General features: G+C 38.9%; 1 protein-coding gene and 1 long non-coding RNA gene across 5 annotated transcripts; both read left to right on the top strand.

Annotated features, from left to right (window-relative positions):
* Positions 1 to 103196: 103196 nt before the first annotated feature.
* LOC140534484 (uncharacterized) lies at positions 103197 to 497872 on the top strand. Of its 4 annotated transcripts, none has more exons than XR_011977335.1 (5): positions 103197 to 106142; positions 308936 to 308996; positions 414364 to 414466; positions 440568 to 440638; positions 497518 to 497872. It is a non-coding gene; the product is annotated as an uncharacterized lncRNA (long non-coding RNA). The 4 variants fall into 4 exon arrangements; XR_011977336.1 differs by lacking the exons at positions 440568 to 440638; positions 497518 to 497872 and adding an exon at positions 416947 to 417545 and having other exon boundaries at positions 103197 to 105559; positions 106094 to 106142; XR_011977337.1 differs by lacking the exons at positions 440568 to 440638; positions 497518 to 497872 and adding an exon at positions 416947 to 417545 and having other exon boundaries at positions 103197 to 105559.
* Positions 497873 to 521439: 23567 nt separating this feature from the next.
* On the top strand, positions 521440 to 524136 carry BTG1 (BTG anti-proliferation factor 1). The gene is made up of 2 exons (XM_072655560.1): positions 521440 to 521940; positions 522813 to 524136. Exons 1-2 carry the CDS (start codon positions 521793 to 521795, stop codon positions 523178 to 523180), a joined length of 516 nt encoding a protein of 171 aa, XP_072511661.1. The 5' UTR covers positions 521440 to 521792; the 3' UTR covers positions 523181 to 524136.
* Positions 524137 to 576716: the final 52580 nt, after the last annotated feature.

Here is a 576716-nt window from a genome sequence, read left to right as displayed (position 1 = left end):
CCCTTTGTATAAGGCAGAATCAAGAAATTGTGAGAGACAAAAAGATCGGCAGTTTTTGTGGAGAGGGTCATTCATCCAGAAAACTGATGGATGACCTGCATTTCCTATTAGTTGTTAGAAGTCATCAAAATTCCTATCAAGGGTTACCCTCTATATGAAGCCTTTTGTGACCTGCAACCCCCTCCTTCAATTAATGTGTGCTTTTGTTTTTTATTTTGTGTATGTTTATGTACATATATATATGTATATATGTGCCTACACATACATGCGTACATTGACATATACACTACTTGGCAATTTGTTTCATTTCACTTTGTACCTATTATACAATACAATTCCTATTATAGAAATTCAAGGGGCTCACATTTTAATGAGGGGAAGAACTTATATAACAAGCTTTGGATGTGATTCAGAAGGAAAGACTCCATGGGCCTTAAGGTTCAGTGACAAAGCAGATGGTGGATGTTGGATCTTCTTTAAAGTCATTTCCATTGATAATGCCACATCTCTTTCTGATGATGAACTATTTGATGGTGCCAAGGATGCCGGTGGTAAGACTTTTCTATGCTCAAGTGGTGGTTATAAGCCTTTGAAGGCAGTTGCCACCATGTTGCATTTCCACTAGGCTCATCCCCTGGGTATGGCGATTTGGGGGGTCTCTGACACTCCTAAGCCTCTAGAACTCTGAGTTGCGGTCAATTTCCACCAGAGTCTGGGGGAATATGGCAGCAGTGGTTTGACCTGGCTAGCCCATGCTTTCTCTTTCAGAGAACCTTGCTGCTTCAGCTAGGATGACCTTGACAGTTGGTTAGCAATTGGTGAGGGTGGTGATGGAGAGGATGGTGGGCCACAGGGCTTGTTGGATGATATCTATGGGTGCAAGACTTGGAGCAGGTAGCTAATTTTGCTTCTGTGTCGGGGTATTCAGTCCATAAAATTGTGTCTCCTTGTTTGTGGGGGTATATAACCTTACTGGGTTTGTTCTTAGAGATACAGAGACAAAACAAAGCAATCTTTGCCTCCAACACATATATTTAGAGAGATAACACATACCCAGCTAAATAAATACAAGGTATTTACAAAGTAAATATAAAGTATGTTTTTGGAGGGGGGAAATTCATAATAACTGGGTAAAGCCAGAAAGGTCTCATGTAGGAGATGGCACTGGGGCTAAGGTCTGAAAGGAACTAGGAATTGCAAAAGGTGGAGGTGAGCAGGAATTGCATTCTGGGTATGTGGGACAGTCTATCAAAAGGCATGGGGATAGGAATGGAATGTCCTATCTGAGAAACAGCCAATTGGTTTTGAATGTAGAGAGTGGGAGGGTGAAAATGTGAAATAAGTCTGAAAACATGGGTGGGAGACAGGTGGTGAAGCCCTTTAAGTGACAAGTACAAAATATTTACCTTTTACCTTGGAGGCAATGGGGAACCATTGACACTTTCTGAAAAGGGAGTCACATTCAGATATCTGCTTTAGAAATGGCCACACTGATGAGATCACACTAAGACAGTCCTCTAGGAGATGTGTTGTCTGGCTATGTGATTTGTCCTTATTGAGAGGATGAGCGCTAGCCATGCTGGTGAAGATAACTTATGTGATATTCAAGGCCTTACAAGTGACACATGCTAAAAGCTTGCATAACTCGGGAAGTGTCTTGTAAAGATGCAGGGATGTGGCTCATGCAACAGTATAAAAAACACTGGCTCTGGGTTCAAATTCTACCTCTGATGCTTACCATCTGTGTTATCTTGTCCCTTTAACTTCTCTAGGCCCTAGTTCCCTCATCTGTAAAATGAAGGAGTTGAGATCCTTTATAGATCTGGGATCTTTTATATTGGTATACTGATCTGTGGTCTAAAATAAATCCTGGTTTACATGTAATTGGAAAAAATGAATATAAAAAAATAAATTAAATCCCTGGAAGAACTAATGACTGGATATGGATCTGTTTAATGGTGATTGGGATGAACAGAATTATGCTATTCAGTGGTTTCAGTTGCGTCCAACTCTTCATGACCCTATTTGGGATTTTCTTGGCAAAGACCCTAGAGCAGTGTTTTCTTCTTCAGTTCATTTTGCAGATGAGGAAACTGAGATAAATAGAGTTAAATGACTTGGTCAGGGTCACATAGCTAGTAAGTATCTAAGGCCAGATTTGAACTCATGAAAATGAATGTTCCTGGTTCCAAGCCCCATACTCTATGCATTATGGCACCACCTAGCTGCCGTAGGTGCTGGGGAACTGAGGAGTTAAATGTCTTGCCCAGGGTCACAGAATCAGAATGTATCAGTGGCCACACTTGAACCCAGGCCTTCCTGGCTCTGATGTCAGTCATCTACTCATTATGTAATGCTGCCTCTCAATTAATAAGTTAATGTACATGAATTATTCTCTATTGTTGATAACTCCCATTTCTCCTTTCTAGACTCTAATCTTGGTGGTTTAAACATCATTTGGAAGGTAAATTAATTTGACCTTGCTGGGGAAACAACCTCCTAACATTCTAGTAAGATCTACTTAACCCCAAAGGTCCATATAAGGATTCAACCTTCTAACTCTGAGAGCCTCTTGTCAGAAGGGAAGCAGCCTTGAAGCAGATGGTCAGGCACCTCCCTGCTGTTCTATTGAGTCCCACCTTTCCTTCACCCTTGGAATCCATACAGACATCCTGTATTTCCCTAAGAGGCTGGGATTTCTCTGATGAGGAAGTAAACATGGACTTCTAGAGGGGTGACACCCTTCCCTTTGGATCCACACCATCCAAATAACTAATGGTAATTGTCCAGGCAAAATCCATGTCCCTTGTTCTCTTTTACTGTGGTTTGTGTGAGTAAAGACATTCAACTGTTCATACCCTTTGACAGAGATCTCCCTATTGAGCACATATAACCAAAAGCATCAGAAGAGCTTAAATCTAGAGTAGGAAGAAATCTTGGAGACTATGTGGTCCATTTTATAGATGATGGAACTGAGGCTGTTCACAGTCACATCAATATTAAATGCCAGAAGTAGAATTTGAAATGAAGTTCCCTAACTCTAAAGTCAGTATGTTATAGCATATGACAATCCAAGACAGAGAGATCTCATATATACCAAAATATTCATACAACTCTATTATAATTACAAAAATTGGCAATATATCAGGTGTCTACTGATTGACTTTTTTTTTGTTACAAAAGATGGTACGGTTTCAGAGAGAAGGGTAGGGATAAGCAGAAAATTTCCATGATGTTTGTGTCTGTATATGTGCACATCTATATCTATAATCTATCTATCCATCTATCTTCCCTATCTCCTCTCTCCTCTACCTATCATCTCCATCTATCTATCTATCTATCTATCTATCTATCTATCTATCTATCTATCTATCTATCCATTCACCTTTCTTTTTTCATTCTTTCTCTCCTTTTCTTTCTTTCTCTTCCTTCCTTCCTTCCTTCCTTCCTTCCTTCCTTCCTTCCTTCCTTCCTTCCTTCCTTCCTTCCTTCCTTCCTTCCTTCCTTCCTAACATCCTTCCTTCCTAACTTCCTTCCTTCCTTTCCTTCTGTCTGTCTGTTTATCTGAAAAGGCATCAATAAAACTTGAAAACAAGGCAAAGGAGAAGACTTATCTTTGTAACCAAGGTTTAAGAGTTACAGATGCTCACTGTGGCAGGGCAAACTGCTTGCCCTCAGTCCACATGAAATTTAAACTTTGAGCTTCATGAAACGTGTGGAAAGTTTATTCAGCCCCAAATGCCCAAGTCCTGAATTTAAACAAAAACAAGCTCAATTTTAAAAAACACAGAAAAATATGTGAGTCATGAACAAATTCCTGTTTCCATTCTGACTCATTTGACAGCAGAAACATACCCTACTTAGAAATTCAGAAGAAATGGCCCCATTATGTGAACCCTGCCTCTTGGCTTCCTGGGACAGTTGGAGCTATTAAAAAAGCTCAGTAATGATAACAAATCTTGCACAATTATCCTGGGAGCTGTCAGAGAACTGGCTCAGAATAACATGGCAACATGGATGATAATCTTGTCATTTGCTGAAGGAGGATTTTTAGTTAGCAGAGCACATTCAGAGTCAAACACTATATGTACCCATTAGAATGGCTTTGAGAATGAAGAGACTGAAAATGTAGTCATTTAAAAATCTGTTTTATTTTCCCCTCCACCTCATGGATTCAGAAACTGTCTCCCTTTTCTGGAATACTCTGCCTCCCTCTGCCTCTTGGCTTTCCTGGATTCCTTCAAGATTCAGCTCAGATCTTTTTTGTTTGTTTCTTTTCATTTCCAGGAACTTCTATCTGTTCTCTCTCTCTCTCTCTCTCTCTCTCTCTCTCTCTCTCTCTCTCTCTCTCTCTCTCTCTGTATATATATATGTATATATCTTACATGCACATAGTTATTTGCATATTGTCTTCTCCACTAGAATGTAAGTTACTTGGGGAAGTGACTAAATTTTTGCCTTTTTTGTATCTCTAATGCTTAGCATAGTGCCTGCTACATAGTAAATGCTTGATACATATTTGTTGACTAAAGTAAAAGCTTATTAGATAGTTAAACTCCTTGAAAGTTCAATTATTTTCATTTTACTTCAGTTTCTTCATCTGTAAAATGACCTGGAGAAGGAAATGGCAAACTACTCCAGTATCTTTGCAAAGAAAGCCCTAAATGCAGTCATGAAGAGTCAGACAGAAATAAACAACTTATTCCTTTAAATAAGTTTTATTTATTCTTCAAGTCACAATCATCCATACATATACCCCCCCGTTATTCCCTACATTCTAGATAGAACTCCCAAGAAAAATGGTTAAGCAAACTCAAAGAGTCCAGCCACCTCACCTATCAATTCTGCCTGCGTAGCTTCCTTGTGGAGAGGTGGAGTGTTTCATTGTCTGCTGTCTGAACCCATTATCTTTTTAAAAATTGTTAGAGCTTGACTTCTCATTCATGTTGTTGGCATCATGGTGTGTATTTTTCTTCTGGTTCTGCTTACTTCATCAGGTCACGAGTCTTCTTCTACTTCTTATGGATCCTTGTGTTTGTCATTTCCTCCTAGTCAAGTCAACAAGCTTTCATTGAGCACTTATTATGGACCAGATACTGTGCTGCAAATGTTGGCGATGTGGAGAACAGCGAAAAGAGCCTCTGCTCCCAAGGGCCTCCCATTCCAATGGTGGAGGGAGGAAGACAACATACAATTAACTACAGACATATACAATATAGACAGGATAAATGGAACATAACCTCAGAAGAAAGGGACTGGACTAGCACACATAGGTCACAGTTTCTTCAATTCACTAATTGATGGCCACTCTTTTAAAAATTATTTTTATTTTTAAAAATTTTTTTTAAAAAAATTTTCCTTTAAAAAAATTATAGTGACCTTTTCTATCATCTTTGTTTCCCACTATATCCCTTCCACTTCCCTCACTCAGAGGACTATCCTTTATACTAAGAATAAGAAAGAGAAAAAGACAGTTCAGGAAAAATAACCATATATCCTGCTCCATTCTGATCACCTCCCACCTTTGCAAAGGAGAGAGGGGATACCTCCTTTTTAAAAAGAGAGTTTAAAAATATAATGAATAAAAATGTTTTCCCAGTATTTAGTGCTTTTTTTCTCTCTCATGGTAAGTCTGTCAAGAATGAGAAGTGAGGAAAGAAGAGAACTTTGATCACCATCTTTAATAACATTTTATTTTTACCGATTACATGTAAAGATAATTTTTAACATTCACTTTCGGATAAAATTTTGAGTTCCAAATTTTCTCCCTCCTTCCTCCTCCCTCCATAAACTGGTAAGCAATTTGACATAGGCTACATATGTATGATTTGATGGTCACCGTTGAAAGGGTTAAGCAAATCCACCTAGGAGACAATTGTACACAGAAAGAAATAATAGAATGAGGTTAATTTCAAGATTCTGCCCAAAGATTACCTTCCTGCAAAAAGCTTTTCCCTGTTCTTTCAGCTGACAGTGTCTTCCCCTATAGGGTTACCATGAGTCTACTTTGTATGACTCATCAAAACCTATATATACATATCCTGTCTCACTATTCCCCTTCCCCCTTTGTTTTTATATTTAATGCTTAGCATGGTGCCAGTACATAGTAGGTGCTTAATAAATGCATACTAATTGATTGACTGAAGAGAATAGTGAAGTCTGTGGCCCTTGAAAATACTAGGCAATATGACTCTCTGATGGACTGAAAATGAGTCTTTCTGTGTTCTGTCAGGGGTAACACTAAGTTCATTAGAAAAGCTGTCATCATGACAAAGTACTCTTGTTAAATTTGGAGAATACTGGAAAGCAGTCAACAGGAGACATGGAAGGCAGGCAGCGTACCAGTCAACAGGTACTTATTAAGCAGCTACAAGGATTTTTAAAAAGAGAAAATATAACAAGAGAATTTTCTTGGATGACAGGCAGAGGTTTGCCTTAGACTAATTATCCCTTCCTTCCCACTCACTTCCATTTTTTTCATCTAAGGAGCTACACATCTCACCTTTCATTCATGTTGGTGTTAAGAAAATCCTCCCAATGATTTTGTGTGTGTGTGTGCATTAGTCATGTCCAACTCAGTTTCTCCATTTGGGGTTTTCTTGGCAAAGATACTGGAGTGGTTTGCCACTTCCTTCTCCAGGTCATTTTATAGATAAGGAAACTGAGGCAAACAGAATTAAATGACTTGCCAATGGTTACATAGCTAGTAAGTGTTTGAGGTCAGATTTCAACTGAGGTTTTCCTGACTCCGGGGCTGGCATTCTGTCTACTGAGCCACCTAGCTGCTCCATCCCAATGATAAGCATAAAACAAAAGAGTTAAAATGTTTTACCTCAGGAAATATTGAGTTCCCCATCACTAGAAGTCTCCAAGAGAATAATGATGGTGCTTAGATAGTATTTTAGAGTACTTTGCGAACATTTTCATTTATTCTCATAACAACTCTGTGAGGTATGTGGTGCTATTAACCTCATTTTTACAGATGGTACTGAGGCAGACAGAGGTTGAGTGATTTGCCCAGGGTCACAGAGCTAGTAAGTGTCTGAGGCTAGATTTGAATTCAGGTCTTCCTGACTCCAAGTCTAATGCTCTAGCATCTGCACAGCGTAGCTGCCTTTATTAAAGGAGACTCAGTGACCACTAATAGGAGATGTTATAGGGGAGGTCTTTATTTGGTTATAGGTTGGATGGAGGTCTCAAAGGAAGGGTAGAAGAAGCCAAAGGCAGAAAGAGAGAGTGTTATGGGTGTGTGTTTGGGGGAGGGGGAAGTTGCAAAGGCAGGGAGCAGCATAAGCCAATTTCAAGAAGAGGGAAGAAAAGTATGTATACACACAGTTTCCCCCATTAGAATGCAAATATCTTGAACAGAACAATAGCTTTGTTCTGCCCACATGGCAGAGTGGATAGAGAACCCACCTGGGACCTATGGAGACCTGGGATCAAGCCTGTCCTCTGACACACACCTGCTCTGCTATTCAGGGCAAATCACTTAAGCTCTCAGAGTCCTAGAAAACTCTCTAAGGGAAGGTGCTAACCTTCATTGGGAGAATGAATTTCCTCATCCTAGGATTCCTTGAATCATTGAAATCATAAAATACTAGCCAGAACACTCTATGGCTCCCTGCTCCTGGGCTTGTCTCCTGTTATATGACTATGGTACCCTTAGGATCTAAACTGTACTCAGTCCTGAGTCCTGCTGGAAGTCTGTAGCAGGCTGGCTAGTACAAAACTATTAAAATCCCACCTTTCTCATCCTAAGGAGGCTTTCCAGGCTAAGTATGAGAAACTTTCCTGTTTTTGCTACTGTCCATGTTCCGTATCTGGTGATGCTGCCACAGCAGGTCACTTTTCTGAAAACTAGGCATCACCCAGCGTGCTGCCCTGTGGGATGGCAGCGAGAGTGAGCCCACATGCAGTTCAATCCCTCACTGGTCTGCTGTTTGTCCATCCATGCCCTCCTGCATGGTGCCTGACAGAGGCCCACTCAAAGTCTTTCTCACCCCTCCGGGCGTTGCGTGACTTCAAATTTGCCCCATGTTTTTACGACATCCTGGTTCTATCCTTTTTGCCATCCTTTCAACCCCCAGCACTTAGCACTGTGCCTGACACACAGTAGGCACTTAACTTGTTTACTCTAACTTATCCCTTACAGAATTACCTGGGATACTGAGATGGTTGGGGAGACTTCCTGATGATCACACAGCCAGGACTGAGGCAAGATTTGTAGTTGAATCATTCTTACTCCAAGGTGAGTCCTCTAGGGTTTTTAACATGTTGTATATACATACATACATATGTTATGTGCTAGGGCTTGTTATACCTAGATATACACATGCCTATATAAATCATATATAGAGTATGTATACCATATATACAGTTTTATATCTCTATATCTCTAAAACTCTATATAACCCCATATATAGAAATATATTTATAAATAGTATACATACATATATACTTATGTATATATGTATACATACATATATAATATATACTCATATATATACATAACATATATACACATATACTCTATAAATCCTACACAAAATATGCAGGTAGGTTTACATACAAATATGCACATATATACAGGCATTATATACATGTGTGTATATAACTATATTTTGTCATATATAACTGTATGTGATATATCTGCATAGAAATTCTTGCAAATACATATACACATACACATACATATACATAGCAAGTTTATGGGTCCCAAGTTAAAAACCTTGGTTTCAGAGGTAGTAAATGAAGGACTGACCTTGGATTCAGGATGGCTTAGGCTCAAATCTTTGGCTGCCTGATCATTAGGGAAATCCCTGACCTTCTCTGTATTCCAGGAAATTCTTTAAGAAATAAGTTGCAATAAATAAGTTAAGTACCTGCTGTGTATCAGGAATAATTCTAAGTGTTGGGGCTTGAAAGGATTAAGGTAAGGATAGGGTCAGGATGTCATGAAAATTTGGGGCAAATTTGGGTAAAGCAACACTAGGGTAGGTTATAATCTTATATACATTCATACATATACATAGATACACACACACACACGCATGCATATATTTCAGTATAATTGATTTCCAATGTAATTCCTATATAGTTACATACACATATCTAGGTATTTCAGTGTAATTTGTTTCCTCATAATTCCTTGCATTTTATTTTCTATATTTAAAAACATTACTCTGAGGAGTCCATTGGCCTCACCAGATGGGCAAAAGGGTCCAGTACACACACACACACACACACACACACATCTCCTTCATCTAGAAGTAGATATTACAGATATTATGGGGTAGTTGATTTTTAAACAATTATTTTACTCCCAACTAGTTGACATAGAAAACCAAGGAAAGTTATTAAAGGTAATGTGATATATTAATGGATTAGCAAAGTGTTAAATTACCTATAACATGTTGCTATATCTTGTGATTCCTTTATGAAATTGGAACAAGTTCTTTGACTTAATTAGAAGGGTAGTCTGCCCATTGGCCAAGAAAAATTGACTATGCCTTTGGAGGCTTTTAGATGGGCCATCCCTGGCATCAGTCTTTGCTGTTCAAGAGTTTGAGTCAGTCCAGGCTGGGAGTATACTTGTGGAAGAAACTCTTGAACCTATATATAAGATGGTAGCAGGGTAACAAAATACTTCCTTCCTCATCTATATTCATCACATCTCTGCTGAGAGTGGGGAGGTATTGAGCAATTATTGGTCCACTGGAGGAGAGATTGCTAAACCTTGCATTCCTTATGTACACCTATCCCAGCTCAAATTTAGGATTAGGATTAACTGCTCCCCTCAGCTTGGCATGACCAGATCATAGACAGTGAAAAATTAGAGAAATGAATGTAAACTTGGTACAGCTAGAGGAACTGTAAATTTCTGAGCAAGGGCTTGTAGGAAGGAAGATATAAAGGAATATAGGATGGAAGGGGTGTTTAAGAATAAGCTCTTTGACAATACTATAAGGGAAGGATTGAAAAGAACAGAAGTCAGAGGTAAGGAGACTAGCCAGAAGGCTTCTATAATACTCCAGGCATGAAATAAGGATGCTCTAGGCAAAAATGGTGGCATTTTGAAGGACAAGGGAAGTATGAATCTATCTAACTTAGGCTTGGGGGAAAATTGGTTAAAAGAGATTGTTTGTCCTTCATTCTTGAAGAGGATCAGTGACATCAGGGAGGTGATGCCATGGCTTTCAAGTGAATTGTATTTAAGTGAGGGAGGGTTGTGCAAAGTCACCAGCCTCACTCTCTCCTCTGGGGCCATTGGGGTCTAGACATAGATCAAGATGCCTAGATATGGCCCTGGATGCAGTGAGAGACCTTGGCCTTTTTAAATTAAGGTCTTTCCCAGGTCTGAGGCAGCACCCATTCAGTATTTAAGACTAGGTAAGAAATGAGGCAAAAATTGGCCTCTCTTACCTACTCAAAAAAAAAAAATCAATCTGGGAGGGGAAGACCCTCAGGGATTCTGGCCAGGATAGTAGCAATTGCTATTTAAGACCTGTTAAGGGAAATGAAAGAGAAAGAATAGTCTAAAATACTTTAGTATTCTTAGCCTAGAAGGTAGGGAGGAAGAGGAGCCAACTTTTGGAAGGATATGAGTTCAGTTTTAGGGATGGAATAGAGAATTTCATAACTGGAAGCAGTAGTTATCAGTATCAGAATTAGTAGAGGTATCTTCTTGGTACAGTGGATGGAGTGTTAGCCTTGGAGTCAGGAAGTCTTGAGTTCAAAATCTGCCTCAGATACTTACTTGCTATGTGTTCCTGGATAAATAACTTTACCTCAGTTTCCTCATCTATAAAATGGGGATAATAGCAGCACCCCCCCCCCCCCCGGGGTTGGTGTGTGGATCACAGAAGATTATCAAGGCTAGCACTCTGGAAAACTTCCAGTGCTTGCTATAATAGTAAGTGACATATAGTATTCAAAGGTTTTCAAAGGATATTCCCTACATTTTCTCCTTTAATCCCTATAGCTGTACTATAAAGTAGGGGCTATGTAATTATTATGTCAGATGGGATTCAAACCCAGGTCTCTCCATATTTTGTGTCCAGTTATTTTCCCATTCCCCTACTGTTTTAAAAAGTGTATTATGGATTGTTTAGTTCAATTCCCCCATTTTGCAGATGATAAAATAGATTAAATCCCTTCATTTTACAAAACTGAGATCAAATGCCTTGTCCAAGGTCACACAGATGATTTGTGGCAGATTCCAAATAACAGCCCAGATCCCCTGACTTCCACTCCAAAAGAGTTTTATTTCTGTTGATTTCATGATAGCCATAGATATCCAACTGGAGGCAGTCTGTAGGCATTTGGAAATCTGGGACTAGAGTGTAGGTGGGAGGTCAGGGTTGGCCATGGGGACTTGTGAGTCATCTGGCTGGAGATGCTACTCAAAGACTTGAGTGTGAATGAATCCTTTGAGGGAGGAAAGAAGGGAGTGTTGAGACAGAAAATGGCCAAACAGCTGTGGAGGGTGCTATGGGAGATATCCATAGTGAGAGGGTAGAAAGAGAAAGGGGAACCAAAAAAAGACAAAATAAATATGAGTAGATAAAGTTACAAGAAAGACCCAATTTTTTTAAGTCAGAGGGGTAAAAGGGGGAAAAGAATAGGTGTGATATCCCTGGTACTAATTGAATGCAAGGGCTGCAGATGAGAAAGGATTTGGCAAAGAACCATTTGGTTAAGAACATAGCATCAGAAAACAGAATTTGGATTTCTGGGACACAGCCAAAGATATGGGAATGATAGAGAAAGAGTGGACTTAATTAACAAGGGTCAGTAACAAGATTTGCCTGGAATCCTGCAACTCTGACAGAGTATGTTAAACTACAAGTGAAGGGGGAAGGTGAAAACTACTCACATGTGTGTCCCACAGAGGATAGCAGGCAACATAGGAAGAAAAATATTCTTGGAGAGGAATAGTAATTCTTAGGGGACAATATCTAAACAAAAGGGAAGTAATAAAAAAAAGACTGTCAAAAGAATTCTACTCAAAAACTGACAAAGTATGTATAAGAAACAAAACAAATTACTAATCTTAATATAAGGAGATTTGTTCATTCATTTATTCATCCATCTATTTATCTAGCCCACAGGATACACTGGAAATTTAGAAGGAGATGACTCATGACTAGGATGTCGACACTGGCAGTTATTCCTTATTTTAGATAAAAAAGAGTGGTGGAGTAGTATTTAATATCAAGAAGACATACTCACGAAAGGTAATGAAGAGATAAGAAGAGGATGCATTATAAAGATTATTTGGGCAAAGACCAATAGATGGAGAAGCAAAAGAATTGTGGAGAGAGTATGCTATAGACTTCCTGAACAGAAAGAGGAAATAAATGATGTGAGTTAGGGAAACATCACAAACCTGAATGTAAGCATGATGAGGAATTCATTGGGACACAGAGTCTCTCTCTCTCTCTCTCTCTCTCTCTCTCTCTCTCTCTCTCTCTCTCTCTCTCTCTCTCTCTCTCTCTCTCTCTCCATCTCTCTTTGCTCTCCTCTCCTCTTTCCCTTCTCTTCTTTTCTCTTCTCTTCCCTTCCCTTTCTTTCTTTTCTCTCTCTCCCCCCTTCTTTCCCCTCTCCTCCTCTCCATCCCTCCCTCCTTCTCCCTCTTCCCACTCCTTCTCCCTTTTCCTCTCCTAAAAGCCAAGCAGATAACTTCTTGACAAACTTTAATAAAATTTGAATCCTTATTCTAATGAAAAAAGAATTGATTGCTAGAATAGGAATGACAGGAACCTTGGGAATATTTGACTGCTCCAATTTAGAGTTCATTCTAATCTAGATTGAGAGGGGAAAGTCAGATGTAATTGATATGCAGGAATGAGGATGAGGAAAAACAGATAACAAAGAGTTCAAAGAAAGGATAAGTAGAATCCCACATCCCAAAATTCCAGTGTCATTTTGTTTGCACATGTGTTATGACAGAAAAGGAGACACTTCACATCCTGTGGGGAACTGAGATTTTTTAAACTTTCAGTGTAATGACACAAAGAAGGAATTTATACCAATGAAGAATGGTTTGTGAACTTCTGAGGAATTTGGCTTTGTGCTATGGAGACTGTTAAATAATCAGTCCTTCAATCTCTTCTGTTGGACATTCATTCTTTTTTCATTAATGATTGAGTTAATATTTTCAGGATATGTGACTTTGGGTTATGGCTTGAGCTTTTTCTCTTTTCAGTATTTCATTCCCTTCTTCAATTTCTCGTTGTTGAATAATCTTATATTAGTCAAATATCTTTCCCCTTATACTTGAAGATAGTTTTCTTGGCTATTTATAGAATTTGGTTTTTTTGTCATTAAAATTGTCAAATTTAACTACAATATGTCTTGGAATCTGAAGTTCACCTTTTTTCAAGAGATTACATTTGGATTCTTATGACTGATACTTTGTTTTCAGTATTCAGAAACTCTGGGCAGTTTTTTCACATTAAGTCTTGCATGATCTTATTAAGCTATTTTTGATTTCCATATTCTTAAATTGTCTCTGTGTATCCTGCCTTCAAGGTTAGTCACTTTGGCCTGTATAAAATTAATGTGTTTCCTTGATAACAGTTTTTTAAATTTTATTCTGCCATATTCTTTTTTAGTATATTTGTATACCAAATTTGTTGATCTCTTTCACTTCTTTATATAGTTTATTGTGGATTCTCTCTCCCCTCTCTTTTCCTATTCTGTTAATTGCATTTTAAAATGCATTGAGAGTTCTGAGTAATATTCATTCATAATTTCTTCTTTTATGGATTTCATTTCTTTTTTGAATTATTGAATAGTTCAAATATTTTGAACTATTCTGTAATTTCTTATACTTTCTATTTTCATGTATAATCTTTCATGTATAAGTCCACAAGATCATTTAATTGGGTATTAGTTGGTTTATTTTTTTTTTTTGTCTGGTAAAACTTGTTAAGAGAGCTTTGTAATCTCTTATACCTGATATAGGTCTCCTTCTGGTTTGGGATTTTTCTGGTTTTTAGGATCCCCTGGGTCTGCTTTTGCTCTGGATTTTTTAAAAAGGTGTTTTAACTATTGAAATGTTTGGCATTTTAGCCTTTAAAAATATTTCATGTCATGAACTTTTTTACTCCTCTTTTGTATATACTCCACCATGGCTGGGTTGTAAATTTACCTGAGCCTCTTCTCATGTTAGGTGATTTCAAGGCTTGGCTTCCTGACCTTAGAAGGCTCTAGGGGCAGGTCTCAGCTGAATTTCAATCCCCTGTCCTTCTGGTCTAGTGGAACTACTCATGCTACTCTCCACTAGTTAAAAATTTTAAACTCTGATGCTTTCCAATTTAATAAATGTTTTTTTTATTTATTCAATTCAGTTTTGCATACCAGACTGACAAATAGGAAGATTGAAACTTAAGTGCTAAATTTCCACAAAAAACCTTTCTATAACTAGTGGATGGTACTGAAAATGGCTATTATGATGTAATAAGCAAAGCCAACTATATAATTTTCTCCTTTGGATCTACCTACCCTTGTGAGGGATCTTTTCCTACTTTTGTAACCTCTAAAACAAAATGTCATAGTAATCTGAACTTAGAACCAGATTTTCGAATTTTTGCGTCATAAAATGTTAAGTCCAAATTTTAAAAAATCACATTGCTCTCAAAGCTATTAATGGTAATCATAACAACATTTTAGTGCAAGGAAAGTGTTTTGTTATATCAATAACTTAATACAAAATATTAAAATTATTTATTCCAACTATCTCATTAAAAAATTTTTGTTTCATTATATATATTAATTAGTATAATAGTATCAAATGTTTTATACTACCTTTCTTCTATTTTATGTACGGTACTTTTATATATATTATTATTGATCAATATAGTGTTATTATATATTTTGAACTACATGCTTACATCTTATAATATGTACAGCATTGCTTTATGATGTACATATTAATTAGCATAATGGCATATATAAATGTTTATGTATGTTTGCTACAGTCCAGAACTGTGATTTCATTAGTACAGAGAGCTATCCTAGTGAGGAAAGTCCTTCTACCAATATGGATCTGCATCTTCTATCTAACTTACAATCTTAGAGAACTGTCTAGTGAACTAAGAGGTTATGTGACCCTGGAGCTAAACAGCCAATTTGCACCAGAGCCAGGGCTTAGAATCCAGCTTTTCCTGACTTCAAGGCCTGCTTTCTAGCCACTATGCTATGCTACCTTTGAAAACAATATACCTAAATATGTGTATATTAGTGATACATTCTCAACACCTTTTACTGATTAGTATGTACTCAAAAAAGTTTGGAGACCACTGCTCTAAAGAATAATGGGGAAGGCCACCACTAGACTAGGTTTGAGGACTATTCTCTTTTTCTTTATATTCACCCATTCCCAATGCTGAAATTAAACCCTGCATACAGTTGGCTCTCAATAACCATCTATGACACAAATCAATGAATCAGATCAATTTTGAAATTACTAAGTCATGGAACAAATTAATGAAAAAAGCCAAGTCATATCTTGAGGTTACTGTCGATTAGTGTTTTGCATTTTGGAAGCCTGGTGAATGAATAAATTTTAATTCTTTCCATTGGGGAAATATTATGATTATTACTAGTTCATTCATTTTTTCAGTTGAGTCCAATTCTTTGTGATTCTGTTTTAGGTTTTCTTAGCAAAGATACCAAAGTGGTTTGCCATTCCCTTCTCCAACTCATTGGACAGATGAGGAAACTGAGGCAAACAGGGTTAAGTGACTTGCCCAGAGTCATACAGCTAGTAACTATCTGAGATTGGATTTGAACTCACAAAAGAGGAGTCTTCCTCACTCCAGGTGAGGCGCTCTATCTACTGCACCAATTAGCTGTTTCTTCATCTTGTTCTTCTGGTTCTTCTCCTCTTTCTCCTCCTCCTTCTCCTTCTTCTATTGGAACAAGAAGACTGGCCAAAAACGTACAGAAAAAATATTCAGAAGTAAATGAAGACTTTCCGTTGGTCTAACTTTTCCTATTGCTGAGCCAGGAATGGATTCTGTGGCCACATACAGTCTCATGTGGGCCAGCCTGAGAGAAATAGATCAGCAGTGCAGTCATATCCACATTACTAAACAGGCTCATTATCCAGTGACTGTTTTACTGGGAAATAAGCAAGGTGTTGAAAAGTGCTCTAATGGGCTTAATCAGGCCAGAACTAGGATTAAAAGGAGTCTTCTTACAAATCTTCAAAAGCCCCGAGCTCCTCTTTGCAACCACAGGCTAAATGGGATATTGAATTAGTTGCAGGGAGAGATGGAATTCATACCATTCAATTGAGCCAAGATCATTACTATCTCCAATGAAGCTGAAATAATTCTGACCTTTGAAAAATGAATCACTTAGTATATCAGTTGAAATGGAAAGCAAGGGCATGGGAATAGTTGACTGAATAAATTCTGAACCATGTATAAAATGGAAAGTTTTTTTTCCTTGGAGAAGGAGAGATGATGTATGAATTTTCCCTATGAAGTTTTACAATAATGATAAACTCATGCTTATAGAATGCTTCTCACCTTGAAGAAGCTCTAATGCTTTGAATAAGTATGCTGCAAGATTTAATTTTGTGTGTACTGATGACCAAAGAAGGCAATCAACTGTAACATCATAGGATCATGGTGTATAGAGCTGGAAGAGACTCTAGAGACCATTGAGTCTTAACTCATTTTAAAAATGAGAAAATTGAGGCATAAAGCCAAATGACTTTCCCAAGGTCACATATCTAGTAAGTGGTTGATATACGATTTGAATCCAGGCCTTCCTGACCTATCCATCCTAGCACATTGAGTCTCAAGTGGCTTGCCCTCTCAAAGGTTTTAACTCAGGACTTCAGAATATGAAGCTGATGTGTTGCCTACTGTGTGCTAAGGAATCCCCTAAGGGTTAAAGAGGGCCAGCCTTGGAGTCAGGAAGATTTGAGTTAAATTCTCTGACATATCTTACCTGTGGGATTCTAGGCAAGTCAACTGATTTCTCTGTAGTCTCAGGAAATTCCATATAATGATGGTTTTTACCTTGGGGAGTTGGGATTTGTGAATCGATTCCAGGGTTTCCATGAACTTGAATGGGGAAAAAATGACATCTCTAATGGAAATCTAGTATTTCCTTAAAAACACAATTCTGAGAAGGGGTCTTCACCAGACTCTGTCAAAGGGGTCTAGGTCACAAAAAAAGTTAAGACTCTTGGGTTTATGAATTGAAGAGCAGGTTTTAATTTGTATGGGTAGAGGAAGATTTTCATTGAGTGTTCCCTCCTTATAACAATCAAATTAGAGTCAGGACCAAAATGAATAAACAAATAGGCAACAATAAGAACAATACCACCAGTGATAGCATTTATTGTTATTATTAACAAGGCTAATATTTTGTGGCATAGTGGATAGAATCCTGGATCTGGTGTCAGGAAGACCTGAGTTCAAATTCTCTTCCAGATACTTACTACCTGTATGGCCCTGGGTAAATCACTTAACCTTTGTTTTCCTCATTTGTAAGATGTTGATAATAATAACACCTACCTCCCAGGGTGGTTATGAGGAGAAAGTGAGATAACATTTTTGAAAGGCTTTACAAACCTTTAAGCAATATATAAAGGCTATCTATTATTGTGTGGATGTTAAAGTGATTTCATACAGGGCTTTAAAGTCTCCCAAGCTCATTTTAGATATTATCTTGTTTGAGCCTTCCAACAATACTGGGAGGTGGGAATTACAAGTCAATACCTATAATTATTATTTTAGATAACAATATCTTAATGCATATCTAAATATCTTAATATTTAACTATTTGAACAACTTAATTTAAGAAAAAATTTTATAGAACGTAACATTTTATGTATTAGATAATATAAGATATTAGATAATCTATAATATATTTTCTATAACGTATAATGTATAAAATATTATATAATATAGCCTATCATAGCATATAGTATAATAATATAGAATATCATGTTTTTTATGTAGGTTATATAGCCTATGAATATTTACAATGTATAGTAGTAAATAGATTTACATAATTTATATATATAAGTTATATATGAGACATATAATATAAATATATACTATATTACTTATAAACTGTTATATACTATATAATGTAATCTATAGAATACTATCATATAATGCATATCATATACTATTCTATATTGTTATCTATTATGTAATAGTATAACTATATTCTATTTTACATAGATTGCACTATTTTATATAGCCATATATATGTTTTATATATGCTATAGTATATATAATATGTTCTATGTAACAGTATAGAATAGTACATTATTCTCCATTATATTGTATGTTCAGCCATTTCAGTTGTGTCCAACTCTTCATGACCCTGTTTGGGGTTTTCTTGGAAAAGATACCAGAGTAGTTTATCATTTCTTTCTCCAGCTCATCTGAGAGATGAGGAAACTGAAGCAAATAGGGTGAAGTGACTTGCCCAGAGTCACACAGCTAGTAAGTGTCTGAGGCCAGATTTGGACTGAGAAAGATGGGATTATAAAGTAATAATTTTATCCAAATTATTCTAATTTTATCAATGAGGAAACAGCCTTGGAGAGGCCAACAGCTTTGCTTCTGATCGTAGCAGAATTGTAAGGTTATCATAGAGTTAGAGCTGGAAGGGACCTTAGGGTTGTTTAGTCCCACCTATTTATTGCACTGATAAGGAACATGAAGGCCAAATGAGGCCTTCATGGGCAAGGCCACATAGGCACTACAGATCAGAAGCAGGATTGGAAAACAACACCTCTGACTTCAGAGCCAGTTCTTTTTCTGCTGTTCAAGAGACACACACATATGTATGCATGTGTTTGTATGTATGTATGTGTGTGTACACACACCCACACACACCCACACACACCCACACATACATATATATGGAAGCATAAAGAGGCTAGAGGGCTGATTACCAGATGACAAATCATCTTAACCACAGCACCTCCTGAAGACTTGTCCATAAAGGTATGAAGGGAGCAGCCATGGTGAGGACATCATGAAACTTTTTTGATGAAGTACAGAGTGATGAACGAGTCTCTGTGGCTATTTCAGTAACACCTCGTTTATCTGGATGTCACTTGGTGGGCAACCTCAACTATTCAGAACACAACCCAAACTAGGATAAGAACAAAAAATGAAAAAAGAAAAAAACATCCTCCTGTTGCCAAAATAAATGCCGCAGAGTTCCTGCCCCTCATACAGTTCAGGCATTCAGAATGCAGTGAGAACCACAAGAATTCCCAACTTCCAACTGAGGGAATCAAGGTTCTGTAGGAGAGGACACATTTGAGCTGGGCTTTGAAAGACTGGGAAAAATCTGAGGGGTGAATATAGACAGGGAAGGACATGGGCAAATACAATGAGGCAGGAAAGTCCAGTCTGGGTCTACCTGAGGAGATACTAGAGGCTCTGTTTTGTTTAATAATCATAATAACAACAAACTTTGAGGTTTGCAAAGCGTTTTATAAATATTACATTTCATTCTCACAGAAACTCTGGGAGGTAAATGCTATTATTATTTCCCATTTTACAGGTGAGGAAACTGAGACAGGTTAATTAGCTTGTCCAAGGTCACACACCTCCATTTTTACATAAGAGGAAACTGAGGCAACAAGAGGTTAAGTAATCTGTTCAGAGCCACATGGTCAGTAAGTGTAAGGGGTTGGATTTGAACTCAGGTCTTCCTGACTCCAAGTCTAGCAATCTATATAATCCTCTAAGATTAGCAGACCCATCTAGGTCAAATTCTCCTACCTGTATTTTACAGAAGAAACTGAGGTCATGATAAACTTAAGTGACTTGTCTAAGGTCACACAGATTTTATAGGTAGCAGACTCAGGAATATCTGACTCCAAAGCTAACATTCTTTCCCCTATACCATGTTCCCTTTTTCTGTCACTGGAATGTAGTCTATTTGCTTCAGAAAGCCTGTAAAGAACCAATTCTTCCTGATATGCAAATCTGAAGACCCATCACTGCATATGTGATTCAGATATATAACTAGCAATTATGCTCGTCTTTGTTACTGTCCCATGGAAAAATAATACTATAAATGTGCTCAAGTCTACTCTGTGGTTAGTGGATGACCCCATAGCAGCAATCTATGAGGAGGAGAAGAAGATGCTCCTGGGGATCACAAGCAACGGATGGAAGGAGGAGCTCATCTGATCTATAGCTCCTGTTGGGGAGGAATCATATGATCTGATAGCTTTCTAATTTAACTTATTATTCTTGCTAAGTAGTTTCTACACTGCTTCTTGAAGGAGTTAATATGTTGTCAGGAATTAGTTTAGTCACTTTAAAATAGCACAATCTTGTAAAATCATCACTTAAATTTTTTTGTGCCCTTTAAATTTTGGTACCATGAGACAAAGCCCTAGTCTCTCTACCTTAGTTACATCTTGGACCTCTTTTTAAGTACTATTGTGAATCAAGATGTACTTAGTATACATCTCTATCGCACATGTCTCTGCATCAGCAAAGCAATATATTTCTGTACACAGAAGCATGCTTAAAAAAATTTCTTTTGGTCAGTCTGATTCCTCATTGAAACTTGATGAATGGTGTGATCAAATACATCTATTTCAATTCCCACAAATGCCAAGAAAGGGCAGCCTAGGATAGGAATAACCAATGTTGCTATAAACCTGGTCAACATGGACAGGGATATGGGAAGCATTACATTTTAATTTATTTGACTTTGCCTCAGATTTAATACAATTTGAGCTTCACATACTCAGGTCTAAATTAGAAGAGTCAGAGGAAAAAGATGACAGATCAGAATGCCAAGCTCACAGCTTCCTTTGACAGTGAACTTAATCCCAAATGTACCTCAGGCAGAAAAGCAATTCACTTACCAATCATTGAGAAGAAAAACTGAATCTAGGACAAAATTATTTTCCTCAAGACATAGTTGATGGTTTGGGAGTTTGAGCAATAGTATGGTGTGAGTAATGGCAGCTTTGTCGTTTTTTTATGGGAGCTTGGTCCCATCATTTAACTGTTCCTTGCTTCTGTGTCCCCATTTCAACATGGAGAACACGAATGAAACCAGCTGTGAAGATTGTAGTACAATGAAATTACAAAATTTTTTGTAGTGATAAAGTGCAAAATGAATCTACTCAAAGGCATTTTTCTAAATAGATTTTTATTGCTTTTTTTTGTTTTAGTATCAACTAATTTTCCCCCTATACCCTTCCTCCTTCCTTCTCTGATAGAATCATGCTTTGTAACAAGTAATTTTATTGTGGAAAAAAAAAAGATCAGAGGATTAAACTGAAAATTTTAGCACAACCAATCAATATATTAAAAAAAGAATCTAATGTAAATATAATGTTCCATATCTGGGCCCTAAGGACTGCGTTGTAGAGGGGAAATGTCTTTTCATTTCTATTTTTGGGTCTAAACTTGTTCATTATAATTTAACAGCATTTGTTTTCTATTGTTTTCTTGTTATTCTTTTTTCCATTTACAATTATTGTAGTAATTCCATATATTATATATATGTATACACACATATATATGCAAGGAGAAAAGGTTGTTAGTTTCAATCAATCAACACTTATTAAGTACCTACTATGTTTGCAAAGGACCTTATATATGCAGGGAGAAGGTGTTACTAACTTTGATCAATAAACACTTACAAATTACCTACTATGTGCTAGGGCAGTGTGCCAAACACTGGGGATAGGAAAAGAGACAAAAGATAGTCCTTCCCCTTAAGGATCTTATAATCTAGTGGTACCATATCACTAACAGATAAAATTCATTTCTACCCTGATGAAGCATTTATCGGAAGCAAACTTGCATGAGACTAGAAGGGGCTGACCCAGGTGTTGTCTAAGTTTTCTTGCCATTCTCTATCTATGCTCCTATAATACATGATTAAGAACATTATGATTAATCAGATTTTGTGGGGCAAGAAAGTGGAAGGAGACCAATTTGAGGGAACTGAAAATGATTTTAGCTGGGTTTGGGTGGCTTCCAGGATGGGCCATGAATTAATCTGGGATAACTTCGAGGAGAAGGGGCATGGTGGGGACAGCTTGCCAAATACCTGGAGGTGGGAGGCTGTAACATACCATAAGGGAAAAACTAATCCTCTAGTTTAGTGGGATCATATATGGTTTAATGAATAAAATTAGAAAAGTAAGTTGGAGCCAGTCTGTGGAAGATCTCAGAACCCCCCCCCCCCCCCCCCCCAGGCTGAGCTTATATTTATCCCATGGGCAATTAGGAGAGTTATTGAAAGGTCTGAGGAAAGAGTGATGCCATCATCTAGATCCATGTATTAGCAAGATTGTGTTGGCAGCTGTGCCTGTTAGAGGAGGTAGAGATTGGAGGCTGGAAGAAGAAAAGGAGGCTGTTATCACAGTCCAGGAGAGGTGATAAGGACCTGGATTTGGGGGACAGCAATGTGAGTTGGACATGACTGAAACACCACTCAACAACAGAGTTAGCATGGAGTAATGGACGGAACATTCGTCTGGTAACTAGAAGTCCTGGATTCCTAGCCTGCCTGAGACACTTATTACTTGGGTGATATTGAGTAAATTACTTACCATCTTCGAGTCTCTATTTCCTCATCTGCAAAACAAGGGAGACAGTACTCAGTGTCTAAGCTCCCTTCCAGTCTTAAATCTATGATACCAAACAAAAGTCATCCAGCTTTTGCTTGGAGTTATATCATCTGAGAGAATTTTGAGGCTGAGTAAGTGGGGGAAAAATGCTCAGAAATGATGAAAGTCAGGAAGAGTAACTAGATTTGAGAAAAAGAGAATTAATTCAGTTGTGGACCTCTAAGCCTGAGGTGGCATTGAAGCATGCAAGTGGGAATTTCCTCTAGGCAGTTGGAGATCCGGCACCTGGATTTAGAGGAAAGCTTAAAACTTAGGAATCATCTACTTGTAGATAAGATTTGAAGAGGAAATAATAAGTAATGACTGGTTTTAATATCCTGGAAAGTGAGGAAGAGGTCTCTTTAATTCTCATTCATGCTACTTAGACTCCAGCATTCTATTATCGAGATCTATGACTGAATTTCATTTCTTCATTAAACCTTTCATGATCACTTCTGTGCCTACTCATGCATCAAGAGATACTGAGATGCATTTCTTAATGTCATTAACTACTATTTTGGAAATAATTCTTCAAGACATCATTTTTATCCCAAGGTTTAGCATACTTTTTATCCTTCTCTCCTAAGCATACATTTTGTACATCATCTTCCAAAACCCCATTTGCAGATTTTGTCATTGCAGTGGGAAAAAATCCAACCAGGATCTGCCGGTGCATGTTTCTGTCTGCCAGCCGTGTGGAGTGACTGGCAAACCAAACAGCAGTGGCGTTATTAAAATTCACAAACCAGAGAATATCCTATGTGTAATACTGAGAAAAAAAAGCTGAGGGTGCTAAATATCCTTAACACCTTTTCTGACATTTTCTTTTCTTTTTTAAAATTTCCACAACATTTCAAGCTTTAGAACACTGCCGGGAGCATATGGTTTTCTTGCAAAAGCATACTGACAAAGCAGAATATGTTTGCGTGGGAAAATGTGGCCACGCTGTGTCTAAGGTCCTTTAGCATCCTTGGTGGGTTGATACTTCTATTTCTTTTCCCACTTCCTTGAGGATCTATTCTACTCACAATTCTTAGTAAATTATCACTTTGCTTCCCTCTCTTTCTTTTTGTTCATTTTTTGTCTTTATTCCTATTTGAAGAGTTGGTTGTTCTCCACTGAACTATCTTGGTACCATCTTTAAAGCTTGGGGAGATGACCTATATCAAACTTTTTTTAAAATTGGTCACATGATGATGGTTTTTGTCTTCTCCTCCTTCCTTTCTCACACAACTGCAAACTGCTTTATTCTACCTTTCATCCTAAACATGGTCACTTATTTTTCAGAAATGGGAATAAATATTTCACTAAAGTCATAGGATCATAGACTTAGACCTGGAAGGAATCTGAGAGGTCATCTAATCCAACTTTCTTGTTTCACAGAAGAGGAAACAGCATCTTAAATGACGGGTAGTATGTATGAGAGGTGGGATATGAACTCAGGTCATCAGCCAGTATTTTTTTCTATCCTATTATTTCGTACTTTTCCCCCAAAACCTTTTTGTTTTCTTTTATGATGGAGATGGTAAAGAAAAAAATCCTATTCCCTTTCAACTATTCCTCATAGTTCTTTCCATTTTTTCTTTTTGTTTCTAAAGCATCTGTTGTTCAGTCATTTCAATCATGTCTGAATCTTTGTGATCCCACTTGGGGTTTTCTTGGCAAAGATACTGGAGTGGTTTGCCATTTCTTTCTCCAGTTCGCTTCATAGATGAGGAAACTGGGGCAAACAGGGATAAGAGATTTGCCCAGGGTCACACACAGTTAGCAAGTATCTGAATTTAAATCTTCCCCACTCCAGACGTGGTACTCTGTCTGCTTCACCCTCTAGCTTCCCTCTAAAGCATCTACAATGCATGGGCTAATCCCATGCACTCAATTAAAAACATCTTTTGTACTGTCATCTTTGGGGTGAGGAGGATGTATGGGATGTTATAAGATCATAGAAACATAGATTTAAAGTTAGAAGGGAGGTCAAAGCTCATTTCCTCCAATACACTCTTTTAAAGATGAAGAAACAGGCCAATAGAATTTAAGTGGCTTCCCCAAGGTTATACTTGTAAGAGAGGATTTCCACTCTAATCCTAATTAATGTAATTTCATTTTAATTAAATATAAACATAGTTAGACCAGGATGAAGTTCTGGATGTGTGAACAATGTTTAAACCTTGTGGTGTCTTTATGAGAAGTAAATGCCTCTTTAAATATGTCAAGATAGGAACATTGAGATTAGCTAGCTAAATAAGATAACCACAACCTTGGAGGCTTTAAGTTATAGAGGAATTTTTGCAATGGATTCTGTTTGGAATCAAAGTGGTGGAGGAATCCAGGCTTAGGAGAATCTTGAGGGAACAAACCCTTGTCTGCACCAGTAGGAGACAATGCACCAAGACATACCAACAGCAAGCACAGAAACAGGTAGATACAAAAAGATACGCACACATGAGAGAAAGAAATTTCAAGGAGAGTGACCCCTTGTACCAGAGGGGACTTTTGACTATGAACTTAGGAAAAGTTTTCCAGTAATCAGAAATTGTGATCATACCCTTTGACTGTGCTGTCTACACTGGACTCATGGACCTCTGTCTACTTTTGCTGCTCTTACTGTACCACCTTAGTAAAAGTCCTTTGCTAAAAAGCTAAATGACGTCTACTGACTGATTGAAGTAAGAAGTATGCAAGTGGGGGTTCATGAGCAAGGGTATTAGAACATCATCTTAGAGAGAAATCCATGGAATCTTGAGTAGCAATAGATAGCTCTTTGTGGACTCTATCTGACAATGAAAGTAGGGGTTGGGAAAGTGAGCTCATACAGGGTGCTACACACAGGTGAAGTAAGTAGGCAAATAAAAATTAGAATCAAGGTCCTCTGAATCCAAATCTGGTATTCTTTCCACAGCAAATCTCTGCTGGTCTACAGTAGTCTTTTGGTCTCTAAAATAAATATATTACCCTCTTTTTGGTTTCCAAAGGGATTTTTTATACCATTTAACATTTTGATTTATTTCAACTCTATAGGCATTTCTTAAATTCTTATTACACAACACTCAATGTGCTAAGTGCTGGAAATACAGAGGCAAATAAAAAAGACAGTCTGTCCTCAGGAAGCTTATTTTTGGGGGGTGGGGAGGGGGAGAGTTATCTTTAAATGTAAATGATAACTGGAGGTAGAGGGGGGCATTTTGTTGGTTCACCATATTTGAGTGAACATTCTTGTACCCTGGAATCAGTTCAGACACCATCTTTATCCAGGTTTTACCAAGTTTGCATGTTTCTAGTTGAAGTAGATTTGGATATTTTCAGATCCTTTTAGAACCTGTGTCCTGGTCTTATTTAAAGGTGTGAGACCCATGTTAAAGAATGACCCTTTTTTTATCTGTCCCCCAAGATTCTTCTCATGGGCTTTGTCTTTTCTTGTACTAATCCTAAAGTCATGTCCTTCATCTTTTGGATATAATGTAGTACAGTTGAAAAGAGTATTGGCTAAAATCAGAAGGCATATATTAAAATCCCACCTTTGGTACTATGGTGCAATCACTTATCTTTCCTGGGCTCCAATTTCTTTACCAATAAATACTAATTTCATCATATGGTAGGTCCCACCTCCACCGTATATGATCATTTTCTAACTCCCACTTTCAGTGATGGGTGGGGTCTGCAGAGGACAGCTGCAGAGATTATACTGAGGAAGGTAGTTTTATGGTACTCTTGGTCATGAACCCCCATGGGTATGCTTCCCATTTTAGTCAGCCAGTAGACACCATTTAACTTTTAAGCAAAAGACATTTAAATTAGGGGATTGGACTAAATAATTTCTGAAGTCCCTGATAGCTCTAGAACTATGATAATATAATTATCTTTGGAGGTCTTTGTGATCTCCATGTTCTGGAATTCATATCTGGTACTTATTAGTTTGTCTGAAATAAATTCATTTGGTTGTTAAAGACTGGGTAAAACTCAATTTCTTAAGATAATTTAAATTCTTTGAGTTCAGAGATTCTTTCACTGCACCTAACACAATGCTTAATATATAATAGGTCTCCAATAAATGTATGCTGGATGAATAAACCTTCCAAACTAACATCTGAGCATACTTTCCTGGGGTGGGGTGGGAATGGTCTAATGCTTATCAAACCATGGAGGCCAGACACTCTCATGGCTACTCTTTTCAATAGTGCCTTCTGTTCCTTTTTCAAAGTCCATACTTCAAGTTAGACTTCTTACTAAATTACTCATTCTTGATCCAACTCCTCGTTCATTTACTGAACCAAGATGATGAACAGGTCCTATAGTCAATTAACATTAACAGTTAATATTCATGATTCTTGCAGCACATGTTAATAGTGTTACTTCCTCAGTTTCTTCTGATTGGCTTATCCCTACAGAAACTTCTCCCTAGAGAAGTGACTTTTTCAGAATGTCAGGTCTACAGGCTTATAATAGAAAATACTTTACATTTTACAGTAGTAATAAGACTCAAGTCCCACCAACTCTAAGAACAGGGTCTTAGTATATGTTGTCTATTTCTAGTATATACTGGAAGATATACTGTATATTTCCAAAGCAACTGAGGGGTGGTAAAAGGAGACAAAAAGGGTACACAAGAAGAACACTTTGCATTCTCTTGATGATCTCATCTGTTCCCATTGGTTCAATTATCATCTCTACAGAGATGAAACTAAATCTGCATAATCCATCACAATTTGTCCCTTGACTCCAATTCCACATTGCCAAAGACCCATTGGACATCTCCAGCCAGATGTTCTCTTTAAAAATACTCTACCTCTAGAGTATGCACACCACCATTCTTCCAAGCACCCAGGTTTGAAATCTTAGAATCACCCTAGTAGAGTGTAAGTTCCCTAAGAGCAGAAACTATTTCACTTTTTGTCTATGTGTTTTACTCTGTTACACACAGTAGGTGCTTTTGTTGAAAATGTGATACAGTGGCTTGCTTTGGAGTCAGGGGGCATGGCTATTTACTACCTATATAACTTCGGATAACTTTTCCGAATTTCTGTTTCCTCCTGTGTAAAATGATGTTCTTCCAGCAGCAAGCCTTTAGTTTTCTCTATCAAAAGCAACCCACTTTCAGTTCACCATTTGTCAAATACTGCCCTTTTTAACTTCTACAACATCTCTTTCTATCTCTCCAAGGTTCCTGACTTCTTGAGAAAAACTACTAGATGCAAAAATAACCACATTTAGTATCTAGATTACAATGTACCATTTAGCTTTAAAAAATGCAAGCTAGCTAGTGAAGGATGGTTTCTATCATATTTCAGTAATTATAACTGGAAAAAGACCCTTAAATATGTTTATCTTTTTTCTTTTCTTTTTAAGATTTAACTTTTTTTATTTTTTGTCTTCAGCATTCATTTCCACGAAATTTTGAGTTCCAACTTTTCTCACTGTCTTTCCCCTCCCCACTCCCCCAAGGTGATCTGCATACTGTTCTGATTACCCCTTCCCCCAACCTTCCTTTTTGTCATCCTCTTCTCTTATCCCCTTCCCCTTTACTTTCCTGAAGGGCAAGATAGATTTCTATACCCCTTTGCCTGTATATCTTAATTCCCAGTTGCATGTAAAAACTATTTTTTAATGTTTGTTTTTAAAACTTTGAGTTCCAAATTCTCTTCCTTCTTCCCTCCCCAACCACCCCCACTGAGAAGGCAAGCAATTAAATATAGGTTATAGATGTGTAATTTTGCAAAACACTTCCATAATAGTCATGTTGTGAAAGACTAACTATATTTTCCTTCACCCTATCCTGACCCCCAATTATTTTATTTTCTCCTTTGACCCTGTCCCTTTTCTAAAATGTTGTCTTCTGACTACCCCCTCCCCCAATCTGCCCTCCTTTCTATCATCCCCCACTCTCTTATCCCTTTCCCCCCTACTTTCCTGTAAGGTAAGATACCCAATTGAGTGTGTATATTGTTCCCTCCTTAAGCCAAATCCAATGAGAGTAAGGTTCAGTCATTCCTTCTCACCTCCCCCTCTTTTCTTCCATTGTGAAAATGTTTTCTTGCCTCTTTTATGTGAGATAATTTACCCCATTCTATCTCCCTTTCTCCTTCTCCCAAATATATTCTTCCCTCCCTCTTTAGTTTTATTTTTAGATATCATCCCTTCATATTAAACTTACCCTGTGCCATTTATCTACCTACCTACCTACCTACCTACCTATTTATCTATCTATCTATCTATCTATCTATCTATCTATCTATCTATCTATCTATCTATCTATCTATCTATCTATCTATCTATCTATCTAATGTCCTTCAACTACCCTATTACTGAGAAAGGTCTCATGAGTTACAAATATCATCTTTCCACCTAGGAATGTAAACAGTTCAACTTTAATAAGTCCCTTATGATTTTTTTTCCTGTTTACCTTTTCAAGCTTCTCTTGATTCTTGTATTTGAAAGTCCAACTTTCTATTCAGCTCTGGTCTTTTCATCAAGAATGCTTGAAAGTCCTCTGTTTCATTGAATATCCATTTTTCTCCCTGAAGTATCATGTTCAGTTTTTCTGGGTCTGTGATTTTTGGATTTAATCCTAGCTCTGACCTCCAGAATATCATATTCCAAGTTCTTCAATCCCTTAATTTAAAGCTGCTAGATCTTTTGTTATCCTGAATGTATTTCCACAATACTCAAATTGTTTCTTTCTGGCTGCTTGCAATATTTTCTCCTTGACTTGGGAATTCTGTAATTTGGCTACAATATTCCTATGAGTTTTCCTTTTAGGATCTTTTTCAGGAGATAATCAGCTTGGGAGATTGGAGGCATCTTTAGTAGCCCCAAATTACCTCCATTACCCAATGAACCATTCAGTGGAGAGGCTTTAGAATGAACAAATTAATAAAAATTCCTCCAGATAAAAATGTTAACATGGACTCTCTATCCTCCCTGCAGATCCCCAGGCTTTTCCAGGCCCATTAATGAAAGTATTTTCTTTCCCTCTTCTATTCAGAAACTAGACTTCTTGCTTCAAAAAGAGAGGTAAAGTTTTTAGTATCCAGGAAATTTCATCTGGCTATAAATACCAATGGAGTTAAATTATTTTTCATAGACTGAGGTTCTTCATGCAAAATAAGAATTTTCATGGTTTATGGAAAGAGGTTGTAACAGAGCCATCTACAAGTGGATGGGTGGTGGATGCCATCTCTTTTCCCATTTCCCTCTGACTAGAGACAGGTCTTTAAGTAAAGATGTAGTGAGTAGGACATTGGACCTGGAGTTAGAAAGACTTGGTTTCAAAACCTGCCTTATACATTTACTAGCCAGGTGGCCCTGGAAGAGTCACTTGTAAAATGAAGGGGTTGGATGTGATTGTCTCTAAGGGCCCTTTCCCTCTAGATCAATGATTGAATAATCACTGAATGATTATTTCATATTATTATCATAACCATGTTATAGAAGTGAGTCTTCTTCAGATATGGAGGCAACTAGATGGCCATTTTGGTCCCTTTCAAGTCTTTGATCCTATGTGCATTGGATGTGGAATTAGAGGACCTGAATTTGAATCTCAGACCTCCTAATTACTTACTAGACAACTAGGTGATGTCACAGTGCATAGAGTCCTGGGGCTGGAATTAGAAAGACTCATCTTCATGGGTTCAAATCTATCTTCAGACAGTTACCAGCTGTGTGACTCTGGGCAAGTCACTTCACCCTGTTGGCCTCAGTCTCCTCCTCTGTAAAATGAGCTGGGGAAGGAAATGGCAAACCACTCTGATATCACTGCCAAGGAAACCCCACATGAGGTCATGGAGGAGTTGGACCTGACTAAACAACAATTTCTACTTACTAATTTTATGGCTTAGTGCAAATCATGTTAACCTCCCTGGGCCTCTTTTTCTTCATTTGTGAAAATAGACTAGAGTTTTGTCAGGAGCACTGACTCTGCCATCAGAGGAGCCTACTTCAAATCCTACTCCTGATCCTTATTCTTTGTGTGACCTTTTGGCTAGTCATTTAATTTCCCCAAGTCTCAGTTTCCTCAAGCATAAAAAGACAAAGTTTTTCTAGAGGGTCTCTAATAGGTGCTATATAAATGCTTATTCTCTCCCTCCCTAAGGCCACACAGACAACAAGTGGTAGGGCTGGGATCAGATTCAAGGTCCTCCTGAATTTAAAATCAGCAATCTTTTCCACTGTTCTACATTGGCTCCCAAACTGAATTCAAATCATAACTTAATAATATCCAGTGTATATATAGCATTTTAAAGCTTGCAAAGCACTTTGGAAATATTGCCTCATTCAATCCTCACAGCAGCCCTATGGTTAATATTATTCCTTTTTTCACAGAGATAGAAATTGAGGTTAAGGGAGGTCAAATAACTTGCCTATAGTTAGACCACTAGTAAGTGTCTGAAGCTGGATTTGAACTCAGTTCAGTCTGGATTTGAACCCTATGCCATCTTGCTTCCTGCTTAGTTCTTTGCTGCCTATGTGATCCTTGGAGAGGTGGTATAAATAAGCTCTCTATTTTCTTCTTTGAAGAATGAGAGCATTGGTCTGGATGAGTTCGAAAGGTCCTTAAACTCTCAATCTAAAGATAATATCTCTATCTTTATCATTTAAAGAAAATTGTCAACCACTGCTTTCATTTTTTCAGAGTTTTATGAAGAAGAAATAGAACAATAAAAGTAGATTTGGCCTTCCATTCAAGCTCCAGGGTTGAATTAGTTATATAATGCAATTTTAAAAGTTCACAATGACAACTTCTATCAGAGTAGGCTCTGTTAACTCTTTCAGGAAGCCAAAGCTCCAGTTTTCAAAGGATTCCTTTCATCCACACATTCACTGTACAATGGAAATGTATTAAGGATCTATTATGGGTCACCCACAATATATTTGACAATGTATGCTGAGAAAATCAATAAAGTTTCTTAGATTCACCAACACAAATGTGAAGGTTAAAAACCATTTTCTTTTGTAATATAAAATCCATCTTATAAATTCAAAACATGTAGTTCTAAGTATTGACAATGAATCCAGTTTCCCATCCTCTGTTAGTAAGGCCTTGGCTGGTGCTAAATCATTCACTTAGAGTTAGAACCAATTGACAATCATAATTTATTTTTGAGTAAGTGATATTTAGCTCATAATAAGAGATCATAAATATTTTAGATATCATATTTTTATTATTCAGGCATTTTCAGTTGTCTCTGACTCTTTGTGACCCCTTTTGAGGTTTTCTTGGTAAAGATATCAAAGTGGTCTTTCTCCAGCTCTTTTGACAGATGAGGAATCTGAGGCGAACAAGGCTAAGTGACTTACCCAGGGTCACACAGCTGGTAACTATCCATGGCCACATTTGAGCTCAGGTCTTTCTGATCCCAGCACTCTATTCACTGATATTTTAAAGATAATTAGAATAAGTTCAAGGAAATATTTACAAAAGCCTGTATCATCAATACTTAGCACAGTACAAGCATGTAACAAATATGTGTTGCTCTATCTTGAGGAAACGAGGAATGGGGAACATTTTGGTTTGTATAGGTCCTTGAAGAGCAGGCTGTGTGATATAGTGGATAAAGAGCCAGTCTGGAAACTGGAAGATCCGGGTTCAAGTCCTGCCTCTGACTCACTAGCTGTTTGACATCGGATAGTTCACTTAATCTTTCTCAGTGCACAGTCTGGACAACTCTCTTAAGACAATAAATCTCAAAGAAGATGGTGACTTTCCTTCCCTCCTTGGTAGAGGGAATTTCCTCACCTGGGAATTTCCTGTACCAGTAAAATCACAGGTGTAACTCCTGTCCCTGGGATCGTGTTGAGTTGGTAACGAAAATTTCCAACCTGAAGAACCTGGGTTTGGGAAAATCCACCTTCCTTTTGGGTGGGTTTCTTTTCAGAGAATTACAAAATATTAGAGTTGGATGCAGGCATCAGAAACCAGCTGGTCCAATGGACAAATAATCCACTTGGCAATATATCAAGAAAGGAGTCATTCAGCCTTTGCTTGAAGACTGCAGTCAAAGGGGATATGTTACCTCTCAAGGAAAGACTTTTAATTGTTGTTTTCTCTTTTTGCAAGCCTAAGTTAGCCTCTTTACAGTCTGTATTAACTACTTTTTCTTTTGACCCCTGGACACAAAGAGAACACATCTGATCCTTGGTCTTATTTCCAATCCTTTAAATATTTGGAGATGGATATAGTGTCTCCACTCTTCTCCTAGCTAAACAGCCCTACTTCCTTCACCTGCTCTTTGTAAAAGGCATGATCCAAATGAGGGCTTCCTCTAGGATGTTTTACACCTTACCAACAACATTCTTCCTAAAGGATCCTAACACAGTACTTCACATGTGGTATGACCAGGGAAGGGAACAGTGATACCATCTCCCCATGCCTGCTTTCTATGCCTCCTCCAAGCACCCTAAAATTATATTCACTATTTTGCCTACTACATGACAATGTTGACTCATACTGAGTTTGTAAGCTACTAATACTCTCTTGGGGGCAGGTAGGTGATGTAGAGAGTACAGTGCTGGACCTGGAGTCAGAAAGACTCCTCTTCCTGAGTTCAAATCTGGCCTCAGACACTTAGTAGCTGTGTGACCCTGGGCAAGTCACATAACCCTGTTTGATTCAGCTTCCTCATCTGTAAAATGACCTGGAGAAGGAACTGGTAAACCACTCTAGTATCTTTGCCAAGAAAACCCCAAATGGGATCACAAAGAGTCAGATATGACTCAACAACAACGGTCTTTTTTTTTTTTTAAGAATTAATTAATTTTTAGTTTTCAACATTCAATTTTATAAGATTTTTGAGTTCCAATTCTCCCCTACCTTACCTTCTCCAATCTGATATAGGCTATACATATACAATCATATTAAACATATTTCCACATTAGTCATGTTGTGAAAGAAGAATAAGAACAAAAGGGAGAAACCATGAGAAAGAAAAAAGCAACAAAAAAGAGAAAATAGCAGGCTTCAATCTGTGTTCAGACTCCATAGATCTTTCTCTAGATGTGGATAGTATTTTTTATCACTGTCTCTTAGTCCTTCTTGAGACAACATGTGGGGCAAAGAGGGTCCACTTTCCTCATCTACACTTGTAAAATTCATTTTTTTGTATCCACATGCAAGAATTTATATTATTCTTGGCAATAGAGGTGTCTAGGTTGCACAGTGGTTAGAATAGTAGGTAGGGTGAAGAAGATATGAGATCAAATTCTGCATCCGCGTTTACTAGGTTTTTGATCAAGGCTAAGTGGGTAACCTCTCCACACCTCAAGTTCTTCATCTGTTAAATGAAAATTTAATGGATTCAGTGTCTCCATGGATCCTTGAAATTTTAAATCTATGAAGCTTTGATCTAATCACATTTCATCTTATTAGATTCATCCTAATATTCTACCTGTTGAGACAGTCTCAGATTCTCCCCATCAGTTCATTGTGTCACCTGTGAATTTGATAATGATGTCATTGTCCATGAATCCTCTCTGTAATTCAACAAAAGGAAAAAGAAAGAGATGGTTCTGCCATCTGGAAATGTTTGACTTCTCCAGTGGAAGACTTGTTCTTTGGCTTATACTTTCATCTTTCTAACCTGAAACTCTCTTCCCTTGCACAGTGGAGAAGAAAAGATATGTGCCATCAGGTATGGATGCATAATCATAAACAAAAGTAAACATACTCAGCATGCCAAAGCGGAGGCTATGCGTGCCTGGTGTGGCCATAGTCCTGAAGCTGATTTTCTGGTGTTCCGTATGGAAATTAGCCTCATTAGGACCCCACCTGGTATGGAAATAAGGAATTTTCCAAGATGCTAATGAGAAACAGCTTTCTCTCTTCTCCCCCAAGCAGAATGAAGATTAGAGGTTGGCATTTTCACAAGCAGTGAATTTTAGTTTTAAAAAATGACAAAAACCAAATGGTGTTCCAGTGTAGATTCTGAAGTATGTTAACCAATTAATGAGAATTTATTAAGCACCTACTATGTGCTAGGCACTGTATTTATTAGGCACTGAGGATACAAATACAAAAAAAAAAACCTTTAAATTTTAATGAGGGAGGCAAGTAGTACATGTATAAATATATACAGCATATAAAAAGAATAAATCCAATGTCATTGAACAAAAGTAGCTTGAAGGGGAAAGCCACTAGCGGTTGGTGGGGCTCTAGAAAGGCTTTGTTTAGAGGGTGATGTTTGAGTTCCATTTTGACCAACTGATTAAATAGTTTGTATTTTTTTTCTCTTTGTGAATGTAGAGGCAATAAGAATCCAGTGAATATTCTTGAAGAATGTCAGAAAAGTCATGATGTTAGATTAGAAAAGACACTTAGTGGCCGAAGAACTGCCTACTGTGTATCTGCTTCCCTATTTGGTTTCTGCTACGAGAAACAAGATGCCCCTCCCAAGAGAAGCTCATCCCTTCTAACTCACCACCAAGCTGTTCACTCAAGTCTGGATGGATACCACTTGCCTCAGTCTTTCTCTCTCCTCTGATTGGAAGGCTGGAGGACTCGCTACCAAACTCCTCCCAACACCTTCCTTGACCTTAAGCTCATTGCACTTTGCGTGCTGCCCTGTCTGGCTTCAGTTCCATGGAATAAGAAGCTGCTGGGGCCAGGTACTCTATAGTGTCCCATTCCTGTCCTCTTTCTTCTTCCCTCTTTCTCCCACTTCTTAACTCTTTGTGTGTGTTGTCTCTTTCTTAATTTGTGAGCTTCTTGAGGGTAGGACTGTCTTTCTTTTCATTAATTGTATCCACAATTAGTTGTGGATATAGTTGTTCAGTCATTTCAGTCACGTCCTACTCTTTATGACCCATTGGAGGTTTTATTGGCAGAGATACTAGAGTGCTTTGCCATTTCCTTCTTCAGCTCATTTTACAGATGAGGAAACTGAGGCAAACAGGGTGAAGTGACTTGCCCAGGATCACACAGCTATAAGTGTCTGAGGCCGGATTCAAAATCATATCTTCTAGATTCTAAAATCAGTGTTTTATTCACCGTGTCACCTAGTTACCCTAAGCACTTAATAAATATTTATTGGATTGGAATGAAGGAGATGGTAGGAGATTGAAAAACTTGGCATCCTAGATAATTATCTTGGGTTTTCTTCAAAAAGAAAATTGGAATGTTTGTATGAGAAAGGAGAGCAAGTGGAATAGATAGCTGGCTATGGGAATGATGTTGGAGAATGGGACTTGGTTATTTATGCTTGGCTCAAGAGCCTAGTATGATATAATCCTACCTAGGGCTGAGGTCTCGGAAGAATATCTGGAAGACCTGTCAATCTTTGTTCAAGAAGGTTTTAAATGGAAAATGTAGAGAAAGGAGAAAGCTATCCAGAAAAATCTTTCCATCCGGTTATCTATCACTTAGCTGAATATTTGCATAGTAGGCACTCAACAAATATTTTTTGATTAAAATGGACTCTCCTAGAGGATCATAGGTATGAAATAGAGCAACAGTGCCTTTGTAATTCACAGAAGAAAAATAACCATAAAGAGGGTTACAAATAACAGTTATAGTCTCATTTTTATAGACCAGTGCATTTCTTCTGAGTTAATAATTACTTTGAGATTGTAACACAAGATTTAATATTAACATGGCAAATGATTCCATGCAGGTATTGTTCGAATTCAGACCTGTGGTTAGGTTAGGGAAACTAAGAAATTTGTTCTAGGATGTTGGAATTTAGAAGTTAGCTGTTGGCACTTAGACTGATTCAGTGGCTAGAACAACTGAATTTAGTACCTTAAACTCAGACCTGTAACTAGGGTGGGGCCATGGGAGATTTGTTTTAGAACAGGGGTGGGGAACCTGTGGCCACATGTTGCCTTCTAGGTCCTTGAGTGTGGCCTTTTCAGCGAATCCAATTTTTACAGAAACAATTCTTGTATTAAGGGGATTTGTTCTGTGAAGTTTGGAGTCAGTCAAAGGGTTGCACTTGAGGACCTAGAGGGCCACATGTGAACTTTGAGGCTGCAGGTTCCTCTCTTCTGTTCTAGATATCAGAATTTAGAAGTTACAGCACTTGAACTGATTTGGTAGATAGAATAACCAAGTTTTACTTCTAATTAATAAGAATAACATTGTCCACTAGCTTTAACTCACCTGAGTCCCCCCTGAGCTCCCCTTCTCCTCCCTGTCTCCCTGTGGACAGCCTTAAGAAATTTTCGTGTTTGTCTTCCCCATTATGGTTTGCTGTTTTGGGCTCGGTCTCTCCAGACACGAGACCAGAGTCTCTCCCCATCCCATTCCTCTCTTTCTTCCTCCCCAGCAACTGAATGCGTCTTTGTTCCAGGGGCCTTTTGTGGTGCTTTCCCAGGTGTAATAATTGCTTGTTAAGGCCCTGCTCAGCCTTGGCAGTATGGGAATTAGGACTAGAATAGAACGGAAAAGGCTCTACCTTGTTCAAATGAGTGGCATCGGCCTTTCAGAGTGTCAGAAATGTGTCAGTCCACAATTAAATGAAGCTGGCATTAAAATGCCAAGGACAACAACAAAAAAATGGCTTTTAAAACTATGTTGGGGATTAAAAGGAAGAACAAATAAGGACATAGCCTGCTGCTGAAAATGTGGTTCTGGTTTTATTGATGTCATCTTGAAAATCTTGCCAAAACAGGATGATCTAAACATGGTTATCTGGGGGGTGAGGAGTGCTGGGTGGGAATTGGCTTGAAAGACATGCCATGAGTAGTGAGAAAAAAGATAGGCAAGTGAAACCTTCTTACTGATGTGAGTGTGGTGAGATGGAAGGAGCTCTGGACCTGGGGCAGGAGAAGTAACTAACGATAACTGACATATGGTGTACACACACACGTGTGTGTACACATGTACACATACATGTAAGGGATGCTATATGTCAGTTATCATAATACTTATTTATGTATTATATGTATAGTTTATAAACATATGTACATGTATGTGTACACACATTGCAAAAGTGATTTGCATATTTTATCTTGGTTCATCCTTACAGCAGCTCTGGGAGGTAGGTGTTATTATTATCCCCATATCATAGATAAGGAAACTGAGGCTCAGAGTGTTGAAATGATTTGCCTAGGGACACACAGAAACTAAATGTCTGAGGTAGGATTCAAACCCACATCTCCCTTCGGTCCAGCATTCCATCCACCACACCACTTGGATGTCCCTAAAGAGCTGGATTTGAGAACCATTTCTGCCGTTTGCTAGCTGTGAGGCCTCGAGCAAATCACTTCACTGGGATTCTACTCATCCATGAAGTGAAGGATTTGCACTGAAGGAACTTAGTTACTTTGCAGATATAACAATCTCTGAGACTAGAACAGGATTAAATTTCATAACGATAAATGTAATCATTCTAAACTAGGGTTCCATTTGGTAAACATTTAAGTGCCCAATAAGTGCCAGGCACTGTGTTAAGGATACAAAAAGAGACAAAAGACGCTCCCTGCCCTCAAGGACTTTATAATCTAAAGGGTTTGAAAAATACCAATTTCATAAGTACAAGATGGAGGAAGCATGATTCAAAGACAATGTGCATGCAAAAGATTTGATTTTGTTAGTGGAAGACAAGCTTATCATGATTAGGCAGTGTGACATGATAATAGAAAAGCTGATGTGTTATTAGACTGCATTAAGGGTATCTGTGATGAGAGATGAGTCCACCCTGCGCTCCATTCCAATCAGACCACCTCTGTAACTATATGCAGTCCCTGTCACATAGTAGAATCTTAATAAATGTTTTTGACTTGACCCATCTTGATTCTAAGATTCCACAATTCTATTATTTGAATAATAACTGCTTTCACACATACACATTGTTATAAGGTTTGTAAAGTTCTTTCCATGAAACAACTGATGTATATAGCATAGTGTTATCATTTTCATTTTATATAGATAGAGAAATTGATGCTCCGAGGGGCTTCAATGACTTCCCCATCAATGGGAAAGAATTAAACCACACTCTCCTGTCTCAAAGTGCAATGTTTTCTTGACTCAGACAAGCTGTAGAAGTTCCTTCAAGGTGAAAAGTCTAATGATAATAGAATATTTTCATTCTACCTTAGGAAGAGAATTTTCTTCCTTGCCATTTCCCCAATTGCTCAAGGAAGCCTTTTTGGAATAACCTTGTGCTTAGGATAAAGAGACCTGTCCTAAATCCCTATCTTTCATCCAGAGATGGGAAATTGTTCCACCTATAAGTTATGTCCCCTGTTTGACCAGGAAAGGAAGTTTTAGAACTTGCCATCATCTCTTCTTGTCCTCCTTAAAGTAAAGCTGTGATTAAGAATTTTTTTGTGTCTGGAGAAAGCAACTCATCCCAAGACATCAGGTGTCTTCTTTCTGTAAAGTTGAATAGACATGAATACCAGCTGCTGAAGGAACGGATACTTCTGCGGAGCTAGAGAGGGTCAGGTGGTTTGGAAAAGGAAGCATGCTCTAGTATAGTGCTGTTGGCACCAGGATGCAGAATTCTGACTGTGTCTCCCTGGTGATGCTATGCCTTAAAGCCTAGAGATTCTTGGAAAACTTGGTTTCCTCCAAGATTTAACACCTGTGCTACCTTTCCTGATGCCTCTACCCTTCAAAGCTTGGTTACTTTGTACCTGTTTTGTATGAGTCTTATATACACCTATATATGTACATGCTACTGTATTCTTTGAATATAAGTTCATTGAGAACAGACCTTTTCTAAACTTTTGTTTTTATGTTTCTAGCATAGGGTTCTTCTGTAGTTGCCTTTCTTCAGGGCACAATGTGATAAAAATCCAGAAAAAACGCAGGAAAGGATAGTGAGGTAGGAACAGAGAGGAAAAGGCTGACTGACTTTAAAAACAAAACCACTTTCTGGCGCTAACAAAGTTCAAGACTTAATGGGACAGGAAGACTGGTGCAATTGATGATACCATGGGTCCAGAGATGGAAGGGATCTGTGAGTCCATTTTGCAGATGAAGAAACTAAAGCCCAGGGAGAGTAACTGACTTGTCACATAAGTACTACCTGTCAACGATGGGATATTTGAAACCAAGTTCTCTTGATTCTAGTCCATGCTCTTTCCTCTGCAACAAAACAACCAAGCAAAGCTATTCTCAGCATAGAGGTCACTTTATAATTATGTCTAATGGGTATGTATGTGGTCAGGACTTGAAAGGTGTCTGAGCGCTGTCCAATAGAAATGGATCATGGGTGAAAAGAGTACCTCTCCCCGTGAAGTCGGACAGACACCAAGACAAGCAACTCACAGAAAATGGATGGAATGAGGAGCTTAATGAAATGAGGACTCAAAGGGGAAGGAATATTCCCTCTTAATGAGCCTGCTTTGGAAGATTTTAAATTGCACTTATGAAGAGATATCAAATTATTCATGGAGTGTTCCGGACCACAGGAAGTCATCTCTGATGCTGTCCCTCAGGAATAAAAGAGCTTGTTAAGCACTGAAAGGCAAACGAGGCAGAGAGACTTTTTGCCTCCTGAAAGTAATCAGTAGCAGATATTTCTTTATTTCCAGATTTCACTCGATGCAAAGGATGCTAGTCCCCCACTTCATGATCATATGAATCGATATTCCTATTTTCTTGAGAAGGGGGCTTAAATGTACTATAATTTTCTTTGCAGAATTGAATAGCAATTAAAATAGAATCATAGATATAGGGCAGGAATGGACCTCAGAAGCTTTATGTCCAGCTCCCTCATTTTACAGGTGAAGAAACTGAGACCCAGGGAGATTAAATGGTAATTCCCATCAGAGGGATGATTTGAACCCAGGCCTCTTTCTACTATACCAGGCTGCCTGTAATAACCATCACCCTTCCCACCCCCATACATATACACACACATCATATTCATTCATATATATACACACATACATACATATACACATGTATACATACAAACCCATATACATATATACACACAAATATACACACACATATTTCAATAATATCAGTGGCACAGTCCTCCTTAGTTAAATCATTTCTGTTTGTTTCTTTTTTTCTGGTGTGAACCTGTGCCTTTGTCCCTATTCAGATATTCCCAGGATGGAAACTCCCTCCAATTATGCATAGCAGTATTTTGCTGGTCACTCATAGTCTTTAAACGTTGATTGAGGCATGGAGAGGCTAAATAACTAGCCTTGGGCCACATAGTATGTATCAAAGGTAGGACTTGAACCCAGATTGAAGACCAGAACTGCCATCTTTATTGCCCTTCCTCATCCCTGAAGCTGATAATCTAACCAACAATGGAGCAAGTCCTGAACTGAGCTGATCTGGCTGAGGTGTATAGGGCAAGTTCCTAAATTTTCACCCCTCTCTCTCGATCATCAAGGTACCCTATCCTTTCTTTGTACTTCCTTTTATTGTCAAATAATTAACCTCATCCTAGTAGGAGTGCACTTCATGGAATATTCTTTATCTCCTACATGCTAGCCCTCCTGAAGCCCAGATCCTATCCAGGTATTAGAGGACTCAGAAGGAACACACATGACTTGGGACCATTTCCTCTAACTTCCTTGCCAATGTTTCTTTCCCCTTTCATGGCTAGACACTGACCTCCTATCTGCCTTTATGAAAGAGAGAATCAAGAGTATCTGTTCCTGATCCTAGAGTTTGCTTCCCTCTTAATGATGGCCACCTTTCCAGTCTCCCATCTCCAACTGGCAGTCATTATTGCTCACATGACTTGAATTATCAGGATGTCACCAACTATGACCTTTCTGATAAATGGTATAGCATTGGTCCTTACCACCCACCCTGAAGAAATTCCATGATTCACTCCTAGAACCGTTGGACCCTACCATTGGACCTGTGAAAGAATATAAGCCCTGTGATCATAGGGATTGCTTTGATTTGTCTTTGAATCCTCAGTGCAAAAACAATACTTGGCATATAGTAGGTGTCTAATAAATGCTTGTTGATGTCATCTCCCTCCATTAAATCTCTTTGAGAATGAGTACTCTCATGTTTCCCTTCATCCCTCTTTTCTCTTTGTCTATTCCCTCCATCCCTTATTTTTGATTTCCCTTTCCTCTCTTCCTCTCCTATCTACTCTTTGCTTCCTCTCCCCTGTCCCTCAGATCACCTGAACTGAGGTTCAGAGACATGGCTCTGATCACATGACTCATAAGTTTCATTAAAAACAATTTAAAAAATACAATCTAAATCCAAGTTGGATAATCCCTGAACTACCGTATGTGCATCAAGAAGTCATTTCAGAGGAGAACATATCAAATGGTGAAGATGAAGGTAACTCTTACTTGGGGCACTAATTTTGGAAGGCAAAGGTCTAAATGAATATCAGAAATGATTTAACTTTCAAAGTACTTTTCAGATATTAAATATTAAGGATGAGCAGGAATCCTTTTCAAACATAAATATTCCACCTCTAACGTTCTCTTCTTAAGAATGGGGCAAGAGAGGCATCCTCACAGTCTATTTCACTAATTGAAAGTGGCAATGAGGGAAAGTCCAAGTCTTCTTAACTCCAAGTCAAAAGTTTTGTTTCAGGTAATATAGTGTAGCTTCTCAATGAGGCTTCCAGCCTCAGAGAAATCATTGGAAGCCAGGGTAGTTGTATTGTTGCTTGGACTTAGAATTCTCATCCATGGCCCAAAGATACAGTTGTTTATAATGCACTGGATCCTCAACTTGTCCTTAGACTATTTTGTGGAGAACTTGCACAGGGCAAATGTTCACATGGCGGTCAGAAGAAGCGATACAAGAACACTCTCAAGGTCTCTCCTAAGAACTTTGGGATTGATTGTGTGACATGGGAGACACTGGCACAGGACCAGCATGGCATGCCTACATCAGAGGAGGTACTATGCTCTGTGAGCAAAGCAGATATGCAGTAGCTCAAAAGAAAGGCAAGATGCTCGAATTTAGAGAATGCACCCCAAATGTTCACATGGACTATTTGTGCCTGACCTGTGGTAGAACATTCTGAGCTCATATTGATCTGATCAGCCACAGTCGGATGCGTTGTAACTTGACTCAACATAGTGATGTCATTTTGGTCCTCTTTGAGAATGAAGGATAAAAATCAACCTTAACTGTATTACATGCTGCTTTCCTCATGTTAGAATCAGTATGATGTGGAAAACTTACTCTAGAGCCAGACAAATTGGATTCAAATAATACATTTGATGTTGGCTACTTGGTCAAGTTACTTGTCTTTCTTGAGTCTCAGTTTCCCCTTCTGTAAAAAGGAGTCAGACTAAATGACCTCTGAAATTCCTTCCTAGATTTAAAATCCTATAAAATAACTCAACTTTCCTGAACCTCAGTTTTCTCACTTATAAAATAGGCAGTTGGATTAGCTCCCTGGATCCCAATCTTTTTCTAGTAGAGGGCTGATTTTTTTTTAATTAAGAGAACTATTTGGGCCCCCACATTTAAGAATAGTTGGAGTTGTATTCCTATCAGTTGACTGAGAAAATAAAATATTTTGGCAATGCTGTTTTTTTTTTACTTTGTTGAAGTGAGGAAAGAACTTTTTTTAAAAAACACCAAAAAACTAAACTCAAGGTTATTAATATGAATGTCTTGGTGGAATGACCATGCAACAGCCTGAAATAGTCAAAGAGGAAGAGCAGGCTTAGGTAAGAAGATGATGAGCTCATTTTTTTACATCATTCTTATATTACAGTCACTTCTCTATTAATAGCTTACATTGGTGTAGCACCTTAAGGTTTGGAAAAATACACTTAATACTTGCGTATATATGTATAGATACATATATACTATACACACATGTACATATGCATATATGTATAAAATATGTATATGTATCAATATGTCAATATAAATGTGCACATATAGTTTGTATGTGTACATATATATGCACATGTGCAGAAGTATGCACTTATACACACATACATGCACATGCATATACACATACATATATAGATTGGCATGTATGCACACATGAATATGAATATATATATACTCATATGTTCAGTTCTTGCAACAATCCTGTAAGGTAGGATCAGGAAATTGAGCCTGAGAGATTTTGTTAGTCAATAATCACTTATTAACTGGGGATATAAAGAAAGGCAAAAAATAGTCCCTTCCCACAAGTAGCTTACCATCTTACAGCAGAGCTAATATGCAAACAGGACAGCTAGGTGGTGCCATAGTTAATAGAGTGCCAGGCCTGGAGTCGAGAAGACTCTTCTTCATGAGTTCAAATCCAACCTTAGACACTTACTGGCTGTGACCCTGGGCAAGTAGTTTAACCCCGTTTGCCTCAGTTTCCTCATCAGTAAAAAGGGCTGGAGAAGGAAATGGCAAACTACTCCAGTATCTCTGTCTAAAAAACCACATATGGGATCATGAAGAGTTAGACATGACTGAAAAACAAAATATGCAAATATGTACAAACAAACAGAATAGGAAGTAGTTTACAGCAATCAACACCTATATAAAACCATGCATACTTTCTGAACTGTAAAATCAACCATAATAGATTTTGGAAAGAATCCCAAGATAAGCTCCTACAGTATTCATGAAACACAGGACCCATTCCGCTAAGGTAGCTTTAGAAAGATGATAATTCCTTTCCAATAAGGAAGAAGATGATTAAAAGATATTCTTAGAGGGCATGATAAAGAGGCCAAAAACCCATGGAATTCTTTTTGGAACAGGGTGATACCACTTCATGGAGAATTTGTAAAAGCTGGTTCCAGTTCTATGCCTGTGGATTTGTCTGATGCCATCAAAAATTGTTCACGTCTGGATGGAGTTGACGAAATGACTAATGTCCAAGAGTGGAATCAGAGAGTCCTCTGAGTAGAACCTTCGTGAACTTGGCCAACAATAAATCAGCAAAGAAACTTGAGCCAAATGATGTCACGTAGTTAACTTTGGGGAAATGAAAGGATTTATGGTGCCAGTTTAGCATGAATAGCTACCCAAAATTATAGAAGAGGTATCCTTAGGGACTTGATCAGATTGTACAAAGAAATGGCAGAAAGTGCAGTATATCACTGCAGGCTACAAAAACTTTAGCACTTACTGAATATCTAGCAAGGCATGACCTGATGGGCAGACTTGTACATTGAAAGCTTTCTCATGCTTCAGAGAGTAACAGATGACATATCACCACACTACAGATATAGACCTTAAAAAATCCTGGAAAATAACGAACAAATTGTATTAAAATTGAACTGTCGTCACAGACTAAACTGTTGCCTGTAACTGCCCAGACATGATATTGATACATAAAAACTTAATCTGATTTTTAATCTGTCACCATCCCAAGTCTCCAAACTATATTGAATAGAAAGTCTTTCAAAATATAATGACCCAGCCAAGAGCCACATCATGTGGAAAAAGGATGAGAAAACTTTCCTCTAGTCCTGGTTGCTATTGGACTTGATTGAAGGCTGCTTCTGTGAGTCTACAGAAGATGAACTTTTATCGCAATACTTTCATTCGTTTATTTTATTCTTCAATTCAGTAGTCCATAGAACATTGGAATAAAAGGAGCAGGAAAAAATGGTGACATGTCAAGACCGGTTCAAACTGAACCCCATCAAAAAAGATGAAAATGAATAATAATACAGATAATCGTGAATAAATTATTAGTTAGGTGTTTATTATATATCCCACTACACACCGGAGATGTATATTAAAAATAGATAGTTCCTGTCCTCAAGGAGCTTATATTTTAATAGGAAAAGACAAAACATGGAGAAGATTGGTGGCCAGGGAAGGGTATTTTGGTCTGGGACATCATAGAGAAGGTAATGGGACAATAAAGCAATCCGTTGACTCACCTTTCCCAGAGGCTCTGGTAGTACTTACTTTGATAAAAGCAAAAGATGAAAAACATCTGGGGTTAGGGGTTTAGGGGTGAGTGTTATAAGTCCAGTAGGAGGGTGGAAGCTGGTCAAGGTAAAGATGAAAACATGTGATCCCAGGGAGTACAGAGCTAAGTAGCTTACTCCTGCCGGGGCATGGTTCCTGGTGTTCCAGTTTGGAGGATGAGACATATCGGATTAAATACAATGATTATAAATACAATTAAAATTTCCTTCATACCAGCAGCTGCCACTGTAATTCATGTAAAAGCAAACTGAAAATCAAAGATAAAAGAGACATTCTGAAGAATTAGATTCTCTCCAGCTGAGAGTTAGTATGGTATAGCATAAGAAGCCCTGGGTTTGGAACTGGACAACCTGAGTTTAGCTCTTACTGAGGCTTCTTGCTACCTATGTGCCATTGGCCAAGTTACTTCCCCTCTCTCTGGGCCTCCATTTTCTTATCTATTAAATGAGAGGGTTGAACTTAATACCTTGTGAGATCCCTTTGAGAACTAAATTTTTAATTCTTGACAACACAAAAATCCCATTTAGAACCTTATCATTAGATGCCTTTGATAAGAGATCTGTGGAGAAGTCCCTTTTCCTAGATGCTCATCCTTCAAAGATTTCTTTATTTTTTGGTGATTTAACTGAAACCCACCAGAGCAAAGATACTCCAAGCAAACTTGATACTTGATTCTGAAGCAATCTGGTGCATTTATGGAATGGAGAGGAGACTGTTTGTGGAGAGCTTGGCAGCTAACATTGTTTACAAAGGGGTAGGTGGAAGTTTTGAGCTTTTTTGATTCATGACACTATACAACTTCAGTCACATTTAAGTTGTTATTCGGAAGTTTTTTAAGAATGATGGCATGAGAAAAGAGTTGGTGGTTTTGTTTGGGGAGGAAATATCTGGAGGTGTTGTCTACACCCAGAAGGGAGAAGTTTGAGTGTTTCCAGGATTCCTAAGGGATAGGATTTTAGCCAGTTGGATATATTTTTATTTTGTTTGCTTTTCAGTCATGTCTGCCTCTTCGTGACTTCATCTGGGGTTTTCTTGGTAAAGATATTGGAATGGTTTGCCATTTCCTTCTCCAGCTCATTTTACAGATGAGAAAACTGAGGTAAACAGGGTCAAGTGACTTGCCCAGGGTCACACAGCTGGTGTCTGAGGCTAGGATTGAACTCAGGAAGATAAGCCTTTCTGACCCCAGGCCCAACACTCTGGACCCTATGCCACCACCTGGCTGTCCTCTAGGTATATGCTAGTATGCATACACACATACGCACACACATGTACATATGTATACACACAATACATACACATGTGTGCACATATGTATATATGTACATGGAAATAATGTAGGCATGCATCTATGTAAAAAACATATATGTGTGTGTACCCCTATATATAGAAGATGTCCCGGAAGTCTACCTCACAAGAGCTGATTGTTAAATTTTTAGTGTGAGCATTAACACTTTGGATATTGACAATTCTACAAATCGTGTCTTGATCCATTGTTTTGCTGATTGTCTAGACTTAAGAAAAAGGTGGAAGAAATGATAAAATGTTGTGGACATTACGTGTGTGTGTATGTATCTGCAATCCATGTCTGTATGTCTCTCTCTATCCATCTACCTATCCCCCCATAGAGCCAGTTGTTAAGCATTTACCAGCACACTCCTCAGACTTGTGCATGACACAGATTTAAAGGAAGAACTAAAAGAAGTGAGCTATTTTTGGAATACATTTTCCCAAGGGACAGTAATTAGAGGAAAGTCCATCTGACTTAGGAATTTTTCAAGCATATTCTGTACCTTTCAAATGTTGTTTGGTAAAGTTACTTGGGTAAGTCTAATTGAGCACTCTTGGTTTAATGCAACAAATGTGATCTCAACAAAACACCTCTCATTCACTTTGGGAAAGAAAAAAATAAAGGAGACAGTGGAAAGAGCACTGGTTTTGGCTGTACTCACAGGATTTGAGTTCAAATCCCAGCTCCTCATTTAGGACTTGTGATCTTGGTCCAATCGTTTAAACTTTCCATGTCTCACTAGACAGGCAACTCTCTAAGACCAAAGGTTGCAGAAGAAATGCTGATTTGCTCTGGTGGAGGTGGTTTTCTCTCCTACAGTCCAACACCAATGAAAATTATAGGTCTGGATAAAAAAAAAGGTTTCTAAGGCAGCTTGACATAGACTTGGCACTAGGATTTGAAAGACCTGATTCAAATCCCACCTTGTACATTTCTGAGTGACCCTAGGTTACTCACTTAACCACTCAGTGCCTCAATTTCCTTAGCTGAAATGAAGGTGTTATACTCAGTGGCCTCCTACATTTACTCTGTATTCCTAGAGTCAAGCTATAGTCTACATGAAGGGGAAATTGCATGATGATTCATCAGACTAGAAGACCACTGATTTAGAGCAGGAAGGGACCTCAGCAGCCATTTAGTCCAACTCCATTTTACAAATGAGGAAACAAAGGCCCAGGGAGAATGACTGGTCCAGAGTCATGGTGGTTGTAAGCATCAGAGGTGGGATCAAGACCCACATCTTTATCCCCCAAACCAGTACTCTTTCTGCTACATCATGCTACCTGCCTGGATTTGTCAAAGGAACTTAGGGAAACTTTGTGGGAAATGGAGATCGCTGCCAAGATTCAGCCCAGATGGTGATGGTATTGAAGGAGATTATCCAAGAACTCTGTTGGGGTCTATAAATAATAATAATGACTTTTACTATGGAGCAGAAGGAAGATGATGATCTAGAGAAGTCAATGGAACAAGTTATATTAGTAACTTGGCCAATGAGCCATGCACAAGGGCGCTATGAGAGAAAGAAACACACACACACACACACACACACACACACAGATGGAGAGAGAGACTAGTGTTTGGTGATTCATAGCCTTCTTTGTCCCATGATTTCCCACGTTGATGGTCCTGGAGGGGACAGTGGTGGGATCAAGGTTTCCTTTTTATCTCATGTGATGTGGTTGGGGTGCCAGTGAATTGAGAAAGCATGAATGAGGTCACTTTGTTACAATGATAATTTGGGCTTTCTGTAGAGTCATGGAATGAAAAGCATAGAATTTTAGAGCTAGGAAGAGCCTTAGGGATTATCCTGTTCAATGCCCTCATTTTGCAGAATAGGAAAGTGAACCCTGAAGGGATGATAACAGCCAGAAGTTGGACTAGGATCTAGGTCTCTTGATTTACTCCAATTCAGTGCTTTTTTAGGACAGGGTTGGAACTTAATGTGTTGGATATTTGATTTCAACCCCACTCTGGATCTATGATTTTATGTGTATAGGAAGCTCGCCTCATGAAAATTCCCTCTGGTAATTTAAGTCAACCCTTCATCTATAACTCATAGTCTAAGACAGTTGCCTAGTTGACTTACAGATGAAATGATGGGTCTAGGGTCATATGGCTAATATATGTCAGAGGTGGACTTGAAGCCAAGTTTGGATACCTCTGAGGTCAGTCCCCTATCCACTGTGCTGCATTGACTGCCCATACTGGACAAGGAGTAAGCAATAGGGAGCAGGGAAACTTAACTTGGTCACCCAAAGAAGTCCAAAGTATATCAGTCATATAGACATGGTATTGGGGAAAGAATCTGACTTAAGTCAAACTGAGAGCTAACTCAGTGAAAGATGGAAGGAGAGGGTAGGGTCTAATGTAATATAATTCCCCGAAAGAATCGGAAGGCAGATCTCTTGGTCACATAGGATAGGGTAAAGATCCCAAGTAGGAAGAGGATACAGGTGGGATTAGTACGGCAGGCTTTGTCTCAATCTCTCCTGTCCTCACTAGGATGTGTATATTTGCTTTTTTTCTCCAAGCTTCCTCAGTATCATGCAAGATTCTCTAGGGAGACCTTATGGTACAGTGGAAAAAAATCAGAGGAACAAGGTTTAAATCTCACCTCTGATAATGCCTATGTGACCTTGGGCAAGCCAACTGACACCAATTTCTATATCTGTGAAATTGGGGGGTTGGCTCAAATGAACTCTGAGGTCCATTTCAACTCTAAATCCTTGAACAAAGTACTTATACTCTCTGAGCCCCAGTTTCCTCATCTGTAAACAGCATTAAACTGCTTTGCCTCTGAGGTTTTCTCCAGCTTTAGATGCTATGCACACATCACCTCCGTCCTACTGTTGGGATTCTCAGTTGGATAACTTGTTTTATCTTGGAGCAAATGCACACAAGAAACTCTGGAGGAGGTCAAATTAGGTTTGACTATCTTAGCACAGTGTTTACTGGGGCTCCAGAATTTGCTATGAGCAAATTTCCTTCTCTTTACACATATTTGTGCATAACCAATTCTGGGGTGGATGTAGGAGGAGAGGAGGGGAAGGAAAGAGATAAAAAGAAAGTGTTGTCATCTAATTATGTGTTCCCAATGCATGTGACAAGGGAAAATAATGAGAAATACTCTGTTGGTCTCAGGATGTTTTTAATGCTGCTGTGTCAGAGTACAGAAACCGTATTCAGCCTATGTAACAAATCCTCATGTGTATTCTCAGATTTTTAATCACATGAAACTCTGAAATGGACATTTTTAGACTTTTGGATGGGGTCATGGGGCTTTGCTTCTGAAAATAAAGCCTTTTTTATAGTTTGATTTGTTTCTTGGATTCATGTAATTGTAGAATCTTAGAGACTTTCTGGTTCAGGGTCTTAATAGAGAAAAACACCGAAATTTAGGGAGTTGAAGTCCTTTCAATTGACTATAAGATCCATGAGGGCATGAAGCGTTTGATTTATGTCTTTGTAATATCTTCCTGGAGCCCAGCTCTGTGTAGGATGTCGATGTTTGATTGCAGTTGTCTGCCCTTCGTTCTCAAAGAGAACCATAACATCAGGAAGGTGAAGCTATGACTTGTAAGTGAAATGGATTTAAGTGAAGCTTGGCTGCGCAAAGTTACCAACCTCACTTTCTCCTCCAGAGCCATCTGGGTCCAGTGGCAACATATAGATCAGGATGAGTGGAGATGACCCTGCAGATGTTTGATAAATGACTGGTGACTGATTACACCAACTTGTAGTATTTGTTAGTGACAAAAGAAGGTCCAGCATAACACAGAACATCGGAATTGAAAAGGTTCTCCTGGCTCATCTAGGCTAATCTGTATGATAAGGATAGTAATGATGATGAGGGTTTATATGGTACTTTAAGGTTTACAAAACACTTTATACAATTATCATCATTTTTTATCATTATTTACTATCATCATTTTTATCATCATTACAACCCTGGGAGGTAGGTGCTATTATTAACTGCCATTTTACAGATGAAGAAACTGAGTCAAACAGGTTAAGCAACTTGCCCAGGGTCATATAACTAGCATCTGAAGCCTGATTTGAATTCAGATCATCCTGACTCCAGGCCCAGCACTCTATCCACTGAACCACCCAGCTGTCCTAAATTGCTCTACTTCTACCCAATTGTTCCAAGTTCTTCCCTCTGGGATCAAATAAAAGCTTAATCCTCCTCCTACATCCTTCAAAACAGTTATCACTTGCCCTCTACATCTTCTCCTTGTCAGACTAAGTAAGTACCACTAGTTCCTTTGTATAGTATGGTCTCTGCTTTCTACCTCCACTATCAATCATATAGTTGATTTTTCTGGACCTGAATATAGGATTTTCCATTTATCTTTATTCCATTTCATCTTTTTAATATTTAGTCCGTAAGTCTAGCCTACCTAATTTGGTAGCTATCCCTCCACTTTGTGTCACCTGCAATTTTGATAGAGATGTCATCTCTTCATTTAAATCACTGATAAAAATATTGAGACCAAGAACATAGTCCTAGGATCATTACAATGGAAGTTTCTTGTATAGGTTCTATTCACTTCTATTAATCATTATGCTTTGAGCATAATTAACTATATTCTTCTCTCTTCCTCCAGTCAGTGAGTGCCTGTAATGGTATTCAAATCAATACCACAGGCTTCTATTTGTTTATAAGAACATGCCTCTTAAGAACGTATGTTAAATACTTTGTTGAAATCCAGGTTCACTACATCTCAGGCATTACCCTGATGTGCAAGTTTAGCAAAAAAAAAAAAAAAGACACTTAAAAAAGTCACAAACTCTTAGTAACTCCCTTTAAAATAGCTACAGAGAACGTGCCAACTTGCATTGGTAGGGTTTCCTGTAATGATAAAAATCACGTGTCCAGCCTCTTATAAAAAAAAAATCTAGGGTTTTTTGTTTGTTTTTGTGAGAGCTGAGGATCATAATACGGATAGATGATTTTCTTGGTCTAGAACAGTAGTGTCAAATTCAAATAGAAATGAGACCACTAAACCATATGTAAAGGTTCCCTATGGGCCACATATTGACTTTTAAAATTGCATAGTAATACCATGTATGTTCCATTGTATTTTTATTTATTTTTTAAAGTGTTTCCCAATTACATGGCGACATTGAGAATTCTTTGTTTGACTCCTCTGATCTAAGCAATTCCCATTATGAAAATTCCCTCCACTGGTGAAGACCAATTCCTGTTCTGAGGCTTGGAATCTTGTATAGCTGCCCAGGACCTTAAGAGCTTAAGGGATTTGCCATGGGTCACAAAGGCAATGCATGGAAAGGTGAGACTCAAACCTATATCTTTTTGACTCCGAGGCTTCTTGTGTCTCCCCACATATTGGGAGTACAAAATAAAAAACAACCCCAGCCTACAAAAAGTTTGCAGTCTTGAGCACCAACCTGGCTCATTCTTGCTCTCACTTCTCCCTCTGCAGCTCTCTAAGGCATAGTGTCAAACAAATAGAAATGGATCCCTGAGGGTCAGGGGAGGGGATGCATACTGATTTTTTTTGTTGTTCAATCATTTTTTTTAGTAGTACTTGACTCTCTATGACCCAATGTGGGGTTTTCTTGGCAAAGATATTGGAGTAGTTTGCCATTTCCTTCTCCAGCTCATTTTACAGATGAGGAAACTGAGGCAAACAGGGGTTAAGAGAGTTTGATACCCTTTCTCTAAAGCTTTGCTATTTACTCTCAGGTAATCTTAGGAGCCCTGGGTCTGTTGTCAGGGTTGCTGTGAGGGGCCTGCTCCCTTCCTTAGATGTGAGTTTAAGTCCCCTGAGACTACAGGCAAGTGTTGAACCAATTGGAGTTTGTTCCCCATCTCTATGGAAGGATAACCATATTTGTATCACCTAGGGCAAAGAAAGTGTGCGTACTCAATGGGCTTGGATTCCTTTGGTGGTAGAGATCCTTTTAGGCTATTTTCATATAATGATGAATAGGAGGAATCTAGGGACCTTGGGGAGATGATCAAGTCACAATGCACATGAGATGCTATAACTGAAATATGTGATTGAATTTGTGTCCGATGGTATATGTCTGAGCCTCCTCCCTTCCCTCCCTGTCACATGCCAAGAAATGAGCAGACCTTCAGGACAATGTCCTCTGCTCTCAGACTTGCACCTTTGACTCTGGCCAGTCACTTACATGCTGCTTGTGGATAGAGCTCTGGGCCTGGAGTCAGAAGGACTTGAGTTGGAATCTGGCCTCAGACACTAACTGTATGACCCTGGGCAAATTGCTTAATGTCTGTCTCTGCTTCTTCATCTGTCAAATGGGGACGATACTAGTGCCTACCTCCTAGGGTTGTTGTGAGGATCAAATGATCAGTGCCATAGCAGGTGCTATATAAATGTTAGCCATTATTGTTGTTATTGTAAGTTATCAATGAATGACTACATAAGCATTCAATAATTGCATATTATGTGCTGAGCCCTGTGCTAAATACTTTCTGGGCATACCAGTGAAAAAGCAGATAGTCCCGGATCTCTAGGAGCCCCTGTTCTAATAAGGGGAGACAACACATTTAGAAAGCTTTAACTGCAAGTCATATGGAAAGGCACAGTGGTTCTTTGGGGGCAGCAGGCAAAGCACATGGCAGTGCATCTTCTTTAGGGTCATTTTCATCTAGAATGCCATACCCATTTCTGAGGTTGAGCCATTTGTCAGGGCCAAGGACTTGGGTGGGGATGACTTGCTTCCCTGCATCTGTAGTAGCTGTGGCCCTTGAGAGGTAGAGGTGGGCAGCACCTGCAGAAATAGTTGTAGTTGACAAACTGCATCCTTACCGTTCTGTAAGACACTGCTCATTTTAGACCTAAGTCTTGGTAGGAAAGGAAAGAAGGAAGGGAAGGGAGGAAAGAAGGGAGGGAGAAAGGAAGGAAAAAAGAGTGAGCAAGGAAAGAAGGAAGGGAAAAGAGAAAGAAGGGATGAAAAAAGGAAGGAAAGAAAATAATATAGAGGAGACTGCTGAATAAAGGATGTTTTTTCTAGCATGCAGTTGGGAGCTGCTATGACCTTTTGTGTCACAGGCCTGCTGGTGGTTTCTTAACATAATTTAAGGTGATAGCAATTATAGGGAGAAAGGAAAGAGCAAAAAAAATTCTACTGTTGATATTTTCAGCACTCAGACACATTATTGGATTTAGGAGGATTCTTAGAGATCATTCATTCATAGAGGCATACACTTAGAAATGGAAGAGACTTTGGAGATCACTGAGTCCAGTGCCATTAGTTTACAGATAAGAAAACAGAAGCCCAAACTGGTGACCCGATGTCCTCAAGTTCGTGAAGGTAGGAAGCGTTGGACCAAGGATTTGAAACAGGGTCGTAAAATCTATAAAGTTCTTCTTGTTGAACCATTTCAGTCATGTCCAACTTTTTGTGACCCCTTTTGGAGTTTTCTTGGCAAAGACACTGGAGTGGTTTGCCATTTTCTTCTCCAACTCATTTTACAGATGTGGAAACTGAGGCAAAAGGGTTAAGTGACTTGCCCGTGGTGGCACAGCTAGTAAGTTTCTGACACCAGATTTGAACTCAGGAAGATGAGTCTTCTTGGCTTCAGTCCTTAGAGTTCACCCAGTTCAAACCCCTTATTTTACATCTAGCTGCCATAGTGGAGAGAGTACTGGACTCCAGTAAGGAAGACTTGAGTTCAAATCCTACATCAGATATTGTGTGATGTGCAGAATCACCTAATTCTCTCTGGGCCTCAATTTTGTAATATGTGAAATGTATAGGGTTGGTCTCAATGGACTATGGTCCCTTCCATTTTTAAGTCTATCATCTTATACAAAAGAGGAACATGAGGCCCAGAGAGGATTAAGTGATTTGCCTACACCACATAGATAGTAAGTGACGGAGATGGGATATAACCTCGTGGTCCTCTGACTCCAAATTCGACAAACTTTCTACTATACTAGACTTCTTGTTTGTTTTGTAGAGGCATTACTCACAGAAAATTGCTGCTTCAGACTTAGTAAGGTCACTTGATATGGTGTGGCATTTATTTATGGAGTGTTCTTACTCTGGGTGTTTTGGCAGCTGTGTCACGTTCTTTGAGTAGAAAAACCAGGGTAGTAGAATGTCGGTTAAAATTAAGATTGCTGGGGAAGAAGTATTACAAACCATATGTTTTCCTTCCTTTCTTCCTTTTTTCTTTCCTTCCCTTGTTCTTTCTTTCCTTTCTTCCAAAAAAAAGCAGATGTTTCTTCAGGGGATCTTTCTGTAAAAAAATTATTGAAATAATTCTTTCCCTTTCTTTGATTCCATTCTCCTTTCTGAAGCTCAATTTCTCAGTTAATTTTAAGGCCAAGGCAGACCCCACAAGGAATGATGTCTTTACATAAGCAGAGCTAATCATACTCCTTCCCTGAACTTACATAAATCCTTCTGTGACCTAGAATTTACCCAAAGATCAAATTCTCCCTCAGAAAACATTCACCCTTTGGAAACAAGAGATTTCAGAGGGAGAGCTCAGATGACCAAAGTACTGGGAATTTTTAAACTTCTCATTAATGGAGATAAATTGTTTCCAAGGCTCAATTCTTTTTTAACTTCAAAGTGCCCACAGATTTTTTTTCCCTTCAAACTTATACCTTTTATTTTAGATGTATGGGTTGCATAAGTCTGGAACAAACAGTAAGAAGGCTAATTTTTTTAATAAACAGTATTCTGTTGGTATTGTTATATGTCTTGTGAGTCACAGAATACCACAGTCCCTAAAGAAATTTTAAAAATGCCTGACATCAAGGCCATTGGAGAGACACACGATGGGTGTGACCAGGCTGCCACATAGAATAAATAAGGTGCTGTGGAAAAGTGGAGTAAGGGAGGTCAATGCATACACACACACACACACACACACACACACACACACACACACACACATGCATGCACGCACGCACGCACATACACATACATATACAAATATGAGATTTAAAATAAAAATGGGCTAGTCATGTGACTAGAGTAATGGATAACTAATGGACAGTCCATTTGCACCACTGGTAATCTCTGCATGTCAGGAGATAGCAAAGAAGTTTCCTATGGTCAAGATTTTCATCACTGGAAGGAATGCTCACATGGATGAGATCATGGGCTCATTGGAGTATTTGAATATTTCAAACTTACTAATGATAGCTAGTTAGCTAGATGGGTAGATACATGAATGGACAAATAGATGAATGGATGATGGTTGGGTGGAGCATTTATTAAGCCCTTACTATGTGCCAGATACTGTGCTAAGTGCTGAAGATATAAATGCAAGCAAGACAGTCTCTGAGATCAAGGAGCTTACTTTCTAATGAAGACAGATGTGTGTGTGTTCGTCCTTTATTGCTGAAGAAGACCATTCCATCAGAGAAATGATGCTATGACTTGCACTGACTTTGTTTTGAGTGAGTGAGGGCTGTGCAGGTTACTAGTCTCACTTCTCCAGAGCCATTTGAATCCAGTGACCAAATACTCATCAGGATGACTGGAGATGACCCAGGATGAGGCAATTGGGATTAAGTGACTTGCCCAAGGTCACACAGCTAGTGAGTGTCAAGTGTCTGAGGTGAGATTTGAACTCAGGTCCTCCTGGTGCTCTATCCACTGCACCACCTAGCTGTCTGAATGGAGACACATAATATGTAAAAGAAGAACCAGAAAGTTGGGGAGTAAGTGTGCAGAGACATACGTTGATGTTAATGGCTGGAAAGTGGGATGGAGACTTGATCCTTCTCAGGATAAAGCAAAAAATGAAGGCTAAAGGTATTTCTCAGTGTGCTGTCCAAGTCTCTTTCTAGAAGGGGATGTGGATGATGGTAAAGTAGGGGTCTCCTAGTTTGGAGTCAGTAAAAATAGAAATATTCAAATATACACGTAACAATTTTTGAAAAGTGATTAGCCATGAAACCATTAATTCCATTATTTAGAATTTAATTTAATTTTTAATTTTTTGCCTGTATGTCTTAATTCTTAGCTTCATGTAAAAGCAATTTTTAGCATTCACTTTTAAAACTTTAATTTTCAACTTCTCTCCTTCCCTCCCTCCTCACCTATCCCCACTGAGAAGGCAAGCAATTCAATATAGGCTATACATGTGTAGTCATGCAAAACACTTCCATAACAGTCTTGTTGTGAAAGACTAATTGTATCTTCCCTCCGTCCTATCCACCCTGCCCTTATTCTATTCTCTTTTTTGTCCCTATCCCTCCTCAAAAGTGTTTACTTCTAATTACCCCCTCCTCCCACTTGCCCTCCCGTCTATCATCCCCCAATATCCCTTCTCCCCTACTTTTCCTGTAGTGTAAGACAGATTTTCATGCCAAATTGAGTGTGCATGTTATTCCCTCCTTAAGTCAAATGTAATGATAGTGAGTTTCACTCTTTCCCTCTCCCCTCTTCCCCTCCATTGAAAAAGTTTTTTCTTGCCTCTTTTATGTGAGAGATAATTTACCTCATTCTATTTCTCCCTTTCTATTTCTCCAAATATATTCCCTCTCTTACCCCTTAATTATTTTAGATATCATCCATTAGATATATCCATTCATATTCAACTTACCATATGTCCTGTCTATATATATAATCCCCTCAACTGTACATATATCTATATCTATATATTTCCCTTCAACTACCCCAGTACTGAGAAAAGTCTCAAGAGTTACAAATATTATCTTTCCATGCAACTTTAGTAAGTCCCTTATGATTTTTCTTTCCTGTTTACCTTTTCATGCTTCTCTTGATTCTTGTATTTGAAAGTCAAATTTTCTATTCATCTCTGATCTTTTCATCAAGAATGCTTGAAAGTCCTCTATTTCATTGAAAGACCATTTTCCCCACTGAAGTGTTATACTCAGTTTTGCTGGGTAGATGATTCTTGGATTTAATCCCAATGCTTTTGACCTCTGGAATATCATGTTCCAAACCCTCTAATCCCTTCATGTAGAAGCTGCTAGATCCTGTGTTATCCTGATTGTGTTTCCATAATAACTTGAATTGTTTCTTTCTGGCTGCTTGTGATATTTTCTCCTTGACCTGGGAATTCTGAAATTTGGCTACAATATTCCTAAGAGTTTTCCTTTTGGGATCTCTTTCAGGAGGCATTCAGTAGGTTCTTTCAATATCTATTTTGCCCTCTGGTTCTAGAATATCAGGACAGTTTTCCTTGATAATTTCTTGAAAGATGACGTCTAGGTTCTTTTTTTGATTATAGCTTTCAGGTAGTCCAATAATTTTAAAATTATATCTCTTGGATCTGTTTTCCAGGTCAGTTGTTTTCCCAATGAGATAATTTCACATTGCCTGCTATTTTTTTCATTCTTTTGGTTTTGTTTTATAATTTCTTGATTTTTCATGAAGTGATTAGCTTCCTTCTACTCCATTTTATTTTGAATGAATTATTTTCTTCAGTGAGCTTTTGGACCTCCTTTTGCATTGTGTCCAATTGTGCATTTTAAGGCATTCTTCTCCTTATTGGCCTTTTGGCTCTCTTTTGCCATTTGGGTTAGTCTATTTTTAAGGTGTTATTTTCTTCAGCATTTTTGGGGTGCCCATTAGTAATTAGTTGACTCATTTTTCAAGATTTTCTTGTATCACTCTCATTTCTCTTCCCAATTTTTGCTCTACTTCTCTTATTTGATTTTCAAAATCCTTTATGAGCTCTTCCATGACCTGAGACCAATTCATAGCTTTTTTGAAAGCTTTGGATGTAGGAACTTTGGCTTTGCTGTCTCCTTCTGGTTGTATTTTTTTATTGATCTTGTCCCCAAAGTAAAATTCTATAGTCTGTTTTTTCCCCTGTTTTTGCTCATTTCCCCAGTTATTTCCTTGACTTTTGAGCTCTTTGTCAAGGTAGTTCTGTGCTTCAGGTGGGGGGAGAGGGAAAGGGGATGTACTGTCAGGTACAAGATCCCCTCCCCACAATTTGTGGGCCTAGAGCTCCATAAACAGCTGCTGTCACTGCCCCTGCCCCTGCTGCTGACAGCACTCCTCCACCCCCTTCTCTGCACTGGGACTGGGACCTGAGCACTCGACTGCCTTACACAGGTCTCACAGGTTTTTTCCACTGACTTTCCAAGTTGTCCTCAGCATTTTGGAGTCATGAAGTCTGGAAACTGCCACAGGTGCCAATGATTCAATCCCCCCCTTCCCTGCCCTCAGGTCCCATCTGTAGCGGCACAGCCCACACTGGATGGCACTCTGGCAATTATAGACACTTCCACCTGTACTTCCAAGCTGTCTTGGGCTGGAGATTTGCTCCACTCCATCACTCTGTGGGTTCTTCAGCTCCAGATTTTGTTTAGTCATTTTTTTTTTACAGGTATTTAGCTGAGTTTGAGAGCATTAGCAAGTCCCTGCTTTTACTTCACCATCTTGGCTCTGCCTCCTCTCCCCCAGTCCAGAATTTAATTTTAAAACGTGGCAAGAATGAGTGATGGTAGGTAGACAATCTCAGTGTTCTTTGGTGCCTTCACAATGTTGGGAGAAGGAGTAAAAAGTCTCCAGTGTGTTGGGTGGACCCCGTATGGTGAACTTTTAGGGGAAATCCCATGCCATGTGGTGGGCGTGGGCTGATACAGTCTGCCTTATTGGAGAGATCTCCTGAACTTCACAGATCTATTTGGGTATTTGTAAGTCTTATGAAATTTCCCTGATTGGAAAGAGTTATGATTTTTTGATATCTTTGGTAAACTCCTTTCTCAACCCTTGTCTCAGCTTCTGTAAGCAAGTCTTAGGGAGCTGCCTGAGATACTTAGAGGTTAAGTGACTTGTCCAGGGTCACACAGTTAATAAGTATTGGATTAGGGATTTGAACCCAGATGTTCTTGAATCCAAGCCCAGAACTCTCCTCCTCATGCCTCTTTGTCTATATATCAACTTTAATAAGATAGAAACAATTATATCCTACTTCATGGTCCCCTTCTAAATTCCTATCCTGTGTTTCTTTTAAAAGTTTGTTTTGCTTTCTCAAACCAAAATAATCCTTTGATACTTTATTTAGTATTGGTGTAGATTTGCCTTTCTTTGTACTCTCAGTGCTTAGCCCAGTTCCTGGAATAGAATGAGGACCTAAAAATGCTTGCTAATTGACTGACTCACTGGCCCTGACTTCTTAAAGGTTATGTTCACAAAGCACAGCTGAACAAGGTCCACCAAGCTAGAAAAACTTCAAATATGGGTCTGATGGTGAATTGTAAGTCAGTCATCCCAGGACTCGCCTAGTGAAGGTTGAAGACAGTCATCAACAACTTCAAGGGAAATGAATTTTTTGACCATGGTGACTCAAACATGGGTTGTATTCTTTGCTGGTGAACGTCCAATGCACACACTGGAAAATACTGACTGATCAAACTATGATTTCAAAGTATGAGAGTACTGGGGTTGTTGAGGTCATAATTATTATCATAGTGGTAATCAACCTCTACTCTGCTCTTCTGCTTTTACTTGCCTGACTTTGCATCACTTCATATACATCTATGTGGGGAGGCAAAGATGTATCCAGAGAAAGGTAACCAGGAGGGTGATGGTTTCTGAGAGCAGGTCATATAAGGACAGTCTGGCCCTCAAGGACAGCTCATAAAGGAGAGTATTTGGGGCAGAGAAGAAAGAGGGAATGGTGATTAGAATCACAGGACAGTTGATTGACTTGTCCAGCAATACCAGTATTAATTTAGTTATTGTTCTTAGAGCTAGAATTGGGAAGGGGAATGTAGGATTGGAGTTGGGGGAGATGAAAGTACAGTGGTAGCAGCAGGTCATGGAGATGGAGCTGTAATGGCAGGTGGGCCTGAGTCTGGGTGCTCACTAATTAGAGTCCAGGGTCCAGGGGTGGGAGTCTGAGTTCTAGGTCAGAAGTGGAGGCTGGAACACAGGTGTACAAAAATCCACACAAAACTCTGTCTTCTTCCTTTGGTGTGGATCACCTGTCCTTTTACAGCATTCACTCTGTATACCAGACACTGTACAAGGTACCAGAAATACAAAGATTAAAAATAATACAGTCCCTGACCTCAATGAGCTTATATTCTATCAGGGCAGAAAATATATAAATAGAAAAGTTCAGTATAAACAAAATGCATTTTTAGATGTAAAATAGATATGAAATCCTCTTTCATGGTGATAATTTGGAAGGATGGACTATGGACAAGAGATGGGCGTGTTGGTCAGCAAAGTGGTTTGGGGTGGGGGGAGGAGTGAAATCTCTGGTGAAGGAGGGAATTGACCTTGGGTGGACAGGAGCTGCCATGTGGACAACCATGAGCAGAATAGCTTCTAGAAAACCACCAGGAAAGAGGGAGCAGAATGTGAATCCTCTGGTCCTGTGATGGAGGTGAGCAAAGAATTGATGTTATAATGTTTGTGATGTGGTTGAGCAGGAACAGGATGCTGTGGGAAGGGATGGTGGGGAATATGCATGATGCATATCTTTAATGAGAAGCTTAACCTAGTCCACACACCAAAACTTTCCCTCTTCCATTTTTGGAGATTTCTCTGAGGACCCCTTCCCAGAATAATGTTTCTAAATTCATAGGATTGCAAAGGAAATCAACTACCTTGAAAAACAGTTATAAAATATATTTTTAAAAAAGTTTACAGATCCCACATTAAGAACCCTTGATATAGAGCATTAAATTTTGCAAAGTTCTTTACTATTTGTTAATTTGATTGATCCCCAAAACAGTCCTGTGAAGTAGGTGCTATTATTATCACCTCCATTTTATAAATGTGTAAACTGAGGTTGACAAAAGTTAAGTGCCAGAGTCCCAATGCTAATAATTGTCCAAGGAAGGATTTAAACTGATTTATACTCTTGTTTTCAAGGCTAATGCACTAACTAGTCTGCAATCTAGCTGCCTTTCAGAAGACATTTAACTATGAAGGCTACATTTCTCTTCTCTGTGTGTTTTTTTTTCCCAGTTATGGGCATATTAGTGAAATAATAAAATGAGTCACCCTTGACACCTGAATTCTATCCTCATTCTAACTTCATGAAACATCATTTGATTTATGGAAAAATCCAGTTCTAGCTTCCTTAGACCATCTTTTGGTCTAGTTCTAGCTTTGGATCCTGGCATTTTAATCTGGAAAGCACCTTAGACATTTCCTAATTCAGGGATTCTCAGCCATGTGTGTGTGTGTGTGTGTGTGTGTGTGTGTGTGTGTGTGTGTGTGTGTGTGTGTGTGTGTGTGTTGTCAATGATCCCTTTGAAAGCCTGGTGAAGCCTATGAACCCTTCTCTCAGAATAATGTCTTTAAATGCTTACAATAAAATACATAGCCCTACAAAGAAATCATTTTTACTGAAATATAGTTACCTAATATTTTATCTACATACCCTCAGCTCCAGCCATCTTCATCTCTACCTCCACATCTGTATTTTTAAAGTTCATGGACCTGAGTTGGTCAGCTGATCAGTCAATAAATATGAATTAAGCACCAACTGTATGCCAGACACCCGTACTAAGAGCTGAAGATACAAAGAAAGGCAGATGACACTCTGCCCTCAGGAAACTCACTCTCTCATATGGGAAGACCACATATAAAAAGTTGAAAGGGGAAGTCAGAGGGTAGCTAATGAAGTCCTACAGCTCAGACACATTAAAAGCCACTGGAGATCAGCTTCATTTTACAGCTGTTGAAACTGACTCATCTGGTTGTCATTTCAACTCTCAGGGCTTTAGGCATCTCTCAAAGACTTTACAATGCAAAGAAAGTACCAACCTGCATTCCTCATCTGGGAGATCCCCATATCAATGAAATCATAGGTCTATACTTTTTAATAGGTTGAAGAGGGCCACTAGCTAGTTTTGTTGGATATAAAATTTCACCCAATTGTTTTGCCTTCCAAGACCCTCCAAAAAATTTTGAAAAATAAAATAAAGGTCCAAATGAGGATAGCAGCAACTGTCATACAGAGAGCTATGGGACCTCCAGGACCATGTGGTGTGCAGACCAAGAATACAAGTGTCACTCCAGGTACATGGCCACTGGACAGGAGGGCAGAGACCCCAGAAAGAATGAAGGGATCAGTGAACGCTGAACAGACCTTAGGACCCATTGTCTGAGGCAGAGACTAGACTTATTGACCATTGACTTATTCACTGCTGTGAATTTGCAGTCACTGAGGTCAAACCTCTGGGGGACAGCAAATAGAGCTCACTAGAAAGACATTTTAGCTGTGGCATTGTGAAAGAGGTTCATTTGAAAGTCCCTCCTTTCTTTTTGATTTTTATTAAGCCTGAACTATGCTCAATGCTTTTGTTAGCCTTGGTGCTTGCAAGGGAGCTGGGGTGCTTGGAAAAACATGATCCTTGTTCTAAGGGGAGTTTGGGTGAGTTGAAGTGGGGTGAGAGGGACCATAGAAATTATTACTAGGGAGAAGTATCTAGGACTGAACATGGTCCATTTTTTCCTCCCAAGTTATACAAACACAACAAATGAAACTCAAACAACTATAAAACTGTGCTACTCTTATAAATTGGCTTTCTAGAACTCTCACCAGCAATGCCTCTTGAGATGGTTGTATGTTGGCTCACCAGGCAGTTAGATGTAGAAGTTAGAGCCTTGGACTTCTGGAAAGGAAAGCCTGAGGTCATAAGCTTGCCTCACTCGTTAACTATGTGACCCTGGTTAGATCACTAAGCATCCCTTAGCCTCTGTTTCCTCCTTTATAAATGAGGATAACAGTAGCACCTATCTTAAAATGCTGTGTGAGCCAAATGAGATTTAGACCCATCCATCCATCATTGTTGCTGTTAAGTCATGTTTTTCAATCATATTTGACTCTTTGTGATGCCATTTGGGGTTTTCTTGGCAAAGATACTAGAGTAACTTGCCATTTTTTTTCTCCAGCTCATTTTTACAGATGAGGGAACTGAGGCAAATAGGGCTAAATGATTTATTTCAGGCTCACACAGCTAGTAAGTGCCTGAGGCCAGATTTGAACTTGGAAAGATGGGTCTTCCTGACTCTAGACCCAGCACTCTATCCTCTGTACCACCAATAGATACTATATCTATAGATGGATATAACATTATTATGTTGATATATCGTGATGATATAGATGTATCATCATTAATATTTTCTCAACAACCCTGGGAGCTAGATGCTGATTTTATTCCCATTTTTAGGTGAAAAAAATGAGGCAGAGGCTCACACAGCTAGTTTGAATCTGGATTTGAACTCAGGGCTTCCTGATTTCAGGTCCAGTACTCTACACATTATTCCACCTAGCTGCTCCTAAATCCATTCATTCCAAACACTCTGCTTAGTTGTCAGATTTTCTCACTTCCTTTCCCCATGCAAGCTGCTCTTTGAGGCTCATTTTGACTAGATTTCAACTGTGCAAACACTATTGGGGATGAGTATTAGGCAGGCAGACACACACATAGAATGCTTGGCCCCTACCTTGTGGCATCTTTTGGTAATAATCACTAACTCCACGTGGCTCCAATTGTCTGATTCTGATGTTCTCTGCTCTCCCTCCTTGACAGCTTGCTGAGTGACACTGTTCTCTGGATGAAGTCACCTATTGGTGTTGTACCCCACTTCCAAGACAAATTCATTTAATTTGGCCTCTCATTCCTCCTCCATAGTGTCCCACTTCTTCTTGGGTAGACTTCATGGTGCATTCCAGGCAGCATCTGTTTCAGCCCTTGCCAATGCTGCTTAGGTCTGTAACCCCATCCCTCTGTCTCTCCCTCCCTCCTTCCCGGTGGCTCCTAGCTTTATGGAGAGGATCAATTCCATTTAACAAACATTTTATTAAGTGGTTGCTTAATGGGGAGCACTGTGCTAGGTGTGCCTTGGAAAAGATACAACAGACTTTCTGCAAGACGTGATTCTTGGCCTCATGGACCTTGTGGCCTAGCAGGGCCCTCTGGGTCTCTGTGATATATGTATGTGCATGTATGTGTGTGTGTGTGTGTGTGTGTATGTATGTCACACACACACACACACACACACACCTCAATAATTCTAATATAAAATAATGCATGGAATCATAGATGATCTCCCAGATTTAGAACCAGAAGGGACCTCAGCAACTGGCTAGTCTAGTGGTTTTAATCTGTTTTGTGTTATGAACCCCTTTGGTAATATGGTGAAGCCTATGGACCATTTTTCAAAATAATGTCGTTAGATGGATTAAATAAAATGAATAGGATGATAAAGGAGACCACATACTGAAAGTTATCAAAATATTAAAGAAAATACGTTCACAGAACTCAGATTATGAACTTGTGATCTACTCCAACCTTTTATTTAATTTTTTTTAACTCCTTCATTTTAGATAGAAATGAGTGTCCTGCCCAAGATCCCCAAGCAGAGTTGGGGTTCAAATCATTATCATTTCACTGAAAATCATCTGCTTTCTTCATCTCCCTATGCTTCAAGGTAAGTGCAAAAATTTAAGTGAAAGCTATGGGTGTGTTCTAAGCATAGGAGAGTCATTACCAGCTCAAAGAGGTGTCACTTGAAAAGAGTTTTGTGGGAATTCAACAGGTGGTGTACAGTGGGATTGGAGAAGGCGGTGAGCACTGCATGGGCAAAAGCATAGAGGTAGGAGAACCTGTGTTAGGTTCTTGGTAATGAACAAAATTGAGAAAAGGGATAGTTGCTGGTCTCATTGATCTGATAGTATGGTGGGAAGAAGAGACCCCAAACACAGTCAGTTGTTGCTATGGTTCACTCATTTCAGTTGTGTCTGACTCTTTGTGATCTCATTTGGGATTTTCTTGGCCAAGCTAATGGAGTGGTTTGCCATTTCTCTGTCCAGTTCATTTGATAGATCAGAAAACTGAGGCAAACAGGGTTAAGTGGCTTGTCCATGGTCATACAGTATCTGAGGCTGGATTTGAACTCAGAAAGATGAGTCTTCCTGATTTAAGGTCCAACACTCTATCCTCTGTGCCACCCAATAAGCATTTATTAAATATGTAGTATGTTCTAGGCATGGTGCTCACTGCTGGGGATACAAAAAGGAGCCAAAGACAGTCCCTGCCCTCAAGGAGCTTACAATATAACTGGGGAGACCATAAGCAAAGAAATATGTACAAACAATATAGTCAAGTGAACAAACTTTTGTTAAGCACTTGCTATAAGAACTACAAAGCAGGGTGGAGCTAGGTGGTACAAAGAATAGAGCACCAGTTCTGGAATCAGGAGGACCTAAGTTCAAATCTGGCCTCAGACACTTAGTAGCTGTGTGACCCTGAGCAAGTCACTTAACTCTGTTTGCCTCCGAGGGGGATAAAAAAGAGTTGCAAAGCAAAGTGTGAAAGGACACGTGGTTTGAGGGAAAAGATTGAGGAGTTTATGTTTGAGATGGTATAGTTATGTTGGAGTCAGGAATTTGTGATGAGAATGGAAAGCAAGTTTATAATGAAGGAGAAAATGGAAGTAGTGGAATGAGGAAGGAATCTTCAGGACCTTCAAAGGATGAACAGTTTCATGAGATGATGAAGTCCAAAGTATGACCATGTTGATAGATAGCTGACATATGGTGACAATAGAGGGCTTTGGAATTGGAATGGTGGGGGGATTCTGAGATTGTATTTTAAATAGGTCAGCACCATGATTATGGAAACCCTCTTTGAGGATGACAGGGGATACGTTAAAAAGGAAAATGAGGGCTCAAGGGTCAAAGTCTTTGGGGAAGTTGAGTGTCCAGGAGGAGATCAGCAAATGATGGCAACAGAACTGGGTGGTATAAATGGCAAGGTTGTATGTTCTTTTTTTTAAAAAAAATTTATTTATTTTTAGTTTTCAACATTCATTTCCACAAGATTTTGAGTTCCCAGTCTTCTCCCCATCTCTCCCCTCCCCCACCCCAAAACACCATGCATTCTGATTACCCCTTTCCCCAATCAGCTTTCCCTTCTATCACACCTTTCCCTTCCCTTATCCCCATCTTCTCTCTTTTCTTGTAGGTCAAGATAGATTTCTATACCCCATTACCTGTATTTCTTATTTCCTAGTTGCATGCAAAAACAATTCTCAACATTCATTCCTTAAACTTTAAGTTCCAACTTCTCTCCCCTCTTCCCTCCCCACTCATCCCCACTGAGAAGGCAAGCTATTCAATATAGGCTATCTATGTGTAGTTTTGCTAAAGACTTCCATAATAGTCATGTTGTGAAAGACTAACTATATTTCCCTCCATCTTATCCTGTCCCCCATTTATTCTGTTCTCTCTTTAGACATTGTCCCTCCCCTAAAGTGTTTACTTCTAATTACTCCCTCCTCCCATTTGCCCTCCCATCATCCCCCACCCCACTTCTCCCCTTCTCCCCTACTTTCCTGTAGTGTAAGATAGATTTTCATACCAAATTGAGTATGCATGTTATTCCTTCCTTAAGCCAAATGTGATGAGAGTAAGCTTCACTTTTTCCCTCTCAATCCCCCTTTTCTCCTCCACTGAAAAAGCTTTTTCTTGCCTCTTTTATGAGAGATAATTTGCCCCATTCCATTTTTCACTTTCTCCTGCCAATATATTCCTCACTCACCCCTTGATTTTATTTTGGATATCATCTCTTCCTATTCAACTCACCCTGTGCCATCTGTCTATATGTGTGTGTGTGTGTGTGTCTGTTATCCCTCCAAATACTGAGAAAAGTTTCAAGAGTTACAAATATTATCTGTCTGTGTTGGAATATAAACAGTTCAACTTTAGTAAGTCCCTTATGAATTGTCTTTCCTGTTTACCTTTTCATGCTCCTCTTGATTCTTGTGTTTGAAAGTCAAATTTTCTATTCAGCTCTGATCTTTTCATCAGGACTACTTGAAAGTCCTCTATTTCATTGAATGACCATTTTTCCCCTGAAGTATTATACTCAGTTTAGTTGGTAGGTGATTCTTGGTTTTAATCCCAGTTCCTTTGACTTCTGGAATATCATATTTCAAGCCCTTTGATCCCTTAATGTAGAAGCTGTTAGATTTTGTGTTATCCTAATTGTATTTCCACAGTACTCGAATTGTTACTTTCTGACTGTTTGCAATATTTTCTCCTTGACCTGGGAACTCTGGAATTTGGCTGCAATATTCCTAAGAGTTTTTCTATTGAATGTCTTTCAGGAGGTGATAGGTGGATTCTTTCAATATTTATTTTACCCTCTGGTTCTACAATATCTGGGCAGTTTTCCTTGATAATTTCATGAAAGATTATGTCTGGACTCTTTTTTTGATCATGGCTTTCAGGTAGTCCCATAATTTTGAAATTATCTCTCCTGGATCTATTTTCCAGGTCAATTGTTTTTCCAATGAGATATTTCACATTGTCTTCTATTTTTTTATTCTTTTGGTTTTGTTTTGTAATTTGTTTGTTTCTCATGAAATCATTAGCTTCCATCTGCTCCATTTTGTTTTCTTCAGTGAGCTTTTGAATCTCCTTTTCCATTTGGCTAATTCTGCTTTTTAAAGCATTCTTCTCCTCATTGGCTTTTTGGACCTCTTTTTCCATTTGGGCTAGTCTTATTTTTAAAGGTTCTATTTTCTTCAATATTTTTTTTTGAGTCTCCTTTAGCAAGCTGTTGACTTGCTTTTCATGATGTTCTTACATTGCTCTCATTTCTCTTCCCAATTTTTACTCCACCCCTCTTACTTGATTTTCAAAATCCTTTTTGAACTCTTGCATGGCCTGAAACCATTGCATATTTATTTCGGAGGTTTTGGTTGCAGAAGCCTTGACTTTTATGTCTTCCTTTGATGGTATGCATTGTTCTTCCTCATCCAAAAGGATGGAAGAAAATATTTGTTCACCAAGAAAGTAACCTGTTATAGTCTTTTTTTTTCTCTTTTTTGGGCATTTTTTCCTGGCAGTTACTTGACTTTTGAGTCCTTTGTCAAGAGAAGGGTATACTCTGGGGACCTGTAAGTTCTCAGTTCCTTCACGGTGGCACAATCAAGGTAGAGGAATTTACTCCTCTCCTGGCTTATGCTTTGGTGTGGGAACTACTACACGCTTTTCTACCCAGGATCCTCTCCAAAGTCTCCACCAGCTTCACTATGTCAGTGCTTCTCCTCACCCCAGGACTGCCACTCAGGGCTGATATCCAGATCAGCAGCTCAATTTCCCCAGGATCTTTAGTCTGAGTGCTCCCAAAATGGATGCTGTTGCTGCTGCTACCACCTAGGGCTGGGGCTGGGGGAGAACCCTGTTCCCTTCTCACTCAGGTGAAAGAGCTTTCTTACTTACCTTTGAAGCTGTCTCTGGTGTTTGTGGGTTTAGAGATCTGGGTATTGCAGCTGCTGCCAGGGATTCCATGCCCTGAAGCCTGTTCTGGTCCTGTCCGTACCTGACCACATGGCCAAGCCCAGGCTCTGCTCTGAGTCTGATGCAATAGACGTTTCCTCTTGGCCTTCCACCTACCTTGGGCTAGAAATCTCTTTCACTCTTTGTTTTGTGGCTTCTGCTGCTCTAGAATTTGTTTAGAGTCATTTTTTTACAGATATTTTATGAGCTGTGGCAGGAGAGCTCCTACAGATCGTCCTTCTACCCCACCATCTTGGCTCCAACCCTCCCCCCCCCCCCAGGTTGTATGTTCTAAGAAGAAGGAAAAACTATTGAAGACTTCAACAGACAAATATTTATTAAGTACCTGTTGTGTACAAGGCACTGTGCTAGGTTTTAGTATAGAAAGAAACAAATGAATCAGTCCCTGCCCTCAGAGGGCTTGTGATATACTGATAGGTTACAAGATATAAACTGATAAGCAAATTTAAATATATATGTGCATGTGTGTGTCTATATATGTAAATAAATAAATATTTTTACACACACACACACACACAAACACACAAAGTAATTCAAGAAGGAGCTCCAATGATTCCCTATTACCTCCATGACATTTTAAACTCTTCATATCTTTTGTTACTGTTGAGTTGTTTCAGTCATGTCTGAGTTTTTGTGACCTCATTAGGGGTTTTCTTGGCAAAGATACTAGAATGGTTTACCATTTCCTTCTCCAGCTCATTTTGCAGATGAGGAAACTGAGGCAAATAAGTGAAGTGATTTGCCCAGGGTCACACAGCTGGTAAATATCTGAGACCAGATTGGAACTCATGATGAGCCTTCCTAATTCCAAGTCCAGCATTCTATCCACTGTGCCACCTAACTACCCCTCTTTATTATCCTAATGCCTTCCTACCTTCCCAGCCTTCTTAGCTTTTGCTCCTTTCCATGAATTCAATAATCCAGTTTCAGCAGCCTACTTATAGTTCTTCAAATGCCATCTCCAGGTCTTTACACTAGCTGTCCAACATACCTGGAATGTTCTAACCCATCACTTCTGCCTTTTGATTTCTCTTTATTCCTTCAATTCCTTTAGCTCAAATCTTACCTTTTGCAGGCCTTTTCTAGTCCCCTCATCTGCTAATGCCTTCCTTTTCCAGATTTCCTTGATATACTATAGATGTATCTTAGATGTGACTCTATATATACAAAAATATACACACACATAATACATATATACACATAATATGTATATACACATAATATACATATATATGCACGTAATAAATATGTGCACACATAATATATATATGCATAATATACATGTTAGAAATGACTTTATGTCTGTTTTGTCTATCTATATGTCTAATATATTGCTTATATGTGCATTCCTTGAGAACAGGTGGTGTGTGTGCATGTGTGTGGTATGGTGTGTGTTTCACTTGTCTTTCTTTGTATACCTAAGACTCAGTCCAGTACCTGGGACTTAATAAATGCTCATTGACTGACTAACTGACTGATAATAGCTGCTGGGGGTGAGAAAAGGACTCACAGGACGCTTATGAGGAAAATAAACATTGGAATTCTTTTCCTGGGCAAAAGTATAGAGGTAGATGAAAGGGGTGTGCTAGCAAGATAAATATGGAGATTTTCTCTGGCAACAAAGTTCTAACTGGAACATAGAGTGTGATGGTTTTGGGGGTGTGCCTTTCATGGAGCCAGAGGATTTATCACCCCATGGATAAGGGGCTTAGTGGCTGATATCAAGCCTGACCGATCTCACTCCTAGTGTGTGGCTTGGCCCACATTCATGACAGCTGAGGGACTTCCAAGAGTGAGGTTGGGATGGGGTGGAATTTGAAAAGAGGTCTATGTAAAGCTGATGCCCCTAATTTTCTTCTTTACCTCATTATTTCCCCTTTGTTGCCTATCTTTCCATCCACTCCTGTCTCCACTAGGGACTTTCTCCAGCAAATATCTCCCTTTTTGTACAACTCAATTTTCTTCCTTTTCAGTGACTGTTTCTCTGCCTTATGTGCTCATTAAATATCTGCATTTATCACATTATCCTCTGAATTATAATTATCTTTTTTTTTTTTTTGCTATTTTTGTCAATAGAATGTCACTCAACGAGCATTTATTAAGTTCGTACTATATAACAGCTACTATGTTAAGTGCTGGGGATAAAAAGACTTCCTGCCTTCCTTCTTTCCTTCCTGCCTTTTTCCTCTCTCCCTGCCCCTCTCCCTTCCCTCTATCCTTTCCTCTATCTTTCCCTCTCTCCTTCACTCTCTCTTTCCCTCTTTTTCTCTCTCTCCTTTCCCTCCCTCCCTTCCCCCTCTCCTTCCCTCCCCTCATTCTCCCAAAGACATCACTAAATCATTTTGCCTTGATCAGGAGGAAAACTTAGCCCTGCCTGCCTTTTCCCACCCATGACTTGCACTTGCCTCCTGGGCATTCTCCCTGCTCTTCCCAGACTCAGCATTTCCCAGTCCCTGCAGACAAAGGTGACCTCTATTTGTGTTCCCATTTAGCTATTCAATGTCCTTCTGATCTGGTTTTGGAATTAAAAAAAAAAAAAAAGAAGATGAAAAGTATGGGACTTGGCCTCAATTCATTCACTTATTTATAAATAAATGGAAACTGACAACCTCCTCTCCAGAAAATGTTTACTCTATGGACAAGTGTTGATAACATGGGCTGAAAGACACAGTCTGGTGCCACCAGACCAGCTGCTCCTTCAGTTGTCACCATTGTGTGGCTGGCACACGCATGTTCGGCTTTCCTTACATTGTGTCTCCAGGATACTTTATCTCTGGCACTGTCTGCTGGAGACAATAGATGGGTCTGTTTACGGGGGCTGAAGGCGCTTCCTTTGTGAATGCTTGATGTCTGCTGAGGCGGGCTCATCCTTGCTGCTGCTCACATAATGGGCTTCATTTGATGCCAACGGATGCATCTGCTGCTGGCCCAGGAACTTCTCTTCATTGAAATGACACTGCTTTTTTTTTTAATAATCATCCCTCATGATGCCATGCTGACATTTGCTAAAGCCTGAGGGAAATGTTTTTGTTGAGGAAAAAAACTCCAAATACCCTGGTTTGTTGCTGAGCGAGGACAGACACAGGATTAAGCTATTAAATTTACAGTAGCTGGAGGAGAAATCCGATTGTGTGACAGTGATGCAATTTGGGGGGCTGTTGTGTTGGTAGCTGGGTGTTTGGGAGTCCTGAACTGTGTTATAAAATTTCAAAGGTTTTTGAGGCTGCTGGACTGGCAGTGGAGGTTGAAAGGAATTAGCATGAGGGTTATTCATCAACTAACATTTTGGGATCACCTACTATGTGCAGAGCACTCTGCTCCATATGTACTCCTTGAGAGTGGGAGCTGTTTCATTGAATTTGTACTCAGAACCTATCACAGTATCTGGCCTAAGGTGGTTACTTAATAAATGCTTACTGATTGATTCATTAATTGATTCAAGAGAAAAGTTTGGGAGGGATTCCTCAGTCCTGATTTCCTAGGGTTCGTAGAATATTAGAGTTACTCTCATGTGAAGATGGGCATTGAAGGGATTAAAAAAAATCTCCCTCAGATTAAGAAACAAAAGAGGCCAAAGACTTGTAGACTACAGAGGAGACATGCTTATATGTCATAAAGAATTCCTTCAAGAGGTACTAGGGAACAATGGATAGAGAACTAGTCTTGAAGCCAGAAAGACCTGGGTTCTAGATTTGTCCTTGGCACATATGAGCTGTATGATCCTGTAACTGAAGCTTTCAGTGCTCCCAGGCAACTCTTTAAAAATCCAAATTGTGAAGAAGGAGGTTTCTTTGTTGGGAGTTCCCAATACCAATAGTAGCATAGGTCTGCTCTTCCCCCTCCCTTTTTCCCTCTCCCCCTCCTTCTTTCTCCTTTCTCCCTCCCCTTTTCTTTCCCCCTTTCCTTTCCCCCATCCCCTTCTTTCCCCTTTCCCTTCATTTTCCTTCCCCTGTCCCCTTCCTCACATGTAGATATATACCTCTCTCTCTCTCTCTCTCTCTCTCTCTCTCTCTCTCTCTCTCTATATATATATATATATATATATATGTGTATGCATATGCATATACGTATGTATGTATGTATGTATGTACATAATTTCTTTCTACTTCAAGAAGATAGCTGGGAGATGCTACACATGTTATGTACCAAATAGAAACAGCAAACAATGCATTTTAACAAGGAAGAAGCCACTGGACCTGTGGGAATGTAATTTCTGTGTCAGCTATCTGTGTTGTTAGACCATCAGCTTGTTACAACAAATATTAGAATGACCCCAAATTGGGAACAAAGATGGAATGTGATTTAAATTGTACCACAACCAATTTAAATACACAACTGATGCCAAAGAAATGGAAAATGATAAAAGGAACAGATGTTGACACAGATTTTCACCGTTTCCTATGGAAGTTTAACCATCATAATTCATTTGCTCCAAGGGAGAGGCCAAAAGGGTCTAGAACCTACCTCAGTCAGCAAATAATTTATTTTCTTGCTAAACAGAGAGAAAAACATGGCTACCATTTACAACATAGGTGTAGAATAGAAATGTTTTTGCAGAACCATACCCAGGAGGTTGTATAAGTTCACGGGTAATATTATCTCATGAAACAGTGAAAGACAGTTGAAAGAGAAATGAAATTATAGGGACCTTAGTGTGAAAGAAAGTAAGTTGGATCCCAATAAGGGTGTTGAATGATGAAACTAAGAAAACAACAACCAGAAAAAAATAAGAAAGTTATTGGCACATTTTTATAATAAATTATTCTTTTTCATCCATGACAATGGAATCACCATGTTTGGTAGTGATTGGTAGAGCTGGCATCCCTACCCAGGTTACCTTATTAGAAGTTCAGTGCTTTTTCCATGACATCATGATGCCTATTTATATTCAATGAGTCAACCAACGAATAGACAAGTTTTGATCAAGTGCCTACTATGTGCCTTGTACTATATTAGGTTCTAAAGCCACAATGACAATAATGAAAAAGTCTTTGCCCTCATAGAGCTTGCTCTCCATAGGAAGAGAAAGCATATACATTTATTTCTATGTTTATACAAACCAGGAGATGATATTTGATAAGTGTCTTAAAGGAAGCTAGGAATTCTAAGTAGAAGTGAAGAGAAAATGTATTTTAGGCCTTGAAGGATGGCTAGTGTAAAGCCATGGAGTTGGGAGATGCACTGTCATGTGTAACCAGGTTTGCCTTGACCACAGAGTGCCTGAAAGGGAGTAATGGATAGCTAACAAGGAAATCAAGATTGGAATCAGATTGTAGGGAGAAAAGGAGGCAATAAACATTTTATTAAGCACCTACTATGTTCCAGGGACCATGCTAAATACTTTTCACAAATATTAAATCACTTGACCCTCTCAACAACCCTATGAGGTAGGTGCTATTATAATCCTAATTTTACAGTTGAGGAAACAGAATCAGATAACTTACATGACTTGCCCAGGGTCACACAATAGAAATTATCTGAAGCTGGATTTGAACTCAATTTTTTCCTGATACCAGGCCCAGTGCTCTATCCATTTAGCCACCTAGCTTCTTTAGATAACAACCAGAGGAGTTTATATTTGAGCCTAAAGGTGAAAAGTTACCCATTGGACTTCTTGAGAAGAATGAAATGGTTAAGACCCCTTCTTTAAGAATATCAGTTTGACAGCTTTTTGGAGGATGAATGGGAGAAGGGAGAGACCAGAAATAGAGGGAACAAGAGGCCTTTGCCCAGGAGAAAGGGGAAGAGGGTCTGGACTAGATCTGTGGCTTTGTGAATAGTGAGAAGCTGGCAGTTGGGGGAAACGTGCATTTGGAAATAGATCCATTCTCGGGGGTTACAGATTGTCTTAGAGCACAAAATACATCATGTTTATGAAGAATCTAAATTTGAATACACAAGCTTTCCCACTGAGGGCTGTAGCTTCCAGAGATCTCAGCATGACCTGTGTTAAGTTCAGATCTAGAGTGGTTGAGGGCAAACACAAAGGAATTCAGAATCACCACGATCGGGAAAAGAAATCCACAACCTTAGGAATGTTGCTTGCTAACTAAAAAAATCATCAGTCCACAGGCGTTAGCATCTCCTTAAATTTTATTTTCTTTCTTTCTTTTTGTTATTAAGAGAATGAAAAGCTAGAAAATAAATGAGACCAACTGGCATTTTATATTTCTGGTCTCCTCATTGAATACGGCGAGGGCAGTGTTCTGTGCTTTCAGATTTGGCAGACCCAGCATATTTTCAGGACTAGTTAAATATTGAATGATGCTGATGAGAAATGGTGTTAACTTCTGGGAACATTTTCATCCTGTACTATTATCAGAAGACAAAGAATGGCTGCCCTGGGAAACTTGATTTGACCAATGTTCCCTTGCTAAAAATATTGCTTTGGGAAAACCGAAGTAGACCAATAGAGTTCGGTTCTTAAAATCATCAACCAGAAGAACAAGGAGGTGAAAAAGGAGACAGAATAGAATGTTTTGGGGTCAGAGGAATTCTGGAACTTTCCATTGCCCAGACCAATGTTTTGGGGGGAAGGTACAAACAGTATTAAAGATTACCTATCCTGATTTGTTAACTTGAAAACAAAATAAAACAAAAACACCCCCCTGCCTCATTCTACTACCAGCTATGTACCATTTTGGAATTGTAAAATGAGATGACTCTATCCTCCTTGAGTTAGTGAGTGGTATCCTTTGTGTAAACACATGGGCAGCAGTGGGCTAGAGTATCCAATGGCCTTACTAATCTAAGTTGGTGGTGTTGACTGGACTCTCATTCTGCCTGGTCTCCTTAAATGAGCTTCCTGCTACCAAGTTTCTTCCCTTCCATTTTCCCTGATATCAGTATATCCAATGATTGAAATTTAACTCTTGAGGTAGCTCAGCGAGAGGTTTTAGAGCTTCAATTCAGTTCAATTTAATTTAATAAACATTTATTAAGTGCCTACTATATGCCAGGCACTATGCTAAGTGCTGGACTACAAAAAATAAGAAATATGATTTGGGGATTGTATTTGTAAGAATGACTATTGAAAATAAGAAAAAGAAAGTCCCTTTCATCAAGGAGCTTATAGCCTAACAGAGGAAGACAGCTATAAGGTTCAGAATTCCCCTGGCTGGGAAACCTTGCACCTCCCCCATAACCATGGGGTAAGTTCTGATACCAAAGAAGAGTCCAAGGAGTTCCAGACTGATTATAGAGGTATTAGTTTAATCAACTGGATTACTTACATTGGGGACCAGTATGATGGAACCCTTCCAGGAATTCAGATAATCAGTGGTCTGGAGGAGAAGCTAGACCAATGGTGGATCTCCCCAAAAGAACCCCTAAATTCTTGTGATAATTATAGAAAACAGACAAAGGGAGGAGGAGTTAGAGAGTGTATCACTGCTCATTGGTGATTATTTTGGGTTTTCTGCTTAGTAATGAGCTCATTTCTGAGCTTGGGCTTTTGCCCAATGTTAAATTGGGTAAAAATAGTCACAGGTCAGAATGGTCTCAAACTGATCACTGTATTCTTGTTATGGCTTTTACCTGACACATTATCTGAATTATGACTAAGATACTGAATATGATTCAGTATCTAAGTTGTTATTTTTAACAGGTCACCATGTCCGGGCTTCCACCTTTCATAGATTTGCCAATTAGCTTCTCTCTCAAAATAAATCTTTCTCCTTTCTTTTCTTTCCTTGTTACTTTTCTCCTTTGGTCTTGGAATCAGGAATACCTGTTTTTAAAGTTCTACCTGTAGCAGATGCTTGCTGGGTGACCCTGGGTAAACCATTTTAATCTCTCATTAACTGAGGCCAGATGGTGGCAGAATGGCCACCTTTGGCAGGCCCAGGATGATCCTGTGCTAGTCTCCTGGCTTCAGGAAGACAAAGGCAAATCTAACAACCTCTGCCCTCAAGAAACTTACATTCTACTGGGGTTACAAGAGATAACGGCAAAAAGCAAATACAAGGTAATTTGAAAAGGGAGATAAGTGGTAAAGATTTTAAAAAACTGAGAAAGCAATTATGTGGGTTAGTAGGATTTTTAAATAAAATTTTATTGGTAGATATTGTTTTTTATGTAACTTCCATTTCTCAATTCATCCCTTCCCCTTCTCTTCTAGAGATAACAAAGACTATAACAAAGAATGAAAAAGGAAAAAACAAAACATGTTCAGCTGAACTAACCAGTACATTAAAAAAGTCTGATATTATCTTCAGTGTCTCATGTCCATGGTCCTCCACTTGTGCAAAGAAGGGGCCAAGCTTGGCCATTATAATTTCACAACATTCAATTTGAATTATTTTGTTGTTAAATAATTATTTAATTATTATGTCGTTCTAACTGTTTACGTTGTTGTCATCCTTGTTCATATTTTCCTGGTTCTGCTTGCTTCACTTTGCATCAATCCATATAAATCTTACTATGCTTCTCTATACTGATCATATTAATTATGTCCTACAACAAAATAATATTCCATTCCATTCACAACTTGTGGCACGAGTCTCCTTTTACTTTGTTTCCATTTCTTTGTTACCATAAAGAGTGCTACAATAAATATTTTGGTGTGTGTGTGTGTGTGTGTGTGTGTGATTAACCTACCAGTAGCATATCTTCAGCAGAGGAATCAGGGTCAAAGTAAGTAGAGAAATGGGACAAAGCTAGATGAAGGAATACAATTGAAACAATGTGGACTAAACCCCTTTGCCCCACCAAAGGATGAATCTATATATTTTAGGAAGAAAAACAGGACATTATAAATAGGGAGGAGAAAGCTAGGCATTCAAGGGAATTTGTGATACTCCCCTTCCAAGTCCATGGGTGAACATGAAGGGATGATGATTCCTTTAGTTTTTCAGAAGTTGCTGATGTCTTCTCGGTTCCATTTGTTTATTTGTTTGTTTCTTTTAGAAATCCCTCCTGTGATCTTTTCACAGAATCAATTGGAATCAGTCTTCTCAATGTAGTGAAAAGGGAACTTGTCCCAGAGCTAGGAATCCCTGAGTTCAGAGCTACCTCTGACACCAACTGGCTTTTTGATCCCTGGCAAATCACCTAATTTCTTGGTGCTGTGGGCAACTTTCTAAGACTCTGTAAAGGGTGCTGATTTGCTTGGTGGAGAAAGTTTTCTGATGTGGGATTTTCTTACATCAGTGAAATTACAGGTTCATTCCTGCCCTTATCTAGTTGGGAGTTACCTCATAGGTCACCAGTTCCATGCTGTACCCAGAGAAAAGGCCAATCTCAGAGTCAGGATGACCTGGTCTCAAGCTCTGTGTCTGAGACTCTCTGGTTGTGTGTGCCTCTGAGTGAGTCAGCTAACCTTTTCATGTTTCCAGGCAATTTTCTAAGACTCTAAATGATAGAAAAGTTGCCTTTTTACATCAGCAGATGCTTTCTTCATTGAAAAAGCCCCACAGTGATGCAATGACAAGTCCAAAGACCAAAATATATGCTAATGATTTCTATTAATTTTTTTTGTGTAGAGTATGTATGTATGTATCCAAAAAACTGTATGGAGAGTGACATTTGAAGAGAGAGACTGGAATACTGACAGGCAGTATAGCATGGTGAAGAGAATTCTGGTTCTTAGCAGCAGGAATCTCTGGATTCAAATTGGACCTGTTTTTTTTTACTGTTTTTCTGTGATCAAGTTGCTTAAGATTTTCTAAATCACAGTTTCCTCATCTTTAAACTGGGAATAAGAATAACACTTTCTAGCATTGTTTTAAGGATCAAAAGAGAAAATATATGAAAAGTGATTTGTAAGCCTTAAGGTTTTCTTGAAATATGAGGTAGCATTATTGTTTACTTTGTAAGATTCATCCTTGGTGCCCCAAGAGATGTGGGCATGCACATTGAGAAGACTCAATAGTTGGCAGAAACTAGATGATTTCCCCTGGTTCAGCAAGCAGGGTAACAATTACAAGGTGTCCCAAAAATCTTAATGCATCTTTAAGCTACTAAAACTTAAAACAGCACTAAGACAACTAGGGACAACTAGGTGGTGCCATGGTGCAGAGAGTGCCAGGCCTGGAGTCAGGAAGATTCATCTACTTGAGTTCAAATCTGGCTTCAGATACCTATTAGCTGTGTGACCCTAGGCAAGTCACTTCACCCTGTTTGCTTCAGTTTTCTCATTTGTAAAATGAGGTGGAGAAGGAAACGGCAAACCACTCCAGTATCTCTGCCAAGAAAACCCTAAATGTGGACGTAAAGAGTCGGACAGGACTGAAAACAGCTGAACAACAAAGACTTCTTGGATAATCTGTATACAGTGTGCACTAAAATTAGCAAGTAAGTGGTGCTGAAAGGTATAATCAGATCCATGAATGCATGAATGATTCCACTCTTTTTATGCATTAATTGGTTCTACCAAGTAAAAAACACTTTATCAACATTGGGTTTCCCATGCATGGCCCAAGTTTGTTGAAAAAGACAGTCTCAAACCATTATCCTGTGAGAGATGCAGTCTAGAAGTCCTCAAGCTTGGCTAGGTCAGAAAGCTGACTTTCCCTAAGCATCGTCTTTTAATAATGATACAGATACCTATATAGCAGTTTGCAAACCACTCTCCCAACTTGATCTCATTCTAGACTCACATCAAGTCCGCGTTATAGGTGGCTTTTCACTGGAGTGAATGCTACAGGTCATTTCATAAATTCAAGGTACAGGGTTCAACCTGCTGAAATGAGGTTAAGTGATGGGTCTAGTCCAAGGCAGAATTAGGACCATTTAGTATTTACCACATACAGAAGCTGACAGTGCCATTCTCTTTCAGGTAGATTCCTTCCCTAAGAAGGACATTTGTATTATGTGGTATTATAGTCCTTTCTTCTTGTTCATTAAGGGTTAATAGGTTTCTTTGAAGTAGATTAAAACTGCTTATAACATTTTAGCTAGCCTATTAAAAGTTCAAGAGTTTTTTCTCCTTGATAACTTCTTTTTTAAGACGTCTTAGCTGCTGGGCTTTGTCCCTCTTCCTACTTTTTCCCCATCAGGATAATGGTAGGCTCTTTCAAGGTCATTCCCAGGGTAATTGCTAACACCTTTACTGGGAAGACTGCCCGCCTTGAGATAGCAGTTGCCTCCCAGGGTTACTAATGGGTGTAATCCTTGTGTTAATTATGAGAAACTGTCCAGTACAGGTCTCTCAGGTTTCTAAGTCCATTGAGGATGTTGAAGGTATGCCAACTCTGAGCTGCCCAAAAGATCAACTATGAGATCAAAAAATCCCAAAACTTTCCAGAGTTGTACCCTGGCCACTTAGTGATCAAGCCCAGATCAACAATGGCTCGTAAGTTCCATCTGAAATGAACCTCTCCCTCTATTGCAAACAGTCTTTTTAATGTAGTAGGGTACAAGCTGGCCTTGGAGTCAGGGAGAGCAAGTCAGTCAATCCAAAAACATTTATTGAGTACCTCCTATGTGCTTGATACTGTGCTAAGCATTTGGGATTACAAAAAAGAGATAAAAGATAGTTCCTTCCCTCAAGGAGCTTATACTCTAAGTATAACTAATATAATACAGCACTCTGATGAAGATGCATTGCTACTCAAGATTCTTGCTACAGAAAGTCATGGTTATTTTCATTTCACTGTTGCTTACTCTCCATAGATAGAGAAGTTGATATGATCTGAAGAACGACCATAAACTTGGGGGGCACATCTGATACGGCAATGTTCTTCTACCCTTCTTAGTTGTCTTAGGACCCAGTTAATTGTGCCATATCCTCTGATAAATTTCACCTGAACACATCAAGGATTATACATAGGATTTTGCTTTGATTTTTTGGTGGTATTGTGACCCAATTGGCTTGACCAGTTTGGATTGCCTCATGTTAAAATTCTCAGTCTTTCCAATTCATCTATGCCAGTAAGTGAGGGGAGAGAAGTCACCAAGGCAATGTTCACCTACAGGCTAAATACACTGTCAAATTGCTTTCTCCATTCATTTCTAGAGCATTCATGGCTAAATGCTTGGAAATAAATAAGAAAGATTGGTAGGAGGGATATTGGATTGAATTGGTCTCATTCCTAGTACGGTGTAAATGTGTTGGGTCAATAGGGAAAAATGTCTTTTAGAGTACCTAGAGTTAAATGATTGATAGTTGAATAGCTAGGTGGGCACAGTGGGTCAAATGAAGCTGTAGCATAAATACTTTGACCACATAAAGAGAAGATAGAAATCATTGGAAAAGACCCTAATGTTGGGAAAGATTGAAGGCAAAAAGAGAAGGGAATGGCAGAGGATGAGATGGATAATAGTGTGGAAACAATGAACATAAACTTGGATAGACATTGAGAGACAGAGGAGGAGGGAAGACTGTATCATTCTATGGTCCATGGGGTCATGAAGAGTCAGACACAACTGAAAGACTGAACAATGACAGCATTGGACCTGGAGTCAGAAAGATCTGAATTCAAATCAAGCCACAGACTCTAACCATCTCCATTTGCTTTAGTTTCTTCATCTGTAAAATGGGGGTAACAATTGCACCTACCTCCCAGGCTAGTTGTGAGGATCAAGTGAGATAATAATTGTAAAATGTTTGGCACAGTGCCTGGCACATAGTAAACACAAAATGCTAGTTATTAATATTAGTAGTTACTACTTAATTGATAGTTAAATAATAAATGGTTGATAATTGTAGCTAATATAAGTAGTGCATGATTCTTAACATCTTTTACCACCTCACCCCCTTTCATCTCCTTGCTGCCTTTGCTGTTGGAACCAAGAAGACTGAGAATAATTTTATATGTTCAGTCATTTCATGGGTGGCTATGCAAATAATAATTTTACCACTTGTTGCTAAAACTTCTGGTGATTCTGTGCTTAAGAAGCTTTTTCTTCTTCAAACAAATCAAATTTTAATCCATATTCCTTGTGTTGGCAAAGAACTGGGAGAACAATTTCTAAAGTGGCTATAGTATTGTAAAGGAAAACAGTTTGGAAAAAACTTAAGAAATTTGATCACTGCAGAGACCAGTCACAACTTGAGGAGGTGGCTGATGAAGCATCCTTCCCTCTCTCAGCACAGAAGTGGTTGGTAGATTGTACATCCAGAGTGAGATGTACATTTTCAAACATGACCGACTGTGAACTAGTTTTGCTTAACTACATTTGTCACTGATGGGCTTTTATTTTTTACAGGGGTATAAAGGCTGATGTAGGGAGTAGTAATAATAGTGCCAAAAAAAGACAAAAGAGTCAATGGAACATTTAAAAATTCATGGATTAGAGAAGAAAAATATTCAGAAGGGGACAGAGATAAGGAGGGTGGTTTTGATACTATGTTATTCGAGATTCGTGTTTTCATAAGTAAGGCTTTCTATGTTCCTTATGTATGTAAATATTGATGTTTCTAAAGGTCATAATAAAAAAGAACATTTATAGATTAAATGAAATGAGAAAGTTCTTCCTTCTACTCTAATTATAGAAGTAATGTTCTACTTTTCCAAGGGACAAGAGGAAAGAAGCATTACTCAAATAGAGTTCAAGATACTCTAAATCATAATCCTATTTATAAAGCACCTCTTTCCAAGTCTGAAGTATTTCACAGATAATTATTAACATGCTTTCATGGGATTCAAAACTGTAGGATGATGGCAGGAGGACTGGGTAGGAGAATGGTATAGGGCAACATTTCTCTTTTATAGCAGAATTAAATTATTACTTCTAGGTGAGAGAATAGAAACTCAGAGAAAGAACTGGGAATACAATCTCCATCCTTGCTGCTAAATCTCTTGTTTCTTACTGAACTCTATTGCTTTCATGACATGGTTTATATTTCCTCCCTCCCTCCCTTGCTCCCTTGCCTTGCCTTCCCCTTCCCTTCCTTTTCCCTTCCCTTCCCTTCCTTTTCCCTTCCCTTCCCTTCCTTTTCCCTTCCCTTCCCTTCCCTTCCCTTCCCTTCCCTTCCCTTCCCTTCCCTTTCCTTCCCTTCCCTCCCCTTCCCTCCCCTTCCCTCCCCTTCCTTCCCCTTCCCTCCCCTTCCCTCCCCTTCCCTCCTCTTCCCTCCCCTCCCCTCCCCTCCCCTCCCTTTTCTTTCCTTCCTTCTTTCTACATCTGTGATTTCATTGATACAAGGAACTCCTAGAAAGGAAAGACTCCATTTACCAATACAGGTCAGCTTCTTCTTGACAACTTAAATTGAGAGTTCCCTAAAGCATCGAGAGATTAAGTGATTTGTCCACACAGCCTGTACCCATCAGAGGTGGGCCTTGAACCCAGATCTTCCTGGTCCAAGGATAGCTTTCTGTCTACAATGCCACAATGTATCTCCACATGTACATTTTATATATAAATGTGCACATATCATAATCCATTCTATGTATTAATGTATGTATATGCCTACTTCACAGGTCATCCTTCCAAATTAAAAAAAATTATCATACCATGTCATCTTCCTTCCAGACTTGCTTCATGTCAGTAATCATTATATATGGTCTTAGCAGAAGATTTTCTTTATACCAAATTTCTTTATGCCAAATCAGCAAACAGATTTGGAAATGGGATTCAAGTACAACTCCCAGCAAAGACTTAGTATTCACCATGCTGCCAGCTTTTCTCCCCTGCCTTTCTTTATAATCATGAGATCTGTGGCCCTCTTCTAAGTGTGGCTGGCCATTTCCTGATGTGTTTCTTGATGTACATGTATGTGTACAGTTGGTGCTGGGATTGCAACAGAGCAAACTCAAACTCCCCAGTACCCTGGGCGGTTGGCACATGCCAACAGGAATAGGAACTAGTTGCAAAGGCAAATGCTGGCGTGCAGGCTCATTGCACTGCAGGCAAAATGCATTCATTTGGGTGTTTGCTATTTCCAAAACAAGGGCAACTTGGAGAATTTTTATGGAGATCATTCTGGCAATACAAAATAAGAGTTGCAAAAGTACTTATACACTGTGGCCCAATAATTCTATTGCTGGGCACATACCCAGACAGCGTTGTCAAAAATAATGACAAAACAAAGAACCATTTGTCCAAACTGTTCATACTTGCATTATATATAATGACAAAACCAACAGTAAACAGCCACATGACAAAAATGCACCCTCATGGAAACAGTTCTGGTCCTGCAGTCAAAGGATATGAGTTCGAATTTCACCTTTGATACTTTCTACCTCTGATACTTTCTACCTACTTTCTACATCCTTTAGTCTCCTTGGGCCTCAGTTTTCTTATCTGTAAAATGAATGGGTTGGACCAGACAGCCTCTAAGGTCCCTTGCAACTCTAGATCTAGATGCAAAATGTCTTAACATAAAGGAATCATTAAATTATTTGAGGGACATTATTGTAATCGAATATTATAATGCAATTAAGACTGGCAAGAATGAGAAATATGAATGAAGTGTGGGTTCTCCCCTTCACCCCCATATTCACTGACTTCTTCAAAATGCACCTATGTTATCAATCTGGGTCCCCAGAGGGGAAGCTGTTACTATGCTTGGGATTTTAGAGATTAGGGGAGGTGAGGGGGAGCGAATTCTGACTACTCTAGTTCCCTAGTCCCTACTAGGGTGCATCAGGAAAGCAACTTAATGAAATTGCTTTTAAAGAAAAGTTTTTATTGATATTTTCTGTTTCCTGCATTGCCATAGTTATCCCAACGATCCCTTGTCTTCCCCAAGAGGCATATGTAACAAGTAGTATTTTTTTTAGAGAGAGGAAAAAGTCGATATAATAGCTTGAAACATTGAAAAAGTCTGAAAATAATGTATAACATCAACAGACCTTCCACCTCTGTGGAGGAGTAGGTTGGGGATGTCTTGTCTCTCTGCATTTGAGCCCTGCTTGATCTTTACAATTTTATTATATTTACTTTTGGTGTTTTAGTGTGTCATTGTTGTGGTTACCCTGTATATTGTTTTCTCGACTTTGTTTGCTTCAGTCTGCCTCAGTTCATATAGATCTTTCCATGCTTTTCTGTATCCATCACACATATAATTTCTTACAGTTTAGTATTATTCCATTACATTAAAATACCATAATTTGTTTAGCCATTCTCCAACTGATAGACATTACTTTGTTTCCAATTTTTAGCCATCACAAAAAGTGCTGCAGAAAATATTTTGGAGTATACGGGGTCTTTCTTCTTATCTATGACATCCTTGGGGTATAAGCCTAGGAATGAAATCTCCAGTTCAAGGGTATGAACATTTCAATCATTTTATATGCATAATTCCAATTTTTTTCAAAATAATTATACTGTTTCATAATTCCACTAAGAATATATTAATGTGATTGTATTTCCACAACTCAATGAATTTTTAACAACATTTCCATTAAGTAAGCAGCATTTACTCATGAACAATAATTACCTAATGTTTGTAGTCCCCAAAATGTACATTTTCTATATTGGAGAATGAACGCATACTCTCTATGGTAGTTCAAAAAGTTCCATGGTAGTGACTAGCATATGTAGGGAACCTATGGCCAGATCAGCTTCCAATTTTTCTGTAACTGTATGGCTTCAATGTCCTTTTTCTTTCTTGGGGACTGTCCTTGTCAAGTTTATTGATGAATTTATTCACTGCTAAGCTAGGAAGCTCCATATTTCTGTTAGACTGTTCTGCTGTAAAAGTGGTCAACCTCAAGGTTGGACTAGACTGCTTTCCTACAAAGGTGATCCATGATTGAACTTGGCTGCCCCTCTGTTAGGCTGGATTATTGTTCTGTTTGGCCAGAACAATTCTCTAATAGGCTGGACTAATCCATGGCTAGGATGGCCCTCTCTTTTGATCAATCAGTGTTTTGCTCTTTCAGAAAAGGCAGTGTCCTTTAGCCTAGGATTTCTGGAAGGTTCTCTTTTACCACTTGCTTGATTAGGCTTAGTGGTAGAATGGAGTCTCTCATTCACCAAACAATCCTTCTGGTCTTTAGAGGGCAGAACAAAAAGGTATAGCTTGCCTTCCACTAATTTATGAAGCTTTTTTCTTAGGTCAACCTCCTTGGCTTGGAGTTAGGTCCTCTCAGTGGGATGTCTCACTCTAGCTCATAGTAATCAATCAGAACATTATCAAATTCCAATCTCTGGTGGCTAAGCCATAATCAGGTGATATAAATTTGTCTGATAACCACAAAACAGCTCTGGGGTTCAAAGTTGTGATTAGCTGCCATGTTCTCCTGTTGGTCAATATGCAAATGTGCAGTTAGGAAACAAGACAGTGAAACAGGTTGTTTTTGGTTTTTGCCCTGGGTAAGGGCATTGTCTCTATTTTGGGTGTTTTCACACCAAATCTCCTGTTTGTCTTTGTCTTCTCACTTTTTAATCAGCAAAGTTGTCAGCCTAAAAGGGTCATACTCTTGCAGAAAGAAGCGTGGAAGCATTTTTATTAAATAATACAAGACAAATCCCTTCCCCCAACCACAACAACCCTAAAATCCAGAAACAGAAGAGGATTATACATGAACTACAATCATATGAGGAAAACTAAATAAGAATGATTGGACAAAGAAAATCTATGGAAATTTAGAAGGAATGAATAAAAAGTGTTATGTTTATTTACGACTTGATATTTATCAATTTAAATGTAAGTAAGACCATGAGTCTAGAGATGGAGGGGATATGATGGATAATCTATTATAACTCATGTGACAAATAAAGAAACTGAAGTCCAAAGAGGTTCAATGACTCCCTCAAGGTCATAAAATTAGTAAGAGAAACAATTGGGACTCCAAACAAGACTCTCTTATTCTAAATGTAGTAATATTTCCACCATACTAAGCACACTTTTTTGGTTTTATTGACGAATGCATTTTTTTCCTAATGATTTAATTTTAGAAAAAAATACTTGTGGAAGATTCTAAAATACTCATTGTTGTTCCTTACCTTTCAGGAAGGTTCTTCTAGAATGTGACAGATTTTTCCTATTTCTTTCAGTGAGAATTCATTCATTCAATAAACAGTTATTTGGTTCTCTCCTTCCCTCTCTCCCTCCCTCCCTCCCCCCTCTTCCTTCCTTCCTTCCTTCCTTCCTTCCTTCCTTCCTTCCTTCCTTCCTTCCTTCCTTCCTTCCATCCATCCATCTCTCTGTCTCTCACAATTTTCAGGACAATAACCATAGAATGAGGCCTCCTATAGGAGGACAAATTGAACTGTGAAGGACTAGAGATTCTGTGAAGCAGAGTTGGGAGAAACTGCCCTCCCAACTCAAGGATAGCTGGTACTAAGGCTCAGAGATAAGAAATCAACTGTGACATGCAGAGAAAAGTAAGGTGTCCAGTTTGGCTGAAAGGTAGAGTATGTAAAGAAGAGTGGAGCACAGACAATCTGGAAAGGTTAAGTCAGGAGACAGATTGCCAGAGGTCTTCAATGCCAGGCAGAAGAATTTGTTTTCTTTCTAGAGGAGAGAGTCCTTGAATGAACAGGGGACAGAGATGTCTGTTAGTATCTTATTTCTGACCCAGCTTATCTAGAATCTGAAACTTTTCAAGATTTAACTTATTTTCTTCCATCATGATAACTGACATTTATATAACATTGTATAGGTTGTTCAAGTTTACATATGTATACCATCTCCTTTGATTCTCAGAGTACCCTGTGAGAGATAGGTGTGCAATGTTATCACTTTTATTCTACATAGAAAGAAATTGAGGCCTAGAGAGCTTTTGAAATTTGGTTATGTATCAATGGTAGAATTTGAACTTAGATCTCCAGCCAATCAATTAGTCAAATGATAAAGATGTTTTAAGTGCCTCATGTGTTTCAGGAGCTTTGTTATATATTCAAGGTATTAAGACAAAAATGAAACAGTCCCTACCCTCACCTAGCTGATATTTCGCTGGAGGAAATGTCATGTATACACATAGGTATTTATAGACCAATACACATAACATAAATGCTAGATAATGGAGAGTGGGGCTGGCAGCTAGAGAAATCAGGAATGAACTCAGTAGGATGTGCTTTAACTGAATTTTGAATGAAGCTAAGAAATCTAAGAGGCAGAGGTGAGAAGGGAGTGCATTCCAGGATAGATGGCAATCTGTGAAAAGGCATGGAGGTGGGAAATGAGAAATAGAATGTTACATGGGACAAACATCCAGACCATGGAGTGTATGAAGAGGTATGTAAGACTGGAAAGGCATTCTAGAGCCATGTTGCAAAGGACTTAAAATTCCCAACGGAAAGTTTCTATTGTTTCCTACAAGAAATTAAGGGCCATTGGCATTTACCGAGCCAGTCAGTCATCAGACATTTTATCAGGTATTGTGCTAAATTCTGGGGATGCAAAGAAATGTAAAGAATAGTCCCTATCCTCTTGGCGTTCACTATCTATTGGAGGAGACAACACGCAGATAACTATGTGCAAACAAGTTAGATCCAAGATAAATTGGAAACAATCGAGAGAGAGAGAAACAGAATTAAGGGGGATTGGGAAAGGCTTCCCATTGATGGTAGGAGCAGGGAATCCAGGAGTCAGAGACAAGGATGAAGAACATTCCTGGTATGTGAGACAACCAATGGAAACATCCAAAGTAGGGAGATGTTGTATCTTGTCTAAAGAATAACAAAGAAGCCTAGGAGATATTGTTTGTTCTCTGTTTTTGAAGAGTACTGATGACATCATAGGTGATATGCTGACACATGCATGAATTGGATTTAAGTGAGGCAGAGTTGCACCAAGTCATCAGCCTCACCCTCTCTTCCAGAGTCATAGAAGTTCAGTGGCAGGATGAAAGTCAAGACAGCTAGTGATGGCCCAGGATGCAGTGGATGACCTTGGAATCTTCAGTGTTTGGCCAACTCCCCAGCACCTATGAAGGACTTTGAATGCCAAACCAAAGATTTTGTATTTGAAGCAAGAGGTGATAGAGAATCAATGGAGTTTATTGAACAGGGAGATGATATGGTCCAACCTGTGCTTTTGGAAGATCAATTTGATAGTGGATTGGAAGATGGATAGAAGTGGGGGGAGTTGTGGCAGATAGACCTTCTAGTAGGTTTTTGCAATAGTCTGGGTGTAAAACCATGAGGGCCTGCACAAGGGCAGTGTCAGTATCCAAGGAGAGAACAGGGCATATATAGTCATATTATGAGAGAAAAAATGATAGATCTTGATAACTGATTGACTATAGGGGTGAGAGAGAGTGAGGAATTGAGCCTGGGCGAGTGGGAGAATGGAAGTATCCTCCATAGTACCAGAGAAATCTGGAAGAGGTAGAGGGAAAATATTGAATTCAGTTTTGGCCATGTTGAGTTTAAGAGGTCTGTAGAACATTCAGTTGGAGATGGCTAATAGGCAGCTGGAGATGTAAGACTAGAAGTCAGCAGAGAGGTGGGTTTGTTAAGTTGATTTCAGCAACAACGTTATAGAGATCCTAACTGAATCCGTGGGAGTTGTTGAGATATCCATTTGGAAAGGAAGTGACTTGGTAAGACCTATTCTTTAGGAATATCACTTTAACACTTATGGAGGATGGGTCATCCTGGGGAGACTTAAAGCAAAGAGAACATTCAGAGACTATTAGAGAAGTCCAGACAACAGCTAATGAGAATAACTTAGGGTAATGACAGGAGTTGGCAACTTGGATATATGGAATGAGAGAGAGTGAGCAGTCAAGAATGAGTCTGAGAGTGTAGGCTTGGGTAGCTGAAACAATGGTCAATGGAAATAAGAAAGTTTTAAAGGGGATAAAATTTGGTAGGTGAGACATTGATGATGAAGGGGAAGACTATAAATATTATAGTATAGCTAGATTTTCTATTTGGGGCCACTAGGTGGCACAGTAGATAGAGTTGCTAGGTTCAGAGTCAGAAGACTCATCTTCATGAGTTCAAATATGACCTTAGACACTTACTAACTGTGTGATCCTGTTTGCCTTAGGTAAGTTACTTAACCCTATTTGCCTCATTTTCCTCATCTGAATTTCTGGACTTCAGATCCAAAATATTGTGTCACCTAGGTGCCAAGTCAAAGGACCTCATTTTAGATGTTTTCTCATATACTTACTACCTGCATGAGATTGGTCATGTCATTTAAATTCCCTGGGTCTCAGTTTTCTCAACTATAAAACGAAAAAGTTGGACTAGATGACAGCTAAGGTCCCTGTCAGTTCAAAATCAATGATTCCATGACTTGTATTTGAATGTTTCTTCTGACACAGTAGCTGTGTGAACACAGAATTTAGAGCTGGGAGAGATGGACTTTAGATATCTAATATAATTCCTCCTATTCTATGGATAAGGAAACTGAGACCCAGAAGGATGATATGGCAGGTCACCCAGAATATAAATCCCAAAGCCAAAAGCTGAACTTAGATTTTTCTGGCTCCAAAGCCAGGTATCTTTCTGCTATAGCAAATAGATTCCACGTGCCCTTCTCTGAGGCTCGGTTTACTCATTTATAAAATGGGGATAGTCATACCCGGAGGGCCTATCTCACAGGATTGCTATGGGTTAGAGTGTATAAATGTCTTTCTTAGCTCATAGAGGGCTTATAAAAGTAGAACTGGATGGAACCTCAGAAGTGTTTTTGTCTGACACAGTCATTTAGTGCTGAAGCAAACCAGGATGGTGACTTTGTCCAAGGCTGTGTAAGCAGATAAGATTAGATCTGAATTCAAGGATTCTGAAGCCATCTAGTCCAATCTTTAATTTTATAGGAAAGGAAACTGAGGCCAGGAAAGTGATACCCTAGGTCACCCAGGTAGTGACAGAACTGAAATTTAAACCTGGGTCCTCTGATTCTAAATACATCATTTTTACCCTATGTCATGTTGTTTTGTTATTATCTCTCTGTCTGTCTGTCTGTCTGTCTGTCTATCTGTCTATCACCTATTCCATCCATCCATCCATCCATCTGTTCATCCATCCCTCCATCTAGCTAGCCACTTATCCACCTATTATGTTTAAATTTACTTTTTATTTATTTTACAACATTCTCACAAAACATTAGAATTGGAACAGAACTGAGGCATCATCTCATTCAGCCCTCATCATTTTACATCTGAGAAAACTGAGGCCCAGGGAAGAAAGTAACTTGCCAAAGGTCACAGAGCAAATTAGGGACAGAGCCAAGGCTAAGAATCCAGTCCTCAGATTCCCAATAAAACCTTTCTTCTATACCAACACCAATCCTTTTAAAATTTAAATCTTTTTTTTTTTGAGGTATCACTTGATTTGAAGATTACCTACTTATAGAGATAGACTGACACACAGAAGTGTTCACCATTGGCCTTTTTCCTTGTTCAGTTCTCTGTCCCTTCTTTCTTTCAAGGTATTGTCAATGGGATTGCATAAAGGCTACAAATTCCTTCTTCAACACTTGCTTAAACCTAGTTCCTGAGATGACCAGAAGAGGGCACTGTTTGAGCACTAATGAAGAAATTCCTCTTTTTCCCCTTTCTTCACTCCTTCTATTCTCCTCTTTCTCCTATGGGAGCACAAAAAGCCCAAATAATGGCAACATGGAGGTACTCCATCGTTGTGTTCCTGGCCGATAGACTGGCTCCCAGATCGCTTTCGGTATCATTTTGCAGATAATTTTCTTGGTTCTTGCTTGTCCTAAACAATAGCCCTTCCCAAGCCCACTTAGGGTAAATCTGAGTGACTCTGAAATGCTTAGAACTTTCCATTGGGAATATGGATGGGTAGTCTTGAATTATTCAAGTAGGTTCACATACTTCTGATGCCTGGGCCATGGACTCAAGGCATCACGCTTTCCTGTTCTTCCTTTACCAAGGTATAATCCTGGGGGTGGGGGGAGAGAGGGAGGGGGAAATCTTACAGTGACTTTGATCTTAATTTCATAACACCCTGAGGTGGGAGGAGAAATCCTACAGTGAAGAACAGATCCATTGGAATACCTAGACCTCCACACAACCTTCAATTTAGTTTTATTTTAAAATTTCTTAATTTTTCCCCTTAAAATCTTTTTTCATATCTTCTTTACCCTACTGTCACCTTCTTATATAATAAGACAGTGTCTTGATCACACAGCTTATTCCAACTAACAGATTGTTTTTAGAGCAGGGGTTCTCAATCTGACATCCATGTACTTTGGGATAGATAGATAGATAACTATATTTCAATATAATTGGTTTCTTTGGTTAGAGTGTATATTTTCTTTTATGTTTAAAAACATTTTTCTAAGAAGGGATCCATGGGTTTCACCAGACTGTCTAGAGGTCTAGGGCCCCAAAAGGATTAAGAACCCCTCAGATAGAGGAAGAACTTGTTTTGATGTTTTCCGTCTTCATAAATTTAGAACTCTAAGGGGTCATAATGTCCAATCTCTTCACTTTATAGATGAGAAACTAAAGCCAAAAAGGGGAGGTGACATGCCTAGTATTTCATAGAGAATGGAAGGGAAATGAACATTTATATAGCAGCTACTCTGTTGTTGCTAAACACTTTTTATGAATATTATGTCATATTTCATTGCTATTATCTTCTCCACTTTACAGCTGAGGAAACTGAGGCAAGTAGCAGTGACTCACTCAGGATTATAACAGCTTGGGAATATCTTGAGGAGGGATTTGAACCCAGGTCTCCTTGACTTCAAGTACAGTGCTCTATCAATAATGTATATCTATCAATAATAAATTCTACCTTTTAGAAATTGATGGGCAACAGTTTGCTGACAAAAAGAAAATTTTTCTGTGTTTTAAGATTATGTTCATCATGGTGTGTATGTAGGAGGGAAGGAAGGATTTGGAAGGGACCAAATGAACATTTGTTTGCCATTGTGAATGATCAAGTAAGTTAATGTTAGCTAAAGTACTTTGTGCAGTGCAAGGCACATAGTAGGGTCTTAAGAAATGTCTATTTCCTTCCCCCATGATGATAGATTGAAGATTTCTTAGAAAGAAGTAAATATAGGTTTTTCTTGTACTTCTGAAAATACCAATGGATGCTAAACTTAAAATTTCAGGATTCTTATGGGACTTCCTTATATAGTTGGAAAATAGAATGTATGCACATATTCTGGTTTAATAATGGTAGATGAGGATTTTGTACCTAGCACAGTTTTGGGTGGCATGAGTTGATCAGGTGGCATATACAAATTCATATAAAAATCTCTCTGAGAAGGAGATGTTCTACTTTGAGTCATGATCTCCATATGTAGTATAATTTTTAGTTTAGTAACCATTTTTAAAACTGTGCATCTCAAAAATCTTAGTGTAGTTTAAAGCTTTAATAATTTAAGACTGGAGCAGCTAGGTGGCATCATAGTGCATAGAGCGCTGGACCTGGAGTCTGGAAGTCTCATCATCTTAAGTTCAAATCTAGCCTCAGGCTCTTACTATGTGTGATCCTAGGCAAGCCAGTTCACCCTGTTTACCTCAGTTTCCTCATCTCTCAAATGAGCTGGAGAAGGAAATGACAAACCTCTCCAGTATCCTGGCCAAGAAAACCCCAAATGGGGTCATGAGCAGTTGGACAAGACTGAAATGACTGAACGATAACAACAAATTTAAAGTTGAACCATGACTTTTTGTGATGCTCTGAATTTCAAGATGCTGCTGGTGATGCTGAATATCAGCTTGGCAGACCAAGATGAAGAAGTTTATTCATAGAGCTGGGAAGATGAACAGTCCATTATTTATGGATTGGGTCCCCCCCTCTACCATCTTAAATTGTGGTCATAAAACTGAATTTGCAGCGTTCTAGCTAGAGTCTTCAGCTGTAGACAATACCCAGCAGTAGGCCTGAAGAGTAGGAGGAAGGATGTGTACCCAAAGACATTTCTCATCCTATTTAACTCTGTGGCCAAGCCCTATATAGGAGGGAATGAATGAGGAACTGACTCATGGTAGGTGATGAAACCAGCGGACAGGACTAATAGACTGGTTAAAGGTGAACTATGATGCAGAGTGGCGTGATGTAACCTGCTGTGGATTCCAAGCCATATAAAAGGATGCATTGCTTTAATGGCTCTTGATACTTCACAGGCTCCTAGATTTAGAGGTGGAAAGGATATCAAAGTTTAACTAGTCCTACCCTCTCATTTCATAGATGATGACACTGAGGCCTCAACAGATGAAGTAGCATTCCAAAGGTCAGTTGGGTTTTGAATTCAAATCCTTTCACTCTAGATTCCAAGTGAAACAGATAGTCATGTCAAGGCCAGGATCGGCACCTATGTCTAGGTCTAAAACCTTATACCGCTGCCTGCTTCATCATAGTAGTACTAATTCAGTGCTCTGGTTTCCTATCTGATGTTTCTCATATTGCTATTTGACTGGCCCATTGCCTATTTTTTTTTGTTTATCTATCTCCTCTATCTATCCATCCATTCATCTATCTGTCTGTCTGTCTGTCTGTCTGTCCGTCTATCTATGTGCACATGCTATGTTGTTGTTGAGTCATGTCTGACTCTTCGTGACTCCATTTGGTGTTTTTTTTTGGCAAAGATATTGAAGTGGTCTGCCATTTCCATCTCCAGCTCATTTTACAGATGAGGAAACTAAGGCAAAAAGGGTTTGGTGACTTGCCCAGAGTCACAGAACTAAGAAGTGTCTGAGGCCAGGTTTAAACTCAGGAAGATGAGTCTTTCTGACTCCAGGCTGGGCACTCTATCCACTGTGCCATCTAGCTGCATATATATATATATATATATACACATATATATGTGTGTGTGTGTGTGTGTGTGTATGTATATACACATATGTATACATATATGCATACGTGTATATACATACACACATTTATATCCTCTCTGTCACCCCTAGACATTCTTCCTCCTTTCACATTGAGTTTGGTGCCTTCCTCACAGTCTTTCTCTCCAACCCAATAGCTTTCTCCATTTAGGGAAACTTCACCATAAATATCAATAGTCCATCAAACACCCTAACTTCTTAGTTCCTCAGTTTACATAACTGCCATGCCCTAAGCCTTCATTCTACCTCAGCTACACACAGGGATGATCATTCCCTTGATCTTACCATCACTTGTAGGTTTTGTACTTTCATGTTTAGGAACTCCAAAATTTCTTAATCCAATCATAAGCCTTTTAATTTGTCATCTCTCCTTAAGCCTAACACCTCCTAAACCTACTTTTTGTCCTTGCTGTTTCTTTCAGTTACTCCATCCCTCACTGCCATCCCAGGCCCTCATCCCTGCTTTAGCTATACTCGTCTACCTTCCCAGTCTTGACCTCTACACAATCCTCTCCTGCTAAACCCTTTGTTCTGTCGTGCTGTTGTTAATCACGCTTTGCCAAACTCCATCTGCTCCCACCATCTACCTCCTTCTATTCTCCTCGTGTATTATTGAATGCAGCCGGAAGAAATCACAAAAACATGTTGAATGGGTCTACTATAGATCTGTGCTGACTAATCTCAATTAGACCCTCATTACAGTGAGGCAACCCTACTCCTTTTTCTTCCTCCTACTCACTCCTGTAGTAGTTCCAAACCTTTCCATCTCTCTTCAAGCTTCCCATGATATCTCCTCCCCCCAAAGCTGAGGACCTCACCTCATCCTTCATTGAAAAAATGAAGTCCTTCTACTTAGAAATTTCTCTCCTGCTCCCATGCCCTTTCCTCTGGCATCATTCCACCCTATCTGCTCCTTCATTCCACTCTCTGATGATTAATTGACTCTTTTGCTTGCCGAGGTCAACCCTTCTCTAGGGACTCTTTATGCCATCTTCTCCAGCAGGACATCCCCAGCAGCATCCCTACCCTCTCTCTAATCTTCTAGCTTTATCTTCTGGCTCTGGTGTAAAAGACTCTCCCAAGGCCCCCCATCTTTAAATAACCCTCATTAAATCCTGCCTGCCCACTAGCTATGGTCCTCCCTCCCTCCTCGTCTTCTCAGAGGAGAAGACAAAGGCATATATAATCAGTTCCTCCATTTCCTTTCCTTTCACTTCCTTCTAACTTCTCTGAAAACTGGCTTCCTGCCTCACCATTCAACTGAAACCACTCTGTCCAAAGTTACCAACGATACAATAATTGCTACATGTAATAGCTTCTTCTTCATCTTCATCCTTCTTAATCTCAGTGTAACATTGAGCATATCTGACCATTTTCTCAGCCTGGATCTCTCCTCTACAGGTTTTAGTGACTCTGTTATCTTTTGGTTCTTTGACATTGTACATTTTTATATATCCCTGATACTTAGTATAGTACCTGGCATATAAAAGGTGTTTAACGAAAACTTGATGACTTGATTTGACTTGACCACAAATCTGCTGCCTCTAGGGCCTTTTATTGAATCTTCATCCACAACCCTATATCTAGCCCTAACCTACTGATGGTGGGTGTTCTTCAAGGCTCTGTCTTGGGCCCTCTTCTCTTCTCCCTCTATACTCTCTTACTTTGTGCTCTCATCACACTTCTAAGGGTTTAATGACTATCTTTATACTTTCCAGATGATTTTCAGATCTATTTATCCAGTCCTCATTTTTCTCCTTTAGTCCCACATCACCAAATCCCTACTAGACATTTTAAACCGGATGTCTCATAGAAATCTCAAATTCAACATATTCCAAATAGAATTCATTATCTTTCCCCCAAACCCTTCCCTCTTCTTAACTTTCCTAAGGGGAAGAGGGGACCTCCAGTTTTATATAACTTTAGTATCATCTTCACCCCCTTTCTCTTGTTCATTCCATATAAGCAGTCAGTTGTCGAGACTTGAAGTGACTTGCCCTAAGACACACAGTAAATTGAAGAGCTGGGATGAACCCAGAGCCTCTCATTCCAAATCTAGCAATCTTTCCCCAGTGTCACAGTGAATCTCCATTTTGGGATTTGAGCACACTACGCAGCTTCCCAAGGTCATTGAACTCAGTCAAGTCCATTGTATCTCTGTCTGTCTTTTCTCTCTCTCTCTCTCTCTCTCTCTCTCTCTCTCTCTCTCTCTCTCTCTCTCTCTCTCTCCCTCTCTCCCCCCTGCCCCTCTTATCTATTTGTGCACATACACACATAGATATTATTGTATAGGTACATAGAGGTATGTGTATATTTATAGATGCACATGTACATGCATATATGTATTGTATGAATATGAAGCATGCATATTTAAAAATGTATGTATATGTATATACACATACTAATACAAGTCTATCTAGTAGCTTTATATCATAGCCTCAGGTTGAAGTCAATCCCTCCTTAGCTGAACTTCCAACTGAAGAAGAGGTTTTGAGCCATTAGACTCCTTTCATGTGGCAAAGCATCTGGTGCTTATTCTATTCCAGTTGAGATTTATAAGGTAGGGGGACCACTGCCAGGTTATATGGCAAGAGGAGGGTATCCCCCAGGAATTCAAGGATGCCTCCATTGTCCATCTCTGTAAGGGTAAAGGGAATAATAAATTGTCCTATGACAATCACAGGGGGATCTCTCTCTTAGTCATTGCTGGCAAAATTCTTGCTAGAGTCTTTCTTAATAGACTGAAGCTTCACCTGGAAGATGGTCATCTACCTGAGAGCCAGTGTGACTTCAGAAAGGGCAGAGGAACAGTTGATATGGTGTTTGCTGTTCGACAACTCCAGGAGAAATGCTAGGAGCAGAACAGAGGTCTGTACACAATGTTTGTGGAGCTGACCAAGGTCTTTGACAGTGTTAGTGGTGAGGGCTTATGGAAAATTATGTCAAAATTAGGTTGCCCAGAGAAGTTCATCAGTATTGTACATCAATTGCATGATGGCATGTTTGCCTGGGTTCTGGATAATAGACAAAGCTGTCATGGCTTCTTAGTCACTAATGGAGTGAAACAGGGCTGTATGCTTGCTCCCATGATTTTTATCATGATGTTTTCAGCCATGTTGACAAATGCTTTCAATGAGGATGAACATGGCATCCAGGTCAGCTACTGTACTGATGGTAAATTCTTCAATTTGAAAAAGCTACAAGCCAAGACCAAAGTGGATGGAGTGTTGGTGCATGAATTTCTGTTTGCAGTTGATTGTGCACTCAATGCAGCCTCTGAAGCTGAGATGCAACAAAGTATGGATCAATTCTCTACTGCCTGTGCTAATTTTGGCCTAATAATTAACACCAAGAAAACACAGGTGCTCCATCAGCCACAGCCATATCATCTACATATGGAACAACAAGTGGAGAAGTTTTGAATGCTGTGGATAAGTTCACTTACTTTGGTAGTGTACTTTCCAGGGATGTACACATTGACAATGAGGTTGACACATACATTGCCAGAGCTAGCTCAGTGCTTGGGAGGCTCCAAAAGACAGTATGGGAGAGAAGAGGTATTAGACTGACTATCAAACTGAAAGTCTACACAGCTGTTGTGCTGACCTCATTGTTGTATACTTGTGAAACATAGACAGTCTACCAGTGCCATGCCAGGAAACAGAATCACTTCCATTTGAACTGTCTTAGGAAGATTTTAAGGATCACCTGGCAGGATAAGGTACCAGACACTCAGGTCCTTACTTGAACTAAACTGCCAAACATTCAAACTATATTTCAGAGAGCTCAACCCCAATGAACTGACCATGTTGTTCAAATGCAAAATGTACACTTGCCAAAAAGATACTCATGGGGCACGCAATCTCATGGTGGTCAGAAGAGGCGATTTAAAGACACTCTCAGAGTCTCAAGAACTTTGGAATTGATCGTGTGGCATCGGAGACACTGGCAGAGGAGTGCTCAGCATGGTGTGCCCACATCAAAGAAGGTGCTGTGCTCTATGAGCAAGGCAGAATTGAAACAGCACAAAGGAAACATAGGATGCACAAATTTAGAGAATACACCCAAAATGTTCACACGGACTGTCTGTGCCCAGTCTGTGGTAGAGTAGTACAAGTTCATATTGGTCTGATCAACCACAACCAGGCACATTGAAATTTGATTTTATCATAGTGATGTCATTTTGGTCCTCTTTGAAAATGAAGGACAACAGCCATATAACATATGGAGTTTTTCTTCATCCACTCTATTTTTCTACTGTAGATGATGAGACCAATCTATCATATTTTTGTGAATTTCACTGAGGAGCCTTTGTAGCATCTCTAGACTCAATGCAATAACCACAGTGTTATTTGTAACTGAATGGAGTCCTGGCATCTTGTATTAAGTATTAATAGGGCAGCTAGGGGGCACAGTGGATAGTGTTGGACCTGAAGTCAGGAAGACTCATCTTCTTGAGCTCAAATCTGGCTTCAAGACACTTACTAGCTGTGTGATCCTGGGAAAGTCACTTAATTCTATTTGCCTCAGTTTCCTCATCTCTCAAATAATCCAGAGAAAGAAATGGCAAACCACCCTACTATCTTTGCCACAAAAACCCCAAATGAGCTCACAAAGTGTTAGACACAATTGAAAAAATGACTGAACAACAACTGAACAGCTAAAAGAGCAAAGGGTCTGAGTCATAGGACCTGGGTTCAAATCTTGGTGCTGTTATATATAATCTGTATGACTTTGGGAAAATAATTGAATCTCTCTGAATTTCAGCTTCTTCATCTACAAAATGAGAGGGTTGGGCCAGGCAGCCTCTAAGGTCCTTTCTAGTTCTAAGTTTGTGATGCACCATAATTTATAGTTCTCTGTTATCCATGGCTTTCTGCCATTTATTTTTCTCTTGTGCATTTCTACTGTCTCTTCTTTGTTCTCCATTGTATGATGACCTTTTAAGAGAAGGATACATGGCTATGGTCTGTTATCTATGATTTCTTGTTAATTTTTGCCTGATCAATCAATCAATTTATTATTATTATTATTTTTAAAAACCCACATTTATTGAATGCCAACTATTAGCCAGGAGGTATAGCATAGTGAATAAAGAGACTGCCTCAGAGTCAGGAAGACTCATGTTCAAGACTCACCTGATATATACTAGCTATCAGGTCACAGGCAAGTGGCTCAGCCTCTTAATGTTCCAGGTAATTCTTGAAAGTTTTTGAACAATCTCTAACCTAAATTGATGGAAGACATTTCTCCTCTAGGAATTTCTTATACTGCTGAGATGGTTGTCCCAGGTCACAGGATCTCATTGTTATTGATGCCTATTTAAATTTCTTATTAGGTATGCTGTTGTTTTGACCAAGACAAACAAGATTTTAATCCTGAAATACTCACTTCAGAAATCTCTCCATACAGATAAATGGATAGATGTGTGTGTTTATCCTTCGTTGCCAAAGAAGACCATGCCATCAGAGAAGTGATGACATGACTTGCACTAGACTTTGAGTGAGGGAGGGCTGTGCAGGTCACCAGTCTCACTTCGCCTTCAGAGCCATCTGAATCCAGTGACCAGATATTCATCAGGATGACTAGAGATACCCAGATGGCTGGGCAGCTAGGTGGTGCAGTGGATACAGCACCAGTGCAGGAGTCAGGAGGACCTGAATTCAAATCTCACCTCAGACACTTGACACTCACTAGTTGTGTGACCTTGGGCAAGTCACTTAGCCCCAATTGCCTCATCCTGGGAGATGGATAGATAGACAGATGATAGACAGATGACAGAGAGATAGAGAGACAGATGGATAGTAGATAGACAGATAGATAGATAGATAGATGAATAAATAGATAAATAACAGATTTGGGGGATTGGAAAATCACTAACAGTGGAGGAAGTCACAGAAAAGGTTGATTCTGGCACCTGCCTGGTGAATCTGACACTTAACCTGAGCCTTAAAGATAAGGTAGGTATTCCTAGGGATGCAGGTGAGGAGGAAAAATATCTCACATTTTAGGAACAGTTTATGCAAAGGCATTAAGATAGGAGACAGAATGGAGGAAAAGAAGTGCTATTTAGCAAATATGGCTAGAACATAAGGTGGAGGAATGTGACATAAGCCTGGAAACATAGACTAGAGTGAGCTTTAGAAGGATTTTAAATGCCCCAAATAGTAGTTTGCATTTTGGTGTAGGAGTAATGGGGAGCACTGAAGTTCCTTGAGTAGAAGAGTGACTGAGTCAGACCTGTGCTTTAGGAACATCAATTTAGCAGCTGCACATGGGGTGAATTGGAGAAGGGACAGATGGGAAGTCGAAGATCTATTGGGAGGGTCTTGTGATCCAGGTTAGAAGAAATGTACTAGGGTAGTAGTCATGTGAGTTAGGAAAATAGGACAGATGTTTTAGATATTGTTGAGGGAGAAGGAATAGGACTTGGCAATTGATTAGATCGTAAAGTGAAAATTAGCTTCAAAATCATGATCCCAAAGGTTTATTCTAATTTCACATAATGCCAGGAAGTCCTATTACTAATACACAACGATGTTATTTAGGTTTCTGACAATTTCCTCCAAAGTCAGAACAGAGGACAGAAAGAGCTTTAAAATTCATTTCAAGGTCTGAAAACAAGTCTTTTACTGGTGGGGCTGGATTTCCTGGAACAGTTGGTGACTTTTTTTTTTTTTTTTGTGAGATATGAAGCAAGATATATCTGAGAACTCAAGAACCAGATTGAAAACTCTGATTACATGAATAAGGTTTTTGTGGTTTAATTTCCTTTGGGCCTTTAAAAAGGAGAAAAAAAATTAGAGTGGCTATAAAACTGAACTTATAACAACAAATGACTGGGGGTTGCTTTTTTTCTTCTTCTTAGTGTAGGCTGTTGTTTTCATCACCTTCCTCTCTCCTTACCACCAAATTGTTTTCATAGACTTGTCAGTTGCGGTTGTGAGAGCACATGCCTTTGTCTATATATTTATTTGTCTCTTTCCATCTTTATGTAATGAGGGTACTTTAAAAGCTATATTAGAATGTCGATATTCCAAAGGCTTAGGTGGGGATGGGTAGAACCATCTCTCTCATCAATTTCACTTATAAGACTGAAAGCTTATGGAAGATCATATTGCATTGCAGATGGATTATAAAGGTGATGTAAGAATTAGGCCTTGAAAAGATAACTGTGAAAATGGAGGAAGTTGAGAGGTAAGTAGCAAGACTACATTATGTTAAAAGGCATTATAAATAATGAAACTGTGTGTTTAATCATGTTCAACTCTTCATGAACCCATGGGTCTGCCCATGGGGTTTTCTTGGCAAAAATATTGAGATGGTTTGCCATTTCCTTCTCCAGGGTGTCCCCATTATACAGATGAGGAACTGAGGCAAATAGGGGTTAAGTGACTTGCCCAAGGTCACATAGCTAGTAAGTATCTGAGGTCAAATTTCAACTAAGATCTTCCTGACTCCAGGCCTGGTGCTGTATCCACTGTTCTACCTAGCTGCCCCTGTTCCAATATTATATGTGTGTATGTGTGTGTGTGTGTGTGTGTGTGTGTGTGTGTGTGTGTGTGTGTGTGTGTGTGTAAAATTGCATATCATCTCACTACTAAAATGAAAATTTTGAACTATAGAAAGGTATAGTTATCAAGATAATAATTGTCAGGGACTTCAATATACCTCTCTCAGATTTAGATAAATCCAGCAGAAAAAAATGGAAGTTAAGGATCTGAACAGAATACTAGAAAGTTAGAAATGATAGACCTCTAGCAGTGATTGAATGGCCATATTAAGGAATATGATTATTTTTGTGCATTGACTCTGCCTGCACAAAGATTGACTACGTATTAGGGTATAAAAATTCATAAAGAAATTCAAAAATATAAAATAGTAAACATTTCCTTTATAGAACATAATATAAGATAAATTGAAATCAATAAGGCGAATATGAATAAAAACTCAGAATAAGGTAATTAAGTAATATAAATGTACCGAATGAGTAGATGAAAGAACAAACCACTGAATCATTAAATAACTATGCTTAATAAAATGATAACAATAAGATGACATATAAAAAGTGGGGCAAAGAGTTAGACTGTGAATAAACCTCCTTAGTTGTGCCTTCAACACCTCTTCTGAAGCTCTTTACATTCATATGTGTATTTTTGGCCAGCTGTACTGGTTATCTGTTTTCTATTATCTAATTCTCTCGGGTGTATATACTCTTTCTCCTCTTACTTCCAATGACTGTGGTCATTGTCTATTAGCTATGATATATGACTTCTTAACTGATGTCTGATCCATTCATTAAATATATAATATATTATTATATATTACAGACATATACACATGCATACACACACATACAGTTCTCCTTTCCATATTGTGGTGGTTAGGGGCCAGTCCATGTAAAATTTTTTGGCCCTCCCCTCATACCAGAGAAGTCTGAATTTTTTATTTTTCTTTTATAGGGTATTTACAGTACCTTACTGTAAAATTTGAGTTAAGTATTTGGTCATAGGCTATATTCAGATCAATGTTAAGTAAAAATACTTGTATGAAAAAGAAATAAAAACCTCTTACTTATTTTAACATTAAAAAAGAAATTGGATAAAGAAAATATGTTGATATTATATAATACTATACATATATTTTATGCATTTCTGTGTTTCTTAAATTTTTCTATGTTGTCTGCTGGCATTTGGGCATCCACAAAACTCACCCCCCCCCACACGTCCAAATTCCCATTTAATTTCTTATGCCAACCTATGATATATTAGAACTGTGATGGGGAAAGTTATGATGTGGAAGGGATAATTGTGTATATAGTTGTGGTTGTTGTTCAGTCATATCTGACCCTTCATGACCTCATTTGGGGTTTTCTTGGCAGAGATACTGGAGTGGTTTGCCATTTCCTTCTCCTGCTCATTTTACAGTTGAGGAAACTAGGTAAATAGAGTTAAGTGACTTGACCAGGTTAGTAAATATCTGAAGCCAGATTTGAACTCAGGTCTTTCTGACTCCTGGCCTGCTGCTCTATACACTGCACTATCTAAGTGCTCTATAAATGCTTATTTCCTTCCCTCAACAGTCTTTATGCTATTTCTCCTGTAAAATTCTTCATTTGCGATGTAGTGTGCAGTTGTTTATGCTCACCATGTACCTTTCCAGTCCTCTTTGAGTGACTTTCCCACTTGAATCCATTGGTGTTGATGGTTTTCCAACACAGAGGAATATGAGGCTGAGAAGAGTTGGAATCTGCACAGTCACAGAGAAAGTAAATACTTTTCTACACACAGGCCAGTTGATGTTCTTTCCACTATACATAAGAGAGATGACAACATTACAAATGCTCCAAGTCATATATGGCATCCTAGAGTCAGAGTGAGGTGGTCCCTTAGACATGCCTATAGTCATAGTATGGTGAAATCATGGATTTAGAGGAAGAGGTTATCAAGTCAGACAGCTTCATTTTCGTTACAGGGAAACTGAGGCCCATAGAGGTGGAAATTGCTTGACAAGGTCTCACAGTAAATTAATGGTAAACATAGATCATAGGTTTGAAGCTGGAAGGAGCATCTAATCCCACCCGCCATTTTACATATGAGGAAACAGGCCAAGAGAGGTGTGAAATGTATTGTCCACAGTCATAAGAGCAGAGATTGAGAGTAAGAAAATACCTCAGGTGTCATGTAGTCCAACTCCTTCATTCTACAGATGAATAAACTCAAGCCATATGGTATAGTAGATAGAGCGCCAGTCCTGGAGTCAGGAAGACTCATTTTCCTGAGTTCAAATCTAGTCTTAAACACTTCCTAACTGTATGATACTGGGCAGGTAACTGAACCCTGATGGCCTCTCTCAGTTTCCTCATCTGTCAAATGAGTTGGAGAAAAATGGCAAACCACTCTAGTGTCTCTGCCAAGAAAACCCTAAATGAAGTCACAAAGAGTCTGACACGACTGAACAATAACTGAAGCCCAGAAACCAACTAGTGCAATCCATACTTGAAGCATGAATCCACTACATGATGCTTCCAAACAGCTGGTTTCCCACTCTCTGCTTGAAGACTCCCCCTGAACCTGTACTTCCATCCCAGGATAAATTACCCCATCAGACATCTTTTTTTTCCCTTCTTTTTAAGATGCTGAGAGCAGATTAGTAGCCCAGATGCAAAAGGGGGAAGTGTTATTTTTTTAAGAGGTCCCCAATTACTACTTCATTCATTCCGATAGCAAACAAAGCCATCAGCCCCACTGATTTATGGGAAGGAATTCATAATCATTGTTAGAGAGGAGGCAGTCTCTCATTGAGAACAACACTGGGTTCAGCTAAGCTGTCACACACCCCTTTTAAAGCAACAGGATAATTTGTGTGGTGGCTATTTTAAATGCCAGGATAGAAGCACGTGTTCCTGCATTTCTAAGACTGTAAATAAGGGGCTGCTGAATAAATCCCCAGAGATATGGAGGAAGTCAGGAAGGTGAGGGATCGGATAAAGAGAATCACAGGATGAAAGTCTTAATATTGTGAAAGTAGAGGGAGGCTTCTGCTTTGAACTGGTTGAATAATGCTCTCTCATTTTTGAGGGAGAAATACTGAGGTGCCCCTTTCTGTATTTTTGGAAAACTTTGGTCAAAGAATGAAGTGCCTGCTCTAATACCTTATAGTGTAATAGAATTCACTGATGGAATTACTCATTTGGGGGAATTTTTGATTTGTTCTCAACATCCGGCATGTGGTAATTCTATGCACTTTACAGTTTATCTTACACTAAATAAAATAGCAACACCAGATTAGATTAATAGCTCAAATTTTAAATGGCCAAGGCCCTTGGACCTGATCCATAATGCTTTGAGGTCCAAGAACAATCTTTAGAAACCTTGGACAAACTCCAATGAAACAACAGTTCAGCAGTGGGAGGAGAAGAGATTGACGTGGTTGGAAGGAGCCTAAGAGAGAAAAGGTAACTTAGTAGATATGGTAATCCCCCCCCCCAAAAAAGACCCTTTTGTTTAGGGGGGTGGGATCCCACTCTTTCTTGTGACATGCTGTGTTTTCTCTAGACCAGGGGTTCTTACCCTTATGTATGTCACGGATGTCTTATGGAGTCTGGTGATGCCTTTCTCAGAATCATTTTTAAATGCAAAGAATGAAATGTACAGGATTACAAAAGAAACCACTTATGTTGAGATAGTTATCAAAATATACATTTTTTAAAAAACTCGTGGGCTCCAGGTAAAGAAACCCTGCTCTAGACCTGCCCGATTTATTTCTACCTTCTCTTCTTCCTTTTCTGGAATTGTCTATGCACTCTGAGGTCCAGACTCTCCTTAACTGCGTAAAGTGTGGATGTATCCTCTCCCCCCCTGTGAATACAGTCATAGCTATGTGTCCAGGGCCCCCTTTATCTCTTCCTTTGTTCCCCTTCTCATGACTGTGGATGTCTCAGGATCTTGAGTCATTTAAGACATGCTAAATAAAGACCTGTTATTTTCAGCATTTGTTGGCCAGTCTGCCTCTTCTGTTGAAATCTCTGGGGCAGCGGGGTAAGTAAACTCAAGGTGGGATTAGATTAACTCAGGGTGAGCACGAGTTCTGAAGGTGATGCCCCTTAGAATTGTTGGCATCAGTTTTGAGATGAATGGAGATATATAACCTCTTAATTCATCCTAACTGCATAGTGATAGTTGAATAAGGCTTCTAGAAGTCAGTGGAGCCACTGACATAAAATCTACATTAAATGTGGTATTAGAATTAGTTACATGTGGGCTTGGTTCATCATCTAACAATAACCTCCCCGTTTATTCAGAAGTTTGAGGAAAAGGGTGTTGTAATTAATTTACTATTCTGGTTAACTGAGAGATCCCACATCTACTATATCTTTTCTTTAGAGTCCTTCCTGGTCTGTGGCAAACTGGAATAATGCCCTGGCTCTGGGCTTTGTGGGGCCCATCATTGTTGTGAATGAGACAGCTGAGTGTGACTTAGTTTTTAAAGATTCTTCCTAGGGAGACAGAGCAAAGCAATATAGTGGCTTTCATGCTTCAAAAACCTTAAATATGTTTATTTGTTTATTTAAATGGTAGTGACTAATGAAACTGGGGACTCCTTTCATCAACGCACATTTAAAAAAAAATTTTTTTTAACAAAGTTTATGTAGCCTACTTTATCCTTGTATGTAAGATTTGTTAGAGAGACCAAATAAGAGAATTATAGATCTAAAGCTAGAAAAGACTCAGATGATATCGAGTTCAGCCAATTCATTTTACCAATGAAGAAGCTGAGGCAACCAGATAAGTTAAATAACTTGCTCAAGGTCACCCAGATGGTAAATGACAAAGGCAGGGCTTTTAAAATTATTTATTTATTTTTGTATGCATTTATGATCTGTCCTTTATAATTACCCCATTGAATATTAAATGAAAATGAAAATAAACCCTCATAACAAAAATGCACCATCTTGTGAAACAGATTTCCATGTTGACAGTGCCCTAAAATACAGTTTTTCACTTCTCTGTCATTGTGTGAGTAGAATGCTTCATCCTTAGTCTTCTGGACTAATAATTTGATTTGATTGGTCAGAGTTCTAGTATTGCAAAATTGTTTTTTTTTTTTATAATGCTCTTGCCATTGTGTAAATTGTTCTCCTTGTTTGGCTCACTTCATTCTGCACTAATGTTCATAGATGTTTCCTTAGGTTCCTCTAGAAACTATCCATTTCATCATTTCTTCTGACGTTATAATATTCCATTGCATTTACATAACATAATTGGTTTAGCCATTCCCCGATAAATAGATGTCCCTTTAGTTAAGCTTCTCTTCCTTTTTCTTCCTCCTCCTCTTCTATTTTCTCTTCTCTCTCTTTGTCCTTTCTTTTTCCCTCTTGCTCCTATGCTTTCCTCACCAAAATCCTATCTACATGGATTGGCCATTTTTAGAGACTATAATAAAATATATTTAGCAATAAAGATTTTGTTGAACTTTCTGGCATCTTTCTTGAATTCAGAAGGTATTTTAGAATTTCTCAGAGACTAAGGATCATCATTGAGATGTAGTACTAGAGATGCAGATAATTCTGAATATTGGGGTCAAATCTGTTTTGACTCTATGAGAAGTGCTAGAATTTTTGTTTTGACTCTTAAAGGAACACCTTCTATCAGCTTATTTCTTCTCGTTTTCACAAGTAAAATGTAGACAATTTCCCACTCTTATCTTGAGCTTATGGAAGAGACATGAGAGGCCACTGAGTCAAATACCTCATTATATAGAGAAAGAAATTGAGACTGAGATAGGAGACATGTGCCCAAGGTCACACAGCTGGTAAGTGACAGAGATGCTTTTGACTTCAAGTCCAAGACTCTTTCCACTGGACCACATTGTGATTCTGGGTGAATGGATTAGACTGTATTAAACTTTCTCCTATGCTTTCTGACCTTGCTTATCTAGTACTTATCTTTCAGTTCATTGGCCAAAGGCTGATTAATTATTCAATAATCTAAAGATCTATTCACTTATATCTATTTTTTTTGGCAAATGTAGGACATAAGGTAGATAATAGCTGGACTTTTGGAGACAGGACAAATATTTAATTTGGATCTTCGTCATTCATGACTTCCCAAAGTCCTTTCTTCTAGTCTAGTGACTCAAACTTTTTGCCAACTCAGTTTCTTCCCATGACCCTAAGTGAAGAAGGGTTAAAGTCAAAGATTAAAAATAAAATTCACACTAGAGGTAGTTACTATTTTTTTAAAAGAATAACCATGGTGTGAAAGAATTAAGAATCAGAGAATTTGAAATCAAAAGAATACTGAGACTTTACCTCACAGTCATCAATTTGGCTAAGATGACAAAAGAGAAATGGTCAAAGTCATTGGAGCTACAGACAGTCAGGAACATTAATATACTTCTAGGATAGCTATAAATTGGTTCAATCATTCTGGGAAGCAATTTGGAATTACACCAGAGAAGTGACAAAAAATATTTATACCTTTTAACCCAGAGCTTTTACTACTGGGAATATCACCCGAAGAAATTGGAGATAGGAAGAAACTCCATATACATCAAAAGAGCAGGGGGTGGAGGTGGGTGGGGAGGGAGTGAATGACCTTAGATTGGGGAATGACTAGATAATACAGATGTTTTAATAAGATGGGAAATTGTTGTCCTGTGAGAAACTATGAATATGAAAAATTCAGAGAAGAATGGGAAGACTTATGAACTGATACAGAGTGAAGTTAGCAGAACACAGTATGCTAAGTTAGAGAAAACAGTATGCACAATGGCTACAACAGTGCAAATGGGAAGGATAACTACATAAAAAAGAAGCTGAATGCTATGAAATTATAATGACCAAGAAACTCAGTCTTGAAGAAAAATTGAAAAAAAAAAGTTTTCCTCTCCTCTCTTCAGATGTGAGGGGCTATACGTGTAGAATACAATTTGAACTGTCAGATTGGTTGATTTTTCCCTCTCTTTCATTTTTGTAGGGACAGGGGAGAAATATATTGGGAAATGAAGGTGATATAAAAACAAAATATAGCAAAAAAAAAAAAAAAAAAGAAATCAAATGTAAGCAAAAGCCCCCCTGGGAGCAAGATTAGAGGCAAAGGGACCTCCCTATTCCTTCTATAGACAATATTATCCTCAGGCCTGCCTTAAAGGACTTTTTGTGACCCCTGCTTCCCTTTCTAGATGATCACTAACCATCCCTTTAATATTAAGTGCTAGAATTTTGCCTGGAATCAAACTTAAGGTGACTGATCTATAGTATCTAGTCTGTTCTCTGACTATATTTGAAAATATGGTCATTTGCTCTTCAGTTCTGCGGCACATTTTCTGTGACCCTTCACAGTCAACTGATAGCACCTCAGAAATCATGTATACCAGTTGCTTGAGGACTTTTTTAGACCCTGCTATGATAGTCTCCCCAATCCTCTTTTTTGAGGGAGGGGCTTAGCAGACTTTCTGTCCTAGGTACATACTCTTTTTTGCCACTAAAACACTGTGTGTTCCAGAACTTGCTACAAACAACCATGCCTTTTAGCTGTACTGTGAGTTTCGTTTAGACAATCACCATTGAGCTGTCTCTGGTTCAGAGGTGATGAAGAGTGCAGGGGTACCCAGTCATCATCTAGGATCATCACAAGATCATAGATTTAGAGCTGGGAGTCCAACCCTCTCATTTTATTTAATTTTTTTCAATTAAAAATTATTATTTCTCCTTCCTACTCCAGCCCTGTTCCACCCCACCCCCCTTATTGGAAAAGAAAAGCAAATCCTTATAACCCATATGCATGGCCAAGCAAAACAAATGATCATAGAGAGCTCAAGATTGCAGAAGTATCATACAGCAAAAGGTAGGGTTTGAACATAGTTGCTTTAAATCCAAAGCCACACTACACTGAGACAGAAACTCACCAAAGCTGAGCATGGAAAGCTACTCAAGCCTCAGGTCTGACTCAAATGACTTTTTGTGATCACTGCTTCCCTTTCTAGATGATCACTATCCATCCCTTTAATAGTAAATATTAGAATTTTGCCTAGAATCAAAGTTAAAGGCTGGTCTATAGTTTTCAGTTTCTGTTCTCTGACCATATTTGAAAATATGGTAATATTGGAAGAATATTGCTAGCACTCTTCCTTCCTTTGCTGTGGGCTGATGACTAAAGTCTTGTTACCCCTTCTATGGGATAAGCCATAGTGCTGGTCTTCCTTTTCCCCTCTTTCTATGTGCCTTCCCTTTGGATGTCTCATGTTAGGTCTTCAGCCTTTCTTTGTGTGAGTTACAGATCACCCAATGAAGCATTTTAATCCAATTTTCGCAATCTTGGCCAGCCTGATTCTTTTGTGAGAATGGATCTGTGACTCAAGGCAGCTGGTATGAATGAGGATCACCTAGAATACAAGGTATCTGGTCCTGGCAACTTGAGGTGCACAAGGGCAAATTGGTTGGCTCTTACCATTTCCCTACTTGTCTGAGATGCCACCAGCCTTCAGCAACTTTCTTCCCTTTTTCTCCAGCCCAAAGATTATGCTCCTTGGCAGAGGAAACAGAAGCAAAATAGGTATTAAATAGCTTTGGCTTCTCTCTTTCTCTTGAGCTATCATTATTCCATCACTGAATTCCTTTCCTCTGTGTCTGTTTTCTATTTTCTGTGTAGGGATACATATAATTCTTTCTTGATCCCATGATAAGGGGAGAATTTTCCAAATAGCATCAAACAAAATTCTTAGCTCTTAACAGACACACAATACATTCTTTGTCTTGCATTGAATGGGGAGCTTGAGTCTCTGATGACTGGAAGCTGGCTCTAACACCAGGGAAAGTCCTGAAAAATGAACTAGATGGTCATAGGAGAATAGAATTAGAACTGAAAAAGACTTTAGAGGTCATCTAGTCTAACCCTCTCATTTTATAGATTAGGAAATTGAAGTCGGGAAATGCAATGACTTACCCAAGGTCACAAAGACAGAAAGTAGCAAAGATAGGAGCTATTACCCAAATTCTACTTTTTAGGAGGATCTAAAAACAAGCAAACAGGCAAGCATTTGAAGGATAGCCTTTCCAGACCCAAATCACCTTTTGATATTCTTGTAGGATGCTAATAACCCTAAGTGAATATCTGAATAGACCTTGGTCTAAAGGGGCCAAGGTCTCTCAGTGCATCCTGGGTCATCTCCAGTCATCTTCATGAATTTCTGGTCACTGGATTCAGATGGCTCTGGAGGAGAAGTGAGGCTGGTGACCTTGCACAGCCCTCCCTCACTCAAAACAAAGTCAAGTGCAATTCATGTCATCATTTCTCTGATGGCATGGTCTTCTTCGGCAACAAAGGATGAACACAGCAATAATAATAACCCAATAGATCGTAAGCTTCTTGAGGACAGGGATGGTTTAATTTTTGTCTTTGAATCCCCAATGTTAAATCCTAGTAGAGTGACTTAGACATGATTGGTGTTGTTGTCATGTCTGACTCTTTGTGACCCCATTTGGGGTATTCTTTGCAAAGATACTGGAGTGGTTTGCCATTTCCTTCTCTAGCTCATTTTACAGATGAGAAAGCTGAGGCATACAAGGTTAAGTGACTTACCCAGGGTCACATAGTAAGTGTATTCCAGATTTGAACTCAGGAAGAGTCTCGATCAGAGTTCTCTCTCCACTGTATCACCTAGTTGTCCCAATTAGATATTGTTTAATAAATGCTTGTTGATTAATTATATTAAAATCCTCTCATGGAATACCAAAGCTGGAAGCAATTAGAACCGGAGACAACACTTCTATTTAATTTTCATTTGTTGCTGATATTTTTTTTCCTGAGCTCTCCCAGCCAGACTACTCATTTCTTAAAATAGGTCCTCATGTCTCAAAGGCTACTAGGTTCTCTCCTAGCCTTGTCCTGCCTCTTTCTTAGGCCAGACCCTCTTCTTTCCTTGATATCAATACAGACAGTAAAGCTTTTTCTCTTCCCCTTGTCCTTTGGAACATGGGGTAGGAACAACCAAGAGTGCTCTAGTAAATGTTTAATAATTGGCTGGGGATGGGGGTGGAGGGGAAAATGAATGCAGGATACCCTGTTACATTTAATTTGCATTATTGACATATTCTCTATCACTTCCTTAAATCTAAATAATCCATAAAACAATAAACCAGTCTTGATTTACTGCAGTTGCTAATTTTCGAGGCATAAATTCTCACGTAGAAAATTTAACAACCAGCTCTCTTAACTGATTTGAGTTGGCTCCAGGGAGAAGTGGGGGGACCAGCATTGGGAGGGAAAGGTCTGTAACAAACTCTGACAAATTTGGAAATTATAAAACAAAATTAAAGATTTCTGGTTTTTTAAACATCTTTTCCTTGACATTTTTGATATGTGGACTTACTGGTCTGCTCATTTTGACCTGAAAAATTGTATTTGTGCATAATAGCACATAGCAAATGACAAATCTCAAGCATGGGAGAAGAGAGGCCCTTCTCTCCCACCACTGAAACAAAGAATCTTTGCTCAATGTTGTTCCTGGCTCTACTCCCCACCCCTCCCCCCTCACCCCACTGTATTGGATATTAGGCTCCTCTGCATAGTAACGCTTCTGGAGAAAGAAGAGAGAGGGAGGGAGGTGGGGAGAGAGAGAGAGAGAGAGAGAGAGAGAGAGAGAGAGAGAGAGAGAGAGAGAGAGAGAGAGAGAGAGAGAGAGAGAGAGAGAAGCTCATGTAACATGGCACAAACTTGTATATAGCACATTTCAAATTGTATCCTGCCAACATGATGACTATATTTTCTTCAAAAGCTCAGACTTTTGGTTACTTGCTATAAGGAATGCTCCCCCACCAATGCATCTGTCCCAACTTTTGTAACCTATAGTCCTGGAGAGTTGCCTGCAGTGCTGTCTTTTAGATTAGAGAAGTTCTAGAATTTAAAGCAGACCAAATCTAATCATGTTAAGATAGGAGCTAGTCCCTTTTCTTCTAAATTTTCTCCATTGCATGCTGTAGTGGAAAGAACCTAGTATCTGGAGCCAGAGGAGGTAGATTCCAGTATTTTTTCTGTCACTTACTACCTGTGGGCTAAGTTATATCACCTGGTTGAGCCTCGAGTCATGTACAATCAACAAGCATTTATGTGGTTCACTGGCCCTGGGAGGCAAGAAGCCCTGAGTTCAGTTACAGCCTCAGATACTTACTAGTTATATGACCTTGATCAAGTCATTCAACAATTATTTGCCTCAGTTTCTTTATCTGTAAAATTGGGGCAATAATAGTACCCACCTCCCAGAGTTGTCATGAGGACCCAATGAGATCATTGTAAAGCAGTTTTCTGGTTTGCCTCATCTGTAAAATGGGATAATAATCATACCTACCTCCCTGTTGTTGTGAGAATCAAATTAAATAATCGTAAAACACTTAGCTCAGTGCCTGGCACATAGGAAGAGCCATATAAATGTTAGCTATTATTGTTATTACTATGAGCTGACCACTGTGCTAAGTTCTGGAGGGGCTAAGACTAGATCAAGAATGGGCAAAGTATAGCTCAATGACCAAATCCAGCGACCTGTTTGGTACAGCTTGTGAGCTAAGAATTGTTTTTACAGTTTTGAATACACTATACAAAAGCATCTGGCAGCCTGGAATTCACTAACCCTTGGACTAGATTATGGGATTGTAGATTTAATGTTGAAAGAGAACTTAGCTGTCTGTCATTGTGTCCAGCACCTTCATTTTAGAAGTAAGGAAACTGAGGCAGATATAGGTGAAGTGATTGCCTAGGGTCACCCAGCTTGGAAGCACCTGAGGCAAGATTTGAGTCATATTCCTGACTCTCTGCCCATGATACCACACTACCTCTAAGGTCCCTTCTAACTCTCCATCTATAATGCTCTGAAAATCCTCACACTATCCTGAACTAATTTGTTCAGCATGATAGTAGAAAAAGCTCTGGACTTCAAATTAGGCGAGACCTGGGTTTACATCTGGCTTCCAACACTTTCTGAATGTATAATGTAGACAAGTATAACCTCTCTGAGGCTCGGTTTCCTTACCTTTAAAATGGGCCTAATGACAAAGATCTATATAGTCAAAGCTATGGGTTTTCCAGTAGCAAGGTATGGCTGTGAGAGGGGACTACAAGGAAAACTGAGTGCAGCAGAATGGATGCTTGAGAATTGTGGTGCTGGAGAAGACTTTTGAGAGTCCCTTGGACAATAAGGAGATTGAATTAGTTAATAGTTAAATAAATTAATTCAGACTTTTCACTGGAAGATCAAATACTGAAGCTGAAGTTTAAATTCTTTGGTCACATAACAAGATGAGAGTCGTAGGAAAAGACCCTGATGCTTGGAAGGATTGAAGGCAAAGGGAAAAGGGAATGGCAGAGGATGAGACAGATAGATAATATCATGGAAACAATAAATTTGAACTTGGACAGACTTCAGGAGATAGTGGAGGAGATAAAGGCCTGGTGAGTGATGGTCCACTGGGTCTTGAAGAGTCGGTCATGACTGAACACCTGTAGTGAATACCTTTTAGAAAGGCATTAAGCTAAACAATGTATACAAGGCCTTTCAGAAACCTTAAGGTGAGGTATACACATTGGCTGTCATTGGTGTCAGAGGCCTTATTTCATCTTTTGGTCTATGTATGTGCAGTATTTGGTGTGGTGCCCAGCACACAGTGAGTGCTCACTAAATGTTTGTGGATTGATTGATCGAATGATCTTGTGCAAACAGAGAATGGAGTGCTCTGTTTTGTAGAGATGGGAGGGCTTCAGGCCAGGAGGGAGTTTTGTGTCTTTTACCTGGACCAGTCATGGAAGGAATACACTTCACTCTTCTAGCTGCCCTCTGTTGTCACAAAAAGATTATTTGGGTCAGAAAGGAAAATCCAGTTAGCCGACCTGGCCCAAAAGTCAATGGAAAAATATTTATTTGGATGACGTGGTGAGTCTTGAAGGAAATTAATGATTGTAAAAGATAGGTGTGAGGAAGGGTAGCTTTCAGTGGCTGGTACACAGTAGAACTGAATCATGTCTTGAGTTGAATTGATTCAATTTATAAATAGTAGATGGTTATACTTGAATTTTGCTAGGACAGCAGCAATGGAGAAAAAAGTAGTGATAGTATTAAAGGCTGGTTCATGGTTGAAGCTTTTCAATCCAACAGTATAAAAATACACAAAAGATTGTGTGTACCTTTTCTTACTGTAACAGAAGAGAAAAAAATCTTAAAAAATCCCCTGCAGTTTTGATATCTGCAAAAGAGCAAATTTTCGTTTCCTACAAATATATCTGTCCATTTCTTGACTCTCAGACTCGAAACTCTGACGTTTTGTGTATTGTCTGCCTTCTGCAGCAAGGGTAGAGTCAACCATCAAGAACAGTCAGCTTTGCCTGGCCTTTTGGCCCCATGATTTATTGGCCATTTGGTGTCTAGTTGGAAATGTTTGTTCCTTGAAAAAAGGTCCATAACGTTAAGATGGGGATTTTTTTCCTATGGTTTTTGATTGGTCCCTTGAACCAGGTGAATTGACCATTGGGTTGTGGTCTCTCTTTTTAACTAGCATGTTTATTGTTCACAGTTTTGTAGCCAGAAGGTATATCTGGGACTATACAGCCCAAATCCTTCATTTTACATGTGAGAAAATATAGCAAATTTTCCTCTATTCTTTGGGATAGCCCTTATTCCATGTATTCTACTGTTCTAACCAATGTGCAACCTAGTGTTTTCTAATACTTTTAATAATTACTTTCTTCCAATTATTTTGGGATTTTTTCCTGTCTATGGCTGGCTAGGAGGCTGGCTATACTGGAAAATTGTATCAAATGGATCCATCAAGTTATCACATATTTAAACTTTGGGGGAAAAAATCTTTCATCTCTTTCTAGATCCTAAAACTATTCCTTCTCCTAACTTTCCTATTTTTGTCCATGGTAAAACCATTTGTATAGGTGGCTTAAAACCAAGAATAATCTTTGGCCCTTCCTCTTCCTCATGCCCCACATCTAGTCAGTCACCAAGTTCTATTAATTACCCTTTCATAAAATCTTTTACATCTAACCCCTCCTTTCCATTTTTTCTACTTCTCTCCTCCTTTAGCCATAGCATCCCCACTCCTCTTAATTAAGAGGCTGTCAATCAGTGGACAGATTTCTGGGGTGAGAGTCAGAAAAAACCGAGTTCAAATTCAGCCTCAGGCACTTACAAGGTGTCTGACCTTGGTCAAGTCTCTTAACTTCTATCTATCTCAGTTTTTCTAACTGGAAAATGAAGAAAATAATAGCACTTTCCTCCCAGAGTTGTTGTAAAGATCTAATGAGATAATATTTGTAAAGTGTTTATCTTAGTACCTGGCACACTGTAGGTACTTAATAGATACTTATCTCCTTTCTTCCTCTAATCTAGTCAACACATTGCTGCTAAATTAATCTTCTTAAATATATATTTCACTTGGTCTGAAGAATTTTAAGTGATTTCCCCTTTCAATTATTCCCATTTTGGTTACTTTAGAAATAATCAGCTATTTTATATTTCCTAAACACACAATTTGTCTTTCTGTTTGCCTCATACCCTGGACTCTATCAAGAATGCTTTTCCCTAAGCAGGGGGGAAGGTGATAAGAGAAGGGGGATAATAGAAGGGATAGCAGATTGGGGGAAGGGGCAATCAGAAGCAAACACTGGTAGAGGAACAGGGCAAAGGAGAGAATAGAATAAATGGAGGATAGGACAGGATAGAGGAAAATAGTTAGTCTTTCACAACCTGACTGTTATGGAAGTGTTTTGCATGACTACACATGTATAACTTGTATCCAATTGCTCGCCTTCTCAATGAGGGTAGTTGGGGAGGAGAGAGTAGAGGGAAGGGAGAGAATGCAGAGAAGTGGAACTCAAAGTTTTAAAAATGAATGTTAAAAATCACTTTTACATGCAACTATGAAATAAGATATGTAGGCAATGGGGTATAGAAATCTATCTTGCCCTACTAGAAAGTAGAAGGGAAGGTGATGGGGTGGGTTGATAGAAGGGAAGGCAGATTGGAGGGGAGAGTGTAATCAGAATACATGCTGTCCTAGGGTAGGGGAAGAAAATTTGAAATTCAAAATTTTGTGGAAATGAATGCTGAAAACTGAAAATAAATTTATTTTAAAAATTTATTAAATGCATTTTAAAAAATCTGTATACAACTTCATAAAAAAGAATGTGTTCCCCTTCCTCATTTCCTCCTATCAAAATTCTATGTCTTCATTGCCCTGCTCAAATCCCAACTCCTTCACTGAAGTATTCCTTGATTGTTGCCCTCTATTGCCAATTAGTGATAACAGCTTTGTTTGAACTCCTATGACACTTTCCATGGCATTTGCAATCATACCACCTCCCATTCTATGTGTTTATATCTTCTGTCCTCTATGAGATTGTAAGTCTCTTGAAGGCAGTCTCATATATCTTTGTATACTTTACAGATTAACTGAAAGTAAATGTTGTAGAATCATAAATATTTAAAGCTAAAAGGTTTATTAAATAATGAATGGATAGATGGGTGGATAGATGGATAGATGGTTGATAGATTCTTCCAAGATCTTCTTCTAAGTCTATATCCAGGTTAGACATGAGAATGAGGATGTGTCTGTATGTGTAAGTCCAGTAGTCTTACTGTGGCAATATTAATGTTTTGTGGGTGAGTCCTGGGGGAGGAGGCTTGAGCCTTGACTTATGAGAATAAAAAGTGAATGGGTACTAGAGTGGGCAGGATAGGCAGCAGATATTACCCAGTCTGGGTTTTAAGACCAGAGTTGGTATGTGGTTCTGCATCCTCCTAATGCTGTGATATCAGTATTTGGGAAAACAATGATTTAAAAAGCAGTGTTGTACAACAGAAAGAACATTGTTCTGGAATGAGGTGACTGGAGTTCAAATCCCACCTCTGAACCTTAGTAACACTTATCACACTTCATCACTGGGCCTCTGGAATTATGATTGTAGGGTAAGATGAGCAGAGCCAGAAGAACAATCTAATGTTGAAAAAAAAATATCGTGAAGACAGTTTTGAAAGAACCCCTTCCCCCATTCAATTGTAAACTCTTTGAGCTCAGGGACTTCTTTTTTCACCTTTTTTTTTTGTTGCTGTTTTCTTCCCCAGAGCTTATCATGGCATGTGGCTTAGTAAATGCTTATTGATTGTTGATTGATTGAACAGAACGACCTTCCCCCATTTGGTCCTGTAGTCAGTGGTTGCTACAGTACAGATGGAACAGTCTCTAATTCTGGTGGTGTGGCAGCTAGATGGGGCAGTTGATAGAGCAATGGACCTGGAGTCAGGAAGACCGAAATTCAAATCTGACCTTGCCAGCTATGTGACCTTGGGCAAGTCAATTAATGCTGTTTGCCTCAGTTTTCTCATCTGTAAAATCAGCTGGAGAAGGAAATGGCAAACCACTCCATTATCTTTACCAAGAAAACCCCAACAGGGTCATGAAGAGTTGGGTATGACTAAAATGACTGAATGACAAAATAGATGTAGATAACATCAAACATGGCCCTTTGATGCCCCAAGAACTCCAGTCTGCTGAGTAGTTTATAACAAAAGGGGCCTCTGCTGGAGATTTGGAGATTTGAGTCATCCAGTCATCTGTAGGTGTGTGTAGCAGAGGCCAGGGTAGGGGCTCTTACCTTTCTCTTCAGTCCTTTCCCTCCACCTCAGGCCTTTAGCACTAAGGCTGTATGTGGTCTTCTGAGTAAGCCTCTTCCTAACCCCCTGCTCGCCACAGTACAGCTGTCTCTTTGTTCTCAGGCTTGGGTGGATCCAGACCACACCACAGTGAGTGTGTAGCCTCTTGCCCTTGTGTGGGGGAGGATGGAGGTGCTTGCCCAGAGTCATCAATAATGGTCTGTGTTGAGAAAGGAAACTTTTAGGGTGTAGCCAAGGACTTGCCTGAAACCGGAGCAATTTGAACTGAGGGTGTAATTTGAAGGGTCATTGGCAGGGAGGCTGCCTTGGGGTAATTATTAAAAGCCTGAAACAATAACAGTAAGGTAGGCTGCCTCTGGCATTACCTTAATGTAAAAATGGGGGATCGTCTGACTTGCCTGAAAGTAGACAGTTACTCTACGGGCCCAGGGTTGATTGCCATTTCCCTTTGAAGTGACTGCTTATCTAACCACAGCATTTGGTCACCATCTGTTCTGCACATTCAGGACTTTTTAATGAGATGTTATATTTATTTTTGTTCCCTGCTCTTCCCTGCAGACTGCAAACATACCCTTTGCTCAGTCCTATCTAATCACTTGAAAGTGTCAACACTTGGGGCAACTTGAGAGCGGCAACCCAAGATGAGCTGGTGGGGATGGTGAGGCATAAATGGCTGCTTCCTCTGAGGAAGGCTATGGAAATTATTGTGGCCTTGGATGGACAAAATCTAAGTCTCTAAGACAGGAGGGACCAACAGGAGTCAATCAGTAGAACAGTCATCTAGCATTTAGTAAGTTTCTACTATGCACCAGGCAATGTACTAAGCACTAAGGATACAAAGAAAGGCAAAAATTAATATAAAATAAAATAAAAATGTCGTTGCTCTTAGGGAGCTCATGGGAGAGACAACACACAAACAAATAAGTACAGACAAAATATAAACAAGATAGATTGGAAACAATCAACAGAGAAAAGGCACTAGAACCAGAGGACTAGGGAAGTCCCACCTTACTGGACTTTAGCTAATATTTGAGGAAAACCAAGCAAACAAGGAGGCAGAGATGAAGAGGGAAAGCACCATATAGGGAGCAGCCAGTGAAGATGCCCAGAGCTGGAAGAGAAACAAGGGGGTTGAGTCAGTCAAGAGACAGTCAAGAACAAGAAGACTGGAAAGGTAGGAGGGCAAAGTTAGGAAGGACTTTAAAAGTCAAGCACAGCATGCTAGATTTGATCCTGGACAGAATAGAAGGGATCACATTCAACCCATACTTGATCAACATCCCCTTTAAGGCATCCCCAAAGATGACAAAGATGCCTGTGACCAAAGACAGGGATGATGACGATGATGATGACATAATGAAGATGACGATAGCTCACGTTTATCTAGCACTTAAGGGTGTGCAAAGCACTTTTCCGTATATTATTTCATTTCTTCCTCACACCAACCCTGTCAGGTAGGTGCTATTATTATCCCATATTACAAATGGTAAAACTGAGGCTGACTGACATTTGCAACTTGTCCAGGATCACATAACTGGTGCCTGGAGGAGGATTTGAAGTCAGGTTTTTTGGTAGAAAATGGTGTCTGAGCTATATCGTAGAAGAGGAGAGGGATTCTATGAGACAGAGTTGAGAAGGAGACATTGCAGGCATGGAGATGGCTGGTGCAAGGGAGACTCTTGAAGAGAGGGAATATTATGTTTCCCATTTTTATGTGCCCGGTTCTGCTAGCCAATACCCTCTTCCCCATTGTGATCCCTCAGGAGCACAGAGTAACTCTGGCCCTTAGAAAATTAAAAAGTGTTGGGTCATTTTATTCCTGTACTCAGAATGTCAAAACTGAAGGAGAATGTCCTACCTTGCCCAAGGACAATCTCCATCTCCTCAACGGGAGCACTTTGTTTGAACCTGCTTGTTTCTACTTTCACTTTAGTCACATTCTAGAACGTTCTGTAGTGTGCTGAAAAGTTCAATAATGGAATATTTTTCTCATGTCCTACTGTTCTTTCTGCTATATCATGTGATATAACAGGACCTAATATATATATTATATATAATATGTTTTATTTACATATATATACTTTCTGTTATATCACATGATAAAACATATTTTAGGTTATAGGTTTTCTTTTTGTTGTTATTGAGTCATTTTTCAGTGATGTCTTACTCTTCATGACCCCATTTGGGATTTTCTTGGCAAATATACTGTGATTTCCTTCTCCAGGTCAGTTTACAGATGAAGAAACTGAGGCAAACAGGGTTAAGTGACTTTCACAGGGTCACACAGCTAGTAAGTGTCTTCCTTACTCTAGACTCAACATTCTTTCCATGGCACAACCTAGCTTCTCTAGGTCATGTATTATGCCTCTAATAAATGTATTATACATATATATGTACACACACACACACACACACACATATATATATACATATATATTTATATATGAAGAGAAAGAGTCATGAATTATACCCCTAATAAACACCTAGCACATTATATTAAATATTGGTTGAATGAATGAATGTAGCACTTCATATACACTGTTATGGACTGCCACGCACCATTTTTTTCCATCTATATGTCTCAGTTTCTCAACTCAACTTCTAGAACTGAAGTCCTGGGGTTCAAGTATAGCTGTCTCCTTAGTTTTTAAATGATCCTGAACTGTCTCAAATAGAGGGGGCTAAACTTCTGATTTTCTTTATGCTTCTCAATCTTTGATTCTCTGACTTTTTTTTTTAATAAATAACAATATGATTGTTGTCGATGATGATAAACCTACTTTCCTGTCTTTATGGATCTCTCATTCTGTGCTAACTTAACTGGGGAAAAAAGGGGAAACTTTAAAGAAAAACATCAAATTCTGGGTTCTTTATGTTCACATGAATCTTAGAATTCTGGATTTGGAGTCAGAAAGCTTAGGTTAGATTCTTTCCTGTACCACTGGTTAACTGTGCAACCTTGACATTTCTTTCTGAGCCTCAGTTTCCTCATCTGTAAAATGAGGGATTGGACAGATAGTTTTCTATGGGGCCATCCAGTTCTGAACCTACTAGTCTATGATTTTTTCCAATTCTAATTCAGTGATCCCCAGTTCAACTTAGTTATAGACATTTCTCTTTAGACAAGCTGAGACTAGCTGATTCTACCATATCCAATAATTACCTTAAAAAAAACATTCAAATTGCAGGGCTAGCATTTGAAGTTTCTTTTGTGCTCTTTCTAACCTCAGAGCACTTAAAAGATTTCTGATGAGACTTGGGGTTTGTACCAATGAGAAAAAAGAGGGGCCATATGTCTCACTGTTTAAAAAATCAATTTCATATTTAGCAAGAGAAGTGGAATTGACATATTACTCTACTCATAATCTTTAGCGCTCTCTCTCTCTCTCTCTCTCTCTCTCTCTCTCTCTCTCTCTCTCTCTCTCTCTCTCTCTCTCTCTCTCTCTCTCTCTCTCCATTGCTCCAGAACATTAAATAAATTAGGAAACTGATGGAGGATAATATACATCCAACCTTCCTCTATCCCACCCCACCCCCAAGAGCCTCTCGGAGTCGTCTTTGGGCGTTGCTATTTACAACTGGGTGAGCCTGTGACTATTGCTGCTAAATCAGCCTTAGCAAACTGACAGGGAAAACCTGCCTAGCCTGCTCAGCAATTTTAATTAGTAAACACAGAAGCAAAACTGAAAAGGCATCAGTAATCTGTGCCTGTGATTAAAATCTCCATAATCCTGCAGACTGGACTGGTTGGACTCAAGGATATGCTTTGGAGAGCTTAAGGCTTGGAAAATTTTGTTGATAGGAATGGAGGCAGAGCCAGCCTGAGATTTCTGTTTCATGAGAGACTATGTATTGCTATTACCCCCTTCACAAAGCCATCCTGGAACCAACTCTCTCCATGGAAAGCAGTATGGGGCAGTGGAAAGGGTTTTTGATCTAGACTGCGATAACCTGGGTTTCAGTCCCTATCTGCCAACTACTAATTGTATGACTGAACATCTTTGCACCTCAGTTTGCTCATCTGTAAAATGATGAATTTGGATCAGGTGACCTTCAAGGACAATTTTAGCTCTGTAGCTATGGTCCTATGACCCACAAATGACTATTTTAATGAAAAAAAGTTCTGAGAAATAATTATGCCCTATATTTGAATATATTACTTTGCAGTCTACAGAGCTCTATGTCTTTAGGAAAGACATTGAAGAGATATTACATTCTTTTGGGATCTGAGGTAGAAGGGATGCCATAAAATCTGACCCACACCTGAAAGGGAATTCCCTCTACATCACCTTCAATGAAGGTGACCTTACAATCCCCCAAGTTATCCCACTGTCTTTTCGCACAAATCTAAATGACTTTCTTTATACTAATTCAAAATAAAATAGCAGAGAGCATAAAGGGCTAGACTTGGGAAGATCTGGCCTCAAATCCACTTACTAGTTTATGTGATCTTAGAGTAAGTCACTTAACAACATTTATATCATACTTTAAGATTTGCAGAGTTTTTACATATGCTATCTTATTTGATTCTCACAATAACTGTATGGTATGGGTGGTCTTATCATCCTCATCTTACAAATAAGGAAACTGAAGCTGACAGAGGTTAAGTGAATTAACCCATGAACTCACAGTGATGTTTGAGGCTAGGATCTTTCGGACTTGAAGTCCTGAACTCAGTCCACTGTACCATTTATTTTAACCCCATTTTCCTCATCTGAAAAATAGTGAGGTTGTCTTGATGACCCTTAAGGTCCCTTACAACTCTAAATCTATGATGCTACAATTTCTCCCTGCCATCTGGGGCCAAACAGAATCAATTAAATCTCTTTTCCATCTGACAACTCTATAAAGAGTACTGGCCTGGGAGCCAGAAGCTCTAGGTTTGAGTCTTGGCCCTAATTCTTGTAGTTGCTCTCTTGTTTCAATCATGTCTGACTTTCTATGACCCCATTTGGGATTTTCTTGGCAAAGATCCTGGAGCAGTTTGCCATTTCCTTCTCCAGATCATTTTATAGACGAGGAACTGAGGCAAATAAGGTTAAGTGCCCAAGATCACATAGCTAATAAGTGTTTGAGGCCAGATTTGAACGCAGGAAAATGAGTCTTCCTGACTCCAAGTTCAGCACTTTATCCACTGTGCAATCTAACTGTCCTTAATTCATATAGTCAGTGTGAACTTGGGCAAATGGACCTCCTTGGCATTCAGTTTCTTCTTCTATAAAATGAGATTGTTGGACTAGGTAGCATCTGAGATTCCTTCCAACTCTAAATCTGATTCCGTGATACCTAAAGAGAGCCATCTCATATTCTCCTATGGTTCTCTCCTCCTCCTCATCTCCATGCCAGTTCTTGTTTTCTTCAGTCCTAAAGTACAGTGCTTGGACCCTCCCTGGTAATACTGAATGCACAAGAAAGGACGTACACTTATTCTAAAGGGAAGGAACTATCAACCTAGTCATAAAGTAATTTCTTTGTGTGGAATATGGGAGTTCTCATTACTACTCATACCTTTCTGCTAGTGTCCTTTCTCCATAAAGTCTACAGTTTGAGCCTTTGTCCTTTGCCACCCCCCCCCATTCATTCCCTATCTTATTTTAGATTTCTCTCTGTACATACTATGTATACAGATAGGGTGGCAGAGTGCATAGGGAACTGACCTCAAAATGAGGAAGATTTGGGTTCAAGACACACTTCTGACAGCTAATGGGCAAGTCGGTCAATCTTTCATGACTCTAGGAAGTTCTCTAAGATTATAAGTTAAGACTACATATAATATTTGTAAAGTACTTTGATGAACCTGAGAGCACTATGTACACATTAGCTATTGTTATTATCATCGTTTATAGAACACTGCCCATCTGCCAGTTATTTTCCTAAAGTCGAGGTCTGACCATATGACTCCCCTGGTTCAGTAAACTCCAATGTCTCTTTGTTGACTCTAGGATCAAATACAAATCCCTTTATTTCTCATTTAAAGCTCTTCACAACCTGGTTATAAGCTACCTTCCTAGTCTTACTATACATGTAGCACAGGCATGGCCAGGCACCCTTTCTTTGTAGGATCTCTCTATCTGGGCTGGATGGCTATTAAACTGTGGGGATCTCATAGCAGATGGCCACGCTGCTCAATTTCCTCTTAGGATCTTGGGTTATGACTAGTGCGGGAGAACTCTAGGTCTACTACTCAAAAATGAAGCTCCTAAGTCATCAGTGTGTTTCTTATGAAAGCAAATCAACCAAGATGACAATATTATTGCTTCAACATGAAACATTTACTAAAGACAATGCAAAGTAAGAATAGTCATAAAACAACAGCTGACCCACAAGCCTGGGTCATTCTCTCCTCCCAATGTACACAATGTATGTAGGAAAAAGCAGACATGATCTTACAGAAAGCTAGCAAGGAGGGCAGCTCATGACTTTCAACTGTAGATTTGGATTTATCCACAACCACTAAAGACCTGGAAAAGAAAGTTCTTACCACCTAAATCCTTGCTGCTGTCAAATAGTTCAATATAAGGAATTGATATGATTCTATTAATGGAAATGACATTAAAGAAGATATATTGACTTTGCTGCTAAACCCTAGGGACCAGGGTGCCTTTCAATTTCACTTGTCACTTAAATCTCCTATATGTACTGTCTCCCTCTGTTAAAACCTGAGGAGCTTGGAGGGAGGATGACTGGCTTTCCTATTTATATCCCCAGAGGCTAGAATGGTGTTTTTCATATAGTAAGCACTTAAAAAAATGTTCTAATTGATTACATGATTGATTCCTTAAGGAGTAGTCTGCATCACAAGTCATTTTCAGGGAGAACCTCTTCCCTGCTTTCTACCTAAAACAATACCATGACTGAACTCTGAGACAATACTGTACTCTTTCATCAAAAATGACGATTTCTTCACATGGGATTTGAAATACTATTCTGATTAGCCTTTTTGGTTTGGCTCTGAGATATTCTTTCTACTTAAGCCACAGGAGGCAAAAAAGGGGAGAGTAGACAAGCCTCTCCTTTCCACAAGCAGCATTGTTTTTAAACAACAGAGTATCCTTTTCCCTTCAATCAGCTCCCAGCAGTGAAACTCCCCCCCTCCCCATCATTTCAACTTTCATTTGCAAATGCAAAGCCTGTCTTCCTCTAGTCAGCATAGCACCAGGGCAGAATAGTATCTAAGTTCCTTTCTTACTGATTTCAGCTGCTTTTCTATGAGTCATCCACTCACATAGCTGGGCTTGGGTTCTTTAAGCAACAATGGATAGTCTCAGTGATGAGACATAGGCTCAACTGGACTGGTTCTTGACTTTGCTTCTGTAGTCTCTGATTCAAATGGACTCCTCCCTGAAGGAAGGGCTTCCTTATGTGAAGTCAGTCAGTCAATAAGCATATATTAAATGCCTACTAGTTGCCAGGTACTAAGTACTGAGAATACAGAAAGATACAAAAGATAGTCTCCACCATCAAGGAACTCACAATCTAAAGGAAGACACAACACACATACACAAACAAGCTATGTAGAATAAACAGGAAACAATTTATAGAGGGGAGGCAATAGAATTAGGAGAGATTGGGAAAAGCTTCCTATAGAACTTCAATATATCTATTTAATATATCATTTTGGGTCAGGTTTACCTAACCAATGGAAAGGTCACAATAAATAGAGATGACAGTGTAGGCATTGGTTATATAAAACATAAAGCTTCCTGTAGATTTAGGTGGGATTTGAGGGAAGCCTGGGAAGCCAGGTAAAGAGGAAGAATATTCCAGGAATGGGGAATAGCCAGAGAAAATGCCCTAGAGATGGAATGTCTTACTTATGGAACTACAAGTGAGACAAGAGACTCACCTCTATCTTAAGATGAGGACCCCAAATTCATATTTCTAATATATATGGAAAACAGAGACCATATAGAATTGTCCCATAGTCACCAAAAAGTTCTTATTTTGAGGGTTTTGGGACTTTCTCAAAGCTGAAGTGATATGTAAATTAGCTTCTGGGAAACAAGACACTTCTGCAGTAGGTGCCTTCAGTAAGTTTTTCTGAGGACTACGTTCTCTCAGAACTCACTGTGGTCGTCCCCAAGGATTTTTCTCTGAGCAGGTACTTTTCTCAGTGGGTCTTACATGACTGTCATTTCTTTTACCTCTCAATAGGTGAAATGTCCAAATAAGAAAGGGGAAACCATTTTACCTAAAGTTTCCACATTCTCCGAAGCCCAGCCAAATTCACTTTTTTGTTCTTCCTCCCATGCAGAATTCCATTTCCCCTCTCCATACTTTTGCCAAGACCAGCCTTCATGACTGAAATACATTCTTTTCCCATATCAGCCTCAGAAAATATCTACTTTTCTTCAAAGTTCAACTTCAACATGACCTCACATCTGAAACAGTTCCTGGTCCTCTCAACTACTTCCAGTGTCTCCCTCCAAGGGGGAGAGAAAGGAACAAGCATTTATTAAACACCTACTATGTGCCAATCATTGTGCTAAGGGCTTTACAAATATTATCCCATTTGATCCTCACAACAACCCTGCAAGAGAGATGTTATTAATTCCTCTTTTATAGTTGAGGAAACTGAGGAGGACAGAAATTAAGGTCATACAGCTAATAAATATCTGTGGCTGGATTTGAACTCAGGTCAAACAGAGTAATATTTGTAAGGCACTTGAACTTCGGGAGATGAGTCTCCCTGATTCCAAGACCTGTGTTCTATTCACTGTGCCACTTAGCTGTCCCTGAGACTGTAGATATGTTGGAAGAGCCATGTAGATTCTTCCTCCATTTAGTGCACAGGAAGTGGATACGCACTTCTTTGGACAGAGATTGTCACAGTCAATTTTTGCATCATATTCATTAGGAAATGTGTCTATAATTTTCTTTCTGTGTTTTGGCTCTTCCTGGTTTAGGTATCAGAACCATATTTGTGCCATAAAAAGAACTTGGGAGGTCTCTTTCTTCCCCATTTTAACCAAACAGTCCCTGGCATATAATAAATCCTTGTTTTCCTTCTTTCATTAAGGGTCAAGTTTCGTTTTTGGTCAAGTTTACCTAATCAATGGAAAGGACACAATATATTTATTTAGAGGTGACGACTTAGGCATTGGTTATATAAAGTATAACACTACTGTTTTCAAAACATCCCTGAGACTATGTTGCTGTCCAGTTGTTTCACTCCTCTTTGACTCTTCATAGCCCTATTTGAAGTTTTCTTGGCAGATATCCTGGAGTGGTTTGCCATTTCCTTCTCCAGCTCATTTTACAGATGAGGAAACTGAGGCAAACATAGTTAAATGACTTGCCACGGTCACAGAGATAGTAAGTGTCTGAGGCCAGACTTGAACTTAGGGAGATGAGTCTCCCTGATTCCAAGACTTGTGTTCTATTCACTGTGCCACCTAGCTGCCCCTGAGACTGTAGATATATTCAAAGAGCCATGTAGATTCTTCCTCCATTTAGTGCACAGGAAGTGGAAACGCACTTCCTTGGACAGAGATTGTCACAATCAAACATGAAACTTTAATATATCTTTATGGTATAAGGATGGGGTTTCCACCCACATTTTATTTAATGTAATCACAGAAGGCTCAGAGAGTTGGATTGAATCAATCTGTTAAGAGTTCAACCTATATGTGAGTAAGTCCTTAATTAATTTGGGAGGAATGAAGTGCTCTGATCATTGAGTAGAGATAGATGATGGCCACACAAGGAAATGAGTTGTACATGACTGAAAAAGTGAATACAACTCTGGGTCTATGAATACCATAATAAGCTAGTTTGGATTCTAGTCTAATTTATAGGTAATCAAAGTCAGTGAAAGACTTCAGAAAGGGAATGGTCTTAGAGGGAACACATTGATCTACCCACTGATCAGGGGACAACCTTGTAAACTTTAAAAGGTCAGATCTATAGTTCCCATTGGTGTCCATAATGGCATCTATCAGAGCAAGTAGCAACAATGGTGGACAGAAATATCTGCACTAAAAGTAGAGAGACACACCAAAGACAAACAAAGCATGGAAGGAAGGGCAGCTTTAAGAATCTAAAAGGGTGTTCACTTTCAAAACCTAGCAGAGAATAATACGTAAGAGAGTTTCATGAGGGCCCCCCAAAAGGAGAAAAAGACTTCCAATGACCAGGAACCGTATGTTTATTCTTGGGTCATATGTGCTCTCTCTATTTGAGTTCACACTACTCAGGGACGTTTTATGAGCAAGGGAAGGGTACACCTTCAAAGTGGGAGAGGACAGGATGTTTCTGTAACTGTTTTTTGCAATACCTACTTAGTAAATACCCACAGTTGTGGCAATGAACAATGGGATAGACACTGGTGGGGGCTCATAAGTGATTAAACTAGGAACTCAATTCTTTTAGTGCTACCCCCCTGAACTCTGAGGGGAGAAGTAGTAATCGTCCATCTTGTAGGGGTGGATATACATTCTGAAGTTGTTGATGGGTCTGCCTTGGCCAGGATATGGTCCACCTCCAAACTGACACTAATGCTAATTGATATACATCAAGGGTTGTCATGTCAGTTGTTTCCCAACCATTCATGCCACTGCTATATTTTCTCAGTGTGTATTTACTTAAGAAACCATCAGTCTATCTCTACTTCATTGAATAGTGGTGCTCTACCAGTTAACTGTACAAGTGTAGCATTGGTATTTTATGCCAAATAATCTCTATATGTTCTTTGACTATGAAAACTTGATTTCCACCATGATTGTGGGTTGACTGCATCCAGGGACCTCCTTGGCAGAGATGCTAATCTGCCATTTGTCATTACTGAAGCTTGTCGAAGATATTGGACTTGACCCGAGAAGAAGGATTGATTTTAAGGAAATTAAATTAAATTCTTTTTTATTGTCATTAGATTGCTGTTTGGTTTATCAGGAAGGTTTTGAGAAGGTTAACACAAAAAAAGAGTCCTCTCTTAAATCCCTTTCAAGATTAGCTGCCAATATACTGTGCACGTCTTTCAATGGGTCCTTTCCACACCACACTCACAAATTCATATTCCTTCTCTCATCTCAACACACTTATTTTAATTGGAAACTTTGTTTATTTGTGTCCCCCCCTCTCTTTGATTGGTCTACTGGTCTACTTTCTGTTCCTCATAAATGCTATCCAATCTTCCACTTATGATGTTGTCTCAGGCTGTGCCCCAGGTCTGGAATTTACTCCCTTCTTACCTCTGTGCCTTTTGGAATCCTTAGCTGCTTTCAGAGTTCAACTCAAATGCCATCTTGTACAGGAAACCTCTTCTCATTCCTCCCTCCAAACCACCCAGTTGCTAGCGCCCTCTTTCTACAAATTACATCATCTATATTTATATTCTGTCATTTTCTAGACATATATCACTTCCCTCCAATAGAACATAAGTTCCTGGACGGTTGGCATTGTTTTTCTTCCCTTCTTCTTTTTGTATCCCCATACTTAACAGAGTCCCTAGTATATAGCAGGTTCTGAACAAATGCTTTCTGAATTAAATTTAATTCCTTTGGTGTACTTTGGTCAGTTTGCCCTACTGTAAGTCAATAATTACCTCCTTGGATATAACAACATGGTCAGACCTTTGCTGATTACATGATCAGTGGCTGCCCCAAACTACTGGAGTAGACTGAGTCCAGGCTACCTCCTAGGGAAGACTGGAACCTGCTGGAGTCTCTGAGTGTTGCTTGACATGAAAAAAAAATATTTTAATAATGCCTCAAGCACAGGATTGTTGGTATTGTTGCAATGCAAAGATGTCCAGACTGGATATCATTCAGGAGACCTGGTTTTTAGTCCTGGATTTTTATTTAACCATCCAGTATGCTAGCCACTGTCTTGATCAGGTTCAAGAATAACATTCAGGTTCTTGGGCCAGACTCATGCTCACTCAGGAGTTGTGACCTGCTGGTGGGTAATTCTGGTAAAGTGCCATTTCCTCAGAGAGTAGACAAATTTCTCTTCCCCCATCTCTGCCTCTCTCTAGGTGACTAAGTAGAATTGATTGTAAGCTCCTTCCCATGAGAAAACCCTGCCTTCTCTTTGATTCTGGTACATTACACTTGTCATGCAACTTTGGTACAATGGTGTCTCTTTCCCCATCCCAACTCATTCACACAGTGAAGCATAACTATACATAGTATTCTACTATTTTTGCATAAAATCAATAAAAGAAATAAATGTTATATAACAGAACCTTGCCCTACATTGTATGCTCTGAACCTGGGAGTTTCAAGAAAGACGCAAGTCAATTATTTATTTTTTTTCATACTCATCCTTCCTATGAGTGTGCAAAAGTATCGGAAATACGGCGTACTTCCCAAAAGATGTTTGATTTCTGGTATCCAGTAGAGTTGGCCATTCAATGGAGGATTGAGGAATGTCCTCATGGCAGACAACATGTACTCAGAAGGGCCCTGGTTCTATTTTATTTGGTGTCCTGTATTTATTGGGGACCACCAGCTATATCTTGCTATGGCTAAATCATCCCTTGTAAAGCAAGGAGAAAGAACTGAAATGCAGGTTACATACAGCAAGAATGGCCAGCTAACATTCAAATGGAGAATCTCTGACTGTGAGGTTTTGATTTCCCATTTCCAATGACCTTTCTTCCCCTTACTTTAGCTCTCGGCTTTATAGGTAGGATAGATCCAAGGCATTTAGATAAGGCATAGTGAGCCCTTATTGTATTTACAAATCTCTCCATGCTTCAGAGTCATACACCATTTCTATAGTCTATCACTCTCGTAAAATTACAATTAACATTTATAGAATAAAATTTAAAGATTTAATTCAGTATGCAGTTCTACTATGTGAAAGTTGTTTTGTTGTGTTTGTCCTCCATTCTCAAAGAGGACCATGATATCAAGATGATGACATGAATTGCAGGTGACTTTGATTTGAGGGAAGGAGAGCTGCGAAAAGTCACCAGTCTCAATTTGTCCTCCAGAGTCATTTGGGTCCAGTGGCCTGATATTCATCGGGACAACTGGAGATGACCCAGGATGCTATGGGAAACCCTTACCCTTTTAGACTGAGGTCTTATCAGATTCTAACTTTGAGTGAATGAATAGGCCTCTCCAAGCAGTTATTCAAGGGATGACCCCTTTTAATAAAAATAATCAAACTGGGAGGGGAAGATCCTCTGTGCTGGAGACACAGAGACAAAAGTGAAGCACCTCTGTCCTCATGGAGTCTAATTTCTAGAAGGGCAGGGCAAAGAGGAGACATTACATCCCTAAGTTAGTCACTACCCAGTAATTTGATGATACAGGGAGAAGTAATATTTAAAAAGCTTCACAGGAGAAACAACATCTAAAATGAATCATGAAGGAAGAAATAGATTCAAAAGCACAAGCTGACGAAGAAATGTATTCTAGGCATAGAAAAATGACTTCTTCACATTCACAGAAGCAGGAGAGGAAATGTTGAATTGGAGAGATAATTAACCATCCAATTGACTGGAACATGGAATTTAAAGGGGAATAGTGTGAAGTCAAGCTGGAAATGTGATTTGGATGTTCTTTCCAGAAGATAGATGATGAAACATGATGAAACACTCTTTTCTTAGAAGAGGGAGGAAAGACACTATGGTTGCCAAAGGTACTGTACATGGATTGGTGCAGCTGTTGACTTCTTGTTTATCTTTAGTTTAAGGGAAGATTCCAGGGTGGAATGGAAAGAAATTTTGGGAATTGATCATGATGTAAAAAACACAAAGACATCAAGACATCAATAAAGCATTTTGTAAACAAACAAAAAACAAAGATGTGTATGTCTGTATAAATGTATAGGTGGGTAAACATGTATTCTAAACATACATAACATATGCTAAATATACTCTCAAGATACAATATTATATAATATATGCTATATACACATAACTATATATTATATTGTATACACATGTATGTAGTTTATATATGCATATATATACTACACACACATATAATATTAAGCAGAGGCAATAGGGATTTACAGTTTTTTTGAGCAGGGGAATAACATGTTCTGACTTATACTTGGGAATATTATTTTGGAGCACTGACAGACCTAATTTTTCTTCTTCGTGTAAACATATGTATAGAAATATTTTTTGGGGTTTGCCTTTTTTTCCTACCCATTCTTTTTTGTCTTGAGGGATCTTGAGAAACAGGCTATGAACAATGCTACTTACTGTCTCCATTAGCTTCAGCAAAAAACAGCTCTCTGGTTCTTAGGTAGCTCTGGGTGTCTGAACATCTGTCCGAGTTTTTGTCTGGTGAGGTGATGATGCTGAGGTAATAACTGCAAAAGAACCCAACCCCCCAAAATCCCCAACACTCCAGAAAGCCATGCCTCCAAGAAATGCTGAAGTGTTAAAAATACTAGCTGTGTGGGAGAGATGGTGGAAGTATGACTCATGATGAGTAATGATGTCCAAGGATCATAAAGAATTTAGGTCCTATAGAGGAAATTAGCCCAATGTTCTATTTAGGTATTTGCCTCTAAGAGCACAGTATACCTTTTTGCCTACGTTAAGGAGAATGAACCCTTGTCTGGAAAGTTACCCTTAGGAGTTCTAGGGAAAGTCTTTATTGAGGAGAAACAAGAAACTTGGCCAGTTCATATACTGCTTCATTTGACAGATATCTGACAATCTCAGGTTCCATGGTGGGTGCTTTGGAGGAAGGGAAATGAAAATGAGTGAATGATAACATAGCTTTTGTTCTCAAGAAGCAAACATACGACTCACTAGGAGAAGAGCGGACTTCTCTTCCTTATTTCCCCTTTTCTTTCCCATGTAACTCTAAGGACCCAGAAAGTACATTCAGAAGTTATTAAGATTCAGATTTAATTTGAGTATAAAAAGGCAGTCTGATATAATATAAAGAATACTAGAGTTGGAGTAAAATAAACCTGGATTCAAATCCCAAATCATTCATTATTTCTTGTGGAACATTCTCTGGACCTCAGTTTCCTCAATTGTAAAATCAAGAGATTTAGACCTGATGGCCTCAGCTTTGAATCTGGAATTCTATGATCCAATGGGTTCAAATCTGGCCCTTGACACTAACTTTGTGACAATAATTGTCAATTAACTTTCTGTTTTGGTTGGATTGTTTTCTTTTCTCAATAAGCACTTTGTTTCTCTCCCTTCCTCTTATTCTCCAATTTAAAAGAAAAATCTTTGTAATAAATATGCTGTTGAACTAAATAAATCACACATTGTCCACTCCCCTCCAAAATGCATCTCATTATGTATTTGAATCCTATAAGACACTTTCTTGTAATCAGTCCTGAAATATCTTAGCTGATCACTGCATTGATCTGAGTCCTTAATTCAAACTCAAAATTATTTATCTTTTCATTGTTATTATAGAAATCATTCTCCTGGTTTTATTCAGTTCAGTATCAAGTCAGAGAACTTTTCATGGATTTCTCTGAAACTGGCTTTTTTGTTACTTCTTATGTAATACCCTTTTGAACTATTAGAATTAGGAATGAGCTATTTCTGGAGGGAGATGTTGCAGTTTACCCTTCATTCTCCAAGAGGACCATGACATCAAGGAGGTGATGCCATGATAGCAAGTGAATTGGATTTAAGCAAGGGAGGGCTGTGCAAAGTCACCAGCCTCACTTTCTCCTCCAGAGCCATCTGGGTCCCGTGGCAGGATATAGATCTAAATGACTGGAGATGGGTAGTGGGAAACCTTGGCCTTTTTAAGCAAAGCCCTTTAACAGGTCTTAGTTTGAAGCAATGTCCAAACAGTGAATAAGGGTAGGTAAGAAATAAGGCGGAGAATGGCCTCTTTTAACTGGTCAAAAAAATCAATCTGGGATGGGGATGAAAGGAGTAGTTTCCCTTTCGCAGGTCTGTAAGCCAAGTCTGGAATTCATAGGATCAATCAATGAACCAATAAGCATTCGTTAAGTGCCACTGGGTTCCAAGCACTATCCTAGGCAGTAAGAATTCAAATACAAACAAACAAACAAACAAACGAATGAATGAATGACTAAATCAATCAATCAATAAATAGAACCATTTCTACTCTCAAGAAGCCTACATTCTACAAGATCATTTATCTATGTTTAGAAGAGACCTTGGAGACATCTAAACCAAATTTCTAATTTTACTGAGTTAGTAACTGAAACCCAGAAAAGTGAAACAATTTATCTTAACCAATGCCAAAATTCAAACCCACCTCTTCTATCTCTAAATCCAACTATGGTTTTCCTGGGCCAATATTCCTCCATACTCTAAAAGGTTGATTTATAATAGGGATTCTTTTGGAGCCGAGAGTTGGACCAAATGACTGCTCAGGTGTCCTCCAACTCAGAACAGTTGTGATATGTTAGGTTTTTAAGCAAGTATGAGTGATTATTAAAAGTTTCTTCATTTTAATTGTGCCCAGAGGCAAGAAGGTTTAGTAAGAAAAGCCTTCACCTGGAGACTAAGGTGATGAGATGTACAGTGAGGTAAGGCTTCCTCTCTTCAGTCTGGTTGCGTAGATGCCACAGGATATGATATAATAAAATCACAGGATTGTAGATCTAGGTAGGATATTAGAGACAATCTCATCTCTTTCCCCCCATTTTATAGATGAGGAAAAATGAGGTCCACAAGATTAACAAATTTGCCCCAAGTTACATAGTTAGATTGAGGCAAAGGTAAGACTACAGGCCAGTGTTCCTCATTTCCACTTTCATTGTCTTTCCATTCTTTCTTGTGGCCTCCCTATCTCTATAACAGTGTTTCTCAAAGGGTGGTCCAGAGACACTTGGGAATCTCTGAGACCCTTTGAGGACCATGAAGGCAGTTAGATGCCTCAGTGGACAGAGTGGCAGACCTAGAGTCAGGAAAATTCATTATCCTGAGTCAAATCTCGCCTCAGACACTTCTAGCTGTGTGACCCTGAGCAAGTCACTTAACCCTGTTTGTCTCAATTTCCTCACCTATAAAATGATGGAGAAGGAAATGGTAGCCCACTCCAGTATCTTTGCCAAACCCCCTCCCCCAAAAACAAATGGGGTCATGAAGAATCCAACGTGACTGAAAAACAACTGAACTATGAGGTCAAAACTCTTTTCATAATAATAATGATACTTTAATTTCAAATATGGTAAATATTGATAGATATAATCCATATAAGTAAAAGTTCCTTGGGGTTCTTGATAAATTTTAAGAGTGTAAAGGGGTCCAGAGACCAATATGTTTGAGAATTGCTGATCTAGATATAGGATGATGATAGAAAAATTGGTTGGGTAAGCTAATTGGTCATATACAATATATAAATTTTGAAATGTGTCCAGATAAAGTTTCGAGATAGAAATCTTGTACCCCATAAGTGGGAATTTACCAGTTAGGCCTGCCCAAGTTTAGAAAGAATCTTTCACTGGGTTAGCTTAGAGAGTCATCATTTTCTAGCCTTTCCAGGCCATCACATCATCTAATAACTTCATGACTCTCACAAAAACCTTCTGAAATCCTAATCACTCAGGAATGAGCTTGAGCTATCTAAATCTGGCCATCTGCATTCTGGATTCTTTCCATTTTCTCATTTCCTCTGTTTTGTCTTTCTCTCCCTGCTGGCTCCCAGTATGTTTGCAGATATTAGATGTAAGCCTGACGGAAAACAAGACCCAACAATGACAACGAAATGGATAGTTAGGGCAGGGTGTAATTGAATGAATATTTTTAGACATAAATTGCAAAAGAACACAAGTAAGCAAGCCTGAAAAAATGTGTTCATAAGAAAAATAAAGATCATTTCAGGCTTAACATATCTAAAAGAGAATTCATTTTCTTTAGAATTCTAACCAACAGTCTTCAATCATGCATTCAGAAAACTCATGATGATTCCTCCTCTCCCATCTTTTGGCAAAGAAGGGATGGACCATGGTAGAGAATAAAACACACATTCAATGTGTTGACTATGTTACTTGACTAAGCTTCTTAGCTACCAAAGAACGCTTCTATTTTTGGGGAGAGGGGTATTGGTGATTTGTGACAATGAGGCAGAAACCAGTGAAACATATTTTAAAAGGATGCAAAAGGGAGCAGAAGAAAGTGGAGGTAGTTTCATATACAATTCTCTTTTCTGATCTTTCATATTGAAATGTTTGTTTTTATTAAATTCACAATAAATTTTTTTTTAAAAATGGATTACTTCATATCTGAGGCAATGTCTTGCCTTTCTTGGGCTCATTCTTTCTGAGTCAGTTTCTAGAAAATCATGAAGTCAAGGGACCCAGTTGTGTCCTAAGAATAAGAGTGTGGGCTCCCAATCTCCCCTGTAGTGATCTGGGCATGTTTTCTGTTGAGTCATGAATGGCAGCAAAGACCATAGAGACTGCTATGGAGAACTAGGAAAGAAATCAGGTTTTTTGCTGAAGTAATACCTCTCTTCAAGGACCTCTGAAAATCACTGTCTTTTTTCTATCTGAGGTAGGATGGAGGGGGAAATGATGATTATCATTAGAATCCCTGACTTCCTTCACCTTCTCTAGGATGTCTTTCCCTATTGTCCCTCCAAAGTTCTCTTACATCTGCTTTGTATGTATGTGGCACTTAGGTGATTCAGTGGATAGAATGCTGATCTGGAGTCATGAAGATGTGAGTTCATATCTAGCCTCAGCTATTTACTAGCTGTGTGAACCTAGGCAAATCTCTTAACCCCTGTCTGCCTCAGTTTCCTCAACCATAAAGTGGAGATAATAATACCTACCTCCCAAGGTTGTTGTGAAAATCAAATGAGATAATATTTATCAAGCACTTAGCACAGTGCCTGGCATAGAGTAGGCACTTAATAAAAATATTTGTTTCCTTCTCATATATACCTATCTATATTATTGCTATTATTTAAAATCCTTGGAAGTAGGGACTATTTTTGCCCTCTTTGCATCCTCAGCACTCAGCATAGTGCTAAGAGCTTGTTGTGTTTGTCCTTCATTCTCGAAGAGGACCATGATATCGAGATGATGACATGACTTGTAGTTGACTTTGATTTGAGTGAGGGAGGGCTGTGCAAGGTCACCAACCTCACTTTCTTCTCCTGAGCCATCTGGGTCTGTGGAGATCAGAACTTAATAGATACTTAAATAAATGTTTCTTGCTTCATTGACTGACTGATTTCCAAGTTTTAGTCTCTGAACTTAATGCTCATAAAACCAGTGATTAGGAAATTACGGTCCACATTGTGGGGGATCAGGACACCCCATGATCTGGAAAATCTGTGTAAAATTTCTGGCCCTCTCTTCATCCCAGAGAAAAAGTCTAAATTATTATGTTATTAAAAAATAAAATAATGTTCATATTATACAACACTATACATATATCTTGTGCATTACTGAGTTTCCAAACATTTTCTGTTTCTTCTGGTGGACTTCATGTGTCATCTGTGGTATCCACAAAACTCTCCCAAAATTCCCATTTAATTTCTTAAGCCAACCTGAGATATAATGAAGCCACATTGGGGAAAGTCATAATTTAGAAGGGATAACTGTATAGAAACCATACTTCTCAACTCATCTTCTGGGATTCTCTCTATGAGCTGACTTTGTCCAGAAGAGACATCCCTTGAAGATAAAGCAATTTGTAATGGTCTATCCTTCACATTTATTTTTCCATCGTCATCCCCATCCCCCAACTGAATGTCTCTTCAGTCTTAAAGCAGACACAGACATTATGTGCTCCTTTGGTTTTAAGATGGGCAGGCTACATTTTTGTGGTTGTTGGTTCCCCTGAAAGGGAGACGATTGAGCTTGCCCAAATGTTCATTGTCAGGCCACACGAAGCACTGGGTGTAGGGTATGTCTTTTTTCATAAGGATGATTTGGCTCTCAGTCTGCATGAGGTAATGACTAAAATTAGGTTGTGTGAGACTAGGCACAAGGGTGGATATTTCAAGAGGTGTTGACTTTATAATCATAAAATCATAGATTTAGGGTTGAAGGGGATACTATAAGCCACCAAGAGCAAAGCCTTCTTTTTTGTGCTTCAGTTGTTTTTTCAGTCATGTCCACCTCTTTATGACCTCATTGGAGGTTTTCTTGGCAAGGATACCAGACTAGTTTGATAACGTGCATTCGTATTCTGGGTCTTGTAACACTGATGTTTTGAATCTGACTCTGAGACTTTACATTTATCCCTATTCAATTTCATCTTATTTTATTTGATACAGAATTATATAATTTTTCTGAAAGCTAACTGTATTGTCAGAATGAAATGAAGGCAGCAGCATATAGGGAAAAAAATTGATATGCATTCCAGAGGAAGACGCACTACAGGGTGAGTAGGAAAATGAACCAAAATAAAAGCTCCATTTCTTTCCAGCTCATTGAACAGATGAGAAAACTGAAGCAAACAGGATTAAGCCACTTGACTAGTATCCTGTAACTAGTAACAGTCTAAGGCCATACCAGCTCAGTGCTCTATTTACTATAACACCTAGCTGCCTTTATTTTACAGATAATCAAATTAAGGTATATAGAGGTTAAGTAACTTTTCCAGGGTCACACATATATTAAATAACTTGGGCAGGAATAAAATTCAGGACTGCCTGACTTCATGTCCACCACCTATCTAGGCAAACAGATTTTTTTTTTGACTACTGACTTGCTCTAGGAAGACTTATAGCTGTGGAGTGTAGGAGTTCAGGCCTGGGACATGGTTATAGAAGGAGCAATGTTGGACATATATTCTTGGTATTGTTTTTGACCCTAGCTATTCATCATTTTCATTGTTTCTCACTGAGCAATAATATTCCATCACATTGATGTACCACAATTTGTTTAAGCCTCCCCTGATGATTTGTTTCCAATTCTTGGCTATTACAAATAGTGTTCCCATAAATATTTTGTGACTCTCATTGTCCCAGTCCACCAAGTACATAGCCTCAATGTCATCTCTTACTCCTCACTGTCTCTCACCACATATATCTAATTACCAAAATCTTACCATTTCTGCCACTATGACATCTCTTGAATGTAACCTCTCTTTATCATTCACATAGCCGCCATCTTTGTTCAGACCCTTAACACCTCATGCCTGGGATAGTATAATAACCTCCTTTTCCCTCCCTGATCTTAAGCACGTCCTTACTCCAGTCTGTTCTCCACAGAGTTGCCAAATCCTGATGCATAAGCTAGAACTTGTCATCACCTCTTCTTAATAAATTCAAGATATTATTATATAATTATATTAAAATATATAACATATAGCCTATAGAACATAATATTTATTATATGTAATAAATATATTATTATTATAGCTAGCATCAAATAGAAACTTATTGTTTTCAATCAAGTCTAACTTTTGTGACCCCATCTGGGGTTTTCTTAGCAGAGATACTGGAGTGGTTTTCCATTTCCTTCTCCAGCTCATTTTACAGATGAAGAAACACAGGCAAGCAAGGTTAAGTGATATATCCAGGGTCATACACTAGTACGTGTCTGAGGCTGGATTTGAACTCACAAAGATGAGTCTTTCTGACTCCAGACCCAGTGCTCTGTGCACTCAGGTGCATCTGGCTGCCCAAACTCCTCCTTCATTGGGGGTATTTAAAGATTTTCACAGCATGGACCCTTTTTTTATCTTTCTAGTTGTGTTACACATTAGTCCCTCACATACCTATCAATCGACTTAGGCTTATTCCCTGGTTTACAGACATGGTGCTTTATCTCCCACCTCCACGTCAATGTACAGCTGCCCCGCAAGTCTAGAATGCATTCCTTTCTCCCCTCTGAGAATCTCTGGCTTCCTTCATGACTCAGCTTACATGCTACCTTCTATTTGATGTCTTTCCTCATCTTCTCGGCAGCCAGTATACTCCCTCCCTAAAGTGCCTTGGATTAGTAGAACCAGGAAAACCTGAGTTCAAAAATAGCCTCCAATCCTTTCTCTCAGTGTGACCATGGAAAAATTAATGAATCTCTGCCTCTTTGATATTCTCTAAAATGGGGATAATAATAGCACCCACCTTCCAGGGCTGTTGTGAAGATCGAATGAGATATTTGTAAAATACATCTCAAATCTTAAAATGTCATTCAAAAGCTTGTCACTATTGTTATGCCTATTTTTACTCATGCAAACAATATCTCCCCCATTACAATATAAGCTCGCAAAGGCAAGGATTGTTTTACTTTTGTCTTTTGTATCTCTGGAACTTATGTCCCGCACATAGTAGGTACTTAAAAAAGATGCTTGATGATTGATTGAGGTGGGACCTTCCTTCCTGTCAACGACCTACTTGGGGTTATGTGCTAAGTATTAGAATCTTCAGGTCAAAGGGTCTGAATGTTTTATTCCTTTTCTTAATATCGATCTAGATTTCTCTCCCAAGAAAGGTAATCACAAAAGGTTAAAAGAAAGATAATTTCCATTCCATGATATTGAAAAGCTTTTGTACAAGCAAAAATGAACCCAACTAATATGGCGAGATAGTGGGGAAAATTTTTGCATCAAATAGCTCTAATATATATGATATTATATGCATAACATGAATGATATCTAATATGTCTGATATACAAAATATATAGGAAACTACCACATATAATATACCATATATTCCCAATGGGTAAGTGGTCAAAGGTGACAAACAGCTATCAAAAAAAGATTTGTACTCTGTTAACAACCTTAGTGCACCAGGCCTGAAGTCAGGAAGACTCATCATCATGAATATGGATCTGGCCCTAGATACTTACTAGCTGTGTGACCCAGGGCAAGTCACTTACTTCAGTTTGCCTCAGTTTCCTCATCTGGAAAATGAGCTGGAGAAGAAAATGGCAAACTGCTCCAGTATCTTTCTCAAGGAAACCCCAAATGGGATCATAAAGAGTCAGACATGACTGTACAATAATAACCAACAGCCACCTGATGAAAGTATTCTTCAAATAGCTGATCATAAGAGAAGTACAGATTTAACCAATTCTGCAGTCTCACCTCATACCCAGATAATTGTCAAATATGAGAAAACATAAGACCAGTCAGTGATGGAGGGGTTGTGGAAAGAAAGGCACAATGATACTGTATTGGTGTCACTTCTGGCCTATTAATTCTGAGATCTGGAGCAAGAGATCTATTTCCTTTTATTTGAAAAAAAAATCTCTGTCACATCCAAAGAAATAAACTGAAATTTCCTTACAATTGAAAACTATGTGGGTCAATTAGACATTTTTGTGACTTTTTTTTTTGTCTGTACCGATGAACTTCCTGATACTTTAGAGCTGTAAATTGATTCATTTATCCCTTGTTCTCACAGTCAGTTTCTTATTCTAAAAACATGAAACGTGAAGGTGATATTCACAAATTCTCAGAATGCTCAGAGTTGGAAGATGTCTTGGTGGTCACCTTGTATGATCAATGCAAAGTAAAGAAATACCTCTGTACTATGCCTGGTCATCCAGAGTTTGCTGGGAGTTGCTAGAAAACAGACCTTGATTCAATCTGTCAAGTGGAAGAAGGATTATTCTGGTTAGACTTGCTCTGCTTGGCCCTGGGGGGAAAATTAGGAACAACCCAACAACCTAATAATTGAGAAAGACTCAAAAAGTCATAAGACCTTTCTCTGAGGTTCTCAAAGAGGAATATAGACCACTCTCCCCCAAAACAGCCCCATCCACACTTTGGATGATTCTAGCTATTAGCAAGTTCTTCCTTATGTAATGTTGAAATTCATATCTTTTCATCTTTGATCCATTACTCTTAGTTTTGCCTTCTGGGGGCAAGCTGAATGTTCAAGAGCCTCCTCCAGATTCATAAAGATAGCTATCACATGCTGTATCAACCCAACCCCACCAATCCCAGTCCTTTCCCCAAATTTTCTCTTTACCAGGCTAAGCATCCCCAGTTTCATCAGGTGATCTCAAAGCCCTTTTTCATCCTGATGCTTTTCTCCATATCCACTCTGGAGTATCTGTGTTTCCCATAGGATACGGTTCCTAAAACTGAGCCCTATATTCCAGAGACTTACCAGGGCAAAGAACTGAATGATTGTTAATAAGAGTTAGCCTTTCTATAGCCTTTTGAGTTTTCAAACTGCTTTATAAATAGTGTCCCATTTGATTTTCACAACAACTCTGTGAAGTAAGGGCTATGAATATCTTCATTTCATAGGTGAGGAAAATGAGGTAGACACAGGTTAAGTTTGCCCAGGGTTATGCAAGTGGGACGTGTCTGAAATGGTCATTGAACTATGGTCTTTCTAGAGCATTAACTCCAGGTATGATGCACTATCCACTGCGTCCATCCCCTTTTTCCTAGATACTACACCTCTGTTAATTTTCTGGTTACTCTTTTCATAGAATCAGACATTATGTGTGTATGTATATATATATAATATATATATAATATATATATATATATATATATATATATAGAGAGAGAGAGAGAGAGAGAGAGAGAGAGAAAGAGAGAGAGAGAGAGATAGAGATAGAGAGAGAGAGAGAGAGACATAATTACTTTCTCCTAATCATAAAAATATCCACTAAAACAGAGAAGTTATAAATGCTTATACTCAAAGGCATGAAGGTCAACAGACTTGAAATAGGTTATCTTTAAATAGAAAATTCCTAAGGCCTGAGCTCCCATGGTATAAAGTGCTTAGCTCACAGTAGACTATAGTTGATGAATGAGATAAATGGTACAATGACCACTCCCTAAAATACACATGTACATATTCACACAGACACCACACACAAAGACACACGACCTAAGCTACAAGTGACTTGATAGTGGTTAGGCCGTCATTACAACAATATAACCAAATTAGGCTCCACATTTTAAGAGAGTTTCTTTGAAAAATCTCCCAGATAAAGGAGTAAGAGGCAGCTTAATGTCTGGAATTGGAATCAAGAAGATCTGGCTGGGTTCAACACCTGCTCGTGACACTTAGGTGCTGTGTGACCATGAGCAAGACCCCTCTCTGAACCTGTTTCTTCATCTCTAAAATGGACATGATTATGCTCGTTGTACACCTTACAGGATTATTATGAGTTTCCAGTGAGACCTTTGGGACTCTCTAATGAGTCCCAATTTTCAGGTTTTATACTTTAGGAGCATGAGGAAAAAACAGCTTAGATACTCTGACTTTTCAGCAAAAATATGATTAGTACAGCAATATTGGCTTTGCCTCAGTGTGTTGACATCTGCGGGGGGTGGGGGGGATGTTTCCTCTCCTGAGGGTACTTACATCTAAAACAGAGCACTTTGTCTCTTTAGTATGGTCAAATCCAAGGCTGATGATATGCCCTTACCCCACAGATGTAAGTGAGATGGAAGTAAGTGTATCCTCCCTCCTTACGTGGTCCTCATGTCAACTACCCACCCTCAACATCATGTTGCTTCAATTGTGCCTCAACAGACCTTCTCTTCCCTTCCCCACCAGCCACCACTACATTGATTGTGTCCTTGAGATCTATACCACATGTTCAACCAGCATCAGAGATGCTGGCAGCACACGTCAGTCTTGTTATGTCTTGGATTCTCTTCCCCACCTCCAACTAAATTTCTCCTCGTTGCCAGAATTCACAGTTATGGTTTTGCTTTCTAGCATGCATTTAGGCCAGTTCATTCCCAACTGTGTTGCAGCTTATGGAGGAAAGACAGTAAAAAAAAAAGCCAAGATCACTTGTTCAATTAATTGACAAGCATTTAGGCTCCTGCTATATTCCAGGACCAATGCCAGATACTGAGGATATAATGACAAAAAAATAAAGTACTTGACCTTTCTTTCTCTCTTTCCCTTTCCTTTTTCCCTCCCTCCCTCCCTCCTTCCTTTCTTCCTTCCTTCCAACATTCCTTCCTTCCTGCTTTCTTGTTTTCTTGCTTTCTTGCTTTCTCTGTGTTAAGTATTAAGGATACCAAGAAATGCAAAAATACTCCCTGCCATTAAGGAGTTCACATTCTAGTTAGAGAGAAAACATTTAGATAAATAGGTGCCTGAAAGAGACTACATGGTTATTGATTGATTGACAATAGAAATATGAAGAGTCTAACAGGAGTGGCCTCAAGACCATATGTGGCCCTTTGACTGAATCCAAACTTCACAGAACAAATTCTCACTTCACAAAACAGATTCCCCAAAGAGATCTGTTTTGTGAAGTTTGGATTCAAAGGGCCGCACTTGAGGACCTAGAGAGTCATGTGTGGCCTTGAGGCCAAAGGCTCCCCACCCTTGCTGGTGTAAAGGATGCACATTCAGTAACCAATAGGGGCTGACTGCTCGTTGTGGAAAGAACAAATATTCTGAATAAGGGAAGGTGGCTTCTTTTCTCAACAGAGACTTACAATAACTGCTCACTGCTGAAATTCTCAAATTGACATATCGCCTGGCTGATAAATCCCAATGTACAATGAAGAGAAAAAAAATACTTTGATAGGTTTACTCCAAGAAACACGACAACACTTTAGGAGAACTCCAGTCATGCACCCTCAGTCTCTCTGGGTGAGGTTACTGACAAGCCTGGTTAATTGAAAAGCCTAGGGTACAATTATCAATCCCCTGAAAACAATTTTATCCTAATTTAATCTTAATTACAGTGAGGCTTTTTCTCAATAGCTGCAATTATGTTCTTCAAAATAATCCCACTGGACATTTTTTCAGAGCTATTGAGAGTGATTTCTTATCAAACTTAGTGGGGATGGTGTACGCATGATGGGTAGGGAGCTGAGAACCCATATGTGAGTGCCTGCAGCAGTGCTACAGAAATATATGATGTTGTAAATAATGGAAACCTCTGTAATTTTAACTATTGTACTTACAGTCTTAGAATAGGATTGGGATGGAGATTGACAATCAGTTCTGGCATCTGTGCAAGATGACTGGGCCAATCTATCAACTGGGAGACATTTACGAAGCACCTCCCTTCTCACTCTGGCCTCCTAAAATCCTTGGTTTCCTTTGGAACTCAGTTCATACTCCATGGCTCACTTTCCCAGGGGCTTGTATTTTGTGTGTTTTGTTTGTGCCTCCATGTATTCATTTGATCTCTGCCTACATAAAGAAAGCTCTTTGAAGGCAGGGACTGTTCCTTTTTTGTCCTTGTATCCCTGGCATTTGTCACAGCATCTAGCACATAGTAGGTGCTTAGTAAATTCTTGAATAGTAACAATGATAGCTAATATTTAATATATATATTATATATAATTGTTTGAGCCTTATAAAAAGATGTGAGGTAGGTGCTATTATTATCATCCCTATTTTAGAAGGAAGAAAAGAAAGAAAGAAGGAAAGAAAGAAAGGGGTGAAAGAGGAAAAGAAAGAAGAAAAGGAGGGAGGAAGGAAACAAGTATTTATTAAGGGCCTACTATATAACAGAAACTCTGCTAGATGCTTTAAAAATGTTTATTGATTCTCACAATAATCCTGGGAGCTAGATACTATTATTATCCCCATTTTACAATTAAGAAAACTGAGACATACCCCTCTCTCCCCAAAAAAGATTAAGGGACTTGCCCAGGGTCACAGAGCTAGTAAGTTACTGAGGTCAGATTTGAACTCAGGTCTTCCTGTCCAGCGCTCTAGATACTAAATCACCTAACTGATGAAACTGAGGCCAAGAAAAGTCAAATCATTTGCCCAAGATGAGTAAGTCAGTAAATGTGGGATGCTGGATTTGAACTTGTTTTCCTGATTCTGTCTAGCATTCTGTGTACTATACCAAGCTGCCTCTATAACTGAGTAATATGTGCCACTCACTGTGCTGTGCCCCAGGATTCAAAGAAAATAGTAGTTCTGCTCTGAAGGAACTTGCATCTGTAGGAGGAGGTGATATATACACAGCAAAATACATACACACACACACACACACACACACGCACACACACATACATGCACACGCACTCTACAATCACCTTCATGCCATACCACTGCCATTACCTTGAGCTCTGGAAACAGAAATCAAATCAACACCTACCCATTCCTAGAAAAGCCATCTCAATCAATACACAGGACCATTCATCCTGAGGCTGACTCAATGATTGGTGAGTCTTTGCCTGAAACCTCCATATCATGAGAAGGTCCAGCCAACACTGCTTTCAGTCTACCCTTGAACCTGATCCTCTAGCTTCCTCCACTGCCACACTGAATGCTCTGCTTCTGTAAAGGGGATCCTCCTTCCCTTTCCATTCCCTATTAAAGTCCTCTTTATGTTTTGTCTTCCTTTATTAGAATGTAAGTACCTTGATGATAAAACCATCCTTTTTCTTGTTTTAGCGCTGTTTGATACAAAACAATCACTTAATAAATGTTCCATCCACCCATCCACTATCCAATCATTCATTCATCAATCAATCATTTTTCCATCTATCCATTTACCTATTCATCTATCTCTTCTATTCCCTCTATCTATCCATCTATCTTTCTCACTTCTCTTTATCTGTTGCATCTATCTATCTCATCCATCCATTTATAATTCTATCATCTATTTCCTCTTTCTATCTCACTCATCTCTCTCATCCATCTATCACCCATCCACCCATCAATCCATCCACCCACCTACCCATCCATCCATCCATTCATCCATCTATTCATCTGTCTATCTACCTATTCTATCCATCCTCAAGGGCAAGGATCTTTCTTTTTGTAATTGTATCCCCAGCTCTTAGTGGTGCAAATGAGAACTGATTGTTAAATATTCAGTGTGAGCATTTATAGTCCCAGGAAATAAGCAAACCTAAAAATCAGGACTTGATTTCTTTTAATATTCATTAATAAATTATTATTCATTTTGTTATTCAACCAACAGATCATCTAGATTTCAGAAAGTGATGGAGAAAATTTTAATAGTGTAGATTAAACTTAAAGATGTGCTGTCTATACATACCCCCCACTCCAAAGGTTAAATCTTTACCAGCATACACCTGAGTGCCTGGCACATTGTAAGTCCTCTTTCATTCACTCATTCATGTGTACGTACAGATATATACACAATATGTCTAAATTAAATACAAGAATGGGGTTGGGGTAGAATCAAGAAATCTTTTCTCAGTTAAGGGATGGTCATGGAAGAATTTTTTGGCTGACACTGGAGATTTATAAGTTTATATAGATTCCATTATCAGTCACTTTCTTTCTAATGTGGGTCTGTTTCTAAAGTGAGCACTAGAATTGAGTATCTTGGAATTATTGCCTTGTAAGGTTGGCTCTAGATGGTGGTCATTGGGCCGAGCAGCCAGTTGTCACTATGGCGGCTTTTGTGGTACAAACTAAAAATACTTGGTATCAGATTTAGGGTTCTCCAACTGGGACAGTTGGAGGAAAACCACAGTGTGTGTTAGAAGCAAAACATTGCCCTGTCATTTACACAAGGATGGAGCTTCCTACCCCAAACCTCAGCTCCCCAAATAGGCCATCCACTCACCAGTGGCTGCTCTCAAAGGCCCCCTGATTTGACTTGTGGTTTCTCATTACTGTAAGCTCATCTTTCCTTCAGGATTGGAATCCAGAATGGGTCTATGTCAGCTCGGTACGCCAGAGGCCACGAGTCATCTTGTTACTCATGCTCAATTTATACAAATAGAGTTTGTATATATTTAGCTCAGAAGTCAGATTTTGAAACTGGTTGGAATGTGGCACCATCACTAGGATTTTTTAGTTCTAATTTAATGTTTCTTTCCTTTTCTGTCTTGCCTTGCTCCATATTGGAGGGATAAGAGATGATACTTTGGAACCATTGTAGGTTAGAAATTAGTTTCATTAATTTTCAAGACCCATGGTTTCATCTTTGTAGGAATTCCCTCCACCAATACAGATCATCACTTGTCCATGACTTACTAGTTTGTCTTCAAAAGTCTTCATTACCCTGGAGTCACCTTAGCAATGAACCTCTCTGAACTTTGGCTGGTCCTTCAATAACAGACAAATGGTCCATCACTGGGCCCCTATTTTGATTAATCAGTTAATCAATAAATGAGCTCCATATTTATTAAGCCCTGATTGTGTATTAGGGCCTGTGCTCTATCCTGAGGATTTAAAGATAAAATCAAAACAATCCTTGCCCTCAAGGAGTTTATATTTCCTCGGAAGAGAAAATAAGTACATATATGCAAAATGTACAGGCAAAATTTATTTGCAAGACACACACTCGCATATATATGTACTTATGGTATGCACAATGTAATTTTGAGGAGAAGGCACCATCATTTACTGAGATCAATCAATCAACAAACATTTATTAAGTGCTTGTTATGTGCTACATACTGTACTCAGTTTTGGAAATTCAGATATGAATAAGAGATCAGAAAAAAAGCCTCCTAAGGGAGCTGGAGCTTGAGACAGATGAGGAGAGACTATATTAAAGACATGAAAGACGGTTGGTACAAAGAAGGCACTGAGACAGGAGACAGATTGTTCTGTGTGGTGAATTACAAGAAGGCTAATTTGGTTAGGCTGTAGAATGTATGAGGAATAATGTCTAATAGGCCAGGAAAAGGAGGTTAGAACCAGACTTTCAAGGGCTTTAAAAGTCCAACAAAGGAGGTTGTGTTGGATTCTAGAGACAATAGGGAGTTATGGGAGTTTATTGAGCAAAGTTATGACATGGACACATCTGTGCGTTAGGACTATCTCTTTGGTAGTTATGTGATCTCTTTCACCTTGTTAAGACCTGCTGGAGCTTGTACTCTACTGACATAGCTTTTGAGAGCACACAGTCATCTCTAATATGTTTACCTCTATAAGCATAATGATGCATCAAAAGATTGCTTTGGGTCATAGCTTTAGACATGGAAGAGAGCTTAGAGGTCCCCTGATCCAATATTTTCATTTTACAGATGAGGAAACATACAAGTACAAGAAAGATGAAGATAAGACTTGCCCAAGGTCACACAGGTCATAAATGAAGGAGTTAGGATATGAACGCAATTTCTCTGTTCCAAATCCATAAATCTTTCCACTACACCATACTGGAGACTTTACCTGGCCTGGCCACCACCCCTTAACCAACAGTCACACTCTTAATGTCATTTCATCCATAGTAGCACCTTCTTTGGGGCAACCTTGATACTATGATAATGAGGCACAAAAGCAGTTCTATTTATAAAAAGAAAGGAAGAGAAAGAAAGAAAGAAAGAAAGAAAGAAAGAAAGAAAGAAAGAAAGAAAGAAAGAAAGAAAGAAAGAAAGAAAGAAAGAGAGGAAGGAAGGAGGGAAGGAGAGAAAGAAGGAAAGAGAGGAAGGAAGGAGGGAAAGGAAGGAAGGAGGGAAAGAAGGAAAGAAAGAGAAAGGAAGGAAGGAGGGAATGAGGGAAAGAAGGAAAGAAAGAGAAAGGAAGGAAGGAGGGAAAGGAAGGAAGGAGGGAAAGAAGGAAAGAAAGAGAAAGGAAGGAAGGAGGGAGGGAAAGAGGGGAAGGAGAGAAGAAGAAAGAAAGAAGAGAGAAAGGAAAAAAGACAGAGGAAAAAGGAGGAAATACAATTATTTTTATGGATTTTTTTGTTTTTACATTATCTACATTATCCTACTAAATTTCTCCCCACACTCTACCCCCAGTCAGAGAACCATTCCTTATTTAAAAAATAAAAAGTGAGGGGTTCAACTAGGTGGCAGAGTGGATGCAATACCAACCCTGGAGTCAGAAGGACCTAAGTTCAAACCCAGTCTCAGACACTTGCTAGCTTAGCTGTGTGACCCTGAGCAAGTCACTTAATCCTGGTTGCCTTTAAAAAAAATAGAAAGAAATTAGCTTCTAAAGTTTTGCACAACTAAAAAAATGTCTCAAAAATGTCTGATGCCACACGCAGCAGTCCATATCCGTGGTCACCCATTTCTTCACAGAAATAAAATCCCTTACTTAGAAGGCTTTTGGATATGTGACCTGGAGAGTCAAATGGGTCAAGTGAGAGGTTATTAAAAATGAAAGCATTTTACTGACCAGCTGGGACTCCGCCACAGTCACTACTGTGCTAAGCATGTGTTGCTTACTGCCATCGCTGAGCCTGGCTGGTATCAAGAGAAACTCTTTGATCACCCTCTTTCTATATAAAGTCCCCTGCAAAGTCCCTGCCTCTTAGTCATATATGTAGAGTTGCTGCTTAAATCCACGTGTCTCCAGCAGACTTCTATTTATTCCAAATAATGGAGGGAAACAGTGATGTGACTACTTCAGTTTTAAAAATCCCTTTCCATTAATTGAGAGTTTACAGTACTTAGGATGGGGTAAACATAAGGGGAGAATTACTTTCAAAAGAAACTGACCCTCCTTCCCAAATCATAGTTGCACTGGGCAGCTACCACATATCAACACCATTCACTTGTATACCTCTTTGTATCTTTCTTTAGCCCAAATTCAGTAACTATTATTTACCTTCTCTGGGGGATTTCTCCTAGAGTAGAGGTAGAGGCAAGACACCCAGCCCTTGTATCTCTTAAGGTATATTCTTTTCCCTTCTGCCAAGGAATATGGCACTATCCTAAGATAGGCAGGAGAAAGAGGCAAGGATGAAATTGATGGAGAGAAGGAATATCTTAAGGCAGAGTTCTAAAGCTGGAGTCTGTCAATTTGTTTTTGTTTTTTTAATATTTTGATAACCCTATTTCAATATAATTTGTTTCCCTTATAATCCTATATATTTTATTTTAGATATTTAAAAACATTATTTTGAGAAGAGGTCCATAGATTTCCTTTATTAGAAAGCCAAGAGCAAAAAGGTTAAAAACCCCTCTGTGATCTAGGGGAAGAATGTAATATCACATAATGACGAGGAATACTTTTAGAATTTTAGACGTGAAAGAGACATTAGGCTCTGCTTGATCCAGCTTTTCCTCAAAGTCTAAAAAGCGAGTCTCCTTCTTTCTTTCCCCCGATGTTACCTGGTGCACCATTATAAGCAAGATGTCAGGATGTCTCCCTTGAGATCTCTGTTTCTGCAGTATGAAAACAGTTCTGTAATCTCACCACCCTCTCTGACAGTACATTAAGTTCACAACAGAGGATTCACCTAACATTCTGGGGACCACCAGGTAATAAGACTTTAGAGGCTCTTTTCCAAAGACTGACAATCCAGTGAGGTGCTGCGTGAGACTACTGCTTCAGCTGGGGAGACGGGGGCGGGAGAGAAGAGAGAGGGGGCTGAAATTGGTGGAGGGAAGAGGAAAAGGAAAACTGTCCTGGCCCAAGTATCATAGGATTGTAGATACAGAGCTCTAATGGACCTTACAAGAGCATCTAATCTAACCTCCTTTTCTGGATGAAGAAGTTGAAGTTAGGATCGCATAGTTAAGTAAGAGTCAGAGAGGGGATTTGAACTCGGGTCCTCCTGACTCCAGGGCTGGTGCTCTATCTATTACAACATCTAGTTGTCTCTCTACTCAATTCTTTGTGCAACTCTACCTCCAAAAATACATGTATGCATAAAAGTAGTCCTCTGAGAGCAAACTGAATTAAAGTTGGGGTACAAAGGTCTCTAGAGGTGATCACTTCCTTTCTCTCACAGAAGACATTTCAGAAAGAGGGCTTCCCAGGTGTATCCCTTTATAGTTACTTCTTGGCGTCATAACAGACTTAGGTCTTACTTAGGTATTTGTACAGTGAATATTTTTAGGTCTGTATAAAAGATTTAGGTGGTGTATTATTTTTTAATAAAGATTGTTCCTAATCTGTCTGCTGCGTAAGCTTGAAATTTTGGCATTCAGTACACACTGAACGCAAAGGTGGAGGACTCACTTTTGGGATCTTGCAAGTGCTATTTTCACATGTGCCCATGGGACCTTGGGCAGGTCACTTTACTGTTCTGGGCCTCTGTTTCCCCATTTGTAAAATTAAAAGGTTGTATTAGAGTTGAAGTCCTTCTGCAACTCTTGGTCTAATTATCAGCATTTTGCCAAGGGCTTTGATGTTGTTCAGTAATTTCAGTTGTTTTCGACTCTTCATGACCGCACTTGGAGTTTTCTCAGCAAAGATGCTGGAGTGGTTTGCCATTTCCTTCTCCAGCTTATTTTACAGATGAGGAAATTGAGGCAAACAGGGTTAAACAACCTGTCCAGAGTCACACAGCTACTAAGTGTGTGAGGCTGAATTTGAACTCAGAAAAATGAGTCTTCCTGACTCTCAGCCAAGCATTCTACCTATTGTACCACCTAGCTGCTCCTGCCAAGAGTATACATTATTACAAGTGAAAGAATTAATGAAAAATGCAGACAGAGAATGTCAGGAATTTGCACAACTCAGAGAATACATATATAAAAGATGAAACAGCCCCTGGTCTCACTGAGTGTATACATTTTACTAGGAAGAGACAGCACATATTGAAGGGTGGTGGCCAGGGAAGGGTGTTTGTATCTGGGTGTTGAAGGTCTCTTCATTGTTCCCATGGGTCTGTGCTGTACACAGAACAAGAGGATTAATAACTCAGAGGTGCTCTCTAAGTGTTATACATGTGGGATCACACAGGGCTAGGATTAGTTGGGGGTATTTTTATACCATTACCCCCCCCTCCCCACCCCATCTCCACTCTTAGTCTTTTCCTTTTATGTTCTCCATAATTAATTCTGAGGCTTGTTAGGACAAGATTCTTGCACTTGGCCCTGTAGCACACATAATACATTATTTAAATATAGTTTGACAAGATGTGATTATTTTGAAAAACTGTTTGGGGGAAGGAATTTGTCAGATTCAGCTTGACACAGGAGTCTTTCCAACAATAGTTGAAACAGGGATCCTACCTTTTAAGGAATATTTGACATTATTTGAATATTAAGTGAAAATGGATAGGATCAGATCCATTGCTTGTCAGTAGGAAAACCTCTCTCCACCAATGCAAACGTTTTTTGGACAATGACTAAAAAGTCAAATCCCTAATGTTACTCAGGGATTTACCCCCAGGTTACACAGCTATCAAGTATCCAAGGCAGAATGTGGACCCTCAACATGTTAACCCGAACAACAGCTCTTATTGTTGGAGGTGGGTTCCGAAACATGACCTTCCAGACTCCAGCCTAGGACTCCAATCATCTTGCAATGCTGCCTTTTTAGCTAAAAGAAAATGTTAGAACATCATTGGTGGCCTCTGCTTTTCAAAACATACCAGGGTTTAATATTATTTCATAACATGATATGGAAAATTTCTCATTTTGAGACCCTTGTGATAACCCTAGCCCAGAGCTCAGCCCATGGTCCGTAGTGTAAACAGGGTCTTTAAATAGCAATTGTTCCACGCAGAGTTTCACAGAACAGATTGCTTAAGAGAATGTCTTCCTGGGCTACTGTTGATACCCAAAGCTCAAGAAAAGTGCCAACTCTGCAGTTCCTTTTGTTGTCTTCCTCTGATATTTGAAACAAGAACAGGGAATGAACGACCTTTCTCGGAACACACACACACACACACACACACACACACACACACAATTTTCATGGCAAAGCAATTTGACAAACAGCCTGTATGTTTCTACATTGACATACCCAGAAGTCATCATCACTACATGTTATAAACGTTGCTCAATTTATGGACTGGTATTTTTGGAGTGCTGTGTTTTGTAACAGCTGCCCTTTCTTTTGATGTCTTTAACCCAGAAATCCAGCTTGGGAAATCACACTAGTTCACATCTGAGGCTTGGATTGTAAATAGCTTTGTTGTGTTATGTAAATCAGTGCCTGTTCAGAATCAGCCTAGACCATACCAATCACAGCCCAAACGAGGCTATTATAGACACCTGTGGCTCACAAGCTGAAACGTGTTTGGACTCCAGGCTCCTGAGGAACTTGGGATGTCTCTTAAAAACAACATAACCATCACCATATTGTGAAACTGGGGGAGAAAATAAATCAGTTAGCTTTCTTGTATATTTTCTTAGTAAGAGAAACAACAGATTTGGTAAAAGTATCTTAATCCAGCAGGTCACAACTAGATTCCTTAGGTTTCCTACCTTTTTCCAGAAGACTTAGGTAGTTCGGTATGTAGGATCATAAACGTGGAACCGTCATGAGCGTATGTGGGTAGGGGCTTAATATTGATGGGGCAGCCCTCTCCTCCCACCCCCGCCAAATAAATGTCCACAGTTGCCAAAATGAGACCTTGCTTAAAAGCTCCGCAGAAAAGGCTAAGTACTTTAGTGACCAAATTTTAATTTGTTTTTACAATAGGGGTTAAATCACTTGCCCAGGATCACCCAGCTAGTAAGTTTCTGAGCTTGAATTTGAAGTCAGGTCCTCCTGACTCCAGAACCTCTGCTCTGTCCACTGCACCAATTAGTTGCTCCCAAGTTTTGATCTTGGCAATATTATTTTCACATACAATTCAACATAGTTACACTGAATTTTTTTAAATCAAGTAACATAGACGGGGGGAGTTATACAGCCATAATTCAAGAGATAACAAATGTTGTATAAGATCTCAAAATGAGGAAAATTCAGGTTTGGCTTGAATTAGCGGACAATAGTGATCCCAACCTCTCCAGAGAGGTAGCTCATTTTTCATGCCTAAGACAAAGATTTTGAAATGTATCTGAGGATCATAAGGCCAGAGATTTAGAGCTGGGAGGGACCTCTGAGAGTATCTAGAATTACCCTTTGATTTTACAGATGAGGAAACTGAGGCTCAAACAGGTAAAAGTGATTTGCCCAAGGTCACACAGATTAATGACAGAAGCAGGGGTTTAATCCAACAACTCTGGCTGTAAAACCTGTATTCTTTACACTGTAATATACAGGCAACACTTACCCTTTAAACTTGTTAAAACAAATTCATTTGTGAGGGGTGGTCACCCCAAATCACTAGATCCTATGTTGGGGAGATAGATCCCTATGGGAATATAGAGCTACCCTTAGAGGGAGAGGAAGCAGTTTAAATGAAGTGAAAAGAGGAAGTTGGTAGTGTCTTGTTTTAATTAATATCACTGATATTAATTAAATTGCTAGGCTCAGTTATTTCCTCTGGAGTGCAGATGCTACCAGTGTCCTCCAGATTTTGGCATCCTAAGAGAATATCCTAATTGCCGTACCCTAGTTATGACTCTGAATATTGTTATGGAAAACTGCTGAGAAGACCCTCTCAACTGAGATAACCAGTACTTTTGTTTACAAATTACTTGTGACTATGAAATTCATGGGTACACAGTAGGCACTTTTTGAGTTAAATTGAATTCCTCTGTGCTCTGGCAACATTGAGAATGATAAGAACATACCTTTTATTTCTAAAAATAAAATAAAACACCAAAACAGCATTCCCAAACACCAAGAAACTTCATTTTTTTTCAAAATTTTATTATTATGAACTTAGTCACTGACAAACACAAATATTTTTTAACAGATAAGAAAGAATAAGAAAGATGATTACATAAGAAATAGACAAGTTAGTGGGTAGTGACAGATATGGGCTTTTCAAGCCCATGTGTTTTTCAAGCATGGTTGAATTTTACTTTAGGTTTTTGAAAGTTGGGATTAATTTGTTTAACTTTATCTCTTAACCCTGGGAAATACACATACTTCTTTTCTCAAATAGTCTTGATCCTTTCTTTCTCTGTATGTCTCTCCATCTTCCTCTCTTTTTCTGTCTTTCGCTCTATTTCCTTATCTCTCTCTTCCACTTTTCATTTATAAGTCAGTATGTTATTTAGATATAACTTCTCATTTCTCTTTCTTACTCTCTCTCTCTCTTTTTGACAAGTTCAGTCCCTGACTCATTGTTACTCAACAACCCACTCTGCTCCCACTTCTCTTCTCCCAAGAGAGTGAGTAGGCTGTAGCTAGTTTTAAAGGAACAGGCCAGTTGGTACTTTCTAGTCTCAGAGTTCTATGAAGCTTTCTTTTTTTTCTGGGGTTCTGACTATTCTTATATGAAGACTGTGTATGAAGATTCAAAGGATCATACAACTCAGAGCTGGAAAAGAGCTTAGAGTTCATCTAGTCTAACCAATTTATTTTACAGAAAAGGAAACTGAGGATTAGTACAAAGGGCTATAGCTCAGACATTCATTTTTTTTCCATTAAGAAAAGGGAAATGACTTTAAATTGAACTAGAAACTTTACTTGGTATCTCCAGTGCTGATACTCAGAGATTGACTTTCAAATATCCCTAAATGTGATCATTTTTAGAATATCCAGAAGAATAAATAGTAGAGTATCCAATTTTAAGGAAGTGGGAAAAAATATGAGACCTAGATATAGTTTGTGTTGCATCTCTTGCCAAGAGAGAGATTGTACTGGGATCATAATGTTTGCTGTTCTAAGGATGGCTATCCTTTCCTATAATGCCCAACTATAACCTTAGGAACACAAAATTTATAGTCTAGGAACTGACAAATTTTGTAAACAGTCATTAGCTTTCAGTGTTCTTCCCCCATTGACTATGGTTTCATCAAAGTGAGTCATTGGTACCTCCTCTTGCTTTCCCTCCCAGAAGCCCCTAGGAACTCTACTAGTAGAAAGGAGAGGGGGGAGGGAGAAGATGCTGAGTAACCCCTTTCCTTCTCTCTCCCCAGCAGTTGGATAGTTATCCAGGGTCTTCAATGCATCCTGATCAATATCCCGATGGCCAGGGGCCAATGGATATATTACAATTCCAAAAGAGAAGTAGCATAAAAAAAGACTTGAAATTGCAACTCAACTCTCATCTCCACCTAGAAGTTTTTTTGGGTTTGTAACCCTTCAACCAACTTGCCAAGCCATTCTCAGATCCTTCTTGCTCTGTGTCTCCTTATAAGGACTATAGTGATAGATTTCTGTGAAATACTTGTGATCTGTCTTGTCTCTTCCTTTAGATTCTGATCACATTGGGCCTCACCTGGTACTATGTTGGGTAACTCCCTAATACTTACTTGCATCATCTCATATTTGGAGAATGGATGAGCGAATGGATGGATGAACAAGCCCCTTGAGGGCAGGGATTGTGATCCTTCACTAGTGTATGCTCCAAATGTCTACTTCACTACTGATCCCAATAAAAATTATTGAGTAAAGAACAAATGCCCCAAGAATACATTTACTCCCTAAACTAGGTTTTGCCTTTCACGTCTTCCTCAGATACTTCCCAGCAGCAATTTTCTTCGTCCCACAAGGAGTCTTTTATTAGAGGTAGACACAGGTTTGCTGGCAAATGTTTAACAACCAGCTCTCTGAAAATGCAGGACAATTTAAGTTTAATATGCATTGTTAATATTTTCTCCATCACTTTCTTAAGTCCAGACAATCAGCAAACAATAATTCAAACTCTGATCTATAGCATTCACAATTTCTGAGCTAGAAATGCTCACAGTGAAAATTTAATATCAGCTCTAACAAGCCGGTAGTTGACTCCAGCACAGCTGTGTGGAAGTTGGTATCTCACAGAGTTTTTTTTAAAAGACTGGTTTTGTGCATCCCTCCAGCCTTTTACTCCTTTTTTTTTTTTTAAACTGTTTTTATTGAACACTTTTGCTTTTATGTTATCTACATTTCCTGATGTATCCCTCTCCTTTTGCTCTCTAAGAAAGTTCTTCCATAGCAAAAATGAAGAGGAGGAGAAGAAAAAGGAAGAGAAGAAGAAGGAGGAGATGGAGAAAAGAAGGAAAAAAGAGGAAGAAGAATGGCAGGAGGAAAAGAGAGAAGATGAAATAAGAGGAGGAAGCAGGAAAAGAAGGAGAAGAAGAGGAAGAAGGAGGAGGAAGATGAGGAGGACTAGAAGGAGAAGGAGGAGGAGGAGGAAGAAGGAAGGAATGAATGAAAGAAGGAAGGAAGGGAGGGAGAAAAGGAAGAGACAACAACACTGATGACACTGAAAAAGTCGAAATGATATGTAGCATCATTCTACACCCATAATCCCCCACCTCTATAAAGAAGGGTAGGGAGATACTTTCTTACATCTCTTCTACAAGAATGTATGGTCATTATCACTCACCCCACACACTTTTTGATGGAGTCAAACTAGCCTTTTCCCTGTTCTTTACAGACAACAATCCTTCCAGTAATCCACTTCCCATTTCTGTGGCTTTGCATGGTCTGCCTTCACCCACATGCCTAGAATGCACTCTCTCCTTATCTCTGCCTCCTGTGGTCTCCTGCTTCTTTCAAGATATAGTTCAAACACTATCTTAGATAAAGTCTTTCCTGATGCCTTCAACTGCTAGTGCCCACTTTCCTCAACTACCTTGTATTTACTTACTTTATATCTAACTGTATTTATTCACTTCATATTGTGTGTGTCTGTGTTTGTGTGTGTACGTGCATGTACTTGTGTCTCCCATTAATTAGAATACAAGCTATTCATGAAAAGATGTTGTTTCATTCCTGGGAGTTGTATCTCTAGTGACTGGTACAGTAGCTGGCACATAGTAGGTGCTTAATAAAAATCTGTTGACTGTTGTTTGAACATGGCCTTTCACTTTTATCATGGAGCTTCTGGCCAAATCCCTAACAGTAATTTTTTGTTGAGTACGCAAAACCTGATAACCAAGCTACCTACTGCTCATGCCTTACTCTTATAGTGTGTGTGTTTGTCCTTCGTTGCCGAAGAAGACCATGCCATCAGAGACATAATGACATGACTTGCACTTGACTTTTGTTTTTGAGTGAGGGAGGGCTGTGTAGGTCACCAGCCTCACTTCTCCAGAGCCATCTGAATCCAGTGACCAGATATTCATCAGGATGACTGAAGATGATCCAGGATGAGGCAATGGGGGTTAAGTGACTTGCCCAAGGTCACACAGCTAGTGAGTGTCAAGTGTCTGAGGTGAGATTTGAACTCAGGTCCTCCTGACTCCTGCACTGGTGCTCTCTCCACTGCACCACTTAGCTGCCCCATTCTTATAGTCAATAGACCCATGACTACTGAACTAGACTGTAAAAATGGGAATTTTAAAAAATGGTCTCCAAACAGGTGAAAATACATTTCAAATTATCCTCAGAGTAATAATTAACTTCATAAGTGAAAATACATTTCTGACATGGCTCTCTTGTCCTTTATGACCTTAGACAAGTCACTTTCTCATGCTAGGTTTCTGTAAAATGAGGTGGGAGTTTCAAATAGATCACATACAAAAGGCAGTCCTGTAATTTGGTCAGCCAGTGTCCGTAGAATCATCAACTAAGTCCACTTTGATGTTTCTTTATAGCAAGAAGGTTTAATTCAGGAGTTTGAACCTGTTTTGTGTAATAGGACCAAACCTTGGGCAGTGTGATGATATGCTTCCATGGATATTATTTCTAAGTCCATAAAATAAAATACATAGGATTACAAAAGAATTAAATATTTCAATTTTATTTTAAATTAAAATATTTAATTTTATCTATGAAAATATTTGTTTTAAATTAAAATATTTTATTTATGGAGACATTTATTTGAAATTAACATATTTGTTCCATGTATAAAAATATTTATTTTGAATGAAAATATTTGTTTCATTGTGAAAAAATTTATTTTAAATGAAAATATTGGTTATATTTATAAAAATCTTTTACAGTAAGACATTTATTTTATTGATGAAAATATTTATTTTAAAGAAAATATTTAATTAAAAATTAAAAGAAAGTATTAAAATACACTTATCAAGACATATTCTTTTAAAAAGTTCATGGACCCCAGGTTAAGACCCCTGGTTCACTGGTAGAAATACCAAGTAGTAAGTAATTGGTCAGCCCATTGATCCTCAGTGGTCTTTAGTAGGTCTCTTCATCATAAGCTGCAGTCCAGCCCAGGAAGAGACAGAGTGTCCTAGTGGATATCAGGCTGGCTGACCTTGAAGTCAGTAAGAGCCAGGTTTCAGTGCACCCTTTGATATAAACTGCTCTGTGACCCTGGGCAAATCATTGAAAAACCTCTCATGGCTCCAGACAGGTCTGTAAAACTAGAAATATAAATTAGAGACTAAATTATAGCCAAGGGAGGGAGTTCCCACACTGGAAGTTCCCCACGCCAGGGAAACAAGAGGTTTAGACCAAATTTAAAACAAAACTCTTATCTAGCACTGATTTCTTACACACTCTGCTGGCCCATAGGACAAAAATCTTTTTTTTTTCCTCTTTTGATCTTTTCAGAGGGGTGAAGGGGGCAGTTTAGAGACACCCTGTAGGGTGCCTTTTAGGAGTTAGCCCTCCAGTGATAGAATTCTAGGTCTTAGTGCCACATACCATAGGGGAGGCAGGGAAAGCAGGAAAGTGTCTGAAAGTCAAGGGCTGGGAAATGAATTAAGGTTGAGTTTCTGGTCTGTCACAGCCACGGGACAGTAATAGCTTTGGCTTGCAGTTATGCAGCAGGAAAAGGAGGGCAGCCACTGACCCAGAGGCGAAATGTCGAGTCCCACTCCTAATCCCTAGAGGAAAGTTTTGTGTAGGAACACCAGAAAAAGACAGGGATATTTACACAATGATTTTTTTTCTTGTTTAATCTGAAGAACAAAATATTGAAAAAGGAAGGAGGGGGGCAGTCAAAATTAAATAACCCAGCTGGTTTGCTTTTCTTTTTACATATTTTCCATTGCAACTGTCTCTTAGTCATACAATCTTTCCCAACCAATTTACTCCATTTCCATTTGTCTGATTTTTTTCCTTCCTCCTTTCTGTGTACATTTAAACATAGCCCTAAAAGGGGAATAGAGGGGCCCTGGCTCATGTCTTTCTAGATTCCCTCTCCCCTTCCTCCCCATACCAGGTTAGGTTAGTTTTACTTCCCTCTCTGAGGAATTGAGGAATAGTTTCTAATAAGATTTGCTAAAATCAAAATTGAACCCCAAATAATTCAAATTGTCTGCTTTCTCCAAAGACAAAGCTTGATGTGCCTTGAGGTATAAAAATGATATTAGGGTAGGTAGGCGCTGCGCCTGGAATCAGGAAGACTCATCTTCCCAGATTCAAATCTGGCCTCAGATATTTATTAGCTGTGTGACTCCAGGGAAGTCACTTTACCCTATTTGCCTCAGTTTCCCCACCTGAAAATGAGCTGGAGAAGGAAATGGCAAACCACCCTAGTATTTGTGCCAAGAAAACTCCAAGCAGGATCACAAAGAGTCAGATATGGCTGAAATGACTAAACAACAATAAATGTTAATAATTATATTTCTAATAGAAATATTAATAATTATTGTATTTATAATGGAAATATTAATAATAACATTACATTTATGTAGTATTTTAAAGTTTGTAAAACACTTTAATGTGCTAACTTATTTATATAAAACTATACAGTTTGGAGGCGACAGAGAGACTGGTGACTTTGCCTCGCTCTGCCCCATTCAAATCCAATTCATGAGCAAGTCATCACCCTTGTGTTGTCATTGGTTTCCTTCTAGAATGAAGAACAAGTAACTATAACAACTCCCAAATTCCTATTGCACTGACCTTACCTCTCAGGATGTATAAAGGAAAGAGAGGACAGCTCTTGAACAATAAACATGCTCAAAAGGACAGTAAATATATACATGGCTCAATTTCTTTGTTTAATTATTTTTGCTTTCTTCCATGTCCATAACTTCCCCATGGCTCTGTCCTCTACCTAATAGAACTCTTTCTTGTAAAAAATAAAAAAGAATGGACATTTTGCAAAATCAACCAACAGCTGTCCACAAACCAATACATCCACCACGTGTGGTGATATATGTCTTATTCTGCATCTCTTGAGATGAGGGCAATCTGTTTTAATGTCAGTCCTTCAGACCTGAGATCAGCCACTGCATTGATCAGTTTTGAAGTCTTTTGATGACATCCCTGTGGTTCTATTGGACCTCTGGCTGTGGTCCCTTCAGCCTATATTCATTCATCCAAATCATCCTAAATTTTTCAGAATTCTTCATAATTATTTCTTACAGGACAATAATATTCTGTGACATTCAAGTGTTGCGATTTTTTCAACCATTTTTCAGTTGAAAGGTTTCTATTTTGTTTCTTTACTGGGATTTTATCTACCTTGGCTTCATCCTTAGCCTCAGCAGATTTAAGTGATGGATACTTTCAAGGCAGGGAAGAAGATAGATTTTTCTCTGGATTATCCCAAAGGGCTTGTCTTCAATAAGGGAAGAGATCTCTGATTTCTGTTGTTGAATTATTTCAGTTGTGTCTGACTCTTTGTGACCCCATTTGGGGTTTTCTTGGCAGAGATACTGGAGTAATTTGTCATTTTCTTCTCCAGCTTATTTTACAGATGAGGAAACTGAGGCAAACAGGGTTAAGTAGTGTCTGAGGCTAGTTTTCTTCAATACTGGAATGCTAAAAAAAGTGTGTGTGTGTGTGTGTGTGTGTGTGTGTGTGTGTGTGTGTGTTTAAAATTCTTTGACAATAATTTGGGTTTAAGAAGCAGGGCCCAATAAAAGACTTTTTCTCTCCCAGGCTGGACCATCTGCTCAGAAAATCAAGAGAATCTCTGAGGCAGAGTGCCAGGAGGTCAGCGCTTAGTCCAACTGGCCAGTGTGGGAATTTTTGTAGCAATTCACTATTTCCCCCAGATCTGACGCTTGTTGGCTCTTTGAGGAGGTCCTCCATAGAACACTGACTCTCAAGTCAGTGGTTGAAATCCTGGATCTGATGCTTACCATCTATATGACCTTTGGCAAATCGCAGCCTTCCTGGGGCTGTTTTATCATCTGTAAAATGGAATCAAAGTAGATGGCCTCTGAGGTCTCTTCCTGCTTTAGGTTCATGATCTATGATCCTATGAAAGAATTAAGAGAAAATATAGGCTCCCTGTTAGGTATATAAATAGGCAGAGCTAAGAGTAAGGCTTTTTTATCTGTGGGGCAAGTACCACAGATTGCTCTTATGGTTGAAGGGTAAACCAGTCTGAGCATGGAGGAGGTTGGACACAGACCTGTGGGTAGTTGTTGGGGAGGCCAAAAAATGGGGAATGTGGGAAAGCAAGGCGGGTTGGAGGAGGAACAAACCCCACCCTGGTGGCTTTCCATTGTAACTAATTATTCTCTGCAGGCAGAGGCTGAGCTTTGTTGTTTCTATACTGCTTTAGGATGATAAGTATTGTTGTTCAGTGATGTCTGATGACCGCATATGAGGTTTTCTTGCAAAGATACTGGACCGCTTTGCCATTTCCTTCTCCAGTTCCTTCCTCCAGATGGGGCAACTGAGGCAAACAGGGTTAAGTGACTTGTCCAGGGTCACACAGTTAGTAAGCGTCTGAGGTTGAATTTGAACTTAGTTCTTTCTGACTCCAGGTCAAGCACTCTATCCACGGAGCAGCCCAGATGCCTCTAAGACAAACAGAAGTTAAGTGACTTGCCCAGGATCTCACAGCTAGTCAATGTCTGAGACTGGATTTGAACTCAGTTCTTTTTGACTCCAGCAAAGTACTCTATCCACTGAGTCACCTAAATGACTTGCCCAGGGTCACATAGCTAGTGAGTGTCTGAGGCAGGATTTAATCTCAGACTTCAGGCCTAGTACTCTACCCACTGAACCATCTAGATGCCTCTTGAGTACATATAATTACTATTAGCATGGTCTAAATTCAGTACCTGAGGCAAAGTCATGGTTGCCCCTCCAACAGACAAGAACAATCAACTCATCCTTCAATGGTCATTTTTTAAGCATCTATTATGTGTCAGTCACTGTGATGACATAAAGAAAAGAGAAAGTAATTCCACTGGCACCTTCTATTATTGAATACTGGCTAGATTTGGAGTCAGGAAAACCTGGGTTCAAATCTTAGCACTTACTAGCTGTGTTGAATCTCTTTGGCCCTCAGTTTCTTCTCTCCAAAATACTGAGAAGGCTGGCCTTGATGATCTCTCAGTTCTGTTCTCTAATATTAGGATCCCATTCCCCTGTTATCATTCGGCTGTCAGAGTGGGTCCAGATCAAGTTATTCTCTCATCTGATTGTACCTTAAACCTCTGATGAAGGCTTGGCTGGCTCTCCTCTGGAGATTCATCAAGGCTGGCCCTGTGCCTTATCAATCACAGAAGAGGCAGCTGGAGTTAATTCTAAAGAGGCCTATATGATTCACAGGATTGTGGATCTGGGACTGGAAGGGACCTCGGAGGTTGTGGCAGGCACAGATGGAAGCTTGGAATGCCAGCCTCCTCTTTCCTCTGCAGTGCCCAGTGAGGCCAATACCTTTTCCTTTAAAAAAAAAAAGTCAATTCCAAAGATGGGAAAAAAAGCCTTGCTGTTGCTATCTCCTGCCTTGCAATCCAGCAAGCAGATCTGGAATGCCAACTTCCCTGCCCCCAAATAAAGTATAAAACAAACCAGGGGTGTGGAGTGAGTATGGATGCCAAAGGAGCAGCTGGTCCATGAATCCCACAAAAAGAACTCCCTGGTGCCTCTCTCACCCTGAAACCCAATCATCAAATTTCCACAGGGAAAAACAGAGTCATTTTGTTTTGTGACAAATGTCTAGAAACACCATGAGCCAATAGACATTCTTCAGACAGCCCTGAAGGCAGCTCGAGCCAGTCCAGAGAGGGCCATGTGTACCTACTGGCATACATCCCTAGCCCTAGTTGTACAGAGACAAAAGTGGGTAGTTCCCTGGGGTCCTAGTAAGAATACTTTAAATCTGTTTAATATTTCATTGAGAGGGAAACTGGTAGAGGAGACAGCGGCCCAGCTTTTGAGACAGGAAGATCCTGCCTGTGATGAATACCAGCTATGTGGCTCTGGATGAGTTCTTTAAATTCTCAGTGTCCCCAGGCAATTCTCTTAAATAAAAGCAAAATGGATACAATCTGCATTAATAGAGGGGTTTTACTCATTTGGAGTCCCCTATACCAGCGAGATCACAAGTCTAGTCCAAAAAAAATTTTCTGGCTACTCTTTACCCATGTGAGAGTATTTTTAAATTTTTAATAAATTTTTATTTATATTTTAATTTTAATTTTTAGAAGTCACAAATACTGAATTTAGAGCTGGCAGAGTCCTCAGAGGTCAAGTCAAGTCAATGGGCAGCGTATTGGTCACTATGCTAAGCCTCCTCTACATTCATGAGGTCCAAAGGTTTCATTTTGCTGAAGAGGAAACTGAGGCACAGAGAGATTGGGATTCGCTTACAGTCACACAGGGACAAAGTTATCACAGCTGAGATTGGAACCCATGGCATCTGGTTTCAAATTCAGTGTTCTTTGCCCTATACCATAGAAAACTCAGCTCAGATATGCAGAAAATCTCCAATGTCTGAGCTCCAGTGGAAGGCAAGAGATTGTATTAGCTAGACAGAGAAGAGTCATATTGTGTTCTTTTTAAATGCTCTGGTGTCTGAGACAGCTGCTTGTCTGGGTCAGAGGATTGTGAGGGATTAGAACTTCAGACAGCCGACTTTTCTTACGGGTCTGGTCATCTCTACACTGGGAATTCATGGTGGCCCTGCACCATTTCACTCTGGAAAGAGGCCATCTTTAGTCATTCTGAAGGGGGCACAAATAATCCCAAGATATATGATAGATTTGGAACTAGAGGGGACCTTGGTGATCATCTAATCCAATCTCCTCATCTTACAGATAAGGGAACTGAGATCCAGGAGGGTTTTTTAAGGTCATATATGCCCTAGGTGGTTTGTATTAGAGGCAGCATTTGAACCCATATCCTCTGACATTAGAGACATTTCTGTTTCTACCAGACAATACTGGAAATATGAGTCTTACTGATTTTAATTTAAGTCAATTGGACAAATATTTATTAGATACCTTCTATGTGTGTGACTGAGAGGCACTGAAGAGATAAGTGGAAAGGGAACAGAGAGGAGATTGAGATAAGAAAATGTTCTAATGAAGAGAAAGAAAATGTAGCAGGGACTATGCTGGAGATGGAGAGACAAGAAACGTGGCATGATGAGAAAGCCATGAGAATGTCTAGGTTTGAGTTCTGTCTCTACCATTTGCAGGATATGTACCTTGGGTGAGAGCTAGTTAGTTAACCTCACTGAAACTCAGTTTTGTGATCTGCAAAATGGGGAAGATAATGCCTTACAAGATTGATGTGAGTTAAAGGAAATAATGAATGTTGAAATGTTTTGCAAACTGTAACTGGAAAAATTGGGGGGAAGGAAGAATTTTCATCCCCTGAATGGTGTTCCAGCTTTCTATAGTTGGTGAGTTTCTATATGAGGCTGGACTGCCCAGGGGGATAGAATTCTGAGTTGAGGTAATAAATGGTTAGTTAGTATGCATGACCAAGGGCATTGTGGTGCAATGTTATGGGTTTTGACCCTAGTTCTTGAAGCTGTCACTTTAATTTCCTGGTTCTCTCTGACTAGCCACCAGGTTCATGTGGTTGATTATAATCATGTATAGAAAAAAGTTGACTTTGTAACCTTCCCTCCATTAGAATCTGAGCTCCTCAAAGTCAGGGACCATTTGTTCCACCCTTGTTCTTTGGATCTCCAGTGCTTGGTACAATTCTTGATGTAGTAAGTGCTTAACAAATGCTTGTTAACTGACTGATGATGGACTAACTGACTCACACTCATTTCTTCTAGTTTCATCTTCTGAGATCAGGCAGGAAAAAGGTCAAATCCTTTTTTCATGTCAGAGTCCTTCAAATACTTGAAGCTAGCTACCATGACCATCCACCTCCCTCCCTGCCAATAACAATAACAAAAAAACAAACAAAAAACTACCTGAATGATCTCTTCTCAAGACCCAACTTTCCCATTTTTTAGAACAACCCTTATGTGTCATAATCTCCACTCTCCTCAGAACTTTTCCTGTCTGGATCCTCATCGTTTGATAAAGCTTTTCCTAAAATATTTTCCTAGAAGTGAACACAAGGCTCCAGATGGGATCTGACTAGGGAGGAGTACTTTGGGACCAGCATCTCCTATGTTTTGAACACTGTATCTCTCTCAATGCATCCTAAGATCATGGTAGTTTTGGGGGATGCCATCTTGAGTTTGCAGCCCAGCAAAACTCTTACTTTAAAAAAATATACAAACTATTGCATAACACTACTCCTGCCCCCATCCTGCATTCATACAATTAATTCCTTGAAGGGATCTCTACCAAATATCTTCTCATTAGGCTGAGCTCACCATTCTAAACCACCCATATCTTTTTTGTGAACCAATACTATCTAATATTCTCCATCTTCATGTCATGTTTGATCCACATACTATTCATGTTTTCATCTAAGTTAAAAGTAATGAAAAGGAAAAGACCTCTGGGTCACTCCACCAGGGATCTTCCTCCAAGCTAATGTCAACCCAATAAGGACTGGCTTTTAGAGTTGGTCATTAACTCATTCTGAACACCTCCGCCTGAGTTATTATCTATCCATTATTTTTTCATCTTGTCCACAAAGTATGAGAGACTTTGTAAAATACCTACTTGAAACACAGGCATATTATATCTATGCCATTTTGTCTGACCTGCTAGACAAATAACCTGGTCACAAAATGAAATTATATTTCATCATAACCTGTGGTTGATGAACTCATGTTGGCCTTTAGCAACCAATGTGTTCTTTTCTGAATATTCAGTCTTTTACTGACCAATTTTAGAACTGAGTTGAAGTAAACTTCCTATCCAGTTTGCAACTGCCTTCTCTTTTTATCAGAATAATATCTGTTCTGTCTCGAATCATGTTGTGTCCTTACTGTTCTTCATAATATTTCCTTTTCTTTTAAAAAGAAATTCCCTTTTTATAATACATTATAAAGTATTGGGGAAGGCACAGCTCTCAATTGAACCACTTTATACTTACATTAAAATTTATCTTCTGTGACCTGTACAAAGGTTATTGCAACCAAGTTTCCTTTATTGAAGGGAGAAAACAAAACTAAAAGAGAATTTTAACAGTATCGTGCTTCAAAGAATACTTTGCATACAATGGTAGACGTTATATTCTCCTATTGTGGATTCTATTGGGGTTGAGGAGGAGACGATAAAATTTAGATTGAATCATTGATTCCCCAATTGCAGACTTTTGAAGGGTCACAAAGTCATTGCAAGGGATACATGAATCAATATCTGAATTTATGAATCTATACTCTTTTCCAAGACTATGCACCACTTGTAAATCCTGTGTCTGGAGTCTGAGGCTGGTGAATCATTTAAATTTGGGAGTTAAGCAGTCATTGAGTGGTACATCTAACCCATCTTACCAATTCTTCTTTTAAAATGTCTCTCCCATCTGATCTCTTTTCTCTGTGCTCTCTGCACCATCCTTAACATGGTGGCTGGCACATAGTAGGTGCTTAGTAAATGTTGATTGATTGATCCTAGATCAGATACTTCTCACCCTCACGTTAGTATGGTTGACAGAGCCTCCAATTTAAGCTACCTGAATCTCATGTCTCATTAATGTTGCACTAAAACTTCCCTAAACTTGCAATTTTTGATATTTCAATAAAAAACTTTTGCTCCCTGTTGCCTACAGGAAGACGAACAAACTCTATATCCTAGCATTTGAAATCTTACCCCAACTGGTTTCAAATATTTTTTCAGATCATCTTCCTGTATTCATAATTCATAGACATTTTGAACTAGAAAGGTCTTTATGAAGTATCAAGGCCCATCACCTTATCCTAGAGATGACTAAACAGATGTTAAAGGAAAGGAACTGTTAATTAGTCAATGAGCAATTATTAAGTGCTTACTATGTGTTAAGTGTTGGGGATACAAAGATAGACAAAAATAGCTCCTACTGCATGCCAAACACTGTCCAAAGTGCTGGTGACACAAAGATGGGCAAAAAGCAAACCCTGTTCTCAGGGAGTTCACAATCTAGTATAAGTGACCTTCCTTAGTCCACATAGCTAGATAGTGGTAGAAATAATACTAGAAGTCTCTTAATTTGTAGTTAAATGCCCACATCATTCTGCCACATGAATCTTCTACATGAATTCTTGATTTTGCTTTAGCTAAACTGGTCCATTCACTGTCCCTTAAAAGTTTTTATTCCTTTTGCTTGTGCAGTTCCCTCAACCTTGAAGCCTGTCAAAATCATACCCATTCTTTAAAGCCGAGTTTGAATCCTGCCCCCTCTCCAAAGGCTCCTACGATAACAGTATTCTTTCTAATGAATTCTGGCAGAAATTTTCATAGCTTGTCAGCTGGGTCTTAGGATCATAGACCTCCCACTGAAAGAGATCATCTGCTTTACCCTTATTATTTTACAGAAGAGGAAACTGAATAGTGATTTGCCTCAGGTCACAAACTAAGTAGCAAAATCAGTATTTGAACCCAAGACCTCTGACTCCAAATCCAGTACTTTTCGTTACACCACATTTTCTCAGTTGGCCTTTATATCATATGGAGCCTAATAATCCTTAATTATTATTCCATGTGCATGCCGCTTATCTCCGTAGACATATATCATAAACTCCTTGAGAACAGAGACTCTCTTACTTTCAAATTTGCATTCTCCTCAGTGCCAGAAATATGGGATGAATAAAGAAATAATGTTATTTTATGATAATGCCAAAAATTCACTTTTTAAAAGTGTACAATGAGAGAACTGTAATATTGAGATTTGTAAGGGCCCCTTGAGGACCTCTAGTAAGGCAGTTAGATGGTTCAGTAATTAGTGTTGGACTTGCAGTTAGGAAGTCTTAAGTTCAAATCCAGCATTACATATCTACTAGCCTATGCAAATCTCTCATCCTTTGTCTGGCTCAGTTTCCTTATCTGTAAAATGTAGGTAATATTAGTACATCTTTCCCAGGGTTGTTTATAAGGATAAAATGTGATTATATTTATAAAGTGCTTACAAATTGTATTTATGAAATATTTGCAAATCTTAAAACCCTATAGAAATGCTAGCTAGTATTAGTCCATGCCACTACTGAAAAAGTATTCAGTCTCTGTTTTCAACCCTTTAATGAGGCAGCATCTAGCACCTCCCAAAGCAACCCATAGAAATTTTAAAAATTAAAAAAAAATTTTAAATTACATCAAACCCAAATATATTTCTTTGCCACCTGCTCCCGTTGAAATCAACTATAATGCTCTCCTCCCCACACTGTCTTCTTTTCTCAGGACTCCCATTCTGAGGGAATTTTCCAGTTGTCAAATCATGGTAAGAATCTAGTTGATTCAAAATTCATATGAACACACATCCAGTTCCTTCAACTCATCCTCATATGCCATTGTCTACCCTTCTGCTCAATTCCTCTATTACTGTGGACTAAAATTTATTTTGTTGGACAAGAAAATGGCAGACCATTCCAGTATCTTTGCCAAGAAAACCCCAAATAGGGTCGCAAAGAATTGGACATGACTGAAAAATGACTAAACAAGAAATTCATGTTGGTGTTGTTGTTAACTCTTCACTATCCTTTTCTCTTTTAAAAATAATTTTTTCTAGGCCCTATTCTCCTTTCTGAATAATATTAGGCCACACCTGTACCTTTCTTGCTAAGTAGGGCACAGTCATTTGGTGCTTGAATTATTCTAAGATTCTCCTTCTTGATTTCCTCTTCAGCAACACTCTTCACATTCCCTCCCACGGTCATTAAAAAGGGATGTCTCATGCACAATCATTCTATCTCCTCACTTCTTAAAAGGTCTCCATCATTTTCTAATGAGTGGCTTGCTTATCTCAGCTTTCTTATCCCCATGCCTTTCTCACCCTCAGGCAAACCTATTTCTCCTTTCATGATTTTCCCATATCCAACTCTATGCCTCACTCCATCCCAACGATATCTTTTCCTTTTGTCTATTCAGCATTCCCAGCTCTCTCAAAGAACTTCCAAGAGTCCACTTCATCCCCAAACCCTGTTCCAATCTCCCCTTCTTCCCTATGGAATCTGGCTGGGAAGACATGATCTGGTCCAATTTCTTTGTATCTCCAAGATTTATCATAGTGCCTGGAACACAGTAAATCCTTCACAAATGCTTTTTGAGTGATTGACGAAGAAACAGAACTCTGGAGAGACGGTGACTTACTCAAAGTTATGGACATAGTGGGGAACTAAGCTGGAATGGAAATTCAAGTCCCCTAAATCAAGATTCAGCACACCTTAGATTAGGCTCCAATTCCTTTCTTCCAGTAATTAGTGCCATTCCTGAGGGAATCTTCCAATCATAAAAGTCTAGTTGATTCAAAATTAAGGAAGAATCAGGAAAACAATAAACTCAATGACTTCAGTGATGTGAATTGGAAAGAAGAACCAAAAGGATTAAGATAACTGTGAACACCATGTAGTTGTCATGACTAAACTTGAATTCTAAAGAGGAGATGAGAAAATGCAGAGGTCAGGGACTCCAGATGTGAAAAATTGCAAATACTGTCTGACTTGGTTGATGGGTTGGCTGGCTTAGCTGGAATGTTTTCCATTCCTTTCTTTTGCCTTTTTAGCTATGGAGGAATGTCTCTCTAGGGGGAAGATCTGTCTGTCTGTCTGTTTCTGTTTCTCTTCCTGTCTCTGTGTCTCTTTATTCTTCTCTCTGTCTCTATCTCTGTCTCTCTCTGCCTCTGTGTGTGTGTGTGTGTGTGTCTTTGTCTCTCTTAGACAGTGCACTCCTTGAAAGCAGGATCTGTTTTTTGCCTGTCTTTGTATGCCCACTACTTACCATAGTGCCTGGCACATAGGGAGCACTTAAAAAATACTCATTGAATAACTGAGATCCTCTTTGGGCTGCTAGAGTTAGACAGATAGGTAGACAGACAGATAGACAGACAAACAGATAGACAGGCAGGCAGATAGACAGATGATAGGTAGGTAGATAGGTAGATAAATAACTAAATTGATGGGTAGATAGGTAGATGGATGGATAGATGATAGAAAGGCAGACAGATAGATGATGAATGGATGAATAGATAACTAGATAGATACATGGATGGATAGAGGGATAGATAGGTAGACTGATAGGGATAGAAACAGAGATAAAGCCATAGATAGATATCTTATCCCTAGAATCATTTCCCTATAGCTAAGAATTCAATAGATATGGATATACATATATGCATATAGGTTTCTGCATACACACATATATATTCACATGTATGTGTGTCTATATACATACATGTATATATGAATATAGGGTGTATATATGTGTATGAATACATACAAATATAAAATTAGGTGGTATATAGACAAAATAGATTAAAAACATTTTAAAAGAAATTAGAAAAATTTTAAAAGTGTCCAATTGTTTAAGGTAAGGAAGGCTTTCTTGCCATAGCCCTGGCCTACTTGGAGTTTACAATATAAAGTATGACTTTTTCATTCATTCATTTCATGACGTTTCATTCATTCATCCCCCGAAGACCCCAAGTGATATCTGTTGCCCTGAGTGTCATGTACAAGAGGTCTAAGGAATACTCGTTCTCTGAGGATTCAACTCAGTAAGAGTCATACATTCAAAAGAATTTTTAAAGCACCTACATTGTGCCAAACGCTGTAGGAGATGTCAGGAATACAAAGACAAAACCCAGAGTCCTTACCCTGTAGAAACTTTCTTCCTCTGCAGGGTAGTAACATGTACAGAGATGAGTAAATGAAAAGATTTTATTTTTTCAAATGGACCTGTGATTTCAGCAATGTAGGTGATTCTTGGTGAGAAGCCATTGGTGGCAATGTAGGTTGGCATTTTCTCTTTATACTCTTAAAGAGTTGCCTTGATTACTAAAAGGATAAGTGACTTGTCCAGGTTCACACAGCCATTATATGCTAAAGTGGAACTTAAACCCAGGCCTTTTTGACTCTAATGACAATTCTTTAATAAATACCTATAATAATACATATAACAATATATGATATGTGTAATCGATATAACATATAATACTAATAACTGTAATAATAAATGACAACTATCTATTAATGATCATTTATTAAATGCCTACTGTATACCATGCACCATGCTAAACACTTTACAATTATTTTCTCATTTGATCCTCACAACCACCTGTGAACTAGATGCTCTTATTATCACCACTTTACAGATGAGGAAACTGAGGTTAAGTGCTTTGCTCAAGGTCACACAGCTAGTAAGCGTCTGAGGCAGTCCTTACACCCAGATCTTCTTGACATCAATGACAGCTCTTCATTCATGCCACCATCTTTGTTTTTTAATGCCAAGCATAAGATGAAGATAAAAATGAACTATCTCTTTCCCTCAAGGAATTTCCAATCTACCAAGAAAAATGACAAATATAAACAAGTATGCACAAAAAAGTACAAGCAAAATAAATGCAAGGTGATTTGGAGGAAGGTTGGTTCTAATGACTGGTGGTATCAGAAAAGGCCTCATGAAAGAGGTGATCCCTGACATGAGTCTGATAGGAAACCAGAGTTGTCAAGAGTCCAAGGTGAAGGAAAAAGCATTCCAGGTTTGGGTGCAGCCTGTGCAAAAGTAAGATGGAGAATGTCCCTAACCTTTGCAGTGTCATCAAGTGGTCATTGTAATATTTTAATATGCATTCCCTGCGTATTGGCTATGTAACAAGGCATTGTATTAGGCTCTCTGGAGTATTACATAACTTGACTCAGAGTAAACTGGCCTGAATTAATAAGTTGATGGCAGGTAAGGGTTCTAAAAGTGTCTTTCCAATTTTTGTTCAGTTGTTTCAGTTGTGTCTGATTCTTTGTGATCCCATTTAGGGTTTTCTTGGCAGAGATACTGAAGCGGTTTGCCATTTCCTTCTCCAGCTCATTTTCCAGATGAGGAAATTGAGGCAAACAGGGTGAAGTGACTTGCCCAGGAAGTGTCTGAGGATGGATTTGAACTCAAGAAGATGAGTCTTCCATATCTCAGGTCTAGCACTCTATCCATTGTACCACCTTGCTGTCCATCATTCCCAGTTCCTGAGTTCAAATCCTAGTTTGCCACTTCCTATCTTGTATGACCTTGGGAAAATCATTCACCTCTCAGATGAGAGGGAGTGGTGAGGATGGATCTACATGATCTCTGAGGCCCTTTCCAGCATTAGGTCTATTAATGTATAAGTCCTTGCTGATGCCTTTTAAAGCTGGGGATAGATAATATTTTTACTCTGAGGTGTGACTTTTGTCTGGTCATATCTCACTTCAGTACCCACCCCATCCAGTCAGTCCAGCAGAGTCATCCACAGTATCATCACCTGTGGAGTGATAGGAACAGACCTCACAGTCCACCTCATTCCATGCCCTCATTTTATAGAGGAAGAAACTGAGGCATAAAGAAGCTGATTCCCAAAGGCTCACAGATACGGTCTGAAAGAGAATTTAAACTCAGTTCTTTTAACTTCCCAGCACAATAGAAACCACTGTACCTCACTAGCTGTCTCCTGATGTTACTTTGTTAGTGGTATACAAATGCTACCATTAGGAAAAGGTATAAAAGTGAGCTGTCAAAGCAGGAATATGAGGTTTCTTGGCTCCTTTTCAAGGAAAAAAAAGAGTTAAATAGAACCTGATTTCATGCCAATTTTCCCCATTGGGATAATGAACAAATGGCTCATGGGAACTACCTTGAATGTCTATAATTTAAGGGGTACCACCTGTGCTTCAACCTTCTTAGCTCCCTTGAGTTAAGTGGAGTGGGAGGGAAATAGGGTGGAGGCCTTGATCCGTGTTTAATTGGCAGACATCCAAAGGAAGAGATGAAGCTCTTGTATCTTAGTCCTTTAACACAGTGCTCTGGGCCTCCAATCCTCTCTTTCAGAAGAAGAGGGGAAAAAATGGAGGTCTGGTAACTGCCAGCCACTGCATTTTCCATGGCATATTTCCCAGGCATTGGTATCATCCTGGCCAGTTTCCCATTTGAGTTAATTATGCCCTCTTTAAAATCCCCCTCTCTATTTTCACTTGACCTAAAAGGACAAGCCTCCATCCATTCTTGTCTTTGGCTCATGTGGCCTTGGTGACCTCTTCCTCATGTCTGTTGTGGTCCACTTTTGGTGGAGGGGAAGGAATAGAGGTTTCATTTAAATTCATGCCTGGCTGGTTTATTTTGGCAACATCCAGCCCCATGTGGCATTGGCAGCTGAGTAGAGTAGGCACCTTGAAATAAACTCACTCCTCATCCAAATTGTTAGGAGAAGCAGAGGGAAACGTTTTGTTATCTCTCCCCTCACTGCTCCTTTCAGCAGTTATATGCTCTTTGCAAAGAGGACATCTCCTCAGCCGCTTAATTAATACCTGTGTCATCTTGGACAAGTCACTGTGATGATTACTTCCTGTGTGATGGTAGGCAAGGCACTTATTCTCCCTGTGAAATGGAGGGTTTGGATTACACGAACCCTTCACACTGTTCATCCATGATCTCATGACCTCCCTTGGCCTTGGTTTCTTTATTAAGGGGACTGGATTAGATGACCCCGAGGGTCTTTTCCAACTTTATATCTATGATCCTATGGTCCTCTGATCTTCCCAGGTCTCAGTTTCCTCAAATATAAAATGAGAAGGTTGAACTGACTGGTCTCTCAGGTCCCTTCCAGTTCTAAATATATGTATATTCTTAGGCAGTTATTCATAGCATGTGCGACTTGGTTAGCCTCAGGCTCTGTACTATTGGTGAAATGCCAAGCCAGAGGTTAGGTAGCTGGTCCAAAGATAGAAGACACAAACAAAGCAGGGTCTGGGACCTGGATAACTGCTGTTTCTGCAAGGAGACGAGCAGAGGGAACCCATCTTCCCATTCCCTGCTGATTGTAGATAGCCAGAACTATAAGTAGCAGTAGAGGTTCCAAGAATGAGTATCATGAATGATGCTGGAGCAAAGAGCTTGAAAGGGGCCCAGTGACCCATCAACTTAACACATCATGATGCAGAAATAATTAAAGAAATAAGACACATTCAGTGGAGCAGAAGGAAAAATTAGTTACCATGGTAATTTATGGGACAGAAAGTTGGAAGGGACTTCATGAACTATGTAGTCTGGCTCACAGGCTGTGGGGTCCCATGTTCTTTCTGATGGAATAAATCTCATCAAATCTCATCCCCATTCAGACACAGATGGGAAAGAAACACTAAAATCACTCATCCTCATGGTAGTCAGTTAACAGGTACATATGAAGCACTTACCCTGTGTCAGATACCGCGGGATACACAGAAACACAGTCCCTACTCTCAATGAGCTTACATTCTAATGAGGGAGACAATGTGTAAAATTACTGCGTAAATACAAAATATATACAGTAGAAAGACCGCTATTTCTGGAGTCAGAAGATTTGAGTTCAAATCATACCTCTGACCCTGATCTTGGGCAAATCACTTCACTTTTGCGGATTTCAGTTGCCTCACCTGTAAAATGAGATACTTGGAAAAAATGACCTCTGAGGTCTTCTCCAGCTCTCAATCTGTGATCTTCTGAGGTGTTACTGTTAACACAGGGAAGTAAGGAGAGCAATTAGTCTTTAAAAGGGTGGCAGGGAGTATAACACCTAGGGAGGAGAGAAGCTCAGTTGGTGACTTCTTTTGGGGATAGAAGAGGAGGCAGTAAACAGGATGAAGTCCAGTTTCACCATAACCTCCCAGAGCCTAAACCATTTCCAACCTTATGCTCTGCCCCAGAAGCATCAGAGGAAACTGATTTTCCTTTTATTTCTTTCTACTCTACTAGATAAATATTTGCACCCTGTAAATTGTGCTACTTTCATTTCCTTCTCTACTGAAGAGATACATGTTAATGTTTGTACCCTCTAAATGGTCATACCTTGGAGAAAAGGTCCAGTTGCCCTGCCCTAGTTATAGCTAGGCAGATGACAATTTTTGTATGTGCCCTGCGACTTCCCAGGAAACTAGCCATTTCAGTAAGTACTAGAAAAGAAAAAGGATATTTCATTTGCCTCCATTCCAAGATCCTTTGCAGCTTGGGGGTGCTAAGGGAATGGAAAAGGACCAGAATCACTTGGTTCACAAGAATGTTGGTCTAGGATTGTGGGAAGGCCTGGATGCAGTATTGGGTTCTTTCATCGTAAACTCAGCACTTTTCTGTTTACACAACGCTGAAGTTTCCAGAGCAGAAAATTGAACGGGGGGCAGAACCCTTAAGGGAGAGAGATCCAGGATTTGTTCTATCTATGGCTGGATTATAACCAAGAACAGATAGCTGGCATGCTTCCTGTGAAACAAAGACCTCATAAAGACAGGCCAGCTTACTGATAGACTATACTCAAGATTTTAAGACTTATCACTAGAGTATTAAGATAAAGAGGATTTCATATTTTCTTTTGGTAGCATTTAACTTTTCTCATCATAAATTGCATTGTGAAAACTTGGTGATCAACATCCATATATAGAAATGGGTGTGTTATTATGGTTTATCTGTCATGGACAACTGAGGTCATCCAGTTTAACTCCTATTGTACAGATGAGGGAACTAAGACCCGGGGGAATTCAGTGATCTACCTCAAGTCATCATGGTAACACTATAATTGGGATTCAAACCCAAGTCCTCAGAGTCCAAATACTGCTCATCATTCCACTACACTCTGTCTGTGTCCCCTTTTTGAAAATGTCAGATTGGTTCCTGATTCTGAAGGCAGTCTTCTATCTACTCTACTGCACTGCCTCATTATTATTTTTAATTGTTATTTAGTCAGGTCTAATTCTCCTTTTCCTCATGGGTTTCCTTGGCAAAGATACTGGAGTGGTTTGCCATTTCCTTTTCCAGAGGATTAAGGCAAACAGAGGTTAAGTGACTTGCTCAGGGTCATACAGGTAGTAAATGTCTAAAGCCAGATTTGAACTCAGGTCTTCCTGTCTCCAGGCCTAGTGCTCTATCCACTGAGCCACCTAGCTACCTCCATTATCATCGATAGTGGTTGTCTAATCCCTCTGCTCTCCCTCCATTTTACAGATGAAGAAATTAAGGTCCACTAAGTATAGCACAAGGTAGGCACTGAGTAGGGCAAAAGAGCGATTAGCAAAGTGCTTTGGAAATATATGAGGAAAGATATAATCTATTCATCTGGAGTCAGGGGGTGGTGGAGAAAAAGGGGACCCATGGATGCCACAGCTCAGCTAAGCCTAGAAGGAAGGTAATGATTCTAAAGGACAGAGAGGAGAGACATGATGTATTTAGTTTAAGTAGGAGCTAACAACTCAGTCCAGCTTCCCCAGCTGTCTCTTCCTCATTATTGTGACTTCTCAGTGATATGGAGTGGTAGATTCTTCTGGGAACTCAGACAACAGAGGGATTACCATTCGATTCCAATTCAGTGCCAGTGATTGACATGGTGGGATCAAAATGTTCTCCACTGTCACTCAAGGGTGAGCTGGATAGTCGGATTCACTCCATCTTCCCATGGGTCTATGTGTCCACATTGTAAGATGAGTCCACTTGATCTGTGAGTCTCAGTGGAGGGACAGAACAGTTAATTAACCTGCGCCCTGAAATATCCCTTCATTTCTGAAGCTGTCCCTCTAGAATGAAAAGCAAGCAAGAAAAATATATACTAATATCAAGGAAAGTCCAACTGTGAACTTTTTTTACAGCATTCAAACATAGCTTGGGACATCAGGCTGGCATGACAATTACCTTTGTTGATATAACCTGCTTTAAAATCTGAGGCTTAGGGCCTTATTCAAATCCCACAAAATTGGTATGAACTTAGAAAAAAAATAATTGTCTGTTTATATTTGTAAGAGAGTCCAAAAGTCATGCACTGCAAAGTGAATCTGTTTCTAGTGTCTCTTTCTAGATAATGTTGGTTACTGGGCTTTAACTAGACTGGGGCAAATAGGGCTTTGTCTGAGGGTGTCTAAATTTAGAGGACACTCATATAACTCTTTCAGGGAGTTCTCCCTTCCTCCAATCCCAACACTCACTCCTAGGTGAGCTCTCTCTTCTCAATCCCATCCTCAGTGACTGTGAGCTCTTTCAGAGAGATGCATTCTCCCTTTGGTGGCCATCCTTCCCACCAATTATTGTTACCAGCATGTCCCAGGAAGCGCTTCCTGCCCTATCACTGCTTTATGCCTTCCCTCTCCCCCATCTTGTTACAAATACAGAAATTCCTCATTCTAGCTCTGGGTAGATATTTTCAAATTAACCAAGGATGTGAGAGTATGGTAGGCCTTTCAAATTCATCAGTTAGCACTGAATTTGGATAGGACTGGCTCTATGATGTTATTGGTAGAGGGAATTCTTATCAGAAAGGTCCTTCTACCAATGCCCATGAACCTTTGCTCTATAATTAGCAGTCAAAGAGTTGTCTGGGACACTGAAAGAGTAAACAACTTGGCCAGGGTCATACAGGCAGGATGTGTCAAAAGCAGGACTTGAGTCTAGAACTTCTTAAGTATGAGGCCAGTTCTATGTTTACTATGTTACATATTGACTTTCTATCATAGAATTTATTTGGGGGTGGTGGAAAAAAAGTGAGCATCAAGGCCTTAATTGCTCAGATTGTAATCCCACAACAAACTCTCTCTCTTTCCTGTCACCTCTCCTAATTCTGCTACTACACATAGCTTCCCCGTAAAGAAATAAAAGAGGGTGACTTTAATTTACACGGTAGTTTATGAATCATCACAGCTCTTCTGAGGGGACTGCAATATTATTTTGTTTCCCCAGCTGGAACCTGGAGGCAGACTAGGGTTCAGTGGGTTCACACAGCGAATCAATGCCTGTGGCTAAGATTAGAATTCCAAAGGCCTTGGCTTCTAAAGATGTGGTTGACTCAGTCAGCCCCACTGATACCTTGAATGTGTCTACCTGAATACAAGCCAAAGACTGGACAATTGCTTGTGCGCGCGCGCGCGCGCGTGTGTGTGTGTGTGTGTGTGTGTGTGTGTGTGTGTGTGTGTGTGTGCATGTGGCGGGGGGGGGGGGGCAGTGGGTCCTTGAAAGGATTTTTTGTTCCTGTCCCTTACTGGTCCCCCCACATTCCCAGATTCTGGGATTCGGAGGAAAAAAATTGTCTTGAGAAAATATCTGGGTATTTATGGTAGGAAAGCTATTCATCATAAGACCTGGATTGACAATTTTTCTTCCTTCCTTCCTTCCTTCCTTCCTTCCTTCCTTCCTTCCTTCCTTCCTTCCTTCCTTCCTTCCTTCCTTCCTTCCTTCTTTCCTTCCTTCCTTCCTTCCTTCCTTCCTTCCTTCCTTCCTTCCTTCCTTCCTTCCTTCCTTCCTTCCTTCCTTCCTTCCTTCCCTTTGTGGATGATTGTGCACTCAATGCAGCCTCTGAAGCTGAGATGCAACAAAGTATGGATGAATTCTCTGCTGCCTGTGCTAATTTTGGCCTAATAATTAACACCAAGAAAACACAGGTGCTCCATCAACCACCACCACACCATTGATATGTGGAACCCTCAGTTACAGCAAATGGAGAAGTTTTGAATGCTGTGAATAAGTTCACTTACCTTGGTAGTGTACTTTCCAGGGATGTACACATTGACAATGAGGTTGATGCACACAATGCCAGAGCTAACTCAGTGTTTGGGAGGCTCTGAAGAAAAGTTTGGGAGAGAAGAGGTATTAGGCTGACTACCAAACTGAAGATCTGCAGAGTCATTGGGCTGATCTCATTGTTATATGCCTGTGAAATATGAACAGTCTACCAGTGCCATGCCAGGAAACTGATTTGCTTCCATTTGAAATTCTTAGGAAGATTCCTTTCTTATTGTGGCAATCCACTAATTTGTGCTAAGCAAGCAGTTAGACAAGGAACAGTAAATAATTTGATGACCTAGCAATTGTCCATTTATTGTAAATTATCTGAATAGCACCCAAGTTGAAATGTTGATTTTAAATATCCCAAGTGATAAGAGATGCTAGTGCTATGCAAAATTACACAACAATAATAAGTAGTAGCAGCTCTTTTATTTTTAGAATGGCTATAACTTTCAGCTTCTTAGACAGATATATTACTCAACTTGACATGTTGAATAAATGCTCTGAGTCAGCAAGATCTGAGTTCCAGTCTTGGCTCTTTGGTCCTGGGCAAATTTCTCAGTGTCCCATGAGACTCTCTCAGACTTTAAGTTGTTGAGTAAAGGCTGATCTATGTTGGCAGAGTAAGCTTACTCATGGGAGTTCATAATATATAATGATATGCATAACATATATGATATATAATGTATATACACATATGATATTCAAATATGTCTATTTTGTTGAAGAACTCAGTGTCACACAGTCTTTCCCAAAAAATATCCCAAATTAGCCATTGGTTAAGATGAATGAAATTCCTGTGTGTGCATGCGTGCATGCATGAGTGTGTGTGTGTGTGTGTGTGTGTGTGTGTGAAATGGAAGTAGTCAGAGAGAGAATTTGGAGGGGAGGAAATATATGAATTCTAAGCTACTGATTGACCTACCGAAACATACTTAAGGGCAGCTAGGTGACACAGTGGATAGAGTGCTGAGCTTGGAATCAGGAAGATTTATCTTTGTTAGTTCAAATCTAGTCTCAGATACTTACTCACTGAATGACTCTGGGCAAGTTACTTAACCCTTTTTGCTTCTGTTTCCTCATCTGTAAAATGACTGAAGAAGGAAATGACAAACCACTCCAGTATATTGCCAAGAAAACCCCAAATGGGATCACAATAATTGAAACAACTCAACAACAAAACATGCTTAAAAGTCAATGAGTACTACTCATTTAAAACAACTTTGTAAAGAAGTATGAGAAAATTTATGTGAATGGACATAAAGTATAACAAGCAGAATGATAAAACAATATGCCCAGGGATATCAATAATATAAACAAGAAGAAGAGTAACCATTTTAAGACTTAGGCATGAATTCTATATAATTCTAATGATCATTCTTGACCCTGGAGAAGAGAAGATACGTAGAGTTGGGAAATTATGGGTGTGGAACAGTCCATTTGCTGTCAGACTTGCTTGATTTCTTCATTATTATTACTAAACTAGTTTTCTTTTCCATTCTTTGTTACAAGGGAGGGAATGTCAATGAAGATGCTCTACGTGCATGAATTATAATAATGGCCTAAGACACTGACCAGAAATTTGCTTGCAAATGTTGAACAACTCTCTCTCTTATTCTCTCATATGTGTATGTATATACATATATATGTATGTATGCATGTATGTATATACACACGCATGCATATACATATGTACAAATATGCAAATACATATATAAATATGAATGATACATTTTTAAAGTTTAATATACATCATTAACTTTTCTCCATCATTTTCTTAAAACTAGTCAATCCACAAAATAATAAGTCAAGTCCTGTTTGGAGCATTTGTTAATTTCTGAGGTAAAAATACTCACACTAAGAATTTAACAATCAGCTCTCAGGAGCCAGTATGAGCTGACTCTAGTATAACCACTGTATTGACCCTTTGAAATGGCAAGAATTCTTATTTAGAGGATTGGAACAAAGACTTAGGGAATGATTACTTGGACCAACCAGGTCACCATAGTAGTTCTCAACTTTTGTTGACTATGCTATTTTGTGTGTTTTGTTGAATGCACGCTCAACCCTGAAGGGAACTGAGCTCAGATCTAACCAGTGTATGCACACACACACACACACACACACACACACACACACACACACACACACACCAGTCTGACAACTTCTTCACAGAATCACACAGTTTCAAAGTTAGAAGGGACCTCCGAGGCCATCTAATCCAATCCACAGCTCAAAAACTATCCTTTCTGCAATATGTCTGGCAAATGGTTATCCACCTTCTACTTGAAGTAATCAAACTAGGAGGAGCCCACTTAACCATCTCTCAAGGAAGCCCTTTTCACTTCTGGATAAATCTAATTGTTAGAATTTTTGTACTCACATCAAGCCTTTGGTTGTCCCTTTGACACTACTCTCCTTTCTCTTAGTTCTACCTTCTGGTACCAAACAAAAAGCTATTTCTTCTTTTGCTGGAAAGTCCATTAAATGCTCAAAGAAAGTTAGCAGGTCTCCCTCTCCCCCAAAAACTTCTCTTCTCTGGGCTAAAGATTCCTAGTTCCTTCAAATGGTCTTCATGTGATATGATCTCGCAAGTCTCTTCACTACCATGATTACATTCCTCTGAACACTTTCTACCTTACCAATGCCCTCCCTACAACATGGTGCCCAAATATGGTGACCAGTGCAGAGTACAGAGTACAAATTGATCCTAATATCAGTTTGGTGGCTTCTAAAAGCAGACAGGCAGTCAATTGAAAGCAATAGATAGGAGGGAAGGAGAGAATCAACCCAGGATCCATTCAGACATGACACGGTAACTGTGTCACACTGTTTACTCCACTGGTCTTTAGATGAATGATAGTCTTTAGCCAAGCCTCCTCTGTTCTGTATTTGTGCATTTGGTTTTTTGAACCCAAGGAAATTTACATTTGTCTCTATTAAATTTCATTTTAGTGGACTTGATTTATTAATGGAACCTGTGAGGGTTTTATTTGTCATCCAATATGTTAGCTATCCCTTATTTTACATGGACTGATAGCTAAACCTAGTATTCATCATGTCTGAACACCTCCCTTGTCAATTCTCTTTCCCGCCCATTCACGGCTGCAGATGCCACTCTGTTTCCTGATGCATTTGGCCTATGCCTTATTTTAGATTTTTAAACCAGACTTGAATTGGAAAATAGATGTATGATTTTTCCCCACATTTTTTTTTTTGGCCTGAGTAGTAATTGTATTAACTTTGGCTTTTCTGGTAACACTATAATTAAACGTTCTTCACAGTCTCTGGGGAGAGGATTTGAAAACATAACGCTGACCTTTCAGAAGAGGGGTATGAGAACTCCCCCTCTTCTTTAATGTTTGGGGATTTATAATCACTCAGCTAATGATGATACTTTGGATCTATTTAAGGGAATGCTAAGCTAGAATTATAAAAGAGTTTGCTGAATCCCACAAAGCATTTGGTGAACAAAGATGTTTGTGTCCCTACCCAGAGACAGAACATGCTTCCCAGACTCTTTTCTTCCATCTTTCTCCACCCCTTTCCTCTGATTCTGCTGGGAAAGCCTCAACTTCTTTCTGTCTGTACTTATCCTAATGACACCAAGCCATACCTACTGGCTTCTCCCGATTGCACTAATTATACAGGCTTGCTTCCTAAACCCTCTCCCTTCCTCCCTCTTATCTTCTCTGATGTTCCTCAGTTGGGTCCAACAATTCAGCAATTATGTTCCAGGCACTGTGCTAGGTGGTAGGGACACAAATACCAAATAGAAACAGTCCCTGACCTGAAGGGGCTGACATTCTTTTGTCTAAACCCCTCCTCCTCTCACTACCTATTCCTACCATCTCTAAACTAGTTCTCTCCTTGGCCTTGAGGGTTCCTTCTTGGACATAGAAATAGAGATAAAGATAGAGATAAAAGAGATGATAGAGATCGAGATAGCTAGCATCTCTCTGTCTCTATATAGACCATATGTGTGTATGTATACATATATATTTTTAATTTTTTAACATATACATACATACATATGTGTGTATACACACAGATATACACAGACACATACATGTACGTGGATATATAACCCACACATGTATACACACATGCACACACATATATGTATACACACATATACACACACATTCATGCATGTCTCCCTCACTTTCCCTTCAGGGAGAAAGTCTCTCTCTTTCACAGGCACTTAAAATTAGGACAAGTTGGAATGTCCATCCATCTATGTGAGTTTCCCCATTAAGCAAAATTAACAGATAAGAAATGTACATAATGGATACTAATGGTCACTGGTCATTCAGGATTTCAACCAACTTACAAAAACTTCATGATATTTCAGATGGGATCAGCACAGCAGAACCAATCAATCAACAAGCTTTTATTAAATTAAATTTATTAAATAAGCATTTATTAAGCACCTACTGTGTACCACACCCTTGGGTATACAAACATAGAAAAAGAAACAGACCCTATAGTATAGGCTCTACTCACATTCTTTCAGGCTGAGCAGCTAAAGAGTTAAAAATAGTCTAAATTCCCTTGCTTCATCCATTAGATCAGATAGGCTCATCCTGTGGAGTAATGCATTCCATGCTCTTACCATTATTGTGATAGAAACAGAGTCCTTGCTTATATTTTTCTGCATGCAGTCCTCTCCACCCTAAGGTGTGTGGTGTTATGCAACGTTACCTTAAAAAGCCATTAAGGAGCTAGCAGGTCATAAGCATTTTTAAAAGTTTATGATCTGATGAACTGGAATGAATTGGAAAAATAGCCCGCCTCTCAAGCGGCGAATGGAATTGCTTGCAACATGCAGCTTTTCATCCACATTAAAATAGGAAATTCCTCTATTTGCAAAATGGCTCAGTGGAGATGTTGTCTTTTCATGCTTTCTGCATCATTTGCAGCATTCTGGGTTATATAATACTTAGAGTCACAAGTGGGGAGTCATGATTACATATGGCTTTAACCTATTCAGCCATGTTCAGAGATGTTTATCTAGGACTCTCTGTTTATCTTGTAGAGGCAGCCTAAGGTAGAGAATGGGGTCACTGAATTTAGACTCAACTGATGCTTATTAGGTGCCTCCTACCTGCCCAACAAAATCCTGAGTTCTAGATTCAGAAGGACCTTGATCTGAATCCTGCCTCAGACATTTACTAACTGTGTGATCCTAGGCAAGTCACTTAACTTCTCTGTGCCTCTGTTTCCTCATCTGTAAAATGGGGATAATTCTTGAGGTGCTTACTTCCCAAGGTTGTGGTTAGCTTCATAGATTTAGGAACAGAAGAGACCTTAGAGGCACTCATTTTACAGATAAAGAAACTGAGTCCTGAAGAGAACAAGTGACTTGTCAAAAGTCACACAGCTAATATTGGTATAAGGTAGGTCTGGGGTATTCCTGACTGGAAGTCCATTAGCCTCTCAGTTACACTATGCCACCTCTCAAATGTGTGTAATGCACTTTGCAGACCTTAAAGTAGCCTATGAACATCTGCTCTTATTTTTGCTGCCTTAGCTTCATTTATTATGTACTTACTATTTACCAGGTACTATGCTGGCTCTAGCAAGGCAAAGAAAAAAATTAAGGGATCTCTGCTTTCAGGGAACACACATCCTATCAAAGGAACTAACAGGTTCATAAAGAAGTGACGTCAGTTTATTTACTCAGTGAAACTACTCTCCACTCCACATATCAGAAAGTTATAAGACACCCAGTCAATTTCAGTCATAGACTTTAGACTAAATGTAAAAAGTATTTGCAATTAGAACGATATTGGACAGGAAGAAAGGTCCAGAAAGGTCCCTCTCCAAGGAAAGACGCTAGCATTGAAAGGGACTGGGAAAGGTGTGCTGCAGAAGATAAGATTTTAGCAGAGACTTGAAGGGAATCTGGGAGGGAGGAAGGAAGGGAGAGGGAGAGGGGTAGGGAGAAGAAGAGGGAGAGAGAGAGTGCATTCCAGGCATAGTAGGCAGACAGTGAAGAGGCATGGCAACTCTTCAATGCTCAGCCTAAGAGAGAAGAAGTGGCTTGTCTCCATGTACCTGGTGAGTCATAACTGCTACAGGAATGAGTCAGCCTAACATTTCCTGTTGATTCACCCTGAGATTTAGCCAGATTCCTGCAAGGTCAGCCATCAGCAAAATTGTGAACTGGGCAAAGCACCCCCCTAGCCCACTTCTCTTTTCTCTCTGACTTTTTCTGCCCCTCTGCCCTTTGCCCACACTGGGTTCCCTGAGTTCAAATGCTACCCTGCTCCTTCTTACGATAGGGAAAGGAAGCTGAAAATATACTTTTCATCAAGTGTTAGGAACTTAGTTTCCCACCTCCTCTAGGAAACTGCCTTTAATCAAATTCTTAGTACTCTAAAAGGTCTGGAAATCATTTCTGTGGTCTAACACCCTCATTTACAGGTAAGGAAAGTGAGTTTCAGAGAAAGCATGTGCCAGAGATCAATCTATGTCAATCATTGCTATTAAAACTTGATTAACCTAAACAACTTTCAATCTAATGACTTGAAAACTTTGAGAAAGCCGCATTATAATAGCAGCCTAGAACTGAATGGTGAAACTCAGTATAAAAAGGAACTTGGAGCATAACACAGAAAACCAATAGCCAAGAGCACGTGGTAAGGTCTTGGCGTGTTGGATGTAATTTTTCAGCAGCAAATTGCATATAAAAAAATGACTACTTTAGCACTGCAAGGGGAAGGTAATACTGAACTGGGGAGGGAGTGTAATGATGTATTTTCATTTATCAGAAACAAAACTAAAGAGAGAGGGATTTCTAGTGAGGAAGGCCCCTCAAATCTTAACACATAGGCAAGTGCAGATTCTACAGATTCACAAGCCTGCCGTCTTCATGGAGCTAATGTGGGGAGATTTAATTTACTGGCCAATTATTTTGAAGATCAAAAAAGAAAGAAAAAGCCTAAAAATTACAGCAGAAAGCAGAGATTTATTCCAAAGAGGCCACTTGATGGGTAAGCTACATAGTTACAAATGCCTGAAAAATTGAAAACAAAGGTAGCAATTATCAACAAGCAATTGTTAAGTATTTGCCATGTGTCAGGCACTATTCTAAGCCCTGGGGCTACAAAGAAAGGCCAAAGTAGTTACTACCCTCTAGAAGTTTACATTCTAAAGGAGAAATCTTAGAAGAAACAAGATCATATAAGATACATATAGAGTAAATATATGTAATCTGAATGGGGAAAGGTGTTAGCATCAGGAAAGATCTGCAGAAGTTGGCATTTGAGCATAGTTTTGAAGGAAGATAAGGATGTAGAGGCAAAGAGGGAAAGGATTCCAGGAGTGGGGAGAACCATTGCAAAGGCAAGGAATCGATAGATGGAGAGTTTTGGGTAATTAACAGCAGGTAGAATAGGATGGCTCTATTTTCGAGTGTGTGAAAGGGAGTATAAGAGAGGAGAAAGAAAACTCTCAGTCCATATATCTAGTCCAACTCATACCTGCCCCAGAAAGCCTTCTGTAACAACTTCAATGAGAGGTCATCTAAACTTTACTGGAAGACCTCGAGAAAGGGAGAACCTATTGCACATCATTGTTCTACTTTTTCAAAGCTCTAGTTTTGCGAAACTTTTAGGCGATACCATGAATAGAGTTCTGGGTCTGGAGTCAGCAAGACCCGAGTTCAAATCCAGTTTCAGACACTTACTGGTTGAGTGACTTTGGGCAAGTCTTGTTTGACTTAGTTTCCTCACCTGTAAAATGGGGATAATAAGAGTACCTACCTCCCGGGATTGTTATGAGGATCAAATGAGATAATAATTTTAAGTCGCTTAGCATAGTGCCTGGCACATAGTAGGTGTCATCATTATTATAAATGTTAATTATCATCATCATTTTTATTATTTTAATGAGGATAATGATAGTACCCAAATCCCAGGGTTTTTCGGAGAATCTATTGACATAATTATAGTAAATCACCTAGTATAGTGACTGGCACATAGTAGGTACTATATATATTATCATCATCATTATAAATGTTAATTATCATTTTTATTATCATTATTTTAATGGCGATAATTATAGCACCCACCTTCCAGGGCTGTTGTGAGGATCAAATGAGATAATAATTATAAATCACTAGCATACTGCCTGGCACATAGTAGGAGCTATATAAATGTTAGACATTATTATTATCACTATTTTAATGGTGATAATAATGCCTCCCACCTTCCTGGGTTGTTGTGAGGATCCAGTGAGATAATTATCATAAAGTACTTAGCACAGTATATGGCGTGCATGTCTATATAAATTTTACTGTGACTATAATGGTGTTGATGTTGAACATGCCTCTCCATAGCTTTCACCAGTTGCTCCTAGTTTTGTCCTCCGAGCATTGGACAAGGATCACAAGTCAGCACAAGTCATATTTCTTCATAATGGGACAACCCTTCAAATTCCTGAATGCTGCTGCTGGGACTTCCCTTTAAGAAAGACTTACTAGAAATCAGGTCTAGATGAAAACAACCAAGTTAACAACAAGGAGAACTGAGGTGATTAGAAGCAGATAAGGGGACCGCATTTTGGGAGGGACTATGGTGAGACAGAGAATGTCCAGAGGAAGATTAGATTATAAGCTTCCTGAATATAGATTGTTTCCTTTCCTTGTGATTGGTCAACCCCTCTTTGAATTAATAAGATGCCCTTTGGAATGACATTTTAAGTATTGATTGATTGAGGAATCACTTTTTTATATAATATTTTATTTTCCCCAAATATATGTGAAAAACAATTTTTAACATTCATTTTCTAAAAAAGTTTTTTTTTTCAAGTTCTATTCATTTTTTTCTTCTCTCTCCCCTCTCTGAGATGGTAAGTAAATTGATACAGGTTATATGTGTGCAATTAAGTAAAATATTTCCATGTTAGTCATTTTACAAGAAAACTCAAAAAAGAAAGAAGGAAGGAAAGGAAGAAAGAAGGAAAGCATGACAGAGAGAAAGAAAGAGAGAGAGAGAAGAGAGAGAGAGAGAGAGAGAGAGAGAGAGAGAGAGAGAGAGAGAGAGAGAGAGAGAGAGAGAGAGAGAGACGGAGAGGGAGAGAGAGACGGAGAGGGAGAGGGAGAGGGAGAGGGAGAGGGAGAGGGAGAGGGAGAGGGAGAGAGGGGGAGAATGATTCAGTCTGTATTCAGATGACATCAATTCTTTCTCTGGAGGCAGATAACATTTTCCATCATCAGTCCTTTGGGATTGTCTTGGATCATTATGTTGCTGAAAATAGCTAAGTCATTCAAGGTTATTCACTGCTTTTATTGTGTACAATGTTCTCCTGGTTCTGCTCATTTCACTTTTATCAGTTCATGTAAATCTTTCCAGGTTTTTCTGAAATCATCATGCTTGGTACTTCTTAGAGCACAATGGTATTCCATCACAATCTTATATCACAACTTGGAGGAGCCATTATTCTTAACACTCATCTGATTCACTTGAGTGTTCTCTCTCTTTTAGCCCAGAGATGATTTAACTTTTGCCTTTGTATCCTTAGCGCCAAGCCCCCCTGGAATACAGTAGGCTCTTAATAAATGCTTGCTGATTAATTGGTTGTTTGGCATGCACCCTTATCTAAGGCTTCATTTTGGGCACTAGAGAAATGCACTTCAGAATCTCCAACCCTGTCTCTGTAGGTTTTTTTTTTCTTTGTTTCAAAGCTAGGCCCTTGGAAGAAGAAAAGAAGGTGAAATAGAATTACACCTTGACAACCTCAGATAATTTTGTTCTGAATATAACCCTTGGTCCCCAAGGTACTGCCCAGAGAGCCCTGCTCTAGAGCAGGTATTCTTAACCTCTTTGGTGGCATGGATAGCTTGGGTAGTGTGGTGAAGCCTTTGGACTCTTTCCCAGAACATTTTATTTAATGCATAAAATAAAATGCATAAGATTGCAAAAGGAAACCAAAGATGTATTTTTTCAATCCAAGTTTGCAGACCCCCTAAAATCTATCTAAGGATTCTTTGGGACGGTCTATGGACACCCAAGTTAAGAATCTCTGATCTTTTTTTCATCTTTATCAATACAATGATGGAATTTTAGCTGTCTTCAAGTATTTGAAAAGTTCTTTGGTGGAGGGAATGTTAATCTTGTTCTGATTTACTCCAGAGGGAAGAATTAGTAATAATGAGTAGAAGATGCAGAAGAAAGTTTAGCCATGAGATATGGGGAAGGAGGCAGAAACCAACCCTTTACTAATCAGAGCTGTCGAAAAGTTATCCTTCAGTAGAGGTCATAGTATTATAGATTAAGAGTTGTAAGGGACTTTATAGGTTATTACATCCAACCTCTTTCATTTTAGTTTTGGAGATGAGATAAGAGGGTGAGAGGTGAAATAATTTGCTCAAGATGTCAGCTAAAAAGCACCTGAAATAGAATAAGGACTGAAGTTCATCTGACTCTGTCTAGCCCTCTCCACACTGCAACATTTAACTGCCTGAGGGCCACAAGCAAAAGCTTGGGACACTACCTTGGATATGTTTTATGTAAACTTCATTCTTCTCTAAGAACTCTTTAGACTTGATAGCCTCTGATGGCTCTTGCAACTCTTAACATTCTGTGAAGTCTGCTTTATAAACAGGAGAGCTCAGTATGACCTTTTATACTGCACCTAGCAGAGCTCTCAAAGGCTCCATTATGTGTTCACAGTAGGCCAGCACCTAGCTTGGTTCTGAATCAGCAGGTCAGTAGACCTCAGTCCAAGAACATAAGGACCTTTCACTGCTGCCTAACTCATTCTGCATTCATCAGACAAGGTCAGTGCTGGGTTGCAATGAAATTTGGAATCAGTCCTATTTGAGTTTGATTTCCTGATTCTCCAGAGACAACAAACTGTCTTTCATGATCTGGATTCAAAGATAGTTGAATTTAGACATACATATTACAAACAAGCTATATCCACATACATGTGCAACAAAAGGATTATCACACGTTAATCTTGAATTATTTAAAACTGTACTGATGTTTAGAAATATATCTGTATATATATAGATATAAAATATACATACAAAATGATGTATATATATATATGCATAATCTATGTATCTACGTAATATATGTGTATCAACATACACATGCATGAACATATAAATATATAAATAAATATGCATATGGTGAATATGTATAGTGAATTGAATATGTATGCATATACACAATATATGTATTGTTCAGGTGAATATATTATACACATATAATTGTAGATTTAGAGCCGAAAGGGACCTTTGAGACCCACCCACTCATTTTTACAGGTAAGGAAACTGAGTCTCAAGTAATTTAAGTAGGCTTCCGCAGGTAGGTCACCTATTCAGGTTTTCCTGATTCTAAGTCTCGCCCTCATTTCATTCAACCACCTAGTTGCCTCGGTGATATCCATACCCACATGATTTCATACAATGAGAAAGTTATTCTCTGAGTTTCTTGAGTCCGTTAGGGGACCACTGAAATAACTCAGTGGTCAACTGTTAATAACTTCACCTTTCAACATAAGCCCCAGCATCAGGATCCAGACATTCATTCATGCTCTGATTGTGTTTGCTCTGTAGCTTTGAAGCAGAGGTATAATGGTGTCTGGGGAGAGGCAAGAGCCAATTAATATTCAGCTTGATGTCTTCAAGAAGGATATAAGCAATTCTGCACCCTTTGAGGGGGTCTAAGGAAATATATGCCTCAGCCTTAAATGACTCCTCATTCACTAGAAGGGTGAACTTGAATCTACCTGGGAGTCAGAGCAGGAGAAAGAATTTCCTGGAATATTACTGGGGTTTGGGGAAGACCTTTTGGAATGTGAATGACAGACATTTAAAGACAGTTCCATCTGCTCAGAGAAACAGGACTATCATTATGTAAACCAGTCATTCCTTTTAAAGATAGCCTTTTTTCCTTCACACTAAATGATACTTTATATAAGGTTTAATTTTTAAAAATCAAAGCAAATGTAGTCCAGTTTTTATACTCAGTGATCCATCCAGGGGAGCAATGAATTTGGAGTCCCATGATTCTGATTAGAATCCATTGAATGTCTTGTGAGACCTTGGGCAGAAAGCTATAGATAACTAGAGCAGAGTAACTAGGGCTTTGCCCCAAAGCTCTGACATCTATTTTTTTTATTTTTAAAACAATTGTATTTTCATATTTTCAATTTTAGATTTGTTTTTAATTTATGGAATAAAACAGTAATTTTCATAACAGTATAGTAAAAACAGATCTGGTAGGTATAAAATGATATCTCAAGGCTGTTTTAATCTGCGTTTCTCCAATCAATAATGATTTCAAGCATTTCATATGACTATAAATTGTTTTGATTTCTTCATCAGTAAAATGCCCGTTCATATCCTTTGACCATTTACCAAATGGGAAATGACTTGTATTCTTATTGATTTGACAAAGTTCTTTATATACTTTAGATATGAGATCTTTATCTGATAAACTGTCTATAAAATTTTTCCCCAATTGTCTATTTTCCTTGGGCACCAACATTTAGAAGGTACTGACAGCCCTTAAATATCTTCTGTAGTGTGGCAACAACTAATTCGCTTGGACTTATTTAGTATGTATTTATATAGGTACAGTTTATATGGGTACTGTCTTCCCTATGGAATACAAGCTTTTTGAAGGCAGGATCTGTTTCATGTTTTGTTTTCAAATTCATGAAGCCTGGCATCATGTCTGACCTCTAGTAGGGAATAAAGAAATGCATTCTGAATGATGTTGATAAAGAAAAATGTGTTAACAAATTGTGGCTTGATAGAGACGCTTCCTGTTTCAATGGCCATGCCAGACGTTGGCTTTTGTCCATCTATTTCTTACTCCTCCCCTTTTCTTCTGACTAATTCTGAGGATCAAATGAGATATTTGTGAAGTTCTCAGTACAGTGCCAGACATGTAGTAAGTACTTAAAAAATGCTTAGTCCCTTCCCTTCCCTTTCTCTACCCTCCTGTAGTAGTCTCCTTAATATAGACACCACAGCATTCTAGGGTTTCTCCCTTTCCTCTGTGGGATGTGTAATAGTAATGAGAGTTAAAGATCTTCCCCACCCATTAATGTGCCTGCCCATTAAGGGAAACTTGATTAGAGGAGGCCCATACCTTTTGCTAATTTTCTTATGAGACATTGGTTCTCCAGGATTGTGATGCCCTCTGGCTCTGAAAAGTGTATAAATACTCTGAGGTGAGGTTTTACTTTGGGGCTTACTCATTGGAAGTATTTGACCAGAAAAGACTCTGGGCAGCTGCTAAGGAGCCCCCTGGCTTTGAAACCCCAGATGTTGGTGCTTCTCTCTCTGGTACCTATGTATGCATGGTCAGACAGTTGGAAGTCCTGTGTGTTACTCTTTATTTCTCCAAATTTTCCCTGAAGTAAAGAAAGGGTAATGACTGTTTCCTCTGAACTAAGTGAATGATACTTGTGCTTGATTAAAGTATATTGTTGACCCCTCAAAAGTTGCTTTCCTTTTAAAAAAGCAGATCTAAGAACCTGTACAGCAGGCCCTTCTGTGTACAATGAGGTCCTTGCTGATACAGGATGTTTTCCCAGGATCTCTCTCTTCATTGGGTCTTGTATCTTGAGGTGTTTCCCCATAATAACAATAATAATTAATAGTGATGATGATGATAGCATTTTTGTAGACCTTTACAGGTGACAAAGATCTTTATAAATACCATCTCATTTTATCCTCACACTAATCCTGGGAGGTAGGTACATTCTTATAGTTTCCTTATTTTACAAATGAGGCAACTGAAGCAGACAGAGGTTAAATGACTTACCCAGGGTCACACAGATAGTAAATGCCTAAGGCAGAATTTGAACTCAGACTTTCTATCTGCTATACTACCTTACCACCTGAACAAAACTTGGTTTAACGGCTGATTTTGTGTGTTAGATTTTAATTCTGACCTTGATCTAGTCTGCCAACTTCCTACTAAGCCCCACCTTCCTCATCTAGAGGATGATCTAGATGGTCTTTAAAGTTCCTTTCAGCTCTGAATCTGTGATCCACATGACTTCTGATCTCATCGATGCACCTCAATGCTAAAATAGCAGAAGATGGTAAATTCCTCAGTATCAAAGCTATTATTTCCAGGTCTTTTATTATAACCATGTGGGTGCAAGTTGAAACAATATGATCATGTAGTTAGAGCACTGACTTTTGATTCAGAAAACCTGAGTTCAAGTCAAGTCAAGAAGCATTTTATTAACCTCTGGCCCAGGCACTGTGTTAAGTGCTAGAATTGAAGAAAAAAGCAAAATTGCATTCTAATTGGGGAGACAACATATAAATAACTTGGCAGATTTTACATATCTACACACACATATGTGTGCATATATACATGTATGTGTATGTATATGTGAGCATATCTACATATGTGTATCTACATGTGTGTGTATGCACATGTATATGTATATGCATTATGTATGGGTGTGCATGCACACACACATGAGCACACAAACAGTAGAGAAAGGCACAAGCAAGCGGGAGGAATTGTCTCTTTCAGAAAGTGGTATTTGAGCTGAGCAACGAGCAAAGCTGGCAAAATCAGTCAGTGGGGGGGTGATGGGAAAGATAATTCCACAGGTAGGGAACCGATAGTGCAAAGGCAAAGAGATGAGAGAGAGAGTGTTCTGTCTGGGGAACTCTAGGTAGAATAAAGTACAAGAAGACTGGTGAGGTAGAAGGGGGCAGGATATGAAGAGCTTGAAATGTCAAACAAATAAGTTTATATATTGATCCTAGAGATTATAGGAAACCATTGGAACTCCTTGGGGAATGGGGATGAGGGGAAGGTAGGGATAGATATAAGAACACTTGAGAAAAATCATCTTGGACTAAAAGCGATTCCCAGATATAATTAAAGAATGTGAACAGTTGATTTGCAAAGGAAATGATCTAAATGATCATTAGCCATATGAAGAAAATATTCCAAATCACTAATAATTATAGAAATTAAAAGTAAAACGATGCTGAGGTTTTACCTCATGCCTATCATATTGCCAAAGATTTTTTTAAAAAGAGGAAAATGGAAAATATTGGGGGCTATGGGAAAACAGGCACAGAAATATATTGTTGATATCGCTGAGAATTGGTATAGGCATTTGGGGAAGGCAGTTTGGAATTATGTCCCCAAAGTTGCTAACTGTGCATAACTTAGAACTCAAGCATACCACTACTGGGCCAGTAATACCCTCAAAAGACATAAAAATAAAGAATAAAAATGACTCATGCTGAAAAATGTGTTAATAGCAACTCTTTCTGTAGTAGCCCGAAACTGGGAACTCCTCAGGTGCCCATCCATCCCAGAATGGCTAAAGAAATCATGGTATATAAATATAATGGAATTGTTGCTGTGGTCCATCCTTTGTTCTTATTCCATGACATCAGGAAGGTAATGCCAAGATATGCAAGTGAATTGGATTTAAGTGAGGGAGGTCTGGGTAAAATCACCAGCCTCACTCTCTCCTCCAGAGCAGTCTGGATCCAGTGGCAAGATACAGATCAGGATGACAGGCAAATACAAGGGAATATCATCATGCAATAAAAATAATGATGAAATGGACAATTTCAGAGAAAGTAGGGGAAGACCTGATGTAATGGAGAGCAGAGTGAACAGAGCTAGGAGAACAATATAGACAACACTGGCAGCATTAAAGAGAAAAATATCTTTAGAGTTTTGCTTAATGCGGTGATAAACATTAAGTCCAGAGGTGATAGATTTACAATCCAAAATGAGACATGCATATGATGAATGTAAGGATTTATTTTAGTGAACTATGGGTACTTACTATGAAGATTTTGCTTTTAAAAAAAAGTTCTACTGGTGGGGGGTGTATTATAATTGAGAGAAATAATAATACTTAAAATAAACTTTAAGAATTGTCTTAGAAGCCAAGTTGAAGTTGAGGAGAGTGGTTAGGAGGCTATTGAAATAATCCAGGGAGGGGTGCTGATGAACTGAACTGGAATTGTGCCTATGTGAGTAGAGAAGAGGAGACATATAAGAGTTGTTGTGAAGGCAGAAACAAGGAGATCTGGCAATGAGTTGGAAATGTGGTGTGATTGAAAATGAGGAGAGGATGAGGATGACACTGAGGTGGCAAACTTAGATGACTGGAAGGATGGTGGTGCCTTCATTTCTGCCATTTAATCCCTTAGTGACCTTTTTGAGTTACTTAAATTCTCTGGGTCTCAGTTTCCTCATCTGCAAAATGAATAGTTTGGGTTAGATAGCCTCTGAAATCTCTTCCAGCTTTAAATTTATGACTCTGTGGTTCGATGAGGAGATTGCAGGATGCCAGGATCTTAGGTCTTGAGCTTCCTCATTTTACAGATGAGCAAACTGAGGCACAGGGTGGTTAAGTGACTTGCCCACAGTAACACAGCTAGTGTCTGAGGTGGGATAATACTTATGAAATCATCCATCCCACACTATCCTTCAAATAAGACATTGAGTTCATTTCTAGGCTCATATCTAATCATTTTCATTCTATCATGGAATCTTTTCTGATCTTTAACATAGCCATGGGAGATACCTCACCAGAAAAAAAGTCTTTCAAGACTGTGTTTTGATCTACTGAGTTCTTTTGGAGCAACTAATAATAAATGCAGCAGGCTCTTGTATTTTTTCCATGTTTCTATTAATTGTCACTATAGAAAAGTGGTTATAAAGACAAGATCATTCCCTTCTCATATTTTCCTTAAAGTTACTCCAGTTAGTTATGTGTGCATTCTTCTCATAAAGAAAAGAGGGCTGCAAATCAGAAGCTGTTGATGTGGAAGCAAATTCAACTTTTTTTCTGTGTAATAATAGTAATAATACAGAATAGATATGTATTGACTTAATTTTTCTTAACCCAGAGAATAGAGTTTGGACCAACCAATGGAAATGGTACGAGAAAAACCAAACAATCAGATTCTGGTCATTTTGGGAACACCTTCCCCAAAATTAGCTCTATCCATGGTACTACCAAAAGAGAACTAGGCTTAAAGTCAGAGGGTCTAGGTTTGAGTTCTGTCTCTTACTGTTGCTGTGTGCATGACCACAGAGAAGTCATTTAGTTTAAATCAACAAATTGAGTGTCTTGACTATGGTCAGGTATGGGGCTAGGTGTTGGGTGATACTTAGTCTGACCTCAGTTTACCCAACTATCGAAGGGAGATAATTACTCTACAACTCATAAGGTTGTTTTAATAAAAGCATTCCTTCAGTGCTATTAAAAATTAATGCTATCTGAGAATGGAATGTTCTGCTTTGGTATCCAGTTTGTTTCCTGTTAGTAGAGGTATTCAAGCAAAGAGATGATCATTTATTAAAGATGAGGAAAAGGTGTTGTTCAGTTGTTTCAGTAATTTCTAGCTCTTCATGATCTAATTTGGGGTTTTCCTGGCACAAATACTGTGATTTGCCATTTCTTTCTCCTGATCATTTGACAGATGAGGAAACTGAGGCAAACAAAGTTAAATGACTTGCCCAGGGTCACACATTTAGTAAGTGCCTGCGGCAGGTCTTCTGGCTATAAGCCCAGCCCTCTATCCACTGTGTTACCTAGCTAGCCCAAAGGGTTTCATTAGATGACCTTGAAGTTCAAAGTTCAAAGATTCTGTCACTATAAGTAGAGTGGCTTGATTCCAGTCTATACTCATTGAATTGTGATAGCCATTTTGAAATCACCCATTGTCCTGACATGTAAATGTAACCTGTGGTTCAATCTTTACTTCCTCTCCTCACTTAGGATTCTGGGTTCACATGCACCAGCTTCAGTCCTTCAGATTTGACCTTAAAGTGTCAATCTATCTTTCTTTACACTTGTTGACACTGATGTAATCCTGGAAAATGGTCCAAATGTGTTGGCATCATCCCCAAACCTTGCACAGGTGCTCAACATGCAACATGGTTATTATCCTGGGTGTGTCAGCCAGACACTGAATATTATACTAAAGATTCCCAGGATTACATGAACAAACACAGAAGTATGACACATGGAAAAAACTCATTGGTGCCACTCCAGAAAAGAACTGAACTTGGGGCTACTGTTGAATAACCTTCTGTCATTCTAGTGAATTCATTCTTCTCAGCGAGCCCTAACCAGTCTCCCCAAGCCTCAGAGTCTGTCCCTGAAAGATATATATGTTTTGAACTTGCTGAACAAGATGACTACCTTTTCAGCAGACCTGTGCTCTCTGGATAATGCACTGGCTTAGCTTCCTAAGGAGAATACTGCGTGGGAACCATGTGAACTGTCTCCTTTCTTTGCTAAGGAGCAGTTTGCAGCATGACATCTTAATTACTCTTAAAGTTCCAGTGCTCAAATGTTTGAAGTAAGAAATTTTTGAGTGAAGACTTATCCACTGACTATTAAAACTAGTATTTCCCAGGAAGTCTCCCTTCTCAGTTAGAAGGTTATTTTCTAAGTTCACACAGCCTCCAGAATTCAAAATTTCCCCTCATCTAGAGGATGCAGTTAGGGAATAGAAGCTTTGAGCTCTATTCTCAGTTTATATATGAGTACAGATCTGAGGTCATACACTTCAATTGTGAGTCATTGTTGCTTCTTCTTTTGGTGAGGCAAGAGAGAGAAATGCCTTCACCTTCTTTTGCACTTTTGGTGAAAACACAAAGATGTCCCCAAGAGCCTCAAAGAACATGGGATCAACTTCCTTTTACAGGGTACAGGAAGCAATGCTGATTTTTCAATCAACTAATCACTAGGAGCTTCCTACGTCCCACAGATTGGCTTCAGATGATGGTCTATGGCTTTCAATTTCATCATTTTAATTCAGAGTCTTTTAAATTTGACCAGGAGCTAACAATGGCCTACATGCATTCCATAAGTAGCTAAATTCTAGAAAAATACAAATATTCCTTCTTTATAGAGAAGCATCTTAATTTAGTAGATAGAGTGATGGACTTGGTGTTGGGAAGCCTTGAATTTAAGTTGACCCTCAATTCTAGCTGTGTGATCCTGAGCAAATTACTTAACCTCCCTCAGCCTCAGTTTTTCCATATGATAAAAATAATGGAAATAACAACACTTGCTCATGGGGTTGTGAGGTAATATATGTAAAACAGGTAATATATGTAAATAGATCATATGTAAATGAGGCAATATATAAAAAATGCATTGAAAATATTTTGAGACAGCTAGATGGTGCAACAAACAGATTTCTGTACTTGGAGTCTGAAAGAACTGACTTCAATCCTTACTTCAGATACTTCCTGGCTTGTGACTGTAGGCAAGCCCCTGAATTTTCTTTGCCTCAGTTTCCTCAAATGTAAAATGGGGATAATAGTCCTTAGTTCACAGGATTGTGGTGAGGATCAACTGAGATCATATTTGTAAAGCTCTTTGCAAATCTTAAAACCATATACAAATGATAGCTCTCATTACAAGTAATGCTGTGCAGTGAATGGTCAGTGGGTAAGTTCATTTCTTTCCTCCACAAAACAAAGCATTCTTACCTCTCCTGCCTCCTCCAACTATTCTGATTTCACTGGTGTTGGGCACTTTCCAGCAAAGAAACTCTCTCTACCAATGCAGATGGAGAACTGATTGTCTTAGGGTTTCCTGAGGGCATTGAGAGGAGATTGGGCTTATATCAATGCATTGAGTACATTACAGGGCAAAGAACAGAGAACAGCTAAGAATATTGGGTAGAAAAAATAGAGAAAATAGTGTCCAAATAAAGAAATTAATGCTGACTAAAAGCATAAAAGTGGTCACCACTACTAGAGACCTTTAATGAGACTGGATGACCACTTATTGGGAAGGTTGTAGCAGGGTCAAGGTACGGCTAGGTGGCCCCATAGTGGGTAAAATACCAGGTCTGGAATCAGAAAGACTCATCTTCATGAGTTTAAATCCAACCTCAGACACTTACTAGCTGGGTGACCCTGGGCAAGTCATTTAACCTTATTTGCCTCAGTTTCTTTATCTGTAAAATGAACTGGAGAAGGAAATGGCAAAAACACTCCAACATCTTTGCCAAGAATACCCCACATAGGGTCATGAAGAGCTGAACATAAGTGAAAATGACTCAAACAAGAAAGGCCAAAGGATTGTAGATTGAGAACTGGAGGGACCCTGGAGTCTTAGGAAAGTGAGATAGAGAGTAGTGAAGGGCTTTGTTTAAAGTCACACAGATAATAGAAGGTGATGCTGGGATCAGAACTCCTGCTCTTTGACTGTAAATCCTGTCCTCTTTCCCTTATGTGTCTGTTCAGGTGTAAACCAAACTAGCTGACTTAAGGTGTTTATCCCAATGCCTAATGAATACTTGTTGACTTTAAAGGACTCTTTCCAATATGAGATGCTATGATTCTGCCTCAAGCTACTTGCTGGCCCTGATGATCCTCCTACCATCAGGGGATGACTACGGCAGCTCCTTCCCAGGCCATTCTTCAGAGGCTGCCTTTGGTCCCTAAAGCCCTCCTTTGACATTTGTCAGAGCTGCCCAATGCCTGGCACGAGACAGCAGATTAGCAGACCCAGACGGCTGCTGGCCAACCGATAGATAGATAGATAGATAGATAGATAGATAGATAGATAGATAGACAGACAGACAGACAGACAGGTAGGTAGGTAGCTAGCCAGGGGCAATATGACAACGAGCTCTCCTTACTGCTATGGTATCATAGTGTGAAATGGAATCCCAAGGAGTTCTCAGCTTCCTGAGCATATGATGAAACTGAACTCACTTTGAACTTATTAATAGCAGCCCACTGAAAAGATCCCAGGACTAGGCAACTGACCATGTTCCTTTCATTTGGGGGATGTGATGGTTATTTTTTTAAATTTTGACTTATTTAATGCCCTTCTATAGGTAAAGAAAGGATTGCAAAATCATAGAGCTAAAATGGACCTTAAAGGTCATCAAATCCAAATCCCTCATATTACCACTGGGCTGAGGCCCAGAAAGGTTGTGACTTGCCCAGGGTAACATAGCTAATGAGTAACCGAAGTTCCTATTTATCTAGCCCAGTACTCTTCCATGATACCAGGCTATCTAGACCTGGGTCCAAGATGGCCCAAATTATGATGTGTTCTGTTCTCTAAACTCTCTGTGTGTGTGTGTGTGTGTGTGTGTGTGTCTGTGTCTGTCTGTCTCCCTCTCTTTTCTCTAAATTCTGTCTCTGTCTCTCTCTCTCTCTCTCTCTCTCTCTCTCTCTCTCTCTCTCTGTATATGTATGTACATTACATATGTATATAAACTTTGTCTCCCTCTCTGTTCTCTAAACTCTATCTCTGTCTTTTCTCTTTCTCCCTCCCTCCCCCCATCCTTTCTCTCTGTCTCTCTCTTTGTTTCTCTGACTCTCTCTATCTCTCTCTGTCTCTCTCTCTCACTCTTTCTCCATATAGATTAATAATTGATAGTTACCCACATTTTAATAGTCTAACCAAAACAAAGTCATGGAGAAACAGAGACAAAGAGACAGAGAGAGTTTAGGAGAGACACACAAAGAGAGAGCCAGAGAGGGAGAGAGAGAGGGAGAGAGTATGAGTATGGGAGGGGCCCCCCTCTGCTGTAATAGGCAGTAGCGTTCAAAGTGTTTTTTACCTTTGTCCCTCCTTGGATGTCACAAACAATGCCAACAATGAACAATTTTGGAGGAGCCCTTCAGTTGGAGAAGGCTTTATGCTTTTTTCTCTCAAGCTGTCACAGCTTGAAAGGATGTTGGAAAGTGGGGGGGAGGAGGGGTGGATAAACGGTGGTTTCTGTGTTCATTCCCTCCAGAGACAAACAGCTTTCCTGATAACGTTACCATAGACCACAGAGAACTGACCTTAAACTGCCAAGCTCATTTCACTTAAGATATTAATTGAATTAAGGAGCCAGACACTTGAGGAGGGTGAGTCACAGTTCTTTAAGTCCATACATAGGCTCAGCACCCGCAGGAGAATGGAGGAGAGAGAAGAGGGATACTTGGGGGTGGGAAAGGTGTCCAGGAGAATGCACAATTACTCATGGCTTTATTTCTTTAAAAGAAAAAGTAAAGCATTCTCTGTCCCTCCACCCCCAAAAAAGACAAAGACAAAAAGGTAAAAATATGTCTGTCTATCTGTCTGTCTGTCTGTCTGTCTCGCTCTCCCTCCTCTGTGTCTCTATCTCTTTACCTCCTCTTTGTCTCTTTCTTTTTCTGTGTCTCTGTCTCTCTTTCTGATTCTACCTGTCTATCCTTTCTTCTTCACACTTCTCATTGCATCAACCAGTCAGTCTGTTAAAAATGACAGATCTTAGGACAAAGAAATTTGGTTACTAATACAATAAATAAATTGAAAATATGACTACATTAGTAAAAAAAAAGCTTGTTTTTTTAACAACAACAACAACAAATATGGGTCAGGAGTGAGAAACCTCCCTCTTTCCCAATTAAGTGACAATTCTGTCTTGTAGAGGACAGAATTCATCCTCTATAAACTGAAGCATCTCAGCTTAAGGTATTCAAGTGACATAATATCTGCTCTTTCTTTCTTTCTTCTTTTTTTGCAACCCAGTGAGTACAGTATTTCATCTAAAGAGTCCAGAGTAACCCACAGACAAAAGAGTTTTTCCTATCAAAAACCATTCAGGGACATTCACTTCTCCATGGTGATTGTCACCTGGAGTGTAACTGCACAACCAAAGACAATTTCTAAGGGCCAGATGGCCTGGATGGTTGAGGGGCTAGGGGAAGTAATAAATGAATACTTTGTTCTCTACTTAAGAAGGCCAATGGGTACTGAAAATGAAACCTCAGAACAGTTTGAAAAATACCTTTTCCCTTCCTATGCAGTGAATCTCCTTTCACATGAGAGGAATTCTCACAAATGAATTCAACTGATCCTTCTTATCTGAGGCTATCTTCTATCTACTCTGTATGCAACTAGTGTATATATCTTTAAAAAAATGTTGTCTCCATCTTTAGAATAAGGGAAAGATGAGGGAAAGAACTGGGTTTTTTCTTTCCTTCCTTCCTTCCTTCCTTCCTTCCTTCCTTCCTTCCTTCCTTCCTTCCTTCCTTCCTTCCTTCCTTCCTTCCTTCTTTCCTTCCTTCCTTCCTTCCTTCCTTCTTTCCTTCCTTTCCTCAACACAGCATAGGTCTTGGCATTTAAAAAGTGCTTAATAATTGTTTGTTGATCAATTTATTGATATTGAATCAAAGAATATAATTGATCCTAACAAATATTACATTTTCCTTGCAAAAATGAGTAGACAAAATTTGGTACTCCTATGGTAATGGCATTTTGAAATAACTGGTTGACCACGATCCCAATCATTGTTCTATTTGGGTTCCAAGTCCCTTCCAGGGTGGGATTTGGCCAAACAGAATTGGCTGATGGTCTCTTCCAAGAACTTGCTCCCCCTCAGTGATTTGGGCAACTGAATCACCGGTACCAGAACCTGGCAGCAGCAGATGTAACAACAGGGAGGAAAAACAGCTTACAAGCCTGCTGCTGGATAGGGCTGATGAGCAGCCAATTTTTGTTTACTTCTTTCTGGGCAAGAAGATCACAGCTGTTTCATTCCATAAAAGATGTGGGAAAATTTGACGACCTCACCCCACAGTCTCCCCTCCTTCCAAATGTTGATGAAGCCCAACAGCTGGTTTAGGAAACACTGTCAGTCAGAATTTGAATAGTTTTACATAATCTCCCATGGAGGAGCCAATCCAGGCTCTTTGGTTGGCCAGGTGGCTACAAAAATCCCCTTTATGAACTTGTGTTCAGCTCCCATAGCAATTTCCTTTGGCTATCTGTAGATTTGGGGGGGGTATAAGTTTGGAGAAAGAAAGGAAGTGTAGAGATGGCAATGGAAGCTCCCTGAAAGTGGGCATTATTTCATTTTTAGACTTGGATCCCCAGCATGAAGCACAGTTCCTGACACATAGTAGTAGGTATTCAATAAGAACTTATTGATCCATTGATTCTTCCATGACCTAGACTATGTGGCAATCTTATTAGAAGCTGATAGTGAGAAAAATATTATTATGATGATTATCATTTACTCATTGAAAACAATAAAAGCAACTTAAAACTTTCTGAGCAAAGCTTCTTTATTAATATTCTATTAATAATAATTTTAAGTAATTGATAATAGTATTAATACTAATGGTGCCAATAGCTGACCTTTAGATAAAAGCAGCTAGGTGACTTGGTGGATAGAGTGCCAGGTCTGGAGGGCTATCTTCCTGAGTTCAAATCCTGTTTCAGACACTAGCTTTGTGATTCTAGGTAAGTTGTTTTTTACACTATTTGCCTCAGTTTCCTCATATGTAAAATAAGCTGGAAAAGGAAATGGCAAACCACTCCAGTACCTTTGCCAAGAAAACCCAAAATGGGGTCACAAAGAGTCATACACAACTGAAATGACTGAACACCAACATTTAGATAACACATCAAAAATGATTGAAACACTTTACCTACATGGCTGCATTTGATTTTCAAAGCAATTCTGAGATAAGTGCTATTATTGCCCCCCCCCCTTTTTACCAAAACAGAAACAGAGGCTGAGAGATTTTAAATAATTTCCCTAGGTTCCCTAGGTGTCTGAAACAAGGTTTGAGCACAGGTCATCCTAACTCCAAATTAAGCCTAGCATTCATGGTAAGGACATGCCAGTCAGGTGCCATATTGAGCTATTTTCCATTCTCTCTGAATTTCCTGTCCAAACCACTCTTCTTCGACTACCATTTCCCTTTTTGCATTGGGTTCCTTTGTTAGAATATAAGGTCCTTGAGGACCGAGACTCTCTTGCTTGCTGTTGTTTCCCCAGTATGTAGCATGGGGCTGGGTACAAAGTAAGCATTCATTCATTCATTCATTCATTCATTCATTCATTCCTTTATTCATTCATTCAAAGATCAGCACTCTACTACATTTCCACACCCCTCCAGTTTTCTCAATCAAGTATATATGAAGTTGTTTAACATCTTGAGAATCAATGTGCCATGTTGTTCATTAGTGCCCCAATTTCCATGATCCCATTTGGGGTTTTCTTGGCAGAGATACTGGAGTGGTTTGCCATTTCCTTCTCCAGCTCATTTTACAGATAAAGAAACTGAGGGAAACAAGATTAAATGACTTGCCACACACCTAATAAATATCTGAATTCCATATTTGAACTCAGGAAGATGAGTCTTCCTGACTCTAGGCCCAATGCTCTATGCACTATGGCACTCATTAGCTTTCCCAAGAGTCAGTAAAGCATAGTAGATGATGAACTAACCCTGGATCTATGAAGGCCTGGATTTGAGTCCTGCCTCTTACACATACTGGCTGAGCACCCCAAGACATATCACTTGGTCTCTCAGTATTCTAGGTAGTGCTGTAAGATGGTAAGGTACGGTTCTACATTGGTAGAACTTCCTCAACTAGGAGTTCCCTATATCAATGCAATTAAAGGCCTAGATTGATTCCTTTAAAGATTTAAGGTTTGTCCCTATTCTCTTAGGATTGTAGATTGAAAGCTTGAAAGGGCCTTAGAGCCCAAGTAGTCCAACATTTAGCAGCAGCTAAGGCAGGCCCGCAGGTATTCAGCAGCTTTCCCAGGTTAATAGCCACTATATATAGGTCAAAGGTAGGACTTTAACCCAGATCTTCTCATTATTTGTTAAATTATGGTTCTAGTTTTTGCTGTGATCCAGTAGGTTGAATTACGTGACATAAAGGAAAACCAAATGGATTTGGAACTTGCAAGATGCAGGTTTGAATGCCAGCTTTGCTTATAAACTGTGGGACCTTGGGCCAGTCAATTCTCCTCTGGGGGGCTCAGTTTCCTCCTATATAAAACAAGAGGTTTGATCTCCCAGGCCTGACATAAACAGGCCTTCTTCTCCTGGGGCTGATGTCAAGGTGACTGGAAACTGAACCACTGGCTACCTTCATGGGAGCAGTCTGATTTTCTTTTTTTCCTTTCTACAATCCAAAGATTATCAAAGACTCTCTTATCTATATCTATAGATATTTTATACATATCAATATCTCTATATTGAATTAACATATATCTACATATAGATATATACACATAGATACACAGATCTATAGTATATAAAGTGGAGAAGGAAATGGCAAGACATTTTGCCAAGAAAAATCCACAACTATTTTATCTATAATCTATAGATATTTTATATGTAGCAATATCGCTATATAGAATTTATATACACACACACACACACACACACACACACACATAGGTACACAGGTCTATAGTACATAACCTGGAGAAGGAAATGACAGACTATCTTACCAAGAAAAGCCTGACTGTTTTATCTATATCTATAGATATTTTTTACATGGCAATAATTCTACGTGGAATTCATACACACACATCTATATCTATATACATATAGATATATACACATATATAGCTACACAGCTCTATAATATAGAAACTAGGGAAGGAAATGACAAACCACTTTGCCAAGAAAAACCCAACTGTTTTATCTATATCTATAAATATTTTATACATACAATATCTCTACATAGAAATCAATATGCTATACATAGTTACACATGTAGGTATATACACATATATCGACACCCACAAGTCTATAATATATAAACTGGAGAAGGAAATGACAAACCATTCTAGCACCTTTGCCAAAAAATCTCTCATGGACAATATGGTCCATGGGGCCGTGAAGAGTCAGACAAGATGGAACAATTCAACAATAATAGGACCTAACATATATGTATGCATACAAATACCTATCTATGCATGTGCGCTCATCAATGTACACACATAAACATGTCAATGTGATGTGTGTATCATATATACACATGTGTGTGTGACTGTATATATTATGTATACATATATAATACTTCATATATAATAGAGTATAATATATAATGCTATATAGTTCTCCAATTTCCTCATAATGACTTTGAAAAGCAGATTTTTTTATCTCTTCTTAATAAATAAGGAATGAGGCCCCCAAAATGTTAACTTACCTGCAGGCATACAGCCAGTTAGTGATGGAAATTCCTAATTTGAACTCATGTCTCTTGACTGCAAATCCACCTCTTCTCTAGGTCTAGGTTTCCTCAAGCATCCAATAAGGAGGTTGGGGCAGATGACCTTGAGTTCTTTTTCAATTTTAGATTTGGAATCCTGCTCCAATGATTGGATCTGGCCCAAGAATGGACCTTAAAGAAGAAAGAAAAACACCTTAGTCTGTATTAGAGAGGAGAAACAGATAAAATGTCAGTAAAATTGGAGATAGGCTCTCTGTGCTGGCTTCTTTATGGCATGCAGGGATTATCCAGTTATATCATTAGCTCGATTCCCATCTGGCTCTGAAAACAGGTCAGCCAGGACCTGAAATAACAGTCCTCAATAATCTTTGGATTAGAAGAAAAAAGAAAGACAGAACATAAGATTGTTCCTGCTAAGGTAGCCAATGGCTCAGTTTTCAGTCAACCTGATTCAGCCCCAGCTGAAGAAGGTATGTTTATGTCAGAGCCATTGGCGCTTTATACTGTCCATCTCTCCCCACCTTTTATCAACTGGCTATTGTATGTTTTAAATGTCCTTGATCTTGTGACCTGTGACCTATTCACTGCGACCTTCATTCTTTGACCACAGGTGCGGCAAATCTTCTGATGCTGACAAAAGATAGTGATGGCAGTGGGTGGAGGGCAGATCCTGTAGTCAGGAACATCCTGACCCTGACACTTATAACTGCTTGACCCTAGGCAAGTCATATAACTTCTGTGTGTTTTAGGAAAATGTCTAGAACTTAATTACTAGTTCACAGATAGATTGGAATTTATAATTACAATCACAGATCCTTCTCTTATTAATTCAACCACATTTAACTTTTTTGTTTTTTTACTAGCAGGGTGGTGCTAAGCCTACAATGTCCCAAAAGGCTTAGTGCAATTTTAAGATTTAAGAATTTCAAAGTTCACTCAGACTTTTGAGATACCCTGTATAGGTAGGTATTATATCTTCACAATTTCATTCCTGAAAGTCCTTAAAGACTAGATTAAAAAAGAAAAGCAAGAGAATGGAAATGAGCCCTGGAATGGAATGCAGAAGACCTTTGTTCCAGTACTACCTGTGTGGCCTTAGACTGATCACGTAACCTCTCGAGTTCCTTTTCCTCCTTTTTAAATGAGGATGTTGGACTATAAAGGTTCAGATGCCCAATCTCCTGAGCTCAGAAGTCAGGGCAACTAACTGAAAGGTGAGAAATCTATGTGAGATATATGATCAGTGAGGAGGAATTGCATGGTACAATATTGTCAGGCCAATAGTTAATAAACATTTATCGATCACCTACTATGTGCCAGGTGCTCTGCTAAGTTTTGGATTGGGAATCAAAGGATATGGGTTAGTTGGGTTCTACCACTACCACCTCTGTGACCTTTGGAGAGGTACTTACCTCTTTGGGACTCAGTTTACTTGTCTGTAAGATGAGAGTAGGAGACTAAATTATGTTTAAAGTCCATCTCCCTCACAGTCTATGATCTATTATAAGAGAGAACTGGTTGGTCAAGAAGAAATGATGGAAATCTTAGCAGGGGATGAAGGGAGTGACTATCCCATTTTAGGAATTCTGATAGAGAAAGAGAAGATAATTTGACATGATTTGACATAAACACTAGGTTTTAGAAGAGAGGATTTCAAAGATTTTAAATAATAGGTGAGTAGAATGCAATGGTTTAGGATTTTTTTCAGGGGATGTTAACCAAAGTAGTAGGATGGAGGGACTTTCAAGAATGAAATTCTGAAGTTATAATACCTATACAGGGTATCCCAAAAATCTTAGTGAACTTTAAAGTTTTTAAATCTTAAAACAATACTAAGACTTTTTAAATCTTAAAACAATACTAAGACTTAAAACAATACTAAGACTACCTTTGACCTATATATAGTGGCTATTAACCTGGGAAAGCTGCTGAATACCTGCGGGCCTGCCTTAGCTGCTGCTAAATGTTGGACTACTTGGGCTCTAAGGCCCTTTCAAGCTTTCAATCTACAAGTGTGTATTATGTATACATGCATATATTTCTACTTGTAATAAAACTACTACTTGTAATTGTAAAATTGTTTACAATTGTTTACAAAAATTGTAAAAATTCTACTTGTAATAAAAGCTGTCTAAAGAGATCATTGAGGATAAAAACTAACTTATCAACCAATTCTGATTTTTAAAAGATGTACACACATATCTATATATATGTACATATATTTACATGTGTATATATGTGAATATGTGTATGTATACATACATGTATATATCTGTGCACACACAAACATCTATATACATATTCACCCAAATATACATACATACATACTGCATACGTATATGTGTGCAAATATATTTATTTAGTCGTTTCGTTCATATTTGAATCTTTGTGACCCCATTTGCGGTTTTCCTGGCAAAGATACTGGAGTAGTTTGCCATTTCCTTCTCCAGTTCATTTTAGAAATGAGAAATTTGAGGCAAACAAGGTTAAGTGACTTGCCTGAGGTAACACAAGTACTAAGTGTCAGAAGCCAGATTTGAACTCAGGAAGGCCCAACACTTTATCTACTGTGCCACTAAGCTGATGTGTATACATGCATGCACACACACATGCATACTGCAGTGTATATGTATACATGCATATACATATGTGTATATACATGCACACATATATACATGCACATGTATATACACACACACATGTGAATGATAAAAACAAGAGGCAGGTGATGAAGAATGAATAATAAAGACTGACATATGGTCCTAGAGGCATAGGTTCAGGTAGTTAAAAGCTCACAATGACCTGAGACATAATTGATGATAAAGTTTGGAAAGGGAATTTCTAAAAATTCTATTGGGGAAAAAACAGTGGAATTAAAGAAGTGACAAGATCTGCTTGGGGTATATGAGATTGTGAAAACTGACATCAGAGAAAAGGGCAGAGATCTGCTCAATTCTTCTGATCCTGGTTTTTTTCTACCAGGGAAAGTGCTTTTGGAATAAAATGGTTGCTAATGTAGGGAGAGTTTAAAAAAAAAGTTGTCTTTTATTTTGAACTCAAAAATGTAATAAACACAGACATTTAAATATATTTTTAAAAGAGTAAGAAAAGAGAATTATATCTGAAACTGTGACCTTCTATTGTGTAAAATGTAGCTTCTTAAAAGTATGTTAAATTTAATGAAATAGTAACAAAATTGCCTGAACTTCCCTATAATTTTAAAATGTTTCTTTGACTTTCTCTCTCTTTTTTTTTCCTCCATCACTATCATGTAACAAATAGCTGCTAGTGAGCTGAAACCCAGATAGAAAGCGAGACGGTGAGAGTTACCCTGGCTCCCTTCCAAGCAGTCAGTCAATGAGCGTTTATTAAGTACCTACTTTAGGCCAAGCTAGACTCTAAGAATGCAGACACAAAGAATGAAAGAGTCTGGACCAGCAAGGAATTTATTTTCTAACCAAGAATTCTAATACTGGGTCCTAGACAAAACCCTGGGCAGAGTAATGAAAAAGATGGCAGGTGGGACTGCTGAGCCACTGTGGGCAATCTTGGAAAGACTGTCAAGAGTGGGAGAGGTGCCACAGGACTTTAGAAAGACAGATGTCCCAGTTTTCAGAAAAGAAAAGAGAAGAGAGTCTGAAAGCTACCAACCCGTGGATTTGACTTCAATTCCTAGCAAAATTCTAGAATATACTATTTAAGGGATGGTTGGTAAGCACTTAGGACTGAAGAGAGTGGTCGTTAGGAGTGGACATCTCTTCATGAGCTGAGTGGAACCAGTCTAAGCTTGTTTCTTTTGACTAGGTTAATAGGCTTACTTCTATTTGTCATAATACACATAGGTTACAGTGTTACTTCTCTATCTGCTCTTTATGAATTCTGTAAAAATAAAAGTAACAATAATACAGATTGGTAGAACAAGAGAATGCTTTAAATATGGGATACCTAGAATTCAGCAGAACATTTGACAAAATATCGTGTGTGTGTGTGTGTGTGTGTGTGTGTGTGTGTGTGTGTGTGTGTGTGTATGTGTGACCCTGGACAAGTAGGAGATGTGGCAATGCAATGAATAGAGAGTCCTGGGCTTGCAACTGGAAAGACTCATCTTCTTGAGTTCAAATCCAGCCTCAGGTACTTAGTAGCTGTTTGACCCTGGAGAAGTAACTTAACCCAATTTGCCTCAGTTTCCACATCTGTAAAATGAACTGGAAAAGGAATGGGGAATAGCTGTAGAATCTTTGCAAAAAAAAAACAAAAACAAAAACAGCAACACAAAATGAGTTCAGGAAGGGTCAGATGCATCTGAAATGACGCAGTAACAACAGGAAATCTAGGCTGGATACTTGTACCATTAGGAGAATTCAAAATGAATGAACCAAAATTAACTAAACCCAAAGAGTAGTCAGTCAATAATGGCCTGATAGGAGCTTAGAAGTCAATCGTGTATGCAATTCTCCACCTAGAGATCTATTTTTGGTCTATGATGTTTAACATTATTTATTAATTATTTGCATGAAAGTTTAGTCCTCTAAACCCTTTGAAATCTCTTCTCAGACTTGAGGCAGCTAGGTGGTACAGGATATTGGGCTTGTAGTCCACAAGTCCTGAGTTCATGACACAATCTATATGACCCTCTTTGACAAGTCACTTCACCTGTCTCAGTTTCTTTATCAGCAAAAATGGGTATAATAATAGCTCCTACCTCATAATGCTGTTGTGAGAATCCAGTGAGATTACTCAGATCAAGGGTGGGCAATCTGTGGTCTTGACGCCACATGTGGCCCACTATATCCTCAAGTGACTTTTTGAATGAATCCAAACTTCCCAGAACAAATCCTTTTGGGGATAGATATGATCTAGATAAACCACTTTGCAAATCTTAACACATGATATAAAAATGCTAACTGTTAGTGTTTTTTATCAAATTTTCAGATGACACAACGGTAGCAGGCATGGCTATTGTCATACTGGATGACAGAATCATGATCCTAAAAAATCTCATCAGGCTAGCATAAAATTGTTATTGTTAAGTTGTGTCTGACTCTTCAAGACCCCATTTGGGGTTTTCTTGGCAAAGATCCTGGAGTGGTTTGCCATTTCCTTCTCCAGTTCATTTTACAGATGAAGAAACTGAGGTAAACAGGGTTAAATGATTTGCCCAGGGTCACACAGTTAATAAGTGCCTGACTCAGCTTCTCATGAATCACAGTCTGGTGCTCTATCCCTTGCATCCCCTATCTGTACCAGCATAAAATTTGATAGGGACAAATGTAATATTTTACACCTTGGTTCTAAAAGTCAACTTCTCAAGAATGAAAGGGGGAAAACATGACTAGGCAGCTTGGGTGAAACAGTTCTGGGAATGTTTTTTTTAATTGTAAACTCAAAAATAAGCAAACAGTGAGACATGAAGACAAAAATAGTGAATGCAATTTTCAGCTGCCTTAAGAGAGGCACCATGTCCAGGAAGAGGGAGGAGGAGGTGATAGCTGTCAAGCATTTAAAGACTTGTCATATAGAAGAAGGATCTGATTTGTTTTTCTTTCAGCACATATTGACTATGTCTGTCCTTTACTCGTTAAACTCCCATGGTTCTCCATTGACCACAATAACATGTCAACTTCTTGGTTTGATTTTTAAGTCCATTACAACCTGCTCCTAATCTGCTTTTCCAGCCTTATTATACATTATTCCCTTTCTCGTACTATATGGTCTAGAGCAGGTTCCCTATCCTTGTTCTAGGAAAAGTCATCTTTTCATTTTTTCTCACCACATGAGACTCGATATCTGATCCCCAGGCATTTTTGAAAGACATCCCTTATTCTTGGAATGTACTTCCTCCTTAACTTCATAGAATTCCTAAACTCCTGTAAGATTCAACTCAAGTACTTCATTCTATATAAAACCTTTCCTGATTCCCCCACCTCCTTATGCCCCCTCTATTTTTATTTATTTTGATTATGTTTATGTGATAGGCATGGAACATGATTGGATTTACCCTTTCTGGTAGGTTATATTGAGGATATGCGGACATTCTCTTCCTATTTCCAATCTAGGACATAGAATTTGGGAATCTATTTCTGGTCATGCACAATCCAAGGGTCTTGTATTATGTGATCATGAAAAGTCTTGTTTCTGAGGCTTCTCAGCCAGAATCTGTTGGATCTTCAAATATCTACTGGCTGTTTGTTAACAGGAAGTGAAAAGATGGGGCCTAAGAAATAATAGCACTAGAAGCACAGCCCCATGATGTTATCCCTAGAACCCTGAGAGTGGTGAATAATCATAAATCTGAGCACATCAACCCATAAGGTCAAGTCTAACTCCAGAAGGGGCAACACCCATGCATGTACATGTAATTTATCCTGACTAGAATCTAAATTCCTTGAATACAGACACTATTTTACTTTTTTTCCCTTTAATATTTCCCCAGTGCCTAACATGCTACCTGGCACATAGTAGGTATTAAATAAATACTTATTGATTAAATGATTGATTGCAAAAGACAGAGCTAGGTAAAGCAACCAAGAGCTTTGGAGAAGCAGATTTTGGCCGTGTAGAAGGAAAACCTTTCAAACAATTAATAGTGCTGAATTTAAAATCAGAACACCTAGGTATAAATACTAACTCTGCCACAAACTACCTGTTTGTTCTGGGGCAAGTCACTTCACCTCTTTGAGAGTCTTATTTTCTTCATCTGTAAAATGGGGAACTGGACAAGATGACCTGTGTCTCCCCTTCTAGCTCTAAGTCTATGATCTCATGACTTAGAACTATTTTAAAAAGTACAATGGGATACTTTTGGAAAGTAATGGAATCCTAATCACTCAAGATTTTCTAAGAGAAGACTGACTGACTCAGTCATTGGAAATATTGAGGAGAGGATTCCTAGAGTGGTATGGTCCATTGGATGGCCCCTTCCAACTCTGACATGCTATAGTTCCTCTTGTCTTGTCTTCTCTCTTTTGAACTATTAAGATGCAGTAATATTGAATATCCTCCTAATTAGAATAATTCACATGTAGTTAGTGCCTTAAGACCTATAAAACACTTTATTCACAACCATCTTGAGGGATTGGTAGTGAAGAATGGCCTACCCATTTTACAAATGAGGAAACTGAGATTCATAAAGATGAAATGAATTGTCACCCAGCTAGATTAGTAGCAGAATTCAAACTTGAACCTAGATCTCAATGAAATTTCAATTAATGTAATTCAACAAACGATCATGGAGCATTTAATTTATACTTATTTCACTCCCCATTTCTATGTACTCCATCTTTACTTCCACTTCTTAGAACCCCTAAGTTCTTTCAAATGTCATCTGAAAGGTTATCTTCTATATTAGACTTTTTCTGAACTCCTCTTACCATCTGTTGTTGTTGAGTTGTTTCAGTCTTGACAGACTTCTTATGATCCCTTGTGGGGTTTTCTTGGTGAAGATACTGGAATGGTTTGCCATTTTCCTTCTCCAGATAATTTTGCAGGTAAGGAATTGAAGCTAACAAGGTTAAGTGACTTGCCCAGGGTCACACAGCTAAGTTAAGTGTTATGGTGGTGTTCAATTGTTTCAGGGATCTCTGACTCTTGTGAACACATTTGGGGAGTTCTCGTCAAAGATAGGAGAGTGGTTTGCAATTTTCTTTTCCAGCTCATTTTACAAATGAGGAAACTGAGGCAAACAGGGTTGAGTTATTTGCTCAGAGTCACATAGCTATCAAGTGTCTTAGGCTAGATTCAAACTCAGAAAGATGAGTCTTCCAGACTCCAGGCTTGGCATTCTATTCACTGTGTCACCTAGCTCCCCTACCATTGGTTATGACCTCCCCTTCGAAAGTTAATCTTACATTTCTGTATTTGTTTTGTATATTCATATAAAACTTTGTATTATCTCCTACCATAGGGTCCAATCCCCTGGAAGATTGTTTCTTTTTTGTTATTGTATGTCCAGCACCTAGTACAATAGCTTCTAAGTAAATATTTATCGATAGATTATCAGACACTGCACTAAGTGACTGGAGGGGAAAGTAAGGACTGGGCTTGTAGGAAGCTCACAGATGAGGAAATCCCTCCACTACTTCAAAGTGGCCCCTTCTCTTCAACCTGGAGTGTCAGTTGTCTGGAACCTGAGAAGTTAATTGACTCACCCAAGGCCACATAGGTATAGGTCAGAGGTAAGATTTAAATTCAGGTCTTCCTTCTTAAGCCTGATTCTACCTCCCTTTCCTCTAAACCTCCACTGTCACTTCAAGTGAAAGAAATATGACAAATCTCACCTCAGATGCTTAACACTTACTAGCTGTGTGACCCTGGGTGAGTCACTTAAACCCAATTGCCTCACCAAAAGAAAAAATAGAAAGGAAGGAAGAAACAAAGGAAAGAAAAAAAGGAAAGGAAAGAAGGAAGGAAGGAAGAAAAAAGAAAGAGAAATACAAAAGAAATACAAAAAAGAAAAATTAAACTATCCTTGTTTACCTTACTTTTGGGTGTGGTTGGCTAAACCCTGACTCCTGACTATTTTAACATTGGAAAAGAATTAGAAATTCATTCCATTGCTTCTTCACAAAGGAACAGGAACCAAAGCTCTCAGAAGGTGAGAATTTATTCAGAAAAGCATGGATGGATTCTTTTCTAACCACAACCATGGAGCAGAGGACTAAGCAGTTCACATTGTGTCCGAATACTTTACACTCTGGAGGGACATAAATTACTTCCTTTCTCCCTTTTACAAAAGATTTCAGGCTTTGATTCATTCTAGAAGTCAAGCTTTTAGGAAAATCTGGCCCCTAGTGCATCTAAGGAGCCCAAAGAAGCCAAACTAGGTAAGTAATTCAAGGCTAATAGCACATGTCTTGACTTATTGCAAAGCCACTAAGGGTGGCAATTTATGACATCAAATAAGGAAGTCGACAGAGAATTACAGTTTCTGAAAGACTGGAGTGGTGTTTTGCGGATGGCAATTTATAACAATTCCATCCAGCATGTATATATATAAAAATATGATCTCAGCAGGATTTCCAGGCCAGATCGAAAGTTGGGGGATTCTTAATTCAACCGATAAAACCTCTTGAAAGCTAGCTCAAATGGTCAGAGAACAGTGAGAATTAATTGGTTCCCTCATGGCCCAAAGGATGAGTGATTACTCTTTTCTGTTGCAGGGTACTGTTTTCTGTAAGCCTTGGCTTTCATGTTCTCAGTCATAAGTAGGTATGCGCTTTTAAAAAGCTCCAATCTTCAAATAAAATCAATACATTAGTGTCAAATGAGTCAAACAGCTTAGTATTAGAGGAAATAGGTGAGAATCAGAGTCAGAGGGTTAGTGTGAGGCTTCTGGCTTTGCCACATCTGTTGGGCATATTTGTGTCTTTAATCCCTAGCACTTAGCTCAGGGCCTGGCACTTAGTAGGTTCCTGAATAGCACTCAATTTGTAAATAAACCTTTATTAAATGCCTACTAGTTGCCAGGCACAGTGCTAGGCACTAAGGATACAAAAAAAAAAGCCAAAATGGTCACTGGAAATCAAATAAATGAAGTCCCCTTTTTGTAAAATGAAGTTGACTAAAAATTGTGTCTGACTCTTCATGACCCCATTTTGAATTTTCTTGGCAAAAATGCTGGAGTGGTTTTCCATTTCCTTCTCCAGATCGTTTTATAAATGAGAAAACTGAGGTCAACAGGGTTAAGTGACTTGCCTAGGGTTACCCAGCTAGTAAGTGTCTGAGGCCAGATTTGAACTCAGGAAGAGGAGTCTTTCTGACTCCAGGCCCAAAGTTCTCTATCTATTTCATAGCTACCTTAAAATGAGGGATAGATGAGCTCCTAATATGCCTTTCAACTCTTAATCCTATGAAATGGGGGGAGGGGGGAATGTTAAGATCTACCCTGAGAGTTTGGTGAGAAGCAGATAAAACTCAGGTGGTACAGTAGCTAGAATGCTAGTCTTGGAACCATTCAAATCTACCTCAGACTCTTAGTTATTGTGTGACACAGACTAAGTTGCTTAACTTTTTTCATCTGTAAAATGAGGGGATTAGACTCCACGATCTTGAAGACCCCTTCCAACTCTGAACCTATGAGACTAGGATTATTATTTAGAAGATTAAAATGTTATTGTTATAACACTATTATAGTAAATAAATTGCATTTAGTTTTTTTTTTTTTAATAATGAAATGACCTTTGGGTATGTGTCCACGCTAGTGAGCTTCACAGAGTAACCATTATTACAGAGTATTACAGAGTAGGTCATTAAGATTTGTCAGAAGTTCTAGTCTCAGCTGGTTATTTCAGTGACTCACAGAATGTCAAAGTTAGAAGAGAATCCAGCAGGTGATCCATTCATGGCCAAAGGTGCACTTTGACCTCTTGGTGGGAAATCTGGTGAAGTCTTTAGAGCTAGAATCATGTTTTAAATGAATTTAAAAAAAGGTACAAAGGAAACCAATTACAATAAAATATAATTATCAAATTTTTTTAGTCAGTCAACAAGCATTTAAGTGTTTACTGTGTGCTGAGCACTATGCTAAGCATCTGTGATTACAGATACAAGCAAAAAGAAATATCATTCCTAGCCTCAAAGTCAGGGTAGAGATGTGGTTCACAGTCAAGTTGTAGGATTCAAGGCCAATTTAACATAGGAATCTGAGTTTTATATAGTGTTTCCTCACTTTTCTATAGTTTGGAGCTCTGTATGACATAATGGAAAGAACCTTGAAATCAGAGGATTGGGATCAAAATCTTGCCTATAATATTATTTGTGTTACCATGGGCAAATTCTTTTCACCTCCCTAGACCATAATTTTCTCATCTGTAAGATGAATGAAGAAAATGATTTCTGGGGTTCCTTCCTGCTGTAGATCTAAACTCATTGCATGTGTTTTATTTTTTAATTATTATTGGGTGTGGGGAACAGTGGCCACATGTATGAAGTCAGCCCTACCCTTCAACACCTTCTGAATTTGCTATGACTGACTAGCATCCTTTACTCCCACCTGTGTTACTATTACGTTCCATGAAAGTGACCATTTCCAAGCAATGTCAGTTACCGCCCCCCCCCCATAAGCTAGAAGCTTAGAGTCTTCCAGGTCTTATGAGATCCCAGTTTTTAATTTATTCATGGCCCTATGTAATGAATCAATTAGGCACTTGCTTCTTTCACAAGATGAAGAAGTGATTTAAAAGAATTGGTTTTTATTGCAGACTCAAGACAATCATTTAGACCCTTAAATGCAAGAATTTACTTTTTTGGTGGTTGACTTACAACTGGTGGAAACCAATGACAAGGGGGACATTTGAGTTACCTTGTTCAATTTAACAGAGGTTCAAAGATCTGGAATTTCAACTGGAAATGCTGTGAAAACATGGTCTCCTTTCCCAGGAGATGAGGGTTTATTTATAGAACTTCTGGCCTGGAACAGTCTTTGCCGATATTTACAACCCCATTCTGCCAAAGATGGTTTGTAGGGTTCTTTTCCTTTATATATAAAACAGCAAGTGTTTCTGCCTTAGGCACTTGGCAGAATTCCTGGAGTCCTTGACCCTAACTTTGGGTCACCATTTTGGTCAAAAGCTGCCCTTTTCCCTTTGAGTTTACTGTCTAGATTTCTTGCTTAAAGACCAAGCCAATTCACTCTATAGCTCACAGACTGGACAACAGGTCCTTGTCCACCCAGTGCAGAGTGAATATAAATACTAAATAGTAACTATTTCTATTTTACCCAGGAACCCTGAAGGTCTTCCCCTCCCAGTTTGATTTTTTCCTTTTATCAAAGGGACCATCCCTTGAGCAACTACTTAAATAAGTCTATCCATTGAATGGGTATATCTCACTCAAAGTGAGAATGCTATAGCACCTTAGCCTGAAGGGGCCAGGGTCTCCCATTTCATCCTGGGCCATTTCCAGCCATCCTGATGAATATCAGGCCACTGGACCCAGATGGCTCAGGAAGCTGGTGACCCTGCACAGCCCTCCCTCACTCAAATCAAAGTCAACTGCAAGTCATGTCATCATCTTGATGTCATGGTCCTCTTCAAGAACAAAGGACAAACAACAGCAATTTGTAGATATCTACTTTGCATCTCCATATATGTAGATATACACATATTTTTAATTCATATATGTGTGTGTGATTTTAGTGCAGCTAAGTGGAGCATTGGATGGAAAGCTATGCCTGGATTCATGAAGATGTGGGTTCTAATCTGACCTCACACACTTGCTAACTATGTGACCTCTATCAGCCTCAGTTTCCCCATTTGTATAAGAAGGATAATAATATCACCTATTTCTCAAGGTTGTTCTGAGGATATAATAAGACAATATCTGTAAAGTGCTTTGCAGACCTTAAAGCTACATATAAATGTAAGTTAATATATACATTTTATATATGTGTATATGTATGTGTATGCACACATGTATACAAAGTCAGGAAGTATGTATATTATCCACACATAATGCATACATATATTTATATGTATGTGTGTGTGTATCTGCATACTCTGAGCTGAAGTTACATTACTTCTATTGCTTACTACCTATTACACAGAAAACTCTTTCAAGGATCAATAAGAGAGTGTTAGTAGAGATTCTTCTAATCGAAGGCAGAAAGGCATTGCAAAAATTCCCGGCTTTTGACAGATGAGCATGAAAGTGATTTCGTCACTTAATCTAAATAAGATAAACCCATACAAGCTGGTACTGCATGGTGCAAAGGGAGGGCCTGTGGAATGAGAGGGGGATGGGGTCTGCCCTTCTCCTTGAAGACCCATCTCATTTAAATGGAAGAAGAATCATGAGATAGTGTGGCAGCTATCAGATTTATCTTCAGTAAAGAACAGGAAGGAAGGAGATAAGAAATCTCGTTTAAAGATAGTAATATTGTACTGGAATGGATGGAGGTGCCAGATTCAAAGGCAGGAACACTTAGATCTAAACTTTGCCTGAAACATCTGTATGACAGTAGACAAGTCACTCTACCTCTTGGTGTTTCAAGCAACTCCTTATAATTTGGAGGGAGTCAGAGGAACCAGGTTCAAATTCCACATCTGATGCTAGCTATCTATGTGACCTGGGGCAAATCATTTCATTTTATTCAGCCTCCGTTCTTTCATTTCAAAATGAGAGTTAGTCTAGATGGATCTCTGCAGTCCCTTTCAGTGTAGGTCTATATTTCTGCGATCTGATCATACGTTATATCATAGATGGGATTATGATGGCATCTTTTATATATTCCATAGCTAGCAAAAGGTAAGTTACCAAAGACATCTCTTTTGGAGTCTTGATTTTCTCTCTACATGATTGACCTGAATTGGGGGACAGATAACATCTTCTGTATTGTTGAGTTGTGTCCGACTTTTTGTCACCTCATTTTGAGGTTTTCTTGGCAAAGATACTGGAGCAGTTTGCCATTTCCTTCTCCAGCTCATTGGACAGATGAGAAAATTGAGGCAAAGAGGGCTAAGTGACTTTCCTGGGGTCACACAGCTAAATGTCTGAGACCAGATTTGAACTCATCATTCCAAGATTCAGATTTGAACTTCCTGATTCCAAGCCCAGTGCTCTGTCCACTGTGCCATCTAGCTGCCCCTTTACCATTCATACTAATGGACAATCAGTCCTGTGGGGGAGACCACACTGACTGTTGAGATCAAAGGTTGGAATTTATGTAAAAAATGTTTCATAGTAGATAGAATGCTGGGCTTGGAGTCAGGTGAACTTGAGTTGAAATTTAGCCTCAGACACTCACTAGATGTGACACTCTGGGTGAGTCATTAAACCTCTGTCTGCCACAATTTTCTCCCCTGTAAAGTGGAGATAATAATAGTAGCTACCTCCCAGGACTATCAGGAGGATAAAATGAGATAATATTTGTAAAGTAATTTGAAAACCTAAAAGCACTATATAGATATGAGTTATCATCATCATTATTATCTTCCTCCTCCTCCTCCTCCTCATCATCATGGCATTAGAGAGGACCAAAGAATATCTCATTTAATGTTCCTATTTTATTTATTTTTATGTTTTAACTTTTCCAATTAGATGTAAAATAATTTTCAACATCCATTTTTTAACATTATGAGTTCTAAATTCTCTTGCTCTCTCTCCTCTCCCCTCCTTGAGAAGCTAAGCAATTACACATTGGTTATATATGTACAGTCATGCATATCAGTCATGTATATGCATACATATACATATCAGTCATGTTGTGAAAGATAACACAGGCCAAAACAACAACGAGAAGAATAAAATGAAAAAAGTATGTTTCATTCTGCATTCAGATTCCAACAGTTCTTTATCTGGAGGTGCACAGTATGCTTCATCATTAGTCCTTTGTAGTTGTCTTGGATCATTGTATTGCTGAGAATAGCCAAGTCATTCAGAGTTGATTATCATACAATGTTGCTGTTACTGTGTACAATGTTTTCTTGGTTCTGCCCATTTCACTTTGCATCAATTCATGTGAATTTTCTTGGATTTTTCTGAAAGCATCCTGCTCTTCATTTCTTATTGCATAATACTATTCTGTTACATTTATTTAGCAATTCTCCAATTGATGAACATCCCCATAATTTCTAATTCTTTCCACCTCAAAAAGAGCCACTATAAATGTTGTTTTACAAATATGTTATTTTCCTTTTTTTTTTCAACCTCTGTTTGGTATATAGACCTAGCAGTGGTATTGCTGGATCAAAGGGTATGCAAAATTTGATAGCTCTTTGGACATAGTTTGAAATTACTCTGCAGAATGGTTGAATCAGATCACAACTCCACCAACAGTAGTGTTCGTATTTTAAACATAAGGAAGCAGATTGAAAGAAGTTCAGTGACTTTCCCAAAACCCTAACGTGGCCATGATGGCAGTAGAACACTGGACTAATGTCTCCAAGCTGTCCATGTCCCACTAGGTCATACTTTGTATACCAATAAAGAAAGATGTGTCTCTGATCTTCACATGTAAAGTGAATAATGTTGCTATCTTATGCTTTCCTCCTCTTCCCTCCAAAGCTGCCTCATTGGTGTGGAGGGAACCCTGGATTCTTTGATGGTCACTCTTAGGTCAGCAGCCCCTTTTCCCTCCACAGCAAGCCTTGCAAAGTAGAGAAAATGGAGGCAGATGACAAATAATTAATTGGCAGCAAAGTGGTAGAGGGGACTTAGTACTGCCCATGGAGTCAGGAAGACCTGTGTTTGAATCCTTCCGCTTTCACTTATTAGCAAACCATTTAACAATCTGTAAAATGGGAACAGCAGCAGCACCTACTTCACAGGTTTGTTGTGAGGATCAAATGGGATAATATATTGAAAATTGAAAGCACTATGTAAATTCTAGCTATTATTATTTTTGCTGTTATAAGAATTATGTATCTTTTAGCTTATGCAGTTCAACTAGTGATTCTTTTACTTTCTTTAATCATTGTCCATTAACTAATACTTTTGCACATCAGTACATCATACTGTTGGTCTTATTATAAATCCAACAAACATTCGATTCAGTCCCACAAACATTTGTTAGGTATTCTCTAGGAGCAAGACACAGTGCTATCTGTTGGCAACAAACATAGAGCAGAACATTTTAACACCAGAGGTTGTCCTGACATTCCCATGTGGCTGCTGATCATGGAACAACCTATTCTCTATGGTTTCATAATGAATGTTATTCAGTTGTTTTTCAGTTATGTCCAACTCTTTGCGACCCCATTTGGAGTTGTTGTTTTTTTGGCAGAGATATTAGAATGGTTTGCCATTTCCTTCTCTTGTTCATTTTACAGATGAAGAAACTGAGGCAAACCAGGTTAAGTGGCTTGCCATGGTCACACAGCTGGTATGTGTCTGAGACTGGATTCTAACTCTGGTCTTCTTGACTCCAGGCCCAGCACTCTAACCACTGTACCACCTAGCTGCTCCAGTTTCATAATTATACATTGCTACTTGTACACAAGAAAAAGTCTTGGATGAGAATTTCCATAACCATAAAGTTATAAGGATAAAGAGCTAGCCGTAGAGGCAGGAAGATCTGAGTTCAGATCTAACCTCTGATGTGATCCTCAAAAGGTCACTAACCTCTCAGGGCTGGGGACAACTCTTTAAAACAAATCCCATGTGTACTGGTAGAGGAATTTTCATCACTGAAAATTCCTTATGTCAGTGAAATCATATTTTTAAAAAAAGCAACAGAGACAGCATGGTGTACTGGGTAGAGGCTTGGCTTAAGAGTGAGCAAGACTTGAGTTCAAGTCCTTTCTCTGACCCAGCCTAGGTATGTGACCTCAGGCAAGTCACTGAATGACTCAGTGTTCTAGGCAGCTTTGGAGGACTTTAAATCCAAGACAAGAAACTGACTTGCATTGATAGAAGAAATTTGGAGCTCCCTATACTATTTAAAGTCCCAAAGCTGCGTTCCTGTAAGGTTTACGAAGAGCTTTACATGTGTTATTTCACTGGAAGCATGAAGTCACATATCTATTTGAGTAAGGATTATTTATACTAGAAGTAACCCCACGTGCAGAATAACTTGGAATACATTTAGAATAAAAGGAAGTTTTTGGACCTGGACCTTGGGAGTCATCTCATCCCCCTCCCTCATTTTATTCATTCCCAAAGAGGCAAAGTTGACTTGGCCAAGGACCATGGCACTTCTTTCCCCCTCTGGAGTGAGTTGGTGCTGGGGTGCCCTTTCTTGCTCATTTCTCTGTGACTCACACACATGCAGGGTGACTGAAGTAGCTGGAGCAAATGAGGACTCTCAGTGAATTTTCCCTGGCCCAGACAGTTGTCTTCATGGTTGGCTTGCTTGGTGAGTCACCATGTTGGTTTAGTAATTAGCAGAGGTGACAATGACAATGACAATTCAGTCAACTCTGTGCCTCAGTCCCAGCTGGAGAACAGGATCTCCTGCTAATGCCTTACAGAAGCTGACCATCTTTATTTGCTAGGCATTAACTGCCAATTTAAGAAGAAGAAAAAAATCTTCACTAGTTAGAATCAGTGGCAGAATTCAGATCCTAGGTGGTGCAGTGGTTATAACGCAGGGCCTGTCAGGAAGACTCATCTTTCTAAGTTCAAATCCAACCTCAGACACTTACTAGCTGCATGACTCTGGGCAAGTCACTTAACCTTATTTGCCTCAGTTTTCTCATCTGTAAAATGAACTGGAGAAGGAAATGGCAAACCACTCCAGGATCTTTGCCTAGAAAACCCCCAGTGGGATCATGAAGAGTTGAATATGACTGAACAACAACAGAAATAATTATGATGATGATAATATTTATATAGTTAGCAAAGTATTTATGTATGCTATATTATTCATGTTACTACTGTGTGTCAGGAACCATGCTGGGAACTGGATTGCATGAAGAAAAAAAAATGAAATTGTCCCTTTCCTCAAGGCATTTGCATTCTATCAGTTAACTTTTCTGGGCCTCAGTTTCTTTATCTGAAAAATAAGGATAATAATAGCATTTACCTCCAAGGATGTGTGTGTGTGTCTGTGTATGTGTGCACTCTGTGTGTGTGTAATACAAGAAATAATATACAGGGACAGGCTTTGCCTCAGCTTCTGTATAAGTACTAGGTATAATGATCAATAATCAATCTTACATTTATTCTGTATACCCTTTACGTACATGTGGATGGACGGCTTTGCCTAGCGGATGGCAAGCTGACCTGGCTCCCAGCAAGACCTGCTTCTGACATATATTTGCTGTGTGACTCTCAGAAAATCACTTAATCACTTAGTGATCCCGGGTAGTTCTCTCAGACTATCCTTTAGAAAGAAGCATTTATCAAGAGCCTACTATGTGTCAGGCACCATTTGAAGCACTTTCTAAATATTATCTATTTGATCTTCACCACAACCATGGGATATAAGTACTATCATTACCCTCATTATACAATTGAAGAAACTGAGGCAGATGGTGTGAACTGTCTAGGATCACACAGATTGTGAGAGAATGGGAGCCGGATCTGAACTCGGGTCTTCTTGACTCTAGACCCAGCATTCTCAAAAGCTTGGTGATTGACTAATTGATTATTTTACTCAGATAGACAAGGACATAAGGACTAACTGATTACCATCAGATTCCTCTCTAATATAATGGGGGAAAATCAGGAAGGGAGGAGCTTTTTCTTGCACACAACACTCCCTCTCTTGACGATATGCCTTTCATTATCTGTCCCTATAGCCTGGAATACTCTCTTTCTCTCTCTTCCTCTCCTTTTCCACTTCCTTGTTTTCCTTCAAGAAACAGCTCAAATCTTATTCTGTTTGAGAAGCCTTTCCATTACAGCCTATAACAGATTGCTTGCCATCTTGGAGAGGATGGAGGGAGAAAAATTTGAAACTCAAAATTTTACAAAAATGAATGTTGAAAACCATCTTTACATGTCATTGGAAAAATAAAATACTGTTGGGGGGGGGGAAGAAGCTTTTCCACATCTCCCTTAATGGCCCTGCCTTCCCACTGAGATTGCCTCCCATGTCCCTTCTTCTATTTTTCCTGATTTTTTAAAATTTTACTTGTTTCCAGTGTTCTACAATCACTTCCGTATATGTTAGATTGTTCTCCTCCCTACCCCCATTCTCCCCTACTTCCCCACTCCCTCCCTGAGATGGCATACAATTTTATATAGGTTCTACACAAACATTCCTATTAAATACATTTTCACTTTAGTCATGTTATGTAGAAGAATTAAAATGAATGGGAGAAATCACAAGACAAATCAAAACATAATACAAAAGAAAATGATCTGCTTCATTCTGTGATTGAATTCCATAGTTCTTTCCCTGGATGTTGAAGGCATTTTGCCTTAAGAAACTATTGGGAATTATTTAACTCCTTGCATTGCAATGAAGTACTAAGTCTACCAGAAAAATTCCTCACACACTGTGGTTGTTTCTGTGTACAAAGTTCTCCTGGTTCTGCTCTTTTCACTCAGCATCAGATCATGTAAGTCTTTCCAGGCCTTTCTGAAGTCTTCCTGTTCATCATTTCTCATAACACAATAGTATTCCATTGCATTCATATACCACAATTTATTCAGCCATTCCCCAACTGATGAGCATCCCTTGATTTCCAGTTTTTGTCCACCACAAAGAGAGTTGCTATAAATATTTTTGTACATGTGGGACCCATTCCCATTTTTATGATCTCTTGGGGAGACAGTCCTAGAAGTGGTATTACTGGGTTAAAAGGTATGCACATTTTTATAGCCCTTTGGGCATATTGCAAAATCGCTCTCCAGAATGGTTGGATCAGCTCACAGCTCAACTGACAATGAATTTGTGTTTTAACTCTCCCACATCTTCTCCAACATTTATCATCATCCTGTTTTGTTATGTTAGCCAGTCTGATAGGTGCCAGGTCCCTTCTACATATCATGTATGTGCAGAGCTGTTTGTATCTATCTCCCTCATTAGAATGTGAGTTCCTTGAGGCCAGAGACTTTTTTTACATAGTTCTTGGCATCTCCAGTGCCTAGCAAATTGTCCAGTATATAACAAGTGATTTAATAAATGTTTATTGACTGACCAGGAAGAATCCTTTGACTTGAGGCAATGTCTACTGGGGTGGAAAGAGGCAAAAGAATGGAAGGGGTGGGGAACAGAGACATTGACAGGTCTCTGGAGCTTCTCAACTGTTCCTGAATTTCACCCTGGTTATTTACCTCAGTAGGTAAAAAGAGAAACTTTTCCCTTGGACCATCTTTGTTATGGTCCACTGTTTGTGTATGCTGCTTGACATTACATGACGTATGAATTTAAAAAAATTAACATAGAGCTTCATTTCCAGATGACTTGTCTATTATGGGATGGCTCTACTGTCCAGTATGAGCAAATGGGGACCCCATGACTAAATACTCTGGAGAACAGAAATATTGAGAATCTCACTCTCCAGAACAAATAGTAGAAGTAGAAAGAGCTCACTGGGCTGAAAGTTCTAAAATTTGGCCCTGCAGCTGTCTGGTAACCCAGTCCTGCTGTAGTCCTGTATTCACAGTAAACAGATAATGGTTATACACATTAATCAGGATACTGAAATAAGTCAGGGACATTGTACTAACAACTTCTGCAAGAAATCTGCTCATCTTGGATACTGAGCCATACAACAAATACAAGAATAGGCCTGAGTACTATTCTGAGGTCCTAAGCTTTGCATTTACAATGCTCCAGACTAAGAGACAAGAAAATTATGTGGAGAATGAGTTTTCTGCACCATTTAGTAGTTCCTCATGGTAAACTTAATGGCCATTAGAATCTGGACCTAGATTAAATTTCCCTTGTAAAATGTTAGCTTTGCCCTCCTTCCTCCTGCGTGGCCATCAAACACAAATTAATTTTCCCTATAAATATTTATGCACTTATCCTTTGGCTTTTGTTGTGTTTGACCTTTCCAACTACTATTCTCATTTGCCAAATGATCGCTTACTGTCAAGGGTTGTCAACAAAGATGTTTAGGGTAATGACAGTGGTGTGAAATTGTAAAGAATTCCAATAAAGAGGAAAAAGAAAAACAACTTTTCATCAATTCTTATTCACTAATTCAAGACCAAGAACATTTTACACAACTGATTTAATCTCCCACCTCTGAGCTCTTACCTCTCTGTCAGCAATTAACCCTCTTTTCGTTTCCATTTCATAGTTCTCTAATTTCTTTCAACAGCTCATGTGACATCTCTTCCACTAGGGTTTTCCTGACCTTCCCTCAGTTTTGGGCACTCTTCTGCTAAGATTCCTTTGTATTCCTTTGCTTATACTTTGTATTTACTTTCTTGTGTACATGTTATAATGTAATATAAGAATGAAATGCTCCTTGAGAACAGGAACTATTTTGCCTTTGTCTTCATTTTCCCAGTATCTACAAGGGGGCCCCTAGTAAAGTAGGCACCATAGTGCTTACCGACAAATTTAATTGAATCAAAACACAATAAGAACTCTTGTGAAACCCATAAACTTCTCTGTCAATATTCTTGAAACTTTGTATATATAAGGAAGGTGAAATCTGTTGATCCCAAAGTAATTATTTGAGTTCCTCACCAATTAAAAAAAAATGACTTTGTGAGAAAGTGAAATAGAAAGTGGAGTGTAGCTTTATTCCATACTCTTTCTTATTTGTAAAATTTCCCAGCCTCACATTTACCTTGCCACCTCCTTTCTTTCTTTCCACTCTTCAAAGGTCATATCTGCTATCCAACTTCCTCCAGGAAATGTTCTTTGATATTTAAAATTCACCACAAAATCCCTTACTTCAATATCTTGTCCTACAAAGCTGGAAGCATGTCAAGGACAAACTTTGTAGGACCTGCTAGAGTTATTCCTTCACCATCATTGCCTTTGAAAAACAAGCATTACCTCCAAATAGCATTTCCAATTAAACACTTGGAATGTTGTGGAGGTTTTTAAAGAAGGGAGTTGGATGGAAGAGGTGACTTCTGGAGACTATGCCAAGGTAGATTTAGCCCAAATAAATTTGGAATTGCTCATCACCAGGTAAGTTAAGAAGTGCTAAATTTTTTTTCTGGCAATGACACCCCACTCCCCATAGAATGACCAAAAATACAAAAGACTCTCTTCCTCTGCTTCCATGGAAATTGTGGGAAAATTACATGAAAAGGAGAAGAAGGTCAGAAGAATTACATAGTTCCTAGAAGATCTAGAAATATTAATTTAATCACTGGCATTCAACATGCATTGTACCAATGGGCTACCATGCTATGGGGCTTGAATGGATTGATAGGTCAAAGAGAATTGAAAGTTAAGTAGAAAGATGACTCATGATTCTTTCTTAGAGAATTTTAAAAAAAAAGGAATAGTGAATTAAAGAGTCAATCAGAAAGCATTTCATGGAATGTTTGGTCATGATCCTCTGAAGTACTTAGGATAATGGTATTTTAAAAAAGCTCTTAAGGTAACTCTAGCTTATATACCAACAGCCTTTGCAGAGAATGAGTAAGTAGAGACATTTTTTGAGAAATTTGACAAGACCCTTCAAACAAAGTCAATGGATTATTTGGATCTTTGGCAACTTCAAAGAAAGTATACATGGCATAATAAATAGAGCAGGGGACAAAGGGATGTGCTGGGATGGGCTCATTTCTGCTTGGGAGAACTAGTTGTTAAATTTTTAGTGCGAGCATTTGTATCTTGGGAATTAACAAATGCTACAAATTAGAGCTTTATTTGTTGTTTTGTTGATTGTCAAGATTTAAGAAAATGATGGAGAAAATGTTAATCCTGCAGATGAAGTTCAATAGTTTCTCATGTACAGAATTTTTTTTAAGTCAGATGTTATACATCTGCCAGCACTCCACTAATTGGACCTATTGTCAGGGAGACTTGAGTTCCAATCTGGCTTCAGACGTTAAAAGCTATATGACCTTGGGCAAATCACCTAATCTCTCTCTGCCTCAATTTCTCCATCTGTAAAATGGGAATAGTAATATCAGCTACCTCCTAGGGTTGTTGGGAAGATAAAATGAGGTAATGTTTGCAAAGCACTTTTCGTTCTTTTTGTTCAGTCATTTTAGCCATGTCTGGCTCTTCATGACCCTACTTGGTTTTTCTTGGTGAAGATACTGAGTGGTTTGTCATTTTCTTCTCCAGCTCATTGTATAGATGAGGAAACTAAGGCAAATAGGCTTAAGTGACACCCCAGAGTCACATAGCTAGTCAGTATCTGAGGCTAGATTTGAACTTAGTTCTTCTTGACTCTAGACCCAGCACTCTATCTATTATGCCACTCAGCTTTCCAAACTTTTAAATATTTATCATCATCATCATCATCGTTATGAACAGAAGTAGGCACCAGTTAGAAAACTAAAACAATATTGGAAAGTCTGATTCAGTGACAAGAAAAGAAAGAGGCTTGAAAATTCCAGATTTCACAGAAGATTCATCTGTATTTACATTGTGAATATTTTCTTTAAGAAGAATCAGAAGGTGATAGATATATTGGACATCGAATGAATGACATCATTAAATGAAATTTATTAAATGTTATCATACAGGTTAGTGATATGGGAGTCATTTCATAATCAGTTAGCTTTATGTAGCCAGTCAAAACTAAGGACAAAGTAAATGTGAAATGAAAACATCAAAAATATGAAGACTATGGAATACAGCATCTCCAACAAAATCTGGTCCAAGAAAAACATCAGCTTCCCCCTTACCCAAAGAAAACTCAACAGCATGAAAGTAAAGACATTAGTTCTTTCAACCTCTCTTTTAAAAGCTTTCACTACCAACTATCACCACAATGAAGAAAAAAGGGCTCTTAAATCTTCTTTGTCAACAAATACTTGATTTCCCTATCAAGCAAAGAGATATTGAGGCCAAGGATAATACTGGCTTAGGTTACAAATTTGTATGCAAGATATTATAGAGGAGCAGACTAGAAGACCACACAAAAAAATGAGTCTTCACAGAGAACAGATGCAAAATGCTGAGTTTTAAATATGGATCTATTTTTTTACAAAAAAAAGAATAGATCTATTGCATTCAAATTCTATCACTTCTTACCCCAATGTGCTATGGAAAGAAGTAGTGATGGTCCTTGAAAAGACTAATTTTAGGAAAAGAAACTACACCTGAACCAAATGCCTCCAGAATAAGTCTTTGCTGGAGGTGTTCAGTGATTGAATATCAAGATATTTTAGTGGGTATAATTCCAATAGAATGAGGGGAAAGAGTGCTTCTACCAAAAAACCAAAACAAAACAAAACAAAAATCCATAACTGAAAAGATATCAGTGACCATGACCTATGCTTAATTTCTCATCAGTGTAAAATGGTCTACATGTTTATTTGAGGCATCCTTGATGAAAATGTAAGGGAACAGATGGGCATTTTCAAATAATACCTGCCATTAGCCCACATTTTTATGGTCACACAACTGTCTTTTGCCTCTTTTTGTATCCCCAATGCTTAGAACAGTCCTCAGCACACAGTAGATATTTAATAAATGTTTACTGATTGATTATCTCCCTGTGTTGTTATGAGGATCAAATGAGAGAATATTTGTAAACATTTAGCACAGTGAATGGCACATGGTAGGTGTTTAATAAATGACTGTTTCTTTCCCTTCCTCCAAAGCGCAGTGGAAATCCTACGAGTAATGGAAAAAGGCTACAACATATTAGAAATTCTAGATTCATAGATTTAGAGCTGCAAGAGACCTCAGAGGCAGCCTACTCCAACCCCCTCATTTTACAGGTGAGGAAACTGAGACCCAGAATGACTTGTCTTACAGGTACTAAGCATCAAAAGTGGAATTTGAACCCAGGTCTTTTTCATTTAAAAGCAACACTTCTCCCACTGTATCAAGCCATGACAGCCTGTGAATGAAAAGCCACACCCCAAAATCATATGATGATATATTGACTTTCCAGGAAGTGGACAGCAAGAATAAAAAGGAGATATTTATTGATAGGCCGAATATCACAGTATGAGAGATTGATGTGAAATAGACTTGGGGTTTTAGTGGGTTGAAACTGCTGGTTTCTTTCCACTTGTGTACATGTGGCCTTTTCTGAAAACTTTGGAAAGTTTGTAGTGCTTACTGAATTACCCAAGTGGATTTTTGTTTAAAGCTGGTGTTTTTTAACCTAAAAAATTGCAAATCAGCGATATAACATGGGAGCCAAAAATGGTTAATGTGATTCTAGGACAACATAACAGAAATTGTGTTCCAAGTGAAACTTGTGGTTCTGTTTTCCCATAGTTAGACCACATCTGGATTGGATCACTGTGTCCACTTCAGGTTGTCATGCATTTTAGAAAGAATATTGACAACCTAAAAGGCTTCCAAAAGAGGTGACCGGTGTGGTGAGAGGTATCAAAACCAGGCTATGTGAGAGTCTCATGAAAGAACTAGAGATGTTTAGCCTAGCCTAGAGTAGAGAAGCTTTGTTCATAACTTTCAAATACTGAAGGCATTGTCCCATGGATAAGGGAATCCGTGTGTTTGTTAATTGATTAGAATTTCTCAGCTTGGTCCTAGAGGACAGAAAAAAAACAAATTAATGGGAACAATGGAGAAGTAAATTCAGGCTTGAATAAAGGAAAACTTTGTAGTAATTAAACCTGCCCCAAAGTAGAGTAAAGTGCCTTGGAGAATAATGAGTTCCCTAGAGTATAGGTCTTTAAGCAGATCCTGTTAGGGTGTAGCAGCAAGCACCCTAATACATCCAAGATGGCTAGCACAGGTTCTTAGATCTGCTTTTCTAAAATGAAAGCAACTTTTGAGGGGTCAACAATCTTCTTTAATCATATATACCAACAGAGAAAATACAAGCAGAAAAATAAAGACCAACTGGCAGCTGTCCGTCCATGAGCAATACATCACAGATCAACAGACAGATCCAACTGTCTGACTATTACACCAATATCTGGGTTTTCAAAGCTTAGGGTGGGGGAGGCTCCCCTTAATGGCTACCCAGAGTCTTATCTGGCATACAAACCTTCTTCCAAAGAGTAATCCCCCAAAGCAAAACCTCATCTCAGAGTATATATATATATATATATATTTTTCAGAGCCTAAGGGACCAATGCCTCATTAGAAATTAACAAACGGTGTGGGCCTTCCTACAAAACAAGCATCCCCTAATCAAACTTCCCATAATGGGCTCATCTGAGGCTTGTTAATGGGTGAGGAAGGTCTAACTCTCATTAATATTACACAGGGACATTATATACATTATATACACACAGAGATACATACACACATATGTGTATATATGTATGCATATGTGTTTACATATATAAAGATAGATATAGATATATATACACACGCACATTATAGTAGTGAGTCATACTTCAAATTAGTCTAGATGACCCCAGCTTAACTCTGCCTAACTCATATTCTATGTTTCTTGAATACATATTTGTAGAAATTTTAAATCACTCCTCTACAGAAAGAAGAAGAGGTTTCCTAGGACTTTAAACCAAGAGTGCTAACAAGCTTTCCTACATGACTCTTTTTTTTCCTTTCCTGATTCAGGGACATTTCAACAAATTGAAATACTCTCTACCAATTTGAACTCTGAACCTTTAACCAATAAAAGTCTGATCAACATGAATAGCCTATGTTTATATAAAAAGGAGGAAAAAGCGTTATGCAGATCTTTAGTGAGACAGGGTACATTTATAGGGCAACATGATCTTAGGCTAAGAACAGAGATGGAAACTGCTAAAGCCAGGGCTAGCACTGATCTGGGAAGAACCACCATGAAGGAAATAGACCCTAGGCAAGACAGAATCCAGCCAAATTCAGTTCCCCCTGGATACTTTTCCAGTAATTGAGAGCTGATTGGATTTAAACATGGAAAGAAAGTGACAGGTCATATATCCCAGCACCCTCACTTTTCAGATGAGAAAAGTGAGGCCAGAAATAATAACTTGTCCATTGTGGCAAAGATAGTAAGGAACACGGATTGTCGACTACAAATTCAGTACTGTTGTTTGCCATTACTTGGTGACTTCTGGACCCACTTGATTTTACCAGTCTTCTATGGCCCTTTTCATTGAGGTAACTCTCTAATGGCAGAGATCTGAATCTGCTTGTCATTAGTATTTTCATACTCAATGGCTAGTCTCTCCAGAGCCAGGGCAGAGAAGATCTTTAGCAATCTGGACACTTTCATGCTCCCATCTAGCTTCACCATCTTTCTTGTACAAACATTAGCATATTTAAGTCCTATATCTGTATTTGATTTAATTCCATCAAGTGAGCAATCAATAAGCATTTATTAATTAAGAGCTTGCTATGTTGCAGATGTAATGGAGGAATGGTAGAACTGTAGACACAAAGACAAAAGAGTAATAGTCTCTCTGTAGGGGCCAGGTGGTGAGAGAAAGAGAGAGAGAGAAAGAGAGAGGGAGAGAGGGAGAGAGAGAGAGAGAGAGAGAGAGAGAGAGAGAGAGAGAGAGAGAGAGAGAGAGAGAGAGAGAGAGAGAGAAGGAGAGGAGAAGAAGAAGAAATAATGATAAAGGGGGAGAGAGAAGAAGGAGAGGGACATTTATTAGGCACCAACTGGGCACAATGCTTTGTGGTGCTAGGGATACAGAGGTATAAAGAAAGTAGTCCCTGACCTCCAAGGACTTATCTTCTATTATACACAAAAGGAGAAAGTCCTAATACCTGACAATATTGGTAAAGGACTGTATAGAACAAGGTTGAGCAAATCATGGCTTTCAGCACAAATCCAGCCATTTTACAAAGTTAAAATCCATTCTTAGTTTGCAGCCTTTATACAAAAACAGGACATGAGTCACGTTTCACCAACATGCCACAGTTTGCTGACCCTGGATGTAGGAGGTGATACCTGAACTATGCTTTGAAGAAAGCTAGGAACCCTGAGCAAGTAAATTAACCTCTCAGTGACTCTCTAAGTATATGTTGTAGAAGAAATGCTGATCTTCTTTGGCAAGGGGAGTTTCCTCACTTAGAGATTCCTATATTCAATAAAATCCCAGGTTCAGTCTTTCCCCCATTCCCAAACAGAGAAGCATAAAAATTATAAGAGATGAAGAAAAGGTAGGGAGGAGTACATTCTAGACATGAAGGATCACTTTACACATTGTAGAATTAATACACAGACATCTTGTTATAACACAGATCAAAGAGAATGAGATCAGCTAATATTTATTTACCTCCCAATATGCATGAGTCCTAGCCTGGGAATCAGGAAACCCATGTTTATACCCCAGTTTGACCATTAGAAAGAGTGCTTTAGTGGAAATGATACTGAATGTGGAGTTGGGCATGAGTCCAGCTCTGATACTTATGTCTGGGTAATCATTTATGTATCTGAGACTTATTTTTTTCTCATCTGTCATATAACGCCTAACCTTTCACTGGGTGACAGTTACATAATCTCAGATTAGAAGGGACCTCATGGCTATCTTATTATATCACAGCTTATATCACCATTCCCCTGTGAGAACAAAAAAAAATCCATCTAAAAAAAATGCGCCTCAGGAAAGAGATGGTGTAAGGAATGGGGAGGAACAGAAACCTCTTTTTAGGTTGAGGTTTTTCACAGAGGACATCTTCATAAGTCTAAGGCTAGAAGGGACTTCAGAGACCATCTAATTCTACCTTACATTTTATAGAAGACAAAACTGAAGCCCAGATGCATAAATCCCTTGCTAAAACCTAGGTAGTAAGCATCAAAGACAGTATTAGAACCCAGATCCTCTGCCTCTAAAGCCAGTTAATGCTTTTATTTTTCCACTGTACCATGCTTTTTCCTACTGAAAAGTTAGAAAATAATTACAGTTACAACATCCCTGACAGGTGGTTATCCAGCTTTTAACTGAAGAACGCAGGTGAAGGAGAACCCCACTACCTTCTCTAGGCAGCCTGTTCCACTGTCGGATATCTCTTATAGTTGAGAAATTTTTCCTAATATTGAACTCACTTAGGTTCCTTATACCTCCTACTCTTTTCCATGACAACCTTTCAAATGTCTGAATATAGTTATCATACCCACTCCCAACCCTCACCCCTTGAGACTTCTCTTCTCCAGGTTAAACATCCCCAGTTCTGTCAAATAATCGTCATATAGGACGAATTTAGGGTTTGTCACCATCCTCTGGAAACTCCCCAGTCTATCAATGTCTTTTCTAAACTGACGTGTTCAGAACTGAAAACAATATGCAATACGTTACGGTTTACAAGTCACTTATGTACATTATGCCATGTAATCTTCATAATTCTGGGCAACCAAGATGCCAGATTCTAAAAAATAAAACTGCTTGCCCATCAGCTTTGCCATAATGAGAAGTAAAATGGATTGGGGAAGGGAAGTAAATGCTTTGTAGCTACTACTTTGAATTTGAGACCCCTGTCCCCAGAGACCTAGTAGTGTAGTAGAGATTATGCCTCTGGATGATGCAGGTTGGAGCTGTTTATATTTCTATCTTTTCAGCTAATAGCCTCTTTGTAAAAATGAATTGATTAGTAATTGATTAAATGAAACCTAGGATGCTAATCAATGACAATTAATTTTGGGGAGAATATACCAGCATTGATGCTTAAACCAATAACATTAGAAAAGAATGCTGGTCTCCCATGGGACCTTGAAGTAGAGATATATCCAGCAACCCCTAGAAGGATCAGACTCATTCATTAGTTTTAGTTGGAGAAAAAATATGGAGTTCAGAGTCTAATAGGGCAGCATCTGGAAGCCTTGGGTCAGCTGTGAATTTGAGCCCAGGTCCTCCTGACCCTGACTTTTGCATCTTCCATACTACATACTGCTTCTCAGTAAAACCATAAATCCATCAAATTATTGAAGATATTTCTAATTGCCACAAATATTTTCAATAGATTACTGTAATAATTTCCCAACTTTTTTTGTTGTTCTGTAGGAGGCAGGGTAGTATGGTGGAAAGACCATTGGAGTTTGAGTCAGATAATCTGGTTTCCCCTCCTTCCTCTTATGCTTACTGCGTGTCAAAAGGGACCATGTGACTAGACAACTTTGGGGTTGGTCCTTTCTGACTCTTAATCTATGATCCTGAATCACTTAATTTTCCTGAGCCACAAATTCCTAATCTATAAAAAGAGGGGTGCTGGACTGTGTGGTTTCTGAGGTCCCTTCTAGATCTCAATCTATGATTTTTTCTATTCTCCCGCACTTTCCCATATTACATTGCTAGAAAATTCTTTGGATTGAAGAATAAATAAAAATGACTGTCACTGAATGTTATTGCTGCAAGTCTCCATGGACAATATTTCTGCTTGGTATGGGTAGCCAGCAAGGTCTTTCTACTTATGGCATTATCAGGATTTCATGAGTGCACATACAGACACATACACACAGCCAGTTGATGGGCAGGGATGAAAATAGACCTCTGTCTGGTCCTTGTTCCTATCCCTGGACTGGGCTTCCTCCTGTGTCTGTGGGATTAAGCAAAAACCTGTTTTGTCTAATCCTAAACTGGAATAGGGTAGCCAAGTGGAGCAGTGTATAGAGCACTATGCTGGGATTCCAGGGACTTGGACAAGTCCTTTAACCTGGTTTGCCTTAGTTTCCTCATCTGTAAAATGAGGAAGGAAATGACAGACTAGTATCCTTGCCAAGAAAACCCCAAAATGAGGCCAAAAAGAGTCAGATACAACTGAAATGACTGAATCACAAAAAACTGGAACAGACATATGAGAGAAACCAAACACAGAAGACAATTAAGCCTCGTGAAAGATCATAGGGTCATCATAGGGAAAGATGAGAGGAAAATTAACCCTTTTCTAGATCCCCGTCTTTCACAGAGAAGGGTCTCAGTATTTGTAGATTATAGGATCCTAAGTCTAAACCTTCAAGAGACCTCAGAAGGGTCATAGGACTATAGATTAAGATCCAGAAGGGAGCTCAGAGGCCAAACCTCTTTATTTCACAGATAGGGAAACTGAAGCCCAGAGAAGGGAAGGGATTTACCCAAGGTCACTCATAGGATCCTAGATCTAGTGTTGGAAGGGTCTTTGAGGTCATGTTGTCCAATCTTCTCATTTCACAGAGGAGGAAACAAAGTCACAGAACGACTAAGGAAGTGATTTACCTGAGGTCATACATATACCCATAGACCTAGAGCAGGAAGGGACTCAAGAGTCGTTCATTTTACAGATTAAGAAACTGAGTCAGGGAAAGTAAGTCACTTGGGATCCTAAGTTCAGCCCCTTCATTTTACATGTCAAGGACCTGAGTCCCAGAGGGGTTTAGTGACTTGTGCAAGGTTTTACAAGTTGTAACCATCAGAGGCATGATTTAAACCCAGATCCTCTAACTCTAAGAAAGCATGCTTTCTGTTGTTCCAAGCTACCTCTCACTGAGGCCATTACTTCCACTGAAAGTGTACGTAGCTGTTACAAATACCTTAAAGTTGGTGTCCCATGATTGATAAATGAATGAATGTATACTCTGTGTATCAGAAAAATCAAAGAATGGCAATTCTGGCCTTGTCACTTATTGCCTGTCTGACATTGACCAAGTCACTTCACCTCCCTGGGCCTCAGTTTCTCCATTTGTGAAATAGATGGCTTCTAGCTTCCAACTCTAAATCTCTGATCCTATGACCCTTATACAGGTCACTTCCCTCCCTGGACCTCAGTTTTCCTATTTGCGAAATGAGTGAGGTAGACTAGATGGCCCCTGAGTTCCCTTCCATCTTGAGATATGTAAACCTCTTGTACTAGGGTTATTAAGAGGACCTAGGGAGAAAAAGTTGATGATTGGGACTCTGAAAACTTTAAATAGATATGTAAGGCATTATTGCTATTAAAAAACCTCCATGCCTACCCTGTTCTAAAAAGGACCTTTTCACAAATCAAAAATCCTTTCAAAATAATTAGTATTTGGAAAGAAAACATAAATGCAAGCATAACATCACTTTGCCAGGTTCAGGAAAATACCACTTTGATGTGCTAACATTCTAACAGCCTAATCTTTAAAAATAGCACTTTAAGATTTCTAAAAATGCTTTCCACACAATGACCATAGGAATTAGAGCTGGAAAGAAGCTTCAGAATCATTTAGTCTAAGCCTGTCACAAAGAGGCCCAGAGAATAACAGTAACTTTGGTTCCTAGGATTGTAAAACTTAGATCTGGAAAGGATGTTGAAAGTCTTCTTCTAGTCTAACCCCTGAATTTTACAAATGGGGAAACTGAGGCCCAAAGTTGTTACTTGTCTTGGCCCAAACAGCTAGTATGTGATCAGTGTAGACAGAGGGGGATTCCATTTCAAGTGTTCTATCTCCAAATCCAGTGCCCTTTCTATTCACCACATTCTAAATATCTTTTTATATTTTTTGACTCCATAGATTCACCAGGGTTCTTAACTGTGTCCTCCAAGGCAGACCACAAAAAGCCTCTGACTCTTTTTATAATATAGTATCTTAGTGGTACTAAAAGTCTTGGAATCTCCAAGCTGTAAAGGACCTTAGAGCTCATCCAGTCTAACCTATACATTATATAGATGAGATAGGCAATCCAAAGAGTTCAGTTTCCATGTCGTAGATGAGAAAACTGAGATCTAGAGAGTTTAAATAGAGTGGTAGAATGGAAAGAAGGCTAGATTTGGAATCACAGCTAGTGCTTATTAAGCACCTACTGTATGCTGGGCATTTTGCTAAAGGCTGGGATTATAAAAAAAAGGCAAAAGACAATCTCTGCTCTTGAGGAGTTTATAGTCCAATGGGAGAGACAACATGTTTTGTTTTTTTTTTTTCATTATGGTACAAACATGATGCAGTATAAAATGGAGAGTTGTGGCTGTTGTCTGTCCTTCGTTCTTAAAGAGGGCCATGACATCAGGAAGGTGATGCCATTACTTGCAGGTGAATTGGATTTAAGTGAGACAGAGCTATGCAAAGCCATCAAAAAGCCATCTGGGTCTTGTGGCAAGATCAGGAGGACTGGAGATGGCCCCATGCAGTGGGAGACTGCAGGTTTTTTTAAACCAAGATCTTTCCCAGGTCTCAGTTTGACTGATGCAACACTCATTCAGTGATTTAGGTTAGGTAAGAAATGAGACAAAGAACGGCTCCTTTATGCAATCAAAAAAAAGGAGGGAGGAGGAGAAGACCCTCAGGATCTCTGGACAGAACAGAAACAATTACTATTTATATTTACAATATCAATAGAGGGAAGGCAGTAAGATTAACCTGGTTTTAAGTCCTAAAGTAATCAGTCCACAAGAATTAATTATTCTAGGTTGCCCAACACAAAGCCTTTAAATTCTATAGAGGCAGAGGGCATGACCGGGACAAACCCTCTCCTCACTTCTATCTTATCAAGTACCTCTCCACAGTTCAAGCATCTTCTTTTACATCCATTCTTCTTTACCTTTTTTGTCTCTCACATCCCTTGGTCAATTTGATGAAGCCTATGGACCCTTTTTCAGAACCATGGTTTTCATTATTGGTCTTTTTTTCTTTCTTTTTTAACTTACTTCTGACTCTCTATAATCCCATTTGGGCTTTCTTGGCAGAGATACTGGAGTGGTGTACCATTACCTTCTCCAGCTCATTTTACAGATGAGCAAACTGAGGCAAACAGGGTGAAGTGACTTGCCCAGGGTCACATAGCTAGTATCTGAGGCCAGATTTGAACTCCAGACGGTGAGTTTTCTTGACTCCAGACCCAGCACTCTATCCACTGTACCACCTACGTGCCACTGATTTTCAATATATTAAATAAAATCAAAGGCTTACAGAGGAAATGAAATACAGTTATTTGGTTATTGTTTTTGCAAGTTCATGGACCCCAGGTTAAAAATTCCTGTTCTGCATGAAGCCTTTTCTCATCCACGCATGCTATTGCCCCCTTCCCAAACCACCTTGAATTTAACTAATTTGTATTTATTATTTTTATGTTCACTCTGTATGTTTCTCTATATGTATTTGTTTTTTGTCCCCCCTGGCTAAATGTAAGCTCTTGACAAGCAGGGATCATCTCATTCATTCATACCCCCAACACTTAGCACAGTGGCTAGCACATAGTAGGTGCTTAATAAATACTTGCCGATTGATTGATGGAGACAAAATACGTACAAATGTCTTGGTTATTGTTACTGTTCATCCTTGGTTTTCAAAGAGGACCAGTGACATCATGGAATGATATCTTGGCTTGAGTATGAATTGGATTTAAGTGAGGTGGAGCTGCTCAAAGCCCTCAGCCTCACTTTTTTCCTGAGTTATTGAAGTCCAGGGGTAAGACAAATATCAAGAGAACTGGCAATGGCCAAAGATGATGCAGCGGAAGACCTTGGCATCTTCCATGTCTGACCAAACTCTAAGCACTCCATAGTTGCTGCTTTTGTGGCCATTGGAGCAAATTATTTTCATCCACTCATTCCACTGGGGGAAATCTTCACATGCTTGGGGTAGACAGCCCCCTAGCTCATCATCTGTTAGCTTCAACCTAATTTAGCCCATCTACTGAGATTACCAAATAAACGTCTTGATAATGTATTGGAGGAGGATCTAGTAGGTAGAAAGAATCAGAAAAACCTTACATAGGAGGCAACAAGAGTTGAATTTTCTAGGAAATTGGGATTCTATGGTGCAGAGGGGGACAGCCAGTTCTAAATTATTGAGTCTAGGGATAAAATGTCATGTGTGAGGAGAAGCAAGAAAGCCTATTTAATTGGAACATAGAATATATGAAGGAAACAAGGCACTGTGTTAGGCATGGAAGATACAAAGACAAGAATAAATTTATCCCTGTCTTCAAGAAATCTGTGTTCTACTGGCTAATATAGCATATTCACAGACAATTAAATGCAAGGCACTTTGGGGGGGTGGGGAAGGACCAACCACTTGGGAGATCAGTAAAAGGCTTCACACAGGAAAGGACAATTGAGTCCTGAAAGAAGAGGGATTTTGAGAGGCAGAGATGGGGAGGCAGTGGGAGGGTATTCCAGGCATGAGGGAATGACTTGTGCAAATCATGAAAGCAATTATAATAATGAGTATTTCAAAGAGGAGTTAGTGTTATCCTATAAAACATTTAATTAGTTCATCATCTTTGAAATTCTTTTTGTTTTTTCCAATATGAAAGGGAGTTTTCCAGAGCTAGACTCCCAAGATGAGTTTCAGATTCCTTGTTTGCCTCATCTTGGATGAACACTTGGGTTTTTTTTTCCTAAGTGTGGTAGTGAAGTGGTTTCTGTAGTTGAACCAACTGTCATTAGTCAAGTTGGCACCCTATGTGGGGGCATGATAATTCTTTTCACAGGGGATCAGGCTTATTCTGCTTAGACTCAGAAGGGAGAACAAAGAACAATGGGAGGGAGGGAGGGAGAGGAGAGGAGAGGAGAGGGAGGGAGGGAGGGAAGGAGGGAGGGAGGGAGGGAGAGAGAGAGAGACAGACAGACAGACAGACAGACAGACAGACAGAGACAGAGACAGAGATTGAGATTTTGGTTCTATGTAAGAGTTATCTTTAAGAGTTAGGCTTACCTCAAAATGGGATGAACTCTCTGAACAGGTAATGAGTTGCCCCTGAGTGAAACTTTTAAAACATCTAGTCACTTGTTGGAAGTGCTGTTCTAAGAAATAAGGTGTTTCAGAGTAATATAAGATAGTGAGAAAAATGTTAGACATGGAGTCAGGGGAGACTTAGGTTGGAATCCTGGCTCTGGTATTTATCTCTGGGACCCTAGGTAAGTCATTCTTTTACCGTGTGTCTCAAGTTCTCTTCTGGAAAATAGAGATAAGTCCTTCAGTTCCTATCTAACAAGGTTGATGTGAAGATCATATGTGTAAAAAATGTTTTGTGAATATTAGTATAACCCAGGTTTTGGGTTCTCTGGTCATGTTTCAGAAATGCTCAGTTTGCCTAGTATAGAGCCCTTTGTGTTCCCTACCACATGGGTGGAGTTAGCCTCCTTTGATTGGGTGCTAACATCTTAAAAACTGGTGAGACAGAATCAGAAACTCTCTTTTCCACCATTTTGTGTGTGTGTGTGATAAATGGGTTTGGGGGACAATTATGATTAAGTGACTTGCCCAGGGTTGCACAGCTAATAAGTACCTGAGGCCAGATTTGAACTCAGGTCCACCTGACTCCACAGCCTGTTCTCTATCTACTGCACCACCTAGATGTCTCTATTTTCTGCCATCTTTTGGCTGCACTCTCATTGGTGATTCCTAGTGCCCAAGATTGACTCCATGACCTGAACCAGTGAAAGAGAAGGACTTGCCCTCTCGTTCTTACCTCTCTTTTACCCTATTTCTGAGAAATGGGTTTGGTGGTATTTATTTCTATTCTGTGTTGTTTGTCTCAGTTTCAGGTGCCAAAGACAATCTACGTAGCACCTGGGAGTTGGAGCCATGCCATTTTGGCTGGCTGCACCATCCCACCTCCAATCCTGGTTCCACGGTTGCCATGGCTTGTGGTTTGTGAAGTCTTTTACAAATTTTAACTCATTTTATCCTCACAAAAACCTTGGGAGGTAAATGCTATTTTTATCCCTGTTTTTTCAGATGAGGAAACTGAGGCAGAGGTTAAGTGACTTGTCCAGAGTCACACATCTAATAAGTGTCTGCAGCAGGATTTGAACTCAGGTCTTCTTGACTTCAAAACTAGTGCTCTAGACACTGTACCCCTTGGCTTCCTCTTATGCATAAGTCTATTTTAAATGTAAGAGGTGAGATATAAGCCTACACCTCTCCCGGTTCTAAGTCTATCACTCATTCCTCTGCACCACACTGTCTTATGAGGATACGAATCTTTCTAAGCAAAAGTTACATTTGGGGCAATTCATGTCATCATCATCTCTACCATCATTGCCACCACCACCACCACCATACTCATCAATGCCAATTAGGCACAGTCTCTGGAACATAGTAGGTGCTTAATAAATGGTTATTGAATTGAATTTGTTGAATCATCATCATCATCATGAACATTTCTGTACAGCTTTAAGTTTAGCAGATTACTTGACATAAATTATCTCATTTGATCCTCTCAACAACCCTGTAAGGTAGATTTTATTATCATCCCCATTTTATAGAAAAGAAAACTGAAATTTTGAGAAATTAAGTGACTTGCTTAGGGACACATAGTAGTGAGTGAGTCTATGTAGAGCCAGTCTATGTAGGTGCTGTCCGATTTACAACAGGCAGTGATTCCAGCCTGTTTGAGGGGCGATCCTAATTCCGGACAGTTTTTCCTTTAAGTGGACCTCTACTTAAAGCAATTTTTACAATGCAAATTGATTTACCTGTGGAAGGGAGGGAGGCAGAAAGGAGGCTGAGCCTTGGAAGGAGGGTCCTGCATTTGGACAAGTGGGGACTAGGGACTAGAAGCTGGAGAACACATGGCAGGGACAGGACTGAGACAAAATATTCAAGCTCAGACCAATGAAAGGCAGACGAGCAGGTGAGTAGATGGGGAGGGGGATGCAGAGCAGATACATGTTGGCAGGTGGGCAAGGGGGCATACGCAAAGCATGGACTATATGTACTCTGTTAAGTGCCTATTAAGGCTGTTAAATTGTATTTCCCCTATGAGCTCCAATGGATCCATGGAACCCTTGCTTGGAACTGTTACACCAAATTCTGATCAAATGCCCTATTCTTGAGCTCTTTCCACTGAGTCATTTTTGTAACTAAACCAGGAGTCCCCTCATTCTACCATACTTTCAACAAAAACCTGTGATCCTGGTTTTCCATTCAGAATTTCCCTAGTTTTTACACCTAAAGCCAGGATTTCCAATGTGTTTCATGAGTGTTCTGCCTGTCATAGCCTGTTATTGTGTGACCTTTCTCTGTAATATTGGTGTTATATTATCCCTGGCTCTGCAGTGTATGAAGAAATGTATCCTTTCCCCCTAAGTCTACGTCTTCTGTTAATGATCACAGAAGAGCTTTTAATAAATAATGAGATTGGAGGTGTCTGGTACAGTATATTCAACTGACTTTGTTTCAGAGTCAATAAAGTTGGGCAATGGTTTGTCCTTGGTCCACTCAAGAGACAAAGGGAAGGTCACCACCTGTAGTTGGGAGATCTATGTTCTATTAACAATTATCTTTGTAAAATGAGGAGAGGGTGGAATCGAGGGACCTTGAAGGTCATTTCCAGTTCTAAGTCTATGAACCTATGATTTTACTACTTGGGTTTTCTGGGGCAAATCATTTTGCCTCTCTGCCTCAAGTTCTTCACCTATGAACTGCGGGGTTTAGAATGACTGAACCCCTTCTTTTTAGCCCTACCTCACCAAGATCCGGGTCCTCAGGGGCTGAGAGAGCCTAGAAATGTAAAGTAGAAGTCCTTTCAGATGCAAAGAACCCATTCTATACTTTGGAATGGTGGCCTGAATAGCTCACTTGTATGTGGAAAAAACCAGTAAAACTAGGTATTCGCCCCAGGGCACAAAATGCTTCACTATTTAGCCCTTCATTTGCATAAAACCCAACTGGAATCTGGGAAGTGTCTTTAGGAGTACCAAAGGTATATACTAAGGGAAGTTGTTATTGTTCTTCTTTCCCTTCCAGAAGAGGCCCTTGAGGTCAGTGAATTGATGCCCTAACTTGCAAGTGAATTGGGGTTTAAGTGAGGCTGGACTGTGCGGTCACTAGCCTCACTTTCTCCTCCAGAGTCATCTGGGTCCTGGGGTCTGGTATGAATCAGGACAACTCTGAACCAGGAGCTGCAATTAGATAAGTTTAACTGGAATGTAGAGTGAGTGAAGGGGAGTAATGTAAAATGAATCTGGGAAATTAGACTGGAGCCAGATTTTGAAAGGGTTTAAAATGTCAAAAAAGCAAGTTTGTGCATTATTCCAGAAACAATAAGAAGATTCTTGAACTGGGCAATGGAACTGTTAGACCTATGTTTTAGGAAAATCAGCTTAGTAGGAGTTGAAAGGATGGATTAGAAAAGGGCAAGAATGAACATTGGGAATGTGTGTTCATCCTTCATTGCCGAAGAAGACCATACCATAAGGGAAATGATGACCTGACTTGCACTTGACTTTGTTTTGAGTGAGGAGGGGCTGTGCAGGTCACCAGGCTCAATTCTCCTCCAGAGCCATCTGAATCCAGTGACCAGATATTCATCAGGATGACTGGAGATGACCCAGGATGAGGCAATTGGGGTTAAGTGACTTGCCCAAGGTCACACAGCTAGTGAGTGTCAAGTGCCTGAGGTGAGATTTGAACTCAGGTCCTCCTGGCTCCTGCACTGGTACTCTGCACCACCTAGCTGCACCCTGTTTGACTCAGTTCCTCATCTGTAAAATGAACTGGAGAAAAAAATGGAAAACCACTCCAGTATCTTTGCCAAGAAAGCCCCAAATGGGATCATGAATAAAATATTGGGAATATAACTAGAAAAAAGGCCAAGGTCTCCCACTGCATCCAGGCCCAGGACAGAGCTAAGGCAGTAGTACATGACTCCATTAAAGGAGCTGGTGAAGGAGTGGTCAGACAAGTAGGAGGTAAACTATGAGAGCAATGCCTTGACAGTCAATGGATGATATAACATCTACGGGATAGAGGAAGTCAATGGTATAGGAAGATTCAGAGAGCTCAAGAAGGATGAGTACAAAGAAAAACCATTAGATTTGTCAATTAAGAGATTGTTGGAAACTTTAGAAAGAGTGGTTTCATTTAAATAGGGATAGGGCTCAAGAAATAAAAGGGAAGTGAGGACAGAGACAATGAGTGTAAATAGCTTTTATCTAGGAGTTTGACTATGAAAGGGAGAAGAAATATGAGATAACAGAGGAGAGGATATCAGTTATAGGAAGTCTGGTCCTGGGCTGATGTTTCTAGTTAAGACTTTAATGATTCTTTCATCCTCATTAAAACACAGCTTTGTTCTAGGCCCTGCCTTGGTTACAATAAAGAGCCAGGAGTAGGAGCTCTCAGACATGACTTTGGTGCCATTTGAAAGGAACATGGTGAAGGCTTGAGTTACATATAAGAAATGGTACAAGAGACGGCATCCAATCAATATGTGATCACAAAAGGAATCAGGGAAATTGACACAAATACAGGGTAAAACTGCACTAAGATCTTTGGAACATCCTACATATACATGCATAGATACATATAAATATATGTGTATAAATAAAAATATATACATATATGTACATATGCATATGTGTATGTGTGTGTGTGTGTGTGTGTGTGTGTGTGTGTGTGTGTATATATGAAAAAGAGATATTTCCCCAATAGACAAATCATCAAAAGAATACAGACAGGCAGTTTTCAAAGGAAAAGCAAGCTATCAATAACACTGTGAAAGTATTATCACTAATAATAAGAAAATGAAAACAAAAACAACTCTGAGATTCTTCCTCTTACACATTTGACTAAGAAGGGAAAATGACAGTTGTTAGATGGATTGTGCAAGAAACAAGCTCACTAATTTACTAATGGTGGACTGGGTAACTGGGCTGAATGATGATCTGGAAAGCAATTTGGAGCTATATCCAAAAAGTCACTTAACTGGATGCCCTTTGACCCGGCAATATACCTAATGGGTATATACCTTGAAGAGATCAAAGAAACGGGGAAAGGACATAAATGTGCAAAAATATTTGTAGCAACATTTTTTGATATAGCAAGGAACTAGAAACTAATGGTGTATCCATCAAGTGGGGGATGGCTGAACAAATTATGTTATTATATTTGTATTTTTATTATATTTCTATGTTAGATTTTATATATATACACATATATATGTAATATTAATTTAAGGAAGACATGCTATAAGCACAGGGGGATGTGGGGGGAGGCCTAAGGCTTTTTTCACCTGGCTCACATGTGGCTCCTGGACACATGGACGTGCTGTTGCTTCCATCCCTACCATGTCTATTTTCCCCTCCTTTTAGGTAAAGACATATTAGGAATAACTATAAACTTGTGAACTTGAAAAGGTCAGAAGAGACACCAGAAATTCAGCAGTTGGAGTCTATATCAGTTTGCCAGCAGATGAATCCGGGAAGGAGTGTAGCACAGAGGATTCACAGTAGCTGAGAAACTGTGCCCTGCAATGAAGAGAGCTAAGTAAAATATGTATGAATGGTCACCTGATTCCAAGAAGATCTTACTTCTCACTTCAGTAATTGGATGAATGTTTATTGTATGCCTACTATGTGCCTAGCACTGTGCTTAGCACTGGGTAGTACACAAAATGCTTTCAAACAGCTTATAAACTACTGGAATAAAAAGACAGGGCCCTGGATGCCATATTCTGCTTTGTACTGCAGTTAATATTATAAGAAAGACATCCACAAAGGAATAAGTGGTTTCCAAGAAGAACTAAATTGCATCTTGTGAGAGAGATCAGCTATGGCATAGTGGATAAAGAGATGCCCTCTGAACCAGGATGCTAGGAGCACTTGCTATGGGCCAAACTCTGAGGGTATAAATACTCAAAGTTAGCCCCTGCTTTCAAGGAGCTAATATTCTTCTTGGGGGAGATAAGCCATAAAAATAAATTCAACCATGAAATGAATGGAACCCCCACCCCCCCCAGAAGTCCAAAGGATACAGTAGAGGGGTAGATGAAAAGACTCTGAGGTTCTTGGATCATGCCAATGCTGATATCTAAAGGGCATGGGGCAGGCAAGGTGCTAAGGCTGCTGGTCTTCCATCTCCCCTGATGGAATAGAGTTGATGACTCCCATCTCTGTGGGTGGAAAGGAAGCACAGACAGCAAGCACTGATGTTTCCCTCTTTGGAAGTATATTGAGTTTTGTCCTGGATTTCATCATGATAATCCCTAATGGGGTGGGCCACAGTTAGGAAAGAGGTGGAGCCAGCTTATACCAGCTCCTGAGAGCTGACTATTAAATTTTCAGTGTGAGCATTTATAGGTAGGAAATTACCAAACCCCAATTATACCTTGGAGATCACCAAACCCCATTTATACCTCGGAAATGACCAAAGTCCACTTATCAGAGCTTAGTTTATTGCTTGTTGATGGTCTAGACTTAAGAAAGTGCTGGAGAAAATGTTAGTAATACAAATTACTTAAAAGTGTGTCCTGCATATATTTCCCCCCGTGCCCCCCCAGAGCGCTTGTTGTTAAACATTTACCAACTCACCACTGAATGCCAGATAGTGTGTGTGGAGATTGATTACCAGTTTCTGCATTTTCAGTAGTTCAGAACTTTCCAACAATGATTGTAGAGAAGCAATAGACAAGATCCTAGAATGGATGTAGCAAGCTTAAGACAAATTTTGAATCTAAGAAAGAATTGAAATCAAACCTTTAAACAAAACAAAAAAAAGAAAAAGGAAGGAGGCAGAGGAGGAAGTGATCCCTTGTCCAAAAAGAGACCTTTAGCCCAGTACTAAACTTCCAGTAATGACTTAGGGGGAAACCAGGCTCTTAAGTGTCAGAGAGAGAATAAGTATTTACTTTCTCCAGAAGTTATATCCCTTGAAGCATTTCTCTGAAAGATTTTTTCTTGTTTAGATTAGTTGGTTCCAGAATCGCAGGGACTAAAAATATCTACCACAGTTTGACTGATCTCAAGATAAATAAATTCCCAACAAAGGGAAGCTCTCAGCTGATTGGACAAGGAAGACAAATTCACCGAGCCATCTTAAAGGGAAGCTATGCTAATGTTGCTCATGGTTTCCCCAAGAGAAAACAATTGTGCAATCTTGGAAGTGATTCCCCCATGCCCATTTACCATTTCGATGCTGGACTTTCCACTTGTGGACTTGGTTTCTGGGTAGTGGCGAAAGGTCATTTGGGCAACCAGTCTCTTTCTGGAAAATAAGGAAGTTTAAAAAAAAAAAGAAAGAAAATAATGGCCTGATTTTAGGGACCTGAGAGAGATAGTAAAAAATGAGGAGATCTGTCCAAAGCAGGCAACCACCCATCCTGGAGTTCAGCGGGAGTGAGAACCAGCGGTCTCAGTTTTCAGAGTAATAAGGTTGGTAATGACCCTACGATGTTCTGTGGGCTAGTTCATCTGATTACAAGCATTCACAAGGTGACCGAATATATTCTTGTCCTCTGAGTTCAGAGTCCCTGAAATATCAAACAATATAGAATAGATTGAATCCAAGAATTTGGCAGATATTTATCAAACATCTACCTTTGCAAGACCCAGTGTTAGGTACTGGTGACATTTAGATGGACCATGCACACACACACACACACACACAGACACACACACACACACATACACATAAATGACTGTGTATATATGTATGTATGTATGTATGTATGTATGTATCTATCTATCTATATATATATATACAAAATATGTGCATATCCATGTATACACGCATATATGCACGCACACACCTGTCCTCAAGGACCTTACATTCTTCTGGGAGATAGAACATCATGCACATACAAGCAAATACAAGATATTTTGATAAGGGAGAGTGCACTTGAGAGCATCAGGAAAGGCTTCCTGAAAGAAGTGGTACCTTAGCTGAACCCTAACAGAAGCTAAAGGTTCCAAGAGCCCACTATCTGTATGCCTATCTTCAATGGGTGCTTGGAATACATAGGAAAATGACTCCGATTCTGCCCTGTTAGGACCTACAATCAAAGAAGGACTGCCCGACAAACATGAACATAGAAGAAGAGCTGGCTCAGTGATGTTTTGAAGCAATAAAACTCCAGTATTTCAGAGAAAGGAGAGCTCCCATAGGACTGGGTGTGGAATCAGAGAAGTAGTGTGTGTGATGGACAAATGTATAGGATTGGGGGTCTAGGGTTTTAATCCCAGCTCTCCCTCCTACTACCTGTCTGAACTGGAGCAAGTCACTTAATCTCTCTGTGCCTCAGTTTCCTCATCTGTAAAAGGGGGGCATAGAGTGGTCCTGGGTGACTCCTGAAGTTCTTTCTAGCTCTAAATCTTTGATCTTCTGAAAGGATTGCATCTCTGATGTACCCTCTACTTCTTGATGTACAAACCTATGATCCTATGTCCTGAGTTCAAAGATTATTTCTTTGCTCTTGTAGCTTTGGTTAAGTTATTTACCTCAGTTTTCTCATTTGTAAAATGAGGATATTGAAATGAATGGACTTTAAGGTCCCTTTGAATTCTAAGTTTATGATGCCATGATTTAAGCAGTTGAAGAAAATTAACAAGTTAAGCTAATTGAAATAATAAAATTGATTATCACAACCCACACAATGTCAAGAAGGACATTTCACAGTAAGGGTAGGACTTAGGGAAATGGAAGAGAAACAGGGAAGCATGCTGTTGGTATGAACCATGGAGGCAGGATTGTATTGGCCTGTTCAGAGAAATGATGCGTGAGCCTGCTTGACTCTAGGAGAGGAGATCCCAAATAATAAATTAACAAAGGAACTTGCCATGTCATAAAGGGCAGGAAGAGGTAGATAAAGTTAATGAAAGCCTCAAGTCCTCTGTCTGCCATCTTGTTGTTCTCTCATCTGGAGCTCATTCTCCAATCTCAAGGTTATCATAAATGGCACCATCTCGGCAGCATGTTTTGAGAGGAAGGTAAAAGACCTTTTCCAATCAGACTATCTCCTTCATTGACCTGCTATCATCATCATCATCATCACCATCATCATCATCATCCTCATCATCGCCATCAATATCACCATTGTCATCATCATTGTTGTCACCATAGAGTATAAACATAAACAACTGCACATAAATTATTTCAGTGAATCTTCATAACAAGCCTGCAAGGTAGTTGCTACCATTATCCCCATCTTAGGCAAGAGGAAACCAACGTACCAAAAAGTTAAATTACTTGTCTGTGGTCTCAGGTCACCTAGATCTTATAGATCATAGGAGCATATATTTTTTTAACTCAAAGGGATCTCAGAAGCCAACAAGTCTGCCTCTCTTATTTTCATAGCTGGTAAGACAGAGTTATAGGGACTTTAAGTGACTTGCCCAGAGTCACACGATTGACATCTAACTCTAGATGAGATCTGCACCCAGATCTTGTCTTCCAGTCTAACTATCTATTATGCCCTGCTGCTTTTTGGAGTCTTTGGGATAAGGAGTTATCATTAGAACTCTTCTGTTAACATTCAACTGACTTGTGGGAAACGTTTTGAGGGGAATTGCTTGACATTGCATATTTGTACATGGTTTTGTTTATTTTTTTTCTTTTTCAATGGGATAAAGTGAGAGAGAAAAAATAGTTTTTTGTTACTGGAAATTATGAATTGGAAAATTATCCATTAGAAAAAATGTAATGAAACGAAGATTCAGCTGTCTTATTTGGGAGGGGTGGCATTAACCCTATATTGTGTTGGCATGGATAATTTCATCACCTTAGTAGCCAGCAGAGAAGAGTCCTGAGGGAATGTGAGATACCAGGAGGATCATGATAACATAGATTCAGACCTAGAAGGAACCTCAGAAGTCTTCAAATCCCACTCCCTTATTTTAAAGATGATGCAATTGAACCCAGAAAAGGAGAGAGACTTTCCAAAGTTCCATAGATAGCAAGTAGATAGGTAAGATTTGAACCTCTGACTTCAAATCTGACATTCTTTCCAATGAATTAAACATTGCCTCTTGGGTAAGTTTTAATAGAGAATGGAGGAGAACAGGAAAAGTCCAGATCCTGGAGAAATTCCATGGAAAGCAGACCTGAATGAGGATCCACGATATGGGTGAGATTATAAATTGGAAGAAAACAGTAGCACCAATGCCAGGAGTATCTCCTTGACTAATGAGAAGACTCTTTGCACCAGGCTGCTACTACAAATCTGTAGACTGTGAATCTGAAGATGAGGGTAGGGAAGGACATGACAGGAAAGTGTAGGAGGGGCAATAGCAGAGGGCTTATCTGAACCCATTGCATTAATGGCACCATGTGGTAGAGAAGAGCTTCTGGCTCAAGGTTACAGTAACACTTCAGCTTGGGTCAAGGCCAGAAATGCTTTGTTTGCTGGCAACATCCATAAAATACTAAAAAGCATTGGAGGTGATGGTCAAGTCACATAGTAACCACCTTTCTAAACCCCACTTTTTGCCTCCCAATCCAGTACTGACATTCTAGCCTGAAACTGTTCCATACCCAATTTTCCCTTACCTCAACTCCTTAGATTTTGGTGCTTTCCAAAAACATGCTGTTAAAAGAAACAGTCTGGCATTTGTGGTTTATTCTTGCTTGATCCTCCAATCTGGAGCCCATCTTACTCCCTTCGAGGGAATTATATTCTTCTTTGCCCTGGTATTTTTCTGATCACTGTCTCACTATGGCTTTTTTACCCCATCATAACTATCATCTGTTGCCCAGATGGCCAGCATCTCAGGATGGCAAAGCAGCTTCCTGTACTGTACACCCAAAAGCAGATGGGATCTCCATAGACCTCCCAGTTGGGACAAGAGTTGGCCCAAAGCTCTGAGAGACCAGTTACTTTGCAAGACATGCTTGCTTTCTTCTGACTGAAGCAAACTCTAGTTTAGGTAGGGGGAAGTCAACAGTCCTGGCTCCAGATGGCATCTTTCACTGAGCAGAACAGAGTTGTTCAGAGACTCATAAACACGGTCAAATTGACCTTCATGGTGCCTGCTCTGGAAGGCTGGGCTGCCCATGGCGCCTCTCCTCGCTAAAAGTAGTTTGTGTGATCCTAGGCAAGTCATTTAATCTTAGCTCCACTTCCTAATGTTTCCCCTCTTGAATGCACAGTGTTCTGGTAAATGACTTGGACTAAAGTGGGTCTCTCTGTAAAATGGGTGTTATAATAGTACCTACTTCAGAGAATTATAGTGAGGACCAAATGAAATAATGTTTTCCCAAACCTTAAAATAGTTGTTGCTATTAATATCATTATGATTATGAGCAGCTGCCTCCAGTGGACAATTTTGACAAGTTCCCCTGGGAGTACAAGGAGATCCAAAGGATATTGGCTTTGGAATCAGAGAATTTGGGTTCAGATATTGCCTCTGACACATATTATTGGCATGACCTTGGGCAAATCACTTAACCTAGCACCCTCAACTATAGAATGAAGGGCTTGCAGTAGATGATCTTAAAGTATCTTCCAAATCTAAATCATCTTTCATATGAATTGACATCAATCAATCACCTTTTACATCTCTTCAAAAGTATCTCTTCAAGGACACCTTTGACTTTTGACCTCTTTTCAACGAGGAGATCATAAATTCATAAGCATTTATTAAGCACCTACTCAGTGCTAGACACTGGGTATTGGAGTCAGCTCCAATACTTTCTTAGTTCAGGTTCAATGTTGGGATGAAATAAAATACTCATGGGTCATTGACAAGTTATCAGGAGGAGGTTGACTGCCTTGATTCAGCAAGGATATGGAACAAGGATTCAATGTTCACGTAACTTCCCTGGATTTAACCTCTCTTATTTTAGCTGTCATGAGAGGATGCGGTAAAGGACATTTGAGTTCACATGATCTTCAGAAATCTATCTATTTGGATGGCCCAGACTTTATGTGACTGGGATTTTTTATTCCCTTAAGCGACCAAAAAACTGCAGGGAAGGCAAGGACAATTAGATCTAAGCGACAGTTTGGTCTTCTTCTATGGAAAGCTAATTCTTAGAACAGAGGGGAGAAGGGAGGGCACATATAGTTCTACCTCATGTTATGGGAAACACTGGCATATATTATGTCAAAAATGACAGCCTCCGCTGATTTCCCAGTTCCAGTAGGAATAAGTTTCCCTACTAGAATATATGCCAGTTGCCTAAATCAGGAACTATCATGGAAAAGTCTCCTTGCTCTGGTAGATTCCATTTTGTTTAGCTTGGCCGTAACCATCTATGATGAAGTAGCCCCAGATAAAGGGGATACCATATCTCCCATTTCCAGACTATTGCACTGGCAGTTACCACCTATACTTGGAATGTCCTGTCCCCTCAATTTCTCTGACTTCCTTCCAGACTGAACTCAAAACTCACCTTCTTGCAGGTCAATTGAATTGAAACTTAGTAGTGATGGAAAGGTGGAGATTTGAATGGGAGACTTTGAAAGAATTGAGGGACATCTACTCTGGGCTAGGTTAAAAGTAGCTAATGACTCAGTGAATAGTCAGGAAGACCTGAGTTCAAATCTCACCTCTGACTCTTACTACCTCTGTGTCTCTGGGCAAGTCTCTTAACTTCTCTTTGCCTCAATTTCCTGAAACATAAAATGAGGATAATAACAATACCTATGTTGCCAGTGTTGTTAAGTACATCCAATAGGCTAATATTCATAAAGTGCCTAGCACAGCACGTCATAGGCACTATATAAAGACTTATTTCCTCCCCTCCTTAATATGTGTAAAAGCAGCAATAGTTAGCATTTCTATAGCACTTTAAGGTTTGCAAAATACTTTATCTTTTATCTCATTTGATCCTCACCACAACCCTGTGAGGTAGGTGCTATTACTATTCCCATTTTACAACTGGGGAAACTGAAGTCCACAAGTTAAGTAACTTGACCAAGATCACATACCTAGCAAGTATCTGTGATAAGATTTGAACTCAGGCTTTGATACACTGAAGGTATCAAATTCTGACTCTGGCAAGACTCCTGAGATTGAAATGTAACTGGGAAATGTTTAACAAAGTAAATAAAAATGCAGTAAAATATAAATAAAATAATTTATGGTTTTCTAAGTTGATATACAACCCAGAAGGATCTATTTCTATTTGAATCTGACACCAGCTCTATATCCTAGCTGCTTCAAGGTACTGTGCTACTTCCAGAGACAAAAAAATAAAATAAATACATTTAATTAAAAAAATAAAAACAATCCTAGTTTCATAAAATTATTATTGACTCCATCGGAATTAGTGATAATTGTTTTTTGTTCATTTTGGGATGCTGGAGGCAGTGAGAAGAGTAGAGGAGTAAGGTCGGAACCCATGGGGATTCCTACAGTGAATATGGCCACCATCTTGTTTTGGACACCATCATCTTCAAGATAATGGTGAAGATGATCATCTGTTGGGACAAATAATTGGGAAGTTGAGTTTGGTTAGAGAACTGAAGGGAATCTGGAGGGAACTGAAGATGACAAATTTGTGCATTTTTGCCCAAGAAGCCCAGAGAAGCATCTTTTTTTAGGGAAGTTGGGCTGTCTCTCTTTTTAAAAATAAATTTAAAAGAAGTGATTCTTGCTATTTAGCTCTAGGGAAACTCCTAGATATAATTGGATGTTTCAAGAAAATCAAGATAGCTAAATGTTTTCTACCATGAGCATTTAGGAATGACCCCACTGAACCAAGGAAAAATTTGCCCGTTTAATAATCCCCCAAATAATTTGCAAATAGGGAACTCTTTCCTAGATTTCTTCTTCTTCTCCTCTTCTTCCTCCTCCTCCTCCTTTCACATCTTTCTTCCAAAAGCAGTTGAAAAAGGGGGAAAAGACATGGAACTATTCCTTTTGTGTATCCTCTTTATTTGAATGATAAGGACCATCCTTTTGGAATTTCATTTATAATTCACTTTATATATTTTTTATCTTTCCTGTGAGAAATTCAAGATCCTTGGTATACTACCTATGCACATAGTCACCATCAAGAGTCTCCAAGTTTTGAATTCTACTATTATGTTCCCGTGTCATTCCCAGATATTGGTAATCATAGCAGTCTTGGGCAGGGGGATGGACATCTAGGCTGGGGACACTAGTGTGCAATCTTGCCTCTTGCTTAAGTAGCTGTGTGGTGATAGATCACTTACCTCATCTTTGCAAGTCTCGATTTCCTTATCAGGAAAATGAGGATGATAGTATTTGTACTTTTAGACATCATGGCGTAGTGGATAGAGAGTTGGCCTCAATCAGGGATATGGCTGTACGACCCTGGGAAAGTCTCCAACCTCTTAATGTCTCACACAATCTTTTAAAAATATAGGTTGCATCATTGTTGTCATTGTCAATTAGTGGAGAGATTTCTTCACTGGGAGTTTCTTATCCTAGTAAAATCACAGGTCTGGTCCAAAATACAATCAATCAGTCAATCAATAAATACACACATACACACACACATATACATACACATATAATATATATATGCAAACCTTAAAGCGCTATGTAAACGTGAATTATTATTATATTATTATAACAAATAACAAAGAATTACTTCTTTGTATCTTAGCCTTGCCACCTGTATGATGGGATACGAACATGTTATCTCTTAACCAATTATTGCAACCATCCTCTTGCATGAACTCTCCTTCCCTCCAGTATTGTAATTCTCTCTACTTGACATTCTGTCAAAGTTGACTTCTTTACTTTTGAAATTTTACAGTGACCTGTCATTATCTTCTGGTTCAAGTTCAAGATTCTCCAGGTACCATTTTCCCCCTTTTTTGTCTACTTCTCTTCTTTTTTCTTATCTCAAGCCCATTTATTCAATAACCCATTTGCATACTAATGAACTCAGGTCTTCCTGACTCCATGCCCAGTGCTCTATCCATTGCCTATAAACTCTTTCCAAATGAACATCAGTGTCCTTGGGGTGCTCTTTCTCCCCCAGCTAAGATGAAGTCATTGTTTTCCCATCCATTTAGGTGCCATAATTTTTATCTTCCTCCTAACAGTAATAGTCTCCTTCACTTACTTTGCATCACAGCCAAATTGGATGGATTACTATCTCTCTCTGATTCTCGTCCTTCCATTGCCTGCCCCATGAGGCATTGGTGGCGCAGTAAATAGAGCACTGGGCATGGAGTCAGGAAGACCTGACTTCAAATCTGATCTCAGACATTCACTGACCATGTGACCTTGGGCAAATCAATTAAACTCTGTTTGCCTCAGTTTCCTGCACCGTAAAATGAGGATAATAATAGTACCTACCTTCAGAATGTTGTAAAAATCAAAGGAAATAATATTTTTAAAAAGCTTTATCATAGTACCTGGCACATGGTTGGTGCCATATAAATGTTAATTCTTTTTCCCTTTCTTGTCTTTGCTCACATGGTTTCCCATGCTGGAAATGGATTCTCTCTTCCCCAGTCATCTCCATCTGGTAAAGTCTGTCTTTTCCTGCAAGATCCATTTCAGGCGCTACCACCTCTAGGAGCTCTTCATCCCCAACTGCTGATGCTTTCCAGTGAAAAGCATTGCTTTGTCCTTGGATTTTTTTCCCTTTTTTTTTTTAAAATTTATTTATTTTTCAATTCTCAACATTCACTTCAACAAGAATTTGAATTCAAAATTTTCTCCACATCTCTCCCCACCTCACACCCCAGTACAGCATGCACCCCATCCACCCATTCCTCCTGTCTGTCCTCCCTTCTATTACCCACTCTTCTTCCATTTCCCCTTCCCCTCTATTTTCCTGTAGGGCAAAATAGATTTCTATATTCCATTGCCTGTATATCTTAATTTCCAGTTGCATACTAAAACAACTTTAACATTCTTTCTTAAAGCTTTGAGTGCCACATTCTCTCCCTCCCTCTCCACCCACCTTCATTGAGAAAATAAGCAATTCAATATGTCATACATGTGTAACAATGCAAAGCACTTCCATAATAGCTATGTTGTAAAAGACTAATCATATTGCCCTCTGTCCTATCCTGCTCTTCATTTATTCCATTCTCTCCCTTGACCTATCCTCCTACAATAGTGTTTGCTTCTGATTGTCTCTTTCCCCAACTTGCTATCCCTTCTATTATCTTCCCTCTCCTATCCCCTTCCTCCTTGCCTTCCTGCAGGGTAAAATAGATTTTCATATGCAGTTGAGTGTGTGTTATTCCTCCTTAAGCCAAATCCCATGAGAGTAAGGCTCAATTATTTCCTTTCATCTCCCCCTCTCTTCCCCTCCATTGAAAAAACTCTTTCTTCACTCTTGTATGTGAGATGATTTGCTACATTCTACCTCTCCCTTTCTGTTACTCCTAGTACATTCCATTCAAGAGTAAATTTTATTTTTTTAAAGTATTCTCCCTTCATATTTAGCTCACCCTGTGCCCTCTGTCTATATGTATAGGTGTGTGTATACACACACATATATACACATACATACACACATGCATCTATGTACATATACATACCTACACATATATAATATACACATACATACATACCCATATTTACCTACATATATATTCCCTCTATCTACCCTAATACTGAAAAAGGTCTCATGAGTTACAAATAACATCTTTCCATGTAGGAATATAACCAGTTCAACTTTAATGAGTTCTTTAAGGCTTCTCATTCCTGTTTACCTTATCATGTTTCACTTGATTCTTATACTTAAAAGTCACATTTTCTATTCAGCTCTGGTCTCTTCAACAAGAATGCTTGGAAGTCCTCTATTTCATTGAAAGACCATTTTTCACCCTCAAGTTTTATACTCCATTTTGCTGGGTAGGTGATTCTTGGTTTTAATCCTATCTCCTTTAGCCTCTGCAATATTATATTCCAAGCCCTTCTATCCCTTGGTGTAGAAGCTGCTAAATCCTGTGTTATCCTGATTGTATTTCCACAATACTTGAATTGTTTCTTTCTGGCTGTTTGCAATATTTTCTCCTTGACCTGGGAACTTCCTTTTGGGATCTCTTTCAGGAGGTGATCTGTGAATTCTTTCCATTTCTATTTTACCCTCTGGTTCTAGAATATCAGGGCACTTTTCCTTGATAATTTCTTGGAAGATAATGTCTAGGATCTTTTTTTGATCATGATTTTCAGGTAGACCAATAATTTTAAAATTATCTCCCTTGGATCTATTTTCCAGGTCAGTTGTGTTTCCAATGAAATATTTCACATTGTCTTCTATTTTTCATTCTTTTGGGTTTGTTTTATAATTTCTTACTTTCTCATAAAGTCATTAGCTTCTATCTGCACCATTCTAATTTAAAGGCGTAATTTTCTTCAGCATTTCTTTGGATCTCCTTTAGCAAGCTGTTGACTTGCTTTTCATGATTTTCTTGCATTGCTCTCATTTCTCTTCCCATTTTTTCCTATACTTCTCTTACTTGATTTTCAAAATCCTTTTTGAGGTCTTGCCTGGCCTGAGATCATTGCATATATTTTTTGGAGGTTTTAAATGTAGAAGCCTTGACTTTGATGTCTTCCTCTGATGGTATACTTTGTTCTTCCTCATCCAAAAGGAGGAAGAAAATACCTTTTCACCAAGAAAGTAACCTTCTATAGTCTTATGTTTTTTCCTTTTTGGGACATTTTCCCAGCCAGTTACTTGATTTTTGAGTCCTTTGTCAAGTGGAAGGTATACTACCCTAGGCTTCAGAGATTTTATGCAGCTGTTCTCTGAGATATCTCTAGGGACCTCTAAGTCCTCAGTTCCTCCAAGGTAGTACAATCAAGAGAGAGTAGTTTACTCCTCTCCTGGCCTGTTCTCTTGTCTATGCACAACCACAAGCACTCTTTTCTGTCCTGGAACTATGAGTAGGATTCCCTCTTCACAGTGATCACCAACTCCACCAGAGCAGTACCAGAACTCCTTCTTATCTCAGGACTGCCACTCAGGACTCAGATCCAGATCAGCTGCTTAATTCCCCCAGGGTCTTTAGGCTGAGGGTTCCAAAAGTGGACACTGTGCTGTTGCTGCAGCGGCTGCCACCACCCTGGGACCAGGGCTGGGCCTGGACCAAGCTCCCTTCTCACCCAGATGAAAGAGCTTTCTTACTGAAAGCTGTCTTTGAAGCTGTCTTTGGAATTTGTGGGTTGAGAAATCTGGGAACCACAGCTGCTCACCATGGTACTGCACCCTGAAGCCTGCTCCAGTCCTGTCCTGCTGAGCTGCATGGCCAAGTCTGGGCTGCACTCAGATTCTAAGCCTGGTGTGATAGACCTTTCCTGTCAGACTTCCAGGCTATCTTGGGCTGGAAATCTGTTTCACTTTGTCATTTTTTGGCTTCTGCTGCTCTAGAATTTCTTTGGAGTCATTTTTTACAGGTATTTTGTGGGTTATAGGGGGAGAGCTAGAGCAGGTCCACCCTCCTACTCCTCCATCTTGGCTCTGCCCCTCCACAGATTTTGTTATAGAACTTTATTCAACCCTCTCCTCATCCTTTGCTCTTCTTTCACTCTTCCTTGTCTCATAGTTATTTGTGCCCTTCCTTCCATTAAATTCCTTGAGGGAAAAGTCTGGGTCTTACCTATCTTTGCATATTAGTACCACTATAGGATATTCAGCTCAATAGACCAAAAGAGTGAAGTCAGCCCTTTCATTTTATGGATGAGAAAAGTAGGGACCATAAAAGTTAAAGTGACTTCTCTAGGATCACATAGCACCAGAAGCAGGATATGAATCTGGTTTTTCTGATTATAGACTCATTGCTTTCCCCATATTGAGTTGAACTGAGTTCATCTGGCCTGAGTTGAATGTTACTATACAAAATAATGAACAGCAAACAGCTCTGGTTCTTTTCTTTCTCTAGCTGCATCCATATGTGGTCATGATTAATCCCACTAACCAACACTTGTGAAATATCAGCAAAGCCCTTCAAGGGTTTGTTATTTTAATCTCAATCCTCTATTCAAGAATCTGACAGAGCCCTGCTGCTATTTTGACACTAAAAAGACTACTGGAGCAAGGTGTCTATCAAATAAAACTGAGTTGAGTATGGGACTTTCCTTTTCTTATCTACTTGGATCCAGATTTAGGTCATGTATACATCTAAGACAAAGTCAATAAAACATCCTTTACATTATTATTATTATTTTTTTTTAGCAAACCACCCAAATTGTGTAGGAGCAAAGAGAGATAATAGACTCAGAGAGCAGAGTTTCTGGTATGTGGCAAACTGGGTGTGAATCCAACCTTAATAAGTGACAGCAAATGTCACAGTGGGTGAGGTCAGATTTTGTTTCATTGGTTCAAAGACAATTTTTTTGAGGGAGTTTGAAAGAACCTGAGAAAGAAAAAAAGGAAGGAAGGAAGGAAGGGAGGAAGGAAGGAAGGAAGAAAAGAAGGGAGGAAGGAAGGGAGAGAAAAAGAGAGAAAGGAAGAAAGGAAGGGAGGGAGAGAAATAAAAAAAGGAAGGAAGGAAGAAAAGGAAGGAAACAAGGAAAGGAAAGGATGGAGAAAGAAAGAGAGGAAGAAAGAAAAAAGGGAGAGAAAGAAAGATAAAGAAAGGAAAGGAAGGAAGGAAGATAGGGAGAGGGGGAGAGGCAGACAGATGAGGCAGAAAGATAAAAAGACAGAAAGATAGACAAAAAAAGACAGAGAGGAAAAGACAGGACCCAAAGAGAGACAGAGAGGAAGTGAGAAGAAAGAGGTAAAGAAAGTCACAGAGAGAAGGAGGCAAATAGAGATGTAGACACAAAGACAGAGAGGTACTAAGAGAAAAAGATAGATAATGTTGGTTTTGTTTTTTTAGCATAATGAACTTTAGCATATTGGACTTTGAATCAGTAAGAACTATATTTAAATCCATCCATTGATTATCATCGAGTCACTTAAACCCTTTGATATTTAGATTCTTCATCTATAAAATGGGAGAAATAATATCTATAGATCCAGCCTCGTGGGGAAATGTTGAAGATCACATGAAGCAATGTTTGTGTGGATTTCATTACAGAACCACTTATGGAGTGTGTGTGGGGTTGAACTGAACATTACCAGTTAGTGGTATCTTGATCCCCCGATAGAGGGTGCCTTTGTCAAAGAGGATGGTTCATTGGGCAGTAGAAATCCCCTACAGAGAAGACTTGCTCTCCTCTTCCTTTCTTCTGAATATGTGTCTCTCAGACTTCCTATAAGGGGCAGGGTGGCATTTTCTTCTTTGTCTTTCCAATCCTCATTTCTTACACATGGCACGTGGCTTCTAAGTTAGCCTGAGACTGAATCTCAAGGCTGTAGCTGCCTCTTCTTCTTCATGTCTTTTTTCCTAAATACAATCAACCTGAGATGGATATTTCTAGTCCTGATGGCAACTTTATGAGTTTCAAATCGGGGAGCTGCTAGAGTTCCCTGCTGACTGATAGCAAGAGAGGTTTCCTGAAATGATTCCCTTCTGGGAGGATGAGCCCAAGCCATCCCCTGATGTAATTGAAAATAAGAGCCTTGAAGGAATTGTTCAGATGATAAAAGGAAGGAGGTGAAGGAGAAATGACTCATTGAGCAATTCCATAAAATGTTTCCTGTTTTAATGTTTTAAATATCAACCTCCTGGGAGAATATAGTAAGGAGCCACGGTTTACTTTCTTGTTTTGACTCTTTGTCAACGAGTCTTTTGTTTGGAAGAAATAAATAGCTGTCCTATACCTGATCCATCTTTATACTGAGTACCTTTCTATCAAGGATCCTGTTGATCCCTTTTGGGGAGATGTTAGACTTGAGTCAACTTAAAATTTAAATATTTTTCCCCAGGAGGATTCTGGGAGCATGAACAGATAGAGATAGCAAGAAGAACTTGACTCCCGATTTTAAAGGTCAAGTTCCTCCAGAACTGAACCTGGTTCAGAACTCCGACCCCTAGTCCCTGGGTCCAGTGGGGATCTGTTATTAGTTAGTGAATGATTTAAAAACTTAGCTATATAAATCTGAACATCATATGATGATGAATTCAATTCAATTTTGTAATCAAATAATAGTCAGGACTTAAATGAAGGAATCTGGTCTTGCCTATTAATCACTCAACAAACTTGTAAGTAAAGAGATAAAAATCAAACAGTCACTGCTCTCAAGGAATTTATAATCTATCAGTAGAAATAACATATAAATATATAATAATAGCTAGCATTTATGTATTACTTTAAGATTTTCAAAACACTTTATAAGTATTCTGTCATTTGATCCTCACAAAAACACTGGGAAGTGGGGGGTATTATTATCCTTATTTACCAGATAAGAAAACTAAGGTTAAGCATTTGTCCAGAGTCACACAGCTAGTAAGCCTCTGAGTCTAGATTTGAACTCAAGTCTTCCTGACTTTAGGTTCAACAATCTATCCACTGGGCCCATTCACTCTGTTATTGACTATTGACTTCAGTTTCGAAAGATGACATTTCCTGACCTTAGGTTCAAATTCTAAGGATATTTGAAATCTCCAGTTTCCTTTTGTTGACTACAAACCATAGTTGAAAATAATATCAGAATCCCAAGGCACCCAATATAATCGTAACTCAAACCCAAGTACCTTGATTTCGTTCCTATCTCATCCAAATAAATTTATTCATTTCTTTTCACCTTCTGAACTTTTCTCAGTGCTTTCTGATTGAAATGGAATGGAAAAAAAGTTTATTGCATGCCATTAAAATAAATTTCAAGAAATAGAACATTTTTTTCTCCAGAATTTTTCCCGGAAGCTTTGGGTCAGTTCTTATTGTGCTATTGGTTGAATATTTTCCTGCCAGGATAATCCACTTTTAGTAGCTTCATTTACATTAGATATCACCCTAGAGGGCTATAAAACTAGGCCCATGGATTACCCAAGAGAAATTACTCATGAAAGTAATGAATTTTCATCCCCGATGCAGGTACCACTTCAGCATTCCATGCTGTTTTGTCTCTTTCTTCTGTGAGCAAAAGGACTTGTTATCATCTCAATTTCTAAAGAAATTTAACCTTATTAATCACAGAAGCCATTTAAGAAAGGTAAACCACAGAGTGCCCAAGATACCTGCTGACTTTACAATATATTTCATGCTTCCTATCTTTATGTGTGTGTGTGAGGAAGCCCTTGAATTTTCATTGCATCCTCATAGAACTACAACTGTTTTATGCAGCATTAAATTTTACTTCATTTCTCCACATTTCTCTATTGACACTTAATTTTCATAATTACTCACATAGTTCTCTAATATCATCATAGTAGTCTTTCCTTTCCTCTATAGTAATGGCAGTTCATTCATGCTTTGTTACCCTAGCCAAATCCCAACCATGCCCTCCCATGTATTCAATAGAGGAGGTCCACCCAACATGTTGGGAACATTCTTTGCTTTCTCCTGTTGTTTAAAGGCTCTTGGCACTATAGAATCATAGATTCAGAACTGAAAGATGACTCCAAAGACATTTAGTCCAACCTCCTCATTTTACAAATGGGGAAACTGAGACCAAGAGAGGTTAAAGTGACTTGCTCTCAAGTCATACTGGTAGTAAGAGGAAGAAGTAGGATTTGAATCCAGGTTCCCTGACTCTAGCCTGTGCTTTCCCCCCACTCTATCACAATGACTTCTGTAGAGTCATATTGATGTAGCTTGGGGGTTGTCTGTTGTCTGTCCCTCATTTTCACCACCTTTTAGACCAGACCAGCTCCATTTTTGAACACACACTTTCTTAAGAACACCATTTCCACCTCTTTTCCTTCACTATATGTTACTTCAATGTTTTTCAGCCTGCTCATAGCTACCATACGCCTTTCCATCGACCTTTGGATGAGTCTTCATCAATTCTTTGGATACTGCAGTGATTCATCACTTAAGGCCATATCAAAGGGAAAAAATGTGTTGCTTTTCTTCAAAACTTTTCTGTACTCAAAATATTCAAGGTTAGCCTCTCACTTCCTAAATTAAGTTTCTATTCTCTGCTCTCTCAAATTACTCTTGGGTATATGCTACTTCTGCAGAAGCCTTCTATATTCATTGAATGACTTTGATTTGCATTTTTTAAAATGTAGGTGAATGTCTAACACCTTTGTATTTTCAGCCTTCTTTGTAAACCATATTATTTGACTTCAATAACATGATGTTTTCAGAAAGAACCTGAGTACAACAAAAACACATTGATATGGGCTCTATTAATTTAGAAATCATTATTGAATAGGGGTAGAGCAAAAAGTTTGTTTTTTATCAACAAAAAGTTTGCTAAAAAGAGTAATGTTAGTAAGATCCAAAGCTACAGTGTTTCTTACCTGATTTAAAATGAGATATGTTCAAATATTGACTGTCCCTTTCACATTTAATGCATTCCCTCCTCTTCCCTACCTTTTAGAATCCTTCTTTCCTGCAAGCAGCACCTCCTTCATGAAATCCTTTCTAATCCCCTCCACCATTAAGACTCTCGTTCCCAAGGTACCTGGGATTTAACTGCTTTGTATTGATCTAGGTAGCTAAGTGGTGCAATGTATAGAGTACAATACCTAGAGTTCAAATCTGGCTTCAGATTATTACAGATCAGCTGGGTGACTCTGATCAAGTCACTTAACCCCATTTGCCTCAGTTTCCTTATCTTTCAAATGAGCTAGAGAAGGAAATGGCAAACCACTCTACTATGTTTGCCAAGAAAATCTCAAATAGGGTCACAGGGAGTCAGACACAACTGAAAAATAACTCAACAAAATTTAGGGCTAGAACTTGAATAGTAGAATATATCTCTTGTTCAATCTGATAGGAAATCTGTTAATCTTATTGCAGAATGTAGTTACAGCTTTGGGATAAAAGTTTGGGCTATCTGCTGCTACAATTTCTGCTGGGCTAAGTGTAAAGAATATAGATTTAGGGGGCTTTTTTTGGTTTATTCATTCATTTAATTTATTTGTTCACTTATTTACTTATTTATTTATTTACTTATCTATCTATCTATCTATCTATCTATCTATCTATCTATTTATTTATTTATTGACCTATTTGTTTATTCATTAGATTCTTAATAATGTTTATCGATTCATTGAGTGATCATTTGTTTATTAGCCAGACTTGAAATTTCATAATTGGCACCTTTTCTGAAGTATACAGTCTTAGAATGTTGCCTGGGAGTACTAAGAGGTTAAGTGACTTGCTCAGGCTTACATAGTCAGTATGTGTCAAAGGGCACCTGTGAATTAAGTTTTTTCTAACTTCAAGATAGACCTTCTGTTCTCCTAATCAGGGTTAATTTGCAATGGACAAATACTATCTCCATCAGGAGTTTTTAATCTTTCTGTGTTATGGGTCCCTTTGACAGTTGGGTGAAGCCTTATGGATTCCTTCTCAGAATAAAATTTTTCAACATAAAATTAAATACAGAGAACCACAAAGGAAGGCAATTGTGTTGAGGAAAAAGGTATATTCTTCTCCTATCTAGGTTCACAGATGCCTTGAAATCTATAGACATGATGGACTCAGAGTCAGAACACCTGATTTAGGGGAAGGATGGGATGGCCAAAAGGAACTTTTCCCATTGAAGAAATATAAATAGTAATTAAATGAAATGGGAGGAACACTATTGCTATTCTACTTCATCTACATTCTGAATTTAATGGAGGGTTGCCTGGCAACCTAACCACCAATTAAAACACTATTTCTATGGGAAAAATTTGTGGGCTGTTAAATGTTTTAATGTTGCTACAAGACCCTACAAGATCAAAATTTCTTCAGCTCAGAAAAAGCATCTCTGAAACTCCTTCACAATAACTAAGAGAAGTTTCCCCTTGCAAAAAGATGGATGTGTGCATTTGGGGAAAAATATGTTCATCTCCACATCTGAAAAAAAAAGGGACAATTTTCACCAAATGTTGACAAATGCACAGCTAGTTTCTACAGTTTGCTGAAACCCTCAGTATGTTTTGATACAGCCTCTGTGTTGATTTCCTTTGCGAAGTTTTTGCCCTTGCTGATAAACATCTCTGTGACAAGGCACCAGGGAGAGATAACTTCTCGTTTATCTTTCTATTTTTTTCTTGAACAAGCAAGTTATGTTTTGAAAAGTATGCGTTCATTATATAAACAGGCATTGTATGACTATAGAATTAAGTACCACACACACACAAGTATATATGTATATATGTACATATGGAGTAATATATTATGTTACATTAGAATATTGTATATTTATTACATAGTATAGAATTATTATATAGTATTTCACCATATATGAAAAATGTGTTGTAGTACAATATAATATGCATGTTATAGTAGACATGTGTATATTATGATATATGTCATTACAATATGGTATGTATTATATAGTATTTGACACTATATAATATACTATATATAATTGTAATATATGATATACTATATGCAATATATAGTAACAGTATATAGCATATATTGCACAGTATATAATATACTATACAATATATAGTATTATATAATATTGTATATTTTATTATAAGGTATATATATATATAGTATATATAACATGTTGTTCATGTTTCCTTCATGTCTGACTCTTTGTGACCCCATTTGAGGTTTTCTTAAAAAAGATCCTGGAGAAGTTTGCTATTTCCTTCTCCAGCTCATTTGATAGATGAGAAAACTGAGGCAAATGGGGTTAAGTGACTTGTTCAGGGTCACAAAGCTATTGTGTCTAAGTCCAGATTTGAACTCAGAAAGATGAATCTTCCTGATGTCAGGATCAGTGCTCTACCTACTGTGCCACCTAGCTGACCCTACATAATATATACTATATTCTATTTTCTATATAATCCCTAAGATAATTGTGCTTTTTATAATTTGTGAAATCCTTTACTTCTGAAATCTTATTTGGTTCCCCTCTCTAATCTTCTGAGATAGGTACTACTATTATTATCACTTTATACATGAGGAAATTGAATCTCAATGAGTTTAAGTGATTCACTCAGAATAACACAACTGGTAAGTATCTGCCACTACATTTGAACCCTGGTTTTTCTTTCCTGTTAAATACAGTCCTCTGTTTACTACCTTGTACTTTTTAGAGTTTGACGATTGTTTTACCTCTTGTGGTCCCTAAGAGAACCCAGTGAGGAAGATACTGCAGGTTTTATCTCTATTTTATGGATGATAGAAATCTCTCACTTAGGAATGACTCATGCACAGAACAGGTAGAGTTACCTCCCTTTATCCCCAGGACTGGGAGCAGAGTGAGGTAAGATAAGTGGGTACCTAGGGCATAACATAAGGTTGGGCTGGGGTATAAAACATAATGGATGCAACAAGAGACATATATTTATATCATTTTTATTAATGCATTTGAAAGGTACCATGGCATGGCGGCTAGAGAGTCCCGCCTCACAGTTAGGAAGACCTGTGTTCAAATATACTCTCTGACACTTCCTGGCTCTGTAACCCCTCTCAGTACCCCAGGCAACTTACTAAGACTCTAAGTTGTAGAGAACGTGTCACCCTATATTGTTAGAAGATTTTCCTTACTAGGAGCTTCTTATACTCATTAAATCACATGTCCAGTATTTGTAAAGGACATATTTTTAACACCAGAAAATCTTGTTTTCCAATGCATATAGATATTTATTTTTGTGATGGTTCAATATTGTATTGAAGACACAGACCTCACTGTAGAGCAACATGCTAAAAGCTTCATTTTCTTTTGGTAATTTTCTTTTTTTTAAATTCTGCACTTAAATGCCCCCAAACCATTTCTATAGGCACACCCGAATACAAAAAGAGGAATGTATATGAAACTGGGAATCATTTTCTGTTGCTTTGGGAGCACAGTTTTCAAACCATGCTCTGGCTCCATTTATTTTTCACCTTCAGCAGCTATCGTCTTCATCAGTTGTCCATTTTCATTCAAAGGGGAAGATGGCGCCCTGTACTTTGGACAGTTCCCATTGTAGCAGAAAAGAGTTCATAATGGTCTTGCCATTTGCCGTGACTCCTTGTATCTCTAGGTGTTGCCTTCTATCCTGAAGCTACCTCATTTTATATGTTTTATTTCCACAATTAGAATGTAAACTCCCTGAAAGCAAGGAATCTTATTTTTGTATTTGTTTCCTTAGTGTTTAGTATGTGTCTGGTACTAATAAAAGATTTTTCATCTCTGCATTCGTCACCATTACCTGTGGAATAATTAATATAGTTGCTTTCTCTTAATTTTATAGTTACTTTCTCTTACATGCATTATTATCATCACTCCACTGTCATTCGTATAATCATTTCAAATTTTCAAAGCATCTTTTATATATGTATATATATACATAAATATATATATGCATACATGTATATACACACACACATAGACACTTATATACACACAGACACACAGACACATATATACACATACATATACAACACATATATGTATATATGATCTTCATAACAATCTGAGAGCAAGTAGGTGCTATAGATGGTCTTACACTCATTTTGCAAATGAAGAAACAGAGTCTGACCTTGTTATGTTAAATTTCCATTTGCGTTGGAATTGAGAGAAAGTTCCTACTCATGGTGCCAGGATCAGGGGAGATGTATTTCTGGACTCCTGAGTCAGATTCAAAGGGCATTTTCTCCACTGAAGCAACATCATAAATGGTGGTTAGATGAAATGGGAATGGTACATTCTACATATAAAGGAGTGTTACCTGGCCAACCAACTACCAACTCTAATGCCGTTTCTATGGAGACATTTTTGTTAATTTCTGGAACAGATTTGCCAATGAACTTCTGGAACAATTACTGTTATTCAACTGTTCAGTCATGCTTAACTCTTCACTACCCCATGGACCATAGCATGCCAGCCCCTTCTGTCCACCACTATCTCCCAAAATCTGTCCAAGCTTATGTTTTCTTGGCAGAGATAGTGGTGTGGCTTGCCATTTTCTTCTCGAGTGGATCACTTTTTGTCAGAAATCTCCACTATGGCCTATCAGTTTATGCACAGCATAACTCATAATTTCATCAAGCCATGCAATCCTCTTTGCCATGATGACAGTAATCCAGAAATGTCCTATATGCCCATAAGCCAGAAGACTGTAGGATTATAGAGATGTGAATGTCTGTAGAAATCAGAGAATCAAAAAACTTACAGAATTGGAAGAAAACCAGGAGTGATATAGTTTGGTCAATCCCTGAAGAAATCAAGTCCACAGCATTCTCAACAAATTGCCAACTAGACTGCATTTAAAGGTCTCCAAAGAAGAATAATGCACCGTCCCTGACACAGTCCAGGAATATAGTGCTCCAGAAGAATTGCAATATCTTTGCTACAAAGGAGGGTTTAGGGGGAAGTTAATAAATTTAGTTTTGGATCTGTTAAATTAAAGATGTGTCCAAAACATTTATTTTGACATGTCCAATGGGTAATTGGAGATTCAAGAATAAAACTCAGGGGAGTGGGGCTAAGTGGAGAGATCTAAACATCGTCTAGGGATGATAGTTAACTCTATGGGAGCTGATGAGCTTTTCAAGAGTCCTCTAGAAAGAGAAGAAAATAAGGTCCAGGGAAGAACTTTGGGAAATACTCATAGTTAGGGGGCATGATATGAATAATATGGCAGCAAAGAGACTGAGGGAAGATCACATAGGACGCTAGTGTCTATAATCCCTAAGAGATCAAAGAAAAAGAGTAAAATCACCATTCTGTGTGAGAGTATTATAGCATCCCTTCAAAATAGACAAAATTCAGAAATTAAGGAAGTGTCCTTTTATCATCGTTCAGTCATTTCAGTTGTGTCCAACTCTTAGTGAACCCATTTGGGATTTTTCTGGCAGAGATCCTGGAGTGGTTTCCCATTTCCTTCTCCAGCTCATTTTACAGAAGGGGAAATTGAGGCATAAAGGGTTAAGTGACTTTGTGCAGGGTGGCACAGCTAGTGTGTGAGGCCGCATTTGAACTCAGGTCTTTCTGATTCTACTGCACCACCTAGCTGTCATTCTTTTGTTAGGAATAGCTAAATTATAAATATGAAATAATATATTGTAATAAATTATAAATAACACACACATATATAAATAGGTTACAAATAGCTAAAGAAATTATGGTATTTGAATGTAATGGAATATTATTGGGCCATAAAACTTGACAGAGTGAGCATTTTCCTAAGTAACAGGGAAGACCTTTATGTACTGAGGCAGAGTTAAGTGAGGAAAAAGAAACTATCTTAATTTATTCTATGAAAACATGGGAGATGAAAACAACTGTGAAAAACTTTGGAACTCTGGTTAATAAAAAAGCCAGAGTCCAGAAAGTTGAAGACAAATCATCTCCTGCTAGAGAGATGATGGCTATAGAAGGCAGAAAGATGTGCATTTTCAAGCACAACCAATAGGGCAATTTATTTTTCTCAATTTCCCATGTTTGTTGCGATGGAGTCAGTTTTCATTTTTTGTGGAGTTTTATGACTCATTTGGGGGAATCAGTGGGAGAGAGAGAGATCATAAATGCTCCTGAAAATAAATTTTTAATCCTATTTTATTTTATGGATTTGAAAACAATATTCTGGGCTTCAGCAGACAGCCAAATGGGTCCATAATACTAAAAACATTTAGAATCTCAATTGTAGTGCGGGGAAAGGAAGACAAAACATGGTGCTAGATAGTTCTAATTTTGTAATTTAACCCATTAAAAAGTGGTAGGTGGGGGGAGGCAGGGAAGCAATACCTGGAATCTCAAATCAAATTCCACTTCCTCTTATGATCACAGAATTTAGATCATGAAGGTTCTTTATCTAGACCCACATCATTATTTTACAGGTGCAAAATCTGAGCCCCAGAAAGTAGAAGTGATCTACAAACAATTGGAATTTTACCAGTTTTCCTGTTGCCAAATTCCTTATTTCTGTTTTTTGTTGATTGGTTTGAAGGTGAAAGACTTTTATCCCCTGAAGAAGTTATAATATAGTATATATTTTATTTTTAACCCAGCATCCTGTTAGCTGCAGCAAAACTAACTATGGAAGTCAAATTCAACTTTTGATTTTCTAATGCCAAAAAAAGAAGAAAAAAGATTAACTAAGGCCCTCCGCGTTGCAAGAAAACAGTCTCCTTGTTCCTTCCTTTTTTCTCTTTCTGCTACTTCTTTCTCCCTTCTATTTCTTTCTCCCTGCTATTTCTTTCTCCCTTCACCACAACGATAAACACAGAGGGAAGCAAACCTTGTCTGATTTCTATCCAATTACAGTATTCTCTTTCCACCCATATTCCATACTCTTCGCAAGACGTTCACCTGCAGTTATTCTAATAATTTTTCCCCTTTGAAAGCATAGCCTTCTACCTGAGATTCTGTCATCCCAAAAGAATGAAAGTCTCTAGTGCTGAGTAGGACCTTGAGGACAGATATCTTTAGATAGAAACGTCTTACATTGTGATTTCTAACCTGTCTTGCTTCCCATTTCCATGGAATGACAAAATCACAGGGTGATAGAATTGCATAGGCCTTATAGATTATCTAGCAAAACTTCTAAAACTAATAGATGAGTTAACTTGAGGTCCTGAAGGATTCATAGGTTCATAGATTTATAACCAGAAGGAAATAATTGGAAGGTCATCCAATCCAGCTCTTTCTATGAGACTTGTAGATTTCAATCTGGAAAGGACACTAGAAGTCATTTAGTCTAACCAGGGGTGGGCAACTTGTGACCTCGAGGCCACCTGCTGCCATGTAAGTGCTCATGTGGCCTTCAGTCAAAGGGCCACACTGGAGGATTTAGATGACCATTGGTGGCCTCTAGTGTACAGGTTCCCCACCCCTAGTTTAGCTCCATCATTTTATAGTTAAGGAAACTGAGGTTCAAAGAGACTAAGTGATTTGCCCAATCTTATACAAATTGTAAATGACAGAGGAAGGATTTGAACCCACCCCTTTTAATCAATCTGCTCTAAATCTGGTACTCTTTCCATTGCAAAACATTTCACCTAATTCAAGCTGCATCCAGTTCTATCCTTGGTTCTTCTAGTACTGGGTTCCTTAAGGGTCCAACATCTGGCCTTCTCCATCTTAGGTTCCCCTCTCTTAAAAAAAATTCTGCCTTCCTCATACTTTGAAACCCCAATTCCCCATTGTCCTGGGATTGAATAGTAGGTAGAGTTTTAAGGTAGAGTTTGAGGACTGCCATTGGAGGAGATAGAAAAGGAATCTTGACTTCTCTTTTTAACTATTCCAATGCCATCTTGACATTTGACAGAAATGTTTGTGTTCTTAGGAAAAGATGGAAATTGAGTACAAAAGTTAAACTAAGCCCAAGTTCAGACCTCAAAATAGAGAAATGCTTCTCAAATTCTAAATAAACAAGAAATAGCAACTGCTCTAGCTGTACCACATGACTGAAAACCAAGAGCCAGGGGCAGAGAAAAGATTAAATGAAAATAAACCCTTGACACACTAAGCTGAAGATGAAAGATTAAACAGACCTTAGAGGAAGTGAAAGTCAATGAACAGAATTTTTTTTTTTTTTGTAAATGGGAGCTACCCATCTATGGTTACCCCATCAGAAACCATCACACTTGCATTCCATTATTAGTAGGACTTTCACAACTGCTAAGGAGTTTTGAAAGCTATCTTGCCTTAAAGTAACCCTGGTCAGTTAGTCTTCCAACTGGACTTCCCTTTAGGGACCTACCTAAAGATGGTGGTGATGATGTCAGTGATGATGTCAGCAACTGGGTCATATTCTACTCACCCATCCATCATATATACCACAGCATATCATAAATAGGAGACTATGAAGGAGAAGCAGGGTAATCCAAGAAATGGATAGGCAAAAAGTAGATAAGTGCAACATTGGGCCTGCCATGTGACTGGATAGATAACCGGTGGAAAACATGTGTGATCCATTGGTGTCCTTGAGATGTCAAGAAAAAGAAGTAAGGCACCCAATATGTTGGGTAAAATCCCAACTTTATAGGAGGATATAGACCATAGGTAAATATAGCTAGCTGTAGTGCTGGAAGGGGCTACAGAGACCATGTAGTCTAACCTTCTCATTTTACAGATGAGGAAACTGGGGCCCAGAGAGTTTGATTGACTTACTTGAGGTCACATCGCTATTAACTATGAGAGGAGCTACCTACCAGCCCAAAGGTAATGAATGGGTAGATTGTCCTGGAACAGGAGGGATCTCAACCGCCCTCTTTGGTCCCCTCCTTCTCAAATGGAATTTGAAATCTCTTGTTCCAAAATATGACATTTATGTTTGGGTAAGTCTGTATGCTTTTGGTTTTCAATTCATTTGGAATCTTCTCATCTCAATATCTTTCTTTCTCTCCTTGAAAACTTGTTTTTGAATTCAAGTCGACAAATATTTACAGAGCTCCTGCCATGGGGCTCTGTAAACTGGCTGTTTGCTCTATTTAAGCAATATTGAAACTGGTTTCAGTTTTAAATTCAAGGGGATTTTATGGTTGCGCCGGCTACCGCTCCCTTCCCCAGTAGATTGACAACTCTGTCTTGGCTGGGACTTTTTGGGTTACTAAGGACCAAGCAACCTTCATGTCTTGAATTTACCCTTGTATTTCCTTTTTGTTTAAATGTGTATATGTATGTGTCACCTAATAGTAATCATAGTGAACAATTACATCATGCTTTAAGGTTTGCAAAATACTTTGTGATTTCATATGACCTTCATAATACCCCTGTGAGGGAGGTGCAACTATTAGCCTCATTTTACAGATGAGGAAACTGAGTCTAGTTGAGATTAAGTGACTTGTCTAGGACCACACAGACAGTAAGTATCTGAGGCAGGACTCCAACTCCGGGGTTTTGTGTGACTTTGGGCAAATCATTCAAAATGGGAACCTCTGTTTCCTCATTTGTAAAATGATTAGGCTGGGGTAGATGACATTTGCTTTGGAATTATACTTTCTTCCCTCCTCTGCTCTCCTATATCGGAGGCTACATGGTCCCCAGCGGAACCTCAGCATGTCCCTAAGCTCAGACACAGATTCAGGAAGTCTTAAGGGGCAGTATTGGTTCCTGGAATTCCCTCATGCAAGCAAAGGCTCCTTGGTAAGTTGATCAATAGCTAGTGAGTGCTTAGTGTGTAAGGGGTATATTGCATATTTCATGAGTAACTTTAAAATATTCACATCCATAGATTTTCTTGATAATGGAAACTTGTTCTCCCCTTTTATAATGGATATCTACTTGGAATGGAGGAAAGTAGGGTCTCTGAACAAAGGCCAAATCCAAAGCGTGATAGGAAAATTGATACTACATATATATACACAAATATACATACATACATACATGTATGTATGTATATATAGGCATATCAATATATCTAGCTATACCTAGTTCTCTTTCTCCCTCCTCCTTCATTCCCTCTCTCCATTTCTCTGTCTAGATCTTTCTATATAGGGGGAGATAGAAACTGACTATGTTGAGGGCACCTAGTTAGCACACTAGTGGATAAAACATTGGACCCTGAAGTCAGGAAAACCCAAATTCAAATCTAGCTTCAGTCACTTACTAAGCTGTATGACTCTAGGCAACTCACTTGCCTCAGTTTCTTAAGATGTAAAAATGGTTGTGATAATCATAGCCCATAAGGATGATAATAGCCCAATGGGGCAGCCAGGGGATTGACACTGGGCTTGGAATCAGGAAGACTCATCATCATGAGTTCGAACCCAGCCTCAGACACTTCCTAGCTGTGTGATCCTGGGCAAGTCACTTAGTCGTGTTGGCCTCAGTTTCCTCCTCTGTAAGATGAGCTGGAGAAGGAAATGACAAGCCACTTCAGTGTCTTTACCAAGAGATCCCGAAATGGGACCATGAAGAGTCAGACATGCCTGACATGACTTAACGGCAATTCTTATACAACTGCATCGTTCTGAGGATCAGTTGAGATAAAATTTGTCAAGCACTTAGCACGGGCATTGGTGTTACATAAATGTTAGCTACTATTTTCATTCTTATTATCATTCTGGAAATAGAGGGTAGTTTGGGAAGGGAGGCCATTGGCTGTTTAGAAATCAGGTGCATATAGTGCACTTCCTTTATGATAGTTTTGGGATTAAAATGAGAGAATGGATGTAAAGTGCTTTCATAAAGCTTAGAGAGCTATAGAAATATTAGTTTTTGTTGTTGTTATTGTTTTCTGTCCTTTGTTTTCAAAGAGGACTACTCCATCGGGGAGGTGATGCCATGACTTGCAGGTGAATTGGATTTAAGTGAGCGAGGGCTCTGCAGAGTCACCAGCTTCACTTTCTCCTCCAGAGCCATGTGGGTCCAGTAGCAAGATATAAATCAGGTTTTATTGTTTCTCAAACAACTTCTTAAAGGGACATGTATTTGGACATGCATCCTCTTATCTGAGAGGTACTGACATAGCTTTTAATAAGTAGGGGCAAACTGGTATTATCATTCCCACATAACCTATGTTCACATCACGAGGGAGCAAGACTATGGGGCACATGATGGAGGGATTGCAATATCAGAGGAAAAGAACTGGAAAAAATCCAGAGCTTGAGGCACTAATGAGGGGATCATAGGATTATAGATCTATAGCTGGGGAACAAGTCAAAGAGCACCTAATCCAACCCCCTCATCTTAGATTTTTCTTAGTCCTTTATTTAATTTATTTTTTTAAAATTAATTTGTTTTCAATTTTCAACAATCACTTCAATAAGTCTTAAATTTTCTCCCCCTCCCTCTCCCCTCATCTTAGATTTGAGGAATCTCTGGCCAAGAGAGGTTATGAGTTGTCCAAGGTCACCTAGGTGGTAAGCTTCAGAGGATGGATGCAAACTCAGATCTTCCAAAGCTAGCCTAGGCTGTGCTGTCCCCCATCTAGGGGGCAGAAGAAGGTTACAGAGGGTCTGGTAGAAAATTAAGAGACTGAAAGGGAGGAGGAGACCACAGAAGTGGAAGTGGAGAGACATGAAAGTTAAAGCATCTACTTCCCAATTTGCCCTTGCAAGTGTCAACACTGACTGTGGTTTTCTGTGGAACCAGTGGAGCAAATGGGTAAGTATAGAAATGAGGTAAAGGGAGGTCAGAAATTTTTTTCAGAAGAACCACACATCAAATTTTAATGTTAATAATAGCTAACATTTAGATAGTGGTTGTGGTAGGAGCTTTCACTATGGTTCAGTCCTTTTTTAGTATTTTCTGACTCTTTGTGACTCCATTTGGGGTTTTCTTGGCAAAGACACTAGAGTGGTTTGCCATTTCCCTCTCCAGCTCATCTGACAGATGAGAAAACTGAGGCAAATGGGGTCAAACGACTTGCCCAGGTTCACAAGGCTAGCAAGTGTATAAAGCTAGATTTGAACTCAGGCAGATGAGTTTTCCTGACTCCAGGACCAGCATTTTGTACACTATGGTGCCTCCTAGCCATCCTGTATTAGGAACAGCACTGCGTATGTCACTACTATATAGACTGGGACAGATTTTGGTGCTGTCCCAACTGTAGGTAATTTGTCCAACTCAGTCTTATACCTTCCTTTCCTCCCATGAGGAGGAAAGGATCATAAGTTGGCTGAATTGTTGAGATTCACTGTTAACAGTTCTTTCCTTCTAAGAATGCCATCTCCTGGAGCTATCTCAGAGAAAATTCTTGCAGGCCCCTGATAGGTTCCTTTTGTAACAGGGTAACTTGACAAGTAAAATTCTTATTATAATTTGACACCTCTTTCCATGGTGAGAAATGAAAGGTGTGATGGAGAGGTATTTCCATTCACTTCAGTTGAAGCAATCATTGGTGGGATCACAACTTTTTTCCGTTGTAGCAGAGACATTTATTTTTTCCCTGATCTATATGGGGTCTGGGAAATCTCTGTGCCTCTGATGGTCTTTCACATGCCTACCTTTGGAGAGTTTTTTAATGGAGACTTGTTCAAACTATCCATGCTTGCACAAGATTTTAGGGAGGAACTCTGGAGCAAGTCTCTGAAACCACTTAGGAAATAAGTTTGCAATGGCATAATGTTATTTAAAAGTTTGCAAATCAGATTTAGTGTTTCAAAGGGAGGTGGAGGAAGAACATGTGCTCTTGCTAAAACTTAACAGGCAGGATAGAGATGTTTTGTGCCCTATTGTTTCCAATTTGCTTTGCTCAATTTAATGCCTTGATTTTTTTTTTTTTTTAGTGGGAAGGTTACTAGGGAGTAAGGGGCGGGGAGGGGGGGGTAAGAGGAGACTTGATTTGTTATTTCATTGGGATAAGAACTCCTTTCCATGACACAGATCACCTACTTCTTTGCAACTTGCAATATTGGAAAGTTCCCAGGGACACTAAAAGGTTAAATGATTTGCCTACCTTCAATATATACTGGAACTCAAGCACAGGTCTCTCAGACTGTCATGCTACTACACTCTACTAAACTGCCTCTCATCTACAATGAAAGCTTAATTAAAGTTGCACAAGGACTTTTTTTTTGTAATTCCAAGGGAAAAGTCAACATGGTATCCTGGTAGAGAGTCAGACAGCTTTGGAGTCAGGAAAACCTGGGTTCAAGTCCCGCTCTTGACACAAACTGGCTGTATGGTCTTGGCCATGCCGCTTATCTTCTCAATGCCCTAGACAGCTTATTAAGATTATAATCAAGATATAATTATAAGTTGCTGGATGGTTGTCCATTAGCAGTGGTCAAGGATGTTTTCTTACAATGATTTGGTTCAAAAATAAAACTTATATAAAAGAAACTTGTAAAAGTCTAAAGCTTTAATGTCCATACCAAGATATGTATTATAAAATTAATAAATCTGGGTTTGATTCAATGCAACAAACATTTATTGATGCCTATTGTGTACAGGGGACTGAATTTAATACTATGATAAGTACAAAGCTGAGGTAAGATAAGATTTTGTTCTCCTATGGAGATGATGGCTTTATCCTTGGTTGCAAGTATTATTAGCAAAAGATAGCATTAATTGAGCATGGGGCCCTCCTGTGAAATATAAGTGGAAATTCAGTCACAATGCCATTCACTAATATATGTGAAAGACACCAAGACATCATGGTGAAAGCAAATGAAGGAATGATTAGCCCTCATAAGAGAAGGCCTTATGGTATCTAAATTCATTTATTTTCTGCCTCAGATATGATCTTATATTCTTGAGGACCATAGCTGTATCCTACCCAGTAATCTCTGGAGATGGATAGTAATCTAATTACCTAAAGGAAAACAGTAACTGATTCATCTGGAATCCTGGAGGAAATCTTAGCTCAGCAAACCTCATCATACATATTAGAACATGGCCAATAATTGGAATTGGCCTTTATCCTCTTACCCAAAGACCTTGGAATTTTCAATGGCAACCAAAAAAAAAATCAAAACCACTTTGCATCTTCAGTTCTAAAATTTAAGTAGGGTTGGCCAATCCAAGATTTGAATCTAGCTGGACTTAGGGGGAGGGAAGAAAGTAAGTATCACTGAAATTGAATAAATACTCATTGTATTTCTGGCTGTCCTCAAACTCCTCATCTCGTGCCAAGTTCTGGAGGAATTTTAACATTTAGAAGTATCTTTTTTGCATGTGAGAATATCTTTCTTAGAGTTTCTTTAAAAAGAGAGGGCAAGGGAAGGGGAAAGGAATGGGAATGGAAGGAGGAAAGGAAAGGGAAGGGAAAAAAGAGGGGAATGAAGGGGAAAGGAAAGGGAAGGGGAAGAGAGGGGAATGAAAGGGGAAGGGAGAAGGAAAAAGAAAAGGCAAAGGAAAGACCTGCTGTTATAAGGTAAACTTTCCCATATCCATTATTAGGCTTCAAACAGTAAAACTCTGTATTTGTTGGCATGGAACTATACAGGATATTCAAGATTGCTAGTATTGAAATCTGGGTCAACATGGTGCCCAGTAAGTTTGTAGGGCATAATTCTAGAGTTAGAAAGGGACCATCTAGTACAATCCCCCTCATTTCACAAATAGGGAAACTGAGGCACACTCAGCATCACATAGGTAATAAGTGACAGTATTGAAATTCAGTTCCTCTGACACCAAATCCAACACCATATTGAATCTTGTTTCCTTCCCCAGTGAGGATGCTTTGGTATAGGCAATGGCATCCAATATATTTTGGAGAAGCAGAGCAAACATTTTGAAATTTAAATTTTGATCAGCCTTTCACAGTGTGGAATTGATTTCCAATTCAGAAATAAGTGCCCTTGCTCAAATCTTTACAGAGTAGTATTTTTAAGTCAATATCTTACTGTGACTCAGTACAATACAAAGGCTTTAGGTGGAGAATCCAAAATGCAAAGATCTAACATTTAGGTAGGGACCCTGCTTTCCTGCATCCCAAATAACTGTCTATTATAAATGAATAGGAAGTTTAAGCATAGTGTATACCAAAATCTCTAATACCTACACCTGGGAAACTGAGGCTAGTGGATCTCTTAAGCTTGGGAATTCTGAACTGTATTAGGGTTAAAGCCAATCGGGCACCCACAATAAGTCTGCCACCAACATGGTAGGTCTCTAGCATGGGAGTGGGTGGGGAGAGCAGTGGGAAACCAAATTACCTAAGGAAGAAAGATTAAAAATGGAGCAGGTCAAAGTTTCAATGCCAATTAGTATAGGATCTAACTTGCGAGTGATTGAAGCGCTTCCAGGCTGAGCAGGATAGAAAGACCCAGTCTCCCTCCAGCCAAAAATAATATGAAAACAGTGTTATATAAAGGAAAGGAGATTTGGTTTGAAATTAAGAGGTTTTAGGAGAGAATCCTGCCTCTATGGTTTACTGCCTGTATGACTTTAGTCACTTTAAATTGCTTTACCACAACTCATTTCATTTACTGGGGACCAAGTTTCCTCATCTGTAAAATGAGGAGATTAAATATCCCCTGACATCCCATCGATCTCTGAATCCATCATTCTGAGGTGATATGTTCATCCTTTGTTGCTAAAGAAGACCATGCCATCAGAGAAATAATGACGTGACTTGCACTTGACTTTTTTTTGAGTGAGGGAGGGCTGTTCAGGTCACCAGGCTCCTCCTCCAGAGCCATCTGAATCCAGTGACCAGATATTCATCAAGATGACTAGAGATGACCCAGGATGAGGTAACTGGGGTTAAGTGACTTGACCAAGGTCACACAACTAGTGAGTGTCAGGTGTCTGAAGTAAGATGTGAACTCAGGTAGGTCCTCCTGACTCCTGCACTGGTGCTCTATCCACTGCACCACCTAGTTGCCCCTAATCCATCGTCCTATGATAACACAAAGATGCTCAGTCTTCTTTTCAGTTTTGAGTACACCTAGTTAAAATTTTTCTAAACTGCAGTTCTGGTATACAAATGGGTACAATCACTTGCCCCACGATGATGTCTATTTCTTTGTCTGTAAATGAGGCTGCCCTGACTTTCAAGGTCCTTTCCAGCCCCTATCTTACAATTATTTCTCTTTTTTTCCATAGCAACTTTCCTGTTCCTGAGTCATATCTAGCTTTCAAAATTTTTCTCAATTCCTTTTCCTCCATGAAACCTTCCCCAATCAGTGCAGGCCATAACACAATTTCTTCCTGTCTTGACCTCTCAGAAAAATTCATTCTTTTACACTAAACAGTTGGCGACAACATTTTCTTCTGTCTTGTGTTTACTAATTGGTTCCAGTATGAGTATGATATCCTCAAATAGATTGCAAAGTACAGAACAGCAAGAATTACTCCTTTCCTTTGCCTGTCAGGATTAATAAAGAATTATGCAAGCAATGGACATTCTTTAATATTGTTTATTTGAAATGAACTCAAAGTCCTACTCCAGTGGTTCATCATGGTGTAATGGTGACCTTGGGTTTTCAGCCAATGATAGAATAAAGTCTCCAACAGCTTCTGAAAAACAGAGAAGGTTTCAAGTATGCACTTGGCTGCAAATTGTGTGCTCTGCCTGAGTACATCATCAAGCTGAACTGGCCATCAGCTGATAAATATTTTTGGACATGGCAGCACTCAGTTGAAAGAGAACTGACTCTGAAGCAGCTGTTGGCACAGTGAACCAAGCACTAAGCCTGAAGTCAGGAAGACCTGAGTTCAAATCTAGCCTCAGATAGTAGCTGCATAAACCTGAGCAAGTCATTTAACTTCTATTTGCCTCAGTTTTCTCATTCACAAAATGAACATACTAATAGCACCCATCTCCCACAGTTGCGAAGATCATATGAGGTTATAATTGTATGCTGCTTTCCACAGTATCTGACACATAGCAGGTATTTAACAAATACTTATTCCCTTCCCTTCTGCGTCAATGTTTCTTGCTGAAAATGAAGACATAGAGAAAGTCAATGAAGAACTTCAGAAGATCATCCAAATTAGGGGAACATTTTTGATATGATATGCAGCAGTTCTGATGCAAAATTGGACCCAGGGAAGTGAGCACAAATTATATGGAAAGAAAACTTTAGAATCAAGAAGTAAATGAGACAAATGGCTCATAGACCATACATATAATGCTTTGAACAAGTACATCCTGAATACTTTGAAGAGGCTGGACCTGGTGAGCCCTGAGCAACATCAAAGTAAGTGAAGTTGGCTAAATTTCAATAGAAAAGAAAGATCTAATGACCAACATAGCAGACATTCAGAAATCAACTATCTGGGTGTAATCAGATGATCAATTAGTGAGAGCAAAGGTGAAATGAATTTCAAATTAGTAGGATGGAAATGATGATATGCCTGAGAGAAGTCACCAGCTCCAGACTAGAACATTTAAACAGCCTTTTAACTTTGGGAAAATGGGAAACGGGCAAATAAAGCCATGGATCATTTATGCCACAATTTTCTATTTTGGAGAAGATATACAGATAGATATAGATAATGCACACAGGCATATACATATATAAACGATCAGATTACACATATGTATACATATAAATATACATATATGTATAGATGTCTTTGTGTATACATACACAGCAACACACACGGTGTTTCAAAAGTCTTCTTGCAATTTTAAGCTTTAGTAGTTTAAAACTGCACTAAGACTTTTGGAACAATCTGTATATGGTATAGGGTCTAGATCTGTGATTACACTAATATAGGCAACTCCCAGGTTAGGAAATTCCCTCTATCAGTACTGGTTAGCACCTTCTCTGCAATGTATAGTCTTGGAGAGTTGTTTAGAGGAATAAGACAGTGACTTTCCTAAAAACAAATAGCTAGTATATGTTATAGGCAGAATTTGAACTCAAGTTTTCTTGGCTTTGAGAGTGGTTCTCTATCCATTTTGCAACACTGCCTCTGCCTTTCTGCCTCATTTTCTCTTTGGTCTTCTCTCTCTCCATGTATATATACACATATATATCTATGTACATAGATACATATAATCACATATAAAGACATGTTTACTTGGGGACATATATGTGGGATATAGATTATCACCACGCGTATATACAATTGCAATGCGTATGTGTAAATATATATGTATACACATATATATGCGTGAGTATGTATGTGTACAACTGTATACACATATACAAATACATATCAATATTTATATGTGTATACTCATGTATTTTGTTTTTGTCCCATCTTGTCTAACTCTGTGACTCCATTTGAGGTTTTCGTGGCAACGATCCTGGAATGGTTTATTATTTCCTTCTCAAGCTTATTTTACAAATGAGGAAACTAAGGCAAACAGGATTAAGTGACTTGCCCAGGGTCACACAGTTAGGCAATGTCTGAGGCCAGATTTGAACTCAGGAAGATGAGTCTTCTTGACTCCAGGTCCAGTTCCCTATCCACTATGCCACCTAACTGCCGCACCTGGCATGTAGTGGGTGCTTTATAAATGCTTCTTGACTTGACCTGATTTTGATTTAGGTTAAAGAAATTTTCTTCTGTCAATGCAGATTTGACACCTCCTCTGCAACTTATAGAGTTAGTTCCCTAGACACTGAGAAGTTAAGTACTTATCCAGGGTCACAAAACCAGCATCTATCAGTTGGACTTGAACCCAGGTCTTCTGGGTGGCAAAGTTGGTTGATTATCCACAACACCATGGTTCTTCCTATTGTAATTGATAATAATCATAGGAATACTAATATCTATCTTCTATATAGTTTTATAAACTTTAAAACTTGTAAACAATATTTATAAGACATTCTCGCAATAACCATGTGAAAAAGGAAATACAATTATTATCCACATTTTCCACATGAGTAAACTTCAGCTAGAGAGGTTAAAAAATTACCTTGGGGTCACAGAGCTCATAATGGTTGGGGCCAGATGTAGAACTCTTTCTAGTACGTTATACTGTAGTTAATATTTATAAATGGGTTAGTGTTATACATTAACCACCTATTGTCCAAGATTTTAGCCTGAGGACGGATTGGCTAATGATCACTCTAACACCACTTGAAGTATTAGGGCATTGTTCCATTGAATGATTGGGTCTTTACTGGTGAATATGACAAGTTAGCCTTTTGAGGTAGAGGTTTCCTACTAGAGATCAGGTTTCCCCCTGACTGTTGCACATTAACCATGTTATCATCCATTACTCCAATATTCACTGCTCTGATATTTCCTCAGGATGGGTGCTCCCTTTGCCAGTTCAGATCATGATCCCCTGTACTTTGGTGAACAGTCTTTGTGTTGGCCAAACAAAACAATACAGAACAGAACAAACCAGCGTCTAGGAGTGAACTAGGTGATGAACTTCTCCAAACTTAGCTAGGGTGTTGCTCAAGAGACAAACACACAGTTTACCACTCTGCCTGTACATAGAATCCTGCCCACAAGAAGCTTCATATCTAATAGGGGAGTTAAGGCAGGTTCACAAATAACTTGATTTCAAAATGAAGCATGGTATCCATGTCAGAAGAGTACAGGTCTCCAAGAATGCTTTGAGGATCAGTTGGGCAAATCATAACATCCAAAGATTGAGTGATAGCTGGGAATTTAGAGGTCATCTAATCCAGAGGTGTTATTGTCTGCTCTATGTGGCCCAGGAAACTCCCAAAGATGAAAATGGAATTAGGAAATATTTACCAAGATAAATAAAAATACAATAAAACACAAATAATATTACATTTTGAAACTAAGTCAATACTAGAGATCCTTATGGCATGATTTAGTGATCCTTTTCTAGCTAAGTTTGACACACACTGATCTAGTCCAATTCCTCACTTGACAGTTGAGAAAAATTAAATACAAAGAGATAAAGTGATTTGCCCAAGGTCACACAGAAATAGTGAGTAGCAGAATATGGATTTATACGTATAAACATATACACATATGCGTGTATATTATACACATACGTGTGTGAGTATATATGTCAGAGTATGGATTCAAATCCACATACACACCCATGCATCCATGAATTTGAATACATATTTTACATAGTTGAATATCTATGAATTTGAATCCATATTCTTATGTATATGTACATATATACACTCATATACATATGTATATATGGATTTAAATCCATATTCTACTATATACTACATACTGTATATATATATATATATATATACATGCCCACATATGTACCTGCATGCACTATGTGCAATATATGTGTATAAAAACATTGAAATGTGTGTATATATAATATATACGTGTTATATAATAGCATAGTAATCATATAGTATATAACTGTATGAGTGTATATGTATACATGCATGTATAGCTTTATGTGTATTGTATTTTACTCATTGGAAATGGTTGGTTACAAAAACAGAAGTTACATTACCGTGTCACTTACATTACATACAGAGCTGGTAGTCTTCCATGTAAGTTAGTACTACTGTGTCCCACAAACTCATGAACACATTCCATTCTGAGCGCATTAGATAAAAGTAATAGCTGGAATTTACACGGGACTTTCAAGCATCCAGGACACCAGTCTAGTTAAGTTTGAAGTAGGAATGTTATCTTATTTTAGCCTCACTCCAGGTCTGTGAGGGGGAGATACTTGGGGTATCATTATTTTCATTTAACAGATGAGGAAACTGAGGCCAAGAGGTTCTGTGTTTTATCCAAGGTCATGTGGGTAGTGTCAGAAGGTGGAACTGGAGCTAAGGTCTTACCAGATTCACATAGAGAACTTGTTTATAGAGTCATGGGGTCAGAAATCTAAAGCTCAGCATGATTCAGAGGCCATGTCATTCAACCCCATATTTCATAAAGAAACAGGGGCCTAGTGAGGTAAAGAGACAGTATCATACTCATAAGTTGAACACACATCTTCCTACATCCATGTCCTTTCCCTCATCTCTTCCTTCCTCAATCTCTTCCCCAACCCTTGGACACCCAGAATCCATCTGGTATGGCTAGATGGTAAGAAGACCCTCTACCATCAGGAGTGCTTTCTCCCTTAACCTTCCCTTCACACCTGGACCCAGGATCCTGTCTAGGTTTTTTGACCACTCACATGACTTAGATGAGATGTGAGTCACCAACTCAGTGAAATGGAGAGATACCAGGACTTACTATCTTCCCTGCCTCTACACACTCCAGACTTCTGGCACTATCATCTGCCCTTCTGATATAATGAAATGACCCTCTGAACTTTGCTATTTACCCTGATGTTGTTCCATGAGTTTTCTCCTCTAGTTAGAGAGTGACCTTCTTGAGAGCAGAGACTCTCCTTTTTTCCTTTCCTTTCCTTTCCTTTCCTTTCCTTTCCTTTCCTCTCCTCCCCTCCCCTCCCCTCCCCTCCCCTCCCCTCCCCTTCCCTCCCCTCCCCTCCCTCCCCTCCCCTCCCCTCCCCTTCCCTTTCCTTACATGGTAAGTATTTCATACGTACTTTTTCATTCATTCATTCTAATATTCCATTAGCAGACCATCTCCAGTCACCCCAGTCTCTATCTGACCACTGAACCCAGATAGCTCTGGAAGAGAACGTGAAGCTGGTGACCTTGCACAGCCCTCCTTTGCTTCAATCCAATTCACTTGCTATCATGGCATCAACTTCCTGACGTCATGGTGCTCTGGAGAACGAAGGACAAACGACAGTATTCTATTCATTCCACTACACTGCCTCTCCTTTTTATGTATATAAATTATTTTCTACATCTTAATGAAGACTGAATTCTTAATGAAAACAGGGTTAGAAGGGAGGAACTCTTAGAATCCAGGAGTCCTATAACCTCTGGAGTCTGGCGTTTCTCCAAATGGCTTAGAAGCTATGTTCAAGGGTGTCGCTTCAATAACAAAAACTTGTTATAAGATTGATGAGGCTGACTGAGCTTCCAGAGGGGAGGAAAATAGCTCCCTCCCGATAGACCTCTCACACTCTGTTTCAGGACTGGATTTGTAGAGCCTCTCAGCCTCTGTTTCCAGGACTGGGTCTCACCCTGTTTCAGGACTGGGGCTGTAGACTCTCAGTCTCTGTTTCAGGACTGGGGCTGTAGACCCTCTTGGCCCCTATTTCCAGGGATGAGGGACTGTTTGGACTGACTTCATTTAACTAAAATTCACATGGGAACAACCCAGGTGCACAAAGTCAGTGGACTGCTAAAAGGTAGAATTTTCCTGTCTGGGTGAGCAGGAAAAGTGAAAAGGAAGGTGAAAGAAGTGGTTTGTTATGACCTCATTTCTACTTAAAATTCTTGGACCTGTCATGTGCTTCCTTTCTGGCTTCAGGTAACTTTTTGGTCAAAATCCATCTTGAAAATGAAACTAGGATTGCCTTTGGAAAAGAGCAATAGTCTCTCGTTTTCACAATAAGCACAATAAACTCCTGAGCAGTCCCATATGTTTTCACTCACCTGACCTTATTCTGGGGAGGGACTTAAGTGCTAGCAAGGAACAAAAACCTCTCTGCCTTCTCAACCCCTTCTCATACTTTCCAGTGTAGAGACCTTGAGCTGCCCTTCAAAAACACTCAGCCCCCTCCCACCTACGATCCCTCAGGCTACACCTTCCTGGACTTATCAGACTCAGTAAATGTTGATTATTTGTGATAATTAGGAGACCCATGGGACTGGTGCCTTTTAGAGTTATTACTCAAGGCAGAAAGTGGGCCTATGGAAGGTGGGTGGAAGCTGTGAGGGAAGAAGGTTGTATATCTTGCCAGATAAAGGCATTATATCCCCTGATTTTCCTTACTCTTTTTCCTTTCTTATAATGGAGGATTGAGGGTGACTAGGTGGTATGGCAGATAGGGTACTGAGCCTGGAGTCAGGAAGATTTATTTTCCTGAGTTCAAAACTGTCCTCAGATATTTACTAGCTGTGTGACCCTGGGCAAGTCACTTACCCTTGTTTGTCCCAGTTTCTTCATCTGGAAAATGAACTGAAGAAGGAAATGGCGAACCACTTCAGTATCTCTGTCAAGAAAACCCCAAATGGGATCCTGAAGAGTTAGACAGTACTGAGCAGAGATGCAATTTCATTAAATAGGCATTTATTATGTGCCAACTCTGTGCCAGGCACAGGCAATCAGAGAGGAGTGGATAGAGAGTAGACCTCAGAATCAGGAAAACCTGGCTTCAAAACCCACTTGGACACGTATGGGCCATGTGATCTTGGGCAAGACACAACCTTGTCATGCTCTAAGCAAGTCTTTACGATGAAGTTGCCAAGAAGGTGCTGACCCAAATTGGTAGAGGTCATTCCCTCATCTGAGAGTACACTACACCAATGAAACCTAAGACCCATTCCTGATCTCTTCGTGTCTCACGCTGTGCTCCATATCAGGAATGCAGATAGAAAAATTTTAAAAAAAGTCTCTGTCCTCAAGGAGTTTATATTCTACTAGGGAAAATAACATAAATGGTTAAATAAATATAAAATACAAAGTAATATGCGGCTGCTAATAATTAGTATAACACTCCTAACCACAGACAGGGGCAGTGAGGTAGATGTTTGCTGGGCCTGAAATCAGGAAGATTCATTTTCATGAGTTCAAATCCAACCTCAGACACTAACTAGGTATGTGACTCTGGGCAAGTCTAACTTTCTTTGCCTCTGTTTCCTCATCTGTAAAATGATCTGGAGAAGAAAATGGCAAACCACTGGAAAGATCTTTGCTAAAAGGGGTTACATAGAATTGGATGTGACTGAAAAACAATGGAATGACTACAACAACAAGCCATAGGTATCTTTCTAAACAATATGGAGCACAAATTGGAGTCAGAGACGAAGAATGGATCAATACGAATGCCTCTCTACTAGTGGAAAAAACCCAACCACTCAGAATCTTGCTTTCCCCCTGTGGGTGTCAGGTCAACATCACCTGCCTCCTGCACAAAGCCCACTCATTATTGTTTCTTTGAAATGAATCATGGGGAGGCTAGTTACTTACTTCAAGCCAAGTGGCTCCTCAAGCTGAGGCAGAGAAAAACTGCATCCTGCCACCCCCACCCCCCAACCCAGTGTCTCATTACCCAAGAGGGACAAATGCACAATAAAGGAGAATTGGGCTCTTTATTTTTAGTCTCTGGCTCTGCCTCTCATTTCCACATGCAGGAAACTATTAATGCTAGGGATATTTGCTAAGATTTTCCCCGCCCTCACCCCCATTTTAGTAACAACTCAAGAAAAAAAAACAACCAAAACCAACACCCCCTAGGCATGGGGCCCCCTGTTATTGTCTCAATTCCTGACTTCCTTCTGCCTTTTCTTCCTGGTGGGTGGTGAGTTGGGGGTGGATATGCATTTCAGGGGAGAGTGGATCAGACATAGGGAGAAGAAGGTGAAGGATAATAGCCAAGGTATGGAATTAATAAACATGAAGCCTCCCTAGAGAGAAGAAAACTACACATAAATCATGTATGATGCAATCATATATGTATGTTTATACATATATGTCCTTAGATTTATATATATGTATACACATATTATGTGTGTGTGTATATATATATGTATATATATATGTGTGTGTGTATATCTATGAGTCTATAGGCCTCAATTCTTGTTCAGTCATTTTTCAATCATGCCTGACTATTTGTGACCCTATTTAGGGTTTTCTTGGCAAACATACAGGAGTGGTTTGTCATTTGAAGCAGACAGGGTTAAGTGACCTTCCCAGAGTCACACAGCTAGTAAGTGTCTGAGGCCAGATTTGAACTCAGGTTTTCCTGACTATGGTGCTCTGTTCATTGTGCCACCAAGCTACCCAGAGAACCCTTAATCTTTAATGTTTGTGTAGGATTTTCATCTTCACCCTCATACTTCTGATAAATAAAGGTAAATCTGGATGGCCAGAGGCTGCCCAGTTAACTTGGGGTTTCATGCCTTCCTTTCATTCTTCCTTCCTTTCTTCCTTCCATCCTCTCTGCCTCCCTCCCTTCCTTTCTTTCTTGTCTTTCCCACAACCTTAAACCAAGTGCATTCTGAAGCCCATAGCCTGGACAACAATAGGTCCGTGCCCAAAGTCAACTTAATGGCCATTCTCTGAACCCTTCTGGCTTAGAGTGATTATCAATAGTAACTGTTTCTCTTTGCTTTCCAGCTTGATTTAGTTATTTTTTCCTTTTGCTCATTAAAGGGGCTATTCCCTGGCTACTTTTTAGAGAGGCCTATTCACTGAATGGGTGTTACTTCCCTCTTAAGTGAGTACCTGAAAAGGCCTTAGCCTAAAAAGGCCAAGGTCTCCCATTGCATCCTGGGCCATCTTCCATCATCCTCATGAATATCTGGTCACTGGATTCAGATGGCTCTGGAGGAGAAGTGAGGCTGGTGACCTGCACAGCCCTCCCTCACTCAAAACAAAGTCAAGCGCAAGTCATGTCATCATTCCTCTGATGGCATGGTCTTTTTTGGCAACGACAAACAGCTACTTCTGACAGCTAGCATTTAAGGTTAGCTTTGAAAAAACTATTTTATTTGATCCTCACAACAATCCTGGGAAGTAGGTATTATTATTATTATGTCCATTTTACGGATGAGGAAACTGAGAATGACGGAGGTTAAGTGACAGCCATGGTCACCCATCTAATAAGTCCATTAATTCATATATTAAAAACTTGGGAAGACCTCATCCAAATCCATAAAAGAACCTTCTGAGATAGGTAGGGCAGATATAATATGATCTAGAGTGTAAGGCATCTTAGAGAGCATCTAATCCATCCCTTACTATACCTGCTCTGCTCCACTGCCCATTTTAGAGATGGAGAAACTGAGGCATATATGGGTGGCAACTCTAAGAAACAAAGGCATTAGCGTTATTATTCATAGTTTCACAAATTTGTACCTAGAGCAGATCTTAGAGGCCATCTTTTACTTCCTTCACTTTCACTTCCTTCACCACCACCATGACTTCTACTGTTATCAATATGACAGCTTCCACTCCTCTCTGGGAAAACTGAGGCCCAGAGAGGAGTGGAAGCTGTCATACTGATAATAGTATAAGTCATGGTGGTGGTGCTTAGCACAGTGCCTGGAATTTAGTAGCTTAAGAAATACTGAATGACTTGAGTTGACTAGACTGGACATGACTTGGTGAAGTCATGAAGGAGGATGAGGAGGAAGATTTCTCTTCTTTAACATATCTTTCCAAAAGCCCCAGCTCTTCTGTCAATACAACCCCATAAAGCCTTCTGTAGCAGAGGACTCTCTCTACAGGATGTGTCTCCATCTTCCTATGGCTACAGTGAATGGTAACCATGAGAATTCCATTCCATCCAAGTAAATAAACATTAATTAATTTATTAATAAACTAGTGCGCCAGGCATTGGGCTAGTCCCTAGATTTATAAAGACCAAAATATAAAGTGGGGAGAGAAACATTAAGAATTGGGAGTGGGTGGAGGAGGAAATGCTTTTTTGTGGTGGTGACATGTGGGTGACACTTGATATGAACTTTAAAGAGAGAGATTTCAAGAGGAAACAGTGAGGAAAGAGGGCATTCCAGGCACAGGGTACAGCCTGTACAAAAGCCCTGAGGTAAGAGATGGAATGTCATATAGAAACGTAGTAAATAGATCAGTTTGACAGAAATGTAGAGTTTGATCTGTTATGATGTGAAACTAACTTGGAAAGATATGTTGCAGTTTGATGGTAAAAAAAAGATTTAAATGCAGAAAAGTTATTTTATTTTAGAGGCACTATGGGTCATAAAGCATTTTGAGCAGAAGGGTGACATGGTCAGACCTTTGTTTTAGGAATATCCATGGCAGCTGTGAGGAGAGGGGAGGGGAAAGGCTAGAGGCAAGGAGACCCAATGGGGAAGCTGTTTCAGAAGTCCAGGCAACAGGGAATGAAGGCCTGAATTAGGATGGTAAGGCGAGGGAATTTTGTGGACATAGAATCTACAAGACAAGTGGTCAACTATGTTTAGGTGTCTCATATATTCTAATGTGTATTTATGTTTTCCCCCCAGTAGAATATAAACTCCTTGAGGAAAGGGTCTTTTTGTTTTCCTTAATTTTCTTTGTATCCCTACCACTTAGCACAGTTTCTGGCCGTGCAATAAGTTCTTAATAAATACTGGTTTGATCGATTGATTGAAAAGAGAATGAGAAAAATCAGTCAGACAACTAGGAAGGCAACTAGATAAGAATAATGTCATAAAAACCTAAGAGGAGAGAATATCCAGTAAGGGATAGTCATAAGAGCGTAGAGTTGGAAGGAGATCCTCCATCCTCAAGAGATCAGGAAAATCAGAGTTTGAATCCTGACTCCTACAACTTACTTGCTGGGTAGCCCTGATGGGGTGCTAGGGCCGCAGCCCTAAGATTATGTCTCTGGAAGCCTCCCAATTTCTGAGCAGGCCCCTATCCAGTGAGAAAATTATCTCTTGTTGCAGAACACATTCTCTTATCAGAACAGACAGAGGGATGCCTGGTCTAAGGATTTTTGTCCCTGGCTGGCCCAAGGACTCTTCCTTCCACCAGATCTCCAAGGTCCATGCCTTTGACAACTCCTTCAATGTCTGATATACTCCCTATGCTTTCCCATCCATAGCTCCCAAAGACACTTAGACCCTTAGATTACTTAGTTAGTATCCCTAGCATTTCTTTCTTATGCCCCTTTTTCATATAAGCTTCAGTGCCATCCTCACTTTCTTGCAGGTTACCATAAGGACTCTTGCCCACTTTTGCTCATACACAATTACAATAAACTCTTTGCCACTTGATTAAGAGAAGGCTTGAGTGTGTGAATTTATTCCAGGTAACTCTGCCTTGGCATGCTTGGGGTCTCAGTACCCCCAAACCTGGTCAGCCCTGGGCAAATTACTTAAATTCTCTGAGTCTATTTCCTTATCTTCAAAATGATGTGGTTACATATCAGATTTTTTCCAACATCCCTCACTTTACAGATGAAGAAACTGAGGTATAGAGAAGTTCAGTGATTTACTCAAGCTCACATAGCTATTTATTCAAGGTCACAGAGCTGGGATTTAAACACAGATCCTCTGTTTGCAAATGCAGATTAAGAAATACAAGGACCCATAAAAATCAACTGGAACCAGCAGTAAAAGAGAACATGGAAGAAATTAGTTTTATATGATTTTAAGAACTTGAGAGATGAGAAAGGAGGAAGCCAGTGTTCTGACAAACTGCTTTTAGGGGGTCTTTTCTTTGGGAAGGTCAGATAGAAATGGGAAAAGGGAAATGTTTGCCCAGTTGAGTTTGCAAGGAATGATGATCTGACATTTGCATCCACAGGTTATTGGATGCTAATCCAGGCTCCAAATTCACAAGCTGCTTGTGAGGACCTCCCACTACCAGAGTCTTGCTTCCTCGTAGTCTCATGTCCCACCGCCCCGCAGGAACTTAGTTTATTAAATGGCCTCTCTTGCTTTTGACATGCTATAGCTCTGTGGTTACTCATTAACGCTGAATGGCACTTAGATGAAAATGATGCTTTAGTATAATTAAAAAATGATGAGTGTACTGGGATGAACATCACTTGAATCAGTAACACTCCAGAGAGCACAGAAGGCGACACTGTCATATTTTAACATAGGGATGTTTAAAAATAATAGGTACAGAATAAAGGATGTAACTAACCCCTGTTAAGATCACCTAGAAGAAGAATCGAGTTCTTTTACACTCTTTTCACACACCGTCACAGTTTCTGAGAAACAGACATAACTTTTTGGGCTTTGTTGATCAGCTGTTGAAAGACATCCTGTCCCCACCTAACCACTAATCTGAGCTCTCATAGCAACATGCAGAACCTGACAACCTAAAATAGTCATGCCCACAGCAATCTTTTCACTTCTTATCACCCCAGTGAAAGCATGTTCAGGAAAGGGTTCTCTCACCTAACAGCTGTTCCTTCTCAGAGCAATGAACAAAGCCGTGGCTTGACTTTGGGGATGGGGGGAAGGGATAACCACTCCCAGCTCTCAGGTCATCATCTATTTCTGTAGCTCTTTTGGTCCAAGAGTTTGTTAGAATCCTGGTGATTCTGTTTTCTTGGGAGATGTTTTTGTGAGTCTTCATTTCTGATACAATCAATATAGCAGAATGGTGACCTTGGAGACAGGAGACTGGGTTTGGCTGTTGATCAGCTCATAACTTTCTCCCACTCCGCACCTCACCAGATTTTCTTGTATCCCCACCCCTTGGCATAATACCTGGCACATAGTAAGTGCTCATTGACTGACAATATCCCTTGTTCCTCAGTTTACTACTCATTCCTATTTGTCTCTAAGGATGGTAGTTCTATGGTAGGATGGACCTCCAGAGGTCATTTAATATAGCCTCTTTGGGTGAAAGAGGTTAGATGGCATCTAGGCTCCCTTCCAACTCTAGATCTATGATCCTCTCATTTTATTGACTAGAAAACCAAGGCCCAGGGAAGTGCTGAGACTTGCCCAAGGTCACACAGGTAGTGCCAGACATAGGATTTGAACCCAGGGCTTCAAACTCTAGATCCATTTCTCTTTCTACTGTACAACTCTACCTTCCAACTTGAGAGGTTAAGTGGTTCAGTGCCCCAGTCAATGTTATTCTTCTCCTGCTTCCAGCTTTTTTCCTTGTCATTATTTGAGTTCCCTTAATTTTTCTTTGATAGTTACATTTTGGAGATAAGATGCCGAAAGGCAGAGATATTGAATGAAACCAGGCAGTCTTTTTTTTTTTTTTAATTCTGCCATGAATCTTAAAGCTGGAAAGAACATTACAGATAATCTAATCCAACCTCCTCATTGTCATCTAGTCTAAGCTAGAGATTTTACTCCAGCAAATGAGATTTTCTCTGACCAAATCCAAAGAATTTTGGCTTCAATAATGATTTCTGTGCTCAGTGGCTATCCATTCTCTAGCAGCCAGAGGATGGATGGTGAAATTCCTCATATGGCTTTGTCTGGTAATGGGGTATTGGCTTTGTACATCAATACTTTTGAGAACCTGCCATTTCTTTCCCTTAAAAAAGTAGATCAAAATTTGCTTCTACCTTCTTGGAAGATTTTTATAAGACACTATGGATACTATGGATACTACATCAGGCCCTTTGGGGCAAAATTCTCCATTGGAGGAAGAATGAGTATTCTATCTCCAGATGCCATGCCTTTGTATGGGACTGGAATGCCTTCCCTCTTCAGTTACAATTTTTGGAATCCCTCGCTTTCTTTATGACTTACTCAGATGCCACCCCTTTCATGAGACCATCCCTGATTCTCTGAATTGTTAGTCTTTCCTTTGTACTTACTATGATTATATTCCATATATCGATGCACATATTACATTTGTCATTCTCTGCCCCTTAAGTGGGACATAAGCTGGCATAGTGGATAATGATAATAGATAGCATTTATGCAGCACGTTAAGGTTTGCACTTGCTTTAAAAAATATCTTATCTTCACAATAACCATGGGAGATGTGGCCCAGAGAAAGTCACTTTATTTTTCTGGGTCTTAGTTTCCTCATGTAGGAAATCAGGAAATCAGGGTGTTGGGACTAGTTGACATCTGACATCTCTTTTGGATTTAAACCTGTGGTTCCATAACTTTGCTCCTCATTTCCTATGTGACCTTGGCTCAGTCTCTTCCCTTCTTTGGAACTGGCTGTATTATGGAAGAAAGAGTTCAAATTTTAAATAAAAATACTGGTTGCTGAGGAAACTTCCAAAAGACAAAAGGAAGAGGAGGGGTTAAAAAAATGAATGAACAGCAACAGTGAGTAGGCCAGATGTGGTGATATTTCAAAAGGAGTGCTGGAAAGGAGAGGAGAGTTGAAAGAGAAATAGAGTATAATGAACTATACAGGACCACAGCAGATGGCTTCATCCACTTCTGTAAAAATCTGCTTGGTGTCCTCAGATTACAGATGCCAGTCATTCTGTAAAAAAGATTACCTCACTCCTGTTTTCTTGGATCAAATAGACTTATTAAACTGTTATAATCTAGATCCTCTTCATTAATTTCCTTGTACACGGATTGCTTTCCCACATGCTAGCAAATCCTACCAACTGCATGGCAAATATTCCCCCCCACCACATCTTTCTTCACCCCATTTGGTTGTGGCTTGCTGTACTCTTTCCTCCCCTTTGAAAGGTCTTACTTATCTGGCCTAAATTGCAGCAGAATGCTGCCTAATGTCTCTGTAATCTTTGCAGAGGGAGCTGGACATCAAGGCACCAGCCCTACCCAAAGCAATGCTAATCCTTGGTTCGGGGAGTCACTTTCCACCTTGTGGCTCCCTAAGCTAGCTGCTAACTTATCTTAAGTATACTAATTTCTTTCCAGATAGATTAAATGGTTTCACTTTTTTTTTTTTCTGAGACAGAGGGGTCAATTCTAGTCTATGGACCCAAAGCCAAATTAAAATATAATTGGGAAATGTTTAGCAAAATAAATAAAAATACAGTACAACATGTTGCTGTTGTTGAGTGGTTTCAGTCGAGTCTGACTCTTCATGACGCCTTTTGGGGTTTTCTTGGCAAAGATACTGGAGTGGTTTGCCATTTTCTTCTCCAGCTCATTCTGCAGATGAGGAAATTGAGATAAACATGGGTAGGTGACTTGCCCAGATTCATACAAATAGGAAATATCTGAGGCTGGATTTGAACTAATTCCTAATCCTAAAGATTCCTAATTCCAAGCCCATTGCTCTATGTGCTGCACCTTCTAGCTGCCCACAATACAACACAGATAATGTTAATGTGTTTTTAGTAAATCTAAAGCCCTCTGGAATTCATTTCTGAATTTGACACCACTGACCAGAGTACAGAATCTAAGCAATCTTGAAGAGATTGTGGGATCATGGGATATAGAGCTGGAAGCAACCTCAGAGGTCATTTGCTCTAATCTCATTTTATAATGGGGGAAACTGAGGCCCATGGAGGTGTAAAGTGAATTGTCAAAAGTTTTACAGCAGAACCAGAACTCAAACTGAGGTCATAGATGAAAGGTGGGAAGGGACCTCAGAGGCTACCTAGTCCAACTCCCTTATTTTGCAGGTAAGGAAACTGAGGCCCAGAGAAGCCAAGTAGCTTGTTTTAAAGTCCTACAGAAAGTTAATGGAGGGCCAGAATTTGAACCTAGACACCCTTACTTTCATTCTTGTACTCTTGACATTGAATTACATTTTCTTTGCAACATCATGTAGACCATGTATGACAATTTGACTGGAATGAAAAGGAACATACTCAGAGAAACTACTGTGAAATTACCCTTCTGTTTAATATCTGGTATAGAGGGAGGAAGGAAAGATAGAAGGAAGGAAGGAAGGTATGTAGGAAAAAGGAAGGAAGCAAGGGAGGAAAAAATGAGGAAGGAAGAGAAGGGAAAATCAATATTAAGTATTCAACAATATTCAACAATATTTGTTGATAGTTATTGCTCATTAAGTATTACTGTATTATGCTACTATAGTACATTATCAATATTTTAACTTTTTAATATTTATCCTCCTGATAACCCTGGGTACTATTATTATCTCTATATGATCACCTCCATTTTACAGGTGAGGCAGACAAAGGTCAAGTCACTTGCCAAAGGTCACCCAGCCACGGAGGACTTTCTGGCTCCAAGTCCAGCACTCAGTCCACTGTTATCATCTAGCTGTTGCCTTACATCTTCCTCCATTTTTTTCTTTTCCTTCCTTGTTCAATCATCTTTCCAGAAGCCAGAGACCATATTATTTGGCATTTGATGTCCTTCACAGTCTGGCGTTAACCTTCATATCGAGCCTATTCCGCATTACTACCCTTACACTCTAGATTCAAACAAACTACCCAATTTATTCCCTGTGAAAGACATTCTACCTCCAAACTTTTGCATGATCTATCCCCCAGACCTAGAAAATTCTCCCCCTTCACCTTGATATGTAAAAAGCCCATGATTCCTCTATACTGAACTCATGTCATCTTCTAGCAGAGACTCCCCCATCCCTGAGTTATTTTGCATTTTTTAATATATCTGTGTATGTGCTGTTTCCCCTTCCCCTCTCCCCCAGTAGAATATAAAATCCTTGAAGGCAGGAACTGTTTCATTTTTGTCTTTTTAACTCTGGTGCTTAGTATAGTACCTGTGATTGTGTGACATGGGAAACATTGGATTGGCACAGGCCCACCCAGCATGGTGTGTCCTCATCAGAGAAGATGCTGTTCTCTACAGAATTGCAGTAGCACAAAAGAAAGAGAAATGTGCAAATTTAGAGAACCCACCCAAATGTTCACACAGACTATTTGACGCAGGTCAAAACGCAGGAACGTTAGAGCGTTCCAAGCTTGTATTGGTGTGATTAGTCACAGTGGGACACACTGTGACTTGACTGTAGCATGATAATGTCATTCTGGTCCTCTTTGAGAATGAAGGACAACAATCATTAACCAGTCATTCATTAGGTGTTGAATCGATGCTTTTTGAAGGAATGATATGCTTGACATTGGGGGAGGGCTAAGAGAATGTCCTTTTCCTCTTCTTCCTTCTCTTTCTCCCATTTCTTCTTTCCTTTCCTTTTTTCTCTCTACATAACCTCCTCTATCATCTAGAAGGTTACTTACAAGGTCCTGCCTGTGGTTCCTATTTCTTGAGATTGTTTCACCTAAAATGGGACCCAATAGCCTTTTTAAAAATCATTTTGTGGTTGCTGTGTATTGTTTCCCTCAGCTGCATTGATTTGTGAATGCACTGGATAATATCTGGAACAAATGCATTTCATACACAAATACACACAAAATAGAGTAAGTAAATTACCTTCCTAGTAGGGAACCTGGAACGAGTAACCCCCTTTGTAATACCAACTGACCTAGGTTTAATAAGCTACACAGTACTTGCATCAGCCATGTTAGGAAGTGACCCTTTGGACCCACCACAGCTCCAGCTAATTGAATGCCTCTCTCCACAGCACAGCTCACAATCAGGAGACCCTTTGTGAACAATTTGCTGCATTCCTATTTAAAAAATGTCTTAGAGTTCACTGTCTTCCTTGGTGCTTCAGCTCCCCTTCCACATGAATTGTATCCATTCTTAGCAATAGGATCTCAATGACTGATTGGAAGGTTCTATAAGATACCACTGGTGGTAATTAGTCTCAGTTTGCTGGAAATAGCCGAGGAGGGGTAGCACATTATGTTCACAGGCTCATGGAAATCTATAATGAGGCTATTCATTGAACCAAACTCACCAATTACATCAAGATGGCGCTCGAGGAAATTGATGAGATGCCCTATATATTCTAGTAAGAGTGTAGTGGAGAAATAATAAAAAAGAAAAATAGGATGTGGTAAAAACAAACAAACTTATAAATAAATAAACTAAGGCTGGTGAAAAGAGAAGAAAAGCAAGCAAGAAAAAAAAAAACCCATAACAACCCACCTTTGTGTGACTTGTATCCTATGAAAGAGCCTTAATCCTTGCTCTGTCTTACAAGAGTCTTCAAGTAACAGGAACAGATCATATGCAACAGAGATATCCCAATAAAATAGCAGGAAAATTTTGAAATGTATTATAATAAGGACTGTCCCCTGGTGTAGACAAAGAGCTTAACTTTCAGCCATCTGGGAGCCCTGGAACCTGCTTCTAAACATGGGTTGACCCTGAGGTGGTGTTTTGGTGTTATGATGATATGACTGGAGGTATGCTGGTAAGGGTTGAAAAATCAGTTTCTCCCCTCCCAAATGAGGGCTGGTTGCACTTTTAGGTTTAATTTGCATTAGTAACATCTTCTCCATCCCTTTCTTAATTCCGGGCAATCAACAAAACAATAAGTCAAATTCTGATTGGTAACGTTTGCTGATTTCCAATATGTAAAAGCTCAAGAATGAAACCATTCTCCTGAGCCAGTTAGATCGACTCCAGGACTCTCCTAGATATGGCAGACCTGGAGTAGTTCCTTGGTCCTTCCTCCATCCTATATCAGTGACAGAAAAGCAAAATTCTACAGTCAGCAAGTCAGTCAACAAGCATTTATTAAGTGCTTAGTACATGTCAGGCATTGTGTGGAAACACTGGGGACACAACAAAAGACAAAAGACAATTCCTGTTGTGAAAGAGCTCACATGATGGGGGACAGAGCTTGCAAACAACTGTACATATCCCAAGTCTAACTCCAGTCCTGTCTTCCGTAGAAAGGTCTTTCCCAGTCACCCATACTCACACTGTTAGTGCCTCCCCTTTGAGATTACTTCCTGTGTACATAGTAGAGGAGTAGAAGGTAGAGTGTACAAAGACAACTAGTTAGCACAATGGGTCGACTGCTGGGTCTGGGGTCAGGAAGACCTGAGTTCAAATCTGGCCTCAGACATTAATGGTATGACCCTGGGCTAGTCACTTAACTCTGCTTGTCTCAGTTTACTCATCTGTAAAATAAGCTGTAGAAGGAAATGACAAACCACTCTATTATCTTTGACAGGACAACCCCAGTGGAGTCAGAAAGAGTTGGACATGACTGAAATAACTGAACAATAACAACTGCTAAATCTGCTTTGTTAGCTATGTCACTAGGGGCAAATCCTTGGCTTCCTCATTTGTGAAATAGTGACAATCATATCTCCACTCAATTCTGATGGGTTACAGCAAGGACAGAAGTTTATCATCATTAAAGTACTATAGAAATTGGAGTGACCACCATTGTGATTGCTCTATCTAGGTCTTTTCTGATGAGTTTCCAACTCATAGTTTCTGGGATTTAGAAGAGACTTCCTTCTCCCCTAGCCTTCCCTTCACACAGGGGCCATCTCCAGTCATCCTGATCCATATCTGCCCACTGGACTCAGATGGCTACAGAGGAGAAAGTGAGGCTGGTGACTTTGCACAGCCTTCCTCACTTAAATCCATTTCACTTGCATGTCGTGGCATCAGCTCCCTCGTGTTGTGGTCCTCTTCAAGAATGAATGACAAAAGCAACTGCCGCAGTCACCTATTCTCATAGATGAGGAAAGAGAAGCATGGGGACATTAACTAACAAGGTCATACAGCTAGTATGCAGCAGACCTAGAATTAGAATGCAGATTCTTGAACTTTAAATTCCTCATTCTTTCTAGTAGGCTAAGCCTGGATACTTGGGTGTGATTGCAGACGACTGGGTAGTAGACTTGATATGAGAACACTTAGATTTGCCTTGTTATTAATTTTAGTTAAGCTTTTAATATTTTAACTAATATTAATTGTTTTTTATTTTGTTATCAATTAATATTAATAACGATGGAAACTTTGCATTTTCAAAGTATTTCCTATGTATTTTCTCATTTAAGCCTCACAGTGACCCTGTCAGGAAAGCCCTGCAGTTATCGTTCCCATTTTTCAAATGAGGAGGAACCAAGGCTCTCAGAGCAGTGAAATGTTTTTGCCCATGGTTACACATATATTCGAAAATGAGATTTTAATCTAAGTCTTCTTGAGCCTCTGTAGTTTAGAGCCAGCAGGAACTTCAGACATCATAAGATCCTAGATTTAGAACTGTGAAGGACCGTAGAGGTTATTTGCCCAGCTACCCATTTTACAGATGAGGAAGTTGATGCCTAGAGAGGTTAGTTGAGTGATTTGCCCATCCAGATAGTAAAGGACCAAGTCTGGATTCAAACTTCTGAATCCACAAACAGCCTTCTTTTTTTTCTTTTATGGGGCCCCATTCTCTCTAGAATTCCTGGACTTTTTCATACCTGTCCCTACTTATACTTCTAAGTATTTATAAAAACTTTAAAACCACTTGGAATAACTTTTTTTTTCCAATTCTGAGATGAAAGACAAATCTAGAAGTCTTCTGGTCAGTTTTTTTGTTTTGGTTTTTTAAACAAATCTAAATAAAAATGCCCCAGGAAGCCTTTCAAGTCTCCTCTATAAGACTACTTGTAGGAAAAGAATACAAAGGAAACAGCAAGGCCTTTATTGAACTTTCCTCAAAAGTCACATGGGGCTTAAAAAACAAAGTGCTCAGCAAAAAATAGAATTTGGAATTTATTAAATGGAAAACATCTATGAAAAGGGTTGGAGACATTAGAGGACCACATCAGGCAGCTGGATTCCACATCTGCGTAACAACCTCACCACTTGTATGCAACACACAATTACTGGCTCACTGAGCAGAAATAATTTATTCAAATGACCCAGGAGAAGAAGGAAAAGTTGGAGGGCCATATACAATCATTCCATAACCCAGGGCGTTACCAAGGACAGGCATTCTGATGGGATTGGGTGGATAGATTGCTGGGGGTCAAGTTGTTTTTGTAAATTTGGTAATTGGAGGATTCTCACAGTCAGCTGTAGTGGGCACTCCAAATGTCAAAGCCAAGATGAAGGTACAGCCCCTCTGGCCTTGTTCTCCACTGATTATCTAATGGAAGCTTAGAAAATGAATCTATGGCTTGTGTTGCTCATTTCCTTACTGGAACATGGGCATGAAGACAAGTTCAGGCGAGGCTAAGCTAAGATAGGTTAACAAGACAAAGTTCGTGTTAAGTAAACCCCAAACCTCCTATAACAGCTGTAAAGAAGTATCTGTCAGTCAATAAGCAATTTTTATTTACCTACTATGTGCCAGGCATTGTGTTCAGCACTGGAGCTATAAAGAAAAGCAAAAGCCCTCAAGGAGCTAATGGGGGAGATTTTATATATATATTGTCAATAGAGGGATTAATTAAAGGATAGTTAATGAAGAGAGAGAATTAATTAATAAGAGGGATTGGGAAAGATTTCTTTGAAGAAGCTGGGATTATAAATATATTCCTCAGGCAGGAAGGGGGATAATACTCAGAGATGAAGCCCAGAGCAACCTCAAAAAGGGCTTTCTCACTTCCTGTTTCCTAACTTTATTCTTTCTTTTTTTATTAAAAAAAAATGATAGCTTTTGCATCTATTTAGCAATCTACATATGTATACGGTACTCATATGTATTTCGTTCTGCTTACTGTTCAATCAAGTCAGACTCTTTGTGACCCCATTTGAGGTTTTCTTGGCAAAGATACTGGAGTGGTTGGCTGGTTTCTCCAGCCCATTTACAGATGAGGAAACTGAGGCAAACAGGATTAAGTGACTTGCCCAGGGTCACACAGGTAGTAAATATCTAAGGCCAGATTTGAACTCAGAAAGATGTCGTCCTATCTCTGGGCCTGGCACTCTATCTATTGCACCACTTAGCTGTCCGCCCCAACCCCGACATATATTTTCCAGTATATTCCTCTCTTTCTGTACCATGAGAACCATCCCTTACACCAAAACCTAAAAACCAGACAAGTCCAATAAATCTAACCAACCACACCTGATGACATATGTACCATTCTGTACCTGTTCTTCTATTCTTGAAAGAATGGGAGGGAGGTACATCGTTATACCTCATATTTGGGACCAAGTTCAGTAACAATAATTACCAAGTATTGTTTCTGTTTTTATTGTAGACGTTGTTTTTTCCTTTCTCAATGGCTATTGTCACTGTTTACATTGCTTTTCTCCTTCTGCGAGCTTTGCTTTGCATCAGGTCCTGTAAGTTATCGCCTGCCTCTCTGAATCCATCATATTCTCTGTTTCTAATTCAACAGTGATTACCTGTTGTATTCACGTGCCACCATTTATTTAATCACTTTTTCTTTTTGTTTTATCAAGTGCCTAGCATGTCCTGGGTATTATGCTAAGTGCTTTACAATTATGTTCTGCTTTGATCCTCACAACAATCCTGGGAGGTAGGTGCTATTATTATCCCCATTTTACAGATGAGGGAACTGAGGCAGACACCAATACACACCAGCACTTGGTCTGCAATTTAAAGTGTCTGGGGCACTGAAGGATCTAGTTAAGTACCCAGGGTCACACAGTCAGTATACCTGGGGTTGGAGGGGTATGGGGATAGGGAAACTTGAATCTATTTCATTCTGACTTCAAGGTCATATTTGGCTTTGTTTCAGTTTAATAGAGCTAATTTGGGCTAAGGTGTAGTGCTGAATACCTATTTCACATTCACTTTAAAAAAAAATCCTCACTCCGGGCTTTGCCATGAGCTAGCTGTGTGACATTGGATAAACTTTACATTTTTTGGTCTATAGAGTCCTCATCTGTGGGAAGGGAAATGGAGTTGGATTAGAGGATGTTGAAAGGCCATTCAAGCTGTGACATGGTCATGGGATCAAAGCTTTAGAGCTAAAAGGGATCTTCGAAGCTATTAAACCCAGACTTTTATTTCAAAGATAGGGAAATTGAAGCCTAGAGTATGACTTACAGGGTCACATATCTCCTGGGTGAGGCATTTAGAATAGATTTACTGAAGGTTGGGAGGAACCCAACTTAAGGTTGGGAGGTGATCGTCTTGTCTAACCCTTTTCTTTTAACAGATTAAAACAAAAAACAGGGAAGGAAGGGAGAGGTGAACTACTTCCTTATGGTTTCATAGTCAATGAAATGGCCAAATCTAGATTGAAATCCAAGTCTTCTAGTTCTAAGACCAGTGCTAAAAACTATAAAACTAAAAGGTAGTCTCGGAATATTGACTATGAGGATGAGAGAAGGTAAGACCCTCTCTCCTGTTTCCCCATAGGAGTCCTACAAGAAGGTCTCTTTCTTTTTAAAATAAAAAAAAAAAATTATTTATTTTTAATCGTGAACATTTATTTTTTAAAAATTTTGAGCTCTAAATTTTTCCTACTCCTTTTCCTTCCCCTTCCCCAATATGGCGAGCAATCGGATATAGGCATGTACAGTCATGTTAAACATATTTCCTCATTGTCATGTTGTGAAAGAAGAATCAGAACAAAAGGGAAAAACCATGAGAAAGAAAAAAAGAGAGAGAGAGAAAAAGTATGCTTTGGTCCTCATCCAGACTCCACTGTTCTTTCTCTGGATATGGAAAGCATTTCCCATCATGACTCTTTTGGAATTGTCTTAGATCATTGCCCTGCTGAGAAGAGCGAAGTCTGTCAAAGTTGCTTTTACTGTGTACAATGTTCTCCTGGTTCTTCTCACTTTATTCAGCATCAGTTCATGTAAGGCAGAAAGGCTTTTTCTTAGGTGGGAGGAGACCCTCTTTTTTCCCATCCATCTTCTCCCTAAGCCTCCAATTTGGAATATAAGCTATATAAGGACACATATTGTTATGGATGGAGAGCAGTGAAGAGGGGTGACAATCCATTCTGGAATCTCTTTCTGAAGAAGAATGTATATACTGGGAAACACAGAATATTTTTCCTCACTGACAATGTTATTGGAAGTTATGCTTTGATAGGCTTAGAGTAGGAGGAGGGGAATGGTGTGAGTGATTTGAAGGAACGGAGTAGCTCTGACTATCTGTGTAATTGTAACAATCTAAATTGTGGCCCATTGGGTTTGTATATCATTACATGAATCTGAAATAGGCATCTTGGTTGAATAAGCAGAATCCAAAAGAGGAGAGTGAATTGCATTGCTTTTAGGAAATTGTACAAAGCTTTTATAATATCAGAGACACTATATATTCTAGTACTATACATGGTACTGTTCCTTTTCTAGTATCACAGATCTAAAACTGATAGATATCTACAAACCACCTAATCCTGCTTCTTCATCTTACAGATGAGGAAACTGGGGCCCAGAAAGATCATGTAACTTGCCCAAGGTCACAAGTCAAGGGTGGAATTGGAACATAGGTCCTCTGACTTCTAAGCCATTTAGTACACTTTCCTCCATTTTTCATGTTTCCAAACTAATCCCCAACATAAAATTCCGTCTTTTTAAAGCGTCAGTGTTTTTTCCACCAAGATTTATGGCCTTACATAATGGAACAGTATGATCTTTGAAAAATCAAAATGGCAGATAAGTAAAAGGGTAATGGAAAGTTACGGAGTCAATGTAAATAGACCAGAGGCATTATTTTGATTGCATGCAGGAAGTAGCATGCTGGACATCATCAAGATCTATTGGCAATTAGAAAAGGAGGTGGACTCATCCTAAGTCTAGAGGGAGGGATAAATGGTGGCACTCTGGCACCCATGACATGCTAAAAGACCCAGAGAAAGATATCTTGTACATTGGGCAGATCCACGAGGGGAAGTTTGTGAGGGAACATAGTCAAGGACTGCACAGGATCAAAAGGTAAAGAGAGGGCACTGCTGGAAAGAAGGGATTCTCACCCTGGTGAGATCATGGATCCATTGGCAGATAGAAGAAAGGGGTATTTGTCTCCCATTTCTCATCCCTTTTGAGACAATGGTGCTTATTTCACCCCCTTGACTTTGAAACCACAGAAAGTTTGGAAAACTAGCTTGAGATCCAGTTTTATCTCAAGAAAACATACTTAATTAGGAAAACATATTCGTCTTCCCTCCCACACCCTCAACCCTCTCCCTGAGGTCATTTTATATTCAGTAACTCTAGTTGAATGCTGGCATCTTGACAAAAGGGGCCTTTGGTCTGGTTTAAGGGAGTAGACAAAAACCTAAAATAACACTTTTCCCATGTCCCATGTCCAACGTGCATTTGTTAATAGCAACTCATGGTGTTAATAAAATTTCCCTTCCAATGAAATCCAATAAATTTGAATAGACAAGGAGCCCCCCAAATATTAGCGAAGTCTTACCCTAAGATTTTTGAGTCATCCCGTACATATTGAGTGAGATTTCCTGCAATGTTCTCCAGCAACAACTGTGACATCTATGGGAAGATAGGGGGGCTACATTGGAAATTAGGCTAACCTGGGAGTTGGAGCATATGATTTCAGTCATTCAATCAATAAGTGTTTTGCCAGGCACTGCACTTGGCTCTAGAGATACAAAGATAAAAATGAAAGAGCCCTGGCCCTCAAGTAGCTCATATTTTATCAGGGGAGAGACATACACATAATTAAGTATACGTAGAAAATACACAACCAAGACTTGAAACTCCTTTGGGAGGGACGGTTCAAATCCTGGTTCTGCTGCTAAATACCTGCATGACCCTGGGCAGATTACCTCCTCTCTTGGCCTTGGCTTTTTCCTCTATTAAGGAAAAAAAAGTAGGGACTTCTAGGTCCCTTCCTGCTCTTAATCTAAAATCCATGGACCTTACTCTTATCTGTAAAATGAGGAGGTGGGACTACATAGTCTCTGAAATGCTTTCCAGCTTTAAATTTATGACCCCTCTTCTATATATTCTCTCTTTTCTATTGCCAGAGGCACTGTCCAAATTTAGTCCTTGATTACCTCTTGCCTAGACCTTTGAAATTGACTCCTAATTGGTCTCCCTAACTCTCAGCTCTCAGAATATATGGCCCTATATAGTTATCAAATATATTTATGTTTGTATATATGTATGTGTATAGATATGTACATATCCATAAAAATATGTGTGTGTTTATACACACACATTGTTGTCGTTGAGTTATTTCAGTCATGTCGGACTCTTCATGACCCCATTTGGGGTTTTCCTGGCAGACATACTAGAGTGGTTTGCCATTTCCTTCCATAGCTCATTTACAGATGAGGAAATTGAGGCAAACAGGGTGAAGTGATTTGCCCAGAAACACATTGCTGGTAAGAGTCTGAGACCAGATATAAACTCGGGTCTTCCTGACTCTAGTCCTGTGCTTTATCCACTGAGCCATCAAATTGCCCAAACAAATACACACACACGTCACCTATGTTTATATTATATAGAATATATACATATATGTATATATGCACATGCTTATGTGTGTATGTGCACTATGCATACAACATACACAGATGCACACAGATGCCTATATCTATGTACACCTACACAGTACATATACATGCATGCACTTATATTCACAATATACATATACATATACAGATATAAATCCCAGCTCAGATATTTTAACTACGCTCTGGAAAAATCATTTAATTTCTGATTGCCTCAGTTTCCTCAACTGTAAAATAAAGAAAAGTACCTACCTTCATGGGATTGTTGTGAGGATCAAATGAAGTAATTAATAAACAGTGTCTGGCACATAGTAAGAAATATATAAATGCTAGTTACTATTAATGATTATGAATGATTGTTTTAATAATGATTTATTGTTATTATTGTTCTAGATGGCATAGGACCTGGAGTCAGGAAAACCTGAGTGTGTGTATGCCTACAGCCTTGCACAAGGTGAGTGCTTAATAATTACTTATCGAATATAAATTTGAATCATAAAGACTGCTTTTCATTTCAAGCAGGCATTTAGTAATGACTTATTTTAGATATGAAAGGGAGACTTATGAAGTTACTTTCTTCCATGTGTCCTGGGTGTCCTCAGAGTCAGGAAGACTTGAACTGAAGTCTTTCCTCTGACCTATTTTGTGTGAATGACCCTGGACAAGGGAAAGTCACTTAAGTTTCTTAATGCTCTATGGTGGAGGTGCCAGAGTTAAACTGGGGGCTACTCATTTCATGCATAAGGATCCCTGTAGGCTGCATACTGCCTTAGAAAACCACATATTAACATTGTCTGTGTTCTATTGTATTGTATTTCCCTACACCAATGAAATTTCAGGTCTGGTCCTTATAATCATCTCTTTAACTTCTCAAAGAGTTACCTGAACTAGTAAGTATCTGAGACCAGATTTCAACTCAGAAAGATAGATCAAATTCCTCATTCGATTACGAGTTGTTTCTACACATGATCCAAATGGCTTCTCTGGTCCCTTTTAGCTTGAAATCTAGATCACATCCTGTGAATCTATTGGGGGAAAAAGGAGGGGAAAGGGGAAGCTGGAAGATTGACCAGAGGGAGAACATGACAAATATCCTTTTTGGAGAGTCATTGAATAATAGACCTGCTCTCAGTAGAGCAAGGCTAAATTCTCCCTTAATAGTCCTACTCCTGCAGGCAGAGCTCTAATAGATTTCTGAAGAAATCACAGGAATAGAGGGAGAATTCAATGAGTCATAGTAAAGAAAGAATTGGGGAAGGGATATGGAGGAGGGGGATTGTGGGTAGGAGAACAGTTTTTAAAGTTATGTGATTTAAAAAAAAAAGATTTGTCATCCTTTTTTTGATGACTTTGAAGAAGCTGGTTAAGGAAAAGGAACTGTGGAGCCATTTGGGATCTGAAAGCTTTCACAGCAGTCACTTCTGTCTTGGTATGTTGCTTCATACATTACAAAGAGTATTTTGTTAGTAATCTATCATAGCATTAATGTTACAAATATATGGCCTCTTTTTTTCACTCGGGTTTCCAAAGACCCAAGACAGATGATTTACTCTGCCCGGAGATATTAATACAGGGAACATAATTACTCCCCAACTTCTGGCTGGTGAGGCTAGATAAAAATAGATATGGATCATACATATTAGATGCTAATATTAGTAGTGACCTAAGTTGCTCAGGCAGGGATTCTAATCACTTGGGGAATTCTGCCTTTTTTAGGAGCCTGTTTCCATCCTCCATAATTGTGCCCAGTTTTTATTTCAAGAATAAATTTACATCATTCAACCTACTCTTCATGAACCTTCTAAATCCCCTCCAAGGGAGCTTAAAAATACAATGCCCTTGACTTTATCCCAGTGGTGTTTGAAGACTAAAGCATATTTCAGAGTTAACTCTTCAAACTATGGTGCTCAGTCTATTGAATGTTAGAATAATGGGAATATAAGCTGGCCTTGTGATTTCATTAGTATAGAGAACTCCCCAAAGAGAAAACTCTGTCTGTGGATGCTGATCATCACCTTGCCTGAAACTTATAATTTCAGAAAGTTGCCTGAACACTGAGGCATTAGGTAACTGGCCCAGAGTCACAGAGTCAGTAGGTGTCAGAAGTAAGATTTCAATTCAGATCTTGGTTCAAAGGTCAGCCCTGCCTCTCAGAAGATACTGAAAATCCTGGCTCATGTTTCTAAAGCACATGATAGTTATAAAGTGGACTGGTACAGTGGAAAGAGCTCCATCTCTGAAGTCAGAGTATAGGGGTCCAAATCTCCTCCTATGTTGTGTCACTTTGGGCAAATCACTGTGCCTCCCAGAGACTCATTTTCCCCAGCTGTAAAATGAGGGCATTGTCATAGATGACTGATAAGGTTTCTTCAGTCTCTGGGTCTAGGATCCTATTGCCACTCACTTATGAGCACTTTTCTCATGAAGTCTGTAAAGGAGGGAGAACAGACTTGACCTTCATTTTATATATGGAGAAAGAGAAGGATTGACTTAGTTACAGTTCCATAGTCCCACAGTAAGGAGACCAGGTCTTTGCATGCTAACCTGAATACCATAACAATTGACCTGATGCTTTTATCAGATCAAAAGATGGTAGCATGAACACTGGAACTCTGTTTTAGGTTATAAATTAGCAGTGATCATTACTTCTTTCTGTGTGCCATCATTCCCAACTGTAGGTACTCATCCAGCCAGAGTCATAACTAAGGAGGGGGGATGTTAGTACCTCGGCCCAGGGCACTGATACTTAATGGGTGAAATAACCAAACTCAGTATCAAATCGGCAAGAACAATAAGTCTAAATATTGAGTTAACAGATTGTATGATTCCTTCCCAACTTCTATGACCATACACCAGGTGGGGTCCTTGGAGGTCCAGCCCTGTCCTATTTCTTCCCCTTCTGATAACCTCCCCACCAGGGCCTTTTCAGTGTTTCAGAGTCTCTAGCCCCTTCCCAAACCTTCCCAAACCCTCCCTCCAGAACATTGTCTCTTGAAACTGTCATAGTGTTTGCCATGGAGAAGCAGTGCTGTTAGCTACATAGTACTGCTAGATACTTAATGCCATGATGGAAAGATATTTAAAAATACTGAGATAAAAGAATGACTAAAAGTTCCAAGACAGTATAACAAGGGACATTAGATTGCTTAGAGGTCCTTCACAGACTCCTTGGTGTCACCTTTGGAGACAGGACATCGGACCAGATGGGCCATAGGTTTGTTTGACTCAAAGTGGCATTGTCTATTCCCAATGGTTTATTCTTGTCAAGGGTACATCCCACTACTTCAGGTGACCACTTTGGAGTCATTCTCAGCCCCTCACTTCCCTTGCCACATATATATCCCGATCAGTTTCCAGGACTTGGCAAATCTACCTCTCCCATGTGTCCCCTTCTGTCCAATCACACTCATAGCTACCACCCTTGTTGGAATCTCTCACTGATGGATGGATCCTTCAAGCAGAGTGGCTGTACATTGAAACTCTTTTAGGTAACAGGATAGTAGTGATCATATTTTTGGTTCTTTCTGGGCATCCTCACTCCCTGGGTAGTTTTTAAAGATAAAATCTGTCACAATTTAACTCTAATCTGCTTTTTGAGCCTTATTAACTATTATTCCCTTTTATCTACTTTTTGATCTCTTCAGAATGAACTATTTGTCATTTCTCATATAAAACATTCCATCTCTCATCTCCATGCCTTTGCACAGGTTGTTCCTCATGCCAAGAATGTACTCCCTCCCCATCTGCACCTTTTAGAATCCCTTGTTGTTGCTCAGAACCCCTTGTTTAGAATCCCTTGTTATCATTTTCAGTTGCGTCCAATTCTTCATGATCCCATGTCAGGGTTTTCTTGGCAGAGATTCTGGAGTGGTTTGCCATTTCCTTCTCCAGCTCATTTTATACATGAGGAAATGGAGGCAGACAGGATGCTAGTCACAGCTAGAAAATGTCTAAGGCTGTATTTCAACTCAGGTCTTCCTGACTCCAGGTCTGGTGGGTGCTCTATCTAATGTGCAACCTAGCTGCCCTAGTTTCCTTCAAAGCTTAGCTTGAGTGTCACTTCTAATTCAAGATCTTTCTTGATCCCTCCCTACCCCCACCTCCCCTGCTAGTCTCTCTCTCTGCCTCTCTCTCTCTGTCTCTGTCTCTCTCTCCTCTCCCTCCCTCTCAAACCTCTCTCTCTCTCTCGTAGTTTGTATTTATTTTATATAAATTTGTGTGTGAACAGATCACCCCTTAATATCATGAAAACTACTTGAAGGAAGGAATTATGTCATTTTCTTCTTTCTATCCAGCATCTTATAGAGTATCTTAACACATTCAATCATATATTTAGAGCTGTAAGAGACTTTACAAGTAATTGAGTTCATTTTTGCAGATGAATAAACTGACATCTAAAGAGTTTAGGTGTTTTTGCCAAGGATCACTCAGCTAGTAAGTGTCTGAAGCAAACCCAGGTCTTCCTGACTCCAGGACCAGCCCTCAACCTGCTAATCTACCTGGCTGCTTCTCAAATGAGGGTTTAAGATTGCCCATGTATATGCCTCCCCCCACCATGTGTTCAAACCCCTCCTGCTACCCTGGCTGCTAAGGAGGCATCTTACAAGGTCTGAACTGGACTACTTAGCTTTCCCTCCCCCATCAAAATGTCCCTGTCCTGAATCCCACTCCCAGCTTATCTGACTTTGGGCTAATGGTTTAATCTAGTGTCTGGAGACAAAGCCTTAACTCAGCATTTCCTAAAGTATATTCTGCAGAATGCTGATTGTGTTCTGAGAAAAAAATGAATAGGGGTCCCCTAAGAAAATTGTTAAGCATTAGAAAGATTTCTTCCCTCTTAAAAATATTAAATATGAAATCATGAATTCATGAAAAATAATTACCATATCCATCTGAATCTAGGTTATCACACTAAATACCACACCTCTAAAATGAGAGTTCTTTAAAAGCAATCTATTTGTGTGTATACATGCATATGTCAAATAATGAATACATTGATTTGCCTACATATGTGCATATATACACACACACACAGTGAAGAAAAAAACCAATTCTAGGCCATGTTCCAATTTTATATGCACAAGATTTGTAGGTTGTAGTTATAGAAGGAAAGCATGATACATGTTCAATTTAATTCATTAATAATTGAGCACTTACTATAAACCATTTGTGAGAAGAATGTGCATACAAAGCCAAAAACAAAGTAGTCCTCACTCAATCAATTCATTGATAAGCATTTACTTACTACATGCCAGATGCTGTGTTAAGTGCTAGGGGCACCAAGAAAGGCAAGGATCACTCCTACCCTAAAGGAGGTTCTAATGGGAGAGCTAAGATAGAAATGATCACCTAGTGGACAAGTTCCCTCAAAGAACTGATATTCTGGTGGAGTCATCCATCAGTACATATATAAACGAATGGAGAGATTGACCAATGAGCCCAGTCCCTACTAGGCTGTTTGGGAATGTATCAATGTATTCAGCTGATGCAATTTCCCATTTGGAAAAGTCTGGGGAGCCTGTTTTGGAGCAAGTGTAGATATTCTGTGACTGGTTCTGTTTTGCTAACCATGTGGCAGAAAATAGCAGAAATGAGGATGTCTTTGACCTTGGCCCTTTCTCTTGGTTGGATTTTTCTTCAGCTGACTTCTTTCTAATATAATCTAATGAGAGATAAGGCTGTGAAGGGAGAGGCCTCAGGTCAAATAATAATGGTTCTAAGAACTCTACACATGGTGCTTCATTTTAGGTTAGGGGATTAATCTGGAATCTGCAAGTTTAATAAAATCAGGAAAGCAAGCCCTGTAGGAATCCTGGAGTCTGGGAATCTAGTAATGTGGGGGGAATGTCCATGTTGAATTTTACAGCCAGCCTGGGCATCAGTGCCCTAAGGAACAAGGTGTAACCTTTATATGCAGCCATAGGAGAAGCGGAGAAGCGATCTCATCCTGCAGTGATGCTGCCTTGGAACTCAATTTGATGGGACTAATGCTATGAAGGAACTGTTCAAAGTCTGAGCCTGCTCTCCCCACTGGTTGAGGTGATATGTGAGAGAATATGCCCCTGAGGTGTTAGAGGAGGGGGAGAAATGTTTGTACTTTGGTTCTCACTGTATCTTTGAGGTAAATATTCCCTTGAAAAGGCTCAGTGATATTAATCCATTAAATTCTATTTAGTGTTAGTGCTGGTGTCTCACTGATACATAACTGTGGTGAACCACTGACAATGGGTGGGGTTAACACAGTAACAATAGAGAAGAGACATTCAAATTTTCCTCAGGGTTGTCCCTAGAATCCTGACTCTGGGATAGTAAGCCATCCTTGCTACATAAATAAATACAAGCATACATAAAGTAACAAGAGAGTAAAGAATACATATAGTGTATATCTAAATAGACAAGAGGCACTTCTGAGTGACCAGAGAGCTGGAATCTTGACGTTAAGAAGACCTGGCCTCGGGTTCTAATTCTGACACATAGTGACTGTGTGGCTCTGGACAAATCACTTAACCTCTTAGTCAATGAATATTTATTAAGCACTGGCGATATGAAGAAAGGCAAAAGACAATCCCCGCCCTCAAAGGAGCTCATAATTTAATGGAGGAGACAACAAGTAAACAGAGGGACCAATGAGTTTTGTAGAACTTGTTCTCAGTCTGAGCCCACTCTCCGAGCAGACCAAGGTGGACTATGAAAGCTCTAGGAAACTCCCTAGAACTCTAAATGAGAGAGAAGGTGCATGTTTGCATTGGTAAAGGGAATTTTCATAGATGGGTGTTCCCAATACCAATGAAGTCAGAGCTCCACTCCCTGAATATCATAAATACAAAGTAATTCTGGAAGGTGGAAAGTAGGAGGAGAATATAAACAGCTAAGGGAAGCAGGAAAGTTTTTGCGTAGTAGGTAGCACCTGAGATAAGCCTTGAAGGGAGTTAAGGATTCCAGAGAAAGAAGGAACAGCATTCCAAGTATTATCAATGGCACAGATGCAAGAGATGTATAAGAATCATCCTGTTTAAGAAATAGCAAGTAGACCAATTTTCCTGGCTCATAGAGAATGGGAGTACATGAAATACATGTGGAAAGATAGGCTGGAACCAAGTCATAAAGGGCTCTAAATGTAAAATGATAGAATCCATACTTTATTCTAATGGAAAGAAAGACCCACTAGAGTTTCTTAATGAGGAGAGTGCTATGACTGGACTTGTATCTTCTGAATATCAATTTAAGGGAAAATCAATCAGTGGGAAAAATGGTTTGGAGAGAAGAGGCTAGAATTAGAAAAACAAATTACAAAGATATTTCAATAGTCTAGTCTGTCATTAAGTGCAAAATTTTTTCAGCCTCCAATATCTCAAGGGTATTCCATTATAGATCTTATCAACACATTTCAAGACTAAAGATGTTTCATTGCCAAATCATTTTGGGGAACATGACCTTAACTCAATGGAGCTAGAGGAGTGGAAGGATTTTTTAACACTGGCAGGCCAATGGGGCTATATCATTTAAGGATCTGGAAGTCCCTTTCCTGAACCTAATCAGAAATATATATTGGCTGCATATTCTACTTTTACATTGAGCCATCCCTGACCCCAGATGTTCCCTATTTCCCCAATGTACATTCTAGATAATGATGAAATGGTAGCTTAGATGGAAAATAACTCTCCTCCTTCCCTATTCTTCATCAAGAGACTCAAAGGATTCTTGAATCAACCTTATATGGTTTTACAATCAATAACCCATTCACCCCATGTTGACAAGAAAGATAGGATATGGTAGACCAATTCAACTAGATGGATGCCTCATAGCAAAATTCCAGGCTCTCATTCTCTCTTTCAGATTCTCTTGCTCAGGACATTTGTGGACCATGAGCAGCAATTATTCTATGTTTAAGGAACATTTTTTAATTAGACTAGACCTGTGATTTCATTGGTGTAGGGAATTCCCAAAGAGGACATTCCTTTTACCAATGCAAATCAATATCTTCTTTGCAATTTGTGGTCCTTAATAGCTGGCCAGGGGCACTGAGAGCAATTAGCACATGGTAAACAATTAATAAATGCTTGCTGGCTGACTGAATGACTGAATGAGATGTCAGGTCCCTTGTCCAAATCCTCCTCACTGAGGCTACCTCGCCATCCACTATACCACCCTACCTCTCAGTGATCGTGCGATTATTTTAATGTTATCCCAAGCCAGATGACAATGATAAAAGTAAACCTGTTAGTGTTACAAACAGGAAGAAGTACTTAACAAAATAAAACAAGTTTTGTTTTTGTTTTTTGTTTCTTAATGTTTTCCTTCTTTGAATAGTGAGAAAGATATATGATTGAAAAGGCATTGGATGTGAATACATATGTGACTTTGAGCCTCACTTACTAGTTGGGCAGGTCAGCTCTCTTAGACTGTTTCCTCGTCTGTAAGAGGAGGATCACTCCTACACTACCTTCCTTCTTGGACAGATAAATCAAATACTTTTTAAATTGTACTATATCAATCTGAATTTTCATTCATAACAGATTTTTTTTCTATTCACACTTACCTTGGGTTAATCCAAGGAGAAGGAACATGTGAAAAGGTCTGTAACACTCTTCACTCTAAAATTTCTGCCCCTTCTACAAGTATTTCTCTTGCCACACATAATTCTTTGCTCCTCTTCCCTGTCCTTGGCACAGGACCTAGCACATAGTAGGTGCTTAATAAAGACTTGTTGACTGGCTGACTAATTCCCTAAGTTCCTTAATTCTTTGGAGACCCACCAACTTGCTTTGAATTTAGGAAGACCCACTGGTCTGAACAATCCAAGGAAACCAGATGGTTCTCTCATGTCTTAATTTTTTGAGGTCGAATAGGTGGATCCTTTGTTTTATATATATATATATATATATATATATATATATATATATGTGTGTGTGTGTGTGTGTGTATACATATATAATACATATACATAATATACAATATATACATAATGTAATATACATAATATAATATACATACATACACATGCATGTGTATGTGTGTGTGAATATATACACACACATATAGACATACACATACACACATATACATATATATATATATATATATACACATTTTGTGTTTATAAGGCAAATTATGGTAAGACAGCATGATGTAGGGCACAGAAGGCCCTTCTTAGACTGGGGAAGACCTGGGTGAAATCTTGCTTCTGATGCACACTGGCTGTGTGACCCTAGGCACTCACTTAACCTCTTGGAGTTCTAGGCAGCTCTCTCTACAGACAAGATGAGTATCTTGTTCAGGGAAGCTTCCTCACATGGCAGCTGCCCACATTAGTGACATCACAGCGCTGGGCCCCACCCCAACGCTCACACCCCACCACAAACAAAAAGATACATCTTTAAGCCCAGTAATAAGAAGACACATGATTGTGTAATAAAAACACGATTGCTCAATAGGCCAAGATAATTGTAAATAGGAAAAGTGTCCAGAATCAAAAGGTAGAAGAGAAAGTAAATGGAGAAAATTGCTTGCGTCTTCTCTTGCGACTTCTTCTTGAACTATCATAATATTGATCATATTTTCCTAAAAGCCATAGTGCAATTTCTAGGAGATAGGTATTTGACAATGGGATTCCACTTTCCAAATGTACTTAGGTATCAAACGATAGAAGCTCTGAACGTGGGTGGGACAAAAATGCTGATACAGGTGTTTATTAACGGCGTCATTTTAAACAAAAGAGAAAAACAAAACATTTTATATGGTCTTGGAGAACTTTAGAGCTGGAATATATCTGAAGAACTGTTTATTTCAATGCTCTTATTTTGCAAATGAGCAAAAGTAAAGCCTGAAAAGGGAGAGGCAATGTTCCCAAGGTCCTAAATGGAGTAAGCAGAAAAAAACAAGATAACACAGCTTCTCAAATCCCCAGTCCAGGGCTCTTACCAGCTTATCCCCCTGCTTCTTTGTCTAAAAGCTTATTCACTGAGGCATATGGGAAAGCCTGTGTGGTGACACGGAGATGAAAGAGGGAATATTGTGTCCAGAGAAGAGCAAACTGACCAGATCGGCTGGAGTGTAGAATTCATAAAAGAAAGGAAAGAGCAATCAGTCTGGAAAGATGGATTGAGAAGGGCTTTAAATGCCAAACAGGAGTTTTTATTATACTATTTATTTGAGGTGTTTTTTTTTTTTTTAAGATGTAATAGGGAGTCACTAAAGATTTTTGAGCAGGAGAGTAACATAATCAGATCTATGTTTTCAGAATATCAATATAGCCTCTGTATGTGGAGTGGATTGGAAAGCAGAGAAACATTGGAGTCTGGGAGACCGATAAGAAGGCTATGGTATAATACAGTTGAAAGTTGAAAAAGTCCTGAAGTAGGGTCACGTAAAAGAACAGAAGACATATATGGGATGTGCTGTAGAGGTAGAACTGACAAGGCATAAAAATTGATTGGGTATGGCAATGGGAAGAAGTTGCGAGTGGGAGTTAAGAGTCAAGAACAGGGGTGGGGAACCTGTGGTCTTGAGGCCACATGTGACCCTCTAGGTCCTTGAATGCAGTCTTTTGATTGAATCCAAATTTCACAGAACCAATCCCCTTAATAAAATAATTTGTTTTGTAAAACTTGGACTCAGTCAAAAGGCTGTACCCAAGGACCTAGAAGGCCCACCCTAGTCAAGAACAACTCCAAAGTCGTAAATCTGAGTGTTTAGGATGCTAAGTACCCTAAACAGAAATAGAGAAGTTAGGAAGAGTGGTAGATTTAGGTGGGGAAAAGAATGAGTTCTGTTTTGGACAAATTGCATTTAAGATGCTCATAGGATATCTAGGTGGCAAGATCCAACACACAAGCAGGACTGAGACTCAGGAAAGATGTGAGAGCTGGATATGCAGATTCACTTGTCAATTTGAAGAGTGATGATAACTGAACCAACAGGAATTGATGTAATTACCAAGAAATAGAATGTAAAGAGAGAAGAAAGGAGGGTCCAGGTCATCCTTAGGGTACAGTCATGCATATGTGATGGGGAAGAAGACTCACAGGTACAGAGAAAACCACAACAGGGCAATGCCATGAACACTCAGTAAGAAAGGGGAGATGTGATATGGCAGAAAGAGCTCTGAACTCTCCTACCAAACTTGGCACCCATAGGACAAGAAATTAATTCCCAGTTTTGCTACTAATTACTTACAGTCTTAAGCTGTTCACTTAACCTCTGTTTACTTTTCAGTTTCCTCCTCTATAAAATGAAGGTTAGACTCTATGGCCTCTGAGACTTTTATTTATATGTCATCTTACCCATTCTAATGTAGGCTCCATGAGATGAGGAACTATGTTTGCCTTTTGTTGTATGCCCAGCATGCAACAGAGTGACATGTATGTAGTAAGTGCTTAATAAATGCTTATCCACTTGACTGTAACTATACAAAGGTAATCAAGTATCGGTCTGTTTTTATGGTGCTTGTATTTACCAAAATGGCTCATTTACTCCTGTTGTTAACCTGCTAGTGAGACACAGGACTTGGGGTTTGATCTGTCATTGGGTGAGTTAGAGGCAGAAACTCAGATTAATTCTGTTCCAGGGGCATGCATCATCCTTGCATCCCTGACCATCCTGTTACCCTGGTTCTGGAATCAGAAGGTCCAAGTTCCAAACCCAACTAGGACACTCTCTGTGTGACCTTGGACAAAATCCCTTAGCCCACCCCTCCTTCAGCTTCTCTTATGTAAAGCGAGAGGGTTGGCTCTTGACATTTCTACCAGCTCTAGATATGTGAGTCTGGGAGTTCTTCTGATCACATGCTTTCTCAATGTGATCTCTCACTAATAACATTGAGGGGGAAAAAGCAATTTTTTTGTTTGAGAGTTAAAAGGAGTTTATTATAAGTATGTCAAAGAAGCAACATGTTGAAGAGCTGGTCAGGGAAGAGTATCCTCCCCCCGCCCCCAAAGTTGTTCTTCATATCTCAAAAGCTGCACCTCCACATATAAAGGGCAATGTGCTATGGGTCATTTCATTTGGTGATTCAACTCAATTTTAGCTCTTTATCTATGAAGGCCGGAATTGTAAGTTTCCTCCAATCTAAGTTTTTGAGGTCACACCATATGCCAGTGATTACATTTTTGAAAGCAAGGGGGAAATCACCATGGAATCAAAGAATCTGAGAGCTAGAAGTCAGCCTAAAGATCACCCACCTCTTCCATTTCACATTGCCTGTTAGCTGATAGAGTGGCAACGGATTGGTATTTAATGCCAGATTTCTTCCCCCTTATCTTACAATGTATTCAATGTGTGGGGAGGGACTTGGCAGCAATCTCCCGGTGCCCTCCTGTCTGCCACATGCTATCAAGCTCAGGCAAAGATAAGGAGCAGGGCATTTTAGAGAAGTCACATGATCGACATCCTGTCTCTTTCATCAAGTCTATGAAAGAAAGACCTAGGTGACTGATAGTGATGGTTAAAACATCACCTACTCACCAAGTGCCTCTGATCCAATATGAATTACTTGTCTTCATGATAAATCAGACATTTTAAGGGAAGAAGGAATTTTGAGCACAAGAAAATAATTGGAAGAAAGCACTTTATAAGACATTTCAGCTTAAAATATACAAAAGGATATATTGTTGAGGTTGGGGAAATATTACAGTTGTAATACCCTCTTCTGTTCCAATTTATACACACACAGGCAGACTGGATCTCCAGAGAGTGGGTGCTACCTTAGCTTTTAGGGTACAGGGTGGGTCTATACTCCTAATATTACAGCTCTTACATTTCCACCTGTGTGCTTTCCATTAATAGTCAGAGACTAGATATAATTTTTGCTTAGCAAAGGTGGTAACATAAAAAACAATTGCCATAAAACAACCTCCCCTCCATTAAGAGTTGAGTATACTCTTCCATAAATACATGCGTCTGTAGGAAAAGTGAGCATGATGGTAGAGAGAGAACTGTGTAAGAACCCATGTATACTAAGGCAATTCACTGCTGGACCAGGAAGTCCTTTCTCTCCTGTAGCCTCCTTTCTGAAGATCAGCTTTTGATTCCCAAGCTTGGTTCTCTCTTGAGTCCATAGGAAGGTCTCACCTCTGCCGCCTGGGGTCTTGTTCCTGGGAGCTGCTTCCTCTCTCGAGTGATTCTCTCTTTGTATTTGTGTTTTCCTGGAATGTATTTCTCTGTTCTCTTAATTTTGCTTCAAACTATTAAATGAGGTGTGGTTTTTTTTTTTTCTGGGGGAATAGCATTTCTTGGATGATGGAGGAGAGAAGAGACCTGGATTCTTCCCTGATTACTGACTTCTGCCATAAGGTTGTTTTGCCTAAGAGAGTAAAACTAGGAGCCTCGAATGAAAGTGCAAAGAAGAAAACTTAGGAATTATGGAAGAGAAAACTCCCTATGTATTAGAGCAATCCTAAAGTGGAAGCAGAGAATGCTTTGGAGGGTAACGAGCTTCCCTTCATTAGAGGTTCTCCAACAAAGGTCAGATGGCTCCTTATTAGGTGTGTGGAATTCTTTGTTTAGGTTTGGGTTGCTCTAGAAGGCCCAATTCTAATGTTCATTTCCATTATTGATGAGTTGAAGGAAACCTGGGTCTTCTTTTCTGGACTTAGCACAATGGCTGGAACATATCAAGAGCTTGGTAAATGCTCTATGCATCTTATCTATCATCTGTCTATATTTATCTACCCATCTATCTAACTATCCATCTATCTATCTATCTATCCATCTATCCATCTATCTTCCATCTATATCTATCTACCCATCTATCTATCCAACTATTCATCCATCCATCCACTTATCTATCTATCTCTCTATTTCCCTATCTCTATATCTGTAATATATATATATATATCCACCTATGTACCTATCTTTCTTTCTCTATCTCTGCATCTATCTATTCATCTATCTCTCATCTTTCTAACTTTTATATCTATCTCCATCTATCTCTATATCTTTGAATTTGTCTTTGTATCTATCTAGTTATTCATCTAGAATCATCATCTTCATCATCATAGAAGAATCAAATGTATTGTGAGATATTACCTTCCTAGAAACTAAATATCTCCTCTCACATGTTAGGTGCAAGGAACATGGAATCAATGTTCTCCCAGGAAGCGTGGTGCAATGGAGAGAACATTTGATTTGGAATTTGGAATCACCAGAACTGAATGTGAATCCTGGATCTGTCAGTCACTGCTTATATGACTGGACAAGCTATTTCACTGTTCTGAGACTCAGTTTTTCTCTTTATAAAATAAGAAGGTTGGACAAGATGACTCATGAGGTCTTTTGATTCTCTACTGATCATGTTAATATTTCTTCAAGACTTCTGATGACCTATAACTTCAGTGCTATGAATGCTCCTTCCATCATGGAAGATCAGCATTCTTCCATATCTTTAGTGCCGTGACTGACAGTGAGCCTTGGTGCTCTTAGCTAAGCTAATCCTTGGATAATAGACACATAGTTCAACCCCAGGCCTGCTTAAGAGTCCTCTCCTGCTTGCTTTCCGATAGCATACTTTTCAAAAACTCAGGCTGTTCTCCACATCATCAGAAGATGACTCTGATGCAAAGAAAAAGCAATCATAGGATTAGATGATCAAAGTTCTACAAGTGGAAGGGATATTCCTCTCTCTCTCCCCCTCTCCTGCCCCGAGCCTGTTGTTAAACACAGTCTACTCACTACTGATCGCACAGCCAGTATATGGGAGAGGAAGGTTGTAGGTCTTCCTCACTCTCAAGTCCCCTCTCTAATCACTGCATGTTATTGGGTGCTTCTCCCTAGAGAAAAGAATTTGATCTCAAGTCTCATTGTACCATTTAATCAATTCGGTGAGCATATACAAGCTCCTGCAATGTGACAGACCTGGGGGTAGATGCTGGAGATACAAAGACAGAAACAAAACAGAGCTTGCTCTCAAGGAGGGTACAGTCCACAAGGTAGGGCAGGAGCAGACAATATGTACGCACGTAAGTCATTGAAAATATAGAAATGAGCAGAGCCAAGAGAATATTCTATACAATAACAGCAATATTGTTTGAAGAACAACTTTGAACAACTAAGTCATTTTGACTAATATCCAAATTAGCAGCAAAGAATATATGAAGAAAGATTCTAGGTGCATCCAGAGAAAGAACTAATAAATAGAAGTATGTATGCAATGATTTTACACACAGACACACACATGTATACGCACATACTTGTATTTAATGGTAGCTATCTCTAGGGCAGAGGGTGGGAAAGAAAAAAAGGGGAAAAAGAACTTTGCATGATAACTTTATTATATATTTACAAGGAATAGCAAGTTGTACATAAGAGATTTGCAGTTTCATGTGCAATCATCTTTTTTTAAAATTCTATTTTATCATGGAAATACATGTTTTATTTCATAAGTTAAAAATAAGTTAAAAAAATTAAAGTAAATATAAAGCAATTTTTTGAGGGTGCTGACAATTGGGGAGATGGATAAAGGCCTCCTATAGAATGTGTCTTTTGAGCTGAGCCTTAAAGGAACGTCAGGATTCCAAGAGACAGTGCTGATGAAAGGAGAGCTTTCCAGGCATGGAGAGATCCCTCCAAAAGGTAGAAGGTGGAAAATGGAATTCTGAACATAGGAAGTAGCAATTAGGCCAGTCTGGCTGGAATGTAGAATGCATGAGGGGGAGTGTCAGGACATAAATATGGAAGGATAGGTTTTGATGTGGTTTAGGAATACAGGGACCCTAAAACTACTGAGGTACAGGGCAGAGTCATCTGGAAAGAATTTGTGGACTCAAGAAATATTCCAGTCATGGGGCAAAAGTTTATTTTAATGCTAATAAAGTGGGCAAAGTTCTTTTTAGGGAATCTGCAACTTAATGGGGGTAATGTCTAAACTTACATAGAAAAAGTTCAGTAAATGGTGGGCCATCTATGCTAATTAGGTGGTGCGGGGCAGGATGGAGGAGTGGTCAGCTCTTAAAATAACATATAGTTTCTGTACCCTGGGTGCAGGCATCATTCACTACTGGAAACCCTGGGGAGTTGTTATCTATAGCTTGACCTCTGGATTGTATAGGATAACTGTGAGAATCAGTGCATGATAGTTCTGCTGGTACAAGATAGTCCTGTTTATACAAGGGAAATTATACAGAGATCATTTTGTTCTTGTAACAAGGAGAGATAGTTTGCCTCACTGGGGCCCATTCATGGGTTATTGCCACAGATAGGGTCCTAGGGCTGGGGTCTGAGCACAAGCACCTCATCAACTTGAGTACTTTAATGATAAAGTGCTTTGAAGGACTTTAATGACAAACTGAAGAATTCATATTTTATCCAATAGACCCTGGAGAGCCACTGAAGTTTTTGTTGGTGTTTTTTACATGATTAAACTTGTGTTTTAGGAATATCAATTTATCATGTATATGGAGAATAGATTTCAGAAGGGAGAGATTGGAGGTAGGAAAACTGATAGAAATGAAAGGGAAGGGAATAAACACTTATGAAGCATCTACTATGTGCCAAGTGCTTTGAAGCACCACTATATGCTAAATGATTTACAAATATTATCCCATTTGATCTTCACAACAACCCTGGGAAGTAGATGTTATTATTATCTCTATTTTGTAGTTGAGGAGATTGAGGCAGACAGGGGTTCAATGACTTGTAGAGGGTTACACAGCTAATAAGTAGCTGAAGTTGAATTTGAACTCAGGTCTTCCTAATTCCAGACTGATGGTCAAAGTCCTTTGAATTGATCAAAAATATAATGAAAGTCCAAAGAGAAGATATAATCCTTTAGTCTTGTTAACTTGCCTGGGATTTCTCCTTGTTACCACTCCACATGTATCAGTCTTGCCTACATGATTCTCATTTGTTACAGAGGGCAATTCATACCATCTACACTGCGACTTTGTTCTTAAAGGGACCTGCCTGTCCAAAGTCAGGATATTGACATCAGTCTAGATGATCTTTCCAATTCTATAATTTAATAATCATTCTTCTGTGTTCCACCCTTACCTTCAAACCATTAAGATACATATTCAAACCATTAAAATAGATATACAAACATATCTAAGGCTTCCTATAACCCCATCACTAAGAAAGACTAGCCAAGAACCCTAGCAGATTATTTATTCTTTCATCAAAGCAAGATTCTAGGGGTACATATATATTACAAATACACTAGAGATAGAGGAAAAAAGAAACACAAACACATTTAATTGTACTTAATATACCTAAGAAGCAATGTAGAATTGTGGCTAGAGTTCAAAAAGTGGAGACAGAAACAACTGTGTTCAAATCCTACAGTTATATCTTACTAGCTGTGTCACTATGAGCAAGTCAGTCATGCCAATGAGCCTCATTTTTCTCATCTGTAAAATGGGTGGTGATGGTGAATATAGCTGCAGTACCTATCTCACAGGATTTTGGAGAGGATCTAGAGAAATAACATCTGTACATCACTGCAAACTATGAAGCATTATATAAACGTCAGTTGTTATTACTAATGTTATTGAAATGGGAGGAACTATGATGTAGAAGCAAGTGGGAAAATTATACTATGCAGGTCAAAATACCTGGGCTCAAGTCCTGGCTCTGACCTTGGATTAATCACTTTAATGCTCCAAGACTCAGTTTTTTATCTCTAAAAGGGGGAGATCATATTGGACGTCCTCTGAGATCAGCTTGTGAACTGTTATTATGATGGGTAAATGAAGGAGGGGGATTAGAAGATCTCTCAAGTGCCTTCCAATTCTAGTAAATAAATCACTCTATCTCCTTCACTTAAGGTTCACCACGAGGGATTCAGTGGAAAGTGTGAATACTTTTGTGATAGCAAGTGTACCAGCATCCAGAACTGGCTGCCATTAGGGGTGAATAACAGTCAATAGAAAATCACTGCAGAAAGCATTAATTCACAGTTGGTGCTTATAGGTTGTTTATAGTTTGCTTAAAGGGACCTCTCTTTTTGACTTCTAGCACTTTCTGGGGTTGGATTAGTTGGCTTTGTTGCTGGCTTCTTTGACGTTGAAACACTATTGAAACTAATGCAGTCATGTTTTGGTGCCCTTTGTTGGGCTATGGCAAATTTCCTCAGGAATCAAGGAACCCTTGGAAATGATGCCACTTTCCAAACACAGCACAAATGTATGAAATCCGTATGTGGTAAAAGCTTTCTCTGTTGTTTCAGAAAAAAATAAAAACCAAGGGCTTATCTTGGATTTTTAAGGGGAGGTAACTGGAAGTTCAAAATTATTCTGGGACTCAGTTGTTTTAAATTGTACTGCATATGGTGATGGAAGAATACAATGCCATTTGCAAAACTCCATAAAATATTCCACTCAACTCCTGTATTAAGCCTTGGTGCCCAAGAACGCTTTCTTAGATATGTTACTTAGCATATTCAGTCCATCCATTTCACTATCTTCATGACAAATGCTTATTGCCACACTCATAGAATGCTTGACTGACTTATACATTGCAGGCAGACCTTTGAGAACACAAGAACCTGCGCTGTTGGGAACATTTATTTTGCAATGAACAAATAGTAGGGAATGGGAGATCCATCTTTTTAGTACCAATAATTTGTCAAGATGCCTACTGGCTATGAGTCATGGGACTCTCATGTTAAATCTGAAGAATTAACTATGGGAGTCACTCAGAGGGCAATGGAGAGGTCCATGGTGGGTCTGAGTAAGTTGTCATACATAACACACGTTGGGTAAACCAAGATGTTGCCTGCTTCTGCTTCCTTACCAAATCTCTCACTTACCAAGCAGTGACTTTTATTCAGTCTGATGTTTGCCAATTCTGGAAGCTGGTTACTACCACTTAGTAGTAAAAAATGCTGTAAGGAGTAACCTTTGGTGGTTACCCCCAGTCACCATACTTCCGATAAATGTGGGTCACTTTTTATTTTGAGTATTTGTCTTTTCTATAGTACAAAGAAATTTGGACATCCCATTTGCAACATTTAACAGGTGTCTTCTAGATATCAAGGAATAGTAAGGAACCCCCCGCCAACATGATACAACGGGTAAATTGGACATTAAAGAGGTGACCTCCTATTGAGGAATACTAAACAAATTATGATATATGTATATTATTGGACAATACAAAATGGTGAAATGGATAGTTTCCAGAGAAAATTGGGGAAAAAGTTTGTGAAGTGATGCAGAGGAAATTGAACAGAACTAGGAAAACAGTTTATATGACAAACTTTTTAGAGAAAAATTCCTTCCTTTCTTCCTCCCTCTTCCCTCCTTCCCTCCCAGTCCAGAAGCTCAGCAAATTGGTGCTAGACTTAGTGCAGATACCTAAACAACTTTAGCCCTACCTCCTGCACTGTAGGCAGCTGAGTGGCACAGTGAGAACACCAGGCTTGAAGTCCAGGAAATCTGAGTTCAAATCCAATCTCAAATAAGTTACTAGCTGTGTAACCCTGTTTGCCTCAGTTTCCTCATCTGTGAAATGAGCTGGAGAAGGAAATGACAAATCATTCCAGTATCTTTGCTAAGAAAACCTCAAGAGGGGTCTCAAAGAGTCAGACATGACCTAAAAAAATGAACAACAAGCACACTGTAACTTAGAATTCCCACACTCAAGTAATCCAGCAGCCTCAGCCAAATGAGAAGCAAGGATTACAGGGACGTGCCTCCACACCCAGCAGCAACTCAGATTTCTGGGGCACTTGAAGGGTTTATAAGGTGCTTTCCCCATACACTCCTGTTGGACAAGTAGCAAAACCCTATTAGATCCATTTTACAGATAAGGAAGTTCCAAGAACTAAAGCAATTTATTTATGGTTGTTGTCACTCAATGCTAAGTATCAGCACTGGGAATTTAACCCCAGGTCTTTCCTGAATACAACCTAGCACTCTTGACTTTACTCCACATTTCTCTTTCAGGAGTGGATTTATTATCCTGGCCAATGCTCAGGCAATTCAACAGTCCATCTAAAACATTGATTTAAATGTTCTTAAACAATTTCGGGATTATAACCCTTTGGCGGTCTTAGAAAGCCTATGGACCCCCTTTTCACAAGAGTAGTTTTAATAACATAGGCTCTCTCTTCCAGGTGTTTGTACACTTTTCATCACAGGGATGAGCCCATGGTCACCACAGTGGTGAATATCAGAGGTAAGATCCCAATATACATTGCCTCTGAGATCAGCATACTTTCAGTTCCTCTACAAGATCTCTCTGCAAGATATTTTGGCTTTTCTGTGTCTGGTGTTATAACCACCATTATTACTGGAGCCTGAGGACGTCCTCTCCCTCAGGAGAAGGTATTTAAGAAATGAGTAGAGTTGAGGAAAACCTGTTTCAAAGCCTCTTTTGGACTCACTTTTCAACATTCTGTTGAATAAAGAAATGATTGTTAGGCTGTAACTGGCTGAGGCTCTCTGGGAATAACTTGTTACCACCTGGTTCATTCACTCTGTTGTTAAGTGTGCAGGGAGTCTAGGGTCTGCATACTGGAGAAAGCATCCAAAGGGCCCCTCTAGTGAAGTCCTCACTGATAGACCCTGTATTTATCATCAGATAATCCTTATGCCTTGCTGGAGGAGAGTCAGCCAGCTCAACTGAGAACCAGGGCACTGGAGACATAGGGCAGCCCTGTGGGATGAGTGGTAACCATTATCCCTTTTGATTTTTAAAGGTTCTCGTTTTTCACAACATTTTTTTTAATAGCAAGTGCTTAAAAAGCCTTTCCTGATGGAGATATTTATGAGGGGTCAGTTTCAAAAGAGGGGTGGGCCTCATTAGGTAACATAATTTGCTTTTACCTAGGGCCTTTTAGGGAGAATATCAGTCATGCTTTGCCAATCAGAAAGCTCATCAGCCAACCCAGAACAGAGCTAGTTAATGCCTAAGAAAGTCTTGCCCCCTCTCCTTCGATTCAGAGGGATGAGATATCTTTGGGGTCAAATTTCCACCACCACCACCCCGCAAAAAAAATCAGCATGTGCAGTCCCATAGTCTTCTGTTTATGTGATTACTGTGGCTAGATGGAACATATAGGTACCAGGTTCAAAGCCAGTAGGAGATGGGTTCAGATACTACCTCTGACACATACTGACTGGGTGAACCAGGGCAAATTACTCAACTCCTCAGTGTTCTAGGCAGCTCTTTGGGTCAGTAAGTTGTGTAGAAGGAGCTAACCTACATAGAGGGAATTCCCTGTGAGTTTAATCCTCAAAGGTCTAGTTATTTTCACCATCAGAGACAGGACCTCCTGTATAATGTTATATGACAGTATGGTGTGCCAGATAGGGAGACAGTCTTAGAGCCACAAAGACCTGGGCTCAAGTCTTACTAGTGACATATAATGGTTATATGGCCCTAGGTAATCACTTATCCACTTAGGACTCTGAGAATAAGTTGAAGAAGGTATCAACTTGCATTGGTGAAAGGAACTTCCTTCCCTGGGAGTTCCCTCTGCCAATGAAATCATAAATTGGATCCCAATCACCCATCCCTTACTACTTCACAGATGATCTGGATCTTGATCTTTTGTTTTTCCCTCTGTTATTTATTGGAGATTGACTTTGTCTTCATTTTGGGGGACAATTATCTTCTGGCCTGGATCTTTGTGATAGAAGGTCTTTGCTGGAATTTCAATAATATCAGTGTCTGTTGCTTAGACTGAACTATCAAAGATTTTTCTACCTCATGAGCCAGAAAGAACCCCAAAGACTGTTTAATTCAACCCCTTCCTTTCACAGATGAGGAAGCTGAGACCCAAAAAAATGAAGGTAGTAAATAGGAGAGGTAGGATTTGAACTCAGGTCCTCTGACCCCAGAGTCAGCACCCTTCCTTGTTGTATCACATCGCGTCTTATCTTCATTCTTAACAACAGCATGATATCATTGAATGACATCAAATTTGTACCTACAAAGAGACAAATAAATATGTTACTGTCTTAGCATCTGCTCCCTTAGAGAAAGATACAGTCAAAGTATTTTGTCATTTGCTCTTTAGACCCACTGAACCTTTCTTTCCTTTCCCCATCAAATTGGCATAATTTTATCTGCTTCTTAATTTATCCCTAACCCTTTTGCTTTGACCCTCCATCATGTCTTTCCTTCTTTCTAGTGTTACTATCTCATCTCTGCCTCTCCCTGTGGATAGCTTTCTCAATGCTGTGCACTCAAGAGGTGACTCTTTTACTATTTTGTATTACTACAGATCAGACTAGTTTTTAAGAGGAAAAAAAGTGTGTGTGTACACACATATATGTACATATATGTGTATATATACACAGGTGTACATATACTTATATATACACGTGTATGTGCACACATGTGTGTATATTTTTTTCTCTTAACTTTTCTGTAGCATTAGTGTATGTATCTATACACACATCTCTATCTATACATCTCTATCTATAGATCTCTGCAGATCCCTATATCTCTCAATAAATATCACTCTCTCCATATATATATATATACATATATATATACTCACACAGATACATACTTTATCTTGAAAGATATAGATCTAGATATATTTATAGATATAGACACCTATATCTTTATAGTTATATCTTTAGATATAGATACACACACATACTAATGCTACAGGAAAAGATGCTCAGGTGCAGTCAAATGGTGGTCAATGAACATGTGAATGTTTGCCTCGCCATTAGTACACTTCCAAATATTCCTTTCCTTACCTACATTTCTACAAGGGAAATAGTGATAGTTCTTTCCAGAACTTGGTCTATCCTCTATGATTTGACATGGGTCCATAGCAGGGTTGGGTTCACAAGGCAGGAAGAAAATATCCCTGAGGTAACAAATGATACAATTTGAGTTTCAGAAACAGGAAATAATAAGCCTTCTTGGGCGGGATTGGAAGGATGCTATTGAATTCTTAGGCTAGGTCTATACCTGACCAATGAAGAAATAGGGGATTGTGTCAGACAAGAGGTGTTTGGATGACAACAAGCAAATGAAACCATTTTATTGGTCTATTGAGGCAAAATGGTGTAGTAAAAAGATTTGTACATAAGTGTTTAAAGCTGAAATTTGTACCCAGCTCTTTCTGTATCCAACGTGTAGTAGAGAGAACATTGAACTTGGACATAAGAAGAATTAGGTTTAAATCGTGCTTTAGATACTTACTAGTTGGGTAGTATTGAGTAAGTCATTCTAATAGGAGGCAGCTAGATGGCTCAGGGAAGAGAGCATTGGGCTGGGGTCCAGAAGAAACAGTTCCTAGCACAGAGCAGGTGCTTAAAAATGGTTGTTGACTGTGACCATTCTACCCATTTTACAGATGAGGAAATGGATACCAGCTGATGGATTTACATACTTGTACATGTTCATATAACTAGCTAAGTGGAAGAAGTAAAATTCAAGTCTAGGTTTCCTAACTCCAAATTCAAGGTTTCATCCTCTCTGGTGTCAGGGAAGCCACATTTAGAATCAGAGGACCTGGGTTTAAATCCTAGCTCTACCGCTACTACCTGTTTTGGTCAAGTGATTTAACCTCTTTGGGCTCCATTTTCTCAACTGTAAAAAGTGAGACCTTGAAGGTCCCCTCCAGTACTCAGTCACTGACCCTGGCCTTCAGCCATTCACTAAGAGCTCAACAGCCACCACTGAGACACAAGAAACCACTTCAGTTAAGGAACTAGTTAAATAATTGTGGCTTTCTGTTGCTTTTTCAAATAATAATTAGCTAATTAGCTGAGTAAATGGTTAAACTATAAATCAATTCCTTTCTTTCTCTCTCTGTCTCTCTGTCTGTCTCTCTCTCTCTGTGTCTCTGTCTCTGTCTCTGTCTCTCTCTGTTTCTCTCTCTTAACTTTGTAACTGTACTTTTGCCTTGACTATGACTTCACCAGTGTCCAGGATATAAGGAAAATCCTTTCACCAATAAAGATTAGCAAATAAACTGCAGTTTAAAATTTTAGTTGCCATGCACTGAGATTAAATGCCCCTGGTCAAACAGCCAATACCACCATGCACTATGATAGCCACAGCTTCACCTCACTGACAACAACTTAGTCAGGTCACCGTCTGTGACATGGTCAAGTCTTTGTGTCTGGTGGAAATCAAGGATAACAGAATTCAAAGCTAGAAAGGATTATAGAGAACATCCAGTCCCACCTTCCCATTTCACAGATAAAAACACTGATCCTTTTGTGATGGAATATGACTTGCCTAAGGACACATAGGTAGTATTTGTAAAACATAACCCTTAAACCTGAGAAACTTAAACTTAGCCCTTAAACATCAGAAACTATTTGTCTGATATTGATTGGCTCTTGTAGTCTATCATCTAGGTCATTCTCTCAACTGGACACTCCAACTCAGCGGTTGGGATCTCCAGAGGATGGCTGACTGGTACTATTCACAGGATACTGGACATTGACAATCCTAAGGGACTGTACTTCTAATGTTGTGTAGTTTCTAAAGCCCTTTTGGTATGCTGCCTATTAACAACCCAACCTGATGGCTTTTAGAAAAGAAATTTACCAAGAAGAAATAGCAAGAAAAGTTGGTATAAAATATTCCCCAAAACATGAAATTCAATTTTACCTTGCACACATAGGTCTCAGGGGAGAGTAAGCACACTATTAAAACAGGAAGATAGTAAGACACACATGTAGAGAAAATGTAGGTCAAATGGGTCTCTCCCATCTTCTGGCACTGAAAGTTTGTTTTCTCTTCTGTGGATTTCTCACCAAGTTCCCCTGTAGGGCAACAAATCCAGCTGGTGTCTAAGGGTCCATGTCTCTGCTGAGTACATATCTGGCACTTGAAGGAATCACCAGAAGTCCTACTTCCTAAAGCTATCTACCTATTGGTAATTATTGACCTGCTTCCATTTGCCTTTGGTGTGTCTCTGTTCCAGGTTCAGATGTTGTCATCAACTACAACTTCTCTAGTGGACTAGTCAGAATTGAATTTGGTTACTAATGGGAATTCTGTATCTCCCAAACTCACAAGGTCATCTGGGCACTCCCATCTAAGAATATCTATTCGCTTATGTTTAGGAATGAACAGACAAAAAAGGGGTGGCCCCATCCCAGGTTGCCTGCAACTATGCAGGACATATGTCATATGATCAGCTGGGTGAAATACCAGTTATATACACTTCACTCTAACTGAACTTTTAGGAGTAAACTCAGTGGCAGAGAGAGAAATAAGTAGATCACCCCTTTTGTATCAACACTTAGTAATGACTCATCAATCCTTGAGTCATCAATTCTTCCAGTTTCAGTATCCAATTAGAGAACTCTTCAGCATCACCATTTAAACCCCAAAGTCACCATAGCCAGAAGTAGGCTTGTACCAAGTTTCCACTTGGTCACTTGGACTAGACCCAGACAGGGATGGCTCTAAAGACTGGTCCTCTATTGGCCAGTCCAGATCCATTACACTATTTATATTCTATGTATTTACAAAAAAAATGGAAGAAAATGTGGCATAGCAAATACCTAGCTAGCCTCAGGGTCAGGACAACCTGGCTTCAAATTCTGACCCAGACATTTACTAATTGTGTGATCCCAGGGAAGTGGCTTCACCTATCAGATTGTTCCCTAAGACTATAAATTATAGAACATTTGCCCGTCTGCATTGGTAGAGGGAGTTTCTTCACTGGAAATGCCCTTTAATGAAATTAAAATGATATTTTTTTTTTTGAGGAGAGGGAGTTTTATACTTGCTTGTGTTCATGTTGTATGGCACTCGTTGATGCAATAGAACAATAAGCTTCTTGAGGGCAGGGACAGGTTTTTTTGTTGTTATTGTATTCCTAGTGCCTAGGAGAGTGTTTGGCACATAGTAAGCCCTCAAAAATAAATGCTTCTTGCCTAAGAAAATACTTTTTGAGATAACAAGACCAAGTGCAGACTAAAAACATCCTGAAGATTGCCATAGACTGACATTTTCATTGGCAATTTTCACAAACAGTTAAATTAGCGTTACTCAACTGGTGATCTTGACTCTTCCAACATGACTACCAACAAATTTGGGAAGACAATTTATTTCTTGTAGGTCCTCAGGTCTTCACATAACTAACAACATGAATAAACAACTTCTAAAGGGTATTTTGCCTTTAGGTAATAATACCAAAGGGTATCAACTTATTTCTCTGGACCTCAGTTTCCTCATTTGTAAAATGAACCTTAGGACCGTTTCTATAATATCTTTCACATTTCTGAACCTTCTCAATTTCTGTTTTCAGATTCCATTAGTTGGGGTAGCAGCTATCAGCCAATGAGGAAGTAATTACTGAACACCTACGATGTTCCAGGTAGTGTCATAGGCCCAAAGAATTCAAAGACAAAAACAAAACAGCCTCTGCTCTCAAGGAGTTCACATTCTATTGGGAGAGACCACATAAGTGTATACAAAAATATGAAAATTAGGAGGAGGTAGATAAGTACAAGGCAGTCAGGGAGGGAGGGCAGATGAGAATCTGGAGCTTCATAGGAGTCCTGAAGAAAGTGTGGCATTCTCAAAGGCAGAAGCAAGAGGCCATCCTGTTATGGGAAGACAGCAGGTGCAAAGTCAGAAAGGTGGCAGATCAAGAACTGCATTAGGAAATGTCAGGAAGGCCTGTTTAACTAGACTATATAGCATAGGATGAGTAATGATATAAATGAGGTAAAAAAGACATGCTGGAAACAGGTCATGAAGATCTTTAAAAGCCAGGGACATTACATCTTATCCAAAAGGCCACTCTTAAGACATTTTATCCTAAAAGTAGACACTGACATTTATTGAGGAGGGGAGTGACAGAGAGTCAGATTTACACTTAAGGAAGGTTGCTTTGGCTGTTGTTTGGGATATGGACTGAATTGGGGAAAGACTGCAATGAGATTGGTCAGTTAAGAGGCCACTTCAAGAGCACAAAGACATAGTTCAGATGGAACTACTTACAGAGAAGGTCCAGTTCACATAGACTAGTCTGGCTGGATCATTGAGTACCTGATGAAACAATGAAGATGAGGAAATCAGGGAAACTTGAGAAGACACATTGGAGAGTAAACCAAACTATGCAGAACCAACAGAAAAACGGATACAATGACCAACAGCAATGTAAATGACATTAAGAGACATCAGGATCTTCATTGTTTAATACCATTGTCACTGTCCCTAACCTTCTGAGTCAGCTAGGCAGTGCAATAGGCAGATTGTAGAGCTTGGAATCAGGAGCACCTGAATCTGAATCCTGACAAACATTTATTAGCTGTGTGACTCTGAACAAGTCAGTTTCCTCATCTATAAAATGGATATAATTATAGTACCTATGTCCTAGGGTGGTTATGAAGATCAAATGCATTGATATATGTAAAGCATTTTGCTTTACATATATTTACATATGTAAATGTTTTATATAAGCAATTTACATATTGCAATCTTTAAAGTTCTATGTAAATAATCATTGACATCATCATTATTATTACTACCAGGGCAGCTAGGTGGTGCAGTGGATAGAGCACCAGTGCAGGAGTCAGGAGGACCTGAGTTCAAATCTCACCTCAGACACTTGACACTCACCAGCTGTGTGACCTTGGGCAAGTCACTTAACCCCAATTGCCTCATCCTGAGTCATCTCCAGTCATCCTGACGAATATCTGGTCACTGGATTCAGATGGCTCTGGAGGAGAAGTGAGGCTGGTGACCTGCACAGCCCTCCCTCACTCAAAAAAGCAAAGTCAAGTGCAAGTCATGTCATTATTTCTCAGATGGCATGGTCTTCTTTGGCAATGAAGGACGAACACACACAATTATCATTACCGACCCAGCAAAACCCTACTTAGCTATATACCATACAGAGATCTAAGAAAGAAAGGCCTCATAGACACATAAAATAGTTATAGCATCACTAAGAAAAATGAGGGAATATTCATCATATATGAGACAGCTGAGCAAATCATAGTGTATGAATGTAATGGAATGGTATGGCCCCCTAAGAAATAATGAAAGGGACAGATTCAGAGAAACCTGTGAGGACTTGTATGAACCGATGCAGTGAAGGGCGTTGAACAAGGAGATAAGTTTTTATAATGATTATAGCATCTCAAAGGAAAACAGCTTTCAAGGACTGAAGAACCATGATCTTTGCCATGGACCAATCACAACTCTAAAACATTGAGGATGAATGCTTCCCATCTCCTGGCAGAGAAGGGATAGACTAGAGGTACAAAATTCATCTTCTGACATACCCAGTGTGTGGGCTTCCTTTGACTCACTATATTTATGTCTTACAAGGGAAGGCTTTTATTTGGTGGAGGGGTGGGGATTGAGGAACTTTATAAGGAAGAGATAAAGGTAGTGATAGTGATCTTAAACAAAAAAGGAAAGAAAAAGGCATCAATGAAATATTTTGAAAATACACAGATGAGAACAGAAGGAATTTCAAAGTGGGATACAGAAATGCAGAGCAGCATGATTAGCTTGTAAAATTTAATGGATAGTTACAAAACCAAACTATACTAGGAAATTTTCACAATTTCACATATGACCCCCTTTTTCTATTCTTTGTATAAACATATTCATGTCAGTTTATATTTGTCAAATTCATGATCATAGAAAAGGAATTTTTATAAAAAGAAATACACGGCATATTATTCATCCTTATATAAATAATCAGTAGCTAAACTCAAAATATAGCCAAGAGCAGGATATTTCCAAACTCTTTCTGTCTAACAGAGAAATTTGGAACTGAGATTTTGAAATATATAATTCAAATTTGCATTAGAATTGAATTTTTTTAAAGGAAAGCCACTCTTAGATACAGACAGAAGTCTTAGATGTTTCAATTCATTAAGACAAATGTAAAAAAAAAATGATACTAATGACAAAAAAACAATTTATTAAGTGTTTATTTTGAGCAAAGTACTGCTAGATGGTAACATGAATGAATATCACATAGTCCTTACACTCATGGAACTTGCAACTGCATAAAGAGGAATATAGAACTTATTGTTCAGTCACATTTCATCTGTGTCCCACTCTTCGCAACCTCATGTGGGGTTTTCTTGAAAAAGATACTGGATGGTTTGCTATTTTCTCCTCCAGCTCATTTGACAGATGAGGAATCTGAGGCAAACAAGGTGAAGTGACTTGCCCAGGGTCACACAGCCAGTAAGTGTCTGAGGCCAGATTTGAATTCAAGAAGCTGAGTCTTCCTGACTCCACGCCTGGCACTCTATCCAATATGTAGTCACCTAGCACGTATACAAAGCTAAAATATAAATTAGAATGTGGAAAGTACATGGGACAAGTGTGAAGAAAGCAAGGAAGTTTTCATAGAGGATGGGGCATGTCAGAGGAGTCTTGGAGAAGGGTTGTATTTCAAAAAGCAAAAGTAATGGAGAAGTAACTTAGAGAGGCAAGAGGGGCTAAGGGTGGGGATGGGTCTAGAACACTGTGTATGTTGTCAGATAGTTGATTTCTTGGTTCATTTTACTTTCTTTTTAAATCTTTGTTATAAAGGATGTTTCTCTCTATACATGAAGGGGGAGGATATATTTGAAAATGAGGATTCTATAAAACATCCAAAAAGAAAAAAAAATTGAAAGCAATAGGGAAGCCACTCCAGATGGCAATTAAGACATGCACAAGGGTCCAGAGAAGGGAAAATAGATTATATGTTCCTGGAATGTCTAGTAGTCCATTTGTACTGAAGCATACGGTTCATATTGGGGAGTGATATGAAATATAGTAGAGCTTGATTCAACTTTGCAACAAGAGACTGGTTTTCTAATATGGTGAAGATCAAACAGTCAGGAGGCTGGGTTTTTCACTTTTTAACTCTTTCTTGTCTTGTTGTCATGGAGACAAAGCCATGGGGTGATGAGAGATCCAATGAGATTGTGTATGGATAGTGCTTTATAACCCCTCAAGTGTTACATAAATGTCAGCTATGATTACTGTGCTTGGTGCTAGTTGCAAAGATTTGCATGATGATTGTGCCAGCGTTAGATTTTTCTGTGGTAGTAGGTAGTCCCAAAAGGTTTCAGCCTATAACTTTACCCAAAACCAAAGGACAACAAAAGAAAGGCAAAGGGACAGGGGACAAAAACTGAACACTAGAAAAAAGACCCAGAGCCACTGGAAGATGCTGAACTGCTTACTAGATTCGGAAAGACAGAGTCAATTATATTTGAGAGAGAGCATGATGGGGGCAGCCAAGTGGCACAGTGGATAGAGCATGGGTCCTGAATTCAGACCTCAGACACTTACTAGCTGGGTGACCCTGTGCAAGTCACTTAACCCTAATTGCTGAGAGAGAGGGGGAAAGAGAAAGAATATATACATATGTGTGTATATTTGTGTATATATACACATATGTGTGTATGTGTGTGTGTGTGTATTGGAAAGCATGATGAAAAAAGCTGGGTTTGGTTTCTGCCTTTGACACTGACCTAGCTTTGTTACACTAAGCCAGTTCCTTCATCTCTCTTTATCTGTTTCCTTCTTTTTAAAAGGGGGCGTGGATTCGGTGACCTCTAAGGTCACACCAAGTTCCAAATCTATGATCCTGTGATCTACAACTATCAACAAGTCATTTAATTACTCTAAACCAGTTGCTTCATTTGTAAAAAAAAAAAAAAAAAAAGGGATGATACCTATTTCATAGGGTAGATGTAAAGACAAAATGATATAATGTGTGTATATGTATTATGCATGTATATATGTGTGTATATACATATATGTACACACATATATACATATATGTATATATACACATACATAATTTGAAAGACTTAAATATTTGTTTATATATAATAATATCATATATTATATACACATGCTATATAAACACACACATATAATTATATTAGTTATTATATATTATTAATTATATTAATATATTATATTATTATGTTAATAATAATATAATATATACATATATACACACACATACATAATTTGAAAGCCTTAAATATTTGTTTAAAATGTCAGTTACTCTGGTTGATGTTGTTATAGAAATATCATGGATTAGTGAGTATAGAGAGCCAGACGTATAATATGTAATATAAAGATGGGTTCAAGTCTCACTTCCACCATATCCTCCCTATGACACTTTGGACAAGTCATTTAACTTCTAAGCAATTCCCCAAGCCTATAAGTTGCAGAGAAGGTACTGACCTGAATTGATAGAGGAAATTTTCTCACCTGGGACTTCCCTATACTGATTAAATCACAGTTCCAGTCCCTCTCTCCCATCCTTATTATTAAGCATATTTTATCATAGCCTAAATCTTTAGAGACTGATAAATTATGTACAGTATATTTAGTAACTTTGCATTAGCACAAATACTTCATTAATCTAAACATGCTCTTCTGGGACGGTGCCACATAAACAGAATTTACAGTGCTTGGAAGCAAATTGTTACTTTGGCTAAGGGTAGATAATTGTACTGGAATTGGAAGCTCACCCCTTTGTTCCGGTTGGTAAGCCAGTTTACAAAGTGTTCCAGCTGCCATTATCCCTTGAGGTTCATAGTACATGAAAATCCAGCTTGATTGAGCATTCCATTCAAAGCGATGAGCACTTATTGGGGTACTTAGAATGTGTAGATCCATACTGAATAGTAGTCTGCTGAGAATGCAAATACAGAAAAGAAATGGTCACTGATCTGAAGACGTTGACATTCTACTGATTCATGCTGGTCTACTCTCATGCAGATTGCCCTCCTTAATCCATCTGGACCTAATCTCAAAATTCCTGTTCAAAAGACCTGGAGTTAGGATGACCTGATTTCAAACCCAGCCCCAGCCCCAGCCCCAACCCCAAATGCTTACTGGTGAGAAGACCTTGAGCAAGTCATTTAACCTTAGTTTCACCATCTGTAAAATGGGGATTTTAGTAGCACTTCTATTTCTCAGGGCTTGTTAGAGGATCAGATATTTGTAAAGCACTTTGATAGTATTTCCATAGCACTTTTAAAGAAATGCTAGCTATTTGTTACTACTGCACAATTTTTTGACAACTGAGAGATTCAGGAGTCAGGAAAAGAAAATGGCTTATTTCTTATATGAATGTTGAACCTTTGTCAGCTGAGAGAATTGGATCAGCCAGAAGGATCTTTAAAACATGTAGAATATCTGAGATCTAGGGGGGAAAATAGCTACTTTAGATTTTCATTTAGCTATTATATCATTGATTGTCATTATCAGAGAATTCCATTCATTATTGATTAAAAAACAAACAACTATTAAGCCCCTGCTAGGTTCTGGACAGCGTGCTATAAGTGGTGGAGATACAAAGGCCAAAAAACAAAACAAAACAAACCAAAACTAGTCTCTGTCCTAAAGAAGACTACATTTTTTCTGGAGAATATTCAGAGATACAGGTAAATAAGCATAAAGTCATTTGAATAGAGAGAGAACTCTAACTGTAAAGGTCAGGACAACTTTCCTGGAAGAGACAAACCTAAACTAAGCCTAGGAGGAGCATAAGAATTGTGAAACATGGAGGTGAGAAGGAAGAACATTGCAGGTGTGGGGAACAGTTTATGGGAAGGCAGGGAGGCAGGAAATGGATTGTCAAATTGAAGAAACAGCTACTAGGGAATCCAGTTTGTCTAGAATAGAAAGTGTTGGAGGCAGATTATGAAAGGTTTGAAAAACCATTGTATTTTATCCTGGAATCAATGGGATTAAAGCAATTCCATAGGCATAGCTATGTTTTAGGAAGCTTATTCTGGATACCTCTATTAGAGGGTAGGTCAGAGAAGGGAAAAAGGAATCAAGAAGACCAATTGGGAGGTTATTAAAATAACCCATTTAAGAGGTGAAGAAGGGCCAAGCTAATGTAGTGACCATGCTCTTAAAAATATTAGAACTTTTAGATGAGAATAGTCAGTGTTGACAGAAAAAATAGGCACACCAATGCATTGTTGGTGGATCTGTGAATTAGTACAACCATGCTGAAAAGCAATTTGGAATTGCACAAATAAAGTGGTTAAAATGCCCATAACCTTTAAATAGGAGTGTCTACTGCTAGACACATATTCCAAAAAGTTTACTGATTAAAAGGAAAGTTCCATACTATGTCAAAATATTTGTAGCAGTGCTTTTTGGAGGTAGCAAAGCACTTGAGACAAAGAAATGCCCATTGATTGGAGAATGGTTAACCAAATTGTGGTGCATTAATATAATGGACTGGGCAGCTAGGTGGCACAGTGGACAGAGTGCTGGGCCTGGAGTCAGGAAGATCCGAGTTCAAATCAAGTGTCATACCCTTACTAGCTGTGTGACCCTGGGTAAGTCACTTAAGCCTGTTTGCTTCACTTTCCTCATCTGTAAAATGAACTGGAGAAGGAAATAACAAACCACTCCCGTATCTCTGCCGAGAAAACCTCAAATGGCATCATGAAGAGCTGGACATGACTATAAATGGCTGAACAGTGACAACAATATAATGAATTATTACAATGAATTATTATAATGAATAATAAGAAATGACAAACTTGACTAATATAGAAAACATGATAACACATAAATTGAAGCAAGAAGAAATAAGTAGTCTTATATGTCTATAATGTCTATGTCTTATAATATCTATGTCATATAATGTTTTATATGTCTTAAATGTCTATAATGATTATATCAGTATAGATGGAAGACACTGTACAATAATAGATGAATTTGGAAAAATGATTAAAGTATGTTTGGCCCCAAAGAAGAGACACAAGGAGACACCTCTCCATAGTGCTCTGCAGAGGTGGATGGGTCCATGGGTGTGGAGAATTGCCTATAAGACTGAATTTTTTCAATATATTGATAAGTTTTGCAGATTTTTTCCTCTTAATTTTTCTTGTTTTTAATTCTTTATTATATGAAGTGGTGCTCTGGAATGGCAGCAGGATACAGCATGAAAACTAGGTAATATTAAAACAAAAGATATCAATCAATAAAATGGTTTTTAAATATTAGAACTTTCAAAAAAGAAAAAAAACTCCAGTAGTTCCCTGAGGCCTCTAGCATCAAATATAACTCTTCAATGTGACACGTACATCTTTTCCTAATCTGGCTTTTACTTGTTTCATGTTACTTTGCATCATTCTCTCTCTCTGCCAGAAAACTGAGCTAACTGCTGTTTCCCACATGGGCCAGTTCACCTCTCCCCTCCATGACTTTGTGCAGGCTAGCTACAATGCCTTGGATGTTCTTTGTTTTCATTTCTATTTCTTGGAATCCCTATGTAGTTCCCTTAATGGACCCATTTAAAATGCCATCTCCCATATTTTAGTTTTTCCTGATCCCTCTATCCCTTCTAGCTAAAGAAATTAGGTGGTGTCCAAGTAGATAGGGCACTGTGCCTAGAATCAGGAAGACCTGAGTTCCATTCCAGCCTCAGATACTTATTGTGTCACCATGGGTAAGTCGCTTAACCTCTGCCTACCTCAGTTTCTTCAACTGTAAAATGGGAACCATAATAGCACCTACTTCTTAGGGTTGTTGTGAAGATCAAATGATATAATATTTGTAAAGTACTTAACACAGTGACTCACACATAGAATGTTTTTAATACGTTTGGTCCCTTCCCACCTCTAGATATGAATGCCTTTTCCTCCCCAAATTATTTTCTATATGGGCAGCTGGGTGGTGCAATGGATAAAACACCACTGCAGAAGTCAGGAGGACCTGAGTTCAAATCTCACCTCAGACACTTGACACTCACTAGCTGTGTGACCTTGGGCAAGTCACTTAACCCCAATTGCCTCATCCTGGGTCATCTCCAGTCATCCTGATGAATATCTGGTCACTGGATCCGGATGACTCAGGAGGGGAAGTGAGGCTGGTGACCTGCACAGCCCTCCCTCACTCAAAACAAAGTCAAATATAAGTCATGTCATCTTTCTCTAATGGCATGGTCTTCTTTGGCAATGAAGGATGAACACACCTTTTCTACATACTTTTTATTTACTTACCTATAAGTATGTATACATACGTATACACATGTAATATGTATATATATCTATATATATAGATACATACATATATATGCCTTGCTTTCTGATTAACAAACTGGCAGTATGTGTGCATATCTATATATCTATATCTATATCTATCTCTCTCTATATATATATGGATAGCTCTGCACACATACATCTATGTGTATATATCTCTCTATATATGTATCTATGTCTACATATAGGTATCTGTATATAGATGAATGTATATGTATATATATCGAGCTATCTATGTCTATATGTAGACATAGATACGTAGATAGATAGCTATACAAACTTGCATCTACATGTATACAGATATACATATGCAGATAGATACAGATATATACATGTATAGATGTTTATCTGTATCTCTCTCTCTCTCTCTCGAAATATGCACACATATTTCCAGTTTGTTCATGGGAACACATGGCATATGTATGTATGTGTGTGTTTATATGTGTGCATGTATGTGTGTGTGCTCTAATTAAAATACAAGCTCCTTGAGGACAGGGACTTGGGTTGTTGTCTGTAGCCTCAGTACCTGGCACAGTTCTAAGAGTAAATACGGTAAATATTTAATAGGCACTGGCTGAATTCAATTGAGTTGAGTTGAATTGAAGATTCCCGTTGGAGGTCAGTCACTTCACCTTGTTAGAGGCAATCATAACCTGACTGTTAGCAGTAGCTGTGCTAAGGTGAGAAGAGGAAGACCAGGAAGAAAAATCATGGTGCCAAGATTGGGACTGAAGTTGAAGATGGGGGATGACTGATAGAGAAAAGAAGTTCTTTATCTGTTCCTAGATCGCACATTTAATGCTAGATGTGATGTTGGGGTTCATTTCCTGCACCCTCCTCACTTTACAGATGGGGAAGCTGAAGCCCAGGAAGATTCATTGACTTGCCTACGATCACACAGGCAAAGAATGACAGGGTTTGTATGTGCACCCTCTGTCTCCAAATTTCTACTGACTTCACATAAATCCACTGGCAATATGTTTTGATGGAGGACGTGATAATAGATTATACCAAAAGGTTAAATATTTTTAATAAAATGATGGGATTTTATTAATAAACAGACACCTTATTTAGGTGAAACCAAGGGGAAAAGGATGAGTGCTCAAAAGACCTTGGCCCTGTTACTGTTGCTTTTTCCTTCTTTTCCAGTGTCTGGAATGTATTACTTAAACTCATGTCAGTGTCTCAGTATTATAGCCTACAGCCTCTATTACTTAAGATATACAATGAGTTGTCACAACACGTATTTCCCCCAACACTGCAACTGCCCAGCTGTTGTGCGAATGCCCAAACGATGGGGTAGACCACTTTCCATCTAATTGGGTGTGGATCTTCTTTCCCTCATCCTCTGAGCACACAAATTGGGCTTGTCTAAAGGCTGGGAATTAATCAGAGGTGAAAGGTAGCATGGTTGATGTTGACATAGCAAAGTTGGTGAGCTCAGAAGAGAAACTGCAGTCTGGATTATATTTTCCCAACAGTGGATAAAAAGATAGTTTTACACTGAGGCCAGTTATCCATACCCTGCCCTTCTTACTCCCTTATCAGGTTATATCATAACCTATATTTTATATTTTGATATTTTATATCAACCACAACCATCGTGGATGGCTGATATAAAACCATCAAGGGAGAGACTAGGCCTCTATCACCTCAGTCTTCTCTAAACTCTTATAGTCTAGGATCTCTAGAAGGACAGAATATCATAGTTGAAAGTGCTCTCAGAGAATATCTCATTTAACTATTGCTGGGGTAGCTCAGTAGCAAGTAGCTTAAGGTTGAATCTCAAATCAGAATGCCACCTCAGACATTTACTGGCTGTGTGACTTTGGGGAAGGCAGTTAATTTCTTTGTGCCTCAGTCTCCAGATTTACAAAATGAGGTAATGATATCTACCTTACTGAATTGTTTTAAGGATAAAATGAGGTAAATATATGTAAAGCACTTTACAAACCTTAAGGCATTATAAAATGCTGATTTTTGGAATTGAAGTTGTCCACCATCATTCTTGTTAGGTCATGGATGCCTCTGCTGGTCTGCTGAAGGTTACAGACCCCAGTTTAGAATTATGTTGTTAAATATATGCAGTAAAATATATAGGAATACAAACAGCTAGGTGGAGCAGTAGATAGAGTGCTAACCCTAGAATCAGGAGGACTTGAGTTCAAATCTGGCTTCAGACACTTACTAGCTGTGTGACCCTGGGCAAGTCACTTACCCTTGTTTGTCTCAGTTTTCTCATCTGTAAAATGAGATGGAAAAGGAAATGGCAAACCACTCCAGTGTGTTTGCCAAGAAAATCCCAAATGGGGGTCATGAAGAGCTGAACGTGATTAACTGACTAAACACATAGTTTAGTCAACTTTATTCAAATAGTTATTAAAAAATTGGAAAAGCAAATAAATTCAGGGACCCCAAATTAAGAACACCTGAGTCTAATTCACTCCTAGAAAAGGTGGTGCAATGAATGGAGATTCAAGTCTTGGATTAAGAATCAATCATACTTTCAAAACCTGTAAGTATCTGGTAAATGCTTGGTCCAGAGATTTGGCATATAAAGACAAAGTGAACCATTTTCTGCCCATACTCCTGCTTCTGACATATACAGCTTATGTAATCATTAGCAAATCATTTAACTTCTCAGAGAGGATAAAACTGATAGGATAAGATGAGTGGTTCCTCTGCATTGTGAGAAGTTCCCATTCCAGGAAGTACCTTGAACCAAGAAAATCAATGATCTGATTCAAAACAAAACTGAACTTTTAGAGTGGTGTGGCCAAAGTTACATGGCTAGTGAGCAACACTTGATCTAGGTCCTTGACTCCCAAGGGAATGTTGTTTTAACCACACCATGATGCTCATTCATTTGCAAAGCCCTCTTCTCATCATCATCATCCTAAACATGGCACCTGTAGTGGGTGGCAAGCTGTAGAAAGTAATGATTTACACTTTCCTCCCAGTTGTTTTTTAAAACCTTAAATTTAACACATTCAACTCAACAATATTTTTAAATATGCACATATACACATATTTAATAATATACACGTATGTTCCATCTGTGACACTTAGCCAAGTCACTTGCATCTTGACCTCAGTTTTCTTACCTAAAATTAGGAGATTGGATTAGATCAGACTATGGTCCTTACAGCCCAGTCTATGACAATGCTGGTGATATCTGGGTTGGGAATTCAGAATAACTTAGTGGATGGAGAATTGCCCTCAGAGTCAGGAAGACCTGATTTCAGGTGCTGCTTCTAACCAACACTGTTTGTGTAACCCTTGGCCAGTCCCCTAACTTCTCAATGCCTCAAGCACCTCTCTAGGACTCTAAGATGCAGGACGTGTGCTAAGCTACAATCGTAGAGCCAGAAGTACCTTGCCACATAGACCAAGATTTCCTCAACTTTCTTACCTGCCATGTCATATTAAGACACTGAGCGTAGAGTCCACAAAAGTGAGAGATTAGATAGACTCAAAAATCCCTCCTATGATCTCGTTACAACATCCCTTCCAACTTAGTGGTAATGTTAGGGATATGTGAGTGGGATAAGTAGCTTGGTACAGTTGATAGAAAGCTGGATCTGGAATCAGGAAGACCTGGGCTCAAGTCTCACTTCATATACTTATTAACTATGTTATCCTACTAATCATTTGACCCCTCCATGCCCCATTTTTCTCATCTACAAATAAGGGGGTTTGACTTGATGCCTCTGTGAGCCCTTCATCTCTAGGCTTAGTTTACTCAACTATAAAATGGGAAAGTTATACTCACTTGATCCTTCTGCCTCAAAAATCTATAATTATTTCTATTCACTTTAACTATGAGAACCATAGGCAAAGGAGACTGTATGCACCTCCAAGGAGCAAGCATTTGAAAGAACTGGAAGTGGGGAAATTAATTAAAATGGGAAGAATGCATGTACCCTAGGCTGGGTCATATCATCCATCATATTAAGAGATATTTTAGAAGTTTCCATTATGCTAACAGAAGACAGGAGATATTAACTTCAATAAACTTTTAGAGTAACATTAAGGCTAAAACATATCCCCACTAAAGACTCTAAGTTCCCATGTTTAAATTTTATTGAAGTGGTCTTAATACAGTCACACTTGGAAAATGGCTGCTCATTTTTATTATTATTTATTATATTATATATAATATTATAATTTTTATTATTATATATAGCAAGAAAGGTGAGAAAAGTGTAATATGGTTTTCACATGTTAGGTGTGGAGGAAAAAATTTTCCTTTTTGTTGATTGATCATGAAGTCCCCCCTCTTTTACACAGACTAACACTTGAACATACATGCCCACTTACAGATAATAATTAGAATATCATTCCTTTCTCTTTCTCACATCATCTTTGTCTTTCTTGCATTCTTTGTAAAGTCTGTCAGAGATTCCAGACAGGAAGGAGAAGTCACAGCTGAGCCAAGCTAACCATAACCCCAGATCCTATCACCAAGCCCCTCAAACCTGATCAGCACAGTGTGATAGAAAATGTTTTAAAGAGAAGCCAAAGGACCTGAATTCTAATCTCATCTCTACTACTTACTCTCTTTGTGGCCTTGGGCAATTCACAGTCTCCTGGTGTCTTCATTTTCTCAACCACATTGAGAGTTGGTAACCTTCTTTGTTTCATAGACTCCTTTGACAATCTCAGGAAGTTTAGGGACTTCTTAGAATGATGTTTTTAATTTAAGCTCTTTCCAGTTTAATCTGCATTATTATCATTTTCTCCATCAGTTTCTTAAAACTAGACAATCAACTAGACTAGAAGTCATGTGCTCAACGGCAGTGTCTTCTTATGCTTATAATTATTCCTCCTCCTCCAGCTTTCTGTATTTTATGTATTTGTTTTTCCTTTCTGTTTTGGTTAATGAAAATCCCATTATCAGCTACAGCTATCAGACCTCTGGTAACAACAAAAATATCCCATTTTACTTACTGTTAGGTTTAAATGACAGCTTTGCAATCCAATGTAAAATATACATGTTTATGTATGTATGGAAGCACATAAATATATATATATGTATGTATACATATATATATATTTATGTGTACTGGTGATGCTTTACAATTTGCTTTAATAGAAACAAATGTTGGTGGGAAGAAAAAAAATTCAGTAAATCACAGGTCTGGTCAAAAAGAAAAAAGTACACTACATTGTTCTTGGCACTGGGGTGAAGATTAAGTCATGGGACTCCAAGATAGGTGTTTGGTCCTGATGCTTTGCACTAGTTTATACAAATCTTCCCACATTTTTCTGTTTATCTGAATTTCTTTGGTTTATAACCTGTGTTTAGAGACAGCTAGGTGAAATAATGGTTAGAGTAGCAGGCTTGTAGTCAGAAGGACCTGAGTTTAAATGTTGCCTCAAATGCTTCCTTGCTGTGACCCTGGGCAAATCGCTGAACTTCTCTCATCCTCAGTTTTCTTGACTGTAAAGTGAAGATGAAAATAGCAGCCACCTTACAGGGTTGTTTCTTCATCTCTTGCCACTTTATTAACCATGATGCAGTCCTTAATTGTATGTGTTCTCAATGTTCTGTCCCTGGATCTTTTCTCACTCTACATTTTCAGGGTAATCTCTTCAACTTCCACCTCTGTGCCTGTGGCTTCCAGATCTATATAATTATTCCCAGCCTACCCTCTGGGCTTCAGATTTTATTCAACATTTCAAACTGGATGTTCAGAAGGCATCATAAACACAGCTGAACTCATTATTTCCCCCCCAAACCCTCCCTTCTTCCAAATCTCCCCATTTCTGTAGAAGGTATGACCATCCCGGTTCAAAATCTTGGCATTATTTTTATCACTTCCATCTGTCTCATTTATCCAATCATTCGCTGAATCTTGCACTTTCTACTTTTACAGTTCTCAGATCTTATCCTCTCTATCCACTCTCATAGTTACCACTTTGGTTCAGACCCTAATCACCTCTCCCCTAGATCACTGCAATAGCCCACTAATTGGACTCCCTGCCATATGTTTCTCACCACTCCAGTGTATCCTACACACTAATGCCAAAATGGTTTTCTTGTCCAGTCTCAGTCAACTCAAGTGACTTCCTATTCCCTCGAGCATAAAATGTGAACTCTTCTGTTTAATTTCAAAAGTCCTACACTATCTGGTCCCAACCAAGCTTTCCAATCTCACATGGAAATTGCTCCTCCTTGGGTTCCTGCAATCCAACTAAACTGGTCTTCTCTCTGTTCTTCACACACAACACTTCTCTCTGACCTTTTGTAGTGGTTAGACCAGATGCCTGGAATGTACTCCCTCTTTACCTTCACCCCTCTTCCTTTATAACACATAAAGTTTACATAAAGTCTTTCCTGATCCCCTTATTAATGCCCTCCTTTAAAAAATTCCTTGGATTTAATCCTTTGCACATATTTGTATTCATTTATTTTTATTTTTTATTATAGTGTATATAGTTATAATATATATCATATATTTATATGAACATATCTCCCTAATTAGTATAAGCTCTTTGAAGAGGACCTAGATATACACATGCACACATGCACTCACACACACACGCACACCATCACACAACATTAATAATTCATTTTGTGGTGACAAAGAGCTGTGAACTAAGGACATGCCCATCATGGCTGAAGGAATTCAAAGTAACAGAATACTACTGCATTATAAGGAATGAGGAAAGGGACAGTTTCAGAGAAACCTGGGAAGATTTTTTTTAACTGATGCAGAATGAGGTAAGCAGAATCTGGAGAACATTTTATACAATAATAACAACACTGCAAAGACAAAACATTTTGAGACTTTAGAATTCTGATCAATGCAATGACTAACACTGAAGTCAAGGGACCAATGATGGAGCATGCTTTCCTTGAGGAGAGGTGATGGGTACAGCACAATAAATAGGTGTGTTAATATGCATTATATATGTTAATACGTGACATATATGGCCATATAAATACTCAATGGGGGAATTTCTTTTATTTAACTATGCATATTATTAGAAGTGTTTTCTTTTGACAAAGGAATGGAAAAGGAGAGATAGAAAACGGATCTCTGTGGATTGAAAAAAGTTTTTTTTAATGCAAATTCTTTGTAAGGAGAGGCTATTTTGTTCTTTATCCTTGTGTTCCCAGAACCTATCACAGTTCTGGGAACAAGTTAAGAGTTTAGGAAATTCTTATTGATTAATTAATTGTGAGGATCAAATGAGATAATGTATATAAAATTTTCTGCAAACCTTAATGCACTATAAAATGATAGCTATTATTTTTATTACAGAGCAACAATACTCTATTAAATTCACATACTATAATTTGTTCAGCCACTCCCCAATCAGTGGGCACCTACTTGATTTCCAGTTATTTCTCAACCCTCTTTTTTCCAAGTGGGTGGTGGAGATGTTTTGAGGCATACATAGACTTCCTAAGGCTAGTTTTGTTTTATCATGTCAGTCTCCAGACTTAAAACTATGAAGGGCTTCAACTCTTCATTCTTTCTTGAGTCCCCTGACCACACTCCCATCTGGCTCAATCTCAAAGTTTGAAAAACAAACCACTTTGTTTCTTAAAATGCAAATGTAAAATGGATGGTGTTGAAGTGCAATTCTAGGAATCCTGCCATCATATCTACTCAGTCAGAAATGAGGTTATTATTTAGGTTTGAATGAAAGCATGCTAATAGAAAACATGATGTTTTTAAACATTGAGAGTAACATCCACAGCAAAGTTTATGATAATATCTATTTTAAAATAAGTGCTGGATTTTAACTAATACCCAATCTTATCCAAGAATAATTTAATCAGTGATGGAATTACTATGTGGCATAGAGATATAAATGGTACAAGGCATAGCAGAGACAACATTACCCTTGGAGTCAAAAAGATCTGGATTCCAATTCTACATCACATATTTACAAGCTGTGTAATCCTGGGAAAGTCACCTAAACATCTCAGAGCCTCAGTTTCCCTGACTGCAAGATGAGAAGATTGGTCTTGATGACCTCTAAGGTTCTTTCTTTTTTTTTCTCTACAATCCTATGATCCTAAGAAATTTTCTTTAAAAAACATTCCAGTGAAAGAACCTATCACTAATTATTCTCCAGACTGAATACCTTCCATCAGGTATGGCTGAGGACCTTGAATTATCATGAGAGAAAAAGAATATAAGAGGTTGAAATTGTCATGCATCTCCTTGTTTGACTTTGAAGAAATAAAATTAGCCTTTGTATCCATAGAAATCTGATACACAGAGGAACTAATCATGGGCATGTCTAGATGGCACAGTGCATAGAGTGCTGGCCATGGAGTCAGGAAGACCCGAATTTAAATCCAGCCTCAGACACTTACTAGCTATGTGACCCTGTGGAAGTCACTTAACTCAGTTTCCTCATCTGTAAAATGAGCTAGAGAAGGAAATGGCAAATTAATCCAATATTTTTGTCAAGAAAACCCCAAAAGTTGTCATGAAGAGTTGGATACCACTGAAAATTACTAAACAAACAAATAAAAATAAAATATAAAGAATATTCTATATGTTGAGTAAACAGAAAAAGTGACTGTAGGAAGAGCATGACAAATTTGTTATAGCAATGGATATGTGCTTGTTGGAAACTTATATTGAAGAGGAAGGATGGTGTAGTGGGTAGAGCCTCAAAGACAAGAGGCACTGGGTTCAAATCTTGGCCCTGACACAAACTGGCTATATCGTCCCAAGTAAATGGCAAGTTCTTGACTGTCTAGGTTACCTATAGTTTAAGACTCTAAATTTCATAGAAAGTGCTAATCTCTCTTGGTAGAAGGAGTTTACTCAACATGTTCCCTCTGCTAAAGAAATTACAGTCCCAAAGCATGTTCCCATAGGATATAGAACATTCACACAGATTTTGATTTTTTAATTAAACTTTGTTTTTGCCAATGGAGAGTTTATTCGTTATTATTTATGCCAGCTCTCTTCTTGGGTCTCCATGTGGTTGGCATTAGCATTTTGGCTTCAAAAGTAAATCTAATAATGCATTTTATAGAGTTCTCAAAAAGTTAGTTTGCAACTATTATCCAAAATATCATTCGATATACTTTTTAATTATTTAATGGTCTGTTTAAAAATTTAAATGTTTCTTATTGGTTGATTGGTGACACACTGAGAGGAAGGCAGGTTAGAAGTTCATTAAAGTGAGAATCATATTCTGGTCTCTTTCATATCCAGGTTGATAGTTAAGCTTGTGTTTTAATAAGGTATTGGTTCAAAAAATGCCTCTTTCAATCTAATCTAAAAAATCATTTCAAAATAGAACAAAGGGCAGTTTGAATTTTTTTCTGAAACTGGTTATTAAGTTGAGGAAGTACTTTTATTTCCTTTATTATTAAAAGCTTTTTGTTATTTTTATTATTTAGGTTGGTTTATCAATTCTTTTATGTATACTGTACCTGTATGCATGAAAGGTAGACCAGGAGACAGAGAACAGACTCCCAGTCAGGAATCTATGGGTTTCAGAATCCCCTTTGCCAAGTACTGACTTTGTGATGTGGAAAATCATTTAACCTCTGAGTCCACAAGTAACTCTAAGACTGTAAGTTTCACAGAAGATGTTGGCCAGAATTGAGAGAAAGGGATTTTCCTCATTAGAAGTTCATTATACAAAAAAAAATCACAAATCTAGATCAAAAAGAAAATAAAAATCTGTATTTGTATAAACATTATGTTATAGGACCATATATTTTGAGATGTGTTCATCCATTTCAGTCAGGTCTGACTCTTTGTTACCCCATTTGGGGTTTTCCTGGAAAGCATACTGGATCAGTTCACCATTTCCTTCTCCAGTTCATTTTACAGATGAGGAAACTGAGGCAAATAGTATGAAGTGACTTGCTCACGGTCACACAACTAGGAAGTGTCTGAGATCAGATTTGAACTCATATCTTCCTGTCTCCAGGTCCAGCACTCTATTCACTGAGCTACCTAGGTGCTTCACTTTTTTGGGGATAAAAGGTACTTTAAAAGTCACCATGTTTAGCTCCTGATTGACAGGTGTGAAAACTTGTGTACATGTATCACCACACCATATGCAGTGCATAAGGGAATGGCAGTGACTTCTATGGGGGTATCAATAAGTTATACTCATGAGAAACTTAGAGCTATCAAGGATCTTAGAAATTATGTAGTTTAACCTTTTCATTTTTACAGTTGAGGAAACTGAGATCCAGGCCATTGATACAAGGGAACCTGAACTCATCTACCTGTATCTCTGGTTGCAGAGGTGTGTCTGTCTGTGTAAAAATTCATATACAAACATATCATGTCACCTGAGAGTGTTGTTTGGAACAATGAGAAGGTAAGGGACTTGCCCAGGGTCACACAACCTGCTTTGGGAGATATTAATCTATCTACATAGCTGTAATGAACATGTGCATGTAAAGATATGAACTGTAGCTGTGATTCCATTTGTATAGGGAACTTCTGAATGGAGAACTCACTGTACCAATGCAAGTAGGGACCTTTTCCTTAGCTTTAAGTCTTAGAAGGGCACCTAGAACAAGGAGAGGGTCAATGACTTGCCCAGGGTCACCTAGCCAGTATGTGTCAGAGACAGGGCTTAAACTTGGGTCTTCCTGGATCTGAGGTCAGTTCTCCATCCACTCTGCCAAGCTGATTTGCAAGGTGCTTCATCTACAGGATAAGTATTTATCTTGTTTGGTATTTCAAGCTTATGATAACCTGGCTCCTCCCCAATTTTCAAGTTATTCAGCATTTTTCTTTCCTCCAGATACCGTATGATCCACCTACCCTGGCCTGCTTACAGTCCCTCAAACATGACTTTCCAAATCCTATCTCTGTGCCTTATCACTTGCTGTCTCCCACATCTGGAATGTTCTTTCCTTTGAATGCCACCGCTTAGTCTGTCTGATTTCCTTCAACAGTTGACTAAGACTCAACCTCCTAAAAGAGGCCTTTCCCAAGTCCCCTAATTGCTAATACTTTGCCTTTTCAGATTATTTTCAACATACTAGATAGATAGATAGATAAGATAGATAGATAGATAGATAGATAGATAGATAGATAGATAGATAGATAGATAGATGATATATAGATAGATAGATGATGGATGGAGAAATAGATGGATAGAGAGATGGATTGATGGATAAGGTAAATGGATGGATAAATAGATAAGTAGATGGATGGAGAGATGGATGGATAGATAGAGAGATAGAGGGATGAATGGATAGATAACTAGATGGATGAATGGATAAATAGATTAGTGGATGGATAAAGGGATAGATAGATAGATAAGAAGGTAGATGTGTGTGTGTGTTCATCCTTCGTTGCTAAAGAAGACCATGCCATCAGAGAAATAATGACATGACTTGTCTTTGTTTTGAATGAGGGAGGGCTGTGCAGGTCACCAGCCTCACTTCTCCTCCAGAGACATCTGAATCCAGTCATGGATGAGTGGAGATGACCCAGAATGAGGCAATTGGGGTTAAGTGACTTGCCCAAGGTCACACAACTAGTGAGTGTCAAGTGTCTGAGGTGAGATTTGAACTCAGGTCCTCCTGATTCCTGCACTGGTGCTCTAACCACTGCACCACCTAGCTGCCCACAAGATAGGTAGATAGATATTAGATAAACGATAGAACAATAGATGTGTGTGTGTGTATGTGTGTGTGTGTGTGTGTGTGTGTTGGTTGGCATTCTCGAAGAGGACCAAAACGACATCACCATGATAAAGTGAAGTTTCAATGTGTTCAACTGTGGCTGATCAGACCAATACAAGCTTGGAGTGCTCTACCACAGACTGGGCACAGATAGTCCATGTGAATATTTGGGGTGGATACTCCAAATTTGTGCATCCCACATTTCCTTTGTGCTATCTCAATTCTGCTTTGCTCAGAGCATAGAGAGATGTGGGCACACCATGATGAGCTGTCCTGTGCCAGTGTCTTCTATGTTGTACAGTAAAATCCAAAGTGTATTTTATATATATATATATATATATATATATATATATATATATATATATATAATATATGCATATATATGTATATATATATCTGTATATATATATACACATACATATATATATACACATACACATATGGAGACAGACACAGAGAGAGAGAGAGAATTTGAGGTATAGAAAGACATAGATAACTGTCTTGTATGTGTCTGGTTGTTTGTGTATTGTCTCTCTTTTAGAATATAAGCTCCTTGAGGGCAAGGTTTATGTTTTTGCTTTTCTTTTTATTCCCAATGCTTAGGACAAAGTCAGGAATATAGTATGTGCTTGCTAGATGTTTTTTGACTTAAAAAATAAACAAGGCATTTTATTTCCTTGGACTGAAACCTTTCATGTGGAGACACAAGTCATCCTTAGGCAGTCTATGATGTTGGCAATAAGAAAGCAGCAGGGTTGGTAAGAATCCAACAATTCCCGGCAGTCAAGGACAGAGCTAATTGTCGGTAAACAGCTGGTTGGTGCTTAGACTTGATCTTTACAACCCACCACCACACAAAAAAAAAAGCCATTGTTTTTGGTTTCCATTGGAAAACCAGACCTGAACAGCAGCTGGGTAGCCCTGAGCCTAGATTCTGCAGCTAATTCAGGTTCAGAACAGGAAATACTCAGTGACCTTGGCAGTCAGTGCAAAGCATTCATTTCCTGAAAAGAGCCAAAAAAGCTAAGAATGAAGGAACTTCCTGATTAGGCAGTAAAGTGGGTGTTGAAGAGGTAGGGGGAGAAGACAGAGTAGAAACTTGACTAGATAACCCAGAGATGCTTCTTAGATCAGAGCTGGAAGTCAATAGGAAGCTACTGCTCAGAGGATTTTAAACTTTTGAACCAAATACTATGGATTCGGAAAAGTTTTTTATTTATAGAGTATGCGTGTATATGTGTGTGTGTGTTAAAATGATATTCATTGGAATTCATGTGAGGAACTCCAAATGTGGAAATTCCCTCCACCAATGCATATCAGTAGCTCATTCACAATTTAGCCTCTTAGAAAGTTACCTGGCAGAGGGATTTGGGTCACAAAAGGAAGGGGTCAACACAAATTAACTCAGGTTATTAGTTCCAACCTTTAACTCACATCTGTTACCAGGGAATTATCAAACAAAAGCAAATTTCACAAGTAAGATCAACACACAGCAGCAGCATTACTAAACCATTTCTGAGTGCTTTATTTAATTAACCAGGGGCAGCATCCCCAGAATAATTTCTGAAACAAATTACCTTAAATTACATTTGATTTCAAAAACAATTACCAGATGATACAGTGGTGTTCTTCAAGAATAGATCTACCCAAAGATTTTATTTTCTGTCTTCCTGGTCCATATCCAAAGGCCTCAAATCCTTGTCATCTAACAACTGCTGACTTTCCCTTCTGAAATTGGTTGTGGGGTGTTCCTCTGGGATGCAAAGAATATATGACACTTGTCACCATATTCAACAATCCATGAGTGCAATTGGTCACAATATGGGTAATATGTAGACAACAGAGCCCCAATTCTCCATCTATTTAGTTTTTCTCATGGCCCTGTGAAAAGACAAGTTCCCTAAATTCATGTCTTCCTTAAAAAAAAAAAGTTACCTGGGGGCACTGAGTTGTCAGTTGCCCATGGTCATAAGACTAAAAATGATAATATATAATATTTAAAGACTTACAAGATACTTTACAATTGTTATCTCATTTGAGCTCCATAACAACCCTGTAAGGTAGGTACTTGTATTATTCCCATTTGACAGATGAGGAAACTGAGGCCAAGAGTATCTAAGTGACCTGCCTTGGGTCACACAATTAGTCAGTGTCTGAGGAAGGATTTGAACTCAAACCTTCCTGACACCAAGTCCATCACTCTATCTAGGTAGTTAGCATGAGAAAGATTTGACCCTAGACTTTGTTGACTCCAAAGATCCACTGTGGGATCATGGGCCTTGCACTTATCTTAGACTATAAACTCCTTGAGGGCAGGGACTATCTTTGCCATTCTTTGTACCCCCAGAGCTCAGCACAGTGCCTGACACATAGCAGGTGCTTAATGAATGTTTCTTGACTGATACTAAATGAAATATCTAAATTATCTTAATAGATTTGAAATATAAGAATTTAGTGTCCTCTGAATTTAGGTAGAGGTTTCCTTGTTGAACTGCATTTTCCTCATTTACAAAATGAAGTGGTTGAGCTAGACTATTTTGAAGACTCCTTCTGGCCTAGAATTCTTATGACCCAATGACTCATTGGGACCTCAGCAGAAGCCACTGCCATACCCTCCCAAAACATGCTTTGGGGAAGGGTCTAGAAAGGGCATTTTAATGGATAGGTCATTGGTAGTAGAGGGGTGTTCATGAACTACCTTAATTTTCTTTAAATTCTTTCTTCTGGAAGAGACACTAGCTCAGGGATCATCTCTGAGGAGATACAGAACAGAAGGTAGATTGGAGAAGACAGGTTGCTAAAGGGGACAATTATGTTGAAATTACAGTCATACCCGTGCCAGACTCAAAAGGCAAAAACCAAAGGAAAGAGGGATAATTTCACTGATGTAACTCTGTCAGGTGAAGGAAGCAGAGTGTTTTAAACGATAGATACAGGACTGCATATGTAAAAATTTGCTTTTGAAAAGCTGCCTGAAATGGAAGCTTATCTTATGTTAAGTCCAGATAATCATTGGTCCTTTATATTTTTGAGTTCTTCATGTCTGATTTTGGCTTTGAAAACTAAAAAGGATGCATTTTCATTTTCCCCAAATAAAAGCAGCCACATAATTATTCCACTGGGGAGCAGTCAGTAGAATTGGGAGATGGCTGAAAATAGGCTGATCCACTGAGTGGGGTATGGAATAAGAGGAAATACAATCTTGGGGTACAAGAGAAGGTCCAGGAAATAGAACATGTGGAGTAAGGTGGTCATAAAGAAAGCAACTGGAGGTGATCAAACTCTACTTTGTTCCCTGGTATAATAGAGTGGAAAGACTATTGGATTCTGGGGCAGGAGGTAGGTTTGAGTCCTACTTCTAACACTTAGGTTGGTTAATCTAGAGCATAGGAGCCTCAACTTAATTGTCTGTATAATAGGTGTAAGAATTCTTTCTTTATCTAGTGCAAAGAGTTGCTATGTTTTGTGGACTCTAAAGAATTGTAGAAGTGGGAATTAATGGTTAGAACATGGCATCAGGTGGGTTCAGCAGCCTGCGATATACCAAGAGCTAGAGGTCTTGGCAGGAAGTTAGCAAGTTAGTCAGATCAGGAAGGGACCTCAGAAGTCATCCATTCCAACCCATACATGAGCAGGAAACCTGTCCACAATGTCTTCCACAAGAAATTATTTAGCTTTCATCTTTCATCACTTCTGAGGGTGATGGGGAGCTTACTTCTTACTGAAGCAGCTCATTCTATATTTGGACAGCTCTAGTTTTTTCAGTTCCTCCTTATTCAATCTGCCTTTTGGAATACCCATCCATTGTTCCTAGTTCTGCCTTTTGGAGCCAAACATAGCAAGTGTCTTTCCTCTTCCATATTGAAACGCATCAAATACTTTGACATCTGTCAATTTTAGTTTCTCTTCTCCAGGTAAAACAGAGGATACTAGACTTCTAACTACAAGGGATCTTTCATATCTTTGATACATCTGGGAGTTTTCTTGTTTGGCTCTACACATCTGTTATGAGGAATTTCTATTTATTCTTTTTGTTATTCAATTGTGGGCAAGTAGGAGGGAAAGAAGGTAAATATGGGCTAATTAAAACTTGTTAAATTTTTAAAATTTTGGTACATAGACAGGACACCAAGGGCAGGTCTTAGGTACAAGGGGATAAGATGGGGCTCAGGGACTGAGATTTAGGAATGAGGTAGGGGTTTAATCAGAAAAGAGTAAGGTTCCTATCTAGGCAATGGAGTCAGGTCATAATCGGGACAAGATCAGAAATAAGGGTCATAATCGGGACAAGATCATAAATAAGACTGACTTGCCAATGAGTCACTGAGGTACTAGCTTAGCGCTCCTTATAGTCTCCCTGCTCTGGGTCATTGGAATTCCCAGCTTTTGAAGTGGATTGAACCTACAGGTGAGTGGTAAGTAGTAAGTAGTAGACCTAAGTGTGAATGTTAAAAGAATTGAATAGAAGATTCTTCATTCAACTTTTCAGTAAGAACAGAATCCAAGAGAGCTGACAGGAGTTCTGCTATTGTGGAGGTTTTGTGATTTTTATTGGAAGTAGGGTTGGCCTGATGAGTGAGCAAAGACCTCTTTCCATACTGACATTGATCCATTGAGCAGAGTTCTGCAGCTGGGTAGTGTAGTGGATAGAGCACTGATCCTGAAATCAAGAAGATGGGTTCAAATCACTATTACTAGCTGTATGACCCCTCACAAGTCATTTAACCTCTATTTACCTCAGTTAACTCAACAGTAAAATGGGAATAATAATACTAACGTATTATATATAGCATATAATATATAACAATAATAATGGCAGCTGCCTTTGTGAAGATCAGATGAAGTAATATTTGTTAAAAACAAAAACCATGCTTGAAACAGTGCCTGGCACCTAGTGGGCATTATATAAATGCTTATTCCCACACTCCCCTTCCCAACTCTTTGAGTCTAAGTATTCAAACACCTCTGTATCCAACAAATTTTATGATCATCTAGTCAATGTTTTCCCTTCTTATCCACATAAATATTAGGAGAGAACTTATCAAATACCTTACAGAATTCTAAGCTTACCATGTCTATGTTGTTCTGCCTCATGTGATCTCTAGCTTTGTCACTGTTAAAAAAATGGAAGGAGGTAGTCTGGCATTACTGGTCCTTAATGGAAACATGCTGGCTCTTAGTGATTGCTGCTGCTGTTTTTGAGTGCTTAACAAGCCATCCCTTTAATAATGAATTTTAGAATTTTGCCCAGGAGTTGGGAGATAAACTCATAGGCTTGTAGTTTGAAGAGTAAGTTGGACAATGGATATAATGGTTTCCCAGCTCCAGTTATGAAGTATCTTTTCCATTCTGTGTGATTTTCAAAAGCTAGCTAATAGAGACAAAACTACCCCATGTGTCCCTTCTTTTAGTACTCCTGGATGCAGTTCATTTCTGAACTTACTGAAAGCAAATAGGCACCTCCTTATCTTCTCACCTGTTGGGTTCTAACTCCCAGTTATGGAGTATTATAACCTCAGCCTGAAGACAGTTCTAGATGATAGAGAAAGGGGAAATACAATAAAATACAATAAAAATTGAGTTGTTACACCATCTTCCCACCATCCATTATTATCACATATTTATTCTGAACAGTTACCCTATCACCTGTTTGACCCTCCTCTTGACTGATTCTAACCTAGTTGTGAGAGAATTGTGGGAATTTAGTGAACCACACTGACTCCATCTTGTCACTCAATTCTGTATCTAGCTTGGTTCCCTTTCTATTTAATTATGGGTCTAGACTAATTTCTGTTTTGTGAGAAAACTGTATTCAATTATGGGAACTGGGAGAAAACTTAAGGCATTGCTTGAGCCTAGCCTGCATAGCTGGGAAGCTGGACCACCTCTACCTGCTGCTTAGAGACTCTTAGCCAAGGACTTAGTTTATGTTGACCAGAAACCCAAAGATTGAGACAAGGAGTTTTCTCATATGTCTCAAGCAGCCCGTAGGTCTTATCTGAAAACTGCTCCCTTACTGGTCAGTCAGCTACTGTTTCCATGTTCCTTTGATTAAATATAGACACTTGAGGGGAGTGAGACGCCTTTTTCTAATTTCAGGGAATTGTTGTTTGCTGGCCCCTCCCAACTCGGAAAGTCCCTAATCTTTCCTCCCATTAGCAATAAGATTACTCCATCTTGTATCCTAGTTTACTTTCTGTTGTTTTCTTTTTTGCATAAAAATCTATCTCTGTCTGTATTCAATCCAGTTGAAAAACTGAGGAGACCTAGTCCCAATTTGTTATGCAATTGGCCCATGTTGCTTAATAAATCAATACGCTTAGAAGCTAGAATGTTTTGTTTCTTCAGCCATTTCAGATTTCACCCATCACAGCTGAGAAGTCTCCTTAACTGTCCTTGGTGTTCATCACCGAAGTCACATCATTCTATACTTTAAGTCAGTCAGTCAACAAGCTTTTGTTAAGCACCTACTCCCATATGGGAGGCTCTGTGCTAAGGAATGGAATTCAAAGAAAAACAAAGACACTGTACCTGCCCTCAAAGAGCTCCCAATCTATTGGCAGATGTAGCATGCGGACAACTATGTACATATGAGATCTTTACAGGTTAGATGGAAGGCAATCTTAGGGGCAGTAGAGAGAGGAGGGAAATACATGTGTGCATATATGGATACATACATACATACATACATACATATGTATATAGTATATGAATATGTATATTTATACACATTGTTGATGTTCAGTCATTTTTAGTCATGTCCAACCCTTTGTGACCTCATTTGGGGCTTTCTTAGCAGAGATGCTGGAGTGGTTTTCTGTTTCCTTCTCCAGATCATTTGACAGATGAGGAAACTGAGGTAAACAGGATGAAATGACTTGCCCAGGAACACACTGCTAATAAGTGTCTGAGGCTGGATTTGAACTCGTAATGATGAATCTTATTGGCTTCAGGCCCAACATTCTATCCACTGTTTCACCTAGCTCTCCTTCACATACATACTACTAAAAATGACTCAAAAACAACATACATGTGTGTGTATATATGTGTGTGTATAATACAATATAACATATGGTGTGACATGATATAATACAGCATAATATACAATATGACATGATATGATATAATATGATATGTGACAACATAATATAATGTAATATGATATATAATATAATAAATATAATATAATGTAACATAACATAAATGCAACACAATATCCCAAGAGTCTTAGTACAGTTTTAAACTTTAATACTTACACATATAATGCATGCATAATGTATGTATATGCATATTTGTATTTTGTGCACCTATTTGTACATGTATAAATGTGTGTATGCCCATGTAGAGCTACATATACATGTGTGTATACACACATATATATACATGACATGGACAATATGACAATCTTATTTTCTTGACTATGCATATTTGTTTACAAAGGTTTTGTTTTTCTCTTGGAGGGAGGTCAGGTGGGCAGGGAGGTGAGAGGATGAAAAAATAAATTTTTATTCATTGAAAAGACTAAGATCACATTTTTAAAAAGTGTTTTTAAAATGAGAGTGAAAGTGGCAGCTGGCTATAGTCAGATGCTCAGAGTCCATACAGCAGTCTTGAACTGAAGTTTTGCTTCTAAGACGTAATGGCTTTAAAACCCTATCGTTTAACCTCTCAGTACCCTGGGAAACTATAGGACTTCAGTTGCAAAGCAGGTGCTGATCTGCATTGGTAGAGGGAGTTTCCCCACGGGGAGTTCCCTACACCAGTAAAATAACAGATCTCATCCCAAAATAAGGGGAGGGGGTAGTCATCCTTGTACCATCTGCCAATGCCAGTTGTATCTTGGCAGCAGATCAGTGCAATGAAGGCAGAACAGTTTTTAAAAGTCAGCAGCTCAAAGTACTTGGAGAAGGCATGGCATACTACCTGCTTCTGGATCCCAGAATCCATCCAAGACCCTTCTGAATTCCCATGTTTCATAGGACCACAGAATTATAGCTGGAAAACACTTCCGAGGTCACTTAGTCTAACTCTCTCATTTTACAGACAGAGACCCAGAGAGATAAAGTCACATTAGTGGGTAGGATTTGAACCCAGGTCTATTGATTATAATATTAACACTCTTACTATTTCGTTGCTGGAACCTTTGCTTGATTAATTGGATCTACCCTTAGATCCTCTTTACTTAGCCCTTCTCACCCATATTCCCTCCCCTGAGTTGTCACAGACCCACAAGTTCGTTTGCTCCTACTTTTCACCCTGGTTCTCTTCTCATCATGAACAGATCTAGCCCACACTTAGGCTAGAACCCTCATCACCACCCTCCCTACCCCCCCCCCCCCCCATCATCTGGCCACAATAGCCAGGCAAGACAAGCCTTGCAAGGTTGTTGTGACCCAAGTGAGATAATGGTTGTGCAATCATTTTGAAAACATCTCATACGGAGAATATTCTCATTGTTATCACTTTCCATTTTCCATCACTGAGGAGCTGGGCATCTTCACTACCATTCTCTCTGCAATATGATTTTTATCCAGACCCTCTGTTGATGTCAAAGTAAGCACTGGGACCAGATGGTCCCCATTCTGTAGCTCCAGAAGTGACATTAAAAAAGAAGTGGGCAGAAGGATTTTATTAGTCACTTGTTGACTTTGAAGCAGCTGCCTTGTTTTCCCCTAAAATTTACAAGACTGATAGAACATTGAACCAATTTATACTAAGGGTTTGGACAACAAGATCCAAATTGACACAAGCTCATAGGTAAGGAATGTGGGGAGGCTACTATCAAAGGGAGGATGGTTACTCCAGTTTGAGAAGTCAAGACTTTTCAAAGACAATGTATTTAAAAAAAAAATAGGATAGGAGAGTAGGGATGGGGATTGAGGGTGTGAATATTGACATAATGAATAAAGACTGGTATATTTCATCAGCCTGGTAAGCTCTATACCCTCGAATGAAGGAAACCGCTTACTGACAGTCTGTTTGTAAATTGGAACCAGGAATGTAATCTATTTGTTGTTAATAGACTGGGAATATAGACTGGGTGGGACTCAAAATCCTGGTATTTAAAGCAAAACCATATAGGCTGGATACTTTGTCCAGGCTGCCCTGGCCTGCCCCACCCCACCCAACCTCCTTTTGAATAGTGGATTATTTAGGTCCTTTGTTATACTAAGTATGAGGAAGAGAGAGCTGTGTTTCTATCTAGAGTAACTATATTTGAATTTCTGTTCTATCTATCTATACTATGAGTATGATCCTGGGCAAGTGACTTCCTTTCTCTCTCTCTCTCTGTCTCTGTCTTTCTTTGTCTCTCTCTCTCTCTCTCTCTTTCTGGGTCTCAGTTTTCTAACCTGTAAAATAGAGTTAGATAGAGTTAAGCCGAGTTAATCAAAATGGGCTCCCTTCCAATTTTAAAGCTATAATCTATGATCTTTTGATTCTATATCATAGAATCATACCTTCACTCAGTGACCTAGTTGAAAAGTCAAGTTGACAGGGGTTTCTACATTCACTCATCAAAAGTCCTTTAAATTCACTCTTTCCTTAACATTGCCAATGGTGGGTATTACCTTTAGTTCAACCAACCAATAGGTAGATAGTACAAAGGAGGAAATGCTGGGCTTGGAGTCAAGAACATCCGACTTCAGATCTTGCTTCAGACACTAACCATGTGACCCTGGGCAAGTCATTTAACCTTTCTCAGACTTGTTTTATTTATCTGTATAAATGAGGCATTGACCTCAGTGCTATCTAGCTCTAAATTTGTGATCCAATGATAAATTCACTGGAAAGGAAAATTGACAGCCTTGGAGAAACCCTATATCTTTAGAAGTTACAAGGTAAGGAGTGCTTTTAAGGCCGCATTTGATATTTGACTGATCTATGCTCAGAGCTAATCTAGATCTGCTTATGGGAGATATAAGTGGGCATCGAAATGTCCTTGAATTAAAAAAAAAAAATCATTTCAAGTTAGTGTTTAATCAGCAACCTTCATCTCTGGACAACAAATGGTCTTTTTTTTTTTTTAGATCCATTTAAAGTAGCAATGAGAACAAGAAAATATCCTTATTTCCATCAGGTAGTTTAAACAATAATAAGTATTTATTAAGCAAATTCTCCATACCTGGCACTGTGCTAAACACCAGAAAGAATAGCAAAGGATGGTCTCTGCTCTCAAAGAGTTCGCAGTCTAATAGGAGAGACACTATGCAAATGTGCAGAATAAAATAGAGACAATCAGTGGAGGAAGGCACTAGTCAATAAACTGCAATAACCAAAAAACTCAGAACCACTCACCTCCTGTTGTCATTAAGGAGAATCATTCCAAGATGAGAAAAGCTAAAACCAATATGGTTACATCCATTCATTCATTCAACAAACATGCATTTGCAAGTACATGCCGCATAAATAGGTATATGTAAATGGGTTTAGAGCTAAATAGTAGAAGAAGATGGTCTATATACTTTTTTTAGAAATTATATATTTGGTTTGGAAAATAAATTTGGTTTAGAGTTGAATAGTAGAAGATGGTCTATATCCCTTTTTAGATATTATATATAGCACTTTCAATAATTCTGGGGTTGCTTCCAGAAGCATAAAAAAGTCTCTTTTTAATATCAATATTCTTTTGCTGCTTTATAGCTGTGAATCATGAAATATCATAATTTTAATTGGGTTGCCTGAAGAGAAATGGAGATATGTGTGATGAACGTAAGGAGATGTCACTTTTGATATGTACACAAGAACTAGATAGCATTCAAGAGATGGATAAGGAGAAAAAAGTGGACTAGAATGTACCAGTACTCAGACAATGTTTTAAAAAAGGCTTAGGAGAAGGCCTCCATTATACTGGATGAACCTTTAATGGATGACTTATGGATAAAACATGGGCAAGAGTCACAAAAGATTATACAGCATGGAAAGAGCACCTAACAATGGAATCAGAAATTCACTGAAGCATTGAAGTAGGAAGAAGATATGTTATTAATAATTTAAGACCCAATATAGTATAGGAGGCATTAAGAGACACTACTTATATGTCTTAAATGAATTAGTTTCTCTTGGTCTAAATGAACTTTTTCCCAATACAATGAAAGAATCACGACAAAATCTGCAATATTATTAAAGATGTTTTTGTATTAAAGGTATGGACAATTTTCAGGAAGACTCATCATCCTGAGTTCAAATCTAACCTCAGATACTTATTAGCTGTGTATTGTATTGTATTAACCCTGTTTGCCTCAATTTCCTCAAATGAGCTGGAAAAAGAAATGGCAAATCACTCCAGTATCTTTGTCAAGAAAACCCCAAAATGGGATCATGAATCGTCAGACATGACTAAAAAAGTGACTGAACAACAACAAAACTGAAAAATAGAGGAAATAATTCTATGTTTGATAAATTCAGGGTAAAAATTAATTTAAAAAGAAAAAAACAAAAACAAGATGCTAGCCTAAAAGTATACTCCTTCTCTTTTTCCCACTATTGCATGATCACAACATATATGCTGTATCAGAAAAACAATGGGTGTTGCCAATGTTATGATAAATTCAAAGAAATACATTATAATCGCAACTGCATATGCTTCTGGGAAATGAGGAGCTAGGAACTGTAAAATATGATGAAGGACTTGGAAGTAAAGCAGAGGTTGGAAGTTCTAGAACCTAAGGATGATTTTAGATGTTTACAAGACAAAGAACTAAGAAGGACATGAGAAGGTAGGAAATACAGGAACTACATAGTATAGGAACATAAACTCCTTGCGCTCAGGGACTTCAAGGACTGTTTCGATTTTGTGTCTATATCTCCATTGTCTCATGCCTGGAAATCAACCAACAAGCATTTACTAAGTACCTACTATATGTCAGCTGGTCTTGTGCCATGTGTTAGAGATACAAATATAAAGTATGAAATGATTCCTATTCTCAAAAAAAAATAAATACCAAATAATGAAATCCAAGGTGGTTTGAGAGGGAGGGCACAATATTGAATCGTTGATTGGTTGATTGAAAAATTTCATGGAATCTCAGACCTGGAAGGAAGTCCAACTCTTGCTTTCAACATGAAGACCCTCTACAACATCATCTAGTTTGTTTGGTGACCTCCTGTGATGGGAGGCCACCAAATGGAACCATTTGATCTATTTCTTGGCAAAAATGATGATGATGGTGGTGGTGGTGGTGGTGGTGGTGGTGATGATGACAATGATGATGATGAAGTAATAGCAATTTGAGCATTTGTACATATTTGAAGGACTTTTGATCACTGAAGAGAAAAGAAGTAAATGGCTTTGTTATTTTGTAAATTTCCAATCACTCCGAGAAGACATACTCTTATGTTCCTATCAGTCTTACCATTGTCCTTTGAGTAACTAGGACTTCTAGAGACAAAATGCTTCCCAGTAACCTGGCACTAAACAGATAAAAGGAAGCTGTTTCTAATTAAGGACTTGTAACCCCAGTCCCATAGTGAGGTTGATTACAGCAGCCGCCCAGGCAGTGGGGCATGCTGACCTTGGAAGTATTACAGAGTATTGGACCATGTGATACAAGCACTCCTAGCCATGTGGGATGGTCTACACTGACTCACTTCTTAGATGTGTGTCTCTTTAGGTCTTCTCATCTGTAGAGATACCAAAGTGATTTTCCCAAAACAAGTCTGACTGTATCATTCTGCTTAAGCAGCTTCATTGGATGGAATTGTGGGAAGATGGAAGAACAATGGGACCTAGAGGTGGCCAGATCCCTTACAAAGACCCCTTTTAAAGCTCTGGAAATGTAATAGAAGGAACAAGGAATAGGAAAACAAAGAGAATCTACTATAAATTCCTTGAGCCAGTCTAGGACTACATTAAAATACTTTCAGAATGCTGTGGAAGCATAAGGTAAAACAGTCCAGTTCCACAACAGGACAAAGTGCCAGAATGGTAGGTAACATGGATAACCAACAGGAGACAGAGGCATACTAACACCCCGGACTAGTTTAAGGTAGCTCAGAAGCCCTATCTGTGTCAGGAGACCTAGTTAAACCAGCATCCAGCCAGTCTGAACCTAAGCCAGCATCCAACCAGTCTAGGCCTGAACCACAACAGAAAACAAGGTCAAACAGTTCCCAAAGAACTTAAAAGTTAATCTTCGTTTTAGCTGCTGAACTCAGGATCAAGCAGGAACCACACATACCATCCAAAAAGAATTAATAGCCTAGAACAGAGGGAGATAATCTCTACTTAAGAATTAGACTGCTTGAATATTGGAATCAACCAAACATAAAACAATGCCTTCAGAGAACAAAAAGAAATATTAGAAAACAATTTAAAAAAAGAATAATATAAAATAAAAAGAATAAAATAAAATAATACATACTTTATGTATTATCAGAACAACTGAACTGGAAAGCAGGTCAAGAGATATTACAAGAAACATATTATTTGAAAATTGTGGCAAAAAATCAAAGCTTGAATACCATATTTTAGAATAATATCAATGAAAACTGCACAAATTTCCTAGAAAAAGAAGACAAAGTAAAAATAGAAAAAAAAAATAGAAAGTGTGTAACAGCTGCCTTCTGAAAAAAAAGAAAGAAAAGAAATCAAAACTCCTAAGAAGATAATAAACCAAATCCTTAGCTTCTATAGCAAACTCCTGTGAATAGCCAAAAGAAATTACTCTTTGTTTACCAAGAATACTGTTACTATCACACAAGACTTTCCAGCTACGAAAGCCTGAAACATGATATTGCAAAAAGCAAAAGATAAAGGCTTATAGTTGAGACTAACCTATCCAGAAAAACTGAGCATAATCCTACAGGGCATAAATTGACCTTTAATGACATAGAAGATTTCAAAATATTTCTGATGCAAAGATCAGAACTTAAAAACACACTGAAATGAAAACCCAAGAAACAGAGAGCTGTAGCAGCTTCTACTATACTTTAAATAAAATGAAAACTCCTCAGTTTGGGCTTCAAAATCTTTCACCATCTGACCCCAATTTACTTCTGTTGGTTGAATAAACACATCATCCCTTTCCACAATCTCTATCTTCTAGCCAACCTGACCCGTTTTTTGTTCTGCATGACACACCATCACCTTTCCTGTGACTTTGCACAGGATGAACTAAATTCTTGAAATACAGTCTCTCCTCATCTCTGCCTCTTTATCCCTAGGTTTTACCTCACCTCCCATTGTTAATGCACTTTCTTACCAAAATATCACTTTGTGATTCCTAAGTACATATTTTATATCTGCCTCTATGTGTTCATACATGTAGTTTCCTCATGACAAAATGTAAATTCTTTGAAGGCAAGGATTGTTTTGTTTTGATTTTTGTATCCCTGCACGGGGAGGGACCTCAGAGGCCATGTAGTTCAATCCTTAATTTAACAGATTTTTTTTTTCAAGCCTTAAATGAGTCTTAGCCACCTGAAAACTAAGATATATCCAGTTGTATTTCACTTCCTCAGGACAGCTGAAACTCTTGGTACATGCAAGTCTTATTCCTTATATCATAAATGCACAAAATACATATAACTGTCCTAACTATTCATTAAAGCTATGATGCCTTTTTCTGAGTTAGATAGGAGGACTGCTATGTGAAAAAAAAAACAAAAATCTTTGACCCAGAAGTTTCACTTCTAGACATATAACCCAGGCAAGCCTATGACAGAAAGAAAAATGTATGTATATAATATATATATGCATACACACATACGTATGTAGATGTATACACATACACATACACACATGTATATGCACACAAACATATACATATAAAATGATCTAATATAAATATAAAATGTTTGTATTATATATTAATATATATTTCGTGTATATTATATAATACAGTATTACAATACATTATATATTTATATATGTGTATATATCTATTTTTAGCTTTTTATATATTTTATATAATTTAATAATAATGTTAATAATAAATAATAATTTTATATATTTTATATAATTTCAATTTATATATATTTTACAGTCTATTTGTTATTGCTGTTGAGTTGCTTTTTTAGTCATGTCTGACTCTTTGTTACCTCATTGGGTTTTTTTTTTTTGGCAACAATACTGGAGTGGTTTACCATTTCCTTCTTCAGCTCATTTTACAGATGAGACAACTGAGGCACACAGGGTGAAGTGACTTGCCCAGAGTCACACAGCTAGTGTCTGAAGCTGGATTTGAACTCAGGTCTTCTTAACACCAGACCCCATCCTTCTATCCCCTATACTGCCTAGCTGCCCTGTACAGTCTATACATCTAACGCAGAGGTGGGGAACTTGCAGCCTCGAGGCCACTAGGTCCTCAAGTGTGGCCCTTTGATTGAATCTAAACTTCACAGAATAAATCCCCTTAACAAAAGGATTTTTTTGTAAAACTTGGACTTAGTCCAAAGGTCACACTCAAGGACCTAGAAGGCTACATGTGGCCTCAAAGTTGCAGTTTCCCCATCTGTGATCTAAACATTTATCTATGTCTCTCTCTCTATATCTATATAGATATATGCACACATGTGTGCATATGTATATGTATGTGTATATGTACATATATATGCAAAGTATTCATAAGTAGCTTTCAGAATGGCAAAAAAACTAGGTTTTATCAATTGGAGAGTGATTGAATAAAGTTGAATATTATTATTATTGCATAAAAAATATAATAAGACTTTCAGAAAAACACAGAACACAACATTTAGAACTGGAAGGAATCCTAGAGGTCATTCAGTCCAACCTCCTGAATTTACTGATGAAGAAACTGAGGTGAGCAGGGTGAAGCAACTTGCCCAGAGTCATCCAGCTATTAAGTGTCTGAGTCAGAAACCAAACCCAGGTCTTCATGGTTGCAAGTCCAGCACTCTGTGATAAGGCTTATACGATCTGGTGTAGAGTGAAAAAAAACAGCCTTGTCATCCCCATCACCACCATTCTTGTTCTAACTGATGCTGACATCTGCCTCTATATCTACAGCTAGTTGTGCTCAGGAGAACTGAGCCCAAGTTGATGCCTGCTGACCCATAACTCTTTGGCTGGTACTTTCAATTGTAATTATAAACAAAATTCAAAAAGTATCAACTGATAGGCAGTCAACAAGCAACCAGGCCTTAGACGCTAATAAAAATATACGTAAAGAGAAAAATAAACCTCCACAGGTCAAACCTGCCCATTTAAGGCTGGCGTTCCAGTCAAAACTTAATCCCTCAGTCATCTGATCTCTACCGTGTTTGGCACAAGAATTTCTCATGGTCTGGATTACTGTTATTTCCTGGCCCTCAAACTTCAGAGGACAGCTCATATATGACAGCACATGTAATCTGCTGAAGAAGCTCGATCAGGGCACGGAAATGGCAGCGGCATGCCTAGCAATCTTTCCAGCCCACAACCATTTTCCAAAAAGGAAAAGAGAGAACTTTCTTCTGGTCCCACATTAAAACCCTGGCAATGTTTATCTGAAATACTCCTTCTGCTCTACTTTCCTCTCCTATGAATTTTCCTGGCTCAGAGTCAGTGACCTGATACCCTCCATTTCCCCTCCATTACAGAGTGTACTTTCCCTCCCCTAAGGTTCCTTTTCCATCTTACAGCTCCTCCCTTTCTCTTTTGGTTTCTAACTCATGGTGGAAACTACCTCAGTGTTTGCAATTAGTGTGAATGCTTGTGGAAGGTAGAAGGATATTCCCAACAAACAGCTTTAAGAAAGCAGTATTTCTTCTTTGACCTGTCAGGGTAGGGGAGCCTAGGCTTGCGAAAAGTGACTAAGGCCTTTTTTTCTTTTCTATCAGTTTTAAGATTCCATCAGGAGTCTGCCCTTAATGTGATTCTATGTACTTCAATGACCCCAAACCACAAATTCTTTGAACCTCATACTTCTGGTTGTATTGGGGAAATTTCACCATCAGGTCAATTAAATTTTCTGTTTGAAAGTAACTTGGATTTGAGGAAAGTGAAAGAAAAAAATAAGTAAAATCAGGGATTGTCTGAGTTTTTTCTGGCCCACTCTGAGGTCTGACTGTTTAGAACTGGGTGAAATGCAGTACACGATACTCCTGAGTCGGGAAGTCAGATTTTGTCCAGAGATCTCAGCAGATTTACTGCATGATATCCTTATTAGCCTTATAGCTGGGCCGGCAGGGCTATCAGTGGGATTCAGGAGTCCCTGCAAATCTTTTTTCTTCCCAGAGAATTGTTACATTTCCTGTATTGTTTGAACTTGATAATTAGTTATGGTTTGTCTGTTAAAATATATTAGTTCTCAATAAAAAAGGAGGAAAAGAGGAAGAGGAAGGGGAAGGGAGAGGAGAGAATTATGTGGGGGAAAAAAGGAAAGAAAAGAGAGAGGGATAAGAGTTTCCTCTTATCTAAGGGAGGAACTAAGACTATGGAATGAAAGAAAGAATGAAAAAGAAAATGAGAAAGAGTGAGGGAGGAAGGAAAGAATGAAGGAAGGAAGGGAGAGAGGGAGGAAGGAAGGGAGTGAATAAGGAGAGAAAGAAGCAAAGGGAGGAAGAGCCCTCCACTTTGTTTATGTACTTGACTGCTAGGAGAGTGTTTTCATTTCTTGAGTTTCTGATTGGATTTTGTTTACTCTTGAGTTCCAAGGACTTTGCTGCAGGGTTTTCAAGATGGAGCCTTGCCCACAATTGTTCTATATCAATAAAGGATTGTCATGTTGAAGGACTACTTGTCCTTACCTGTTGACTAACTCTTGAATCAATATTTTTTTTGATGATAAGGATGGAATCCTATGAACACTGACCATCCATAGCCAATCTAAAAACCCCATTCTCAAGTACTAGAGGAAAACAATTGACTGTGTTCTGAATCCTAGAACCTGGTGAAGATTTGCTCAGGATCTCACTTCTAGGAAATGTCAGAAGCTGAATTTGAACTCAGGTCTTCCTGACTCCAGACCCAGTGCTTTATCCACTGTACTACCTAACTGCCTCTATAAATTCAATTAATTAATAAGAATGAATTAATTAAAAATAAATGACAAGATAATTGAGATTGTGATTGTGTTTGTCCTTCATTCATGAAGAGGGCCATGACATCAAAATGATGACATGACTTGCAGTTGACTTTGATTTGAGTGAGGGAGGGCTGGGCAAGGTCACCAGCCTCACCTTCTTCTCCTGAGATAAAGTGAGACCAAATACCTACAAAAATGTGGAGAGAGACAAATGAAGTCTATGAAAGAACCAAAGAAGGAGAAATTAATACTAGTGAAGAAGACTGGGGAAAGTTTCATGGAAGAGACAGCATCTGGATTGAGCATTGAAGGATGGGAAGTATTGAAGAAAGATAGGAATATATGCATTCTAAATGCAAATAAAGACATCAAGGCAGGAAAGTGGTATTGCTCCTGAGCTTTCGTGTGGAGTACTCCCTAATAAGGACAGACTAGTTGATACTATTAGTTTTTTTAAAGGGATAATTACTGAAAATGTATGACATGAATACTAGTTAAAAAAAAAAAGTCTTTCCAAATCAAAAGTCATTTCCCTCAAGGAGAGTATATAATAATAAGGAAACAGCATGCACATAGGGGCCCACAGGCAAGATATGGGACAGCAAGGTGGTACAATGGCTAGAGTACTGAGCCTGGAGTCTGGGGAAGTTCCCTGGAGTTGGGAAGGCTCTTCTTCATGAGTTCAAATCTGGCCACAGATACTTACTAGCTATATGACCCTGGGCAAGTCACTTAACCTATTTGCCTCAGTTTCCTCATCTGTAAAATGAACTAAAGAAGGTAATGGCAAATCACCCCAGTATCTTTGCCAAGAAAACCCAAAATGGGGTCACAAAAGATCAGACACAACTGAAAAATGACCCAACCACATGCAAGATATATACAAAATAATCATGAGGCACTTTTTTTTTGTGGTGGGTTGCTTGGAAAATCAGACAATTGTTCATGTAGGTGGAAGTATTGGAACAGATTTTTTCAATCAGACCCAAAACCTCAATCAGCTTTGTTTCTCCCCTGCTTTCAATGCTCCCACCCCATGCAATCAGTCTACGCCCCCAGTATCTTTTCCATTATTTCCATTCCCACTATAACTATCTTCATGTACAGTCTCTATACTTTTTACTTGGATGATTGTAATAGGCTCTTAACTGAAATTCTTGCTCCCAGGTCTTTTCTCTTGAGTTCTTTTTCCACACTGTTACTCAATCAGTGTTCTTAGTATTCTGTGTTCAGTCGTTTCAGTTATGTCTGACTCTTCATTATCCCCATTTGGGGTTTTCCTGCAGAGATACTAGAGTGGTTTGCTATTTCCTTCTACAGCTCATTTTAACGTTAAGGAAACTGGGGCGAACAGGGTTAAATGACTTTTTCAGGGTCACAACTGGGAAGTATCTGATCTGAACTCATGAAGGTGAGTCTTTCTGACTCCAGGCCAGGCATTCTACCCACTGTGCCACCTAGCTGCCCCGCAAAAAACAAAAAACTGTTTTTACTGTACTACTTTATAGGATTACTATAGGATTATTATTCAAAACTCTGCAATGGTTATCTACCAAGTAAAGCATGATCTCTAACCTGGCATTGAAGGCCTTTCCTATACTAGCTCTGGTATACATTTCTCCACTTATTCTTCACTATTCTTCACTGTATACTCTGAGTTTGGGGCAAATTGGGCTATTTATTTCCTTGCCCCAGTTCTCATACTGATCTGTCCTCCCTTCATGCTGTCTTCAATGCCCCTCCTTTCCACATATTGGAATATCTTCTTTCCTTCAAGAAAATCTGTCTTTTGTATACTATAGATTTCAAAAAATGCTATAGATTTCAAAAATCCTTTTCAAATACTGCTATTTTCAAGGGAGGGAGGGAAGAAATAAGCATTTAATGAGTATCTTCTATTAGGTATTTAAACTCTTTGCCTCAGTTTCTTCATCTGTCAAATGAGCTCCAGAAGGAAAAAGCAAACCACTCCAGGATCTTTGCTAAGAAAATCTCAATTGGGGTCAAGAAGCATCAGACACAAGTGAGAAACAATGATGAAAAGTACCTACTAGGTTCCAGGCACTGTACTTACCACTTTTACAAATATTACTTATTTGATCAAAAAGACTTCTCTGGTAACATCAGATGGAAATGATCTTTAAATTTCTCATGCCATTTTATAGAAACTTTTCCTATGCTCTAACCCTATCCTGTCTTGTAAATATATATGTATTTTGTGTTTGTATGCATATATGCATATGTGGACACATCTATATATGTATTTTGTGTGTATGTATATATATATACATGTGTTTGTGAACATATACATATACACGTGTGTATATGATGTGTCCTCTCTATTAAATTATAAGCCCCTTGAGGTCAGGGACTGTGTTCCTGTCAGTGTCTTACATTTAGTAGATACTTAATAAATGCTTGCTGAATCTGACTTTGACTAATTCACTAAGTGAATTAGAGAATTCTGAACTGAAATGTGTTTAGAAAGCTTAGGAGACCTAATCACCTCCCATAATAAAATTCTGCATCGCTCCTATTTCACTGAAACCTTACATGAGCTTCTGGAGTTATGAGAAGTAGACCTGCTAACCAGAACTTTTCAGCTACTGTTCAGAGATTCCAGTGATAAATATATAATTGAGATGCAGAAATCAAATGCTTTGTGATGGCATCACTGCCAGTATTCTAAAGTTGTACCATCTGTCTCCACTGAAATGTGGGGGGTTTCATAAATGGCATTGGATCATAAGCCTTGAGCTGGAAGGAACATCAGTCCAACCCCCTCATTTGAAAGAGACCCAACAAAGTTAAGTGACTTGCCCCAGGGCACTTAAATGGTAACCATCAGAAGTGGGTTCTGATTCTGTGTTAGCTGATTCCTCACTCTGACATCCAAGGTGTTCTAAGCAGAGGTTGGCTAACCAGTTATTTGGGGGTGTAGTAGGATGGGGTGGGAGGAGGCTGATATGGGTTGGACTAGAAAGTCATCAAAGCCCTTTGTCACTCTGAAATTTTGTGATTTTGAATGTGAAGTTTGTGATGAAGCCATCTAGCAACACCATATCTCTCAGCTGTATTTGACCCAAGACAAAGAAGGCCATATGCAAGAAGACTGCAGGTTATTGAAAGGAGTAGATACTATTTTACATTTACTCTGGGCTAGGAGGGCCCCCAAAATAACCATTAAGTGGTGTTTGGGCAGGCACCAAATGCTGTCCATGCCACTCACACAGAGAGAGCAATCAGGGTCACCAGAACACAGGAAATTGCATGTTCCATCAAGCATGTAGTGTGGCTGGGATGCTCTGCTTGCATATCCCATGGTACATCTGGCTAGAAAGCCTACTTTTGAAAGAATAAGCCACACAACAGCAATTAACATCACATAATTGAGCTTCATTACTCACATGGCTGAGATGGTATGGTGCAATGGAAAGACTGATGAATTTAAAGTCAAAAATTATGAGTTTAACTCTCAATTCCACCATTTACTACTTTGATGACCTTAGGTAAGTCAAGTCAGTTAATGTCTCTGGGACTCTGATTCCTCATCTGTGAAATAAGGGAAGAGGGAGAGAGCCTAAATGGTCTCCAACTCCATCATCCTAATATCTATCATAGTCAGAGCATCAATGCAACCCACTGGAGATACCAAAATTGTGGCAGAAGAATTCATTTGTGAGTTTAAGAAGGAGGATGGGTCCTGAAAGGGTGGAAGATGCCTTATTCAATTGACAAAGATACCTTCCACAGTATTTTCTTGAAGTATTTTCTCACGAGGCCTAGTGCCAAAATTGTTAAGGCCACCATGCATTCTTCAAGACAGCAGTGATTACCCAACTGATGTTGCCTGAAGCTGAAAGCTTCCTGGGATTTTCCACTCATCCTTGTAAGAAGGTGGCTTATTCCACCAGCCATCAGTGGGTTAGACATTAGTATCACTGGAACCAGCCAACTACAAGAAGCTGTCAAAAGATTCCCTAAGGCTTCTCTAAGGACCTGGGAAATTATAAAGGGGAGCCAAGGGCATTACATCTGGATCCAATCATTGTACCAGTTCTCCAGCAGTTTAGAAATCTGCCTTTGGTTCAAAACTGGAAAAAATTAAGAGCATCAATATTTAACTAAAAAAGGTGCCCTGGAACCAGTTTGTATACCCAGTGGGCCACACCATTTGTATGAAAGCACTTATACTCAGAGCCTGTATCCAATCATCTCCTTGCTGTTTTGTTAGGAAAGTTCCTAAAACCTTTACCAAGACCTTTACCAAGATTAATAACAGTTGATTTTAGTTGACAAGGTCAAGTTGTTGTACCCAAACAGTCATTAGCAATCAAGGAGAATTATGAGTCAAGTACCTTTGGCTTATATTTTTGTCGCCACCATAATTTCCTCAGGGTTTCTTAGAATTACAGTCATGGTACCCTATTTTGATGATAGGACCAAAAAGTATTAAATCACCGAAAGACTTTTGGAATTCCCCTGTCATTTCAATATACTAGGAATATGAGGGAGGAGGGAAAAAGAAATATGAAACTCAAATTTCAGAGTCATCACCAGAGTTTCTTTATCAGGGCTGCAGGAATTCACTCTACCCAGAATGAAGAACCTTCCATGTATTCTGTACTGATCTCACATGGACTGATTTATCTATGTTATTTCTCTCGTTAAAATGAAAGCTTCTTGAAGGCAGGGATTAATTTTACCTTTTCTTAATTTCTCCCAGAGTTGAGCACAGTTCCTGGAACATAGCATGCACTTAATACATGCTTGTTGACTTATTGATGATAGCTTTAAGACATGATGAACTCATGTCTTAAAGGACATGAGTCCTTTAAAGGATAAAGAAAAAAGAAAGCTCTTCAGACCTACCTTCACACACATCTTCACCCACTACCTTCACACACATACTTTTAATCTTTAACCCTGAGTCACCCCACTTTCCACTTTCATTTAAAATCTCAGAAGTTCTACCATGTTTTCCTTCCATCACCCATAATCTGTGCTGGGTCATTTACTTGTGGAAAGCAACATTAACTTTGGAGTCGTGGAACCTAGGTTCAAATCCCCCATTCTTCCATTTATTAGCTGTGGGAATTTTTTTTTTTGCCCCCTTGCGCCTCAGTTATCTAACCTGTAAAAATCAGTGTTGGATGAATTAAAGAGGTAAAATGGTGTCATGGATTGAAAGCTGTCCTTGGAGTCAGAAAGACTGGATTCAAGTCCTGTCTTTAACTCATTCTGTTTGTATGGCCCTGGATAATTCACTTAAAATCTTGGTGTTCCAGGAAACTCTAATATCCCTTCCAGATCTAAATTCATAACCTCCAATATGAAGATGATGTTCCCTATAATTTCATGAATTTGGCTTCTGGAATGTCAAGTAATTCTTGACTCCTGTATCTGTATGGATATATTATTATGAACATGAATCACCATTTCTTATTGTTTCTTTCTTTCTTTTTTCATGGATGTTTCTTGTAATGATGTTGCAGGTGTGCCCTTATCTTCATATTTCAGATCATAATCTTAGGTCCAAGTAGGACCTTAGAGGACATCTAGTCTAATCCCTTTGTTTGATGAAAGAGGAAACTGAATCTTGACAGGGAATCTGAAATTTGAACTCAGGACCTCTGATTGTCAGACTAGCTAGTACCCATTGCTCTGAAACACACTCTGATTGCTTGGTACTTAAGAAGAATATCATCTAGAGGACAAAACTGTGCCCCAGCTGATGAAGAAGCCATTAGGAAGTTTTCTTATCCCTAAGGCCACTAGAGTTGCCAACTGGTATGTACTTGACTGGCTGATTACAAATAATACCCTAAGACTGGAATAAATGAAATACTTTTTATTATAGATGCTGATTGTCAATAAGTAGCTAAGATTGGATTGAAGTGAAATACTGTAGGGGCGTGCCATTTTGGATGAAAATGGACGGGGCGTGGGGGCCCTCAATAAAATGTCATATTATGACTGTTCTCTCTAGTTTTGCTTTTGGTAACTCTAATAGTAGAATTTTTAACAATAAGTGAGAAATGGGGACTGAACCTATTTCATTGTATAAAACACTCCCAGGTGAGGAAACTCCCTTTACCAATATAAGTCAGCATCTTGTCTACAACAAGAGAGAATTGTCTAGCATATTGAGAAGTTAAGTGACTTGCCCAGAGTTACATAGCTGCTAAGTGTCTATGGCTAGATTAGAACTCAGCTTCCTGCTCCAACACCACTACCTAGCTGCCCCTACCCACCTGACTTCTACCTTCATGTACTACTCTTAATCTTCAACCCTGAATCACTCCTACTTTCTACTTTTGTATAGAATCACAGAAGCATCAAGAGATCAAAGTTGAAAGAGACCTTAGCAAACAAGAGTTTCCTTCCCATATATGCAACAAGAAGCTACCCAGCCTTTGCCTGAAGACCTCCATTGATAGAGAGAAAGAGTCCACTGTCTCCCTCAGGATTTGCCTCTGGTGAATAATATATTTTCCTTAAAACCAAAATGTAAATGAGGTCCAGTTTCAATATTTCATTATAAGTCTATTTCATAATTCATATTCACTTTAATTTATAAAACTGGCTCTTTGAGAAGGAAAAAAAACGTGCTTTTCTGAAGAGACACAAAAGGCCCAGGGAGGTTCAATTGCTGGCATTCAGGTTTCAGTAAATATTAAAACTGTCACCGATTTTTCCATTGTGAATAAGTAAATAATACCTTTCACCCTTTGGAAAAACCATCTGTAGGACTAATCACATGATTTTCAAGCAGGGACAGAATAAATGATCGGTGACCATGGTGAGCCCAGCAATTTGAAAAGGAAGTAATTCTATTTCTGAACGACTGAACACTGTTGAGATGTGGAGAAAGGGAGTTATTAAAAAAAAAAAAAACCATGCTGCTTGGGTCCACTATAAATTTACATTAATTAACCTCAAGGCCTTCATTAATATGCAGCAAAAATATACGCTTCTTCATCTTGGATTGACTTCGAGGATTGTAGATTTGTAGCTGGAAGGGACCTTAAAGGTCATATGGTACAAACCTCTCATTTTACAGATGAAGAAACTGAGGTAAAATGGCACCTTGAGGACCCTCATCCCCATTGTCATTCTTTCACTTTCATCGCATTGGATTTTCCAACTACTTCTCTGGGCATTTGTACAAGATGTCTCTCATGCCTGGAATATAGTCCCTCCTTACCTTTACCACTTAGCATCCCAATTTTCCTTCAAAGCTTAGCTCAAAAGGACCTTCATATACAAAACTATTTATAGCAGCTCTTTTTATGGTGGCAAAGAATTGGAAATTGAAGGGATACTCATCAGTGGGGGGATGGCTGACAAGTTATGGGATAAAATTGTGATGGAACACTATTGTGCTATAGGACATGATGAGCAGGTAGATTTCCGAAAAAAATGAAACAAAACCTGGAAAGGCTTACATGAACTGATGCAAAGTGAAGTAAGCAGAACCAGAAGAACATTATATACAGTATCAGCAACACTGTGCTATGATCAACTGTGATAGACTTAGCTCCTCTCAGGAATACAATGATCCAAGATAATTCCAAAAGACTCATGATGAAAAATGCTACCACATCCAGAGAAAGAACTAATGAAGTCTGAATGCAGACTGAAGCACACACTTTTCACTTCCTTTATCTTGTGCATGGCTTTTCCTTTTGGTCTGTTTCTTCTTTCACAACATGACTAATAAGGAAATTAATTTTATATGATTGCACATATATAGCCTATTTAAAATTCTTACCTTTTTAGGGAAGGGGGAAGGAAGGGAGAAAATTTGGAACTCAATTTTTTAAATGAATGTTAAAAATTGTCTTTACATGTAATTGGAAAAAATTAAATACTATTAGAAAACAAAGTTTAGCTCTAATATACCTTCTACAGAACTCTACATGAGTTCTTTCCTAATGAATTCCCAATGCATAATTTCTGTCAATTAGCATGTACAGATATATATGTCATAGGACCAATCAGTCAAACAAACAAGCGTTTATTAAATACCTCCTAGGTCCTGGGCTAGGCACTGAGAATACAAATACAGAGACAGTTTCCTAGATCTAGACCTACAAGGGACTCCAGAGCTCTTCTTGTCTAACTCCCTTTCTTTCACTGACAAGAAAACTGAGGTCAGAGAAATGAAGTTACTAATCCTGGATCAAAAAGGTCAAAAGTGACAGAGCAAGGTTTGAATGCAGATCCTCTGACTCCAAATCTATCACTTCTTGCACTACCTCACAAAGTACTTTCCATGTTTTAAATTTAAATAATTAAGTTAAATTATTAATGAAATATTTAGTTATTTTAGTTAACTAATTTGATTAATATAAATAATTTAATATTTAAGTTAAATATATTGTTGATAAATGTTTGTGGGTTTAATTTCACAGACTCATAGATCTGAACTGAAAGGTACCCCAGAGGTCATCTAACCCAATTCTCTCAATATTCAATTGTTTCTGATACTTTGTGACCCCATTTGGGGTTTTCATGGCAAAGAGACTAGAGTGGTTTGCCATTTCCTTCTCCAGCTCATTTTACAATTGAGGAAGCAGAGGCAAACAAGGTGAAATGACTCGCCCTGGGTCACACAATTAGTTAGTGTCTGAGATCAGATTTGAATTCAGGGCTTCCTGACCCCAGGCCTAGTGCTCTCTCTCCTGGCCTAGTGAGGTTAACTTATCTAAATTTATACAGGTAATAAGCATCAGAGGTGGTATTTGAACACAGGTTCTCTGATGCTATACTCAGCATACTTTCTCCTATAAACACAAGAGTAAGTGCGCTATCCCTTTTTTGACTTTGGTAGCACTCTTACTCTCTCATATCCATAACATTTGAAAGGAAATTCTTCCATTGACACCAACGTGTCTTTTGGCCCTTCTCAGAAAGCATCTGATTTTTCTGTGTCTGGAATGAAACCCATGGCATGCTTGGCCCTGTCTGAAGTATGGCAGTCATAAGCACTTCACTCCTTGAGTCACCCTCAACAAGGGGTCAGACTGCCTGAGTCTTTGGTTACTGGCAATTAAAAATTCAAGGATCACGCAAAGAGAAATGTAGCTTTATTTTTCTTGGGGGTTTAATTTGAAAAATCATAGCTGTGACACTGAGATGTGAGACATTTTTCTACTACTCCAGCAACCCAATAGTTTGAGTTAAACTTCAAATGTCATTTTAGTGTGTTAAATCTTGGCAGGGGAAAGGGAGGAGCTCATGAATTTATTAAGCATTTTAATGAGTTCCTTATAATTGGTCTTTAATGTTTTCCTTATATTTCTTCTGGATCTTATATATCTGGTTTTCTACCAAGTGTGCTAGCACTGTTAAATGCTGCACAGATACTATCTCCACTGATCTGCGCTCCACAAAGTAGAGGTACATTAACTCATAAGAACAGTTTTCTGCATAATAGCTGACATTTACATGGCATCTTGAGGTTACAAGGTGCCACATTCACTTTACAGCATTAGTGGCTCACTGGATTGGATCTATGGACAATATTGTGCTGAGAATGTCCTCAGAGACATTACGTGGCTTGCTGGCAGTCACACAGTTAATGATTGATAGAAATGGTGTATAGTCCTTCTTGATTCTAAATCTAATGCTTTTCTCTGTTTGCAGATAGCATCAACTAATAAATAGAAGTATTTATAGAATGGTTTTACACACACATGTGTATATATATATTATATATAATGTTTATATACAGTGTGCATGTGCATATATATATACATATATGTATGTCCATATACACACACACATACATATTTTTATCCAATAATAGCCATCTCTAGGGTGGAGTGGGAGAAGAAAAAAGTGGGAAAAGTTTATGTGATAGCTTTGTTACATATTTTAAAGCAGTAGCAAGTTGTACATAATAGAATTGTAGTTTCATGTGCAATCATCTTTTTTTTTTTTTTACTGTTATGGAAATGTTTGTTTCATTTCATAAATTAAAAATAAAATTAAAAAAATCCAATGCTTTTTCCACTATACTATGTGATGAATGAGATATTGAATAAGGAAGAAATCTGTTTTATAATAAAGGAAGTATCTGTTTTATAATAAATGAAATATCTGTTTTATAATTAATTGCCCATTCGGGTGTCATCATTGATTACGTGAAGGCAAAGAGTTGAGAGTTAATTCACTATCACTTTTCTCTTTTGCATGTGGTCTTCCTCCACTAAGGTAAGTCAGCTCTGATTCCTCACAGTGGTAGGGACGGGATTCTACATGCTCCAGGTTTGTGCCAGTGGAGCACAAGCTCTGGCAGGTTCCACCAAACTAGGAGGGCTTCAAGTATCAGCCTGTACGTCTGCCATCTGAAGTCCAAATCAATCAATCAATCATACAATGAACATGTATAAAACACCTACCTTTCCAGTCTTCAGCAAAGTACAGGTGTGATCATAACACTGTACTATTCAATAATCTTCCTTGACTCCCTGTCACCTCTAAGATCAAGTATAAATACCTGTTGAGCTTTTATAAAACAATTCCATTCTATCCTTCCATCCTACTACACCTTACTACCCACTGTGTGCTCTGCAAGCTGGTAACAGTGCCCACCTTGCTGTTCCTCATACAAGACTCTTCAACCCCAAACTCTGGCCATTTCTCCTGTCTCTTCCTCATGAATTTTCTCACTCCTCATCTTCATGTCCTGGTTTCCTTCACAAGCTGGCTAAAATCCCATATTCTACAAGAAACCTTTCCTGATTCCCCTTAATGTTAGCACCTTCCTGCTATTAATCATTTCCATTATATCCCATATATATATATATATATATATATACATAGCATGTTTGTACACGGGTATTTTTCATATTGGTCCCTTCATCAGTCTATGTATGTGTTTGTCCTTCGTTGCCAAAGAAGACCATTCCATCAGAGAAATGATGACATTACTTGCACTTGACTTTGTTTTGAGTAAGGGAAGGCTGTACAGGTCATCAGCATCACTTCTCCTTCAGAGCCATCTGAATCCAGTGACCAGATATTCATCAGGATGACTGGAAATGACCCAGGATGAGGCAATTGGGGTTAACTGACTTGCCCAAGGTCACACAGCTATAACTCCTTGAAAGTAAGTACCAGCACTTAACATGGTACCTGGCACATAGTAGGTGCTTAGTAAATACCAACCAAAAGACTTCTTTAATAAATTGAAATAAATAATAAATTGGAAATGATGAACTTAATAAATAAATTTAATAAATACTGACCAAAAGATTTCTTTGACCAGACATAATTTATTCATGTCATGGTTTCACTATAAAAACCTTCTCTGCTGGTACCATGACACTGGCAAGTAGTACAACCTACTTCTATGAGTCTCATAAAGCTCCCTGGGATTTACACTGTGCTATGGGACAAAGTAAAATAATCACATTTACTGCCTTATACAACAAAGACAGCTAGATGGTGCAGTGGATTGCTGACCAGGTCTGGAATCAGGAAGACCCTGAGTTGAATCCAGCCTCAGATACTTACTAGCTGTGTGATTCTGGGCAGTCACTTAATCCTGTTTGCCTCAGTTTCCTCATCTGTAGAATGAGCTGGAAAAGGAAATGACAAACTGCTTCAGTATCTTTGTCAAGAAAATCCCAAAATGGGGTCATGAAGAGTCAGACATGACTGAAATGAACAACAAAAAATCTTAGTTTTTTTTCATATCTTCATCATGAAGCCCTTTGTTTTACATGATTTAGTTTTGAATTCCATCAGTCAATAAACATTTACTAAGAACCTACTATGTGCCAGGCACTATGGCAAGTGGCAGGGATATAAATAAGAAAACGAAAGGCAGTCCCTTCCTTCCAGGTGCTTGTAATCAAATGAGGGAATATAACACACAAATGAAAGCTGAAAGTATGGAGGAAGGGGCCCATGGGAGTGTGGAAAGAGGCCCAACTCAGGGTCATGATGGAGAAGTCAAAAAATTCCAAAGCAATTTCTCTGGTGGAAAATAAGGAGGTATCAGTCCTGAGTTCCTTCTTTAAATGGAGGTTTGGGAGTTCACAGGGGCAGAGGGTAGGGATGCCATATAAGTACCAAGGTTAATTCAATTTGGTAGGGTGATGAGGTTTCCCAGTGATAAGGATCCTGGAATATCATGGAGATATCAGGGAAATCCTAAAGTAGTTCACAACTTTTTGACATTTGTGCATTAATTCCTCATCCCCAAACCACTTTTATCACATCGAACATTAAGTCATCCTTTGACAAATGGTCATTTTTCCAAGTGGAACCTTGATTTTAGCCCATAGATTTTCAATAGGGTTTAAAGCATATGAATTCCCAGGTCATTGACATATTTATCTCTATCTTTTGAATAAATATAATTTATTTTTTACTATAAAGTGATATCCCATTTCCATTTGGGAATTGTAATTCTGCAACAATTATGCTTCTTAGTATATCATTACATCTAACAGTTCTTCTTAGTGTAGCCTTGAATGAGAAAGTGAGTTTCATTACTGAAAATTATTTTTCTCAAATTTTGGTAATCCAGTCTTTGTTTTGTCTTGCTCATGAAGGGCATTTCTTTTTTTTTTTTTTTTTTTGACCTCAAAAAATTTTATTTTTACATGAGTTTTTTTATTCTCCCTCCTACTGACTTCCTTAATTTAACAATTAAAACAAAAAGAAAGAAGGGAAGAAAGGAAGAAAGGAAGAAAAAGAAAGAAAGAAAGAAAGAAAGAAAGAAAGAAAGAAAGAAAGAAAGAAAGAAAGAAAGAAAGAAAGAAAAAGAAAGAAAGAAAGAAAGAAGGAAACCCTTCATAACAAATATGCCTGGTCTAATGGGTGAGGAACCTGCAGCCTTAAGACTTTAAGGCTGCAGGTTCCCCACCCCTTGTCTAGCATAACATTGTCCATGTCCAAAAATGTGCTTTTTATTCAGAATGAATACGTATCACCTCCCTCGCAGGAAGTGGGTTTCATGTTTCATCTTCAGTCTTCAGCACTGGTGATTTATCGCTGCATTGATGCTAATTCTAAAGTCTTTCAAAGTTGTTTTTCTTAATAATGCTGTCATCACATAAACTGTTCACATAGCTCCACATCCTTGTACAGAAACCCTCTCAGTTTCCTCTGAAACTGTACATTTCATAATTTCTCATTGCACAATAACATCCCATTACATTCCTATACCATAATTTGTGTATCCATTCCCCAAACCCACCCTATTGGTTTCTAGTTTGCAACTATTACCAAAAAGAGTTAATAAATGTATTTTTGTATGTATGGGTTCTTTTCCTCCTTCTTTGATCTTCTTGGGATATTGGCATAGCAGGGATATAGCCAGATCAAAGGGTATGAACAATTTAATAAATTTTTGGTCCTAGTTCCTGAATGACTGGGCCATTCACAACTCCAAGGACAGTACACCAATGCAAGTATTTTATTTTTCTTAATAGTAAAGGTTAGTGGCTATTTTTTTTTCTTTGTTTGTCTTCCAACTTCAAGAAGCCTACACCATACTCTAGAGGAATCAGTAACAACTTCTCCATTTTCTAGGTCCCTCTGAAGTTCTTTGCTTATTTTTTGAAGATTAATGAAGCCGTTTTATTGCAAGAGTTTGTCAGTTCTTGGCATTACTTCTGTGCATGTGTGATCAACCACACTTCCCTTTATACATTGGTGCAAATGACCCTGTTTTATTGTGGGCTTGAATTACCCCTGAACCACTTGATGCTAAAATCCAGTTTCACTGACCTACTTGCAGTCCCTTCATCTCCCATCTCTATGCCTTTAGACCAGCTGTGACTTATGCCTGGAATGCTCTCTCTCTCTCTCTCCCTCTCTCTCTCTCTCTCTCTCTCTCTCTCTCTCTGTGTGCAATCAGGGTTAAGTGACTTCCCCAGGGTCACACAGCTAGTGAGATCCTGAGACCAGTTTGAACTCCTGCCTCCAGAGTCAATGCTCAATCCACTGTGCCATCTAGGTACCTCTCTCTTGCCTCTATTGATCCAGTTTAAGTCCCACCTCCTACTATAGATTTTTCCTGCCCTGCTTCCAGCTGCTAATGCCTTCCTCTTTCATATAACCTACACAAAGTCAAGTGCAAGTCATGTCATCAACTTAATGTCATGGTCCTCTTCAAGAACGAAAGACAACCACAACAGTGACAACATATTCTAAATAGGCATTCTATATAGCTAGTTATTTGTAAATTGTCTCCTCTTTTGTTTGAATGTTTGTTTTTTGGGGGTAGAGAAACATTTTTACCTTTCTTTGTAAAGAAACCCCAGGTAGGGCTATAGTAAACACACATTAGTATGCTTATTGTAACCCACACAGCATAGTATGACACATAGGAAGCATTCAATAGATGTTTTCTGACCCAATTTCTCCCCACCAACAAACACTGCAATATCTATAACAGTCATTGAAGTGTGCTCTTTAAGACCTATACTGTTTCCACACTTCTTTAGAATGATATCCATTCTTAAAAATCATGTAATTCAAAATATAACAAAGGGGAGAAATAAAACACTTGTATACATCATGAAATCCAGTATTCAATTAAGAGAGAACTAGTTGAAGAGATACAAGCTTAGTCTATTTTCCTACGGTCATTGTTAGACCTGTGGAGTTAGCTTTGTGTGAACAGGAGCACACATGTTTCTTCCACCAGTGCTGTCACAAACTGAAATCATGTCACTATGCCAAATGATTCCCATACAAATTCCTAGACAGATTGTGGTCTACATTGGTGGAGGAACTTCCCACCCTAGGAAATCCCTGCCCTTATCAATTCATGTATCTTATTATGTTACTATATTTGCTTACTTTGCACTCTCCTTTTGCATAATATCCAGTCTTTAAAAAAACATAAAATTAAAAATACAGCAAAAAGAACAGTAAAATCCATGTACACATCATCCATCTAGCATTCAGTTAATAGAGAACTAAAACTTTGTTATGTATGATTCATTATAAGCACTTAATGAAATTTGCTGACTGACCTTTCCCCACCAGCACCCATTGTAATACCTAAACAAAGTATGAATCAATTCTCTACTGCCTGTGCTAATTTTGGCTTAATAATTAACACCAACAAAACACAGGTGCTCCATCAGCCACCACCACACCATCCATATGGGGAGCCATCAGTTACAACAAATGGAGAAATTTTGAATGCTGTGGATATGTTCACTTAGCTTGGTAGTGTACTTTCCAGGGATGTACACATTGACAATGAGGTTGATGCATGCATTGCCAGAGCTAGTTCAGTGTTTGGGAGGCTCCAAAGAAAAAGTCTGGGAGAGAAGAGATATATTAGGCTGAAGGTCTACAGAGCAGTTGTGCTGACCTCATTGTTGTATGCCTGTGAAACATGGACAGTCTACCAGCGCCATGCCAGGAAACTGAATCACTTCCATTTGAACTGTCTTAGGAAGATTCTGAGGATCACTTGGCAGGATAAGGTACCAGACACTGAAGTCCTTGCTGGAGCTGAACTGCCAAGTATTCAAACTATGCTTCAGAGAGCGCAACTTCAATGGGCAGGCCATGTTGTTTGAATGCAAAATGTACGCTTGCCAAAAAGGCTCACATGGGGTAGGTAATCACATGGTGACCAGAAGAAAGGATACAAGGACACTCTCAAGGTCTCTCTCAAGAACTTTGGATTTGACCGTGCAAGATGGGAGACACTGGCACAGGACTGCTCAGCATGGCATGCCCACATCAGAAAGGGTGCTGTGCTCTTTGAACAAAGCAGAACTGAGACAGCACAAAGTAAACGTAGGATGTGCAAATTTGAAGTATCCACCCCAAATATTCACACAGACTGTCCCCAATCTGTGGTAGAGCACTCTGAGTTTGTATTGATCTGATCAGCCACAGTCGGATACGTTGAAACTTCATTTTATCATGGAGATGTTGTTTTGGTTGTCTTCAAGAACAAAGGACACCAACCAACCAACCAACCAATAAACCAACATTCACTGTGGTTGCGAATGCCAGTTGGTGTTCATTTGAGTCTGCATGACAGTCGTCCGTCTTGGAATGAGATTTTGTAAAAGTCAAACCCTGTGTCTAATTTGTGATAAATGGCATAGTGCCAAGGGCTATACATTATTTCTTGTTCTTAATGCTTTCAGGGTAAAACATCATATAGATATAAGGCCATTTTGTGTGTCCTCCTCCTCTATTTGAATATGGTGTGGCTCTGACCTAGTTCCAAGGTATACTGAAGCTGTATCTTGTTGTGATGAACACCCACACCAGCTCATATAGTAATTAGGTATATAAATAGCCAGTATAAGATATCGATAAATTATTTTTCAATTGTGTCTGACTCTTCATTGACTCCATTTGGGGCTTTCTTGACAGAAATCCTGGAATAGTTTGCCATTTCCTTCTCCAGATCATTTTACAGATGAGGAAACTGAGGCAAACAGGATGAAATGACTTACCCAGGGTCACACAGCTAGTAAGTGCGTCTGAGATCAGATTTCAACTCAAGTCTTCCTGACCCCAGGCCTGGCATTCTATCCACTGCACCACCTAGCTACTGTAACAATAATATAGAAAATAAGAAATAAGGGTATAAAGGAAAACATAGCAGACATTTACCCAAAATTGCCTCCTAAATTAATTAAAGTTGCATCCAGGGACTTTGCACTAAATTAAGAAAAGCCAGCTAGGCTCCTGTATAACAACGCTTTGGTCTCAGTAATGGTAATAACTGCAGATAAGGTCCAGAGAGCATAATAAAACCAGAGGACTATTATACAAACTAAGTAACCTTAAACTGGGACTGATCGTTTTGAGATAATATTGTTATGTTAATGAGTGAACTTCAAGGTGGTACCAAGAGTTAGGCTATCCCTCCTCCACTAGAATTCTAAAGGAATGGGACCCCCAAACCTTGCCCCTCAAAGACCCCTCCAGTTCTTAAGGGTCCATGATGCCTGAGTGCTCCTGACTCTAATTCTGTGGTTGTATAAATGACTCTATATGCCCCTCATCCTCCCCACCCTGTCTGCCTTCCTTTTCCACCTATTCCCTGAACCATTTGTCTTATTACAGTGTGCTTCATATGTCATTCCTTAGTTGCTGCTATGGTGATGTTTCCTGGGAGTATCTAAAGGACAGCTCTTGTTTGCCCTGACCTAAGCAGGGACCCCGTCCTGAAGGTATAAATTAGGGTACCTAGGCTGGAATGACTTGGTCATAGCTGCACAAGGTGTCATGAACCCAGTGGGAGGAAGCAAGGAAAAACAAAAGAACTCCATGCCCTAAATCCCAGGGACCTCCCCTCATAGTTGGGTCAGAAGAGAACACAGGGTTTGGAGTCAGAAAAATCTTTACTCACTTATGTCTTGAGACAAATCTGCTTTGGCTGAGGCTATGTTAGTGTTCTGTAGGTCATCATTGGTTCAGGCCTTTTAGACCTTTATGGTCCCTACCATTATTTGTTCGATGTTGTTTTGTGGTTTCTGGGACCCATGGAAGTCAACTTCTGCCATATAAAGGATGTGTCAGGGAGACTCTGGCTTCATCAAGTCATAAGGAAAGTCACTTAACCTCTCTGAGAGTGCTAAGTTATGAAATCTCTCACCACTGTTATTGCCATCCTTATCATCATCATAGCTAGAATTTAAATAGCACCTACTATGTGCCAGGCACTGTGGTAAGCACCTTACAAATATGCTCTCCTTTGATCCTCAAAGCCACCTTGGGAGGGAGGCGCTAGTATTATTCACATTTTACAGATAAGGAAATTGTCCAGAGCTAAATAAATGTCTATTGAATGATTGATTGAAAAGTATAACAGTCCCTACCCTCCAGGAGTTTGCATTTTATTGTGGAGGATGAAAGAAAAACATGTACATAGATAAATACATAAAGAATATGCAAAGTAAATCCAAAGTTTTATCTGGGTGGCAGCCATGGAGGTGGAGGGTGGGGGGGATCCAGAAAGGCTTCTTGCAGAAGGTGAATCTTGAGCTGAACTTTGAAGGTTAGGGATGCTAAAAAAGTAAAGGTGAAGGAGGAATTATATTCCAGATGTGGGCTACAGAGGTAGAAGACAGAATATCCTAAATGGACAATGCCAAGTAGCACAATTTCGAGGGTCTTCTAGAATTCAAGAATCTCCTAGATCATTTCTCTTCAAGATGCCAAGCCAACCTTATTTCTAAGGCTTGAGAATCTATCTGATTTTTTTGTAAGTTTCCCAAACTATCCAATTTGATTGTGGGAGGAAGACTGGGAGAGAGCTGCTAGTTCTTACTTTCACTCAGACTGGAAATTCAGTGAAAAGGTCAGCCTTTCCCATAGTACTTTTGGCACTTAAGCAACTGGTCCCAGCCAGACCCTAGAAAGGTCAATGGGGAAATGCAAAACAAAATGGGGACTAAATGCGATCTGATCCTCCCAGGACAAAGGGTGGCCTAGGTTGAATTTGCTTTGTGGTTGCTGTCATTGTTTGATTTTCCCTCCTGTGTCCCTGCTAGCCTAGGGGTACAATCTGGTCTGATCTAGTAAAATTGTGTCATTTGGAAGGATTCAAATATGACTGGTTGGGTTGGGGTTGCAATTTGTGTTTTGGCCCAACTCTTTCTGCCCATCCCTAAAGAGTATATAGGCAGAGGAAGCCAAGTTTCCACTGTGTGTACTGAATCACTCAACCAGAAATTCCCTGCCATTTGTCGGATTGGCTCAGTTGCTTTTGCCTTGGAGTCATCCAAAGTACCTTTCAAGTGAAAATACGTGGGTTATCATTGAAAGGCAGGGAGAAATGGAAAGTCCCAACATGACCACAGACCAGCCCTCTTCTCTAGGAGCTTATGTTCCTATTTTCATTCAAATGGAGGAACTGCTGATCTATTCTCTTCCCTAGGATTCTCAACAGAGAGCACTTTGGTTAAAAAAAAAAAAAAGGTAGTGATAGATTATATTTTTCTAAGAAGTCAGCTCAAGCTACTCATGAGTGTATAGACCCAGGACACGTTGTACCAAAGGAGCAATTTGTCTCATTTTGTGGGGTTAGGTATGAGTGAATGGGGCACTGGCTCAGCTCTTTAGAAAACCACAGAAGGAAGGGGGCTCCAGTAACTCCAAGCGCCTCTGGTTGCAATTTTTGACTACAGAATTTGAACTTTCACTGAATCCAATCTGACAAGGACCTTTCAAACTGGGCATCCTGGATGGATTTCTGAAATGACACAAGAAAGCAAAGGCCAGTTATGCTACGCTTCTGTCCCTCCTACTTGCTTCCCTCTGAGTAATTGGACAAGCTTTGTGCTAATGTAGTCAGTTGCGGTCCATAATCACTTGTGATGGTACTTTCAGTGGAACTTTACCTTCGGGTTCCACTGCCCTCCTCACGGCAGTGAGCCGCGAATTGCAAGCACCATTTGTGGACTGAACTCAGCAGTTCAGAATCCTCCAGAGCTAGGTTTACATTAAGTATACAATAATTGGAACCAAAAGGCTGAATGCTTCCCTATAATCAGCCTATCTACTGATCTCCCCAACCATCACACCAGCTGCAAAAGAGGGAGTGGGGAGTAAGGAAGGGAATAAGCATTTGTTCAGCACCTACTGCATACTGGACATTGTGCTAAGTACATTATAAATACTATCTCATTTGATCCTGACAAGGAACCTGGGAGGTGGATGATGTTATTATCCCCCTTTTAACAGTTTAGGAAACAGAGGCAAACAGAGGTTAAATGACTTGGCCAAGGTCACATTAGCTAACCAGTGGCAAGACTGGATTTCTCAAACATTTATTAAACCCTTACCTTGTAGTAGAAAGAACAGTGGTGAGCCTCATTCCCTACCCTTAGGATTGGATGTTTTCTTTTGCCCATCTTCCATTATATTTAACAATAAGTTTCTGAATGTCTTTCTATCTGTTTCTTCTTTTTCCATATCCACTTCTTTCTGTATGAATCTCTTTCTATTCATGTCTTCATTGACATGCTTTCTCTGTTCCAGCCCAACCATTCAGTCATCTCTCTGAAGAAATGCCTTTTCCATTTCTGGAATCTCAGCCTGTTTCTCTGAATTCCTGCACCTTCAGTTCCGTTCATGTATTGTCACTCCAGCTCTCCACCTGGGGCCATCTTCAGTAGTCATGATTTATATCTTAATACTGGACCCAGATGGCTCTAGAGGAGAAAGTGAGGATGGTAACTTTGCACTCACTTAAATCCAATTCACTTGCAAGTCATGGCATCATCTTCCTGGTGTCCTGGTCCTCTTCAAGAATGAACAAACAACAATCCCAATCCCACCCCTATCTCTTCATCCTTCTGATGGGATAGAATGAGATAAGAGGAAGATGTATAAACAGCAAGGCTGATGGGGAGGAGGAGGGGCTGGTGTAACATACAAATTACTATATGGAAGAATCTACTTTAGGATCTACTCCTAGATTCCTTATGGGGTAGAGTACATAAGTACTAGGCAGAACCAAAAGGGATAAGAAGATGTTGCCTCTTCATCTCCAAAACATTGAGTAGATGATCAGTTTCTAATTGTGAATGAACTTGGTTTATATAAGTTTCCATTAAAGCATTACTGCAGAACTGACCCCTATCATCCTACCCCCAACAAAAAAAAGAAAAGAAAGATTTTTGAAGTCAGAGGTCCTGGGTTTGAATGCTGAAGTTCTACCTATTTGGTGTGCTGGAAACAGATAGGATAGCTAGTGAGAGCTGAATGATATAAGTATTTTTACCTCATCAGCAAATTAGAAATCAGTGCACACTATGAATTGGAACTCGATGTATTATTTCATTGATTATCTAGATTTAAGAAAGTGATGGGGAGGTAGGGATGTTAATAATAACCTCAAAGAGCTGGGTGTTAAATATTAACATACTTATATTATTATTAATATATTATATAATTTTATGTAATATCATATAATATAATCATAATTATATATTAATATATGTTAAATAAGTATACTCTCTGATCTTGGGCAAGTTTCTTGTTTCTTATCTCTATAGACTTAATTTCCTTCAAGGAAATGAGGAGGTTGGACTAAATGACCCCTAAAGTCCCTTATGGCCCTAAATCTTGATTTTATGATCTTAAGCGTATGTGTTCCTCCAGAGTCAATGTGGAATGATGAGTAAAGGCTAGGCCTCTTGGTTAGAAATATCTGGTTTCACTGCCTGCCTCTTTCATTTACCAGCTTTGGAAACCCAGGCAAGGTATTAATTTCTCAGTCCCCCAAGCAACTCTCGGAGACACTAAGTTTTCGAGCACTTACAGTGAGTTTCCTTAAAAGGAGTTCTCTTTGCCTCTTGGGTCCAGATTCCATTGATTTTTATTCCCCACAAAAAAAAGAAAAAAACATAGAAGCACAAATAAAAACAATATAATTTTTATACTAAACATTTTTCTCAGTCTAAAAAGGGAGGAATATACAGAATTTAGCAGGCAAAATGGAGTGGGGGCAAAGGAGAGACTCAGAAGGACTCTACAAAAATTTGAGATAGAGAGAGCTTCTGAGGCTTCATGGAGGAGACAGCACCTGACCTGGGTCTTGAAGGAGCAAAGAGATTTTAGCAGGCAGAGATCAGGAAGGAGTGAATTCCAGGGATGAGAAAGGCAATTCTGCATGAATGGATAGTCAGTCCATGAAGAAACATTTATAAAGCACCTATTACTAGCACCAGACTTAAGTTTTCACTATTGTTTGGTCATTTTTCAGTTACATCTGATCTTCATGACCCATTTGGGGTTTTCTTGGCAAAGATCCTGGAGTGGTTTGCCATTTCATTGTCCAGCTCATTTTACAGATGAGGAAACTGAGGTAAACGGGGTTAAGTGACTTGCCCAGGTTTACACAGGTAGAAAGTGTCTGGGGTCAGATTTGAACTCATGAAAATGAGTCTTCCTATCTCCAGGATTGGCAGTCTTTGTATCTCTGGCAGCTCCTTTAGTGCTTGGCATGTAGTAGGGTACTTAATACGTCAGATCTCTCTGGCTTCTTACAGCTGTTGCTGTTTAATATTTCTAAATCCCATTTCACAGCTTAAGGAACAGGGAGAGAAGTAGGTCACGGTGTTACCTCCACCCAGTTCTGGTTCTCAGAATTGCCAGACAAAAATCTCTACATTTAAAACTGTTTTTGCTTTGGAAGGGTGATTCCAAAGTCCCTCTGAGCTGCGACTCAGTAATTCAGTTGGGGATATAGGCTCATTTGGATTTCATAGGCTCCAAAAGTGGAAACAACTATCAAGAACACATGTCCCAGCCCCCTCATTTTATAGATAACAGAGGCCCAGGGAAGAGAACTGGTCTTGTTAAGGATACTAAATAAGGTTGTCAAGCATCCCAAGGGGATTTGGAGCCAAGTCTTTGCTCTTAGTCATTTAGCATTTATTAAGTACCTAGCTTTTGAAGTTAGGGCAGCTAGGTGGTATAGTGCATAGAGCATTGGACTTGGAATCAGGTTGTCTCATCTTCCTGAATTCAAATCTGGTCTCAGATTAGCTATGTGACCCTGGGCAAGTCACTTACCCCAGTTTGCTTCAATTTCTCAAATGAGCTGGAGAAGAAAATGACAGATAACTCCATTTTCCTTGCTAAGAAAACCCCAAATGGGTTTATGATGTATCAGACATGACTGAAAATGACTCAACAACAACAAAATATGATGCCAAACTTTCACTGTCAATCAATAAACATTTATGAAGCACCTACCACATATTAGACTGTGCTAAGTGCTAGGGATGCAAAAAAAAAAAAAAAGGACAAAAGACAGTCGCTGCTCTTGAGGAACTCATAATCCAGCAATGGAGACAACATGCAAAGAACTTTGTACAAAGAGCTATGTAAATCATAAATAATCAGCAGAGAAAAGGCACCAAAACTTAGGTGGACTGGGAAAGGCTTCCTATAGAAGGTGGGATTTTAGCTGGGACTTAAAGGAAGCCCAGAAAATCCAGGAAGAGGGAGTGAGGAGGGAGAGCATCCAGGCCTGGGGGTCAGCCAACGAGAATGTCCAGGGTCAGGAGATGGCTTGTCTTCTGATCAAACCACTCATCTCTTCAGGAGCCCATGTTGACTTCTCCCAGACAAGACTGAAGTAGAATCACAGGATCATAGAACTGGAATAGATTTAAGAGATTATTTAGTCCAGAAGGTCTTAGCCCCCTTTTTTTTTATGTCTTAAACCCCTTTGGCAGTTTACTGATACCTATGGAACCCTTCTTAGAACAATGTTTTTAAATGCATTCATAGAACAGCAAAGGAAATCAAAGGTTAGCAAAAATACGTATTTTTCCCTGTTCAAGTTTATCAATCCAATGAAATATATCCATGAACCCAATGGGGATCCAAAGGCCCTGGATTAAGAACTCCAAATTTAATCCAATCTCCTCATTTAACAGCCCAGCCAAACTCCAGGGTGTCAGATCACTGAACACAGTTTCCAAAGGGGGCCTCCATACCTGCTAAACCTGTTTCAAGATAAGGGGTTGTGTTTTTCCATTAGAATATTTTTCATGGAGGCCAATACAATGTAGGTACTGAAGGAATATCCTTTTCTGCTTTATCTGCCCCTATCATGCTATCAGACTAGCTAGTATGACTCCAGATAAATAGTGGTGGCCCAAGCATTAATAGCTATGGCCACTCTTGTACATCTGGCATGGAGAAAGTACCTAAGAAATTCCAAGTTTCATTGATTTAGAACTGGAAGAGAGAGAACTCAGAGGTCATCTCATTGAGCATCTCTCCCCCCATCCCCCTTTTACAGATAAGGAAATTGGACACAAGTCATTTGGAAAGTCTGTCTTCCCATAAAGAATTTCTAGCTTACCCTTGTGTGTGCTGACCACCTAGAAGGCCAATGAGACCTAGAATCATCATCTTTGCCTATGTTATTATAATAACTCTTGTTCTCCCTTTCTCCGTCCTACCTACCTCTTTCCAGTTCAACCTCTAAATAGTCAATTTGTTTTGTATAAAGTCTTATTTCATCCTTATAACAGCCCTGGGGATTACATGCTATCACTAGTGTCATTTTACAGATGAGGAAACAGAGGCAAGCAGAAATTAAGTGACTTGACCAGAGTCACATAGCTAGTAAGTGGGACTGGATTGGAACTCAGGTGTTTCTGACTCTGGGTCCAGTGCTCTATCCATTAGGCCACCCAGCTGACTCCGAGGATTTTGCATTCTAATAGGAGAAACAAAAAATATATACATAAACACACATACACATATATGTATATAGATTCACACATACATATATATGTATATACACACACATATATGTATATATATATACACAACATAAAGGGAATAAATATATGCATTATATATCTATTACCTATGTGTGTATGTATATATGAGCATAAGTAAATGTATATGTGTATATATGTACATATATATATCCAAATATATTTATACATATAAACATCTCAGTATGATATTTGGGTTTAATTCTCTCTCATTTTTTCATAGTCACTATAATACTCCCATGTGTATGTATATGTGTGTACATACACATGCATGTGTACATTATATACATGTATACATATGCATATATACACACATGCACATGCACACGCACACACACACACATATATAGAAAAAGAGAGAGAGAGAGAGTATTACGGAACTTCTCAGCAACCTTCAAAGCCTCCCTGCTAACTCCTATGTCACAGATAAACTCTTTGTTTGCCATTGAAAGTCATATGTGGTTCTAAAGATTGCTTCCTATCAATCTTTTCAGCCTTGGTTCTTCTTATTCCCTTTCATACATTCTATATTTCAGCCTAATTTGATTCAGGGCAGCTAAGTGGTACAGTGGTTAGAGTGCTGGGCCTGCAGTTAGGAAGACTCATATTTGTGAGTTCAAATGTAGTCTCAGATATTTCCTAGCTGTATGAGCCTGGGCAAATCACTTCACCCTTTTTACCTCAATTTCTTCATCTGTCAAATGAGAAGAAAAGGGCAACCCACTTCAGTATCTTTGCCAAGAAAACCCCCAATGGGATCACGAAGAGTTGGACATAACTGAAACAATTCAACAGCAACAGTTCCCTTTGAAGGGCATCATGGGGATAGAATGTTGGATTTGGCATCATTAAGACCTGCGTTCGTAATCCTGCCTCAGACGTTTGCCAGTCTTCGGACCCTGGACAATTGACCACTCCTCTGGCCTCAAGACCTTTCTCTGGACTCCGGATTACTCATTTGTAAAATATAGGGTTTCTCCTTAATGACCTGTAAGAACCTTTCCCATTCTTATTCTATCATCCAGGAACTCAAAATTCCATTCCTTTGCTCTCTATACTAACAGAAGTTACCACCTTACCCCCACCCCAGGCCTGGAATACACTTATTCCTAAATCTTTCCCTTTTAGAATCTTTCTCTCCTTTCAAAGCTCAGCTCATCACCACCTTGTCTGTGAAACCTGTGATTTACACAATTGTTGGTATTCTCTCCTCCCTCAAGTTAACCTTGCATTTATTTATTATTTGTTTCACTTTTTAAAAATTTGCTACTTTTATTTTTTACTATTTATTTTTTATTTCTTTTATTGCAAATTTATTTATTTTACTATTTATTTACTTACTTATACGTTTTAACCACTCTGTTACATTGTAACTTCCTTGGGAGTATGAACTATATCCTTGACTTTGTATCCCCACTACCTAGAAAAGTGCCTGGCACATTGCAGAAGATTTGTAAATATTTGTTCAGCTGAATGACCTTTCCTAAATAAACTTATCTCTTCCACGTTGTGACTTTCCCCATCGCTATTTCGATATATTGTGAGTTGGGAATTTGGGGGGAATTTTGTGGTAACTACAGATGACACACAAAGACCAGCAGATGACACAGGAAAAGTTTAGAAACTCAGAAATGCCTAAAACGTATGCATAGTGTTGCAACATATTCTATCAGTTAATATCACAAGTATTCATAATTTCTTCTTCTCTGGTACAAAGGAAGGGCCAAGGAATTTTATGCAGATTTTTCCACCAGTCGCTGAGTCTGTAACCCCCACAATGTGGAAATGATAACTGTAATAAGGGCAGTAATAATAACTCACATTTATATAGATTTTTTCAAAGTTTACATAGGCACAAGGCACTGTGCTATTGAATCTCATCGACCTCAACCTATAAATTCAATCCAAAAAGCATTTTATTTACTTTAAAAAAGGAAAGGCAAAGAAAAGAAAGCCTCACCATCCAGCCAGAGTCTCTGTTTGCCATTGTGTAGACAAAGCAGACAGCTGATTACTTTTTTTTCACTTTTCAATAGGTCATTCTGGAATTATGTCAACATAGCTCCTAGTTGAGACCCCCAGACAGGTGGGAGAAGGGGTAAAGGAATAGGGGTGGGGGTGGGGCTCCTGGAAGCATGGAAGTAGCTGCTTTCTCATGAATGCTGCCAGATTCCTTGTACAGACAAGTCTTGCCTTGTTTCTGCAGTGGGGAAAGAGATATGTCTTTGTTCTAAATCAAATAAAAACGCCAAGCACAAGACTGAAATTTCTAATGCAAAGTAATGGGGTTGAAAATGGGATGGGTGTGCATTATTTGCTTTATTTTTAACCACAATGAATTCATTTTAATAGGCATCCACTATTCACTGTGCCGAATTCAGTGACCTTTGGACATATTAAACACAAGTTACAATTAAGGATTAAAGGAACGTATTTTTCAAATTGATGTTTTAACCTATTTAATTCATATCATCAAGTTCTGTGGATCATCAAGTGCTTTGAGATCTCAGGTGAAATCTAAGACAGAGGCTCAAAAATATGCCTACGGGGTGGGGGGGAGAGAAATCTTTTCTCATATGTCCATGAAGTTAGCATTCAAAGAGTTCTGGCTTGACTGATGTAGAGGGGACTTTGTGTGTTTTGTCCTTCATTGCCAAAGAAGACCATGCCATCAGAGAAATGATGACATGACTTGCACTTGATTCTGTTTTGATTGAGGGAGGACTGTGCAGGTCACCAGCCTCACTTCTCCTCCAGAGCCATCTGAATCCGGTGACCAGATATTCATCAGGATGCCTGGAGATGACCCAGGATGCATAGGGAAACCTTGGGCCATAGGTCTTTGCATGTACTCACTTAGGGTGAGGGGACCTGGGCAAAGGATGAAGACCAGAGCTAAGAGAGGGCTTAGAAAGGCATCCTTGGGAAGGAGAAGGGAGGGAAAGTCTGCATATCGCTATACTTTCCCAGGCAAATTCTCAGCCCAAGAGGTGCCAGATGTGCAATAATTAAACCTTCTTGACCCTGGAGACGGCCGGGTAAGAGAGACTTTGTAAGTTGGTACCATGGAAGGAATAAAACATTTAGAGTCAGAGACCTAGGACTGATTCCCAGCTCGATTACTTGTTACTGACATGATCCTGAACAAGCAATTTAACTCTTTCAGAACTCAATTTCCTCATCTAGAAAATAAGGGAGGTTGGATTAAATGATATCCAACTTTAAATTACAATCCAATTAACCGATTGACCATAAGTGAGGTTTTTCTTCTCTTAGGAACCGTCAACTTTGAATGGCATTATAAATTTGGAGGATTGTAAAAATCCCTCCAGAAAGATGCTACTCACCGGAAGGATGAATTCAGGTAGAAATCTTTTAATTTTTTTGCCTTTCCTATGTGGAAAAATAAAGACTGTCTGGTCTTCCCTGTATATTGTTAATCTGAGTACTTGACTCAGTTTCCTCATCTGTAAGATGGGGATAAATAGTGGCACCTACATCCCAGAGCTGTTATGAGGTTCATATTAAATAATTATAAAGTTCTTAGCACAGTGCCTGGAAGGAAGGAAACACTACAAAAAATGTTAGCTGTTATTATTGTATTGAGGTGGGGTTGAGGGCTTTTTGCATTTTCTGTAGAGACCTAGACTGAAACCTGAGCATCTAAAATTTCCAGGTGGCACCATGAGCAAGAGTGATTTGTGGAAAGAGTCCCAGGATCAAAACCATTTTGTCTAAACTCAGACCCAGTTTCTAGCCCATAGATTAAACTGATCATTAAAATCCAATAACTATTCTTAAAAATAATTAATTCAACAAATATTTTTTTTTAAAAGCGTGAAACAGAGTTTTGGCACTAGAAAAGCTTTTTTTAACAAAAATTTTGAAATGTTTTGTTTTTACATCACCTTCATTACCAAATATATGACTTCTCCCCTTTCAAGAGAACCATTCCATAGACCACAGTAAGAAACAGACAAAGCAATTCACTAACTAACCCACTAAATCTGACAGTACGTATAATATTCTCCCACCTCTGCAAAAAGGGAGGGAGACTCCTGACTGATCTCGTTTCTTCTTTGGGACAAGCTTGTTCATTACTAATTACACCACGTTTAGCATTGTTTAATTGTTATTATCCTTATTTCTTGGAAGGAAATTTGCTGATATTTGGATCAGAAATTCTCCTCCCTCTGAGTTGTGTTCACTTCCAAAGCATTCATGTAACATTTGAGGGGAAAAAAAGTGGCCCAATTTTGCCTCATCCTTATGAACTAGTGAACTAAAGAACCTATGAGCCTAATGAGCCTAAAGAACCAGGTTAGCCTACCGTTTGGCTTTCTGCCTGGGTACTATCTAGGGAAGCGGGACAAATGAGATACACTTCTGGGCATTTGCCAACACAAAATGGTGTCAGTGGCTCAAAGTTCGTATCCCTGGCCTCTGTACATATAGAGAAGCATTCCATTTAGGGTAGCCTTGACTAACTGGAGTTAAGGAGACCTGAGTTCAAATACAGCTTCAGATACTTACTAGATATATGACCCCTGGGCAAGTCAGTTCACCTTTGTTTGTCTTAGTTTCCTCAACTGTAAAATGAGACTAATTATAATAACCCCTACCTCCTAGGGTTGCTATAAGGATCAAACAAGATGAAATTTGTAAAATGCTGTGTCTGGTGCCTGGTTCAACATAAGGGCTCTAGAAATAATTGTTCCCTTTCTTTTCCACTCCTCTCAGTCTCGTTGTCCTCATCTACAAATGCAGGTGCTAACACTGGACCCATAAAGGTTGTTTCAAGGAGGGAGTAAGATGACATATGTAAAGAAGGCTTTGCCAGCCTTAAAGTGTTATGTAAATGCTAGCTGTTATTTAGGAGATCTGGGATTTAGGTCATCAACTTGAAACATGTCAAGCTTTTTATTTTTAATTAGTGCTCGCCTCACTGGGTGGACTTTGCCAAGAGGAGCAGGGTGTTTTAACAGGGAGGCATGAAAGAAAATAAGGACAGAGACTCAGAAAATACTATCATCAGCATGTGATTTGCAGCTGGGTGGGGGGTTTCCCACAACGCAGCCTGTTTTGGGCACAAAGGAGCCTATGTGCTTCCTCAAATATCAACTGTTTGCTTGGGGTATAGGGAGCCAACTCAGGCCAGAGGGCCAGCTGCTTCAAGTCAGGATGGGGGCAACTTGGAAACTATAGTCCCATTTGTTCAAAACTCCGAATGACGACTGTCTGACCACTGTTCCTGACAGTTGTATTCCAAAGCACTTTTCTTTCCATATTTCAAAAGGTCAGTGTGTTTACTAGTGTCCAGAAAGGAAACTCGTGTGTGCGTGTGTGTGTGTGTGTGTGTGTGTGTGTGTGTGTGTTAGAGAGAAAGAAGGACAAAATATGATATGATGGAAAAACCTCTGGACTGAGAGTGTGGGTAGAGTCAATCAATGAATTGATTGACAAGTACTTATTAAGTGCCTACCATGTGCAGTTGCTGTACCAGGTCTCTAAGGATAAAAATCAGTCATTCAAACCATCAAGGATTTCTTTAAAATCCGCTATGTGCCAGGTACTGAATTAGGGTTCTGAGGACACAAACCAGTCATTCACTCTATCAAGCATTTCCTACATACCTACTACGTGCCAAACACTGCACTAAGACTCTGAGGACACAAATCAGTTGTTCAGTCCATTGAGTATTTCCTAAATTCCTACCATGTGCCAGGTACTGCACCAAGTCTCCAAGGACACAAATTAGTTACTCAATCAACCAAGCATTTCTTAAACACCTACTCCTGAAAGCACTTACTAGTTACTGGGGATAGAAAGACAAGAGTGAAGTACCCCCTGCCTTTAAGGAGGTTAAATTCTGCCAAGAAAAGCAGAATATGCACATATAAGTACAGAAATACATATAAGGGAAAGAAGAGGTAGAGCAATGAATAGAGAACTGACTCCAGAGGTAGGAAGACCTAGGTTCAAATTCTGCCTCTGATGCCTACAGACTGGGTTATCCTAGACACATTGCTTAACATCTCAGTAACCTAAGCAACTTTCTAAGGCTGACCTGTGTGGGTCCAGGGAATCTCCTCTTCCAGGAGTTCCCTAAACCAATGAAATGGCAGCTAGGTGGTGCAATGGATAGAGCACCAGTACGGGAGTCAGGAGGACCTGAGTTCAAATGTTACCTCAGACACTCGACACTTGCTAGCTGTGTGACCTTGGGCAAGTCACTTAACCCCAATTGCCTCATCCTGGGTCATCTTCACTCATCCTGATGAATATCTGGTCACTGGATTCAGATGGCTCTGGAGGAGAAGTGAGTCTGGTGACCTGCACAGCCCTCCCTCACTCAAAACAAACTCAAGTGCAAGTCATGTCCTCATTTCTCTGATGACATGGTCTTCTTTGGCCACGAAGGCTGAACACACACAAACCAATGGAATCACAGGTAAAGAAAGTCCTTATTTAAAATAAGTTCAGGATGCTGAGCAAAAGGAGCAGAACCAGGAGAACTTTGTGCACAGCAGTAACCACAGTGTGCAAGAGTTTTTTCTGGTAGACTCGGAACTTCATTGCAATGCAAGGACTTAAAAAATTCTCAGTGGTCTTTTAAGGCAAAATTACTTCCACATCCAGAGAAAGAAGTATGGAATTAAGTCGCAGAATGCAGCACATCATTTTTTTTTATATTACATTTTGGTTTGTTATGTGATTTCTCCCATTCATTTTAAGTCTTCTGCACAACATGACTAGTGAAAATGTAATTAATAGGAATGTATGTGTAGAAGCTATATAAAATTGTGTGCCGTCTCAGGGAGGAAGGGGAGGAGAGAGGGGGAAAAAATCTAAGATATATGGCAGTGATTGTAGAACACTGAAAATAAATAAAATTAATTTTAAAAAATAAGTTCAGGAGTGGGAGGGAACATTAGAAGTTGAAATGGTCATGAAAGGCTTCATGCAAAAGAGTGCACCTGACCTAGGCTTTGAAGGAGGCTCTGCACATAAGAGGTGAAAGAGAGGAGGCAGCCAGGCAGTTAGCTAGATATTTGACATGAAGGAAAGTCAGCTTATCCCTCAGGAGCTCAGTTTCCCTCACTTGAAAAGTGAAGTTAAATAATGTCCTTTCTATAGTCCCATCAGTGTAGATATGTAGGTGGACTGACAAAAAGTCAGACAGACAGATGGGTAGAGATAGATTGATAGGCAGAGAGAGAGAGAGAGAGAGAGAGAGAGAGAGAGAGAGAGAGAGAGACGAGGCAGGAAGGGAAGTGGGTGGTCTGACAGGTGAAGAGGATAAGAATTACAAAGAGTTCAGACTTGAGTAAGGTGAAGCATGAATGGGGACCCTCTTAAAATGATGGTCCCAGAGAGGAATTTACCAGCCAGGAGAGGAATTCTATGAAATCAATCAATCAAATAAAAATAAAAAAGTTTGGGGAGTTTTCCAGCAGTGAGAAACAGCCGTGAATTTGACAGATGAATGTATTGTCACCCCTTAACAATGGACAAGGAACAAAGTAGCAAGTGTGTTCCTGTTGACTGTGTGTCTTTCTGTTTCAAATATATCTCTTGTGTACAACATATTGTTGGCTTCTGGTCTCTATCCATTCTACTATCAGCTTCCACATTATGGGTGACTGATTTGTTTCCTAGGAGCCCTAATTGGCTACCTGACACATAGTGGGTTTTAAAGAAATGATGGATTGAATGATTGAATGACTGATTTTTATCCTCAGAGACATTTTAATTTCATTGAGTCTTATAATTACTTTTCATGTTTACTTTTTTATGCTTTTCCTGAATCTTTTGTTTGAACATCAAATTTTCTATTCAGCTCTAGCCTTTTTATGAGGAAGTCCTCTGTTTCATTAAATATCCCTTTTTCCCCTGAAGGATTTTACTCAGTTTTGCTGGATAGGTTATTCTTGCTTCCCTAGCTCCTTTGTTTTTTGGAATTTCATTTTCCAAGCTACCACTCCTTTATATGGAAGCTGTTAAGTCTTGTGTGATCCTGACTTTGGCTTCACAACATTTGAATTGTTTCTTTCTGGCTGCTTGAAATATTTCCTCCCTCACCTGGAACCTCTGTAATTTGGCTATAATATTCCTAGGAGTTTTCACTTTGGGATCTCTTTCAGGAGGTGATCAGTGGATTCTTTTAATTTCTATTTTGCCCTCTGGATCTAAGATATTGGTGCAATTTTCCTTTATAATTTCTTTAAATGTAATGTCCAAGCTCTTTCTTTGATCATAGATTTCAGGTAGTCCAAGAATTCTTAAATAATCTCCCTTTCCAATGAAATATTTTGCAATTTCTTTTATTTTTCATGTTTTTTACTTTGTTTTATTATTTCTTGATATCACATAGAGTCCTTAGCTTTCACTCACTCAGATTTAATTTTTAAGTATTTATTTTCTTTAGTGAGCTTTTGACCTCTTTTTCCATTTGGACAATTCTCCTTTTTAAAGAGTTCTCCTCTTTAGTGAATTTTTGTGCCTCTCTTACCATTAAGTCAATTCTGTTTTTTAAGATATTATTTTCTTCAATATGTTTTGTGTCTCTTTTACCAAAGTGCTAATTCTCTTTTCATAATTATCTTGCATCACTCTCATTTCTTCTCCCAATTTTTCCTCTGCCCACTCATTTCTTTCTTTAATTTTTTTCAGGAATTTTTGTTGGGTTTGTGTTCAATTTTGAGGCTTTCTAGCTGTTTTTACGTTGTTGTCTTCTTCTGAGTTTACATCTTGGTCTTTCCTGCCACCACAGTAGCTTTGTGTGGTCAAGTTTTTGTCGCTGTTATTGTTTACTCATTCTTTCCTCTCTACATCTCAACTTTGAACTTTATGTTAACGTTGGGCTCTGCTTAGTGGTGGTAGGGATGCACTCTCACAAACTTCAGACTTTTTTATACTGCTGTCTTCAGAGCTAATTCTGGGGGTCTGTAAGTTTTCAGTGCTTCCAAGGTGGTATTGTACTGGGAGAGTTCTGGTCACTGCTCTCCTAGTCTGTGGTCTGGTCTTTGCCTAGGAAGGGCTGCTTTAAAACTTTCCACCTCCATGCACAAGCATTCCTTGTGACCCTGGACTTGCAATCCAGAACCGCTTCTGAGCAATCAGCAACATATATACTCAATGCCAGCAAAGCGTGCCCTGTGATCTCTTTCTGACCAGTTTTCCAACATCCTTACCATCTGAGACTTCTGAGGCTCACCACTGCTGTTGCTGCTATCGCTAGCAACATTCAGGGCCAGCTCCTACCACAATATCACAGACCTCTCCTGCTGACCTCCTAAGTGGTCTAGTCTGGAGAAAATGACTCATTCTGACCTTTCATTGATGTGGCTGCTCCAAAATTTGATTTGAGGCGTTATTTTCAAGTTGTTTGAAGAGGAATGTTGGGGGAGGTCTGCTGGGTTGCTGCCTGTACTCCACCATCTTGGTTCCACCCCAGATTTTGGACTTCTTTGCAATGCTTTTGGCCTTTTGAAACTTTCCTCTTTTTAGATAATGGAATTGACCCATCTGCCCATGCAGAAAGAAAGAAAAGTCTGGGTCTCACCAAGAAAGCAAGGTTTTCAATACTAAGGGAACAAAGTGTCTGGATCATAAAAGGAAAAAAAAAAGCAGATGAGAAGGTTAAAACTGCTGGTGTGTCAGACACTGTGAATTGCCAACAGATTCTGAAGGAGAGACTCTTTGTCCTGTGCTTACAACCCTTACCCTCTGGACAAAGGAGGCTTAGATAAGTGTGACTAGAGAAGGTCCCTGCAGAGAGAGGGTTTTGAGCATTAGACATCTTTGTAAAGACTCCTGTCAGACAGGGGCTAACACCTGCTCCTGCATTCTACTTTTGAAGTTTTAATTTTCCATTTTTCAGGCTGAGATACCCAATCATAATAGGGATATAGATTTCACTTTCAATAAAATCATCAGTGAGGAAAACCCAAATTAAAACAGAGACCTAGGAATCAAGCTGCCTTTTTGTATTAGTATGAACACAAGCAATTTCTTCCCCATCTCTTCCTCCCTGTGTGAAAAACTCTAGAACCTGGAATTCAATTTGGTAGCAAATATTGGATCCTATAAAATGGGGAGGGAGAGGGAGCGGGGTAGAGAGAGTTTTCATGAGCTAGGAGGCTTCCTAATAGCTTCCAGGATATTTTAAGTGTAAAATCCAGGATGGATATACTTGATCCACATTTTAATCAAGGGAGAAAGAATAGATTTTAAATAGGTTTTAAATGTTCCCAAACTCTTAGGAAGGATGGTAGTGCTAGTGACAAGAACTTCAAGGGAAAGCAGAATATTTCTTACCAATTATAATTACCATTTACACACTACCTTAAATTTTCAAAACACTTTATATATAATTATCTCATTTGGTCCTCACAACAAACCTGGGAAGTGCTATTGTTATTCCAGTTTTACAGGTGAGAAAAATGAGGCTAAGACAAGTAAATGACTTGCCCAGAAGTGTTTGGGGTAGAATATGAAATTCAAGTATTATTGGCATTGAGTCCAGTAATCTATTTGGTGCACCACATATTGGCAGTTGATGCAAATTCTCCTTCAGTCTCTTCCTTACTTATGATTCTAGATGTATCTATCTATCTATCTATCTATCTATCTATCTATCTATCTATCTATCTATCTGTTTATCTATCTATCATCTGTCTATCATCTATCTCTCTATCTCTCTATCTAATCAGTTATATAGAGGAAATTTATAATTGCAGGTAACCTGGGAAGCCAATCAGTCCACTTCTCTTGTTTTGCAGGTGAGGAAACTGAGGTAGATATAGGTTAAGTGACCTGCCCAGGGTCACACAACTAGTAAGTGACAGAGGATGGATTTGAATATAGGTCTTCCTGGGTCCAGGTCCAGAACTTTATCCACTGTGCCACTTTCATTCTAACCTTAAATGCCTCCAACTCTAACCCTAGCCTACTTGTGAATAATAGTTAAGCTATTTCATAGACTGGGCAGCTATGCAGCAGAGTGGACAGAGGGCTGAGCTTGGAGTCAGGAAGACCTAATTAAGTCCAATATTTCAAACACTTGCTAGCTGTGAAACCCTTGACAAAACCTTTACCTCTCTCAGCCTTAGTTCTCCTATCTGTATAATGGGGGTGATAATAATAACACTAGTCCTTCCCAGATTTGTTGTAAGAATCAATCAAGATAATATGTGGAGTGCTTTACAAATCTTAAAATACTATATAAATGCTAGCAGTTATCATTATTAAAGGATCATAATAATTATTCATTAATCATAATTATATAATAATTATCATAAAAGGAAGATAAGTAACCCAAGGTCACACAGGTGGTAAGATTTCATTTGTGTGGCATTACAAAGTCAACAAGTCAAGTCAGCAAGCATTTATTAAGTGCCTACTGTTTGCCAGGCTCTCTGTTAAGTGTTGGATACTCATCTCGTAAGCAAGACAGGTATTAATATCCCCATTTTATAGACAAAGAAACTGAGGCTCAGGGAAGTTAACTATACTTGCCCAAGGCTATGGGACTGATGACAACAGGACTGGGTCTAGAACTTGGGTTTTCTGATTCCTGGTTCAGCCCTCTTTCCTTCTGCCCTTTTTGTCATCTCTCCCACATTTCTCTGGAATCTGTCACGGAATTTGGTGATGTATTCGTTACCTTAAAAGTGCTAAATGAACTCCAGGCAATGCTCAGGAGAGCAGAATGTATTACTGAAATTTCTGATGGACTGACTACCTCCTGGGTTTTTAGCTGCCTGAAAGCTCCTATTAATTCAATTCAATTTTTAAAAGTTAGCAAATTCCTTTTGTGGACAGAGAACTATGCTGGGTGCTATGGGAGAAACAAATCATTTCTGAGTCTTGTTTCCTGCCCTCAAAGTGTTTACATTCCTATAGGAAGATGGGGAACATACACATATGGCAGCTGGGTGGAACACTGGGTTCAAATTCAAGCTTATATTTACTAGCTACATGACCCTGGACAAGTCACTTAGCCTCTATCTGCCTCACTTTCTTCACATGTAAAATGAAGATGATCACACCTACCTTGTAGGGTTCTTGTGAGGATCAAATGACATAATCTTTCTAAAGTACTTTACAAGTCTTAAACTGCTATATAACTTGGGCTAGCATTATTTTTGCTTGCTGTTCAATTCTTTCAGTCATGTCAGACTCTTCCTGACCCCATTTGGGGTATTCTTGGCAAAGATATTGGAGTGGTTTGCCATTTTCTTCTGCAGCTCATATTTACAAATGAGGAAACTGAGGCAAACAGGGTTAAGTGTCTTGCCCAGAGTCACTCAGCTAGTAAGTATCTGAGGTCAGATTTGAATTCAGGAAGATGAGTCTTTCTGGCGCCAGGCCTAACATTCTATCCACTTTGCCACCTACCTGCCCATTTTATTTTTATGTAATTATAATGCAAGATACTTCAAGCATGTGAGATTTCATTAGTGTAGTGATTCCCTCCATCAACATATATCACAGCCCTTTAAATCTTAGGAGAGCTGTGGTAGTCTAGTTTTCTGAATCCACCTCTTTTTTTTTGAGTGGTTCTACTCTAAGCATGCATTCTCATCCCATCTGGTAACCTGCCCCTCCAATCTTTGTTCTCCTTTCCCCATGTCTAGAATCCCCTTGCTGGAAATGTCCAGTCTTTTAGCTGATTGAAACCTACCTACCTGTAATATCAGAGACAGGAAATTAGTAAGACATGCCTGAGAGATGCCCTGCCCTTTTGTATAAGGGGGATGGGGAGTAGGGAGGCTCTCTTCCACAGTGCTGGCAGCCTTGTTGTGTTGAACACAAGTATGCCCCAACCCATCCAGGAAAGGATGGAGAAACCTGGAGTTATGGTGGCGTCTTTGTCTCTTCAGTGACTGAAATTCTATTATTTGGTTTACCACCACCTTCTTCTTTTCCCCTGCAGACACCCACCCCCCATTCCCAGAGTGTTCCAAATCATGTACCTTCCCTTTTGTGATATAAATTGTCATTATAATAGAGGCCTGTTCATTTTAGCTTCATTAGCCTGGTCTATATCATCTGGGTAAATTTCTGTTTCCAAAGAGTAGCTAAAACAAATCCTAGGATCGCAGATTCAGATGGAATGTCAGAAGTCACTGAACTCAACCTCCATATTTTACAGAACAGAAAACCAAGGCCCAAGGACATTCATAACATCACAGATTTTAAGCTAGAAAGGACCTTAGAGGCCACCTAGTGCAACCCCTCATTTTTACAGAGGAGGAAATTGATTCACAGAAAGATAAATGACTTTCCTAAAGCCACAAAGGTGGTAAATGCCAGTGCAGGAATTCCAACTTGGTATCATGACACCATGCTCAGTGCATCAATTTCACAGTTCTTTCCGCTGCACTGTTTCGTATAAAGATCATAGGGGAACAATGATAAATACGTAACTGTTCCTGCCCTCAAGGAGCTTATTTTCCGATATATGTCTAAATACACAAAAAATAAGTACCAAGTAATTCAAGAGAATCACTAAAGTCTTCATATAGGAAATAGCTTTTTAGTTGAGTTTAAAAAACAAGAACAACCAGAAATTAGAAGGAACATCTTTCAAGCATTGGAGAATGAACTATGCAAAGACATGGAAGTGCTGATTTTGAAATGCCTATGGGATTTAAAGGCCAAAATGTCCAATAACCAGTTCATGGTGCAAGACTAGAGCTCAGGGTGGAGCTTAAGGCTGGATGTGTATATACAGGAGTGCTCTGCTTAATAATTAAACTGTCAGGTTGACTATAAATCCTAGAAGTAAAGGTTTCACTTAGAATCCTTTGAGTATATTAGTTACACCCTCTTAGAAAAACCATGGGGAAGCTGGATGGTAAAGAGTAGTAATCTACATTAGCGAGGGAAGACAGACACTGATGAAATCAAGGACCCATCAAGGCTCAAAACAAAAAGTGCCAGTTGAAGAAAAAATGAGTAAAAGAACCCTAGAATCTTAGAACTGGTAAAATTCATTTATTTCCCCCTAGAAAGCATTTATTTATTTTGTATTTCATTTTTATTTCATCTTTCTTTTCTCAATAACATGTAAATAAAAAATAACTTTTTTTTTAATTTTGAGTTCCAAAATCTCTCCTTTCCTCCCCTCTTCCCTCCTTGAGAATGCAAGCACTTTGATATAAATTATACATAGGCAGTCATGCAAAACGTATCCATATTAGCCATGTTGTGAAGAAAAAAAAGAACACAGACCAAAAAACAAAACAAAACAAACCAATGAAAATAATATTGAGTATGTTTCTATCTATATCAGACTCCATCACTTCTGTCTCTGGAGAGAGATAGCATTTTTCATCACTAGTCCTTCAGAATTGTCTTGGATCATTGAAGTGCCAAGACTAGCTGAGTCATTCACAGTTGATCATCATACAATATTACTGTTTCTGTGTATGCTGCTTAGGTTCTGCTCACTTCACTCTGCATCAATTCATGAAAGTCTTCCCAGGTTTTTCTGAAAACATCTTGTTTGTCCTTTTTCATAGCAAAATAGCATTCCATTACATTCATATCCCACAGCTTGTTCGGCCATTCCCCAGTTGATGGGCATCCCTTCCATTTCCATTTCTTTTTGTACATATAGGTTCTTCCCTCCACCTTTATAAAAATGTCTTTGGGGTATAGACCTAGTAGTGGTATTGCTGGATCAAAGGGCATGAACGGTTTTATAACCCTTTGGGCATGGTTCCAAATTTCTCTGCAGGATGGTTGGATTGGTTAACAACTAGAACTGGCAAAATTATTAAAGATTATTTAGTCCTGCCCCTTGTTTTTACTCATGAGAAAACTTGAGTCCCAGAGAAAGACTCAGAGGTAATGTAAAGAGTAGAGGAGACAGTCCTGAACTTTGACAGGGGGAGGGTCCTGAATTCCTGTTCAGTCTCTGTCCACTTTACCACCTACCTGCTCCCCGGGGAGGGTGCAAGCAATATCCAATTGCTATAGTCCTGGGCTAAAAGATAGAATTCAGAAAAACCTCTTAGGAAATTTTAGTCTCTTTTTGGGTCATCGATGTCTGAGCAATCTGAATCTTTCTCAGAATAATGTATTCTTTAAAATTCATAACTGAAGGAAATGTTCTATTTCAACTAGAATAATAGTGAAAATAAAAACATTTCTTTTTTTTGCCATCTGTGTTCATGTGTTATTTTTGTTCAATTACTTAGACACTTATCTGGATAAGTCACTTAGGCCCTCCAGGTCCCGGTTTCCTCATCTGTAAAATGAGAAGGTTGGAATTAATGATCCCTCTTCCTTCTCTAAGTCTTATCATTAGGATCCTAATGCAGGTCTCCTGATTTCTTACTTAGGCCACTGTAGTCTACTGTTATGCCAATGGCCAATAGTGAGCAGTGACCCTTGGGAAGGTCACTTCCTAGCCCTATGCCTCAGTTTTTTACTTTGTAAAAGGAGAGATTTGGGCCAGATGACCTCTAGGGACCTAAGATCCCTTCCAGCTCTGAGTCGACGGTCGTATGTTGGTCCCCATTTCTCAGATGGCCCCTCATGTCCTTTATTTCTCTGGCTACAGGATTTCTCCAACCAGGGTCCCTTGAGCAGATGTATCTGTGTCTAATGTAGCTAGAGGTGAATAAGATGTGACTGAAAGGTTGGGTTAGACTCATTTGTCATGCTTGGTTGCAGTGATTGTGGGAGCTGTGGGACCAGTAGTTCTGGGTCCTCGGTGACATTCATGTCTATTTAATAAAGCAGCTAGTTAATCTATGTCTGTTAAACTTTAATCCCAAGACCTGAATACAGTCCTGTATTTATTGAGCTATTAACTCTGAAGCAGGCTCTCTGTGTGAAACAGGTGGGCAGCTCCCTCTCAAAATGCACTGAAATTCCAGCTTTGCGCAACAAAGCCTACAGACCACCAAATAGGTGGCCTTCAATTGCCCATGTTTCGGTCTTTTGGGTTAATTAATAACAATCCACATTAAGGTTGTTTTGGGGTTATACTCAATCAGTCAATCTACAAGCCTTGGCTTATCATGTGCCAGGGCTGGGAATCCTCTGCACAAATACAGAAGGTAGAGAGTACAGCTCTTACAATTCCAATTTTTCTTGGGTTTGTGAAAATTGAGTGACTCATCTAGTCAATCAGAGAACATCTGTTAAGCACCTACTATGTGCCAAGTGCAGAGAATACAAATAAGGTCAAAAATCAGTCTCTGCTCTCAAGGAGCTCACTCTCTAATGGGGGGAGACAAGAAGCAAACAGCTATGTATGAATAAGATATAAATAAGGTAAACTGGGGATAATTGATAGTGACCAGAGCTGAAACACAAACCAAGTCTTATCTAACACTAATTCCAGCTCTGAGCACAGTGTTTACCACATAGTAGGTGCTAAGTAAATATTAGCCTGTTGTGTTCATCAAAACCTTCTATTGACAATAAAATCTGCCATTCTGGAGAAGAGAAATTTTATGTAAATTTCTCAAAGGGTGTCTGACTCTGCATGACTCCGTTTGGGATTTTGTTGGCGAAGAAACTGAAGTGGTTTGTCATTTCCTTCTCTACCTCATTTGACAGATGAGGAAACTGAGGCAAACAGGGTGAAGTGAGCTGCCCATGGTCACACAGCTAATAAGTGTCTGTGGTCAGATTTGAACTCAAGTCTTCTAACTCCAGGCCAACTCCTCTGTCCACTTCACCTCCTAATTGCCTCTAGGGTAAGGTGCAATCTATGCCCAGGTGCTATAGTCCTGGGCTAAAAAAAGAATTCAGAATAGCCTCTTAGGAATTTTTAACCCCTTTTTCAGCCATGGATTCCATCTCAATCTGAACCTTTCTCAGAATAATGTGATCTTTAAAATTCATAATTGAAGAAATGTTCAATTTCAACTACAGTTTAATGAAAATAAAATTGTAATTTTTTTTGCCATCTGTGTTCATGGGTTATTATTTAGTCGTGCCCTACTCTTCGTGACCCCATTTTCTTGGCACAGATACTGGGGTGATTTGTTATTTCCTTCTGCAGTGGATTAAAGCAAACAGAGTTTAAGTGACTTGCCCAGGGTCACCATGGATTCCCTGAAATCTAGCCAATGATCTCTGACCAAGAACCCCTGCAAATGTATGAGGTAAGTTAATGTTTTTTTTTTAAAAAAATGACTATTTCTCCTTCACTATGAGAGCACACACTAACAGAGGTGGGAGGGATGACAAAGATAAAACAAGTTTAGAATTCTATTGTATGAGACGCTCCCAGGCCTGCCTAGACATTCTTTTTTAGAGTTCTCACAGCTTTGGTGGAAATGAGCAAATACTCTGTACTTTGCTGGTGAGGGAAGAGACTTTCTCATGGCATCTCACTCTCTCACTTCCCTCTAACCCCCTCCAGGGAAGAGTCTAATTTCCAGCAACAGGTGAAGATGGATAGCGGGAGAAAATAATCAGAAGTCTGTTAGCACTAAGCAGCAGGGAATCTGCTATCCATTGGCTCTGGCCTTCCTGTGAGAATGGAAATTCATTGGGGGGGTGAGGGGAGAGAAGGGAAGGGGAAAAAAGGAGTCTACTTATCCATCTGTGTTACTTGGAACACTCGAGCAAGTTGGGAAACCATCCCTGGGCCTCAGTTTCTCCATCTGTAACATTGTGCTTCCATGATCTTGCACTCTCATGGGTCCTCACAATGAGAAAACTTCTTGAGTAAAGTATATAATTTCCTTCTATTCTTGGATTTTTGTTGCTGCTGCTGGTGGTGTTCCATTGATATTTCTGGATATAATAAAATTGAAAAAAAGTAGTTCAGAGGAGAGTAGCTTTAGTGTTTCCTCCCCAGCAAGCTTTGGCCCCTTGGTTGGTTCACAAACACCATCTCTCAGCTCTGGGCATTCTGCCTGTCTGTGCCCCATGCCGGAAACACTCTCCCTCCTCTGTCGTAACTACTGACCTCTCTGGCTTCCTTTAAGTCCCAACTAAAGGGATTTCCATAGGAAGCCCTTTTAATTCTAGTGCCTTCCCTTTCTTAATTTTTTCCCTATCTATCCTGCATATAGCCCGCTTTATATATATTTATTTGCATGTGGTCTTTCTTGCCCATTAGATCAGAAGTTCCTTGAGATCAGGGACTGTCTTTGCTTCTTTTTGTATCTCTGGCACTTAGCACAGTGCCTGGCATGTAACAGGTGGTTAATAAATATTTGTTGATGGAGCCCATCTAAGGCTCAAACTCCTCATTTTATAAACAAACAAAAAAAATATATATAAGGCTTAAGGACATTAAGGAACCTGCCCAAGGTCACAGAGCTAGTTAGTGCTAATTAGTACAATTCTCTCCTCCTATTTGTGTAGATGTCCACCTTCTCTATAACGTATAGTGTTAGCCTTAGTGTTGCCCGGGGGCATTGAGGTTAAGTGACTTGCCTAAAGTCACACAACCAGTATGTTTTAGAGTCAGAACTTGAACCCAGGACTTCTTGATTCCTTATCTTGCTCTCCATTGTGTAACCAATCCTTTCTTCTCATTGCATAAAGAGGAAAAAGACCCAGAAAGGAGGACCGTGATTCATGGGAGGGAAGGCTCTTTCCTAACCTTCTCTAAAGTTTGCAAGGTAATTGTCTTGTCTCATCTCTTTAGTGAAGATAATTTGGGCTTACTAAGACTGGCCCAAATTTCCATGAAAGCCTTCAACAACAACAGCAACAACAACAAACCCATCTCCTAAGGCAAATATCTCTAATTTTTTTTCAGACGAGAAGCCCATCTATTTCATTTCCCAGAAAGGACACAGATCAGGGTGAAGGGGGAGTGGTGGAAACTGGGGAGGGAGTGATGGGAAAGAGATTCTTGCTGACAGAGAAATCCTGGGCTGGAAGAAGAAAAGAAGACAGACAAAACTGAGCCAGCTCCCACCCCTTTCCTGACTTCTCAGAACGCTAAGAGAGGAACATGGCAAAAGCCACTGAACTGGAGAACTCTAGACCTAAGGAGACCTTGGAGTGTTTCATGAACTAGAAACAAAGCAGTATCTAATCTAATCCCAGCACTTTATAGGTAAAGAAAAGGAGTCCCATCCAGTCAAAGTGACTTATCCACGGGCATAGAGCTTTCAGACTAGATTTCAAGATCTTTCCAAAAGAGATTCCTTCACTAGGGATGTTCCTTTGACCTAATTAGAAAGAATAAAATAGCAAAAAAAATATTGTGTAGGTGTGTAGCTTTAGAGCAGCATTGGATTTCAACAGTTCTCTAGTTCAGCTCTTTGGTTTTACAGAAAAGGAAACTGAGGCCTCGGGAGGTTTTGTGATTTGCCCAAGGTCACATTAGGTAGCTATCATCATCAGAGGTGAAATGTGAATCCAGGTTCTCTGACTCCACTTACTCATTCCACAGTCCCTCATGGTTCAGCTTTCCTTTTACCTTCTCCCACAAATAGTTCACCAGCAAATTTCATTTTGATTGAGAATTAGCCTACAGAAAAGGTGAGGAATTGCAACTTTGTTCTTTCAATGGAGAGGTGGGGTACTTTGGATATAGAATGTTACATATATTGGTCATTTGCAGTGTTTCAAGTGGTTTTACTCAACTGCTTTTTTTTTTTTTTTTTATTTTTGCAAGGCACATCTAGGTAACCCAGTGGAGAGAATGCAGGGCCTGGAGCCAGGAAGACCTAAGTGCAAATCCAACCTCAAACACTTACTAGCCTTGTGACCTTGGACAAGTCACTTAACCCTATTTGTCTCAGTTTCCTCTTCAGTCAAATGAGCTGGAGAAGGAAATGACAATCCACTCCAATATCTCTGCCAAGAAAACCCCAAATGGGTTCTCAAAGAGTCAGACATGACTGAAAAAAATGACTAAGCAGCAATAAGGGAAGTTATAGAGCTGGGGTCATACCTGAAAATGACTGTCATGTAAAAATCAAAATATGATCAATAAAACTTTTATTGTTTTAATCACTCACCCTAAGTTAAAGGACAAATAAACAGAAAACCAGCATTTTTCACAGCAGCAACTGACTCTTTTCTGTCCATACATGGTGCTGGGCAAAATTGTGAGGTGAGTGAAATTTGTCTTCCATGCTTTCCCCTCCCATGGCTCTGGATTACTTTTCTCATGGTTTCCATCTCAGCCCAGAGCTCTTGATGATGCAAACATCCCTCATTCCTCCCCACTCTTCTCTCCCCTCCCAAATACCTCTAACCTGATTATTTCTGACAACAACCTAGGCCACTCATTTGTTATGGTTCCAAGACTGATGACATTTTGGTTCTGAATAAAATTGAAGTGAGTGATAGAATGGAACAGAAATCAAAATCCAACAATGTGTTGCATACAAAAAAAATGCAATTTGAAAGTAAAGACACTGAATGAAAATAAAAGGTTGGAAGAAAATTTACTGTGCATCAGGGGAATACAAAAAAATTAGTTGTTGCCATCTTGCTAGGAGACAGAAGGAAAATTAAAAATTCTTAATATCAAGAAAAATATACAAGGAAACTAAAATACATTTAAAGGAACCATAGAGAGTGAACTAATTATCAATGCTAAGCATATATGCAGTAACTGAAATAACCTCTAAATTAATAAAGGAAAAGTTAATTGCACTGACAAAAGACAGGAAGATAGTTTGGTTCTGCCTCAAGACAGCTGGGCACATAACTCATCACTGTGCAAATATTTGTGAATGGAATTTTGTTTCACTAAATCTCTCCCCCTTTCTGCCTGCCTTGAGATTGGCCTGTCACTCATAGCTGCTATAATTAGAAACTTGGGTTCTTCAAGCCTATTGGTTGACCAGAAACCCTCAGTACAATTTCTGTGATTCCATGGGATGATTAGGGGAAGATAATTTCTCAATCTTGCCCATAGATTAGTCACCATCTTGTTAGGAAGAAAATTCCCTTGTGCTGATGATTCCAACCAGCTTTGCTGGGCAGTTTTTGTAAAGTAATGGGTGTCATTTGATCCTTACAACAACCTTAGACATAGGTGTTATTACTATCCCCATTTTACAGATGAGGATGACTGAGACAACCAGAGGTTAAGTGATTTATCCAGGGTGGCACAGTTAGTGTAGCTTGTCCATAGTAACATAGCTGGCTCTGGATATATTTTTCTTTTTTTAAAGGAGAGGGTGGAGGTTGCTGTGTTCTTGTCTTTGATTCCTAGCAAAATTCCATTGGATAAACTATGAACATCTAGGAAGGAAAATGAGATTCAGAATCAGAGAGATCTGGATTTGAATCCCACCCAGGACATCTATTAACTGAGTGATCCTGAGAAAGTCCGTTACTCTTTCTATACCTCAGTTCCCAAACTGGGCATAATTACTCCAGGCTGACTATTCCAAGGAACCTGTACTGTTTTTTTTTTCCCCTTTGTTACAAAGGAAGACTCTAAATTGGAGTGTAGGGTAAGGCATATCAGGAAATAACTGATATAAAAAAAACCAAAAATTTTTTTTAAAAATTGAAATCACTATGAGTAAAAGAACGAGCATTTTTGGAGATGGAAGGGATATCAGAGGCCATTGTGCCCACCCCTCTTATTTTAAAGATAAAGAAGCTTAGGCCAAAGGAGACAGGTGACTTCTCTTGCCCAAGATCACCGAGGTAATAAGGATTAAAGGTAGATTTTCAGCCCTGGTTCTCAGAGAAATGGTTTTAATTACATAAAATAAAATCAACAATGTTACAAAAGAAGTCAGTTATGCTGAAATACACATCTCACAATCTATTTTTTTTTATAGTTCACCAAAGTTATGAGCCCCTGGACTTGATGGCCTCTTAGATCCATTTCAGCTCCAAATCTAGGATTCTGTGGTCACTGCCAAGGAAGCACTAGTACTCTCCCATTTGAATGAGATCATGACCTGCACATCCTGTCAAACTCTCCTCAATACTGCCAAGTTTTCCATCACTCAAAGTCCCTTTCCAAGCATTCTGTCTATAATTATCCACCTTTGCCCCACTCTGTAAGTGTCCCCTTCTTGCTGGAGCAGGAACTGGCTCGTTCGTGGGAAACAAATCTTTGCCTGTGTCAGCATTTGGGTCCTTTGATCTCTAGCCTGGAAAGGATGGAACAAAAATACCTATGGCACAAAGGAGGTGAAATCTGAGATGGGTTAGTAATCAAAAAGAGAGACTCTGGCTGCTTAGGAATAGTTCAGATCACTAGGCACAAGGAACTACATTGCAAAGTATTGAAAGAACTGGTCAGTATGATTGCTGAGCCCCTATCAGTGGTCTTTGAAAGAGTAGAATAGCACATGCAAAACAAAAGAAAGGGATGTATTTTTCTTTTTTTTTTTTTTTATAGGAGAGGGTGGAGATTGCTGTGATCTTGACTTTGATTCCTAGTGAAATTTCATTGGGTAAACTGTGAACATCTAGGAAGGAAAATGGGATTCAGAACCAGAGATCTGGATTTGAATCCCACCCTGGGCATCTATTAGCTGAGTGATTCTGAGCAAGTCACTTAATCTTTTTGCACCTCAGTTTCCAAATCTTTAAAATGAGGATAATAATACCTTTGCTGCCCACCTAACAGCACTGGTGTGAGGATTGAATGATATATGTATAGCTATTAACAACCCTCACACTGTTACATAAATATTAGATATTATCAAGAATGGCACATACCAAGCTAATTTGTCTCCTTTTTGGTCGCTATTACTACACTGGTACACACTATCACTACACTATTATTACACTTTGACCAATGGATCAAGAGAATGTGGCAGGTGTAATTTATCTAGATTTCTGGTAAGCATTGACAGCTTCAGTGGACTACACCCATAATCTTATTTATACCTTGTGAAGCTGTAACAAGTCTTACCATCTCAATTTTATAGATGAAGAAACTGTGGCTAAGAGAATTGAAGGAACTTTCTTTGCTCAGGGCTGGTGTTGGGGATAGGATTTGAGACTTATTTTTCCCAGCTCTGAATCTGATACTCTACCCAATCATGCAGGATGCCTCTCCTAAGGTACCTTGAGGCATCTGTTGGATGGCCCAACATTACCCTTGTGTTATGAGTAGATGGTCACCATTCACCTATCTAGCGGTAGAAGATACCATCTGGTCTGACTTCGTCATTTTTCAGTCTCTCATACTATAAGGATGGGGAGACATGGGTTAAGTTATGCTCCAGCTCAGCAGATTCAGAACTGGTTGAATGTTAGTTGAAAAGACCTAAAGAAGATCCATTAATAGGCACCTCTAGGTCCTGTGCTTTCTGATGTTTGGTTTTTTTTTTTCCCATCAATAGTTTGAATGGAGGTACACATGGATGTACATTAAATCTGTTGATGAAGCAAATCTCAGAGGGGCAGTAAAACCTACTAAGTGGTAGTCAACATACAAAAATAAAATCTTGAGAGGTTAGAATGTTAGGTCAGATGTAATAAGAGGAAATTCTAGAGGGATAGATGTGGGTTCCTATGCTTGAGTTTAAAAATAACCTTCATAAGAAGGAGAGAGGAAGGAAGGGTATGGCTAGACAAGAGTTTATCAGAAAAAAAATCTGAGGACTTTAGTGAACCCCAAGTTTAATATGTCTGCGTATTAATGCTATGCATGTTAATAAGAGACAAAAATAGGGGTGTGGTTTTAGACTGAATTAAAAGAGTGATCTCCTTAGTGGGTGATCAAACCACACCAAGAATGTTACACTCAGTTTGTGGATACCATATTTTAGGAAGAACATTGATTAAATGGCAAAGCATCCCAAGAAGGGAGTTTCTTACTCTTTATCACATGACCAAAAGACAACCTTTTCACTACCATATACTATCTTACTTTATGTACCCCATGACACGTCAGTACTCTTTTATATGTCTTAGTAGAATTACACTTTGCAGTAATATTGGCAACAGACATATTTCTTAATTTAGTTTTCTATATGGTGAGGGGTATCTGTCCAATAGCAGCTCAGATGGTAGCATCAGTGATTAGAGTTTGTTTGGCACTAATTCTCTTTGATTCTTTCTCTTGGTAACTTTTTGACAGAAGGCTTGGTTTGTAACAGCTAAAATAATGGCACAAAAGAACGCATGTTTTCTTGAATGTTTTATTAAATCTTTGAAAGTTTTATTTATTTCTGTTACAGACTAATAAATCCCCTCCCCTAAAAAAAACAAGCTACTTTGTCTCTTTAATTTATTACCCCAGTCCCTATTTCCACTAGGAGATGGGCGTGCAGAATTCTGAAGTCATCTGCAAAGCTCAGATGAAGAAGGAAAAAAAAATAAAGCAATTACCTCATGTCAATTACATCTGGTAATAATATCGGCGCCGTTCTTACTGCATTTCTGATCATTTTTCTTCATTACTCTAATGCAAGCAGTTCTCCTCATTATCCAACACATTTTTCTTCATTACCTCGCAGCGGTGATGGTGGTGATGATGAGCTCTATTTACAAGTGTAATTCTGTGAGGGAACCTGCAAATGCATGCTGGAACACATGAGCAACAGAGACCACACTAACAAGGGGTTAAGCTAAAACTCTTGTCGTTGAAGCTAGGTTGGAGAAGTCCTTTGCTGTCAAAGATGTTAAAGAAAATAGACAATTGCAGAGACCTGATCAATGGGTGCAATAAATAATAGAATTTTCGTAGCTCTTGGAGGTTTGGAAAACCCTTTATATGCGTTATCTCATTCAATCCTCACAACCCCGTCAGGTTGGTTGTCTTATTATTTTTACTGTTTTATAGGTAGGGAAATTGGGGCAAATAGAGACTTGCCTAGGGTCACATGGCTACTAAGTACCTGAGGGGGAATGAACTTAGGTCTTCCTAACTCCAAATTAAACACTTCTCTTTCTGGCTTTCCTCCTCATTTTCTGAACTTTTCCAATATGCCTCAGTTGCCTTCTTATCCTGGAAAGTCCAGTTTTGTAGTCCCCACCTCCCCTTGGTGAGTTCCTCCCTTAGCATCCATTTTGAGAAAACCCAGGCCAGCCATATTCACTTGTTCACTCCTCTTCCAGCTCCATCCCTGATTCTCCAGACTTTCCCACCACCCTATGCAGGTATCTTCCCCTACCTCACACCTCTTCAACTCACTTTTTATATCCGTTATCTTCCTCCATTTCAGTGTAAACTCCTGAAGGTCAAAAAATCATGCTTTTACCTTTTTTTCTTTGTATCCCCAAACCTTAGCATAGTGTCTGGTCCAGAGTAAGCACTTAACTGCTTCTTGAGTTTATTATCCACTGTGCCATCTAGCTACCTCCATATTTGAGCAGTTCATTGAGAATAGATTAAATTAGAATAATAGGATGTTATTACTCCTGGGGATCATTTAGTTGTATCTCCTCATTTTCAGAGGATCAGAGATTTAGACCAGGAAGGAATGCTAGATAGAGGTCACTTCATCCAATTTCTCTTAGCAGGTGGAAGGAAATTGAGACTGGCAGAGTTAAAGTGACTTGTCTGCCCAATGAGACAGAGCTGAAAAAGTGATAAGAGCCCAGGCCATTGGACATTCTGCTTATTCTCCTACCCCCTCCCTCACTCAAAACAAAGTCAAGTGCAAGTCATGTCATCATTTTTCTGATGGCATGGTCTTCTTCAGCAACAAAGGATGAACATATACACACACCTGAATATACTGTCATTAGAATTTGCAGGCCAACAGCAATTGATGCAAAAGGGTCCATTGTTTGAGTTGGCTGAAAAAAACCCATATTATTGATAGATTTTGTTTTTATATACTTATAATTTCTACAAATAATCCTCCCTCCATCCTGCCCCCAGAATTGAATGCTTTTGAGTAAAAACACCCAATATGGTGATCTTCTCTGATAACATATACAATATTCTTCTCTCTTGGTTCCTCACCTTTCTTCTGGGAGCAAAAGAGTTTCTTTCTTTTTTTTTTTTTTAATCTGTCCCTATAACAGATCAGTTACTCAAAATTCAGTTTCTTTTAAGGGATCTAATAGAAATGATTTCTGACTCTTTGTGACCCCATTTGGGGTTTTCTCATCAAAGACACCGGAGTGGCTTGCCATTTCCTTCTCCGGCTTCTTTTACAGAGGAGGAAACTTGAAACAAACAGGGTTAAGTGACTTGCCCAGAGTCGTACAGGTAGTAAGTGTCTGAGGCTGGATTTGAACTCAGGTCTTCCTGATTCTAGATCTGGCACTCTATCCACTGCACCACCTAGCTGTCCTCATACTAATAATAGCCAGCATTTATATAGTGCTTTAAGATTTAAATGTGCTTTACATATGTTATCTCAGTTTATTATTATAACAACCCTGGGAGTTATCTCTATTTACAAATGAGGAAACTGAGGTCATAGTCACACAACTAATAAGTGTCAGAGGCTAGATTTGAATTCATGTCTGACTCCAGATCCAGTGCTCTATCCACTATACTACGTAATTACCTCCAAAATTAATAATAGTAATTATAATAATGGCTATCAAGAGTTATTATTAGAGCTTTTCAAAATTTCATAGTTTAGACATATTAGGATATTTTCATTTACATGAACATAATTGGGTTTATTGTTCTTGTTTTTCTATCTCTGTTTTCATACTACTCTTCCCATGTTTCTCTGAATTCTTGAAGTTTGCTACTCTGGGGAAAAATAGTTCCTTGTTTCCTTCTTACCATCAATGGGAGAGACCACTGAAAAACTGCCTGAGTATTCTAAAACTTCAACTCATGAGTTATAAACAAAAATCTCACTGAATCACATGAGCAACAGCTGATCCTGAACAATTCATCTCTCTTGGCCTCAGTTTCCTGGTTTTTAAAATGGAATCAAGGCTTCTTAATCTCTTGTGTTTCATCAGTCCCATTGACAATCTGATGATGACACTGCCTCTCAGAATAATTTTTCAAATGCATTCAATAAAACACATAGAATTGCAAAGGAAACCCTGCATATTGAAATATGGAAATAAAACTATTTTTCTTAAAGTTCACAAACTTCAAGTTAAGGTCCCTTCCATCACTAAGTCTATACTTTTTTGATTCCCACTTTATAAAACAAAATGAAATATTCTCTCTGTGTGTAAAGAAACTTGGCTACCCGCAACCTCGCCACCCAGGATGTTGAATTGGGCTTTGTATTGTGACTAAGTTCATGAATAAGTTGAACAAAGATTTATGATATAGTGGAAAGAGGATTAAACTGGAATTCCAGACTCTTAGTTACATCTGTTCCACTAACTAGAAATCATGGGTAAGTCATGAAGTCCTCTTAGGTCTCAGTTTCCTCGTCTGCAACATGGGGAGAGGGTTGACTAGGTAGTTTGTAGCTACAAAAGTTGACCCACTCAAAGGGCTGGGAAAGAGCTAGAATAAGAACTGAAGGAGTGCCCTTGCCTACAAGCCATCTGAAATGAATAGAAGAGGAAGGCAGGAGGGGATCTGCTAATGGGTGCAGCACCAGGGATGTTTTTAACTGGCAAGGTGCCAGGGGGTTCATTATAAGATAGAAACCTTTCATTGTAATTGTTTAATTGCTGCTTAACTAGCTTTCTCACAGGAGAGATGGCCTCTCAGCCATCCCATGGACCTCTCACCCAAAGCAGGACCAGGGAGGTACTCAGAGGAGCTGCAGAAGTCACCATGGGGGCGTGGAAGTCACACGGGCTAATCATTAAGGGCATGCCAGCTCCATGAAGATGAGTCCCAAAACATGACACTTTAGTCACTTCAGCTAGCCCGGCACATTTGGGGAAGAGATTTTAACTTGAGCAGCACTTTGTTTTATTTTTATTTTCATCTGAAGAGTGTTAGACTGTGCGGAATGAACCAAGAAGGCAAGGTTTGAGCCCAGCAAATTTTCATGTGATGGTCAAATGGCGTACAATATTAAAACAGCATGTATCACACAGGGGAAAGATGCTAGAGAAATATGGAGGTATATTAATTCTCCATGGGTCTTCTCAGATTCAGCAACTCCAGCAGAAATGAAACACTCTTCTTGAACTGAGCCCAGATTCCTAACCAGTACAATGATACCATCTGCTCAAAAGGAAATGACATGGGAGGTGGCAAAGAGAGGTAAGCCAGCATGCTGGCCAAGGTTATATTCTCTCTTGATCTCCATTTTCCTTAGGAAAGTGGACAAGTTGTCCTTCATGGACCAGCAGAGGGGTCCTGACTTCTCCCAGGCAGCTATTCATTAAGGTTGTACCAACCCCAGTGTAACATCGGACCCTTGCCCCCTTCCCTGTGTTGTAAGCTGCACTTTTTGTGGCTTCGGCAGTTAGAGAGAATGCTGACAACTTCCAATCCCTGGAATTTTGATGAAAGACCTAACATCATGAGAACTGGCTAAAAGAGAGCTCAGCAGAATCATCCTGCCTATAACAAATAGAGAAGCGGATTGGGATAATGGAAAAAGTCAGAAGACCTGAATTCAAATCCTACTTCTTAATATTTACTGACTATAACCTTGGGTTAATCATTTAATCTCCCCATGTCTCCATGTACTCATCTTTAGAAGGAGGGTAGTGCAGTAAATGGCACCTAAGATCCCTCTCGCTCCAGATGAAGGATTCTTAACCTGGGGTCCACAAACATGTATAGAACATATTTGATAACTATTTCAATACAATTGGTTTCCTTTGTAACCCTATGTATTTTTACCTTATGCATTTAAAACATTATTCTGAAAATAAAAACTTAATTCTGCAAAGAAGTCCATCGGTTTCTTCAGACTGTCGAAGAGGATCCATGACCCACAAAAAGGTTTAAAAAGCCTAGTCTAGTTCTTTGGTCCTATAAATAGCCTGCTCTTAGGGGAATTTGCCCTGGCTTGCTGTGTATATGCCCAAGCAAACAAAATATCATACATTTTCAAGTGGGAAGAGAGCACCCTGCAGGGTTGTAAATTACCTTCATTCATTGAATAATCATTTATTAAGGGGCAGCTGAGAATAGTGGATGAAGGGCCTGATGTGGTGTTGTTACCAGGAGACTGAGGCTGATGGGTCTCAAGCTCAGGACTTCAGAGATGCAGTGGGATTAAAGCTGATGGGGTGTCCACACTGAGTCTGGCACCACTATGGTGAACCATGAAGAACGTGGGCCATTACTTCTTGCTGCATAAGAAGGGGCAAAATAGCCCACATGAGAAAGGGAGTAGATTCAAACTTTTATATCATGTCATGAGTAAGGCTCTGCACTGCCTGTATCGTGTATGAGATAGTGAAGGAAGGAAGGAAGGAAGAAAGGAAGGAAGGAAGGAAGGAAGGAAGGAAGGAAGGAAGGAAGGAAGGAAGGAAGAGAAAAAGGAAGGAAGGAAGGAGGGAAGGAAGGAAGGAATGAAAGAAAGAAAAAGAAAGAAACAAAGAAACAAAGAAAGAAAGAAAAAAGGAAGAAAAAGAAAGAAAGAAAGAGAAAGAAAAGAAAGAAAGAGGAAGTGCTTTGGACTGAGTATTTTCTTGAATTACTTCCCAGATAGGATTCTGTGAATTTGGTGCAAAGACCAGGTCCCTCCAGTTCCACATCAGTGGTCTTTCTCTCTCATAATGCTTCCTCCCATTACTGGAAATTAAAAACCACATGAATCCTGTCTGGATGGAATGTAGAGGGTGTGGAGAAGAATAGTGTGAGATAAGGTCCAAAACGCAGGTAGAAACAAGAAGGTGGAATACCTTGAATGCCAGGCTAAGATGCTTTTATGCCTGGGATATGAGCTCTTGTAAACGAATTTGAAAAACAAACATAAATGAAGCTTTTGAGATCTAGAGAGCCTGCGGAACTCCTGGTGTGGGAATTCCCTCCACAAAGACAGATGTACAATCCTCTGTGACTTAGGAGAGAAGTTACTTGAGACGTACAGGTGTTAGATGATTTGTCTGGGGTCACACATCTATTATGTGTCAGAGGCAGCACTTGAATCCAGGTCTTCCTGGCTCCATGTCCGGAGCTCTATCCTCTAAGTCCCACTAACTCTTAGGGCCATCTCCAGTCATCCCGATCTGGCCACAGGACTCAGATGACTGCAGAGGAGAAAGTGAGAGTGGTGACTTTGCATGGCCCTCCCTCACTGAAATCCAATTCACTTGTGTGTCATGGCGCCATTTCCCTGATGTCGTGATCTTCTCTGAGAACAAAGGACAAACTCCCACCTCTCAGATAATGAAGGGGCAAACTGTCAGTCAACATTTATGTCACACTTTAAAGTTTGCAAAGCACTATTCATTTAACACTTTAAGGTTTTCAAAGAGCTTTTACCTCATTTGATTCTCACAATAGCCCCATTTTCCAGGTGAAGAAATTGAGACTCAGAGAGTTCACATGACCTGCCCAAGGTCACAAGACTATGAAGCATCTGAATCGGGGTTTGAGTTCAGTCCTTCCTGATGCCAAAGTTCAGCACTTTAACCACTGTAACAAGCTGCCTTTTCCCAGCAGCTATCATCAGCAGCCTGAAGTTTTCGCATTGGACCCTCTTCAAGGACGTTGCTGGCTAGTCATCTTTCTCACATCTCATTGCTAGAATAATAACTAATAGTTAACATTTATATAGCACTTGTTCTATACCAGGCACTGTGCTAAGTGCTTTACAATAATTATCTCATTTGATCCTTACAACACTAGGGAGATAGGGGCTATTATTATCCCCATTTTATAGATGAGAAAACTGAGGCAAACCAAGGTTCAGTGACTAGAACCCTGTATGATATTCTCCATCTCCCATTCAACCTCTGTTTTCCCAACAAGGTACAGTGGAATGATCTCTGGCCTTAAATGCAGAGGACAAGACATCCAATTCCCACCTGTGATGATTATTACTTGTATGATAGGTTAGTAAACCCTGGTGACCCTCAACTTCTTCATCTGCCAAATGAGCAGTTGGGCTAGATGATAGCTATGGTCTCTTCCAACACTAAGTCTATGATGCCACAATCCTAAATTGCTTCACCTCTCTGGTTTCAATTTGGTCATCTATAAAATAAAGTCGATTGATTAAATCAGAATGTTGGGGTTAGATAGAGCATGAGGTCCTTTGGATGTATGAGTCTATGAACAAAACAACCACCATACTTCTAAAGTTGACTGCAGATCTGACTCCTCTTGCACCCTGTGTTTTCCCACTGAGCTGTGCAGCTGACCTAGAGAGATGACCCCATATAATGACCTTACTCAATTTGACTGGCTTTAGATTCCCAAGGCATACTTCATAAAACAGAATGGGATGGGGCATGCACAGTAAAATCGAGATGTGTTACTCCGAGACAGAACACCGAGATAGATGGGGCAAAAGTTCACCCAGAGGGAGGAAAATCTCTGTAGCAATCCCTAGGCTTTCTGCCAGCTGGCCAGGCATGTAGGGAGGAGGACCTGGCCTTTTATTAGCATCATCAAACATTTGTGGAGTAACCATTGTTCACACAGTGGGAACTAATGATGTGAGAATTAAGGTAGAGCTCTTGCCTCCTGCCCTCACAGAAGAGAGGGGCAGGGAATTGAGGAGTATAATCACTCAGTAGGTCATCAACTAATCATTAAGTATTTTTACTAAGAACCAATCACTGGGAATGCAAAGAAAGGCAAAAAAAACAAAGACCCAATCCCTGTCTTCAAGGATCTCACATTCTAAAGGAGGAAACAACTCTACCTAATTATAAATTATACCTTATAGTTATTACCCAAGTTATGACTAAATCTACAAGATATACATTTAGAAAGTACATGGGAAGTAGTTGTTCATCCTTCACCTTTTGAAGAGGATCAACGACATTATGAGGATGATGTCTTGACTTGAGTGGGAATTGGATTTAAGTGAGGCAGAGTGTGCGAAACCATCTGCCTCACTCTTTCCTCTGGTCATGGCAAGATACAGGTCAAGAAGACTGCAATGGCAGGGGGAGACCTTGGTCTTCTTAATTATGGTCTGTAATCTGGGAGGATTGAGTGGGGCAAAGGAAGAGATCTCCTGCAGAAAAAATAATGTAGTTGAAATATAGTGAGAGATAGTGTACCTGCAATTACTTTGGCATAGGGAACTACCAGATAAAAAAACTTCCCTTTACTAATGTAGGTCAGTGCTTTCTCTGCAGTTTATAGTCTTAGATCTGGCCTTCTGGTTTTGGGATCTGGCTTTCTGGTGTCTGAATAAATGTTTTTCTTCTGCCTTCTCTATGTAAAGTCTGTTACACTTTGTGATTGAGAACTATGCTGGCATATTCATAGTTATCACCAGTGCTGTGAATATTGCCTAGGCAACACACTGGATTCTAACACCATCTTGCTCCCAGGAAATCTCTTACCAGAAACCCTATCATCTTGCAAGATTGCATCAACTTTGGAACTCCCCTGTTCTGTACCCTCTATACCTTCTACCACTCTGATTGAGGGGCTAGAGGACAAAGGTCTCTTTCCATAATCTCCAAACAGGCCAACCTTCATTTCCCACCAGTTGCATTCCTTAGACTGGCCTCCACCATTCCCCTTCCGAGTACCTGTATCCCCCATCCCTCTTCTTTTCAGCTTTTTTTATATGCTGTTTTTCCCCACTAGATTGTATATTCCCTGACAGCAGGGACCATCTTTCTTTGTTCTATTTGTATCCACAGTTCTTAGCAGAATGCCTGATGCTTAATAAACATTTCTTGACTGACTAACCCTCCCAAAGAACCATCCTATATAACAAATAAAATAAAATAAAACAAATAAAAAAAGAGGAAGAAGAGGAACAAAAGGCTGAAAATATATGCAACCTACCACCCCTATGGACCCAACTCTGCAAGGAAGTGAAGTGGGAGTAATCTCCTTGATCTCTTGTTTGTAGTTGGCTTATTCTCTGTAATTTTGCAGGTTTCACTTTCTATCGTTCTATGGTCATTCTTTTCATTTACATTGTTGTAATAGTTTTGCATATTTCCTTGGCCCTGCATCCTCATAAAAGTCTTTCCATGTATTTTTGTATTTGTCCCATTTGTCATTTCTTACAGCACAGTAATATTCCACTGCATTCATGCAATTGATAGATATCTTTATTCCAATTCTTTGCTACCATAAAACAGCTGTGATCTAAAAATTTGAAATATATGGGTGCTTCTTATCAACTACCTCCTTGGGGTATAAATAAACCTAACAGTGGCATTTGTGGGTCAAAAGGCTGGATATTTTTTCATAATTATTGGCATAATTTCAAACTGCTTTCCAAAATGGTTATCCTGATTCACAGCTACATAAAGAATGCACTAATGTGCCTTTCTTTTCACAGCCCCTCCAACATTGGTTATGCCCATTTTTTGTCATCTTGCCACTTTGCTAGGTATGAGGTAAAACCTCAGGATCGTTTTGAGTTATATTTATTTATTAGTTTGTGATTTAGAGCATACTTTCCTATGACTGTTAATGTCTCTTAGGATATTTCTAGAGGTAGCTGGATGGTACAGTGAATAGAGCACTAGGCTTGTAGTCAGGAAGGCTCATCTTCCGGAGTTCAGATATGACCCTAGACACTTAATAACTGAGTGACCATAAGCAAGTCACCTAATCCTGTTTGCTTCTATTTCCTCATCTGTAAAATGAGCTGGAGAAGGTAATGGCAAACCACTCTAATAATTCTGCCAAGAAAAGCTCACATAGGGTCATGAAGAGTTGGACATGACTGAAAAAATGGCTAAAGAAAAGGACATTTCTATGACAACCACTTTGGTCAGTTCAACCAACTGGTAAATTTAGACATGGGTGGAGAGTAGGAGCATTCAAGCATATCAGTGGTTTCATTTGGCTGGTGAATTTAGCTAGAACCGTTTATCTAGAGAGACCTATAAGGTTGCCGTGAGAGTCAACATGGTTTAATGGGTAAAGAGAGAGAGCTGGCCTTGAAACCAGGAAGATCTGGGCTCAAGTCCCATGACTGACACATACTGGATATATTGACCCAAGGCAAGTCAATTAACCTCTTGGTGGCCCAGGGATCTTTCTAAGATTCTAAGCTGCAGAGCAGGTACTGATTTGCTTTGACAGAGTGAATTTTCTCACCAGAGAGTTCCCTATGCCAATAAAATCAAAGGTCCAGTCCAAAAAAATAAAACGTTCTCATGTTATTCAATCACTCGTTCAAGGAGGCCAACAGATAATAAAGACAAACATACAATTAACACTGATCTGGGACAGATAGGACAGACCAATTGCTCATTATCAGTTCCCTAAGCTATCTTCACACCCTCTCTCTAAATACATTTTGAAAATTGGGATGATGAAGGATGGGATAATTGCTGGGAGTGTAGTTTGGAGGAAATATATGTTAAGCTGTTGATACACTCCCCTTTCTGTGGGTTATAAGCAACTTTTAAAGCCTAGTGCTGAGTATGCATTTTATGAGACTGTTTACGATTCTAATCTCACTGATACCCAGACATACCAATAAACCAAACACCATAAAAATGGCAGATATCTGACTTCCTGGTTCCAAAGGAACCAGTCGTGGGCCTAGAGATAAGAAGATCATGGGATCATAGTTTTAAAGCTGAAAAGGATCTTAAAGGCCATTTACCCCTAACTTATTTTATAGGTAATGAATAGGCCAGAGGAGCAAAGCAACTTTGCCCAAGGTCACAGAGAGAATTAATAGAATAGCTAGGATCTGAACCCAGGTCCTATGATTCCAGGTAATTGTTATTCATACAAAGCTTGAAAAAATGTTGTATATGTTTGCCTGCTTTTGGTTCCCACAATATGCCCCACAATAATACCTATAAGGTATTTTCTTTGCTTTTTTTGCTGTGTTACAACTATCATTGTTTCCATTTGATAGATGAGGGAAACTGAGACCAGAGAGGTGGGGTTGTTTTGCCCATGTTCTCATAACTGTTAATATCCAGATGGTATTTGAAAGGATTAGCAGGGTTTCTGGGACTGAGGTCAGTCATAGTGTGAAATCTTCCTCTTTCAGCATCTTCACCCAAGCAAAACCTAGTTACAATGAACATCAAAGACCATCTTGAAAAAAAAGAAAGAAAAAAATAATGGAGAAGAAAACATAAAAGTACGTCAGACAACCAAAACAGGAAGAGGGGTTGATGATGGTCATTTTTCCATGGTTTCATTCATTCTTTCAACCAACATTTATTGAGCCCCTACTGCATTTCTGAACTTTAGCATTTATTCATTTTCATTATTTTGCTTACTCTTTACACCAATATAGGGCAAAAGACTTCCATGTCTTCTCATCCTCAGAGAGCTGTCGAACTTCTATGTAAATTCTCCCTAGATAAGTTGGTAATGAGAGAGAGAGAGAGAGAGAGAGAGAGAGAGAGAGAGAGAGAAATATAAATAAGAAAAAATAAAGATGATAGATGATAAATAGATAAATGATAGATGATAGATAGATGATAGAATCAGATAGACAGACAAACAGATGAATGGACGGATGCCTTTACTAAAGCAATTACTGTGTACCAGGCGCTGTGTTAGTGTATTAAGTGCTAAGAATGTAAATATTAGCAGGGAAATTGTACCTACTGTCAAGGACCTTATATTCTAATGGGGAAAAATAACACCTAGTGAGTTGGGAGTGAAGCAAGAATGGCTATGGCTCCTTCCAAATCTGTGGTCTAGGAGAGCTACCAATGGGAAAGTGGGGCGGGGGCGGGGATCGGTTTCCATGGCTGAGGTTTCTCTGAGGTGGGAGTGTGACTGGTGTGAAGACCAAGAACCCTGGAGATCTTATTTTTGTTCCTTCAGCATTTCAGGGACACCAGTTTTCCTCTTGAGACTAATGTCTCTCATTCTTGTTGCAACATTGGCCCAACCTCCTTTTCTGTAATATCAGCTTCAATATTCCCATGGCTATGAACCATTGACTATCGATATGATCATTCCTTATATCAATGCGAATTACAATCTATCCATGCTCTTAATCTGGTACAACTGTTCTTTATCATCTCCCTCATATCCTTCAGTCAACAAGCATATATTTAGCACCAACTATACGCTTGGCACTTTGCTAAATACTGGGGATACAGAGAAGGATCGGAGACAATCTTTGTTCTCCAAGAGTCCAACACACTTAATGGATACCTTTCTCTAAGTCTTTTACATTTCATGGAAAGCAATTCTAATCCATCATCATTTGTTTGGTTCCTGATTCTGGTGTTCACTGTGTTAATTATGTTTCCCAGTTCTGATTCATCTGCAAATTTGATAAGCATGCCATTTTGGATGTCATTTAAATCATGGGTAAAAATGCTGAAAAGAACGGAAACGAGAACTTATCCCTAGGAAATTCTACTGGAAATCTCCCTCCAAGTTGTCATTGACTCATTAACCAATGCTCTTTATATCCAATTATTCAACCAGTTTCAAGTCCATTGCTTATCCAGTAGAATAAGCAGGTAGAGTTAATATCATACAAAGAACAATGGGGAAGCACATGGTAGATATGGGTAGACTGCACTATATAATGAAAATCAAATTCCAAAAAACAGGAGTGAAAGACGTCTTGAAGGAATTCTGTGATGGAAAGAGGAGGTAACCTGCTCATGATGAGAGTGTTAGGTTAACAAATAGATAGCCAAAGTTTTCAACTGATACTCAAATGATCTCAGGAGTGAATGAAGATGACGTTGAGTGGATTCACAATGGCTAATTTATGGGAAGGCATGAATGAGAGTCATGCAGGATGGGCAGGCATGTTTGTGATCAGTATCTTACAAGGGAACTCCCGAATTTGTGATATCAACAGATCCATTTAAGTTGTGTTCTCTAGCTCGCACTTCTCCCACTTATATACAAGGATATCATAAAAGATTTTTCAAGTACCTTTGTAAAACCCAGCTATATCACAGTTATAGAATTCCCCAGGGCTGTCAATCTCATAACTTTGTCAAAATATGGAACAACTGGTTACAACATTTTGGATAACTATGTATCTTGATGAAATAATACTATTTAATAGCAAATGTTATAATATGTTATTATAATAATATTTTAATGTAATAGTATAACAATTAAAATAATTACATCTTAAAATTATTGCTTTTTAATAAAACTATGATAATCAAAGTTATTATTTATTGCTAAAGTTCATTAAATATACTTGAACATATTAGTTATTTTATAATCAAGATTATAAATTATTATTTAAATCACTAGATTTAGAGTCAAGGAATCTTAGGTTTCATTGCCATCTCTATCAATTTAGTAGCTCTATGTCCTCAGCCTCAATAGCTGAGGCAAGTCAACTTATCTCCTATGAATCATATCTGCCACATCTGCCAAAAGCTAATAATAATACCCACCCTGCACTGCCTTGCCTACCTGACAAGGTTATTGAGAGGATCAAATGACCCTGATTTATGTAGAGCATTTTGTTAACCATAAAGCACATTGTAAATGTCAGCTCTTATGATAACCATTAATAATAACAACAGAATCTTATTAATTTGGACCTGTCTAATTAAAAATGTGTGATAATTCATATGAGGAACAGATTGAAGTTTATATATGCAGTCTGCAAAAGGGAATTTGCTAAATGAATAGTGTAAATAATATTGAAAGGATGACTTAAATTAGAGCATTCAAGAGAAGAAGTAATTTCAAAGCAACTTAGAATGATCATTTCCATACAAGTTACTCATGTGCTCATTCTTGGGTCAGTAAGCTTTTAAAGTGTTCTCATGCCAAGTATTTATTCTAAATATGGTCTCTAATCAAGCAGCAAGCCTTTATTAAGCACCTACTATGGGCCAGGCACTTTTGGCTAAAAAGATAAAAACAAACCATTGCTGCCTTAGTTACCATACAGATTAGTGTTTCAAAGGGTTCCTGGGTATAATTAAAATATTGTTGCATATTAAATAAAGTTTTTAATATTAAATTAAATGTCAAACAAAATTAAATGACAATGCAGATCATAACATAGCAACTTTAATGAATTCTTCACCCTTCCTTCTTCCAAACAAAATTCTTTTGCATCACAGGTAGGTTATAGGGAAGCCCAAATGCATCCTATTTTGTCCCTGTTCTTATCTGGAAACAACAAGAGGGGGGAGAAGGCAATAGGGTGCTAGTCTATAAATTTCCTATCTCCAGAGGCCCCAGTCTGATCCTTATGTCCAATGATCATTATGGGAGAAAGTACAAGAAAAGCATGGAGCTGATAGGCATTTTTCTCCCCATGGTTGTTATCTTATCACAATACTTTTCACGTCACAAAATTAATGTCAGAGTCTGAATGATCCAAATTACACATTATGAAACAGTGGCAGCCATTAAACCTACAGGTCTTGACTTGATTAAGGAAACTGGTCATTTATTTTTTTAAATTTATCTTTATTGAAATCCTTCATTTTGATAATACCTCATTTCCTAATAGATTCCTCCTCAGGTAGTCAACTCTTATAACAAATAAAAAAGAAAGAGAAAGCAAAAAAAAAGAAGAAAATAAAAAGGCAGTGCAGTAAAACAAATTAACTGAATCAGGCAGTGTATGTGATGTTTTACATCCATGGTCCTTCAATCTGCCAAGATGGAAGGAAGGAGGTATATTTTGAACTTTCTAGGGACAAGCTTGATCACTATCATCATACAGAGGTTTAATTTCATGGTTCTTTTTTTTGCTTTTGTTTTTGCTGGTCTTTCCATTCTCATTGTTATAATCATTGTGTATATCTTTTTCTGGTTCTGATTAGGTTGCCAATTTGATAACTCTTCCTGGGTTTCTTAGTACACAATTATTTATTCTTGCTAAGTTTAGCAAAGAAAGAGAAATATGAAAGAAATCTCATCTAAGTCATGTTTTGTTTTAATTTCACTATTGTCATGAAAAGGACATTGGAATGAGAAGATAAGGTTGGGGTTATGTCTATGATTCCATTGAAATACGCAACTTACAGAAATGGAAACTCCTTCTCTCAGTGCATGTTGATAGATTCTCTGTACCGTAAAGTCTTAGAGATTACTTGAAGCACTGAATTGAAATCATCCTCCCAACAGTCAGATCATCCATTTGTCACTGTGGCAAGACTTGAATCCAAATCCTCTTGATTCCCAAGCCAGTTCTCTATCCACTAATCCATGTTGCATCTTCTGTAATATTACATACTTAATACATATTTATTTCTATTTAAATTAGAGTTGATGGCAAACAAAACAAAACAAAACAAAAATAGTAGAGTTTAGCCTATGGTGGGTGTCATAACTGATGTTCACCAACTGACATTTGTCAGATATAATCCATTCCATTAAAAGATTATTGAAAAAATCTATATCTTTTCTTAAATGTTGAATGGATGAGTTGATGATGATGATGATGATGATGATGATGATGATGACAGATCATTGATAATAGACAGTAGATAGAGGAAAGATAGATGAAAAGAGGAATAGATGGAGAAGAGATACATCGGTAGATGACAGATAGAAAGATGACAGATTGTGGCTGTTGTTGTTCGTCCTTCATTCTCGAAGAGGACCATGACTTCAGGGAGGTGATGCCATGACATGCAAGTGAATTGGATTTCAGTGAGGAAGGACTCTACCGAGTCACCAGCCTTACTCTCCTCTCTGGAGCCATCTGGGTCCAATGGAAAGATATAGATGAGGATGATGAGATGGTCCAGGCCGACAGATTAAATAGACGGTAGATGGGTAGATGCTAGATAAATAATTATAGACAGATATGTTTGTATGTGCAGATGGTGTCTCCTCCATTAATAGAGAGTAAGCTTCTATAGAGAAGGGATTATTTCATATTTTGTCTTTTTTATCTCAGTTTTCTCATATGTGAAATGGTTGTTGTGTTCATTCTTCATTTTTGAAGAAGACCATGCCATCAGAGAAATGATGACATGACTTGCACTGGGCTTTGTTTTGAGTAAGGGTGGGCTATGCAGGTCACCAGCCTCACTTTCTCCTCCTGAGCCATCTAGGTCCTGTGGAAAGATATGGATGAGCATGACTGGAGACAGCCCAGGATGCAAGGGGGGACCTTGACCTTTTCAGGTACTCACTTAGAGAGAGGTAATGCCCATTGAGTGAATAGGCCTCTTTAAGAAGTGGTCAGGGAATGACTCTTTTAATAAGCAAAAAAATAAAATAAAATAAAATCAAGCTGGGGAGAAATAGAAACAATTGTTATTGATAATCACTCTAAGTCAGCCATTAAGTGGAACTTGGGCATTGAAAATGAAAATCATTTTCACTGGAGGCCCCTCCATGGACTCTGCCTGAAACTGAGGCCTAGAGTGTCTAATGAACATTGTATGTGCACCCACCAGTGTCCAAAAGACAAAAAGGGACAAGTCCTTCAGAGGACTTCTAGTCCAAACCCCTTATGTGATTCGTAAGGAAACTGAGTCCTAGAAAGCTAGATAGCTCAGTATAAGATCACTAATAAGATCTGAGGATTAAAAATGTTAAGAATTTCAAGAGCTTTTGAGCCAGACCCCAATTGTGACCATAGGAGAAACAGAGACCTAGGGAGCTTCAGGGATCTGTATGTGATCAAGGACAATTTCCTAGACCTAGAGGTAAGAAGGCCTTAAGATCATTTTAGAAATGGCTAGATGATCTCAAAGGTTGCTTCCTGCTCTAAATCTTATGTATGCTCCCTTGGCATTTGTTTGTTTCTGTATTTCATCATTCTCTAGCTTCTGTGCCTCCATGATTATAAACAAGTGTTCCCTGGAGAAATAATTCAGTTCTTAGACAATAGTTTCTTAACAGCAAAACTACATTCCCCAATGAAAATGTAGTACCAAAACATGTGTTTCCAACTGATACTTTCTGCCTTTGGGAAGATGGTTTGAGCAAGACTCCTTTGTTGATTTCAAGCCTCTTAATTAGTTGTCAATGCCATTAGAGGTAGATGGCCTTAGGTGGCTGCCCAACAATCCTACCACTCTTTCCTTATGTCTCAGGGACTCCAGCTCATTCTCCCCTGGGACTGTCAAAATTTTCTTCTTCATTCTCCAAACTCCCCAACTTATTTGCATACCTCCTGCACTTGAGATAATAGCTGATTAAGAAACTTGCTCAAGGCAACAAATAACAGATGCACAATTCAAACCTAGGTCCTCTGGCTCCAAAGTTGTTTGTTTGTTTGTTTTTTCCACCAGCATGAGACTTGAGAACAAGAGGGAATTAGGTTTGAATCCTCTCTGTGATATTCACTCTCTACGTGATCATGTACACATCACTTAATACCTTTCTAAACTCTTACTTTGGAGCTAGCAGTCCTGGGTTCCAGTCCCTCCTCTGCCACTTACTGTTTGACCTTGGGCTCTTAGACTTCCTGGCCTGTTTCTTCATCTGAAAAATGGGGAGATTGAATTATAGGACCCATGGGGTCCCTTCTAAATCTATGAAATTATGAAACTATGGTTTATGGCAAATATCTTGGTCCCTCTGCTCATGGAGAAGATCTAAGCCTTAGGAGCTGAAGGTCCTCAATTTCTCTTCTCAGCTCTTCAAAACTTCTCAATATTATTACCCATCCTTTTTTTCTATCCAATCAACTAAAGGATTGAGTGAAAGTGTGTTTATGAAGTGCTATGTTGGCACAGGCAATACAGTCTCCCCTCCCCTGAAGCTCATGTACTAATAGGAGAAGGCAAAACATGTAGAAGAGTCCAGCTTCAGGGTAGATAGAAAGGTCCCCTGGTCCCAAAAACCAAACATTTATTTAGCAGCTACTGCATGGGATGGCAGGCACTGTGAGAGGTGCAGGGGTGCAAATGAGAGAAATAAAATAATCTCTACCCTCTGAGGATTTTCTTCTTTGCATGCTGTTTCAGAGGAAGAGATCCTAACTCTATCCCTAGCCTTAGTGCTTGCCTAAACTAATTTCTTTGCCTGTTTTCTTGATGTCTCCCTTTCCTGCCTTCTCCAGATCTCTCCAAGAAAATTCTTCTTCTTCTATGATCTATTGACCATCTTAGTCACTTTGAATCGTTTCTGTGATTATATATATGTGTATATGTATAAATAAATATATACACCTATATATACATAAATCACATACCCATGTGTGTATATGCACAGCATCTCTACATCTCTATCTATCCATATACATATGAGTGTCTTCATTTATTAAATATCTCACCTGAACTCAAGAATCCATATTTTCCACAATGTGGGTATTCCCTCCACTAACAAGGATGGTAATAATCTTGGTAAATATTCTTTCACAGTTGTCTTGGTGATAAATTACCCATGAACATGGAATCATGAATTTAGAGCTGTAGAGGACTCCTTCATTCTACAGATGAGGAAATAGAGTCACAGAGGACTTAAGTGATTGTCCAAGGTTTTTGTTATTGCTGAGCCATTTTTTCAGTCGTGTGTGACTCTTCATGACCCCATTTTGGGGTTTTCTTGGCAATAATACTGTAGCAACTTGCCATTTCTTTTTCCAGCTGATTTTATAGATGAGGAACGGAGGCAAACAGGATTAAGTGACTTGCCTAGGGTCATACGGTTAGTAAGTGTCTAAGGCCGGATTTGAACTCAGGAAGATGAGCCTTCCTGACTCCAGGCCCAGTGCTCTATCCACTGTACCATCTACCTACCCAAACTTAGAGTCATAGTATATATGATGTATATGTGTATTTGTGTGTATATACATACATACATATATAAATGTATACATTCATACCTACATATACATGGGGGTTGTATGTGCATCTATATGTGCTGTATACACTTTACATATTTATATATTATATATAACATCTTTGTTTATATTTATATATTGTGTATTTACATTTATATATCACATATATTACATGTTTACTTTTATATAACATATTTACATATTTTATATGTACATTTACATATTGCATGTATTATATTTTTGTTTATGTACAACATATATCTATATATTGCCTAAGTACACTTACATATTACATGTTTTACATATGTGTTTGTGTACAACATATATTTATATATTACATATGTATATATTACTTACATAATAGTCCTTATGGCAAAACTTAGATAGCTGCCTTGAGAGGGAACTTAGGTCATTAAAAACTTTGGGAGTTGCATTTGTTCATAAATCAGAATCTCAAAAGAAAGAGGTGGAAAACTCTTCTCAAGAGAAGAGGAAGTGGTAGATCTGGGAACATATGTGTGTTACCCATGCAGACATAACTATACGAACACAATCTACGTGTATATATAAACATACATGCATATATGTGTGTATGTGTGCATATGCATATACACACATATACACATACACATGCATGTACATATACATTCTCTCTGTAAGCAGACTCTCTTTCTTTTGCAATCCACAGACTTGGAGAATTGTCCAGAGCACTGAGAGGTTGTGACTTGTGCAGGAGGACATATCCAGTATATCTCCAAGGTAACATTTGATCTCATGTCTTCTGGACTCTGAGGTCAGCTTTCCATCTACTAGATATTAAAATAAAATTTTAAAACCCAAAAATCTCAGAATCAGTGGAAAGGGGAAAAAACCTGAAAATGTAATTCCTTCTTTTTAGTTGTATGTATCCTCAAGGACTCAGTGTCAAAGGCCTTTTCTTGCAATCTCCTTAGTGAGTATATTTAGAAAGGCAGATTGTCTTAGATGTTTTTGAGCCTTTAGGTGAATTGAATACTCCTGGCATGTGTGCTTTCGGCTTAGGATTCCAGGCAGCTGCTACTTAGGTGAAACATCCTGCAATAAAAGTACAGTTATACTAGTGATCTTATTTGATAACCTATTGTGGAGAAGTGTTGTTACCCTTAAAAATACTCATGCCAAGAATACCAGGAACTGGCACTGTCAGCACTTAGTTATGTCATTTGATCCAAGCCACAAGATTAGTCATTAAGGTACCATGGAAGGAGGAAGGAAAGGGGAAAGAGGAAGATAGAAATTCTATTACCTTCTTGACTGCCTTGCATTCCGTGGAAATTCAGTAAGTCAACCAACAAGCATTTATTAAGGACTTACTACAAAGAAAGGCGAAAGACAGCTCCTGCCCTCAAGGAGCTCACAAATTATTGGGAGAACAGGATACATAAAAAGAAGAGAGAGAAGATAGGTTATTCAATGTGGGGGCATGATGAAGTCCTTCAGTCAGGTGGGAGGTGATAAGACTGTCTTTCCTGAACCAGGAGCTCTCCCATGTCCACCCTCCACCTTCTCCAATTAAAGGGAAGGAGGGAGGGCCCAAATAGCAGGGAATACTGAGGAGATGTGAATTTCAGAGTTAACTGGATCTTGCAAGAACATGAGTTTCTGGAGACAATGGTGAAGTCCAGGTGAGAAATAATGAGGTGTCTGCTCTTGGCCCAACCAACATAGCACAGTCTGATTTTATTACCTATTGTTGGTGTTACTCATATTTTAATATAATTATTTTGGTGCAGTAGATAGAGTGCCAGGTGTGGGGCCAGGAAGAATTAGGATAAAATCCTAACACAAACTAACTGGGTATCACTGGGCAAGGCAACTTCCATGCACCTTAGGCATTTCCCTAAAACTTATCTATTAAGAGCAACACTTTATTAGATGGCACCAAACCAAATATTCATGATCTCCAAACTTTGCAGAAGAGCTTTCAAAACAGAGACAACCAGAAGAAAAATATCAAAATCACACGGGAACAGGATGAGGTATCTATCATTCCCATACTCCCATTTGTTACTGGAATTTTACCGATTCTTCCAGTGAACTTAGAGAAGATCAACTTATCTCCTTACGATTTTTATTCAACTCTGAAAAGCAGTATATTAAATATATATACATAGTAGAATAGTAGCTTATTGTTACATCATTGGACAAGATGAGAACAAGACGATGATGATGTGGTAGGGAGAGGAAAGTCAGCACCTACAAAACTCCATTTTTATAGTCTTCTGTCTTTCCCAAATTGTCTCTGGTCGTATTCTGTTTATCCCTATCAAGAAGTTTTTAAGATTCCAAAGGGGCAGAGACTAGAATCCTATGGACAGAGACCCACAGCTGGTCAGGCAGGAGGCAGCTTTTTCACTTTCAGACAGGGCGGTATAAAAATGGTTCATCAAGAAACTCACTGCTTTTTTTTTTAGTGAGGGGAGGGGAGATTGGTGGGGTGGATTATGGAAAAATTCAAGATAAGAAGAATGATGACTGGGCATGTGCCATTCCAATTAGCTATCATTTGAATATCTCCTAGAACTAGACGGATAGATGAACAGAACAGATGAACGGATTAGGGCTAAGCTCTCATGCAGAGCTCATTCTCTTGATTAGGGCTGCATTTTTGCCTGTTTGGATTTATCCTCAGAAATCAGGAAGAAGAAAAAATCCCCCAAAGGAAATGTTAATTAGAGATGTTGTGTACCTTTTATTACCCTTTCTCCCAGCTAAAAAGTGCCCCAAAGTTGTTGCTGTTTTTCTTGAGTCCCCTGAACAGCAAGGAGATCAAATCAGCCAATACTTAAAGAAATTAAGATATTCACTGGAAGGTCAAATTCTGGAGCTGAAGTTTTAATAATGAGAAGATGAGATTCATTGGAAAAAAACAAAAAATAAATCCCTGATGTTGGAAAAGATTGAAGGCAAAAGGAGAAATGAATGACAGAGGATGAGATGGATAGATAGGGTCATGGAAGCAGTGAACATGAACTTGGACAGACTTCAAGAGATAGTGGAAGATACAAAGGTCTAGCGTGCTATGGTCCATGGAGTCACAAAGAGTAGGGCATGACTGAACAACAACAAATGCATATGCATATATAGCTCAATCTCACCTGAGTATACATATATACACACACATAAAGCTTTAAAAGCATAGAACTACACACACCATGGTGTTTTGGAACACCAATACAAACATACATACATACATATACACAGACATACACACAGATATATATATATATACATATATATATAAAACTATATATGGAATTTTATGTATATACGTATAACTGTATATATAGTGTTTATATATACATATGTGTGTATATGTGTATGTGTGTTCCAAAAGCCTTAGTAGAATTTTATGCTATTAAACCTTTACATATATGTATATACACATGCACATACATGTGTGTTTGGATAAGAATGAGACATACATTTTGGATATGGTCAATATGTAGTTTGGTTTTGCTTGAGTATGCTTATTTGTTACAAGGGAGGTTTTATTTTTTTTTTTATTGTTTTGAATGAGAAGGGGACACTTTGGAGGGAGATAGGGCTAGTGATAGTGATTTTTAAGGAGAGAAAGCTCGATGGTCATTGATGCCGATTTTGGGGTCTTTTTAAAAATAAAGTAGGAGAACAGAAGGAAATTCAAATGGAAACACAGGTAGCATAGCTTTGAAATTAATATGCTTAATTATATGTGTGCACACACGTATATTGTTCTTGTTCAGTCGTTTCAGTCATGTTCAACTCTTTGTGACTCCATTTGGAGTTTTCTTGGCAAAGATACCAGAGTGGTTTGTCATGTCCTTCTCTAGTTCATTTTACAGATGAGGAAACTGAGGCAAATGGGATTAAGTGACTTGCCCTGGTCACAGAGTTGGTAGTTGCCTCAGACTGGATTTGAACTTAAGAAGATGAATCTTCCTGACTCTAGGCACAGCACTCTGATATGTGTATACACATATGTATATGCATGTGCATATGTGTGCACATATACACACATACATGAAGATAGAACATATATGTGTACACATATATATTGAAGGAAACAAAATATCCATAATAGAGATTTGTATATAATCTTTTTCACTTTCTTTTTTGTATTTGGAAATGTTTGTGTTTGTTGTATTTATCAATTTGAGAACAGCCAGAAAATAATTTTTAAAGAAATGCTTCCAGTTTCTTTCATTATGTTATGCTACATATTACCTAGCACTTAACGCAGTGTGTGTAACATATTAGGTACTTAATAAATTTTATTAGCTGACTGATTGAGGTGTTTTTTTTAATCTCTTAAGTTTGATCAACAGCTCTTATCCATAAAATAAGGATAACAATTCTTAGCTTCTATTTACCTCTTGAAACTTTGTGAAGATTTGTTATGTAGTGGGACAAAGTATTTGCATTCCTCCAATATTATCTTTGGTATCCATCAGGAGATATCAGTTTTTTTCTGGACCTTTGATTTTACTGGGTAACTAGATAGAGCAGTAGATAAGAGAACCAGGACTGGAATCAGGAAGACTTGAATTCAATCCAACCTCAGATATTTACTAGCCTTGTGACCCTACACAAGTCATGTAACTTTGCTTGCCTGTTTTCTCACCTGTAAAATGAGCTGGAGAAGGAAATGTCAAATCACTCCAGTATCTTTTCCAAGAAAACCCCAGACATGACTAAAAAACGAATAAACAGCAAATATGATTTCATTGGTATAGGTCAGCTTCCCAGTATAGAAATTCCCTTTACCAAAGTAGATAAAAAAATGTTCTACACCTTAAGTCTCTTACTACAGAGGTTCTTAACCTAGACAGTCCCTTCTTTGTTGTTATTATTTTACATTTCAAAATGTAACTTTTAAGATCTTTATAAATCTTTATAAATTCTGGCTATTAATATTGTCATTATTATGTGGTTGGTATCCTTTGCAATTATATGTATTTTGTCTTACGCATTTAGAAACATTATTCTGAGAAGACATCCAAGGCTTCACTAGGTTGCTCAAGGGATGAATGACGTCAAAAAAAGGGGAAGACTGTCTTTCTTAGATTGCAATTTTGCCCTGAGAGGTTAAATGCCCAGGGCAACCCAGCTGGTGTACTCTCTCAGAAGCAGGACTAGAATACAAATCTTCTGAGACTGGTTCTTTATCCTCTTAGTCTATTTCTTGAGCCTCCATTTCACATGTTATTTAACTTCCAAAATACCTTTTATTTTGTCTAGTCATAATTATTTCTTTCTCAGAATGGCCATCTCATAAATGATTGGACAAAGGCTAAAGTTATGTGTTTGAATCAAAGTAAAAAAGAGACCTTTACAAGTACCCAGACCCTCCACTGAAGATAATCTCCCATTTATATATCTTGTTAAAATATAATTGTCTACATGCTGTCTCCTCCATTAGAAGGTGAGCTTCCAGAGGGCAGGGGTCTTGCTTTACTTTTCTTTGTATCTACAGAGTAGTACAGCATCTAGGATATAGTGATTTTTGCTTCTGTTGTTTCTCCTTCCTTCTCAAAGAGACATCAGGAAGATGATGCCATGATATGCAAGTGAATTGGATCTGAGTGAGGGAAGGCCCTGAAAAGTCATCAGCCTCATTTTCTCCTCTGCAGCCATCTGGATCCAGTGGCGAATTATAGATCAGGACGACTGGAGATGGCCCTGGATGCAGTGGGAGACCTTGACCTTTTTAAGTTAAGGTCTTTAACAGATCTCAGTGTGACTGAGGCAACACCCATTCAGTGATTACAGCTAAGTAAGAAATGAGCAGAGAATTGCCTCTTCTACCTGTATAACAGCAAGCACCCCAGCATACATAGATGAGCCTGTTGCACAGGTTCTTAAATCTGCTTTTCTAAAAGGAAGGCAACTTTTGAGGGATCAATTATCATTTTAATCGAGCACATATATCATTCACTTAGTTCAGGGGGAAAAAGTCAGTACCCTGAACTTCAGAGAAAATACAAACAGAGAAACAAAGATCAACAGACAGGGCTTCCCAACTGTCTGACCATAAGCAATGCATACATCACAGATCAAAGAACAGATTCAACTGTCTGACCACACATATATAGTTTCCAGAGAGAGAAGCACCAAAATCTGAGTTGTCAAAGCTGAGGGACTCCTCAGCGGCTGCCCAGAGTCTTCTCTGGCCAAACAAACAATTCCAATGAGTAAGCCCCAAAGTTACACTTTTCAGAGCCAGAGGGCCTGACCAAATGCCTCAATGGAAATTAACAAAAAGTATTGATGCCTATTAATATGGGTGGTGACGATCTTTAACTCTTCCCCTGACTCACCATTAACCTTAAATTACCATTACAACCTGGTCAAAAAAAAAAAGGAAAAAAATCAGTCTGGGAGGGAAATACTTTCAGGTTTTCTGACCAAAACAGAAGCAGTTGCTATTTTTACCTTTACTCTGAGCCAATCAGGACTCAAACAATGACCAAAGGAGTGTTTGATAAATGCTTGTTGCTTGACTATTTCTGCATAGTTTGAAACATTTATTTATTTTTTCTTTAAATCAGTCCAATAGGTTATTTGGCATTAGTCATAGACCAACAAGTGATTTCCTTGTCAGAATCTTTCATATTGCAATTGGTTGCCTGGCTGTGATATTGAGTGTCAGTCCAGTCTTTATCTAAATAAAGATATTGGAGATCTTTGTGCAGGCAGGGATTCTAATCAAACAGGAGTATTTGAAAGATTGCTCAGGAAGCTAGGTAAAGAATAAATTAGAAGGAATTTAATGTAGCCTGGATTTGGAGTCAGAGAACACGGGTTCTTATCTCAGCTCTGTTAAATATTACCTTTATTACCTCAAATGTTACCATTCTACTTTGCTGTGCCTTGGTTTTCTCATCCGTAAGATGAGAGCATTGAACTACTGATGACTTCCTTCAGTTCTAGATGCTATGATGTCATAAGGCATAGAATCCAGGGTCCTGAACTGCATTTTGATGCTTTACTTCCACTCAAATCAAATTAGCATGCTGCTCCAGTGACTTTCTACTGTACAGAAAAGTAGAAAATTCTTGCTTCTTGTACACAGAATCCAAAACCAATCACTCTGGGTAATAGGTCAGTAAGCTAAGAGGGGCCAAGGCTAGCTAGATGGTACCTTCCTTATTCAAAGCTAAAAGTCTTCAGATTAACTCTTGAATTTTATTGACAGGAACATGTAAACATTTCCAACCTCCAAGCAATCTGCTATTTGAGTTGCAATTGGGTAATCAACCTTGGGGCTGTATTTCTAACTTGGCTTTATCTCAAAGAAAAAAAGCATAAAACCTTGTAAAGCAAAAGGTTTCAAGAGACCTCACCAGGCAGCTCATAAATGATTAAAATGTGAGCCAATGTCACCTTGGGAGAACAAGTCACAGGCATGCATGTGGATCTGAATAAAAAATATTCCTAAAGCAGAGCATATCATCATAGAATCTGGAAAGAAACTTAGAAACATCTGGCCCAATGACCTTATTTTAATAAGGACAACATTAACGATAGCTCACATTTATATAGTGCCTACTGTGTGCCAAGTGCTTTAGACATTGGTCCTCACAATAACCCTGGGAGGTAAGTACTATTATCACCCCCATTTTACTGTTGAGGAAACTGAGGCAAACAGAGGTTGTGACTTTGCTAGGGTTGTACAGCTAAGTGGTATCTGAAGTTGGATTTAAATTCAAGTCTTCCTGACTCCAGAGAGAGAGTGGGAGAGAAAGAAAATTGAAACTCAGAAATGTTGAGTGATGTCTCCAGGCTGACAAATCTTCCTGATTGCCAGTGTAGTACACCATACTGTACTATGCTATGCTATGCTATGCGATGCGATGTGATGTGATGTGATGCGATGCTATGCTATGCTATACTATACCATACCATACCATACCATACTATGCTATGCTATGCTATACTATACTATGCTATGCTATACTATACTATACTTTACTATGCTATCTTTCAATATAGAATGTATGCATTTATATATTATTTTAGATAGTATAAATATCTGCATGTGTATGGCAGGCACATTTTTCAGTGGACAGAGAGCCGGTCTCAGTCAGGGAGAGCTGGGTTCATATCTTACCTCTGATATGTTGACTCATGATATCTGTGTGTCCTCAGACAAGTTGCCCAAGGCAACTCTAAGACCATAAACAAATACTGATCTGCAGCGATGGAAAGAATTTTTTCATCAGATATTCCCTATCTCAATGAAATCATAGGTCTAGTCCCATTCAGTTAACACATACAAACATACATGTATACATGTCAATATCACAGGATAATAGATCTCAAGATGGAGAATACTTCAGAGGAAATTTAGTTCAACACCTTCATTTCATTGATTAGGCAACTAAAGCCTCAAGCAGTTTGGATAACTCCCCTAAGATCATGCAGACAGTTATTGTCAAAGGAAAGATTTGAACCCGGGGTCTTTGACTCCAGAGTCATCACTAAACTGCCTCTCTATATATTAAGCATTTTTATGAGGAGATGACAATGAATTCTGAGGGACATGATGGTAAAAGATACATCGCTACATCTAATGCCAGGAATACCTCAATTTAACTTGAGTCTTTGACACTATTAGCCATGTGATGACCCTAGGGAAGTGATTGACCCTCTTTGAACCTCAGTTTTCTCACCTCTAAAATGAAAACAATTATATCTGTAGGGTGTTGTGAAACTCCAATGAGATAACACGTATAAAGCCCTTTGCAGATTTTAAAATTCTGAATATATTCTACTTTTCTACTTGTTATTCTTTGTAAGACTTGTGGTCTCATTGCTTTGTAATCAGTCCCTCCTCTCTCTCCCTTCCCTCCCTCCCTCCCTCCCTCTCTCTCTCTCTCTTTCTCTCTCCTCTCCTCTTCTCTCTCTCTCCATCTCTCTCTCTTTCTCCCATTTTCTCTCTCTTTCCCTCTCTCTCTCTCTCCTCTCTGCCTCCCTGCCCCTCTCCAATGAAACAGACTGACAGTAATACATGAATCAAGCCTGAGCACAGAGAACACATCTTCCCTAACTACCTACGGGTGTCAATTCTTATCTCATCTCATCTCTTTCTCCTTTCTGACAATCAGTTGGGGTTGCTTGGAGAGCTATCATGCTTTTCACAGCTGGGAAAGGAAGGATGTAAGCAGCAGTTTGTGTCCACTGAATGTGAGCCTGAATCCCCAAAGGTAAAAATCAATAATGTTAATTCATCACAACATCTAATATGACACTTTCTCTCTTCCCCTTGGCAACTGTTTTGAGGTGTCAAAAATAATCTGGGAAGGATTGGAATCCTTGGTTACACCTAGATTGTGACTAGCTCTAACGAATCAATTTTCACAAAGCCCTTGGAAGTTTGTACTCTGCAGTCCAGGAAAGATTGGATCACTTTGCCTCCCCTCCTAATGCCTTCCTTCTGAGACGATCTCCAGTTTATTCTGTCTCTATCTTGTTTATATAGACTAGTTTGCATATTGTCTCTTCCCTGTGTGCTCCTTGAGTGCAGGGACCTTTTTTTATTTTTTTAATTTGTTTTTGCCTTTATTTGTATTCCTAGCATAGCACAGTGCCTAGTTGCATAATAAATGCTAGGTTTGAACTCAGAACTTTAAAAAAATGATTAAAATTTAACTTATAATGGGAAGGATAAAATATTATACAAATAAATAAATGCTTGATTTGACTTTTGTATAGCTGAGTTTAAGCAAATTCTGAGCCATCACATTCTATGTAGGTTCTCATCCCATGTAAGCAGGGGTTTGCTGGTAAATCTTTAACAATCGACTCCTTCTGTTTTTTTTTTTTTTAATGTACACATGGCTTTAAAGTTTAATCTTCATTATTAACATTTTCTCCACCACTTTCTTAAGCTAAACATTTAGAACATAAAACAAGCCCTGATTTGTAGTGTTTACAGACTTCCAAGGTACAAATGTTCATGTTGAATATTTAACAATCAGCCCTCAAGCTTGTTCTAGCATACCCCTCTATGTAAACTTTTTCTGAATTATCCAACATAATTAATTCACCAGAAAGAAAGAAAAAAATCAATCAACTGATATAACGTAGACCTAAAAATCTGATAATTGGATTCTCTCAAGCAGGCTTTCCCAGTCTTCCCTGGTTCCTTACCTCTGGGGCCACTCCGAATTTATCCTGTCTATATCATATTTGTACGTACTTGTTTTCATGTTGTCTCCCTTATTAGACTGTGAGCTCCTTGAAATCAGGAGAGAGGTGGGGGGGGGGGGAAAGGGGGGAGAGAATGAGGGAGAGAGAGACAGAGAGACAGAGGCAGAGAGAGGAGAGAGAGAAGAGGGAAGGAGGGACAGAGAGAGAAGAGAGGGAGATTTGCCTTTCTTTGTATTCTCAGTGCTTAGAATGGAGCTAGGCAACATAGCAGACATCAAATAAATTCTAACTAATTGACTTTTCATTCTGTTGCTCTAGGTCCCATTAACAAAATCATCAAAAAAAAAAAAAAGAAAAGAAAGCAACATGATGTTGTAGAAGGAATCTGAGGACCTTGGGTTTGAGTTCTTATTCTCCTCTATTCATAGCCTTGGACAAGTCATTTACATGTCTGGGCCTCAGTTTCCCCAACCATAAAATGAAAGGGGTTTGGCTAGATCCCTTCCAGCTCTAAATCCTATAGTCCTATGATCAAGAACCATTTCCATCTCAGATGGAGGAAGGAAAGCACTCTGGTTTATCCATCAACAAGCATTTAAGTACCTACTATATTCCAGGCACTATGCTAGATGATAGGAATAAAAATATAAATTTATAGTGTACTGGTCATTTTTAGTGCCTCACCATCATCACACAGGGCATACAATTATAAATAAGAGAAGATTTCAAAACTGTTCAAAGTCCTTGAGACTTTGAAAAATCATTATTCTGTCTACCTGGTGCTTTAGTCTAAGCTGTATGCCTAGGAGCTTAAGGACAGGACTTAGAAACTGACTGGAAAAACCCAAGGGTATTTGCAAAATGTTCTCAATAGCCAGCCCCTCCTTCCACAGCCTGTGCAATATAGATCCCCTGGCAATTATTTTCACCAGATGACAGCTCCCATCCCCTTTTAATCAAGCAGCATTAAGGAAGTTCTCAGGCTAGTTATTCCTGGGGAGTCCAGCTCCCTTCTGTATTTTGCATGAATTTCTCTGTCCTGGTGGTTGCATGGAAGTTAATTTGGACTAAGAATCATATACTTTTAGAATCATATGCATTTATATGTATATGTATATATGTATATGTACATATTCATATACATATACATTTCCCTTCCACTGAAATACTCTGCCATCTGACTGACTAAATATATTTCTCTATACCCTACACAAAGGAAAACTCCAAATCACAACAGACAGGCTTGTTTGCCACAAGCAAATTTTCTATTCTTATAGGTCATACCATTCTCTTCACAAAAACCCAACAGCTAGATAGACAGTAGAATACTAAGCCAGTGAACTGGTTGTTTGGCCCATCCACAGCTGAAGAACCAATTTTCCTCTTTTTCTCCCTCACCCAATTGGTTAAATTCTTTATTAAATCAACCGGGTGTTTTGACATAGTGTAGACGCACCTTGTGCCAAAACAATATCAATTGGTCTTGAGAAAACTGGAAAATTCCATTGCAACTCTGTAGGCTTCCAAACATCTGAGCTTTTGAGCACTTGGAATAATGGACTGAATTTGGTTGGGATTCCAGGAAAACAGAGACCTTCCAGCTAGAAGCTGAAAATTTATAAGCTACCAGGCAATTCGGCAATGTGTTTGCTTTTGCAATAACAATTAAATAGAAAACAGCACAAATAATCTGAATAAGGAATTGTACACCAGGGAGAAGAGGCAAGAGACTGTGGGAAAGGAGGGGCAGAATATAGTAAATGACATCGGGATTTTCTATTTGAGCTCATGTAACATTTTAATCAGAGATGATTAGCAAAGAATTCTTTGTGACATTCTAAATGGAGAATGAAGTAACTGCCTTGCCATACTTATAATTTTTCATATCCAGGGTTCCAAACCATGCACTGGAACATCAGAAGATTATTAGCTTCACTCTATGAAACAGCATTGTTATGCTTTGTCTGTATGGGAAATATTTGGTTCTGTCATAGGGCAAGCAGTCCCTTCGGTGTAATGCTATTCTAATGCAAACCAAACTTTTCAGTGGTGGAATAGCTAGCTGCCTGTGGATGGGAGAGATTTTCTGGATGAAAACACCAGATTCAATTCCCATCAATCATCCCACAGAAATAAACTTAAAAAGGAAAGGGGGAGGTGTAATAAGTGAATCACCATTTTAAAACAAAGAATCAATTTAGTTTAACAGTAGGCAGTATATTCTGGTGGAAAGGACTAAATTTGGAGTCAGAGGAGCTGGTTTTGTATCCTTGTCTGACTAATCAATCAGTCAGATACAAAGACAAAAGTGAAATAGCTCCTGTCTTCAAGGGGCTTCTATTCTATTCTGTTTCTGACTCTGTTGATATCATGATTAGGAATATTATTAGTAAGTGCCTCTTTAAACCTCCATTTCATAAGCAGTAAAATGAGGAGTTTGGATTGGAGGACCATCCTAGCTCTAAAATAATGATCTTAAATCTGGGAGGGGCAACTGAGCTAGAGAAGAATGCTTAGCACAATGCCTTGCACATAATAAGTTTTTAATAAATACTTAAACATTAATTAAAGATAAATATTATTGATAAGATTACATGTTAGAGTAGTATATGTGAATGTTTATTGAATATTAGAAATATTTTTTGACTGACCAGTTCCAATGACTGAATCTCATTCCTATGGTATATCATGGGATCATAGACTTAGATCTGAGTCCTGAGAGGATCATCTTGAACAAAGGAGAGAGGAATCTGTAGCCTAGAGTCCACATGTGGTCCTCTAGAACCTTAAGTGCAGCCTTTTGGCTCAATCAAGGGCCACACAGATTCCTCATCCCTGCTTAAACCATCACCCTTATTTAATGGATGAATTAACAGAGGGTCCAGCAAGAGAAAGTGTCCAAGGTCACAGATATAATAAGTGGCAAAAAAACCAAACAAAAACAAAACAGAATTTGAACTCAGGTCTTTGAACCCCAAACCCAGCATTCTTTCTTTTTCCAACATACTGACTCTCCAATGAATTATAGAAGGAAGAGAAACCAAGAGAACCTTTTCTCCCCTAGAGAAGCCTACTATGACAAAGTAAGAATGGAAAACCAGACACCCTTCCCTTCTTAAATGTTGTTCTTGGCACTGTGGGGTGCTTAATGGGGTGGGGGCAGAGTACTATAAAAATAAAAATATTAGCTAGTTTATTAACTTATTTAATATAGTAATGAAGCTAAGTAAATAGACTGTAAAATCCTATCATAATCATAAATCTGTTTTGGGGAAGTGTCTCTGAATAAACTCTGCTGGCAGGAAAATTCATTGTGAAATATACTTTCCAACTGAGCTATTAGAATTTTTATAAAATTGCTTCTCTGGTTGAATCTCCTCCCCTCCCCTTCATATTTTATACAAGGAACCAATTGAAAGTGTATGGGAAATTTTTTTGAATGCACATTGCATTAAACTTCAAATTCCCCATCTTTGACAGAGATGAAAAATGGTGCAGGGTGAAAAATATTACCCCTTGCTTGCATTTATCATTTGTTTCCTTTAGATAATTTTTGCTACAGCTATATCAATTTTTTTTTAACATCACAAAGGTGGCTGAGTATTTATGTCTTGTAGCTCTCAGAGCAGGCCTCTTTCTAAGATACTTTATTGAGTGATGGATCAATTTTTTACTTATCAAAACGATTTCCATTTCTTAAAAGCAAAGGTACTGTTAACCTATTCTTGCAGAAGAAAAATGACTTTAATCTCAGATGCTCCATTAAACATGGCGAGGGGGCAAACACCAATCAATAAAAGCAAAGGTCATGGAAACGTATGATTAGAACATAAAATAGTACTCACCAGCTAAGGGTTTATAAACATATGAGAGAGAGACAGAGAGACAGAGAGACAGAGACAGAGACAGACAGAGACAGAGACAGACAGAGACAGAGACAGAGAGACAGAGACAGAGAGAGACAGAGAGACTGAGCGAGATAGAAACAGAGAGAGGAAAAAGAGAAGGGAGGGAGAGAGAGACAGATAGAGACAGAGAGAGAGAACAGAATATCTCAAAAAGTTTTAGAACTAATATCTCTAAATACATTCATGTGACAAATCTTTAGAATGAAAATGACCGCAAAATTCCTTATAATAAAGAGCTTAATATCTAAAGCTCTGATATATTGAAAATATTTTGCCCCAACTTCATGTACTGTTCTGAAAATCTAATATGTCCACACCACAATGAGCTATACCTCTCAAGGAATCTAACTGGAAGTGAAGTGCTACAAACAGAAAAAAAAATAAAGTTAGTCCAACTGGGAATGATTTCTCCATTAATCTCACGGTCTACAGGAAGCCTTCCCCACCCCATCTTATAGGGTCTTCCCTCTATAATTATCTCTTATTCATCCTGTATATAGATTGGTTTGTTTGTATTTGTTTTCATGTTGGCTTGCCCATTACTTTGTAAGTTCCGTGAGGGTAGGGACTGTCTTTTGCCTCTTTGTATCTCCAGCATTTAGCACAGTGCCTGGCACAGTATTAAGCAGAGCTGATGCTTAATAAATGTTTGTTGATTCCTTAACTAATTCTCAAATGCCTCCACTGTCAATTATCTATCCTAGCATTGAAAACGACAGCAGGGTGGTTTTGCTTTGTTTGGGTTTGTTGGTAAATACTTTCTTTAGGGGGAAAACTTCCACCATTAGAATGTGAGCTCCTTGAGGGCAGGGAGCACGTTTTTGTCTTGTGCCCCCACCAGTACCTATCTTAGAGTTTTTGTTATTGTTGAGTCATTTCAGCAGGGTCCTTCTCTTTGCGACCCCATTGGTCTTGACAGAGATACTGGAGTGGTTTGCCATTTCCTTCTCTGACTCATTTTACAGATGAGGAAACTGAGGCAAGCAGGGTTAAGTAACTTCCCCAGGGTCACACAGCTAGTAAGTGTCTGAGGCTGGATTTAAGATGTCTTAAGGAAGATGTCTTCCTGACTTCAGGCCAGCCGTTCTGTCAACCTAATTGCCCCGGGATAGAGTGTATGCACAAAATGAATGTTATCTAACTGTCTAAATAAAGTTAACTCCCAGTGAAAGTTTCCTTTGAATTTAAAATTCAACTTTTTAGACTACTGAGAGAAATCATTCAGAGTAGTTAACCCTTAACAGAGAAGTGTTTGACTCCATTTCAAGATAAGGACCCTCTCTCTGCCTTTCTCTGATGCAGTGAGGATGGGTAGTTCAAGAGATGAGAGTCTAGCTGGATGATTCAGTCCACCATTACCCCCACAAAAGGATCAAGAAGGATCCAAGCTACTCATCTAAGCAAGAAAGGAATGGTCCCATGTAGAAGAAGTCATCCTACAGACTGTTATTAAGAGTTGGTAATGAACTAAATAATAAATGGGAAGTCTAAGAACCAATCATTTTGATGGGAGAACACTTTAATTCTTCCTCCTCTGTACGATGACATCATATTTCCTCTCTTCTCCCTCTAATTCCACCCCCTCCAAAGAAACCACAGGATCATGGATCTCAAGGTGGAAGACACCTTAGAAGTCACTAATTTCAATCCCTTCATTTTACAAATGAGGAGTCTGAGATCCAGAAATGTTAGTCAGTCAACAAACATATATTGAGTGCTTACTCTGTGTCTTGCCAGGCATTGTGCTAATCACTGGAAATTTAAAAAAAAAAAAAAAAAGCAACTTTTCTGGAGTGAAAAATCTAGTTAGTATCTGAGCCTAGGTCTTTATAAGTACAGGACGTCCAGCATTGACTACAAGTCCAACACTTTATCCATAGGATTGCTAAAGAGCATGCAGAAAAATAAAGGGGAAGGGGGCGGCAAACAAATAGAAGGAAACATCCATCCATGGGGGAGGGAGAGTAAGTATTGTTCTAATCCCCCACCCCCCTTGGGATTTCATGTCTAGGTTAGAATTCTAAGAAGGGATGCAGTAATGTAGGTACTCTATACCCTTTCCTGAGATAGCCCACTTAAAACCTAACCATTTCCCTTGTGCAATGAGATCAGTAAATGCTAATAGGTTCCAAGAGGGTAATATGTCAGGAAGGGAATTTATATAACCCTTTGAGAGAGTCTGAGGCAAAAAACATAGAGAAGAAACTTGTACCAGACTCAGACCAAGAGGTTTTGTTTCATAAAAATCAGGGGAAAAAAAAAAATTGCTATGCTAAGTAACTTGAACTCGACTTATCACATTAACATTAAATCTTTTTTTGCCCCCAAGACTAAAGGTTTCTACTGTCTTCAGTGAAAAACTAGGGTGATCTTCCTAGCCCACTCAGCAGAGCTACATACCTCACATTAAATGAAATGAGCAGACTGCAAAGTCAGAAAACCAAGCTCTTTCTGGTCTAGGTTCCCTGGGAACTCAGTATTTTACTGTCTTTCATGAAGGAGAAAAGAGAGTGACTGTAGGTGGGGAAATCCAGACATTCAGGGAACAGATAGCACCAAGGTTCTTTACTGATTTAAAAAATAAACTTTACAATCATTACAAAATTGGAAAAGACACGAATATGATTGGGTTTGCTGCAAAATTTGAACCCAATTTTTATAAAATACAGGGGATTGTATCACATTACATTTTGGGATATGTTGTAGGCTGCCAGTTAGGTGAAATCACTGGGTTCTAGACATATAATCAAGAGTGGTAAGAGATTTTTCTTTCTTCTGTATGAAATGAAAAGAATTGGAAGAGGATAAGCATATTTCTTTCAAAGAGGGTAAAAAAGAAGGGTAAAGGATGACATAATGAAATGTCATAATAAGATGGAGCTTCTAAAACAGTAGTTTTCTTTCTTTCTCTTTTTTCCTCTCTCTCTCTCTCTCTCTCTCTCTCTCTCTCTCTCTCTCTCTCTCTCTCTCTCTCTCTCTTCTCTCTCTCTCTCTCTCTCCTTCCTTCCTGCCTTCCTCTCTCTGTCTCTCTCTGTCTCTGTCTGTCTGTCTCTGTCTGTCTGTCTGTCTGTTTCTCTGTCTGTCTCTCTGTCTGTCTCTCTGTCTCTCTCTCTCCCCTAGTTAAGTGCCAAGAATAAATGGAAAACATCTTGCCTCAGGAGGCCCTGGATTCAAGTCTTGCCCCGACACATATTGTCTGGGTGATCATAAACAAGTGATTTAACTTCTCATTACTGCCAGGCAACTCTCTAAGACTGTACTTTGTAGAATAGTTGGGGCAATTAGGTGGCATAATGGGTAGAGGTCAGAACTAGAGTCAGGAAAACCTGAGTTGAAGCCCAATCTCAGACACTTCCTATCTGTGGACAATTCACTCAGTCTTTCTTTGCCTTAGTCTCCTCATCTGTATAATGGGGATAAGAATAGTACCTACCTCCCAGGGTTGTTGAAAGAATCCAATGTGATGATAATGTTAAGTGCTTACAATGCCCAGCACAGAGTGAGCACTACATTAATGTTAGCTTTATTTTTAATTACTATTATTATTAATGCAGATGTTGTTGATTCCATATCACTATTGACTCATATTGAACCTTCAGTCCACTAAAACCTTCAGATCCTTTTCAAATGAATTGTCATCCAGCCATATCACCTGAGATCCATAGTCCAGATTCTTTCTCTGACAGTTATCTTAACTGTTCTACACGACCTTGGGCAGGTGATTTGTCTTCTTTGGATCTCAGTTTCTCAACTATAAAATGAGCTGGAGAAGGAAATACCATTCCAGTATCTTTGCCAAGAAAATCCTAAAAGGACCCATGAAGAGTCAGACATGACTGAAGCTACTGAATAATAAAAGAGGCAGAAAAGTACTAAGACGGGTGGGGAACCTATGGCCTTGAGGCCAAATGTGACCCTCGAGGTCCTCAAGCGAAGCCCTTTGACAGAATCCAAACTTCACACACACTTAATAAAAGGATTTGTTCTGTAAAACTTGGTCTCAGTCAAAAGGCCGCACCCAAGAACTAAGAAGGCCACATGTAGCCTCAAGGACTCAGGTTCCCCACCCTTGAACTTAGACATCCTTATAGAGCCTGCAGGTATATAGAGGAGGGTCAGAGTCTTTAGGACATTACTTTCATTACTGAAAAGAATTCAATAGTTCAAAATCTTTTTGATGGGAAAAGTACCATATAAAAATGGTACTTTGGACTTATAAAAAGGCTTTCATCTGAGGATCTCAAACTGTGTCACAAACATTAGCTTGTTAATCCTTACAACATTTCTGTTAAGCAAATAAGCAATAAATTAACATCGAGGGGGTAATTACCCAGATTTTATAGAAAGAGTAAACTGAGGTATCCAACTATGAAATCAGATAGTGGCAAGGTACACACATGGAGAAGCAGCCTGGTATATTTCTAAATAACAGAATATTTGGTGAGTACATTCAGCTCCCTTCATGACCCTAGCGTCTAGGACCAGGGCCATGTCAATGTATCTGAAACTTCATAGAGAAATACTTGGTATTGGTGAAACTAGAAACCTTTGTCTTCTGCTCCTAAAGCTGAACCCAGATCTCATCAGTCCTTAAACAATAATAGGTATCTCTGTTGGAGTGGAAGGATTTATGTTACTGTGTCTTCTTCTTAATAACTGGAGTGTTGCTAGTAAATGTTTAACAACCAATTGTGTATTAAAAAAAAAAATTCAAGGCACAGTTTGAAGTTTAATCTGCATTAACATTTTCTGCATCACTTTCCTAAGGTTAAATGATCAACCAAACAGAAATCAAAGCTGATTTGCAGCATTAGTCCATTCCTGAGGTGCAAATGCTCATCCTCATCCTTTAACCAATTGTCCCTCTTAGCCAGTTTGAGCTGACTTCAGCACTCTTCTGCGAACACCCCTTCATCTAATCCTCTAATTTCTTCTATTAATAAGTTATTGCCTATCCAGTTGTTCATTTTTCTTCCATTTTTTTCCTATTATGTGGTTTTACTATCTACCCGTCTAGACCTTCCCTCATCACTGTAATTCTCACCTGGTACTTGAAGGACAAACTCTTTCCCTTAATCTCTCTTGGTGTGTAATTCATCTTTCCTCTTCCCTGAGTTCTCCACTAGCTCCTTATTCTATGTGCTGCTGAACTCCCAGAATTCACCTTATCCTTAAACTTGTCCTCATTTCTTCTTTATTTTTCCCTGTTATAACTGAGACCTTACTCTAGCAAAGAAGTGTAGCTACTAATATAACCTTGACTGAAAAACAGGATGTCTCTATCGGGGAAGATCATCCTCTTTGAGGGGCAGCTAGGTAGTGCAGTGGATAGAGCACCAGTTCAGGAGTCAGGAGGACCTGAGTTCAAATATCACCTCAACCTTGATACTCACTAGCTATGTGACCTTGGGCAAGTCACTTAACCCCAATTATCTCATTCTGGGTCATCTCCAGTCATCCTGATGAATATCTGGTCACTGGATTCAGATGGCTCGGGAGGAGAAGTGAGGCTGGTTACCTGCACAGCCCTCCCTCACTCAAAATAAAGTCAAGTGTAAGTCATGTCATCATTTCTCTGATGGCATGGTCTTCTTCGGAAATGAAGGATGAACACACATCCTCTTTGACCTATCTCACAGCTTCCAGAAGGGTACACATGGAGCAGTGAGGGAAGAAGAGGATACCCATCTAGCCAGGGAGACTGCCTGAATCAACCCTGGGGATCAATGGGGTGACAGATGTCTCAGACAGATCTCCCTTATGTCCTCCCTGGTTTAATTGAAATCTGACTTTCCAGATGACATCCTATCTTCCATTATCTTTTCATTTGAAGGTTCTGGTCATCTACCTGAATTCACGGGAATAATGAAGATTGCCTATTCTTCGGTCCCTAGTACCATTTTCATATCATTAACCAATCATTAACACTCTCTTTTGCCTTGTTTTAAATCTATATCATCTGCTAATGAGGTCCTCTATATTGGACAGATCCTTTGCCCACCAATGGGATAATACCTCTTAACTCAAATTTTCCCTTTCTAACTTACTTCCTGTTATCATCATTAACAACTTAATATCCATGTCAACAATCCATCCCTTACCTGTTCTCCCAATTCCTCATCCTGTTCACCCCATTGACTTTCATGTTTACTCTATATCAATCACCAAACAAAACCAAACCCTGAATTAGACTGTCATTAGCCATTGCCCCAACTCCAAGACTTTGAATTTGATATTCCCCTCCTCTGACTATAATCTACTTCATCACTTGTCTCCCTCCTCATCCCCCATCTACTCAATCTATACTTCCTTCTTAATGGGGACTCTGGTCACTCAGTTCTTGTTGTTTCATTTAGTCTAATAACATCCTTCTGATTATACTTACTCCCTATCCATCATGGGCTCCATCACCAGCTACTGTGCCCACTCTAACACCTTTAATTCACCTTGGCATTCCACTGCCCTATCTTGCCAGCTTCCCACCCTGGATCCCAATGACCATCTGCTGCCACTCTTGCTGCCAAAAACTTACTATTTGAGAAAATCATACACCATGGTAACAGAACCTGCTATCAATTTATGTTTTCTAACTTCAACTGGGCCTTCATGACTCCATGGAAAATCTCTTACTCAGTTATGATTGATTCCCTAATAACTCCCCATGACAGCTGTTCCAAACATTTGCCAATGTCCTCAAGGCCCCAAGCTCCCCACACCCAGTCTTGGAAGATGACTTACCTCCTCCTTTGTTTAAACGATGGCTGTATGTAATCTGCCCCAAGTTTGTTTCACTTTTTTTTTCCCATAAAATAAATGAAAAACAAATTAGCAAAGTCCACAATCCTGGATGAAGTCATGAAGGCAGGCTTCTCGAATCATAGCACTTAATTCCCAAAGGGTTGTAATGAGAGATAGATTTACTTGAAGTTTTAGAAGTGTGCCTATGAAAATGTAGCTTGTAGGTGAAAAATGAAATAGGGAACAAGCATTTATGAGGTTTATGGGGCTGTGATTTAGAATAAGGGATGATATTTTTCTTCCAGATAGAAAACACATTTATTTTCTTCATTTTACAAGGGAAAGCACCCCTTCCTTTGGTTTGTTAAATAATTTCAGAGATAAATGAAAGTGGATATTTCAGAGTTTACAGTTTAATATAGCTCGATGGCATGTAAGCCTCATCATCTGAGATAGTGTTTACTGTTGGATAACGTAGTAAGCCATTTCTCAGAGATTGTTATTAGAATGTTTTAATGCCCCATAAAACTAAACTTGCAATGTCTGATGTCCTAAGATATTACAGAGATGTTTCCAATATCTAACAGAGATGGTTAAATATGGCAATAATAGTGTTTTTTCTTTCCTTCCAATACTTTTCACAAATTCATCTGCCAGCTTCCAATCTAAATCACGTGAGAGAATTTGAGATTTTCATTTGGGATAGAGTTTGCAGGTAAATAATATATTATCTTATTATTGTTATATGTCTAAGAGGTTGTGAAAGGGTTAAGAGCATAGTAAAATGACTAAAGAGATGACCTCTGGGTCAGGAAAGCCTATATTTTAGTCCTGCCTCTGGCACGTACTGTTTGGGAGACCCTGGGCAAGTGCATTCACTTTTGCTGTGCCCAACATAACTCTCTAAGACCATAATCAGTGGAGTAGATTTTCAATAAAGTCTTAGGTTTCATAATAGGTAGATAGGTAGGTAGGTGGGAAGGTAGATAGATAGATGGATGAATGGATGGATGGATGGATGAATGGATGGACAGATGGATAGATAGATATAGATATGTACACATACATATGCACATAATTGACATTTCAAAGAGTAGTTTGAGACTTCTCAAAAGTAGCTAGCAATTGATTTTGTTAACTGCTAGGACAATTCTGCAAAATTAAAAATCATCCAATGTTGTTAACTATGCTAACATTTAAAACACACACACACACACACACACATTGCTAACGAGCCATTCTGGGACATTTAGAAGGGTGATATTCATAATTTAGATTGAATTTCAAAGTCTTCCTTCTGACCCACATATTTAAAAAAATGTATAGCAGCCCTTGTGTGGAAAGGAACTAAAAATCTAGGGAATTTTCATCACTTGGGGAATTGAGGAAAGCATTTTAGCATATAATGAATGTAAATGGAATGTTATTGGATCATAAGAAATGACCCCAAAGCTTTAAGAGAAACTGGAGAAGTCTCATATGAATGGATGCAGAATGATGTGAAAGGGACCAGGAATAATGTATTGATGACAACAACATTGTAAAGACAAACAACTCTTAAGGAAGGATCAATGTAATGACCATCCATGGTGCCAGGGGACTGATGAGAAAGTGTGCTATTCACCTCCTAATAGAGAAGTGAAGGACTCAAGTTGTAGAATGAGACATAGGTTTTGAAAATGGCCAATACACCAGTCTATTTGTGTATTGTGCGATGTATATTATATTACTACAGGTGGATTTTTCTTCTTTTTTTTTTTGTTTCAGTTGGGAGAGGGAGGTGAGAAAGAAAAAAAATACTTGTTAATTGAAAATTTTTAAAAAATTAAAAAGATTTCCTTTAAATATTTTGATGCATTTCATACTCTCTCCCTCCCACCCCACCTTTCGAAAAAGTAATCCATCTAAACCAGTGACAGGACAGCTAGATAGAGCACCAGGCCTAGAGTCAGAAAGACCTGAGTTCAAATCTGGTCTCACACACTAGCTGTGTGACCCTGGGCAAGTCACTTCACCCTGTTTGCCTCAATTTCCTCACCTGTAAAATGAGTTGGAGAAGGAAATGACAAACCACTCCAGGATCTTTGCCAAGAAAACCCTGAATGGGGTCACAAAAACTGAAACAACTGAACAAACTAGTGAATGATTTTGGAAAAGCTTGATTCAAGCTTTACTAGGGTTATATAAAAATGCTGTCTAAAATCCATATTCCAAATCCATCACTTTGTCTACTACATAACATTTGCTAACAATTACAACGATCACCCATTTAGCACTTAAAGGATTTCTGAGCATTTTCTTCACATTATGAGATAAGGAGTGAAAGTCTTATTACCCCTGTTTTTCAAGAAAGGAAACTGAGGTTTACAGAAATTAAATGACTTGCCCATGATCATACCAGTTAATTAGTGTCAGAGCTGGAATTCAAAATAATGTTTCTTAGGTCTACATCCGACACTCATTCCACTATCTTGTGTTATTTCTAAAAATCATTGATTCTCAAATACATGAAAGGACAAAATTTTCAAACAGGTGGAGAACTCAGTGGTCTTTCAGTTCAATCCGTACTCAAAAAAGAATGTCCCCTCTGCTATATTCCCAACAAGCAATTATCAAGTCTTGGATTGAAGGTGTCTAGTGAGTGGGCATCTACTGTCACTCAAGGTAGCCCATTCTAATTATTGGAATATTTTCCTCATATCAGTCCTAAATTGGTCCTTTTTCTCCTACCAGTGTCATCTAAGGAAGTATAGTACAAGTCTGATCCCTGTCCCATATAATAGCCCTTTGAACACATGAAGACAGCCCAGAGTTATTGTTTCTTCCCTGAGTTCTTTTTTTCCTCTGGTCTAACCATTTCCTTCAACCAATCCTCATATGGCCTAAATTTGAGGCCTTTCACCATCCTCATCTCTGGACAGTCTCCATTTTATCAATGTCTTTCCTTAAAATGTGGTATACACAACTGACCATCACTGGCTTCTCCAAGTTCCCAAGTAAATCTCTGCTAGGAAGTTCAACACATTCAGAAGTGCCCTTACGGTTTTCTAACCACAAGGGTACCATTTAGTCAATTACTGCACCAGTGGGTTGAAACCCAGTTAAAAGGGCTGTAGTCATCTGACTGGCATACCCATAATCAGCAGTGTTCTCTAGAGTCTTCTTCTGAAATTACTGCACTACATTCTTCCAAAAAGGAAAAAAAAAACTCCCCAAGTTCCCTTCCTGGAATAAGTTCTGCTTTTATCTCCTATTCCTAACCAGTCTGTGCTCAATTTTTATAACATATAAGGAAGGACTAATTTAATGGTCACCCCAAATAATTAGAAGAATAAAATGTTGTGTGGAGGTTTTCTCAGATGGAATAATAGATGGAGAGCTGGCTTAACTCTAGAATCAGGAAGATGGGCATAGCCCTCAAGAATCCAGGGTCATCTTCTTACCAAGATGATGCACTGGAGGAGGGATTTTGTACAGGTATCACCACATTTAAAAGCACAGTACCTGGAACATAGTAGGTGCTTAATAAAAATGCTAGCTATTATCATCATTAACAAAATAAAATACTACTAATAATAGCTATCATTACAAAATAACTAATATTGAAATATGTTACATTATTGAACATGTATAACCTTTATCAGATTGCTTATCATATCAGGGAGGGGAAAGGGAGGAAAAGAGAGATAGAATTTGGAACTCAAAACTTAAAAAAAGTTTAAAATAGTTTTTACATGTAATTGGGGGGAAATAGATTATTATTAAAATAGAAAGCATTTGTAAAGCACTTTAAGTTTTGCAATATGTTTTGCATAAATTATCTTATTTGAGTCTTACAACAACCCTATATGGTAGGTGCTATTATTATCCCCATGCCAAAGATGAGAAAATTGACACATAAAGAAAGAAAAATAGTATTTATATAGCATCTACCATGTGCCAGGCAGTGTGGTAAGTGTTTTTTTACAAATCTTATCTCATTTGATCCTCACAACAACTAATACGGGATTCCTTAAGGGCAGTAGGTGCTCACTTTCTGGAGGTCTTCAGGCCAAGAAATGGATTGCTTGCTAGGAATGCTACAGAGGGAACATTCTCTTTTGAGTGAGTTGGACTAAAAAGTCACTGAGTTCTCTGCCTACTTGAAAATTTTGTCCTTCTATATGTATTTGAGGATCAACAGTCCTTCAGAGTGTAGAAATTAAATGAGATGGTGGAATGAGTATTAGATGTGGACCCATTTTACAGTAGAGAAAACTAGAGCAAACAAAGTCTAAGTGATTTGTCCTGGGTCAAATAGGTAGTAAGTTTCTAAGGCTGATTTGAACTCAGATCTTCCTTACACCAAGTCAAACATGCCAATCAAGAAGCCATAGAGGTAATAAGAGTTGTTGGGTTCTACCCTCTTATTTTACAAATAAAGTAAAAGACATACAGAAAAAGTAAGTGTTTTTACCACTTCAAACATGCTACTTAGTGGCAGAACCGAGATTAGAATCCAGATCTCATGACTCCCAAACTAATCCTATTTTCAATACACAAAGTATATGACACAGACAAGAAGTGTTACCTACTTTGATTGTGCCAATTCATTTTTTGAATCAGTTAGGGTTAAGTGACTTGCCCGGGGTCACACAGCTAGTAACTGTCTGAGGCTGGACTTGAACCCAGGGCCTCCTAACTCCAGGGTCAGCGCTCTATCCACTGGGCCAGTTAATTAAGGAAGATATTTTTATATTTCTTCAAGCAGTTTAATACAATTTTTGTACGTCATTCTAGCCTGGAATTGCTTTCAGTTTCTAACTTCTCTAATCAAGGAATGACACATTACATAAACCACTCATCAACAGCCATTAAGTCTTGCTTTGTGTACACATGGCAAAACAAATGTTCAAAAGCAGTCATTTCAATCAACTTGTATTTTGTCTACACAATGCTGAAATGATTCTTTTCTCTCCCACTGAATTGGATGAATTGACCAGGTTTTTTTTCTGTTTGTTTTGTTGGTTGGTTGGTTGGGGTATTTTTTGCTCTTAGGCAGAAAAGCTGAAATTAGTTTTATGAACAGAATGTTGGTAGAAAATTGTAAATACATGATGGATACCATCAGCCATTTAAAAAAACAAACAAACGTGTTTTCATGCATATTGTAGGAGATAAGTAGAATCATCTAGGTGACACAATGGATAGAGTGCTGGACCTGGAGTAAGGAAAACTTGAATTCAAATATTACTTCAGACGTTCTCTAGTTGTAGGACCCTGTGCAAATGACTTAGCATCTGTCTGCCTTAGTAGCTAGGGGCCACAGTGGATAGAGCTCAAGACTTAAGTTCAAACCTGCCCTCAGACAGTTACTAGTTGGGTGACCCTGGGCAAGTCACTTAACTGTTTGCTCAGTTTCCTCATCTGTAAAATGAACTGGAAAAAGAAATGGCAAAGCGCCCTGGTAACTTTTGCCAAAAAAACTCCAAATGGGGTCACAAAGAGTTGGACATGACGGAAACGGCTGAACAAAATGACAACTGTCTGCCTCAGTTTCACCATCTGTAAAATGGGAATTCATAATAACACCTACACCCTACTATTGCTGTGAGGATAAAATGAAATATTAAAAAGTATTTTGCAAACTTAAAAGGTAACTACGTGCAGGGTTGGTGTTAAGATAAAATGAGGTAACGTTTGTAAAGTATTTGACAAAACCGAAAGAGCTTTATAAACACTATGATAGGGTGAAATTAGGTAAAAGGGTGAAAGGCTTCTTAAGATCTCAGTTTGTGCATTGCTAAAAAAAAGTCTGTTAGGAGAAAAGCATAGAAATTTGAGGATCACTTAACGCCTAGCAGAAAGCCTCCAGTATCTTTGGAGGAAGCTAGGAAGCACAATAGATAGAGGCCTGATCCTGGAGTCAGAAGGACTTGAGTTCAAATCCTACCCCAGACACTTACTAATTGTGTGATGCGGGCAAGTCCTATTTAATCTGTTTGCCTCAGGTTCCTCATCTGTAAAGATGAATATAACAGTAGCAGCTACCTTCCATAGCTGTGAAGATCAAACAAGGTAATATTTGTAAAGGATTAACAGTTCCTGGAACGTAGTTGTCGTTCAGTCATTTCACTCATGTTTAACTCTTCATGATCCTATTTTGGATTCTCTTGGCAAAGATACTGGAGTGGTTTGCTATTTCCTTCTCCAGCTCATTTTACAGATGAGGAAACTGAGGTAAACAGAATTAAGTGATTTGCCCAGGGTCACACAGCTACTAAGTGCCTAAGGCCAGATTTAAACTCAAGAAGAAGAGACTTCCTGACTCCAGGCTGGGTACTCCACCCAACGTGCCATCTAGCTGCCCTCTGGCACATAGTAGGAACTCAAGTGCTAGCCGTATTATCAACATTGTCATCATTATCATCACCATTATCACCATTATCATCATCATTAGGGTAGGTAGCTCTTTGATGAAGGATTTATGAAAGAGTGTGCCTAAGAATGCCACAGGCACAGGGCTAGAGAGTACTGATGAACCCGCACACCATGGGAAAGTATTTGATCAACTGAAAATGACCAATGCTCTCATCAACTGCCTCAGAGGATTTTTGAAAACCTCAACTATGTACAGATGTGAGTTTTTGTTAATCAATAAAGGCTTCGTATCCACTTTTCAACCAGATTTTCGTGGGGCTGTAGAATGAAGGATTCTGGTATTTAAAGTAAAAAGATGAGAACAATATGCTACCCACATACTATCTTTTATTGAAAATAGCAATCAAGTTGCATGTTAAAGCCTAAGACTGGGTAATTCATGGACTTTCCAATGTCCAGCTGTAGTGACTTTACCCATTTATTCTAAGGAAAATGATAAGTATGTGTTATATCTTTTTTTATTTTTTGGTCATATGATCCTGAATATAATGAGGAAGAAAATAGAAGAGTTTAAATTATGTGTACCTTCAGTCTCAGTAACCTTTAGCAGGTAGGGGGAGAAATACTTCTCTGTAAAGATGTCCTTCAGTCATAGGAAGAGAGGAAATCTGATGCATTCCCAACACTGGGTCATCACTTAAGTATGGTATTTAGAGAAGAGAGGTCACGGTGACTTGAAAGAAACCTAAATCAAATTAAGAAGCACTAGGGATAGAATTAGCCTCACATGCATAAACAGAAGGTGACTGGAAGCCAATTTCCTTTATCTGTCCCCTTCTGGATACTCACTTAAAAAAATCTTTGTTTTAGTAATCAACTAATTTAATAGGAAACCAGTAATTATTTCAAAATCAAAAGTTAAGGAAAATGAGTTTATTCCCCAATATATCATGCTGGTGATTCTATTTACATAACCCTCATCGCCTTTCACCTAGACTAGTGAAATATGTAACCTGGTTCCTGGTCTTACCTGCTTCTGTTCCCTCTACAATCCATCCTCCTGAAGATGCCAGAGTGATTTCCCTGAACTATAGGTCTGATCATATCCCTATCCTACTCAAATTCCACTCTCCATTGCATGTAGGATGAGATACACACTCTCTTGGTTGGTGCCTAAAGCTCTTCGCAGACTGGACCCCATCGATTTTCCTGGTCTTATTCTAAATGACTCCCCTTACCACATTCTAGGATCCAACCAGATTAACCTTGTTGCTTCACACATGTAGCATTTCTGTCTGTCATCTTGGTATCTTTGCACAGACTTTTTCTCACCCCTGAAAGTCATTCTTTTCTCACCTCTGTTTCTTAGAGAATATTTTGTTTCCTTCAGAATTTACCTCGAAAATCACCTAAATATGATTGCTCCTGTTTTCCCATCCCAAGTAGCCTATATTAATTTAAATTTATTTTATGAATGGGCAAGTACGTAGTGGTACAGTGACTAGAGTGCCTGACCTGGAGTTAGAAAACTCATCTTTATGAGTTCAAACCTGGCCTCAAACACTTATTAGCTGTGTGATCCTGAGCAACTCACATCACTGTTTGCCTCAGTTTCCTCATCTGTAAAATGAACTGGAGAAGGAAATGCTAAACCACATCGGTATCTTTGCCAATAAAACCCCAAAGGGTTGAGCGCTAGCTGAACAATAGCTTTATGCATATTCTGTATATATTTATATGTGTACATATTGTCTCTCCCTTTAGAACATAATCTCCTGGCAAGCAGGGACTGCTTCATATTTATCTTTGCACTTCCAGTGCCTAATATAGTGCCTGATACATAGATACTTGTTGATTCATTAGTTAATTGTAGTATCTAGAACTCAGACACTACCTAGTATGTAGCATCTAGAACTCTGCAGTATGCTAATATTTATTGTTATTACGATACTAATAAACCAATCCAATCCAGTCTTACAAGCATTTATTAGGTTCCTGCTGCACAGTAAATCACTGAGCTAGGTCTTGTGAATACAAAGACAAGACAAACCTGCCCTCAAGGAGCTTTCGTTCTGTTGGGCAGATATAACATGTAAGCAGACACGTACATATGAGATCATCTGAGGAAGAGAGAAGACATGAAAACAACTAAGGAGATCAGGAAAATCATCTCATTGGACGTAGCATTGAGACTGAGCCTTGAAGGAAGCCAGGGATCTTACTTTCAAATAATTAAACGACACTTCAAATGTCTTTGATGTCATGTATGTGAACCCATTACCACAGATGCCAGTCATTTGGCAAAATGGTTGGCATTCCTTGGGATTTGCTATGGTCTCCAAATTCATTTACCCTATGTTCAAGCTTGTGAAAAATATCTCTAGTGCAATTGGAAGAATGCTGAACTTGGACCTGGGTTCAAATCCTACCTATACCACCTACCTATCCCTATACATATACCACTATACAAAGATTATTGCTATAAATAATAGGTAGCTAGAGTGGTCTTCAGATGACAGACACAAAATATCACTGGGATAATACCTAAAGTTTTTCCAGCTTGGTAAAACCCATAAAATATCCAACCTGTTAGCACAACTTTCTAGACCCTAGGTTCATCTTTATGGCATAATGAGATGTTGGAGAAGGACTTCAGTGAATGAGCAAAACAAACATGAAATCAATTTCCAAATACAATCCCATGGTTCAAACTGTTTAACAAAGAACTAAAAAAAAGTAAAATAAAAACTATTACAATGCATTTGCTGTGGATCTACTTCTGAAGCCATCTATGTCAATTGCTTATTAGATGCTACAGCCCCCATCTTCAACATGGTGGGAGTGGGGTGCATATATATTCTCACCACCAGAGTCTTTGGCACTGCCAAGTGGTTCAATATCAGAAATATATATAATTTTTTCCAATGGAAATGGCATTTTAAAAGATTCCCCAATGTATTTTACCACTGTACCCTAAGGGCCAATGGACCTTTCCATCTGCTCTACAGCCAAATTTTCCTATGTTTGTGGTCTCCCTCTAGTATAATGTGAGCTCCTTGAGAATAGGGATTGTCAATGGAATGGTTAAATTCAAGCTCTATTATGTCTTAGAGTTTGCAGCACAGGGTTTATTTTGTTTTGGGGATTTTGGGGAGGCAATTGATTGGTTTTTTCAATCAGATTTTTTTTTTTTAATTCAGAAGTTCTGGACAGATTTCTTATATTACTTCTTGCATTATGCCATTCAAGATTTTTGCCTTAATGTTTTCTCTTGGGAGATCTTTATTTTGTTACTGCACCATCTTTGAGATCAGGTTTTGTCTGTACAGATATTATGCTTTCTTTTAACATTTTTTCTTTTTACTTCTCTTCTTCTAGATTATCCTTAACTTCTGTATTTGCATTCCCAATCAGTTGTCTGTTTTGCTTCATTGGAGAGACTCATCATCATAGATTCAAGTTTTTTTTTTCTTGCCATTTTATTTCTGTTGTGTTTTGATTCATAATTCTTATTTCTTATTTCTCTCTTGAACCGTTAAGGAAGATCCTGCTCTGGTTTAATGTTCTCTTGGGAATTCACAGTCTCCGCTGCCTCATCAGATATTGGTTCTGTTTCCTTTGTCTTGTAATATCTACCTAAAAGATATTTAGACTCATTTAGATATTCTATAGATCATCTTCCTTCTGCACAAATATGTTCCATGTCACTTTATAAGCTTCTGGCCAAGTTGTTCTTCCTGCTACAATCTTTGATAAGTATAGTCTTTTTCCCCCTTATATTCTGTTATCACTCACTATCTGACTCGTTCCCTTTTAGGGAAAATCCTTGAGAGCTGAATCTCAAAGCTATTTCATTCTCTTCCCTCCTTGGAAAATTTACTTTTCACTGCCCTTAGTCCTTTTCCCAAGTGACTCTTAAAGGGATAAAACTGGTCCCAACCAGATGTCAATCTCTTTTCCTTCCTCTGCTCCCATCCCACCTCCCCCTTCCACTGTACCCTTGCCCTGTTTCCCTTTGGCCCTAATTTTTTGGCTGAGTTCTGCTGTAAACATAGCCTGCTCCAGGCTGAACAGGCTTCAAATTTCCTATGCTGCCACCTTCTCCACAAGATAGAAGATGAGGGGTAGCAAGAGAAAAAGACTGGGTTGAGATCTGTTGTTAGCTGCTACAAAATAATACAGTAAGAGCAGGGGTAGTGTGTAATGGTTAAAAGCTGCTGAAGCAGCAAGGAAATTGCTGAGAGATCCCCATGGACAAGTCTGTGGGTCAGGGTGTGATGCCCTACCAAGGTATAGAGGGTAGTGGAGTAGGGGGTGTTGAGGAGTATATTTGAGATTAAGGATTAACCCCCACTATAATTTATGAGGTTGCTGTCTCATTGAACTTCTCGGTGTCTTGTCCATTGAAGACAGATACAATTACTTTACCTCTAAGATTGGGGAGCTTTAAGAGTTTATAGGGATTGGAGAAAATGGCTAGATGTCTATCTTATGTGTCATGTGTGTTAGGGAGGTCCCAAAGCAGAGACTGTCTCATTTTTATATTTGGATCCATAGTGTTTTTCAGGGCAGCAAGGGGGTGCAATAAATAGACTCCCATCCCTGTTGTTAGGAAGACCTGAGTTCAGATCCAGCTTCAGACACTTACTATCTGGGTGACATTGGGCAAGTCACTTAACCCTGTTTGCCTCAGTTTCCTCATCTGTAAAATGAAGTCAACAAGAAAATGGCAAATCACTCCAGTATGTTTGCCAAGAAAACCCCAAAGGAAGTCATGAAGAGTAAGAAATATCTGAAGAATGACTGAACCACACCAGTGCTTTGCACATAATAACGTTTTAATAATGCTTTTTCATTCATTTACGTATTCATTTTGTGGTTAGAAATAGCCTTCATTTGTAGGAGAATGTGCTCTAACTTGGTTAAAGCCATTAAGTACATTTATTCCTTGTTTCTTAAATCAGAAACAGCATAAAATTGAGTTTGATCTTAGACTCTCTTCTATTTCATTGTTTTTATATTAATCCATTAAGAGCAACCCAGAAGGTCCCTGAATTTCATGCCTCATCAGTTTTTGATCATCAGGGCCAGGGCCTACTCAATGCTGACATGGCAGAACTTTTGTCTCAGCTGCTATTGGATTACCAAGATTAGTGCATGCATTTCTTAGGCTCAGCCCATCAAGGGATTTAAAAATTAACTGTCCTAAAATAGAGACCTTTTGGAATGGAACTTAGCACCTCATTTAGACAGCCCAGAAGGTGAGAGTGCCATCAGAGCCACTTGGTTATTACATTCTACCAAAATGCTAACTGGAAAAAAGTTTACTCTCCCCACCTCCCAAAAAATGAGCTTCATCAGATCATTCCAAGACTGTGATCTGATGAATCAGAGTGCAACCCTTTACAAATATGTTCATAAGATGTTTCATGCTGATATTACTCTGCTATTTTATACAAAACAAGAGTTTTTGTTAGACATTCAGATGCAGTAGTCTTAGGAGGAAGTTATTAGAAATTAAAGGAAAACTTTTTTTTTAACAGTGTGTTGTATAAAGGAACCGCCCCCCCCCCCACCCCCGCCAATGAAGCTTTAAAAACAAGATGGAGGCTTTCTAACAGCAAAGAAATTTCTTCTAACATTTGGGGTATATCCCTTGAGGTTTAAAGCTGACCTGCTTTGGGAAAGTTGTCTCTTGTCATCCTTGCTCAACATTTAAGTTTGCCCAACAAGGAACCCAGGAGAAAGGAAGGAACTGAGTGAAAGGAGACTAAAATTATCTTCCTCCCTGAAATTTGAGGAAGCTACCATGTTCTCTAAAATTATGTTAAAGATGTACAATTAATAGCATGTTGTTTGCCTTCTTAAGGAGTGAGAGAGGAGCAGGAGGGAGGGAGAAAACTTGGAACTCAAAATATGTTTTTTTTTTAATGCATGTTGAAACAACTTTTAGTGTAATTGAGAAATATTTAATGAAATAAATGAAAGCATATTTTTAAAAAATTAAATTATGTTAAAGGATCATCCATAGTACGACAATGTGAAACCCACTGATTATGAATGGCTCCTAGCCATTGAAGACCATAAGGTCAAGTGAAAAAAATGCTAGATTGAGAGTGAGAGGAGTACTACTTATTACCTGTGTGATTTTGAGCAAATCATTTGCCCTCTTTGGGACTTAGTTTCCTGATTTGTAAATTAAGGAGGTAGAATGAGAGGATTTCTTAGATCCTTTTCAGATCCAAATTTATGGTCTTGATTGGAGTTATAAGGACCATAGAAGCTCTATCATTCAACCTCTTCTTCTTGCAGGTGAGGAAATTGAGACCCAGAAAGATGTGCCTAAAGTCACATGGATCACAAATGTAGACCTGGGATTGAATGAGTGAATGATATTTTTTTTAATACTCCAGCATTCCAATAAACAATATGGGTACCTTCTTGAACAGTATAGATTATAACTCGTGTGCTTTCTCATCCTGGATAATTACTTTTAATGCACTCTTACAGATAATTCAGTCCTTTAAAGAATTTCTTCTAGGTCTCTTAATATCCCATGGACACCAGAACAGGGCTCCGACTAGGCAAGGTTTGTCTCTCATTCTTGCCGCATCATTAACCTAAATTCTTTTCCAGTCATTTCCTGGATTACATTTTTTACACCACTTCTTACAATGCATATATATTATTAGTAATATGTTGCAACTGAGCTATAGCCACCACACAACTCTCTGTATCCCTTTGAGTCACCCAAATTTTGATGTTCCATAAATTGCTGATGCCATTGGAGCATTCACAAAGAGACCTATGTCTGGAATTTGTTTTTCTGCCTTACTGAAAGAGAATCCAAAAGTGCTCTCATAACATGATACATCTTTTTACCCTAAGAAACACCTCTGTTTTCTTTATGTCTTCCAAATTCGTTATCAAAGAACCTAGACACAGAGGTAGATATGTAGAGAAGATATTATAAGGAATTAGATTGGGCCATGTTTCTCTCTCTTCACACCCTAGACTTATTCCAAGACTTTTTGTTTGTTCTCAAAGAATACCAAGGACACCATGAAGGTTATATCTTGAGTTATATGTGAATTGGATTTAAGTGAGGTAGAGGTGAGAAACGTTGTCAGCCTCACTCTCTCCTCCAGTGTCATTGAAGTCCAATGGTGAGACTAAAAATCAGGATGACTGGCAAAGGTCCAAGATGCAGTGAGTGACCTTGGCTTTTTTAAATTAAGGTCTTCCCCAAGGCTCAGCTTGTGTGAAGCAACACTGGGAGAGGAAGACTCTCAAAATTTCTGGCCAGAACAGAAAACAATTGTTATTTGCACTCATTGGATAACCCAAAGAAGAAGAAATTGAGAAGTTTTCTCATACAGAAGAAAATGGACTCTAGTGTCTATATTAAACTTCTGAAACCTTCTTAGGCAAGCTAGGAAATTAATTTTTTTCTTGATCCATTAACTAACTATCCCAACTCCCTCATTTTGCAGATGAAGAAACTGAGATCTTCAGAGAGATTAAATGATTCACTTAGATCACACAGGCAGTAAGTTGTTTCTAACTCAGAACCTCTTCTCTAAATCTGGAGCTGTGAATATGAATACTAATGAAAATTAAATGAGGAGACTGGAAAATGAACAAGATTAAGAGATGCTTTTATGATAATGATTTTCATAAATAATGCATGTAATCTACAGCCCATTATTATTGGGATGAAAAGAAAAAAGTTCTGGTCCCACACAGACAAAATTCAATCTTGAGATCTTCTCTCTAAAATCTTCCTGGCTCATGCTCTTCACCCAACAGTTCCTCTGAGAACATCAGAAATGAGCTTCTTTCCAGGTCCCCATCAAATAAGGAAAACAACCCTCAGCTCCCATCTAAGCGCCCAGGCTAGCAAAGTGTAGAGTATACAACAGGTTTCATTTTACCCAAAAGAAAACACCAGTGACTCACACTCAAGCTCATAAACGCTCAAATCAACTCCTTTTCTCTCTGTGGTGGTGCTCTGTCTACCAGGGGTCCCCATGTGATTATCTAGTACAACCTCAGTGCTTCATTCCTCTGCAAGGGGAAATAATTCAGGACTGCAAGAAAATCAAGCAAACTTTTCCCCTGATGGACCCTCTACCTCCAGGGGAGGTAGATTTCATTGTTGTAAGGCAGGGGTAGGGAATCTGCAGTCTTGAGACTACATGTGGCCCTCTAGGTCCTCAAGTGTGACCTTTCGACTGAATCTGAACTTCACAGAACAAATCCTCTTAATAAAAGAATTTGTTCTGTAAACCTTGGACTCAGTCAAAAGGTCACACACAAGGACTTAGAAGGTCACAGTTTCCCCACCCCTAGTAAGGTATTTTCAGCGAGAAAATATAATGTTTGGCATCAGAGTTGACTGAGGGAATTTAAACATGAAACCACTCCTTAGTAAGTGTCAGAATCAGGAACTGAATTCAGATTTTTCTGACTTTCAGCTCAATGTGACATATTTCCATGAAAATGTCACTTATGTTTCCCTCCCCCATTGATTCTTACCCAAATGCTTCCAATCAGCAATCAATAAACATTTATTAAATGCCTGCTACGTGCTGGGCACTGTGCTGAGCACTGGGGATGCTAAAAAAAAAAAAAAAAAAAAAAAAGGCAAAAGACTGTCCTTGACCTGTGGAAACAAAATTTAATGGAGAAGATAACACAACTGTATACAAAGGAAACTATATGTGAGATAAATAGGAAGTTATTAACAGAGGGAAGCCACTAGAATTAACAAGGGTTGGGGAAGGCTTCTTCCTATCATTTTGGATTTTTTTACATCATCATACCTTCTTAATATATAATACTATTTCTATCCATTTTGTTTCTTTTGAATCAGATACGGCCTTCTATTTTTTATATTCCTGTCATGAATCATGTCCTACCTATATGGCAGCGGTATACTGGTAAATTTTTAACAACTGGCCCCATGTGTGTGGGGGGGAGGGAATGTACACATGGCACACTCAAGTTTAATTTGCAATATTAACACTTTTTCCATCAGTTTTGTAAATCTAGACAATGAACTAAACAATTAATGGAGCCCCAATTTTTGTAGGTTTTGCAGATTTACCAAGGTGTAAATGCATACGCTGAAATTTTAACAACAGATTTGTGGGAAAAGCAGTCTGAGCTGACTATAGCACACCTCTGCTAGAAGGTCACATTTACCTTCTTGTCTTAAAATTAATAGTTCTTTTTATGTTTCTTACCTTTTGTGCATTCCCACATGGACATTTGAGGTCAGGGGTTTTATCAATAGTTTGCTTTCTTATTGGATATTAAATTCTTATTGCTATGATGTGCCTGCTACCATCAATAGTACCTATTCATCAGTAATTTTCTTCATTCCCTCCTTTCCATTTTCAGTTTAGAGATAAGATTTACAAGATTCCAGGTGACTATATTTTTATTTGCTCTCATTAGGTCCTCCATTCTAAAATTACTCTGTTATTGATAAAGGGCCCTTCTTTCCTATGTTTTAAGCTAGATAGGTCAAACAAAGCCTGCAACACTCCTGAGTGTGGCCCAAACTAGATTAAAATATAATTGGAAAATACTTTTTCAAGTGCATTAGATGGTAGATAATGTGAATATATAGTTTTCTTGTCAATAGATCCTCATATATGGGTCACTGGTCCCATTTCTACTTGAGTTTGACACCATGACTTTAAGCAATGGCCCATTTATCCAAATCACATGGTCAGACAGAATCTTCTTAATCAGTGGTTCATTTTTCAAATCAGCTTTACTTTTCTGAGGTTCCTGGCTTCAATTCACAGTTAATAAATGATCTGTGTATGTGTATCTTGTGTGTATACGTACGTACGTATGTATATATCTATCCATTCATTCAGTTAATAAATGTTCTATGTATGTATATATATATAGTGTGTAGGTACATATGTATCTGTCTATCCATCCATCCACCCAACAATCAGCCTATCTATCCAACTATCTACTTATCTATCTATCCAACTATCTGTCCATCCATCCATCCATCCATCCATCCATCCATCCATCCATCCACCTACTTACCTACCTATGTATCTATGTATTTATGTATGTATGTATGTATGTATCTATCTATCTATCTATCTATCATCTATCTATTCTACCTATCTATCTATCTATTCATCTACCTGCAGAAGTAAATATGGAATATATTGCAGCATGGAGGTTAGTCACTTTGGGGATTAGCAAATAGAGCAGTTCTGTTTGATGTGTAGGATTTAGTAATATTAAATTTAGCGCCATCACTAAATAGGAGACCTGGGGAAAACCACATTAAGCGACTGCCCCCTTCCCCTGCAACAGTTTATAAAAGTGAAATCAAGTTAAAATAAATATAATTGGCAGACATGAAGGGGAAAGTCGTCATCAAATACCCAATTTTTTTTTTCTACAGATGAGGTTATTGAACTAGGTAACATCTCAGTTTCTTTCCAGTTCTAAAATTCTGTGATTTTATGAATAAGGGTATATTTGGCTTACTTTGACAATGGGGGAAAGTTAATAAGCATTTATATAATGCCCACCATGTGCTGGGCACTGTGCTAAGTGCTTTAAAAATATTTCATTCGATCCTTACAATAACCCTGGGATAAGGTGCTATTATTATCTCCATTTTACAGAGGAGAAAACTGAGGCAGGCAATAGTTATGACTTGCCCAGGGTTATATATCTAACGTGTCTGAGGCCAGATTTGAACTCCCATCTTGCAGACTCCAGGCTAGTGCTCTATCTACTGTGTCACCTAGCTAACAGTGGGGAAATTATGAGTAGAGGCAGGGTAAAGTGTAGGGGGAGGGATAAGCATATCCCCAGTTGATTGCATGTATGTGCCCAAGTACTCAAATGGATCCATGGTACTTGGATGTTTCTTCTAATTATGGAGATCAAAATTCATCCATGCTTACCCAATAGATAAAGCCCTTCTCACCACATACAGGGATTTCCTCTTCAATTTCTACTCTGTGCTAGATCTCATCCAAAACAACAGCAAATATCTTTAGTGACCATTTCTCTTATCGCCTTATCTTACATCTTGTCTGGTATTTATTATCTGAAGGTTATTGAATATTATTATCTTTGCTGTTATGTTTTTTGAAGGAATATTGAATAATTTTGAAGTATTCATGAGAGACCCTTTATTGGACCACAGCTTTCATGATGTCGTTTTACTCTACCCAGTCAAACAGCAGGGATTTTTTCATAATCAACAAATAATAACCACATTGGAATTCTATAAATAGAATATAAGTTCCTTGAGATTAGAATTTTTGTCATCCCTAGCACCTAGAATAATAATGTCTGGCACATAGAAAGCACTTTATAAATGTTTGGTGACTGATAAATCTTGCATGTTATGCATTCTCTCTTGGTCAATTATGTGATGGTAAAGATGTGATCCATTGTGGAATGTTGCTTGGAAAAGTTTTACAGGTCCCTGGTGTTCGACCTTCGTTGCTCAGGATGACCGTGTCATCAGAGAAATGATGACATGACTTTCACTTGACTTTGTTTTGAGTGAGGTAGGGCTGTGCAGGTCACCAGCCTCACTTCTCCTCCAGAGCCATCTGAATCCAGGGACCAGATAATTCATCAGGATGAGTGGAGATGACCCAGGATGAGGCAATTGGGGTTAAGTGACTTGCCCAAGGTCACACAGCTAGTGAGTGTCAAGTGTTTGAGGTGAGATTTGAACTCAGGTCCTCCTGACTCCTGCACTGGTGCTCTATCCACTGCACCACCTAACCACTGCCCTGGTAATATTGTCATCAAGGAAGTCCTTGATCCATGTGTTTATGACTCATAAAAGTTTTGTACTGAGAAAAATATAGTTTTACAGGTTAATAGTTTTTGATGTTGGTGTGGTGGAAAGAGCACTGTGCTTGGAATCAGGAAAACTCATCTTCACGAGTTCAAATACAGCCACAGATACTTACTAGCTGAGTGACACTGGACAAAGTCACTTCATCTTGTTTGCTTCAGTTTCCTCATCTGTAAAATGAGTGGAGAAGGAAATGACAAACATTCCAGTATCTTTGTCAAGAGAACCCCAAATTGGGTCTCAAAGAGTCAGATGTGTCTGAGATAAATGAACTACGGTTGTTAGCGTTTTCTTGATGGCCTTTTTTTTTCATGTCCAATCTTTTTCAACATTGTTAGCATCTCCTTCTTCAAATACCTTATGAATTTTTCCATTAGTGCCCTCATAACCACGCTGTCTCCTCTACAACATTCCCCTCTATATGCACAATCTAATCTAGCTGGTCTTAATGTCTTTCTCTTTAGTGCCATATCTATTGTCTATAAACACAATACAGAAACATTTTTTAGCCCTTTTGGGCAAGATTAGAGTTAAAGCATAGGGCTTTATTGTCTTTGAGTGTGGCAATAGTTTATGAAAATCTTTGCAGAGCTTTTACATTTTATTTTCTGTTTATTTTCCTTCCATTTTCATCCGTAAATGGTCTTGAAATGATTAAGTTCAAGTTCCTGCTAAGCCTTTCTTTAACTAGTTTTACCCTCTTTTTCATTCTGCTTTGTGAGATGATACTGCTCATAATTTTCTGCTATCGTCCTTTTTAAGATTTCGTAAATGAGTTTATAATCTAAACTGATGCTGGCTTTGGTGGCTATTTCTATCCACTTGGCAAGTAAGTTAAATAGTTGCTGATTTTGCTGTTGAAGGACTTTCTTAGTTTCTTTGCTTCTCCTTGTTACAGAAATCAATTTACATCCATTTATTTTCTGTATAAAATTATAATCTGCCAATGTCCTTTCTACTGCTCATTTGTTATTCCTAATAATTTAAGTCTAAATTGAATTGTTTCAATTGTACATCAAATCTTTTTCTTTCTCAGTGGTCACACTATATCTACATATGTGCCAAAATACATGAAAGATCTTTGATTTCATCAGTGTGGGAAACTCCTGCTGTGGGAACTCTTTTCATTGATACAGGTATAGCCTATCTATGACTCAGTTGATAAGACTAAGGCACATCAGGATTGCCCAGGATTAAATAACTAACACATTTCAGAGGTAGAATCTGAACTCAATTTCTTGACTTAAAATCCAAGTCTGTATCGTCCATTATTTCTTCTACTTCTGCACAAATGTTCATGTATTATGGATGTGTATGTGTCTAAAATGCTAAGGTCTTTTTCAACACCATCTGACAGAACCGTTGCCTCCAACCAAATTGCCCAGCTGTCAGTCATGGTAGCAGCACCTCCTTCTTCCTACTCCCTCCAACCCCTGAAAACCACCACCACCACCAAAGACTGGAGATTCTTAAGAATGATGCTTAATACGATGATTTTTTTGAATAAATATCCCTACTTTATTTTACTGATTTTATTTCGCTAACCAGAAACTCTGGGCATAGAAACATCCTGGCAATAGTCTCGATTCATTCCCACAGCTCAGTTAAAAAAACTGCATTTTTCAAGCTATGGGTTGGATGATCTCCCTAGGGGAGTGCAGGCCACTTTCAAGAAAGGCATGATCCAAAGAAACTAGAAAAAGAGAACACTGGGTTGTTGAGTTTTGCATGTGTGTTTGTGTGCATTCATGTGTGTGTGTTTTCCCATTGCTACCTATTTTTTTTCCTATGTTATATTTTTATTATATTCTTGAGCTCTCTTTTTCAAGATGAAATGTAACAAAACTTGTTTTTTTCCTTGGTTTGGAGCGTGGTTTTAAGTGACCTCTCTATGGAATATCAAGAGAGTCTAGATCATTTTTCCATTCACCCAGAAAGTGGGCCATACAAAAGTCTGCACATTTCCTCAAGATTTTTATTTCGATTTGAATGTTAATATATTCAGACACACAGGGTTTGGATAATCGACTGAATTTTGCAGTTTCATCTGGATGCTTGCCATCCTGTGAAACAGCTTGTGTCTCAAAGAAGAAAAAACAAGATTACATGTGAGAAAGTGTTAGGAGGGGTGGGAGCTGATGTACATTTGCTTTGTTGTCTCTCACGTAGGGGCCCTGTTTTTGTGGGGATTGCTCATAAACAGGCTAAAGAACATTTTGAAAAGAGTTTACTAAAATTGGCCCCATGTTCTCCACCTCAAAAAAAAATAAGTTCTAAAATAAACTCTTGTATAAAAGGTGTCCCAAAGGTTGAAGATATATATTGGCCTCCTTAGGATGCAGAAGGGGAAACAACAATAAACAAAGAAGGCAGTGATAAACTGTTCAAGGTTGGCCAAGCTCAGTTGCCCACCCTGGGAAGGTATATGAAGACTTTAATGATTGTTTTCTTGCTGAAACAGACTCTAGAGTAGAGGTCAATTGGATCCAACATTCTCATCTGGCAGTTTTTAAAAAAAAAGAACACAAACAAACAAGGACATGTAAAATAATGTGAATTGATATGATGCAATATTTCAAAGGTCAAAACATCTCTATAGCAGGCTTTTTTAGCATGGTTCCTGTGAAAATATCCAATATCAAAATAATTCTGAATCTCTAAACCAATTTGAATTTCCATTTGAGTCTTTGAGCATATCTATAACTGGTGGATCCCACCATCCGTCCATCTCTAAGTGGCTAAATTGATGAGGTCAGTGGCATGAAATCAAAAGATGCTGTGAATCACAACCATCTGTTTAGGTAGCTGTGACTTGGCTTGTTATCCTGACCATCAGAATAGACCTTGGAAAAAATTATTGAGAAAGACTAAAAATTGGGAGGGAAAGGGGAAATCTTCTTTATCACTGTATTTACAGCAAAATTGCCCTCCCCATAAACCAACTTGTGGGAAAATATTTTACTTTTTAGATTTGTTGAGGGAAACAAATGAAAAAGATCATTTCTATTTAAAATAGTCATAACAGGGAGAAATGAAAGAATTTCATAAAGGAAACAGCTTTTCCAAGAAGGGATGGGGAAGAAGAAAGAAAACTTCCAGCCAAAAGAAGAGACAAATTAGGGGTGGGGGGATAATTGTCATCACTGGGGTTGCCATTTGGAAGCACCATGCACTTTGACAAAGGAGTCTCTCCTGATGTGGGGAGAGCCTCAAGTCATGGCAGAATGAAAGCGGAGACCTCATGTTCAAGGGAATATCAAGCTGCCCATTGTCTCTGAGACCAAACTATTCCAGGCAATTTGCAGTCTGAAGGCTGGCCTTTGAAGCTTTGAATTGTGCTGTTAATACAGAGTTGCGTGTGGGTGGTAGGGTCTTGGCTGTTTCTAAATAATCTTTAAGTGGACACATGGTCAATGGAATTCTTGCTCAAATTTAGAGCCTATTCAATTAAAAACAAAACAAAACAAAAAAACAACATCTTGATACTCTACCAATTTGTAAGCATCTCTAGAATCTCTCCTCTGCAAATAGGTTTTAATTATCCTAAATATCACCACATTACATTCATTTGGAGGAAGCAAAGGAAAGTGAGTTCTGCAAGATATAGCCAAATTTAGATCACAAGCACATCTTGGTTTGGGGGGTTAGGATCTGGCTTGTGCTGTGGCTGTGGATGTTGTCTCTAAATTGAATGTTTTCCGCTGCTATTTATCATTAAAAATTACAGTTTTAGCATTTACTTTTACAGTGCAAATTACAAACATGACTTATGGAAAACAATTTACTTCACTGGTTGTATGCACCAGCTGCCCGTAATTTGGCTATAAATTTAGAACATACTTGGTGTGTCAGCCTGCCTTGGGTGTATTGGGGGTAGGGGGAGTGGAATGGGAGAAAGTCTATTTTTCCTGGACTATGGGAGTTGGTTCTATCTATTTACATTGATTTCTTCATTATTTGCTTAGAGCATATATCATCCTGGTAACATTGGTCTTGGTAAATATTCTTGCACGTGGGCCATTGAGGGAAAGGTCAGATTACTCCAACAAACCAACACCACTGAAGGAGACTGAACTGACTCCTCAGGGATCATTTCCCTCTTGGTAGGCTCTGTGGCTTCCTATTCAACAGAACGATTGGATGGAAAGAGGTTATTATCCCCCAACATGGAAGGAAGCCACAGACAACAAGCTATTTATTCATCCTCTTAATTAAGCCAAGTTATTCCAGTTGAGGAGAGGCAACAAGATGTGGTAGATAGAAAGACCAGTCTTGTAGTCAGAAAGGAGGTTCATTTTCTGTTACTAGCAAAAAATAGCTGCAACCACAAACAATAGTAACTAACTGTAATAAAAATAACAACAACTGTAATGAAATTTTTATAGTAAAGGTTGCGAAGCATTTTATATACATCATGTTATGGTGAAAAAAATTCTGGATTTGACATCAAAGGACTTGAAGTCTAGTTCTGGCATTTCTGATTCGTGTGGGGGAGTTACTTAAGCTCTCTTTGCCTCAGTTTCCTTGACCATAAAATGAGAGGATTGGATTAGACAGACTCAAAATCTATGAGTTAATAATCTCCTTTGAAACTTACAACACCCCTGTTAGGTAGATCCTACAGTTATACCCATTTTATAGATGAGGAAACTGACTTAACCAAGGTCATGAAGCTAGGATATAAAAACTCATGCCTTTCTAACCCCAGATCCAGCTCTTTAACAATGATACCACGTTGCCTAATTATACCCATGTGATGACATGATGCCCTAGAAAAGGTTGCAATCTGGGTCTGACATTAAAGGATTATAGATTTAGAGTCAGAGGGGGTCATTGAGTCCAACTGAAATTGGCAGATGAGGAAACTGAGTCCCAGAGAAGTCAAATAACTTGCCCAGGATGACACAGCTATTGAATATCTGAAGTAAGATTGAAGCCAGGTTTTCCAGATCTTAATGTACATTGTAGTCCAGATCTCACCTAACCTGTCAGTGTCCCAGGCAGATTTCTAAAACTTTAAGTTATAGGGTGAGACCATCCTTCCCCCCCCCAAAAAAAAATCCAACTGACATTGTGTTTTCTCTTTTAGGACAGTTGGAAAGAGTCTAGTGTACCAATCTGACAGGGTATTATGCCTGCCAGAGACATGTCCAATCCCACTGGATAAAATAGGTGATATTTTCCTATTACTGTACAAACATCTGCTGTTTGGGGAGAATTAAGAAGCTCAAGGTTTCCCTTCCTCCTGCTAACCTGATTCTGGGAACTCTCAGAGAGTAGTTTCAGCAGCAATGAGCCCATGAAACGGTGGGGGTCAAGGATGGCTCTTGTCCCAGGTAACCAGACATGCTGACTCCTACCAGTCTAATCTCTGAGTGGAAAACTGATACCGGGCTCCCTGAGACATGCTCAGACCTGACCGAGGAAGACAATCTTCTGCAGCAGGGTCAGGGTGACTATGGTGCCTTAGCTATTTATTATCAACTTAATCTTCAGGGCTAAATGGTGTGGGTGCCTCCTACCAACTAGGACCTCCCTCCCAGTCCTCACCCTCACCCCCATCACCAAACATCTGAAGTATTTCCAAATTGAGAAAGGACTTTGTGGCGCTGCACACACACACACACACACACACACACACACAGGCACACGCACACACACGCACACGCAGACACGTATACATAGATAGGTATAGATATAAATCATATGTAAACTTGAATAACTGTCAACAATAAAAAAAATCAAATACACATACAAAACAAGGGGCAAAAATATTACCTCACTCTCTGAGTCTTTTATGAGGAAGAACTAAGTGAATGAAAAAATAGCAAACAAGCAAAGAAAATGCTTCTCCCCTTCTCTCTCTCACCCCTTCCCTCCTTTCCTTCCTTCCTCCCTTCCACCTTCTCTCTTTCCCTTTTCCCTCCCTTCATCTTTCTCTGGTTTCCCCTCCCTCCCTTCTTTCCTTTCTTCTTCTCTCTCTCCCTTCTCTCTCTTTCCTTTCCTTCCTTCTTCCCCTTTCCTTCTCTCCTTTCCTTCCTCTCTCCCTCCCTTTCCTTCCTCTCCATTCCCTCCCTCCCTGCTCTCCTTCCTTCCTCCCTACTTTCCTTTCCTTCTTCTCTTTCTTCCTTTCTCTTTTCTTTCCTTGTCTTCCTTCCAACTTTCTTTCCTCCCTCCTAACAAAAATTCAGTCCAACAAGCATTTATGAAATATCTACTATATGACAAGTATTGTTCTATGAGTTAACAACCCTTTACCTCAAGAAGCTTATCTTCTGCAGGAGAGAAACATGTCCCCAAATAGTTGAATGCAAAATATCCCTAAATTCCTAGAGAGGAGGTGATGAAAGTGATTCCAGCTGAGGGAACCAGATGGGATTTTTCTGAACTTTGAATGGAGCTTATGATTCCAAGAAACAAGGTGAATTAGAAGAGTATTTAAAGGCTTGAGGGACAACATTTGGAAAAGCACGGAGGCAGGAGATGGGATATTTTGTATGAGAAGCCGCAAGTAAGCTTTCGTTTCAATGTCTCTGGTATTCACTATCCTGCCTGTATTCCATTACATTCCTTTATGTTTTTAGGTGGGATTTTTTAAGGGGGGGTGGGGGGCAGGCACCAAGTACAATAATGTAATAGATCAGGTTAGGGTTTCAGGTAGCCAAGCCCCTTTTTCGTGGTTCTTCAGGATTCCAGATGCTGCGAATGCAGGAATTTCATGAGCACACAGCTTGGCTGAAGGTGACCCACAGGTAGTAGCAGCCTATCCATGTTCAAGGCGGGTCTTTCATCTGGACTGAATTACCAGAGAGTGAGCAAGTGAACAGGCCTCTCTTTCAAATAATCAGCTCACATACCCCGTGCTGATGAGTTCTGCACATCCTTGAGATTTGTGGGAGGTTACAAAGCAGGATTACGCACCCCTGCTGATTTATTTACCACAAGGACAACTAGGACGAAGCTGGTGCAGCTGCTGCTAGAAACCTGAAAGGAGTGGGGAGATTCTGTCTTCACCCTTTCTGAAACCAAAGATTCCTCTATGTGCATTGGTATGAAGCCAAAAGGCTTATTGTTTTTTAAGATAAACTGATCCAATAACGGAAGCAATAATTTGTTTTTTGTTCAGATCTGTGATTTCATTGAGGAGTGGGGAGAGAGACTCCCAGTATGAAAAGTCCCTCCCATAGTGTCAGTCATACCTGAATCATCTTTTACCCAGGCAGATCAATGACTTGTCTATAATTTGCACATATAGAAGGAACCTCAGAGGTCAGCGGATCTAATCCCCTCATTTTATAAATGAAGAGATTGAGGCCTAGACAAGTGCAGTGACTTACCCAGGGAAACCCAGGCAATAGATTTCCAAGGCAAGACTTGAATCTAAGTCTTCTTCACTAGAGGACTAGCCTGTTATCCACCATGCTGCATTGCCTCTCAGGGTTAATAGCATCTATATGTCCCTTTAAGGTCTGCTGCACTTTCAGGTCATGGATAGAAAGCTGGCCTCAAAACCATGAAGAGCTGTGTTCAAGTCCCACTTTGACATGTACGAGCTACAGATAGACCCATTTTATAGATGATAGACTCCACCATTTAGAATTTGAAGGGGCCATCTAGTTCAATTCCCTTTCATTTTACAGTTGAGGAAACTGAGGTCCCATGAGAAAAAAATGAGAGAAAGAGATAGAGAGAGAAGGGGGGAAGGAGGGAGGGAGAAAGAAGGGGAAAAGGAGAGAGAGAGAGAGAGAGAGAGAGAGAGAGAGAGAGAGAGAGAGAGAGAGAGAGAGAATATTAATATCAAAGGCTTCTTGTAGGAGGTAGGACCTGGGCTGAGCTTTGAAGGCTATTTTTTCCAAATGGTTTGAAAGAAAAGAAAGGGATGGTATTGAAAATAAGAGGAAGGAAAACACCATTGATTCATGAGAAAGCAAAATTGTGTAACCATGTGATTTAATATTAATGATGACAATAATAATAATAGCATTTATATAGAGCCCTAAGGTTTGCAAAGCACTATACATATGTTAGGATAGCTAGGAGTCTCCTTCCCTCCTTTCCTTCCTCCTTTCCTTCCTTCTTTCCTTCCTCCTTTCCTTCCTTCTTTCCTTCCTTCCTTCCTTCCTTCCTTCCTTCCCTCCATCCATCCACCCATCCATCCATCACCACAACATTGTAGACAAACAACTCTGAAAAACTTGAGAACTCTGTCAATGAAATGATCAACCAAACTTCCAGAGGCATCATGATTAAGCATGCTTCCCATCTCCTGACAGAAAGAGATAATGGACCCAGGGTTCAGAATGGACATGACCAATCAATGTGTTTTAATTATATTTATTACTTGAGTTTTGTCTTTCTTTGTGGCAGTGGGGACTGGATGGGAGAGACTGTGCATTTTTGTTCACTGAAATTTTTTTTTCAATTTTTAAAGGAAAAGATTGAACTAGATGACTTCTGAGATCCCATGTAGACCTAAACCTGTGAGGCTAGCCCCATGATGCTGACAGTGCTTACATTTGCATGGGAATCTCAAGTAGTATCAAACTCGAAAGAAATGGGGGATGACAAAATGGTACATAAATTATGTATTATATTATATTTATTTATATATGTAATATATGTATTAATATATTATATTACTAATATAATAGGACTCTAATATAATATTTTTAATTATCATGATTATAAATATAATATGTGTATATATGACTTGGGAAACCACATATTTATATAATTCTTTTTAAAATATATATCAACACAGTAAAATCAGATAGAAACTATATTTTAATCTGGGTCAGGGAAAGGTATTGTGGGTCCTATGCTCCTGCCAGGCTGGGACCATGCATGTTTGACACTCTGTATGGTTCTCAACGTGCTTTCCTATTAATTTAGTCTTTCTATCCCTTGTACCTCGTATACTACCTGACACGTAGTCCACACTTAATAAATGCTTTTTCATTGAATAATTATCTCATTTCAGCTTCCCTACAACCTTGTGAGGTAGACTAGTCAGGTTTTATTACAGTTCTTTACAAATTCATAGACTCACTGAAAGCTGGAACTGAAAGGACCTTAGACACCATCTTGTCCAACAATGTCACTGTACTACTAAGTAAATTGAAGACCTGGGAAGTCAGATGACTTGCCCAAGGTCACACAGCTATTTGGGTAAATCCAAGATGAAAATTCAGCTCTTCCAAATACCAGTTCTATTTTTTAAAATTATTATTATTATGCAGCAAAAACTCCCAAATAAAATGATTTAAAGAAGGAAAAATTTCATTAATGAGGTCAACAGAGCTATAAACATGTTTTTGTCTCTAAAAACAAAATATGGAAACACAAGAGCTTAGCATGAGTTTAAAATTATCCAAATTCACCATCAAATTAAAATGCTCTGGGCTAGAAGCCAAAAAGTATTCTTAGAGTTGGAATTTTTCAGCAACCTATATTTAACTGGATGTAATTTTGTCTGAAAACTGTCCTATTGAAACTTTGGAAATGAAGGATTTTGCCTGTTAATGGGAAATCTGCATTTCATCATTATCATGAAACATAACTTCACAGACTTAGCCTTCCCCCATAGCATCAGACTTGTTTTTCTGCTGGGTCCTTGAAGAAAGATTCTACTAGCACTTTATTTCAAGCAGGACAAAAGAGAGAGGCACATATGGAGTACATAAAATAAGGAGACTGGTTCCACCAGCCAAACCAGGCATAGGTCTCTGTCCCAGTTTCCTCAGGGACTAGGGTTTTTACCTAGAACCAGTGATAGGCAAAACAACAGACCTTTGTCAGGGCAAGTTTAACCTAGCCCAGGGAGAGACTTAAGGCCTTAAATGAAATACTTTGAGATAAGAGGCAATGGCCAATAATCATTGAATCAGCAATCATTGATTAAGTGCTAGTTATTGTGGATGCAGAGACAAAAATGAAACAGATCCTGCTCTCGACTAGTTTCTAGTGTGGGATTGAATCTCACATTCTTAGAGACCTCTTGGACAAGTTACTTTATCTCCTCTCCTTTACTTCTCAAGACACTTGGGAGTTTCCTCATTTAAAATGAAGGGTTCTCAGGCTCCTTCCAACAGAGCTGCCAAGACCTTGGACTTGGTTTCTTCATCTTTAAAATGAGGGGATTGAATTAGATGGTCCCTGAGGTCGATTCCAACCCTAGAGTTATGATCTTATATACACATGGCATGTGAAAAAGAACAAAACAAAAGAAGATGGGGAGGCCACAAGGACTTTTTTCCCAAGGGACTAACCTGAGAGGGGCATCAAATTTAGAGAGTGTTGAAAACACCTGCAGAGTGACTCAGTGAATAGTAATTTTCCTCTCACAAGACACTCCATCTCTATATTCCAGGCATTTTCACAGGCTGTCCTCCTCATGCCTGGAACTCTCTCCCCTCTTCATCTCCTTCTCCTAACTTTCCTGGTTTCCTTCAGTTCTCAGATTGTATAAATAACTTTGTTATAAAATAACTTTTATAAATCCTTTCTACACGAAGCTTTTCCCCATATTCTTAATGCTAGTGCCTTCCTTCTGACGATTATCTTAAATTTATTCTTTCAGTATCTTATTCATAAATGCACAGTTGTTGTCATGTTGTATCCCCCATTAGACTTTGAGCTCCTTGACAATAAGGATTGTCTTTTCCCCCCTTTTTTTTATCCCCAGCCCTTATCACAGTGCCTGGCATGTAGTAGGTACTTCATAAATACTTGGTGACTGATTGGGCAAGTCACTTAGTTTTCATGAGCCCAAGAAAAATGGGAATCATATGAACTGTACTATCTACCTACCACATTTGTGCACATATCCTGGAACATAGAAAGTGCTTATTAAATGTCAATTGACTAACAGACTAACTCTTGTCCGTCAAGAGCAAACCCTAAAACCTAAGAAGGTTTTAGAAAAAAAAGTTGTCGATTCAGCAGAGGAAAGAACAGGAAAAAAGTGCAGCTCCCTCTTCCAGTTTCTGTGAGGTTTACATTATGTAGATTTAAGAATAAGAAGCTGGGTGACCAGCACATAGGCAATTTCTAGAAAATGGTAGTTTTCAGGCGAAGATGCTTGAGTTGTCTATCACCCAATAAGCAGAAACACTCAATAAAATTTTGACAATGCCAAAGCACACTATTGGGGAACCCAACGTACAAACTGTTGGAGGTGGATCCAAAATAAGAACTTCAGCTTCCCTGAAGGGTTTCTGAGATCATCATAACCTATATTTTGGGAATAGAGACTTTCTAGCCACATAAAGCTAAGTTCAAATAAGATTAATAAATAATAAAGAAATAGAACTAGAATAACCCCCCACCTATACTCTGTATCCTCACCACTATTCATATATAAAGAACTTGGTCAGATCCAAAAGAATATGAGTCATTCTCCAACTGTAATGGTCAAAGGCTAGGAACAGGCAGCTTCTGCTGAAGAAATCAAAACTTTTATATACAATGATATGAAAAAATGCTCAAAATTTTTATTACAAAAATCCTAATTAAAATATCCTTGAGATATCATCTTATAGCTCTCAGGCTACAATGGTGAAATGGATAAATGTTGGAGGGAATATGGAAAATTTGGGACACTAATTCACGGTTGGGAACCAGTTTCCTAGGTTATCTCCCTCTCCTCTATCTCTCCTCCCCCACCACGAGACTATGTCTCAACATTTCCCTCTACCTTGCTCTCAATGCCTTTTGTAATACGTATCTCAAGTGCAAAGCTTCCTGTCTCTGAAGGAAGCTTTTAGTACTAATAATATGCGGTTTTCTTGTTAAGCTTTGCTCCAGACCACTAGCATCAAGACCTTGTACGTCATTTACATCGTTGAAAAAAATGGGACTAATATAGACACAGTCTTGCTCTGAAATAAAATTGGAAAATTAATAGACCTGATAAGTGAAGATTGGGGGAAATTTTGAAAATCTAAAACTAGTGTTGTGATATAGCATTTCTGTGTTAGTGTTTCTAATTTTGCAATGTAGAAACCAATTGATTTGGAAGCAAAATTTCAAAGAGGGCTACTCGCTGCTTCCATAATCCTGTGCAAATCATTTACTTCCCTGGGCCTCAGTTTTCTGTTTGCAAAAGTCTTTTAAGCTCTCTGGATTTCAGTTTCCTCATTTTATAAAATGAAACAAGATGAGTTATGATCCCATGATATAATGCCATGATCCTATGATATAGTCTATGTATTTCTATGAAAAAAAATGTACAGCTTACTCAAGTGATGGTCCATTCAACATGAAATGACTGTTGCTTGGATTTACATTATGGATAAAAATAGAGGGTTTTTTTTCCCATCCTTTTTACATTGCTTCATTCTTTGGTTCATCAGTTTAGATCTGGAAGAGAACTTTGAGGACCTACTATCACAAAATAACATAGAACCACAGATTTAGAGCTGTCAGACACCTCAGAGGACACCTACTCCAAACCCCCTCTTTTATAAAAAAGAAACTAAGGGCCAGAGATGGTGTTACTTACCCAAGGTCTCAAAGGCATTAAGTAGCAGCCCTGGAATTTGAATCCCTTTTCTCTGATGCCAAGTCTTGCATGTGTGGACAGGCAAATGATAGGTATTAAATAGTTTATAAAAATAAATATATAAAGTTTAATTTAAAAATAGAGGATGAGGATACTGATCATAAAACATACCTCCCCTCCTTTTAGTAGGAATGTGGTGAAATATGAATGAGAGATGAGGCAAATACTACCAGATCTGTTCAATGTGTGCATTTATTTTGCTTAATTTAACTGCTTTGTTACAAAAGAAGGTTTTCAAATTATGAAAGACTTAAGAATTCTGACCAATGGAATGAGCAACCATGACTCCAGAAGATCAATCATAAAGTAAGCAATCTATTTCCTGACAGGAAGGTGATAGATTCAGCATTCAGAATGAAAATTTTAATATATATATTATATATACAATATACCAAATGTATATAATATATATATTATGTTATATTGATATCATCATAATAAGTATATATTAGAGAACTATTATGTTAATAATATATTAATACATATATTAAATATATAAATAAATATATAATGTATATTTATAAGTACAAATAAACATAGATATATACATATGTAAAATTTTGGATATGGCCAGTGCATAGGTTGGTTTTGTTTTATTATGCATATTTCTTATAAAAGTCTCATTTTTCTTTCTTTTTTTCCAGTGGGGAAGGTATGAGCGAAAATAGATTTTGTTCAGTAGTTTTTTTTTATTTAAAAAAGAAGGCTTTGGGGGAGGGGGCAGCTTCAAGTTAGAATAACATAAATAAAATAATATTAAAATAAAAGATAAAAAAATGTTCTTAAATATGGGCAGCAACCTTTATTTGTGCATGAATAGATAGTAAAGTATTTATTAAGTGCCTTCTATTTGACAGGTGATGTGCTAAGAGCTGGGGTTACAAATACAAAAAAGTATGTTGGTTTCTATACTCAAGAATCTTATAGTCTACTGAGGAAGACAATATATAAAGAGGAGCTAGAAGGAGGAAGAAAGATGTATACAATCATGTTGACATGTTTTGAGAATGGTCAGAAAGTGTCACTTTAAAAGAGTTATTCTCAAAATAGAATTCTCAGAATCCTTTTCTTTGACCAGGGCATTCTGGATGGTCCAAAAGGTTGATCTCTCATGAATTTGGTAATATGATGGTCATTTCTTACCCCCTCTCCTCATCAATGGAATTTTTTTATCGTGTCCTTTACTGAATACTCTCCTAAAGCAATCCCATTGTCCATAGTCATCTTGGGCAGGTTGTCTTTTGAGCTAATAAACAGAAATAGGAAGAACAGATTCAAAAAAATCCTAAAATATCAACCATCTGTAGGCCAGATCTAACAGGCTTTGCAAGGGGGATGAAAATTCCCTTTTTCCCCCCTCGTTAGCCCATCTGGTGAGCATCTTAGAGATTCATCTGTTGGGCAAGGCATTTACTTCAGCTGAGTAAGCTGGAGCCTAAACTAATCTACGAACCATTGCCTTAAAGTAAGCACAGTATTATTACTCTATGAAAAACCAAAAGGCACCCCCAAAAGTCATCCACTCTACTCTCAAGCTGATTTTTCCTTCCAGAATCGGGCACAGAATGCCAAGCTAGGATGGCACATGCATGCCATCATGGTAACTCCAGTGAACTGGAGTAGACCAGCATATTCATTAGCTCCTTAGAGATCAGAGAAGTGTCAGATCAAGGGCAAAGCTGAAAAGGAGGTAATTAAGCAACTGGGAAGGCAAACTGATTGGCTGCTATTAAGAAAAAAAAAAAACCAGTAAAGCACAAGAGAACAACAAGCAACTCTTATAAAGCATGGGGATGGGGAAGGGGTAAAAAGAACCATTGTGTTTCTTTTTAAGATGTGCATATGTGTGTGTATGTATTTGTAAGGACCATCCCTCTAAAACTAAAGAGGTAATAAATTCAAGTAATGCATCTACCATAAACTAGAGAGTCTTTCTGTGAGTTACTTTTCTGTTTTGCAATCATCAGAGCCTAGAGGTGGCTATCCAGTGGCATGCTGGAACCTGCTCAGAGCTCGCTGCTAAATTTTCAGTGTAAGCAGATCAGCAAATGCTACCAATCAGGGCTTGGTTTATTGCTTTGCGGATTGTCTAGACTTAAGAAAGTGACAAAGAAAATGTTAATTCGGTTAAATTTATAAATGTATCTTGCATGATATTTTTGAGTGCCAGTTTTTAAACACTGCAGCCAAACCCTGCCTATAAATAACATTCCCTTTCTCTCCCCCAATAACCCATCTTCATGACCCACTTTCCTTGCATTTGGATTAACTACTGAGTGGAGCAGGGAGGGATTGCCCTTTAGCCTACCTTAGTCTATTTTACCTTATTAATATCTATTGAATTGACACAACTGGAAAATGCCAGGAAGATCTAACAATTCAGCCTAACTTGATCTATTTTACCTTAGTATCCATTGTAATTGACTCAACACTTCAGTCTAACTTGATCTTTTTTACCTTAGATCAGCCCTAATTTGGTCCATTTTACCTTGTTATTATCTACTGTAACTGACCCAATAATGCAGTCGAACTTGGTCTATTTGATCTTGTTAATATCCATTGTAACTGACCCAACAGTAAAGCCTGTGTCTATTTTACCTTGTTAATATCCATTGTAATTGACCCAACTGTAAACCACCAGAAAGGCCTAACATTGGAGAAAGCTCCTTGTTTATCCTTTTGGGGGAATAGAAAGGGAAAGTGTTGTTACCCTGTTGCTTACGCTCAAGCGAACCACCACATGGCCCCGTTCCAGACTATTTGAAAGTTCAGGCCTCTGTCTCTGGAGTTGCTTTTAAACCAGTCTCTTTTGTTTCTCCCCCTTCTCTTCTCTCTCAAGCTAAATTGATTCAGCTCTGTTAAGATAAACTTCAATCTAGAAATGGAAAAGAAACTGTTTATGTGACTGGGCTACATATTTATAGAATTCCTGATTGGGTGGTATGGAGCCGGCTCTCTAGTATATACAAGGACCCATTTTTAGTTATCCAAAATGAGAGGTTTTCATCTCCCCTCCCAAGCCTGTCAGTTCTGGTCTACAGATGGCTGACATTTGGGCTTTTTCTTGCATCTCCTCTTGACATATTAGACTAAGTTCTGTGGTAAAAGTGTATATATGATATGGAAGGAAGTAAATACTTGAGGTTATTTTTGCAGGAGAAACTGAGAGGGGATTTTTTTTTCTACAAAGCTAAAGAAAGGAGGAAAGTAAAAAAAATCCCAAACTACTTTATTTCCCCCCAGATTGATAGATGAGCAAAAGATTTTAATCAGTTTTTAACTGATTTATTAAAAAATGATTTGTGATCATATAAGTATACTTTATCTGTCATTTTAGACAAATGTCTGGAAAATTGCCTATATATCAAGTTTTGTGAAGTTGCACTATCCCGTTGACTTACAGCCACAATTCAGAGATACTTTCTTTTAATTTCAGAGTTCCAGTGGCCTCTTTTCCATTTACTTTTCTGTTCATTTTTCTTCATTTTTTAGCTTCTGTCCAAAAATAAGAAATCAGAGGGAGAGAGATTGGGGGGTAGTGAAGGAAATTGTAGATTTAAGGCTGGAAGGGGTGATTAAAAGTTGAGACCATAGAGAAAGAGAAAAAAGAACCTTGGAGATTTAGTCTAACCCTGTCATGTTTATAAATGAGGAAACTAAGGCCCAGAGAGCTGAAGTGTTCTCAGAAGATCCAGGACTTTCTATTGTGCAATATTGTCCCCTACTTCCCAATGTCCCAGAGCAGGATTTCTTAGGCTAGGGATAGTGAACTTAAAGTAGTTGTTTTTGGAAAACATTTCATTATAGTTTGTTTCCTTCATATTCCTATGTTTTATTTTATGCATTTTAAAACATTCAAAGAAGATGGTCCGAAGGCTTCACTAGACTACTAAAGTATCCATAGCACAAACAAAAACATTAAGAACCCCTGTCCTAAAGGATGTCACTTGGGGTGGAATGGTGAGAATAACATTGTCCTGAATCTTATCTATAGTGTGAAGAATTAATGGATAGAGCCCTAGGAGTCAGGCAGATCTGCTTTAAAAATCCAACCTTAGAGACTTCCTAGCTGTGTGATCCTGGGCTCAAGACACTTCACCTCAGTTTCCTCATCTGTATAGTAAGGATAATAATAGTAATAGCCCCTACTTTGAGTTTTGTTAGAATCAAATAAGATAATATTTGTAAAGTCCTTAACACAGTGCCTGATGTATAGTTGGCACTATATAAATGTTATTTGAAGATGATGATGATGAAGAAGAAGAAATTTAACTGTCCTCTAAATTTCAGTCTTCCCCTATTCTTGGTAGTGAGATATGTTAAATCAGGGAATAGCTACTTTAGAAGCTGCTAAATAATCCTTTGAAACATTTTGGTTGGTTTGCTTGAGTTTCTTTATGTTTGTTTGTTTGTTTGTTTGTTTGTTTGTTCTGAACTCCATTTCTTCAGTTTAGGGGTAGATGAATGCTGGAAGACTTGAAATCTAGCATCAAGATATTGCTTGTTGCTTGGCCTGCTTTAGAATTTGTAAATAGTCTGTCACTAATGTACTGGCTGGAACTTCCCTAACCCTCACCACCACCCTGCAACAGGAAGCAAATTACAGACACGCTTAACAAGACTTAAAAGAAACATTCTAACCTAAAATATGCAATCATGTGAAACTTGAGGTTTTATACAAAATACCTGCAGAGAAACAGAAAGTAAGCAAGTTTCATTGGTGTCTAAGATCTCTCAGGAAGGATGGGGTTTGGCATTTGAAGGTAGTTAAGGTCTTTTTTTCTGCCAATAAAATAAGGTCTTGCAGGGTCTTGGTACCTTTGAAAGCTCAATTGTTTATATGGGTATGAGGGAACTGCTTGTGAGAGAATAAGTTTCAAGGTGTGGGGGCGGATGAGGGGGGAGAAGGATCCTAGGTATAGAGCTAGTACAAGGGACCTCAAGTCAGCTAATGCAACCCTATCATTTTAAATATGTAGAAACATGTCCAAACAGGTTAAAGAATAACTCCTGGTCAAAGAGGTTTTGTTGTGTTTTGTTTTTTTTTTTTAAATACCGAAGGACTCTTGGATAAAGGTCTCATATCTCACTCTGTCAAATTTATAAGAAAATGAGTCATTCTCTAACTGATAAATGATCAAAGAATATGGACAGGCAGTTTTTGGATGAAGAAATGAAAGCTATATATTGTCATATGAAAAAATGTTCTAAATCATTATTGATTAGAGAAATGCAAATTAAAACAACTTTGGGATCCATCTCATACCTATCAGATTGACTAAAATGATAAAAAGGGAAAACGACAAATATTGGAGGGGATTTGAAAAAATTGGGACACTAATTCACTGTTCGTGGAACTGTGAACTGATCCAACCATATTGGAGGGCGATTTGGAATTATAAAACTGTGCATACTCTTTGACCCAGCAGTAACACTATTAGGTCTGATTCTCATGGTGATCAGGGGAAAAGGAAAGAATTTATATCTTCTAAAATATTAATATCAGCCCTCTTTGTGGTGGCAAAGAACTAGAAATTAAGGGGATGCCCAATCAAATGGGGAATGACTGAACAAATTGTGGTATATGATTGCGACAGAATATTACCGTGTTGTAAGAAATGATGGGCAGGCTGACTTTAGAAAAACATGGAAAAAGTTGCATGAAATAATGAAGAATGAAATGAACAGATCCAAGAGAATGTTGTGGAATAACTATGAAAGACTAAGCTATTCTGAGTATTATAAATATTCAAATAAACTACAAAGTACCTATGAAGGAAGATAGTATCTACTTCCAGAGAAGGAACTGATAAATAGAAGTATGCATAGTATGGTTTTACATATCTATCTATATATCTTTCTATCTATAGTATGTGTGAGTGTGTGTGTGTGTGTGTGTGTGTGTGTGTGTGTGTATTAAATGGTGGCCTTTGCTACTGCAGGGTGGTGAGTAAGGGAGAGAGTTCAGAACTTAAAATGTAACCAAAAGAATTAAATTTAATTATTTATTATTATTTTTTCATTTCAGAAGACTGTGCTCTATAAGCAGAGATGTCAAACCTGTTGGGCGTGACCAGCAATGCTGCTAAGCAAAGACTGAACCAAATTAAATGTAATTGGGAAATACTTAACAAAAATAAATAAGAATATAATAAAATATAGATATTGATTTGAAAATTAAGTCAATATTCAGCCTACAGAAATCCTTCTGCATGATTTAGTGCCCCCCTGTGCCCCTATCCTCCCCTCATTTCTATTTGGGTTTGATATCACTGCTTAATAGGAACTGAGATAAACCATGAATCTAATTCCCTTCCCCTCCCCAACCTATGAAGTGGTGCAAAGCAAAAGTGAGATTATGCTTCTCACATGTTGTAGAATAAATATGTGTATTTGTGATTATACCTTTTAAAGTCAATATTTATTTGAAAATAAATAAATAAAAGTTCATAAATAAATAGATGAGCTAGTTAATTAATTAGTGGGTGGATGGATGAAAAAATGAAAATAAAATGCCAGGAACAGAGCTGGGATTTGAACTGGGCCTCAGATACTTACTAGCTCTGTGATCCTGGACAAGTCACTTAATCCCATTTTCCTCAGTTTCTTCACCTGTAAAAATGAACTACAGAAGGAAATGGCAAAACCACTTTAGTATTTTTTCTAAGAAAATCCCAAATCGGGTCACGAAGAGTCAGACAAGACTGAAAATGACTAAACAATAATAATCTCTGACTCCAGATCCAAAATTCTTTCCATTGTACTTCTAAGAGATCAGATGAATTATTCAATTCCGACTTTAGGAAAGGAAATTTCGTGGTACTTGTAAGAGTAAAGACTGTTATGGAGAGGGAGCATGATACGGTGAATGGACAGAGGGTGAGTCTTGATTTAAAAAAGACAGGATTTCCAAGACCCTGCTCCAGACCATTGTGAAGTCTTCCAACCTGGCAGAGTCTTGACCAGTTCTCTAAGGATGGAAGTTAACAGAACTCTAGTCTGTATCTATTTGGACTTTCCTACACTGAAAACAGAATTTCAAACCAAATATAAACATATGATTGTGAATTTTTTTTATAGGAAGAAGTGCTATCCTTGACAAACTGCTCTGAAAGTGAGAAGGAATACGCCTTTATACAGCACCTACTGTGTGCCAGACACTTTATTAAATAATTTACAAATTTTATCTCATTTGATCCTCATAACACCCTTGAAAGGTATGTATGTTATTATATCCATTTTATAGTTGAGAAAACTGAGGCAAATGGTGATTAAGTGACATACCCAGGGTCACAGAGCTAGTAAGTGTCTGAGACTGCATTTTAGCCAGGTTTTCCTGACTCCTCTATCCACAATGGTTCCTAGCTTCTCAGGTACAGAAGGTTAATTAGAAATAAATGATATTTATATAGTGCTAACATTTATAACCCTAAGTTTATAAGGGTTGCACATATTATCTCATTTAATTCTCCCAACCCGAAAAGGCAAGTAACACTAGTATTACTGAAATCCCCATATTGCAAATAAAGGAAACCAGCTTGGAGAGGCTCCAGTGACTTGCTCAAGGCTATACAGCTGGTAAGTGAAACCCAGACTTCCTGACTTTAGGTCTAGCACTCAATCTACATTGCCACTATAGACAAAAATAGGATAGCAGGGTAATAAAGTATTACCCCTTCTATTGTATTTGAACAAAGCCTAACCTTAGTGTACCAACAAAAAGGGGCTGTAGCTAGGTGGTGCAGTGGATAGAGTACCAGGGACACTCTTTGTGAGTTCAAATCCAGCCTCAGACACTTATTAGCTGTGTGACCCTGAGCAAGTCACTTAATGACCATTTGCCTGTTTCCTTATTTGTAAAAATGATCTGGAGAGGGAAATGGCAAACCAGTATTGTTGCCAAGAAACCCCAAATGGGGTCACAAAGAGTCAAATACAACTGAAGAAAAATAACATATTGACCTTGAGAATCAGAACACAAGCACATTGATCCAGACAGGCTCAAGCATGGTTTGTTGGACTAGCGGCCCCTAATAAATTAGTGGCCATCAGTTAAGTGTCTGTTGGTTGAATCTAGGACTGATTTCATCTAGGTACATCTAGAGGTGTACCCCCTCTACTCAAGGTCCATCATTAGCCTTCCTGTGCCTTAAGTAAGTAGATGGTCTTCATGAGTTACCATGGATGGAAAATATGTATCACCTGGCTGCTAAATACCTGTTTATGAGCGTCTCTGAATTTTGCTAGACTGGTTCTCAGACAGCAAATGCATAGATACCCCCTTGCTGGGACTATTCTCAAAGTCTTCCTACTTTGCAGGACTTGTGAGAACTTGCATTTGACTCACATAAGAGCCTGGGATCACTTTTTCTTCAAGATGAAACATGGGAGAAGGATGTTAGTGGGAGGAGACCAGCAACTGAATTCAATTCAGCAAGGATTTGTTAGCACTTCTATCAGGAATGTTAATATCATCAAGAGACTGGTTAGCATAATGATAGAAATAATGAGAGAAAACTGGTCTTGTGGCCAGGAAACCAAAGTCCCTCTTTACATACTGGTTGTGTGACCTTAGGCAAGTCACTTAACTTTGGGAGCAATTCTCTATGACTATAAATGGCAATATCCCATGCTATGAGTTAATAATGAGTTAATTCTACTGAGAGGTCCTCTATGCTAATGAAATCAAAGATCTAGTCTCAGTCTCTACCCCAAATATCATCAATAACCTAAACTTTCTCTTCTCTGAAAGTAGAATAGCCTGGCTAAATATCTTTCTCTTCTAGGTAACAGACAGTGTAGTGTAGTGGATAGTGTCTAGACCTCAGAGATTTGGGCTCAGATCTCACCTCGGTCACTTCTCAGTGCTTGATCGTTCAATTGTTTTCAATCTTGTCTGACTCTGTGACCCCATCTGGGGTTTTCTTGGCAAAGATACTGGAGTGGCTTGCCGTTTCCTTCTCCAGCTCATTTTGCAGATGAGGAAACTGAGGCAAACAGAATTAAGTGATTTGCCCAGGGTCACACAGCTAGTTCTCGAGGCCAGATTTGAACTCTGATAGATGAGTCTTTCTGATTCTAGGGCTGATGCTCTATCCACTGCTCCACCTAAATTCTCTTAAAACTACAAACTTCAGAAAAAGTATTTCTTCTGGAAGTTTTTTGAAATCATAAATCTAGTCCCTATCTCTAACCATAAAGTGCTGTGCTCTACGAGCAAAGCAGAACTGAGATAGCTCAAAAGAAATGTAATTTGTGCAAATTTAGAGAATCCACCCCAAATACTCACATGGACTATTTGTGCCCGACCTGTGGTAGAGCATTGGGAGCTCATGTTGGTTTGATCAGTCACAGTCAGACATATTGTAACTTATCTATCATAATAATGTCATTTTGGTGCTTTTTGAGAATGAAAGATGACAACCGTCTTTAGTTGTTTAATAAGCTAACAATAAGCATTCAATAGATTCGTGAATATTAGCCAAGGAAAAAGATTGAACCTTAGTGACTGCCCCTATAGAAAGTCCCCTGTCTTTGACTGTATTCAGGAGGCAGACACTGGGTAACCTCTCATTGGGGGATACTGTAGCTCGGAATATCTAGCTGGGCACTGGCTAGTTGGCCTGTAGGTTCTCTCTGCACTCTAAGGTTTTGTGAGTTTTTGTAATGTTCTTTATGAGCTATATAGTAGCATAGCAATGGTTTTTTTTTCAAGCTATCCTTTTTAAATGAGCCAATTTTCATATTTAATAACTTAAAAAAAATCTTCACTATATAGTTGAAACCCAGATATTACCTTGTTAACTTGCTATGACACCTCATGTTGTGAGAATAACATGGAAGGTGCTAGAACACTTATTTCCAGCACTTGGAATGTGACAAGTGTGTTATTTGCAGGCTGGCTTTGTGAAGTTCAATTTCTCCTCTTTCCACTTGCCTTCCCCTACCCTTCCCCCCATTCCTTGTCCTATATGTGAGAGAGGGAGAGAGAACACACACATTACTGTTTGTCTTCATGCAGTGAATAATTTTGAAATATTATATAAAGGCCAATTGGCAGTGACATAAATTGCAAGGGTGAATATCACAGGACTTCAAGGAATTCTGTGTAATTTTTATGTTTTTGTTGTTTGGTTGTTTCAGTCATGACTGATTCTCTATGACTCCATCTGGGATTTTCTTGACAAAGATACTGGAGTGGTTTGCCATTTCCTTCTCCAGCTCACTTTACAAATGAGGAAACTAAGGCAAAGAGTCATCTTGACTCCAGGCCTTGGGAACTTTATTGACTGTACTACCTAACTGCCCAAATTCTATCCTAGCCTATAGTATTGGAAACCAGTCACTGGCATGAGGTAGCTGAGAGAGAGAGAGAGAGAGAGAGAGAGAGAGAGAGAGAGAGAGAGAGAGAGAGAGAGAGAGTGCGTGCGTGCGTGTGTGTGTGTGTGTGTGTGTGTGTGTGTGTGTGTGTGTATGTCTTGGTCTTAGTCAAGAAGACTTGAGTTTAACACTTATTAGTAGCATGACCTAAGCAAGACTCAGTTTACTCATCTGCAAAATGGAGTAATGATAGCATGAAATAAGAAAACCCATGTAAAAAGTGCTTTTTACATTTTAAAGTGTTATATTAATGTTAGCAATTATGGTTATTGTTATCACAGCAAAACATTCCAACACCGTGGACCACAGTTTAGCCTAGATGACCTCCAAGCACCTGACTCTAAATCTATGGTCTTTTTCTGAACTGGGGCTATCTGGAAGACACCCTTATTCCTTAGAAACCACCATATGCCACTGCCACTCATTTGATCTCCAAATCTTGTACTTTTCAGGACATGACCATACTAAGCCGAGAAGTATTTCTTCACCTCCCACCCATGGCCCTCTTTCTAGGTTCTTCCAGTTTTTCATTCTGAATCAGCAATTAATTGAATGACTCATATCTATGGTGGAGTTTCCTTTTCAAAGTATTTTTCCTTTGTTTGAGAAGGATGGGCATGGATTGGCCCACGGCTCCACAAATTTTAACCCGCCTTCATCAGAGACAGCACAATTGTAAAACAATTTTCTTATCTCAGACATAGGGCTTGTTACTTAGGATGGCACTGAACTTGGCATAAAGAATTAGAAAGTAAATTCTATGCATCTTCCTTTGTAATGGCTGGTCTACAAAGTTGGTTCAGGGATGCTCTGTACTCCTGCTCTCTCTTGTCCAAACTATAGATAATCTTCTGTGGTTATCTAATTCTAAATGTACTAAAAGTACTTAATAGGCCTAGGGAATTTGTACAGTTGAATGCTTTTGTTAATCAACTGTCTTAGATTCTCTGTCTGTGGAATTTGCATTTTCTCTTGCTTCAAAACCCTCATCTTCCTTGAGAGAAAACTCTCCCAGTCTTGAAACTAAGGTTTTGTATTTTTGTCAGTTACTAGGGGGTCACTTTTGGCACTTCCTAGGATGTCAGCCCTTTCTCGTCAGTTTTGCTGAAATACTGAAAAATTTTGAACCAGAATGCCTGGGCACTAGGGAGTTACAGACTCTTAATGATGAAATGCAGAATGCCTGAAATGGAGGCAGGGAGTGGGCAGTTGGAGGATTTGGGTAGGATGTGAGTTCAGATATCACTTCTGTGTGTCCTAATTGCTTGCATGACCCTGGAATAGATGAATTCTTGTAGTTTAAAAACTATCATCACTATCCTGAGGAAGCGGTAAGATAATCACAGAGACAGAGACTAGAGCTGTGATTGATATAGGGAAGATTCTTTAGATCAGAATCATACATAACCTTTTTGGGTTGGTGGAACAACAGATAGAGCTCAGAGCCTGCAGTCAGGAAGACCTTAGTTCAAACCCCAGCCTTAGATACTTACTAGATGCGTGATCCTGAGCAAGTCACTTCACCTTGTTTGCCTCAGTTTCCTCATCTGTCAAATGAGTTAAAGAAGGAAATAGCAAACCACTTCAGTATCTCTGCCAAGGAAACCTCAAATGGAGTCCCGAAGAGTCAGACATGACTTAAATGACTCAAAGACAACAAAGATCCCAGTTGGCAGTCTCAGGATCCCTTTTCAGAATGTTTTAAAATGCATAAAATAAAATGCGTAAGAATACCAAGGAAACCCAAGTATATTGAAATACTAGCTGTTAAAATATTAAAAGGAAAACAAAAACCCTTGACAGATCCCAGGTCACGGTTGGGGAACCTGCAGCCTTGATGCCCCATGTTGTCCTCAAGTGGGACACTTTGACTAAATCCAACCTTGAGGCTGCAGGTTCCCCATCCATGATCTAGATTATGACAATTTACAAGATAAAAGGTATCTTTTTCTCCCCTCCTATTTTGGTGAGAACTAAACCACAATGACCAATGGGAACTGCCAAGCAAAGGTGAGGAAACAGGAGGAATGAATCAAGGAAAAGGGAAAAAATAAATGGAATTTCTTGCTATCCTGGCATTCCACAGTCTAGATGAGAGTTGCATTGGTAAGAATAGGATACTATTCTAGATAGGATCATAAATTTCCAAGATCAACTAGTCCCAACTTTTTTGTAGTATTAGAAATCCCTTCCACCATGTTCTTAGTGTTGGGAAACCTGCTACCTAAAGTATCAGCCAATTCTAAATTATAAGGAAATCCCACCCCAGTTTTTGATTGAGGATGGCTTGAATAGATCTGGACTTGTGACCTTATTAATGGAGAAATTCCCTCCAGTTAGATATACAGATAACAGGAATGTATAATCTTATAATTGTCTGGATCACTGAGAGGCTAAGTGACTAACCTAACTAGTATGTATCAGAAGGAGGACCTGAACACAAGCCTTCTTCATTCCAACCCTGGCCTTCCTCAGACTGGAACAATCTGCCTCTCATATTGAGGTCACAATCTATTCCATGTGGCTTCTCATCTGGCATAGTTCTACTCTCCAGGACACAGAAGGTTGCAATTAATATTTCTCCTGTGTGTATTTTTTTCCTAATCTAGAAATTCCAGAAATCCTTAGCCAACCCAAGTCTTTTCTCTTGAGGTTGAATTTTCAGAAGATTTCAGGAGCTGTCATGCCTAGGAGTAATCTGTATAGAAGCTAAGCTATTGCAAATATAACAGAATGATTTTGCTTTTAGAAATAAAAATCACAGTGATGAGAAGTCCCCTTTCTACCTGTGGTTGTTGGGGAAAGAATGGCAGAGAAGAAACATATTCATTTCCTCAATTTGGGGAGTTTTTCTTTGCTCTGGGGGACACATGTAAGCAGAATGGTTTGTTTACCACCATATTAAATTTAATATGCAAGGAAAAAAAACTACACTGAAGTTTTCATGTTCAATATTCTTTTCTATTCTCTGTCAAGTCAGGAAGTATTTATTAAGTACCTACTGTTTGTCAGGCATTGTGATAAGGGATGGAGAGACAAAAAAAGAGAGTCCCTGTCCTCAAGGACTCTATGATCTAAGGGAGGAAATAACATGTAAACTATGGACAAGCAAGATATAAGCAGGCTGCACTGCAGATTATCTTGAAGGGAAGGCATTAGCATGAAAAGGGGATCAGGAAAGGCTTCTAGGAAAAAAAAAAGTGGGACATTAGCTGAGATCTGAAAGGATCCAGGAGGCAGAAATGAAGAGGGAGAGAACTCCAGCGTATTGTGTAATATTGAAATGTTACTGTTTATTGATTAAGTTCATAATTTAATAAACAAAATAAAAACATTAGCCTCCTCAGAACTGATTCCAGCATGTTCCTGATTATAACTGAGTTCTCCTGGTTGGTTCCTCTTTAAAAAGTGACCTATTGAACTAAAGGAAACTCACCCAACAAATTCAACGTGTACTTACTACTTTTCACATCTAAGTCACTAGAGGTGGGGCCCTGGCACATGTGTCCTTGCTTGCAAGCCATTTCCCTCACTTTGAAATTAAACTTCTGCTTGATTCCAAACTCTCCTGCCTCTAACCTGCTCTGTTCAGCTCTGACCATCCATCGGTTAAAGGCTGGTTGAGTCTGGCTGACACATGTAAAGACAACTTTTAACATTCATTTACAAACTTCTTTTTTAGTCCAAAATTTTTTCCTTCCCTTCCCTCTCTCCACCCTAAAAAGGTAAGAATTTTAAATGGATTGTATATGTTCAAACATGCAAAACATATTTCCATATTAGTCATGTTGTAGAAGAAACAGAATAAAAGGGAAAAAAAAAACATGAAAAAGACAAAGAAAGTGAAAATAGTATGCTTCAATCTGCTTCAGACTCCATCAGTTCTTTCTCTGGAGGTAGATAGCATTTTCTATCATGAGTTCTTTGTCTTATACCACTTTATTGCTGAAAAGAGCTAAGTTATTTACAGTTGATCATTGCACAGCATTGCTGTTACAATGTTCTCCTGATTCTGCTTCCTTCACTTTGCATCAGTTCATATAAGTCTTTCCAGGTTTTTCTGAAATCCACCTGCTCATCCTTTCTCATAGCACAATAGTATTCCATTACATGCTCATACCACAGCTTGTTCAGTCATTCTCCAACTGATGAGCATCCACTCAATTTCCAGTTCTTTGCCACCATAAAAAGACCTTGTGCAGCCGCTTTTAAAATGTGCCTACAGATGGGTAGAATATCAGAATCTGTCTTCAAAGGTGGTTGTCAGTATCCAGCATGCCATTTATTACTTCATCTCCTTCTTTACTCTTAATTTAAATAAGATTAACTCCCACTGTAGTCTACTAGTTTCCATTCAACTTCTAAACAGAATTGTATCCATTGGATCTTTTGCCCCCTGTCTCTAGGACAGCATTGTTTGTTCTGTAAAGGGGTAATGGAAAATGCAGTCCCAAGGAATCTTACTATATTGTTCCCAGAGAAGTCACTAATAAATGTAGTGTCTGAATATACAAACTAAAAAGTAGTAGCCAAAATGTCTGCCCCTAATTTGTCTCCTAAAACACAATATTGTGTATTTTAATAATATTTAATGTGCTTCTGTCAGCTCTAACCATGCTATCTTAGAGTGAATCAAGGAAAAGGCCAATACACTAGAACAAGAATATCCATCATTAAGTAGATTCAATTTATTATATATGGGTACTGGTTAAGATCATCAATTTATAGCTTAATGGCATAAGAGAAATGGAGTCCATTCCCTTCTTCTTACTGATGAAGAAAGTAGAGTTGAAGTGACTTGACCACGCAAGACTACAAAAGCAGTGATTGTAGGATTTGAATCTTCTAAACTTCTAAACAAACCTAGCACGCTTCTGGCTGTTTTGTCTAGCTAGTCCAACCACCTGTGTTTCAGACGAGGAAACTGAAGCCAAGAGAAGTGATGAGAAATAGAATTTGAACCAAAGTCCTTAGAAGCCAAATCCTATACTAGGGAAAGAGTGCTGAGTCTGGAGACCTAGGTTTAAAACCCATCTCTAATGCTACTATATGACTTTTGGCAAATCACGTAAGTTCCCTGGGCCTCAATTCCTTCATCCATAAAATGGGACTAGACGGCCTCTGCAGTCTCTTCTAACTCTAGATCTCAGATCCTAAAGTTCATGCCATGCTGTGCCATGAATAGAAATTTCAAGGAAAGCAAAATTTGTCTTGATAAGAGGAATAAGATGTCTAAAAATGGAATGGACAGCTTTGGACAGCCCCAGTGAACATCTTCAAGCAAAGGCTGGATGATCCCAGGTATGGGTTGATCATGAGTAGGGATTTCTTAACCTATATCATCTTTTTGGTTGTTTAGTCATTTTTCAGTCATTTCTAACTCTTCACAACCCCATTTGGGGTTTCTTGGGAAAAAACTGAAATGATTGGCCATTTCCTTCTCCAGCTCGTTTTACAAGTGAGGAAACTGAGACAAACAAGATTAAGTGATTTTCCCAAGGTCACACAGCTACAGAGTGTCTGAGGCCAGATTTGAACTTGGGAAGATGAGTCTTCCTAACTCCAGATCTGGCACTCTATCCACTAGCTGCCCCTGTGTCTTCTTTACTGATATTCATTTGCCTTCAATGTGCACATCTAAATTGAAATCCAAGAACCAAGTGGTTCCTCCTACTCAGCTCAACATTTTGGACTTCTCTTGTTGACTGGCTTTCAGGTTGTCCCTACTTTGCCCTAAATGTTCCTAAAGGGCATTAGAGATTGACTAAAAAATTGCCTGGGGCTGAAGGGACAATTGGTCATAAGGTTTCATTTTCTTTATAAGATGAAATGATATGTCTAGAAAACCTTCTGGAATTAATTTTCCCTCCTACTCCCCCTCCCCACTCCATTTGTTGTCTTTTCTAAGCTATTTCAGTGATACTTATGTACATTTTTTTAAAAAAAAGTTTTTGGGGGTGCTTAATTTTGCATGCATGTTTTACCAAAGCAGTTCCTGTTTCAAAGCTTATTTTTTAATCAGAAAGATGAAACAGGAAATGTATATGTGCTTCTATCTGTATATGTATATTTATATGCACATGCTCAAAGGGTCATAGCTTTAGGGCTAAAAGAAAATGTAGAGGCCAAATATAATCCTTATTTTTCAGATGAGGAAACTGAGACACTTCAAGGTTAACTTGGCTATAATCACTGAGTCTGTATATATAGTGTGTACACAGATATGCCAGGAGCACTCCCAGCTCCCCAGAGAGGGATAACCCACATTCTGGGCCCCAGTTTAATTTCAGATGGCTAAATTACACTTAGTTTTCATCCAGACAATTAGAGGTTGCTCTTCTAGTACACTGCCAAAGGTCTAGTAGTTTGGGATCCCTGGAGCTCTCAATTACAAATCTTCTTCTGTTCCATGCAGATGAATGAGAACAAAGACTGTGGAACAAAACTGAACCTTGAGGTACCTCTAATTCCAGCACCTCAAAAGTCATTGCACACTTAACAAAAGGAGGTCTACTTTGCCCTAACTAGCTTGGTGTCCTATAGATAGAGCCCTGGATCTAGATTTAGGAAGACCTGATTTCAAAGCCCATCTCAGATACTTACTAACTGTGTAATCCTTAACAGGACTCTGTGATTCTAGGTAAGTTAACTTTAAAGTGTCTCAGTTTCCTCATCTGAAAAATAAGCATTATATTTGGCTTCTACATTTCCTTTTACCTTTAAAACTATGACCCTTTGAGCATATGCATGCAAATAGACATACACAGATAGAAGCACACATACATTTCCTGTTCATCTTTCTGATTATAAAATATATATTGAAACAGGAACTGATCTGATAAACACACGAATGTAAAATTAAGCACCCCCAAAAAGCTTTTTTAAAAAAAGTATATAACCTCTGTTTGCCTCAGTTTCCTCAGCTATAAAATGGGGAGAATAATAGCAGCTACTTCACAATGTTATTGTAAGGATCAAATGAGATACTATTTGGAAAGTGCTTAGTACCATGTTTGGCCCATAGTAGGGATTATAAATGTTTTTCTGTATATGCAGCAAAGATATATACACTGAGCTTTGGATGCAAATGTTCTTAATCATTAGGGAAGTGCATGGTATATAATAGCGACTCAGTAAATATTGATTGATTGATTACTCGTACAGTTTTTAGAAATCCAGAAGACTGGACAGGCCCAGACTTTTTAGGAAAAAGAGACTACTCAGGTCTCAGGCTTGCTTTGGTCCTTTTAGAAAAACCTACTCCCTAGTGGAGGAGAGAAGGAAGAAGAATGGGTCTACCGCATGTTGTGGGGAAGTTATATTAGTCCTATCACAGCAGGGTTATCACCTTCCTCCCACTTTTATTGTGCATGGATGGCCAGCAAAATCATGTATGTACACAAATATGTTGCTTTACATATTTATGGTGCATGTGTAGCCTCCTTGCCTAGAAATGTCAGCATCCCTGTGGCCCCCTCATCCATTTGGTGAGTTCTTGCCTGGGACCACTTTTTCAAGAACTGACCAAGCCATCCTTGCTTACCTTACCTTACCATCCCAGCACCACCTAACAGTCCAGATTTTTCTACCTTCCCTCCCCCTACCTCCCCAGTTCCTACATTTTTATGTATTATCTTCTCTCATTGAATATTGTGCTCATGGGAGAGTTAGGATTTTTTTTTTGGTTTGAATTTATATTTCCAGTGTTCAGAATATATCAACTGCTTAATACATACTTTCTCTACCTCTAGAGAAATGAAATAAGTTCAAACCTGCCTGTTTTGTCTACATTGGGCAGAACGAGTCTGAATAAATATGATGAGAGTTAAATAATTCAACCTTCTGCTAAACTGCGAGAAAAGTCTTACACGTTCAACGAGTATTCATCTGTTATGAAATTCCAAGCTGTAACTTTGTCCCTTCCCTTGTCTGCTCCAAAATGGATTTCCTGGATTGGCAGAAGAGTAATTAGCATATCACCTTCACTCCTTCCCTTAAATTACCTTGTGTTTGCTCATCTGTCTATACACTGTGTCTCACCATAGAAAGTGAGCTCTACCTGAGTTCAGGGACTAACTTATTGTTGTCTGTCTAGCCCCATGACTTGTACATAGTAGGCACTTGGTACATTTTTGTTGAATTGAATGATAATGGCAAACTTTCAACAGTTCAAGGTAAGAAGGGCCATGTGCAGGATAGATACCTGAAATTCTATTAAAGGAAATGGAATAAGTATTTGTATAATACCTACTATGTGCCAGGTACTGTGTTAATTGCTTTACAAATATTATTTCCTTGGTGTAAATCTATCTACTGAAACTTTTCTAATGTAATTTGCCAGACTAAGTTTTAAGGAGGGGCATGTAGAAAGTAAAATTTATAACACTGGTGCAGTAGACAAGACCTGGGAAGACCATGGTAGGAAGACACTGGGCACTCAAAGCCTTAAAAATTGATTATTGAATTCAATCCAATTCAAGCAGTTGTTAAATTCTTTCAAATGCTCAAGAATGCTATGTGCTGACAAACCAAACAATCCTTCCCTGCTCTTAAGCTCAGGAAGTTGTTGGATTTTACCTTTAAAAAAACAAAACAAAAAAGCTCTATGGGTCTATGAGTTCATTTTATGGGGAAAACTCTTGGGGAGAAAAATTCCATCTACCAATGCAGGCTGACATCTCTAATCTTCCTTTTGGAGAGTTATCTCAAGTACTGGGAAATGACTTGTCCTGAGGTCAAGGACCTAACTTGAACCCAAGGCTTCCTGACTTTGAAGTGAGCTCCTGTTGCTATGCCATTGTCATGCAGACTCTCTATTTTAACGTATTAATAGAGTAAAAAGTCATGAATTTGGCATAAACTAAGAATGAGGCAGATTCTAGACTGATAAAATAAAATAAATATATTTTAACATATTTATATAAAATATAAATTTTAAAAAATAAAATATTTATTAATAAATATTAATAAACTGCTCTGCCTGATCTCAATTCCACTGAACAAGATGCCTCTCCCAGGTTAAGTTTATCATATCTAACGTCATCACATGCTACTAACTCAAGTCTTAACTGATGCCCCATCCTCGGCCTCTTCTGCCCTCTGATTGGCGGGCTGGAGGGTAAAGTACCCACTCCTCCCAATGCCTTCCTTTATAGAGTTCAGAAAATGGACTTTTGCTAATCTCACTTTGCATTTGTTGCTCTGTCTGGTTTCAACTCCACCCAATAAGATGCCCTGGAGCCCAGGTGCCTCCTGGAGCACCCCTACCCTTTTCCCACTTCCTTCTGTGTGTTATTTTCATCCCCCCTCCCCATTAGATTTGGTTGGTTAGTTGGTTGGTTGTTGTTCTTTGTTCTCGCAGAGGACCAAAATGACATCGACATGATAAAGTGAAATTTCACTGCATCTGACTGTGGCTGATCAGACCAATATGAGCTCGGAATGCTCTACCACAGGTTGGGCACAGATAGTCCATGTGAATATTTGGGTGCTTACTCCAAATTAGAGCATCCTGCATTTATTTTGTGCTGTCTCAATTCTGCTTTGCTCATAGAGAACAGCACCCTTTCTGATGCAGGCATGCCATGCTGAATGGTCCTATGCCAGTGTCTCCCATGTTGCAGTCAAATCCAAAGTTCTTGAGAGAGACCTTGAGAGTGTCTTTGTATCTTTTCTTCTGGCCACCATATGGTCGCCTGCGCCATGTGAATTCTCCATAAAAGGCTTTTTGGCAAGCGTATATTTTGCATTTGGCAGTTCAGCTCAAGCAAGGACTTCAGTGTCTGGTACCTTATCCTGCCAGGTGATCCTCAGAATCTTCCTAAGATAGTTCAAATGGAAGCAATTCAGTTTCCTGGTATGGTGCTGGTAGACTGTCCATGTTTCACAGGCATACAACAAAGCAGTCAGCACAACAGCTTTGTAGATCTTGACTTTGGTAGTCAGTCTAATACCTCTTCTCTCCCAAACCTTTCTTTGGGGCATCCCAAACACTGAGCTAGCTCTGGCAATGCTTGCATCAACCTCATCGTCAATATGTACATCCCTGGAAAGTACACTACCAAGGTAAGTGAACTTATCCACAGCATTCAAAACTTCAAACTCCATTAGATTTAAAACTCCTTGAAAGAGGGGATTATCTTCCTTTTATTAATTAATTTAGAATGGTATCTATATTACTTAGTAGAGTTCCTGACACATACAGGAGTTTAATAAATATTTATTGGATTATATTAGATTAATAATAACTAGTATTTATTGACATATGTAGCACTTTTAAAGTTTGTGATGTAACACAAATAATATCTCATTTGATCTTCAACAGTCCTACAAAGTAAGTGCTACAATTAACATCCCTACTTTGATAGATGGGCAAACTGAGGCTGAGACTGGTTGAATGCTTGCTTAACTTTTCCTAGCCAATATTTTTTGAAGTTATGATGTGAACACCCCCTGATCTTTCTTACACCAAACCTAGGACCCTCTATACTAGGTAACATAGCTAACCTTTTCCCATCCAGGAAAAAAAGAACTTAGTGTGAATAATAATGCAGTGAGAACACACACACACACACACACACACACACACACACACACAATTTCTTAAGCAAGAATGTGAGCTCCTGGAGAATAGGGACTTTCCTTTCTTTGTAAGCCTGGCACAAAGCACCATGAGTGGTAAATAGCAGGCACTTAATTAATGCTTGTTGATTGGCTTTAGAAGCCCTGTTTTGCATAATATGTTGTAATTATTGAATCATGTCCAACTCTTCATGATCCCATTTGGGATTTTCTTGGCAATGATACTGGAGTGGTTTGCCATTTCCTTCTCTAGGTCATTTTACAGGTGAGGAAACAGAGGCAAACAGGGTTAAGTCATTTGTCCAGGGTTACACAGCTAGTCAATATCTGAGGCCAGATGTGAGCTTAGGTCTTTCTGACTCCTGGTCCAGTGCTCTATCCACTGCACCACCTAACATACCAATCAACAATATACAAAGAATTGTTCTAAAGGTACAAATATAAAACATGAGGATTGATTTATTAATTATAAATAATTCTTTTCTCTTCATTGGATCAAGTCTGTGAGTGCCTTTCCTTGCCAATAGCTAATATAGTCACATACCCAATGAATCAATGTGTCTCTAATATACACTAATAGATGCCAGTGACTAAAATAAAGAAGGTACCACTCCTGTTGTATTCAGCCATGAGTACAGGACTCCAGCTGGAATATTAAAGTCAGGTGTAGATACCACATTTTAAGAAAAACTGTTAACAAACAAGAATGAATCTATAAGTAGAAAATTAGAAGAGTAGGAAGACTGGAAGCCATATCACATGAAAACTCTGGATGAACTGGGGATATTTATTCTGGAAAAGAAAATATTTAAGACAGATATCAAAAGCCATCTTTAGAAAGAGCAGCTAGGTGGTTTAATGGATAGAGTCCCATCCCTGGAGTCCAGAGGACCTGACTTCAAATCCAGCCTTAGATACTTACTAGCTATGTGACCCTAGGCAAGTCACTTTAACTCTGTTTGCCTCAGTTTTCTCATCTGTAAAATGAACTGGAGAAGGAAATGACAAATCACTCCAGTATCCTTAGCAAGAACCCCAAATGGGATCATGCAGAGTTGGACACAATTGTAAACAACTAAACAAGGGGAGCGAAGGCAGTGATTAGATTTGCTCTGCTTGTCCTAAGAGGGGAGAACTAGGAGTAAAGACTAGAAGTCCCCAATGGTAATTTCTCCTCCCCCTTAATATAAGGAAACTTCCTAAGAATCAGTGATATTCAAGAAGCAGTGAGCTCCCCATCACTTCATGTCTTCTTAGAGCCTGGATAGCCTTTCAGGGCAAATACTATAGAAGGGATAGCTGTTTAGACAACAAATTAACTTCATGATATCTGAGATTAATTCCAAGTAGGCATCAAGGTGGTGCATTGGATAGGCAAAGGATTTGGAGTTGGGAAGACCCACGCTCAAATTTCTCCATTGGCACTCCCTAGCTGTGGGAACTTCCTCTTCTTTCACTGTCTTCTTAATTCTTGAGTCTGGCTTCTGACCTTAGTATTCAACCCAAACTCCTCTCTCAATTGTTCTTTAGTTGAAAAGTCCAATGACCTTTCCTCAATCCTTATTCCTCTTGACCTCTCTGACCTTTGACATCGTCTCTCACCCTCCTTTGTCTAGGATCTACTTAAGTGTTCCTTCTCAGTGTCTCCTTTGCTAGATCTTTATCCAGGTTATGCCCACTGTGGCCTCTTCCCTTCTCCCTCTATACCATTTCATTTGATGATCTTATCAGCTCCAATGGATTTAATTTTCATCTCTATGCTGATGATTCTTTTTTCTAGCTTTAAAAAAAAATTAGAGTATTTTACATTTTCCAATTACATGTGAAGACAATTTTCAATATTTGTTTTTTGAAAGATTTTGAGTTCCAAATTTTTCTCCTTTGCCTTCCCTTTCCTTACTACCCAAGATAGCAAACAATCTTATATAGGTTATACATGGGCAATCATGAAAATATATTTCTATATGAGTCATGTTATGAAAGAAGAAACAGAACAAAAGGAAAATAGTGGGAAAAAATACAATGAAAATAGAATGCTTTGATCTGCATTCAGACTCCATAGTTCTTTCTCTGAAGGTGGACAGCATTTTCCATCATAAGTCTTTTGAAATTGTCTTGTATCATTACATTGCTGAGAAGAGCTAAGTTAATTACATCTGATCATTGCACAATGTTGCTGTTACTGTGTACAATATTCTCCTGGTTCTACTCATTTCACTCATCATCAGTTCATTCAAGTCTTTCTAGATTTTTCTGAAATCTGGCTGCTCATCATGTCTTATAGTATAATAGTATTCCATTACATTCACATACCACAACTTGTTCAACCATTCCCCAACTGGTGGGCATCTCCTCAATTCCCAATTCCAAAGAGCTGCTATTAATACTTTTGTACATGAAGGCCTTTCCCCTTTTTTATGATCTCTTTGGGATACAGACGTAGTAGTGGTATTGCTGGATCAAGGGGTATGCAGTTTGATCGCCTTTTGGGCATAGTTACAAATTTATTCTGAGGATTCTCAAAGCTACCTAACCTCTCTGTTGACCTCCAATCTTGCATCTCCAACTGCTTATCAGAAATTTCAAACTGGATATTCAAGAGACATCTTAGGCTCAATATGTCCCAAACTGAACTCACTATCTTTCCCCTAAAACCTCCCCACTTCCAAAATTCCCTGTTACTATTGAGGACACCTCCTTCTTCCTCTAGGATCAACCTAAGTGTCATTCTTAGCACCTCACTAACTCCCCACTCATATCCAAGCTTTCAAGTTTACCTTTGTAACTTTTCTCAAATACACCCCCTTCTCTCCTCTGATATTGCCACCACCCTGGTGCAGGCCTTTATCAACTCACACCTATTACAACAAATAGCCTGCTGGTGGGTCTGCCAGAAACAAACCTCTCCCCACTCCAGTAGGTACTACGGGTTTACCTGTTTTGCGTCCCATGCTAAAGGCTGAAGATATAAAGAAAGGTTGTGTTTCTACACAGCCCTAGTTCTCAAGGAATTCATAGTCTAATGAGGGAAACAACACGCAAACAACTATGTACAGCAAGCTGTAGACATGATAAATTAGAAATAATCAACAGAGGGAAGGCTTCAGAATTAAGGAGGATCAGAAAAAGTTTCCTGTAAAAATTGAGATTTTAGCTGGGACTTGAAGCAAGTCAGAACAGCTGGATAGTACAGTGGACAGACTGCTAGGACTGAAGGCTCATCTTCCTGAGTTCAAATCTGGCCTCTGATACTTACTAGCTGTATGACTCTGGACAAGTCACTTCACTCCATTTGCCTCAGTAAATAGAGCTGGGAGAAGGGAATGGCAAAATCACTCCACTATCCTTGTCAAGAAAACCTCAAATGGGGCTATGAAGAGTCAGGCTTGACTGAAAATGACAGAAATCTGGGAGTCCAAGGCAAGGATAGAGAGCATTTAGGTACCGAAACAGCCAGAGAAAATGCCTAGAGAAGAATTCAAGGAACATCATGGAGGCCAGTGCCATATAAAGATTTAGAGTAGACCATCAGCTTTTTGAAAAATCCTCCTTAAAAGTAGGAAAATTAAGAATTACCTTTCATACTATCATACCTTCCTTAAAAAAAAAGGCTAGATCTCAGTGATGGCATGTGGTTTTAAATCATAGGGGACTTCTTTGGAAGAATAAGCTAATCTTAGTTGAAATAAGTAACCCCAAGGGGAGTAGAGGGATATGTGGGGTTGTATCAAAAGTAACTTGTGTCTATGTAGGAGTATAACAGAAGACATTATGGACCATAAATACATGGACACGATGACAGACTAAAAATGAGATTTAGCCTGGCCAGTCTTGAGATTTCATCCTTGAGATGTTAAAACCTGAGGAGGGTCTCTAATAAGTAGGATAAATATGCAAAGATAGTAATGGGTTGGAATTAATTAATGGGATGAGGAGATGGAATTATCCTCTTTGGTGAAAAGAAGGAAACAGGCCTTTATTAAGCATCTACTATATGCTTCTGACACACCGACAAGGTGGCATGGTGGCTTTCTTGAGTATTGGGTCTGGAGTTAGAAAGATCAGAGTTGACCTCAGACACTTACTAGCTGTGTAACCCTGGGCAAGTCACTTTATCCCTGCTGACACAAAGCCAGAGAAGGAACTGGCAAACCACTCTAGTCTCTTTGCCCAAAACACCCCAGATGGGGTCACAGAGAGTTGGATATAATTGAATGAATGAACAACATGCATATATTATCTTATCTGATCCTTCAACAATCCTGGGAACTGGGTGATATGACCTCCATTTCATAATTGAGGAAACTGAGGTTAACACAAGTTGTGACTTGGCCAGGATTACCTAACTGGTGTCCAAAGTGAGATTTGAAGTCAGGTGTTCCTGACTGTAGGTCCAGCCCTCTGTCTTCTTTGTCACCTAGCTGCCTCATTATGAGCTGATGGATGTACCAAAGGAAGACTTTTCTTGATCTGCATTCACAGGGATTCTATATAGAGCACTGATCACTATTTCTATAGATCAAATCCACTGGTACTAATTGACTTCTTAAAATTATGGATAACTGGTTCATATATCAGTCAATGAATGACCCACTTACTTCAAGAAAACAGTTATTCATCTATACATCTCCCAGACATAAGAATATATAAAACAAATCTAGACTTCATTTAAGCCCCTTCAGGGCCAGAATTCTTGGTTTTGCTGTTTCCTCCCAGTTTTTCATATAGTGCTTGGCACACTTTTTATCTTGCCTATATAACACACTGTGACATTAAATAACAAAGAAAGAATTAAGTCCACTCTGTACTCATGAACCTCAGAGGCCATCTGGTCCAACCCTATTATTTTACATCTGGGGAAACAGAGGCCTAGAGAGACTTGTCTGAAGTCAGGTGGTGATAAGTGACAAACAGAATTCAAACCTAGTTCCTCTGACTAAATCATTTCCTTTTCAGGAAATAATAGATGATTAATTATCCCCCTGAATGTGTCCAGAAACTAATCACTATAGAGAAAGGAGAGAGAAAATTTCTGAATAACCGTAATTCCCCAAATTCCAGCATTACCATTAAAAAAAAAGTTAAAATGAAGGACTTAATTTTGACACATTTCATCCTTCTGTGAATTCCACAGCCATGATTGCAAATTGTTATAGTTTTCATAATCTGTGAAGTAATTTATGGCAGTGAGTGGTGGACCTGGGGCATTCATGAGGCTGCTTACAGCCTGGCTAGAGACCCTTGAATTATGTTATCAGGCAATATCTAGGGTGTGTGTGTGTGTGTGTGTGTGTGTGTGTGTGTGTGTGTGTGTGTGTGTGTAGGTACATGTGTGCATTTAATCACAAATTCTCTTCATAGCATCCAGGGGACGCAGGAATTCCAGGGAGGTTATAAGTGTCTGAGAACCAAATCATTTTACCTAAATCTGCATTGACAGGCATTTTATTTCCGTTTGATATGCAATCCAGTCCTAAGCAGCTTTCACCCACATATGCAAAATTGGTGTGACTATCTGTTCATTTTTCATTGCTATGAAAGTCATAAATACACAGTTACTCACATCTCCACCCCCTCCCCCTTAGATATTTACCCCCTTCCAATTTGGGGATGAAAATACAAGGCTTTAACCTCACCTCATTTTCTAAGAGATTGAAAATGACCTTAGTGTGTGCGTGTGTGTGTGTGAAGAAAACAAGATTTGACTCAGCTATGTATCCAAATAAAGAGTTGAGAAGAATGATTTGCTTCTCCCTTTTTCTGTTGATATGAAAGGTAAAAAAATCACCCTCACCAAGCTCTGATATGTTCACTCGGAGTAGCTTGTTCTTGTCACTGGGGACAGAAGGGTAAATCTGCCCATCCTCACTGCCCTTTGAAATTCCAGTTTCTAATGCAGCAGTTCACTTTCACAAAGCTCCCATTCTGAGCTGTTTGAGCACCATCTCTGGTGAAACTGTGTTCCTGCTTTTTATTTTCAAAGTTGATTTATTTTTTAAATAGAAGTTTATTCTCCCATGGAATTCTGCATATGTGGTAAGGGATTTTTGAGGTATTAAAAATTAATTTGGAGGTCTTTTTAAAAGAAATCTCAAATTACAATGCTATCATGCTAAGATTTCTCTGAAATTTAAAAGCTCCTGAGAAACACTTGTACATGCCTCAATCCCCCTGATCCATCATTGGATTGTAGCTTGCCATTAGACTTCTGGGAAATGTATATACATTTTACAAAATTAAGAACTACTCTAATTAGTAATTAGTTAATACAAAGCCTGAGTGTTATCTTTGGGACCAATTTTTTTATACTTTATCAAAGCACTTTCACATTCATTATTTCAATTTCTCTCCCATATGGCATCTAGATCAACTCTTTCAATTTTCCAGGTAAAGTGAGGAGAAAAATTATGTTCTCAACTGCAGGGATCAGTCACCATTATGAAATAATTGCCTTCTCATCTCTTAGGAACAGTTATAAGATGGTACTAGTGTATGTAAATATGATAGGCACATACATGGAGGATCATAGTGGTACAGTTAGAAGGGCCCCTAAAAAAACTCATCTCTACTGCAACCCCCTCATTTAACAGATGAGGTGAGGCCCAGGAAGACTTTCCCTGCTCAAGGTCACACAGATAGTCTCAAAGGTGGTATTTAAACCCAAATCTTCTATCTGGAAATGCCAAGAATAAAATATTGTATGAACTTAAATAAAGGGCAAATTGCATCTGATTAACCATGTCATCTTCCTCTTTTGTCCCAAGGTTGTTGAAACAAAGTCCTTATTCATTTATTCAGATCCTCTCCTAATAATTGATATTGTAGTAGAAATTAAATTTATATGATGCATATGTTATATAAATATCTTGTGATAAATAGAATGAATCTTGGTACGTTTACTTAAAAGCTGGATATTGTGTGTGTGTGTGCCACATCTTTTCTCTCCCTTAGTTATGGTACAGTTTTTGTTTGTTTAGCCTTAAAAAAGAAAAAAAAAGCGTTTTGTTTGCCATACTGCTGACCACCTATGCTCAGGAGAGATAAATCTCCTGTTATTTTTCCCGTCCATTAAAGAGTCCAATTTAGGCTTCCTGGCTTCGTCCCTCAGCTTGCTACAGTAACCTCTAGCCCCGGCCCCCGCCCCTTTAGGGAGCTCAGGTTAACTCTGTCCTGGAAGGCCGAACCAGTCTCTGGAAGCCATTACCCTAGTTAGCAGAGAACAATAGTTACGTGGCTTGGTCGCTCTCCAGCTCTCCGGGGGCAGTTTCACCAACTGAATCAAGACGTCAATTTCTATTGCTTCCAAGTGCGACTTCCAAACATTCAGGGTCCGCCCCCTGCCCCTGGGGGGTGGGGGTGGGGTGGTCGGTTGGTTGAGACAGTAGAAGGTCCAGACACCATTTTAACGGTGGAAGGTAAAACTCTTCCTTTCCTCCGCTGCCTCCACACTCATTGCCACTGTTTTCCTTCATCGCACAGTTCCCTCTTATTTTCACCCTCTCGGAAGTGTTTTCTAAAGGACTAACGGCTAAGCTGGCCAGAGGAATGCTCTTTATCCAGGTATTGGCCGTTTCTCCTCGGACAGGGCAGCGTTCTGCAAACTCTAGCAATTTCAACTTAACACACATAGACCTACACTCACCCACCCTCGCATGCATGCGCACACGCGCACACACACACCCGGACTTTACTCACGGCATGTCACAGCGCTAGCACACACACACACACACTCGCATGCACAATGTACATGCACAGAGACACACACCCGGATTTCATTCACAGCATGTCACAGCGCTAGCACACACACACACACACACGCACACCCCCCCGCATGCACGCCCATTCACAATGCACACGCACAAAGACGCGCACCCCTGGACTTTATTCACTGCATGTCACAACGCTAGCGCACACACACGCACGCACGCATGCACGCGCACTCATGAAGCACATGCACAAAGCCACACGCGCACCCCTAGACTTTATTCACAGTAAGCACAGCGCTAGCACACACACACACACACATGCACACGCACTCACTATGCACACGCACAGACACACGCGCACCCCTGGACTTTATTCACGGTGAGTTACAGCGTTAGCACACACACACACACACATATACACACATGCACGCGCACTCACTATGCACACGCACAGACACGCGCACCCCTGGACTTTATTCACGGTGAGTTACAGCATTAGCATACACACCCACACGCACACACAGACCCGCAGTCCTGCATGCACGAGCACACAGAGACACACTCACCCCCCCCACCCCCAGACTTTATTATTCACGGTGGGTTGCAGCACTGGCACACACACTCCCTCGGACTCCCGCACGCACGCACACCCGGACTTTATTCTCTATGGGTCACAGCGCTGGGACATAAACACGTAGACACAACCCCCTCCCCCCACACCACACACACCGGACTTTATTTACTGTGCTAGCCCGCAGGGTAGGAGGGGCCAAGGACCACTACCCCCTCCCCCCATTTCTGGTCCCCGCGCTCTAATCTCCCGGGCAATCCTCCACCGGCCCGAGGAGGAGGGAGGGACGGGAGTTCATGGCCCCGAAGGAGCTTGGACTGCGGAGCTTAGACTGCGGAGCCCGGACTACGGAGCCCGGACTGCGGAGCCCGGACTACGGAGCCCCGGATCAGCCCAGCCCCTGCCCGAAACCCCGGAGCACCGCGAGGGTCGCGGGAGCAGGGGGCGGAGCCTGGGCTAGAGGAGGCGGAGCCTCAGCACGCGCAGTCTCCCCCCTCCCTCCTCCTCTTCCAGCGCCGCCGGCTCTCAGACTAGCCTCCAACTCAGGCTTTATTTGTTTACAAGCGAGTGACGTCAGCTCCTCCTCCTCCCCCTCCCTCCTCTATTTCCCCGCCTCTCGTCCCCGCCCCTTTCTCCCCTCCCTCTCCGAACCTGCCTACGTCACAATGGTGCGATCGCCGGATTGGCGGGCGGCCCCCTCCCCTCCCGGCGACGCCACTTCCGTTCCGTGGCCCTATAAGAAGGGGCGCCCGGCGGCTACCTCTCTTCGCCCGTCGGAGCTGGAAATGCAGGTGTTGGCATCCGCGGTCGCTGCGGAGCCGGAGGCGGAGGCGGCCGAGGAGGCTCGAGCGATGTGAACAGGCCTTCGCCGCTCTCCTCCTCCCTCCTCCTCCTCTTCCTCCTCTCCCGCCGCCCCCTCAAAAACAAAAAATAACTTTTTTTTTAACAAAAAAAAGAGGAAAAAAAAAAAGTCGGCGCCCGGGCCGGGACCGCGGAGCCCCCCGGCCGCCGCCGCTCCCCCGCCTCGCCCCGGCGCTGGCTGGCCGGCCCCCGCCCGCCGCCCCCATGCATCCCTTCTACAGCCGGGCCGCCACCATGATCCGCGAGATCGCCGCCGCCGTGGCCTTCATCTCCAAGTTCCTCCGCACCAAGGGGCTCACGAGCGAGCGGCAGCTGCAGACCTTCAGCCAGAGCCTGCAGGAGCTGCTGGCAGGTGAGCGGCCGTTGGGGGCGGGGGCGGGGGGCGCGGGCCACCCCCACCCGGCCGCGGGGCCGTTGGTAACGGAAGACGGGGGGAGGAGCCGCCCCCGGGACGACAGGAGGATGAGGAGAAGGAGGGGAGCCCCCTGGAACCGAGGGCTTTGGAGCTGGAGGGGGGCGGGCTCCAAGGGCCCCTCCCCCTGTCCGACCCAAGTGTCCATCCCACCTCCCTGCTCCTCTCCTTCATTAAAGCTGGTGCTCCCAATGTTGTTGTTTGGGCTGAAATAAAGGGAGTAGAAGTAAGAATAAAGGGTCCGTCGTGCCAGAGTCCCCAGAAGGGTGTACACAAAGGAGGTGCTTCACCACTTACTTATTGCCCGCCCCCCCAAACCGTTGTTGTCCCCTGCCTGGCGGGCTTCCCTTCCTGGGGTGCAGCTTGCTTCGGATGGTCCCGTTTGTGGTCCCCCACAAATGCTGTCAGTCCGAATCAGCGTTTTTGTGGGTGTTTTTGCCTTCCCCACTTCTGGGTTCATCCCGTGGGGTGCGCCTCCTTGTAGAGCCATAAACCCTATTGTGTGTGTAACTCGGGGCGGGGTGGGGAAAGTCAACACGGCCGGGGTGGGGTAGAAGGAAGTAAGCCTGGCTCGGGCCGGAGTTGTGGCTGGGGCGCTTTGGGGTCCCCTCCCCGGCCCCCCGAGCCTCATCCGTTGGGTGGAAGCGGTCTGGAGCCTGGTAATTGTCAGTGTTCTTCTTTTCAGTGTCTTGGTGAAACAGGCCCAGCCCGGAGCGGGATGAGAAGAGAGCAGCCCCTGCAGAAGCAGCGAGCCGCCCGGCTAGCTGTCACGTCTAAGCGCCGTCTCTCGCTATTCTTTGTTTCTTTTGCAGAGCATTACAAGCATCACTGGTTCCCAGAAAAACCCTGCAAGGGCTCGGGTTACCGCTGCATTCGCATCAACCATAAGATGGATCCCCTGATCGGACAGGCCGCGCAGCGGATCGGACTGAGCAGCCAGGAGCTGTTCCGGCTTCTCCCCAGCGAACTCACGCTCTGGGTGGACCCTTACGAAGTGTCTTACCGGATCGGAGAGGATGGCTCGATCTGTGTGTTGTACGAAGCCTCGCCAGCAGGAGGTAGCACTCAGACTAGCGGCAGCGTGCAAATGGTAGACAGCAGAATCAGCTGTAAGGAGGAACTTCTCTTGGGCAGAACGAGCCCTTCCAAAAACTACAATATGATGACTGTATCAGGTTAAGATATAGTCTATGGATGGATCATCTTATAATGGATGGATAAATTTGATTTTTGCTTTGGGTGGGCTCCTCTTGGGGATGGATTATGGAATTTAAACCATGTCACAGCTGTGAAGATCTGGCACAAGATAGAGTGGTAAATTTTTTTAAGTGACAGTGCCATAGTTTGGACAGTACCTTTCAGTGATTTAATAGCCTGTGAGTCCAAGTCAATGATCACTTTCTTGGCTAGGGAGTGAGGTCCTAAGGTGGTTTTGGTTTCTCCCAGACATTTTTACTTAATTTCTACATCAGTCCCTTCAACCCAAATCTGTATTTATAAAGAATCTTTCTCTGCAGTAGATCTTGCAGAGTGAATTTGCACTATTACATTTATAAATTGTTCTAGTTAACCCTTTTGGCAGCTCAGTAGCAAAGCTGAATGTTTTAAACATGGTAGTACTGGAAATTGTATGACAGACTTTTACCTAGCACTTACTTCACAGTATGTATAAATGTACATAAGACAATAAACTAGAGTAAGCATGACCTGGGAAAATGGTCAGACCTTGTATTGTGTTTTTGGCCTTGGAAGTAGCAAGTGACCAGAATCTGCCGTGGCAACAGGCTTTAAAAAGACCTTATAAAGACACTGTCTGAACTGTGGTGTTAGCACCAGCCAGCTCTCTGTACATTTGCTAGCTTGTAGTTTTCTAAGACTGAGTAAACTTCTTATTTTTAGAAAGTGGAGGTCTGGTTTGTAATTTTCCTTGTACTTAATTGGGTAAAAGTCTTTTCCACAAACCACCATCTATTTTGTGAACTTTGTTAGTCATCTTTTATTTGGTAAATTATGAACTGGTGTAAATTTGTACAGTTCATGTATATTGATTGTGGCAAAGTTGTACAGATTTCTATATTTTGGATGAGAAATTTTTCTTCTCTCTATAATAAATTGTTTCCTATCTTGGCATTTTAATTAATCTCTTGTCATGATTACATAGGAACAGCTAAACTTTCTCACATTTATGTTAGACTATTAGAAGGAAATGTGAATGTGGCACACAGGTCATGCTGGGAAACGTTTGATAAAGACATGGATTAATGAAGACCATTGGGTAGAAATATTTGGGAAGTCTAGGGAAAACACAGTGGTGTTACGTGTTTTACTTATTAAACTCTTAAAATCAGTCATAACATGGAAACAACTCAAGGGCTAGTAATTCCATAAGATGAGGATGAGGGAAAGAAGTAATTGTGCTACCAAAGATGACTCATAATATATCCAGAGGATTAAATTTCAATGATTTCCTGTCGAAGTGAAGACATAACTGTAAATGTCTATTCTGGTCCACCTTTGACAAGCTCACAGTTTTGTCCCTGATGGATTGCCTTGCTCAATTAGACAATCCTGGGACCTGTGTCCCATAGTCTTAATGAGCAGACTAATCACTCTACAGAAAGATTGGTTGCTTTTCACTTCATCAGCCTCAAGACAGTTTTTAAAAAATACACAAAAACACTTAAGCTGGAATTCAACAAAAGGTATGTTTCTAATTTTTTTTATTTCTCCCAAAATGATGACTTCATTTTCAGACTTTTTATTTCAGATCATTTTTCTATGGACTTTGACCGTTGAGACTACAGATGGTGGAGTTGGTTCCACTAATCCACGTAATAAAGTAATTCTGTGACTTCAGTAGAACAAAAGCACTTTTGAAGGGGAAAGGACTCTGATAAGTTTCACAGTAAAATACTCAAGATTAATTTTAGATCATTATATACTTGGACAAACATTTCCCATAGAAGTCTTTACAAATGTCCATAAAAATGAACACATTTTAAATATTGGGTCACCTTAGAATTTTCATTCACTTAAAAGTAAGTCACATGGAGGCATTGCTTGCTACCCAGTTCAGACATGGAAGACATGGTGGTGTGGTGAATTATGTAGTTGCATATAATGTGCAAGGTTATTCAGTCTTGCATGTGTTCAGAATTCAAATAATCCTCCTGTTAATCTGAGAAAGGCCCAAACTTTAGTTTGAATTGCTTTAACTCTACAAAGTCAAGTTTGAAATGTGCATTTGGTGAACTTTGGACTTTTGATCAGTAGGGTGCGTTTCAATTATCAGTTCATTCCCCACCAGCATCTTTCTTCAGACATGGGCTGTGGTGACTAAATTTGACTAAAATGGTTTTTTTATACTGGTCCAAACACCATTCTGCCTGTTTATTGACCCCTTTGAAGGTAGATAACTTTGACATTTATTACCAACTGATGTAAAATGCTCTCCAAATTTAAAAATCTAGAGGCCTGACTTTTCAGTGGCACAGAGTTGTTTACATGAGTTAACCCCAGAACAAGGTTTCAATTTTTCAAGTTTCTCTTAATTGGGTGTCATTTGAAGATCCAAAAATTAATCTTTTGTAATCTAAAACTTGTCAGGACTTAGCCATTATTTTTTAAAGAATTAAGTACATAAGCACAACCAGAATAGTTTACTTTGAACAACTTTTACCCTCTTTGATTGAATGTCCTGTAGCAGTTTGCAGTGATGGCTCTCCATTCCTTAAAGGACAGGCCAGCATCAATAGATAGGAAACCATTGTGTGCCACATCTTGTTTTTTTTGTATTTAATGTTATTCCTGAACAATGGATGAAGCATTTGTGTGCAGAGGTGTTAGGCTTATATAGCACCTCTTAACACTAACTAGTTAAAGACCAAATCATAGGTAAAGCTTAAAAACAACTAAAGTTTAACATAGGATTGCTAACTTAGCCTACTAATGGTTTAATTTATAAAGTACTAGTTAACAGTTTGGAAGCAAGCTGTTATTGGCACATTTTCTCAAGCATGGTGCTTTTCTCCCCAGCCATAGTATGTAAATCTTTAGCTGCTTGTAAAGACTTTTCCTTTGCCTCCAAATGCTAATAATAAGGCTTTTATTTTTCTTCTATAGAGTAAATTACAGTAAAAGAAATTCTGTGGTAGATTAATAAACCACTAAGTTTCTCCCTTTGCTGTATATGTACAGAAAATACAATTTGGCAATGACTTGAAACTTTGGCAGTGCTAGGCCGGACAGAATACATATCTTCTGTTTAGTTGTGCAGATAGTTTCCTCAGATACTACAATCTCAGAAAATTATAAGCAACTGAAGAGTTGTGAGTGGGTGTAAATATTTTCAGTTGCTGGAATGGATCTTCACAAATGAAACGTTTTTCCTGATGCCTTGGAGGGATCGTTTTCAATTTGAACTTGACTGAAAGTTTTTTTTTAATAGGGCTTGTCTCTTTCAGGAGTGTTTACAAATGCTCCTGCCCTTTGATTCTTCCCACCGGTTTTCTTAATTCAGGACAAGGACATCATGTAGCTGATGGCTGGGATAGCGCCCATTGAAACTGACTAGTTTCCTCTCTGCCTTTACTGACCCTCCAGCCCTACTCAAGTCAACTGGCCTCAGGAGCACTAAGAGGGACAGTGATTGGTAGGCTGAATCTATAGCTTTGTGAAAGACGTCCTCTTATGTTTTAGAGAAACAGGCAGATTTCTCACAGATCCTAAAATAACCAGTCTGCAAATGTCAACTCTTTCATAACCCACCAGATCCCTGAAGTTCAACATACAAGAGCACAGATTTAAGACAAAAAGGACCTACCAGAGACAGGAAGGTCACTTAATGGTAGTAGTAGCCCTCTACCATGCTGTAGGTGCTTATTTTTTTTCCATGTTGAAAATAACTGATCATGATGGGAAGGTAACACTGCTCAAAACCTTTTGTCTATATTTAAGACAACTTCTCCAGGCTCCATTTTTTTCCTTTTGGGCTTTAGAACACCCTTCTGAAATTGAACCAGCAGACTACAGATAAAAGACTAAAGAGAAATGAGTACAGGAATTTGGTCACCCACCTTTTCACTTCTATCTTGAATGATGGCAAAAAATGAACATTATAGTGGCTCTCAGATACTTAATTTTTTATTGCTACAAGTCTTAGTAAATGCTTTGTAAAATGGGACTGATTTCATTTTCCTTAGCAGACTGTTGAAGGTATATAATTAACATCAGTTACTTTGAAAATATATTTTAATTTGACTTGCTAAGTTTTGGGGGACTACTTTCTTAACTCTGGGATAGAGAGTTACTTAATATGGGAATAGTAAAGGATGGGATGCTTTCATCTATAGTATTTTCTAAGCAATATTCCACCTCAAATATTTTGGAGTTTAATACTCCAAAAAGGACTCACTTCAATGCCCCAATTTCTTGACCAGCCTTTGCTTTTTTAATTGTAAGCTTTCTATGAAATGCTACTGTTGTAATGGGGGAGAGACTGGAGCTTTTGAATAAGCAGAGCTTGTTTTTCTGGGTACAAAAGGATGCTCTGCCAGAAGAAGCTGCCAGGAGAGTGATTGGAGACTGAGGAGGAAATAGAAAGGAAAAGAATAGGGGAAAATATCTCAATGGGAGAAAAGTAAGAAAGAGCTGAGACTGCAGGTATCATAGAAGATGAAGAGGGGGGTGGCAAAGGTAGGGCAGAGAGGGCAAGAGAGAAGATGGGTAGAGAACATTGAAATGAGGTTCTGCCAGCAAAAATTCCTTAGCAGGAAGTTTGGGAACCACTTACAGGATGGAGCCTTTTCTACATTCGCATTAACTTCACGAATCTAAGGCAAAAACTGTGGATTTGTTTCAGTATATCCCCACCAGTGATTATATTGTATAGGTTTATAACTTTGGAATTGGTCTGGGAGACAGGGACAGAAGACATGCACCTAAAATAAAGATATTAAAGGATGGGATGTGGAATGTGGTAAATAGCATTTCCTGGTTATAAACTTACTTGACAAACTTACACCTTGGAGCAGTAAAGTCCATTTGGTCTTTACTATTTTAAGTAGTGTAGAAAGAAACATAATTAGCTGTGTCTGACAATTACCTAACATCGCAATAGGAGCCACTATTAAGCTGGAAAGAAGGAGCTCTACCTGATTTAGTGAGTCAAAACATCTCCTTGTAGGTGACTGTTAGAGCAAATGGAGGGTACTTTAAGGAATGCTTAGATTACCGGTAATTATCTAATATTTCATAACTATCAGATCTGTTGCATTTCTAACTTTGTACAACTTTTCAGAGCAAAATGAAATGCAGATATATATGCATGTACATTTCATGTTTATAAAGCATTCTTTTTTTATAAATTTTAAGCAGTAACTGGTCAGGTATTAGATGAGAGCAGTTTAATATTCTAGTAGTTTTCCAAGACAATATGCTCCCTCTTCTAATGACAAGTATCAAAAATCAGAAGCTATTGAAAAATCCAAATTGATTTCTTGTGACTGATCTTAATCTATTTGCAGATGAGTTCTTCCTAGAATTAAAAACAAAATCTAATAGTGTTGACTAAGCCAGGTAATGAGTGTATAGGGCTGTAGTTCTTTCTGTATCTTTTTGGTAAGGCCTTCTGTATTTTCTCAGACCAGATGAGAGTGTAAAAAATCATTTTAAATCATAAGTGCCATATAAACTAAGAGGGACTGCTTTTATTCACTTTTGCTACCTCCATTTAACTCTAATCCACTTGTATAGAATTCAGAATTAGTTTTTGTATTAATCCAGATATGCATCTGTTTGGGTTTTGATGTGACTAAGTATATGTTCCACATAGGAGAAAATGCATTTGAATAGGGTCATAGGTATAAAGCTGAAAGGGAGGGTCCTTAGAGAGATCCTTCATTGTACAGTTGAGGAAACTGAGACCCAAGGAGTGCCACTAGATAGCATCAGAATTTGAACCCAGGTACTTGGACTCCAGAACTAGTGCTCTTTTCAATGAGTGTGTATGTATAGTGGGGAGTATGCCCACCTGCCTCCAAATTTCAAGGGTCCGTACTTGATATTTTCCACTGGTTTATTAGCATTAAAGTATTAAATATTAGTTTTTAAAATCATGTTTTTAAAGTAATTTTAAGTATTTTTAAAATAAATATTTCTATAAATGGATATAGACAAGCTTGAATCAGCATATGCACAGTTCACCAATCAAAAGATTTTAGTGATTAAATATAATTTGATCACAAGGTATCACCTAGATGCTTTGGTTTTAATCTTAGCTATAAAGCCCCCTTGAGAAGGAGGTTTAAATTGTAATGAGGTTTATACTTCAGATGTGAATGAAGGCTGTGTAAATTAACTTCAGGTTATTCAGTAGTTCTACTTTGTTGCAAAGTAAGTTATCAATATCTTGAATCTCTAATTTCAGGTTACTACTAGGTTATCAGACTCTCCATTACCAAGGCTTTGTCTCTTTCTTCCCTTTTCATTTCCCTCCCTCCCACACACATACTCAAAGCTATGTATTATTGTGATGATTAAAATGGTTTGAGAGACATAGTTTCTGGGTAATTTAATCACTAATAAGGCCAGCAGGTTATTACTAAAAGGATGGTCATTTGGTCATCTCTCATACCAAAGACAATCATGGTGGCAAGCTCCCAGTTTATATATACTTTGAAAATTATTTTTCACATTATATATGCTGTTGATCTCTCTATATTAGAGGTCATGTAGTCCAACATCCTCGTTTTACAGAATAGGAAACTGAGGCGAATAGAAGTGATACACAGCTAAAATAAGTAAAGCCAGGTTGGAAGCTAGGTATTGGATTCCAAATCCAACCCTCTTTCCACCATATCTTGCACATAGAGCCCAATTGTTTGGCCTTGAACTGCTTTCTAAAAACAGCCACATACTGGAGGACTTGGGCTCCTCACTCTTAGCAGGTGATTACAAATCAGTGGTTCTCCATTATTTAAAGTGGAAAAAAAAGCAGTCCCTTAGCAAATCCCTGGATGATGAATTCACAGGGACTGTGCTAATAGTTTAGTGAGCCTGAAAACACTTCTCTGTTAGAAATGAATATAAAAACACTGTTTTAAATGCCTTAAATGTCTTTACTACAGTGAGTCTGTGTGTGAGAGGCAGTGTGGCTGAGTAGAATGAAGTCTGAACTGGATTCAAGTCCACTGTCTTAACACATAACTAGCTGTGTGTGTCATGAGCAAGTCACTAACTTGCCTGCCAAACTCTTGCCAGGAGCTCCCGGACACTAATGAAATCTGCAGATTCTGAACAAATATAAATGTGTAAATGCTTGAGTACCCATTTAGAGATGGTGTGACCAGAAGAATCAACCATTGGTCACTTTCTATTAGGAGTTCAGAGTTGTTTTTTCCTGACCTTTTAGAGCTGAGCTGACTTTTCCCTTAAACCAAGGTCTTTCGCAGATGCCTTGCTTCCAGAACCCTTTGTCTCAGTGAGTAGATGCCTTCCAATTCAAGTGCCTAGAATGAAGAAACCCTTAAATTGAGAAGGTGATGCATACTCAACTTTTGTTCCAACATAAACTGATGACTTCATCCAGGGTCCTCTAGCTTCCATCAAGCTCATGTTTGGTGGGTAGAATTTTTAGCACACAGTAACTCTTAACTGTTTTTTCAAACAGTGCAGCAGAAATGAGTTGTTAGTTATGTGATCTCAAAATCTGGAGTGATCTAGCTACTTTTCTTTGTGGCTGAGAAAGAGCTCTTTCCTTCCCTGTACGTTATCAGTCTGGCTTTAGTTTCATCTTGTGATGCAACCTGATGCAACATTTACTTGCATCGGTAATATAATGAAACCTGGTTTTCCCTAGTCATAAGTGAGTCAGTGACCATGGGTTTTTTGTTTTTTGAGTTTTTTTCTTCCAATTTTGACTCAGATCCTTTCTTTAAAATCTGAAGGTAGTCTCCCAGAATAGCTTCTGTTTAGCTGTATTGCATTACCCCATACTTCAGTGAAGTAGGTTTTCATCTGGCCTCCCTCATGCTAATTTATTCTGCAGTATAGAAAACAAAGGGTCTATTTGAAAAGATCTTAAGAAGACTTAAGGGAGGCACAAATTTTCTTTTGACCCCCTGAGAGATCTTCAAAGGAAACCTTACTTGGAAATCATATCATTGTTCAACTTGTGTGGTTTGGTCTCTGACTATGTAGTTGGATATAGTCCCATAAATTAATCAGTGAGTATGCTACTAGGATGATTGATTCAGTGATCTAAGAATAAGAGCTTGGGAGATCAATTAAGATAGTCTTTAGATAATGGAAGCCATGGCTGGACGTACACTACTTAGGATGCCCCTTGAAGCAATAATACTAACAGCATTTTCTATGGGGTACCCGAAAGGGGAGTGGTCCAGTTTTATAATGTTCTAGGTTGAAGATTTGGATTTCCTATTCAAGTGTCCTTTCCTCCTTTGAAGGCTTATTGGAGATAACCTGTTTTATGGTTGAATAGAGAGCTGGCCTAAAAGTCAGGAAGATCTGCCTCTGATGCAAAACTGGGCAAGTCACTTAACCTCTGTATTCTTAGATGAGTTTCTAAGACTCCCAAGTTGCCGATCTGGAGCTGATCTGGGATAGCAGAGTCCCTCATCAGGGGTACCCTATACTAACAAAATTTCAGCGTTGCATCCCTCTCCCCCTAAAAAAAAAGATCATGTCATTTTTGTTGGATTAAAATTAGACCACTAAAAAGATTCAATAGTTTTCTGGCAAACAAAAGTAGCTTAATATGTAGTATATATGTAGTATTACATAATTATATAATATAATATATTATATATATAATATAATTATAATTATATAATATAATAGTATTATATAATGCTGAACTTGGAACACTGGTTTTCAGGATGCAGTCTGGGGCTCCCAACACCCTTTCAGAAGCTTTCTGAAGTTAAAACTGTTTTCATAATATTGACATGTTCTAATATAGTGTGTGTATGTGTGTGTGTGTGTGTGTGTATGTGTGTGTATCTCATAAAGGCTGTGTGTATACATATATATGTGTATATATATATATATATATATATATATATATATATATATATATATATATATATATATATATATATACATCACATAAAGAAAGGCTTTTTTGGGGGAAGGGTCTTCAATAATTTTTCAGAGTGTGAGGGATTATGAGACCATGAAGTCTGAGAACTCTGCTTGACTTGGAATGACCTGTGTTTGAGTTCTGTGTGTGAACCTCACCATATAGATTATTTCTTTTCTCAATTTCCTTAATACCCATTTCCCCTGATGGTTGTGAGACTCCAATGAGATAATATATGTAAGACCTTTGCAAGTGTGACAATGTTCTGGAAATGGCAGTTATTGTTATTTGATGGTAGTGTGTCCATAGAATATTTGCTATAAAAATTCACTTGGCTTGGACCCTCCCTAATTATTTAAGACCAACTGAAAGCTACATAGAACATGAGAATCATATCTCAGGGCATTTGAGTTGGGTAATAAATGACGACATGGGCAGTGATGGCCATATGGTTGATTAAAAAAAAATCCTTAACCTTCCTTGAAAACTATTTAAAAAGAGTAAGCCTAGTTAACTCTTAAGAGTAGGTAGGTGCAATGTTAAACCTGTATATATGCTGCTCTTTTATCATGTTTCTTCTTTGCATGTTTGAAAAACTAGAATAGGTTTTATGCTGGTTTCATGATTTTGTTTAATTATGTATTCCTAGCCTCCTTAAAGGAATTTGGGCTCTTACAAATTGACTAATCAATATCCAATGAGAGCCAGGTCCCAGATTAAATGACTTTCCTTTTTCCAGTAGCCCCTCCCCAACATACACCATATCCCCTAGGGGATAGTTTTATCACCTATTTTTGCCTTCAAAGCATGTGGCAATAGTTTAAATAAGAAACAAATTGTTGCAAGATGAAACCATTACTTTTCAACTAGTAATGATTTAGTAGTTAGTAATGTGCTTCCCTGCCCAGTTTCCCTATGATTTTTATCCTCAGATGAATAGTAAAGTCTGACTCATATCCTAAATTTCATTGACTTGCTTAAGAATTACCAGGTGTATATTTTCAAGGCTTAAACTTTGAACTTTCATTGAGTGAGAGAGCTGTGGTAATATCATATTGGCTTGTCATCTTCACATTCCCCTTCCCTCCACTTTTCACTTGATCACTTTCCCTATTAAATGGAGGGAAGGAGGAGAGGAGAAATGGGAAAGTGACTTGTCTTTGGAGATTCTCATTTCCCTTTGATGGTGTGACCCACCTGGATTTATGTCACAGTTTGTGATCAAATTGATGAGAAGCTGGAGTCAACATTTGCCTCATTCTTTACCAGTTCCTTAATGCTTAAAGGGGAAAATTGCCACTAAAGTGCATATGGCATACCGGACAAAAGGAGATGATTTGCAAGTAATGGGGTAAGCTAGACTTCCTTTCCTTTCAAGGTTCTGTTGTAAATAAATCAGAAGTCTCTTTGCTTCCAGTCCAGGGATAAATTGGCACAAGGGAGGCCAGATGAATGCCTACTTCACCAAAGTACAGTCAATCCTTATTATTTAAATTCTGTATTTCAGAATTTACCTACTTGCTAAAATTTATGTTGTGTACAAATTTATTTGTTGGGTACAAACAGCAGTTGTGTTCGTCATTCTCGAAGAGGAACATGACATCAGGAAATGATGACATGACTTGCAGTTGACTTGGATTTGAGTGAGAGAGGGCTGTGTAAGGTCACCAGCCTCACTTTCTTCTCCAGAGTCATCTGAGTCCAGTGGTCTGATATTTACCAGGATGACTGGAGATGGCCCAAGATGCAGTGGGAGGCCCTGGCCCTTTTTAGGCTAAGGTCTTTTCAGGTTCTCACTTTGAATGAAGCAATGCCCATTCAATGAGTAGGCCTATTTAAGAAGTTAGTCAAGGGATGAGCCCTTTAATAAAAAAAAAAAAAAAATCAAACTGGGAGAGGAAGACCCTCAGGGTTGCTGGCCAAGAGAAACAGTCACTGTTTACTATTTACATTCACTCTCTGCTAGGAAGGCAGGGACCTATTGTCCAATCTATGAGCTCCAGAGTGAATTGGGTTTAAGTCTTGGTCTTTGAGAAAGAAATCTAGCCAGTAAACCCCAAGTGAATGAGGTAGCTTTCAGTCAACAAAATGTACCTCTAGTAAAATTTATTTGTAACCTTTAAATCAATGCACAGGGTCATTCTAGGATATGCTGAGAGTGACAAAAGAAAAATTACATTCTCAGCTGAGGTTGAAAAAGGTGACCCCCTGCCTCCTTGTTTCAGCTCTCATTCTGTAAGAAAGTGTCTTTTTTTTTTTCAGCATTTAGTACCACATTTGTTTTACTCATTTTTATACTTTTTGTTGGTTATATTGCCGTTTAAAATGGGCCCAAGTGTAGCGCTGCAGTTCTGTCTAGTCCTTTGTCTGTTCTTGTCCCAATCAAAAGAAAGCTTTGATGTGCCTTGTGGAGAAAATACATGTTTAGATAAGTTTCATTCAGGCATGAGTTCAGTGTTAATGGATCAACAATATGGTACATCCAGAAAAAGGAAGAGGAAATTTTCCAATCTGTATGTGATGCTTCTCAACTAAAGTAAATGTTGTGACAGAGGCTAGAAGGAACCTAACCCTCTATTTACCCTAGGACCAAAGGTTCAGTATTTGCTAATGTAGTGTTCTCCTGCATAACTACTGAAAATGATAAGAACTGACAGTATGAAACAATGCTAAATAGGAGTTTTTTTCCTAGCAAGCAAAAGAAATCACATTGGTCATATCTGAAAATCTGTGTCTCCTGCTGTACCTCTAGTCCACCCTTTTTGCCCAGAGGTAGAAGGCATGTTTCATCATCTGTCTTCCAAAATCTTGATTGGTTATTGTATTGGTCAGTTTCAAAGTTTTTGAGAGTGGGTTTATATTAGTGGGATTATACATTATTTTCTCCTGGTTTTGCTCTTTTCATGCTGAATCAGTTGATACAAATCTCCCAAGTTTCTCTGAACTCTTTCTTGATCAATTTCCCTATTAATAATCTATTTCTTACTGTATAATAGGCTACAACTTATTCAGCCATTCTCCAATTGATTGTCACCCGTCTTATTTCCAATTCTTTGTTGCAACCAAAAGTGCTGCTTTTATAAACATAGAAGGGTCTTTCCCCTCTAACATTGATCTCTTTGGAGTATGAGCTGGTGATGAAATAGATGTCAAAGGTATATACAGTTTAATGGCATGAGTACAGTTTCAGCCTGTTTTCCAGAAAGGTTGTAGCAACCACAGTTTCATGAATAGTACCTTAGTTTTATAGTCCTACATAGAACTCCTCCCACATTTGCCATTCTTATCTATTGAAGGTTTCACTTCACACTGGGGAGACTTGTAACAACAACAAAAATCTCAATAATAATGAAAAAAGTGGGAGAAAGGGGTCTATCAACACCAAATCTGAAACTATACTTATAAGGTGGCAGTATATGCAGATCATTAACATGACTTTGTATTGGTTAAAAAAAAATTGCGGTCTGTCTATGGAAAAGATTAGATGATACAACATACTGAAAGAAACACAGTAGTATAATGTTTGATAAACCCAAAGTCCTCAGTTACTGGGGGAAGAACTCACTATTTTATATATAAACTCCTGGGAAAACTGGACAATGGATTGGCAGAAATTAGATTCAGACCAACAGTTTACACCATATGCCAAGATAAACTTAAAATGAATATATATAGATATAAAATGTCACATCATAGATGAATTAGAGGAAGGTAGAAGAATAACTCTTTGGATCTATGTATATGGGAAGTGTTCACAAGTAAAATAATATGAGCAAACTTGATTCAATATAATTATTTACACAAATATCTAACATAGTAAAAATTAGAAGGTAAAAAAGTAATGGGAAAAAAATCTTTGAAGCAAATTTCTCTGATAAAGGTTTCATTTCCCAAATATGTAAAGAATTGATTCAAATTTGTAAGACAAAGACCTGTTCTTCAAAGGTTATGAACAGGCAGTTTGAAAGGAAGTGATCCAAGCTGTCAATACTTAATTGCTAATTAATTATTAGTGTTTCTTGATTGGCAATTATATGAGATGCTCTGAATCACTAATAATTTGAGAAATAAAAAAATTAAAATCAAAGCAAAAATTAAAATTAGAGAAAGTGACTGAGTTTCTAGTGCACACATATTAGATTGGCAAAGATGATAAAAGTGGAAAATAACAGATGTTGGATAGTCTTTGGGAAAATAGGTACATAACTGCACTGTTGGCAGAGCTGTGAACTGACCTAGAAATTCTGGAAAGTAATTTGGAACTATGCTCAAAAAGTTCTTTTGACATAGCTTTACCACTCCAAGGACTATCTTCAACAAAATGGAGAAAGAGAGATTGAGAGAGAGAGAGAGGAGAGAGATCCATATGTACAAGCATATTTGTAGCCACTCTTTGTGTTATAGTCAAATATTAGAAAATAATGGGATATTGGGAAATGACTAAACATTGTGGTATGTGAATGTAATGGAATATTATTGTATCATATGATGTCATGAAATAGACAATTTTGATTGAAACTGGAAAGATTTTTGTGAGCTGAAATGGAAAGAAATGAGCAGAGCCAAGAGAACAATTTATTCAGTGATAATATTATAGGAAAAACAATTTTGAATGACTTTAGAACTTTGATGAAAGCATTGATAAGCCAGGAGTCCAAAAGAGTGGAGAAGAAACACGGCTCACCTCCTGGAAGAGAAAGGTAAGATACCAAAAGTGATGCTAGAGACACATATATTGGATACTGCTAATGTTAGGAATTTGTTTTTCTGAATTGTGTTGATGAGTATTGAAGGATTTGTTTTGGTTTGATTGTTAAATTTGTCCAGTGAAGTAGGGGAGTTGAGAGAATAGTGTATTTTCAAACAAAACAAAATTTGTCTTTGACAAAAGAACAAAAAAGTGAAACAAAGAAGAAAGAAATGAGGGAGGGAAGAAGATATCAAAAGTCCTCCTCCCTTCATACTGGTTATTCAAGTGTTTACTTTACAAAAACTTATGTTATTCAGTGGGATTACTTTTCCAATTGGTGTTTTTGTTGCTTCTCTGAATGACAGTTAAGCTATTAACTAGCTGCTAAGCCTACTCTTCAAAATTAATAAATAAATGTAGGATTAAAAATGAATTATCAATGCTTGGCTCACAGATCCTTTGGTAGAGTATAAAATCCTTGAGAACAGGGATGATTTTTCATTTTCTTTTTGTATTTCTTAAACCTAAAACAGTGCCCAACTTGTAGGTATTTAATAAATGCACATGAGTTAATTTTTGAAATCCAAACAACTAAACTTGCTTAGTAATTATTTACATTTAAATTATTATTTTTTTAAAAAAAACATAAGATGGGGGCAGAGCCAAGATGGTGGAGTAATAGCACAGACTTAATAGAGCACTCCCTCCAAGCCCAGCAAAATACCTGTAAAAAATGGCTGTAAACAAATTCTGGAGATGCAGAACCCCCAGAATGATGGAGTGAAGCAAATCTCCAGCCCAAGACAGGCTGGAAGGTTACCAGAAAGTGTCTATTGTGCCATGAAGGGGGTAGGGTGCAGTACAGTGTGGGTCATGCCAGCATAGACAGGACCTGAGCAGGTCTTGGGGAGACTGAATCTTTCACAACTGTGGTAGTTTCCAGACTTCATGTCCCCAAAAACCTTGAGGATAAATTGGAAGGTCAGTGGAAAAAGCCTGTGGGGCCAGTGCAAGAGAGTAGAATGATCTGGTCCCAGCCCCAGGGTGGCAGAGAGGGGAGGGGGTGGAGAAACTCGAGGCAGCCACTGTTTCTGGAGCTCCAGGCCCACAGATTGTGGGAGGATCGAAAGACTGACAGTATACCCTCCCTTCTCCCCCCCTCCCCCCATCTGCACTGGAAACAGAGTTCAAATGTCAAGTAAATGACTGGGGAAATGAGCAAAAACTGGAAAAAGAATCAGACTATAGAATCTTACTTTGGTGACAAGGAGGACCAAAGCATACAAACAGAAGAAAACAAAGTCAAAGCTCCTCCATCCAAAGCCTCCAAGAACAATATGAATTGGTCTCAGGCCATGGAAGAGCTCAGAAAGGATTTTGAAAATCAAGTAAGAGAAGTAGAGCAAACATTGGGAAGAGAAATGAGAGAGATGCAAGAAAATCATGAAAAAAGGAGAGCCAAAAAATGCTGAAGAAAATAACACTGTCAAAAATAGACTAATCCAAATGACAAAAGAGATCCAAAAAGCCAACGAGAAGAATGCCCTAAAAAAGCAGAACTGGCCAAATGGGAAAAGATATCCAAAAGCTCATTGAAAAAATAATTCCTTAAAGATTAGAATGGATTAGATGGAAGCTAATGACTTTATGAAAAATCAAGAAATTATAAAATTAAACCAAAGGAATGAAAGAACAGCAGACAATGTGAAATATTTCACTGGAAAAACAACTGAGCTGGAAAATAGATCCAAGAGAGACAATTTAAAAATTATTAAAAGCCATGATAAAAAAAAAAAAACCCGAAAAACAAAGCCTAGGTATCATCTTTCATGAAATTATTGAGGAAAACTGTCCTGATATTCTAGAACCAGAGTGTAAAATAAATCTTGAAAGAATCCACTGATCTCCTCCTAACATATCCCAAAAGAATAACTCCTAGGAATATTGTAGCCAAATTTCAGAGTTCCCAGGTCAAGGAAAAAATATTGCAAGCAGTTAGAAAGAAACAATTCAAATATTGTGGAAATACAATCAGGATAACACAAGATCTAGCAGCTTCTACATTAAGAGATCAAAGGTCTTGGAATATGATATTCCAGAGGTCAAAGGAACTAGGATTAAAACCAAGAATCACCTACCCAGCAAAACTGAGTATAATATATTAGGGGAAAAAAATGGTCGTTCAATGAAATGGAGGACTTTCAAGCTTTCTTGATGAAAAGACCAGAGCTGAATAGAAAATTTAACTTTCAAACACAAGAATCAAGAGAAGCATGAAGAGTCCTCACGATGTTCCCTGGGGGATGCAGGATTTGTGATGGATGACTCACTTTGGTGTTCATGGAGCATGACATTTCAGATGGATGGGTCAGTTCACTTGGGGAGCTACAGAATATACAGCTACAGAGCTGTCTCCTCACCAGGCTCAGCTATTTTGGGGCTCAGCCAGGCAGATCATTTGGTCACTGGGGTAGTGCTGCAAGAATGGACTAGGTTTAGCTGGGTAGATTTTTTGGCTATTGGACTCTTCACAGGACACAGCATCTCTGATGGATTAGTCAGTCTGCTGGACTCCCTTTGATGGGTAGCTCAAATTTTCAATATCTTCACCTGCTGTCTTAGCTAGGTTTTTAAAGTGCTGGAGTGCTCTTTTATCAAGGACATCCTAGGCTAGCAAAAGTCTCTTCTCTTTGATTCCCCAGGACTTTGTCTCAGAAATTTTCATCTCCGGGTGGGAGACAGAAGAAATCTAGCCTCTTTGGTGTAACAATCCTCCCCCATCCATAGGTGGCATCCCTCATCAAGGGCCTCCATCTTTATTTATGATGACAACCCCAGGTACCCAGCACAGATTACTCTTGGGTTTGATGTAGATGAGTGGCTGGAGCCAATGAGGTCAGTTTGCACATTTTTACTTTTAGTAAGTATATGAGACATTCAAGCTAGCCTCAGACCTTTTCTGAGGTCTACAACAGTTTCCTTTTTGCATTAAAAAATAGTTTTAGCTAGTTAGAACTTTTAACCTATTGAAGTCTCAATAGAACATATTATTATAACTATGATTATCATTACTCTAAAAAAAAAACCAAACCATAAAGTGTTACTACTTTCATTCAACAAGCTTTGTCTCCATCAGAATACATTGTTTATTCATTCCCTAACTTTTACCCAATGCTCATTCTTTTGGTTTGCTTTTTATTGCTTTGCATTGTTTCATGAAAAGTCGGTCCATCCTTTACTTTGTATTCTTGTATTTGGTCATCTCAATGCCATTAAAATATTCTGTTATATTAAGGTATCTCATTTTATTTAACCATTCCCTTCTGGTTGAGCATTTTTGTTGCTTCCAAGTTGTGTTTTTCTTTCAAATTGCATATTTATTTATATCTTTTTATATATATTTTTGTTATTTATTTATGCTGCAGTGAGCATCTTTGTAATTAAAAAATGCTTTATTGGTTGATAAGTATAAAAATATGAATAATTCACTATTAAATGGCCCTTAACAGTTAATGCTCATGCCTCCTCTCTGTTGAGCATCTGCCATCTCTCCTGTGTCTAGTGTTAGTACATCCCTGTTTGCATGTTGTCTTCCTCATTGGACTGTGATCTCCTTGGGAGCAGGCACTGTCTCATGACTTTCTTTGCATCACATTTAGCTCCTGCGTGACACATTATAAATGCTTAAAAATGTTAGTAGACTTGAATTGAGGAAACAGTTTTGGAGAGCAGAAGTGATTTTTGCCCATGGTCTCACATCTAGCATGTGGTTAAAAATGGTATTTGAAACAGGCTTCTCTGATAACAAGTTCAGTGCTCTTTTGACTATACCATGGACTGGTAGTTTTCATATAATAAGTGATTGTATTTAAAAATAATTTTCATCATAGACCCAACTGTGCATTAATAAGGAACCTTGAATATTTTCCTTTTGGAGACAGCAAAGAACCTACTTCCCCTAAGGATACACACACTTTTTCCTAGTTCCTTTCAAGAATCTGTCTTAGGTTCATGACCATGATTTGAATCCTAAGGAGAAAAAGCACTAGGAACAAAGTACAATTCATGGAAAATTCATGCATACTCAAAGTAAATTTTCACCTGGCACCTTTTTTTTTTTTTTTAAATCAAGGCCTGAGTAAAGTGGGAATTATATATTAGAGTCAGGAGATGATACAAGTTTATCAACCACCTAAGCTCACTCAACACAAATTAAAGAAGCCTGGGCTGGGATATGTTAACAGAGAGGCAGAAAAAAATTCTGTCTTTGTTCAACAAAAGAAAAAAAATTCCCCCAAACAAATATTGACTAGATAACTGTAATATTAAATAGTAAATTTTAATACCTTGGTAGATGAGTTTGGAAAAAGGATTGATAAGGAAATGAACTTTGAGAAGGTGATGCCCAGGTAGGACAAAGCTGATTTCATTGCCAAGGATTTTAGTTGGATCCAAAATTTTTTGGCCAAAGAGAAGCAAATATTTGCCCATGATGCCCTGAGAAGTTTGGGGTCATAATTTAAGATCTCTTCTAATTTCTTCTTGTTGTTCAGCCATTTGTCATGTCTGACTCTTCATGATCATTTGGGGTCTTCTTGGCAGAAATATTGGAGTGGTTTACCATTTTCTTCTTCAGCTCATTTTACAGATGAGGAAATGGGCAAACAGGGTGAAGTGACTTGCCCAGGGTCACACAGCTCTCCTAAGTGTTCAAATCTGGATTTGAACTCAGGTCTTCCTGACTCCAGGCTTAACACTCTTATCTGTTGCATCACCTACTCTAATAATTAGATATTCCCTTCTCATTAATAGACCTCAAGTACCTTTTGTTAATTTTGATGCCCTCTGGTTCTGAAAAGGGCATATATATATATATATATATATCTGTGTGTGTATACTATATATATATATGTGTGTGTGTGTGTGTGTGTGTGTGTGTGTGTGTGTGTGTGTGTGTATACATATATGTATATATATGTATACACACACTCTGCCAGACCAGACTCTGGGCAATTGTGAAGGAGTCGTCCCCCCCCCCCCCCCCCAAGCTTTGAAAACCCAGATGCTGGTGTTTCCCTCTCTGGTAACTATGTATGTGTGCTCTAACAGTTGGATCTGTCTATTGATTTGTGATGTATGTATTGCTTATGATCAGGCATCTGGAAGGCCTATCTGTTGATCTTTATTTCTCCGTATTTTCTCTGAAGTTCAGGGTACTGACTTTTTCCCCTGAACTAAACACATGATATATATATATATGCTGGATTAAAGTAGATTGTTGACCCCTGAAAAGTTGCTTTCCTTTTACAAAAGCCAATCTAAGAACCTAGTACAGCAGGCCCTCCTGTGTATGTCAGGGTGCTTACTACTATACCTACCTCCCATTTATAATTCCTAAAGCTGTTCTGCTCTCCACAGTGGGTTCTAGTCATTTCAAAAAAATACACCCTCATCATGAGAAAGGAGGTAGCGTAAGTGGTGTAAGTATGTTTAAATACCGGAAAGGAACTAGCTAATCTATGAGTCACTTCTCTGGGTTACAAAAGTAATTTAGTGTCATTTAGATGCATGATTTGAATGCAGATCCAGTCTATTTTTTTTTTGTGTCATGACATGGGGAAAGAGTGGGATCTGATGCCTGTTCTGTGGGCAAATTTCTTATTCAATAGTCCAAAGACTCAGAGAAAAAGGACTAAACCTTAGAGCTCTTCCGGGTGTTAAGGTGTGGGTTGCCCTCGAAAGATTGGTTCCTTCTAGAATTCTGATTCTACGCGTTATGTTCCTTCCATCCACAATCCCTTCTCCCTGCCGAAGTGGTCCCTAATTTAGAAATTAACTGGTATCTGAAGTTGTTTTAGTGATTTAAACATATAACTCCAAAAGTAACGTTTTGGGCTTTGTTTGAAAGGACTTGATTTTATGCCCCGACTGCTGGAGTTGAAGACAGTTATTAAACTTTTATAAACCATGATTAACAGATTTATGCTTATTTGATCATTACTCATTTATTAAATAGCAATAGAATGGTGTCCCTCTGTCACACAAAGAGGGATTGGATTCACCATTAGAGGCCTTGAGTTCACATCCAGCCACTCATTCCTTTCATGGCCGTAGGCTGTTGACCAACAACCTTCAACCTTCATGGGTCCCACTTTTCCTCAGCTGTTCAATGAGAAGGTTGCAAGGAAATGTTCCAGAGTTCCCTTCCAGCTCTCAAAGATCCTACTCAACTCTGCCTCTCAAAAATCCTTATCAAACAGGAAGAATAGTCTCCCAAAGCCTTCTCTAATTCTTTCTCCTCTTTTGTTAACATTTTCTTTCTTATCAAATTACTTTGGATTTATTTTCCTACGTGGATGTTATATGAAGAGTACAGCTTGTTGCCCTGGCATGAGAAGGGAAGAGATAGAAACAAGCACCTGTATTGGTGGGAGGAACTTCCTAACTGGGGAGTCCCTAGGATCAGTGCAGTCCAGGGACCCTTGGGGATCCCTTTCAGGGGGTCTGTGAAGTCAAAATTATTTACATAATAAAACTAATCTACAGAATAATTACATAATTAATTTCTAACAGTAAATATTGATAGATATAACTCATTTAAAAGCTCTTTGCGGGTTGAAAGGGGCATCAGTTTTTAAGAATGTAAAGGGGTGCTGAGAGCTAAGTTTAAGGAGCTGCTGCCCTATCCAATGCCTCACCTTTGCTAATTATTTCCTATTTATCCTGTGTATAGCTTGCTTTGTATATATTTCTTTGCATGCTGTCTCCTCCATTAGATTATAAGCTCCTTGAGGGCAGGGACTATCTTTTGCTTCTCTTTTTGTATCCCCAGCTTAGTACAGGTGCTTAATAAATGTTTGTTGAATTGAAAATCCCAGATCTGGTCCCAATGCTATTATCACTTCTCACTTTCACCTCCTGCTCCAGCTCACCCTAAGGAAAATGTAAGCTGTCTGAGGGACAGGCACTGCTTTTTATTTTTTGCACTCATGTCCCCTACACCAAGGCCAGCACCTGACGCATAAGGAATTTTTCTTTGCCTCCTGTTTTTTACTCTGCCTTAACTTCCTTGAATCTCTGTGTCCGGAGGTCCCTTGTCCCCACCCCCACTAGAGAGCTTTCCCTTGGGAGCAAAACCAGGCCAAATACAGGTGACTTCATCTGACCATTTGTTGGGGTCTATAATCCATCTTCTACATCTCCAGGTGGAGAGGAAAGTGTGTTTCATCTTTGGTCTTTAATTGAATTCTGATTAGTGATACACATCCTAAATAAGGTGATTAAATTTCTTGAATTAACCTAACAGGGAAGCCCACTGTGGACCTTAGGATCATAAGGAATCACAGGTCTAGAGCTAGATTACACAGATAAGGAAAGTGAGGAAAAAGGTTACAGGGCTTGCAAAAGGTCACACAGCACCTAAGAGTCGTTGAATCTAGAAAAGGAAGGGACCTCAGACCCCTCCTAGTCCAACTTCCTCATTCTATAGATGTGGAAACTGAGGCCAGGGAGGTTACCTGAAGTATCAAAGTTACAAAGATATGTGTCAGAGATGGAATTTGAACTCATAGCCTATGATCCTCAGAAATGGGATTTGATTCCAAAAGTAATACTACTTTCTTCTACTCCAGGCGAGTATTTTTTTTTTTTTAAAGTTCATGGATCCCCAGGTTAAGAAACTGTTCTTTACCATACTACCTTCTGAACCGGACTGTGTAGACCTTGCTTGCAGTCACTCACATCACCGATGGTAAAGACTTCAGGGGATCAGTTCTGAAGCTCTCTAGGTTTAATGTGTTTACCCGTAAAATGGGTGCCTTGGTCTCAAGTCAGTAAACATTTATGAAGCACCTATTATGTGCCAGACAGTATAGCCTCAAAGATATAAAGAAAGGCAAAAGAAGAAACACAAAAGAAGGCAGAAATGGTTTCTTTCCTTAAGAGTTCACATTCTAATGAGAGAAGAAAACATACAAACAACCATGTACACACACATACACACATGCATACATATATACATACATGTTACATATGTGCGTGCGCACACACATATATATGTCAATTGAAAGCCATCTTAGAGGGAAGGACTCTACCATAAGGTAGCATTTGAGAAGATACTTGAAGGAAGCCAGGAGGTAAAGATGAGGAAGGAGAAAAGGCTGGGTCTGAGTTGAAGAAGATGAACTCAATGGTTCTTTCCCATCCTCAATGCTACCATGGTACCATAACCTTGTATTCTGTTCATCTGTAAGTCAATGTTGTTATTGTTCAATCATGTTCAACTCTTCATGAACTGTTTGAGGTTTTCTTGGCAGAGATCCTGGAGTGGTTTGCCATTTCCTTCTCCAGCTCATTTTACAGATGAAGAAACCGAGGCAAACAAGATTAAATGATTTGCCTAGGGCCACATAGCTAGGAAGTTTCTGAAGCCAGATTTGAACTCAGAAAGATGAGTCTTTCTGCCTCCAGGCCTGGTACTCTATCCACTGTACCACCTTTGTGGCTGTTGTTCAGTCATTTCAGTTGTGTCTAACTCTTTGTGACTTTATTTGGGGTTTTCTTGGCAGAAATATTAGAGCGATTTGCCATCTCCTTCTCCGGCTCATTTTACAGATGAGAAAACTGAGGCAAACAGGATTAAGTCACTTGCCCAAGGTTATCCAGCTAAGAATTTTAATTCCAAACCCAGTGTTCTATCCCCTGCACCATCTCACTGCTCAGGTCAGTGTTGTTGGAAAGCAAAACTCGGCTTCTTTTGGTTGTTTCAGGCCAGAGGACCACTAAAAAAAAAAACCAGTGAACAGTACTAGGCTGATGATTAAATTGATAGGAGTTTGGGTATATTTGAAGAGGGCAGCGAGGCAGAGCAGTTGATAAAGCACCAGACATGGAATCAAGAAGACTCATCTTCATGAGTTCAAATCTAGCCTCAGACACTTACTAGCTATGCTACCTTGGGCAAGTCCCTCAACCTTATTTGCCTCAGTTTCCTCATCTGTAAAATGAGCCAGAGAAGGAAATGGCAAACCACTCCAGGATCTCTGCCATGAAAATCCCAAGTGGTATCACTAAGTGTCAGAAATAATTGAAAACAACTAAACAGCAAATATTTGAATCTGAAACAAATATTTGAAAATCTGCCTTGGCACAAATTTGGATATCAATGGGCATGGGTAAGGGTGAAGGTGGAGAGAAAACAGTTCCTCTCCTGGGAGGTGCAGCTCAAGAAATGCACCAGTGTTTAGTAGGTTTTTATATTCTACAGTCGCCAGTTTTCTCCCTTGCTATAGATTGCCATACAGTTTTATTTCATTGAATGGTTCTCAGGTGTTCTCATTCCTCCCTAATAAGAGAGGAACAACAGCTGCTTTTCATCCTTGTTGGTGTGCTTATTATGCTGAAACTTAAAAAAATGTTGGACTAAAGTACATGTAAAGAAAATGTACCAACAATTTGGACAGCGCTAATAAAATCTTGGAGTTGAGTAACTTTGTGGGTGAGGCAAGAAGTCTGATTCTTCTTGGAGGGAACTGGCAGCCAAGGCTAGGAGGGGAGGGAGGGGAAGACAAACCACTGGTTTCACACGGACTCAGGTTAGGAGTCTTTGGAAAGCTTGAAGTGAACTTGGTAGGATGATTGAATATCTATGTGCTTACTCTTTAAAGATTCTCATAGAATGGGGCAGTGTTTTCCTCATAAGAACTTGCTTATGGACTAACAATTGTAAGCGACCTCTGGATTTATTCCATCTAGCCTCTCATTTTTACAGATGAGGAAACTGAGGTGCAGGGAATTAAAGTGACTTACTCCAGGAAGTGTACAAAAGGGATATTCGCAATGGGTTTTCTGAAGCTAGGGCTGTTCTTTCCATTGTAATAATCCCTGCTCAGTATGTGTGTGTGTGTGTGTGTGTGTGTGTGTGTGTGTGTGTGTGTGTGTGATCAAGAGAGAATAAATTCTAGATTATGTAATATATTAATATGATAAATTGTATACTAGGCTTTAAAGTTGACGCAAAGTACTTTATAAATTTTTTCTCATCTTATCCTCACAACTATGAGACAAAGGTTCTATTATTATCTCCATTTTTTTACAGATGAGGAAACTGAGTCTAACAGGGGTTAAGTGACTTGCCCCCAGTCATATAGTTAATAAGTATCTGAGGCCAGATTTGAACTCAGGTCTTCTTGAGTCCAGGGCCAGCGTTCTCTCTGCGTTTACAGGGTATTCGAAACATCTTAGTTTTTTTTAAGCTTTAATAACCTAAAACTTCACTGAGACTTTTGGCATACTCTGTTACATAGAGATAGAAGTACACTGTAAATAAAGCATTACTCCTGCTTCATGGAGTTTACAGTCCTAATTTAGTCCGTCTTTCATATCCATGAGATTTTATCCGCTATGGCTGTGAATGGGGCAAAAAAATATTCCAAACCTAAAAGAGTAACTTGAAAACGATCAAGAAATCACTCAAAGATGGATTGGTCATTGATTTCAAGTTAGAAGGGCCTTTAGATGCCTCTAGTCCAAAGCCTTCATGTTACAGATGAAGAAATGAGGCCCTGAGAGGTTCAATGATTTGTAAGTGTCTGAGGGGATTCTTTGGTGAAGGCAAATTTCCTGATGGCATTTAACAGATGAAGTAACTGAGTCAAACAGAGGTCAGATGACTTGTCCAAGGTCACATATCTAGTAAGCGTTTGAGACCAGAATTAAACACAAGTCTTCCTGACTCCTGGTTAGGCTCTTGATCTATAGTGCTGCTGAGTTGGAAGGAATCATTGAGGTCTTCCAACCCCAATTTATTATTTTTTTAAACAGAAATTAAGAAATAAAATGACTTAGGATCATAACTTTATAGTTGAAAAGGAGTAGAGGTTATTTGGTCCAACCTCCTTATTAGGAAAATAAAAAAGCTGATGCCCAGAAGGATTGATATAAAGTATATTTTTTTGCAAAGTACAGCAGTATTATTAATTATTCAAGATCAGAGCTTAGGTGTTCTACGAAACCAGGTCCCATTTTGACTTTGCTCTCTGCCAAGCAGTGATAAGAACTAAAAAAAAATTAACCAAGTAAAATCCAGAATAAAAATCAGGCAAGAGTATAAATAACCTTTTTTGTTTACTTTGTAACCTCAGCCCCAACTTCTTTCTTATTGAGAATTCTTTTGTAGACTGATGAAATAAATGTGTTCAGTCCACAATTGCTATGAATTTCTTTATTAAATCCACCATTCTCCCAATTTAATTGTATTGTCTTTCTGGATACTGTAAGACCAGCATTCTTACCCTAACCAAGGTCTGGAGATAATGTAGTCAATCAATAGAAAATAGAAAGATTGGAAATGCCACTTTGTGGGGGAAGGGAGGGAAGGGGAAAGGAAATCACAAAAGATCTCTTTATCTGGTAACTGAAAAAATATGGGGAACGTTTTCCTTGCCCTCCTCTGAGAGTACTCCAAGCCTGAAGAATGCACTTGAGAACAAATCAATCATCTCCTTCTCTGAAGAGTTTTGTTTGATCTGTCTTCATATGAGTTACCTTGACATGTGAATTCCATCCTTTGTCTCCAAATACAATTAGTTTGGAACTTTCTGTACTATCCCCTGTGGCTCTGGAAGATTCTAGAATACTTGAGTTCCTTTAGAATAGCTATACTACGGGAATGATAAAGTTAGAAAATAGGTTCCTAGAAGCCAGGACTCCCTTAAGGGAGCCCAAGGTAACGTTCCCATATTTGGGCTGCTAAATATTACATCTTTTCCAAACAAACTTTTGTTTAACCATGAATCCTAGAGTTAGGGACTTTAGTTTGAATCAGTTTGAATTTAGTTTGAATTATTTATTTATGTAACTGTGAACAAGTCACTATACCTCTCTGTGCCTCAGTTTAGCCATCTTTAAAATGAGACTAGATGGTCTCTAAGTTTCTTCAGCTCTAGACTGAAGATCCTGTGACCCAGGGGTTAGGGGCAGCCCAGAGTCAGGCTAGTATCCTCATTAGGTTCAGTGTTGGAATGAAATAAAGCATTCTTATGTCATTCTACAGCAAGCAAAAGGAGGTTTACTTGACTGTGGCATATAAAGACTATTCAACAAGAAGAAGGAAAGGGAACAAGCATTATAAGCACCTAATGTATGCCTGGTAAGAATAGCTAGGTAGCTCAGTGGATAGAATGCCAGGTCTGAAGTCAGGAAGACTCATTTGCGTGAGTTCAAATCTGGCCTCGGACACTTCTTATCTATGTGACCCAGGGCAAGTCACTGAACCCTGTTTGCCTCAGTTTCCTCATCTGTAAAATGAGCTAGAGAAGGAAATGGCAAAACACTCCCATATCTTTCCCAAGAAAACTCCAAATGGGGTCACAGAGAATTGGACAGGACTAAAAAATGACTTAACAACCTTATATATTTACATACATTTGGAAATATATAACTATAAGACCTGTGATTTCAACAACATATGCCAGACGCTGTTCAACAAAAAAGAGAAGGGAACAAACACTAAGTGCCTACTGTATGTCAGTCACTGTGCCAAGTGCTCTACAGGTATTGCCTCATTTGATCCTCACAACAACCCTGGGAGATAGGTGCTATTATTATCACCATTTTATAGCTGAAGAAACTGAGGCAGATGGAGGTTAAGTGACTTGCCTAGCTCACTCAGATAGTGTTTGAGGCCATATTTGAACTAAGGTCTTCCTGACTCCAGGCCCAGAAGTTTATCCAATGCACCACCTGCTTCTAATAATTCTACAAGGGTACTCCAGGGTCCTCCCTTCCCCCTCATCTCCATATGGAAAGGAGAGTCTGGCCAACAGGTCAGAATCTGAAGATGGCCAGAGGAAGATACCCCTCTGGGCTGATCGAGCCTATGAGTCAACTTTGTCATCTTTCAGGGAAAAAAAAAAGAGACTTCACCCATGAAGTGGGAAGGAGAGTAGGATTGGGGTAAATAGAGGTGTTATCACACCCTGAATGAGTCATTTTCCGTTCTAGATCTCAGTTTTACCATGTGTAAAATGAGTCCTCTCAGATGCCTTCTATCTCAGGATCTATAATCCTAAGGACCACGTGCTCCCAGGTCACTAGATGTGTGTGGTCAGTGAATTACGTAAATATCTATTACTGTATAATTTTTATTCGGCAAACTGAGTTTGTCTAGGGAAATTTCTTGAGGAATAGGTAAAAAAAAAACAGAGGGGAACTGGGCGTCCAGTCAGTAAATAAGTATTTATTAAGCACGTACTATGTTCCTGGCACTGTGTTAAGCGCAAAGAAAAGCAAGAGATAGTTCCTGGCCTCAAGTTTTGAGACCCTTTTGAATTTGCTGAATCCTAAATTTAGGAAGGGCTACGAAGCTGGGCCTCCCCCTTTGTTAGCCATAAGTCCAGTGGCATGACCTGAATGATACTGGATTCCTTGACTGATACATGTCTCTGACTGTAGTTGTGGAAAACCAATGCCAGGTGATCATGGTATGTTCACCTTAGCTGAATAATTATAGCAGCTGGCATTTGCATATCGCCTTAAGATCCACAAAACACTTCACAAATCTTATTTGATCCTAACAGCTATTCTGGGATATAGTTTCTATCACTATCTCTATTTTACAGCTGAGGATACCGAGACAGAAAAAGAGTATATGACTTGCCCAGGGTCACACAACTAATAAATGTCTAAAGCAGGGTTTGAACTCAGGTCTTTCTGACTCTCAACCCAATACCCTATCTACCATGCCACCCAGTTACCTCTAAAGACATTTCTTCATCATCTGTATGTTATTTTCATACTGAAGGGCAAAGAGGAGGAAGTTACTGAGAAGGTTGAAAATGTTACCAATAAAGGTACAGAGATAGAAAAGTGGGGAGGCAGGTAGGCAACAAGCATTTATTAAGTGCTTACTGTTTACCAGGTACTATACTAAGCATTGGAGATACAGATAAAAGCAAAAACTCTGCCCTCAAGGACCTTATGTTCTAGAGGGAGTAGACAACACTTAAAAAGGAGCTGAAGGGGGTGATACAGAGATAGAAGGTACTTTGCGGGGGCAGGTTGGGGACAACTTGGAGAGTCAGAAGCCCATCCTAAAGAACAGTAAAGCATGGTCAGTTTGGGTTGATCCCCCAAAATGGAGAACTCCAGAAGAAAACCATTGAAGTTTCTTGAGCAGGGGAGTACTCTGGTCAGAGTTAAACTTTAGGAAAATTATTTAGGAAACTCATTGGAAGATGTTTGGGAAAGGGAGAGACTTGGAAACAGGGTCAAATTACGAGGCTATTTCCAATTATCTGGGCAATCTGATTGTGATAGGAGGGGAGAAGAAGGGACAGTTGTGAGATGTTATGGAAGTAGAATCACCGGAATCAGAAACTGATTAGATAGGGGGATCGGTGACCTTTCCAGACTTGAGTTTCCTGCTCTGTAAAATGAAGAGGTTAGATTAGCTCATCTGAGGCTCTGTCTAATGTTAGTAGAAATCAAGATTTAAAACACGTCAGCTTCAACAGCCCTAACAGACCATGGTTGCTTTGGAAATGAGTTATGTGAGCAGTCCTTTCTTCCCTGCTTTTTATCTGCTCTTGGTATGACAGGTCTGTGAGACAACGCTTCCTCTTTCCCCGAATAAACTCGAATTGGAGGCATGCATGGCTTACTCTTTTAAGGTGTAAACTGTACTACTTCACTTCCCCCTGATAAGTGAACCCTTCTGCTCTACTCTCTACAGTAACATCCAGTGCCTAACCTAAAGTTGGTCAATTCTCAGCTTGCTTCTTCTTCCATGATGGGAAACTGGAGTTCAGGGATAGCATTCCTAGCTTTCTTTCATGGGCTAATATTCATGGGATCAGAGATTTAGAGGCTGGTGCAGTGGATAGAGTGCTGGACCTGAAGTCAAGAAGACTCATTTTCCTGAGTTCAAATTTGGCCTCAGACACTAACTGTAAGACCCTGGGCAAATCACTTAACCCTGTTTGCCTCAGTTCCTTCATCTGTCAAATGAACTGGAGAAGAAAAAGGCAAACCACTTCAGTGTCTTTGCCAAGAAAACCCCAAATGGGGTAATGAAAAGTTGGACACAAGAATTGGACGTGACTGAAAGGATGATTGAATAACAATGTGTATATATCTATATACACATACTTGTATATGTATATATATATACATGTATGTACACATACATATGCATGTACTTCATCCTTCAAAAGTCTAGTATAATTTTAAGCTTTAATATCTTAAACTGTACCAGAACTTTTTGGATATTTTGCATCTATACATGTGTGTATATACATGCATACACATATAAACATACATTGTTGGTGTTTATTTGTTTTAATCATGTCTGATTCTTCGTGACTCCATTTGGTGTTTTTTTTTGGCAAGATACTGGAGTTGTTTGCTATTTCTCCAGATTTGACAGATGAGGAAACTGAGGCAAACAGGGTAAAGTGCTTTGCCCAGGGTCACGCAGCTAGTAAGTATCAGAAGCCAGATTTGAACTCAGGTCTCCCTGACTCCAGGCCTGGTACTCTATCCGCTTTGCCACCTAGTTGCTTGATACATACATTATATACACGTATGTATGTATTATGTGTGTATACATATGTGTATGCATTGTGTATATATAGATCATATCTCTGTAGAGATTTAAGTACCATCCTAGTCAATTGTTTGAAAAGCAGGATGTATATGTATACATACATAATACATATATGTATCTGTTTGTATGCATACACATATATGTATGTGCGTATATATATATCAACTCATTAAACTTTAGTTTATTGAAAGTTTCGCATGAATGTCTCCCCTTTTCCTTTGATCACATACATGTCCCTCCTCTGTAAGCATTTACAGTAATAATTTTTTTTTTTGCCACAGACAAATAGCCATTGATAAATATTTCAAGCTTGGTAATAATTGCCTCACTTAAAAAAGCCTTAATCCCAATCAGGCATGCTTGCAGACCCATTTTCAGTGCAGGACTATACGAGACGTTTCCTAGGATTTCAGGATTGGCTCTTTCCCTCCATTGTGGTTATGGTTTTATTACACTGTATTCCAAAGGGAATGTTAAGAGACTTTATAGTCCAGTTCTCTCATTTTACAGATATAAAATTGACTAAGGCGTAAGAAAACAATAAGAGTAAATGATGTCATCAAAAAACTGTATGTTGGGGGAGGCAATATGATATAGCTTAGGGATATTGAATGAAAATAGAAATGGAGGCCATTAAATCATATGGAAGGAGCCCTATAGGCAACATATTGACCTAAAAACACATTTTAACATTATCTATGTTTTATTGTATTTTTATTTATTTTTAAAATAAAATTTTAAATATTTTTATTAAATTTAAATTTTATTTTTAAGTTTAAATTTTATTTTATTAAATTCAAATAAACAGATTTTTTTTATATTTTAACCTGGTTTGGGCATACTTTCCCCTCTCCCTCAGAGGATGAGCCATCTAATATCCATTATAAGTCAACATACCTTTGTTACACTTGGGAGTGTACTGGCCTCAATGGCCCATGGATCCTGTGATTGACAGGTAGAGTACCTGAAGTCCTGGGTAAATCTGACCTCAGAATCTTTAACTAGCTGTGTGATGTTGGACAAACTACTCACCATCTCTGAGTCTCAAATGAGGGCTGTTGGATCTGATCTCTTCTTTGCTCCCTTCTAGCTCCAAGTCTGTGATCCTATTAGAGAAAATGGGCTGGTGGACAAGGGTGTCAAGGGTGATGGGTGACTGGTGGACAGCCAAGAGTATCACTGGTACCCATGCTGATGTCACAAGAAAGCAAGGAAAGCCTCCCCTTGTTGGGTAACCCTTCTGGTAAACTGACTGGAGGACATGGACAAAAGCCATAAAGGATGGAGAGAAAGGGGGCAGTCTCTGTCATTGAGATACTAGAATGATGACTCCAGAGCTGTAGCTGGAGTGGACCTCATAGACATTCTAGTCTAACCTCACCACCTCATTTGAATAGATAGAGAAACTGAGGCCCACAGACTGACGTGGGTGGTCAATGTTAGAAGCAGGATATAAATTCAGATGGTCTGGCTTCACAGTCCAGGCTTTCCCCAGTATTACATCTGGTTTTTTTTTTTCTAAATTGATATAAGATCAAAGGTTCATTTGAAGGAAAGAAACTAAGACTCCACCCAGAGAGGTTCAGATATTCACTCAAAGTTGTGTAAGCAGTAAATTACAGATTTCAGATTCAAACCTAGTACCTTGGCTCTAATTTTTCTCTACATTAGGCTAAGATACTAAGATGGATAGAGAAAAGAAATGACTTATCCAAGGTTATTCAGGGAGTGACCAGTGGAACAACAGTACCACTTAGCCTTTTTTCTGCACTCCCTCAATTCTAGATTTTGACTTACTTGCTTTTCAGTTTGAAGAAGTAGGCTGCTCGTAAACAATGGAACACATTTGGGTAATCACTCAATGTACCTTTTTTAAAACATATTTTCCCCAAATGACCTCTAAAAACAATTCTTAACTTTTTGTTGAGTTTTGAGTTCCTTCCTCCTCTCCCCCATCCCTGAGAGGGTGGGCAGTCTAATGTCTGTTATAAGTGAACATACTTTGTTATACACTTCCAATGTCATAGGCACCAGGCTGGTTACTGGAGATACAGAGGCAAAAGCAATCGTTTCCTTGCTCTCAGGGGAGCTTGCATCCCAATGGTTAGTCACAGACACATGTCCTCTCTTGACTACATCTCACATAGAGCTTTGGGACCCGCTTCTTGGAAGGAGATCCTCCATGTCTTCCTAATGGGATGGTTGTGCATGGCCTACCTGCTGCAGGAATATCTCAGCAAAGGAGAGTTTGAAAAGATTTGGGAAGGAGAGTCTGGGTGAAGATGATTCTGGCCATGAACTGGTCCATTGCGACCTTGTGTCTATTACTCTAAAAAAATGTCTGGAGTAGAGGACAAAGGTGGCATTGGAGGAAATGCAATTCAACTTAATTTGATTCAATTCAAAATGTATTTATTGGGTACTGTCAGTCAACAGAGAAGCATTTAATAAGTGTTTACTATGAGCACTTTGTGGAAAAAAAAGACAAAGGATGAAAAGAGCTTAAATTCTAATGGGAGAGACAACAAGTACATATGCAGGATAAATATAAAGGGGATTCATTACAAATAAAAATAACAGTGGCAGCTGTGGTGGAGGGAGTAGAGAGCAGGCCTTGGAGTCAGGGAGACTTGGATGCTTCTAACAAAGGCTGGTTGGGTGACCTTGGACAAGTCATGTAACTTTGTCATGCTTTAATGCTTTAAGTTTCAAAGAAGGCACGTAACTGCATTTCTAGAGGGAGTTACCTGATCTGGGAGATCCTTATAACTGAAATCATGAGATTCAGTCCCTCTTTTTTCTCCTTAAATGCAAGATTGTTAGAGAAGAATGACAGCAGTTGAGAAATTCTGAACAGAAAGTTGTATGTATGTCATCTGAGGATCATGCTATCCCAGTTAGGAAGGGTTCGGTTAGCAGATGATTTTGGTCTCTTGGGGGATGATTTCTGTTGACCTCATGGACTCATGCAGTGGGTCTCCTGAGGCACAGACAAGGCACAGTCTACATCAATGAAGCCTGTACCCATACTAAAATCTGACATAGGTAAATCAAAATGGCTTTGTTGTATCTCTTCCCTTCTCCCACCATAGTTAGGTACCTCATAGGGTCATTGATTTACTCAACCAACCAATCAACAAGCATTTATTAATGTTTGCTATGTGCCAAGCCTGATGCTAAGGGCTAAAAGATACAAAGAAAAAAGTGATTTAAAAATTAAATAAAATAATTTATTAATAATCATTTGTAATAATAATAAATAAAATAAAAATTAAAAAAGATAACAAAGAAAGGCAAAAAATGTTTCTTGCTGTCAAGAAACTCATAATCTAATGGGGAAACGACATGCAAACAACTATGTATAAGCAACATACGTACAGGGCAGATTAGATATAATTGATGGGGGAATGCACTAACATTAAGGGAGTCAGGAAAGGCTTTTGGTAGAAGGTAATCCTGGAAGGGGAAGCCTGAAATAGTTTAGGGAGACATGGAAAGGGCTCCTATAGAAAATGTCCTTTGAGTTGGGTCTTGAAAGAAATCTGGGATTCCAAGAGGCAGAAGTGGGGAGGGAGAACATTCCAGGAAAGCGGGAGAGTCGTTGCAAAGGCTCAGAGTAAGGAGAGGATGGCAGTAATGATGACTAATCATTTAGTAAGGGTTTGGTGCAGATACAAACAAGAAAGAAAGACTACTCCTGCCTTCAAAGAGTTGACCGTTTAATGGAGGAAGACCAAGCATAAAAGGGAGCTGAGAAGAATGTGGGAAGAGGTCTGAGCATTGTGGCACAGTTTGGAAATGTCTGAGAAGTGATGTGGAGGCCTGTTTTGGGGTGCATGTGTGTCCTTCATTGTAGAAGAAGATCATGCCACCAGAGAAATGATGACATGACTTGTACTTGACTTTGTTTTGAGTGAGGGAGTCCTGTGCAGCAGGTCACCAGCCTCACTTCTCCTCCAGAGCCATCTGAATCCAGTGACCAGATATTCATCAGGATGACTGGAGATGACCCAGGATGAGGCAATTGGGGTTAAGTGACTTGCCCAAGGTCACAAAGCTAGTGAGTGTCAAGTGTCTGAGGTGAGATTTGAACTCAGGTCCTCCTGACTCCTACAGTAGTGCTCTAATCCACTGTACCACCTAGCTGCCCCTCCTGGTTTGGAGTGAGATAAGAGGAAAGTTCACTTGGCAGAGCCATGGCTTCTGGAAGAATGTCCAAGTTTCCAGTGGGAAGATGAGAAGGAGGATGGTCAGAGGGCAGGCAGTGCAATTTGGAAATGAATAGGGAATGATAAATAGCTCTATCTCCAGGAAAGATAAGGTGAGAAATCACCTACCAAAGCTTTCAGAAAGATGGAATGTCTTATACAAGGAACTACGTGTAGGCCAGTATGGCAGGATTACTGGATGGGCCAGAAGCCGTACTTGAACATGATCTTCCTGACATAAGAGCTAGCTCTCTTTCTACTATCTCCCACTGCCTCTCATACCTTAACTTTTTGAATAACACACACACACACGCGCACACACACACACACACACACACACACACACACACTCACCATAGTTTTAGAACTGAACATTTCAGAGGAAATAACCCTTGTTGGGAATAGGCCAGTGGCAAGCAATGGGTCTGAATTTTCAATGCCTGACTGATGTGAATACAGAACTTTTAGAAAGTAATGGGGAGAAATTAAATGTAATTTTCTCCTCTGAACCTTCTTTGACCATTCTTTTCCAAGACTTGTCTACAGTTGAATATGTATGCCAAAATCTGAAACACAGAATCATTGAGCTTGCTAAAGGGGAAAATAACAGTACACTCCTCTCTTAAAATTGGGCACAAACAAATTTAAGACAATCAGACCAGTAGTAGCTTTTTTTAAATGGAATTTAAGAAGATATCACAAATAACTCATGTTCCTCCAACAAAAATTTTAAAATGAAAGATAAATTTGGCTTCTTAAATGAGACATTTGGTGACTGTAAGCTTTTGAATTGTGGAATACACACCCTTTTTCATTGGCAGAGGGACTTTTTTTATACTGATGAAATCTGTGGTCCAGACACAATACAAAAACAAAACCTAGGAAATATTAAGAGGAAGGGATCATTAACTACTGGGGTTGGGGGTGGGATGAGTGAGGATCCAGATGGGCCTCTGGGAGAAAATGACACCTGAATGGAATTTTGAAGGAAGCTAGAATTTCTAAGAAGTGGAAGTGAGGAGAGAGTGAATGGCAGGTATGGGAAATAGCCCATGGAAATTCATGGAGATGGGGGTTGAATTTTTGTAGGGAGAATAGCTAGTAGATTAATTTGACTAGAACAGAGAGTTTGGGAAAGGGAATAAATATGAAATAAAATGGGAGCCCTGATTACCAAAGGATTGGCTGCTGAAGGAATTTTTTCTCTCCCTTGTTTCTTTTCTTTTTTTAGTCCACAAAGGAGTTACTATTTGCCTTGATGGAGGGAGTATCCGTACCATGGAAATGGCAGTTACTTGAATATTAGATTTGATATTAATGATTGAGAATGAAGGAATGAATGGATGGATGGGATGAGATGCATGGATGGATGGATGGATGGATGGATGGATAGATGGATAGATGGATAGATGGATGGAGACAGCATGGTTTTGTGGAAAGCATGATGCATTTGAAGCTACTGGACATGAGTTCAAATCTCAACTCTGCCATTCCTACCTATGTGACTTTGGGCAAAACTGTGGGCTTCAGTTTCTTCTGTAAAATTGGAGGATTAGATAAGATAACCAAGAAACAATTCTATGTTCCAAAAAATGGTTTAGATAAATGATTACTGGATGAAAACTCAGTTACTTATAGATCTCTTTCTTATAGTTTAAGAACATCACCATGCATTGTTTCTCATTAGAATGATAGAATAGCAGAAGCAGAGTTGGAAAGGAATTAATAGATAATCTAGTCTAATCCTTCAGTTTGTGGATGAAGAAACTGCAAAGAGACAGAAGTCACAGAAAAAGGTCATGACGTAAGCAAAACTCCTGACTTCCACCTCTGTATTCCAGAATGTAAACTTTTTGAGGCTAAGGATTGTTTTATTTTGGTTTTTTCACCCCTTGAATTCCTAGTGCCCAGCACTGACTCAGTACTTGTTGAATCATCATCTCCACCAATGGTCAAAGCGAATCCAAACTATTAAGTTGAATTTAGGAATTTAGAATTTAGGAAACTAAATCTAAAGTTTAGTTTAAGTGAAAGTAATGCCTGATTGTCCTTAACATTTTTCAGGCTTTTTGGAAATACGACTTTGTTAAAACGTGGGTTTTTTTGTTTGTTTTGTGGGGGTAGGGAGGAAGGTAAGGCAATTGGGGTTAAGTGACTTGCCCAAAGTCACACAGCTAGTTTTAAGATTTGTAATGGGAACTTAGAGAAAGTGACTGAAAAATACTATTAGGATACTCAAGAATCATCTTTCTAGAGCTGAAGGGGACCTCTGAGGTCACCCAGACCTATACCCTCATCCTAAAGATCTTGGGGGTAAAGTGATTTGCTCAAGGTCACCCTGGGAGTAAACACCAGGGGTAAGATTTGAGATCAGGTCTTTTGACTCCAGGGTTACTGCCCTTTCCATTGTAAGCATTTTTCTCTAGCCTCTGATGTGTGGAAATTATTTAATGGATTGAAATGTAAATAGTTACCAAGCAAGTTTGGTTGGTATTGATGGTCATTGAGAGTCAGTATGCTATGCAAACCTTCGTTATATAAATAGCAGCTTTCTTTGTCTCTGAGAAGCAGGGCAGCAGAGTCAGCCTCAGATCCAGATCTTCGGTTTGAATCCTGTTTCTTATATACGTACATACATACATATGCATGGCCCTGGAGGGCCATCGCCAGTTGTCTTGTCTTTTATTTTGCCTCTGCACTCCCCACACTCAGGAGGACATAGTGAGGCCAGGGAGTTTGCTCAGCTCTGCCACTCTTAAATCCAGTTCATGTGCAAGTTATGACATCCGGGTTGAGCTCTTCAACAATTGCCCTGGTTAAATCACTTAATTTGTTAGTGTTCCTGGAAGCTCTATAAAATGCTAATTGGTAGAGCCAGTACTGATCTGAACTGGATGGAAGGAGCTTGGTCAGTGGGAGTTTCTTATACCCATGAAATCGCAGGGGCTGATCAAGAAAAGAAATGACATAAAGAAGCAGTGACATTGTGAACAGTCATCGAGTTAGAAGGACCTAGGTTGAAGTCCTACTTGACATCTAGTATCTCTTATAAGATGAGGTTGTCACTTAAGACAATTATCTGATGAGTGCTACCTTGCAGAGCAGGTGTAGGCCTAGAGTTGATAGAGGGGATTTCCTCTTGGGAAGTTCTTTATACCAGCGTAATCACAGGTCCAGTTCACATCTCACTGATGGTCAATGTTATGTTTTTAACAAAAACATTATTTATGTACATAAATATGTGTCTATATATGTGTATTCATATGTGTGTGTGTGTGTGTGTGTGTATACACACACGCAGAGTTCACAGGCCCTCAGGTCAAGAACACACACACACGCATATATATACACACACATACATATGTATGTTTGATACATTATACATAAACTTAAAATATATATACTTTTTGATAAATTCATTTCAATATAAGTGGTTTCCTTGGTCGTTTGATATACATTGTTTGATGCATTTCAAATTATGATTCTGAGAAAGGGGTCTGTGTACCTTACCAGACTGCCAGAATACAAGCAAAGTTGAGAACTCCTGGATTAAAGGAAGTCTGTTTTTAGGAATCTACTCCCTCGGCTGAAGGAAATGGGGCATGGGGGAGGAGACTTGATGTAATAATGTGTGAGAAAATGTTCAATTGAGTAGGCTTTATAACAGTTTCACTGCTTTGAGGCAACCAAAATTGAGATGGAAAGTCCTCTTAAAGGAATAATAATAAAGGGAGGGAATACAATGAGGCTGTTGGAAATCTAAGTCCTTCATTTCAGGGATTGAGGGGTGGGGGTGCAGAAGGGTGAGGAGATTGTCCTTTCAGTTCTTTTGTCCTTTTGTGCTCCAAAACTGGAAGGGAAAATCAAAAGCTATCAGATGCACAGGGTATCTTTCACTCTCTCCCCTCACTCCCCACCCTACCCCCATTTGTCAATTGAAAGCTCACTGCTCAGAAAGCTCAGTTCTGGGTACAAGACAGCACAGAGTCCTTTTGGAAAGTCGTCATTAAGCGGCCTTTCAGCTCCCTCTTTTCCTTTCCCCCTCTCCAAGAAGATTATGAAAGAAGGCCTCAGCTGAAAATGGGTTGCTAAGGGGAGAAAGGCTTGGGCCTGGTTGCCATTTAGAGACGGGCTAGTTATTTCCAAGTGGGATTAAAGAAAAGAAAACATATCCCAAACTACATATAAATGGGAGAAAAGATTAGGTTGGAACAAAGAACCCAAATCGGGTTTAACAAAGGCAGACACCTTATTCCTGCTTCCCCAGCAAGTTTGGAGGTGGTGGGTGGGGGAGTGGAATGGGGTGGGGGCTTGGGGGCAGCATTCAAGGCCTCCCTTTCCCTCTCTCTTGCCCTGGATCTCTGGAATTGCTAAAACATAAAGCAAACAGGGCTTTGTTTTCACTGGAGATCCTGGGAGGCACGTTTGTTTGCCCCAGCTCGGCTCTACCCTATCCCCTCGGTCTCCCCCCAAGCAGCCCAGTCTATGTCAGACAATTGATCTACCCAATAGCCAGGCCCACAAGCCCGGTGGCTGGAATTAACTGTTATACCAATAAACAAAATAAGGGAGGAGGCTTTCCCCCCCCTTTTTTTCCCCTCCATCACATTGGCCTTGGCTTTTAGTGTGCCAGATGGCATCATAGCCATGAAAAAAAGAGAGAGTAAAGGAGGGGGGCTGGAGGGTGGGAGAGAAAGCTACCGCCGATTACAATGTTGACCAGGCTGGGTTACTTTCACTTGATCACACTGTTTGGGACTGTCTTTGAAGTATTAAAAAAAAACCAAAAAAACAAACAGTCAAGATATTGCAACGCGCTGGCCTTTGGCTAATGACTGGGAAAGTACAAACCCTCTCCTGAACTCTTCTTGAAGGTTATTGCACAGCAAGAGGGTAGTATGAGCCTGAGAAGGGGTGGGGGGGATTCCCAGGTGAGCCTGGGTGGGCTGTGGACTTTTGACTCGACTCTAGGTGGGCTCTTGTTTTCCTTTCTCAAATGGGGATTGGTATGGACACTGAGACAGAAAGAGAGAAAGATTTGTCAAGTCATTCATCATCTCTCCCTTGTAAACTCAGAACTGGAACCAGCCTTCTGCAAACAGGTAAAGCACGGATTTAAAGGGCCATGCCACCAAAGCTGATGTCATCTGAAGTGGCTTGGAAACTGTTCTATTATTAGCTACCAATGAGAGATGACTTTTTACAAAATTTTGCAGTTTAGGTTTAGAACTGGAGGGGAGCTTTGAGGTTTAACTCCCTCATTTTGCTGACGGGGCAACTGAGGCACAGAGAAGTTAAGCAAATTGCCTAGGGATAGTCAACAATTTATTAAACACATAGTGGGGATACAAAGGAAGAGAAAAAAAAAACAATTCCTACCCTCAAAGAACTCACATTTGAATCAGATAAGTAACATGTAGATAGATATGAAATACAAAAAGAAAAAAATGTAACAAGTAGCAGGCAAAAATTTCTTGAACACAAGGTACATATGGTGTAAATGTGAAGTAATAGTCAACAAAGGTACTGAGATGGATTCTGAACCTTGGTCCTCCTGACTCTGAGTAGAGTAGACATTGACTCTTTCCAACAGCATTTGGAGTTTTCTTGGCAGAGATACAGGAGGTTGGTTTGACATTTCCTTCTCTAGCTCATTTTACAGATGAGGAAACTGAGGCACAGGGTGAAGTGAACCTAGGATGTGTCTGAGTCTGGATTCGAACTCAGGTCCTCCTGATTCAGATCTCTATCCACTCCACCACCCAGCTGCCCCAAGGTATCCATTACCAACTCCATTTTACAGATGAGAAAACTAAGACCCAGAGAGGCTAACAGGAGGGAGGCAGCAGGACCAGAATGCACAACCAGGTTCTGCTGTTTCCAAATTCAGTTTGGTTTCCAGCTAGTCAAAGCCCTCGAGCTTTCAGTGAGGAGACTGAAAGATACAGCAAGCAGATATGGGACAAGAATTTCAAGATGATTGAGTTCGAGTCCCTCTAGAAGCTGCAAAGTAGTTGTTTTGCAACTACTTGCATCACAAGATTGTTTTAAGGTTAAAATGAAAATAATTTATGTGAAGTTTTTGAAAAAGCTACATACACATGGAAAACTCAGTCATTACAATTCATAGCAAGGTGCCAGTTGTGTTGACTTAACTAATAGCACTGGGCTTGCATTGGTCTGATCAGCCACAGTTGGACACACTGTACCTTAACTCCAACATCGAGATCATCTTAGTCCTTAGCACAGTTCCTGGTGCATAGTAGGTGCTTAATTGATATTTATTGACTAGTAATAGCTAACAACTATGTAGTGCTCTAAGGTTTGCTAAATGTTTTACAGATCACAACAACCCTTTGAGGTAGGTATTACTACCATCCCCATTTTATAGATAAGGAAACTGAGGTACGGATGTCAAATGATTTACTTGCTTAGGATCACATGACTAGTAAATGATGCAAGATGTAAAATTCAGTTCTTCCTGACCTGAAGTCCAGTATTCATCATCATCAACCATGTCACACAGTTATTGTGCAAATCTTTGCAAATCTTGCAGAAGAAGGAAGTTCCCTATGCAGGAGGTCTTCAAGTGGGAATTGCAATGACCACTTGCCAAGAAATGTTTTTGGTGGGTGGGAGTTCAAGGAAGGGGAGGTTGACCTAGATACCCTAGAGAAGTCCTTGCAGCTTTAAAACTTTGGTCTTATATATAAATACACCAATATGGATATGTATAATGGATTTATATACATGTATATAATTCTTGTAATTGAGTCAATGCTACTGGCTTGGGTTAACATGACAGTGCAAAACAACTATTTTCCAGCTTCAAGAGGAACCCAGACTCAATCATCTTGAAATTCTGGTCCCACTTTTCCTTGCTGTATCCTTCAGTCTCCTCACTACCAGCTCGAGGGCTTGACCCAACTGTAAACAAGGAACTTTGAAATACCCCAAGGGAATCTATTGTTCTTACACTTCCAGACATAGTAGAAGTGGGTGGAGGAAATCTCACCATAAGTGTCCTTCCTCAGATTTTTCCCGCCATTTTCCTGGGCAGTTTTGCATATTTCAAAGGTTCCAGAAAGATGTTCCCCAAAGTGGACTGCTTATCTGAGTTAAAAAGGAATAGGACTAATCTGAATCTTTTCACCAAAGCCTTCTTGCCTTGATTAGTTTGAAAACATTTTGCCCGTAATCTGTGGACTGTGTTTTACTTTAATTTTCATCCTGTCAGTGAAGACCACTGCTGACTTAGTCCATACTTCTCTAAAGAGTGTAGGTTTAGAATTCTGTCTCGCTTTTGGCAAGGTTTTTGGCTTGGTCTGTTCTCTGGATGACCTCTATGAAGTTTTATTCAGTTCCAGGGTATTTCAGTGGAAAGAGTCAAAGGAGGGAAAAGATAGATAGCATCCAAAGTCCAGCTCTGTCACTTACCGCCCTTCTAACCATAAACAGATCATTTAACTTCTTTGGTCTCAGTTTCCTTATCTGTAAAAAGAGATGACCTCTGGGCAACTGGGTGCTGAAGTAGATGGAGATAATATTTGTAAAGCACTTAGCATGGTTCCTGGCACATAGTAGGCACTTAATTAATGCTCATTTCCTCTCCCAGCTCTAAATCTTCAATCTTACTGAATGCACCTTTATTAAGCACCTATTATTTTAATAATAATAATTATTACAATGGTACCTAGCATTTATTTAATACTTTAAATTTTACAAAGAGGTTTCTATATTTTTTTCTCACTCTATCTTCACAGCACCCCTGGGAGGTGAGTGCGATTATTGTCACCATTTTACAGATGAAAAAACTGAGGTTGAGAAAAGATTAAGTGATTTGTATAGAATCACAGAACTAGTAAGATTCTGAGGCAGGATTTGAACTCAGGCCTTCCTGACTCCAAGTTGAGTAATGTCCCATCTAGCTACCTTAAGGCAAAATATTAGGTCTTGGAGGAAACAAGGATGAAATACAAAATGGCTGCTACCTTCAAAGAATTAAATTTTTATTAAGGGATGAGATGGGAGAGAGGGAGAGAGAGAGACAGAGAGACAGAGAGACAGAGACAGAGAGAGAGAGAGAGAGAGAGAGAGAGAGAGAGAGAGAGAGAGAGAGAGAGAGAGAGAGAGAGAGAGAGATGGTCCAAGTTAGAAAGAGAAAAATACAAAATACACATTGGTCAAAGTGAGGCATGAGAGGGTTAGGGATGGAGGGAATTCCTCCAGCTGGGGAGCGGCTGTGAGGATCAGGAAAGGGGTCACATGGAGGACACAGCATCAGAGATAGGTCTTGAAGGAGAAGGATTTCAACTGGGAGAGATACTGAGGGAGTACCATTCTATATCATGAAAACGTAGTAACTTCTATTCGAGTGAGAAGAAATAAGAGATCACTAGACTCCTGGAAATCAATTTTAGAAACCCTGTCCAAAAAAGAAAATCAAATTTTGTTTTTATGTCACAGTTATTTCCAGAGATAGTTACAACTCACCTTCCCTATTGAATCCTCACCTCAAATTTGAGCAAATGCAGCTAACCCAATCTTATCTGAGTGTTTATGCAATATTCTGCATCTATACTGCCCCACCTCTGCAATGAAAGGAAGGAAGTATATTTCATTATCTGTTTCATATGACTGAGATGTGTCATTATAATTAAATTAAGCTGAGTTTGGTGGTCATTTAAGGTTGTTTTTAACCATCTAACCATGTACCCAGGCCCTTTCGCTGTATGCCTGGACCACTGACTTACTCCTTATTCACAATAAACCTGAGATGTGGATTCCATACTTGGGTCTTCCAGAATCCAGGCCCCAGGCCCTAACGAATTGAATTTCCTCATTTTGGAAGCTTTTGTCCTAGGGCCCAATCCAGTTGACTGATGACTGAGTACACAGAAACCTTTCCAATTACTAGCCCTCCATACCAGACCATGCTTTAACTTCATATGACATCTAGCTATCCTTCCCTTTGCACCTGCTGAAAAGAAAATAATGACTCCCAGGTCACCACTGTCCTAAACATTTTGTCTTCACCTATTAGAATTTAAACTTTTTGAGGATAAGCTCTGTCTCTCTCTCTTTTTTTTTTTTTTAAATTCCCAATGCTTAGCACAGTGCCTGGAGCAAACACAATAATTTTTTTCATTTAAATGAGATGATATTAAATATTAAATGAGATAATATTTGTAAAGCACTTAGCAGAGTGTCTGGCATTGTGCTCTATGTACAAAGCAGAACTGCAGCAGCTAAAAAGAAACACGAGATGCTCAAATTTAGAGACAAGGCTACTCCAAAGGTTCGTATGGACTATTTGTGCCTGACCTATGGTAGAGCCTTCTGAGCTCGTGTTGGTCTGATCTCCCACAGTCAGACACACTGTTCATTGACCCTGACATAGTAATGTCATTTTGGGCCCTCTTTCAGAATGGAGGAGGTACTTACCAACCAAGGTACTTAATAAATTCTTGTTCTACCGTTCATTCATTCCTACAACACGATAGTCATTGTAATCATGCATATATGTACTAGATATATGTTTTTCTGGTCCTGAGTCTTCTCCAGTCATCCTGATGAATATCAAGCCCCTGGAGCCAGATGACTCTGGGGGTGAGGCTGGTAACCTTGCACAGCCCTCACTCACCCAAATCAAAGTCAACTGCAAGTCATGTCATCATCTTGATGTCATGGTCCTTTTGGAGAATGAAGGACAAACACAACAGCTTTATTCTTCATCGGCATCTACAACTGATTTTTCTCAGGAAACTCCATATAGCTCAATGATATTCCATTGGATTCACATATGGCACTTTTCCCCCATGATTTCTCAATTGATAAGCACCTACTTTGTTTCCAGTTTTTGGATGGATTTTTGCTATGAGTATTGAGGAATGTAGAAGGATGTTTCTGCCTTTGATTTTCCTAAGATATGTGTCATTAGTGGAATTATTGAGTCAGAATGAAAAGTCTTGTAGTTTTTCTCCCATAATTCCAAATTCTTCTTCAGAAATGATTCAGTCCAAACTCCACCAATAATATTAGCGAGCCTATCTCTCTACTGTCCCGCTGATATTGACTGTTTCCATTTTACCATTCTCAATTTGATAGCTGTGAGGTTACACAGCTGTTTTAATTTGCATTTCTCTCATTATTGGTAATGTGGAACATTTTTTTTTCATGTAGTTTATAAATTAGGACAACTAGGTTGCACAGTGGATAGAGCACTGAGCTTGGAGTCAGGAAGACTTTTATAATCGGACCTCAGACACTTTATAGCTGTGTGATCCTGGACAGGTCACTTTACCCTATTTTCCTGGGTTTCCTCATGTGTAAAATGAATTGGCGAAGGAAATGGATCCACTCCGCTATCTTTGCCAAAAAACCAACCAAACAAAACAGAACCCAAATGAGGTCACAAAGAGTTGTGTCTGAATGTGTTTGAAATGACTCACCAACAACAACATTTTTAGGTGCCACCTTTGATCAGAACAAGTGGGGCTGCATGTCTTGGCCTTAGGACTCCAATTACATTTCCTCTTGCCTTTAGTAGGATGTTTACATTTGCCATATGTTGACCTTCGGAGATCATATGCTTTGGAACCTCAGCCACCTTGGGACATAGTGTATCCTTATACCGGAACTTGCTAAACAAAAATCCCCTTCATCATCTTCCTCCTGAAGGCCATTAGGGACCCAGAGACTAGTTTCTTTTCTTCCCATCTCCCAGTTTGGTATGTTAATTTATTTAAACAAGGGTTTTTGTTTTTCTCTTTGTCCCAAGTCACCTTTCCTTAGGGCTGTTTAAACTCATTATCTGTCAGCACTCAGGTAAGAGCAGACAACAGATTGTAAACCATTTCTAGGTAGTTTCCCAGAGACTTATTATGAAATAATAAGCAATACTTTGCTAGAAGTCAGTATACGTTGTGTACTGCTTTATGTAATGTGGAATTGGTTATAGTGAAAATAACAGATTGGAGTACATGAAGTGTGTTTCTTTTATCTAATAATTATATGTTCAATTTTACTTGGTACTTCCTTGAACTCTGTATTTATCTCTTGTAATAATGCACATAGACTAAATTAAAAAAAAAAATAGTTCCAAGGGAGATAACAATTTTGACTTCTACTCTTTATAAAATAGAATTACATTCAAGAAAATCAGGAGATAGGTGCTGGATTATAGGAGTGCAGGAGATCTTAAGAGGTCATTTGGTCCTCTAGACAGAATTCCATCTCAGCTAGTCTGAGCAGAGAAGATTTAGGAATGGAAACATTTTCTGAAGAAAGTGTTAAACAGGGCATGAAATCCAACTCCCCTATCTTACAGATGAGGACACTGAGGCCTTTGCTGTTCATTCATTTAAATCATATCTGACTTTGTTCCCGCATTTGGGGTTTTCTTGACAAAGATACTGGAATGATTTTGCCATGTCCTTCTCCAGCTTATTTTAAAGATGAGGAAACTGAGGCAAACAGGGTAAGGTAACTGACTGTGAAACTGAGGCAGATAGGGTTAAGTGACTTGCCAAGGATCACACAGCTAGTAAATGTCTGAGGTTGGATTTGAACTCATGAAGATGAATCTTTCTTGCTCCAAGATGGGCTCTCTATCCACTGTGTCATTTTACTGTCCAAATCTGTCCACACGCTTCACCAAAATGTCAATGGGGCCCACAACACTAAGAAAAAAAATTTATAAACCCATGCTTTAGATGGTCTTCTACTGATAAAGAGAAAGCATTGAAAGATTTTTGGTTATTGAAGGTACATCATGAATCTGGTATGTCCTTATCTAGTTATTTTTACTCTTCCCACCCCCACACCCCAAAACACTCTCCTGGAGTGAAAAGTGATGAGTTCTTAGAAGAAACTTTAGTCAGTGGATAAAGACCAGCTATTCCAAATGGAGGTGACGGGTGAGGAACCTGTGGCCAAACTTGGTTTGGATTCAGTCAAAGGGCTGCACTTGAGAACCTAGAAGGCCACATATGCCTGCAAGGCTGCAGGTGCCCCACCCCTGAGTCCTAGGATGCCTTCTACAGAACTATGAAAGACAGAAGTATCAAATACTGTGAGACCATCATCCTTTGTCCCCAGACTGTGTCTATGCATGCACTCAACTGATTCCATTATGTAAACTTCCCAAAGCTCTTTCCCGGAAACTCTATGAGGCAGGTAGTACAAATACTATTTCCCTTCATTTTACACTTGGAAAAACGAAGTCCTAGGAAGTTAAATGACTTACTCAAGGTTACAAATCTAGTAGGTGGAAGAGCTAAGATAATACAACTAGTTCTGTTAGCTGAACTTCTCTGAGATGGTTTCCAGATATTTGGAGTGTCTCAGTGTCTCTAAGTCCAGGGTCATCATGTTCCTTAACGCTGAGGGCTCCTCTTACAGGTGTGCAAAATTCCAGGTCCTCTTTTTGAGGATTCCAGGTTTTGATCTTCATTTTGAAAGAGGCAATATCTCCTCTTTTCTTCCCATTCCACTAATTTTGTTGCCTAGGGATAAACTAGTCTGTGCATGGTAAGAATGATCCAGGCTATGGGCTGAAATGGCCAGATTGCTTAGGGTACTGGCAGCTGATGCAACCTGCCTCTGGACTAAAAGCACTGCTTGTGTGGGGTCCTCTAACAATGGAGGACATTATATTCACCTTCCTTGTCCTGTCACTTATTTTTGAGAATGACTGTCAGGAAGAACAGTAAATAAACTCACAAAAGATTCCTGGATTCTTCTAGCCACAGAGAAATAAATGCACGACTTCACCTCTTGCTTTAAACAGTTTCAGTTTCTGCATCTCTGAGTTTGAATATGATAAACAAGAGACCTATTTTTCATCCTCAAAGAAATAACAGAGAAAATTTGATATTTTCCTCTCTACTTAACTGGAAGACTAATTTTTAAGTATGCATGTATGAAGTGAGGAGGGCCACAAGGTTTACAATGGAATTAACTTTGACATACTATCATAAGATCACAAATTTAGAGCTGGAAAGGACATTTGAGACCATTCAGTTCAATCCTCTCCCTTTAGAGATGAGCAAGATGAGGCACAGAAAGAGAGAGGTAAAGGGACAACATTGACTTCAATTCAACAGTCATTTATAAAGTGGGTAAAAGGCATCTAAGACAAAGATGAAAAATTCTAATCCCTGACCTAGAGGAGTTTACAGATTAATAGTGGAAAATAAGGCATGCATAAAAATAAGCCCTAATGTTTCTATCTTGGTAGAAAATCTCTTGATTATGCCCTCTTCTCTCCACTGCCACCATCCTGGCACAGGCACTCAAGTCATCCTGTGCACCTAGATTGTGTCTACCCATGGGTTTTCTTGTAGAGGATCACACATAAATAGTGCATATATGCATCTATCTGTATACATCTCTGTGTATATCTCTCTATGTGTGTGTCTCTGTCTCTCTCTATCTCTATATCTGTGTATCTTTCTCTCTCTCTCTGAGTTCTTGGCACATAGTGAGCCCTAAATAAATGCTTATTCACAGACATATATAATATAAATATAATATATTAATCATACAAATAAATGCAAACATATATGTATAAACATAAGTATGTATGTCTATGTGTATGTATGTCAGTGATGGCATATGTGTGTGTATATGTACACACACAATATATCTCTCTGCTAAGATGCGAAGAGAAGCAAAACCAGTCTCTCCTCACATTTTAGCAAAGCACCTGAGATGATATACAAATAAACAAAAATGGGGGGTGAGGGCAGTTCAGCAAAACTAACCAAACAAAATCAAGTTAATCTGATGACATATGCAATGTTCCATACCTGCATCTCCCACCCTCGAAGAGAAGGCAGAATGTTGCATTTTCCCATCTTTTCCTCCAGAATATGTTTTGTCTTGCTAATCACATAGCATCAATACCTGTTTGCGGTATTCTTTCCCTTTCTATTTTTGTAGATATTATGCATATTGTTTCCTTGGTTCTGCTTTCTTCATTCTGCATCAGATCGTAATCTCAGGCTTCTCGGAATTCTTCATATTAATCTTTTCTTATGACACAATAATATTCTATAATGTTTGTGTATTACAATTTATTTAGCTGTTTCCCAGTTGAGCAATATAATTTTTTTTTTAAATAGCTAATGTATTTTTATTGGTCTTTTTTTCTGATCATCATAGTTATTCCTACTATCTCTCCAAAAAGATTAATTAATTAGGGGTAGACAACACATAAAAGAAAACTGAGAAGTGCATATGGCAGTGAGGGGGTGAGAGAGAAATGAAGGTACCTAGTACAGAGGCAAAATAGGGAAAGTCAGTAGTATAACTTGGAAAGAAATGAAATCATTTGGAATCTGGAATCTTTCTTAAATATAAAGTCTGGGAGGAGCTTCCCAATTAGGAGAGAGGTATTAGGAGTGGAGAATACTTCTGATGTGTGAATTCTAGTATTGGAAGGAATTTCCAGAAAGAAGATGCTTCTGGTGCATGGTAGATAAAGTCAGAAATGCAACCTGGGGATGAATATATAGGAATATAGTAATGCATATAGGAATTTGAAGCAAGAACTGGTAGCCTAGGATAAATTACAAAGCATGGCATGGTCCAATAAAAATAATGTCTGGAGCACTGTAGATTAGAGGGAAGTAAGGTTGGTGATATCTGCTAAGGACTTCACAACTGTTTGGGTGGAAAGAGTCATGGGAGAGGAGTCAAAGATGATTGAGGTTTTAAGGGTGTGGCTTTCCTCTCTGTTTGCTTTTGATCTACTCTGCGTGTATCTTGCAAAGTACCTAGCAATTTACAGTGCTGTCTACACCACTAGAATATTAACCTTCTGAAGGCAGGGATCTGTGGTTTTGTCTTTGTACTGCCAGCTTTCATCTCAGCCCCTGTGACATCCATTGATGCTTAATAATATTTGACTGATTGACTGTCAGTGTGGTGATATCATCAACAAAAATAGAAAAGTTGGGAAGAAGAACAGTTTTTTTCCTTTTTTGTGGAAAGATGAAGAGTTTAGGACATACTGAGTCTGAGGGGATGGCATTTGGGATACCCAGGTGGGAACTGTTCAGCATGCAATTGAAAACATAACTGTTTCCATGTGTTGGCATATATTTTGAATCAGTCTGTATTTAGGTTTACAATATATATTGTGGTCTTTTTATGATTTTTCTCACTTACTATTGTCTTTGGCCCATTTTTAAACCAGAGTGCTGCCTCCCTTGGAGAAGACTTGGAGAGAAAGAGAACAAAGGAATATTGTCAGGTAAGATGAGTGGGACCCTTGCCCTGGTCTAGAATGGCACATGTAAAGTAAGAGTCTCTAACTCCTTCAGGGAGGGGTCTTCCAGTCCCTGGGCTGAAAGAATTACAGATTTCAAATCTCTTCCTCAAATGTCAGTTATAGTTTCTGAGCTGGTGCTATGGAAAGCAAGCAAGACTTGTAGTCAGAGGACCTAGGTTTAATTTTTGGCTCTGTCACTCAGTACTTGTATGACTTTAGTCAATTTATTTAGCCTCAGTTTCTACATCTGTAAAATAAGGGCTTTGGACTAGATGAGCTTCTAGCTATTGATCTACTGTCCCAATAGGGTTCTATGAACATAATTCTCCTGGTATCTAGTAAAGACAGATCTGAAGAGTATCATCCCCTTTAGATGCCTGCTTCACTAGTCATGGTCCACTCCAAGTTCCATCTTTGTGTCTTTGCTCTGGCCCTTCTGAATGCCTGGATTGCACTTGTCCTCACCTCCATTTCACAGAATCCTTTTCTTCCTTCAAGTCACAGCTTAAGCATCACCTTCTACATGAAACTGTTCATAATTCCCCCAATTCCTACTGATCTCCCTTCTAAACTACCTTGGATTGAATACCATTGTATAATTTGTATTTATTCATTTTGCATTTATACTGTATATATTTATATATGTCATTGTCTCCTCTGTTAGAAGGTATATTCCTCACATGGAGGGATTGTTTAATTCTTTGTAATTGTATCTGCAGACCCTCCACTGGGCCTGGTACATTGTTGGTGCTTAATAAATGCTTCTTGGCTGATTGATTCAAAAACTCCAAGGAGTGCTCATTCTTGGTTTTAGAAGAGCTGCTTATACCACCAAGAGAAGAATGCAAGCATTCATTCAGTCAGTCAACTAGCATTTATTAAGAGATTATAATGTACGAGGAACTGTACTAAGTACCAATCTATTTTCCAGATTTATGTTAGAAGATAAAGGTGGTTTTTACTTCCTTTTCTTCTGATTCTCTTAGGTTTTCTGACAGTCAAGGCAAAAATTCAGAAACCTTTTAGTAGGCAAGAGTCACTTCCAACACCCCAGTGGAGAAGCCATGGTAGACAGAGGTTGGGGGTAGATGTTGGGGTTCTTATTTGGGTGAGTTTCAAACCTAAGACATCTGGTAAATTACTTGCCCTTTTGCCCCACGTAAAAAAAAAAAAAAACAAACCAAAATGGATTTGTTTTTTTTTTTTACAGTGGAAAGACCACTGGATTTAGGGTCAGGTGACTTGAGTTAGAATCTTGGCATTCCTGCTTACTTCCTGGACAGCCTTGGGTAAATTGCTGTATGTTGCATTTGGTCATCTTACTATCTGTCTGTTGCCCTGCCCCTCCCCACTTGTACCAGTGCCCCCTACCAACACTGGCCTGAGATCTAGACCTCCATACTGTATAGTCTTCAAGAATCTATATTCCCCCTTCCCCACTCCCCTGGGGATGAGGTGGTGAAGAAAAAGGGAAGTTAATCTATCTTTGAAGCTTCCATCCTAACATCTACCTGAGTTGATTGGTTAACTAAGTGTGTAAAAACTTAATCCATTCTATCTACTTACTGGCTAACATTGTGCCGTGCATTGGTTGCATATCTCATATGGATATCAAGCTAATTATTTCACCTTCTGTTCTTACCCTTCCTCTCTGTCCTCCTTCATTTCCACCTTCTCAGAACAAAACTTCCTTACCTTACATTACTCCTCTCTCTGCATTGTTTTTCCTTATTAGATTATAAATTCCTTGAAGACAGTGACTATTTATTGAAAAAAAAAATATCCCTGGCCCTTAGCACAATGTATGACAGATAAAATAGCAAGTGCTTAATGAATGCTTCATTCATGCTTTCATTCATTCATTTATTCATTCATTCTTTCTTTCATTCATTTTCATTCCTTCTTCTTTAGACTTCAGTTTATTCATCCAGAAGATGAAGAGATAAGAGTTACCCAAATGGGGAAAGGGCAGCTTCAAGTGGTAGTAGATTTCCTCCTCGTTGAAAATTATTAAACAAAGACCACTGGTCTGATTTCGAATGATGATTATTTTGGGAGTATGGGTTGGATATGGCTTATGAAGTGTCTTCCTGCTCTGAAATTCTGTGATTCCAGATCAGCTGATCAGATCGCTATGGTCCTAACTCTAGAACCCAAGATTCTCTTACTTTTTTTGTAGTGCTGTCCTTGCTCTGAGGATGGGGGAAAAAAGTACTGATGGTTTATGAGGAGGCTTTAATAACAACAATAATAACATTTATGTTGCATTTTAAGGTTTGCAAAGTGCTTTGCCCGTATTTGATTTGATCTTTACAGCAGCTTTGTGAGGGAGGTGCTATCGTTATCCCCATTGTACAGAGAAGGAAACTTAGGTAGAGAGAGGTTAAATCACTTGCCGCCCACCACCACACAGCTAGTAAGTATAAATAATAATTCAATAATCTTTTATTAAAAAAGAGACAGCACTTTTCTGGCTCTGAACCATTTGCAAAATGCTTTATGTTACCTCAGTCAGTCAGTAGATCAGTCAAGAAGCATTTATTAAGCACTTACTGAGTGCCGTACAATGTGTTAAGAATTGGGGATATAGAGAATGGGCAAAAACATAGTCTCAGCCCTCAAACAACTTGTATTCCAATGAAGTAAATAAACAACATGTACATACAAGACATTTTTGTTCAGTTGTTTTAGTCATGTCCAACTCTTTGTGACCCCATTTGGAGGTTTCTTGGCAGGGATGCTGGAGAGTTTTTGCCATTTCCTTCTCTAGCTTATTTTACAGATGAGAAAACTGAGGCAAGTAGCATTAAGTGACTTGCCCAGGATCCCCCAGCTGGTAAGTTCCAGGGGCCAGATTTAAGTCTTTCTGATCCTTGGCCTATCACTCTATCCAGTGAGCCACTTAGATGCCCCACATACAAGATATCTATATCTATCTATACAGCAATATACATGTGTGTACATGAACACATGTGCATACACACATGTGTGCATCTACACGCACATATATGTGCTAACAGCACATGTGTTCACACACATGTATGTGTTAACAATGCACATGTGTTCATGTATGTGTTTATGTACATGATATATGCATCTATGTATATGTATGAATGCAATATATACATGCATATATGTGAATGTTTATTGAAAATAAGATACATGATATATGTGTATATATGCATATATATGGAAAATAATATAAATGAATAAAGAAATGCCAGGCCATCTTAGACAGAAGGAATGAACAGGAGGGAGAGCTTGCATGTGTGTATGTGCTGAGGAGGAGGGTTGGAGACCAGCATTCTCATATCTGCCCTAAGAGGTGGGGCTTTCTAGATATTATTTCTATTTAACAAGTAAGAGTAGTTAGGATAAGAGAGGAAAAATTACGTGTCCATAATCACATAACAAGTGTCCAAATGTAGGATTTGAACCCATATCTCTTCTGACTCCAAAAGTGTCAAGGCTTTTTCATTTTACCAAGGTAACAATAGGAAGATCATTTTTATTGCAAGTCTAAGGTCCTAGTGAGTCAAAGATGTGTGTGCTTTTCTGGTGCCACAGGTGGTAACTGTGAGGATGTGACCCATCTATCTGACTCACATCCAGCCCCTTCCAGCTCAGAAGCTCTGCTTGGGAGGAGAAGGGAGCAGTGGAGGTGGAGGCCAGCCTTCTGCTCACCACTGCTAGAGCAGCTGCTGGCTGCTGGCGTGGAGCTGGGACATAGGAGAAGCAGGGAGTGGTGGAGATTGCCAGCCTTGGTATTCCCAGACTCCAGTCACGAGACTGAGGGTTGGGGAGATTGAAGAAATTTGTTGTTTGTACACACAAGCATCTGGCCATGACCTTGGTCTATAGCAGATATACAGACACATTTGTCTTTGGTTGGTGACAGCTTGGTTACTCAGAAAGCCCCTGTTCTATTTTCCCATCCACCCCCACAGTGGAGCCCTTGAAGACTATTTCAAACTGAATTTTAGCCATGCTTGGTATCTGGGGGAGGTCTTTGAAGGCTTTTTCTGAAAAAAGGCCTATAGATTGATTAGGAAGTGAGGCCCCTAAATAGTAGAGGGGAAACAGTGCTGGAGGATTTGGGGTTATAGGATCTCTGCTACTTAAAAACTAAACCTTGGACATGTCACTCTGGGTCTTTGTGCCTCAGTTTCCTCATCTGTAAAATGAGGAGTGAGGACTAAAGACCTCAAACGTTTCCTCCAGAGTTGTATCCTGTGATCCTATAGGCATGTCTTTACTGCCCTTTTTTCAGCAGCGGTAGCCACCCTTGTATTCTACTTGTTCAGTCATTTCAGTCATTACCTGACTGTGATCCCACAAAGGGGTTTTCTTGGCAGAGATGCTGGAGTGATTTGCCATTTCCTTCTCTAGCTTATTTGACAGATAAGGAAACAAGGTGAAGTGACGTGCCCAGGGTCACACATCTAGGAAGTGTCTGAGGCTGGATTTGAACTAGAAGGATGAGTCATGCTGACTTCAGCACTCTATCCACGGCACCTAGCAGGCGTGGCTCCTTGTAGTCTTAATGGGATGCATATTGGGTAAAGTAGAGTGTTGCAGTCAGGACATCTGTGTTTGAATTACACTTCAGACTTTTACTGACTGTGTGGCCTGGGGCAAGTCATTACTTGATTTCCTCGTCTATAAAATGAGGATAATAATACCTGTATTATTTATATGACACAACTTCCTTGAGGGTAGGGACTGTGCCTGGAATAAAGTAAACACTTAATAAATGCTAGCTGAAGGAGTGTCTGACTCCCTAGTGATTAGTTTAATACCTGGCACATAGTAGGCCCTCTATAAATGCATACCTGGCA

The sequence above is a fragment of the Notamacropus eugenii genome, chromosome 3, assembly GCF_028372415.1.
Source record: "Notamacropus eugenii isolate mMacEug1 chromosome 3, mMacEug1.pri_v2, whole genome shotgun sequence".
NCBI classification, from domain to species: domain Eukaryota; kingdom Metazoa; phylum Chordata; class Mammalia; order Diprotodontia; family Macropodidae; genus Notamacropus; species Notamacropus eugenii.
Note: the sequence above shows the minus strand (reverse complement) of the source record. Positions and strands in the feature narration are given on the sequence as shown.

What these genes read in the sequence shown, in the direction of transcription:
- BTG1 (XM_072655560.1), top strand. Translation starts at nt 521,793, where the DNA reads ATGCATCCCTTCTACAGCCGGGCCGCCACCATGATCCGCGAGATCGCC. An exon ending in CCTGCAGGAGCTGCTGGCAG is followed by an intron (nt 521,941 to 522,812) that starts GTGAGCGGCCGT and finishes TTTCTTTTGCAG; the next exon opens with AGCATTACAAGCATCACTGG.